The sequence below is a fragment of the Tursiops truncatus genome, chromosome 7 (assembly GCF_011762595.2).
Source record: "Tursiops truncatus isolate mTurTru1 chromosome 7, mTurTru1.mat.Y, whole genome shotgun sequence".
Classification (NCBI taxonomy): domain Eukaryota; kingdom Metazoa; phylum Chordata; class Mammalia; order Artiodactyla; family Delphinidae; genus Tursiops; species Tursiops truncatus.
In genome coordinates this window covers 78,409,954-78,986,669 of record NC_047040.1, presented here as the reverse complement: position 1 = coordinate 78,986,669, position 576,716 = coordinate 78,409,954, and the positions used below count along the sequence as shown (strand labels likewise).

The following is a 576,716-nucleotide window of genomic DNA, read 5'->3' as shown; positions in this document are numbered from 1 at the left end:
GTATTGGATGAAGAAAGTTACACAGCCAATTAATGGGGGCAGGGGAGTGTAATTCTTCCCTAGGAGAGAGGAAAGCAGATATTGGTTAAAAAAATTTTTTTTGGTTTTAAATTACAATCCTGCACAATAATGCACCAAAGCTTTCTATAAAAGGTAGCTGTCGTGGTCCGAGCACGGGTTGGAAAAGAATTTCCAGACACAAGGCAGAATGTAAGGAAGACATAGTTTATTAAAGAGAAGGGTCGCTGCAAGAACAGCAGGTAGCTAGGAAAAGTCGACAATGAGCATGGGTTGCTTGTCTGTTTTTATAGCCAGGGAACCTGCAGGCCATCTGCTGACTGGGCAGAGTATGTATAGTTTCAGTGCGCTGAGCAGGAGTAAAACAGGGCAAATGTCTTTCCTTATATGCGATGGGAAAAGGACAGGGCATGCTGCTTGGGAGGGCTCTGGCACATTGCAATAGTCACACTGTGACAGAATGACAGGAGTTCTGTAACTCTTTGTTCTGGCAATATTGGCCCTTTGAGTTTATCTTGTTCTTTGTTCTTGGAGCACACCACAGTAGCTTACTTAAGCAAAATTAAGTTTCCATGTCTTTTAGGGGGTCCATTATGATGAACCTAAAGGACCTATGGCAATGAACGATAATAGAAGGATTTGGAAATCTCCCTTTGAAACTGAGTCCTAGAAAAGAGCAAGGCACTTGAAAAAGTATCAAAGGCCACTGGGGAGGGAAAAGAGATAGATACCCGTGAAGAAAGGATGCCAAGATGCCCAACTCTTTCAGACTGCCAATTTTGGCTGAAATGCTTCCTTCTTCCCTCAACTGAATTTTTATAGCTGGGCATATGATCTCCCACAATGAAGATAACTCCCATCCTCCGTGCAGCTGGTGTGGCCATATGACTGAATTCTGGCCAAAGGGCAGTAAACAGAGATAAAACGTGGTAGTTCCAGGATACTCCTTCAAGAGAAAGTAGACCATGGCCTTTGCCCTGTTCTCTACCCCATCCTTTGTACTGCTGCCTTTCAGCAATGTTGCCACTTGGATTCTGAACATGAGTTACAACCCTGGAGTGGTGAGACTGAGAGGTGGAAGAAGCCTAGTGACGCAGAACACTCTTGCTATTTGTTACAAACCCTCCGTACTGTCTGTTACTGTATACCTCAATGTGATTTATAAATATTTAAATTAAGAAAAGAAGATTTTAAAAATTGCCAAGGAAGCATCGTTAAAGGAGGTTGGATTAAAGTGGGTCTTAACAGTGTGGTACTGGCACAAAAACACAAATATATATCCATGGAACAGGACAGAAAGCCCAGAGATAAACCCACGCACATATGGTGACCTTATTTTTGATAAAGGAGGCAAGAGTATACAATGGGAAAAAAAGACAGGCTCTTCAATAAGTGATGCTGGGAAAACTGGACAGCTACACGGAAAAGAATGAAATTAGAACACTCCTTAACAACATACACAAAAATAAACCCAAAATGGATTAAAGATCTAAATGTAAGGCCAGACACTATAAAACTCTTAGAGGAAAACATACGCAGAACACTCTATGACATAAATCACAGCAAGATCCTTTTTGACCTAACTCCTAGAGAAATGGAAATGAAAACAAAAATTAAAAAATGGGACCTAATGAAACTTAAAAGCTTTTGCACAGCAAAGGAAACCATAAACAAGAGGAAAAGACAACCCTCAGAATGGGATAAAATATTTGCAAACGAAGCAACTGACAAAGGATTAATCTCCAAAATTTACAAGCAGCTCATGCAGCTCAATATCAAAAAAACAAACAACCCAATCCAAAAATGGGCGGAAGACCTAAATAGACATTTCTCCAAAGAAGATATACAGATTGCCAACAAACACATGAAAGAATGCTCAACATCACTAATCATTAGAGAAATGCAAATCACAACTACAATGAGATATCACCTCACACCAGTCAGAATGACCATCATCAAAAATTCTACAAACAACAAATGCTGGAGAGGGTGTGGAAAAAAGGGAACTCTCTTACACTGTTGGTGGGAATGTAAACTGATACAGCCACTATGGAGAACAGTATGGAGGGTCCTTGGAAAACTAAAAACAGAACTACCATACGACCCAGCAATCCCACTACTGGGCATATACCCTGAGAAAACCGTAATTCAAAAAGAGTCATATACCACAATGTTCATTGCAGCTCTATTTACAATAGCCAGGACATGGAAGCAACCTAAGTATCATCGACAGATGAATGGATAAAGAAGATGTGGTACATATATACAATGGAATATTACTCAGCCATAAAAAGAAACGAAATTGAGTTATTTGTAGTGAGGTGGATGGACCTAGTGTCTGTCATACAGAGTTAAGTCAGTCAGAAAGAGAAAAACAAATACCATATGCTAACACATATATATGGAATCTAAAAATAAAAAAAAAAGGTCATGAAGAACATAGGGGCAGGACGGGAATAAAGACACAGACCTACTAGAGAATGGACCTGAGGACACGGGGAGGGGGAAGGGTCAGCTGGGACGAAGTGAGAGAGTGGCATGGACATATATACACTACCAAATGTAAAACAGATAGCTAGTGGGAAGCAGCCACATAGCACAGGGAGATCAGCTTGGTGCTTTGTGACCACCACCTAGAGGGGTGGGATAGGGAGGGTGGGAGGGAGGGAGAAGCAAGAATGAAGAGATATGGGGACATATGTATATGTATAGCTGACTCACTCTGTTATAAAGCAGAAACTAACACACCATTGTAAAGCAATTATACTCCAATAAAGATGTTAAATAAATAAATAAAGTCTTAAAGAATCCAGAGAGTTCAGATAAGCAGAGTCAAAGAGAAGAAAGATGGGAAGGAAAGGAAACTGAATTTGTCAAGCATCTCCTAACAATCACTTGCAATTTCTGCGCACTTTCTCTATACCAGGACTTGCACTAAGCACATTATTTTATTCATTTCTTACAAAAACCCAGAAATGCCAGTATTATTATTGCCATTTTTAGATAAAGAATCTGATTTTTTTTTTAAGTGTTTAAAAATTTGCTCAGAGTTATACAGCTAGTAACTGGTGAACCCAGGTTTCTCTGCTATAGAAGCTCTTCTCTTTACATAAGGTAAAAATAAACATAGGCACTCTGGAAGAAATGTACCTATGGTTTTTGAAAAGGCAATCTGCTGGAACCAAATTCATTTTTTTTTTCATGACAAAATCATGTGTTTTATTCTATTTAAGCCACTTTTTTTAATGTTGATCACAACCTACTAAACAGATTATTTAACATATTGATGGGCCACAATTTGAAAAATTATTAATAGATTAAAATGTATTTGGTTTCACTACATACTTTGAAATTACTCTTCAGAATGACTATGCTAATTTACAAGGCACATCAGGTTCTTTTTTCTCTACATCCTATTCAGCACTTGAATTTTTTTTTTTTTTTGGCCAGTCTGATGAATGTAAAGCAGTGTGTCACTGTTGTTTTAATTTTTCTTTCTCTGGTTACTAATAAACTCAGTTTCTCTTCATGTGTATATTTACTACTTGACTTCCTCAGAAAGTGAGTTTGCCTGTTTTTCTATTGGGTTGCTCGATTTTTTTTTTTTTTTTTTTATGGCTGCGTTGGTCTTCGTTGTTGTGAGCGGGCTTCGTCTACTTGTGGCAAGCGGGAGCTACACTTGTTGTGGAGCACGGGCTCCAGGCGTGCAGGCATCAGTAGTTGCAGCATGTGGGCTCAGTAGTTGTGGCTCGTGGGCTCTAGAGCGCAGGCTCAGTAGTTGTGGCACACAGGCTTAGCTGCCCTGCAGCATGTGGGATCTTCCCAGACCAGGGATCAAACCCGTGTCCCCTGCATTGGCAGGTAGATTCTTAACCACTGTGCCACCAGGAAAGTCCCTGGGTTGCTAGATTTTTTTTTCTTGCTGACTTACTATTCAGTTTCTTGTACAACTTAGATCTTAATTCTTTATTGATTTGTTGCATATATGCTGCAAATACTTTTTCCCAATCTGTTAATCATTTGTTAACTTTGTCTGTGATGTCATTTATTGAACAGAAATCCATTAGTCATTTTCTTTATGGTGTTTATTTAAGAAATGCTTTCTTGGGCTTCCCTGGTGGTGCAGTGGTTAAGAATCTGCCTGCCAAGGCAGGGGACACGGGTTCGAGGCCTGGTCCGGGAAGATCCCACACGCCAAGGAGTCCATGCACCACAACCACTGAGCCTGTGCTCTAGAGCCCGCAAGCCACAACTACTGAGCCCATATGCCACAACTACTGAAGCCCGCGTGCCTAGACCCCATGTTCCGCAACAAGAGAAGCCACTGCAATGAGAAGCCCACGCACGACAACAAAGAAGAGCCCCCACTCGCTGCAACTAGAGAAAGCCTGTGTGCAGCAACAAAGACCAATGCAGCCAAAAATAAAATAAATAGATAAATTTAAAAAAAAAAAGAAATGCTTTCTTCACTCCAGGTCATCGTGATTTGCCTTTCAATTTTTTCTTTTTCATTATCTTTATTGGAGTATAACTGCTTTACAATGTTGTGTTAGTTTCTGCTGTATAACATAGTGAATCAACTATATGCATACATATAACCCCATATACCCTCCCTCTTGCATTTCCCTCCCACCCTCCTTACCCCGCTCCTTTAGGTGGTGGCAAAGCACAAAGCTGATCTCCCTATGCCATGCAGCTGCTTCCCACTAGCTATCTATTTGACATTAGGTAGTGTATATATGTCAATGTTACCGTCTCACATGATGCCAACCTACCCTTCAACCTCTCTGTGCCCTCAAGTCCATTCTCTACATCTGTGTCTTTATTCCAGTCCCGCCCCCAGGTTCATCAGGACCATTTTTTTTTTAGATTCTACATATATGTGTTAGCATACGGTATTTGACTTACTTCACTCTGTATGAAAGACTCTAGGTCCATCCACCTCACTACAAATAAATCAATTTCGTTTCTTTTTATGACTGAGTAATATTCCATTGTATATTTGTGCCACATCTTCTTTAACCATTCACCTGTTGATGGACACTTAGGTTGCTTCCAGGTCCTGGCTATTGTAAATAGTGCTGCAATGAACACTGTGGTACATGACTCTTTTTGAATTATGGTTTTCTCAGGGTATATGCCCAGAAGTGGGACTGCTGAGTCATATGGTAGTTCTATTTTTAGTTTTTTAAGGAACCTCCATACTGTTCTCCACAATGGCTGTATCAATTTACATTCACACCAACAGTGCAAGAGGGTTCCTTTTTCACCACACCCTCTCCAGTATTTACTGTTTGTATATTTTTTGATAGTGGCCATTCTGACCACAGTGAGGTGATACCTCATTGTAGTTTTCATTTGCATTTCTATAAGGATTATTGATGTGGAGCATCTTTTCCTGTGTTTGTTGGCAATCTGTATATCTTCTTTGGAGAAATGTCGATTTAGCTCTTCTGCCCATTTTTGGATTGGGTTGTTTGTTTTATTGATATTGAGCTCCATAAGCTGCTCATATATTTTGGAGATTAATCCTTTGTCAGTTGCTTCGTTTGCAAATATTTTCTCCCATTCTGAGGGTTATCTTTTCATCTTCTTTATGGTTTCCTTTGCTTTGCAAAAGCTTTTAAGTTTCATTAGGTCCCATTTGTTTATTTTTGTTTTTATTTCCATTTCTCTAGGAGGTGGGTCAAAAAGGATCTTGCTGTGATTTATATCTTAGAGTGTTGTGCCTAGGTTTTCCTCTAAGGGTTTTATAGTGTCTGGCCTTACATTTAGGCCTTTAATCCATTTTGAGCTTATTTATGTGTATGGTGTTAGGAAGTGTTCTAATTTCATTCTTTTCCATGTAGCTGTCCAGTTTTCCCAGCACCACTTACTGAAGAGGCTGTCTTTTCTCCATGGCATATTCTTGCCTCCTTTATCATAAATAAGGTGACCATAGGTGCATGGGTTTATCTCTGGGCTTTATATCCTGTTCCATTGATCTACATTTCTGTTTTTCTGCCAGTACCATACTGTCTTGATTATGCAACTTTGTAGTGTAGTCTGAAGTCTAGGAGCCTGAAAAACAGAGCCTCCAGCTCTGTTTTTCTTTCTCAAGATTGCTGTGGCTATTCAGGGTCTTTTGTGTTTCCATTCAAATTGTGCAATTTTTTGTTCTAGTTCTGTGAAAAATGCCATTGGTAGTTTGATAGGGATTGCATTGAATCTGTAGATTGCTTTAGGTAGTATAGTCATTTTCACAATGTTGATTCTTCCAATCCAAGAACATGGTATATCTCTCCACCTGTCTGTATCATCTTTAATTTCTGTCATCAGTGTCTTACAGTTTTTGGCATACAGGTCTTTTGTCTCCTTAGGTAGGTTTATTCCTAGGTACTTTATTTTTTTTTGTTGCAGGGTAAAAGGGAGTGTTTCCTTAATTTCTCTTTCAGATTTTTTATCATTGGTGTATAGGAATTCAAGGGATTTCTGTGCATTAATTTTGTATCCTGATACTCTACCAAATTAATTGATTAGCTCTAATAGTTTTCTGGTATCATCTTTAGGATTCTCTATGTATAGTATCATGTCATCTGCAAAGAGTGATAACTTTACTTATTCTTCTCTGATTTGGATTCCTTTTATTTCTTTTTCTTCTCTTATTGCTGTGGCTAAAACTTCCAAAACTATGTTGAATAGTAGTGGTGAAAGTGGGCAACCTTGTCTTCTTCCTAATCTTAGAGGAAATGGTTTCAGTTTTTCACCACTGAGAACAATGTTGGCTGTGGGTTTGTCATATACAGCCTTTATTATGTTGAGGTATGTTCCCTCTATGTCTACTTCCTGGAGAGTTTTTATCATAAATGGGTGGGGAATTTTGTCAGAAGCTTTTTCTGTATCTACTGAGATTATCATACGGTTTTACTCATTCAATTTGTTAATATGGTGTATCACATTGACTGATTTGCGTATATTGAAGAATCCTTGCATTCCTGGGATAGATCCCACTTGATCACAGTGTATGATCCTTTTAATATGCTGTTGGATTCTGTTTGCTAGTATTTCGTTGAGGATTTTTGCCTCTGTGTTCATCAGATATTGGCCTGTAGTTTTCTTTTTTTGTGACACCTTTGTCTGGTTTTGGTATCAGGGTGATGGTGGCCTCATAGAATGAGTTTGGGAGTGTTCCTCCCTCTTCTATATTTTGTAAGAGTTTGAGAAGGATAGGTGTTCGCTCTTTAAATGTTTGATCGAATTTGCCTGTGAAGCCATCTGGTCCTGGGCTTTTGTTTGTTGCAAGATTTTTAATCACAGTCTCAATTTCAGTGCTTGTGATTGGTCTGTTTATATTTTCTATTTCTTCCTAGTTCAGCCTCAGAAGGTTGTGCTTTTCTAAGAATTTGTCCATTTCTTCCAGTTTGTCCACTTCACTGGCATAGAGTTGCTTGTAGTAATCTCTCATGATCTTTTGTGTTTCTGCAGTGTCAGTTGTTACTTCTCCTTTTACATTTCTAATTCTGTTGATTTGAGTCTTCTCCATTTTTTTCTTGATGAATCTGGCCAATGGTTTATCAATTTTGTTTATCTTCTCAAAGAACCAGTTTTTAGTTTTATTGGTCTTGGCTATTGTTTCCTTCATTTCTTTTTCATTTATATCTGATCTGATCTTTATGATTTCTTTCCTTCTGCTAACTTTGAGGGGTTTTTGTTCTTCTTTCTCTAATTGCTTTAAGTGTAAGGTTAGGTTGTTTATTTGAGATGTTTCTTGTTTCTTGAGGTAGGGTTGTATTGCTATAAACTTCCCTCTTAGAACCGCTTTTGCTGCATCCCATAGGTTTTGGGTTGTCGTGTTTTCATAGTCATTTGCTTCTCAATATTTTTTTATTTCCTCTTTGATTTCTTCAGTGTTCTCTTGGTCATTTAGTAGCGTATTGTTTACCATCCATGTGCTTGTATTTTTTACAGTTTTTTTTCTTGTAATTGATACCTAGTCTCATAGCATTATGGTCGGAAAAGATACTTGATATGATTTCAATTTTCTTAAATTTACCAAGTCTTGATATGTGACCCAAGATATGATCTATCCTGGAAAATGTTCCATGAGCACCTGAGGAGAAAGTGTATTTTGTTTTTTTTGGATGGAATGTCCTGTAAATATCAAGTCTATCTTGTTTACTGTGTCATTTAAAGCTTGTGTTTCCTTATTTATTTTCATTTTAGATGATCCGTCCATTGGTGAAAGTGGGGTGTTAAAGTCCACTACTATTACTGTGTTACTGTCAATTTCCCCTTTTATGGCTGTTAGCATTTGCCTTATGTATTGAGGTGCTCCTATGTTGGGTGAATATTTACAACTGTTATATCTTCTTCTTGGATTGATCCCTTGATCATTATGTCCCTTGTAGTAGTCTTTATTTTAAAGTCTATTTTGTCTGATATGAGAATTGCTACTCCAGCTTTCTTTTGATTTCCATTTGCATGGAATATCTTTTTCCATCCCCTTACTTTCAATCTGTATGTTTCCCTAGGTCTGGAGTGGGTCTCTTATAGACAGCATATATATGTGTCTTGTTTTTGTATCCATTCAACCAGTTTATGTCTTTTGGTTGGAGCATTTAATCCATTTACGTTTAAGGTAGTTATTGATATGTATGTTCCTATTACTATTTTCTTAATTGTTTTGCGTTTGTTTTTGTAGGTCTTTTCCATCTCTTGTGTTTCCTGCCTAGAGAAGTTCATTTAGCCTTTGTTGTAAAGCTGGTCTGGTGGTGCTGAATTCTCTTAACTTTTGCTTATCTGTAAAGGTTTTAATTTCTCCATCGAATCTGAATGAGATCCTTGCTGGTAAAGTAATCTTGGTTGTAGGTTTTTCTCTTTCGTCACTTTAAATATGTCCTGACACTCCCTTCTGACTTGCAGAGCTTCTGCTGAAAGGTCAGCTGTTAACCTTATGGAGATTCCTTTATGTGATTTGTTGCTTTTCCCTTGCTGCTTTTAATATTTTTTCTTTTTATTTAATTTTTGATAGTTTGGTTACTATGTGTCTTGGCGTGTTTCCCTTTGGATTTATCCTGTATGGGACTCTCTGTGCTTCCTGAACTTGACTATTTCCTTTCCCACATTAGGGAAGTTTTCAACTATAATCTCTTCAAGTATTTTCTCAGACCCTTTCTTTTTCTCTTTTTCTTCTGGGACCCCTATAATTCAAATGTTGGTGCATTCAATGTTGTCCCAGAGGTCTCTGAGACTGTCCTCAATTCTTTTCATTCTTGTTTCTTTATTCTGCTCCCTGGTAGTTATTTCCACCATTTTATCTTCCAGCTCACTTATCTGTTCTTCTGCCTCAGTTATTCTGTTATTGATTCCTTTTAGAGTATTTTTAATTTCGGTAATTGTGTTTTTCATCACTATTTGTTTACTCTTTAGTTCTACAAGACCCTTGTTAAATGTTTCTTGTATTTTCTCCATTTTGTTTCCTAGATTTTGGATCATCTTTACTATCATTACTCTGAATTCTTTTTCAGGTACCTTGCCTATTTTGTCTTCATTTGTTTGGTCGTGTAGGTTTTTACCTTTCTCCTTCGTCTGTAACATATTTTTTTGTCGTTTCCTTTTTTTTGATGGGTGGTGCTGTATTCCTGTCTTACTGGTTGTTTGGCCTGAGATGTCCAGCACTGCAGTTTGCAGGCAGTTGGATAGAGCTGGGTCTTGGTGCTGAGATGAGGCCCTCCAGGAGGCCTCACTCTGATTAATATTCCCTGGGGTCTGAGGTTCTCTATTAGTCCAGTGGTTTGTACTCAGAACTCCCACCACAGGAGCTCGGGCCTGACCTCCAGACTGGGAACCAAGATCCCACAAGGTTCGTGGCACAGTAAAACAAGAAAAAAGGAAGAACGAAAGAAAAAAAGGAGCAGTACAATATCAAAGAATAAAAAACAAAATAAAATTAGAATGATAAAAAATATATTAGGAAAAATAAAACTATAATTGAAACAACTGCCACAAGGTAAAATAAAACCACAACAGAAAAAAGAAAAAAAAATTAAAAACGGGTGGAGGGGGAACAAGCCAAAAGGAGAGATCACTAACAAAGTACAAAGAATAAAATAAAATTAGAAAAATGAAAGATTTATTAGGAAAAATAAAAATATAAAAGAATCAACAACAATGAATCAACAAGGTAAAACAGAACCCCAATCTAAAAGAAGAAAAAAGAAAAGAGAAAAAAAAAGCCTTGGCTATGGGGGCGGAGTTTAGGCAGGGGTGGAACTCAGGCAGGGGTGGGGTTTAGGTTGGGGTGGGACCTAGCTGGGTTGCGGGGGGGGGGGTGACATTTGAGCCTGGGGCGGGGCCTAGGCCAGGCAACATTCAAGTGTGGGGCAAGGCCTCTGTTTAGGTCCTGCATGGAAGGGGAGAGGTAGCAAATCCTGAGGGTGGAGTTCGGGAGTTTGGAGGTAGGGCCCTGAGTGAGAGTGCGTGGGTGTGGTTTAGGCCCAGCTCGTTGGAGGGGGATCTCCAAGTGTAGAGGTGGGGACCTGGGTGGGGGTGTAGGGGTGGGGCTTGGGCTCTGCACAGCAGGAGGGAGGCTCCAAGGGCAGAGGATTAGGCCCAGGAGCCAAACAGGCTTCCCAGTGCCTAAGTGGACAGGGAAAGCACTGGCCCCATTCCCTTCTGTTCCTTTGCACCCCTCCCCTACCATCTCCCCCAGGGTCTCCCCTGTCACCACTGGACCCCTAAACATGGGTGGGTCCCGCTGGGTGTAGGAACTCCTTCCCTCCCCCAGCCACCCCTCAGGGGTGCCGGTCCTGTAGGTCTAGCCTTTACTTTTGCTCCCCCTTCCCTCCCTCCCATTCCCTCAAGACCCGTGCAGCTGGAGAGGGCCTAGGTGGGCAGAGGATCAGGCCCAGGATCTCAACATGTTCCTGGGGGTCCAAGTGGGCAGGGGAAACCTGGCCACACTCCCTTTTGATCCTCTGCCCTCCCAATGGTTCCCCAATTTCTCCATTCGGGTGTGGGATCCCTTCCCCTCCCCCAGCCGCCCCTCAGGGGCACCAGTCCTGTCCCACCTCCACTTCTTCTCCCCCTTCACTCCCCCTGCGCCACATGTCCTACCCAATCGCTGGGGGGTTGTCCCGTCCCCTCAGGTGTCCGTGGTCCCCCACGAGTGCCTGGTAGGTGCCCTAGTTGTGAGGAGACGCGAATTCCGTGTCCTCCTAGTCCGCCATCTTAACTCAGCCTCCCCAAATTTATTTTAGGGAAACACTAAAACCTTCTCCCATGGATTGGTGAATCCTCTCTGAATCAAATCTAAATTTAACATTGACTCTAAAAGAACACAATTATAAGGATATATTTGCAACCAAAATAAAAATCTCATAATACTTTCCAAAGTCAAGTGAAAATATTTTTAGATTATGTGCATTTAAAAATTATTTATGCTACTATTCCTACTATTCCTCTCCATGAATGTAGAAAATTAAGCGCAATGTATCCTAAATAAAGCATGCCTTTAGATTTAGGAGGGTAATATGCTTACATTTCAAATATATATTTTATATCATACTCATTTGTACATATCAATTATCTTATTTAACTATGGATTAATATGCTTTGCAAACAGCCTATTACTCCAATGTACGTTCATTTAGCAACACAACATAAATGTTAAAACATTTGGGAAAACAAGCTAGGTCTATCTAATAGAATGCTTTGCTGTGGTTCCTAACTTTTGTTTTCTCATCAGTGGTAGAAATGACTGCTGAATTTGTAGTGTTCATGCTTCCATCTGAATGAGCAAATGTAATTCTGTGTAATATCCCAGATACAATATACATTATATGCTTCTTTAGAAAACAATAATTACAGAGTTTCTACCTATAAAAAGTAAACCTGCAATTGTCTGGCACTGAGAGGCTTCAGTGAATCAAACAGCTGATTGAAATTAGAAAATTTCCTCATTTTTCTACTTTAAAGCCATGCATGTCCAATGAAAGACTTCTACAGATACACCAGACTGCAGAGAACATTTATATTTTACCTGAATATGAACTTAGTGTCTACAACAATTTTTAAAACTAGAAGAAATTACTGGAAATGGCCCACAGTTGACAAAGGTTACAACATAAAACTATCTAATGCCAAGTCCTATTGTTGGGGAAATGGAATAGTGAGAGTAAATGCACCCCGATGTTCATTGCAGCATCATTTACAACAGCCAAGATATGGAAGCAACCTAAGTGCCCATCAATACATGAATGGATAAAGAACATGTGGTACATATATACAATAGAATACTACTCAGCCATAAAAAGAATGAAGTCGTGCCATTTGCAACAACATGGATGGACCTTGAGGGTAACATGCTAAGTGAAATAAGTCAGACAGAGAAAGACTAATACTGTATGATTTCACTTATACATGAAATCTAAAAAACAAAACAAATGAACAAACATAATGAAACAGAAACAGAGTCATAGATACAAAGAACAAACAGGTGGTTGCCAGAGAGGAGGAGGTTGGGCAGAGCAAAGAGTTAGGTGGGAGAGGTTAAGAGGTACAAACTTCCAGTCACAAAATAAATGAATCACAGGTATGAAATATACAGTGTGCAGAATATTGTCAATAGTTATGTAATATCTTTGTATAATGACAGATGGTAACTAGACTTAATATTGTGATCATCTGAAAAATTCAGAGATTTCAAATCACTATGTTGTATACCAGGAACTAACATACTGTTGTAGGTCAGTTATACTTCAAAAATGAACAAGCAAAGAAACTCATAGAATTTTGGTTACCAGTGACAGAGGGTGGTGGGAGGGGAATTGGATGAAAGTAGTCAAAATGTACAAACTTCTAGTTATATAATAAATAATACCGGGTGTAATGTACAAAATGACAAATATAATTAACACTGCTGTGTGTTATATATAAAAGTTAATAGAGTGAATCCTAAGAGCTCTCATCACAGGAAAAAAAATTTTTTCTCTTCTTTAGTTTTGTATCTATTATGAGATGATGGATGTTCACTAAACTTAAAGTGGTCATCATTTCATGATGTATGTAAGCCAAATCATTATGCTGCACACCTTAAACTTATACAGTGCCATATAACTCAATAAAACTGAAAGAAAAAAAAAGGCTTACTCTCTTTGCTTACACCTTTGAACCCCTGCTGACACTAAAGCAATAGTAGATGGGTTCCTTGCCAAAAGTCTACAAATAAACAGTCTTTTAAATTTGAAGGAAAAAAAAGTCTAAGTGATGTGAAGAACCTGCAGCAGAACCAAAGAATAGGTCCGCCATGGAGAAACAAGTCCAAAGCCACTAAGTATAAAAAGCAAAACAGATAAAGATGGGGGTAGGAGTAAGGAAAGCAAAATTTAAAACACAGCAAGCAGATACAGAGCCATTCTTCTAGCTTCTCTGAGGACTTTTTGTCCAAAATCACAGACAGATTGAAGCCTACCTCTCTGTCAAACTTCCAATGAATGCTCTCTCACACTGCTGGTGGGAGTGCAAATGGGTACAATATTTTTAGAAAATGACTGTTATTAAGAACCTTAGAACTGTTTAAAAAAAAAAAAAACTGTGATCCTTACTGGATCAATTCTAAAAAAATCTATCTTAAGGGAATATTTCTAAATAAGGGAAAAACAACATGCACAAAGATGTCGTTTAGGGATTGATTGTTTACAATAAACAAATAAAAGAATAACACACTATTAGCAGAACCATTAAATACATTACTCTTCCCAAAGGAATATAGCCATTTAAAGTGAAAAACTCTTGCAAAAAAATAAAAGGGAAAAAATGTTTATTTATGTTGAGTGAAAATGCAGTATGATCAAACTATGTCAAACAGGCTAAAACTCTACCTAGGTGAAAAGCAAAATGTGTGCACACTAATTTTTCTTTCAGTGGTGGGACACCTTCTACTTTTCTATATTTAATCATCTATGAAGAAGATATGTTACTTTTTGCAAGAAAACGTCTGATAAATTTTATTTTTATATAAACCAGAATATACTCCACAAAATGTTAAATGAGGATAAAGCCCAAAGAAGGCAGTAAAGAGAGAAAGAGATTATTTTCTTTCTCCTACCAGCTAAATATAGTACTGCAATGTTGATCCAGCCGTTGGGTTTTCCTACTTCTAATGAGGGGCCTGCCACAGCTCCCTGTATGAGGCTCGTCATCATTCAGGGCAGGCTAGCAGTCAAGGCGTAGTTGGCAGAGTGGATTAAACAAGGAGGCTGTGCATGCTCGTCAGTTTATCAGCAAATCCACAGTGACACGCATTTTCTTTTTTCCTCCACTCATGGATACTAAAACTTCGGGTGGGCAGGCTATGCAGTTTCAGGGTACACTAGCAAAGCTAGTGGGTCAGCCAAGAGCCAAGAGTGACATGAACAATTTCTTTGAATAATGATTAAGAAAGTTTATGTGGATGAATAGATGAAAGAAAAACTCAATTGTATCTTTTTCTAGTGAAAGAAGGCCAGCTTAGCCACAATCTGAACATCAAAGTCAGTGACTATTTTAAAAGGCTAAAAACACTAAGTGGTAGGGGATTAGTTTGGTTAAATTTTTTTTTTTAACAGAGAAGCTTAATTGTGGCAAATGGAAATCATAACCCTTTTTATTTATTCTACTCATCCTCCTTTCCTCATACCTTTTGAAAAGTCCTGTGAGGCCAAGTTATACCGTCAAAATATAGCCTCTCTCAGAGCATATCAGACTATAATTAGTTTCCTTTGGTTTGGGTCATTTCATCTGCTCAAAAATGCTAACTGTAAAACCAGGGTATAGATACCAGGTTGACTCTTTGTTTTTTGTTTGCTTCTGTATTGTTGACCCAGAAAGCCGTTATCTATGTCATTAAAAAGTATTATTCTGTAATTCAGAAGTTTCAGTGCTTTTCATTCGGTTAGAACCTCTGAGCATGGAGACAAATGACACAAAGGAAGAACTAATAGATATTCCCTATCAAGGAATGTTTCATTACCTCTTCATATACTGCCTGACAACACGAGTGCTCAAAAAAAATATTTGGTGAGTTGATGAAAGCTATCTTCTATTGTTCTAAAATCATTTCATAGGCAAGAACCACGACTTAAAAATCTTTTGTCTCTTCCAGCACACACTACCATCATGGGCTCCTAATAGGCAATCAATCAAAATTTTAGGTAAATAAACCCCCCAAAATTGATATTATGAGCAAACACATAAAACCTGCTAAGCAAGTTTTATGCAGGGTACCTAAGAATAAATTTGTCTTTTCGTCTCCACATTCCTCTGATGTCCAACTGCCTCTCATAGACAGATATCCAATCTTTCTCCCCCTTTTAAAATTTAATCATATACTGTTACTCCCCACTTATACCAGCTTAAATTGAATTTGAACAGGGATGTGAATGACTGAAAATTACGACTCGTAATGAGCCCCTCCTGCACCCCTCTTTGTGCAACCTCACTTAGTGTAATAAACGCACCCTACCACCCCTGAAAGGAAATGCATTAGCCCCAAGACAACATCGAACCACCACGGACACAGCTGAAAAATCAATAATCACTTTGCACTGGTATTTGACTAGAAGCAAGGCAACTGCTTTTCAAAATCTGATTTTTTTGGAAAATATAATGGTAAAACAAAGCATATTATACAGCCATTTAAAGTATGTCTGACACCTCCCAAAGCAACTTTTCCTATAAGAGAGTAGTCATGCAATAAATATGGCCCCATATAAATACAGTATAGCATAACGCATTCGAGTAACTTACAGTCATTCAGAGCAGCAGATAATTTTCTCAAGGCTCTGTGAGAAAACTGACAAGCTAAATAACTCAGTCATCAAGGCTGTACTGAAGATCCTGGGCAAATATTACCCATTAATAGGAAACAGGATTGGGAATTAGGTTTGTCTAAGGAAACTTGGTTCTTTGCAAATTCTATTAGGCAGAACTTGCAAAGAAGGGAGGATATATAAAACAATCCAGTTGGACAGGAAGACTTGAATAAAACAACTTGGTGGAAAAATAAATGTGCCCAGGATATTGGCATTCCTTTTAGATTTGGGGAACAAAATTTGGGTACTGTCCAAATTACTGCAGGAAATTCAGCTTACATGAAAACTATAAACTGTCTGTCTTTGGTCCCATTTGTTTTCATCGGACCAGTGCTTTGTGCCTCAGTCTTATTCTGTTGGCCAACCATGCCCCTGCTCACACTCAGCTTCCCCGGGAAGGCGTTAAGTCCTGTCCATGCCCCTACATATTTGCCAGCCCTCCTCTTCGCTCTCAGACCTCATCTTCCAGTCCCCTCTCCCTCGTCCACCCCCACATTAACCCTCTCGGCCTTCCTGGCCACCTTGCTGCTCTTCGACCCAACCAGGCCCCCACCCGCCTCTGGGCCCCCATGCTTGCTATTCCCTCTGACGAGAACAGTAACAGTGTTCTTATTTCCGTGCGGCTTGCTCCTCAACCCCTGCTCAGATAGCTTCCTCCCTGTAGACCCACCCTAATACCCCTATTTAGTACCGCAGCATCAAACACACACACATACACACACACTCATTTGGATATAAGCCTCGTTAAGGCAAGTGTTTCTGGTGGTTTTGTTCACTACTGCCTTCCCAGCACCTAGAAAATTACTCGGAACATAGTAGGCTCTCATTAAATGTTTATTGAACGAATGAATGGAGGACTGGATGCTACTGTGAGGTTAATCGATTTACTTTAAATACCAACTGATAACATATGAAACAGTTTGCTTTCACATGGTTTTAGATAACAGTGCCAAGATAAAATGTAGATCAAACCTCTCGAACCATAATGGCAATTGTCAATGTTTCACTGATCAAAGGTTTTTTTGTTTTTGTTTGCAGGATCTCAGTTCCCTGACCAGGGATTGAACCCGGGCCACGGTAGTGAAAGCGCCAAGTCCTAACCACTGGACTGCCAGGGAATTTCCTGATCAAAGTTTTTTTAAAAATTGATGTCCACTTTATCCATTTGTCAAAATTATCGAGTGGTGGGCTGGAAGGGGGAAGAAGTATAGATGAAATAAGAGTGGCAGATGGTGACAGTGGTTGAAACTGCATGGTAGGTACACGGAAGCCCATTATACTATTTATGTTGTATAGGTTTGAAATGTTCCATATATTAAGATCTTTTAAAAACGTATATTGAAGATTAAGAGGTACAAACTAATACATGTAAAATAAATAAGCTACAAGGATTTATTGTACAGAACAAGGAATATAGCCAATATTTTATAATAACTATAAATGGAATATAACCTTTAAAAATTGTGAATCACTATGTTGTACACCTGAAATGTATATAACACTGTAAATCAGCTATACCACATTTAAAAAAAAATACCTATATTGAAGTTTCTTTCCAAATTGAACTGGGAAATAGGGAAAAAGAAGCTTATCAATTTTCATGGTAGCCTGTGGGCTATTTCTCTACGTTCACATTTTTAAAACTCTGAGCTTTCCCCAGGAAGTTTGCTTGGAAACACAGTCACTAGAAGTCAGAATTCCCCCAAGTAAACTTTGTTGGCTTTCCTATCTTGATTAAGGTCGTGGAGCTACCCAGGTATGAGGCCAAACTGTGCAGAACGCCATGTTTGGAAGGGAGAATGTGATCACAGCCTTTGGAGTCAGTAAATAGATGCTCATCCCAGTAGGGGTGAAAGCAGGTAAAGGCGCATTGTACACACCTGCACCAACCTCCCATGCTGCCTAGAAGGGGACAATAGGCCTGATTACAAACCCAGCTGTGGCAAGCCAGTCCTCCCTCCTCCTGACTCATCTCTCTAAAATACAGCCAATCTATGACTCCAGGAATAGCTAAAATCCTTTACAAATAATGATAGATTCTGGGGTTAAAAAAACTTTTTTGAATGCTAAAATAGTCCTGAAACAAATAAAAGTCAGTTCTGCATTTTTATATCTCTTTTTAGATGTCTACAATCCTCAAAATTCAAAAGACACATGATTTTATACAAAAATTATGTGTGTCTTACAGCATGGTGATCATTCAGCCTTGTTGATGTGCTTTTTTAATTTATTCAGCATATGGAATATTTTTTCAAGGGCTGGGGCAAGTTCTAGCCTCATGGTTAGAGAAAGACCTATATCTTCCAGAACAGCCTGGAAGAATATACTACTACCCTCATCTCCCTGAATATGACCAATTGCATTTGGAAGAGATATTAGAGTTTAATGATTCTACTCTGACCTCTAATCCATTTGCCTGCCACAGTTCACCAATTCATTGAAGCCCCAGCTTGAGTAAAAACAGAATACCATCCTTAGGTTCATTTAAGCCCCTGATTGCTGGGCCAGTTATTACCTAGCAGATAACTGACATGAAATTTTCAAAAGAAACTAAAGTAGAGGTTTTAAAGACTGGTGACTAGCAACAGTGTAATGAGTTTGGTTATGTCTGTTGTCCACCTTACATATTTGTTACAAACAGTTGCAGAAAAATAATTTTAAAATTCAAGAAGACATTATTTCAATAAAAAAGTTTTTGTCACCAGCTAATACCCATTAGGATGACTACTATACAAAAAAACAGAAAATAACAAGTTTTGGTGACAATACGGAGAAACTGGAACACATCTGCATTGTTGGTGAGAGTGTAAAGTGAAGGAGACACTATGGAAAACAGTATGGTGGTTCTTCAAAAAATTAAGAACAGAATTACCAAACAATTGCTGGATCATGTATTACATGCCGAAAAGAACTGAAAGCACAGTCTCAAAGACATATTTATACACTCATGTTCATAGCAGCATTATTCACAATAGCCAAAAGGTAGAAGCAACCCAAGTGTTCACCAACAGATGAATGGATAAATAAAATGTAGTATATACATGCAATGGAGTATTATTTGAACTTAAAAAGGAAGGAAATTCCAACACATGGTACAACACAAATGAATCTTGAGGACAGTATATTAAGTGAATTAGGCCAGTCACAATAACAATAATAATAATTTATGATTCTACTTATATGGGCTACATAGAGTAGTAAAATTTATAGAGAGAGAAAGTAGAATGCAACTGCCAGAGGCTGGGGGAGTGGGCAGTTGTTGTGTAGTGGGTGCAGAGTTTCTGTTTTAAAAGATGGAAAGAGTTCTGGAGACTTGTTGCACAACAATGTGAATACACTTAACTACTGAACTGTATGCTTTAAAATGGCTGAGATGGTCAATTTTATGTTGTATGCATTCTACCACAATTTTTTAAGTCTAGAAAAAAAAGGCTTTTGTCTATCTGGTGGAACAAAGCCTTTCTCCGCCTGTTCTCTGGGGTCTTGAAATCGTTACTGACACTGGATGTACAGGCAGCCGTGCTCTGACACTTACAGCATTCAGATGAATTGCTCCAAGGATCTAGTGTAAATCAACTGGAAGCACCAGAGCATGGCTGCAGATGGCAGAGGAGACATTGTGGCTGACAGAGCTTGATGAGAAGAGACTTTGAGGGACAGGGAGGTTGAGTCTGGCCATGTCCAATGCCATAAAAGGCACCACACTGAAAAAGTCCAAATCAGAGCTTTCAACTATCTTGGCAACTAATGCATACTATAGCAAGGTCCATCTATCGAATGCACCACCCAGGGCAGGAAAATATGAGTGCATGGACACAATTTTAGGCTAAACAAATGCAACAATAATTGTAATTGGATCACCCCTTCCTGCCGTTCACCCATCCCTCACGCTCCTTACCCATAGATTTACTGAACAGCAACTGAAAACCAACTACTGGATACAACTGTGTAGTTCTAGAGCCAGAAGAGCTTCTAGATATAATCTGTCTCAAGGCCACCCTGATCATTTGGTATTAGCTGTCTTGAATGTGATGCTGAGAAAGATTCTAAGGCTACATCTGGGCTCAGTGGGAAACCATGACTTGATGACTTGCTTATGTCTGGCCCAGATCATTCAGAGAGATTGAAACAGAATTGGGAATAAAACTACCTGTCCAGAGTCTGTTCTGTTGAAGAGCAACTTCTCATGGATGAAGAAGCAAGTTGGTAAGCCATAAAATGGAATTTGCTTTACATATCGCTTCCAAGTTCCAGTCCACAGAATAGGAAATGACTTGGGGGTGGGAGGAGAGAAGGGGGTAGTTTGGGAATACCTGCTTCAAGATAACTAGAATTTTCATAAGTGAGGTGGGCCTCTGGATATGAATGACTCACCAGAAAGGAGACAGTAGAGAATCACAGAGGCATAAGGCCACCACCAGGAAATAAAAAAGAAGGCTAGTAAGAGAAAAAACATTCATAACAAGATAAGCTTTGTAAGAAGCCAAAGAGACCTTAGAAAATTCCAATCCAACATATTTCTTTTGTTTTCTCACGATTCTATTTTTACAGAAATTGTCTACCTTGTCACCCCTGTTCTTGAGCACATTAATCATATCATTTTAGAGTTTACATCTAATAGCTCTACTATCAGGACAATCCATGGATCTATCTGGTTTTCCCTTGGTTTTTAGTCATGTGGTCCTGTCTCCTGGCATCCTAGTTAACTCTTAATTGTCATGTATTGTATATGAAAAGTTAAAAAGGACATGCTAGCTCCCTCCAGAGAGCGTTTAATTTTTTTCCCAAAAGCTATTAGACCAAAGGCAGATCCAGTTAGGAGCTGAGATGCTTTGAGACTAGTTTTTAGCCTTTGAGAGGGCTGGTCTACTTCTGGTTTATCCTGGAGTCCAGTCTTTCAACAGTCTCAACTCAGACATTTACCATGGACACTCCTCCTTGGAGTTCTGAACGCCATTTTTTTTTTTTTGTTTGATTGGCTGGTTGGTTTTCGGCGGGGGGGGGGGGGGGGGGGGGCGGTGTTTGGGGGAGGGTTTGGGGGTTTTTTGGTCTCCCAAACTCTAAGAGAAATCAAAAACCCTAGGCCTCCACTTTTTACCCAGCCTCTCATCCCTGCTTACAAATCAGCAAAAACCTAGAGTGGGGAAGTAACAGAGAATTTCAGGGTTACTTCCATGTGTTTCCCTTTTCTCTGTCTTGTCTCTTCAAGTCCTGGCTGCCTTGGTTGTTTTCTGATGATTTCAACAGCTATTTGTGTATATATGTGTACATGTGTGTGTGTGCGCGTGTGTGTGTGTGTGTGTGTGTATCGGTGAGAGGATTGATCTGATACGAGTTTTCTATTACAGCCAGAAGCAGAAGGATGTTTTATTTTCAATAAATTAATTATTCCACTATTGGATGGTACAAAAAAAGCATAATAAAACTGAAAAAGACAAAAGGAAACGGCTCACCCATAATCCTATCATCTTAATATAATCAATTTAGTATTTTGGTATTTTCTTAAATTATTTTCTCCTATGCCTTTTTACGTCATTCTAATAATAGTGTAAATACAACTTTACATCCTAGTAAGAACTCTAAGGAAACGTGTACAAAATTTTAAAGTGTAAATCCCTTTAGAACTCTTTAGTAGGTGATGTGAGGATTCAAATAGATGTAATCTGTGGCACCAAAGAGCTTATGATTTGTTTAAGAAGACCAAAAAAATGCATAACTCTTAAAGGTTTTTCAACTCAGTGATGAGGGCTATTCTCTAACTTCTTGACTTAGCAACAAATAATAAAATTATTTTCATAAACAAATGGCCCAAGGGAAGTTTAAACCTAAAAACTGAATAACTGGACAAAATTAACATCACAGGACAAATTAAAAAAAAAAGAAAAGAATCTTTCAGGACTTCTGCTTAAGCTTCCTTTCTTTAAAAAGAAATCTATAAAAATTACTTTCCTCCATCTTTCATTTATTATATCCTCCCAGTAGTAAATACCCTATATGTGCTTGTGAGCCAGCCAGCCAGCTCTTGGCTGACTGATATATCTAGTTAATTTAAGATCAAGCCGCCAAGGTACTAAGCTGACCACAACGCCTGCTTCTGATGAGCTGTTATCCTGTGAAGCCAATGTGCTAAGGATAGAATTTCACATAGATTTTCCACATCTACGTTGCAGAAGAAATTATTTGTGGTGTGATAGATTTTTTTGCCAGACCAACTGAGTCAGCACTTTGTAGTGTCAATCCCTCTTCCCTCTTAGGTTTTAGATACATGCTTGTCCTGGAATTGATGCAGGCCAGCATGATACCTTACAAGTCATTCTTCAGACCAAAGAGGACCAGGAAGGGCTCATGACATTTCTCATTCTTTTGCAGCCAGACCTGATGGGCAGCTGTCTTTAGAGGGGTCTCCCCCTTCAGGTACTGCTTAGCCAACAAATCTGTGAAACACATCATGGGTATTAAACCTGACTAGTATGTATGAATCTAAGGATTTCTCAAAAGCAGAGTATAAAATTATGAAAAAAATATTATTCATTCTCCTGAATAAAGTGACTTGGCTTTTTCTATTTGCATACCCAAGTTGAAATTTCTTTGTAAATTAAGCATGGTGTGATATCAAGTTTATGTTTCAAAGAAAATACTATTAATAATACTTTGAGTTTTATAATATCCATTATATCCAACATAAACAAATGAACAAGCCCATAAAGACAAATAAATAATTTAACATGAAGCTGGGAGATGTTTCAGGTAAGTCACAGAGGACTATGTTGGCAGGGAAGTAACATTTTTTACTCTTTTTTGGTACAACTCATAGATTTCTTTAAAATGCATGTAAAGCAGCCCTTTGACACTCACAAGTACATGTACCCAGATATTCATAAATTCCCAAATCAGAACTGTTTCTGATACCTACTGGTTCTCTTCCAAATCATGTTGCATCAAGAGCCACACGTTTCTTAGGCAGATCTTCACATCACTCAAGTTTTACCCTCTCACTCAGTGACCATTTTCACACACACACACACACACAACTATTGTGTATGAAAATTAGCAGAGAAAAACAAAGCTTTAAAACTATATTAAAATACAGGAGCCAGGGAGCTGTCCAGGCTCACAGGAAAGCAAATATTGAGCTGTCACCTACTATCCTTTACCCAACCTCAATTCACACCTTTTCAAAACTGCAATATAAAGTACATATCATGGACCTTGAGATCCAAGAGAAATCACTGAAAACTGCAAATATCAAATCCTTGAAGGACAAAGATCAATTGGTATTGACTATCTGATAATGATGCAAAGCTCCCAGTGTGGTATATAAATATTCTTGGAAGGTTTAAAAAGATATCAAAGGACTCTGATAGTGTAAAATGGAAAAATTTAACATTCAGAAAACAACATCATGGAACTACCAATAGGTTCACTTTAAAAAATGGCTGGTACAAGTGTAGAGGATCAACTAAACAAGCCTTATAGGGTCTAAATCAAATAGACTCTTCCTTGTGCTGGCTGCATCTTCAAGGGATGGCTGGAGGTAGGTGGTCTCTTTCACATTACTATACTTGTAACACATAAGAGCAAGTGTCCCTTTTATTCTACCCACATCTATAGCAGACTTATTTCCTTAAGTAAATATTTTTCTAAATATGACATCTTAAGTGCTTTCAAGATCATTTTATTACTACAACACCCAAGAAAATATATTCCATTTTTTCAAAGGTCATAAAAGAAACCCAAATAGAAAGGCACAGAAATGTGACAACAATTATCATTTATTACACCAATAAGTAAGCTTTGGTTTCCACAGCCACAATCAAGAGTTTCAGCCAGGAAAAAGCCTGAGCAATGACCAAGGAAAATGCTTTAATTTTTTAAATAACTTTTCCTATTCCTTTAAGATTTCTAAAGGATCACTTGCGTAATCCAGGTAAACCACAGAAGGAAACGGATGGCAAATGACAGTGATAGGATTACAGCACAGTAATACTAGCACCAAGAATATAATGAAATGAAATTCTAGTCCTATAGATTGCAACAATATAGGACCTGCTAACGGGTAGTATTAGACAGGCTTTCCTCACTGGCTCAAAGACTCAGCCAAATGTCTGAATCTGACAAACTTGTTTTCCACCTAGAACGCATTAAATCTTTAAAAATCCAAACACACAAAGAAAAAATAAGTCTTCTAGTGTAGACTGAAAATAAAAATCTGTATGTTTGAAATGCAACAGAAGGGAAGCTTTCCTTTGCCAGTGTTTACAGACTAGAATATTTTGAAGAAGTATCTAAGGGTGCCCAAGCTTTAAAATGGATCAGAATATGCACGGAGATCACTGTCTTTTTCCATGTGGTGAGAATTGAGTAAATAAAGGAGAAGAGAGGGATTTGAACGTGCACTTAAAGAGGAGGATTTTTTTTCGACGTGGGGACTTTTGTGTGAGTTATTTAGTTGTTACAAAGCAAGGAGTCTAATATTGAATTTCCTGATGTTTATGTCACAGTACATACCATCCAAGGACTAGTCTTGGGGCCAGTCAGTTCAGCTACCTGAGCCTTAGCTTTGCATCTGTTTAAGGAGAGAGAGATCATTCCTGTCTTCAATCCCAGCTCTAAAAGGCCTTCAGTCTGTAAACAGGAAAGACCCTTTCATATGTACGTACAAGTCTAGTTTTTACCATTGTTTCTCCTTCTGAGTCAAAACCATCGCTTGTATGCATGTCCTCAGCCTCCTAACAAAAGTAACAGGCAATTCATTTCTGATTCTCAGGAGTGAAATATACTAGGTGGGAAATTATATACTAGGATTACACAGGCAATTAACCAGCTCTGTCAATTGAAGTGTGACAGCTGTTAATCAAATCTTTTAATTCTTCTCTATTTTTTAATCTGTTATTATTACTCTTATAACAATTTTCTGATCTCTTTACTTTCTCGCAATCTTTTTCTCCTTCAGAAAATCCTAACTGAACTATTCCTGACCTTCTTTTATGTTGGATAATTTTCCCCCTGGAAACACTGGCTTCATTTCATTTCAGCCCTCTAGAGCTGGCCCTCATTCTAGCTCCCTCTGCTGATTGCAACCAATTTGTTTTCAAAGGTCTAGGCAGCCATCAAAGGAAAGCACTAATTCACACTCCTGCTCTGTAACCTCCAATGATGATAGAAAAGAATACGTTTCTTGGTCAAACATGGAGGCATTTTTCAGGCTATATGGTCCAGCCCTTTATAAATAAGAAAACTGAGATTTTTAAAGACTCCACTAAAGTAACTGTACTACAGGATTTTAACATTGCTTCCATAACTAACCATTGTCACATGACATATGGAGGGACCTGCTGACTTCTTCCTCTGATTTTAAGTCCGAAGCTCCAAACAAATCACGTTATTATTATCATCATTACCATAAGAGGAGTTGGTTCAACAGCAGCTCTATTAGTCGGGGTTTCTAGTGGAAACAACAGAATCCCCTCTGGCTAATTTAAGCAGAAAGGAGATTTATTAAAGGATATTAGGTAACTTACAAAATCATAGAGAGACTAGAGGCTCAGGTTCCAGGAACCTGAGGACCTGACTTTACTGTCCCTGCCACCACCTCCAGTACAAATACTACTTCTTACCACCTATGCCATACCTGAAAGTCAGCTGCCTCAACAGCCAGGCAAACCAGAGAATGGAAGTCAGCACTGCCCTGTTTCCTCCTGCTCTTGCAAATCAACGCCTCACACAGACACAAGCCCAGCATCCCACATTTATTTCAAGTGCAAAGGGCACTGAGACTCATAATGTGGGAAGTTCCCCAAATACACAAAGGCTATTCAAAAGTAAATGAGTAGCCAAGGATCTAACAAATGTGAACTTCAGTTGCTAAATGAAAAGCAGAATTCCAGCCTCCTCCGGCTCCATCCCCCTCGTCTTGCCCATTTTATTACAGCAAAATTACATTCACAAATGACTCATTCCTGCAGTGAACAGAGAGAAATAAACATTCTCTTGATCCACACACATCCAGAGCAATACTTGGATGAAGTCCTCAGCTAGACTCATTCCCCCAAAAATGAATGCTTATACATTGCTTATGTTCAATGCAACAAATAAATATCAAGCACGTGCTGTATCTAGAGCTTGTTCTGGGTGCTGAGGGATGATAAATAGATGAGTAAAATATGGTCCAGCCCTCAAGGAATTTATAGCTTGGGAACAGGAGAAATATTTGGGGACTAAATGTAATACACCTTGACAAATACCATGCAATAAAAAAAGTACATGAAATGTGTCAAGGAAACAAGTAACTAACGCTACCTTGAACTGGAAAGCTGGGGAAGTGGGGTAGCAACCTTTGCACCCAAGTGCAAAAGAGTTTTACAGATGAGGAGAAAGAATGTTTCAAGCAGAGGACTTAGTGACAGCTAAAGCTTCAAAGCACTTAGCAATACCAGGCATGTTTCCAAGCATTTTACATGTAGTAACTCATTTAACCCACTCAACAAACCTATGATGTAGCTACTATTAATATTCCTGTTTCACACAAGAATTGAATGTGGGTGTCCTGATTCCAGCATCTGAGCTGTCACCATGATCCCAGCATCCATGCTGCCCTCCTGCAGTAGCAAAGGTACAGATACTGAGGTGTGAAAGAGTACAGTGCATTCCATGCAGAACTGAAACTTTAAGTGTTGTCACTGTATATAATGGTTTGGTACTAAAGAAAAGGCTGAAAGATAAAGTCATCCTTAACTGCCTTAAATTTAAATACCTTTCTTGGGCTTCCCTGGTGGCGCAGTGGTTGAGAGGCCGCCTGCCGATGCAGGGGACACGGGTTCGTGCCCCGGTCCGGGAAGATCCCACATGCCGTGGAGCGGCTGGGCCCGTGAGCCATGGCCGCTGAGCCTGCGCGTCCGGAGCCTGTGCTCTGCAACGGGAGAAGCCACAACAGTGAGAGGCCCGCATACTGCAAAAAATTAAAACTACATAAATAAACAAATAAATAAATACCTTTCTTAAGCAGCAAGAGTTAAGATCAGAGTGGCTAATCTTTGCCAGGACAACAGTGGTGAGGGGGAAGGGTAACCTTTTTTTAAAAATTATTTTTCAAAATTGGTAGTAGAAAAAGTGAAAGCTGTGCTAAAGAAAGTGAGTCTTGCTCTGTGCTGCTATGTTTCCCAGCTTAACTTTGGTGCCTGGTTGTGCCCGGTGACAAGAGGCTGCCCTCCCGCTCTGACAGTGTTTATGCCCAAGGTGGCTAGGGTAGGCACCTCTTTTCTCCTTCACCCCTCATACCACATCCCTAGGACCACAATCACTTCAGAGGGAAGCACAGTAAACATTCTATTGAAGCCAAGTTCAGAAACCTTGTGACTTGAGGCACAGAAAGTTAAACCAAGCTACTTTTTTGAAATCCTCCCTAACAGAATAATTCCCCACTAGAAAAGAAGGATCAGCTGGTTTACTTATGCGACTCATCCATCCCTGACGTCTGTGATCCTGTGATATGGTTCCAATCTGCCTTCATGGAGGTCTGTCTGCTGAGTTAATTTTATGTACCCCTTTGTGCTGGCCTCTTATGTTTATTTCATTACAATATTTACAAAAGGACTCGAGAAATAAGTCACTATGCAAATGGAAGTATGAATATATGATTCAGAGGAATATTAAAATTCATTAACCTTATTTACATTTAAGCTATTATCATGTATATTTGAGCACACTGCACCTGCCAGAATGGATGTGAAGCCACATCAGCAGTCCACTGAATAATCTATTCACTGTCTTTATTTCCCCGTCAAGTAAAGTAAAAACTTCCTCATCTTGGACACATTCAAAATCACTACCAAGCTGATTTATTCATTAGCAGTTCTTATTTCTAGAGAAGTCTAATACAAATTTCAAGTTGTCCTTTGGCATTTGGAGGCTCTATTCCCTTAAAGAATTTTTCTGATCTTTGTTAATTTTGAAGTACTGTGTTTCTCTTATCATCCACTTGGAAATGAAGTAGACCAAGCTCATCATTTTAAAGACTGACAAAGAAAAGCTATATCTGCATGACACCATCCCTCACCCCCCAAAACTCAGTTCTATAAGAAAAGGAAAAATATAAAAGAAGAACAGTCAAATTGGTGACTTGGTATTAGTTAGGCAAAGCAACCAACTGGTTGGAATTTTCACTTTTTCAGTCATTTATTTGGCACTATCTTGATCCAGTTAGTGTATGGGATCGAGTGACAAGTCAAAACGGTGAGCAGAGCCACTCTGATGATGTTTTACACCCTCTACGACAGTGAGAACTGAATCTGCCTCAGACAGTCCACTTGGCTTTGGATTATGCAGCAGAGGAAACAACAGGAAAAAAAATGTGTGATTTACAACTGCTGTTTGACAGCATAAATCCAACTAAAGGGCAGTTTTTTGGTTCTACCAATGCCTTCATGAGTTTGTGAATGCAAGCTGGCAAGTGGGAGCTGATGAGAGATCCACACAACAGAAGGATGATATTCTGAAGACCCAAAGGAGCTAATGAGAAGGGAAGAAGCTGAGCGCTGTAGGATGCGAGGGTCAGAACAGCCCAAAGGCCAGCACAGCTGAAAAGAGAGAACAGGAATTTCCAATAGGCCATTGTTAACTTGTTTCTTGTGGGGTATGTAATATAAATACCTCCTCGCCACTCTTCAACTTATCTTCAGTAAAGTCTGCATGTTCATAAGTGCTTTGTGTGTGAGTGGATTCTTAGAAGGAGTGTTTAGATTTCTAAGTCAATGTGGTGCAGCAAAGAATCAGCATAAGAACTTGGAGCCTAGAAGCAGAGGGCTCAGTGCAAACAACAGGTCGTAAGAACATGTGGCATCTAAGAGCTGCAACATAATCAATAATCAATCATAATCACATACTCAAGCCGCGGAAATGGCGGGTTTGAGCACTGGCTCTCAAACTTTAACTTGCATCAGAATCACCTGGAGGACTTGTTAAAACAAATCTCTATGCCCACCCCTGAGGTTTTCATTCAGTAGGTCTGGGCTGGCCCCAAAATTTATATTTCTACCAAGTTCCCAGGTGATGCTGATGCTCCTAGAATGGGGACCACACTTTGAGAACAATTCTCTCTAGCTCTAGAGATGGCAGGAGGCCTGAAAGCCCTACTAACTATAAAGCAGTGATTCTTAGCTCTGGATTCATGTTAGTATCACATGGGGAGATATTTTAAACTATTAATGCCTAGGCCCACCCTACTAGTTAAATCAGAATTCTTAGAGGTGGGAAACTAGGCCTTGATATTTTTTAAAAGCTCTCCAGACAGTTGCCTGTAATGCCAGGATTAGGAGGCACCACCACAAGGTAACAATCAAAGGCAGAGTCCTAGACAGCAGAAGTTGTGCTTTCTGGCATATGGAACTCTGATGTGGAGAATGGACAATAGGACACAGTGGCTTAAGTGGACAACCCCAAGTGCAAAGAGAGGCAGCATTTAAAGAACCACACTACATGGGCTTCCCTGGTGGCGCAGTGGTTGAGAGTCCACCTGCTGATGCACGGGACACGGGTTCACGCCCCGGTCTGGGAAAATCCCACATGCCGTGGAGCGGCTGGGCCCGTGAGCCATGGCCGCTGAGCCTGCGCATCTGGAGCCTGTGCTCCGCCAACAGGAGAGGCCACAGCAGTGAGAGGCCCGCGTACCGCAAAAAAAATAATAAAAAATTTAAAAGAACCACACTACAGCTTCTCACTCAAGGGCACAAGGGTAGCAGGCAGTCAAAGGTGGTATAGTCTCTTCTAAAGAAAAGCCTGGAGATTATCATGGGTCAAAATAAGAATAGAAGGCTTCCCTGGTGGCGCAGTGGTTGAGAGTCCACCTGCTGATGCAGGGGACACGGGTTCATGCCCCGGTCCGGGAAGATCCCACATGCCGCGGAGCGGCTGGGCCCGTGAGCCATGGCTGCTGAGCCTGCGCGTCCGGAGCCTGTGCTCCGCAATAGAAGAGGCCACAGCAGTGAGAGGCCCGCGTACCACAAAAAAAAATAATAAGAATAAGAACAGAAAGCTTAGGAAAAGCTTTGGAAATAGCATCTATACCATCTACATATACCTATAGTATCAACTACAGATGGAGTAGTTTACAAGTCTTTGCATTAGAACCACACGAAAAAGCAGCTTATCAATCTAATCTCTTTAGCTAACTCTATACATAGTAGTAACAACCATCATCCTAACACCATGCGTACAAATTGAAAAGTGGGAGCTGAAGAGATATAAACACAATGGGGAGAAGACAACTGAAGATTCAAAGGGGCTGATAATTATGTGTGTGGTGGGGAAGGAATGGGGTGGGGGGGTGTTGCACACACGTGTGTATTTGTGCGTGTGTGACTGTGGGTGTGTAAGTGTCCCAGAAGACTTGGAGCTAAGGCCTAAGGACATTTAACTTGAGAAATTAGATAGCACCTCCCCCTTCCATCTGGTCACAACCTTTGATGTGCATGGAGCCCATGAACCTCCTGTAAAGAGCATACGGTATATGCACACTTGGAGGTCCAAACCCATAGACTTGTGTACCCACTTTGGTAAGAGAACTCAAGTTGGCTAAATTATGTGGATCTCTATGGAGCAGAGCCCTTGAGGAAAAAAATAATGGAGGCGGGATGAGAGGAGACACCTGGCCAGCACAGACAGACTTCACAGAAGAACACAAGCATCTGGGAAAAGTAGTGGTTCCAGGTATCATAGGAGGCTTTATTTGAATCACTTTATAGGCACTTTTGTAAAGCAAATAATCATTGCATCAAGATTTTCACACATTATTTTTAGCATAGGAACACTGTCATCAAGCAAAAGCATATCGGAAACAAAGTTATAAAGCAGAAAAAGACAGAACTGCTCCACAGGGAAGAGTGGCAAGCCCCGTCCCCAAACTGGGGCTCACCTTACTCCCTACTCCAGTCCCTGAGAAGCCCTGCACATCACAGTTTGAAAACCGCTGGATAACACATTTGGTATTGTGAACCTGAATTTTTCACTCAGAAAACTGATTTTTATACAAGATAAAAAGGGAACTGTGGTATTTTCATTGAACCCTGGCAAATAAGAGGTTAGACTATTCTTTGGTTTCTAAGTCATGAGAGGTGCCAGAGGAAGAACTACCAGCAGAGTTCAGCCCAGCTCAGAGAGCAGTTCTGCAGATGATGTCTAGTAGAGCTGCCTTGGTCAGCAAGCCAGTCAATGTGTCTTTGGTGCACAAGTCTACAGAGGTCAGGTAAATTACCACCTTAGCCTTTTCCTCTCTGTGTATTTATTTTCTTAAGGTCAAAAGAAGGTAAATTCAGAAGTACCTTTATGCCTGAACGTCAAAGTCAACCTGCCTGGAACCAGGTCCTGTGGCATAAACTCTTTTATAGCTGGGTAGTTTTATTATTTGATTTAAAACCTTGTATCACCAACTGACAGAAGGTGTCTATAAAATAGGAGGTGTAGCAATGAAGGAAGACACCTGGGAATAGGAATATATGCAGATGGTGCATCTGACCCAGCAGACGGGTCATATCTCAACTGGTGATGCCCATCTGGGTTTATCTTGATACGCTGAACATCCCTGCTTCCCTTCTCTAGTGTTTATTAAATTAAATCTTTAGTCTATCTCTACCCGTGTTCCCCACTTAATGTTTTCATCTTCTCTCTACTCCAAACACCACTTTCCATTATCCACACTACCGGCACAGTTTCAAAATGTTGTGTCCTAACTAGGCGAGTCCAATAGTGAAAACATTTCCAGATCCTGGGCAAGTTGGAGCAAACCCCCTCACTCACTTTTCTTGGCCATGCTTTCCCTGCTATGTTACACTACTCAGGGTTGTGCTTCCTCAGTAGTAATAGTTAAAATATTTAATGAAGGGAATAGTAAGGGCACCCATGGCCCTACTGAATGCCAGTACATCATTTATGACACACACTACTGCAGTCTTTGACATAAACACTTTGAATCCTCAATAAAATAACAGTATTCCACATTCCAGGAAATAGGGTAAAATGAAAGTTTACTAATGTATTTGTAGATATACCACAGTTAAAGAGATCCTTAAATACACTGTTATAGAAGATTACATTATAATAAGGATTCAATATATATTAATTAGTATTCACTACTCTCTATTTTTAGCTGAGTCATATTATTCCCATACACATCACAACACCTACGAATACCCATAAATACACACCCAGAAAATTCCTATTACAAAATCAGAAATAAATTTTATTCCTAAAAGTCAAATATCTTAATCAAAAGGTTCACCAACTTCCATGGACCATCTGTCTCACTAAGGCACTTACTCTTTTCTAACAGAAGCTGTACTACCACCAAATTCCTCTTTTGCATGTACCTGCTTTCATCTTCTGGAACAAAGAATTATAATTTCGTCATGAAGAAGGGAAGATTTAAGACATTCCCTTCCAAAATAAATCAAATCAGACTTATTTTAAAGGATATTTCATTTTTAGGACTTTTTTATGAAGGAAGAAATAGGTCGTTAATTTTGATAGGTTTTAGTATAAGTAAGTATATAAACAAAGCTCCCCCAAATACTTTTTCCCTTTTGAGTATATGTTGAATTTAATTGTAGAGTTAAACTTGTGTAAAGTGTTTAAACCAGCAAATCATCTTAGCTAGCCCAAAGGACCTATTTTCTATGCTTTTCCTCTTGTTTACTTAGAGCCACTAGTCAATTAGCTAATTGTTCACATTCTGGATTATTAGTGGATTATTATTTTCAGCTTTGAGAAATCCTTCTAGATTAAAAAAAACATAAACTTTAGTATGACTTTGAGTGCTCCTGTCATAGTAAAGATGCATAAAAAGAGGTCAGTTGCTTCAGAGTGAGTCTCCTCTTAGTAAAGATTAACTCAGGTTTAGAAACACGATATTAGAGGTTTCTCTTAGGGCTCCTGGGAGAAAAGGACTACATCTTACATGACACTGATTTAGAAAGCAGAATGCCAACTTCTTAATTTACCGTCACAGGATATTCCCTCAGGAGATGGTCACCAGGCGAACAAGTCACAAATCAGAAAGATGTTCATGACCCTAGAAATGGGTGCGGGGGGAAGGAGCAGTCCTAGTTAGCCTAATATGTGGAAGTTAAGCTAAAGTATGAAAATTAATCTAAGGCAGGGATTCTCAACCTTTAGCTTGCATCAGAATCACCTAGAGGACTTATTAAAACACAGATTGCTGGACACCGTCCCCCAGCACTTCCAAATCAGTGGGTCTGTAATAGGACCCAGGAATTTGCATTTTTACAACTTCCCAGGTGATACTGCTCCCAGGCCCACAGTCAAGGAACTAGATGAATCAGCTTTGTCCACTGATGGATATATCTGTCTATATAACCAGTACTGGTATCTAGTACTAAAGTCCATCCTCTCCTGAGCAATGGTTAATTCACAAATTTTTTACTCTATAGATAAGGAATTCTTTATCAGTCAACTATGGGACAGCTATAGCCCATGTTATAATTCTCAAAAACTTAGTGTGTGCTACTTGTGCTTTACATTAAAACCTTCCTGATGAAATCATTTGAAAACATGCTATTCTCTCATTTAAAAAGCATGTTTACAACAGACCTGTTAAATGTACTGCTTGGGCCAGTTAATTCCATGCATTGAGCAATGATTATTGTTAGCTTCTACTTCAATCTGCAACATTTTACTAATTTCAAGGTCTGAAGATGCCACCCGGATCAGCAAGGATTACATTCCTCTAAAAGTAACAAGAAACGTGATTTACAGAAGCCTTGACCTCAGGTTTATTTTTTCACATAATAAGAAATTTGAATTGAAGCAGTCCAGGGCTGCTGCAGCTTTTCGAGTATGCTGCCAATGACCCAGACTTGTGCTTCCTACTCTGCCATCTCTTGCATGTTGGATTTTGTCCACCTGCTTCTTGCTTCACTGTAAAAAGATGGATGCTGCACCCTCAGCCTCATGTCATTATTCCAGGTAGAAAGAATAACAAAGTAAGGAAGAAAGGAGAGTACCTGTATCAGAAACTGAAAAGCTTGCCATGAAACCCAATTTAAATTTCATTTGCTGGCACTATGAAAAATGACCAACTCTAGTTGTTCAGAAAGGTGATAATTGTAGCTGGATACATAACTGTCCCTTTTCCCATAAAATTGGCATTCCATTAGGAAAGACGAAAGGAAGAGCTCATTTACCAATGTATGCTCCACTGCTGTATTTGAATATAGCATCCCCATCACAGACCTCAGCTCTCAGGATATCAGAACAGTCCCGCTAATCTTCAACCTAAGCACAGAATCACCAGACCAGGTCATAAAGAAAGCAAGCAAGCACCATTTTTTTCTTTTGTAAGAACTGTAAATTCCACCAAATCATTAGCATGAAATATCAGTGTCACCACTGATGCCCAAAGTGCTAGAGATTTGTGAACATATATATGAATAAAAGCATTTTCCCATCAAATATTTCTATAGCAGCCCAGGGGCTCACCCTCCACAGTAGGCAGGACTCCAAGGAGGGAGTTTCAGTATTCCCATGACACACTGTGTGCCAAGGCATTGCACTAGATAATAAAGGGTTGCAAAACTGAATAAGACATCATCCCAGACCTCAAGGAACTTAGAGACTAATCTGAGAATGACCAGGGTAGGAAAGAAGGGGAAGGACATGCTGGATCTTATTCCTTTTACATTCATTTCTTCTCCCACTACATAGGGCAGCTAATCTCTGTATAAAGGATCCAAAAGGTGATGCTGCATCTGGGTCATGATGGAACAGCACTCCTGGCTCATGGCAGCAGAGATTCACTGTCCAATTGTTGTGTCTCCTTTATTCCCAAGAAAAACTATCCTCCAAACGCAGTCTGGCACAGTGGTTCAAGGTACAAGCCCTGGGGTAAATGCACAGCTCATACGCTTAATGCGTGAACCTTGAGCAAGTGCTTAACCTCTCTGCACCTTAATCTCTTCATCTGAATATGAGAGGGATGATAATGGAATCAATCTCACAGAATCTGTCATAGGTTTCAAATGTATGGACACAGAACTGTGCTCAAACTCTCAATGTTATGTGGCATCCTGGATGGGAAGGGAGTCTGGGGGAGAATGGATACATGTATATGTATGGCTGAGTCGCTTTGCTGTGCACCTGAAACTATCACAACATTGTTAATTGGCTATACTCCAATATAAAATAAAAAGTTAACAAAAAGAAAATCTCTCATATTGGTTGACTGATGTTAACATTTTCCAAGGCCCAGATTAAAAAAAACAAAAAAATCCTGATTTATGTCTAGCTAAACTCACTTAAAACAAACAAACAAACAAAAAGAGCTGTGCTCAACAGAGAAGCACTAGAGGAGCATTAACTGGTACTTGTAAACAGCATCATGTGGGAGAAGCCGGGACTTTCATCACACACAGCACTCTATACTCATACTCTGCATCAAGCAGTGCCTGGACCTTTTTCATAAAAGCCCCCCAGATTTTTGCTCAAGAATTTTCCCTGTTGAAGGATCTGTACCCCATCCTAAGGCCTGTGTCTAAAATCAGTCCCGATGGCATCAAAGCTTTTGTTTTCCAGAAAAGAAAGCCAGAGGATGAGTTTTCTTGTTCTTACAATAAAAGAGTTGGCATGACCCAGGGAAAACAGTTCCTCTCTTTAGGGGAGAGTCTCAGATACAAAGCAATTGAAGTAGAAACTTGACTTCATTAGAATTCTTTTGACCACCTGAGCTCATTCCTCCATGTGCTCCAACAAGGCAAAATAAGCCACAAAGGAGTCAGACTGGCAGAAGTTGAAACATAAAGAGTATTATTTTAATCTTAAACTGGCAACTAAAAGACCCCTCAACCAGGCTGTCCCAACTGGATCCGGCATTCATACCCAGAGACTTGGGATTTGGCTGCAGCTAATTCCAGAAGGCTGAGCTGAGGTTTGGGAGCCTCATCTACCCTCACAAACTGGTGCCAAGCAGGTCCAGTGTTCATCAGCTCACTCAGACATCACCAGCTCCCTGAGGAGGAATGACTGTCACAGTCCAGGACAGTCCAAGATGCAGAGATGATTTTCTGTTTTACTAACATGAGTCCCTGCCTGTCAGTGTTCCATGCAGTATGTTAGTCCTCTCCTTTCACCTTCCTGAGGCCAGGGTGGTGCTTTCCTCTTCTCTCTCTAACCCCCACAGGACTAACCCTGCACCTTGAACACTGTGGGTGTTCAACAAATATTTGCCATATATATAAATGGCCAATAATCCAAAGGTCACCTCGGGTACCATAACTGCTGGCTGCTTATCTCTGAATGAGATCTTCCCTACTGCAGTCCATTCCAAAACAGGATTAGAAACAGCCTCCGTGGGCACATAGAGGACCACGACCAGGGGAATCTTGGCCCAGACTTCAGCGTTCAGCATCACTGGGACCTCGCCTTGGAAGCCCGACAGAGAACCCCCACCAAAAGTGGAGCCAAGCCATTGTCTGATGAGGCTCTCAGGATGCAGAAGGGAGGAGTGCCAGGTTGGCTCAGCTGTTTGCATCCCATGAAACCACCCCTTCCTTGATCTGTCAGGTTAATCACAGCTGCCTAGATCCTACTAAAATTGGGAAATTAAAGCACTGTAGCACTGCTCCATTATCCCATTAGGGATACATCCTATTCCTATTTCCATTCCAGCAGGCAGAGAGAAACACTCATTCATCACCCTTAAAATATGATAATTAAGAACTGGACACTCATCTCAATTCTTCTCTTTACCTTGAGAACAGCTGTAAAACTGCAATTTCTAGCTATCACCTTGACAGAATTCCCTCAAGCTTTGGAGGGTTCAGTGACTTGCCTCCTTCCAAAATGAGGACAGTGGTCTTCTTGATTCTCTTTTCTGGACACTTTATATTCACTTAGGCACATATCCTTTCAGCATTCCTGCACTTCATGGTGGCCTCCACATGGTTGTTTTATGCCTAGACAGACATTTGGTATTCATTCAGCAGCTCAGAATCTAAACCCTTTCTATGTTTGGTGCATTTCTATCTGAAGATTAAAATTTTAGGTACTTGCTTTCCTAGCATTATCTATAACTAGGCTCAAGCTTGTAACCAACCAAAGAGATCCACTCACACCAGACTAGACTTAGGATCTAGGGACTTGAGCAGGAAAGGACAGAGCGTTTCTCTCTCTCTCTCTCTCTCTCTCTCTCCCTCCCTCTCTCTCTCCCTCCCTCTCTCCCTCCCTCCCTCACACACTCACACACACACACACACACACACACACACACACACATGCATATGCACTCAGTGGCTACAAGGTTGAGTCCTTGACAACAGTGAGGTGAGCACTGGTTGTGGTAAAAGCAATTTCCTAGTGCAGAAGTGGTACAAATGTTTGCATCTGTATCTTGGTAGCAGCTGAAGACCAGTCCTGATGCAAAGTCTGAGATGCTGATTCTGGCAGATTTGCCCCTGGCTTGGCACTATAGCCCTCCCAAGGATTCTATAATTTGCCCCACCTCCTCTCGATAAACTCTTTTTCTGATTAATCACTCAATCTCTATTGTTTGCAACTGAGAGCTCTGACTAATGCAATAAATTTCTTAAACTGATGCTTTTCTCCAAAATCTCCTCTCATAGTAGTGATCATTTTGGACCCCAGTGGGCTGAGTCTAAACCTTGATTCAGGGTTCAACATTCAGACACCCATGTGGGCACACTGACATGGTTCAGGTGAAGCCCAAGCTCACGCAGCTAGTGAGTAGAAGAGCTGGGGCTGAGACTTGGATCTGGATTTTCTGACACCAAACAAGTACTTTTGATACAATTCTGTTTCTCTTGGCACAAACAAACACCTCTTGAGATGGCAAGCTAGCTCAAGTAAGTGCTGTATTTTACAGTTTCTTGAAACGACTTTAAAAGTATGAGCTGAGCTATTCATCCTTGCCCATAGAAAGCCAGATTGTTGTTTCTCATTGTCACAATGTAGATAACTGCTAATAACACAGCTTTCAGCCCACTCAAGGCAAAGCTTGTGCTAATTCTACAAAACCTTTTTCCCACTCACAGCTAACTGGCTACTCCGCAGTGTGCATTTTTGCTCCCAACCATGGAATTGTACTCTTAACAAGAATCAGTTGTGGGGCTTCCCTGGTGACACAGTGGTTATGAATCCGCCTGCCCATGCAGAGGACACGGGTTCGAGCCCTAGTCTGGGAAGATCCCACATGCCACAGAGCAACTAAGCCCGTGCGCCACAACTACTGAGCCTGCACTCTAGAGCCCACAAGCCACAACTACTGAAGCCCACATGCCTAGAGCCCGTGCTCCGCAACAAGAGAAGTCACTGCAATGAGAAGCCCACGCACCACAACAGAGTAGGCCCCGCTCACCGCAACTAGAGAAAGCCCACGTGCAGCAACGAAGACCCAACGTAGTCAAAAATAATAAATAAATTAAATAAATAAATCTATTTTTTTAAAAAATCAGTTGTGTCTCTTCTGAAACCTATTTATGAAAATTGTACTTGTTATTGCAATTTAATAATTTAATAAAATATTGGGGAAAACCAACAAAATACTCATCTAAAAAGAATTTATTATTTTGAAAAGATTCAATAGAGGCAAACTGGTGAGGATTTAGGAGGTTTATAACCATAAAACTACAGAAAATCATATAGGTATAGAAAGATTTTGTTCTCAGAATTCTTTCCAACTATACTGAAGTTCTCAGTCTAATTTAAAGACACTGACACCGGGAATCATGGAAGATGCATTATGGACAACGTTTATGTAAGAGAGAAAAACAGGTATTCCAATCAGCAGAACAGTACTTAACGAATGCCCTGACCCCATATCAAAATACTGAATAATGAATATGCATGCACATGTTTTAAAGTACATTTAAATAAATTGCGTGAGTTATCACGCATCCTCTTTTATGACTTTCCACTTTTAGCTGACTTTGTTGATTAAATAACTAGCTTCTGGGTCCAGTCACATCAGATAGGAGACCAGCTATTGTAATTCTCTTTGTGGTTCCTCTCCTGGCAGACAAACCTGCCTGTTCTGGATGATGCAGTTATGGGACAGGCTTGATTCTCTGTTGCCTATTCCAGGATGCTGTGATCTAGAGTTTCCAAACAGAGAACCTCAGACACCAGGGAATATTCATCAGTGAGGTCTCATGGAGGTCCTCATCTCAGCACCAAGACACAGCTCTACCCAATAGCCTATAAACTCCAGCTTTGGAAGTCTCAGGCCAAACAACCAGTAAAACAGGAACACAATAACACTTATAAAAAAAAAAAAAAATGAGCTGGCAAAAATATATGTCACAGATGAAGGAGCAAGGTAGAACCTACAAAACCAAATAAATGAAGAGGAAATAGGCAATCTACCTGAAAAAGAATTCAGAGTAAAGAAAGTAAAGATGAGCCAGAATCTCAGAAACAGAATGGAAGCATGGATTGAGAAAAATACAAGATATGTTTAACAAGGACCTAAAAGAACTAAAGAATAAACAAACAGAGATAAACAACACAACAACTGAAATGAAAACTACGCAAGAAGGAATCAGTAACAGAATAACTGAGGCAGAAGAAGGAATAAGTGAGCTGGTAGACAAAATGGTTGAAATAACTGCCGAGGAGCAGAATAAAGAAAAAAAAGATGACAAGAATTGAAGACAATCTCAGAGACCTCTGGGACAACACTAAACACACCAACATTTGAATTACAGGGGTCCCCGAAGAAGAAGAGAAAAAGAAAGGGTCTGAGAAAATATTTGAAGAGATTATAGTTGAAAACTTCCCTAACATGGGAAAGGAAATAGTCACCCAAGTCCAGGAAGCACAGAGAGTCCCATACAGGATAAACCCTAGGAAAAACATACCAAGACACATATTAATCAAACTAACAAAAATTAAATTCAAAGAAAAAATATTAAAAGCAACAAGGGAAAAAAAAAAAGTGACATACAAAGGAATCCCCATAACGTTATCAGCTGAAACTCTGCAGGCCAGAAGGGAGTGGCAGGATATACTTAAAGTGATGAAAGAGAAAAACCTACAACCAAGATTACTCCACCCAGCAAGGATCTCATTCAGATTCAATGGAGAAGTCAAAAGCTTTACAGACAAGCAAAAGCTAAGAGAATTCAGCACCGCCAAACCAGCTTTACAACAAATGCTAAACAAACTCCTTTAAGCGAGAAACACAAGAGAAGAAAAAGCCTCACAAAAACAAACCCAAAACAATTAAGAAAATGGTAACAGGAACACACATATTGAAAATAACCTTGAATGTAAATGGATTAAATGCCCCAACCAAAAGACACAGGCTGGCCGAATGGATACAAAAACAAGACCCATATATATGCTGTCTATAAGAGACCCACTTCAGACCTAGGGACACATACAGACTGAAAGTGAAGGGATGGAAAAAGATATTCCATGCAAGTGGAAATCAAAAGAAAGCTGGAGTAGCAATACTTGTATCAGATAAAATAGACTTTAAAATAAAGACTGTTACAAGAGACAAGGAGGGACACTACATAATGATCAAAGGATCAATCCAAGAAAATATAACAATTATAAATGTTTATGCACCCAACATAGGAGCAAACATAGGAGCATACATAAGGCAAATGCTAACAACCATGAAAGGAGAAATCGACAGTAACACAATAATAGTGGGGACTTTAACACCCCACTTATACCAATGGACAGATCATCCAAACAGAAAATAAATAAGAAAACACAAGCTTTAAATGACACAATAGACCAGATAGATCTAATTGATATTTATAAAACATTCCACCCAAAAGTGGCAGAATAGACTTTCTTCTCAAGTACACACAGAAGATTCTCCAGGATAGATCACATCTTGGGTCAAAAATCAAGCCTCGGAAAATTTAAGAAAATTGAAATTGCATCAGGCATCTTTTCTGACCACAACGCTATGAATCTGGAAATAAATTACAGGAAAAAAAACTGTAAAAAACACAAATACATGGAGGCTAAACAGTGTGCTACTAAATAACCAAGAGATCACTGACGAAATCAAAGAAATAAAAAAATACATAGAGGGCTTCCCTGGTGGCGCAGTGTTTGAGAGTCCACCTGCCGATGCAGGGGACACGGGTTCGTGCCCCAGTCCGGGAAGATCCCACATGCCACGGAGTGGCTGGGCCTGTGAGCCATGGCCGCTGAGCCTGTGCGTCCGGAGCCTGTGCTCCGCAACAGGAGAGGCCAGAGCAGTGAGAGGCTCACGTACAACAACAACAACAACAACAACAAAAATACATAGAAACAAATGACAACGAAAACAGGATGACCCAAAACCTATGGGATGCAGCAAAAGCAGTTCTAAGAGGACAGTTTATAGCAATTCACTCTCACCTCAAGAAACAGAAAAATCTCAAATAAACAATCTAACTCTACACTTAAAATAACTAGAGAAAGAAGAACAAAGAAAACCCAAAGTCAGTAGAAGGAAAGAAATCATAAAGATCAGAGCAGAAATAAATGAAATGGAAATGAAGAAAACAATAGCAAAGATCAATAAAACTGAAAGCTGGTTCTTTGAGAAGATAAACAAAATTGATAAATCCTTAGCCAGACTCATCAAGAAAAAAAGGGAAAGGAAGCAAATCAATAAAATTAGAAATGAAAAATGAGAAATCATAACTGACACTGCAGAAGTACAAAGGATTATAAGTGACTACTACAAACAACTATATGCCAATAAAATGGATAACCATGAAGAAATGGACAAATTCTTAGAAAGGTACAATTTTCCTAGACTGAACCAGAAAGAATTAGAAAATACAAACAGACCTATCACAGGTAATGAAATTGAAACTGTAATTAAAATTCTTCCAACAAACAAAAGTCCAGGACCAGATGGCTTCACAGGCGAATTCTATCAAACATTTAGAGAAGAGTTAACACCGATGCTTCTCAAACTCTTCCAAAAAACTGCAGAGGGAGAAACACTCCCAAATTCATTCTACAAAGCCACCATCACCCTGATACGAAAACCAGAAAAAGATATCACAAAAAAGGAAAATTATAGACCAATATCAATGATGAACATAGATGCAAAAATCCTGAACAAAAATACCAGCAAACAGAATCCAAGAGCACATTATAAGGATTATACACCATGATCAATTGGGATTTATCCCAGGGAACCAAGGATTCTTCAACAGATGCAAATAAATCAATGTGATACACCATATTAACAAATTAAGAAATAAAAACCATATGATCACCTCAATAGATGCAGAAAAAGCTTTTGACAAAATTCAACACCCATTTATGATTAAAAAAACTCTCCAGAAAATAGGCATAGAGGGAACCTACCTCAACATAATAAAGGCCATATATGACAAAACCACAGCAAGCATCATACTCAATAGTGAAAAACTAAAAGCATTTCCACTAAGATCAGGAACAAGACAAGAATGTCCACTCTCACCACTGTTATTCAACATAGATTTGGAAGTCCTAGCCACAGCAATCAGAGAAGAAAAAGACAAAAAAGGAATAAAGACTGGAAAAGAAGAAGTAAAACTGCCACTGTTTGCTGATGACATGATACTATACATAGAAAATCCTAAAGATGCCACTAGAAAACTACTAGAACTAAACAATGAATTTGGTAAGGTTGTAGGATACAAAGTTAATGCACAGGAATCTCTGGCATTCCAATACACCACCAATGAAAAATAAGAAAGAGAAATTAAGGAAACACTCCCATTTACTATTGCAACAAAAAGAATAAAATACCTAGGTATAAACCTGCCTAAGGAGGTGAAAGACCTGTACTCAGAAAACTGTAAAACACTGATTAAAGAAATCAAAGATGACATAAACAGATGGAGAAATATACCATGTTATTGGATTGGAAGAATCAATGTTGTGAAAATGACTATACTACCCAAAGCAATCTACAGATTCAATGCAATCCCTTTCAAACTACCAATGGCATTCTTCACAGAATTAGAAAAAAAAAATCTTACAATTCGGATTGGAACACAAAAGACCCCAAACAGCCAAAGCAATCTTGAGAAAGAAAAACGGAATTGGAGGAATCAGGCTCCCCGATTTCAAACTATACCACAAAGCTACAGTAATCAAGACAGTACGGTACTGGCACAAAAACAAAAATAGAGATCAATGGTACAGGATAGAATGCCCAGAGATAAACCCACGCACATGTGGGTGTCTAATTTATGACAAAGGAGGCAAGAACATACAATGGAGAAAAGACAGCCTCTTCAATAAGTGGTGCTGGGAAAACTGGACAGCTATATGTAAAAGAATGAAAGTAGAGCACTACCTAACACCATACACAAAAATAAACTCCGAATGGATTAAAGACTTAAATGTAAGACCTGACACTATAAAACTCTTAGAGAAAAACATAGGAAAAACACTCTTTGACATAAACCACAGCAAGATCTTTTTTGACCCACCTCCTAGAGTAACGGAAATAAAAACAAAAATAAACAAATGGGACCTAATGAAACTTAAAAGCTTTTGCACAGCAAAGGAGACCATAAACAAGATGAAAAGACAACCCTCAGAATGGGAGAAGATATTTGCAAATGAAACAATGGACAAAGGATCAATCTCCAAAATATACAAACAGTTCATGGAGCTCAATATCAAAAAAACAAACAATCCGGTTAAAAAAATGGGCAGAAGACCTAAATAGACATTTCACCAAGGAAGACATACAGATGACCAAGAGGCACATGAAAATATGCTCAACATCACTAATTATTAGAGAAATGCAAATCAAAACTACATGAGGTATCACCTCACACCAGTCTGAATGGCCATTATCAAAAAAGCTAGAAACAATAAATGCTAGGAAGGGTGTGAGAAAAATGGAACCCTCCTGCACTGTTGGTCGGAATGTAAATTGATACAACTACTATGGAAAACAGTATGGAGGTTCCTTAAAAAACTAAAAATAGAACTACCATATGACCCAGCAATCCCACTACTGGGCATATACCCTGTTTGTTTATTCTTTAGTTCTTTTAGGTCTTTGTTAAGAAAACCATAATTCAAAAAGAGACATGTACAACAATGTCCATTGCAGCACTATTTACAATAGCATGGAACCAACCTAAATGTCCATTGACAGATGAATGGATAAAGAAGATGTGGTACATATATACAATGGAATATTACTCAGCCATAAAAAGAAACAAAATTGAGTTACTTGTAGTGAGCCTGATGGACCTAGAGTCTGTCATACAGAGTGAAGTAAGTCAGAAAGAAAAGAACAAATACCATATGCTAATGCATATATATGGAATCTAAAAAAAAGAAAAAAAATTGTACTGATGAACCTAGTTGCAGGGCAGGAATAAAGAGGCAGACATAGAGAATGGACTTGATGACATAGGGTGGGAGGGCAAAGCTGGGGGCAAAGTGAGAGTAGCACCAACATATATACACTACCGAATATAAAATATTTGGCTTGTAGGAAGCAGCAGCATAGCACAGGCAGATTGGCTCGGTGCTTTGCGATGACCTAGAGGGGTGGGATAGGGAGGATGGGAGGGAGGCTCAAGAGGGAGGGGATATGGAGACTTGTGTATGCATACAGCTGATTCGGTTTTTTGTGCAACAGAAACTAACACAGTACTATAAAGCAATTACACTCCTTTAAAGATCTATTTTAAAAAATATTCTGAGATAAACTAAAAGGGGAAAAAAAGTGCTTGCAGGATGCTTCCCTTGGACTTAGCTGTCTTAAAGAAATTATTAAGTTATGCTTTGTCCTATGCAGGAAGATAGCCCTGAGACAACAGTGGGTGATGTGAAGTTTACATCCAAATATACCAGGTTATAATCCAGAATTTGAAAAGGGTGGCAATTTTTGTGATCCTGTATAGATGATAACAGGGATTGGGTAGGAGCATGCTCAATTTTCCTACTAGTGAACATTGGTCATGCAAGTACATGATAATCAGAATCTTCTTCCAAAATAATAATCCATCCCTCTTTTTCTTATTCAGAAGTTATTAATTAAGCACCTACTGTTATGGATTGAATGTTTGTGTCCTCCCCTAAACTCACAAGTTGAAATCCTAAACCCTAATGTGATGGTATTTGGAGGGGGGACCTTTGAGAGGTAATTAGGTTTAAACTATGTCATGAGGGTGGAGCCCCCATGATGATATTAGTGCCCTTATAAGAAGAGGAAGAGATGTAACAGCCTTCTCTCTCTCCATGAGCACACACCAAGGAAAGGCCATGTGAGTACACAGGGAGAAGGCAGCTGTCTGCAAGCTGGGGAGTAATTCCTCACCAGACTCTGGATCTGCGGACAACTTAATCTTGTACTTTTCAGCCTCCAGAAGTATGAGAAATCAATTTCTGTTGTTTAAGCCACCCAGTCTATGGTATTTTGTTATAGCAGCCTGAGCAAACTAAAACACGTACTATGTGCCAAAAACTATTCTAGACATTAGGGATGAAAGAGTGAACAAAACAAAGTTCTGCTCTCAAGGAGGTTAGATTCTAATGGAATCATTTATCTTCCCCACCAGTCTGTGAGTTCCTAGAGGGTACAAATTGCATCTAAATCATCTTTGTATTTCTAGCACTTAGCACAATGTCTGCACAAATTAAATGTTCAGTGAGTTGAATTAAGTAAAATTGAATCAAATTGAAGCTAATTTTCTGAGAGTAAGATCTCACCAAACTTGGTAGTTATCTTTCTATCATATCAGAATTTTGGACTGTTCTCTATTTTTCCAAATTTAATCTGAATGATATAACAACCTTGTTTGAATTATGCCTCAACTGCACAAAGACAATCCTATTTCCCAAAGAGGATTTTTTTTTTTTTCCAAAAGCAGACTTCACTTCAGCAAATTGTATTTCAAAAGATTACATCAGGGCTTCCAAAACAGTTTTTAAATACGGCATGTTTACATACAGGAAACTTAGGTCCTGAGAGCCAGTTCCAAAGTAAGCAATGGAAACAGTCAAGATCAAGATCTATAATAAAGGAATTTCATCCAGTCGGGGCATAAGAGGAATGAATGTTAAGTCTTCACAAGCTGTATATAAACATGCTGAGTGTATGTGCATGCATCCACATTAGTCATTTTGTCTTCTTCCCACAACAACCACTATTGATACTTAATATTTAAAATGCTATTTTTGTTTTTCCAGTTCATAGATATTTTTAATACAGAAATTTTGATTCAGCAAATATTTGAATGCCTACTTTTTTGCCAGGCATTGTGTTAGAGACTCCATATAGGATATAGCATCATCCAGTTTTCACACTGATTTCTCCCCTGAAGAAATACACACTGTCTTTTAAATCTATTTCTACAGACAACTTTTCACAGCTCCTGAGAAGAAAGTTGCCATGTAATTCTGAGTATCCGTTTCCCTGCCACACCTAAAAGGAAATTATTTTCTGGAAACAGCAGAAGAAAATGAAATCTGATAGTCTCCATGAAATCTGATAGTCTCTTCTGGGGATGTTGTTTTCTAGACCTGGTAACTGTGCCATTTGCTTGTGGAACTGAGGAAACAGTGTCTGGCGAGGCTGAAAAGGAGAAGGTTCTGGTCCACCTCAGCCTTCCTGCCCTTTTTGGGCTCCCAGGCAACTCACCTGGGGGAATAAAGACAAACTTCTCCACATTCCTGGGAACTTACAGAGAAGCACTCATCTATGCTGTAATAAGTAAAGCAAACTGCAGTTTTAACAATACTATTAGTGCTATTATTCTTAATGTTAGTCTCAGAAAAAAAAAAAAGGTAGGCCTTGGAGAGTGGTGCTGAAACTTAAAGGAGATGATACAACACCAAACATCCAACTGACAAACTGTAACCTAGAGTAGATCAACTAGATCTTCCATAAATGTAAATAAAAGACACAGATCTTCAAGAATGCCTTCTTCCAGGAATAAAGACGCAGACACAGAAAATGGACTTGAGGACACGGGGAGGGGGAAGGGTAAGCTGGGACGAAGTGAGAGAGTGGCATGGACATATATACACTACCAAATGTAAAATAGATAGCTAGTGGGAAGCAGCCGCATAGCACAGGGAGATCAGCTTGGTGCTTTGTGACCACCTAAAGGGGTGGGGTAGGGAGGGTGGGAGGGAAACGCAAGAGGGAGGGGATATGGGGATATATGTATATGTATAGCTGATTCACTTTGTTATACAGCAGAAACTAACACACCATTGTAAAGCAATTATACTCCAATAAAGATGTTTAAAAAAATTTTTTTAATAAAAAAAAAAGGAATGTCTTCTTCAAACAGATATTTATGTAGCCCTAGCAGCATTAAGGCCTAAGGCCCAGGGAGATGACTGTGGTGCTGTGGGGATTTTGTTTCTTTAATTGATATAATAATCGTCAAGAAGATAAATGGAGAAAAGTGCAATATATTAGAAAAACCAAAAATACTGGGTCTCACAATAAACTCTGACATGGATGTCTGTTTACCTGAGCCTTAAAATGTCTCATCCAGTTTGTATCCTTTCAGAAACAAAAGAGCAAAGAATAAAACTCATCCATGTCCTCTGGACAACTGCCAGCCCATCTCTAATGTCCCTCACTATAGGAAGCTAAGAATATGGACAAAGAGAAAGCAAATGACTTTTAGTAGAATGATTTTTTTAAAAAATTAAAGGTGGCTTTCCTATTGTGCTATTTTTCCTCCCTATATACAGCTTCTCTGGATGGAGCTATGTTATGTAACTGCACTTGCAGAGAGGGGATAATTTGCTGGACCCAAAGGAGTTCTTGGAATACTGAGAGAATATGTTACGAGATGGACCCTGAAAGAGGAGCATCTGGTTGCCCTAAGTATAATGCTTGTGGCAGAGAAATCACCGTAAATAGCTTTAACAGAGACCAAATGTGTCCACTTCAATCCAGTATTTTATCACCCACCAAGGGAATTTATCAGGGTGAAGGGAGAGATGGGGGGAGTGGAGTCATTTTAGCAAGGCATGGTTCATAACTCTTTTATTAGGACCAACAGGTCAGGGTCTTCATTCAATAGCTGTAAGATAAAGTTAAAAATCACTGTTATCCAGGCACATTTAAAGAATGAAAACAGAGAAAACTGAGAAAGAAGAAAACTAGTCTCTCCAAAACTGGGGCAAGAGGAGGGATTGTATTTAAAACGTGATTTAGAGAATTAGAAAGGAAGGTTGTATGTGCTTTTTTTTGCTTAAACAAAATATCCTTTGGTGGGGGAAACAAATTATAACTAAAATTTACCAAGGTGAACAGTAGTCAGATCCTGATAAATTTGGGATTTTCTTACCCTATCTCCAAGGAAATGAATTGAAGACTCTAGTCTTAGGAGAATTAGCATGTACTAGAAGTGAAATAATAGGCTTGTTCATAGGAGGAATATAACCATTGAACATACTGGTTTGCTGCAAATTAACAAAAACACAACAAACAGTTGGTAATTCAAATACATGTCTATACAAAAAGTGTATGCATATTTAAGAATTATTTATTTTACTTAAATAGCAATAAGCTGCCACATGGCATGGATTAAAGGATATTTTAGTACATTGTAAGGTACATCTCACTCTTTCTGAGGAGGGTGGGGAAATACCATACAAAAAAATCAACTGATTGAATTCTGGTGAAATACAATCGCAAAGGGAAATTCAGGCATCCTGTGAAGAGCCCATAGGACCAACTAAATCTCTGGCATTTTTCCTTGTCAGGATGGCAAAAAAAACACCGTGTGCCACTTCTGTTGGAGTCCTTGCCCAATGTCCTGGCATCACCAGAATCCTCTTGCTTTGGAAAATTATTCTGAACTTGGACATGAAATTTGACCACAATAACCACGGCACTCTCCTTCCTTATGTGAGCCTGTTTTAACTGCTCTGAATCCACTCTCCAGAGAAGTCACTATTTGTTAGATGTCTTTTGGACCAAGTTGCATGTCCTTCGATTTAAATTTTGCATAAATGGAATAATAAAAAATAAATAAGGCCTGGCATATGGGCAAAACTGAGGCTTCTATCTTATTCCATCTTTCAAACTATTATTTTCAGATCTAATTGTATGCAGGCAATTTAAATCAGAAAGAGCATTTGTGTTTCCCCTGCTGCACTCCCTCCATTCTTATAATGAAAGAGCTAACTGCCATCTTCATCAGCACATTACAGCATGAAAACAACCTGAACCTTACTGCAGATGATTGATTGAGCCACTAAAGGCATCGAAATCCTATAACAGAGCTGTCTGAACAATATCAAATGCCCATAGAGATGTACCGTGGAAAGAACTCAGACCTATCTCAACAAAAATAAACCCTGTTTAACTGGAATCACCAGTCTCCTCGCCTTTGCCTCACCCTCTCACCTAATATGTCAACCACGATAAAGTCCCACCTTTGCCTTGCCCAGGTGGAATTGTTTATTTTTTTAACATCTTTATTGGAGTATAATTGCTTTAGAATGGTGTGTTAGTTTCTGCTTTACAACAAAGTGAATCAGTTATACATATACCTATGTCCCCATATCTCTTCCCTCTTGTGTCTCCCTCCCTCCCACCCTCCCTATCCCACCCCTTTAGGTGGTCACAAAGCACCAAGCTGATCTCCCTGTGCTATGCGGCTGCTTCCCACTAGCTACCTATTTTACATTTGGTAGTGTATGTATGTCCATGCCACTCTCTCACTTTGTCACAGCTTACCCTTCCCCCTCCCCCATCCTCAAGTCCATGCTCTAGTAGGTCTGTGTCTTTATTCCCGTCTTAACCCTAGGTTCTTCATGACATTTTTTTTTCTTAGATTCCATATATATGTGTTAGCATATGGTATTTGTTTTTCTCTCTCTGACTTACTTCACTCTGTATGACAGACTCTAGGTCTATCCATCTCAGTACAAATAACTCAATTTCGTTTCTTTTTATGGCTGAGTAATATTCCATTGTATACGGAATTGTTTGATTTAATAAAGGGCCAATACCTTGACCAGTGTGCTCTGTATATACTCTGGATACTTTCTATTCTTGAACACATACTTCTAACATCTTTTAACTCTCTGGCAACTGCCTTTGGTCTCTATACCAAACCTACATTTGTTGAATGACAATTCAGCAAGGCTCTCTGACCTCTACCACATCTGACATTTTTTCCTCTGGGTCACCTTGCTGCCTTCATTGCACACGTTGACTATCATTCATCCCTTCTGTGGCTAAAGCCACAGAAAGCCAGGTCCTTCAAAAGCTGAAGCCAGTATCTTGAGCTGACTGCAGTTATATAAACTGCTACCCAGCAGCCACTCATTTCCACCCATCCCCCCTTCCTCCTCTCTGAGCTGTCAGTCAAGAGTAGGAACTCTTTTAGTGCCTGCATGTTTCTACTTAAAATAAAGTAATCAGAGTGAATGTTGCTTTTGTTAAAGAAAAGCCAGCCTTAGCCACAGAGTTACAACTAGGCTTTGATGATGGGTCTTCATCTAAAAATGACAGTCTCTGAAGGGTGTTCTTATCAACCTTGGAAAGGGCATGAGGAAAGACTGGGGGTGACAGAAATGTTCTATAAATCGGTTAGGGTAGTGGTTACCTGAATATATACATTTGTCAATAAATTCTACTTAAAATTGACACACTGTACAAAAAGTACACTTCAAAAAGGGGATTGTAAAAAAAAACCTATAAACAGATAGTAGGTAGGTAGGTGATAGATAGATAGATAAAATGAAGCAAAACTGAACTCATCGGAGTGACAAACCATTCCCAATTTCCTAATTGTATATCCAGGATTGAATTTCCTAAACTGAATATAGTTTGGAGTTTTTATTTTATTCAGAAATTGTTAATGCAAAACTCTAACAGGCCAGCAAGTCATCTAAATCCTGCCAAGTGTTTGATCAGACAGCATGAGTTATGACCTTGACACAACTATAGGAAAAGCAAGCAACCTAATTTCCCCTATAAATACACTGCTGGAGGCAAGAAACTTGGTTTCACATGAGGATTTCCCAGAATCAGCATCCTCCACAATTCTCACTTTTGGTGGCTAGGGAGGGATTCTAAACCGAGGGGCAGGAAGTCAAAAGACATGTGAAGAAAATTCTCAAATACAACGTTTATAGAGGAAAATAACATTTGTTTTCTTCATTGTGTAAGGACATCCAAGGTGAGAGCCAAGCTCAGCTGCTCCTTGTAAATCAAAGTAACCTTTTCATTTTTACCTAACAAAGCAGAGAAAGGAGAAAGAACAAGGCTACAGAGTGTTCTTACCTAGTGGGAATACTAAAAGGAATGGCATTGTTGACAAAATGTGCAAGGTATATAAATCACACAGGTTAGAAGTAACAGGGCACACAATTAAGTGTAATATTGGGAAGGCACGATTCTTCTTTGACAAGGTTGAATTGTTGAATATAAATCCTGGGAAGAAGCAATATGAATGCGGAAAAAATAAAGAAGATCTGGAATGTGGTACAGTTTCTGAATATCAGATGTTACAGACCAAAGGAAAAATACCACAAAATATTCTGTGTGTGGTCAACCCTTGATTATCAAAATTAGTATTATATAGGAATGCACATAAATTCCAAAAGAGCAGGTGATTAAGAAACAATTTATATTTAATTTTGGAGGGCAGTCACAGAGACTCCTACACACACACACACACACACACACACACACACACACACACTTACACACTTACACTCCCCTGGTCTTAACATTCTTCACACTCCATGGTATCGTTCACAGTGTGCATTCCAGCTGAAGTGGAGGAAACCAGGCAACAAAAGACAGGCGTACGTGTTCCATGAGAATTTCACTGTGTTCTTAGGATGGATGCTGACAAATAACTTTAAAGTAGCTCAAAGAGAGAGACATTATTCCTTGAAGATGCTGCTCCTTTGCTCATATGAGCTAATATATTATAACATTTATTTCTATTTAACAAGCTGGCAGCTTCCCAGCTGTAAATTAGGAGGTATTTCTAAATGAGTTGCACTAAGTCTTCAACACGGCATTTCTTGACCGTTCAGAGGGACTGCTGCCTAACCAATCAAGTCATGAGAATAAATCTAATCAGGTACACTGTGTCCTTTCAATGATTTTAAAAAAAAATCTACACTTCTGAATGTTAGCATTTAAAAACTACTTAAATACCCCAAACATTTGCAAATATACACCTGTCTTCCTAGAAACACTTAGCTGCCTAATTTATGTACCCATATTATAATGCATAAGTACCAATATGCACCAGGCATGGTACAAAGCATTCTGTACACATCAACTCACAACAGTTCCATGAAGTAGGTATTGTTATATCATCATATAAGAAACAAAGGAACTGTGGTTTATAGAGGATAAGCAATGGGCACAAAGTCACATGGCTAATAAGTGATGGAGCCAGGGTTCAAACTCAGGTCTGTCAGAAACCTAAGTCCATGCAGCTGCAGAGAGCAGCACTGGCTTGTGGTGCTCAACATGACACCCAACTAATTAGGATAATAAGAGCATCAAAAGCTGAAACCTCACATGCACTGAGAAGAAATCACTCTTTATAGTGTGAAATAAAATTCACATTGTATGGCAAGACAAGAAAAATTTAAACATGAAAACTTTTCTCTGCCCTTTGGCCTCCTCTCTCCTCTCACTGTGCACTGTGTATCTGCATTATGCATCGACCAACCTCCCCCACCGGCAGAAATACCTGCTCAACCATAAAGAGCAACATTTTCCTAGCATCAACAAGACAACTCACTAAAGATAACATTCCTTCTTGATCTTGTAAGGGGCTGCGATGACGCTTAGATCTGGATTGTGTAAACTGTCAATAATACGTCATTTAACGTACAGCCCTCTGTCTCAAAAAACTTCTATAACTGTGCCTTAACTTCTAACAGGTGGAAGAGTTCTTAGAGCTTTCTGAGATGCTGTTCCTAGGTTATAACCTCAATTTGGCTCGAATAAAATTTTCCATTTCTTTCTTAGATTGACTGATTAAGTTTTCGTGGACAAGAGCATTTGTTCATTAGAGAAGTTGGTACGTCAAACTGGTTAAGAACACAGACTATGTAGCCAGACCACCTGGTTTCAAATTCTGTCTCTGTCACTTACTAGCTATGTGACCTTGGGAAAGTTACTTAACTTGTCTGTGCCTTGGCTTCTTCTTTTGTAAAATGGGGATAACACTACCTAACATATAAGGTTTCTTTACAAGGGTTACATTTATGTGTGATACTGGCATTGTGAGAATCTTTCTTAAAACGTCTTTTCAAGATGCATAGCATACTGAACTATTCAGAGAAAAATATTTATGAGATTAAGATAGTGGGGTTGGAAGGCTATAGATAAAACAAAACTGACCATGAGGGAGTAATAGTTAAAAATGAAATATGAGTATGTGGAGGTTCATATATTCTACATACACAGGTACTCCTGTCTGTGTTTGGAATTTTCCATAATAAAAAGTTTTTTTAAATATTTTATGTAAAACATTTAAAATTATACCTGGCACATAGTAAGCACCATATACAAGTTGGTATTATTACAGCAAGAACTTCATTTTCAAAGCACTTATATAAATTTATTTTAATTCTATTTACATTTAGCCTCTTTTTTTATTTCTAGTACATAAGGAAAAGTAAGTAATAAAATGTTCTTCTATATCTCTAGTTGGCTTAGGAGAAAAGGCAAATGAAGCCATCCAAGGAACTGTTATCAAAAAAAAAAGGGAAAACAGTCCATCATTCAGATAAGTGTTAGAGTGACAAATCTGATTTAGGGCCCAGCTCCTAAGAGTAAAAGATTCCAAGTCATGAGAAAAAAAGTTAAGATAGAGACGTCTATACACAATCTGAGTTAAGTAGCATCGTATAGTAAAAAAGAGAATAGAATGTAAAATCAAATAAAAACAGCAGTAATAATAACAATACTAGCTCTCATGTATTGAGGAGATATTATGTGTGAGGTACTGTCATAAGTGGTTTTACATTTATTACATCATTTAATCCTCCCAACCATTAATTATCTCCATTTTATAGGTATGAAAACTTTAGCCCAAAGAGGATAACTAAGACCTGTCACATAAGTCTGCGACTGCAATATTTTTCTTCCCCAAACATAACTGGCTCAGGAACTGAGAAGTTCCAGAGTATTTACCAGGCTGACAAATAATGGCATGCCCATCATCACTCAACCAGCTAGTTAACGCAGGAGCCGACAGACTCAGGCCAGCAGCAGGCAGACTCTAGAGCCCTCACTCACAACCACATCACTACAAAAACCTGGGTTCAAGTCCTGACCACCTCAGCTTATACTCTGGTGCAAGTCGCCTCACTTTTAACCTGTCCTAAGTCATTTCCACTGCTTCACCTTTCCTTGTTCTTTTTGTCTGAAGCGATAGATGGTGCCCTTTTGCAGACCTCAGCAGCTCTGAGTTTTAACAAGTCACAAGGAGTCAGAAAAGATCTCAGCAAAGCCCAGATCACCACGTGGTTGTTGCTAGATATTGACAGTGACTGCTTGTCAACACACAGCTAATGCAGTAGCTGTCAACCCTGACGATACATTAGATTCATCAAGAGCTTTTAAAAATTACCAGTGCCCAGCCCTACTCCCAGATCAATTAAATCAGAATCTCCAGGGATTTCCCTGGTGGCGCAGTGGTTAAGAATCCGCCTACCAATGCAGGGGACACGGGTTCAAGCCCTGGTCCGGGAAGATCTCACATGCCGCAGAGCAACTAAGCCCGTGAGCCACAACTACTGAGCCTGCGCTCTAGAGCCCATGAGCCACAACTACTGAGCCCGCATGCCACAACTACTGAAGCCCGTGTGCCTAGAGTCTGTGCTCCATAACAAGAGAAGCCACCGCAATGAGAAGCCCACGCACTGCAACGAAAAGTAGCCCCCACTCCACACGACTAGAGAAAGCCCATGCGCAGCAACGAAGACCCAACACAGCCAAAATTAATTAATTAATTAATTAATTTAAAAAAAAAAAAAGAATCTCCAGAGATGGAGTCCAGGCAGTGGAATTTTTTTTAAGTTCCCTAGATAATTCTACTGAATCCGGTGTTGAGATCTGCTGAGCTAAAAGATGGGAGACATCCACAGTTAGCATGGAGATTTAATAGAAGTAAAATAACCTAAATATTGAAGTAAACACTCCAAAACAGTGTTTCCCCATATACTGTACCCTACGTCTGCTTATTCGGAAAATCCTAACTCCAAGATTAAATATGTTAGTGTATTATTCATAAATTTACAAGATAGGCATATATACATGTGTATACATACATATACACAAACATATATGTGATGAGTATGACTGTGTGAGTGCATAATTGTTACACTACTACAGTCCTATAGTATTCTATGCATCAGGTTTTCAGGTAATATTAACATCAAAATGTCACTAGTAGTTCCATTCTACCACCATACACATACACACACTTCATGCTAGTGCTCTGTAAGGCTAGAACCTCACCTTCGCATCTTTCTAAGATCGAAGAACGTTAAGTTATTTGAGCTGCTGACAAATGAAAATGTCTTGTCTCTAGTTATAGTCACATTTGAACCAAGGAAAAAAATGCCTTAAACTCTGGTTTTGTATTGTCATTTAAATTGGAACATTTTGATTTTTACAGCAACTTCTGTAGATTTTTATATAGGCATATGTTTAATAATTTTTCATGTGTCACACAAAGAATTTAATGTGCACAACTGAAAGGGGGAAAAGGCCATGGTATTAAGATATTTAAAATAAATTGAACATTCTTTCCACATTTTTCTGGATGACTTACCTCCATAAATTATACCTTTTGCACTATGCCATTTGTTTCCCCCAACTGTTTCTATATGGTGCAATAATTACATGCTCTGTTGAATTCAAAAGGGTTATTGAAAGAGCAAATATAAGGAAATGTAAAGGAAAAGCTGCAGTTTGGTCTCTGTTGGTACATAAATAAAGATAAGTGAATAGAATTTCATGGCAAGGAAGAAAGACATCAAGATTCTGTTCAGGTTACATTTTACACAAAGCTCTCCATTGGAAAACACACACTAAGCCACCTTAAAATTGTAATTTTCTCATGTCTCTTTTTCCTTACATAAGCAACAAAGAATCACAAAATGATAATAAGAAAATCTGCTTGAATACCATTCTAATAGCATGTAAGAACAAATGAACAATTTATACTATAAAAATTAAAGATAAAAGTAAACAAGATTGGATAGTCTACCCTCATGGACCTGTGAGCAATTTGAATCTGAGTACATTCTTTACAATGCTTCCAGTTTTGTCTTAGTATCATAGATGTTTAAAGCTGAGAAAGCTGATGAAGCTTATCAAGTGCAAAAGCCAGAAGATGCCAACAAAACCTCAGCAACCGATATACACAGCTTCAGTCTAAATCGTTCTCTGACCGCCATTGGTAAGGTGAGGATAGGATGCTGCTGTGTACATACTTCCCTGCACTCCACACAGACTGTGCTTTGGGAACCACCTTTGAAGGTTGCCTCTAGCGTTCTTTTTCCTGTATCAAAACATGGCACACAGAAGGAGAGGAAGATGAGAAAATAAGGAAAAACCACATTATGATTTTCCCTGGACCTCAGCTCCCCTATGAAGAGCCCAGTGTACTCCAAATGCATTTATGCTGAATTTCTAAATAGATTCCTGATAGAATAAGAACTAAAATTATCTCACTGCCAAACAAAAGGCTTCTGCATTGAAATGTGACAGCTCATTGCTCAAGCAGCTTATTGCCAGAAGGATACACACCGTTTCCAGCAGAAAATTGGTTTCGGGAACTCACCCAACAACCCAGACACAAAATAAAGTTCCCTGGCTCTTTGCAACTCGTCAAGGCCATTGGGATTCACCCCTAGTCCATTCAACAGAGCCTTGAATCTCCTTCAAATTTAAAAACCCAAACTAACTAAACCAGATTATGCCTCAAATGCCAAAGACTGGCATTGCTTTCTCGGGCATTTCTATTTTGTCAGTGAATTTATTCCATAGACTTGCTCGTAACTACAGACAGCATTCCTTAATTAAGCCCCAGTAGAACTAAATTTAAGCTCTCACCTGAGAAAACATATTCCACCATTGCTCAAGAATACGGTTTGGGGCTTCCCTAGTGGCTCAGTGGTTGAGAGTCCGCCTGCCGATGCAGGGGACACGGGTTCGTGCCCTGGTCCCGCGAGCAACTGGGCCCGTGAGCCATGGCCGCTGAGCCTGCGCGTCCGGAGCCTGTGCTCCGCAATGGGAGAGGCCACAACAGTGAGAGGTCCGCGTACCGCAAAAAAAAAAAAAAAAAAAAAAAAGAATACGGTTTGCCACTACATGAATGGTTTTTTGTTATTTATTTATTTATTTTTGGCTGCATTGGGTCTTCGTTGCTCCGCACAGGCTTTCTCTAGTTGCAGCGAGCACGGGGCTATTCTTGGTTGCAGTGCGCAGGCTTCCCATTGCAGTGGCTTCTCTTGTTTCGGAGCATGGGCTCTAGGCACGCGAGCTTCAGTAGTTGTGGCACACGGGCTCAGTAGTTGTGGCTCATGGGCTCTAGAGCGCAGGCTCAGTAGTTGCGGCACACGGGCTTAGTCGCTCCGCAGCATGTGGGATCCTCCCGGACCAGGGCTCGAACCCGTGTCCCCTGCATTGGCAGGCAGATTCCTAACCCCTGTGCCACCAGGGAAGTCCCACAGGAACCATTTAGCTCTGTTAAATATATAGGTTTCCCAAAAGTTCTGTGTCATTTTTGCCTTCAGAAAAGCACAACACATGTGTCCTTGGTAGTTAGCATTTGAGTACGAATAAAGAAATTCATGATTTGGTGGTGTTTTCAAAGATGGACTCTAAAATTTATTTTTGTTTTTTACGATTGCACCGCCAGATGCGAATTTAGCAATCATGAAGTCTACTCTGCTCATTTTACTGATTGGAAAAAAGGAGACCCAGAGAGGCCAACAGATGTATTCAAATCATGCAGCCATGTAGGGTAGAACCAGAGCCCAAATCCAGCTTTCCTGTTTCCTTGTGCCTCTGTTCAAAGGAACAGAGAAAGTACATGAAAAAATAGGAAGTCTAAAATATGCAGATTCTCCCACAGAAGATGATATGTTCTTGCAGGTGGCTCCTAGGGGCCTGTCAAAAGCTGCCAAAGATTCCAGTCACTTTTCCATCTGAAGGGAAGGAGGAAGCCTAAAAAATGGAAAAATCATGAGGGATCCCTGCTCAAGCTCCAGCCTCCCATAAAACTGTTACGGTCTTTTCAGTTTTATAGGCATATATTACTTAAAAGAAAATCTGAAACATAAAATCCAAATGTGTAAATCAGATAAATCAGGAGGCATGGTTTATTTTGCAAAAACGGAATCTTTGCTTTACTAAGCTCTTTACTACGTTTTCTCTAAAATAATGACCCCCTTATGATTAATAAATATTCTATTCAGGTGCAACCTTCAGGGCCATTTCTATCACATTAAGCAAGGTATGTCTCCATGGTTTACTCCACTGAATTTTAACTTTCTTTTTTTTTGTTTTTTGGGGTTTTTGGGGGGGATTTTTAAAATTCTATTTATTTTTTTATACAACAGATTCTTATTAGTTATCCATTTTATACATATTAGTGTATATATGTCAATCCCAATCTCCCAATTCATCCCACCACCAGCCCCTGCCACTTCCCCCTTAGTGTCCATACGTTTGTTCTCTACATGTCTCTATTTCTGCCCTGCAAACCAGTTCATCTGTAACATTTTTCTAGGTTCCACATATATGCGTTAATATACGATATTTATTTTTCTCTTTCTGACTTACTTCACTCTGTATTACAGTCTCTAGATCCATCCACGTCTCTACAAATGACCCAACTGCATTCCTTTTTATGGCTGAGTAATATTCCATTGTATATATGTACCACATCTTCTTTATACATTCGTCTGTCAATGGGCATTTAGGTTGCTTCCATACCTTGCTATTGTAAATAGTGCTGCAATGAACATTGGGGTGCATGTGTCCTTTTGAATTATGGTTTTCTCTGGTTATATGCCCAGTAGTGGGATCACTGGGTCATATGGTAATTCTATTTTTAGCTTTTTAAGGAACCTCCATACTGTTCTCCATAGTGGCTGTATCAATTTACATTCCCACCAACAGTGCAAGAGGGTTCCCTTTTCTCCACACCCTCTCCAGCATTTGTTCTTTGTAGATTTTATGAGAATGCCCATTCTAACTGGTGTGAGGTGATACCTCATTGTAGTTTTGATTTGCATTTCTCTAATAATTAGTGATGTTGAGCATCTTTTCATGTGCTTCTTGGCCATCTGTATGTCTTCTTTGGAGAAAAGTTTATTTAGATCTTCTGCCCATTTTTGGTTTCGGTTGTTTGCTTTTTTAATATTGAGCTGCATGAGCTGTTTATATATTTTGGAGATTAATCCTTTGTTGATTCATTTGCAAATATTTTCTCCCATTCTGAGGGTTGTCTTTTCCTCTTGTTTGTAGTTTCCTTTGCTTTGCAAAAGCTTTTAAGTTTCACTAGGTCCCATTTGTTTATTTTTGTTTTTATTTCCATTATTCTAAGAGGTGGATCAAAAACGATCTTGCTGTGATTTATGTCACAGAGTGTTCTGCCTGTTTTCCTCTAAGAGTTTTATAGGGTCCTGTCTTACATTTAGGTCTCTAATCCATTTTGAGTTTATTTTTGTGTATGGTGTTAGGGAGTGTTCTAATTTCATTCTTTTACATGTAGCTGTCCAGTTTTCCCAGCACCACTTGTTGAAGAGACTGTCTTTTCTCCATTATTTATCCTTGCCTCCTTTGTCATAGATTAGTTGACCATAGGTGCGTGGGTTTATCTCTGGGCTTTCTATCCTGTTCCATTGATCTATATTTCTGTTTTTGTGCCAGTACTATACTGTCTTGATTACTGTAGCTATGTAGTATAGTCTGAAGTCAGGGAGCCTGATTCCTTCAGCTCCGCTTTTTTCCCTCAAGACTGCTTTGGCTATTCGGGGTCTTTTGTGTCTCCATACAAATTTTAAGATTTTTTGTTCTAGTTCTGTGAAAAATGCCATTGGTAACTTGATAGGGATTGCATTGAATCTGTAGATTGCTTTGGGTAGTATAGTCATTTTCACAATGTTGATTCTTCCAATCCAAGAACATGGTATATCTCTCCAACTGTTTGTATCATCTTTAATTTCTTTCATCAGTGTCTTATAGTTTTCGCCTACAGGTCTTTTGTCTTCCTAAGTAGGTTTATTCCTAGGTATTTATTCTTTTTGTTGCAATGGTGAATGGGAGTGTTTCCTTAATTTCTCTTTCAGATTTTTCATCATTAGTGTATAGGAATGCAAGAGATTTCTGTGCGTTAATTTTGTATCCTGCAACTTTAACAAATTCATTCATTAGCTCTACTAGTTTTCTGGTGGCATCTTTCGGATTCTCTATGTATAGTATCATGTCATCAGCAAATAGTGACAGCTTTACTTCTTCTTTTCCAAATTGTATTCCTTTTATTTCTTTTTCTTCTCTGGTTGCCGCGGCTAGGACTTCCAAAACTATGTTGAATAATAGTGGCGAGAATTCACGTCCTTCTTTTGTTCCTGATCTTAGAGGAAATGCTTTCAGTTTTTCATCAAGAACAATGTCGGCTGTGAGTTTGTCATATATGGCCTTTAGTATGTTGAGGTAGGTTCCCTCTATGCACATTTTCTGGAGAGTTTTTATCATAAATGGGTGCTGAATTTTGTCAAAAGCTCTTTCTGCACCTATTGAGATGATCATATGGTTTTTAATCTTCAATTTGTTAATATGGTATATCACATTGATTGATTTGCATATATTGAAGAATCCTTGCTTCCCTGGGATAAATCCCACTTGATCATGGTATATGATCCTTTTAATGTATTGTTGAATTCTGTTTGTTAGTATTTTTTTGAGGATTTTTGCACCTATATTCATCAGTGATACTGTTTTGTACTTTTCTTTTTTTGTAGTATCTGTGTCTGGTTTGGGTATCAGGGTGATGGTGGCCTCATAGAATGAGTTTGGGAGTGTACCTTCCTCTGCAATTTTCTGGAAGAGTTTGAGAAGGATGGGTGTTAGCTCTTCTCTAAATGTTTGATAGAATTCATCTGTGAAGCCATCTGGTCCTGGACTTTTGTTAGAAGACTTTTAATCACAGTTTCAATTTCATTAATTGTGACTGGTCAGTTCATATTTTCTATTTCTTCCTGGTTCAGTCTTGGAAGGTTACACCTTTCTAAGAATTTGTCTATTTCTTCCAGATTGTCCATTTTATTGGCATAGGGTTGCTTGCAGTAGTCTCTTAGGATACTTTGTATTTCTGCGGTGTCTGCTGTAACTTCTGTTTCATTTATAATTTTGTTGTTTTGAGTCCTCTCCCTCTTTTTCTAGATGAGTCTGGCTAATGTTTTATCAATTTTATTTATCTTCTCAAAGAACCAGCTTTCAGTTTTATTGATCTTTGCTACTGTTTTCTTTGTTTCTTTTTCATTTATTTCTGCTCTGATCTTTATGATTTCTTTCCTTCTGCTAGCTTTGGGTTTTGTTTGTTTTTCTTTCTCTACTTCCTTAGGTGTCTAGCTCCTTTAGGTGTAAGGTTAGATGGTTTATTTGAGATTTTTCTTGTTTCTTGAAGTAGGCTTGTATTGCTATAAACTTCCCTCTTAGAACTGCTTTTGCTGCATTCCCACAGGTTTTGGATCGTCGTGTTTTCATTGTCATTTGTTTCTACGTATTTTTCTTTTTTTTATTTCTTCAGTAATCTCTTGGTTATTTAGTAGCACACTGTTTAGCCTCCATGTATTTGTGTTTTTTACAGTTTTTTTTCCTGTAGTTGATTTCCAAACTCATAGCATTGTGGTAAGAAAAGATGCTTGATGCGATTTCAATTTTCTTAAATTTTCCAAGGCTTGATTTGTGACCCAAGATGTGATCTATCCTGGAGAATGTTCCATGTGCACTTGAGAAGAAAGTGTAATCTACTGTTTTTGGATGGAATGTCCTATAAATATCAATTAAATCTATCTGGTCTACTGTGTCATTTAAAGCTTGTGTTTCCTTATGAATTTTCTGTCTGGATGATCTGTCTATTGGTGTGAGGTGTTAAAGTCCCCCACTATTATTGTGTTACTGTCGATTTCCTCTTTTATAGCTGTTAGCACTTGCCTTTTGTATTGAGGTGCTCCTATGTTGGGTGCATATATATTTATAATTGTTACATCTTCTTGGATTGATCCCTTGTTCATTATGCAGTGTCCTTCCTTGTCTCTTGTAACATTCTTTGTTTTAAAGTCTATTTTATCTGATATGAATATTGCTACTCCAGCTTTCTTTTGATTCCCATTTGCATGGAATATCTTTTTCCATCCCCTCACTTTCAGTCTGTATGTGTCCCTAGGTCTGAAGTGGGTCTCTTGTAGACAGCATATATATGGGTCTTGTTTTTGTATCCATTCAGCAAGCCTGTGTCTTTTGGTTGGAGCATTTAATCCATTCACATTTAAGGTAATTGTCGATATGTATGTTCCTATTACCATTTTCTTAATTGTTATGGGTTTGTTTTTGTCAGTCCTTTTCTTCTTTTGTGTTTCCCACTTAGAGAAGTTCCTTTAGCATTTGTTGTAGAGCTGGTTTGGTGGTGCTGAATTCTCTTAGATTTGCTTGTCTGTAAAGCTTTTGATTTCTCCACTGAATCTGAATGAGATCTTTGCCAGGTAGAGCAATCTTGGGTGTAGGTTCTTCCCTTTCATCACTTTAAATATATCATGCCACTCCTTTCTGGCTTGTAGACTTTCTGCTGAGAAATCAGCTGTTAACCTTACGGGAGTTCCCTTGTATGTTATTAGTTGTTTTTCCCTTGTTGCTTTCAACAGTTTTTCTTTGTCTTTGTGAATTTGATTACTGTGTGTCCCGGTGTGTTTCTCCTTGAGTTTATCCTGCCTGGGACTCTCTGCGCTTCCTGGACTTGGGTGGCTATTTCCTTTCCCATGTTAGGAAAGTTTTCAACTAAAATCTCTTCAAATATTTTCTAGGGTACTTTCTCTCTCTCTTCTCCTTCTGGGCCCCTTATAATGTGAATGTTGTTGTGTTTAATGTTGTCCCAGAGGTCCCTTAGGCTGTCTTCATTTCTTTTCATCTTTATTCTTTATTCTGTTCCAGGGCAGTGAATTCCACCATTCTGTCTTCCAGGTCACTTATCCGTTCTTCTGCCTCAGTTATTCTGCTATTGATTCCTTCTAGTGTATTTTTCATTTCAGTTATTGTAGTGTTCATCTCTGTTTGTTTGTTCTTTAATTCTTCTAGGTCTTTGTTAAACATTTCTTCCATCTTCTCCATCTTTGCCTCCATTCTTTTTTCGAGGTCCTGGATCATCTTCACTATCATTATTCTGAATTCTTTTTCTGGAAGGTTGCCTATCTCCACTTCATTTAGTTGTTTTTCTGGGGTTTTATCTTGTTCCTTCATCTGGTACATAGCCCTCTGCCTTTTCATCTTGTCTATCTTTCTGTGAAAGTGGTTTTTGTTCCACAGGCTGCAGGATTGTAGTTCTTCTTGCTTCTGCTGTCTGCCCTCTGGTGGATGAGTCTACCTAAGAGGCTTGTCTTAACTTACTTTCTCATTGTAATTGGGAGCAAAACACAAAGTGTGAGATACCCAAGACCACAGTGAGCTGACACCAGCTCACAGCAGCTCACAAGAAGCTGTTGTGGGCACCTCTTTCCAATTCTGCATTCAGTGGTTAAGGAATCGGACAGCTGATCCTGAGTGGACCACAGAGGCGGACATAGAGAAGGCATGAAGACAAGTTTGTATAGGTTCCACCAGTTGCTTAGAATGTAAAATTTTAAATCATACAGAAAAGGCCCAGGCCCCTGGTGGGATTTCATGTAACCTGGAGCCTAAGGCCTGAGCAGCTTAACTCCCTGCGAAGAAAAAGAAAAGGAAAGGACACCCCAGTTTGGAAGAGAAGTTCAGGGAAGCCATCCCAATACCTCAAGTTCTATGCCAGGCACAGAAACCATGGCCCACGCAATGTGCCACTACGAACAGTGCAGCGACATTGAAACAGCGCAGCCAAAACTGCACTGGGCAGGGGATGGCTGGGCTTAGTGACCCCAAGCATAGCCATAAAAGAGGGGTGACTGGGCTTCCCAGTGGTTGAGAGTCCACCTGCCAATGCAGGGGACACGGGTTCGTGCCCCGGTCCGGGAGGATCCCACATGCCGTGGAGTGGCTGGGCCCGTGAGCCATAGCCGCTGAGCCTGCACGTCCAGAGTCTGTGCTCTGCACCGGGAGAGGCCACAGCAGTGAGAGGCCCGTGTACCACGAAAAAAAAAAAAAAAAAAGGGGGTGACTAAGGCAGTCTCACCACTCTCACCCGAATGCAAGAAAGCATGCAGGAATTTGTGGGAGAGGACAATTGGTTGGATCAACTAAGAAAAGATGTCACATCTGTACCTCTTGGCTGGTGTCATCCAGAGATATATCTGTTAAGTGGAGCATACAGGATGGGAAAACACTAAATGAAAGCTCCTACTTTGGCCTAATTGTCCCAGACCTGTCCTCTAACATCCAAATTCCCTTCAACCTGAATTATTTCATCCAAAGCCTTAATGACAGAGCAAACAGTCAATCAAAAAACATGCATGTCCACCACCTACCTAGGGGTCACCAGTTACTGAGACTATTTGTGTATGGGAGTAATCACCAGGTTCACAGCATGTTAATGACAATATTAAATGAGATTCATTATGTCACTCTAGCAAAGAGTAGAAAGTATTTGTAATTAGCAGAGTCCTGATAAATTCAATACTACAACCTCAATTGGGGAACAGCACATTTAGGGTCCATTTAGCATCATTATATTCCCCATGGGCTCCTTTGTGATCTTTATGCACCCAAGCCATGGGTAAGGGTGATATGAACCAACTGAACTTGACAACGGCCCATTTGTTATCCCTTGCTAAACATTACTGATCTTGCAAAGACACAGCATGTGAGTTTCCTAGCATTCAGTCTATAGCCAAACCATCCTATTTTGTCCTAAAGCCGCTGTGGCTTTCCAAAATTCAGAGGATACACACGAACAAGGATAGGTTACAATCATGACTGCTATTTAAACTGATTTTCCCACTGAGCCAAACAATTATAATAGATATGTATGTGTGGGTAACAAATTTAAATATTCAATTTCATTCATGTAATCAAACATTTCTTTTCTTATAACCCAATTCCTGAGGTATGAATAAAAGCTTAACTGAGAATAGAACTTGTTTATCTTCTCATTATTGATAGCTTTGGCTCCATTTACATCACTGGGGTTAATGAAAATATTTAGGACAGGAAACATTTTTAAATTTTATGAGATTTATTGGTCCAGTGTTTTTAAAAAATTATTATCTAATACATTTTGTGTTGGGCCAATGGTGAAATATTTTGGCATTAAGAACAAAAGGGATTTTGCCTAAGGCTTTTGTCATTTGCAAAATGAACTAAAAAATAAAGCCCAACATTCACCTTATTCCATTACCCCATTATGGGCTCAATCACCCAATAAAAAGTATCCAGCTGGGTACATGGACTAGGGTCCAATAGTAATTTATTCAGTTCGAATTCTTCCAATTAATCATCTCAGCTCAACAAGTTCCAACTCTTAGTTCATTTTGTCCCAGATAGACCCAGCTTAAATGACTGTTTTGGAAGAAAGTAACTGTTCTACCAGTCAATCAAGAAATTTCCACTAGAAGATAAAAGGCAAGTGGATTGAATATGGAAATTTATCCAATTCCAATAGAATCTGTTGTATCCTGTGATAATTTGGTCTTACATCTGTGCCCCATCTAGGCAGGATCAGTCATCCAGTCATTGCACAAAATACCAAATTCTCAAACTATCTGCAAATACACTAAAGTTCATTTGGGTAGATTTTTTTACAGAACGTTTTTATATATTTTTTTTAATAATACATGTTCACTGTAGACAAGTCAGAAAGCATAAACAAGCAAAAATAAAATGAAGTCACCCATATTTTCCTTCTACTTCTAAGAGAGATTTTGTGAACGTTTTGCTCTGTAGTTTTTCAGCCCTGTGTGTGTGTGTGTGTGTGTGTGTGTGTGTGTGTGTGTGTGTAATATTCGAGAGATCTGAGTCTTGGACTACCTTGCCCACATTACTTGCTTTAGCCACATGTACTCATTTATCTCCATCACACTAAGACCATATCCGGTCTCTATCTCAGAAAGTTTTGAGCTTAGAATCCTAAGTTTTGAGCCATGATCTTCATTGCTTCTCCTGACCATTAACTGTTACTGAACTTCTTGCCTGGATTCTGTCCCCTTTACTTCTCACCCCCTCCAGACTTCTAGCTAACATTTTGTTTCCACCTGTGAGTCCTGCTGGGTTTGCCTGCCCTGCTAGACACTTGGCCCTACAAGGCAGGCCCTTTTGATAGCAGCCTCTGCCTTCTATCCACCCTACCCTCTGGTCTCCAAGCTCCAGCATCACCAGGCTTCCTGCCTACATTCTCTCTTTCCACCTGCACAGCTCTGTCTCTTGCTAGATCTCCCAACACTGCAGTCTTCTTTGTTGGACCTTCCATGATGGGTGACCTAATCTTCTGGTGTCAGCCCTATTGGTCTGACACATCCCTTCACTAAAAGAAACCCACTTCTGACTCTTGATATGTGTAGACAGCCCATTAAGTACTCTGTTTATTTAATATTTGAAGCCTGAGGAGATTTCTTACCCCCTTTTTCCTAAGATCAACATGAAATCATTTTTGTAGACCAGTATTTTAAAGCAGTTACCTGCATGATCTATTATGCTAACTTTTATGCAGTTGTAAAATAAGTATAATGTCCATTCTTGGAAAGAAAACCACAGATGCACATAACTTATCATGTTCATCCCAGATAGGAAAGACTACTGCGTGATTTACAAGTTCAGGCAGTTGTGATAATACTGTTCAGTGTCAATACGTTATGAGAACTCACTGGACTTAGAAATAATATAATTTTCAATAGGACACTTTCACCTTGTTCTGACTTTGACCCTTCTGGTCTGATATTCTTATCCTGAGTCCACACACCATCTGCTTAGAGTAGGCACCTGAAAGTATCTGGTGAGATGATTTAGCTTGCTAGGCCCAGATGAGGCCTGCCAGAAGAATGAAGAAAATTTAAAAGGAGGGGAGGGAAAGCAATGCTGCCTCCATAGGATCCCCTGCAATATTCTATAAACGGCACCAGTTGGACACCAAAGACCATCTAATGCAACACAGAAGAGTCAATGTTGGATGTCATCCACGTCTCCAGAGTCAACCATGAACATCAGTAAGCATTAACATCTGGGTAAGAAATGAGATTAAGGGAGTGGACAGCCTTTATGTTGCCTCACCATACACCATCTCCATAAACAAACTCCCTCTCTTCCTTCCACTGCCAGGTGATGGAATCTTGAGCCCAAAGAAATAGAAACAGGACTGTGAGTCACAGAAAGAGAAGATGGGGAGGGGGAGCTGTGAAGAGCTATGTGAGAGATAATATCATGTAAATTTGACTGAATATTTACACTAAAGCACGATTTAAAATTTAGTTCACAAGAATACATGAACATGACAACATTGTTTTTCCACTGCCAAGTGAGAATAGTGGCTTAAAAAGCAATCAAGTTCTATTAAAGATATAGAACTTTGATTTTTCCGACCTAATTTGTAATTATTTATATAACTTCTGATGTCATGTACACATAGAAATCAGAAGAAAGAGAGCTGACCCATTATGAAGAGGACTGAGAAATTAGATGATGAATAAAATGAGATCACAATGACCATATCAAGCAGAGGGTATTCGTCTGGTTTGAGACTGATATTCCAGGTCCAAGGTGAAGCCAAGAGCAGGTTCTTTTATGCCTAGGGAAGTACACCCTTACACAGTAACACAGACTTACAGAACATGGTAAAAGGACAAGAAGGGTTTAATGCCTCCACCCAACTTCTCAAATCCAATGGGAAAGAAAGGGAGTACCTCTAGCCAAATGGGGGAATAGCTCTTTCTCAACACTCCAGGAAAGACGTCACCATGGTTGAGAGGTCAAATTGGGGAAGTAGGTACAGTTTGGTGGCCACAAGTCCTCAGGAAACTGGGTTCTTTATCATCAGTCCAGCCAAAAAGAAGTCCTTCCATCAGCAGGACCCAGCAGACACAAGGCAGAAGCATTGGTCAGCTATGCATCATATTGCCTAACTCTGCTGAGAGAGAGAACATCAGGCACCCTGGCAATAAGGCGGCTGAGTTTAGTCTGACTTATCGGGAGTGGCCAGGCAAATTTCACATTTTTAAAAATCAGGAGTGGCCAGGCAAAGTTTTTAAATACACAATTAAAAGCCCATCATACAATCTGGCTTCAAAAATCAAAGTGAAATTTTTTAAGCAACTTGCACCAGCCAACTTTATATTTAAGGTCTATGGGTGTCTCTTACAATGTAGGGAATGATCTGGAAATCAGAAAAAGGAAATCTCAATTATTAGTAGAATTTGCTTGGAAGGGCCTCAACCCCATGGAGGATTGTCCCTAACCAAGACTGCTTGCACTGTCTGCTTAATTTTTTAATATCATAGTACCAAAGTACTGTTGAGGCAATAGGACTATTTGTGTCAATAGATGTTTATATACAGAAATAAAACATTTTTAAATTTCTTCTAATTTATTTATAAAAATATTTCTGCCACTAGCAAAACCCAGTTTATATATCAAAATGCACATGTTAACATTTAGTCAAGCTTGTGGTCTGAACAAAAAAAATAAAAGAAGCTGTAAAGATTCTGGCAAGTCAAACAAATATCTGCATAAATAATCTTAATTATCTCAATTATTTGTATGGCTCCCTAATTACAATTACAAAAGGGATGAAAGATAACAAATTATTGAATCCTATTTTTAAATGACTTAGAATCTTAATCTCCATTGTAACTTTCTAAAATTTCTAAGAAGATATTTAACTACACTCCCACTTGGCCTCATTTAATTTTGTGTAAATGTATTTACCATCATGATTATAACTTTGAAAATATTGCCTTATAAATATTTTATCAACAAGAAGTTTTAGTACTCTCCCACCCACTGACTACGGGAAAGAACAAAACTAAAACTGTCTTCCTCCAGTTGGATAGAAGAAAAATTTCCATATATATCCACAAATTTTGACAAATGTGGGGAATTTATCTTGAATCATTCTGAATGGAAGCTTCTAAATTCCAGTTGTGAGAGACCTGTGAAGAACATTAGTTATTGAGTTTTTAGAATGAAAACTCAGCCTTTTTTTTTGTGATAACAATCTTTATAACCTACAGATGATTCAGCTAATGTACATGGAGAAGCTAATGTGAGATTAGATAAAAAAGGCTGTTTATTAGAAATGAGATGTATTTTCCTCCTATAATTAATAGCTTTAAAAAACAATCATACCGGGCTTCCCTGGTGGCGCAGTGGTTGAGAGTCCGCCTGCCGATGCAGGGGACACGGGTTCGTGCCCCGGTCTGGGAAGATCCCACATGCCGTGGAGCAGCTAGGCCCGTGAGCCATGGCCGCTGAGCCTGCGCGTCCGGAGCCTGTGCTCCACAACGGGAGAGGCCACAACAGTGAGAGGCCCGCGTACCCCAAAAAAAAAAAAAAATCATACCATCCTACTCCCTGACACACATAAAAGCATCAATAATTATCTTTCTTTACCTCAGTTTGCATTTTAGGATTTAAAATTACTTGAACCCCCTCACAGTGTTAACTTGGAGAGAAGTAAGAAAGGGGCATTATGACTTTCTTTAAAGGATAATAATACCTGTCTTTGTCCTACACTGAATTCTTTGAGCCCAATTTCAAAAACTAAGTAAATGATACATGAGCATATGTACAGGCTTATGGCTGTAAATCACTTTCTACCCCTGAAACCTGAAAAAAGGGAAGACAACGGTTCAGAAGAAAAGCACTAAAATAAAATAAAAATTTATGCCTGTTGAAGTGCTTTTTCAATCATTTCCAGAAATAACTGGCAAAATAATGCTAAATGTTTAAGCCAAATTAAATTGCTTACAAATGATCAGAAATCATGGTTGCCATGGTTTCAGGTGCCCAGAACATGGTGTATAGACTAAATACTGCCTTGCAGCAAAAATGCCCGTGTATTAAGTACAAGCCTCAAAAAAAAGAAAGAAAGAAAAAAAACTAATTATAGTGTTCTCAGGCATTTGAAATCTTTCAGAAATAACAATAATAATGATTAATAATAATTCTTTTGAAGGGTCAGCTTATCTTACCTGTTAATGTGACAGCAATCACTCACCCCTGTCCTGGGTTCTCAGGCTTATCCTTACACTAAAACCCAAACCCTCCACAGATGTCTAGCAGAGAACTAAATGGCCTCATGCTAATAACAAAGAAAGTCCAGCCAGCCTCTGACTCTACAGGTAATCAACGCTCAATAAGAAGCCCTCGATTTGCTTAGAAGTTGCTTAAAGTTACTTTCCCCAAAGACTCTCAAACTTCATGGTGGATTTAAATTGTTTTTTTCACTAAAGCAGATCTCTGTTTTCTCTTCCTTTATTTCCTCAATCCCACTCCAAGATGGAGTTTTTGTGGACTTAAAATCAGTCAGTTGATCAGTCAACATTTATTGAGCAACACTATATCAGACACTATTCAGACATTGATTATATCACCAATGGAGGCAGAGACCCTGGAAGTGAGGGCGCAGGCAAGAGTTTACGATACAAGTAGTTACCATGAGACATGTTAAGTTTTGAGGTCCCCTGAGCACCCGAGTTAGATATATGAGTCCACAGCTCAGAGGACAGATTAAGGCTAATGCAAATTTGGAAGGCATTCTCCATTATTTAGAACTACACACATGAGACTAAGGATGAAGGAAGAAAAAAGCAGTGAACCAGAGGCAGAACTTTGAGAAACACCCATGTTTAATCAGTGGGCAAGGAAAGTAAACTGCAGAAAGGCTTATAACAGAAATGTCAAGAACTGTGAAGAGTTAGATTTTACCCAACGTGCAGGCTAACTTGTTTCATGGGTGCTGGCAGAACACAGGAGACTCCTGGATCAGAGATAAAGGACTTCATGACTGACAACAACTGTTGTAGCCAGAATATCATTTTCTTGCATTGGTCCCCCAAGTATTAACTCCCACAGGGTGGTGCTACACTACATCTCTTCTGTTTCTCCTACGTAAATGGTTAAAGAAAGGAAAGGGCCTGGAAGACTTGTGAGAAAGTCATTATAGACAGTGAAGACAGAAAAACTGAGCAAAACGAATAAGCCCTTAGTCCAAGGCCTGGTCCAAGGTGACTAGAGTCACTTCCTGCCATGGACCAGAACCATGACATCCACCAAGCAAAATGGATTTGCTATACCTGTCAATCATCTATGCAGACCACCACTGGGCCTAGATCATTGAGAACAAACCAAAATCAAATGATTATGGGAAAACACCCAGATTTAGTTATAGCAACTTCAAGCAATAGTGAGAAATCCTAATCAGGGAAATTAAAACCCTTTTTCCATCATTTACTAACTCACCATATACCCAAGCCACAAGTACAACAATACATTCTCGGCACAGAGAAACAAAGAAACAAAAAATCAACCCTACGTGTTGAGGAAAGCTAGTCGTTAGGTACTGTGAGTTCAGTGGTACAAATCACTGCTGTGTTGAGAACTGGCATAACCCTTCTTAGGCAAGCAGTTCTCTGGAAAAGTACTTACAAATTTGTTTGGGAACTTCAGGCATGTTTTAACCCCATAAGTACCCTTAATTACTTGAGCATATGTATTTTATGGTTCACTGAGGAAGTTATAATCTCTAGACACAGGTTTATGAATTGGGGGCAACTCAAAGACCTTTCCCTGTTGCAAAATATGGCACTTCTATGGAGATCTAAGCATGCAAAATATGGCGATTCTACGAAGATCTAAACTGTGGTTTTTGAAAATAAACAGATGACTAGGAGAAAAAGAATCTAATTGTGGGTCATAAAAATGTATATTTTGTATAATTATACGCATGTATTTTTAATTATATAAATTATATATATATATATAGTATCTTATTAAACTATATTGTAATTATTAAGATAAAATCACTCAAATACTATTTGGATCAGCTTCTATACAAATACGTTGTTTATAAAGAGATCACCCATAGTTTCATAACTCCTGTGAAAGAACTTAACCAGCCACAGAAATCAATTTTAACAGTACTTTCTATCACCCAACACTTCAATTATGGGATTTTTTTAACTCATACAAGTCTTTCATGATCCTTTTGTGCCCATGCTTCATAACGGATTTATTAGTCTCTCAAAACCCAGATCAGGATCTACCCTAACATCACACCCCATTCACTACTCCCACCCTAATAGAGCTTGTCACACTCTCCAGGACTGATCATAAGTCTGCCTATTGTTGCTTCTACAATACTGTATGGTAACTTATTTGCTCAAGCATCTGTCTTCCCAAAAGTCTTCCCAGCAGGCTGGGACTCTGTCTTAAACATCTTTGAAGGGGATGGGAGAGTGAGTACAGAATCATTTCCAAACCTAATAAGGCAAGTAAAGAAATTCCAGTGAAAAAGAGCACTGCCATCAGAAAGGAAGCTTTTAATGAGGTCTTTTCTCCAACAGTCGTCATTGCTCCATCTTGTCCTGCCTCCTTCTAAATCTGTTTTTTTCATTAATTTGTTTGGGATTGATTATCTCCTAAATGTCAAGCAAACAATGTTAGATACTATAACTATACCCCAAGAGAAAGAGATTAGAAGCTCAAGAATAGAACCAGCCACTTTGAAAATGCGGTGAGACCATCGATTAACTCGGTGGTACAGGCTACTGGGCATTCTGGGTCACAGAATTAGGAGCCAGTCCAGACCTCCCAGAATCAGGCAGGGAGGCCTCCTGTGTGTGTCTCAAAGCAATTTCAGAGGCTTTGAAAAAAGCCTACAAAACCCAACAACCCACAGAAACACAGGTAGGAGGCAGGGGTGGACAAATCTTAGAAGTCAGTAAGGTCTTTGTTAATCAATCGAGAAAGAAAAACATTTATCAAATTCTCACTATCATTTCTTATTAAGCATTCAATTCTTATTAATACATGTCAATTCTTACTAATAATTCTATTGGATGTTCCTTGGAATCTAAAAAAACAGGTAAATGGCAAGGTGCTTGCCAATAAGTAACTGAGAATTAAAATGTGGAACAAGACTTCATCTAAGAAACAAAATAATTTGCAGCAACGTGGATGGGCCTAGAGATTATCACACTAAGCAAAGTAAATCAGACAGAGAAAGACAATTATTATATGGTATCACTTATATGTGGAATATAAAAAATAATACAAATGAACTTATTTACAAAACAGAAACAGACTCACAGACATAAAAAACAAACATATGGTTACCAAAGAGGAAAGGGGGGCGGGTATAAATTAGGAGCATGGGATTAACAGTATATAAAATAGATAAACAACAAGGACTGCAAAGCACAGGGAACAATATTCAATGTCTTTTAATAACCTATAATGGAAAAGAATCTGAAAAATGTTACTTACTATCCACATCTTTCACATAAGAGAAAGACACAAAGTCTGTGTAAGAAAGTCTGAAAAGCCTAACATATTTGGAACAGATTTTTAAAGCTGTAGTCATAGCATGTGCACTGCCACATGTGCTGCTGCTGCGGAAATTATTTTTTTTCGGTTTTTTTTTTTTTTTTTGCGGTACGCGGGCCTCTCACTCCTGTGGCCTCTCCCCTTGTGCAGCGCAGGCTCCAGACGCGCAGGCTTAGCGGCCATGGCTCACGGGCCTAGCCGCTCCGTGGTATGTGGGATCTTCCCGGACCAGGGCACGAACCCATGTCCCCTGCATCAGCAGGCGGACTCCCAACCACTGCGCCACCAGGGAAGCCCCGGAAATGTTTTTATACACTGTTTGTTGTTGTTTTACATTCACTTTAAAACTCCAAGGAAAGCCAGAGGAGGGATTAGGGTTCATAATAAATTTTACAAGCTTGGGCAGTGAAGAAAACTCCAGAGTGTTATGAGGTGTTAAATAAATTGAATTGGCTAAACTTTCTGCCCCATTGTCATGATGGCCTTTATACTTCTCACAATGTGGAGAGAATTAGGTGTTAGCCTGGCCTGGAAAGATAAATGTCCAACTTCCAGACAAGAGTGTTGATTTAGCATGTGTTGTGTGGGCCACAAAATTCTTGTTCTAATCAATTCTGGCTTTAATATTTGCAAAAAATGCATATAAGTAAGGATAAAGAAGAGAGACAGACAGAAAACGATGGCAAAACTTAATTCAAAATGCAAGTATTTTTCATTTTCTCCCTCATTATTGAAGTTTTCCAGCAGGGATAGTCATAAAAGGACCCCAAGGGCAGAATAGAACTGGTACAGCTTTTTTCAAGTATTACTAAGAAGCCAGTCTTCTATGCATTTTAGATGCAAGCTCAAAATGGATGCATAATTTTTGTGCAAAACTATTTGCCTCTTTTGCTATATAAGTTAGTTTACCCAGGCTTCTCCCCTGTTCACTATATAGTCTCCTTATCAACTTATAACTGTATGCATTATGGAGAGGTCTACAGTAACAACTAATACAGCAGGCATCCTTCATGCACGGGGTTATTCCAGTCCCATCCAAGTCAGCTTGTTAAGACAAACACCAATGACATTCTTCTCATGGAATGGATCCTAAGACGTTTGAAAATCTGCAGATCTGTGAATACCACTATAAAGTTTCTCTCCTACTGAAAAAAGAGAATAGAAAAATTAAAGCAACCCAAAACTTCTATTTTTGTGGGAATGGAGGGAAGCAGGACTTGTTTGCTCTTCTTTTTCCATCACAATTCATGTCTAGTCAAAATTTTTTCCACAAAAAGTTAACTTTTTAAATATTTGGTGTTGGGCTTCCCTGGTGGCGCAGTGGTTGAGAGTCCGCCTGCTGATGCAGGGGACACGGGTTCGTGCCCCGGTCCGGGAAGATCCCACATGCCGCGGAGCGGCTGGGCCCGTGAGCCATGGCCGCTGAGCCTGCACGTCTGAAGGCTGTGATCCGCAACGGGAGAGGCCACGACAGTAAGAGGCCCGCGTACCGCAAAAAATATATATATATATTTGGTGCTAACTTTGTCTGTAAAAAATAATAGAAATGAATAAATCAATCAAGTAAATACAAAACTGATTATTGGAGTAGACCCAAAAAATGATTAAAGAAAACACAAATAACAACTTTAATATAGCATCAAGAAAGATAATATTAAATGTATATAAAAAACATTAATTTTAATAATGTAGTACAACTTCATAGCAGTAAACTTGAAAATCCAGATAAAATGGGTGATTACCTACAAAAATACAAATTAACAAAATTGGCTTAAGAAGACTTCTTAAATTTAGATGGATCCATAAACATAGAAGAAAAAATTTTAAGTACTAAAATCTCTGCCCCCATAAGGTACCAAGATGTTTTCATAAGAAAGCATTACCAAATCCTCAAGGAAAAAATAATTTCTATGCCAAATGAACCAAGTAGCATTCTTCCCAGGAATACAAGAATGGTAAATATTAGAAAATCTACTGATACAAATCACTGCATTAAGAGATTAATGGAGGGGGAAAAAAATATAGGAGTTTCTTTAAAAGAATTTGACAAATTTACCATTAATTCTCAATTTAAAAAAATCATATTAAGCAAGGAATAGAAGGAAATGACTTAAATTTGATAAAGGACTTCTACCAGCAACCTAAAGAAAATCTCATACTTAATTATGAAATTTGGGGCTTCCCTGGTGGCGCAGTGGTTGACAGTCCGCCTGCCGACGCAGGGCACACGGGTTCGTGCCCTGGTCCGGGAAGATCCCACATGCCGCGGAGTGGCTGGGCCCGTGAGCCATGGCCGCTGGGCCTGTGCGTCCAGAGCCTGTGCTCCGCAAAGGGAGAGGCCACAACAGTGAGAGGCCCGTGTACCGCAAAAAAAAAAAAAAAAAAATGAAATTTAATAGTTAAGAATAAGACAAGTGCTTCTATCACTGATATTCTTCTACACTGTTTGTTTAAGATTAATGACTTATCATCAGTCCTTGTTTTGAGCACATAGTAATTCATATGATTGAAGGTGTACAGTCTAAGTCATGAGGACCACAGATGGAGAAACTTGTTAGAAAATTCAAGCAACAAATATATATTTTTAAAACTCAAAATTTAGTATCTAAACCTGTTGAGGATTGTTTTTTCTTTATAAGCCTGCTGAAGAAGCTCCAACTTCTCTAAACAGAATTCTCTGCTATAAAGTCATCTAAAAATTAAAGAAAATACATTTTTTTACATATACAGCTTGACAGGAATATGAGTCAAATGATAATCAGTACAGTAAGAAGCATTTTAATGCCTCAAGTTCCACAGCAGCTCAGGTTAACTACACCATAAATTCATCTCAACAGACCTAATTCGGGGGAAATGGCATTACAGTAAGTGAATGGATCATAAGCTCCACAGGCACTGTGCCTCCCGTGGAGTAGCTTTCATTGCTAACAGAGAATGCTGACTGTATTTATTTTAATTAAAGTCTGTAACTGTGTACAAGTAGAAGAGCATTTCGTCAGTGTATCAATTTTATCTTCTTGGGATCTAAACTAAAGGCTATAGGTTAGAAGAAAGACAACTAGACTATTCTGGGCCTTTGTGACACAGCACGTCTGAAATAAGTATTACAAAAAGAAATATACAAGATAAATGTTAGTAATATTGAATTATGACCCAAAGTATAAAATTATTATCCATGAGTCAATACTGATATAAATAAATTATTGAAAAAAAATTATTGAAGAAATAAATGAGGGGAGAAAAGACAAATCTACCATAGAGAAGAATTCCAAATAATCTATGTATTAGATACTCTACCCGTAGGGAGGTGGAGCATAACTCCTACCCCATAAGCGTGAGCTGCACATAGTGACTTCTTTGCAACGAGTACAGTAAGAAAAGGGGGAAAGAGTACTTTACAGTGGAGAAACCTGATAAACAGTACTTCAGCCAGGTGATCAAGGTCAACATTAACAGTGATATCAGACTGACAGCATGTACCCTTGATATGATGAGAATGATACTTTACCTATGTGGTCTTCCTCCCCAAAACCTGAAACCCCAGTCTAATCATAATAAAAACATCAGACAAATCCCAGTTGAAGAGCATTCTACAAAATACCTAACCAGTACTCCTCAAAACTGTCAAGGTCATCAAAAATAAGAAAATTTGTAAAACTGTCATAGCCAACAGGAGCCTGAGATGTGATGTCTAAAAGTAACGTGGGGCTTCCCTGGTGGTGCAGTGGTTAAAGAACCTGCCAGCCAATGCAGGGAACATGCGTTCAAGCCCTGGTTCGGGAAGATCCCACATGCCACGGACCAACTAAGCCCATGCACCACAACTACTCAGCCTGCGCTCTAGAGCCCACAAGCCACAACTACTGAGCCCTCATGCCACAACTAGTGAAGCCCACACGCCTAGAGCCCATGCTCTGCAACAAGAGAAGCCACTGCAATGAGAATCCCGTGCAATGCAATGAAGAGTAGCCCCCGCTCGCTGCAACTAGAGAAAGCCCACGCGCAGCAACGAAGATCCAACGCAGCCAAAAATAAATAAATAAAATAAATAAATTTATATAAAAAAATAAAAGTAATGTGGGGTCCTGGATGGGATCCCAGAATAGTAAAAGGACATCAGGTGAAAACTAAGGAGATGTGAATGAAGTACGGACGTTAGATGATAATAATGTATCAATATTAGTTCATAAATTGCGACAGATCTACAATACTAATTAATGTAGGGTGTTAATAATAGGACAAACTGGATGTGGAGAAATGGGAACTCTACTCTCTTCACAGTTTTCTGTACATCTGAAACTATTCTAAAATTAAATGTTTATTTAAAAACAACAACAATAAAATACAGAGAAGTGACCTGTCTTCTTTTTTATTTCTCCAACAGCACCCAGCAAGTGAAATGGTAAAGTAGAGCCTCAGCACTCACAAAATTAATATTCATTAAACACCTTGATTAATAAATTAACTGGGCAGAGAATTTTACTTTGGAAACGACTTTTCATCACAGTTTTGAAGACATGTCTCCCTTATCTTCTAGCTTCCAGCATTGCTGTTGTAATACTGATGTCCCAATTTCTAAATCTTTTTTTTATATATACCTAACATTTGTAGAGTGCTCTTATTGTCCCTGGAATCCTGAGATTTCATGATGCTGTGCCATTTTGCTAGGAACTATAATGGATCCTTCAAATGAAAAATTCATCCCTTTCCATTCTAGGTTGCATATTATTCTGCTGATTTCCTCCCATCCATTTTCTCTGTTCTCTCTCTCTTAGAACACCTATTATTTTGGTTTTGGATTTTCTGACCTGTTGCCCTAGTTTTACCTTATTTTTCTCATTTTCCATCTATTTTTTCTTTTTTCTCCACTTTCTGAGAAATTTCCCCAACTTGATATTCCGTTTTTTGAATTTTTTCCAAGAACTTTTTGTTTTGTTTTTACTGTTTCCTTTTTAAAAATAGTTATCCCATTCTTGCTTCCTGTATGATATCTTCTCTGACATTTTAATTGATGGTTTTTGAAAAATTATATAATCCCTAAATAGTCTGGTGTCTCATGTTTGTTTGTGTCTCTCTGTCTTTCATGAAAGAGGCCTTCCTCTGATGCCTGGTAATTGCACATTGACTGCACATATTTAAGACTGGAGCATTAGAAGTTGATTAGAAACTGGAATACTATTCAGACTTAAAAAAGAAGGAAATCCTGTCACATGTTGCAACACGGAAGAAGCCTGAGGACATTATGGTTAAGTGAATTAAGCCAGTCACAAAAAGACAAGAACTATATGATTCTATTAATAGGAGGTATATAAAGCGGTCAAACTCATAGAAACAGAAGAATGATGGTTGCTAGGGGCTGGGAGGAGGGAGAAGTGAGGAGTTGTTGTTCTGTGGGTAGAGAGTTTCAGTTTTGCAAAATGAAAAAGTTCTGGAGGTCTATCATACACCAATGTCAAGGTACTTAATGCTACTAAGCTGTACAGTTAAAAAATGACTAAGATAGCAAATTTTATGTCACGCATTTTTTACCACAATTTAAAATAACTTTTTAAAAATGTTGGTTAGAAGCGCTGAGCACAAAGGTGGGACTGGTTTGTCATGGGCTTGTGGTAAGATGAGTTATTTCAATAAAGAATCCCTGGTGTTAATGTCACAAGAGCTTTCCTCTTGGAGAGCCATGGGATGCTCAGATCCCCAGAGAATGATTACCCAAATTCCTCTTCTACAAGGTATAGGCCTGGCTGCCAGCTTTCTGTGAGGTGTGTAGGGAAAGACAGTCAATGATTTCAGCGTTCAGTGTGCAAACTTTAACTCTTCCCTCCTGCTTTCAGTATGGTCGGTCCCCTGTTCTCAGTTGTGCTTGGGATCCTCCAGTGACTTTCTGCATTACCCTCTCCAGAGAATATATCTTTAATCTTCCAGGATGTGAGAAAAGCAAGCCATCATACAGGTCTATGGAGGTGGGATATGGATCTGGGGAACCAAACTGCTTCAAAATCAGACTACTTTCCTTGTCCTTACACGGGTATTAGCTCTAATTCTTGAGCCCTGGAGTTACAATAGTGCAAATCAATTTGTTACTCAAATTTCCCTACTGATAGCTTGAGATTCAGTTATCTCAGGTCTGCTTCGTTAATTCCCACTTTTCCTTCTACTTATCAATTTCTCAAATTTTGTCGTTCATTTCCTCTCCTGTTCTCTTGTCCTTGTGTGTTTATGCCTTAAAAAAAAATAGTTACTGTTGTTTTAGAGAGGTCTGGTGTTTGACAAGCAAGTGGTGGCTATTGCATATATTCAATCCACCACCTTTACCTAGAAAAAAGTGGTTTGTTTTCTACAGTTTCAGACTCAATTTCCTGTGTTAGCAGTGATGTAATGGAAAGAATGGAAGATTTAGATTTACCTTAGCCAGATTTTGAGTCTGACACTTTGTTATATGAGTGTAAGTTAACTAACTTTTTTTATTCTCAGTTTTTCTGTTTATAAAATGAAGGTGGTTAAGTTTTGGGCTTATTTTGAGGATAATGTGAAAAACATGTGAAAAGCATATGTAAAATAATATATGTAATGCCTATGTGAAACATTAGACTTGCTTATAAATATTAATTCCCCTTCCTTGTCCAAGATTTGCTGTTCAATTGACCTTCCCTTAGCAACTGTAACATTCTGGTAATAACCTCATTCTGGGCTTAGTTTCTATAATGATGCCTCCAATCATTTACCAGCCATCCTCTCCAACCTGAGGTCCTCCCCCAATTCAGTCTCAGCTGGATCTATGTCTCATTTGAATGCTATGCCATTTAGTTGGAATAGTGCAAGTTTTTAATTTTTGTATTTTTTATAAAAATGAATGCATTATTTTTTAGTCCTTCAATCAAATCTGCTTTTACCTTATTATAACTGATATTTTCAAAATTTCTCTTAAAAAATAAAATGAGGGGCTTCCCTGGTGGCGCAGTGGTTGAGAGTCCGCCTGCCGATGCAGGGGACACGGGTTCATGCCCCGGTCTGGGAAGATCCCACATGCCGCGGAGCAGCTGGGCCTGTGAGCCATGGCCGCTAAGCCTGCGCGTCCGGAGCCCGTGCTCCACGATGGGAGAGGCCACAACAGTGAGAGGCCCGCCACCGCAAAAAAAATAAATAAATAAAATAAAATGAGCTTCAGTTAGATATCAAGACCTGGAAGACCATGTAGAACTTCAACCGTCTATGGAGCCCATAGTATTGTTCATTTCTTTGGGGGTGGAGAGCACCTGGTTACTGTCCTCCATGTAATTACATTTTCTCCCAACCCACACAGTGATAACAAAACAAAACCATCTGTAGCAAAAGCATGCCAACATTTTACAATGAACTGGGACTAAGCACTACTCCATACAGACAATCGAGAGATTCAAAAAAAAGTGGCTTAGATTTAATTATTAACTAAATTTACAAATATTTCTTCAGTACCTGTTATGTTCCAGGAATCGTCCTAGGTACTTGGGATACAGGATTCATAGAAACAGATTTAAATAAAGAGTTCTTACCCTCACAGAGCTTATATTCTAGTAAGGTAGAGAAACAAAACACAGTTAATAAGTAAATTATAAAGTGTATTTTTTTAAATAGAACAAGGAAAGGAGGATCAGAAGAACTATTGGAAGAGAGGTTGCAATCTAAATATAGGCATATCTCATTTTATTGCACTTTGCTTTATTGCACTTCTCAGATATTGCATTTTTTACAAATTGAAAGTTTGTGGCAACCCTGCATCAAGCAAGCCCATTGGCACCATTTTTCCAAAAGCGTTTGCTCACTTCGTGTCTCTGTGTCACATTTTAGTAATTCCCACAATCTTTCAAACATTTTCATTACTATTATATTTGTTATGGTGACCTGTGATCAGTGATATTTAACATTACTATTTCAGAAAGATAACTTGCTAAAGGCTCAGATGATGACTAGAATTTTTTAGTAATAAAGTACTTTTTAATTAAGGTATGTACATTGTTTTTTAGACATAATGCTATTGCACACTTAATAGACTACAGTATAGCATAAATATAACTTCTATATGCACTAGGAATCCAAAAAAATTGTGTGACTCATTTTATTACAGTGGTCTGGAACCGAACCTGCAATACCTCAAGGTAGGACTACAGATTGAACATTTCTCATATATTCTGGCTATCACCACCAAATCAGTTGTAGCTGTTTGGCTACAAGTAACAGAAACCAGCTCTAAACAGAAAATGTATTAAGTGTGTATCCGAGAATGCACAAAATTGACAGTAAGGCTGGAGAAACAAGCTGGAAAAGGTCAAGAATCAGGGCAGCTCCAAAGCAAGTGGATTTAATCAACATTCTTACCACAATACCATCACTAAATGAATGATCTACCATCTCGTAACCTTTCTGCATTAGTCCAATCAATATTGGAAGCTTCACAAGAGTCTGATTAATCTAGCTAGTGTCACATGCCTACTCCTAGTGGCTAGATAACTTCCCAAAGGTAGAAAATTTCTAAAGGGAGAGGTAATTCTTCAAAAAGAAATTAGCTACACACTCTAATAAGATTCCAACTATATGACATTTTGGAAAAAGGCAAAACTATGGAAACAGTAAAAAGATCAGTGGTTGCCAGGGCTCGGTGGGATGAGGAGAGGGAGGGATGAAGAGATGGAGCACAAAAGACTTTTAGGGCAGTGAAAATACTATGATACAATAATGATGTATGCATGTCATCATACATTTGTCCAAACGCACTGAGTGTGCAACACCCAGGGTTAACTGTAATGTGTAACTGGACTTCGGGTGATTATGACGTGTCAATGTAGGTTGATTAACTGTAGTAAAAATACCACTCTGGTGGGGGACGCTGGTAATGAGGAAGGCTGTGCCCATGTGGGGGCAGGGAGTATATAGGAAATCTCTGTACCTTCCCCTTATTTCTGCTGAGAGCCTAAAACTGCTGTAAGAAATAAAGCTTTAATTAAAATTTTTAAAAGGCAATTATTGTACTTATGCTGAAGTAGGGGAATCGGTGATGGGTAACCAAAACACAGTACATGTCTACTACCATTAATGCCAGCTCCAGAATTTCTACGTAGAAGTAGCAATCTGGTTGAAAGCAGACAATAGGGTATTTTTTTAATGTTACATTTCGATAGCCATCACACAGCTTTGACTTAGATTGTATCTTCATTTGGGTAGTTTGAAGGGTTGCTGAAAATTACTGGCTAAATTCAACGTCTCCAAGCCACACCTTGGCCCCTCTACCAACCATAACCCCAAAGACACCCCCTAATTGCTATTACAGTTCTCTTCGCCTTATTCTGGAATTCCCAGTAGGATTAACCAGAGAGGCCACTACACAGAATCATGGCACAACAGTGACCTTTAGAAATAAACCACAAGGCACATCCTAGACTGAACTAAACAATGATTAGCCAATTGGATTACTCCTTAAGTATTTCTAATTAGCCAAGGAAGACTTCAAAACTTTTCAAAAGAGGATTCGGAGCTGGCATATGCTGCCATGGAAGGAGCAGCATAGATTTTAATCCCCCCAAATCCCGATGTGGAAATAGACAAAACAACACACACACATCAAAAAAAAAAAAAAAAACCACACACAGACAATATTTACAACAAAGTTAAGTGTTTTCAGTTATCATACTAGCAATGATTATATTAATATTATTATTGAGATGAGTCTGTGTGTAATAAAATATAAAGCGAACTAGAAATAAGTATATTGTAATTTTCTTATCCCTCAAGTCCTTGACAATTATGATTCCCAATGTCAAAGGAGTTAGAGATTTAATATATGAGAATATAAGTAAAAGTCATATTTCTGAATTTGAACTGGAAGTATCAGTATGAATTCATGAGGTTTTTATATTTAAATATATATACACTTAACTATATATTAATATATAATATACATAATATATTAATATGTAGATAATATAGATTAAATATATATTTATATATGAATTATGTGTGTATATATATAATTTTTTAGCTCTGTTAACTGAAAAGGCCTAAAAATACTGACCAACCCAGAAACAATGAGCATCCCTAATACACAGATGTGGTCTTGAAATTCTATTTTCCAGGGGCTTCCCTGGTGGCGCAGTGGTTGAGAGTCCACCTGCCGATGCAAGGGACACGGGTTCGTGCCCTGGTGTGGGAGGATCCCACATGCCGCGGAGCGGCTGGGCCCGTGAGCCACGGCCACTGAGCCTGCGCGTCCGGAGCCTGTGCTCCGCAACGGGAGAGGCCACAACAGTGAGAGGCCCGTGTACTGCAAAAAAAAAAAAATTCTATTTTCCACAAGAGAAATCAAGGCTTCGTGGAGAAATGGCTGATTCCAGGTTAGGAACAGGAAATGTACCAGGTGAGGCTGAAAATTTTGTCACACCAGCAGTAAGGAAGCTATCAGTGACTCCCAGGATCACGTCAAAAGAACCTGGAAGACAATTTGAAGAAGCTCCCACTAGCAAAAAGGAAAGTGCTTAATAATTATTAAATGAGTAAATGCACTAGGTTTTCATATTTGTAAGGATATATTTCTGGGCTTTTAATTTTGTTCCAGTGGTCTATCTATCCCTTCACCAATAATTTGCTTTAATTGTTATATTAATAATATATTTAAGGTAATTAACTCGATATCTAGTAGCAGGACTGGTGTCCTTATTCTTCCTCAAAATTTTCTTGACTCAGGATCACAAGTTTCATGAAAAAAAAAAACACTACTGATATTTTCATTTGAATTTCATTGCTTATAAATTAAACAGGACAGTTGCCATATGGCATTGGGTAACCTCAACCATAAACAGAGAATGGTTCTCATTTATTTAGATCTTCATATTTTTCAATAAAATTTTATAATTTTAGAAATAAGGTCTTACATATTTTCTATTAGTTATTCCTGGTTCCTTATCATTGTTGTTGCCATTGTATATGAGACCGCTTCTCTAATTACATTTTCTAATTGCTTTTTGTCTCCGAATAAAATGCCATTAGCTGTTCTATAATTTGATTGTATCTAGTAACTTATTGAATTTTCTTATTGGTTCTGATTTTCTCGGATTATCTACATAGACAATCATATAGCCTATGAATGCCAACCAGTTCGTTTCTTGTTTTCCAGTCCTTATACATGTTATATGTCCTTCTTACGGCATGTAATAACAGGAGTCTCAGTATAATGTTTATATAGCAGTCATTGTTATTACCTAAGTTAATAGCAATACCTCTGTTATGGGTTTTTCAATGCATTTGTATTTTATTTACATATGAATAAGATATTATATGAAATGTATATATAATCAGATTTCAGGATGAGTTTAAGTTGGAATGCTCTAAAATATAAGCAGCCTGTCACTGTCGAAATGTCAAAACCAAACATCTAGCACTAATATCTATAAGTGTCTGAATGAGCTGTTTGACACCTAAGAATCAACTATTTGTAGATCACTGCTCTTCTGACATGAACTGAAGTTTATCACTTAGTATAAAATTTTCAAATATGTAGTTCTTCGAGATACAAAAGAGAACATTCTTCAATCATCCTAAATAAACCCCAAATAAACAACATGTCTGCCAAGCAGAGTGCAGTTTTCTTTTCAAATGTATCACCACTAAGCATGATACTTGCTGTGCGTTTGACAGATATTCTTTTTCAGCTTAGGAAGAGCTCCTGGTTTGCAATTACATTTTATCTGCTGTTAATATCTTTTATTCTTGGAGTAAAATTAACTTAGACATGATGCATTTGATCACGATAAGCACTTGCAAATTTTGCTTGCTGACATTTTTTTATTTTTATATCCATGTTCAGAATTTTCTTTTCTTATATTGTCCTTGTACATTTTGTCTTATAATCAGTTATACAAGTTATCATAAAATGTGTTTGAGAGTAGAAAATTCCTCTTTTTTCATTGCAATAATTTGTACACAGGTAATCTGTTTCTTGAGGGTTGTTAGAATTTACCCTTAAACCATCTGTGTCTGTATTTTGTACTTTTTTATATGGGGTGATTTTATTTTACTCAATGTTGTTGATGAGTCTAGGTCTGTTTCAGTATTCTATTTCTTCTTTAATCCAATTTGAAAACGTCTATTTTCTTTTTTAGAAAACTGTTCCTTTATTATAAGGCTTCAAATGCTTTGGTAGAAAATTGTTCATGATAATCTCTAATATTTGTTTAAATCTTTTCACCATCAGTAGTTCTATCTCCTGCCGTCTCTCTAATATTGTTTTATTCTGCATTCTCTCTTCTTAGTGACATATATCATTTAGTAATTCTTAGCAATGTTATAGGAGAATTAAATTATGAGTCTTTCTTTGAAAAGGTTATTTCACCCTCTCTCTTGAATGAAAATTTAGCTTAATATAGAATTCTATACTGATAGTTTCAGCCCTTTAAATATATTGTTCACTGTCTGGCTTCTATTTCTGGTAACGTAAAACCTGTTGCCAGTCTATCTATTGTACCTTTGTAAGTAATCTTTTTTCTTTCAGGTTGCTTTGCAGATTTTTCTCTTTGGCAATGTGCAAATTTACAATAATAACTCTAGATGAAAGAGAGAAATTTAAAAATTAGGAGAATGGAGGAGCCTATATTCAACTAAAACAAAAGCAGAAAAATTTCCAGAACTAATGAAGGGCATATTTCCTTAGATTGGAGAAATATAACAACATCACAACAGAATAATTGAAAATAAGTCTACTACATAGAATATCCCAAAATACTGATACATATCTAAAATTGATCAGAAATTTTAAAAAGAATTTAGCAAGGTCACAAGATACAAGGTCAATATTTTTAAATCAACTGTATTTTTATATGAGCAATAAGAAAATTAGAAAATAAACTTTTTAAAAATATCATTCCACTAGCATCAAAAAACATCAAATGCCTAAAAATAAATCTAGTAACAGATAGGAAACACCTCCATGCAAAAAGTACCATGTGCATGGCTTAGAGGATTTGATATTATAAAGATGTCAATTCTCTCCAAATTGATCTACAGATCCAATGTAACCCCAATCAAAATGCTACCACTTAGGGGTGGGGGAGGGTAATTAACAACCTGATTATAAAATAGCCAAGATCATCTTTAAGAAAAGGAACAAAATTGAAGGTCTTCTCTACCAGATATCAAGACATATTACAAAGCTACAGAAAATAAAATATGCTACTGGTACCAGAATAGATAAACAGACCAATGGAAAAAATTGAGTCCAGAAATAGACCTAGACATTTGTAGTACTGTGGAGAACAAGTGATGTTATCAATAAATGGTTCTAGATCAACTGGTGGAGGGGGAAAATGTTAATGTCTACCACATACCATATATATAAATATCCATTCCAAATGAATTGCAGACCTAAATGTGAAAGGCAAAGCACTAAATCCCCGGAAGATTACATAGGAAAATGTGTTCCTGATCTTAGGTCAGGCAAAGATAATTTTCAAAGGGACACAAAAAGCACTATGTATAAAGGAAAAGATTGATAAATTAGACTTAATTTTATTTTATAATTTCTGTTCATTAAAGGGCACCATTAAGAAAGTGAAAAGACCAGCAAACTTGGGAATTAATTATTAATATTACTATTACTATTGCTTTGTCTTTGTATCTCAGTCCCTATTTCTCGCTTTCTACTTTATATAGTTAAATTTTTATCTGTTTTTTTATAACTCTGTCAAGCAAAAAAGACTTGATCAGGCGCTTATCAAATTTGGAGTTATGCCTGGAATCACCTGGACATAAAAAAAGAAGCTATATGATAGTGTTAATCAAATGTGCTTGGGAAGAACCCAGAGAACACGGCAAAAATACAGACTACAATGCTTAAAAACAGCTGGAACTGAAGCATAAGATAGTAAGTTAAGTAATGGTCTGAAAAAACATCATATACATATGAAAATTCTTTGAATAGAGAAAATAAACTGTAGCTTCAAACATGAACCATAAATCAAAAGTTATAAAGGCAAATAATATACATAATATAAGCACTGGTCTCTGATAGAGCTGCTTCTCATGTGGGCAAACCCTATGAATTCTGCTCCAAGATGAGTAACAGCAGGAATTTATTTATTTGATGATGATTAAAGATGTTCCCTAGTGGAGATGTCTACCAGCTGGGGAAAAAAAAAAATTTCAAAGACAGACATTTTGCATTGTTGCATCTTTTCTAAAAAGTAGGTTTTTTTATTATTATTCTAATCTTCCATAAACTATAGAGATGCAGTTAGCTGCTTCATATTTTGTTCACAGGGCCTAAATCAGACATCAGTAGTTACCGCTAAGAGCCAAATTCTTTATTTTGCTCTGTCAAGTGTTTCATAACTTTTACTGAAAATGATACCCCAATGTAAATGGCTTTGGTTAAACTTAATTTTTGTTTAATATCCATCCTAATTATTACAGAGGTAGAAGCGACATGCTGGTATTTCATTATAGTCAATATTTATATTCCTTGAAGGCTTAAGTATTTCTAGCTAAAAAAATATGTGAAACAGTTCTATAATTTGAGATTTCAAGATAGAGAAAAATGAACTGACTGAAATTAATCAAAACAGCTTTATAGAATATACATATTCTATATATATATATATCCCATTTATATATATTCCATATACATATACCCTATATATATGCTTTATATATTCAGGAATCGATTACTATGTAAACAACTACACTGTCTATACAGGCCAACAGTCCTTTACACCACCTTGGGAGATCTGGGCAGGCAAAGTGCAACTAGCAAGTTTGCCTTGGAGGAAATCAATAAGTTCCTTTCTACTTACCCTCTCTTCCATAGCAACAGAAGCAAGAAACAAAATAAGCCTATTTAACATGCAAAAGATGTACCTTGCTTTTAAATGTTTCTCATCTAGAAGAGAAGCCATTTTTATTTTAGCACTTTCAAGTCTTTGAACATTTTCTGGCCCTACTCTATATGTCAGTTTATATTCTTCATATATCAGGTTTGCCAATTACCCTGGGGGAACATAAACATACCCCAGTTGTTTAGCGTAAAGATAAAAGCAAATACCTTCAAGTCAGACTGCCTAGATTCAAATCCTAGCTCCATCACTGTCCAGTCACTTAATTTCATATGCCTTAGTACATTCATCAATAAAATGAAGGCAATAATAATAATTAATAATAATATCTTTCTCCTAGGTTTGTTATTGCAAACTGACCCAAGCCAAATTGGCCATTCAACAATCGTCAGGTTCTTTTGGTAAATGATGAAATCCTCCTTGATAACAGACTCCACAATTAGAAATAAAGGGGAGCATCTCCCCCTTCTCCACAATTTTCTTCTTGGTAGAGTATTAAAATGAAAACAAGTCTTAAGCAAAATTCTACCAAATGCACCATCAATTACTAGCAAGCAAACACAAGGAAAGCCACATGACCTATTGTTTTAAGTTTGAAAAAGCCCTACTCTCTGTGTTAGAGCCCTCCAAAATTCTCCTTGCATGAAAGACTCACTCTGAGGCCAATGCAACAAATTTCTGATGGCAGGACGCGATCTGCTCAGGAAAGGCAACACAGTCCTCCATAAACCAAAGGGGTACTACAATAACACACAAAGCTAAGTCACCTTGGGACAGAGTATGCACTCTGCACTGTATGCCATTTTATCGCAATATGGAGAAAGTTCAGTTATAAAGATTATAAATCAAAGATCTTAAAATGCAAATGAAGAAAAATAGCTTTACAGTAGGTTATGGAATGGATCTGTACAAAATCCTCTGTTGCTTATTAATATTTAGATATTAAGTTGAGATCTATTTTCTTATATTCTAAGTGGAAGTTTCTGAAAGTCATGGACCTACCAAAAGAGAACTCCAAATGAGGCAGAGTAAATATTTATTTGACACTACCATGTCCTTAGCACCATGCTAAGAGTGATTCAATATGCAAAAGAAATATATTTTTCCTACTTTCAAAGACCTTATAATCAAAATGAGGCAAGGAAAACACAAGTGAAGTAACAGCAAAGGACTAATATTGTATCTATAAACATATATACAAAATTTGTGTGCAAGATCTACAAATGCTTTAGAAGACCATGAAGAGAGAAACCAAAGAAGGTGAGGTTTTCATGGGAAGTCTCAGATAAAAGGCATGAACCTTTGAGCATGAACCTTAAATAATAGTAGGATTTAGAAGGATTGAAGAGCAGGCATTCCCAAATATGGATGTGATGTGGGAAGAAGTAGGAAGCCATTGAAGCTGTCTAGCTGGACTCATTTTAGTTGGGAGGTTCAATATGAATGGATACAAGGTAAGTATGGCTCACCAAAGAAGACCATCACCTAATTCCTAGAACCTGGCACATATCACCATACATCACAAAAGGGACTTTGCATGTATGATTATGTTAAGGAACTTGAGGTGGGGGGATTATCCTGAATTATCCAGCTGGGCCCAGTGTAATCCTTAGGTCCTTATAAGAGGGAAGAAAGAGGGTCAGAGCCAGAGAAACAGATATGACAAAGGAAACAGTGGTCAGAGTGACATGGCACCATGGGCTAAGGAATGCAGGAAGTCCCTAGAAGCTGGAATGGCAAGGAATGGATTCTCCTCTACTCTCCCCAGAGGAACCAGCCCTTCCAAGGCCTTGATTTTATCCTCGTAAGACACACTTTGGATTTCTGGCCTCCAGAATTATAATACATCTGGAACTCATCAGGATAGAGGCAGTTGTTTGAATGGCAAGGTTCCTAAGCGTTCTAGAACTCAAACAACTTCTCTCACTGACCCCCACGCCACTGTGTTACATGTTGCAGTTAAATGTCAGGACTTAGGCAAAAGTGAACGCTGACCAGGAGGAGGTTACTGTTGCTGAGCCGTGATACATCTCAGGAAGGATCGTTGAGCACAGAATTGAACATTTTTATGCTCCTTTACTTAACCCACAACTACTCCTTGAAATGTTCAGAGGCATATTGAAATGATTCAATGACATGTTACATGCAAAATCCTTAGCACAGTGATTGATACAGAGTAAATGTTCAATAAATAATAGCAATATGGAATTTAATGATGACAGTAATTACTGGCATGCAGAAAGAGGGTTATGTCTGTGCCTGAATAAACTAGACTCCCCCAACAACCTACCTCCAAGTGGAAGGGGCTAAGCCTAGAGGAAAGACTTCCATAATGGCCCTTGGTCCCTGGAACACAACTGAGCTCTTTCCTAAGCTAATTGGCTGCCCTAAATACCATGATAGTTCTGCCACTACTGTTTCAGGACTTAAGAGGTGGTCCAGGAGAAGCTTCCAATTCAACACTCAAAGGGTGCAGGAATTAATAAGCCTACTTTCTAATCTCTTTCATACTCACCATGACCCAATACGTGTGATAAATACAAAGATGCATGATCCATATCACCTTTCAAGGGTGATCAGCAGACAGCCTCCAACTGTTGGCTCTTTCACAATCTGCCTCAGCTGCAGAAAGCTGCCTGACTGTAGGTTAACTCCTATTCTGCGGCTGAGCAAGGTCGGGGTATGAAAGCTTGACCATTCTGGCCCAACACAGGACAACTCTGATAGCAATTAGCCTTGAGTTGGCCAAGGTTTTATCAGGCCTGCATCAAAGTCCAAATATTTTCTCTACCCATGCTCATTTCCTTCCTCAGGTGTTAATCCCTAATATGTTTTTTGCAACCCAAACTGACTTTCAGTGTCTAAAAGTCACCCTAAAGGGGACAGAGAGAGGATGAAATAAAAGAAGATTGTCAGATTCCCAAAACTGTATAGGCAAGAAACAGGCCAATAAAACTACTCAACTGCAAATACATGCTATCCTTCATGAAGACGGATGACTCCAAAGGGAGAAAGCTTCAAGCCCAGGGGGTGGAGTTGTGAACCACAGAAAATTATTCCCAGGCCTTGAAACCTAATTTCATGGATGGATGAAATTTGCATGGATGTATTTCAAAGGTGCCTGGGACCGGTGACTCCTTTATTCCTTCCATTGTCTCTACCTGAGCAAATTTCTCTACCTGAGCATGGGTAGAGAAAATATTTGGAACTGGAATATTTTGAACTGGAATATTTATATCTGCCCTAGGCCTATCCCACCATTGTGTTTGGGGAGCAGGTAATTTGCTTTTTCAGTTTCACAGATTCACAAATGGAGATGAATTGTGACTCATGACTACCCAGAACCTCACCCATATCTAATGAGATTTAGAACTTTTGAGCTGATGAGATTTAGATGAGATTTTTGGACTTTGAGTTACTGTTGCAATGGGTTGACACTCCTGGAGATATTGGGATGGAGGTGAATGTATTTTACATGTGGGACAGAAGTAAATTTGGAAGGGATAGAAGGTGGACCATGATACGTAGAATAATGGTCCCCAAAGATATCCCTCCTAGTCCCCAAAACCTGTGAATATAAGAAAAAAGCAACTTTATAGATATGATTATGTTAATGATCTTGAAATGGAGGAATTATCTGGATGGACCCTTCACAGGGTTTACAGTGGCAATAGAAACTACTATAAGTGCCCACCAAGGACACTTTTTTAAAATACGCTGGATCTAGGAGCTTTGTGTTAAATAGTAGAGTGAGATCAATTGATTTTTGAATACGAGTCACATTTTTTCACAGAACTGACTTTAATCAGTAAAGCATTAAAATTTAATGTAACACTGTTGGTGAATATCAATTAATAGATTGTATTTGAATAAAGAGACTGTATATATCTGAGACTGCAGTTTCTGACTCCAAGCCAATTCTTGGCACCTTACCATCACCATACTACCTCTAGAAGGAAGCCAATTACAGAGCTGGACATCTCTACCAAGGGGGTTGGAATCCAATGTCCAAGAGCAAAGATGAATCAGAAATCTATTCAACATAGAATCACTGTCAAGTCCCTCCAGGAAAACAGAGGAGCAATTTACCTTCCCCTCCTATCCAGAACATCAAATCGAATGGGGGGAAAAAGAAATTAAAAAAAAAAAAAAAAGTGTGAGTAAAGTAACTTTGCTTTTTCTTATATTACAGGAGAGGGACCTGACATCTGTTTGGATTTTCTTTTCACTCTGAGCAGAAGGTCCTGGCAATAAACATCTGGAAGCTTGCCCACTATAAACTATTTGGTTTCTTTTCCCCTGTTTCATGAGGCCATGGTGATATTAGACACTTGGAATTCCTCCTTTCATCTGCTTCATTTCCACTGACAGTTCATAAAGGATGGGCCACACTGGGAATGAAAGCTAAGCAGTTACTCTTAAAATACCAAGAGAATATAGGCTCTGTATACAAGAAAGATAATTTTTTTCTAAGTTGTAGTAGTTTCAGTTTTCTGGGGCAGCACCCAAATTCCCATGTGGTGCTGAAAGACCTGATCTAGTAACTTGGGAACTCCATATGGGGCTTTTTGTTCTTATGTTATTCTTAATAAAAATGGTTGTCATTTACAGGTTTTAAACAAAGGGCCAAATTCTCTTTGTGCACTCTCTATATATATTCTTATTTAACTCTCCCCAAAACATTGTAGATATTAACTGCCTCTGCTCTATACATAAGAAACTGAAGTTTAAAAACCTTAACAAATTCGTGCTGATCCCTACTAAAAAGACACAGAGGCAGGATTAGAACACTGGTCTATCTAAGCCCAGGACCCACATGCTTAACCACTATTTACCTACTGCTTCCCCTCACTTCTGTATGAGAAGCAAGCAGTAAGTTTAGAATTAAAATCATTCAGTAGAATAATGTTTTATTATATTAATTTGATCAAAAATGTTCTTCCTAATTCCTGTTAATCCCTGACCCTTCTCTGCATCCAGAGCTCTGAAGGACTTGGGCATGTTTATGCTAGAAGCAATCATTACAGAAAATTATGTGCTGGCCTTCCCATCAGACTAGACAGACACTACGGACTTCAGGGAGAGATATTAGATATTGTGATATTTCCTTAAGAAGGTGGCCTGTGTGCATCCCTCTCTTCTGAGTATGTCCCCAAACCCCCAGATTTGTAAAGGGTTTTAAAAGCAGAAAGTACCTGTGCTTTTGTCCCCAAATAGAACCTGTGAAAGTGTCAAGTGTCCCAGGGAAGTCTTTCAGAATCTTCCATGACAAATATGGTATAGGAGAAGTAGAGCTGAAATGGCCAAGCAGGGTGAGAATGCCAGAGTCAAGTAGGACAACCTCTGGGTCTTTCCTCCATGCCAAGAGGTTTGGCCACCCTGAGGAGAGGCAGCTCTGGAGAGGCCCTTGCAGAAGTTTGTCCAACAACATGACTGTCATCTGCAGGACAAACTGACAGGAGAGAAGACAGAAGTTGTCTTTCAGGATGTCTGACTACAGAGGTGACAATCAAGGACCAGCCCCACCTCACCATCACCACCTCCCACTCACTGGCTTTCACCGAGCAATTCTACTAGATTTAGACCCTGCCGTGCAGATGGAGGAGGGAAAATCCAAAATTGACTAAGTTCACCTTGAATTAAGTTTTTGACTCAGTGCAATGTGAGATTATGCTGAGTTAAATGATATTTAGTTTCTGATATCTAGTAGAATGGAAATTCAAAAGATACATTAAATTATGAGGGGTATAGGGAGGGAAAAAATAATTATCCCTCTACCCTTCTGAGTTCTTGGCTGAGACCCCTGTAATAAAAGATTAACAAGAGAAAAACAGACATTTATTAACAGGTATACTCATATATACCTGGGCGATACCAGGTAAAAATGAGTAACTCCCCGAGATGGCTTAGAATTCAAGGTTAAAGCCCATATTAATAGGGAAAGGGGAGGGGGCACGTAAGCCTCTTGGGGCAGAGTAAATGATTTTTAGGAAAGATGAATGCGCCCTTGAAGAATAGATGGGAGGTATAAAAGTTCAAGACAACATTTGTCTGGGTGTGGTGCTGACTTCTGGTCTCTTCTCCTGTGATAAGAGCCAATCTTCCCTGGTTGATGAAACTCCTTCCTGGTGAGGGGATTTATGACAATTGAGTTCCTTTGGGAGGATCTGTCTTTGAGCAGAAAAGGAGAGTTAGGAGAAAGCCCCTCCCTGCATTTGCTGTTTGTCAAGTGCCTACAGCTCAAAATAATCAATAAGCCAAAGCAGCATATTTTGGGGTGGAATGTCCTAAACTCCTACAGTCACAGTTTGGAGTGTCATATTCTGCCACACTTCAGGGGAAAAGATGATATTTTCTTGAATACTTGAGCTTGTAAGAAAGATGCATCAGCCATAAATGATCATAAACTAGATCATAAATATAAATTGTGAGAAAATAATGTCTGTGCTTTCTAATTTTTACTTTTAATGAAAAAATGTCAAGCACTCACAAAAGAATAATATAATGAACCCCAGTTCCAGAAATTATCAAGATATTGTCAGTCTTATTTCATCAGCTATCACATACATGCACACACATGCACACACACACACAGGTACCCGCACACACACACACTTTTATATTGTGGAATATTTTATAATGAATTATAGGCATCATATAATTTCAAGCAAAACTTCTTCTGCATGTATCTTTAATAGGATTTTAAAGGAATTTTTTGGCATTACCAAGGTACCATTATCACACCTAATAAAATTAACAATAGTTCCCTCATGTAATATTTATGCTTGTTCAAATTTCTCTAGTTGTCCCACAAACATCTTTTTTAGGTTGGGTTGTTTGAATCAGGACCCAAACAATGTCCACAGATTGCATTTAGATGATAAGTCTCTTAAGTCCCTTTTAATGTATAAAAGTTTACTCTCTAAAATCTGTGATTTTTAAATTTCAAATACACATGTAATCACGTCTATGGACGGAGATAAGCACTAAATTCACAAGCTTACAAGCTGATCTAAATGTTGTGCTCCAACTCCAGGACAAAGAAGAATTCATCAGAAAGGAGTCTGTCTCCCTCTAGTGCTTTTTTCCAATTGTAACTGATTCTCTTTCTCAAACCAACTAAGAAACAGAAGAGTAATCCTGATGTAAATAGTTCCGTGCTGTAAAAAATAGTTCTGCGCTTGTAGCTGCGTATTTCTTACATCATACTATTATAAGAAAGGAATTATTTCTTCCTTTTAATAATGAAAGATAAGTTACTGAATGCCGAATACAGAGTCAATTCCTCATGATATTTTCTATCATGGAAGATGTCACAGTTCATCATTCAAAGTAACATTATGATTGTTCACACCAGAATGTCTCGCTAAGATACCCCTATTGTTCTTTTTTTTTAATAGATCTTTATTGCAGTATAATTGCTTCACGATACTGTGTTAGTTTCTGTTGCACAAAAAAGCTAATCAGCCATATGTGTACACATGTCCCCATATCCCCTCCCTCTTAAGCCTCCCTCGCATCCACCCTATTCCACCCCTCTAAGTCATCGCAAAGCACCAAGCTGATCACCCTGTGCTATGCTGTTGCTTCCCACCAGCCAACTATTTTACATTGGGTGGTCTGTATATGTCGATGTTACTCTCGCTTTGCCCCAGCTTCCCCCTCCCACCCCATGTCCTCAAGTCCATTCTCTATGTCTACCTCTTTACTCCTGCCCTGCAACTAGGTTCATCAGTACCTTTTTTTTTAGATTCCATATATATGTGTTAGCATATGGTATTTGTTTTCCTCTTTCTGAATTACTTCACTCTATATGACAGACTTTAGGTCCATCCACCTCACTACAAATAACTCAATTTTGTTTCTTTTAATGGCTGAGTAATATTCCATTATATATATGTGCCACATCTTCTTTATCCATTTATCCGATGATGGACACTTAGGTTGCTTCCTTGTCCTGGGTATTGTAAATAGAGCTGCAAAGAACATTTTGGTACATGACTCTTTTTGAATTATGGTTTTCTCAGGGTATATGCCCAGTAGTGGGATTGCTGGGTCATATGGTAGTTCTATTTTTAGTTTTTTAAGGAACCTCCATACTGTTTTCCATAGTGGCTGTATCAATTTACATTCTCACCAACAGTGCAAGAGGGTTCCCTTTTCCCCACACCCTTTCCAGTTTATTGTTTCTAGGTTTTTGATAATGGACATACTGACCAGCGCGGGGTGTTAATTCATTGTAGTTTTGATTTGCATTTCCCTAATAATTAGTGATGTTGAGTATCTTTTCATGTGCCGCTTAGCCATCTGTATGTCTTCCTTGGTGAAATGTCTATTTAGGTCTTCTGCCCATTTTTTAACAGGATTGTTTGTTTTTCTGATATTGAGCTCCATGAGCTGTTTGTATATTTTGGAGATTAACCCTTGCCTGTTTTTTCATTTGCAAACATTTTCTCCCATTCTGAGAGCTGTCTTTTTGTCTTGTTTATGGTTTCCTTTGCTGTGCAAAAGCTGTTAAGTTTAATTAAGTCCCATTTGTTTATTTTTGTCTTTATTTCTGTTACTCTAGGAGGTGGGTCAAAAAAGATCTTGCTGTGGTTTATGTCAAAGAGTGTTTTTCCTATGTTTTGCTCTAAGAGTTTTATAGTGTCTGGTCTTACATTTAAGTCTTTAATACATTTGGAGTTTATTTTTGTGTATGGTGTTAGGAAATGTTCTACTTTCATTCTTCTACATGTAGCTGTCCAGTTTTCCCAGCACCACTTATTAAAGAGGCTGTCTTTTCTCCATTGTATGTTCTTGCTACCTTTGTCATAAAATAGGTGCCCATATGTGCATGGGTTTACCTCTGGCATTCTGTCCTGTACCACTGACCTATATTTCTATTTTCGCACCAGTATCATACTGTCTTGATTACTGCAGCTTTGTGGTATAGTTTGAAGTCAGGGAGCCTGATTCCTCCAACTCCATTTTTCTTACTCAAGATCGCTTTGGCTATTCAGGGTCTTTTGTGTTTCCACACGAATTGTAAAATTTTTTGTTCTAATTCTGTGAAGAATGCCATTGGTAGTTTGAAAGGGATTGCATTGAATCTGTAGATTGCTTTGGGTAGTATAGTCATTTTCACAACATTGATTCTTCCTATCCAATAACATGGTATATTTCTCCATCTGTTTATGTCATCTTTGATTTCTTTAATCAGTGTTTTACAGTTTTCTGAGTACAGGTCTTTCGCCTCCTTAGGCAGGTTTATACCTAGGTATTTTATTCTTTTTGTTGCAATAGTAAATGGGAGTGTTTCCTTAATTTCTCTTTCTTATTTTTCATTGGTGGTGTATTGGAATGCCAGAGATTCCTGTGCATTAACTTTGTATCCTACAACCTTACCAAATCCATTGTTCAGTTCTACTAGTTTTCTAGTGGCATCTTTAGGATTTTCTATGTATAGTATCATGTCATCAGCAAACAGTGGCAGTTTTACTTCTTCTTTTCCAAACTATATCCCTTTTTTGTCTTTTTCTTCTCTGATTGCTACGGCTAGGACTTCCAAAACTATGTTGAATAGCAGTGGTGAGAGTGGACATCGTTGTCTTGTTCCTGATCTTAGTGGAAATACTTTCAGTTTTTCACCACTGAGTATGATACTTGCTGTGAGTTGCATATATGGCCTTTATTGTGTTGAGGTAGTTTCCCTCTATGCCCATTTTCTGAAAAGTTTTTATCATAAATGGGTGTTGAATTTTGTCAAAAGCTTTTTATGTATCTATTGAGATGATCATACGGTTTTTATTCCTTAATTTGTTAATGTGGTGTACCACATTGATTGATTTGCATATACTGAAGAATCCTTGCAACCCTGGGGTAAATCCCACTTGATCATGGTGTATGATCTGTTTAATGTGCTGTTGGATTCTGTTTGCTTGTATTTTGTTGAGGATTTTTGCATCTATGTTCATCAGTGATATTGGTCTATAATTTTCTTTTTTTGTGATATCTTTCTGTGGTTTTGGTATCAGGGTGATGGTGGCTTCGTAGAATGAATTTGGGAATGTTTCTCCCTTTGCAATTTTTTGGAAGAGTATGAGAAGGATCAGTGTTAGCTCTTCTCGAAATGTTTGATAGAATTCTCCTGTGAAGCCATCTGTTCCCGGACTTTTGTTTGTTGGAAGATTTTTAATTACAGTTTTAATTTCATTACTTATGATAGGTCTGTTTATATTTTCTAATTCTTCCTGGTTCAGTCTTGGAAATTGTACCTTTCCAGGAATTTGTCCATTGCTTTGTGGTTATCCATTTTATTGGCATATAGTTGTTTGTAGTAGTCTCTTATAATCCTTTGTATTTCTACACTGTCAGTTTTTCATTTCCAATTCTGTTGATGTGAGTCTTCTTTTTTTCTTGATGAGTCTGGCTAATGGTTTATCAATTTTGTTTATTTTCTCAAAGAACCAACTTTCAGTTTTATTGATCTTTGCTATTGTTTTCTTCATTTCTATTTCATTTCTGCTCTGATCTTTATGATTTCTTTCCTTCTACTGACTTTGGGTTTTCTTTGTTCTTCTTTCTCTAGTTGTTTTAAGTGTAGAGTTAGATTGTTTGAGATTTTTCTTGCTTCTTGAGGTGAGACTGAATTGCTCTAAACTTCCCACTTAGAACTGCTTTTGCTGTGTCCCATAGGTTTTGGATTCATTGTGTTTTTGTTGTCATTTTTCTCTATGTATTCTTTTATTTCTTCTTTGATTTCTTCAGTGATCTCTTGGTTATTTGGTAGTGCACTGTTCAGCCTCCATGTATTTGTACTTTTTACAGTTTTTTCCCTGTAACTGATTTCCAACCTCATAGCATTGTGGTCAGAAAAGATGCTTGGTATGATTTCAATATTCTTAAATTTTCCGAGGCTTGATATGTGACCCAAGACGTGATCTATCCTGGAGAATGTTCCATCTGCACTTGAGAAGAAAGTGTATTCTGCCATTTCTGGGTGGGATGTTGTTCTTTCTATAAATATCAATTAAATCGATCTGGTCTATTGTGTCACTTAAAGTTTGTGTTTCCTTATTAATTTTCTGTTTGGATGATCTGTCCATTGGTGTAAGTAGGGTGTTAAAGTCCCCTACTATTACTGTGTTACTGTCGATTTCTCCTTTTTGGTTGTTAGCATTTGCCTTATGAATTGAGGTGCTCCTATGTTGGGTGCATAAACATTTATAATTGTTATACCTTCTTCTTGGATTGATCCTCTGATCATTATGTAGTGTCCCTCCTTATCTCTTGTAACCATCTTTATTTTAAAGTCTATTTTATCTGATACGAGTATTGCTACTCCAGCTTTCTTTTGATTTCCACTTGCATGGAATATCTTTTCCCATCCCTTCACTTTCGGTCTGTATGTGTCCCTAGGTCTGAAGTGGGTCTCTTGTAGACAGCATATATATGGGCCTTGTTTTTTTATCCATTCAGCCAGTCTGTGTCTTTTGGTTGGGGAATTTAATCCATTTACATTCAAGGTTATTATCAATATGTGTGCTCCTATTACCATTTTCTTAATTGTTTTGGGTTTGTTTTTGTGGGTCTTTTTCTTCTCTTGTGTTTCCCCCTTAGAGAAGTTTCTTTAGCATTTGTTGTAAAGCTGGTTAGGTGGTGCTGAATTCTCTTACCTTTTGCTTGTCTGTAAAGCTTTTGACTTCTTCATTGAATGTGAATGAGATCCTTGCTGGGTGGAGTAATCTTGGTTGTAGGTTTTTCTCTTTCATCACTTTAAGTATATCCTGCCACTCCCTTCTGGCCTGCAGAGTTTCTGCTGGAAAAATCAGCTGATAACGTTATGGGGATTCCTTTGTATGTCACTTTTTGTTTTTCCCTTGCTGCTTTTAATATTTTTTCTTTGAATTTAATTTTTGTTAGTTTGATTAATATGTGTCTTGGTATGCTTTTCCTAGGGTTTATCCTGTATGGGACTCTCTGTGCTTCCTGGACTTGGGTGACTATTTCCTTTCCCATGTCAGGGAAGTTCTCAACTATAATCTCTTCAAATATTTTCTCAGTCCGTTTCTTTTTCTCTTCTTCTCCTGGGACCCCTATAATCCGAATATTGGTGCATTGAGTGTTGTCCCAGAGGTGTCTGAGATTGTCTTCAATTCTTTTCATTCTTTTTTCTTTATTCTGCTCCTCAGCAGTTATTTCCACCATTTTGTCTTCCAGCTCACTTATTCGTTCTTCTGCCTCACTTATTCTGTTACTGATTCCTTCTAGTGTATTTTTCATTTCAGTTATTGTGTTGTTCATCTTTTTATGAGTGGAACTGTGTTCTTGACTTACTGGTCGTTTGGCCACAGGCTTCCAACACTGGAGTTTGTAGGCTATTGGATAGAGCTGGGTCTTGGTGCTGAGATGAAGAACTCCATGAGACCTCACTCTGATGAGTATTCCTTGGGGTCTGAGGTTCTCTGTTAGTTCAGTGGTTCCGACTCTGAGCTCCGAGAGCAGGAGCTTCCACCTGACCCCGGGCTTGTGAACCAAGATCCCACAAGCCGCATGTGGCAGTAAAGAAAAAAAAAAAAAGAACAATAAAAAAGTAAAAAATAAAATTAAAGAGGAGTTCCAGGAAGATGGCGGAAGAGTAAGACACGGAGATCACCTTCCTCCCCACAGATACACCAGAAATACATCTACACATGGAACAACTCCTACAGAACACCTACTGAACGCTGGCAGAAGACCTTAGACCTTCGAAAAGGCAAGAAACCCCCCCACGTACATGGGTAGGGCAAAAGAAAAAAGAATAAACTGAGTCAAAGGGATAGGGACAGGACCTGCACCAGTGGGAGAGAGCTGTGAAGGAGGAAAGGTTTCCACACACTAGGAAGTCCCTTCGTGGGCGGAGACTGTGGGTGACAGAGGGGGGAAGCTTCAGAGCCGCAGGGGGAGAGCACAGCAACAGGGCTGCGGAGGGCAAAGCGGAGAGATTCCCGCACAAAGGATCAGGGCCGACCGGCACTCACCAGCCCGAGAGGCTTATCTGCTCACCCGCCGGGGCGGGCAGGCCTGAGAGTTGAGGCTCGGGCTTCGGTCGGAGGGCCGGAAGAGGACTGGGATTGGTGGCTGAACACAGCCTGCAGGGGGTTAGTGCGCCATAGTTAGACGGGAGGGAGTCCAGGGAAAAGTCTGGACCTGTCAAAGAGGCAAGAGACTTTTTTTCCCTCTTTCTTTCCTGGTGCGCAAGGAGAGGGGATTAAGAGCGCTGCTTAAAGGAGCTCCAGAGACAGGCACGAGCCGCGGCTAAAAGCGTGGACCACAGAGACAGGCATGAGACGCTAAGGCTGCTGCTGCCGCCACCAAGAAGCCTGTGTGTGCGCACAGGTCACTATCCACACACCCCTTCCGGGAGCCTGTGCAGCCCGCCACTGCCAGGGTCCCAGGATCCAGGGACAACTCCCCAGGGAGAACGCACGGCGCGCCTCAGGCTGGTGCAACGTCCCGCTGGCCTCTGCCGCCGCAGGCTAGCCCAGCACTCCATGCCCCTCCCTCCCCCCGGCCTGAGTGACCCAGAGCCCCCGAATCAGGGGCACCTTTAACCCCATCCTGTCTGAGCGAAGAACAGACGCCCTACGGCGACCTACACGCAGAGGTGGGGCCAAATCCAAAGCTGATCCCCTGGGAGCTGTGAGAACAAAGAAGAGAAAGGGAAATCTCTCCCAGCAGCCTCCGAAGCAGCGGATTAAAGCTCCACAATCAACTTGATGTACCCTGCATCTGTGGAATACATGAATAGACAACGAATCATCCCAAATTGAGGAGGTAGACTTTGAGAGCAAGATTTATGATTTTTTCCCTTTTTCCTCTTTTTGTGAGTGTGTATGTGTATGCTTCTATGTGAGATTTTGTCTGTATAGCTTTGCTTCCACCATTTGTCCTAGGGTTCTATCCGTCTGTTTTTTTGTGTGTGTTTTTTGGGTTTTTTTAATAATTATTTTTTATTTGAATAACTTTATTTTACTTTACCTTCTTTCTTTCTTTCTTTTCTTCTTTCCCTCCTTTGACAATGAATCATCCCAAATTGAGGAGGTGGACTTTGAGAGCAAGATTTATGATTTATGATTTTTTCCCCTTTTCCACTTTTTGTGAGTGTGTATGTGTATGCTTCTGTGTGAGATTTTGTCTGTATAGCTTTGCTTCCACAATTTGTCCAAGGGTTCCATCCGTCCATTTTATTTTTTTTCTTTTTTTCTTAATATTTATTTATTTTATTTTAATAACTTTATTTTATTTTATGTTACTTTATCTTCTTTCTTTTTATCTCCTTCCTTACCTCCTTCCTTCCTCCCTCCTTCCCCCCTCCTTTCTTTCCTTCTTTCTTTTTCTTTCTTTCTTTCTACTTCTACTAATTCTTTCTTTCTACTTTTTCTCCCTTTTATTCTGAGCCGTGTGGATGAAAAGCTCTTGGTGCTGCAGCCAGGAGTCAGTGCTGTGCCTCTGAGGTGGGTGAGCCAACTTCAGGACACTGGTCCACAAGACACCTCCCAGCTCCACATAATATCAAACGGTGAAAATCTCCCAGAGATCTCCATCTCAAAACCAACACGCAGCTTCACTGAATGACCAGCAAGCTACAGTGCTGGACATCCTATGCCAAACAACTAGCAAGACAGGAACACAACCACACCCATTAGCAGAGAGGCTGCCTAAAATCATAATAAGTCCACAGACACCCCAAAACACACCACCAGACATGGACCTGCCCACCAGAAAGACAAGATCCAGCCTCACCCACCAGAACACAGGCACTGGTCCCCTCCATCACGAAGCCGACACAACCCACTGAGCCAACCTTAGCCACTGAGGACAGACACCAAAAACAACGGGAACTACGAACCTGCAGCCTGCAAAAAGGAGGCCCCAAACACAGGAAGATAAGCAAAATGAGAAGAGAGAAAAACACACAGCAGATGAAGGACCAAGATAAAAACCCATCAGACCTAACAAATGAAGAAGAAATAGGCAGTCTACCTGAAAAAGAATTCAGAATAATGATAGTAAACATGATCCAAAATCTTGGAAATAGAATAGACAAAATGCAAGAAACATTTAATAAGGAACTAGAAGAAATAAAGATGAAACAAACAACGATGAACAACACAATAAATGAAATTAAAAATACTCTAGATGGGATCAATAGCAGAATAACTGAGGCAGAAGAACAGATAAGTGACCTGGAAGATAAAACACTGGAAATAACTACTGCAGAGCGGAATAAAGAAAAAAGAATAAAAAGAACTGAGGACAGTCTCAGAGACCTCTGGGACAACATTAACTGCACCAACATTCGAATTATAGGGGTTCCAGAAGAAGAAGAGAAAAAGAAACGGACTGAGAAAATATTTGAAGAGATTATAGTTGAAAACTTCCCTAATATGGGAAAGGAAATAGGTAATCAAGTCCAGGAAGCACAGAGTCCCATACAGGATAAATCCAAGGAGAAATACGCCAAGACACATATTAATCAAACTGTCAAAAATTAAATACAAAGAAAACATATTAAAAACAGCAGGGGAGGGCTTCCCTGGTGGCGCAGTGGTTGAGAATCCGCCTGCTAATGCAGGGGACATGGGTTTGAGCCCTGGTCTGGGAAGATCCCACATGCCACTGAGCAACTAGGCCCGTGAGCCACAACTACTGAGCCTGCGCGTCTGAAGCCTGTGGTCTGCAACAAGAGAGGCCACGACAGTAAGAGGCCTGCGCATGGCGATGAAGAATGGCCCCCGCTCTCCGCAACTGGAGAAAGCCCTCACACAGAAACGAAGACCCAACACAGCCAAAAATAAATAAATTTATTTTAAAAAAAAAACAGCAGGGGAAAAACAACAAATAACACACAAGGGAATCCCCATAAGGTTAACTGCTGATCTTTCAGCAGAAGCTCTGCAACCCAGAAGGGACTGGCAGGACATATTTAAAGTGATGAAGGAGAAAATCTTGCAACCAAGATTACTCTACCCAGCAAGGATCTCATTCAGATTTGATGGAGAAATTAAAACCTTTACAGACAAGCAAAACCTGAGAGAGTTCAGCACCACCAAACCAGCTTTACAACAACTGCTAAAGGAACTTCTCTAGGCAAGAAACACAAGAGAAGGAAAAGACCTACAATAACGAACCCAAAACAATTATGAAAATGGGAATAGGAACATACATATCGATAATTACCTTAAATGTAAATGGACTAAATGCTCCCACCAAAAGACACAGATTGGCTGATTGGATACAAAAACAAGACGCATATATTTGCTATCTACAAGAGACCCATTTCAAACCTAGAGACACATACAGACTGAAAGTTAGGGGATAGAAAAAGATATTTCATGCAAATGGGAACCAAAAGAAAGCTGGAGTAGCAATTCTCATATCAGACAAAATAGACTTTAAAATAAAGACTACGGCCTTCCCTGGTGGCGCAGTGGTTGGGAGTCCGCCTGCTGATGCAGGGGATACGGGTTCGTGCCCTGGTCCAGTAAGATCCCACATGCCACGGAGCGGCTGGGCCCGTGAGCCACGGCCACTGAGCCTGCGCGTCCGGAGCCTGTGCTCCGCAACAAGAGAGGCCACAACAGTGAGAGGCCCATGTACCGCAAAAACAAAAACAAAAAAATAAAATAAAAAATAAAGACTATTAGAAGAGACAAAGAAGGACACTACATAATGATCAAGGGATCGATCCAAGATGAAGATATAACAATTGTAAATATTTATGCACCCAACACAGGAGCACCTCAATACATAAGGCAAATACTAACAGCCATAAAAGGGGAAATTGACAGTAACACATTCATAGTAGGGAACTTTAGCACCCCAGCTTCACCAATGGACAGATCATCCAAAATGAAAATAAATAAAGAAACACAAGCTCTAAATGATATATTAAAGAAGATGGACTTAATTGATATTTATAGGACATTCCATCCAAAAAACAACAGAATACACATTTTTCTCAAGTGCTAATGGAACATTCTCCGGGATAGATCATATCTTGGGTCACAAATCAAGCCTTGGTAAATTTCAGAAAATAGAAATTGTATCAAGTATCTTTTCTGACCACAACGCTATGAGACTAGATATCAATTACAGGAAAAGATCTGTAAAAAATACCAACACATGTAGTTTAAACAATACACTACTTAATAACCAAGAGATCACTGAAGAAATCAAAGAGGAAATAAAAAAATACCTTGAAACAAATGACAATGGAGACACGACAACTGAAAACCTATGGGATGCAGCAAAATCAGTTCTAGGAGGGAAGTTTATAGCAATACAATTCTACCTTAACAAACAGGAAACATCTCGAATAAAAAACCTAACCTTGCACCTAAAGCAATTAGAAAAAGAAGAACAAAAAAACCCCAAAGTTAGCAGAAGGAAAGAAATCATAAAAATCAGATCAAAAATAAATGAAAAAGAAATGAAGGAAACGACAGCAAAGATCAATAAAACTAAAAGCTGGTTCTTTGAGAAGATAAACAAAATTGATAAAACATTAGCCAGACTCATCAAGAAAAAAAGGGAGAAGACTCAAATCAACAGAATTAGAAATGAAAAAGGAGAAGTAACAACTCACACTGCAGAAATACAAAAGATCATGAGAGGTTACTACAAGCAACTCTATGCCAATAAAATGGACAACCTGGAAGAAATGGACAAATTCTTAGAAATGCACAACCTGCCAAGACTGAATCAGGAAGAAATAGAAAATATGAACAGACCAATCACAAGCACTGAAATTGAAAGTGTGATTAAAAATCTTCCAACAAACAAAAGCCCAGGACCAGATGGCTTCATAGGCGAATTCTATCAAACATTTAGAGAAGAGCTAACACCTATCCTTCTAAAACTCTTACAAAATATAGCAGAGGGAGGAACACTCCCAAACTCATTCTACGAGGCCACCATCACCCTGATACCAAAATCAGACAAGGATGTCACAAAAAAAGAAAACTACAGGCCAATATCACTGATGAACATGGATGCAAAAATCCTCAACAAAATACTAGCAGACAGAATCCAACAGCACATTAAAATGATCATACACCATGATCAAGTGGGGTTAATCCCAGGAATGCAAGGATTCTTCAATATACGCAAATCAAGCAACATGATACACCATATTAACAAACTGAAGGAGAAAAACCATATAATCATCTCAATAGAGGCAGAGAAAGCTTTCTACAAAATTCAACCCCCAATTATGATAAAAACCCTGCAGAAAGTAGGCATAGAGAGAACTTTTCTCAACATATATGACAAACCCACAGTCAACATCATCCTCAATGGTGAAAAACTGAAAGCATTTCCACTAAGATTAGGAACAAGACAAGGTTGCCCACTCTCACCACTCTTATTCAACATAGTTTTGGAAGTTTTAGCCACAGCGATCAGAGAAGAAAAGAAAATAAAAGGAATCCAAATCGGAAAAGAAGTAAAGTTGTCACTGTTTGCAGATGACATGATACTATACATAGAGAATCCTAAAGATGCTACCAGAAAACTACTAGAGCTAATCAATGAATTTGGTAAAGTAGCAGGATACAAAATTAATGCACAGAAATCCCTGGCATTCCTATATACTAATGATGAAAAATACGAAAGTGAAATCAAGAAAACACTCCCATTTACCATTGCAACAAAAAGAATAAAATATCTAGGAATAAACCTACATAAGGAGACAAAAGACCTGTATGCAGAAAATTATAAGACACTGATGAAAGAAATTAAAGATGATACAAATAGATGGAGAGATATACCATGTTCTTGGATTGGAAGAATCAACATTGTGAAAATGACTCTACTACCCAAAGCAATATACAGATTCAATGCAATCCCTATCAAACTACCACTGGCATTTTTCACAGAACTAGAACAAAAAATTTCACAATTTGTATGGAAACACAAAAGACCCTGAATAGCCAAAGCAATCTTGAGAACGAAAAACGGAGCTGGAGGAATCAGGCTCCCTGACTTCAGACTATACTACAAAGCTACAGTAATCAAGACAGTATGGTACTGGCACAAAAACAGAAATAGAGATCAATGGAACAGGATAGAAAGCCCAGAGATAAACCCACGCACAAATGGTCACCTTATCTTTGATAAAGGAGGCAGGAATGTACAGTGGTGAAAGGACAGCCTCTTCAATAAGTGGTGCTGGGAAAACTGGACAGGTACATGTAAAAGTATGAGATTAGATCACTCCCTAACACCATACACAAATATAAGCTCAAAATGGATTAAAGACCTAAATGTAAGGCCAGAAACTATCAAACTCTTAGAGGAAAACACAGGCAGAACACTCTATGACATAAATCACAGCAAGAGCCTTTTTGCCCACCTCCTAGAGAAATGGAAATAAAAATAAACAAATGGGACCTAATGAACCTTCAAAGCTTTTGCACAGCAAAGGAAACCATAAAGAAGACCAAAAGACAACCCTCAGAATGGGAGAAAATATTTGCAAATGAAGCAACTGACAAAGAATTAATCTCCAAAATTTATAAGCAGCTCATGCAGCTCAATATTAAAAAAACAAACAACCCAATCCAAAAATGGGCAGAAGACCTAAATAGACATTTCTCCAAAGAAGATATGCAGACTGCCAACAAACACATGAAAGACTGCTCAACATCATTAATCATTAGAGAAATGCAAATCAAAACTACAATGAGATATCATCTCACACCAGTCAGAATGGCCATCATCAAAAAATCTAGAAACAATAAATGCTGGAGAGGGTGTGGAGAAAAGGGAACACTCTTGCACTGCTGGTGGGAATATGAATTGGTTCAGCCACTATGGAGAACAGTATGGAGGTTCCTTAAAAAATTACAAATAGAACTACCATATGACCCAGCAATCCCACTACTGGGCATATACCCTGAGAAAACCATAATTCAAAAAGAGTCATGTACCAAAATGTTCAATGAAGCTCTATTTACAATAGCCCGGAGATGGAAACAACCTAAGAGCCCATCATCAGATGAATGGATAAAGAAGAAGTGGCACATATATACAATGGAATATTACTCAGCCATAAAAAGAAATGAAATTGAGCTATTTGTAATGAGGTGGATAGACCTAGAGTCTGTCATACAAAGTGAAGTAAGTCAGAAAGAGAAAGACAAATACCATATGCTAACACATATATATGGAATTTAAGGAAAAAAAATGTCATGAAGAACCTAGGGGTAAGACAGGAATAAAGACACTGACCTACTGGAGAATGGACTTGAGGATATGGGGAGGGGGAAGGGTGAGCTGTGACAAAGCAAGAGAGAGGCATGGACATATATACACTAACACACGTAAGGTAGATAGCTAGTGGGAAGTAGCCGCATAGCACAGGGAGATCAGCTTGGTGCTTTGTGACCGCCTGGAGGGGTGGGATAGGGAGGGTGGGAGGGAGGGATATGCAAGAGGGAAGAGATATGGGAACATATGTATATGTATAACTGATTCATTTTGTTATAAAGCAGAAACTAACACACCATTGTAAAGCAATTATATCCCAATAAAGATGTAAAAAACTAAAATAAAATAAAAACTACAATGAGATATCATCTCACACCAGTCAGAATGGCCATCATCAAAAAATCTAGAAACAATAAATGCTGGAGAGGGTGTGGAGAAAAGGGAACCCTCTTGCACTGTTGGTGGGAATGTAAATTGATACAGCCACTGTGGATAATAGTATGGAGGTTCCTTAAAAAACTACAAATAGAACTACCGTATGACCCAGCAATCCCACTACTGGGCATATACCCTCAGAAAACCATAATTCAGAAAGAGTCATGTACCAAAATGTTCATTGCAGCTCCATTTACAATAGCCCGGAGATGGAAACAACCTAAGTGTCCATCATCGGATGAATGGATAAAGAAGATGTGGCACATATATACAATGGAATATTACTCAGCCATAAAAAGAAACGAAATTGAGCTATTTGTAATGAGGTGGATAGACCTAGAGTCTGTCATACAAAGTGAAGTAAGTCAGAAAGAGAAAGACAAATACCATATGCTAACACATATATATGGAATTTAAGAAAAAAAAATGTCATGAAGCACCTAGGGGTAAGACAGGAATAAAGACACGACCTACTAGAGAATGGACTTGAGGATATGGGGAGGGGGAAGGGTGAGCTGTGACAAAGCGAGAGAGAGGCATGGATATATATACACTACCAAACGTAAGGCAGGTAGCTAGTGGGAAGCAGCCGCATAGCACAGGGAGATCAGCTCAGTGCTTTGTGACCACCTAGAGGGGTGGGATAGGGAGGGTGGAAGGGAGGGACACGCAAGAGGGAAGAGATATGGGAACATATGTATATGTATAACTGATTCACTTTGTTATAAAGCAGAAACTAACACACCCTTGTAAAGCAATTATACTCCAATAAAGATGTAAAAAATAATAATAATAAAATAAAATTAGACTTGGAAACTTACAGATATGTTAGAAAGAATGTAAAAATAAAAATACAGATGAATCAACAACTGGATGGTACATCAGTACCACAACAGTAAAAGAGAAGAGGAGGAAAAAGAAAAAGAAAAAAAAGAGGGTGGGGGGAGAGGCCTTGCCTGTGGAGGGTGGGGCCTAAGCAAGGGCGAGGTTTGGGCAGTGGGCAGCAGCTATGCTCAGGACTCACGGGGCTCGAAAAGGGCCTGGGGGCTGTGGGGGGTGGGGCTTAGGCTCAAGGAACAGAGGGGCCCAGGCGTGCCCCCCACCCCTGTCTCAGAGGGCAGGGGATCTCACCTAGGAGCCCAGCAGGCTTCCTGGGCTCAAGTGGGGAGGGCAAACACCCTCATCTTCTCTCTTGCTCCTCCAGTCTGGGAGGGCCCCTCCCACCTGCCTCTCCTAATCTCCCCGACTTCTCTCCTATGCCCCCCCCCACCCCGGGCCAATTCGGCTGAGGGGAGTGGCCTTGGAGGGCTCAACACAGGCCTGGGAGCTCAGCAGGCTTCCTGGGCTCGAATGGGCAGGGCAATCGCCCTCCGCTCCTCCTGTTTTCCTCTCAGCCTCCTTCCTATGCCCTCAAGGACCCACGTGGCCTGGAGGCGGCTTTGGAGGTCAGGGGACCGGCCTGGGAGCTCAAAAGGCTTCGGGGGCTCGAGTGGGCGGGGCAATGGCCCTCTGCTCCTCTCCCACTCCTCCGGGATCCCCCTATTGTTTTAATAGCACCTTTATTTCAAACTGCTATTGTTTCTTTCTATACATTACTATATTTGGAGGGTACACAGGGGTTTCTCTAAAAGCAATTCCAATGTCTTAAAGTTCTTTTTGTCATTGCATAGGATGATGAAAGATAGAACAGAAGAGAGAGATACAATGAAAGAAAAACAGATTATAACAATCCTTAAAACTGGGAGATAGCACCAGACAGCACCAGGAGAGGTACAGACAGTATTATATATAATCAACATATGCTAAATTAATATATTTTAAATAATAATTGATTATACAAAGTGTTATAATTGATATTTAAAAAAAAAAGAAGTGAGACAGTGGCATAGACATATACACTACCAAATGTAAAATAGATAGCTAGTGGGAAGCAGCTGCATGGCACAGGGAGATCAGCTTGGTGCTTTGGGTCCACCTAGAGGGGTGGGATAGGGAGGGTGGGAGGGAGACGCAAGAGGGAGGAGATATGGGGATATATGTTTATGTATAGCTGATTCACTTTGTTATACAACAGAAACTAACGTACCATTGTAGAGTAATTATACTCCAATAAAGATGTTAAAATAAAATAAAGGAGAAAAAAAACAGCAGGAGACTAACACTAAAAGATATGCATGTCTCAGAAAAAATTTTAAAAAGGGTAAGAAAAGATACACCTAACCAAGTAAGACTTGTTTGCCTTGAATAATTTTCACACCTATGAGTAAGTATATGGATAGGCATGCATTCATCTGCCAAAATGCTAAGCTTTAAAGATATTTTTGTTTATTTATGTTTAAAAATTGTCATTGTTCTGCCACAAGCCATTTTTAAAAATGCATTCCTGAAAGAAGAAAGTAAAGCTGAATTAAAGTGAAAAGGAGGCAGGGTATAAATTATACCCCATCTCTTGAATACCAGGCAAACACCCCCAAAGTCCCTCATATAGAAATTCTCAGGGTAGTAGTAACTTAGCTATTCAAGACTGGTCTCTTACACATGTGAGAAATCTTTTCAACTGTGTCAAGAGAATGCCAAATTTAGGAAAACACTGCCACCTTCAAATTCTTTACAAAAAGCTAAGGTTCAACAACAAAATCCAATATAATTTTGATTAAACATGAATTCAGTCTCCAGCCCAGCTCAAACCTGACTTGACTGCAGGCAATGTTGATTTATTTCTCACTCTCCACTGAAGCCTCAGGTTTTATTCTAGCAATCATAGAAACAGGACCAATGGATAACTGTTTTTAGTGTTTACATCACTCTCTATCAGGGTGACCTTGGCTTCAACTGGATAACTCAGATCTTAGGAAATGGATGAGTGTCTGTTTTATTTTTGCAATTACACGTTGGGGGGATGACAGCAAAGACAGTAGGTATTCCCACTACAATTCATTCTGAGGCCAGAAAGAGGAATTTTCTCCATAGCTGAGTTCAAAGGAGAGACACGGGAGTGGGGCTGGTGGAAGGCTGCCCACAGAGGCGAAGGTGAGTTGCACTGTCACATCTCTGGATTACCCTCCTGCCCTAGGCCACACCCTCACTGCCCCACCCCAGCTAGTGGCAGTGACAAGGAAGACACAGCCCCCGTGTGGGTTCCACCCCGATGAAGAATAGCAAGACGGCCAGGGCTGACCCCTGTGGAACCTAGGAGACTCTGGTCCTTCCACAGGTCTTACAGAAGGACCACTTCTGACTCCTCCTCCTGGCACCATGGGCACATCTTAGAGAAACAGCTGTCCAGACTGCCGATTCTCATGATCGAGGGTAGTTTTGTCCTATGAAGTTTTGGTGAACCCTGAAACAGATGATGGGACTGAGCCATCACTTCTAGGCAAATACAGAGTTAGATTCCTGCAAACCTCTGGTCTCAGCATTTTCGTAAACCCATCAATACATAACCTTGTTTTTTTTGTTTCTTTGGGGTTTTTTTGGTACGCGGGCCTCTCACTGCTGTGGCCTCTCCCGTTGCGGAGCACAGGCTCCGGACGCGCAGGCTCAGCGGCCATGGCTCACGGGCCCAGCCGCTCCGTGGCATGTGGGATCTTCCCGGACCGGGGCACGAACCCGTGTCCCCTGCATCGGCAGGCGGCCTCTCAACCACTGCGCCACCAGGGAAGCCCCATAACCTTGTTTTATGTGTGCTTCTGCTGAAAGGTGCCTTATTTAATATCTGCTGTTGATTCATTAACACTGAACTCATGTCCAACAGCTCTCTAAGTCCTGCCTGAAATAAGTTTATTACCACACGTCTCTTCTGGTAAAGCCCATGGCAGCCTTCTCAAACTTAACCCACACTAGACAGTAGTACTGCAGCTCTCCACCGGGGCCACTTTAAAAGGCAAAATCGCCCCCCAAAAAGCACAGACATGCGAAAAACATGGCACTAACTACCGTGTAAACAACACGTGCCGACAGTGACAGAGCTGAAATAGGAAGCTAGCGCGTCACCTTGTTCCCCCTCAGCTGGGTACATGCCTGTCAGGCGACTTTTGTGAGCTTTCGCGCATGTCTGGGAATGGGGCTTACAGATAAATTTTACAGCGTAGATGAATTTGTAAATACAGACTCCAAGAATAATGACAACCGCCTCTGTATGAGAGGAGCGAGCTCCGTCCCTAAACAAGCAACTCCCCAGGAGGCGGCCTACCTTGGCGCGTCGTGAAGACCTTGGTGAAGACCGCATATGACACCTGCCAGGCTGCTTTCTTCACCTGCAGAAACTACTACCGGTACAGTAATGGGCACTGCGCTTGACCACCTTGAGGACAAGGACCGCACTTGTGAAACGACGTCAGTCAAAAGCGGACTCGGAGGAAAAGAAATGGCGGCTCTCACGCATGCGCCCTCGGAAGAACGGAACCAATGAACTGAGACTGATTTCCCATCAATGCCTGATTGACAGGAGATGGGGAGTTACCTGCTGACCAGTGAGCATCCGCCAAGAATCTCTCCCCGACTTCAGGCCAACTAATTCACTGCTTGGACTCTGATTACTTGCCCATAGATAACAGCCAGCCCTAAATCCTCAACGTACTTGCTATATAAAATGCATTTCCCGAATTGCAATTTCTCTCGGTTATTCCTGTAAAAATTCAGTTTCTGGTGATGTGAACTTGCCTCAATTTACCTATTTAGGATGACATACTGAAATGACAGACCACTTGGGACAACTTGTTAACCAGGATGAATTCCTCTGGCAAACTGGGCGGGCTTACCAGTTGTCTTTCCTTCAAGTCTGACTCTCCTGGCATTTTAGAATCAGAGACAGAGAGGACCCCAGAAAAAGAAGAAAGGCCTTCTCACTGTGGGAAAAAAAATAAGTATTGGAGTCATTCATTTAAATATTTTAAGAGTCTAATCTTATACCCCAATGTGATGAAACAGTATAGATCAGTTAAAAGGGTTTAAAGCAGTTTCCCAGGTGTAGTGGTTGATGACATACAACTAACTGCAGGTGTGCACTCCAGTACTCCCTCTCCCAGTGCCCCCACACCTGCCCACACCCACACCTCCCACACCTCCACCCCACCTCCACCCCCACCCTTGCAAAAAAATCAAGGGGATATTTGAAAACTACAGGAATCTATTAGCTGGTCCAGGCTCCTGGAGGCTAAAAGCTACTGAAAGTCGCAGCCCTTAACATAATAAAGCCAGAGCTCAGCCCTCTAAATGGGTGAGAGGTCGAGTCACCTACTGTCTTCTGCCGAACACAAGCCACTTTCTCTTCCCCCCCCCGGGGCATGAAAAATATTGAGACATTCTGATATTCCCTCCCAAGATTACGCTGTGAAACAATGAAGCCTGCTTCACTTATACCTCCGTACCTATGGGGAGACCACTTTGGAGGGCATTCTCTTTTATAAGAGACTTTTTTTTAACATCAAGCAGTGTCTTCCTTCCCATGTTCCTCCTATTATAGATTAAGGCCTGAAACAAGAGCAAATATAAGGAATACTTTTTAAGTCATCTTACTGTATTTAGTCTGAACCACTGCAAGTTCTCTCCTCTGATTGACAGAAGTGACAGAAATGGCTTCGATTTGCTGCGGGGAGCCAAGCCCTGGGCTGGGAACTTCATCGTATTGTCACAAAATCTTATTGGGTCAGTTATTATTCCCATTTTATAGATGTGGAAACTGAAGGCCCAGAGTCACAAGTCAGTAAGTAGTGTTGCTAAAATTCAATCTTAGACCCATCAAGCTGCAAAACCCATGCTCTCAATCTCTATGCCATTTGACTACCACATAGGCAGTGTTCTTCTGACATAGTGCTACTGTTGCAAGAAGGGGGACCCCTTCCAGGGTCCGAGAGTGGGCTCTTGCCTAACACTCGGAAATGAATTGTCCAAAGAGACACACATGCTGACAAAGCAAGGGGCTTTATTGGGAAGGGGCACCCGGGTGGAGAGCAGCAGAATAAGGGAACCCAGGAGAAATGCTCTGCCACGTGGTTCGCAGTCTCAGGTTTTATGGTAACTGCCTTAGTTTCCAGCTTATCTCTGGCCGATCACTCTGACTCAGGGTCCTTCCTGGTGGTGCATGCATCACACAGCCAAAATGGATTCCAGCGAGAAGGATTCTGGGAGGTTGGTAGGACATATGGACTGGCATCTCCTCTCTCCTTTTGACCTTTCCCAAATTATTCTGGGTGGTGGTAGCTTGCTAGTTCCTGTTCCTTACCAGGACCTCCTACTGTAAGATAACTCATGCAAGTGGTTACTGTGGTGTCTGGCCAGGACAGACGGTTTCAGTCAGTGGTTCCCCTAATACTACCTATAAGTAAGTTATGCTTACTAGCTCTAGCTTAAAAAAAAGAAAAGAAAAACTTATTCACTTCTGAATATTAGACATTAAAAAAAAGAATATGAGTTAATATATGACAAAACACTTATGTTTTATGAGCATGAGTAGTGTATACCTATCAGAAAACACATGCTATAAAGGAATAAGGAGAACCTAAGATTAAATGTTGCAATGAAATTTCAGGGTAGGACAACACCAGCCAGACAGCAGAAGCCTCCCAAATTTCACTAATCGCTACAGTCACATTAATCTGGTGGTGGCATATAAGGCGGATTGAGGGCATGGGAGTGGGAAGGGCAGAGCCAGGAAGGCCTGTTAGGAGAATATTGCAACAGCTTAGGTATGAGCTCATTACAGCAGTGTCATTGAGAATGGAAAAGAGGAAACAAATACAAAGGATGATATGGAGATAGAATCCAAAATGCTTGGTGAGGGAAGGAAACTGTGAGGTTTTCAGTCTAAGAGGAACCTTGCCAGGGAGAAAGAAGGGGCGTGAGCTGTCTACTTTGGCTGACATTTTTGATAAACCTTAAACAGTTAGCCCATAAACATCTGTCTTCAAGCTGCTCCTCCCAATCTTCATACACATCCCTCGAAAACGCTACCATTTTTACATTTTATCTTTCTATTCCCCTCATGAAATCACTTATTTATTTTAAACAAGTTTCTCCAACAACAAAAAGAACCTTTATATTCTATATCCCTCTTCCCACCCACTCCCTAAAAGTCCCTACTTTTTAAGTTAATCCCCTTATAATATCTGAGTCAGTAAAATATTTGTTAGACTAATTTCCTCTAGCACTAAATTTCATAGATAATCAAAAGGAGGTATATTCTACTCCTATTGCTTTTCTCAGAAATTTGTTAACTGAAGGATGGTCTTAACAAACTTACGCATGCTATATAGTATTTTCTTCTAATTAAATGCTTTACTATCTCAAGCATTAATGCGTAGACAGCTTATAGACATTGAGAATTCTCCAGTGAGTTGCTAAAGCTGACAACAACCAGATACCAGCATGGACAGACCCCATGAATCTTCATAACTTTCAAATTAAGTCACAAGAGACTTTTGTCTCACTGGTGAAACCTAGTCAGGAACTAGGCAAACGGAGGGAATTCAGGGAACATGCCCAGGGCCTTCCTGCCAGGGCAGTAACTGGCCAACCTGCTTTAGTTGGTCTTGCCAGAATTTCCTACATTGGAGGAAATGATACAAGTAAGAAATGAGGACACATCCTGAAGAGATGGTAAGAGATTAGTATTAGTTTTATGATGTTGGCAAGTGGGAAGACTATATCAAAAGACAGAAAATTCCAATGAATGCACATTTATAAGACACTTATTTCAGTATAAAACCCTATACTAAATTCTGTGGCTAACACAAAAATTGTTCTTATGTTTCATAAATATTTATGGAATGCCTACTTTGTGCCAGGCACTCTGTTATAAACAGGGGATAAATACAGTAGAAAAAAGACAAAATTCCTGTCCTCATGGAAACCACTATGTAGTGGGAAAGGAAGACAAGAAACCAACAAACAAAAAGTACTGTGAAATGCTGTCACAGAGAAGGTGTTATAGCACATACAACAGGATCCCACACAGAGCCAGCTGCAAGGATCAGGGGGTTGCAGGAATTTTTTGAAGGAAGGCCATGTGTATTGGTTTCCTAGGGCTGCCATCACAAATTACCACAAAGTTGGTGGCTTAAAACAACAGAAGTTTATTCTCTCACAGTTCTGGAGGCTGGAAGTCTAAGATCAAAGTGTTGACAGGATCACACTCCATTTGAAGACTCCAGGGAAGAATTCTTCCTTGCCTCTTTCAGTTCCTAGTGGCTCCCTGCCATCCTTGGCCTTCCTAGGCTTGTAGCTATATCACTCCACCCTCTGCCTTTGTCATCACATGAACTTACTCCTCGTTTTCTCTGAGTTTCTGCATCCTCTCCCTTTCTTATAAGGACACAAGTCATCGGGTTAGGGCATCACTCTTAACTAACCACATCTGCAAAGACCCTATTTCCAAATAAAGTCACATTCTGAGGTTCCAGGAAGACATGAATATTGAGGGAATACTATTTAACCCACTAAACCGGACAAGAAATTACAGAGGCCTGGTCTAAGGTTGTGGCCATATAAATGGAAAGAAGAGGAAGGAGCCCAGAGCGACTCTGTTCTTCAGCATGGATGACATATTGGTGCCAGCTCTGAGATGAGGCATTCCAAGCAGAGGGAGCTTTTCTTGGGGTGTTGGTGTTACCAATTCTTAAGATTATAGCTACTATTCTTGAACATCTGTTATGTAACATGTTTTCTAAAACTCACAACAACCCTGCAAAATAGGTATTATTTTCAGGTTACAGCTGAGAACACTGAAGCTAGAGGAGTGAGGAACTTTCTCAGAATCCCTCAGTTTGGAAGAGGTAAAAGATGGGAGAGAAGGGGTGAGTGGAGAATATGGAAGAGCGCCCACACGAGTTTCCTAGGCCAGTATTTATACCAGGAAATGATCCTAGAGTAATGAAATCTTGGCAGGATAGTTACATTCCTTAAATTACTATCTTTGGGAAACTCCATACATTGTCGCTAACATGGTTTATATGGAGAAATTCACAAGGCAAATTTGACGTTTCCTTCCCTTTACACCTTTATATGTGTGAGTCTTCTACTGAGGAATCAAGCAATCTTGTCCCTCAGTTAAAAGTTGTAAAAACCAAGCTATCAAAATTCAGCCATCCCTAAACTTGGCATTCATCTGCCAAACCAAGAGCTGTCCTGCCTTTTCATCCCATCATTGGACTAACCCATCCACAGGCTCTCAGCCTCTGGGAGCTTCTTCTTGCGCTTGTTAAAGAAAATTACTCAAAACACAGAAGTAAGGCAAAAAATAATTTTGTGACCTTTTAATGCCCTGCTGGACAAGCTCTAATAAGCCCACTTGTGGGTCATCTCTTTTGAGGAATGTAAGTTCGTTTCACTTAATATCACAGTTGATAAGGGCAATGACATTTTACAACTCTGTAAAATTATAAGTTTAACTTCTTAAAAAAACGATAAAGTGTGATTATTTTTTCTGTCTAGCAGAGAAAATAACCTTCCAAATCAGTTTTGTAACACCGACAAGTTTTGTTTCTAATTTAGCAATTTTTACTAACATGCATTTTCCTATTGACTTTTTGTTGTTGTTGTTGTTGTTTTTTGTTTTGCGGTACGCGGGCCTCTCACTGTTGTGGCCTCTCCCGTTGCGGAGCACAGGCTCCGGACGCGCAGACCCAGTGGCCATGGCTCACGGGCCCAGCCACTCCGCGGCATGTGGGATCTTCCCGGACCGGGGTACAAACCCGTGTGCCCTGCATCGGCAGGCGGACTCTCAACCACTGTGCCACCAAGGAAGCCCCCTATTGACTTTTTAATTTCACTTCTTACTTTCTCTTTGAACGAGTTTTGTCGTTCTGCTAGTTTACTCCTTAATAATAATGTAAATAAAACTTTAATTCATGCTTACCGTCTTTTTCTGAGGCTCATGCTGATAATATTGAAATGACTAATATATCCCAGGTAAGAAATGACCCTCCAACCCTACCCCAAGTACTTCTATAGCAAGCACTATTGTAATGGCTTGTTTGCCTGCCTTCTCTGCCAGACTAGGCAGTAACTTCTAAGGAGTCACTGAACATTTCTGTCTTACGTCCCACTGTTGTCTCCAGAACCCAGAGGGTGAGCTCAACAAAAATCCTTGAACGAGTTTCATACTCAAAATGCCTCTCCTTTCTCCCACACTTTCTCCCACTCTTCTTTTTCATCATAAGCTGAAACTCCCACATCTTCTCTTTTAACTTGAGAATGGCTTTCTTAACCATCTGCAACCTTTCTGAAAAGTACCAACTTATTATCTAGTTAAATGATACGTTTTTCTCCCAATGGCAGACACACAACAGGATTTAGGCTAGAACAGGATAGAATTCACATCATCTTCCTGAGCATCAGTAACCTTCAAAAATAAATTTTAATAAAAATCATTACTACCATTTTGAAAATTAAAATGTCAGTTTTTATTAAGGATAGAAATTGGTTACATGACTAGCATATTATAAGGACAGTGCTGTTAAATGAACTCTAAAATGGACAGCAATATGTAACACACCTGAATTACATAATCTTCTCAAGCAGAAGATGCTATATTCATACCCATAAACCAATTAGCATTCAGTGTCTATCCAGTCAAGGAATGAGCCTCAGTATTCTGATCCAGCTCTTTGTTGAAAGACTATTTTTTAAATAGGATTTTTTTTCATTTATTTATTTATTTTTGACTGCGTTGGGTCTTCGTTACTTTGTGCGAGCTTTCTCTAGTTGCAGTGAGCAGGGGCTACTCTTTGTTGCAGTGTGAGGGCTTCTCATTGCGGTGACTTCTCTTGTTGCAGAACACGGGCTCTAGGCGCGCGGGCTTCAATAGCTGTGGCACACGGGCTCAGTAGTTGTGGCTCACAGGCTCTAGAGCGCAGGCTCAGTAGTTGTGGCACACGGGCTTAGTTGCTCTGCAGCACGTAGGATCCTCCCGGACCAGGGGTCGAACCTGTGTCCCCAGCATTGGCAGGTGGATTCTTAACCACTGCGCCACCAAGGAAGTCCCTGAAAGACTATTCTATTGGTATTAAATTTGTGGTAATAATGAAAGCCTTGGTAGGTATCAAATATAACTGCCAGTTATCAATTTATTGACTCAGCTATAAATTCAACCTATATGTCTACTCAGTAAAAACAAATTGGGCCCCTTATCCTTCCTTTGTAGCTGGCAAGATATTAAGCTTTCTCAGTAGAGGGCGCTGGAGAGGCACTGCAGGAGGAAAGAGCCTTGTTCCTCCTTCAGTGTGTTCAATTGCAGGCTCCTCAGAATCCAGGTCCCCGACAGAGGAAGGGTCCCCCATACGCAGCTTCTCCAGCATTAGGCTCGTGCAGCATGGGCAGCTGCTCCAGTGTCCAACGCCCAAACCTAAGGCCTCCCCAGCACTGAGCGCCCATAGTACCAAATGGCCAGCGGCACCCGGCCACCAGCAGTTCCCCCCAGAAATCCCCTCAGGCATGTTGTAATGGAGGGTCGCTGGAGAGACACCTTCTAAACAGATTCCTCCAGTACCCTAGAGGATGGATCTCCAGCAAGATTCCCTGGCACAAACTCTATGGCAAAGTCTGGATCTAAGTTCGGGGCTGTAGGGTGGGCGGGGGAGGTTTTCCCTGGGTGCTCTGTCTAAGTTACTCCTTATATCTGTTACTCCTATTATCTGGTAGAGTTTTCTCTGTTTCTTATGAGCCAATCCCTCATTATTCCAATCCCGTCATAGTTAATAATTCTTTATATTAAAGTTTCCCTGTTCAAATTACTGTGTGCCTTCTCTCTCCCGACTGGACCCAGACTGAGACAAACCCCTAGAAGCAAAATGAAAGTCAAACACCTTTTTAAAGATACCTTATTGGATACTTCATATAAAGAGAATTTTCCCATGCAAAAAGTTTAGCCATACAGAAATGAAATAACATATTTAAAGAAATAGAAATCATTTACATATTTGGGATTTAGGTAGCTAAGAAAAATGAAAGCATATAGATTTTTCTTATGCTTTTCTACTGATATAAACAGTTCAAATCATCGTAACCATGTTTGTTTACTTTGAGATGAGCAAGATGTATCATTTTATTATCCTGGGAGGGTCTCTGCAGTGTCCCCGGTACTTAAAATTGGCTTAATGCTAAGTTAAATGCAGGTCAGTCACAGACAACCAAATGACTTACAAGCTCTGGCTACCCTTCAGTAAAGAATTTTCAAATCCTTCTGTCATCTTTAAGGAAACATTTCTCAATTGTTTAAGTAGAATTGTGAGAGACTACAAAAGGGAGAAGCACCGTTCGGTAATCAGAGCCATGGGCAAGTTATATTACATCACTAGGCACCAGTTTCCTCATGTGTGAAAGGGGGATAAAGATAGCACCTACCTCACAGGGCTGCTGTCAGGACTGAATGAGTAAAGATATGTAATACACTTAAAATTATGCCTAGCAAGTAAGTGTTTGCTATTATTCTTATTATCCATGATCTTATTCCTGAAATGCTATTAATTTTACAATACAATTATAAAATAGACACTATACTCCCTTCATAATTCCAACAGGAGAACCAACATTTTATGTAAGTACTTAGGCTAAGTAAGCAGCAGTAAAAATGTTCTGTATGTCCAGTAGCCTTATACTAATATGGGATTTGGTCAAGTGATGACTACCTGCATCAGAAATACCATGTAAGTAGCTTCTCAAGTGAGTTTTGCTAGGATTCTAATTCTATTTGGAGTAAACGCAAATTTTGTAAATGTTAAGAAATTGCCAATGGCATAATAATCATCCAAACTTCTTATATGTTAGAATGAAGGCTACCTCTTTTTTTCTAAGAATTTGGGGTTGCAGAGAAAATGAAGTTTCTTTAAATTTAGTTTTATAATTTTTGAAGTTTTATACCTTAGATATTATCTTTGGGTTTAACTCCTGCTGATGGGCAGGTAGATAACTTCAGACAAGTGTTTTCACCTATTCAAATCCTAGTTTCTTCCCCTATAACATGAGGATGGAAATGCCTGTGCTGAAAGATGTTCACAAGAATTAAATGAGATAGGGAATTCCCTGGCATCCAGTGGTTAGGACTCCACACTTTCACGGCAGGGGACCCAGGTTTGATCCCTGGTTGGGAAACTAAGATCCCGCAAGCTGTGCGGTGCAGCCAAAAAAAAAAAAAAAAAAAAAAAAATTAAATGAGATAATGTCTGTAAAGCTGGGATCACTCATGACATCACCACTGCTCAGTAAGGGAAGGCAGCAGCCATTCTTATTACTATTGCTGAGGATTTTATTACCTAACTTTCTGCCTTATTAATTTCATGACCTCTTTTTTAAACAAGTACGTGTCAGAAGAAGATCCTATAATGTCAATGTGCGTATGATAAAAATTAACCAGAACCTGAAGGTACCTTGAACTTAGTTGCTTACATGCCAGCTTAATATTTCTTTTCTCTCTATTTTCCTTTCCTTCCAAAATAAATGTCTCCTTTCTAAGCTCGAAGTGAAGAGCATGTGAATATTTCTCAATGAGCTCTTTCACCTGTTTTTCATTGTTTGGCTGAGAACCACCTTGAGCATTCCTTATACAAAGTGTGGTAATTTCACCATCCACTGTCTCTTGACATAGAGCATGAAATTTTTTCAGTGTGCTTTCATAAAATCCGCTCGTCTTTTTCAGGTAAAGGAAAATATCTGTGTCGAGAACAAGCCTTTCTCCTCTTCTCATAGTCTCAGGTGTTGAGGATCTGGGTGGCTTTAAAGAGTGACTACTTTTCCATGTACTCCCTCTGGGGCTCTGTCTATTCCTGTTTTTTTCTAAAAGAGAACTTGTTTTTAATAGCAAAGACTCTTTGAGCTTCTTGATAGCCAGAAATGATCCTTGAACGGAGATTCTTCCATTGGCTTCCAAAGGACTGAAGCATAAAGCTGGGATTTCCCTTTTCAGGTCCATTACCAGACTTCCCAGACCAATTTCACTCCGAAAAACAGAAAGATCAAGGACAGCATTTACAGAGCTGAAGACCTAAAATTAAACAGAGAAATTAAAACAGCACCACCTAGTGGAGCAGACTACATAAACACACTCTTTTTCTGCCACTTTCTTGGTCTCCCCTGCAGTAGCCCCTAAACCAGGCCTCAACTGCCTAGCACAGCTGGCTTCTTGTGCCATAGCTGCCCGTCAGACGGATGCCACAACCCTATCAAGCCCACAGTGTTCGATTTGGGATTCACATTTCTCACTGGATTACCCTAAATAAAGGTGGTCAAATATTTTTTCAGAGGCATAATGCTTTTTTGAAACAAAGTCTTAAGCAGAACCCAGAGAAATACACTGTTCTGGTTCTGCTCTGTAGATAGGGGTCCCCGTAGAGAGCCCTCCAAGTTAGAAGTTCCTCAGATGGCTGCACAGAACCCTAGGTTTCTTACAGAATAAAGTTTTAAACCAGTGCTTTGAATTTTACTTTTTCCTCTTACTTCCACCTTTACTGTGTCTTCAAAGCTCCTTTTCAATGTTCATCCTAATTGTTTTTTCCCCTACAAAAGAAGTCTTTAGGTAGATGCCTGACATCATCTATGACAGCATAAAAGCTCACTGTCACTTTAAAAACATTAAGAGGGTCATAGAGAGACATAAAAATGACCAGGCAATAACAAAAAAATTTCAAGACACAGGTTTGACCTTTAACACCGACTCAGGTTAAGAGGAGTTTGCACTCTCTTTTCTAGAAGTCATGGGATGAGGGTGCTTTGTGCCTCCTATGTAGAGGAGATACTCTGCAGAAGAAATGGGATCCAGATAATCAGCATTACACTTACCTTTTCACTAAAATGGGAGACGGTGAGTTGAGCGGGTCTGACCATCTCTGCTAGATAGTGTTTCTCTTTTCTGATGACATTCTCTGCAACTAAGTGGAAAAAGGGCCACCAGAAGTGTTTGTGGCACAATACACTAATAATTATTTTAATTAATAATAATAGAGATGTTCAATGCTTTTAAAATACCTAAGATCTTTTCTGTGTTTCCTCTAAATTCAGCATTTACATAGTTTTTCCTTCTACTTTAACACATTAAAATTTATACATATATATGTATACATACATACGTAAAACACTTGCATGTTTTGTATGTTATATATAATACATAACAAACACCTAAAAGTAAATCCCCCACCACTCTGTTAATTATGGTCATGAGGAGACTTCACCTTTCTGAATCCAGGATATCACACTGTCCTGGTTTGTTTTCCTCTAATTCACTGGCTGACCTGCTCAGTCTCCTTCGCTAATTATCCTTCCCTCCCCATTCTCTAGGCTTTGGCATGCCCCCTCCCACCCCCCTGCCCCGCCACCGCCTCAGGCCTCACACCTCTTTGCTAACCTTACACCCACCCCCTGGGTGATGTCAACAATTTCCACAGCTTTAGACATCATCTCTCTATGTAAATCACCTTGAAAATTCTCTCTTCAACATCGACCTTTCTCCCTTCTGCCTGTGGAACTCTCTACTTCATTATCTGAATAGACGTCTCAACGACCAAAATTCAACTCTTAGTAACTAGCTCCCTTCCAAAAGTACTCTTCCTCCCGTGTTCAGCATCTCAGAAAATGACACTTAGTCCATCTACAAATTCTGAACACCCACCAGTTCTCAATCACCTGCCCTGCTACCACCCTAGTCAAAACCAGCACCGACTGGTAGCTCTTATGCTCCACATGTGTCTGCCAGATGGATCACGTTTAAAAAGGACATCACATTCTGTCAGTCCTCTGCTTAAAACCCTCCAATGGCTTCCCATGTCACCTAGAATAAAATCCAGACACCTTACTTTGACCCATGTGCTCCTAAACATAACCTGGTCCCAGCTGCCCATCTAACCACATCTCCTATTCTCTCCTCCTTGCTCATCCCACTCCAGTCACACGAACCTCCCCACTGCTCTTCAGAACGCCCAGCAGGCTGCCCCTCAGAGAATGTTTCCCAGTCCTTCCGTGTGCCTAGAATTTTCTTCCCCCTTATCTGCATGAGTCATTCCCTTACTTCATTCAAGTCTCTGTTCAAATGTCACCCAAACAGAGTATTTTCCTAACCACTCTACCTAAAGTAGCGCTATCCATCACACTCTATCCCTTTATTCTTCTTTATATTTTTTATAGCACCATAGTATATAATATGTATAAATATATAAGTATACATAAATATACAAATAAATAAAGCACACAACAATTATATATTCATTTATTGGCTTGTTTATTATCTCTACACAGATGTATGCTTCATGAAAAAAAATATTTTGCCTATTTCATTCATTGCTGTATAACCTCAAGGCCTAGAATGGTGCCTGAAAAGTAATAGGTGCTCAATAAATACTTGGGAATAAATGAATGAATGAGCCCTCTCTTTCTCTCTCTGAGTTAATCAATGCAATACACAAAACTAATAATTTCCCTTAATAATATAAAATTATTAACTTCTACTTTCCCCTTAGAGCAATAATAAGGAGCCCTTCCCGCCATCCCTTACCTGAACATCCCCATTGAGAAGGAATGACATAACGAATGGTGAGAGATACCCTCAGTCTTTTGGATACCCACAGATACCCACACTGATAACCCACAGTCTTTTGGATCTCTCTCTGGACCCTATCTTCCCTCAAGCAGAGCAAGGTCTCTTCTGCCCCTACTCTTATGTAGTACTTTTATCTCCAAAAGGCTGGCATGGAGACTCACCTTTCTTTGGCAACTTATTCTACCAGCCACTGTGCTGTACCGAAGGCTGCCCCATCCATGAGGCTGGAGGGGTGAATAGCTCTGCAGACCCAACTTCCTCACTTATGTCAGGTTGGAGGTGGGGAACAGAATGGCTCACTCTAACCTCAGATCCAAACCATATATCTTCAGTCCAACGTTCCCAGTAATAAAGCAGATACTATATGAGAATATCCATTTGTTGGTTTGATCAAAGAGAAGCAAATGGTATAATTATACTGCTGAAGCCACCTCAAAATTGTCCAAGTATTTACCTTTTTTGTGAGATTATAGATAACTTTTGTGGGGTTTTTTTCTGTATTTTACAAATTTTCTACAATAAAACATATCACCTTTATCCCAAGATATAGACAGCTTTAAAATATAGAAAAAAGAAGTCTTTAACACTGCCAGTTATTGACAACTCTATCATGAGACATTTTCACATTTATTCCTGCTTAACACACTATTGTGCCACTTTTATACTCAAGAATAGAATTATTGAGGAACTTCAAGATGGCGGAAGAGTAAGCCTTGAAGATCACCTTCCTCCCCACAAATACATCAGAAATACATCTGCAGGTGGAACAGCTCCTACAGAACACCTACTGAACGCTGGCAGAAGACCTCAGACCTCCCAGAAGGCAAGAAACTACCCAGGGGCAAGAAACTTACCCTACCTGGGTAGGGTAAAAGAAAAAAGAAACAACAGAGACAAAGAATAGGGACGGGAGCTTCCCTGGTGGCGCAGTGGTTGAGAGTCCACCTGCCGATGCAGGGGACACGGGTTCGTGCCCCGGTCCGGGAGGAACCCACATGCCGCAGAGCGGCTGGGCCCATGAGCCATGGCCGCTGAGCCTGCACGTCCAGAGCCTGTGCTCCGCAACGGGAGAGGCCATGGCAGTGAGACGCCTGCGTACCACAAAAAAAAAAAAAAAAAAAAAAGAATGGGATGGGACCGGCACCAGTGAGAGGGAGCTGTGAAGGAGGAAAGGTTTCCACCCACTAGGAAGCCGCTTCGAGGGCAGAGACTGCAAGTGGCGGACGGGGGGGAACTTCATAGCCACAGAGGAGAGCAAAACAACAGGGGTGCGGAGGGCAAAGCGAAGAGATTCCCGCACAGAGGGTCGGTGCCAACCAGCACTCACCAGCCCGAGAAACTTGTCTGCTCACCCGCCGGGGCAGGCGGGGTCTGGGAGCTGAGGCTCAGGGCTTCGGAGGTCAGATCCCAGGGAGAGGACTGGGGTTGGCCGCATGAACACAGCCTGAAGGGGTTAGTGCACCACGGCTAGCCAGGAGGCAGTCCGGGAAAAGTCTGGAGCTGCTGAAGAGACAAGAGACTTTTTCTTGCCTCTTTGTTTCCTGGTGCAGGAGGAGAGGGGATTCAGAGCGCTGCTTAAAGGAGCTCCAGAGATGGGCGTGAGCCACGGCTAACAGCGCAGACCGCAGAGACGGGCATGAGACGCTAAGGCTGCTGCTGCTGCCACCAAGAAGCCTGTGTGCGAGCACAGGTCACTATCCACACCCCCCTTCCAGAGAGCCTGTGCAGCCCGCCACTGCCAGGGTCCCGTGATCCAGGGACAGCTTCCCAGGGAGAACGCACGGCGCACCTCAGGCTGGTGCAACGTCACATGAGCCTCTGCCGCCGCAGGCTCGCCCCCCACGCCGTACCTCTCCTTCCCCCCAGCCTGAGTGAGCCAGAGCCCCCGAATCAGGGGCACCTTTAACCCCGTCCTGCCTGAGCGAAGAACAGACGCACTAAGGTGACTTACACGCAGAGGTGGTGCCAAATCCAAAGCTGAACCCCAGGAGCTGTGTGAACAAAGAAGAGAAAGGGAAATCTCTCCCAGCAGCCTTGGGAGCAGCGGATTAAATCTCGACAATCAACTTGATGTACCCTGCATCTGTGGAATACCTGAATAGACAACAAATCATCCCAAATTGAGGAGGTGGACTTTGGGAACAATGATATATTTTTTTTTTCCCCTATTTCTCTTTTTGTGAGTGCGTATGTCTATGCTTCTGTGTGTGATATTGCCTGTATAGCTTTGCATTTACCATTTCTCCTAGGATTCTGTCTGTCCATTTTTCTGTTTTCTTTTTTTTTTTACTTAAAAATTTTTTTCTTAATAATTATTTTTTATTTTAATAACTATTTTATTTTACTTCATTTTATCTTCTTTCTTTCTTTCTTTCTTTTTTTCTTTTTCTTCCTCCCTCCCTCCCTCCCTCCCTCCCTTCCTTTCTTTCTTTCTTTCTTTCTACTTTTTCTGCCTTTTATTCTGAGCTGTGTGGATGAAAGGCTCTTGGTGCTCCAGCCAGGCGTCAGGGCTGTGTCTCTGAGGTGGAAGAGCCAAGTTCAGGACACTGGTCCACAAGAGACCTCCCAGCTCCACATAATATCAAACAGCGAAAATCTCCCAGAGATCTCCAGCTCAATACCAAGACCCAGCTCCACTTAACGACCAGCACGCTACAGTGCTGGACACCCTATGCCAAACAACTAGCAAGACAAGAACACAACCCCATCCATCAGCAGAGAGGCTGCCTAAAATCATAAAGATCAGATCAGAAATAAATGAAAAAGAAATGAGGGAAAGGATAGCAAAGATCAATAAAACTAAAGGCTGGTTCTTTGAGAAGATAAACAAAATTGATAAACCATTAGCCAGACTCATGAAGAAAAAAAGGGAGAAGGCTCAAATCAATAGAATTAGAAATGAAAAAGGAGAAGTAACAACTGACACTGCAGAAATACAAAGAATCATAAGACATTACTACAAGCAACTATATGCCAATAAAATGGACAAGCCGGAAGATATGGACAAATTCTTAGAAAAGCACAACCTTCCGAGACTGAAGCAGGAAGAAATAGAAAATAAACAGACCAATCACAAGCACTGAAATTGAAACTGTGCCTCCAACAAAAAAAAGCCCAGGAATAGATGGCTTCAAAAGCGAATTCTATCAAACATCTAGAGAAGAGCTAACACCTATCCTTCTAAAACTCTTACAAAATATAGCAGAGGGAGGAACACTCCCAAACTCATTCTACGAGGCCACCATCACCCTGATACCAAAACTGGACAAAGATGTCACAGAGAAAGAAAACTACAGGCCAATATCATGGATGAACATAGATGCAAAAATCCTCAACAAAATACTAGCAAACAGAATCCAACAGCACATTCAACGGATCATACACCATGACCAAGTGGGGTTAATCCCAGGAATGCAAGGATTCTTCAATATATGCAAATCAAACAATGTGATACACCATATTAACAAATTGAAGGAGAAAAACCATATGATCATCTCAATAAATGCAGAGAAAGTTTTTGACAAAATTCAACACCCATTTATGATAAAAACCCTCCAGAAAGTAGGCATAGAGGGAACTTTCATCAACATAATAAAGGCCATATATGACAAACCCCCAGCCAACATCATCCTCATTGGTGAAAAACTGAAACCATTTCCACTAAGATCAGGAACAAGACAAGGTTGCCCCTTCTCACCACTATTATTCAACACAGTTTTGGAAGTTTTAGCCACAGCAATCAGAGAAGAAAAAGACATACAAGGAATCCAAGTCAGAAAAGAAGAAGTAAAGCTGTCACTGTTTGTAGATAACATGATACTATACATAAAGAATCCTAAAGATGCTACCAGAAAACTACTAGAGCTAATCAATGAATTTGGTAAAGTAGCAGGATACAAAATTAATGCACAGAAATCTCTAACGTTCCTACACACTAATGATGAAAATTCTGAAAGTGAAATTAAGAAAATATTCCCATTTACCACTGCAACAAAAAGAATAAAATATCTAGGAATAAACCAACATAAGGAGACAAAAGACCTATATGCAGAAAATTATTAGACACTGATGAAAGAAATTAAAGATGATACAAATAGATGGAGAGATACACCATGTTCTTGGATTGGAAGAATCAACACTGTGAAAATGACTATACTATCCAAAGCAATCTACAGATTCAATGCAATCCCTATCAAACTACCAATGGCATTTTTCAAAGAACTAGAACAAAAAATTTCACAATTTGTACGGAAACACAAAAGACCCCGAATAGCCAAAGCAATCTTGAGAACAAAAAACAGAGCTGGAGGAATCAGGCTCCCTGACTTCAGACTATACTACAAAGCTACAGTAATCGAGACAGTATGGTACTGGCACAAAAACAGAAATAGAGATCAATGGAACAGGATAGAAAGCCCAGAGATAAACCCACACACATATGGTCACCTTATCTTTGATAAAGGAGACAAGAATATACAGTGGAGAAAAGACAGCCTCTTCAATAAGTGGTGCTGGGAAAACTGAACAGCTACATGTAAAAGAATGAAATTAGAAAACTCCCTAACACCATACAGAAAAATAAATTCAAAATGGATTAAAGACCTAAATTTAAGGCCAGACACTATCAAACTCTTAGCGGAGTACATAGGCAGAACACTCTATGACATAAATCACAGCAAGATACTTTTTGACCCACCTTCTAGAGAAATGGAAATAAAAACAAAAATAAACAAATGGGACCTAATGAACATTAAAAGCTTTTGCACAGCAAAGGAAACCATACACAAGACCAAAAGACAACCCTCAGAATGGGAGAAAATATTTGTAAGTGAAGCAACTGACAAAGGATTAATCTCCAAAATTTACAAGCAGCTCATGCAGCTCAATATCAAAAAAACAAACAATCCTATCAAAAAATGGGCAGAAGACCTAAATAGACATTTCTCCAAAGAAGATATACACATTGCCAACAAACACATGAAAGAATGCTCAACATCATTAATCATTAGAGAAATGCAAATCAAAACTACAATAAGATATCATCTCACACCAGTCAGAATGGCCATCATCAAAAAATCTACAAACAATAAATGCTGGAGAGGGTGTGGAGAAAAGGGAACCCTCTTGCACTGTTGGTGGGAATGTAAATTGATACAGCTACTATGGAGAACAGTATGGAGGTTCCTTAAAAAACTAAAAATAGAACTACCATACGACCCAGCAATCCCACTACTGGGCATATACCCTGAGAAAGCCATAATTCAGAAAGAGTCATGTACCACAATGTTCATTGCAGCTCTATTTACAATAGCCAGGACATGGAAGCAACCTAAATGTCCATCAACAGATGAATGGATAAAGAAGATGTGGCACGTATATACAGTGGAATATTACTCAGTCATAGAAAGAAAATAAATTGAGTTATTTGTAATGAGGTGGATGGACCTAGAGTCTGTCATACAGAGTGAAGTAAGTCATAAAGAGAAAAACAAATACCGTATGCTAACACATATATATGGAATCTAAAAAAAAAAAAAAAAAAGGTCATGAAGAACCTAGGGGCAAGATGAGAATAAAGACGCAGACCTACTTGAGAATGGACTTGAGGATACAGGGAGGTGGAAGGGTAAGCTGAGACAAAGTGAGAGAGTGGCATGGACATATATACACTGCCAAACGTAAAATAGATAGCTAGTGGGAAGCAGCCACGTAGCACAGGGAGATCAGCTCAGTGCTTTGTGACCACCTAGAGGGGTGGGATAGGGAGGGTGGGAAGGAGGGAGACACAAGAGGGAAGAGATATGGGGACATAGGTATATGTATAACTGATTCACTTTGTTATAAAGCAGAAACTAACATACCATTTTAAAGCAATTATACTCCAATAAAGATGTTTAAAAAATAGAATTATTATTTTTAAATACACTTTAAACTTTACCAGTCCCATGAATTATTTTAATGAAATTCAATTTTTAATTTCATTACAGAAGTATTTCTAAGATTACAAAAACTTGATTGGGAAATACCTTTTTTTTCTTTGAATGTTACATATGCAACTCCCTTGGTTCTTGTTGGATATATCACATCTTCAACAACTCCACCCTCATTCTCAATATCTTGAAAGTGACTCTTCACTAATACGGTCAGCGATTGATCATTAATGGAACCAACTGGAAGACCAGCAACTACAATTGTTCTTTCAGAAGCTTCGGATTCCTTGACCTTCAAAACTGATGCCTGCAAAAACACAGTAGGATACTCTTCAAATATATAGGATTCTGCTTAATATAGGCAATGTTACACACCAGTGGGAAAAGCTATTTTATTCAATAAAGGCGCTCTTGCAATTGATTAGATACTTGAAAACAAATATTAAGGTTAGAGCCTGGCCTCATACCATATGCCAGCATAAACTCTATATAAATTTGAGAGTTAAAATGTAAAAAGGAAACCCCTTTTATTAATAAATGGAAAACACTGGTTAACATTTGTCTGATTTTAGAAAGACCTAAAAATAATTGTAATCACAAAGGAAAAGATTGAGATATAAATTTTTTTTAAGATTTTTTTTTTTGATGTGGACCATTTTTAAAGTCTTTGTTGAATTTTTTATAAAATTGCTTCTGCTTTATGTTTTGGTTTTTTGGCCCTGAGGCATGTGGGATCTTAGCTCCTTGACCAGGGACCACCTGCAGGGGAAGGGGAAGTCTTAACCAATGGACTGCAGGGAAGTCCCGAGATATAAATTTTTTAAATCAAAAATTTTTTAAAAGTCAAGCTAATCAATGAAAAAAAAAGAACAAAATACCTAGGAATAAACCTAAGCAGACAAAAGACCTGTACGCAGAAAACTGTAAAACACTGATGAAAGACATTAAAGATGATACAAATAGATGGAGAGATATACCATGTTCTTGGATTGGAAGAATCAACATTGTGAAAATGATTCTACTACCCAAAGCAATCTACAGATTCAATGCAATCCCTATCAAACTACCACTGGCATTTTTCACAGAACTAGAACAAAAAATTTCACAATTTGTATGGAAACACAAAAGACCCCGAATAGCCAAAGCAATCTTGAAAACGAAAAACAGAGCTGGAGGAATCAGGCTCCCTGACTTCAGACTATACTACAAAGCTACAGTAATCGAGACAGTATGGTACCGGCACAAAAACAGAAATAGAGATCAATGGAACAGGATAGAAAGCCCAGAGATAAACCCATGCACATATGGTCAACTTATCTTTGATAAAGGAGACATGAATATACAGTGGAGAAAAGACAGCCTCTTCAATAAGGGGTGCTGGGAAAACTGGACAGCTACATGTAAAAAAATTAAATTAGAACACTCCTTAACACCGTACACCAAAATAAACTTAAAATGGATTAAAGACCTAAATGTAAGGCCAGCCTCTATCAAACTCTTAGAGGAAAACACAGGCAGAACACTCTATGACATAAATCATGTCCTTTTTGACCCATGTCCTAGCAAAATGGAAATAAAAACAAAGATAAACAAATGGGACATAATGAAACTTAAAGGCTTTTGCACAGCAAAGGAAACCATAAACAAGATGAAAAGACAACCCTCAGAATGGGAGAAAATATCTGCAAATGAAGCAACTGACAAAGGATTAATCTCCAAAATTTACAAGCGGCTCATGCAGCTCAATATCAAAAAAACAAACAACCCAATCCAAAAATGGGCAGAAGACCTAAATAGACATTTCTCCAAAGAAGATATACACATTGCCAACAAACACATGAAAGTCTGCTCAATATCACTTATCATTAGAGAAATGCAAATCAAAACTACAATGAGGGGCTTCCCTGGTGGCACAGTGGTTGAGAGTCCACCTGCCGACGCAGGGGACACGGATTCGTGCCCCGGTCCGGGAGGATCCCACATGTCACAGAGCGGCTGGGCCCGTGAGCCATGGCCGCTGAGCATGCGCGTCCGGAGCCTGTGCTCCGCAACGGGAGAGGCCACAATAGTGAGAGGCCCACGTACCGCAAAAAAAAAAAAAAAACTACAATGAGGTATCACCACACACTGTCAGAATGGCCGTCATCAAAAAATCTACAAACAATAACTGCTGGAGAGGGTGTGGAGAAAAGGGAACCCTCCTATAATGTTGGTGGGAATGTAAATTGATACAGCCACTATGGGGAACAGTATGGAGGTTCCTTAAAAAACTAAAAATAGAACTACCATACGACCCAGCAATCCCACTACTGGGCACATACCCTGAGAAAACCATAATTCAAAAAGCGTCATGTACCACAATGTTCATTGCAGCTCTATTTACAATAGCCAGGACATGGAAGCAACCTAGGCGTCCATTGACAGGTGAACGGATAAAGATGTGGCACATATATACAATGGAATATTACTCAGCCATAAAAAGAAATGAAATTGAGTTATTTGTAACGAGGTGGATGGACCTAGCGACTGTATTAAAGAGTGAAGTTAAGTCAGAAAGAGAAAAACAAATCCCGTATGCTAACACATATATATGGAATCTAAAAAAAAAAAAAAAAAAAAAAAAAAGTGGTTATGAAGAACCTAGGGGCAGGATAGGAATAAAGATGCAGATGTAGAGAATGTACCTGAGGACATGGGGAGGGGGAAGGGTAAGCTGGGACGAAGTGAGAGAGTGGCAGGGACATACATACACTACCAAATGTAAAATAGATAGCTAGTGGGAAGCAGCCACATAGCACAGGGAGATCAGCTCGGTGCTTTGTGACCACCTAGAGTGGTGGGATAGGGAGGGTGGGAGGGGGACACAAGAGGGAGGAGATATGGGGATATATGTTTATGTATAGCTGATTCACTTTGTTATACAGCAGAAACTAACACACCATTGTAAAGCAATTATACTCCAATAAAGATGTTACAAAAGAAAAAAAAAGTTAAGGTAACCACAAAATTTTGTAGTTTGGAGTTGGCTGTATGTTTTCTTGATTGCAGAGTTGAAAGTACATAAGGTAATAAAAAACATATTCTTTTTTTTCTTTTTTTTTTTTTTTTGGTAAAATTAGGAAAAAGTCACCATAAAAAAATAAAACCCTGGAAATAACATTGGAGCTACAGTGAAGTAAACCCTGCCTTCCAGCACCTAACTGAAATAGAATTCAACCACTGAGAGCACATGCTATTGTAGACTGTGCCACCCTGGGAATAGAGGACCAAGTGCAAGTAGATCCTTCCCTGGGCTCACTCTCTGTGAACTTCTTGTATTAAGGTTTTAATTTGTTCCCCAGCTCATTTAGGGAAGTGGACCTATAAACTTCTCCCAATGCATATATAGGTAGTCCAGCTTGATTACACCAGAGCTCAGACATAATCTATCCTAAATTACCCCCGGGAGGACAGGATGTCTCACAGGTCCAAGTAATGGTTAATAGATCATAAAGATGTTTCGGTTTTCAGTTCAGAGGACTCTATATACTCAGAGTAGGACTTCACTGGGGATAGGCAAACAGCTTCTGACCTCCCTGATCAAGAAAACAGTCTAAGCACACACACAGTGTCCATTCTAACCCAGGAGCATCTTAAAATGAAAGTAGAAGAATAAAAAAGAGAATAAACACAATTAAGGGGAGCAATCAGCAGCATAGGGGAGACTTCAACAATTTCTTGAAGACGGAAAAGATACAGAAGTATGTGGAAGGATAAGACAGAGGGAATCCAGAATAAAGAAAAGGGGGTTGCAATGCAAAGGTGACAACTTTCATGGCAAGAACCTCGGAAATGAAAAAAGGGACCAAAACCAGAAAGATTTGTTGAAAAGCTAGCGGCAAAACAAAACTGAATGGACACTCTAGGGAGAATCTGACCTGCTAGTGTGGGTGCTGGCACCCCAGAGCAAGCCCCCTCCCCCTCCACTTTCTGGCATTTGAAAGGGCCCAAGCCTAAAGATCATAAGTAAATTAAAGTGTGCATGTTTTCAGTAAATTATAGAATACCAAAAAAAGAGAATCTATTTGACACAGCTGCGAGGAACATTTTTCTGTCAGTGGAAAAAGGAAAAATACACATGACATTGGACCAAAAGGAGAAAAAGTAATCACAGCACACTATTATTAGGCCCTGCTGTAAACAGTATTTACTGTTTGCATAATAATATAGACAGTCTCATTGGTTTTTATCTTTTAGACTAATTCTGTTAAATCTTCAAAATACCAAAGACTTAAATATGATTATAGAATAAAATGGAAACATTCAACCCTGTCAATGTAAGAATAAAGGCAAAACTAACAGAAGTTGAGAAAAAAAGATAGAAAGAAAAATCTATACTTATATTACTGAAAATCATGTAATACCATCAAAATTCTAAGTATATTATGAAAGTTACAAAAATAGTCCACAGGAGAATTTAAAAATATTAATAAAACTTTCAAGCTTGAAAGGTGGGAGAAGTCAGAGGTTACTTGAGTGAAATCCTTATTTATCATAGCAGGAATTCAATAATAGAAAATGCCTAAAGTCAATGATGACCGCCCCCAGGATATGCACTCTCTCAGCATCTCCTCTGACTTTTCAGCTGGTGGTTATAAAATAAGGTGGCAAAAATGTACCTGCATTTCTTAGAATATAGAGTATCTTGCCGATTAGTTAATCAATTAACAAGTACAGTATTAATGAAGCAGGTGTTCTATATCTGGCAATATGCTGGGTACCAAAGATGACACATACGAAGACATAAAGCACACCCCTCACCCTGAAATTGTTCCACCATAAAACCTTACTGAGCATTTATTATGTGCGGGGCACCTGGATGGGGCCTTAAGATTACCAACACACACACAAAAAGAGCCTCTAAGTTATGGATGAGAAGGAGGCAGGCACATACACAAATCATTTCAACAGAGCTTGGTAGGCACAAAAAGAGGGAGGTCTACTTCTCTACAAGAAGAACAGACCAACACCCCAAAATCTGAGAAGGATACAGGACCATTCACAATAAAGTTCACTTAGGATTAGGAAGCAAGATTAATTCTGGCTAAAGCAGTCAAAGAAGGCTTCATGAAAGAGAGACCTTGAAGGCTGAGGTCGAATTTTAACTAATGGTCAAATTTGATTAAAAATGCAAAAGAGGGCTTCCCTGGTGGCGCAGTGGTTGAGAGTCCGCCTGCCGATGCAGGGGACACGGGTTCGTGCCCCGGTCGGGGAAGATCCCACATGCCGCGGAGCAGCTGGGCCTGTGAGCCATGGCCGCAGAGCCTGCGCGTCCGGAGCCTGTGCTCCGCAACGGGAGAGTCCACGATAGTGAGAGGCCCGCGTATCGCAAAAACAACAACAACAACAAATTTTTTTGATTTAAAAAAAAATGCAAAAGAGTTCACAGCAAAAGCAAAGGGACAGAGGAATGGAGGATGAAAATGGCTCATATTGAAACATATAAAGCAAAGGTAGTGTCTCCTGAAAAGGAAACTCATAATAATTACGAACTCTTTGTTATGGGAGGTACTTTTAATGGAGGAAAACAGTTTCTTAAAATATTCAGGGACAAATAAATTGCACAGGAAACAATAAAAATATAAAAATCTGTTCCTCCATCCTAGCCCCAAGTGGTAAGATGTAATTATCCCAAAAATAGTTCTTTCTAGAAAAGGAAAAAAAAAAATGACAGATTTTTGAGACTTTAAGGGGATTTTTATTTCACATGAGATTTGTCTTGATTTACTATACATCTGGCTCTAACAGTCCACACCAACCTCCACGGATAAGTGGCTAGTGTATTAGCTTCCTTTTCTTCATCAGTGCCAAAGAAAATCTTTAAATCAATTTAAATTCGGAAAATCTAACTCCGCCTCTGCCCTCATCAATACTAATACCATATTTCTTTGTTCAAATGTCTACATTTATCTTTGAAATCAAAGAAACTTCTCCTTGATGGCTATTGATGTCTTCTACCCACCGTTAAGAAGAAAAAGAGAGGTCTTGGAGATAGCCCTTTCAAGAGTTACCATATGGAGATACAGAATTTTGAAACAGCAGCATTTTGGTCGGCAGGTATTAAAATGTCGGCAATTTTCCTGCATCGATGATACATTTTAAGAGGCTTTTGACCATAGTATCAGAAAACAAAAAGAAAAACTGTGAGTTTATTTTTGTAAGTAAAGCACTTGGGAGAGATAATTAAATTTATTCACTGAGTTCGCTTACATTTCTTTTCTCAAAATTAGGTGCCTATTTTCATTCACGTTGCCTTTACCGCCACCAGTAAACAAAGTCGCACTTGCACTTCACAACTGCTTGGGCACTTCTGACCGGGAATTGAAGGCCCTGCCACTGCTTTTAAGCGCTTGATACAAAGTACACGGAAGCCTAAATCTTAAATTTGCTAACTGTTCTTGCTAGGCAGCAAAGATGGTGACAACACAGAGCCCTTTGTGTCTGGAGAAAGAACTAAGGCCACAAGAGAAAATTCCCGCTAAGACGTCAGGCTGCTTTCCCAACTGTGTCCTTGGCTAGAATCCTTCTTGCTGGCCCTTTACAAAAAGAAACGGTGGCCTCCATTTCTGGGCAATTCTCTCCTCTCCTGCTCCCAAAGTGTGGCAGGACAACAGTTAAGCCCTAACACTGGCTGCGAGTCCACTCGTCGACCAAACAGCTGTGTCCCCGACAACCAGGCAGTAGGTGCCGGAGGAGGCCGCGGCGATGCGTCCCTTTGGAGCTGGCCTGCGGTGAAGCGCGCGGAACTGCCACCCGTACAGGTGCAGACAAACCGGGCTAGGTTTGCCTTCAGGGTCCCTCCCCGCGCCTCCCCGTTCACCCCGCACCCTCGCCCGTTCTGCCCGGCTCCGCGTCCTCCTGGGGGACCATGGTGACGGGACGAGGACCACTCCGCCCTGCAAAACCCAAAGCAAAAGCAACTTGCCATGGCGGAAGAGAGACGCGCCCTCGGCGGCCGGCGGGGCCCAGAGCTAGCGGAGCGCGGGCGGCGCGGCGGGAGCTGGCTGACGGGTTTTGGTTTCGGTTTTCTGTTCCCGCTCGTTTGGAGACAGCCCCTCCACCCCACCCCGCGGTTCTGCGGCCTCAGGGTCTCGGGGCCTCGGGATGAGAGCCCGGACCTGGGGCAGTTGCTCTCCGGACGCCCTCGGTAGTTTCTCAACTTTTGAAATCAAGCTGGAGAGAGGTCGGGGGGGATTCCCCGGCGGGAATGCGGGGATTCTCCGGGTGCTGTGTCTGTCCTGTGGGCAGTGGATCGTCCTTCCTATGCCATCTTTATCTCCCTAGTTGTGTTCTCACCGCACCACGCCTGTTTCTCCTCTCGTCCCCTGTCCAGGACCAGTGGCCAGGTGCGCAGAGCACAGGATGAAAGGTCCCTGCTAAAAGAGAGCTCACCATCCTGGCCATCCCGCGCTCAGATTCCTGAGTCTGGCACCACAGGGACACAGGGAATCTACATACATAGCTTAAAAGTCAAAGAGAGCATGAGTAAGAAAAGCAAATAGCTGGCTAGTATGCAGAAGTTCAATTCCACTCCTAAGAAATACAAATTGAAATCATAACAGGATCCCCTTTTTTCCATGATTAGAGTGGCAAAAATTAAAAAGTGCTGATAATACCCAGTGTCAGCCAGAGTATGAGGAAACAACAATGTTGCTGCAAGCATAGATAGGTTAAGGATTTTGGCCCCTCTCAAAAATGTAAAGTGAAAAAAAAAAGAAAAGTAAAAATGCATATATATCCTTAGAATTAGCAACTCCACTTTCAGAAATGAACTGAAGTTACAGTGCACAAGTAGAACTAAGATACTGTACAGATATTTTAATTGTGCATTGCTTGTAATACAATAATTTTTTTCGGAAAGTCTGGGATCCACCCAGTTAAACCATGAAATAGAACTATTTATTATATGGTCGATGGCACATCTGTTAAGGCCTAAGGCTATGAAGATTTTAAAACAATGAGGTAGATCTATAAGTAATTCCCCAATTTATATTTTATATTCAGATTCCTACACTTAAATGCCCGCTTGAATGTCTGATAAGCATGTGAAGCCTAATAGGACCTTCCTCCCATTCTTCCCTCTCAGTAAATAGCACTACCACCCACTGAGGAACTTAAACTCAGAACTCACTTGTCTTCCTTAATTCCTCTTTTCCTTAGCTCATTAGTACATTCCATAAACTGCACACTATCTCCAACTTTATCTCTACCACCGAGATCAACTGCGTCCTCCGTCCTCCGTCTTGCCTTCGGCCTTGTTCAATTCATTCTGGATACCACACCCAGGATGATATTTTTTAAATGTAAATCAGGTTTGATCCCTGTCTGAACACGTCATTGTTTTCCCATTGCACTTTGAATAAAATTTACTTCCCCACCAAGGGGACTTGCCCGCACCACCCCCCCACCCCCGTTTGTATGTCATGACCTGGATGGCACCTCCCTAATATTCACTTAACTGGCTCATTGCTGTCATTGGAGCCTTAGCTCAAATGAGCCCTCTTCAGGGAGACTGTTTCTGATCACCCAGTCTAAATTTGTCCCCCCAGTTATTATTCTATCACCCTGTTATTCCATCTTAATAGCACTCACACCTTTCTAAAAATATGAAGATACATTTGTTTATTTTTTCTTACCTGTCACCCCCCTCCCAACACAATAGACAGTAGCGTTGCAGGAAGGCGGACCCCTTCCAGGGCCCGAGAGTGGGCTCTTGTCTAACTCTCAAAAATGAATTGTCTGAGGAGACACACGTGCTGACAAAGCAAGAGACTTAATTGGGAAGAGGCGCTTGGGCGGAAAGCAGCAGGGTAAGGGAAACGAGGAGAACTGCTCTGCTACGTGGCTCGCAGTCTCGGGATTTATGGCAACAGGGTTAGTTTCTGGGTTGTCTCTGGCCAATCACTCTGACTCAGGGTCCTTCCCGGTGGCAGGTGCATGGCTCAGCAAAGATGGATTCCAGCGGGAAGGGTTCTGGGAGGTTTGTAGGACATATGGACTGGTATCTTCTCTCTCCTTTTGACCTTTCCCGAATTCTTCTGGTTGGTGGTAGCTTGTTAGTTCCATGTTCCTTACCAGGACCTCCTGTGGTAAGATAACTCATGCAAGCGGTTACAGTAGGGCCTGGCCAGGGCGGGTGGTTTTGGTCAGTGGTTCCCCTAACAGTAGTGCTGCTCACCAACATTCCTTGTTGTCAATTCAATCCCAAGTGGAGGGATCGCCCTTCTCCCTTCGATGTTAGGCATGGCCATATGATTCATTCAGCCAATGAAATGGGAGGAGAACTGACATGTCTCATATTTGGATGGAAGCATTTCATTGCCGGTGCAAGAGTCTGCAACACTCTCTTTGCCTTGGTGCACATAGAAGCATGTATTGAAGGCAACATGCATCAGTGAGCCAACACATAGAACACAGCTGCAAGAGGGAGTTGCCTGGACCCATAACAAAATGTACGTGAATGAGAAATAACTTTGATGTTTAAAACCACTGAACTTTTTTTCAGCAATATCACCTGCCTACTCTGACTAATATATCCAAGCCGTTAGAAAAAAAGAACACCATGAAAATATTTGCAAATCACACATCTGATAAGGGATTTGTATTCAGAATACAAAAAGAACTCTTACAACTCAAAAATAAGATAACCCACTTAAAAATGGACAAAAACTGAATAGATATTTTATCAAAGCAGATACATGAATTCATAATATGCACATGAAAATATGCTCAACATCACTAGTCGTTAAAGAAATGCAAATTAAAACAATGAAATACCACTCCATACTGACTAAAATGGTTGTAATCAAAAAGACAGATAACAGCAAATGTCAAGAATGTGGAGAAATGAGAACCCACATGCATCGCTGGTGGGAAAGCAAAATGTTACAGCCACCTTTGAAAACAGTTGAGCAGTTTATCAAAAGTTAAGCATAAATTTACCATATGACCAAGAAAATTCACTCCTAGATAACTACCCAAGAGAAATGAAAACATGCTTGCAAACAAAGACTTATAAGCAAATGTCCATAACATTATAGTAATAGCCAAGAAATAGAAATAACCCAAATGGCCATCAATTGCTTAAAGGATGAATAAAATACATTTTATATATATATACTATGTACATAATATATATATTATATGTATATTATATATATACACATACACACATTTATACACAATGTAATATTACTTGGCAATAAAAAGGAATGAAATACTGATACATGCTATAACAAGGATGAAACTCAAAAAAATCATACTAAGTACAAAAAAACTAGACACAAAAGGCCATATAGTGGCCACATTTAACCAGAAAAGACAAATATGTGAAGAGACAAAGTAGAAAAGTGATGCCTTGGGCTGGAGGTGGAAACAAAGATAAACTGTGAATGGACATGAGCACCATAATCCAAACTGGGATCCTCTCCAGGGAACGAGAGACCTCAGATTAGAGTGGACAATGCAGGTCTACTCATCTGTGAGATCAAATCTGACCCAGGGTGACCCTTAACCTTGTATGTGCCAACTATTCCAACTTGTATGTGCTGACAGCATTCAGGACATGCTACCCCAAAATATGGCTCCTTGGCATACTGAATATGTCAAACTAAAGGAAATGGCATGTACTGGAAGGACTTTCTGACCTTCCTCCTGAAGCAGGTCATAAAACCCTCATGTGAGAGGTGCCCTCCCTATACCCACAGGAAAGGAACATCCTTATCTCCAAAGACAGAGGGACACAGAGAGGAATCTGAGTGACTAGGCCTTACTAAGCTTCCCTCAGTTTACTACACTTAGCTGTTATTCTAGGTCCTATCATTTTCCACTTTCTATCACATTACTCTTCATCAACCCTAGCATGGAAACACTCGGGTTTAACCATTTCTTCCCATCTTAATTTCCTTGTGAAGCTTCCTATGTCACAAAAAATTTATATTAAATAAATGTGTACGCTTTTCTCCCATTAATCTGTCTTTGTCAGTTTAATTTCCAGATCCAAACAGGGACCCTAAGAGGCTTGAAGAAAATTCCCTCCCCCCCAGTGCCAAACTGTCTCTAAGGAAGCATGAGTCCAAAATAATTCTAGCAACTTATTACTAAAACTACATCCAAAAGAAAAAATTTTAATCTCTCACAGCCCCAATTAGAAGGCCTCCTATCTCACTATACTTTTTTTTCTGTCTCACAGCTTAAGTAAAATCAAATTGGTCAACATTTTCCTGAATATTTTTAATTTGTGATACCGAAAAAACAAAAACAAAACCTGTTACTAGATGTTTCACCTGTATCTTGATAATTACTGATTTTCATAAGATGTGGCATTCATTGGGAAGATTTCTAAAAATAGGATAAAAAGAAAGTTATTTTTAAAAGTGTAGCAGTCAATGCTGAAAGGGAGCAGTGAAATAGTCCTTTCTTGCACTATTTATAAAAGTACAGACTGATGCCTACCTTTCTGGAAAGCAATTGTAGCCATATGTATCAAGATCCTTAAAAGAATTTATATCCTTCAACCTCTCACACTAGTAAGTATCACCTTGAAATAAGGTCAGAACTGCAGAAAAAAGATCTGTATAACAAGATACATAAAGGTTTATGTACACCTTAGCACTTATAAGTACGAAAAAATTGGAAACAATCTTAATGTCCAACAATAGGGAAAAAATAACATTTAGGGAAAAAATAACATTTCACAAGGTGAAATGTAACATGATTAAAAAATAAAAAGACTGGAAAGGAGGACATAAAAATGTTTACCATTATCTGTGGGGGTGAATTTTTGGTGATTTTTATTATCTTCAATATACGCTGTGTATTTTTCAAGAATAAGCATCTTTTTCTTTGCAAATACCAACAGGATATCATTAATGCTATTCACTATACAGTTTTGGCTTTCTGCCTTCCCAGCATATGCTAGGATTGAACATCCAAGTTCTTTTACAGTTGGGTGGAGCTGTATATTTAGTTCTGGTTGAGTTGTGAATGGAAGGAACATTTTTGGACCAAAAATTTCATTGCCAGTTCAAGACCCTTCAAAACTATTTTCCTCTGGCATCGCATCTAGCAATAAAATTGGTGGCTGCTGTTACCCTGGTTCACTGAGTGCTACCATGAGCATTCCTTTCACTGACCCAACATGGACATGTAGAATGAGCAATGAGTAAACTTTTGTTGTTTTAGGTCTCTGAAATTTAGAGATAATTTGTTACATCAGCATCACATAGTCTATCCCAAATGATACAGAAATTGGTATTCTGAAGTGGAGTATTGATGTAGTGAAAAGAAAAGGAAAGGAAAGGGAAGGGAAGGGAGAAGAGAAGAGAAGAAAAGAAAAGGAAAGAAAAAGAAAAGAAAAGAAAATCCACAACACAATCTAAAATACAGGGTTTGGCTCAGAGACCAAATGGCAGGTGATTAGAAAATAGTTATCAGAGATTAGGATGCTGATCCATATTATGTAGTGGAAAAACATTTGGTAAAACTGTCACACATGATAGCTTGGAAGGCAAATAATATACCTAATTAGCTTGTAGGTTTTTAAAAAAGAGTGTGAAAGCCAAAATTAGTAGCATATGTCTTGGTGCATTTAACAAAGAAACTAGAACAAGAAATTCTATGACATAAATCACAGCAAGATCCTTTTTGACCCACCTACTAGAGAAATGGAAATATAAACAAAAATAAACAAATGGGACCTAATGAAAGTTAAAAGCTTTTGCATAGCAAAGGAAACTATAAACAAGATGAAAAGACAACCCTCAGAATGGGAGAAAATATTTTCAAACGAAGCAACTGACAAAGGATTAATCTCCAAAATATACGAGCAGCTCATGCAGCCCAATATCAAAAAAACAAACAACAGAATCCAAAAATGGGCAGAAGACCTAAATAGACATTTCTTTAAAGAAGATATACAGATTGCCAACAAACACATGAAAGTCTGCTCAATATCACTAATCATTAGAGAAATGCAAATCAAAACTACAATGAGGTATCACCACACACCAGTCAGAATGGCCATCATCAAAAAATCTACAAACAGTAAATGCTGGAGAGGGTGTGGAGAAAATGGAACCCTCTTGCACTGTTGGTGGGAATGTAAGTTGATACAGCCACTATGGGGAACAGTATGGAGGTTGCTTAAAAAACTAAAAATAGAACTACCATATGACTCAGCAATCCCACTACTAGGTGTATACCCCGAGAAAACGGTAATTCTAAACGAGTCATGTACCACAATGTTCATTGCAGCACTATTTACAATAGCCAGGACATGGCAGCAACGTAAGTGTCCATCAACAGATGAATGGATAAAGAAGATGTGGCACATATATACAATGGAATATTACTCAGACATAAAAAGAAATGAAATTGAGTTATTTGTAGTGAGGTGGATGGGCTTATAGACTCTCATATAGAGTGAAGTAAGTCAGAAAGAAAAAAGCAATACCGTATGCTAACATATATATATGGAATCTAAAAATAAAAAATGGTTATGCAGAACCTAGGGGCAGGACAGGAATAAAGACGCAGACGTAGAGAATGGACTTGAGGACACGGGGACGGGGAAGAAGGGTAAGTTGGGATGAAGTGAGAGAGCAACATTGATATATAAACACTACCAAATGTAAAATAGCTAGCTAGTGGGAAGCAGCTCCATAGCACAGGGAGATCAGCTCGGTGCTTTGTGGCCACCTAGAGGGGTGGGATAGGGAGGGTGGGAGGGAGACGCAAGATTGAGGGGATATGGTGACATATGTATACACATAGCTGATTCACTGATTCACTTTGTTATACAGCAGAAACTAACACACCATTGTAAAGCAACTGTACTCCAATAAAGATGGTAAAAAAAAAACATATTTATGACCAGTAGGACAGGACATACTACACTTATTATTCCTTATTATTCTGTCTCAACTATATCTAGTTCTCATTTTTACAAGACGGAATTTCCTAGCCCCCTTATATTTTCTTTCTTTTCTTTTGTTTTGACACACCGTATGGCATGTGGAATCTTAGTTCCCCGACCAGAGACCCGACCCATGCCCCCTGCTGTGGAAGCAGGAGTCCTAACCACTGGACAGTCAGGGAATTTCCTAGCCCCGTTATGTTTCAGTGAGGCCATATGACTATTTCTGGCCAATGAGATGTGAGAGGAAATGGCACAGGTCACTTCTGGGTCACAGCATTTAATTGCTGGTGCAAGACTCTCCAGATTTCACTTTTCCCCACCTGCATGATTCTGGAAGCATGTCTCAAGATGGGGCCTGAAGTGATTAAGACAGAGTCCCTTACCAACTTTTGTTGGACGTTCAGCATGAGCGAGAAGTAAACTTTTATTTTACTAGGTCTCCAAGATTTGGGAGGTTGTGCTATCACAGCATAGCCCAGCCTCTCCTGACTGATAAATCTACAAACAGCAAAAGGGACTTGTAATTCCACATTATCTGTCTTTCTTGACTTACATAATGACAAAGTCTTTTCACACATTAATAAGTGGAGATAGCTCATCCTGGACACATAGTTGAAGGCTTCCTACCATAACATGCAATATGTTAAATAGTCAATACAGTATCTTTTGGTATATTTTAAAGAAAAGTTTCCTCCTGTAAAATCTGTAAAACTCTGGAAATAAGCAGGAGAGCCAGTGCTTGATTTCTGAGTTTTAGTCAGATCACACAGAGGTGGAATGGTGAAAGGAACCCAAAGAAAAAGCATAATTTTCTAGGATAAGTAACATTTATCAAAACCATTGTGAAAATTTAAGATCAGATGAAATTATCTATTTTACTGTCTGAGGAAGGCCCCCAAAAGAAACAAAAGGGACTGTTTCCAACTTTGTCCTAAATATTAGGAAAAAATTATTTCTAATTGGAAGTCTACCATAGACTAAATATAACACCCTCTGTGCTAGTGAGATTGTACCAATCAAAATTAAATGAGGTTCTTTAAAATTTTCTTAATATATTTTTTAGATTATTATTTTTGGCTGCATTGGGTCTTTGTTGCTGCACGTGGGCTTTCTCTAGTTGAGCGGGAGCTACTCTTCGTTGCAGTGCACAGGCTTCTCATTGAGGTGGCTTGTCTTTGTTGAGGAGCATAGGCTCTAGGCGTGTGGCAGGCTTAAGTAGATGTGGCTCGTAGGCTGAAGAGCGCAGGCTCAGTACTTGTGGAGCACGGGCCCAGCTGCTCCGCGGCATGTGGGATCCTCCCGGCCCAGGGCTCAAACCCGTGTCCCCTGCATCAGCAGGCGGATTCCCAACCACTGCGCCACCAGGGAAGCCCCATAGGCAACATTTCTTATTCCAAAGAGAAATGTGAGAGAAATGAGTATTTCTGATGGTAGTATAACAACTTGAAAACCTAAAAATGAAATATCAGAAGCAAAACCAAGCCTTTTTTCTTTTTAGTTTTTCCCTTTATTTTAGATGGCAGGCAGCATTGGATAGGTCTAGGTTTAGAATCTTTTCTAAAAGCATTTCATTTCTGCCAGCATTTTAATATGAATTTAATTCTGCTGTTGGCTCAGACCATGACAGAATGAGCCAACATGGCAGGCGGACAACTGGATCACTTATGGTTCATTTCAATGGACATGGCACCCAGCCACAAAATTTATGAACAAAACAGTTTTAATATAGTTATTGCATTTGTAAACATTCAGCACAGGTGGAAACAAAGAATTCAAAAACAGAAATATATTTTGTATCTAAGAATAAACAAACACGAAAGAATTATTTTTTTTAAGGAAAAGGATATTCATTTTTGTCAAGCATTAACAGTGATTTGGGTTCAAAAGCTCTAATTTTCATAGGATTCCATGACTCTATTCTTCAAAGTATGCTATGTAAGGTTGCCCAAGGGAACACTTGACTACCTCGACTTCTCCACCTCCATTTTTCTCCCGTTGAAAGTGAATATTAATAAAATCCTCTACAGTTTCTTCATCTATGATCTGAAGGTCTTCCAGTCCAGTCAGAAGCACCGTCTTCTTAGATACTCCTGAAAATACCTAAGAAGCAAAATAAAAAGATAAATAGAAAATTTTCTAAGCGCTTTGAATTATAAAACTTTACATTTATAAGCTCTGCTTAATAGTTTGGATGTTATCTTGAGAGAGACAACGGGCCTCAGGAAGATTTTCAAGCAAGAGAATATCAGAGTTGGATCTGAGTTTCAGAAAGATAACTCTGGTGCCATTGTGACAAATAGAGGAAAGGAGGGCAACTCTATGGACAGAGAGACCAGTTAGAGAGGTAGTGAGAGGTGGAAGTGCCAAGATCAAGTCACGAAATGAATGCTGGAGGGGAAGCGAAACCAAGAGTTAGGCATGAGTTGTAGCTTTCAGGATGGCAGGCTAGGTTAATTAATAAGATTCTAATGGAAACAGAATCACAACTTTTTATTTTCTGTGGGATGGGGCCGGGCAATAAGTTTCCAAAATGAAAGAAGAGAGATGACTTTACCTGAAACTTTTTCAGGTATGTTTCTGTGTACGGAGAAACAGTAACTCTCTGGCAGTTTTCATTTATATAAAGAGGATAGTCTTTTATTTTCAAAATCTTATCAGCAACTAGAAGTAAATTTTTAAAAATTATTTTCTCCTTTATATCAAACATTTTTTAACCAAAGTTAAAACCTCCTTCAAACAGAATGTCAGAGTAAACAGTGGCTTGAGGGATGAATTTTTAAGAAATTCTACAGTCCACTTTAAAGAATTCACAGTACATAATTTTAAAAAACATAAGACCAAATGATAATGAGATTTAAATAGCTCCATCTGTCTTAAACTATCAGTCAATCAATGCACAGTGAGCTGCGATGTCCTCAGATAGACCTACCTTGAGCTACATAAAATGTGATAACCATTTGCAAAAAATAACCCAGCCATCCTAACAAAACCCAGTGTTTCCCAATCTCTCAAGAAGTACACATGCAAATTATGATTAGAATACTCTTTCTCTCTCTCTTTCTGTGCATATATATATATATATATATACACAGACATACATATAGCAAATTACTATATTACTATTATATATATAAAATTACTTAATTGTCCTGTAACTAATACATGACATTCAATAAACCTGTATAATGATGTTAATCAAAGGTGCAGGGGTGCTGAATGTCATCTAAAAAAAGTGAAGGCAAATAACAAAAATTCATCAACTTTCTCCAACACAAGAAATAACCAGATTTATTTTTAGCAGCTTTTTTTCCTAGAGGGAAAAAAGGTAATGTGTCAAGATTGCATAGAACAGAAACAGTTCGTAAGAATATCCAATCACTTTTTTTCTCCTCTCACCAGTCCACCTTGAATTAGCAATATAGTACAGTGGTTAAGAGTGTAGATCCTTGCTGGCAAGGATGTGGAGAAACTGGAACCCTGGTACATTGCTGGTAGGAATGTAAAGGTGTAGCCACTGTGGAAAACAGTATGGCGGTTCCTCAAGCATTAAACATAGAATTTCCATATTATCCAGCAATTCCAGAAGGATCTGGAAAGACATTCACCTAACCATAACTAGCTACATAGCAGGAGAAAGGGAAGTTTGGAAATTTAAGGAAATGTCTCCATTTTTATTAAATTAATGTTGTTCTCTATTATTTCAATTTTCTTTAAAAAGCATGTATTACTTTATTATGAAAAACTTAAATCAGTCAACGGTTTTTAATTGTATATTTGGATTTCGATCATATGCACAAACCGTGGAGAAGTCCTAAGAACTAGATTAACTAGAGGAAGAGATTTTTACATTGAGAATCATTTGAACATATTAACAAAAGAACTTGGAGAATCTTCTATTTTTCATTATAAGAATATAAACCTCCCTAAGATGATTTGATAAAAGTCCATTTCTACCTAAAAAAGGAACAGCTGTTCTCTCTATTACCCCCTTTTCTTCCTGGAATCGATTACCTCCACCTGAGATCCTTGTCAATCGTAATAAGTGAGATGAAGAGACAGTTTTATATATTTTTTTTTCAGAATGTTTCTCTGCCACACACCCACTGTGCGATCTTGGGTAAGCTGCTTACCTTGAGTACGCCTTAGTTTCCTCATCGATAAAACGAGTGTAACACCTACATCCAGAGCTGTGCTATGGATCTGAGCAGATATATGTATAAAACACCAAAGACCCCATGCCTGGCACGTGATAGAAATGCACTAAGATGTAGGTACTTGTTATCTGTAATCCTATCATTCTCAGTAGCACTCAGGGAAATCATTTTCAGGACTCTACCATTTCATAAGGTTAAAAAAAAAATCCCCTGTTATTATGCTGTCTAATAAATTCCAAATAAAAGCAGTAGAAAGGGATACTTTCAGACCTGGCAGAACGTAATTTAAATGCTAGAGTACTGTCTAACTCTCAGTGCGGGAATACCTCCACTTTCCACAAACGTGACGACGGCGCTCCGGGACTGCTTGTCGTACTCCACGCAGTCCACTTCTCCGCCTCCGTTGCGCGATTTACAAAAACTCAGTTCTAGCTTGTCTCTCATCTGACTTTCAGGCAGTTCATCAGGAATGTCAGTAACATGGATCTTCATTTTAGACACTTCTACGTGAACCTGGGAAATCGGTTCACGTTCAGAAATATGGATGAGAAAAGTGTCCGTGTTTAACAAATTCTGAAACGCTTTAATCACGATGTTACCTGGAATCTGACTCCTAAGTTTAATGGAACCGGGCTGGCCATAACCTTCACATTTACATCCGGTATCTGCACGTGATGGTGCCCCACTCTGATCACATTTTGGGCAACTGAAAAATAATTTGGGAAGTATTAATTTCCAATATTTCAATACATTTTTATATGTTTGGTTTAACAACAAATAATCCTGAGTATTTTAAATTTTCTTTAATTTTAAGGGATCTAATTTTTACATTTTTCTTAGGATTTCTAAGTGATGATGGTCTTGCCACCATAGTAGGATATATTAATGTCAAAATATATCAGCAAAAAATTACAATGTAGAAATTCTCGACAAGTTCTAGATTCATCCCTTAAGAGATAAGCCCGATGATTCCTCAGAAATTCATATATTACTTCAGTACAGCCACACCCTTCCTTTCCACTGTAGACAGAATTATCAGAGAACTCCCTTAGTACATTAAAGCTCAGCCAGAAATTTCTTCCATGTTGAGTAAGCTAGGAAAACTTTTTAGGTCAGTGCCATTCCGACAATTAATCTTATTTATCATTTGTCACTGCTCCTTAATATGTTACAAGCAACAAAGAAATAAATATTTGTTCTTGTCTCTGTATTTCCCCAGGATTACATATTAAAGACCACAAAGACTTAAATACCAAAGAGTGAGTCTTTTTTTTTTTTTGGTCATATTTAATGAAGAATTCTACTCTCCTTAAAATGCTCTTGAGATCATTCATTAAAAAGTCGATAGTCTTCATATACTGATCACAAAACTATCTAGTCTAATTTAGCCATGCAAATGGGAAAGGCTTAGTAATATAATTATGCCAAACATCATTAGAAATCCAATAGCAACTATAGGACAGTTTAAAATGAATGTGCGGGGAATTCCCTAGTGGTCCAGTGGTTAGAACTCGGTGCTCTCACTGCTGAGGGGCTGGGTTTCAATCCCTGGTCGGAGAACTAAGACGCGGCCAAAAATAAATAAATAAATAAGAATAATAAAAAACCAAAATAAAATGCATGTGGGTATGTGTTTATTTTTAATTGTGTGACATAAGAGTTTATAACCCTTCAGTTGTTGCTATTTGGAGCTGCTTACTCTAATAGGTCATAAAGACTAGACACAAATTAGTCTCGGTCTTATAAACCTCACATGTGTTTATAACAACCAGACAGCACACCACAGCTGGAGGAAGAGAGAAACAAGGCTAGAAAACAGGGCATTGTCATGTGGGAATTCAGACTCATTGTACCATGATATGGCTCTCTAACTTGAATTACATCTTTTTTGTTGTTATTGACAACAGGCAACAATAAGAGATTATCAACTGTAAGTAATACTTAGATGATGATCTTTCCCTCCCAATGCCCACCCCTCCCCCACCCCCCCAAACCTCCAACATCTGGTGATCTGACACAGCTGAGAGGGCTACTTGTGTTTCAACTTCTGTGACTCTGTCAAAAGCCAACTCCTATTTAATTGTGTAGAAACCCAAAGTTGTCCAGAAGAGCAGGACCTCAGAGCCATGCCAAGGGTGGAAGCAGTGATGCAGCTGTTTTTGAAGAAAATCCTGTTCCCAGCATCCCCAGGTAATTCCTATGCAGAATACTTGCTTCCCAAATCCTCACTTCCATCTTTCAGTTATATCTCAATTACCACTGCCAACTGCCAACTGCCAACAGGGCTCTCGGCCTCCCCCTTCACCCTCAGCTGCAGGGGCGGACCCAGGGTGGACAAAGCGTATGTGCATATAGTGACCTGCCAGAATGCCTTTCTATTTATTTTCAGGCTATAGTAACAAACCAGGTGTCAAGGAGACATGAGTTATAATCATAGATTCCCAGAATCTGAACACTGGAAGGGCTTGTGAAGACCATCTGACCCCACCCATAACTTAATCTAACTTGGAAAATACGAGAACAAAAAGCCCAGATGGTGGCCTGCTCAGAGGAATGTTGGTACAGTAGAACATACAAGGGTACTTGAGGTTTGGCTCTCAGCTCTGCAATTTATCACCTGTATGGACCTTGAGCAAGTTCCTTATCTTAGGTAAGCTTCTGTTTCTTTAGCTGAAAAATTCCTAACATGTAGCAATAATGACAACTAACATTTATTAAGTGTTTATTACATATCAGAGACTGTGCTAAGTATTTTTCAACATTTCTCATTTAATACTCAAAGCAACCCCCTGAGGTAGGTACTGCCACAAAATGTGTCATAAAGAAATTGAGATTTATAAAGAACCCAACCAAGTTACACTTCTAGAACGGGGCACAGCTGGCACTCAAAGCCAGATTCTCCTCATTAAGGTGCCCCCAGATCTCAAGAGGGTCCCACACCATGGCGGACGTGGCAAACATCAGGTCCCACTCCCAAATCTCTGACTCCAGGGCTCTTGCCATTCACAGGTCTTGTGCATTTAGGTAAATCACTTAAACACCTGAGAATCTGTTTTCTTAGTTATAAAATGTAAATAGTAACTCTCTATCTTATTTCTTGCATGGATTCATGTGAGTATACAATGAGATAATGTCTGTGAGAACTCTCCTAGAATGATGTAGAGCTTTACAACCTTGAAACATTATCACTAGTATTATCATTTGCAGGTAGCAGTTGCAGTAGAAAGGCATTGGTATTGGACATCACAACACCTGGGCTTGAGTCCCAGCATTGTCACGTCCTGAATGAGTGATCATGTTCAAGTCACTCAACGTCTCAGAGTCAGTTTTCGCATCTGTAAAATGGGGATAATCATACCTACCTCAGGGTGTCACTATGAGGATGAGATGAAATGATAAATGTAAAAATTGTAAAGCAATGGCCAAATATCTACAAAAACTCTTTGAAAGTCCCAGTGCTTTCCAAAGGTAACATGGTCAAATTTTTGAACATGAATCATACCTTCTTCTTTTTCAAAGGTGATAAGTGCTTGTCCTTTTTGTAGCTCATAAGGGACTTTTGAGCTCACTTGACACGAATAGGAGGTATTTGAAAACTGGCTGTCACTCTCAGGATTCTCTACAGCTGTGAACTTTATCTTTGTTTCGGGAATATCCTCGTTAATCTAATTCAAACAGAAATGTTTGATTAAAATCAAGACAAGAAATAACTTAAGTCCTTCCAATGATAATGTGATTTGATCATCCAATAATTCACTCTCCACTGACTTCAGAGCCCCATGGAATACTGAGCGTGGTCTTATTTAATATCTTTAGTAATTGCTTCTTCCCAGGGAAGTACTCAGTAATGGAGTCAGATGCTGATCCTTCAATATTATTTCACAGATGAAATTGTAAATATATAATCTCTCACTTTTTCTAAGTGTTTAAACTGGTCAATATTGTGTGCTGTTTGAGTCTAAAGCCTACATCATTCCTGTAGAAAAATACCCTTTGAACAACTGTGCCAATAATAAGCTATCTCACAAAGAGATCATTGCACAGTATATTTACCCTCACTGCAAAGAGGTATGAAATAGAGTCAGGTGTATATGGTTATTTTGATGGCAAACTCAGATAACTTCATCCAAAAAGAAAGACTCGTGAATTCAATGACTTAAAGTTTATCAAATTTAAATTCCCCCTTCCTCAACACCTGCCCATCAACTTTTTAACCATTACCCCAACTGAGGTTTATAAAAATGTGAAGGGACACTACCAGCAAGATCTGTAATCTGGAGGATAAAGTTAAGGGGTTATACTTAGCCGCTTAAAATCACTGGGATGAACAGTCAGTACAGCCACACATAAATGCACAAATGAATTGAGTGTTTGCGTTTCTATTTCCCATGGTCATTTTACATGTTGCAAGAAAAGGTTTTATCGCAAAGACATTAGAAATATCAAGTGAGTCATTTGATCTCATCTGACATTTATTCTACATGTAACTTTGGTAGAATTTCTGATTACCATAACTCTGACTTCAAAACAATCTGCAGTGTCTTGAGAAAAGGCAGAGTGTTTCCCAATAATGTAGAAACATCCAGTATACCCTGAGAAGTCAAGAGCTTTCCGGAGTGAGAGTGAGAATGCCTGCTTCTAGTCCTGAGTAGACCGTGGCAGGGAGCAATTCACTTATGCTCTCTAGACCCCAGTTTCAGTTCTCTGTGAAGTGAATCAACTGAGCTGGCTGGGTTCCCGAGGCCCTTTGAGTTGTAGGACTAAATGATTCTGGCTCCAGCCTGAGAAGTATCCAGAATCTTAACAGAGACTTCTCTAAATCTCACAAACACCGGAAACTTCACTTCCTGATATTCAACATCCTATCCCCCATTTCAGAAACAAAAAGTGACAATGCTTTAAGCATTTAAATTGTTTAAAGTATTTTTTTTAACAACCTGGGTTGTTATGAAGAAAAAAGGAGTGAAAGCTATGTCTAACTCAAACACAGGAGAAATTAAGAATTTAAATGAAGATACTCATCCAATTTCTTTTTAACTGTGAAACTCACTTAAATTACTTGGATGAGGAGAACAATAAAAGAACTTGGTGAGAAGACCAAGAATTTGATCCAAAAGTGATTGATAATGACCATCATTGGGGGGTAGTTTTGGATTAACATATATATGAATATTAAAACATGTATTAGCATAAGTGTGCAGCAAGATGAAATTCTACAGTGATCACACACCTGTGACCAGCACCCAGATTAATAATCAGAACAAGACCAACACCCCAGAAGCCCTCTTGGGTTCCCTTCCAGTTCCTACCTGCCTCTAGGAGTAACCACCATACTAACTTCTAACATCGTGTTTTCATGCTCTATTTCAACGGAAGCATATGGTGTGCCCTGTTTCTCCTTTTCTGGCTCAGCACTGTGTTTATGAAATTCATCGATGTTATTGCATACAGTTGTAGCCTGTTCATTCTCATCGTTGTGTAGTAGTCCACTGTGTGAATACACCCTAATTTATTAATTCATCCTACTGCTCTCAGTTTGGGGCTGTTGCAAACAGTGGTGCCATGGATGACCATAATGTTTTAGAAATGAATTCTGTATCGATAAATTGCTTTTCCTGAAAAATGGGGTCTGTGAAAAATGAGATACATAAAATAATTAAAGAAGTACCTGGGAGTTCCCGGTTGTCGCTTGCAACTCAGCTTCAAGCTTTTGGATCTCCTCCTTTAACTGAATATTTTCCTTTTCAATTTCACTAATTAATTTCTAAAAATAAAAAGGAAATAAAATAACACCCAAAATTTAAACAGTCCCGACCTCATTTTTCTTCTCTTTTCTTAATATTTATTTATTTTGGCTGCACAAAGTCTTAGTTGTGGCACACGGGATCTTTGTTGCAGCATGTGGGATCTTTAGTTGCGGCATGTGGACTTGTTAGCTGTGCATGCACGTGGGAGCTAGTTCCCCGACCAGGGATGGAACCCGGGTCCCCTGCATTGGGAGCGTGAAGTCTTACCCACTAGACCACCAGGGAAGTCCCAGCCCCGACCTCATTTTTCTAATTAATTAAAGAAGCAAAATTTCTCTCACTTTGAACAAGGCAAAGAAAGACATTAGACAGTCTCAAAATAAATATGATCACGTGAATAATACCTTTGTCAAATGTTTTACATCATCACCTGTCGACTTTCTTAACACTGCCAAGGATTATTATCTCTATTATACAAAAAAGGAAACCACTTTTCACACTAAACCAAAGTCACAAAAATGTTTATAGTAGAGCAAGGATTGATACCCCTGTCTTCTGGATCTTAGTTCAGTGCTCTGTCAATTCCTTCCTAACTATTTGTGACTCCAATATGACTTTTAAGCTGCACCATAACTGTGGACATATGTTACTCTGGGGCAATTTATAAATATTTTTTTCTGTGATTCCCACAGTATAGCTGCCTTGATATGCCAGACAGATGGCCTTGAGTAAGTGGTTTAACTACCTGAGCCTCCATTCCCTCTTAGGTCTAATTGGATAATTGCTAACGAAACTCTTGACTTCTAGGTGCAAATCAAAGAAATGAGAGAGGAAGTGAAAAAGCAGCTAACATTGTAAGCTGTGTAAGAGAAAGAAAAGAAATATGATTCTTCTTGTCAGTCTTGAATAATAGAGGTAAAGAAAACTGAAAACCCTAATATTCTTCCAAATTCAACATAATGTTGGACAAAGACATATGAAACATGCCTCGCTGCAAAATAGATGTAAGTTAATTTTTAATAGTACTCAGTAATTTTTCCTTTTTACCTGGTTTTGTTCATCTTTCATAAATTCTTCAGCTGGCCCATACTCCTTAAGAACTTGTTCTTTGTTATCTTCATCAGTTGCCATGATTCCCTAATTACTATAAAAGGTAAATACTTTAAAAATAGTACAAACACACAAATTCAAGAAAAAGTAACTTTTACCCTCTTACAGAAGAAACATCTCTTCTTTGCTATATGTTATTTCCTATCACCGAAGTCTTTATTATCATGAGGATTATATCCAAAGTCTCTATTTCAAATAACTTTCGCACCTATAAACATATAAAAAGGTTCTAAAAATTCTTTGCTTTTCAACACCGTAAGAGAAAATAATAGGTATTAACATTCCTTTGTAGTTCTCATTTCAATCATAATATGATGCTCCATTTTAAAAGACTATTATTTTGGTCTTCTAGACTTTTTCAAAGGTTTTTATTTAAATATTTAATTCTCCCTATTATACTCCCCAAATGTAATGGAGTAAAAAGACCTCCAAACACCGTTCCTCTATGCGTACAGGGGTTTTCACAAACCCTCCTGAGTTCATACACTTGGACAGGAAAAAAACTTCATCTTTATTTCTAATAACCTCTTATTGAAACTTAGCATTCTCTTCAAATATGAATATAGGCAAAAAGCCACATAGTATTTGCAGCCCCTGTGACAAAAGTCACCAAGACGGTACAGATATTTTCATAAAATATTTTAACTCTTCCAGATATCCTGAAACATTGCTTGTGTTTAACCCTGCTTCAAAATTATGATAGTTATTAAACTCATGACTAGGTCTTGTAATAAACTGTAGTATATTGATATATATTACTATATTAAATATTTGCTTTTTAAATAACCTGATAATCATATTTCAATATAATTGGTTTCCTTTATAATTCTATGTATTTTGTTTTATACAACTTAAAAACTTTATTTTGAGAAAGGCCCACAAGCTTTTTCAGACTGGCACCAAAAAAGTTAAGAAACCTTGCCTGCATATCAATTTACTAAGATGGAGTTGTCCCAGATCAAATATGACACAAGGATTATCACAACAGTTATTGTTTTAGAAGCACATTAATAATGTGTCTGTTAATACAATCTTCCAAGATTTCAAGTGGCTAAATTCTCACTATTCCTATAGAAGAAACAGAAAAGACATGTATTCTTCTCTAAAAATAAAATAGAAGACTAGCAAAAAATTAGTCATGGCTTAGTTTACTCAGTGTGAACACAAGCAGTGTCCAAAAAAAGGGGTCATATGGTAGTTCTACTTTTAACTTTTTGAGGATCCTCCATACTGTTCTCCATAGCGGCTGCACCAATTTACATTCCCACCAACAGTGCACAGGGGTTCCCTTTTCTCCACACCCTCTCCAGTATTTGTTACTGTAAGGTCGGATCTTAACCAAACGGCACCGCGAAACAGAGGAAAGCTTCAAGTGAGCTTTATTAGGGAGTGCTCCCGGGCGAGCTTCACTGGTCCAAGAGAAAGGGGCCAGAGAAGTCGCACCCGGGCGAGGGTTGGGCAAGATTTTATAGGGAAAGAAGGGAAAGGGGTGTGGTGAATCTGGGAGGGCGCAGGGTATTCCTTATTTGGTGGTCTTTCCGGGTATCCCGGGGGACCGTTAGTCCCGCCCCTCGAAAGGCGGGAAGGCTGGGCCGGGTTCAAAGTCCCCAGGTCAGTTCCTGGAACTGGGTGGTACGGAGAGTTTCGGTCTGATGCAACCTGTGAATCTGATTGTGTTCCCCTGCCTCGGGCCAGTTGGCCTTACAGTTACCTCTTGTCTTTTTCATGACGCCCATTCTAATAGATGTGAAGTGGTGTCTCATTGGGGTTTTATTTTTTTGTTCTCCTTTTTTTTTTTTAAACATCTCTCATTGGTTTTTTTTGTTTTTTTGCGGTACGCGGGCCTCTCACTGTTGTGGCCTCTCCCGTTGCGGAGTACAGGCTCCGGACGCGCAGGCTCAGTGGCCATGGCTCACGGGCCCAGCTGCTCCGCGGCATGTGGGATCTTCCTGGACCGGGGCATGAATCCGTGTCCCCTGAATCGGCAGGCGGACTCAACCACTGCGCCACCAGGGAAGCTCTCCCTCTGCATATTTATAATCACGTTCTCTGACAATGAAAAACCTGACTCAGAAAATCAGAAAATCAAAAAAAAAAAAAAAAATGCAAAGGGAGAAAAATAGAATGAATGCTATGAATTGGAACTGGAGATATCAGCATAATCTCATGATTTCTGATATGTTGATAGAAAAGTACAGAAATTTAAATATAGATATGTGTGTGAGTGTGTGATATTCCTCAGTTCTGTCTGCTAAAAGGGCCTGGAAACAAAGACAACAGCAGTGAGCACATCTAGCACCCAGAATTTAGTTTCTAGTACCATTCTCAGCTACCAGGAACCAAGGCTATTCAGAGAAATGGCTGCTTCTAGAAGTAGGACAGGAAAAGTACAAGACAAGCATCTTATGATGTCAGAAAGCAAGAAGTGCTCAAAGAATGATGAGGATATGTCACAAGAACATAGAGTCCACCTTGATGAGGTTCTCACTGCACAAATCTGGGAATCATTTAAGCACAGAAATAAATAATGACAGTAATAATTAAATCCACTGAGCAAAACAGAGAACTATGAGTCGGTAAACATAGCTAGCTAGCTAGCTAGCTAGCTAGGTAGATAGATAGATAGATAAATTGATAGTTTTGTGAGGAAAGGACCATTTAATTAGTTTCAAAATACTTACCCACAAGTACTGCAAACCAAAATCCAGTGCAATCTCAATCATTTAGGTGTTCTGAGCACTCACCAGTCCTGGCATTGACAAGCCCTCGAAGGAGATCAACAATTTCAATGGGGATAAATATCAGTTTGCCCTTTTGCTTTGAACATGTCAAGCTAACCTACAAGAATATAAGCACTGTAAGGGCTATGATTTTTGTTTTGTTCTCTAAAGTATGCTTTAGTTCATCCAGAACGCTACCCTAACAGTACCCAAAAGAGTGCCAGGGATATAGTCTACACTCAAGAAATGATTGTTTTTAATTGAGTTAAAATTTCCTTACACTGAACAACCTGTTATTGCACTTCATATAAGTGGAATCATTTGGTATGCACCCTTTTATATGTGCTAGAGTTTTAAGCTCAACATGTTTTGGAGACTTGTCCTTGTTATTACATGTATTAGTAGTTTGTTCCTTTTTATTGCTGTGTAGTATTCCATGCATGGACAGCCTACAAGTTGTTTATTCATTCTCTCGTTGGTGGGCTATTTGGTTATTTCTGGTTTGGGGCTATTATGAATAAAGCTTCTCAAAACAAAACAAACAAAAGAAATACTTCTCCACAAAACACTAATTTCAAAGGGGAAAAGAATAACTTTACAGTGAAGAAGCCAGGCGGACCACACCATAATGAAGTAATCAAAGTAAATAATGAGATACATCAAAATCATCTGACATATGATAGGCACACCGAGAACACAGCACGATTCCTATGATATTCCTGCCAAAGATGCATGAGCCGAATCTAAACAAGAGGAAACATGAGATAAACTGGTCTGTTCTCTTCAAAAGTGTCAAGTTCATGAAAGCCAAGTAAAGACTGAGAAACTGTCCCAGGCAGGAGATTAAAGAGACATCACAACTAAACACAATGCATAACTCTGAACTGGGTCCTTTTGTTATAGGATATTATAGGGACAACTGGCAAAATTTAAATTAGATCCAAGGATTAGATGGCATAATGTATCAATATTAATTTTTCTGATTTTAATCACTGTATTGTAGTTACATAGAGAACATCTTTTTTGTAGGAAATAAATAAGAATTCCAGGGTAATTGGTCATGAAACCTACTCTCAAATAACTCAGGAAAAAGACAATTTTTTACTTGCAGATTTTCTGTAAGTTTGAGGAGTTTAAAAATAAAAAAGGTATATATAAGTAGCTCTTTATTGCGTTAACAACTGCAGAGTCCTTATAACGGTATTCATCCCAAGTCTTACACAATCTAACCCCAACTAGTCTTATTTAGACAACTCCTGGACCAAGTCCCTTAACCACACTGAACACTCTAAGGGTTTCTCTTCTCCCTCCTGTCCCTCAATGTCACATCCTTCCTCCCCTCCCAACCTTAACCTCCACCTAATGAAACCCTACTGTTCAACATCCATCCCAAATTCCCCTCCAAGTTCTTGAAGCCTTGTCTGATTCCCTCAAATGATTTTACTTCTCCCGCTATTATCTCTTTTGGGGAGCTTTATTTGTGTACCTGTGTCATTTTCCATGACTAGATGGTCATGACCTTGAGGCCAGGGACCACGTCCATTCTTCCTTGTATCCATTCAGAGCACAATACACATTCACACACTGAAAACACTCAATGTTTATAGAATTGTGCAGTATCTTGACTGAGGTATTTATTCAGCTCAGGACATCCCAGGCATGTGAAGTTCTCTTATTACATTTCCAGAAAGCAGAAACTGCAACATTATTTAACTGTTCTTTTAGTCTATATTCTTTTTTTTTTTTTTTTTTTTTTTTGCGGTACGCGGGCCTCACCGTTGTGGCCTCTCGCGTTGTGGAGCACAGGCTCCAGACGCGCAGGCTCAGCGGCCATGGCTCACGGGCCCAGCCGCTCCGCGGCACGTGGGATCCTCCCGGACCCGGGCACGAACCCGCGTCCCCTGCATCAGCAGGCGGACTCAACCACTGCGCCACCAGGGAAGCCCTATATTCTTAATATAGACTAAGAATAATAATAAAGGCTTGTAATAAAGGCTCTCAATAATATATTTAACTCATATGAATGGTCTACTACATAATATTCCCAGGACTTCTTACAGCATATCTAGTAACTGGATACTTTCCCTCTTTGCATAAATGGGATGTACAGTAATAGCTTTCCTTTTATACAGTCAAATGGTAGGCAGAATAATGGTCCCCTTAAAGATGCCCACATGCTAACCCTCAGAATCTGTGAATATGTTAGGTTACACTGCAAAGGAGAATTAAAGTTGTAGAATGAATGAAGGTTGCTAATCAGCTGACTTCAAAATATAACGATCTTGGACTTCCTTGGTGGTGCAGTGGTGAAGAATCTGCCTGACAGTGCAGGGGAACCGGGTTCGATCCCTGGTCCGGGAAGACCCCACATGCCGCGGAGCAACTAAGCCCGTGCACCACAACTACTGAGCCAGCGCACCGCAACTACTGAGCCTATGTGCTGTAACTACTGAAGCCTGCGTGCCTAGAGCCCGTGCTACGCAAAGAGTAGCTCCTGCTCGCCACAACTAGAGAAAGCCCACATGCAGCAACAAAGACCCAACACAGCCAAAAAAATATATACATATATATAAATACAAAGATCTTCCTGGATTATTGGTGGGGAAATAATGTAATCACCAGGGTCCTTCTACAAAGTGAAAGAGGAAGGCAGAAGAGCAGAATCAGAGTAAGATGTGACAACAGAAGAATAGTCAGAGAAATGCAACACTGCTGGCTTTGAGGATAGAGAAAGGGCACCACTGAGCCAAAGAAGGTGAGCAGTCTACAGAAGCTGGAAAAGATGAGAAAACAGGTTCACCGCATTAGCCTCGGGGAAGGAAGGCAGCCCTGAAGACGCCTTGATTTTAGCCCAGTGACGCCCAGTTGAACGTCTAACCAGCAGAATTTTAAGATAATAAACTTGTGGATTTTAAGCCACTAAGTCTGTGGTGATTTGTTATGGCAGCGAATGAAAAAACCAGCACAAATCACCTATACCAATTCACCACCTATTTCCCTTAATATACTCACATCACCGTGATGCCCCCCAACCCCCCCACCCCCCCACCCCCACCCCGCCTGATAGAAGCAAATCTTCCCATATGCATGCCTGGCAGCAAAAAGAAAGGAAATGAGGAGAAGGAAGGAAAAAAGGAGGTGGTGATGCACAAAGTTGTTTTTGTTTTGTTTTGTTTTTGTTTTTTAAACTTCTGCATGTTGTATAGATAGGGAAAAGTCGCATTCTCTTTTGGACGTCTCTTTCAAGAAAACCCCTGCATATTCTGAAAAGTGAGGTACGGCTGCCAAAACCTGCTCCTCCTGCCAACAGAGTAAATGTCCTGAAGGAATCTGTTTTCCTAACAACTGTCTCCAGAGACACTACAAGAACAGTGGGGAAACACAAACCATTTTAAGTTTCAATTTCCGAAATGAAGCAAAGCAAAGGAGACGGGGTCAGAGGCCGGGACGGCACAGAGAAGGCCCCGTGGGCCGGGGGCAGGCACGTCCCCTCGGTGGCTGTGTGGTCCCTGCGACCCCGGCAGCGGGCAGCGCAGGGGCGCGGCGCTGGGGCTCTGCGCCCGGCCCCCGTCCGCCCCCGGCTCTCCGCCGGGCGTCTCCCCGCAGGAGGTCCCGAGTCCCGCGGAACCTGCCTCGTCGCCATCCACTGCCTCTCCAGCCCTGGACCACTAGAAGCGGGGATGGCAGGAGGGGAACGGGGCACCCACTCACCCGCCTCGGCCCGCCGAGCGCCGCGCCCCGGTTCCCGGAAACCTCGCTGGCTGCGCGCAGGTGGAGCGTCCGCGGGAGGCGCTGAACCTCCGGGCCCGGCTGGCGCCGCCTTGTCCAGAAGAGCTTTGAGCCTTTTTCAAGTGGGTGTCCCCCAGATCAACAGTTTGGTTCCTTTAAAAAAAAGAAAGAATAAAAGGAGAAGAAAACTACTCAAATGATGATTTTCTTTAAATCTAGTCACTGCTCGAATACCAAACCTGGTGTCTCCAATGATTAGTCACTAACAAGTTACACCTATTTTCACTTTCGATTTTTAAAACGTGTTGGTTTTGGTTTTGTTTTGAGGAAATTTATTCCCAAAGTATTCCTTAAGTTTCCATAGACATCATTTTAGGACATGCTTTAAAAACCACTCCTTTGTATGTATATTACAGGACGTGTTTTTGGAAAAAGTGGATAGAAACCAAATAAAGGCAAAGTGGGAGTCTCTCATCAGATTGTAATGGTAACTCTCGTTGTAATTTATTGATCATTATAACCTTAATCTACAAATCTTTGCAGCCAGCACAAGGTCAACTTTTGTGTACAGGTATTTCTTTTGCAACTTCCCAGGAAGTTGGGAAAGCTGTGGTGTTCAGTTGGTTTCTACGACCTGTGTCCCTTGAAAGTTTTCTTATAATCATTTTGTTTTGTTGTGAAGCTTATAAATAAATACTTCACTAAGTGTTATCTTTTCCTTTGAAATGGAAAACATCTGGTTGACTTCAAAAATTGCATTGTTTCTGAATCCTACACAGAGAACCACCCCACAGCTGCACTGGCTGGTAAATAGAGGTCAGGGAGGAGATGTATCAAAATGACTTCCAGGCATAAATTCTAGTTTACAGTGCTGTGTATTCATATATAACTGATATATAATCTGATAAAATGAAATATTAACCAAAGTCAAATTCCTTTATATCAAGAATATTATATGCATTTTCAAATAAATTAATACATTGAGATATTTCCAAATGATGTAAATATCAATAGGTTTTGATTGCATGCCACTCCTGAATTAAAAATTGGTTTGCTCTGCAAAGGGAAAAGGAAATAAACATTTACAGGTGTATTAAATATTCACCTTTTCTATGTAAAAAAAAAAAGAATATTGATGGCAATCAGTTTAAAGTGGCCTTTCTAAGTGAAGAAAATAAAGTGGTGCATAGACACTTGTACTCATCAGCCCAGTCAAAATAGTACAAAAACTCTAACTGTGGCAGCCTGAGAATTACTTTTGGTCTCCCTTAAAATTTTGTTTTTTATTTTATTTAAATTTATTTATTTATTTATTAATAATTTATCTATTTTTGGCTGCATTAGGTTAAAAATTTGTTTTTTTTAAATTTTGTTTTTTATTCTGTTTTTATTTTATTTATTTATTTAAATTTATTTATTTATTTATCTAATTTATCTATTTTTGGCTGCATTGGGTTAAAAATTTGTTTTTTTAATTTTTGTTTTTTATTTTATTTATTTAAATTTATTTATTTATTTATTTAATCTATTTTTGGCTGTGTTGGGTCTTCGTTGCTGCATGAGGGCTTCCTCTAGTTGCAAGCAAGCAGGGGCTACTCTTCGTTGCAGTGCACGTGCTTCTCATTGTGGTGGCTTCTCTTGTTGCAGAGCAAGGGCTCTGGGTGCGTGGGCTTCAGTAGCTGTGGCACCCGGGCTTAGTTGCTCCTCGGCATGTGGGATCTTCCCAGACCAGGGCTCGAACCCGTGTCCCCTGCACTGGCAGGCGGATTCTTAACCACTGCGCCACCAAGGAAGCCCCTTTTATTTTATTTTTGGCTGCACTGCAAGGCTTGAGGGATCTTAGTTCCCTGACCAGGGATTGAACCCTGGCCCATGGGAGTGAAAGCGCTGAGTCCTAACCACTGGACCACCAGGAAACTTCCATCCCTTAGAGTTTTAGAGAACATGAACTCTAGAGGTTACTTAGTTCAAACCTCATTTCTTCTTTTATCTTATTTTTGTTTTTTATAAGAAGATACTAAGCAACAGGACCATGACCAGAACAGGACTCATCTAAGATTGACTCCAATCCTGTTAAAGGACAAAGGATACAGTTAGTAGGGAAGCCTTTGGGCCGCCCACATGCTGAAACTGAGCCATGTGTAACAGTCTGAACTCAAGTGAACTTCAGGTCCAGTACTCTGCAAAGCACAGGGGTTCCGAAGATGAATAGGCAGCTCCCAGATATATATATATATATATATATATATATATTTTAATTTTATTTATTTTTGGCTGCATTGGGTCTTTGTTGCTGCGCGGGCTTTCTCTAGTTGTGGTGAGCGGGGGCTACTCTTCATTGTGGTGCGCGGGCTTCTCATTGCGGTGGGTTCTCTTGTTGCTGAGCATGGGCTCTAGGTGTGCGGGCTTCAGTAGTTGTGGCTCGTGAGCTCTAGAGTGCAGGCTCAGTAGCTGTGGTGCATGGGCTTAATTGCTCTGCGGCATGTGGGATCTTCCCGGACCAGGGCTCGAACCCGTGTCTGCTGCATTGGCAGACGGATTCTTAACCACTGCGCCTCCAGGGAAGTCCCAGCTCCCAGATATAGTATTGTTAACAATCGTAATTGCGATGATCTACTGAGAATTCCTAGACATTTTATAAACCTTTTATGTTTTGCCAACAACAATATGAGATATAGGTATTATCCCCATTTTGCAGATCAGGAAACTATGGCTTAAAGTGCTGACCCAAAACCAAGCAATTAATCTGTGATGACATTCATATCTTTCTCTACTCTCAACCATGAAGTCAGTCTCCACACTATGTTCTACAGGGCATGAAAAATGAGGGAATTCTATGGGCAAGTATGATTAGGAAATGCCGCATACTGGATTCACACTTGGGAGATTCACAATGCACATCCGCATGTTGAGTTTTGAGAAGTATTGCAGGGAAAAATTATAGCATACATTTAAAAGTTTAACTTTATTTAATCTTGAATTTATCAAACTCATTTGACCACTAAAGCCTTTATTTTCAAGGAGCAGCTATTAAAATCTTGAAAAGTTTCTAGTGGGGCAATTTGAGTAATGCTTTACTAATGATTTTAATGATTGAGGACTTGCTTCCTCAAAATATGGCACCTTGGCATATCGACTATTTTAAGTGGAAAGAGTTTGAGAAAACAGTAGAAGCAAGACGGTCACTCTGACCTTCCTCCCCACTACCATCCTTCTCTGAAATAGTTCAAAAAGCCTCCTGTGAGAGGTGCTCACCCTATACCTGTGGGAAAGGAGCATTCTTACCTCCAAAGACAAATGGACCCAGAGAAGAATCCTTAACAAACCAGCTTTGCTAAGTTTTCTCCAGTTTACTTCAATTACCTCATACTCTCTGACCTATCATATTCTTCCATGACTATCCTCTCTTCATCAAACCTAGCATAAAAATACTCAGTTCTAGGGCTTCCCTGGTGGCGCAGTGGTTGAGAGTCCGCTTGCTGACGCAGGGGACACGGGTTCGTGCCCCGGTCCAGGAAGATCCCACGTGCCGCGGAGCAGCTGGGCCCGTGAGCCATGGCCGCTGAGCCTGCGCGTCCGGAGCCTGTACTCCGCAACGGGAGAGGCCACAACAGAGAGAGGCCCGCGTACCGCAAAAATAAATAAATAAATAAATAAAAAATACTCAGTTCTAACTGTTTCCGTGGGTCTTCATTTCCTTATGAAGACTTCTGTGTCATGTAAAACTTATGTTAAATAAATTTGTAGGCTTTTCTCCTCTTCATCTGTCTTTGTCAGTTTCATTTTCAGACCCAGCCAGGAACCCTAAGAGGGTCAAGGAAAACTTTTTCTTCCTTTCTATCTATCTATCACACACTCAATAAATATTATACCGCACATGAGATGCCTTGAACATGTCATGTAAATCTACACTGCCATGATATGAGATGTATGTTGCGTTAGAAATTTATCTCCCCACCAGATGGCAATGGGCTCCTCTCAGGCTTCCCTATAAATGCACCATCCCCACACACACCAGTGCTACATACTGTACCATGTGTGCTATGAAGTGTGATACTAGTAGTAGAACACCAAGGAGAAAACAGCCCCCTCTACCTCAGGAAGTCAGGAAATGTTTCCTCCACAGAAGAGGTGAAGATTGAGTTGCCTCTTAAAGGTAGAGGAAGTGAACTGAGACCAAAGGTCAGATGAAAAATCCCAGAGAGGCATCACGAGTTTAGTGGATATGCAAATCATGAGAAAACCACCTGATATCTATTATATTACGCTCTTTCTTTTAGAAAAGGTCTAGCACACCAAGTTTATGCTGCTAGTTGCCAAGATTTTGGTAATCCTGTTTGCAGTTCATCCTTGGGGAAGTTGCAACATTTATACTGTGCCCAGCATTGTGCAGGGTCCTGGGCGACACAAAGGAATTAGGTAACATCATTCTCATTTTCAAGAGGTTTGCAATTGACATATCAGGAGTAAAGGACTGTTGCCAAGAGAGTAGATCTTAAATACTCTCACCACAAAGAAGAAATGATAATTACATGACATGATGGAGGTATTTAGCTGTGGTAATCATTTGACAATGTATAAGTGTATCAAATCAATATGTTGTATGCCTTGTTCACCTTAAACTCACACAATGTTATTTGTCAACTGTATCTCAACAAAGCTGTAAAAAAATAAATAAAATAGTAGACAACGGTTTTTTTTAAAAGCAAAGGAAAATAAATATTCTATCCCTTACTCTCTATCAGGCAGGCAGTACTATATAGTTAAGAGCATGGTTTTGATATGAGATGTTGGTTTGAATACCAATTTCAAGTTACTGAAGTTTCGCAGCCTCATTTTTCTCCTCTGTAGAATGGAGCTGTTGTGAATGAGATACTGCTACATGTCAAGGTCTAAGCACAGTGCCTTAGCCAGGATAAGCATTCAAGTAGCTTGACACTGGTGGCCCAGGTAGCTGTTACCATCTTATACCTGGGTGAGAATTTTTTTTCCATTTTATTCTTGCACATTTCTTCTGCTTTGTCTTCCTACCTGAAAAAGTACACTTAAGACAAAGACCATTTTTTATTTCTTTTGTGTCACCTGCAGTTATTAGTAAAATGACTATACTTAGTACTAGCAATATAAATATTATACCTATTTCTAACTAGTAGTTAGATACAAGAGTAGGAGTCAAATACGCTAGGCTCAATATTATAACCCCTTTGTATAGGTTTTCATGTTAGTGTATGAATAAGTTTGTCTAAGTGAACAAAATATTGTGAGCTAGATCAAATATTTATAAATAGAAGTTTATAATAGAAGTTAATCCAAGTAAACTAATAATAAAATTAAAGAATAAAGGACATTACCTTCTAGAATCATGCCTGGGCCACTGATTTATCATATAAACATACTTGATCAGTCAGAAAATTCTGTTTTGTTAAAGTATTTAGAGAATAAAGCTACTGTCCTTGGACAATGCTGGAAAGAACAAGTAAGTGTTTTGCTCATGAAACAGAGGTTCAAAAATAAAAATTGATCCTTGATATCCTTAAGATATCAAGCAGTAAACCTCAATATTATATTATGGAAATTATTTTAAGAGAATCTGAGGATACTGCTGATGTTTTCCTGCTTTGCTTGCAAACTGAATACTGCTTTTTTTAAAAAATTAATTTATTTTATTTATTTTTGGCTCTGTTGGGTCTTTGTGGCTGTGCACGGTCTTTCTCTAGCTGTGACGAGCGGGGGCTACTCTTTGTTGCTGTGCGCAGGCTTCTTGTTGCCGTGGCTTCTCTTGTTGCAGAGCACGGTCTCTAGGCACCCGGGCTTCAGTAGTTGTGGCGCACGGGCTTTAGAGCGCAGGCTCAGTAGTTGTGGTGCACGGGCTTAGTTGCTCCACGGCATGTGGGATCTTCCGGGACCAGGGCTCAAACCCATGTCCTCTGCATTGGCAGGTGGATTCTTAACCACTGCACCACCAGGGAAGCCCCTGAATATTGCTTCTGAATTGGCTATACTCCAATATAAAATAAAAAGTTTAAAAAAAAATGAATACTGCTTCTGACAGAATTCTCTCAGGGTGAAGTGATAGTAGGATAAAACCAATTGTTTGGCTTGAACTTAAAATCACAGGGGAGGAAAAGCTTAAAGAAACTTGAGATTCTCAGAATGCTTAAAAAGAACATAGCTTTGGAATGTTGGAAAAATCAAAATATTAAATTCTGATTATGTTCTCACCAAAAATCCCAAATGAGAAAGAATCGGGCAAAGCATCCAAGTAAATCAATGTAGCTTCCCAGGGAGCTCAGCAGTTAAGAGAATATGCACAAACATAGTGAAAACAACTTTTGCTTGGGCTTCCCTGGTGGCGCAGTGGTTGAGAGTCCGCCTGCCGATGCAGGGGACACGGGTTCATGCCCCGGTCCGGGAAGATCCCACATGCCGCGGAGCGGTTGGGCCCGTGAGCCATGGCCTCTGGGCCTGCGCGTCTGGAGCGACGGGAGAGGGCACAGCAGTGAGAGGCCCATGTACCGCAAAAAAAAAAAAAAAAAAAAAAACCCACAAACATATCAGGCAAAAAACTCAACTTTTTAAGTTAAATTTGTTTTCAATTTGTTCTTAGTGTACCTAGGTATATGTAGGGGCATAATTTCTACTAAGATATATCTCAGTATAGTGTATGATTTCTGTTGAATCGTGTCCCAAACTCACCAGAAAGGGAAAATGTGTCTGTGGGTAAGAGGACGTCCTATAGACCAGTGCTTGTCAAACTTTAATGCCCATCCGAATCAGCTGGGGATCTTGTTAACATGTAGATCCTGGGAATTCCCTGGTGGTCCAGTGGTTAGGACTCAGAGCTTTCACTGCTGGGGCCCGGGTTCAATCCCTGGTTGGGGAGCTGAAATCCTACAAGCCATGTGGCACGGCCAAAAAAAAAAAAAGCAGATCCTTGTTCCATAGGTTTGAGGTGGAAGTTCTTCATTTTGAACGTTGCTTGGTGATGCTGATGGCGTGATGGCACTGGGTCTTGGACTATACTTTGAATAGAAAGGCTGTAGACTAACCAGTTCCCTAAAGAACAAAGAGGGAGCAGAAATGTTCACTCCAGAGTCAGGGTACTGTGTACTGTGTGGTTCAGCCAGGGAGCACAGGGCCTCTTCCTGTTTGCCAGCCTGGTGGCCTAGGTTCATGAGTAGAAGGAAAGGCATTTCTTGACATCCACGGTAGACAGGACAACAGCAGTTCCTGTCTTTCATGCCATCTCCTTCAGAGGACAAAGTCTCCTTGTCTGCAGCTAGGCTGTCATTACAGCTACTCTGAAATGGAAAGGAAGGAGTAAGCCATGAGGGTGAATGGGTCAAAATGATGCAAAAGTGGAAAGAAGTAAGGAGAAGCCAGAAAAAAAGAACAAGACTAGTATATCCAGGAACACTGAAAGGAATATTCTTTTCTCTTTCATTAGTTATTCATTTCAATTTATTCTAAATAGTTTGCCCTGGTGTCCGGTGTAACAAGATAGAATGACCTCACACACAGGGCTCATTTTAACAACAAAATATCTTCATGGGGCAGTTTGATGATGTTGGACACATAAAACCAGAAGTAATTCATCCCTCTAAAAGCTTAAACTCCTCCAGAAAAATTAAAAAGACAAACAGTCTTCATCCCCAATAAAAATAAAACAAAGAAGTGTCCTTCAGATCTTATTGCTTGGTGACTTTATGCATTGGAATAGAAACACTATTGCCTTTTGGGAGGTTGACCTCAGCTGTTTTTCAACCATTTGAAGAAAAAGAACTCTAATTTTGGTGCCAATACTCAAAGCAAAGCTTTCTCAGGTGGATGAACAACAGCTGTAGGTGGCTTGTCATGGAAATTGCACCACCTTAAAATCACCAGGAGAACTGGGCTGAGTCTCTGCTCTGACCCTTACTACAGGGCCACACTGGTCACACTACACATTCACATGCAGTGTGTTCCCTGGAAATTCCTGGTGTTCCCTGAAAATGTGCAATGCATGCTAGGGAGGGATTCTGGGCTTCCAAGACTTGCTTGATTGCTGCTCTAGAATTAGATAGAACAAGTCAGTCAAACAAGTCCAAGATTCAATCATGTTCTCTCTTTCTCTCTCCCCCAACTATTTTGTCATGTTATTTTATGAACTTTACATAAGACAGACAGGTAATTGTTGAGTGGCTTTTTTTGTGGTCTAGTCTCTATCCTACTACCCTGAACGTATCCCAAACAGCAATGCAATTTTCCCTGCTCTTCACTGGCTCCTTTCTGTGGTCACTAACCTGATCTGCCCTCTCCTAGGGACACTGTAACCAGATGGCCCAGGTTTCTTAAGGCTCCCTTTCAAATACTCTATCCAGTTTCATTCTGTGCCACAGCCAGTGTGTCTTTTCCTCCACACCCTCTCACATTAAAATTCATAGTTGAGGGCTTCCCTGGTGGCGCAGTGGTTGAGAGTCCGCCTGCCGGTGCAGGGGACGTGGGTTTGTGCCCCGGTCCAGGAAGATTCCACAGGCCGCGGAGCGGCTGGGCCTGTGAGCCATGGCCGCTGAGCCTGCGCGTCCAGAGCCTGTGCTCCACAGCGGGAGAGGCCACAACAGTGAGAGGCCCGTGTACCGCAAAAAAAAAAAAAAAAAAAAAATCAGTTGATTGTCTAATTTTCACAGGAAAATTTTCATGATGGCTAATTTACATCTAGAATTTACCTTGCTAATGATTCCTTTTGTCCTTTCATCCTACACACCCCTGCCATATTATTCTTCTAAAAGTTCTGCTGTCATCGTGTCATTCCACACCTTAAGCATTTACAGGTGACATCTAACATATACAGCCCAAACTCCAGAGTGCAGTACCTACCCTCCCTCCCATGCTCCCAATCCCAAACTGTTTCCACAACAAGCTGGCTACAGCTTGTCTTTTTGACTTTATTATTCACTATTCTCTTCTCTGTATCCAACCAAATTAGTCGGCTATCCTCTAAATCCAGAATAGCCTTATCAACCAACTGGTCTTCTTTCTTTTACATTTCCGTTTCCTGAGATGTTTTCCTTCTCCTTTCTATTATTTCAGTCATACGATTGTACACATGAACTCCTAACAAACACATATCATACCTTAAAGACAGTGGTGATATTCAAGATATCAATAACTGATCAGTATGGACACTGAACCATCAGAAGAGCTCTAGCCAGAAGGATGGAGTGGTGTCCTAGAAGATCTTTCTAGGCTAGGCATTAATCCTACAGTTACTGGATCCTAGAAGGTGGCGGTGGGGGGAGTGCTGGGAATTCCTGGTGGAGATATGGCCAGGGCAGTAGAGGCACTGGGGTGGGCTTGGGGGAAGACTGCAACCAACTGGCACAGAAATATTTCATTATTTAACATCTGATATGAACACCAGGGTACAGTGGCTGAACACCAGTATCAGGCTTTGCTGCTACATCTCCAGGCTCAAGTTCAGCTCCTGTCCAACAACCCCAGGAGTAGTGATCCCTCCCTCTCTAAATTATTTTAGCATGTTTTGCCCATACCACTTATTAGGTACATTCATAATCTTGCATTGTTAATTGTCTTTTGGGGGACTATTGTGCAATTCATCCCCAAAAGATGGTAATCTTTTCCAAAACAAGAGTTGTACTATATCTTTGTCTCTCCCTAAATGTCAAATATAGTGCCTTTCTTGGGCAATTACTTATCCTATATTTATTAATGAAAATCGATTGAATGAGTAACTGAGAACCAATACACCATATAATGTGGTCATTTCAAATGACCTCACTTAGAGAGTGAGGGAGTTACAGACATCTTTGAGACTCTGATAAGAGCTAGAGACTCTCTTATCAGAAATATCCATAGCAACACGAAATTGTGCATACAACTTCAGGTGTCTTACATATCCCCTAAAGCCATTCATAGATTCCTGGGAGTCCATGGAATCTAGGTTAAGGACCCTGGTTTAAAAGGAATGTTATAGAACCAGAACATCAACCTAAAGAATCAACTGGGTTTTGTTTTGCTTTGTTTTTGCATCTTCTAAGTACATTTATTCATTCCATGAAGGAAATGGCCCTTATACAGGTGTGCAGTGATGTCCCATGTTTCCATATAACAGAGCTTGCTTAAATTCACAGCTAGACTGTGTTTCACCTGATGTGCACTCTAAGTAAAGCTGGTTAATGATGGCTGTGAGCAGGCCCAGGACTTGAAGTTTTCAAAACTTTACTTCTTTTATCAGCACTCTTGATTTTATAAACGATGAAGCCCATCAACGCCATTCCTACCCAAATCTCCTGGTAAACTTGAGTACAGTAGGGCTTCGTGAGGGATCCAAACTTTTTTTTTTTTTTTTTTTTTTTTGGTACGCGGGCCTCTCACTGTTGTGGCCTCTCCCGTTGCGGAGCACAGGCTCCAGATGCGCAGGCTCAGCGGCCACGGCTCACGGGCCCAGCCGCTCCGCGGCATGTGGGATCTTCCCGGACCGGGGCACGAACCCGTGTCCCCTGCATCGGCAGGTGGACTCTCAACCACTGCGCCGCCAGGGAAGCCCCTAATTTGGGTACTAAGTTAAGAGACTTAACTTGGGTGTTACCTTGGTATTCCAGTGAGAGGGCTATTTAGAAGATCTCATCCTAGTTCACCTCTTGGATCATGGTGTCTCAGTGCTATCCCCTTGCCTCTACCTGGAAGGCAGAAGAGCAGCAGGACCCACAGGCTTGCCGTAGTGGTCTAAGTTTCCCCCAGGAATACGGTACTGCTGACTAAGGTTTCAGCTAAAGTGCACTCATTATCAGTTATACTCATAGATGTCAGATGAAAAATGCCAGTAACAATCTGGAGTGGGACCATCTTTGGTTGAATTCATTAACAGGTACTACATGCCAAAGTGTGGCTAACTAAGGGGGAAAGGGACAAGTGAAGAGGCAAGATCACTTTGCCTTAGACAGAACTCTGTTCATCAGGGAAAGCAATCTTGGCACATAAACTAAAGTGCAGACATGAGGCATAAAATAGTGAGATCATCGTCACTAAAACTCTGTGTGGAATTCACTCCCACCGAGGTACGCACCACGACTCAAAGAGATGGGACTTCCATCAACTCCCCAAGGCAGTTAACTAGCCTTCTGTAATAAATTTCTTTCTGGAAGAAAGAAGAGCACTTATTTACAAGGGAAGCTGCCTGCTATGGTAGAGAAATGAGAGTCTAGAAAAATTACACTGTCTCATATTTCATACTGATTTGCTTCACTTCTTGGGAAAAAGTAGAAAATCTTTTATATACTATTAATCTTTGGATTGGTTCCTATGTCAGAAACTTCTTCTTGGAGCTCACTACTACTACAAAGACATTAGATGTGGATAGTGAAGAGAACCTCAAAAGCCAATAATATGGAAGAATAGGTCAATAAATGCTAATTAAAATTAGAGCCAACTGGGAGGGATAAATTGGGAGACCGGAATTGACACATACACTCTACTATATATAGAATAGATAACTAATAAGAATATACTGAATAGCACAGGGAACTCTATTCAATACTCTGTAATGGGACGTCCCTGGTGGTGCAGTGGTTAAGAATCCGCCTGCCAATGCAGGGGACACGGGTTTGAGCCCTGATCAGGGAAGATCCCACATGCCGTGGAGCAACTAAGCCCGTGCACCACAACTACTGAAGCCCGCACGCCTAGAGCCCATGCTCCGCAACAAGAGAAGCCACCGCAATGAGAAGCCCGCGCACTACAATGAAGAGTAGCCCCGGCTCGCCACAACTAGAGAAAGCCCACATGCAGCAACGAAGACCCAACGCAACCAAAAGTAAATAGATAAATAAAATTAAAAAAAATATATATATATAATACTCTGTAATGACCTATATGGGAAAGGAATCTAAAAAAAGAGTGGATATATGTGTATCTATAACTGACTTACTTTGCTGTACAGCAGAAACTAACACATTATAAATCAACTATACTCCAACAAAAAAAAATTAATTAGAAAAAAAATAAATATTGGGACCAACTCAAAAAATAAGTTAAAAAAATATGTTTTAATTCACACACACAAAAATATGTCCATCAACAGATGAATGGATAAAGAAGATGTGGTACCTATATACAATGGGATACTACTTGGCCATAAAAAAGAACGAAATAATACCATTTGCAGCAACTTGGATGGAACTAGAGATGATCATACTAAGTGAAATAAGTCAGAAAGAGGAAGACAAATACCATATGATATCACTTATGTGTGGACTCTAAAATATAACACAAATGAACTTATCTACAAAACAGAAACAGACTCACAGACATAGAGAACAGACTTGTGGTTGCCAAGGGGACCCAGTGGGGAAGGGAGGGAGTGGGAGTTTGGGGTCAGCAGATGCAAACTATTATATATGGAATGGATAACAACAAGGTCCTCCTGTATAGTACAGGGAACTATATTTAATATCCCGTGATAAACCATAATGGAAAAGAATATATAAAAAAAGTTTATATACGTATAACTGAATCACTTTGCTGTACAGCAGAAATTAACACACACTGTAAATCAACCATACTTCGATAAAAAATAAATTAAAAAAAAAGTAGAGTCAACCTATGCTTTTCTGGCCATAGACCTAAGTAATATTACTGAGAGGCACAAAAAACAGTAGATATTTTCCAAGAACTGTTTGGAGAAATTACATCAATTCTCTGGACACACGTAGAAGAGAGGATGTGCGATAGAAGAGGCTGTGACTCAGCAGCAGCCCTAGTTTTCATCTGCTTTGACAACTGTGATGAGATATTGAGGGGTCTGAAAAGAAAAGATGAATTCTCTCTACAGCATCCTGCAGTGCCCTGCACCACACGTGGGTGTATCCTCACCGAAATACTGTGATGATAACGTAAGATTCAGGGGTGCTCGCGTGGTGCAGGAAAAGAGCGTCAGGAGAAGCAATTTCCCTGCTTTTGTGCATCTAATTTACAACAGGCTCTCAAATCCAAGTTACAGGAAGCAAGGAGTTGGGGTGAGGAGGGTGGGATGGTGGGGGGAGCAAAGAGTTACTTGACTATCTTCTGCTGTTTCTTGATTTATGGCAATCCCTGTGTGTGAGTGAAACACACAACTTCTCTCCAACCATCTGTCTTGGTTATTGGGCACAGAGTCGAAGTAGTATTAAGCCTACCGTTTTAGCACTTTTGTCCACTCTCTCCACCAAACGGACATCTGGCCATTGCGGGAAGAGTGATTACGGTGATGCCTTGTACACAGAAGTGACCTGTGAATACTTGTTGAATAAGGTAATATGAACCAACTTATGGCCTTGACCTCACTCTTTACCTATTTACTCCACAGCCCTGGCCTTAAGATGCCCTGCTCCCTGAGTGAACACCAGCTATGTCTGAGAGGAGAAAAAAAAAACAACTCAAAGAATTCTAGGCTGTCAAAATCTGGAAATGTTAGGAAACTTTCAAGTGAAACAGTAGTAACTTTTCCAGGCCCCAAAAGCAGAAGGCCTTAACTGTGGGTTACAGGTTTATCATTAGAAAATGTTTAGTAAGATGAATGGATAAACGAAATGCAGTATATACAGACAATGGAATGTTATTTAATTTTAAAAAGGAAGTAAATTCTGACATAAGCTACAACATGGATGAACCTTGAGGACATTATGCGAGGTGAAACAAGCCAGGCAAAAATGGACAAATATTGTATGATTGCACTTATATGAGGTACCGAGAGTACTCAAATTCATAGAGACAGAAAGTAGAATCATGGTTGCCAGGGACTGGGGGATGGGAGAAATGGAGCGTTAAGGTTTGATGGGTACAGAATTTCAGTTTGGGATGATGAAAGAGTCCTAGAGATGGATGGTGGTGACGGTTGCACAGCAATGTGAATGTACTTGATGCCACTGAAATGTATGTTTAAAATGGTTAATGGTAAATTCTACTTACATGTATTTTACCACAATTAAAAATAAAAACTGTAGTCCTATTTGCATGTGAGTTTTTGTATAACATTGTAAAATGATGTGAGTAAGATCAATCACTGTTTTACTGTTTTCAGATGGATGGGAAAAAAGAAGACTGATTTGTGTATCTAGCATCAAACTCCCCCTTATTGGGAAGTGAGCTCAAGTTATTTCATATGGGAATTCAAGAAAGAGAAGGCTCAGAATGTTGTTCATGCCGTGGAAAAGTAAATAAAAGAGGAGGAGGAAAAGAGAGAAGAGGAAGGAGGAAGATGAGGAAGAAAATGACTCCTGACCTTAGCAATCTTCTTTCCTGCAAATTCAAGTTTCCACACACATAGACTGCGTACCCAGCTTTGGATCCAAGATATAAATGCAACCACAAGTTTCCACACACACAGACTGCGTACCCAGCTTTGGATCCAAGATATAAATGCAACCAGGTTGAAATCTGACTTTCCAATCTAATTCCCAGAACTCCCTTACACTAGCTTACGTCAGCCATTGCAGTCTGGTTAGGCTTAGAAATTCCTGTCTCCTGTCTTCATTCACAGAATCTCAGAGTTGGAGAATTCAGAGGTCATGCGGTCCAACTGTCAGCCAGATGCTTGACTCCTCTCTATACAACTGTTCCTTCAGTAGGGCCGGCATCTTACTTACTTGACCTTTCACTCATTTTTTTCAGTTGGGCTCATAGAATAATTTTACCAAAAAAACCCACTACTTTCAGGAAAAAGAGGGAAAAGAAAAAATAAGCACACTCTAAACTAAAAGTCAGGGTTTTCTCACTTATTAATTTTATCTTAAAACAATATTAAAATGCAAATTACAAAACATTAAGTCTACAGTGATGCCATTTTTGTCCCCTCCCAAATATGTGTGTGTATCTGTGTGTGTATACACAGAAAAAAATTCCCTACAGAAATATATAAAGTTTCTATGCAAGTAGTCATGGGTGCTCTTTATTTTCTACCTTTATTTGTATCTTCTAATTTTTATTCAATTAACGTTCATTTTTTCTTCAATAAATGAGGGAAGTATCTATAAAGTATGTTTATTCTCACAAATGAACAGAATTGAAGTGGCGATTAGTTATCTAATGATACAAAACAGAACAAAAACCATGAATTAATTTTGAAATGTACCTGGGAGAATTTGGTCTAAACAAAACAAATGGAGTGAAGGAATTGGTGATGGCCTCCTGTTTCCAAGGACAGAGAGATTAGTATTAACAGGATCAAAACTAAACTACAATACATAAATTTGATATTGAAGATAACAGAGCACAAAGTGCTGAGGTATCATCTGAGACAATTGTCGTTTTTCTCTTTGCTTGAGTCTCCACCCCACTCCTTTATTCAATACATGTTGAACTTTAGGGTTTGTTGTATGTCAAGCATGGTGCTAAGCCTTGAGTAGGAATTCAGAGATGACTAAGACACGATCCTTGCCCTCAAGGCACTCACACTTTTCCTGTTTGGCTAGAAAAGTGCTCCAGTAGGCAACCTGATGTTTTTCTTAGAAGGTGTTTTCAAAAATACTTTGGTTACCCAAGCCCCACTGTCTCTCCACACCTCACAGTCACTGATGCCCCTAAAGGAAAAGCCTAGGAGCTCTTTTTGTGTTGGAATCTTTAACTTCTGATATTGCTGGCATGGGTAGATCCCATGTACCTCCTGCTGATCTGTTTTGGTGTCCCAGACTTATTAAATATTGGTAGCCAGGGCACTCCCTTCCTCAAGGAAAGACTCAGTATTTCCATGGACATCCTCCATCCAAGGACACACTCTTCTCCACCTTTACATTCTGTTCAATAGCCATAAGCAAGATCTTTGAATCTCCTTCTACATGCTTTTCTTTCATGATGGATACAAGAAAGAACGGGTAACAAAAGTGAATAAAGGACTTGAATTCATCAAATTATGCTTGAAAGCGCTTATCCTCTCATTCTGCTCATCAAATTCAAGAGCAAACCTCCAAACCACAATATTCCCAAATCAGCACACTTCTTCCCCTTCTTTATGGCTACCACCACTGCCTATGCCACCATCCTATCTCTCTCCCTGGACATCTGCAGTGGCCTCCTTACATGACTTCCTGTTTTCCCTCTTAACCCACCACGAGTTATTCTCTGAAGAGACTCCAAAGGGATATTTTTAAAACATAGATTAAATCATGGCATCTCCTACCAGTAGCTTCCTACTGCACACAGACTAAATCCCACACTCTTGAAGTGGCTTCCATAACCACATAGTACTGGCCATTGCCTGCTTTTCCCCTCTCATTAAGCTCCATCATCTTGGTCTCCTTTCTGTTCCTGGAGAACAGGCCAAGTTCATTCTTGCCCCAGAGCTTTTTCTCCAGCCTTTCAATCTATCTGGCACACTTGGCCACTTATTTTTGCATGGCTGGCTCCTTCACATCATTCAAATTAATTTCACCTCCTCAGAGAGGCCTTTCCTGACCTTCTTTTCTAGAAGCTCCTCAGTCTTTCTCTATCATATCATCTTGCTGTGTTTCTTCAAAGCACTTATCATTATCTGATGACGTTCTCGTTTATTTATTTATTGCTTTATTAATCTGTCACAGTCACTAGAATGTAAGTTCCACAAAAACAGTGATTTTTTATGTCTCATTCGTTACTATGTTGGGATTGATGTCTGGGACAAAGAAGACATGAAACAAATAAGTGTGGAATAAATTTGCTAAATGTGTGAGAGAAGATGACTGTCACTCCAGAACTGGTGAGCTTAATCTTATATCCATTACACAGGCTCATTCACTCATTCACTTATTCAAAACCATTTATTGAATTAATTATATACCAGGTACTATTTCAGAAAACAAAGACAAATATAACTAAATTCTTACCCTCCTGTACTTAGATTTCCTCTACTAAAGAGTGGAGAATATAGCCAAGAAAAGATTTGTAATATGCTATCCTAAGTGTTATATTAAAAATATGCATAGAATGGTTGGGGATGGCTACACAGGGAAGATGAGGTTTCACCTGTCACCTTGAAGAATGAATTCACCAAATGTGTTTTGGAGAGAAGAGGCAAAACACACAGAGAGTTGAGAAAGAAGATGACACCTTCAGGCAGGGTGGAAAATATAGGCTACCATCAAATTATGGAGTTTAACTTTATTCTGGAGGATTTTAAGAAAGGGAGGACACTCTCTGGCTTGCATGTAAAATGACCATTCTTGCAGCAGAGTAACAAACGAATGAAAGGGGGAAATATGGCAGAATACAGAATAGTCAGATGATGACCACTGGACTAAAGTAGGGATTGAGAGAATGGAGAGGAAAGGGTAGATTCCAGGGATATTTAGGGAGTAGAAGTAGGAGGACTTGGTGATCAATTAGAGCTTTTCAGGCTATGAGGTCTGTGAGGATACAGGATTAATAGACAGAGTTATATCCCCTGGCACAAAGTATATGAGTTCATAATAAATGAATGGATGAATGAATAAAAAAGGAAAAGTCTAAAGCCAGTCCCAGTTTCCAGTGTGGACATCTGGTATTACTGATACCATTACCAATATATGGGCAGGCTTAGAAAAAGGAAGATAAATTCATTTAGGAAATAGTGGATGTGTGGCATCTGCTAGCAAGTTGTGGCTGTCCACATTTCTGCATTCTGCTTGCAAATAAAACAGTTCCTTTTTTAGTTCCTTTCTATTTTACAACACCTTTTTATCCAAAGCTAAAAGAAGCCATTTGCACCTTCCATGTTCTCATCAGCCAGCTCCAATTTACTAGGTTCATTTTCTAATTTACGAGTTAAAGAAGGTGACAGTGTCACTAATTTTTCCATTACTACGTTATACCAGTTGCCCTTTTTGAAGCCTTAATAACAATTACCCTCACTGGTCTTCCAGCCTCTACTAACAGTCTCCTTGCCACCTTTTTAGCCTCTGCCTACTGCCTGACCCCCAAACCACTATTTTAGGTTTTTGTTGCAGCAGCAACCAGATTCCTGTTTCAGTTATCTTATTAGTTATTTTGCTGCATAGCAAAATACCCTAAACCATCTTATTATTGTTTAGGGACTTTAAAACAATAAAAATTTATTATTTCTTATCATTCTGCAGTTTGGCATTCTGCACAGTTTTGCCGGTCTCACCTAGACTCTGGGCTGCTGGTCATATGACTCCTTCCAAGTGGAAGCCAGGCTGGCCTGGAAAGTCCAAGATGACCTTACGACATTTCTGAGAATGTCATGCTGTCTGTCGGCTGAGAAACTTCGTTTTTCCTGTATGAGGTCCCACATTCTCTAGTAAGCTAAACTGGGCGTCTTCACAGCGTGATGATCAAGGCCAACCCAGGTCCCAGACAGTGGAGAAATAGGCTCATTTCCTGATGTAGTGATTGCAAGGTCACATTACACAGGGGCACAGACACAGAGAGGCATGATTCATTGAAGGTCATTATTATAATACCCTATTACATTCATTCAGTCCTAGGTAAAATGGGCAATTGCTGCGTCTGTCATGATTGAGAAGTTGGTCACAGCAGCCAGCCCCAAAACAACACTGCTCCTGCTTAGTTTTATGCCAGTAAAATGGATGATCTATGTCCTGCCTCTTTTACCAAGTAACTCATTTCTGTGCCAGTGTCATGTGATATATCTGATTGGCATAATTAACATCCGTACCCAGCAGCAAGGAAGCTGGAAATGATGTTTTTGGATTCTTCATTAAGATGGAAAGATTTCTACAGTAGGTAACTATCAAAATATGAAGAAGGTATTCAAAAGATTCCAATTAGTCACAAATGAGAGATGTCTGCTACCTACCAAATCCTTCAGTAAAGTGTAAAACCCTTTTATGATCTTAAGTGGTGGTGTTGTGGAAAATAAAGGAAAAGAGCTGTAAGTGGAATTGAGGCTTATCACACATTTACCTGATGCTCAATCAGAGGGAACAACATGCTGTTGAAAGTCTGTGTGCAAGAAGCCCAGAAAATGGCAGCAAAGTGGTCCACAGGCAACTTGGAGCAGCAGAGAGAGTACAGGATTCCAGACTAACAACATACTAGAGAAAGGTGACCCATGTTAAAAAATAATTTTTATAAAGGATACAGTCATAACTCTCAATAAAATATAAAATGAACACATACTTCACTTAACTCATCAATCAGGAATACAGTAAAATGTTAACAAACAAAAATACTAGGGATTTTTTCTGGTGGTCCAGTGGTTAGGACTCCGTGTTTTCCCTGCCGTGGGCCCGGGTTCAATCCCTGGTCAGATACTAAGATCCTGAAAGCTGCGTGACACAGCCAAAAAAAGAAAGAAAGAAAGAAGGAAAACCTAACTAAAAACAGTTCAAAGGCTAATCCAAAGAGCAGACACAGATATAGGCAATCAGGAATGCTGAAATTAGTTAACTAATAGACACAAAACTGACCAATATCCACAGGGCAGTAACTAATTGTATCTCCATTGGACAACTTTATTTGCATCTGTATGGACAAGAATAGTTTGCAGTACTGTCAGTTTTATTTAATTTACAAAGTTGTGAAATAGCTCAAAGATAATGAAAGGCAAAAATATCTATAAAGTCTAACTTAGAGGGTACAATATACAATGCCTAATTTTCCATTGAAAATGCCACCAGTAAACTTTTGCTCACTTTAAAGTTTTTCACAGTTTTTTCTGACCTTTTAAAGGGAGAGAAAAATTGATTCTGGAGCTACATTGATCCACGTTTGCCTGTCATTTGCACAATTAAACATATTAAGAAAAAAACAGGGAATTCCATTTCAAATTAAAATTTACAAAGTCTTGAGAGACATTGCTTCTACTCTACTGGTAAGAACAAGATATTAGCCAGAAAATCATAGTTTTAAGAAACGTATAAGAACACCTGAAATTAATATAATGTTGTATGTCAATTACACCTCAATTAAAATACATATTTATCAGAGAACTAAGAACACCCTCCCCTCAAAAAGAAACCCTTTAAGTTAACCAAATTGTAGAAAGTGATAAGCCCATTCTAGAAAAGATGAGACCCACAGCTGCTTTAATTACTAGCAGACCAGAGGAAGAAAGAGAAATCCACAGATCAGATTGATTCAGTCAACCAGACTAGTAGCCTAACAGAGGAAACAATACAATTTACTTCAGACTCTACACAAAATGTTTGACATACAATAAAAAAATTACAAGACACATAAAGAAGCAAGATGTGACCCAAGGTCAAGAGAGAATGTAGTCAACAGAGCAAACTCAAAGTTGAAACTATAGACCAGAGACAGGAACTTTAAGGTAACTGTGTTAAACATGTTCAGTGATTTGGTGGACAAATTAGATAATATGCATGAATAATGGATAACTTCTTCAGAGATGGAACCTATAAAAAAGAACTTATTGTACAGGACTTCCCTGGTGGTCCAGTGATTAAGAATCCACTTTCCAATGCAAGGGACGCGGGTTCAATCCCTGGCTGGGGAACTAAGATCCCACATGCCGCGGGGCAACAAAGCCCACACGCTTTAGAGCCCATGCACCACAACTAGAGAGCCTCGTGTGCTGCAACTACTGAGCCCGTGTACTCTGGAGCCCACGCGCCACAACTAGAGAGTCTGCACACTGCAATTACTGAGCCATTGCTCTATAGAGCCTGCGCGCCACAATCAGAGCAGCCCGTACACCGCAATGAAAGATCCTGCATGCTGCAACTAAGCCCCGACGCAGCCAGCTAAATAAAGAACTTATTGTAAACACCTGAAATAAAAAATATGAAATATCAATTTGATGGGCTCAACAGAAGTCTGTACATAGCAGAGGAAAGGATCAACTCAAATACAGTTGAAAACACAAAAAGAAAGAAGAGCGAACAAAATGGAACAGTGAATCCAAGAGTCTTTGGGCAGCAACAGATGGTCTAACATATATGTATTGTATCCCCATAAGAAAGGGAGAAATAATGGGGGAAAAGAAGTATATGAGGAGATAGTGGTCAAGAATTTTCTAAGGAGAGTCTGGGTTGGTGAACATGTGGAGATTCAGGGAGAGTGGACCCCTGGCTAGAGCCTGGAAGTTTCTTGCACCTTCCCACATACTTTGTCCTATGCATCTCTATCATCTGGCTATTCCTGAGTTATATCCTTTTAAAATTAACTGGTAATCTTATTACGTGGCTATGGAGACAAAACTCCCCTAACTTGGCTGGGAAGATTGCTTTCCAGAGGCATTGCACTCCTTGGTATTTCTTTCTTTGCACTTCCTGCCAGCAGTCTTGGCTCAGGTTTTGCACTAAAGTACAAGAATAGCATGACAAAAACACTTTGAGAAAAGAAGGAACTTAGCTGCCAACCTTATACAGAACCAAGTTTTCCAACCTGTGAATGCAGAAGTTATCATGGGTTTCTTGCATCCATTCAGGCACCAAGTCCTGTCTACATATAGAAATGACAATACATCTAACACATATCTAGACTACTTGCTCTCAGAGGAATGGAGATACTGTTGTCATAAATAAAGTTCAAATTTATTTAAAATCCTTAAAAAATATTTTTTCTAAAATTAATTTTTAAAAAGACCCACAGATCCAAGAAACTCAGTAAAACTTAACACGATAAATACAAAGAAAACACACCTAAGAACATTATTGTCCAATTGCTGGAAACAAAATAAAACAAAAAACCAAAACAAAAAAAAAGAAAAAAACAAGAAGATCTTAAAAACAAAGTAGAAACAAAGACATCATTTACAGGGGAACAAAATATGAATTATGACTGATTTCTTATCAAAAACAATAAGGGCCAGAAGACAATGGAATAGCATCTTTAAAATGGGGAGGGAAGGGAAACTTTCAATCCAGAATTCAAAATATATAAAAATGAAGTCAAAATAAAGCAGACAAAGGCTGATAGGATTTGTGTCCAATAGGTTTGCACTATAAGAAATGCTAAGAAAAATTACTCAGTCTAAAAGCTGAGGAAAATGTTATCAGATGGAATCCTGGATCTCCAAGATAGAATTTAGAGCACCAGAAACAATAAATATCTAGGCAAATATAAAATGCCATTTTAAATTAAATATATTGTTATTATACTTACTATAAATTATATCTATATCCCATGATATATTGCTATACTTTTTGCTTTAAATATATGTAAAGCCATATATCATTGTTATTCTTTTTGCTTTAAATATACTTTACATATATTTAAAGCAAAAAGTAGAGCAATATATTGTAGAAGTAACACATATAACAATAAAAGCACAAAAGACAGGGATAGTAAATAGAATTACACAGTTGTAAAATTCCCCCATTGTTGGTTAAACAGTAAAATATTATTTGAAGTTAGAGTTAAATTAAAAATGAATATTTTAATCTCTAGAGCAACCACTAAAAAATAACACTAAAGAGGTGTAGCTAAAAATGTTAATAGATTAGAAAGAATGAAATATTAAATACTAATTGATATCACCCAAAAGAAGGCAAAAAAAGAGAAACAGAGAAACATAAAATAACTAAAACAAATAGAAACTAAATGATGAAATGGTAGACTTAAACCCAACCATATCAATAATTACATTAAGTTCAAACGAACTAAACATGCCAATTAAAAGCTAGAGATTGTCAGACGAGGGTGGCGGGGGGCAGAGGAGGTGGAAGGAAACCCAACTCTATGTTATTTACAAGAAACACATTTTAAATAAAACATATTCACAAAAAGTCTACAAGAATAATCATAGCAGTCTTATTCATAATAGTCTCCAAATTGGAAACAACCTAAATGCCTATTGAAACAGTTACCCACTGCCGCATAACAAGTTACCTGGAAATTTAGTGGATTAAAACAACATTTATTATCTCACAGTTTCTGTGGATAAAGAATCTCACCGAAAAGAAGTCATCTTTTCTCTTACAAGGCTTCAATGAAGGTGTTGATTTGGGCTGCCATCATCTCAAGCCTTGACCTGGGGAAGGATCCATGTCCAAGCTTATTCTCATGGTTGTTGGCAAGATTCAGTTCTTCACAGGCTGTTGGAATGACAGCCAGAGTTCCTCACTGGCTGCTGGTGGGAGGTCTCCCTCAGTTTCTTGCCATGTAGACTTCTCCATAGGGTAGCTTACAACAAGGCAGCTTGCTTCTTTAAAGCAAGCAAGAAAGAAAAACTAGAGAGAGACATGGAAGTCAAGTCCTTTATACCCAACTCTTAGAAGCAACATTCCATCACATTTGCTATATTCTTTTCATTAGAAGAAAATCACGAGGTCCAACCCACACTTGAAGGGAGGGGATTCCACAAGACTATGAATATCAAGACGTGAGGATCACTGGGAACCATGCCAGAAGCTGCCTACCACATCTATCCATGGAAAATAGAGTGAAAAAAAATTTTATTGGAGTATAATTGCTTTACAATGCTGTGTTAATTTCTACTGTACAATGAAGTGAATCAGCTGTACGTATACATATAGCCCCTCCCTCTTGGACCTCCTCTCCCCACCCCACCCATCTAGGTCATCACAGAGCACCAAGCTGAGCTCCCTGTGCTATACAGCAGGTTCCCACTAGCTATCTACTTTACACATGGTAGTGTATTTATGTCAAAACTATTTTCCTAATTCATCCCACCCTCCCCTTTCCCCTGTGTCCACATGTCCATTCTCTTCATCTGCATTTCTATTCTTGCCCTGCCAACAGGTTCATCTGTACCATTTTTCTAGATTCCACATACATGCATTAATACACAGTATTTGTTTTTCTCTTTCTGACTTACTTCACTCCGTACGACAGGCTCTAGGTCCATCCACACCTCTACAAATGACCCAATTTCATTTCTTTTTATGGCTGAGTAATATTCCATGATATATATGTACCATGTCTTCTTTATCCATTCATCTGTTGATGGACACTTAGCTTGCTTCCATGTCCTGGCTATTGTAAATAGTGCTGCAATGAACATTGGGGTACATGTGTCTTTTTGAATTACGGTTTTCTCAGAGTATATGCCTAGTAGTGGGATTGCTGGGTCATGTGGTAGTTCTATTTTTAGCTTTTTAAAGAACCTCCATACTGTTCTCCACACTGGCTGTATCAATTTACATTCCCACCAACATTACAGGAGGGTTCCCTTTTCTCCACACCCTCTCCAGCATTTATTGTTTGTAGATTTTTTGATGATGGCCATTCTGACCAGTGTGAGGTGATACCTTACTGTAGTTTTGATTTGCATTTCTCTAATGATTAGTGATATTGAGCACCTTTTCATGTGTTTGTTGGCCATCTGTATGTCTTCTTTGGTGAAACGTCTATTTAGGTCTTCCACCCATTTTTTGATTGTTTTCTTGATATTGAGCTGCATGAGCTGTTTGTATATTTTGGAGATTAATCCTTTGTCCGTTGCTTCATTTGCAAATATTTTCTCCCATTCTGAGGGTTGTCTTTTCATCTTGTTTATGGTTTCCTTTGCTGTGCAAAAGATTTTAAGTTTAATTAGGTCCCATTTGCTTATTTTTGTTTTTATTTTCATTACTCTAGAAGGTGGGTCATAAAAAATCTTGCTGTGATTTATGTCAAAGAGTGTTTTCCTCTAAGAGTTTTATAGTGTCTAGTCTTACATTTAGGTCTTTAATTCATTTTGAGTTTATTTTTGTGTTAGGTAGTGTTCTAATTTCATTCTTTTACATGTAGTTGTCCAGTTTTCCCAGCACCATTTATTGAAGAGGCTGCCTTTTCTCCACTGAATATTCTTGCCTCATTTGTCACAGATTAGGTGACCATAGGTGCATGGGTTTATCTCTGGGCTTTCTATCCTGTACCATTGATCTGTATTTCTGTTTCTGTGCCAGTACCATATTGTCTCTTTTTTTTTTTTTTTTTTGGCTGTGCCAGGTCTTAGTTGCAGCACATGGGATCTTTTAGTTGTGGCATGTGGACTCTTAGTTGTGCATGCATGTGGGATCTAGTTCCCTGACCAGGGATCAAATCTGGGCCCTTGCATTGGTAGTGCAAAGTCATAACCACTGGACTGCCAGGGAAGTCCCAGTACCATACTGTCTTGATTACTGTAGCTTTGTAGTATAGTCTGAAGTTGGAGAGCCTGATTCCGCCAGCTCCATTTTCCTTTCTCAAGATTGCTTTGGCTGTTCAGGGTCTTCTGTGTTTCTATACAACCTGTAAAATTTGTTTTTCTAATTCTGTGAAATATGTCATTGGTAATTTGTTAGGGATTGCATTGAAACTGTAGATTGCCTTGGGTAGTATAGTCATTTTCACAATACTGATTGAAAATAGATTTTTAAATTGTATTATTTTCATACAATGGAATACTACTCAGTAATAAAAAAGAACAAACTACTGATATACACAGAAACATAGATGAATCTCAAAAATTTTACTCAGTTATGTTGAGCAAAAGAAAATAGCTGCAGAAGAATATACACTATAGGATTCCATTTATATGACATCCTAAAACAGGTAAAACTCATCTGTGATGACAGAAATTAGAACAATGTTTAACGCAGGATGTTTGAAGGGTATTGCCTGGAAATGAGCATCAGGAAGAATTCTGCAGAGCTGAAAATGTTCTGTGTCTTGTTTTGTCAAGACTCGTTGAAGAAGACATCTAAGGTCTGAGCATTTTATGTAAATTATACTTCCATTAAAAGAATAATAGAGCAAAAATAAACATACGTCTTTAAAAAGTAATCTAGGACTTCCTTGGTGGTGCAGTGGTTAAGAATCTGCCTGCCAATGCAAGGGACGCAGGTTCGAGCCTTGGTCTGGGAAGATCCCACGTGCCGTGGAGCAACTAAACCCGTGCGCCATAACTACTGAGCCTGTGCTCTAGAGCCCAAGAGCCACAACTACTGAGGCCGCATGCCTCAACTATTGAAGCCCGCACACCTAGAGCCCATGCTCTGCAACAAGAGAAGCCTCCACAATGAGAAGCCCATGCACCACAATGAAGAGTAGCCCCTGCTTGCCACAACTAGACAAAGCCTGCTCGCAGCGATGAAGACCCAACACAGGCAAAAATAAATAAAATAAATAAATAAAAATAAAAGTAATCTAGGCTTAGTTCTTAAAAACAAAAGTTGTAATATCAATAATCTGAACTCTTTTAATCAATGTTAAATAAAACATATCAGTCTAACGTCATCTTCTTCCAACCCAAGAACTTAGACATGGTGGTGCAAGAAATGAGAAAGATGATGAATCACCAGAGAAAAACTATTTTAATGCAATCAGCTTGCATGATATCATGTCTGACTAAGATATAAGAATGGAAGAGAGAGTTCCATTTTTCACTAATAATAAAAATAAACCTAAGATTAGTCAACTACCAAGTAGAACATAATGCTATTTTTTCGCCAATATTTTTATATTAAAGAAAAAAATCAAAGTTACATGGTGCATAGAGATCTTTTTAGAAAGATTTCCAAAAGCAGAATGAGAATTTTGATACTCTAAATTTTAAAGGAGTGATGTTTTATTTTAATGAAGTATAAAATCACTCATAGGAAAAACATTTTTTTCCAACTATGATTTTACTCTTTATTACTGAGGATATACCATGGCACATTTACATTGTTTTAAAAATTGTATTTATAATTTATTCTGATTTAATTATCTTTGTAGTTTCTATCTTTCAATTTATCTAATTTTTATTTTTTTTATTTTATTTTTAAAATGTTAAGCCTTCTTTTAATTTATTTATTTTTATTTTTGGCTGTGTTGGGTCTTTGTTTCTGTGTGAGGGCTTTCTCTAGTTGTGGCAAGCGGAGGCCACTCTTCATAGCAGTGCGCGGGCCTCTCACTGTCGTGGCCTCTCTTGTTGTGGAGCACAGGCTCCAGACGCGCAGGCTCAGTAGTTGTGGCTCACGGGCCTAGTTGCTCCGCGGCATGTGGGATCTTCCCAGACCAGGGCTCGAACCCGTGTCCCCTGCATTAGCAGGCAGATTCTCAACCATTGCGCCACAAGGGAAGCCCCCTAATTTTTATTTTTATGTCATGACATATTTTCTTTTATGTTTAACTGATTTTAATCTTTTTTTTTTTTTTTTTTTTTTTTTTTTTGCGGTACGCGGGCCTCTCACTGTTATGGCCTCTCCCTGTTATGGCCTCTCCCGTTGCGGAGCACAAGGTCCGGACGCGCAGGCTCAGCGGCCATGGCTCACGGGCCCAGCTGCTCCGCGGCATGTGGGATCCTCCCGGACCGGGGCACGAACCCGTGTCCCCTGCATCGGCAGGTGGACTGTCAACCACTGCGCCACCAGGGAAGCCCTGATTTTAATCTTTTTATTCCAGAGTTTAAAATCTGATTAAAGTTATCCTTCAGATATTTTCTTTATTTCTGTAATATTAATTATTTTAAATTTTACTTCTTTTATTTAGATTTTTTCATTTCACGATTTATTTTCCTAGGAACAAGTAGGAATGGTAGCGATAGTGGAGGAAGCCCACAATACAAGTAAGGGTAGTTGAAAGCCTCTCCCCCACCAGTTTTCTCTAAAAACACCTTTCCAGCTACCCTCTAGCTGAGTGAATTGCCCAAGAATGGTACTGTGCTGCTGTGATGGGTAAGCTACTGTGCCCCACAGAGCCCATGAATGACAGAGATGAGGTTCACTTAGGTCTCTATGACCCCAAGGGCTTCCCACTCTCCACTTGACTCATTGCTACCACACTGCCCCACCTGCCATATGCTTATCCTCATTTTGGGGGGGAAAAACTTATTCTTAATATTTCTTTTTTCTTTCTCCTTCTCTTTTTCTGCCTTCCTATTCATGATTGTTCTCATATCCTTGACTTTCTTAGCAAAAAATATTGTGTTAATTATGTAAGATACTGGTTTGGTGGCAGTAAACCAACCAAATAACTAAATAAAAACCAATAAGAGAAGTTTGTATAAAACAGAAGTTAAAGTAAGCTTCTCTCCCACATAATTTTCCAAGCACAAGTATGTGAGAGCATCATAGTGTCAAGGATCCAAATTTTTTACTTTGTTGCTCTGCCATCTCTAGGGTGCTTCCTTCATCCACGTTGTCCATGTGTATGTGCCAGGTAGCAGAATTAGTATTCATCAATTCTTTATTTTCCATTGGCCAGAAATCCGTGGAGAACAATTAGCACGCAGAGCCACAGCTGTCTTCTGGTGCCCTAAGAATGTAGGCGTTCCATAAGCTTGATCATTGGGAAGCAATCACCATTTATATTCATATTCGAATGCAAGAAGTTTCGACTGCCATTCAAATATGGCAAAGCAAAACACCTATTGACCCTCATTGCCTTTACCCAAAAATCTCACTGAAATCATGGTAAAAAATTTTTTAAAAGAAAACCTCAAAAATTTACAAGCATAGTGAGGATGGGAGAGGAGATAATAGCTAAGAGACATTAACAAAACAGACTTAGGATAACTGACTTAGAGGAAGAAGAAATGTGCCGTAAGAGGGAGGATGGAGGATGCCAAGAAGCATGCTGATTAGGCTGCCAAATCCTTCAAAGCCCAGAAATTAGAGCCACAAGTTGTCTCTGAATGTGGGAAACAGACGAGTCTGAAAACAAGAGGCCGGTGGCTTGCATAAAAGCAGTTCAACCACTAGATCTCCTCACCACCCCTGCACAGCCAGGTAACAGACCTTCCCTCCTCTGCAGAGGGCTTTAGGAGAGATGTCTCCAAGCAAATTTGAACAGATAGTTTAGTTAATATGTTTGCCTATATTGAAAGCAGTCTTATTATTCTGTGGGAAGTTTAGAGCTGAAATAACAATATATACAAAGAAAACTAAACAAACAGGAAAAAAGGCAAGTATTGATGTTATCTTCAGAGAAAATATTCACCATGTACAAGAATGGGTATTTAACCACAGTATACTACCTGGCTCAGCTAAGGAGAGTATTTACATAGTCACAATAGTGTAAGCACTTAAATATTTGTTTATATTTCTGGTATAATTATATTGGGAGGATGCGGGTGGGGAAGTGTGGAGATGATAGGAAGGAGATACGAGAGCTAAATCCTTATTTATTTATTTATTTATTTTTTGAGGTACGCGGGCCTCTCACTGCTGTGGCCTCTCCCGTCGCGGAGCACAGGCTCCGGACGCGCAGGCTCAGCGGCCATGGCTCACGGGCCCAGCTGCTCCGCGGCACGTGGGATCCTCCCGGACCGGGGCACCATCGGCAGGCGGACTCTCAACCACTGAGCCACCAGGGAAGCCCGTAAATCCTTACTTTTTATGGTAGACAATCAATGGATAATCACTAAAAGTAAAAGCTTAAGAAATAGTAGTATAAGCATTTTATAATAGAAAGGCAGAGGTAAATACCTAAAGAAACTACTGAAAGTATCTAAAATAATTGACTCAAAGTAGGAATTGAAGGGGTGGGGCAGATTAGATTAAAGAGAGGTCAGGCAAAAGATCGCTATATCTTGTCATATAGAACTGTCTGACTTTTTTTTTTAACTATTTAAAAAAATTTTATTTAATTTATTTTTGGCTGCACTGGGTCTTCGTTGCTGCGCACAGGCTTTCTCTAGTTGCAGTGAACAGGGGCTACTCTTCGTTGAGGCGCGTGGGCTTCTCATTGCGGTGGCTTCCCTTGTTGTGGGGCATGGGCTCTAGGCGTGCGGGCTTCAGTAGTTGTGGCATGCAGTCTCAGTAGTTGTGGCTCACGGGCTCTAGAGCTCAGGCTCAGTAGGTGTGCTGCACGGGCTTAGTTGCTCCGCAGCACATGAGATCTTCTAGGACCAGGGCTCAAACCTGTGTCCCCTGCATTGGCAGGCGGATTCTTAACCACTGCACTACCAGGGAAGCCCCTAGAACTGTCTGACTTCTAAAACTCTGATAAAAATTTAAAATTAAATTTAGGGAATTCTGTGGTGATCCAGTGGTTAGGTGGTCCTGCTGAGGGCCCGACTTCAATCCCTGGTCGGGGACCTAAGATCCCGTAAGCCACATGGCACAGCCAAAAAAAAAAAAATTTAATTTAATTAAAAGAAATTAAAGTTGTTGAAATGAAAACTTCCTTTCCAAGAAGGAACTTTTCTGAATATATAGTTGACTTGAAGATATCTACCATAATTTTTTTACTAATCGATTTTTCTGTTAAATATTATACAGAACTCCTGCCCTCATTGTGCCTAGTCTTTTTTCCTTTAATTAAACTTTTAATTTCGAGAAAATTATAGGTTCACATGCAGTTGTAGGAAATAATACAGAAGGATCCCATATTCCCTTTACCCAGTTTCCCTCAATGGGAACATCTTGCAAAACTATGGTACAACATCGCAACCAGGATACTGACATTGATACAGTCAAGAAACGGACAGGCCCCTCACCACAAAGATGCCTCACATCGGCCTTTTATAGCCATACCCACCTCCCTCTGCCTCCCCCGACCCCATCCCCTGACCCCTGGCAATGGCCAATTAGTTCTCCATTTGTATAATTTTGTCATTATAGAATTTTTTTATAAATGAAATCATACAGTATGTGAACTTTGAGGATTCGATTTATTCATTCAGCATAATTCCCTGGAGATTTGTCCAAGTTGCTGTGATTCACAATAATTCATTCTTTTTTATTCCTGAGTAGTACTCCAAGGAATAGATGTGTCACAGTTTGTTTGAAGGACATCAGTGTTCTTTCTGGGTTTGGATCTTACAGATAAAGCTGCTATGAACATTTTGGTACAAATTTTTAAGTGATGTACACTTCCCATTTCTCTAAGATAAGTGCCCAAGAGTACAATTTTGGGGTCATATAGTGGTTGAATGTTTAGGTATTTTTTGTGACAGTTTTATTGAAATATAATTCACCCATTTAAAGTGTACAACTCAATGATTTTTAGTGTATTCACAGAGTTGTGCAACCATCAGTACAATTAATTTTAAAACATTTTCATCACCTCAAAAAGATACCCCACATCCCTAGGCTATCACTCCCCAGTCTCCCCAACCCTCCAATCCTAAACAACCACTAATCTAATTTCTATCTCTATATTTGCCCCTTCTGGACATTTCATATATATGTAATTATGTGGGGATTTTGTGACTGGCTTCTTTCACTGAGCATGTTTTCAAGGTTCATTCATGTTTTAACAAGTATCAGTACTTTGTTCCTTTTATGGCTGAATAATATTCCATTATATAGATACAGCACATTTTGTTGATCCACTCATCAGCTGATGGACATTTGGCTTGTTCCTATCTTTTGCTATATGGATAATGCTGCTATGAACATCTATGTACAAGTTTCTGCATGAGCATATATATGTGTTTCTCTTGGGCATATACCTGGGAGTGGAATTGCTGGGTCATATGGTAACTCCATGTTTAAATTTTTGAGGAACTTCAAATGGTGCAGCCACCTTGTTTTCCAAGGTGGCTGCACCATTTGACATTCTCACCAGCAGTGTTATAAAGGTTCTGATTTCTCCACATCTTCATCAACACTTGTTATTATCTGACTTTTTAATTCTAGCCATCCTAGTAAGTATGAAGTGGTATCTCATCGTGGTTTTGATTTGCATTTCTCTGATCACTAGTGATATTGAGCATCTTTTCATGTGCTTATTGGCCATTGGTATATCTTCTTTGGAGAAATGTCTGTTCAGATCCTTTTCTCATATTTTAAATTGGGTTGCCTTTTTATTGATGAGTTGTAAGAGTTCTTTATATATTTTGGATACTAGATCCTTATCAGACTTTGCAAATATTTTCTCCCATTCTGAGGGTTGTCTTTGCATGTTTCATTTTATAAGATACCGCCAATCTGTTTTTAGAATGGGCTTACCATTTTATATTCCTACCAGCAACGTATGAGCGTTCCAGTTTATATGCATTCTCATCAGCATTTGGTGTTGTCATTATTTTTAATTATAGTCATTCTGATAGATGTATAGTGATATTTCATTGCAGTTTTAAATTTGTATTTTCTTTTTTTTTAAGATATTTATTTATTTATTTTTGGCTGTGTTGGGTCTTTGTTGCTGTGCGCGGGCTTCCTCTAGTTGCGGTGAGCGGGGGCAACTCTTTGTTGCAGTGCCCGGGCTTCTCATTGTCGTGGCTTCTCTTGTTGCGGAGGACGGGCTCCAGGCACAGGGCTTCAGTAGTTGTGGCACGTGGGCTCAGTAGTTGTGGCTCGCAGGCTCTAGAGCTCAGGCTCAGTAGTTGTGGCACATGGGTTTAGTTGCTCCGCAGCATGTGGGATCCTCCCCAGCCAGGGCTCGAACCTGTGTCCCTTGCTTTGGCAGGCAGATTCTTAACCACTGTGCCACCAGGGAAGCCCATAAATTTGTATTTTCTAATGGCTAATGATGTTGAACATCTAAATGTGCTTATTTGCCAACTCTCTACTTCCTTCAGTGAGTTATACATTCTATTCATATGTTTGCCTATTTTTCTAATTGGAGTATTTGGTTTTTTACTATTGAGTTTTGAGAGTTCTTTATCTATTCTAGATACTAGTCCTTTGTCAGATATATGAATTCCAAAGTTTTCTCCCAGTTAGTAGCTTGCCTTTTCAACCCATTAACAGCATTTTTCCTAGAGCAAAGGAAAAATTTTTTTCATTTTGATGAGGGCCAATTTACCAGTTTTTCCTTTTTACAGATAGTGTTTTAGGGTCCAATCTAAGACGTAGTCCTTTGATCCTGAAGTCTCTGCCTAGTCTTAGATTCTGAAGGTTTCCTCATGTTTTTGTTTTTGTTTTATGTTTTCCCTAAAAGTTTGGTTTTACATTTTGCCTTTGAGTACATAATCCATTTGAGTTAATTTTTAATAAGATGTGAGGTTTAAGTCTCGGTTCCTTTTTTGACCTATGGATATCCAGGTGCTCTAGCACCATTTTGGGGGTAGTCATTAGTTAAATCCATTTCCCCTATAACATGCCTTCACTAATCAAGGGATTTTAATTGTTGCTACAAAAGACTTGCATGTCCTCCAAGCTGCACATAGCCTGAACAGAAAGATGTTTGCCTGAGTAATCATTCCACAAACTTGGAGTCAGCTGCAGGCAGTTCATTTAAGCCAAGAGTCAGCTGTGTCTAGTTCCAGCTGAGCTGGTTAAGACTGGATGGGACCACCCACCCTTCAATTTGGCCCACAAAAGTGTCCACTCGGTGACCTCTGGGATGTGCAGAGGCCTATAGCTTAGTCATGCTTGTACAGAAACACGATTATTACACCTTTTCCCAGTCACCTTTCCTCACACTCCCCATGCTCCCTATACCTCAGACTGCCCTGTTTCTTTATTCTTTACCCTATAAATGCTCCAAGCCCCCGCCTTCGGGCAGACGGATTTGAGATTTGTTCTCCTGTCTCTCCTCCCTCAGTCTGCCTTGGGAATAAACCCTCTCTTTGCTACAAACCTTGTTGTGCATCAGGCAAAACAAGCCTGGTTCAGTAACAAAAGTCTATTCCTATTTTTCCTCAATTGAATTACTTTTTCATGTTTGTCAAAAATTAGTTGGACAGGGCTTTCCTGGTGGCACAGTGGTTAAGAATCCGCCTGCCAATGCAGGGGATGTGGGTTTGAGCCCTCGTCCAGGAAGATCCCACATGCTGAAGAGCAACTAAGCCCATGAGCCACAACTACTGAGCCTGCGCTCTAGAACCCGTAAGCCACAACTACTGAAGCCTGTGCACCTAGAGCCCGTGCTCCGCAACAAGAGAATCTACCGCAATGAGAAGCCCGCGCACCGCAACTAGAGAAAGCCTGCGCACGGCAACGAAGGCCCAACGCAGCCAAAAATAAAATAAATAAATTTATTTTAAAAAATTAGTTGGACATATTTCTGTGAGTCTATTTCTGGCTTCTATGTATCTATGTGTCTACCCCTCAGCTGGTACCACATTGCCTTGATCACTATAGCTACTTGGTAGGCCATAACATCAGATAGAGTGATTCCTCCCACTTTATTCATCTTCCTCAAGATGCTTTTAGTTATTTTAGGACTGTGCCTTTCCATATAAATTTTAGAATAAATTTATCTAGATCTCCAAATACCCTAATTTTTAAATTAAATGTATATAATTTAAAAGAGCTATCTAGAGAATACTATTTCAGTCATATTTTTGTCTTTTTAAATTACTTTGTGACATATAGTACAAGTTGGATTAATGCCTATGGCTGACGCTGATTGACTCCTTGACATTGCAGTTTAAAAAGTTGAGTAAGCCATTAGGCTTTTATATTGCTTCAATTAAGGCAAATGGGGGTAAGGAGGTAAAACTGCCATTTGTTTATAGACTTCTACTGCACAGAATGAACATGGTTCATTATAAATATGTTTTTCAATCAAATCAACAAGAAAGAGATAACCAACCCAACAGGAAAGTGCACAAATAGTATAAACAGGCAATTTCACAAACAAGACATGAATGTAGATGCTCAAACCCACCAGTAAACATAGAAATGCAAATTAAAGTCATAGGAGATCTTTTGCGGGGGCAGGATCTTTCAAAGTGTTAAACATGCACAGCCTTTAACCAACAATTCTACCGCTGGGAATAGTTTATCATACAAAAAACTTAAATGCATATAGAAATATAAAACACAGGATATGCATGTTAGCGTTGTTTGTATAGAGAAAAATCAAAACAACCAAAGTTCATAAATGTGGGACTCACCAAGTTAATTGTGTTTAGCCATATTATTATTATTATTTTTTTTTTGCAGTACGCGGGCCTCTCACGGTTGTGGCCTCTCCCGTTGCGGAGCACAGGCTCCAGATGCACAGGCTCAGCGGCCATGGCTCACGGGCCCAGCTGCTCCGCAGCATGTGGGATCTTCCCGGACTGGGGCACGAACCCGTGTCCCCTGCATCGGCAGGTGGACTCTCAACCACTGCGCCACCAGGGAAGCCCTAGCCATATTATTTATACTCTGTAATCATTAAAAAGAATGGAGGAGATCTATATGTATTTACATGAAAAGATCACTAAGAGGTATTGGATAAATGAAAACATGTCACAGAGTAACACGTATAATAAGGTTACAAACATGTAAAAATGTAGATCTACAAAGGTGTGTAGAAATATGTAGGAATAACATACATTACGTATGGCGAGGGAATGGGATTGGAGGTAGATTGGGGAGAATGAGGATTAGGGAAGAGGCCTTTCTGGTTTCACTTTATATATTTCTGTATTGTTCAAATTATTTTTACATTAAGCTTGTTTCATGCATTTCTTTAGTACTTGTAATATTTTAAGATGTTGTGTGTGCGTTTTAGATTGCTGCCAACCTCAAGTAACTCTTATAAGTCAAATTGAACGTATTTAACTGAATGTATAGGAGTAATATAATATTGGCCGACCAAAAATGACTTTTGTTTCCCACCTAATTTATTATGGACTCTTAGATTTATGCTGTTTTTCAGGGAGTATTCCCACATATCACTAAACAACTCTCTTGGCGTTTCAGACAAAGGCAAATCTGGTGCTCATTAGTGAGTCATTTTCTTTGGCACTGATAAAACAAACATGGGGTCTTAGAGGCACAGAAGTGAGCACTGATCTACTCTTAGACTGTAAGCAGCAGAGATTGTAAAACGTCGACCATCATTTTCATAGGCAGGGGATACTGGCCATCCATTCCTAATGGGGCAAGAATTTTCAATTTATTTTCCGAAGACTTGTTGAACTTGTGTCTATCCATCTCAGCATCCAGCCTCCGGTGGCACTTGCAAATAGCCTTCCTTTTGTTGCCATGTTTATCAGTCAAGGGTTTTGTCTGCAAGTGACTGAATCATGGCTGGCTATCTTAAGTAAAAAGGAAATTTATTAGAAGGTCATCAGGGCTGACCGAATTGATGAGAGGCCAGATGGCCCCACTCAAGAAATGGGAATAATCTCAGGGCAGACCGTATGACCAGGTTGAGCAACAGAAACCATGGCAATGGTCACCTAAGAGGACAACAAGGCCTCTGCCTCTGTGATAGATCTGACCTCACACCCTTGCATGACAAAGTGCAGGACAGTGTCCAATAGGAAGATCCAAAGCCATATGTCCCCTGAATCTGTCAAGGCCAAGTTGGCTACTATCTCCCACTGAAAATACATATATTGGGAGATTTCTTAAAAGGTAGATGAGAGTGCTAGAACAAAATGCCACAGTTTGCATGGTGGCCATGGCTAAGGGCAAAATTGTGGACTATTATTAACTTGTTAATATAATATTCTCACAGTGACATCAGAGCACAGTTCTTGAGTTACCTTGCTTTTTCACAAGATCACTCATTTTCATATAAGAATAATATATCTTACCAGTATCAACAATTGTAAAGTGGTCCTGTTTCATTAGCAATCAATAAACAGCCACATATTGGGGAAGGAAGCGTTTTAAAGTACATAGAAGGCAAACAACAGGCTATTATGGGTCTCTTTTTTTTCAGCCATAGAAAGTTATAATTAGGTTTAAATAGGTAAACACGGTGGATTTAACAAATGCATTACTGTTCTCTCCTTCCTCAAATCCCACTAAAATGACACTAAATGGATATACTTTAAAAGATCTTTATCTAATATGAAGATTCTGGATGCTAGGAAACAGATGTGAGTGGCAACTACCTTAGCAGAACAAGGAAGCTAGATCCTGTCTTAGTAGGGAGGGAATCTGAGAAGTAACCATTACACTGTAGAGAAAAAGAAAAATGCTCAAAAATTGATAGTGTCATATACTTGCATAAGTGGTAAAAATGTGAGAATTGGTTGAAAGTGTGTTGAGTAATCATCGTAACTCCCAGATCCATGCCCCAACTCTGATCAGCTTAATCACTGCTCTTCTCCTCCTACAAGACTCAAGGGTTGTTTTCCCCCTCTGAAGACGGCAAAATAGAGGATCTCTGGACAGGACAAAATCAGTTACAATAGAGAGTAGAAGTAATGTACTCAAAACAGAGGTATTAAGTGGATATTTTCATAATGAATGATGAGGCCCTGGTTTCTTTCCCCACTCAGCTTCCAGGTAATGGCAGCCAGACTATCTCTTCCAAGCAAGTCATTGGAAGATTCTTATCTGGGGAATAGGACCAGTCTAAGAGCTCAGACCTAAGCTACCTTTCACAACAACAGAGCCCGGCCAAATCACCCTAAAATGAAGATCCCGGCCAACAAGACTCACCTGTGTACTCTGGGTCTTCCTTTTTTTACTTCCAATCCTTTTTTTACTTCCAATTTTGTATGAGCAAACACTCAGGGGTCACCAGAAATTGAGAAAGCATCTAATACAAAAAACAGTGATGAAAACAAATGAACAAAAGGAACTTGGAGGCAACAGAGACTAAGTAGAGAGAAGAAAATTTCAAAATCCAACAAACCAATATCCTTATACAGTCAAAAGGACTGTACATCCATGAAATATAAATATCTACTTTTTTTTTTTTTTTTTTTTTTGCTTGCGGTACGCGGGCCTCTCACTTGCCATAGCCTCTCCCGTTGCGGAGCACAGGCTCCGGACACGCAGGCTCAGCGGCCATGGCTCACGGGCCCAGCTGCTCCGCGGCATGCGGGATCCTCCCAGACCGGGGCACGAACCCGTGTCCCCTGCATCGGCAGGCAGACTCCCAACCACTGCACCACCAGGGAAGCCCTAAGTATCTACTTTTAAAAGGGTTCATTCCAGGAGAAGAAGAGCAATCTCGGGGGGTTGGAGGGTGGAGCAGGGAGAGGAATGATGGCAGAAATGAAAAACTGAAGAGAAGTGTTGGAAGATAAAGTTAGGTAAATCTCTCAAAAAGTAAACAAAAAAGACAAGTGTGAAAGACAGAAGAAGAGATCAGGAAAACTAGAGGATAAGACAATAATTTCCAACATCTAATATACAGTAATATGAATACTAGAAAGAGAGAACTTGAGAAACAGAGAGGAGAAAGCAGCAAAATAATCAAGAAAAATTCCCAAGGGACTTCCCTGACGGGTCCAGTGGTTAGGACTCCACGTTTCCACTGCAGGGGATATGGTTTGATCCCTGCCTGGTTGGGGAACTAAGATCCCGCAAGCCGCACAGCATGGCCAAAAAAAAAGAGAAAAAAGAAAAATTCCCAATATTTGAGTATTCCAGATCCTAGGAGCCCGCCATCCAAAACAATGGTGGGGCAAGTCTCTCGAAGAACATACAACTTCATGAAATTTCACAGCACCAGGGACAAAGAGAAGATTTAACAAGATTCTGGGGTTGGGGAGAAAGAAATTCAGGAATCAAAATATCATCAGACTTCTCAACAGCAACGCTGGAAAGCCTGATGCAATGAAGCTTTGATGTCATTAAAATTCTGAGGAGGATAATTTCTAACTGAGAATTCTATAAATTATCAGTCAAGCCTATCAGCCAGGATCCTGGCCGGAAAAGAGAGGGTGCACTCCAGGAGGATAATGGAGAAGCTTTAACAAAGGAACGGGCTGTGAAGGTTTGAGCAGAGCCTATTACCACCAGGGCACAAAGGGAAGAATGAATTCCTAGCATGCAGAGGGTAGATTCTCGCAAATGGTTACAAGACAAGAGCTGCATCCTTTAGCAGAGGATGCGGATAATTGCCTCAAGCTGATGGGAAGGAGGCCAGGAAATATAGGCCCCAACCTCCCTCCTCTTGCCTCCCTCCAATCTCCTACCTGTTTCCCACTGGCCAGACACCCTAAAGGCCAGATGGCAAGTGACTCCAACAATGTTGTTTGTAAACCTCAGCTCTCATGAAACTGAGTAGGGTGGAGATGGGTAGAGTAAGTTATAAAGACTAAATCTGCTAAAATGTGTAAAGCCTTTAGAATAATGCCCATCATCTTTTTTTTTTTTTTTTTTTTTTTTTTTTTTTTTGCCTGCACTGCTAGGCTTGGAATCTTAATTCCCCAACCAGGGATGGAACCTGCACCCTTGGCAGTGAAAGTGTAGAGTCCTAACCACTGGACCGCCTGGGAATTCCCAATGCCCATCACCTTTTAAACACTCAATATATCTTAGTTATTATTGTTGTTGTTGTTATTGTTAGTTCACTATCATTATTGTCATTAACAGGGAACTATTAAAATTCACGTGAAATCAAATACTGACAAACTTTCTAACCATTTTCTAAATCTACTTCCTCTTTCCCTGATAATGTTCTTCAACACAAATACATAAAATATATTATAAAATTTTATTAGCATAAAATAATATTACCACTGATTCCAGGGACTTTTCAAATTCTTTCCAGATTTATTAGTGATACTTCATTTGGAATAAATTTTTATCGGACTTACTGGTAGTGATGTGTAATTCAGAAGTAGTGTGACTGGGCAGAGATAACCACAAAGAATTAAGTCAACCCTGCTGTTTTCCAGGAAAATGTTATGGCCTTAGTACTTTCCCAAGAAGTAACTTAATCAGATCACCATAGTGTGATGTTTTGCAAAATAAGTACTATAATTCCCAGAAGTGCTAAACAGAATGGGGTAAGAGGTTGGGGTGGGTGGAGTGCTTAATAATAAAATAACAGAATTGAATCGACCTCAAAATATGACTAGTTCAAAACACAAATAGCCATTATTACACAAAACGTATTGCTCAATGTTTCACCACATGTGATGTAAGTTTGAATAATAATGAGATGCCAATTTTGGTCTACCAAATTAGCAAAAATTTAAAAAATTATTCTATGTAGTGTTTGTTGGAGTGGAAGAAAAATGGTACTCATACTGATGGTGGAGTGTTTATTAGTGCCAACCTTTCTAGAGAGCAAGCTGGTATTATGTATTAAAAGTCCTTAAAACATTTAGACCCATCACAGTCTACATGGAGGAGACAGAAATGAAAAGGATACCATAGTATGCATGGTGGAAATGTGTTCCATGCACTATGGGAACAGAGAAGGAGAAATGAGTCAAGAAATAAACTGCTCAAAGGAAGCAAAGATCATTTCACAAGAGATGGCATTTGGATAGGATTTGGATAGAAGTAATAAAAGTTCATCTGTCAGAGAGAAAAATTTCAGAAGTTAGTCACACTTCTCCAGAGTTACATATCACTATGCAAAAACACAGCAGCGTGGAAAGGCATACTCATCAATAATGGGACTTTCGATGTGTCTGGAGAGGTGGGAGACAGTTCCTGACATTGCTTTTAAAATTGTAACGTAGAGACAAGTTAAACAATTGCTTATCTGCAGCACTCCCTCCCCCCAACCACCAAAACCCCTAATCTGGCAAAAAAGAAGATGAAATAAGAAGGCTGACATAGAGACAAATATTTAGGAAGCTAAAGTGGAATTTGTTCCAAGCAAAAGGGCAGCCAGGTTAGCAAGGAGTGGGCATGAGCTGGTAGTGGCAAGTAGCCTGAGATGCCACACTACCACTTATAATTATATTAAATATTTAAGAATAAAATAACTATTTTATAATATATTGACTATTTTGAAAAAATCAATTTTAATAAAGAAGTCATGTTTGCCACTTTTACAAATGAACTTCTATAACCACAAGCACACCAGGAAGGATGACAGAAATAAGGAAAATTTGAGATACATTTTAAAAAATATTTATTTATTATTTATTTTTGGCTGTGCTGGGTCTTAGTTGTGGCATCCAGGATCTTCATTGCGGCATGTGGGTTTCTTAGTTGAGGCATGCGGACTCTTAGTTGTGGCTTGCATGTGGAATCTAGTTTCCCGACCATAGATCGAACCCAGGTCCCCTGCACTGGGAGTGCAGAGTCTTACCCACGGGACCACCAGGGAAGTCCCTGAGATACACTTTTTAAAAACCCAGGAAGAGGGCTTCCCTGGTGGCGCAGTGGTTGAGAGTCCGCCTGCCGATGCAGGGGACACGGGTTCGTGCCCCGGTCCGGGAAGATCCCATGTGCCGCGGAGCGGCTGGGCCCGTGCGCCATGCCGCCTAGCCTGTGCGTCTGGAGCCTGTGCTCTGCAACGGGAGAGGCCACAACAGTGAGAGGCCCGCGTACCGCAAAAAAAAAAAAAACAAACCCGGGAAGATTTGAATGCAGCAGTAACAGCTGGCAGTAACTGTTGTTAACTAAAAGAAAAGAGAGCAGTAGATGTCTGCCTGCATTCTGAGTCTCCCTGCTTCCTTTTCCCTGGTTTAGAGTAACCTTCTCTGTCCTCCCTTAAAAATTTCTTCTTCCATCTCCTCATCTCTTCTTAATTGGGAAATCCCAGGCAGAGGAGGGGATGGGCCAGCAGTCAGAGGACACAGGACTCCCCCGCCTCTCACATCCATCTGTGCACATTTTCTTTGACTAGCTGAGAGGGTTAAAAGCCAAGAAGGGAAAGAGAGGAAATTCCACTTGGAGAGTCCTAAATGTACACTATTTCTTGGAATGTCTTTCTTCTCTTTATTTCCTCAAGCCACGTGTGTGTGTGTGTGTGTGTGTGTGTGTGTGTGTGTGTGTCAGAGAAAGAGAAGAAGGAGGAGGAGGAAGGGAGGGAGAGGGAATTTGAAGTTATTCAGTTGCCAGTTGGTTTGCACCTCTGCTGCCATCTCCACCCTGCTCTATTGGTGAGGGGGAGAGATATAAGGATAATGACAATTTAAATGGAAGACCTTTTAAAATACAGATTTATGCTTTATTCTAATTTGCAAATTATATATTCTGGGACCAGCAGTCATGTACCATAACTAATTTTCCAAAATTAAGAATGTTACCTGGATTGTGATACTCCAATGGAAAAATCAATGTGGACTTCTTTGAAAAATATGCTATAAAGCACCAAGGGAATTAGCATTTACTGAGGGCCTGTTATGTGCCTGGTACTTCTCATGTGTTAGCTCACAGAAATCTCACAGGAACCCTGCAACCTATTTACCCACATATTACAGACAAGTAAACTGAAGTTCAATGAGATAAAACATGTTCAGAAAAAAAAAAAAAACATGCTCAGGGTCACAGAGCTAATTCATCTGATTTCAAATCTGTTCTCTTCTCAGTACCACAGTGTCTCTCTCTTACAAATTATCATTATTATTATGATGGGTATGCTTCTGAGGTTGAAGGTGAATTCAATGGAATAACTATGTTTGTGGCAGGGCTTTACCAAAACAGGGTTGTTTTCAAGAATATATTTGTTCATTTGCTCAACAAACCTTACCGATGTGCCAATGATATGTCCTGAATTGACTCTTGATTCAGAAAATGTTGTCATAAAAATGAACTCTTAAGATAGTCTGAGAGAAATTCATTCTACCTGTGGAGGATAAAGGAAGGTTTCATGAGGGAGAGGGAACAAAATTTTGAATAGATTGTTTTCTGGTGGAGGAAGGGGAAACATAGATGTATGTGGTACATTTAGAAATGGCAAATATCAACACCCAATGAAAAATGGCAAAAGTTGTGGGAAAAGCAATGTGCAGGTCTCTGGCACTGAAACTCTGAGCAGATCCAACGGAACAGCAAAAATGAAACATGGAAATATGTCCTTGTAGTACTTGAAATGATCATAAAGTAGACTCATGAGTGCTGACATTCCGGACTTTCATTTCTTCCTCTCCAAGCCAAAAAGGGATAACAAGCCCACAGTTCTGGGATCTCCTGATCTGAGGAATTCCACATTCTTACAGGTAGCAGAGATGACCAAACTGTAGACATGCTTTCATGATAACTATGAGGTGCATTAGAAAGGAGCATCCCTACAATATTGTATCCTTGATCTTGTGCAAAGGTAAACTCAGACAAGTCTGAGTCATCATTCTTGCCAATCCTTAAAATCCACCTGGTTTTAGTAGTTCAGCCTAGCATAAAAAAAGAGTCCCAGAGCTAGAAATACAAATGATCAAAAAGCATACAAGAATATATTCAACCTCATTGTTTTAGGATCTACCTAAGTAAATGTGAAATCTATGGGGCTATAAGACATTTCTCAACGTTTCTCATACTTTTATGTTTTTGTCCTTTTGCATTATTAGGCTTCGAGATAATTCACCTTTTCTATACCCCAGGTCTTATTCAGTCTTCAGTTGTCTCCATTCTGCTATTCAGCTCATCTGTTGAGTTTTTGTTTCAATTATCATATTTTTCATTACCGTCTTTGTTCATTGGTTCTGTTTCGTAATATTCTGTTCTTGTTTCATGGTTACAACCCACTCTTACCTCTTGCTCTATAAATTCAACTTCCACAGATGTTAGCTGAGTTAAGTGCTTCCATTTCATGGTTGTGATTATTCCTTTAATGGTTGGTGATGCTTGCTTTTCAGTTCCTCTGTGTCTTTGAGATCCCGCATTTGCCTGTCTGAGAATTCTGCTTCTGTTCAACAGAGTCTGCACCAGTTATTGTTGGGAAAGAGTTGAATCTGATGCCTATTGGGATGTTACAGTAGCTTGTCTTCTGGAAATACCAGCTCCTTTCTGAGGGTAAAAAGTCACCCAGGGGGCTTCCCTGGTGGCGCAGTGGTTGGGAGTCTGCCTGCCGATGCAGGGGACGTGGGTTCGTGTGTGCCCCGGGAGAGGCCACAGCAGTGAGAGGCCCGTGTACCACCCAGTGTAGTGCCCTGCCTCTGGCCCAAGCTCTTACCCTCACTGTTCTAGTTAGGAGGGAACAGTTCTGCTGTCTTCCTCTTGCCTGGCCAGGGCTGATCTGGTTGACCATTCTGGATGCTTCCCCAATCATACTAATGATTGCTAGAGGGACACTCTCTATTCCTTACAGTCACTGCTATGTGTTCAGAGCAATCCTGAAGCCAATCCCACCTTTAGCAGAAGCACTTTCCTGCGTATGTATTTTCCTCTACTTAGCTAAACATATCTGTTTCTCTTAGGAATTTTTCAAAATTTCTGCTTGATGATGGCATTTTCCTGATTTTTAGTCCTTCTATGAATGCATTTTTCTCTTAAATTTTTTTATTTTGTGGCTGCTGTGGAATTTCTATAAAGAAGAGAGTTAAGGGCTACAATCTGTTCCTTATGGAGGAGACTTTTTTTAAAACTTTTTATTTTATATTGGAGTATAGGTGATTAACAATGTCATAATTAGTTTCAGGTATACAGCAAAGTGATTCAGTTATACATATATATGTATCTATTCTTTTTCAAATTCTTTTCCCATTTAGATTGTTACATAATATTGAGCACAGTTCCCTGTGGTATACAGTAGGTCCTTGTTGGTTATCCATTTTAAATATAGCAGTGTGTACATGTCAATCCCAAACTCCCTAACTATCCCTCCCTCCCATCCTTCCCCCCTGGTAACCATAAGTTCATTCTCTAAGTCTCTGAGACTGTTTCTGTATTGTAAATAAGTTCATTTGTATGTGTTTTGTTTTTTTGTTTTATGGATTCCACATGTAAGCAATACCATACGATATTTGTCTTTCTCTGTCTGACTTACTTCATGGAGGAGACTTTTAAATCTAATGGTATGCATTGGGTGCTACTGAAACATAGGTAAATAAATAATTATTTCAAAAATTTGTATATATGTGTGAGGTCTTGTATATATTTATTTCTATTTATTTATTCTCCCAATAGCACCTAATGGCAAGGTATACTAAATATATGGTAATACAAACACACACACACACACACACACACACACACGCACGCACTTTGCCATTCAATTAAAAATTCTCTTCCTTTAGAACAGATTGCAGTGGCTTCTCTGGTGGTGCAGTGGTTAAGAATCTGCCTGCCAGTGCAGGGGACACAGGTTCAAGCCCTGGTCCAGGAAGATCCCACATGTCGCGGAGCAACTAAGCCCACACGCCACAACTACTGAGCCTGTGCTCTAGAGCCCGCGAGACACAACTACTGAGCCCACATGCCACAACTACTGAAGCCTGTGCTCCACAACAAGAGAAGCCACTGCAATGAGAAGCCCTCGCACCACAGTGAAGAGTAGCCCCTGCTCGCCTCAACTAGAGAAAGCCCATATGCGGCAATGAAGACCCAACGCAGCCATAAATAAATAAGTAAATTTATTTTTAAAAATAGATTGCAGTCCTTAGTTCTCTCAAATAAATGAATTTAATTGGACCAAGGAGTCATAGAAGTTCATGAACTAGAGGACTCCTGAAAAGAGTCATGAAGGTTGAAGTAATTATGGAAAGAAACATGCTGTAGACAGTTTCTTGGCCCTTAAGAGGTGCCCTCTAACTTCAGGATAAAAATTCAAACTCCTTAGGTTTGCAAAGAAGACTTGGCTTGTGCCTCCCTCTGGTCTCATTTCCGATCACTTCCCCATCTCCTACTATGCCCCGTTCCCCTGCTAAACTGAAGAACTTGCTGTTCTCCAAAGGAATCAGCTGTTTTGGTTTCTGAACTTCCACATGTGTATTTTCCTCTGCTTAGAACATTTTGGCCCTGGCAAGATTATCACATCCAAATATTAACACTGTTTAAAGATAATTCTTTGTTTAAAGACTCCAACTGGTAATGTATTTAATGCGATTAGCTACCATGTTTCATCCCATTATATGCAATATTATCTTCCTTTTCAAGGATGCCACAGCATGATTTATGTGTCAGCCTCCCCTTGATCCTAAGGCCATCAATATCTCTGAGGATTGGCCGTGCAGCGACAGGGTGTTAGGTAAGTATAAAGGCTTTCAGAAAACACCATATTTCCCTTCTCTGGGAGAAAACATGTTGGCTTTATTAATGATGTGTGAACGGGAATCAACAGACTTGGGTCTTAATCCAGATTCTGATAAATATGACCTTGACAAGCCAAGACAGTTTACTGGGTTGGCCAAAAAGTGCTTTCAGTTTTTAAGTAAAAATAAAAGACACATTTTTCATTTTCACCAAGAACTTTACTGAACAATGTATTCTTCCTTCTGTTCCACTACCCTCTGCCATTTTTCAGGCAACTTCATAATTCCATCTTCCCAAAATTTTTATCTTTTTGAGCAAAGAACTGTTCCAGGTGCCTTTTACAGTCTTCCAGGGAATTAAAATTTTTTCCATTAAGAGAATTTTGTAAAGACTGAAATAAATGGAAATCTGAAGGTTCAATGTCTAGCGAATATGGCGGATGAATCAGAACTTCCTCACCAAGCTGTAACAGTTTTTGCTCCGTCATCAAGGAAACATGTAGTCTTGTGTTATCCTGATGGAAGATTATGTGTTTTCTGTTGACTAATTCTGGACTCTTTTCATCTAGTGCTGCTTTCAGTTGATCTAATTGGGAGCAGTACTTGTTGGAATTAATCGTTTGGTTTTCCAGAAGGAGCTCATAATAGAGGACTCCCTTCCAATACCACCATATACACAACATCACCTTCTTTGGATGAAGACCAACCTTTGGTGTGGTTGGTGGTGGTTCAGTTTGCTTGCCCCACAATCTCTTCCATTCCACATTATTATACAGTATCTACTTTTCATTGCCTGTCACAATTTGTTTTAAAAACAGAACGTTTTCATTATGTTTCAATAGAGAATCGCATGCGGAAATAGGGTCAAGAAGGTTTTCTTTGCTTAACTTATGTGGAACCCAAACATCAAAGCGATTAACATAACCAAGCTGCTGCAAATGATTTTCAATGCTTGATTTGGATATTTTGAGTATGTCAGCTATCTCCCTCATGGTATAAGGTTGATTGTTCTCAATGAATGTCTCGACTTGATCATTATCAACTTCAAATGGTCTCCCCAACCGTGGAGCATTGTCCAACAAGAAATCTCCAGCATGAAACTTCACAAACCATTTCTGACACATTCTATCAGTCACAGCACTTTCTCCGTATACTGCACAAATCTTTTTTTGCATTTCAGTTGTGTTTTTACCTTTCTTGAAATAATAAAGCATACTATGCCAGAAATGTTGCTTTTTTTCTTCCATCTTCAATATTAAAATGACTATACAAAAATTTACCAATTTTGATTTTTTTTAAATGCATTTTGATATGACAGCTGTCACAATACAAACTAATAAAATTGTTTCGAATGAAATTAAAGACAACTAAGTGCTACTAGAGCCATCTTACAGGAAAAACCGAACGAACCTCTTGGTCAACGCAATAATTTCTCTGGGCCTCTGTTTCTACATTGAGGATACACTCTCCACAAGAGGGTGTTAAAAACGTGCTCCTCCATCTCTCTCCCAGGTTTCAAATTTGGTAACAGATCAAATAAATTAAAAAAATTTTTTCTGAAATTACTCAGTAACCAACATTATTATTTAAATACTCAAATAATAATACTAATGAAAAATGTTTCCCATCAGTCTTGGAATTCTTCCTTCTCATTCTTTACACTGTTTCACAGTATTCCAAGATATGGCCAAACCATCATTTATTTAATCATTCCTTTGTCGATTTACATCACAGTTCCTTCTAATTTGTCTTATTATACACTGTGTTAGAGGGAACATCCTAGTAAGAAGTTGTATAGTTTCTAATGTATCTGCTTTACTTACAGCAAAAAGTCTGTGCTCTGAGCTTTGTTCCCACCATACATTGGCTAAAAAGCATTAAAACAAAGGTCTCCAGTGTATGCAGATAAAAGCCCCCTTGAGATGGAAGCTAGAGAATAGTGACAAAGCATTTTCACTTGAAATCTGACAACTGTAACCTGGAGCTAGATGAACATCAGCTGTGGGCGGTGGTCCCTTGGAAAAGTATGTCAGGGCTGACACGTAGGGTGCTGACTCTCTTGAGGTTTGGGCCAAGGCTGAGCACTAAAGGGGGCTCAGAGCAGGGAATAAATCCTTGAGAGAGCCCAGAGCCTCACAGAAAGGTGAACTACTCTATTTGCTGAGTCACTGGAACCATAAAGACAGGAGACAACAGAGAATCCCTCATCTTGCTCCTCACAATAGCACTGTGGGTCTTGTGAAAGAAACATGTGTAATTACTGGCCAGAGCAGGAAGAAATCTGGAAGCTTCTTGTCTCTTCTGTTAGTATGGACCTGAAGAGTTGACACTAATGAGAGAGAAGCCCTGGACCCGTGGAGGGCAGCACCATAGAACAAAATAGCAAAAGTAAAAATAAGACCAGTCTAACTGAAAGTGCCAAACAGGCCAAGGAAGACTGATGAACTGACTTCACAGGAACTCTAGGTACTGAACACTACTAAATGCCAGCATGATGCTAGGGGCTCTTATAGTCAACATCTCCTCTCCTCCTCTCCTCACGAGTACTCTAAAAGGGATGTTATTACATACCTCCGTCGGACATACGAAAACATATGTCAAGCAAGACCCAAAGAGGTTCTTCCTTCCTCCCTCCTTCCTTCCTTCTTTCCTTTCTTCCTTCCTTTCACAAATATTTGTTCAGAATCTGTGATGTACCAGGTACTATTCTCGGCACAGCATACAGAGGCAAACCAGGAAGATAAGGTCCCTGCTTTCATGGATCTATATCCTTGCAGATGACAAATAATAAAACGAACAAATGAGTTAAAATATAAACAAATACATAAATAAACAAGAAAAATATTAGACTGCAATAAGTGTATTTAAGAATATTAGGTTGTGATAGATCTAAAGTAGGGTGATACCGGGGAACTTTTTGGGGTGATGGAGATGCTCTACATCTTTTTTAAAATTTTTATTGGAGTATAGTTGATTTACAATGTTATGTTAGTTTCAGGTGTACAGCAAAGTGAATCAGTTATACATATACATGTATCCTCTCTTTGAGATCCCCTACATCTTGATTATGGTGGGTACACAATTGTATATGTTTGTCAGAATTCATAGAATGGTACACCTTATAAAGGGTGACTAGCCCTATGTAAATTAAATCTTGAAAAACTTGACCTTTAAAAAATAGGATACTAGGGCTTCCCTGGTAGCGCAGTGGTTAAGAATCTGCCTGCCAATGCGGGGGACACAGGTTCCAACCCTGGTCCAGGAAGATCCCACATGCCACGGAGCAACTAAGCTCATGAGCCACAACTACTGAGCCTGTACCCTAGAGGCTGCGAGCCACAACTACTGAAGCCTGCACGCCTACAGCCCAAGCTCCGCAACAAGAGAAGCCACCGCAATGAGAAGCCTGCACACCACAATGAAGAGTAGCCCCTGCTTGCCACAACTAGAGAAAGCCACATGCAGCAACAAAGACTCAATGCAGCTAAAAAATAAATAAATAAATTTATTTAAAAAAAATAGGATCCTACAATAAAAAGCTATAGGAGGCTGCTTTAGATTGGGCAACAAAGTCCTCACTGAGAGGGTCATAATTAAGTTGAGATTTGAATGTAAGGAAAAAGATGAAGGGAAAGGCATGCCTTTTTGCAAAATCTCTATGGTGGGAATAACCTTGGCATGTTCAAGTTAGAGCAGGGCAGGTGAGGTTGGAAATGTGAACAAGAACCGGAACATGGGGGAGGTTAGAAACCAAGATCAGGAGACTGACGTTATTTTCGTGCCACGGGAGTACTTAAGTTTTTAAGCAGGGGAATTACAAGTTCTGATTTATGCTTTTGAAAGATCACTCAGGCTGCTATGCAGAGAATGACTTGTAGAAAGCAAACGTAGAAGGACACAGGAGGCTATTGTAATAGTCCAAGCAAGAGAGTATGGTGTCACGGACTAAGGTGGAAGCATAGAGACAGGAAAAGGCAGATATAATACAATATAACTGTATTATATGAGTTAAGGTAACAAGTAAATCCCAATCTCAGTGGTTTAACAGAGTAGAATTTTCTTTGGTCTTCCTGACTGGTGTGCTTCTTTCTATCTGGTACAGAGAGAATGGGGCTCCTTCTACCTTTTGACTGCACTCTCCTCCAGCGCCATGGAAGTCCTCCTCATTCAGTCATGAGATGGCAAATGCATGACCACCTGTGGGAAATTGTTATGGGCCTGGTCTGAAACTGTTATACATCAAGTTAACCCACACTCTATTAACTAGAAACTAGCCACATTCTCCATGCACCTAACTGCAAAGGAGGCAGAGAAATGTAGTCTATGACTATGCCCAGGTAGAAAGGGAACCTGGTTTGGTAATCATCTAACAATCTCTGCTGCCATTTTGTTTTGGAGGTAAAGATCACAGGTTGTGGGAATGGATTGGGTGAAACTGATGAAAGGAAGAGAGGAATCAAGAAGGAAGCCTCAGCTGTACACCTGAAAAACACAACATTGTAAATCAACTATACTCCCAAAAAAATTGAAAAAAAAAAAAAAGGAAGCCTCAGAATCTCTCACTAGTGATGCCTGGAAACAAGGGTCAAAGAAGATTTGGGATATATGCTTGATCCCTCACCTTTCTGTGAGGGAGGATGAAAGGAAGGAGACAAGAAGATTTTGCCCATAGTAAATGAGCAGAACATAAAGGCAGAAAGGGAGGAAGTTACCCTAAAGGGAAGCTGTCCCTGATGATATAAAGTATTTCTTTGAAGAAGGGTGTACTCACCTGTCTAATTATACCTAATACTTAGTGAGCAGAGCCACCAGTCTTGGTGGCAGCAAGCAGCAGCTAGTCTTGCCAGCATTATCAGTACTGAAGATGCTAAGACCAAAAATCTTCCTGGTAGATCCTCCCTTCACTGGGTTAGAGAATGTGCAAAGACAATGGGCATAGTATTACCTTTAACTACACCCCTTCCAAAAACTCCCAGGTAAAGAATCAAGCCTGGGGCTCCCCTGGTGGCGCAATGGTTAAGAATCCGCCTGGTCCGGGAAGATCCCACATGCCGCGGAGCAACTAAGCCCATGCGCCACAACTACTGAGCCTGCGCTCTAGAGCGCATGAGCCACAACTACTGAAACCCGCACGCCTAGAGCCCGTGCTCCGCAACAAGAGAAGCCACCGCAATGAGAAGCTTGCACACTGCAACGAAGAGTAGCCCCCGCTCGCTGCAACTAGAGAAAGCCCACGCGCAGCAATGAAGACCCAACTCAGCCAAAAATTAATTAATTAATTAATTAATTTTAAAAAAAGAATCAAGCCTACTTCATAACTTTTTAAATAGGAAATTGTGAACTCTTTGAGATCATCTCTTATTAATCTTTATATCTCCACATAGTACACAGTATAATGCTTAACATAAACTATGCCCTCTGTAAACATTTGTAAAAAATTGAATATTTATGGGCAGGCTAAGGTCAAGATTGATTATATACATAACAAGTTACCTGAAAGCAAGCACGTATGCCATGTGACCTCAGTACAAATTTATGAACTATGGTTTGGCTTCAGTTTTGATACCATTATGACTAAACTCATAAGACTGTTTAATCCTTTCACCCATTTACCTGGTTAGATGCATGATACTCAATTTTCTGAGAATTTATATTCTTTTCTAGTCATGATTTTCTTGGTATTCTTTATCAGTTTCATCGCCATGTCAATTAAGTCAATGCCTTTAAATATATGTATATGAATCACAACTTCTTTCATTATACAAATGATACATATTTATTGAACAAAAATTTACAAAACGAAAAACAAAAAGAAGATAGAAAATAGCCATAACCCAACCATGCAGAGATATCTGGCATTTGCATGTATAGCTTTCTGGACTTTTCATTTCATATATGTTTACACATATCCCTCCTTTATCAAGATAGGATCACTCTGAACTTAATATTTCTGGATCTACTTTTTTTAAAATTTATTTATTTTATTTTATTTATTGTTGGCTGTGTTGGGTCTTCATTGCTGTGTGCGGGTTTTCTCTAGTTGTGATGAGCGGGGGCTACTCTTCGTTGCAGTGTTCAGGTCTCTCATTGCAGTGGCTTCTCTTGCTGTGGAGCACAGGCTCTAGGTGTGTGGGCTTCAGTAGTTGTGGCTCACAAGCTCTAGAGCACAGGCTCAGTAGTTGTGGCGCATGGGCTTATTTGCTCCTCAGCATGTGGGATCTTCTGGGACCAGGGCTCGAACCTGTGTCCCCTATACTGGCAGGTGGATTCTTAACCACCACGCCACCAGGGAAGCCCTCTGGACCTACTTTAAAAAAATATTTAAAAAGCAAATTCTAAGTGAGCATATTTTAAATTTGTTTTCAAATATGTATTCTTTGTTCCAGCTTCATAGATCATGGCAATTTTTCCTGAAAGCAGATATAGGTAAGACTTATTCTGTGAACCTCAGTAACACAAATGAGTCAAAGTTTAACTAAAAGGATTTCAGGTCAACATAAGTAAGGGCAGCATAGCAGGGATTCACAGCACAGGTAGAATTCGAACCAGTTGGTCTCTAATTCCCCAGCAATGAGTTCTGTGATTCTCTAACTAGAATAAGGGAAGAGAAGAGGTAGGGAGGAGGAGGCAAGAGTTTTCAAGATTTATCAGAGGTATAGGGAATTGTTTGATTGGAATGAATGCATAAATAAATTTGGAAGGCAGATCATAGGCAAACTGGGGAGTTGTGTGTTATAAGGAGGTGGGGTGGGGAGACGAAGGATATTAAGTACATTAATCGTTATGTCCTTCTCTTTGCTTTTCTCTTTCTCCTTCTCCTCCTGGCTTCAGCTTTTGCAACTGAATGTCCCTAGACTCCCAGACTTCTGAAGTCATCCTTTGCTTTAAGTACCCATACACACTCACTTCTTCCTATAAATCAGGACAGATTAAGTTATGCTAACAGTAATGAACAACTCCCAAATCTCAGTGACTTAAAACAATAAAGGTTTATATTTCATTCATGCTGCATAACATCAGCTCAATCAGGGATCCAAGTGATAGAGCAGCCACCATCTCAAATAGTTCCCTCCATACAGGAGGGAAAGAGGGTTCTGGAAAATCAGCGATCAAATGCTCATCTCTGAGATAACATATCTAATTTCTGCTTACATCTCATTGGCCAGAATTAGTCACATGATCACACCAAACCACAGAGGGGCACAGGGTACAATGCTACCAAAGTGCTGCTGGAAGGTGGAGAACCAGAAATACTTGGTGGGTATTACTAATGAATGTCACACCATATACCTACGGGAAATTCAATGTCAGTTTCAGATCTCTTTCGGACTTCTGTTTTCCCATAAACTTGAAAGCCCATTGTTCTGTTCAGTGTCATATTCACTTTCTAAAAGCTTCTTGATTTAAAATAATTAAGTGTTTCACTTTTCCATATATTTCCCATTGTTCTACATAGGCTCTATCCAGCCTACTGGCCCTGTAAACGTTTGGAGCATTCCACGTGAAGATTAAGTATTTATTGAATGAATGAGTGGAATGCCACACATTTCTTAAACCTTGCTCTATGCCATGCATTAGAATTTCTCTCCAATTGTTTTAAATCGTGCACTAGGGAAGTGAGCTTTATTTCCTTTTATACCTTTATTCATACCATAGTGAGCTTTTATTACCTTTATTCATACCATAGTCCATGTGGAGCTCTTGGGGTGGGTAGGGCATTCCTGTATTGTAATTTAATGGCCTTACTGGCAGAGTTCTTAAAGATGTTCTCTATTGACATATTTCATAAGTCACTGAGCTCCACACTTTTCTTTTCTTACCTTCTCCTCTCTTTTCTTCACTTTGCAAGATTACAAAATATATGATATAATCAATAAATGATATAATTTATGTTTTAGTTTTCATACTGTATGCCAAAGAATTGCATTTTCTCACAATGTCTTGCTGGGAAACTGAAATCCGGTCTTTTTTTTTTTTTTTTTTTTTTTTTTTTGCGGTACACGGGCCTCTCACTGTTGTGGCCTCTCCCGTTGCGGACCACAGGCTCCGGACGCGCAGGCTCAGCGGCCATGGCTCACGGGCGCAGCCGCTCCGCGGCATGTGGGATCTTCCCGGGGCACGAACCTGTGTCCCCTGCATCGGCAGGCGGACTCTCAACCACTGCGCCACCGGGGAAGCCTGAAATCCAGTCTTTTTAAAGTACAATCAGGGCTTCCCCGGTGGCGTAGTGGTTGGGAGTCTGCCTGCAGATGCAGGGAACACGGGTTCGTGCCCCGGTCCGGTAAGATCCCACATGCCGCGGAGCGGCTGGGCCCGTGAGCCGTGGTCGTTGGGCCTGTGCGTCCGGAGCCTGTGCTCCGCGACGGGAGAGGCCACAGCAGTGAGAGGCCCGTGTACCGCAAAAAAAAAAAAAAAAGTTAAAGTACAATCAGATGTGAGATCTCTTAGAACATGTTTCTCTTTCCTCTCTTCCTTTTTCTCCCCCTCGGTCCACATCCACCTGACACTTCTCCATACCTTTTCCCGGTCAGCTGAGGCTGAGCATGTTGAAAGGATTTTAAATGTCTTCTTTCTCTGACAGATATTTGAAACTCCACCCTAGAGTCTCTTTTTTTTACTTTAAATTTGTGGAATAGTGACATCACTAAACCACTGTGCCAGCTTAGGAGGTCTTAAAGCTTGTTCAGTGCAGTCGTAGCCCAAATCAAGTGTAGAGTTGTCCCTACCTTGTCTTTAGGTGTCTAGTAGCTGCTTAGACTTATGGGCATTGGAACACTGTGGGGAAGCAGCTGAAAGGGGAGGTACTTCTGCATAAAAGCAGTCCTGCTGGGTTTTCAGCCAGTGACTGCTGGGTGCAAGCAAGAGATTGGGGGCAGGGGGTGTTGGTGGTGACATCTATCCCTGAAGGCAGAGCATTGGACTGGCCAAGTCTTCTGAGCCCTTGAAAGGAATTTTCATCAGTGTATCTTCTCTCAGCTCCTCAGACACATCCTGGGTAGTGTGTACTGGGGGATGGGCAGGGAGTGCTTATTATCTTGGGCAACTTCCAAGGTAAGCTCACAAACAAACTCCCTCTGCTCTCCTCTCTCCATCTCCCTCTGGTTCTCCTCTGAATTCCCACCCACACCCCCTGCATCTTTTCCATACAAAACCCTCATTCTCCTCTTTTCTTCCACAGTAGAACTGAACACCCCCTCAAAACCAGAGCCCACACGATTAGGCACTGTTTTCTCTTTGCTGAATGATAGGTTTCCAAACATTGTACAGAGGTGGGGGGGATTGCATGGGGAAATGGGAGGGGGAGAAAGAAATCCTCCACCCTAGATTGGGTTAATCCATCAAAGTAATCATTAAATGTTATGTTAAAACAAGTTGAACAATTACACCCTGTTATACTTGGAGCTTTGTTAAAATGCAGATGAACAAAGAAGGGTATCTCTTGTTCGTTATTTGACCTAAGTAAAGATTAATTTCCAAGCCTTTTCTGAGAGTAATTTTTGATAAATGAGACCTAGAGGGAACTGAGTCCTTTAGAGAGATGCAGAAAGCACATGGGCAGAGAATATGACCAGGAAAAGAATGGGGAAGGCTGTGACGGTTCTGCTGTAGGCTTGCACAAGTAAAGTTATATTTACTTCCTAAACCACGAACTTAAAATACTCATATAGGGCCTCCCTCGTGGCGCAGTGGTTAAGAATCTGCCTGCCACTGCAGGGGACACGGGTTCTAGCCCTGGTCCGGGAAGATCCCACTTGCCGCAGAGCAACTAAGTCCGTGCGCCACAACTACTGAGCCTGCGCTCTAGAGCCCGTGAGCCACAGCTATGAGCCCGTGAGCCACAACTACTGAAGCCTGCGCACCTAGAGCCCGTGCTCCACAACAAGAGAAGCCACTGCAATGAGAAGCCCGTGTACCGCAAGGAAGAGTACCCTCTGCTCGCTGCAGTTAGAGAAAGCCCGCACGCAGCAACGAAGACCCAACGTAGCCAAAAATAAATAAGTAAATTAATTAATTAAAACAAATACTCATATAATTCCACTTTCCAGAGAAATATCATGGTTTGTTCCTTCCAACTCTCTATTTATCCTATTCCCGCTGACCACGCCTATCTTCTTCATAGTCACGCCTACCTGGTCTAGACTAGATCCTCTTTTGCACCAAACTTAAACCCTCTAATTCTGTCAGTGAACTGGGATATAATCCTCTCATCTCTCATCTGCTGTGGGTCCAAAATAGAGAGTTTTGAACGCTAACAGCTTTATGTGCATCTCAGTGAGTATCCAGTAAATTCTGCACCCTCAGCCTACCCCTCACAACTGCTCTTTCCAGGAGAGATAAGATCAGTCTAAGCCTTTGATGTGCAACACAAAGATGCCTAAGGGATTCAAGGCTAACTTTAGATCAGAGCAAATCCAGATTCCAATATCAATGGCGTAACTAAGAAAGCATGAGAGAAATGAATATAATGGGAGCAAATGGGAAGCAGTTCGGTAGCAAGAGTAGAGACTGCTAAGTAGTGAAGAATGACAAATGAGAAAGAGAAGCCAAAGCTGCCAAAAAAAAGTGGCTGTCAATCACAGGAAACGCCACTACCATCAGAGCAGTGGGGTATTACCAGACAGGTTCCCCAAGGACCTTGCACAAAAGGAGAGGAAAATTGGGGGTATTTCAAGGCATGGTGACTTTTCTATGATAACTGTTACCTATGATTTCAATCATCTTCAAAGTTAGAGTGGTTCGGGGAACCTAAGGTCATATTTTAATTAACTCTAAGACTATCTACCCACCCACCTTCCTCCCAAAAAATCAAGGATTTGTGGCCTGGAAAAATTTGTATTATAAGATAGCCCCAAAATGCTGGAATGTCCTAAGTCTCTGAAACTGAACTACTTTTCTGGAAGCTGATGTATTTACCTACTGACCACAATAAACCAAGGACTGCAACAGACCTCACCCAGGACAGAAGCAGAGGAGAGGGTAAAGAAATGCTACATCACTGGAGACAGTTTAGAGTTTGCCAGCTGTGCACACTTTTTGTTTCAAACTTTCTATACAAGCTTGGCAATGTTTAAGGAAAACTAAAGTAACATCACCAGGGTCAAGTTCAAGTGTTTAACCCCAAATCCCATACCACATAATTGCCTTACTGCAAATAAGATATTCAGGGTTTCTCTTAAAATCCCTACTGGTGTCTTTCTTTTGTTGTTTTGAAACCACTGCTGAATCTGCATCAAGTTAAACAAACTTCCTAAGAGAAAAGTGTCCATGACAGATAGAATAAATGATCCCCTTTCAAAGTAAGTGAATTTTAAAATGTAGATGATCATTCTATATCCTTAGTTTTGGCTGCCAATGCAAATGAGTCAGAGAATTTGCCTCAGACAGTGAGTTAATTGTGTAACTCTACAGAGGAAAATGCCATTGGAGAGTACTTGCTGACCTCACAGCTGAAAAAAAAAAAAAGAAAAACCATTTAAAGATGTGGAAACCAGATGTTTCAGACACATTTCAGCCTCTGCTCTGGGAATTTATCCTGAGCAGCCCCTAACAGGCTATTCCTTCTCTACAACTGAGATATGATCATCTTAATTTACTTATTTTTCTTGCTGTGGGAAGAGGCTCACGGATGGGGATTCAGAAATGGAATTTTTCATAACTCCATATGGCTTGGTAAGAAACTTCACTCATGAGCTTCTTGTTGGGAAAGTCGCTTCTTTGAATTCATGGAGAAGTGAATCAAAGCTGTAAATTTTTCTCTTCTGTTCAAGGCTGATGTTTTCAAAGAAAATGCTTGGGAAAGACAGATACTGGAATGCATATATCATTTTTTAAAAAGTGTTTCTGCCTTCTAAAATTTTAAAATAGCTTTTTATAAAGTGAACTTTTCAGTAGAAAATAGAGGTTAATATTTATATTCCATATGAAAATATGCTTTAAAATTTTCAAAGAAGGTGTGGTGGTATAGTGCAGAATGTTTCCTTAACAAAATAAAACCACCAATATATTATTTTGTTTTCATTTCAATGCATTTCTAGTCAGATTTCATAACAGGTAACCATAAGAGAATTACAACAGGTAAATTGGAATATACAATAATTTTATAATCATTGCTCCATGTACTCTGACGTGTAGTGTATATCATGCTTTTTCCAAACATCTTTTGACTAGTTTGACAAAGCCAGCTTGTAATACAGAAAAAAATGAAAAAAGCTTGTATTTCTGGATGCATTCTTACCACTTGATTTCTTTTGTTTGAGCTATCCATTTAAATACCTTTCTACCTCTTTTGTTAGACAAGGAAAGTTTCTTTTGTTGTTTTGTTTTGTTAAATGTAAGGAATGACATAGACCTAACTGTGAATATAAACAACAGACCAAAAAAGGCTAAATAGAGAAAACCCAAAATACCCCATATAGTACTCTAAACAATGCTTTAATTCTCATGATACAAATTAATACTGCTTTATGTTCACTGTTGTGTTTGATAGTGAAAAAAATATGAATTGCTCAAGAAGAAAACTGACAAATCCTTGTATAAAATAAATAAAGAGAAAGCAAAATTAACCTAGATCTTGATGTTATGCTTGCTAAGCAGCACATAGTTATAGAATATTTTCCCTTTCAGCATGTTTCTCTCTGGTAATAACTGCAGCCATGCGGATTTCATTAGAAAGCTCGATTGCAATGCACAGCCTTGCAGCCTCTTTTTTCAGTTTGAGCCAGTGAACAGCTTTCATGCTGAACAGTGCAATCCATTTGGCCAAGATGGGGTCTGGAATTTACTAGAGGAATGAGCAAGTCTCTTTATTTTCATTGCACACCATCAAGCTTGGGAAATATACACCTATTTGTCAGAAATGACAAAGATGATCATAAAGCTAGTAAGAGTTAAACCCACATGGATAAACTTGGAAATGCTGTCAAATTTGCTAATGATCAAGTAATTTGGAGTTGTTGTTGTTGTTTTTTAAAGTGATGTTGTATATCACCAAAATATAAACCTAGACAATAGGAGTTCTGTCCTAGAGATAGAGAGGAGCAAACCCAAATGTTTGTTAATAGTATGCTGCACATTTGAGGCCCGGAGTGATTGCACAGTGCTTCACGCTTCAATGTGAGACAAATTATTGATCAGTCAGCCTAGCATAAATTGTTTACAGTTGGTTAGGCCAATGTAGTATTAGAAAACTATTTAGGGAGGGAAGAGAGTTGAATTAGAAGGCACGAATCTGCTAGCAACTATCAAGAACAAGGCACTTTAAACTCTTGGTCTCAGTCCCATACTGGTAAAATGAGAAGTCTGAAGTAGGGGACCCCTAAGGTTTATTTTTAACTCTTATATCCTCTAATTCCTTAGATAGTAATTTTTTAAAAAGACACTTAAGGACAAGAGACTTCAACTAGTTTAAATGGATTATGAAAATCAAAAAATGTACAGATAAGCAATTCTTTCTAGCCATTGTATTGAATCCAAAAAAGGAGAAGGGAAAAGTAACATTATCATGAGCTCCTACTAGGATACAGAAGCTATGCTTATGGGTTTTATGGTTTATATATTCCAAAAAATAGCTGTCGTTATTCTTATTGGATAGATGAAGAAACTGAAGCTCAGGCAGTGATTTATACAAGGTCACACAACTGGTCCACTGTAGAACCAGAAATAGAAATCAGAGCCAACATAGTATTGTGTCACCACTTACTAAAAGGAAAAGGAAGTTACTGGTTAAATAGATTTTCAATTTCAGTGAATGACAGCTAGAAAAATTAATAAATTATTACTTCCTCTGAAAGGTGAAATTTTTTAGATTAGGACTCATTGTACAAAGGACCATCTTAGTAGTTTAAAATTCTGAATTGAGAAATACTTTAAAATAAATGTGTGCTTAAAACTGTCAAGTACACATGCCAAGGGTACTCATAAGGCAAAATAATGGGAAGTTTGGGTCTCTTTCAGGAACAGTGTGGAATATTAAAATTATTTAATAAACTAAAAATTATAGCATAGACATTTCTGCTATTTAAGTTACTATCTTATTACTAGACAAGTTTAAGAGGTACCAAAAGTTTAAGAAAAACTACCAGGAAGAAAACTTAAAATTATTTAAAAATTTTTTTCCGTTAATTTATTTTTTTCCTGCAAACATCTGTTAAAAGAAAAACTGAAGCATACTTAAAATTTTGAGTTTATCTGAGCAAAAATACATTTGAATTTGGCAGCATCCAATCTAACAGATAGAAAGGAGCTCCGAGGAGTGGTACAAAATGCAAGACTTTCATAGGCAGAAGGGAGCAGGCAGAAGGAAGTTTTACTAGGTGAAAAAGCAGGTTGGTTATGGCAAGGTTACTTTCCTTCAGCGGATGGCAGGGGTCTATCAGGCAGATGACCTAACTGGTGGTGATCAGATTTCTGACTGACTGGTTTAAGATTCCATTTCTGGGTGAGCCGAAACCATACTTAAGTCTTGATTTGGTGATGTGGGGCTTAGCATAAGGGACTCCATTTGGAGCTTGCTGTCGTGTTTTTAGTACAACATATTTTTACTTCTGGAGTAAAATATCACGGAAATCTTAGTTTGAGAAACCTTGGCAGACAAAATAATTCTTACAAAATTTTTTCAAATAAAGATCTTTTAGAAAATAGATACAGGGCTTCCCTGGTGGTGCAGTGGTTGAGAGTCCGCCTGCCGATGCAGGGGACACGGGTTCTTGCCCCAGTCTGGGAAGATCCCACATGCCGCGGAGCGGCTGGGCCCGTGAGCCATGGCCGCTGAGCCTGCGCGTCCGGAGCCTGTGCTCCACAACGGGAGAGGCCACAACAGTGAGAGGCCCGTGTACCACAAAAAAAATAAAATAAAATAAAATAGAGAACATATACAGTTTCAACATTTTTAAAAAGTAACAATAATCTCCATCACAATACATTAGTAAGCACTACATGTCTCCTTCTCTACTAAAAGCCTTAGTACCCCTGTACTTCAAAATAGATGTACTTGCATTGCCCACTAGTGCTCAAGTTGCTTGAGAATAAGGCTTGATCCCCAGCCCCTATCAAAGTACCTCATGGTATATTCTTGAAACAGCGAAATTGGAAACGAGTAAAAGTTTAGTTAATGAGGCTTTACCCTATGTGTAAAGTGTCCTATGAAGGACACTTGGGAAGTAGGTGACTCTCAAAGGGGAAAATGACTTTGATGTTCCTTGTGTTCTCTGACCTCTAAGTATCAGATGCACTAAGGTACTGTGTATTAATGACAGGCTTTTTCCATATAAGGTATAAGAGCAGTATCCCTTGGAGTCCAGAAAAATGCCAAGCAGCATCTCCTATTGAACTGTGGCATTGTCAACTTCAGCTTGGGGAAGAGAGTAAAGAACAGTATTTCTAATACTGCTGGATTCATATCTTGCTGCATGCCAAGAAACATACGTTCTCGTTGGAAATGGTCTTGATGGTGGCTGATTGCACAGGTCAGGGGACAGAGACTTAACAATAATCTGATAGTCAACATAGAACTGTTAGCGCTATGTTATGATTATTGTCTTGGGAATCTTTTCACATTGTTTCTATGGCAAAATGCACTCCAAACTCAAAACAATCATTTTAAACAGTGATCTATTGGGAGACAGCTCATGTATGACTTAACAGTATCTGAACTACGTTGGGAACAAATGTGAACCAAAAAAGACAAACCAGATAAAGAACTTAGGAACTGGTAGTTACGTGTGTCCCACTTTTTCTCTGCTGTAGTTAAATCTATTTTTCTTTTCTTCAATATCATATTTGCTTGCCTTGGATTCCTTTAAACTTTTCCTCAGTTTTTGATTTGTTTACTAAATTCTCGATTATATTGCATTAGTCATTTCCCTCAAATGGATATTTTGGCTTACTTTTCTCCTTCATTGTAAGCCAATTTTCATTGGTTTCTTTTGCCTTCAACTCCTTTTCTTTTCCTATTGCTTACCTTTCCAAGTTTTTAAAATAAAGTCAAAAAAAAAAAAAAAAGTCAGGGCTTCCTTGGTGGCGCAGTGGTTGAGAGTCCAGCTGCCGATGCAGGGGACGCGGGTTCGTGCCCCGGTCCGGGAAGATACCACATGCCGCAGAGCGGCTGCGCCCGTGAGCCATGGCCGCTGAGCCTGCGCGTCCGGAGCCTGTGCTCCGCAACGGAGAGGCCACAGCAGTGAGAGGCCCGTGTACCGCAAAAAAAAAAAAAAAAAAAAAAAAAAGTCAAAACTTTATCACCTTTGGATAATGCAGAAATACAATGTTGTGTTAAAACTTTCTTTCAGGTTATCAGTTCAAAAAATAATTTAGCCTCAAGTTTCTATCTATGTCCCCCAAAATTCCCCTCATTTATATTTTTTTTCCCAAAGCTTTCTAACAATGAAAACTTAGCCACTCAAGGCAGCTGACCCAGGGAACCCTTTGGCAGGAACAATAGCTGATGTAATCTTCCAGCTGAGGCCACAAAATTTCCCTTGTTCCACAAGAATGGATAATAGTGCATTGACGACATTTTGTGAATTCACAGAACAAGCAGCAGGCGTGTACCACAGAGAAGCGCGGTCTGGCAAGTACAAGCTCACCTACGCAGAAGCGAAGGCGGTGTGTGAATATGAAGGTGGCCATCTTGCCACCTACAAGCAGTTAGAGGCAGCCAGAAAAATTGGTAACAGCTTTGACAATAATCTTCTTCTTTTTCACCCTTGGAAAAAAAATTTTCCACCTTCCCTGCAACCCCTTATTAAGACTTTTCTCTCTACCCCTGCTAATAGTTCCTCTGGCTTCTCCCATCTTCTTTGCCTAGAGCTGGTAGACAATTCCTACTACTAGTAACTTAGTTGGGGTCACACCCCATTGGGAGCTAATAAATAAACATCAAAAGAAAATGAAGACATCATTATCTCGATATCATTTAAACCCCTCATTAATTTTAATGCCATTGCTATTCATTTTTAATATCATTCTATCTCTTCTTGACGTCTGTGTGTCATTTTCCTCAGCTGTTAAATGATGCTACTATGTTGTGTCTTACAAGGAAATTTACTTGGTAGAAGAAATAGTGAATTTAGTGGATATTTTTTCAATTATTTTCAATATTTTCCTTTTCTTTTTTTTACATTAAGTGGGAGAATGCATTTGTACTTTAGGATCAAAAGCCATGAGGAAAAGGAGGATAAGCAAGTTGTAAGGTGCCAGATGAAAGAAACTGGGAAGATGATGTCAGGACACCTGGTGAAAACCGAGTAATTAACAAATGCTGTTTGCTTCTTTATATTAAAAAAAACGGGTTGCTACTGTCTCTCCTGGACTTTCAGGAGAATCCAAAAGGCCACCCTAATTCAGAATTTTCTTCTCCACTGAAGATATCCCTTTGCTGATAGGAACATACCTGGCAAAGCTCATACTATTATTATACATTACCCAAGACAAAAATAAAGGTGTTCTCGAAAATGCCCCAAAGTCTCCCCAGATGACTGCTCAGTCTATACCCTTAGGGCTGTGTGTGTGACGCAGTAAATGGAATGAGGTATACAAAGGCCAGAGACATTACTAGCCATGGGGGACTTGTAGTCAAATCGTTCTTGGGTGGCATCGGCAAATATTAAAACAGCCTCCAAAGTTGAGTAAGGAAAACAAGGCTGAGGCTTTGTTTGAAATGTATGAGTACTTTTATCCCTATTCAAATTTTTAAAATATTGGTGATATCTTTTTTTTTTTTTTTTTTTTGCGGTACGCAGGCCTCTCACTGTTGTGGCCTCTCCCATTGTGGAGCACAGGCTCCGGACGCACAGGCTCAGCAGCCATGGCTCATGGGCCCAGCCGCTCCGCGGTATGTGGGATCTTCCCAGACCGGGGCACGAACCTGTGTCCCCTGCATCGGCAGGCGGACTCTCAACCACTGCACCACCTGGGAAGCCCTAGTGATATCTTAATTGGTCCTGAAGGAGAAATTATCATCTGAAAAAATTTTTTTCAGTATTGATGGTAATTCCAGAAATTAACTCATGGCACTAGCTCGGTCATTTGTGAAAAGAAGCCAGCTCTGAAATTGGATTGTTTTCATATCCATGGTATTATTATTTCCTAGTCCATCTGCTTCTTTTTTTTTTTTTCCCAAGTAAGATGTCATTTCCTAGTAAAAGTCAGATGTTACAAGAACTTTTATATACATTCAAACTTTATTTTTTAAGAAAACAGTTCTTTCCCTTTTATATGAAGTGGATTTGGGCAGTTAAGACACTGTCCCTGTTGCAAGGGGCCATCTTGGTTGAGATGACCTTCGCTCAGCTGAGGGAATAACCAGTTAAGCCATTACCCTTCCATTCTCTTGCAGGATTTCACATCTGTGCTGCTGGGTGGATGGCCAAGGGCAGAGTTGGATACCCCATTGTGAAGCCAGGGCCCAACTGTGGATTTGGAAAAACTGGTATTATTGATTATGGAGTCCGTCTGAACAGAAGTGAAAGATGGGATGCTTATTGCTACAACCCACATGGTTTGTCAAAAACAATAATTTTATACTATATAAAAACAGGTACAGGTTACTAAGAGCTTAGTAAAAAGAAATGACTACTTCTTCCAGAGAGAGAGCAATTTAGTAACGATAATTATTAATAACAACTACCATTCATAGAATGATTATGCTGTGCCACACACTGACTTATGTCTCTTCATCCACACTGTCACTTTATTGTTATACCCATTTTAGAATTCAGGAAACTAAAGTTCAAGAGCTTAAGTAACTTTCAGACAGCCAGTAATTAGTAGGCAGGTGAGATCACGACTTAATTCTTTTCTGTGCCAGGGAACTTCCTGATTACAGAGGACAAAAAAAAAAAAAAAGATTATAAACTTGTCACAGTTAATTAGCTAAAACCAAGAAGTAGTACTACCAAATGTTAACTGTTCAAAATTATCCCTTTAATAGAATGAGAAAAAGGAGACAGAATAAACAAAGTTTTCCCCTAATTTCTTTTTGGGCATAAATTTTTAAACTTCCAAACTAAGCAACCCTCACTCTGTGGTTTGTTTTAACAAATATATACTGGATATGCTAGTTATTATTGTAAGTACCTGTTTATTCATATTCTTTTTCCATGGTTGATTGCAGCTAGGAAAACTTTAAAGAGAAAATTAACACATTATAATTACTATAAACAGTAATTCTTGGTCCATGCTGTTGGAGAAAAAAGTAGACTGTTGTTTTGGGATGTATTTCCCCCAGGATAATATTACAAAGTGTTACAACATGTTACAAAGTATTTCCCATATATATGATCATAAACATCCTCAGGTGGTGTCCCATTTGGATCTACCTTAGAGAATGTCCATGACAAAGTAGGAGATTACAGTGAAGTTCTAGCATATTATTATAGAATTTATTATTTAATAATATTAACCATTGGAGAACAGTTTCTCACATTTGCAACTAACCTCTACCTCACAATAATGTATACTCCAAGTAGAAAAGAATTTTTCCTAGAGCTGTCACCTATTCCCACTTGAGACAAAATATGAATAAATGGGGGTGGGGTGGGATGAACTGGGAGATTGGGATTGACATATATACACTAATATGCATAAAATAGATAACTAATAAGAACCTGCTGTATAAAAAGTAAATAAAATTCAAAAAATATGAATAACGTGCATTCATATAGACTATAACTTTCAAATCACTTTGACATACTTTAAGCCTATAGTATACTATATTTAGTTCTATATTTAGTCATTGTTAATAATTCATATATCTTCTTTTCCTCTTTCTCTCTTCCTTTTTCTTAAATATATTTATACAGGCAACTCTCTTTTTACTCTTAAGAGTAACTTCTATTTCCAAATATATTATCTGATTCTTCTGCTTGATAAACTCCAGGATCTCTGAGCATCTACTCAATCATTTCCAAAGGTCAAAGTCTAAGGAAGATGTAGAAGTATAAATGGAAAGATTCTTACAGTATTTCATTGCCCTTTTATAAGAATGCCACCTTAACTTACAAATTTTTATAAGCTGCTTTTGTTTCTCATAGAGGCTGAATGCTTTTTACTCTGGGAATGTGTGTACAGAATCCTGGGAGACTTGTGCTTACTCAAGTCTCAGCTTACTTTTGGATTCAGTGATATACTGATTATTTAGGATGTGGTCAACCTGAAGGGGACTGGGGGCCACCTGAACTAGCAATGGGAGAACAGTTCATTGAAAAATAATTGGAATGAAAAAAATCATAATGGTATCAGGAAAATAAAGCAATGATTATTAATTAATCAATACCACCAAGTTAGAGTTGATTGAAGCAAGGAAGAATAGGGTCATTCAGAAGTGTTCAGAAGTCAGCTTGCTCATTCGAGTTCTGAATGTGTGGCATGATGCCGACTGCCTCCTGTATGAATACTTCTTAACCAATTAGCTGTCAGTCCTCAGGGACCCAGGCTGCTTTATAAATCTGTCATTTTCTAAATAAGCAAGAGATGAGGCAATAATTATATGTAACATGAAGTACAGAGCTGAATAGATATAGCTAAATATAAAAAGAAGTTAGTTCAATATTTGAATATTTTTCCTAATCTAATGATATATACATCAAAGATAGGATGCTATGGGACAGAGAAAATCACTCCCAAAGCGGGCACTGTATATGCTTATGTGCACATATAAACTATGTATTATATAATATTTAATAATACAATAAGAATAGCTTATACTTTGCATAATACCCTTAAGCTATCCTTTATATTTTATCCTCAGAATAGTCCTGTGAGGGAGGTAACAGGAGAGACATGACTATATTTATTTTACCAATGAAGAAACTGAGGTATAGACTGGACGCAGAGCTCAGACTAGATCCCTGACCCTCTTTTGTCACTTCCTTGCCTTTCTAAGAGCCTATTCTGCCCTGGGGTGATAAGCTTCCTTTACTTCTATGGTGTGAAGGATTCTAACACAATTTTTTATTGTAATAGTTATTTTCAAGGAGAATATTCTCGTAAAAAACTTCTAATTGGGGAATTCTCTGGCGGTTCAGTGGTTAGGACTCGGCACTTTCACTGCCGAGGGCACAGGTTGGATCCCTGGTCGGGGAACTAAGATCCTGCGGGCTGCGTGGCACAGCCAAAAAAAAAAAAAACCAAAAACCCTCTAATTGATATAATAAAAAATACCTTTGAATGCTATCAAGAGTCACCACTACCATCACCACCACTCAGATTATTTTTGAGTTTCCAGTTTGTATCTTTTTTCCAAGACACTAGACATTTAGGTGATATGGAATTAAAATTAACTGGGGCCCTTCCACAGCTTTCTCTCTAGGCATACTGTAAAATCACTGTTCTGGCAGAGATTGTTTGTTCTTATAACAGGTTATGGGACAGGATAGAAATCTATGAAATGGTAAATGACTTGAAAAAACCAACATGGATATGTTCACCAAATCCTCAAATAGTATTAGGATTAAGGTGCTAATGTAAACCAGTAAAAGGAGTATAGAATGATTATAAATTATTCCTTTTAACTGGATTAGAGTGACCTTCAAATTCCCTAAGTGATCTTCATATTCTATAATGATTTTACAAACAGAATTTATTGGACTCATTATTCTAAGTGTCTGAGTCCCTGAAGACACAGTAGTGACACCACAGAACAAAATCCGTGTCATCTTGATTGGGCTGTTGGTAATATGGGCATATGTATTTGTCAAAACACATTTAAGTGTACATATAAGACATGCATCCCATGCTTAAAACGTAAACAGAGCAAAAATGTCAACAGGAGCACAATTATTATTCCTTCTTGCTGTTTTACTTTTTAAAAAACTCACAAGTGGGGACTTCCCTGGTGGCGCAGTGGTTAAGAATCTCCCTGCCAATGCAGGGGACACAGGTTCGAGCCCTGGTCCTCGAAGATCCCACATGCCACGAAGCAATTAAGCCCATGTGCCACAACTACTGAGCCTGTGCTCTAGAGCCCGCCTGCCACAACTACTGAAGCCCGCGCGCCTAGAGACCGTGCTCCTCAACAAGAAAAGCCACCCCAAGGAGAAGCCCACACACCGCAGCAAACAGTAGCCCCCGCTAGCTGCAACTAGAGAAAGTCTGCGCGCAGCAACGAAGACCCAATGCAGCCAAAAATAAATTAATTAATTTTTAAAAAATTAGAACAAAAAAAAGTTCACAAGTGGTCTATGTTCATTTTAGAGAATTTAGCAACTATTAATGAAAAAACATTTATTCTTCAGCTACTGTTACACACAATATACTATGGATGCTATATATTAAATCATTTTATTTTTATTTCATAAAAAGTACTAAATAGATGGACACTAAGAAATGAATATCTTTTTTAAAGTAGGAATCATTTTTTAAAAATGCTTTCTTATCATTTTTTTTTTTCTCTTTTCAGCAAAGGAGTGTGGTGGTGTCTTCACAGATCCAAAGCAAATTTTTAAAACTCCAGGCTTCCCAAATGAGTATGATGATAACCAAATCTGCTACTGGCACATTAGACTCAAGTATGGTCAGCGTATTCACCTGAGTTTTTTGGACTTTGATCTTGAAGATGACCCAGCTTGCTTGGCTGACTATGTTGAAATATATGACAGTTATGATGATGTCCATGGCTTTGTGGGAAGGTATGTATTGTTTCTCCATACAGGAAGCTAATGAACATCCGATATTTTGCATGATGTTTCTTTTATTTCTCTCCAACTGTCCCTACAACATTGATTTTCCAGTTTATCTATTCTCCTGCAACAGAGTATTCTTTTTTAAAAAATTAATTTATTCATTTATTTATTTTTGGCTGAATGGGTCTTCGTTGCTGCACGTGGGCTTTCTCTAGTTGTGGCAAGCTGGGCCACTCTTTGTTGTGGTGTGCGGGCTTCTTATTGGGGGGGGTTTCTCTTTGTTGCGGACCACAGGCTCTAGGCGTGTGGGCTTCAGTAGTTGTGGCTCACGGGCTCTACAGCGCAGGATCAGTAGTTGTGGCGCACAGGCTTAGCTGCTTCACAGCATGTGGGATCTTCCCGGACTAGGGCTCGAACCCGTGTCCCCTGCATTGGCAGGTAGATTCTTAATCACTGCGCTACCAGGGAAGCCCCAGAGTATCCTTTTTTAACCATGACTTTTTTTTTTTTGCTCTGTTACTCATAATAAGCCATAGTCAGCTGCTATGTCTACTTATTAAAATAGTTATAGCTGCTTTTTGATTTGTTAAGTTGTAACAATTAGTTACATATTCTATTTATAAAGACCTCAAGATTTGACTAACAGGAGAAAGAAGATGTATGAGTTGGGAAATTTTGGGGGGTTTTTAAATGTCCTGATTTCTGTCAACCTCCTAAAAATAATTATAAATTCAATAATTGTTGCCTTTCTTCTGTGTACAAAACATTGTACTAAGCATTATGGATATAAGGCAAATAAGTAAACTATAGCCCCTTCTCTCATTTAGTTTAGCTAAATATACAACGGATATCTTTTTAAAAATAACTTTCTTTGCCATAAAAAACAAGTATTGCTTTCCTCAGTATTTTTCCCTGGGTTTTTTAACATGCTGGGACACATTTTTTTTGTGTTCCCATCCATATCTTTAACATAGTTTAAATTTTACAGTACAAAATTTGCAACATTTTACAAAATATTGTAAATTAAAGAGTGTACAGTTAAGGTGTTTTATGTATTCAGGTCCCCACTTAATAATGTGTATTTTAGACTATCCATTATCAATAGATTATCAGTTATCAATTCTCTATTATCCATAATAGTAATTTAATGAAAGAAAATAGTAGTGGGGATAATTAAAAATGACAGACAATATCTTTTTATTGACTTTGAAATCTGTAACTTAAATACAAAGAAAAACAAAGGCATTTGTTGCATAAATGAACAGCAATTTTTGGATGGAAAGTGGTTTTTGTTTTGTTTTGTTCTTTAGCTGAGACTACTACTATAGAAAAAATATATAGTTTTTTGAAATAGTTTGAAGAAGACTAGAAGTAGGGTTGGAGGAATTAAGAACAAAGTCTTTTTTGAAAGAATGGACCTCCTACCTTGGAAATTAAGGTAACATTTTTATTCTAAACCTAGTTTCAGAAGTCAATTACAGCTCTAGATAAAATCATAAATGATTTTTTAATCTACAGGCTAATTTGTTATTTATTGGATTATATTGTGTGATTTACCTTTATAATAGACTTTCTCCCCCTCAGGAATAAATTACATTGTTTTAGAAACTGATAAAAACCCTTACTTTTTATATTATCATGTGCAAGGGAATTCCCTTCAAGCCATGATAAAAATCACACCCTCTTATGTCTATAAGGTCCAACGTAATTCTTTCCCTTTTAAATCAGCCATACACCCATTCTTCTCTAACTGTGAAGAAAACTTCATGAGATTAATCAGAAACAAATTTAAAAAATTTCCAAGTAGATTCAAATTGTCTACCACACAAAAAGCTTTGTAGACACACAGTTATGCCACAAATTCTTAAGAATCTCATTAATGCTGTGAGAAGGATATTTCAAACAATGTTTTAACCCCTCTTCTCTCTTACAAATTCAAGTAAAAATAAATAAATATAACAATAAAATGTAAAATAATAGAAAAATGAGCCATTACTTAGGGGAAATAAAGTACGTCAATTATCAGTAAGAGCCACTTGCAATAGCTATATAATAATCATTCATGTGACCTCTCTTTTTAAAAAATTCTCTTTCAGATACTGTGGAGATGAGCTTCCAGAAGACATCATTAGTACAGGTAATGGCTCTAAATTGAAGAACAAAACTTTGATTTGCTTTCTCAGTATCAGTGAAAATGAAGGACCCAGTAGTTATTACTATATACTTTTTAAAGTCGAGAGAGCTGAAGACAGATATAGCTTGCTAGCTTGTGAAAGGCAAAGAAGTGCTTATTTATACTTAATGACTTTTATCAACTCCTTGCACTAAAAATGTATACTCTGGTTATTAGCAGGAAATGCAGTCTGAGATAGTCTTGAATCTGCAAATCCATAAATACTGCTGTAGCTTATAATTCCCATAAAATGTGGTAATAAAATGTCCAAACTTTTCATTGATAAAGGATTAAAGTAATTTGTAAAGTTGTTAAAAATACCTTCTATCACTGAAAAAAATTTTACATCATATTTATTGCATTTTCGTATTAGTACAGCAATCCCCAGAGAGTCATGTGAAGAACACAGTTCTGTTAGATGTTTTTAATAGATATTACATGAGAAAAGGGCTCTAAGGTCAAGTAAATTTGGGAAATATTGGATTAAACAATGTGAAACAGGTTTCTTTATTAGAAGATGTCAGAGAACTTTTACTATGCTAATTATGCATAGTAAATCTAAAAAGGCTAGCTATAATAGGCAAAGTTTTCCAAATCTTTTTCCTCTTGCTAATTATTTTGTGTGACTTTGTTCCTTGAAATGTACCCCAAGAAATGTCCCTGTAGCAGCATACATTTATCTCAATAAGCAATACCATTGCTATTGCCTCAAACTGCTACTTTCTGACTAAGAACTTTTACTTTCTTAGATGTCTTCATTTTCCTTTTTATTTTCATCACCAGCACCAGTAATTGGCATTCTTTTTTTGTTTTTAATTTTTTTAATTAATTAATTAATTTATTTATTTTTGCCTCTGTTGGGTCTTCGTTGCTGCACGTGGGCTATATCTAGTTGCCGCGAGCTGGGCTACTCTTTGTTGTGGTGCGCCGGCTTCTCATTGCAGTGGCTTCTCTTGTTGCAGAGCACGGGCTCTAGGCACACTGGCTTCAGTAGTTGTGGCACATGGGCTCAGTAGTTGTGCTCGCGGGCTCTAGAGCACAAGCTCAGTAGTTGTGGCGCATGGGCTTAGCTGCTCCGCGACATGTGGGATCTTTCTGGACCAAGGCCTGAACCTGTGTCCGCTGCATTGGCAGGCAGATTCTTAACCACTGCGCCACCAGGGAAGTCCTGGCATTCTGACTTGCTCTATTTTTCCTCCACATCATAAAAAAATTATCACAATACTTCTCCAACTAAAAACAACAAACCTACATTGAGTTGCAATTTCTAAGCAGTCCTTAAGCTGAGATAATACTAGCTAAAATTAGTCCCACACCCTAGCTTTGCAGTGCATGCAATTCTCATTTATGAATCATTACAAGAGATGGAAATTCTTGTTCAGTCTTGGAATGATTAATGCTTAAAATTTATTAATTCATTACTCTGTTACAGTCTCCCTAGGAAGAGTAATCTGTTAAACTTTTTATTTATCTTTTATTCTTTACTTGAGAACATATTTTATGTTAACAGAAAACTAAAAGAAGACATTTTATGAGATGTAGGAGGTATTTGTGGGGTGAGAATCCTATTTTAAAAATAAAAACAAAATGAACAGAGGGAGAGTCAAAAAGAAGCCTGAAACTTAGTATTTTTCCTGTTTTGTTTAAAACAGACAAAACTTACTCCAAATGTAACACCAAATCAGTGTTTTTCTTGCACAACTGCAAGGAACTAAAAAAAGAAAAACCCACACAATTTATTATTCAAAGAGAAACAAATCAACAGAAAAGAGCACAGCTAAATAAAAAGCCAAAGATTTAGCAAAATAGCAGGAAGAATACATTGATACAAAGTAATAGAAAAAGAAGATATAAAATATGTTTGAAGTATTATCCTATCAGTCAAGCATAATGCTGTTAACATTTTGATTTAGTTTTCTTCTTAAATATATACTTACTCACCCCTGGATATTTATATTAAAAAACAAAAACAGAAAATAAACTAAAAATTACCCATTACTGTACCACTTTAAAAAAAGGTATGTAAAGAAAGAATGTGCCCACCCTTCTCATCTCTCCCCACCCAAGAAAGGCATTGGATAACTATGTGGTGACCGTCCTTCCAGATGTCTTCCTGTATTATACAAACAGTATATATCAATACATGGAGACCATGGAGCTATTTTCAAGTCAGAGTATAATATTTAGATCATTCTAATTCTTTTTAATGACTACCTAATAGATACCATAATTTGTCATATACCAATATTTAACATCCTGAAGGTGGTTGTTTTTTATTTTTCTTTCTTTTGCTATTGAACATTTCACCAGACAGTTTTAAACCTCTATTTTGTAGTGCTATTTTATTTTTAAAAAGTAAATTTCTAGAAGTGAAATTTTGGGATCATAGGTGATGTGTACTTAGATGTGGACAGATGTCACCAAATTAGCACTAGCCCTACAGTGCCAATTTGTATTTTAACCAGTTGAGTAATCTGAAAAAAAAAATTTTTTTTAAATTTAAACAACTCTTTCAAGTTTGAGAAAAGTACAGTGGAGCACAGCGTGAACTCTGAACTCAAACCTGGTTCTGCCACTTATAACCCTGTGGCCTTGGGCAAGCTACTCAGGTTTTCTGTGCCTCAATTTCATCTATAAAAATGACTATTTTAATAGTATCCAACTCATAGTGTTGCTTTGGAAAATAAGATGAAAGGCACTTCAAGCTGTGTCTTTCATCTTATATATATGGGGTTTTTGTAATGAATTCTGGATTTGTGATCTGTATTAAGAAGGTCTTTCCTTCCTGAAAAAGAAAAATACTCCTATATTTATTTTACACAATAACATTTTTTGTTTTGGTACATTTTGGTCTTTAATGCAGGTAAAATGTAGTTAGGTGCTTTGTGTAAAGGGATCTAGCTTTGTGGGCTTTTTTTTTTTTTTTTTTAACAAATGCAAGGCTTGTTGCCCTCATTTAGTAAATAATCCATCCATATCTTAATGGTTTGAACTGCCTGCCATTCTCCTGTAATTCTATGGATGTACCTTCTACAAAGAATACCTCTGAAAACAAAATAGACAAAATTTCCTCTAGGACAGATTGGAGAGCCACAGGAAAAAATATGACAGTCCTGGTCCCAGTTGGCAGTGAAACTACAGACTCTACAGCTTGAGAATCTAATTCTGAATTCTGGGAGTCCTGTTCATGAATTTTTATATTCTCCTATGAGAATGAGTCTTTGAATTGTCAGCCAAATTGAAGGAGAGTAACATCATGGTTCTTTTGCACCTTCCTCCTCCCCAGGAAATGTCATGACCCTGAAGTTTCTAAGTGATGCTTCAGTGACAGCAGGAGGTTTCCAAATCAAATATGTTGCAGTGGATCCTCTATCCAAATCCAGTCAAGGAAAGAATACAAGTACTACTTCTCCTGGAAATAAAAACTATTTAGCTGGAAGATTTAGCCATTTATAAAGCAAAGAAAGACATTCCGCATTTATGTTTCTATCTTTTGGAGCCCCTTTGATCTCACTTTTATATTATTATTATTATTAACGTTTATTTATTATTTTTCTAAATGTGAAAGCAATACCTGATAATTTGGGGAAAATTGGAAAATACAGAAAACTTTAAATGAGAGAATAAAATCTCCCATAATCCCATTGCATAAAAATAACAAGCATTAACATTCATATATTTTTCTTTTAGTCATTTTTTGATTTGTGGTATATGTATATATGTATCTATATGTATTTGTATTTCACATTTTGGAATGCTGCTCTATGTACAATTTGATATCTTGGATTTTTTACCACTGAACTTTACGGTGTACACGTTTTCCCCTATCGTTGAGTATTCTGCAAAAACATGATTTCATTTACAGTATTCTGTAAACTGTCCATGCTATGATTGTTCCATACTTTATGTAAGCCTGTCTATTGTGGGAATTATAGGTAGTTTTCATAAATATTGTTTCAATAAACATCCTTGGACATATATGTATTTGTACAGCTCTCTAATTATTTGGGATAGGGTCCTAGAGGTAGAATTACTGAGTCAGAGATTAATTAAAATAAAAAAATGTTTTTGAGGGAGATAAGCTGGACTTTATGACACTAATGGGGAGTGGTGGGCTGGATGGCTGGTGGGCTGCACTACTCACTCAGCCTACAAAGACATCCTCTAGGGAAGCGAGAAAGTGAATGGACTAGGAAAATAGCAGGTCATTAACCAGCAGCATTAAGGGTCCATTTGACCTTTGTGGTATGGACTTTAACAGGAGATTGGTCAGCGAGTCTCTTTTCCTCTGGCCATGTTCAGCTACACAGGACAAAGACAGATTAGTGAGAGAGCAGGAGTCAGCAGGGTCAGTTTTGCCAAGTGAGTATAAGACAGGGGCAAGGGAGTAGAGGATATGGGTAAGAAGGGATTGCAATGATAACCCAAGGAATTTAGTTTGATAAGGGGTGAAGAGAGGACAGTAAGGAAATGAGGGACAGTAAAAAAGTGGTGGGCTCAAAGAATTGTCAAATCAGAGTATGAAAGGGGACGCACTGGAGAGATAGTAGGTAGTGGTCAGAGAATGAGATATTAAATATAACCTTCTCTGGCAGGCAGAACAGTGTTCCCTCCCAGGATGTCTGCATCCTAATCCCCAAAACCTGTGAATATGTTACCTTAGGTGACAAAAGGGACTTTGCACAAGTGATTAAGTTAAGAACCTTAAAATGGGATATTATCCTGGATTGTCCAGGTGGGCCCAATGTGATCACAGGGGTCCTTAAAAGTGGATGAGGGAGGCTTAAGAAAAAGAGTCAGAAAAAAGACGTGACAAGAGAAGCAAAGTCAGAAAGATGCAACATTGATGGCTTTGAAGATGGAGGAAAGGTGCCATGAGCCAAGGATTGTGGGTGGCTTTTGGAAGCTGGAAAAGGCAAAGAGATTCTCCCCTAGAACTTCCAAACGGAATGCATCCCTGCTGACTCATTGATTTTAGCTCAAAGAGTCCCATTGAACTTCTGAACTACAGAACTGTAAGATAATAAATTCATGTTGTTTTAAGCTACTATGTATGTTACAATTTGGGTGGAGCAGTGATATAAAGGTAATACACCTTTTAATCAGTTTCATGCAGGGTTAGACTTAGGAATAAAAGTCTAATTCTAGATGACAAAGCATAAACAAGAAGAAGCTGTAAACAGAAGATAGCTATTTTCTAAACTCAGAGAAATTAATTTAGGTGAATATTATTTAAGGCTAGTATAACATTTCTCTGTTCATGTTTTCCTGTCTACATGTAAACTTTTTTTACTTCCTTGATCACGAATTTTTTTTTTCCACTATTGTTTTTACTCTTTTCCTCCCACCCATAGTCTTTTTGGTCTTTTTTCCCCCCAGTTTTTAAAAATTGAACTGTAATTGACTTACAATATTATATTAGTTTCAGGTGTACAATATTGTGATTTGATATTTTTATACATTACAAAATGATCACCATTTTAAGTCTAGTTACCACCTGTCACCATACAAAGTTATTACAATATTATTGACTATATTCCCTCCACAGGCGTTTTGGTCTTTATCAGAATTAACTTTTTTTTTCCTTTGGAAATTTTGATAATGGAATTTAAATAGTAAATTGAAGAATGTGTGTTAACTTGAAAATTACAATGCACTCTAGGATATAAGGTATTATTATTGATGATAATGAATATAAATCCTCTAAGATTTTCCTGAAAATAATATTTAGATGTATGAAATATTTAGAATGATGTTAAATGTTATCTATTACCACTGACCCAGATTCACCTATATCTCAATGGTGTAGTGAGAGTATTATATGAGAATATTATACACAGGATCAGAGATGGGTTATAATGACTTCTAGAGAATTAGTTACAAGCCTTCCTACTGAGATTTAGGATACATTATGATCATATTCTAAGATCTATAGAAATTCTTGAAAAGGAAGAATTATAATATATATAGAGATAATTTTTAATAATAATTTTAGTAAAAAAAGTGACCCTGTAGAACATTTTTAAAAACTTGATTTTATTTATTCAATTTAGCATCTTTTGCATGTCTACTCTAGTATTCTTTATGTTCTAGCAATTCCACTTCATTTGAATGTTTTCAGTTTAATACCTGCTTAAATGCATCTGTAGGTTTTTTTCTCTATTTTTTTTTCTTTATCATGTTTATGTGTGGGTTTGGGAGGTTCCTTTAAGTTTTACTTACTTTCAATTGAATGTGATCTTGATATCAATATCATTCTCTGAAAATAAAACTGACTAATGTTTATACATGTACATACGTACGTATTCAATATTTTATTTAATATAACATTTGAGTTCAGATTTTTTTGAAGAAAATTTTTTGGAAAGGAAGTTTTTTCAGAATATGTTTTACAACTCATTCCCCTCAAAAAAAATTTATTTTGAAGGCAAGTTGTTTTCATGTCTTGTGCTGTTTTTAAATGTCTAAAATATATATCCACAGCTATTTAATTTCCTTCTGAACAAATGCCCAGCAAAGAAAACCACAAGAAGAAATCACATCCCACAAAACCTCAATATATAAAAGTAAACTCCCTAAAAACACAGGCTCTTGGGCCTCCACTGGGAAAGCCACATCCTTAGCAGTATTCATAAAATATAAAACAGTTTTTGAGCACTTATTTGACTGTCAAACAATTATAAATAGGACTATTACTTGCCTAAGTGTTAGTAACCTCACAGTAGTTCTCATGATGTCAAAAGAAAAGTTACATGGTATTAGATTTAACTGAGTCAAGATGTTGATTTAAAATAAAATTACATGTACAATACAGTACGAAAACGAATTTTCATATTGCTTTTTGAAGTTCTATCCCTGCTACAGTGAATAGGAATCACTTGCAGGTATGTTTATATACCTGATAAGTATGCCTCATCAACAGTTTATTCACATATTGTAGGCAGAAGTAGGAAAAATTGCTCCAGTATATGAGCTGTTTCTTGCAAAACCAGAAAGAGCAAGGTTAGAAGGTAAAAATGATTAGAATTGTAACGAGTTGGTTTTTTTTTTTTTTTCAATTTAAAAGTTACAGGTAATCAAGTTTAAAAGTGCTATAGGGCTTCCCTGGTGGCACAGTGGTTGAGAGTCCGCCTGCCGATGCAGGGGACATGGGTTCGTGCCCCGGTCCGGGAAGATCCCACATGCCGCGAAGCGGCTGGGCCCGTGAGCCATGGCTGCTGAGCCTGCGCATCCGGAGCCTGTGCTCCGCAACAGGAGAGGCCACAACAGTGAGAGGCCTGCATACCCCAAAAAAAAAAAAAAAAAAAAAAAAAAAAGTGCTATAGAGGACAATACAGTGCTAGATAAACATCAGTGTTCCAGCTAAAGTGTTACTGCTATGGGGAGAAGCAACATGTATGCTCTGCCTAAACAGCAGTATCTTCAGCACAGTTGATCATCTACTTAATACAGCTCTTCATCTAGTCAACTAAGATTTTTCTTTTTCTCTTTCTGCTTTCAATTTAATTTAATTTTGGGCTAGTTTATCTGCTCATATTAACAAAACTTAAGAATTTACAGCTGATGTATTATGAATATTCTTCCTCCTATCCTGTTTCTCCATCTACCCATTTCTGGTCCTCAAGAGCTATTTCCAGTGTCTTCAATATCCTTCAAAAGACAGTGTATGTAAATGCATATTTTTTCCCTTCTTCACTCCACTTTTTTTTTTTTTTTTTCCTGGCTTTTCAGAGGCCTGCCCAAGGGACTGGTTTCTGCCTTGCCTGACTCAGTGAGCTGATGGGAAAAGAATGGATGTGTACTTTGAATACTAGGTTGGCCAGCACAATAGCTTGTTACACTAGAGAGACTGCAGTACTGCAGACAGACACTAGGGAGAGACTGCAGTACTGCAGACAGACACTAGGGAGAGGAGATTATGGGCTTCTGAGAAGCAGCAGAGGTAAACCTCTTTAACTGGGAAATCCCTTGTACAAGTCCAGAGAAGATGCATACCCAGAAAAGGTTTGAGAGGTTCCCAAATCTCTAGCTAAGCTGATTCGTTTTTTCAGATGCCCAGATCTCAACAGATGAGCACAAGGCATACAAAGCAACAGGGAAACACGGCCAAATCAAAGGAAAAACGAGAATAGCCACAACAATTTTGAAAAATAAGCAGAAATTTGTAAAACTTTCTGATTTCAAAACTTATTATAAAGCTTCATGGGACTTCCCTGGTGGTCCAGGGGCTAAGACTCTGCACTCCCAATGCAGGGGGCCCAGGTTCAATCCCTGGTCAGGGAACTAGATCCCACATGACACAACTGAGAGTTCGCACGCTGCAACTAAAGATCACCCATGCCGCAACGAAGAGCCTGAATGCCACAACTAAGACCCAGTACAGCCAAATAAATAAATAAATATTAAAAAAAAATAAAGCTTCAGTAACCAAGTGAATGTAGTATTGGTATAAAGATAGACCTATAGATCAATGGAACAGAGTCCAAAAATAGACCTACCCATGTACAGTCAATTGAATTTCCACAAAGATGCCTACGCAATTCAGTGGGAGAAAGGATACTCTTTTAAAGAGTGATGCTAGAACAATTGGATATCCATATGCAAAAGAAAGAAAGAAAAAAGGAAGGAAGAAAGACCATTGCCTTATACCATTTAGAAAATTAGCTCATATTAACTGACCTAAAGGTCAAAATAAAACCTATGAAATTTCTGGAAGAAAATATAGGAGAAAATCTTAGTAACTATGGAGTAAGCAAATATTTCCTAAATAGGACTTAAAAAGCATAAACTATAAAGGGAAAATGATACATTAGACTTCATTAAAATATAAAACTTTGCTCTTCCAAAAATACTGTTAAGAGAATGAAAGAACAGACTGATAGAAATATTTGCAAAACATACACCAAAGGACTTATATCCAGAACAAAGAACTCTTAAAACTCAATAATAAAAAAGACAAATAAAATTTTTAAATGGGCAAAAGAATTGGGCACTTCACTAAAAAAAGTTATATGGATGGCAAATAAACACATGAAAAGGTGCTCAACATTGTTAGCCATTAGGGAAATGCAAATTAATACCACTCGATATTTGCTAGAATAGCTAAAATTTTAAAAAAAGAAAGAAAAACCCCCCACCACACCAAGTTTGTTTGTTTGTTTTAATATTTATTTATTTGGCTGCATCAGGTCTGAGTTGCGGCATGTGGGATCTTTAGTTGCGGCATGTGGGATCTAGTTCCCTGACCAGGGATCAAACCCAGGCCCCCTGCATTGGGAGTGTGGAGTCTTAGCCACTGGACCAACAGGGAAGTCCCACCACACCAAGTTTTGATGATGATATGACCAGCTAGAATTTTATTCATTGCTGGTGGGAATGCAAAATGGTAGACATTTTAGAAAACAGTAGGTAGATTCTTAAGAAGTTAAATGTAAATTCACTCAGTGTCTGTCTGCAGTACTGCAGTCTCTCCCTAGTGTCTGTCTGCAGTACTGCAGTCTCTCTAGTGTAACAAGCTATTGTGCTGGCCAACCTAGTATTCAAAGTACACATCCATTCTTTTCCCATCAGCTCACTGAGTCAGGCAAGGCAGAAACCAGTCCCTTGGGCAGCCCTCTGAAAAGCCAGAACGTTGGATGCACATTCCACTTTTCTGTTTCCCTCCCAAGGGAGAAACTGAGAGTCGGGAGTGCCAGGTACTTCACTGGGGGTGGGAGGATGGGGGATGGGGAGGAACTAGGACAGGCAAATAAGAACTTTCCTACCTGCTTCCTTATGTCTCTTCTTGGCTTTGCATTCACCTGGCATGTTGCAACCTCTTACCTGGTTTCTGGAATTCTCATAAAGGCAATTTGGCACCTATATTGTTGTTAAGTCAGTGTCTCCATGGGGAACAAAGGCCTGGAATTTCCTATTCCACCATTGTGCTGATGTCGCTACTCTTGTTTACATTTTTTAATTTTGAAAAATTAAACTTATAGAACAGGGAAGAGCTAAATTGGACTCCATGTTTGGTCTGTTTCTTCTACTTCAACCTTTGCTTTTCATTGCTTTTGTTATTATAATCATACATAATGGCCTGCCTCAGGGAACCCTGCCCCACTGCCTCAATGTTAAACTAAAGTGCCTCTGTTCAGCTCCCAGGGAGAAAATCTGACCCTGCCCACCTGTGAATGGCTGCTAGAAAGAAGAAATTAACACACCCCCTCACCTAGGCTGGTCATTCCAGGAGATGTTTTGTAAGAATGATGACCCTTTTTACTTTACTTTCCCACCACCTCTCCCTCTCTATTCTGCCTTTTTACTTTACTTCCTCACCACCTCTCCCTCTCTGATTCTATAAAAGAAACTGGCATCCAGACCCCGATAGGATGGTTTATAGGAAACACTAGTCTGCCATCTTGTCAGTCTGCCGGCTTTCCGAATAAAGTCGTCTTCCTTGCCTCAACACCTCGTCTCCGTCTCATTGGCCTGTTGGGTGGCAAGCAGGGCGAGGTTGGACTCGGTAACACTTACAGAAGAGTTACAGGCTACTATAATGAATGCTCACCTAGATGTACTCACAAAATATTGTTAATATTTTCACCACATTTGCTTTACCTCTCTGTCTCTGATATAAACAAATATACTGAACCATCTGAAGTTAAATTGCAGACATCACTTTTTTTTTTTTGACATCACATGTTTTACTCTAAAATCAATCCTTTAAAACAGCGTGATATTTGTCCAATGATGATACGACCAACACTCGATATAATAGTGTTGAATTTCTTGCTTACTATAGAAAGATTTATTTATAGGATGTTTGGGATTGGCAGGCTTTCAGAAGCGTACGTGGATAAACGTCAGCAATTGAAGTGTGGTGACTTAGTGAGGCTGTTGTTGACTGGCGCTCTAAGTCATGTTTACTGGACTGAGCTCATACCTGGCTGGCTGACTGTCAGAAGTGAGGACCTGACATTGATTAGTTTGGTGTTCACTGAGGTAAGTAGCTGATCAACCGAACAGGTTTAAGACCAGTTCTGATGGTTACTTAGTATCATGGCTTCTGAGTAAGCAGTGTTTTCCTGCATTTGTGGGGACTCCTTTATTCTCAGTCTTCTCTTTTCGTCCTCATTCAGCCAAAGCTGAAAGAAGGACCAAAAGTCCAGATTTTCATCATTGTTGTTCATGGTTCTTGAATATCGAGGTTCCCTTTATGGAGATATGATTTTCAATTTGCACATTTATCATTGTGATTTTATCTTGTTTTTGTCTTTGAATCATTTGTTGAATCACTGTTAGCCCAGTGGCTGTGTGGAATCATTTTAAAGTTTGGACAACAGACACTGAACAACAGTGAGACAAACAAGTAAAACTATAAGTACCTGTAATATTGGTAATAAAAGGGAAAGGAAGATACTCCATAACCGTGAACCAAGATTCTACAAGCCTGAGGAATAAAACAAGGCCTAACAACTCCCTGAGTCTACCCTAGTCAGTTTGTTTTTTCTTTTAACTTGGCTATAGATTGTTTTATCTCACCCGAAGTGTTATTCCCTGTATGAGAAGTCTTAGTAATGGCACAGACTCCCACCTGGCTGACCAAAAAAAATTAAGGCTATGCTATTCTATTACCTGTCGGGTTCAGCCAGTGTGAAGGGACAAATTTTTAATTACCATCTCAAGTTGTGCTTGTGGGTGGGGGGAAAATATTTGGGGGAATCTTTTGCTAAAAAGGGTTTTATCTTTCAGATTCTTTTTTAAGAAAAGTAGTTCAGGCTTCCCTGGTGCTGCAGTGGTTGGAGTCCGCCTGCCGATTCAGGGGACATGGGTTTGTGCCCTGGTCCGGGAAGATCCCACATGCTGTGGAGCGGCTGGGCCCGTGAGCCATGGCCGCTGAGCCTGCGCGTCCGGAGCCTGTGCTCCGCAATGGGAGAGGCCACAACAGTGAGAGGCCCGCGTACCGAGAAAAAAACCCCAGAAATGTAGTTCATTGAGAGTGTTGGGGAGTTAAACTCATGGAATGATCTCACAGAAAGCCCTACAGAACACTTGTACAGCTTTGGTTCTGGATCAGCACTGAAGAGACTGATTGTCACATAGGAAAAAGAATCCAGGAGGTGCCCAAAAGGTACAATCAATCTTGAAGTTATAGAAATACTGTCTTTGGGTGTAGTGATGAGAAACAATTACTGCTACAGCCCAAGAATAGTTATATCCCTCTCTTGCAGCAAAAGAATATTTTTCTTCATTTATATATTATAGATAATATAGTAATATAATTTTATATAATATACTATCTTAAATATTGTTAACTGATATATAGTTATTACTTTAATATAATTATTGATATACAAAATATATTTTATAATATATAATATAAATTATTATAGTTTTATTATGTAACATACCTTCAATTATTTTTCAAACTGGCTGTATTAGCCAAGCTTAGGAGAGCTCAATTACAGAATTAGAAAAGTGATCGTTTTTATTTTTAATTTTTTTCTTTTCCAGCATTAAAAAAAATATTTATTTATTTATTTAATTTTATTCTTTTCCAGCTTTATTGAGGAGAGGTGGTGACTGTTTTTGGTAAAGCTTACATATAAGCACATCATTATTATTGGTTAGGGTAACATAATAGACTGAGTCAAAAGTACACAACTTTAAATCACTAAAGAATAAAAAGCATAATTATATAAAAGTACTTTTCTTAAGTGTGTTATATAGAAGAATATTGTTCCAGCAGTTTTGGGAATTATTATTATTATTATTTTTTAAGCCATGCGGCTCACAGGATCTCAGTTCCCCAACCAGGGACTGAACCTGGGCCACGGCGGTGAAAGCCCGAAATCCTAACTGCTAGGCCACCAGGGAACTCCCCCAATGGTCTTGTGAAAACACATTTCACAGTGTGTAGTTACCAGCTTATTCTTAATATCTTGAATCAGCAGTCCACTTTCAGGAACCATCAATTTCTGGAGGGTCTCTGGAGAATGTCAGTTTAGGATCTCCAATAGATGTAACTTTTCAGTTGTGTCAAGGTCCTTTATATTTTTCTAGAGGATTGTCAGTGATACAGACAATAAGGTTTTAGAGTAAGCAAAATCCTGTGTTACTAAAAATCATGAATAACTTCTAATTAAATGTATCCCCATACTGCTGGATAAACAAGACAAAATGTTCTACACAGGAAATATAAGATCTAATGGTAAATATTTTAACCATGGTGAATGCTGTGGCTTTTCAACAAGCAAATGTTTTAACCTACCCAGGTAACAAATGTACTGTTAATAGTATACATTCATAAATGATAGAGGGAAGCAATTGCTACAATTCATTCAGTGATCTCAAAGGATCTTTTAGGGCATGATCTTAGTCTTTGCCTTATTTTTACAATTTTTCCAGGTTAATTGGTTTTCAGATAGGGCATGAACTGGCTAAATCCTCTGTTCCTGGGAGTGTTCTCATAATGGTGTTGTGGTCAATTTATCCTGACTGTGGATGGGTTGTTTGATGGAAGATTTCCACAAGTGTTCATTTGGGGTGTTACTGGGTGCTTATCAGGTGGCCATTGTGGATTTGTCAGATTTTATCCTCATAGATCTTATAACTTAATCATTCCCAGTGTTTATCTTCAGAATTCGGGTATCCAGATTTTGCCCATCTATGATGAAATCTTTGAACTTCTACATCAATTTATTGTTACTATTTTTGTTTTTGATGTTTTAATGATGTCCCTGTATAATGATTTTAATCAGAGAAATCTGTTTAGCATGACAATCTGTTAATGTATTTCTGTATATGCAAAATATTTCCATAATGATTATAGTATAGTATATTAACTTCTGTAATATCTCTTCTACTATGAGTGTCTGGCTTTATGACAACAATTGTTTTAACGTGAAGACACCAGGTAATTGATGTGTTTGTTATTCAATTTTACAGGATACCTTAGAAATCTTTGCATTTGTATATCCTTTTAAAGAAGTGAATGATTCTAAAAGCTACTAATCTTAGTGTAATATATATATATATACACACACACATTTATACTAACAATTTAATACACCCTAGAAAGAACCATGGTTCAGATATGTGAACAATTTGGCTTTTGGTAAGAAATTTTATAAGAGAAACAGGACAGTTTTTTGTATATTAGCCTGATATTTTTTCATATTTTTAACATAAAACCCTTCAACAAACAATATTGAGTAAGGATTTGATACTATAGTGTCAAAAATTCTGTTCTGATCATGGTTGTCTTCTTGAATTACAGGAACACAAGTACGGGATTCTCCTTCACAGGGTTATGGAGTTGCTGGATTAAGAGTGCTACACCAGTATTTGGTTACATGAGAAGGAGAAAATGATGATAATTCATAATTAGTTAATCAATAAATAAAAAACGAGTGGTTTCTGCTAGCAATAGTGATTGAGTACGTGTGCCACCATTAGACTGAAAGGCCTGGTAGAAGATCTGAGGCTATTTTGACTTATTAGTTGAGGCCTGTAATTACTCAGCAGCACAGAGATTTATTTATTTTGCTTCTTTAAGAGATAGGTTTTATAGGCAATGGTGTTTCAGTGAGTTAAAATCCATAGAGCATGGTCTAACATTTTCATGTTTGTACAAAATAAATAAATAAATAAATAATGCAATTAAGGAAAAAAAATCAACCTGTAATCTTATGGACTCTGCTCCAAGTTAATCTGCCTATATCGGTGGAACCTTTCATCCATAAGAATTCTGGTACCATAGCTATCTTTTTGGTACTTTCTAGAACCACATACATTCCCATATCTAGATGAACTATAATCCAATCAAGTATAAGAGCTGCAGTATATTTTTGTCTAAAAGTAGATCTTACTTACTACATTTATAGATGTTTGGGTTACAGATCCCCAAGACCACCCCAGGTAAAATGATTCACTAGGACTGAGAGGACTCAGCATATAGTTGTATTCATGGCTAAGGGATATAGACAATCTAGAACAAAATCAGCAAAGGGAAAAGGCACTTAGACATAGTCTGTGGGAAACCAGATGTAAGCTTTCAAGGGTCCTCTCCCAATGGAGTCATACAGGACATGCTTAATTTCCCTAGTGATGAGCTGTGACAACACGTATGAAATGTTGTGTGAAATGTTGCTAACCACAGAAGCTTGAGACTCAGTACCCTGGGTTTCTATTGGGGGCTAATCACATAGGCCCCACTGTCTGGCATGTACCCAAATTCCAGACACACAGAAGGAATAGCAAGGTTCAGCAGAAACCATATGGTTTGTACAAACAGTTTAGTGAGTCACTCTCATCAGTTGATGTTGGGAACCCTCCTGAAATTTAAGTTCCTGGACGCCAGTCAACGCTCAACCTTGCAAACAGGCTTTTCCAAGGAGAGCAGTTCAGGCTTGCTCTGTTGATTATTTTCTTCCCAGTGTTGTATCACAGAGAATAAAGAATATCCCTCTGATAATGATCGCAAAATATCAGTTATAGTTGAGACACTTAATTGTTAGAGATTTTGACTACCTAAGTGGTTCTATTAAACCAAGGTAAATAAAGTTTATTTCTTCTCAAGTCCTCCACAATTTACTATATACACTCAAATTTTTCTTGTCTTCTTTTAAAAAAACCAACATGGCACTATCATTTTTACTTTAATACAAAATTTTTTGTTTTCTTTTTTCATGAGAAGTCAATTTGCCTTTCTTCTTGCTTTTTAGACAATCTTTTACTCTGATCTAGAGGTGGAACTAATGATAAAGTGATAACTATATAAAATATAGGGAAATAGAAAAAGGATTGGTAATTGTTGGGTGCTCTTGTTTACATTGGAGCCATATCACTGGATAGATTTTTGAATAGCTGTCCTGTTTCTTAGCTGGCATGGTACATAGTTTCTTTAGTGGTCCTTCTATTCACTACATTTACACGTATCCTTATCTGTAGACTCTCACATCTTAGAGAACAGAGACACTCTGGGGTATTTCATCTACAGAGCCATACGATATACCAATTTCTAGCCTATTTACTTTTTAAAGCTATCTGGAAACGTTGAGCCACATATTAGATATTTTCTAAACTAGCAATTTTACATTTTAATTAGTTTATTTTTTATTAAATCTACAAAAAAGAGAAGACAAGGCTTCTTTAATTCCAGATACTGAATGTAACCCAGAATACTTTTTGAAAGTTTCCTGAAGTCTGTTTAAGTTACAACATTGAAGCTTTGTCCAGACTACCCTTAAAATAGAGGCTTCTATTCATTGCTTTATATTTTTTCTTTTTATATTTAAAAAATTTTCACAGTTGAGTTTTTAAAAATCTCCTCTTTCATGCCTTGATGATTTTAGACATTTTTCCCTTCGGAAGGGCTTATAAGTAACTAAATTAGTTGGTACAGATCTGTAGCTCATGATAATAAGTATCTTTAAGAGTTCCAGATTCTATAGCAAAAATTTGCCTGTATTGCTGGAGATTAGGAAATTCTTTAATTACAGGCATACCTCATTTTATTGCACTTCACTTTACTGAGCTTTGCAGATAATGCATTTTTTACAAATTGAAGGTTCGTGGCAATCCTGCAGTGAGCAAGTCTATTGGCACCATTCTTTCAACAGCATTGATTTTTAATTAAGGATGTGCATTTTTAAAAGATATAATGCTATTGCACACTTAATAGACTGCAGTATAGTGTAATTATAACCTTAAATGGACTGGGAAACCAAAAAATTCATGTGACTTGCTTTATTGCAATATTCACTCTACTGTGGTGTCTGGAACCAAACCTGCGATATCTCCAAGGCATGCCTGTATGGCCCTTAATTTAGCTCTAGACCAGGATTTTTTTTATTGAGATGTAACTGATACACTAGGATTTTAATTTAACTTCAAATATGTATCAACTGATAAATGCATAAGCAAAAGGTGGTATATCCATCCAATGGAACATTATTTGGCCATAAAAGGGAATGAAGTACTAACACATGCTATATAATATGGATGAACCTAGAAAACAAAATGCTAAGTGCCAGAAGCCTGTCACAAAAGGTCATGTATTATGTGATTCCATTTGAATAAAATGTCCACAATAGACAAATCTATGGAGACAGAAATTATATTAGTGGTTGTTTGGGAGTGAGAGGGGAGTGTTTGGGGGAGAGTGGGGTGATAGTTAAAAAGTATAGAGTTTTTTTGGGGGTGATGAAATGTTCTAAAATGGATTTTGGTGATGGTTGCACAAATTTGTGAATATACTAAAACCACTGAATTGTACCTTTCAAATGGGTAAATTGTAAGGAATGTAAATTATTTCAATAAAGCTGTTAGAAAAAAAGGGAGAAATGAAAGCCACAACATCTGTTTCACAAAATAGAATAAATATGAAAAGTTGCTCAAATTCATTTTCAGAAAAATGCAGGGGCTTCCCAGGTGGTGCAGTGGTTAAGAATCCGCCTGCCAATGCAGGGGATATGGGTTTGACCCCTGGTCTAGGAAGGTCCCACATGCCGTGGAGCAACTAAGCCTGTGCACACAAGTACTGAGCCTGCACTCTAGAGCCCGTGAGCCACAACTACTGAGCCCGTGTGCCACAACAACTGAAGCTTGCACGCCTAGAGCCCATGCTCCGCAACAAGAGAAGCCACCACAACGAGAAGCCCGCACACTGCAAAGAATAGTAGCCCCCGCTCACCACAACTAGAGAAAGCCTGTGCACAGCAACGAAGACCCAACGCAGCCAAAAATAAATAAATAAATTTATTTTTTAAAAAAAGAAAGAAAAATGCAGATCAAGACCACCGCAAGTTACTCTTTTATGCCAATGTTCAAAACTATCAAATGCTGGAAAAAATGTTGAGCTCTCCTATAAGATTGCTTGTAGGATTGTAAATTAGGAATAGTACTTTGGAAAACAAGTTGTCATAGCCTTATAAAGTGAAATGTTCTCATTTCCTGTGACCCAGGAATTCCACTAAGTATATACCAATAGAAAGAACTTTCTGATGAGATTAGTAGTGATATTAACAAAGGTGATATTTGGTAACGTATAACGAAATGTGCCAACATTTGGAAGACGCACATTATTCAATGACAATATTTTTCAAATGACCAATGCATACTAATACAAAATCATGCATGGGTAAAAGATCCATTCAACATTCAAGATACACCAAAGTATTTTAATGTAACAGAGTATAAAAAGTTCACTGGTATGATTTCAGATTCCTCATTGCAATTAATCTTTGAGAAACTACTGCTTGTCAAGTTTTGGTGTTACATAAAAGGAGAATATCCACAATTATCTGAAAGGGCTATTAAAATACTGCTTCTTCTTCCAACTACATACCTATGCCAGGCTGGATTTTCTTCCTACTCTTCAACAAAACAACACAGCACAATAAAGTAAAGGTAGAAGCCTTTTGGAGAACTTAGCAGTCTTCTATTAAACCAGACAAAAAAGTAAAACATAATGCCATGCTTCTAATCTTTTTCATAAAATCTTGTTGTAATTAAAATATAATATTTATGTTAACATATAGTGGGCTCATTATTGTTTTTAAATGAATTCTAAAAGTAAATATTTAAAAATTTCCGAAAAACAAAACAAAACCAAAGTAAGCAGCAGGAGAATATGCAGGTTAATGGCAAACATTTTCAAATGGTAGACCTCCAAAGCAAAAGGTCTATTAACCTGGGCTTCCCTGGTGGCGCAGTGGTTGGGAGTTCGCCTGCCGATGCAGGGGACACGAGTTTGTGCCCCGGTCTGGGAGGATCCCACATGCCGCGGAGCGGCTGGGCCCGTGAGCCATGGCCGCTGAGCCTACGCGTCCGGAGCCTGTGCTCCACAATGGGAGAGGCCACAACAGTGAGAGGCCCGCGTACCGCAAAAAAAAAAAAAAAAAAAAGGTCTATTAACCTTATTAAACTTCTCAGTGTAACTACCAAATGGCTCTATTCCAAACCAAAAGGTCTAATGACTTAGAACAAAGACCTAAGCGTAATGATCTTGTGAAAAATAAACTACTTGGTTATACATCCCAGGCTAAAAGAATACACACAGTAATGAGAATTCAATGAAAGTAGAGCTCAGGCGGTTGAGACTGACTTACCTGGCAGCTGACCTAATGGCAAAGTTTGGACCAGTAAGTGTACCTGTTGGCCCAGAGCTTACCTGGAATACTGCCAAACGAGTTTTTAAAACAATCTTGGTGGAAATTCCAGAATTACCAAAGGATAATGAGACTGCCATTGATATCTGAAATAAAAAGACAAAGCTGAAATTTACTGCTTACTATAGTAATCTAGAGCTATGCTGGTCAGGCAGAGTCTGAGCAAAGCCAACTACTGGACCCAGGGTTTTTGGGAGGCATGGAGCTCAGGATGGGTGGGCTTTGAGAGGCATAAAAGGGTTGGCGTGATCCTTCAAAGCTTGGTTACTTGAGTGACTATTGTTGACTGGTTGGTCAAAGGCATCTTTTCTGGAGTGAATTCATGCCTGATCAGCTGACTGTAATACGCAAGAGGCTAATGATGATCAGTTGGCTTACAAAAGCAGGTTCACGGAGATGAGTTGTGCCTATCAACTGAATGTGTTCTGATTGTGACTTTGTTCTATGGCTACAGAAAAATCGATCTTTCCCTAAATTTGTGAGAATTTCTCATTCTGATTTTCTTACATAACTACAATACAATTATCAACGTATTTGTTGTAACATATCTTTGTTCAAATTTCACTACTCCTTTAAAGCAAAAAAAAGTTTTTAATTGAAGTATAGTTGATTTACAATATAATATTAGTTTCAGGTGTACAGCATAGTGATTCAATATTTTTGTAGATTATACTCCATTTAAAGTTATTACAAAATAATGGTTATATTTCACTGTGCTGTACATCTTTGCTGCTTATTTCTTTTATACATAGTAGTTTGTATCTCTTAATCCCATACCCCTATCTTGCCCCTACCCTTTTCCCTCTCCCTACTAGTAACCACTTTAAGCACTTTGTTCTCTATATCTGTGGGTCTGTTTCTGTTTTGTTATATATATTTGTGTTATTTTTTAGATTCCTCATATAATTGATAACATAGAGTATTGTCTTTCTGTCTGACATTTCACTAAGCATAATACCCTCTAGGTCCATCCATGTTATTGCAAATGGCACAATTTCATTCTTTTTAATGACTAAGTAATATTGCATTGTGTATATGTATATGTATATATATATTACATCTTATATACTACATCTTCTTTATCCATTCATCTGTTGATGGACACTTGGGTTACTTCCAGATCTTGGCTACTGTAAATAATACTGCTATGAATGTTGGAGTGCGTGTATCTTTTTGAGTTAGTATTTTTGGTTTATTTTGGATACACACCCAAAAGTGGAATTGCTGGATCACGTGGTAGTTCTATTTTTAGTTTTTTGAGAAACCTCCATACTGTTTTCCATAGTGTCTACACAAAATTACATTTCCACCAACAGCATACAAGGGTACCCTTTTCCCCACTTCCTCGCCAACCTCTATAGACTTTTTGATGGTAGCCATTCTGATAAGTGTGAGGTCATATCTCATTGTGGCTTTGATTTGCATTTCACTAATAATTATTCAATGCTGAAAATGTTTTCATGTGCCTGTTAGCCATCTGTATGTCTTCTTTAGAAAAATGTATTTTCAAGTCTTCTGCCCATATTTTAATCAAGTTGTTTGTGTTTTTGATATTGAGTTGTATGAGTTAAAGCAAAATTTATTGTTTCCAAAATGTACTGATCCATGATCATGCATGCATTTAGTTGTCATGGCTCTTGTATCTTCTTTATTCTGAAACAGTTCCTCTGCTTTCCTTTGTTCCTCATGACCTTGTCATTTGAAGAATATAGGCCAGTTTGTTGTTTGACTTTTTTTTTTTAAATTAATTAATTAATTGTTGGCTGCATTGGGTCTTCCTTGCTGCACATGGGCTTTCTGTAGTTGCAGCGAGCGGGGGCTACTCTTCATTGTGGTGCGCAGGCTTCTCATTGCAGTGGCTCCTCTTGTGACAGAGCATGGGCTCTAGGCGTGCGGGCTTCAGTAGTTGTGGCGCACGGCCTTAGTTGCTCCACGGCATATGGGATCTTCCCAGACAAGGGCTCGAACCTGTGTCCCCTGCAATGGCAGGCCGATTCTTAACCACTGCACCACCAGGGAAGTCCCTGACTTTTGTTTTTATTGGACATGCTTCAATATGGATTTTTCTGATTCTTTCCTCATGGAGAGATTCAGGTTACGAATTTTTGGTAGGCACACTGTAGAAGTGATGTTGCTTCCCCGGTGAATTACCTCAGGGAATCTCAGTGATACTAGTTTGTGCAAGTTTTGGTGATTTTCATAGGTGTCTCCACTGTAAAGCTGCCATTTATCTCTTCTTATTTGCTTATGAGGAGATACTTTGAGACTGTGCTCCCCATGAGACTTTTGCTCAATGGTTTTTTTTTTTTTGCGGTACGCGGGCCTCTCACTGTTGTGGCCTCTCCCGCTGCGGAGCACAGGCTCCGGACGCGCAGGCTCAGCAGCCGTGGCTCACAGGCCCAGCCGCTCCGCGGCACGTGGGATCCTCCCGGACTGGGGCACGAACCCGTGTCCCCTGCATCAGCAGGCTGACTCTCAACCACTGCACCACCAGGGAAGCCCTGCTCAATGGTTTTAACACTTACTGATGATTATTGCCTGAATCGATTATTACTATCATGGTTGCAAAATGGCAATTTCCTAACTCTGTCATTCCTTCTCCTCCCTATATTTTAAGTATCAGTATGGGCTCATGGATTCTTTTTTTATTCAATGGTTTATAATCCACTGTTCCAGATTCAGCCAGTGGGAGCCCTTCAAGCCGGCTCCTGAGTCCTTTAAACATGTTCCCAACATTTTTAAGCACTTGTTTACTTTCCAGCACGAAAAAGATATTCCAGGCTCTTCTCATACTTTCTCAACCCCAGCCCTGGTGTTAGTCATTTCTCTAAGGATGTCTGATTCCTTTTAGTGAAACATTTTTTTCCATTAAAATATTTTGGATTTCACTACATATTAGTAACTTTATAGTTAGCTGACTAGTATTATACAATATAGATGTACCATAATCTATTTAACATGTCCTCATTGGTTGTTTCTAATCTCTTTTTTTTTAAATCAAACAATTCTGCAATGAAATGTCTCCAAACTTTATTTTGTTTATGAATGAGCATATTTGTAGGATAATCGCTTAGAAGTGGAATTTTTGCATCAAAAACTCTGGAAATTTGTAATTTTGATAAATACTGCAAATTGTCCTTCCAAGAGATTGTACCAATTTACATTTCTACCAGTATCATATGAGGGCTGACAACGAAGCTTACAAATTTAGGTCAAAATTCTGTTTTATCCATAGTACACTTCGAGGATTTAAATTTTTCAGTTATATTAGCTTACTAGAATAGGCAGTTTTAAGAAAAATTTCCTTAATCCAGTGATCAAGAAAAGTAGAGCATTTAATCATGCCCATGAGTAGCCCTGGTGATGAATTTGAACTGGATTAATTTTCTAAATTTGTGATTATGTTCTTTCTCCAAAAAGGCCTAAAGCATAACAATCAGTCACTATCCCTTTTGGCTCCTCAAGGCTGTCAGTTTCAATTATCTTTGTAGCTTTGAGCTTCTAAAGACTTGTTTTCTCTCCATGAATCTGCTTTGAAATATAAGCAAACAATTTCTGCCATACATGGGTGGGTTTTTTCAAAAATAGATTTTTGTATTCCAATTACAAATAATAGTTAAGAGCTGTCCTACAAAAGTTAAAGAAAACTTGTGCCTTGAACACAGTAGGAATCTCAGACTTTGGTATTGAAAAGAATCATTCAGGTGCATATTAAAAATGCAGATTATTGGACTTGTCTAAGAACTTCTGATTCAGTAGGTCTGAGAGGTATAGACCAGATATTTGCATATAGAGAAGATTTCCGGTGATTCTGATGCAATGATCTTGGAACCACACTTTGAGAAATATAACATTAAATTATTGCTGATGGACTGTAGTCTCATACTTTTAATGTGGGCTAGGAAACCCATTTCAGTGAAAAAGTGGTGGTTTTTTTTGGAGGGGATGCGAAGTATTCATGGTTTTATAACATGTTGTTTTACTTAAACCTGAGAAACCAATGTTTCTACGGCTAACATTTTCTGAATATTTATAGTATGTACACACTCATTGTTTAAGCAGTTTCCATGAATTGATATTAACTTACATATACCTCACAAGCCCATGAGGCAAGTACAATTACTCTCATTTTGCAGCAAAGGAAACTGAGGCACAGAGGTTGAGTGGCTTGCCAGTCACACAGCTAAGAAGTTGTAGGGTCAGGATTCAAACCTTAGCAATCAGCCTCTGTTATACTATGTTGCCCCTCTCTTTTCATTTTAACTTGAAGGGGCTCAATTTTCTCATCCAAAAAGGAGTTGGCTTGGTCCTAAATGGTAGGAGCTCTGCACAGCTCACTGGAAAGCGTGTAACTATATGTACAGATAAAGCCTTTGGTCTGTTAAAGGATTAAAAGCACCTCTTAGTTAATACAATTGTATAATTTTGTGGAGTAGGTCTGAATGCAAAGGTAGTAGATTTCGTGAGGGTCCTGGGGTATGTTATTAGCTATATATTTTTATTGTATCTGAACTAATGATGGGATGAAATAATCCTTAAAAAAATTTTCTTTTACCATCTATTAACTGCTGAAAAGTCCATCATGGGATCTTTTAGCAACACAGGACTAAAAAGCTAAAACAATCTCAAAGACTGCCTTTCTTTAAATGAATCCAGTGAAATAGTTATCATGTTGGGTAATGTTTCAAATGTCTCTCAGAACCCTCATACTCCACAATTTTTAAATGACAAACTTTAAACTAGCTCATGTATTTCAGAAAAAAAAAAGAAACCATGTGATTTTTCAATTAATGTAATGTATTCATGTATTCATGTAATAAACACCAATTAAATACCTACTATGTGCCAGGATTTGTGCTAGGCACTAGGTACTAATATTTATCATTTACTGGACTTTGATGTTGGTGTTTTTCTTCTCATCTTACTGATGAAGACATGGCAAAGTTAAGCATTTTGGGGGCAGATCTTAAGTTGCACAGTGGCAAAGCAGTATTTCAATCCTCACCAATCTGACTCCAAAACTAGGTGCACTGCATTAACTTTAGTAATTTGGATTACAGATGGATACTTTATTTTACTAAATGATTAACTATAGTAAATAGTGAGTTTTCATAGGACTCTTTATATTGAATTTTTCTTACAATGTTCAAGAATAAATCTACCAATGAAAACCATACCCCACAGGGCAGAGCTCATTAAATGTTGATGAATGAATGCAGCTTAAATAGATTAGTTTTGGGTTACACATGACTACTGTAAAGTTCCCTAGTTTACTCTTTAAGCTTCACATTGCTTATTTGTAAATCCAGGAAAAGTACTTCATCTTAGAACCATTGTGAGGAATAAATGAGATCATCTATTAAAACATCTAGCACTCAGTAAAAACAGTTAAAAAAAAAAAGCAATATTATAATCCTGAAATTATATGTTTAGGCCATAAACTGGGATCCTAGTTGGACAGATCTAAGAATTATGAGGTAAGAAGAATTATTAGGACCACTGGGGCAAGTAGGAGAAAGGAGTCATTGATAGATATGAGATTATATGCTTGATCTTTGTTGAAAAATGTGTGATTAAAGACAAGAATGGGGAAATTAGGCAGGAATATGGGACTGAGGTTGCAAAACTTTTCATCCTGAGGGAGATGTTCTGAGGAGAAACAAAGATATAGGATTGGGAGAGGCAAAGCAGATAGATATTAGTTGAGTGAATATATGAAAGGATGGATGAATTAATGCATGGACAAATCAACAAATTAACTCAAAATATTCATTGAGTGTCAGGTAGTACAAATTTATTGCTCAGTGGGAGCAGGTCCATGATGGTGGCTTCAGAATTCCTATAAAAGAGAAGCTTGGGAGTAGCAATCTGGTTGGAAGGGTGTCTGGAGAAGGGTCTAGGTGGTGAATGAGATTTGTCTAGACTTTATAATCTCTTAGTACCTTAGATCAGAAAATACTAAAGAACAGGGAAGGGGCCCTGATTGAGATGATGGCTGGAACTAATTTCCCTCAGGCTAACCCTCAACTCTGCCACTGCAAATGCACAAAACCAAATCAATGGGCTACTCACTTTAACAGGTCTATGTACAAAGCGCTATGTCAGCATGGAGGCAAAAACATTTAATTCTCCATTGGGACAGAGTAGATGAGGGAAGGATTTCATTAAAAGGTGTGATTTTAGTTGACTCATTTATCACACTTGAAAAATCGACTTAATATTCTAAACACAAGGAACAACATAGACCTTCAAAGACATAGAAAAGTTAGAGATCCTGGCAGACTGTTCAGAACCTGGCTTAAGTGGGGGTCAGGCTGGAGGTGAAGCAGTGGCCCAATAATAATAGGCTTGCATCTTATGCCAAGAGTTTTGAAATTCATCCTGATTGATGGGAACTGCTAAAGAATCTCAGGCATGGGAGTGACAATGATAAAATATTACATAACATTTTAGGAAGATCACTGTTCTACACATTCGAAAGAGGAGCAAGATGACCACCCCAACCTCTTCTCTAAAATGAGAAATTCGAAAAAAAAAAAAAAAAAGAATAGAACAAAGGCCCTATACACAAGGAATTTACATTCCAGTGGGGAGAGGCAGACAATAAAAAATAGATATACGATGTAATATCAGATTGTGATAAGTGCTAGAAAGAAGAGTAAAGACGGGTAAGGCACACAAGGATTGAGTGGAGGTACTTGTCTAAAGGCAAACAATGTTCTTTCCACTTATCTCGTAGCTACCATAAAAAATAATAGGGTTTCAAGATCCTCTCTCACTTTGCAACACAACAGCTCCACTATACTGAAATCTCAATGTTGCAAACTTCTCCATGTATTTTATTCATTGTCTAATAACCTCTTTACCTTCTTAAGTATTGTCTTGCCAAAGTCCAGAAAATGAGGAGCAAATTCCCCTCCAAAGGTTAAAGAACTTGTTATCAGGCTGAACTAAAAAGCTGTGTCTGCCATTACTTCTACAGTGTCTCTACACCTCACCCAGACACAGCTTTTCACCATTTCTTGAGTCTTTAATTTCCAGAGGTAGGCTCTGGAAAAACAAAAACAAAAACTTGCAGGTCTCCTTCCCTCTCTTCCTTCATCCTTTTATTTGATACATGTTCTGTGTTGAGTGCTTGGTTTCGCAGACATTTTGCTAGATGCAGATAACACAGAGGCGGGCAAACCACAGCCTGAATTCTGGAACTGTGTGGATAAGCAGTTGTACTGTGTGTGGATAAGTAGAGGCTCAAGCCAGGTGCCTGGAACCTGTGAGGCCAGAGTGGAAGGAACAGTTGCTGTTGGGACTTAAATGCCTGGTTTAAAGTTGATACAATTCTGTGTGCTGTGGAAATTGCTCAGAGGTCTATAAAAAGGTAAGAATTGACTTTCATTAAGGGTATACTGTATTATTTCATTAAGGGTATACGGTATTATTTCATTAAGGGTATACTGTATGTATTATTTTCTTCTGACAATTTCAAAGGACTTTTACAGGCCATTTAGGAGGGGATTATTCAGCGTTCCTGTTCACTTTGTTGTCTTCACTCAGAGTCATGCACATTAGATACTGAAAAAAACATAACAGCATAATTTTGGTCCTAATACTTTCGTTATCGCTCGCTTGCTTTACTTGTCATTTGCCACGAACTTCATTAGCACCGCGTGTTAGGCCCACGGGCGGCAAGTGCATTTTGAGAGGTGCAAGGTTTTATCTGCCTAAAAGTCCAGTGCCCTCCAATCTAATTGGACAAGATTCAATCTGTATCTTTCCGTATTAACCATAATCAGATTTTCATAGAGTAAATAGTTATCGCAATCATTGTTATGAATTAAGTCACACGTATACAACTGATGGAAAACTTGTTCCCTATGAGTACTCAATTTCCAATTCGCTCAAAACACCAGAAATTTTATACAAATCTTTTCGTGTATTTTCTGCATTAAAGTTCTCTGAAAAACAAACAACAACAAAAAACAAAACGGGTATACTGTAGTTTCTCCAAGTGTTAACTGTTAGCCAAGTCCCACCCTTCAACACCTGAGGCCAATTAAAAGAATGCAGATCCTAAACCTACGGAATCACAATGTCTAAGGGCGGGGCCCAGAAGCCAGCAGTTTAATCATGAATATCCCCAGGTCATTGTTATGTATACTTAGAACTTGAGAGCCTCTGGACTCTCCAAACTTTTTTCAGTTAGCTTTCACCTGAACCTGAAGTAGGTACTATTATCATCCCTATTTTACAGAGGAGGAAGTTGAGGCATAAAAAGGTTGACTAACTTGCTAAGGTCACACGGAACTAGGGTTGGAATCTAGACCAATCTAAACGCAGCTCTTAAACATCACAGTACAGTTATCTCCTGTTGCTAAATGATTTGTTGCTAATACTTCAAGAAGTACTGGACTTGCAGTTTGAAGACGCACTAAATTTAGTCTGGTAAACTTGGGCGATTCACTTACATTTTGAATTTCAAGTCCCTCGCGGGTTAAATACGGGCCAAAACACCCCCACCTGCAAGGTGACCTGAGGGGCAGGGCGGGGCAGCAGGCAGGGAAGAGAGGCGATCGATGACTCCGGCGCGCCGCTGCCTGTTGGATTGGCTCGAGCCTCTCCCGCCAGGCCTGTCCTACTCCCGCGCGCTCCGGGGCCCGCCCCCGCCGCCATCTTGGTCTAGGAGGGAGCGGGCCGCACGCGTGAGTAAACAGCCGGAGCCGGGAAAGTCGAGGTCGGGCTGCGTCCGGGTGCTGCAGGGCAGCAGCGGAGAGGACGCAGGCCTATCTTCGTACGTGGGGGTGAATATCGGGGTCACAGTGATAGGCGGCGGGGAACCGTCAGACTGGCGCAACCTCCGCCCCCTCGCGGTGAGACGCCTCGCTCCCCGGGCTTCTCCCGCCGCCGCGCCGGTCTCCTCCCGCTGTTGAAAGCTGCCCGGGAAACTGGTGGCGGGAGCGGGCCTTGGGCGGAGCGCGGCGTGGGCCTGGGAGCGTGTTGCGGCGCGCAGGCGGAGGTTCGGAGCTTGGGTTTGTGCGCGAGGGGCCCGGGGCGTGGACGCGGTGGCTCTGGGAGGGCGGGGGCGGGCGCGCGGGGCTGGGTCCCGGACTCACGCGGAGCCGGGCGCGCGGGGCTGGGGCCTGGACTCACGCGGGGTCGTCGCGGAGCTGTTTCCATCGGTCACTGGATTGTCTCCTCTTCCGGTCCGGGCTTCAGGGAGGGGCCGACATGACGGCCCCGGGCCACAGCCCCTTCGTGCCGCTGTTGGAGACTTTGGAAGACCCTTTCGCCTCCCATGGAGAGCAGACCGACGCTTACCTGACTCTGACCAGGTGAGGCCTGCTGGGGGTATGGGGTGGGGCACCCTGGCGGGTCTTGGGGAGGAGATAGTCCGGGTGGGGCACGCGAAGCGAGTTTGTGTGTTCTGGAAGTCTGGCAGCTGCGGGGACGCCGGGGTGCGGTGTGCTAGGTGACGATCCCGGCTGCGGGTGCTGCTGCCCTTAAGGTGCAAGTTTTGAATGAGGAAGCCTGCACGTGTGTCTTGCAAGCGAAGGGTTAAGAAAAGTTTGGTTGGAAGGGAGCGTGCTGGAGTAATGGTTTTTCAGCGTGAGCCACCTGTGTTTCGGGACAGTGGGGGAACCCACAATTGGTTTTTTAATAGAGAGCAGTAAACCGAGTTCTCTTTTAATCGCAAATGCTTCCCACGTTTTTTTTTTCCCCTGCAGACCATGTTTTTCTGAGTTAAATGTAGTTTGGAAATTGCAAGGAAAGGGTAACAACTGGTACAAAGCTTTAAAGATTTAGTAAGTTTCTTAGTTTTTAACTAGGGGTAGATTTCCCTGTTCCCTCTTCACATAGGGAAGCTGTCAAAACCTGTGTACAGTGTGGATGCACAAATTATTCTGAGGGTTTCTTCGTATTTGTATTCTTATATGTTCTTAAGCATCTTAAGGACTGGGTCAATTAATTTGCCCGTGTTCTAACAATGTTTAAAAAGATTATGCAGGTATTTCATAGTTCATTTTTGTGTCTGCTGTTTGCATAAATTTGTGTTCTTTCTGCTTTTCTGAAGTCGTATGACTGGAGAAGATGGAAAAGAAATCATTATAGAAATTGAGAAGAAACTTCCTCAGCTATTCAGAGTTTTAAAGGTATGTATGTATATTTGTTGTAAATAGTTTTTACTTTGTGGGGAAAACAGGTTTTGCCAATTAATTCAAAAACTTTGAGTCTAAAATGAAATAACAGCAGGGTTATTATAGTATTATTTGAGGACTTACAGTGTATCAGGTGCTGCATCAGGTGCTATCTTAATTATCTTGTTTTCTCTCACTTAATCCTCCCTGCCCCAGTGAGGCTAGTCTTTAATCCCCACTTTGCAGAAGATATTAGTTTCATGTGCCTAAAGTCGGCCGTGGCCACTTGAATCCAAAACTTGCACTCTTAATAGGAAAGCAGTGATCAGAGATTATTTAATCTGTTTTTTTTCTCCTTTTGTAGCAATGTACTTTTAAATAAAATGAATCTGTTGTTTTGTCATTGGTCTACTTGCGTGGGTAACATTCATTTTTTTATCTTCACTCACGCTTAGTTTTTGCCACTCTTGCTTAGTTAAAAAACCGCTTATGGTTATCTTGTTTGCTTGTTTATAGGGAGGTTGTGTAGTTTAACATCAAACTGAGGACCTGTACTCTTGTCATCACTTGAGTATACTGTGCCTTTGTGACTTGACTTTCCTTAACACGTAACTTAATTTCCTTGTTTTTAGAATAAAGAGGTTGAACTAAATCTCCAAAGTCCCTTTGAGTTATTTTTGTGACCCTGTTTTTGTGCTTTTAAACGGAAGTATTCTGTCAAGATGTTCATTATACATTTTACCATGATTTCGGGCCAAATGTTGAGGCATTGGGGGTACTACCATGCCTACTCTTAAATATTCCTGTTATAGTCATCAGTGGTTTTTGTTCATGTAAGCAAGAACTTTATTGTGTAGTAGGTCAAGACTTGTTAATAGTATAAACAATATTAATGGTATTATTTATTGTCCCATTTTTCTTCATTGTCATTTTCCACATTCTTGTAGTGTATTTGTTGTGATGAAGACATGCATAATGTATTTGGTATTTGAAAGCATGTAGGATCAGAAACTCATTTGTATGCGTTTTGAGTCAAGTTGCATTGTTTGTAAATAGGGTTTGTAACTAAAATGCCTAATTATTTAGAAGCATGTGGGTGGTTAATAGGAAAATCAAAAGTTGATCACACACATATTAGCTACTATCTAGGAGATATAGTAGTAGCTCTCATCGTCTTAAGTGTTTAAGACTTTGTATCTCAGGGTGTAGTATTTTGGATGTTTGGTTTGATTAATTATGAAAGGGGTGCTCCAAGGAAGTGTCTCTTCTTATATTTGACTACTAACATTTACCATTCTTCTCTGTCAAGAGTAGCAGATAGTCGAGGATTCCTTGGATATTGGATTCAGAGAAATGGGGGGATTTGAAGATAAATCACTTTGGAATGGGAAATGGTACCAAGAATGCAGGGTTACAAGTAAATGTAGGGTTGCGGCAAGACTCCCTTGGACAGGTTTGGGATTTTATAACTTTTACATACAGAATATGCATTGGGCTTTGAATTCCAGATGGTTATGGACTCAAATTCTCCTGTCTGTGAAGTATTGAGATAATGTTTAAAGGTCCTAGCTAAATAATGTTTAAAGGTCCTAGCACTTTAGCTACTTAGTAAATGTTACATTCCAGCTCCTTCCCTCTCTGTTAGAGGTGTTGCTCCACTCCATAGCTAATATGTCAGCTTTTGCCTTTGAGTCTTGCTTTCTTTTTGTGGAAGGGTTTTGCTCCTACTCTTTGTTTCCTGTCTAGTGTCTTCAGCATCTTCCATTTGTTAGCTTTTTTTTTTTTTTTTTGCTTTCAGATGTGTGGAGATATTCTTTTCCTTTTAAGAAAAATATTCTTTATTTAGCTGATCTCTACCTAGTTTCCTTCTTTCTTTGCCAAGGTGTATCCATGGCCTCCTGATCTTAATCCTTTTTAATCTGCTCTCAAAGATCAGTTGAGGGTTGGAATTAAAATGTAATTTTGTTTTTAATCATCTTTTGCTGTCTAAAAATTAATTTACAGTTGTACTTGTTTGTAACAAATGTTATTTTGTTTTCGAAGACTCACATTGCCAGTCAAAACTCAGAGCTCAGTAGTGCTGCTCTGCAGGCCTTGGGGTTTTGCTTATATAATCCGAAAATTACCTCTGGATTATCAGGTAAATTTATTGTGATATAGTATTTTTAGAGTTTATAGTTTGATACTGTTAAAAGTACTGTTACCTGTCTATTAGTTTCATAACCTGTAGTTTAGGATTTGCTTCTGAGAAAGTGTTTAGGTTATATCATTGTTGGAAGGTTTCTTTTCCTTAGATGTAGTTCTGACTTTGTTACCATAAGGTTTGCTGTAAAAGAAAATAAAATAAGCCTATTTAAAAATAATTGTTGCAAAAACTGAACCTTGTCCTTTATAAAAACACACCTGCTTTGGAAGTTTATAATTAGATGGAATTAATTTTGGAAGTTAGATGGTCATTTATTTTACACAAGCATGTGTTAAGGAACATGCTGTAATTTGAAAAGTTCTTTCACCTAGTGGTAAATGAGATAATTTGGAGCTAAAAGTGGTAATGAAAGCACAGGATCTGATGCTTTTCTGAGTTTTCAAGCATCCTTGGCCCTCTGTATCCTTGGATGCAGAACCCACGGATGTGGAAGGCATAAGGGACATGAGCATCTCTTGGATTTTGATATTCCTGAGAGGGGATCCTAGAACCAGTTTCCCATGGATATCAGGGGAGGATTGTGATCTTAATTATCGTTCTGTAAGTAGCTTGTCATGGTAAAGGAAACCTGGGAGGTGATCTTTAGAGAGAGGAAATTAGGAATAGGGATTAAGGATATCAGAAAGTTGTTACCATCTTTTTTTTTCTGAGGAAAAAGTTTCTGCTTTTTTTATATATAGAAATGTTAGCAATCTAAAGTAGGAGTTGTTCATTTTGGACCAGAGATAAAGGATTCATAATGTCTTGCCAAAAATTGACTTGTATGTTCATACCTAATAATAAGACCTTATAGAAATATTTTAGTTGAAAAATATCTGATTTAGAGGCTACTATCTGTTTTCTCTGAGAATACCTTCCCTCTGACCTGAGTTTTGTGTTTTGGGAAGAAGTTTGATATCAGCATTGATTCTCTGGTCCTTTTCTCTGGATATGCATTTAACTTTTTGACACTGAAGGGAACAGGGTTTTTCTCTGTTTTTCTGTTAGAGATTTTAAAGGATGTAAATGATTCCACATAATTAAAACTGCTTATTTTTCAGAGACAAATATTCAAGAACTGCTTTCAAAACTGAATGATATTGTTAAGAATTCAGATAAAAATGTACGTACTAGGGCACTTTGGGTGATATCCAAACAGACGTTTCCCACTGAAGTTGTTGGCAAAGTAGTGAGTATAGTTTTTGTATATGTCTTCTTAACCACATGCCAGTTAAAAACTTCAGACTTATTCGATTTGTATTTATTTGGTTCTGTCTTTCAGGTATCGAGTATAATTGATTCATTAGAAATAGTCTTTAATAGAGGAGAGATGCATTCTGCTGTTGTGGATTATGAAGCATTAAATGTCATCATAAGGTATGAGTTTGTATGCTATGGAATTTAGAAGAACAGTTTCAGTAAATTTAGAATTTACTTTAAGGAGTAGTCTTATGGGACTTAAATTTGAGTTAAATATTAAAAGAAGGAAATGGCTTCTAGACTAAAAGCAAGTAACAGGAAGAAGGAAGTAGATGTGCATAAGTTACTAGGTTTCTTTATTTTTACTGAGACAGTCCTTAAAATACAGCCTTGGTTCTGCTGCTGCTGCTAACACACTTCTGGTTTTAAAAATTATTTCTGTTAAAGCTTTTGCAAGAGTTTAAAAAATAATACAGACTTTTACGTGAGCTGTAACAGGCATTTAGGAAAGCATTAAATAATTCCTAGCAGCAGATGAGGGGAACAGGAAAATCCCGTCTTCTTCCTACACATCCTTGCTTTTCATAATGGATGTGCTGACAGCATGAACCGTTGATATGCTTTGCCTTAACTTGTTTTTCATTCTTTGAAAGTTTTCTTTAGTTGTTGAGCTCTATGTTTTAACTACTTAGTGTTCTGATGCCCTGATAGATGTTCACAGTGTATCATGGTTCTTTGCTGTCCTGTCTTATAAGAATATTGAACTTAATTCTGTAAAAATAATTAGTATTTACATTTTTTTAATCTGAAGGAAAGATGATACGTTCTCCTTATTTGAAAAGTTTATTAAAATAATAGGGAAGTCTACAAATAAGCAATTAAAAATTAGATCTATTTTTGTGTGTGTATATATGTGTATATAGTATTGTAAAACAGTTGGACCATACTATGCATATTTCTGCATACTTGTGTACTGTATATTTTCCTGGTACTTTAGACGTAAAAGGTGAGGTCAAACTAATTTAGTCATTGATTTCTCTACACAGGCTAATTGAACAAGCCCCAATTCAAATGGGAGAAGAGTCAATTAGATGGGCAAAATTGGTCATACCATTAGTGGTTCATTCGGCCCAAAAGGTACATTTGCGGGGAGCTACTGCTCTAGAGATGGGAATGCCGTTGTTACTTCAGAAACAACAAGAAATAGCATCTATCACAGAGCAGCTTATGACTACCGTAAGTAATACTTGAAGGATTTTTTGGATACTGCATTGTAAGGTTTTGCACCAAGCTGAGGGCTCATATTGGTGTAATTGCTCTATGATCTAGGAAGTTCCTCTTTGAATTAATACAAAGAATTGTTTAAGTTAATGTAGTCACACTGATCCTATATTATAGTAAGGAAGGGGGCTGTCTATTCAGTGTTATTACAATCCAGGCATTTTACCCCATCCCCAACGAATGGTGATTGCAAGAAATTGCATTTTTGGAAAAGGGAGAACATTAACTGATTCATCGCTATCTGGATTGGTATAGCATAATCCCAGTAGATACAAATTTAATGCACACAAGTGCATCTAGTGTGTACAGTTTCCTAAAGTTATTACTTACCCCAGGTTTTAGGTTTTTCAACCTTTCTCATATTTATTGAGCACCTGTTATATACTGGACATTGTTTTAGGTACTGTGTGTATAGCAGTGAACAAAAGCAACTTGTGGAGCTTATTTTCTAGTGGGAGAGATAATAAAGTATATAGTATATTTAGTAAAGAGCATTAATGGAAAACAGCAAGGACTGGATGGAAAGTGCCATCGGAGAGGAAGGGTGAGGTGGTCAGGGAAGGAAAAAGCATAGGTTATTTGAAAGGTGATTTGAAGGCGATATAGGAGTTAGCTACCTGAATAATATGCAGTAAGCTCATTTGAGGCAGGAGGAACCATGAGCGCAAAAGGCCTTGCTCTGATATGAGTACTTGGTTGTGTTCAGCGAACACTGGGCAGTAGGATAGAGCGATGAGGATGAGAGGAGGAGGAGATGATACCAGAAACAGGGCCAAATCACATAGGACCTCGGGGGCCATTGTAAGGCATTTGGTTTTTACTCTGGGTTATATTGAAAACCGTATTTGAAGCTTTTGAGTCTACAAGTGATATGCATACTTTGGTTTTAAAGGGATCAGTTTGCGTTGAGAAAAAAAAACTCTACGTAGGAGCAGGGAGACTAGTTAGGAGACATTACAGTAATCCAGGAGGTGGTGGAGATGTCCAGATTCTAAAACCTGGGGTTTTGTTTATTTTTTAAAATTCAGGATGCCTCATGGTAAGGTTTGGAATCTAAAAGTGACGCCAGTGTCTTTGTAAGTTTTTTTAATTGATAAATTTATTTCTTAAGAGCGTATACAGTCAACCCTTGAACAACTTGAGTTTAATCCTTGTATAATTCATAGTCGGCCCTCTGTAGTCATGGTTCCTCTGCATCCTTGGATTCAACCAACCACGGACTGTGCAGTACTGTAGTATTTACTACTGAAAAATATCTGAGTATAAGTAGAACGCACAGTTAAAATTCACATTGTCCAGGGGTCCACTGTATAAAATTCTTAATAAATTTGAACTTAAATTTTCTCAGATGTGTTACCCATGAAGCTATTAATTTTTAAAGATAGAGTGAGTGGTTAAAGCATTATCATTTGAACTCTAATGATAAGCAAGCTGAAGTTTTTAGGGGAAAGTATATTGGTAGGGAAAAAAACTGTTGATGGATGGAAGAATGGCCAGATATGTGATACGACAAGCATAGTAAAATGTTAGTGGTATTTATACTTGGATATTTACTGTGAAACTCCATCAGCTTTGCTATATATGTGAAAGTTTTCCTGATAAAATCTGGGAAAAGTTACTTTGCTGAGATCAATTTAATACTGCATTCTTTTTCTTTCCAAGAGTCTTTGGTAAATATTTTTGCTTTGGTTTTTAGAAATTACTTTCGGAACTCCAGAAGCTATTTATGAGTAAAAATGAGACTTACGTGTTAAAATTATGGCCTTTGTTTGTCAAACTGCTTGGGAAGGTAAGTACACAGTTAATGAACAGTTTTTACATGCCAGACCCTTTAATTTCTTAACTTTCCATAGTACAGTTGATCCTCATTATTCATGCATGCCGTATATGAAAATTACTAAAATTTATTTGTTAACCCAACATCAGTATTTGTGCTGCTTTTGCAGTCAATTGTAGGCACGTGTAGTGGCAAAAATTTGAGTCCTGCAGCATGCATGTTCCCACCTGAGGTTGAGCAAGGTTACGTTCTGCCTTTTTGCTTCAATTCTTAATGTCCTTTAAACAAATGTCCATTTCATGATCCATTTAATGCCACATTTTTCACGTTTCATGCTTTTTCTTGGTGATTTCAGTTTTAAATGGCCCCAAAATGTAGTGTTGAAGTGCTGTCTGTGGTTGCTAAGCAGCGGAAGGCTATGATGTGCCTTAAGGGGGAAATACATGTGCTAGATAGACTGTTCAGGTGTGAGTTACAGTGCTGTCCGCTGTGAGTTCAATGTTAGTGAATCAACAAGATGTCTTTAAACCAAAACAAACATAAAATAAGGTTGTGTGTCAAATGGTCGATGAAAATGTGATCAGAGGCTTGCAGGAACCTAACCCTGCATTTTCCCTACAAGCCATGGCTCAGTATTTGCTAATACAGTGTCAAGGCAACTTTATAGAACATAACTATGGTGAATAATGAGAATCAACTGTATGTTCTATCTTTAAGCCAGGTTTTTTTGAGGGGGTGGAGTTGTGATTTTCTTTATTGTGGTAAATAAACATAACATTTATCATAATCATCCTAAGTATACAGTTCAGTGGCACTAAAAGCATTTACAGTTGTGTAAACATCACCAGTGTCTACACCCAGAACTTTTTCATCATCCCCAACAAAAACTATACATGTTACATAAACATTGACTCCCTCTGCCCCTCCCTCTGCAGCCTCTCATAACCTCCATTCTGCTTTTTCTCTGGATTTGCTAATTCATAAATTTTGATCTTTGATCCATTTCGAGTTTATTTTAATATATGGTGTAAGGCAAGGGTCGGGTCCAGCTTCATTTTTTTGCATGTGGATACTCAATTTTCCAAACACCATTTGTTAAAAAGACTGTTTTTTGTTGAGTGGTCTTTGCACTCCTGTTGAAAATCAGTTGATAGTGTATGTGAGAGTATTTTTGGGATCTCTATTCCATTGGTCTGTTATGTTTCTCCTTATGCTATTACGATATGCTTTAATTACTGTACTGTTGCAGTAGGTTTGGAAGTCAAGGAAGTGAGTCTTCCAACTTTATAAGTTTTTTTTCACAATTGTTTTGGCTATTTGGGGCTCTTTGCAATTCCATAATGAACTTTTGAAGATCAGCTTTTATTTTTCAGTGAAAAAGGCCTTTGGAATTTTGATAGAGATTGTGTGGAATTTGTAGATTGCTTTGGGTAGTATTGACATTTTAATGATACTAAATCTTCCTATTCATGAACACCGGATGGTTTTCCATTTATTTAGGCCTTTTCAAATATACTGTGTAGGTTTTAGTTTAAAAGTCTTTCACCTCTGATTAGATTTATTTCTAAGTGTTTAACTCTTTTAGGTGCTATTGTAAATGGAATTGCTTTCCTGATTTCCTTTTTAGATCACTCATTGCTGTTGTATAGAACCACAACTGATTTTTGTGTGTTGGTCTTGTACTCTGCAACATTGCTGAAATGATTTTATTGGCTCTAGTAGCTTTCTTGTGGATTTTTGTGAATTTCTAAGCCAGTTGTTTTTGTTACATTTATATTCTGTTCAGATTATGTGTGGACTACAGTCACTTATGACTATTAAAGTTCTTTTTGTGTATTTTTTCTTGGGATGCATTGTTTACTTGTCATTTATCCATCTTTTACTTAACTGTTTTTCCTGCCTGTTTCAGTGTATTTGAAAAGATTATTAGTTTGAATTTCTTATTTTTCTTTAATATTGATTTTTTCATATGAATACTTTTTTTAATATGTTGGTAAAATTTTGGATTTATCACATTTCTGATATTCTCTAACGTTTTAGAAATGTGTATTATGCATTACCTATTTCATGGAGCTTTATATTTTGTGATGCAGAATTTTGCATACAAAATTCAGTACTTTAAAAAGTTTAAATTCCTTAGATTTTACATAGTTAACACTGGGTGAGTTAGATAAATGAATGTGATAGTGCCTATATATTGTTTCAGGCAGGTAAGTAACTTCTTAATGATTCTTCTTTTTTAGACCTTGCATCGAAGTGGGAGTTTCATCAATTCTCTATTACAGCTAGAAGAACTGGGATTTCGTAGTGGAGCACCCATGATTAAAAAAATAGCTTTTATTGCTTGGAAGAGTTTAATAGATAATTTTGCTTTAAATCCAGGTAAGTAATATTTAAAAATTCGATTTTTTATGGCTTAAGATGAAAAACAAAGCTCTCATATTTTTGGGGGGGCGCTTTATATCGAATATTTACCTATCATTGAATATTATTTTAGGGGAATAAACTTGTGGCTAAAAGTAGAATTCAAAGGCCAGGGATTATTGAAAATCACAGATATAAAGTTTATTTTACACTATTTCAAAAACTGAACAAAGTGACAGATGCTGTTCGTGGCTTTCTTAGTGAATTCCAGCACTTAGTTGAGCATTTTACATACTTCTTACTTAATCATCACAGTAGACCTTAGATGGTAAGCATTATCGCTATTTTCAGAAGATTAAGTAGTTCATCAAAGGTCACACAGCCAATAGATGATAGCAAACAATTTTGATTGCTAAGGAATCAAAGTATCAGAGACAGAGGAACTTTTTTTCAGGATCTTTAGAACAGCGCCTGATAGTGGGCTAACGTTAATATGTAGAAGTGATTCCTTTTGATGTGCCTTACCCTTATCTTTTTATTGTTCACTGGAAGTGCTTAATATATATACGTGCGAAAGTATTTCGCCCAAAAGTGGGTCAGTATGAGTACCTACTTAACTGGGTAGTTAATCTTAGGTATAATTGATAGTTTACAAGATCTGCTAAATAATGTTGATTTCATCCTATGTTTTCCCTTGCCAAAGACCATTAATCCCTTTTAAAATGTGTTTTGTAAATAACTATTTGCATTAACTACAACTACTTTTATTGAAAATATTGCCAGACACAGATTTTAATTGGAAATGTCACCTTTTTTTGGTTATTGTTTATGAACCTCAGTGTGAGGTATCCAGGATTAAATCTGGTGGAATTATGTATAGTTGTGTTAAAGCGTAAAATAGGAGTGACTTAAAGAAGGTAAATAAAATGCTGTCTCATTTGAAGTAAGTCAAGAGCTAGAGAGTCTATGACTGGTATTATGGATCCAGGAAGTCATTAAGGAATCAGATGCCTGTCTTTTTCTGTTGTCATCTTCAGTATGCCTTAATTGCAGACTACAGGAAGGAGGGGAAGGCAGAAGGGGCAAAAATGAGCTTCTTTGCAGCTGAGTCAGCCATCTGTAAACAACATTTCAGAAATTCCATATACAGTTCCACTTAAAAATCTCATTGGGAGAATGGCTAAATGGGAAACTAGATAAAGTAGTCAAAGAGTAGATACCCATCACTGTTCTGAGTGAAAGCAGATCTTGTAACTAAAAGAGAATGGGGTATTGCACAGCAGTTGTTGGTGTTCTCCTCCTCTCATAGATAGGAATTCAGAAAGGATTAGAGGATTTGTTTCCACAGTGGTCTGACTTCATTTTCTTCTTATAAAAATGTTAATTGAAAGCTGAATGGCAGAATACTTGTAAGAAACATTGATCAATGTTATTCCACCAAATACATGACTTGACAGATGCTTCACAATCCTTTTCAAGTCTTTTTGATAAGTTGATTTAGCACAGACTGTATTATTTTATATATCCTCCCGTCACTGATGTAGTAAACACTTCAGGTATAAATATTTTGTTTAAAGTGTATTTAGTGTTTGTGTGGAATTTAAGCAATCTGATTATCGCTAATGTAGAGTAGAACTAAATCTAAATGAATATTTAGATTTCCAAAATCTCATTAATTGCACCAACAGTTAAAGTGTTTGATAAAATAAATTACTGGTAATGACAACTTTTTTTGAGGTAAAAATATACCTCTATTTTTTAATCTGTAAAATGGGGATAATGAGAATACTAAAGCAGCTTAGAAAGAGTTTCTCAACATTTTAGTTTATTAGGCTGGACAGTTTGTTGTGGAGAACTGCCCTGTGTGTTAGAGGAAGTTTAGCAGCATCCCTGGATGCAGCCCACTAGATACCAGTAGCAGTCTCCGTATCCCTGCCTCTCAGTTGTAACCAAAAATATTGCAGACATTGCTAAATGGTGGAAAAATCACCCCTGGCACACAGTATCTAATAAATATTAGTTATTATTTTTTAAAATAAGCCTTAAGTATTGTGACCTGGTCGTACTAAAGTTTGTCAAGATGAAAATTTTGGGTAGAACAGGAACAGCTGGTAATTAAAAAAATTTTTTTTTAAATCTATTCTCTTGCTATAGTAGGCTGTTACATACTATCTATCATTCTTAAAGTTTAATCTTTACCTCTTTAATGTTTTTACCTGGGTGCTAATTTTTTTTTTTTTTTTAAGAAATACTATGTAGTGCAAAAAGACTGAAGTTGTTAATGCAGCCTTTGAGTTCTATCCATGTGAGAACAGAAACTCTAGCGCTGACAAAACTAGAAGTCTGGTGGTATTTATTGATGAGACTAGGACCTCATCTTCCTGCTAATTTTGAACAGGTAACATTAAAGTGTTGATTACAATACTTTATGTGTTTTTTTTTTATTAATGTGTTCTTAGATTCTTACAATTTAATCTTTCAGTGCTGTTTTTGCTGTGTTAGCAGAGCACGTTATATAAAAGATTTTTTCACCCAGACACAGAACTTGAGTTCATTTTCCTCAAAGGATACTCTCCAGTCATCTGAAATGGAGCATCTAAAACCTTTTTAATCAGTAACACGCAAATATTCTTACTCTAGAGGCATCATGAAAGATTTTTTTTAAAGGAATTGCATGTGACTTAGAATATAATTGAGAGTAGAGTCAGCATTACGTAATGAAATAGAAATCATGTGCTACACAGAGTTGGATCAATTCTAATTTTTTGTGTCTCCTTTTTCCAGGCTACATAGTGATAACCAATCATTTAATCCCATTGTAGCTTTTCATTATTGTTACATGTGAGTTTTACAGATTCCTTTAGATTTTGATATCCTTGCTGCATTTAAACATGAAAGCTTAATCTTATTTTTGTTTAAGTAAAAAAGGGTAGTCCTGATAACTCCTTTTATCTTTTTTGATTTATTTTTTATTGAAGTATAGTCAATTTACATGTTGTATTAGTTTCTGATGTACAGCAAAGTAATTCAGTTATATACATATATTCTTTTTCATATTTTCCATTACTTAGTACAGGATATTGAATATAGTTCCTTGTGCTATACAGTAGGACCTTGTTGTTTATCCTTTCTATATATAATAGTTTGCATCTGCTAATCCCAAACTCCCATTCTTTGTTGTCTTTTCGTTTTGTTTATGGTTTCCTTTATGGTACAGAAGCTTGTAAGTTTGATTAGCTCCCATTCGTTTATTTTTGCTTTTATTTCTGTTGCCTTGGGAGACTGACCTAAGAAAACATTGCTACAATTTATGTCAGAGAGTGTTTTGCCTATGTTCTCTTCTAGGAGTTTTATGGTGTCATGTCTTGTATGTAAGTCTTTAAATTATTTTGAGTTTATTTTTGTGTATGGTGTGAGGGAGTGTTATAACTTCATTGATTTACCTGTGGCTGTCCAACTTTTCCAACACCACTTGCTGAAGAGACTATCTTTTCTCCATCGTATATTCTTGACTCCTTTGTCGAAGATTAATTGACCATAAGTGTGGGTTTATTTCTGGACTCTGTATCCTGTTCCATTGATCTATATGTCTGTTTTTGTGCCAATACCATGCTGTTTTGATAACTTCGTAGCTTTGTAGTATAGTCTGAAGTCTGGGAGGGTTATGCCTCCTGCTTTGTTCTTTTTCCTCAGGATTGCTTTGGCAATTCTAGGTCTTTTATGGTTCCATATAAATTTTAAGATTATTTTAGTTCTGTAAAAAATGCCATGGGTAATTTAATAGGGATCCCACTAAATCTGTAGATTGCTTTGGGTAGTATGGCCACTTTAACAATATTAGTTCTTTCAATCCAAGGGCATGGGATATCTTTCCATTTCTTTAAATCATCATTAATGTTTTCTAGCTCTTGGCATATAGGACTTTTACCTCCTTGGTTAGGTTTATTCCTAAGTTTTTGGGGTTTTTTTTAACTTTTTTATTTTATATTGGAGTATAGTTGATTAACAATGTTGTGATAGTTTCAGGTGTACAACAAGTATTTTATTTTTTGATGTGATTTTAAAAGGGGTTTTTTTTTTACTTTCTGATGTTTCAATGTTAGTGTAAAGAAATGCAACAGATTTCTGTATGTCATTCTTGTATCCTGCGTACCTTGCTGTTTATCAGTTCTTCCTCAAGTATTGGATTTTTTTAGCAAGTTCTCTTTAAATTTTTAATTGCTTAATACATTGAAGTTTTTAAACTTGATAGAGCATGAACTGATTAAACTTGGGCATTGATTGTAACTTGTAACTGGGGTCATAATTTTTTCAAATTCTACCATTTTAAGTTCCTAGTAGGCTGATCTTACCCAGTTGTCCCACCCATTCCTTGGCATAATCTACTCATTGGCTACATTTGACAGGTATTGGAATGATCTTAGAAATAAGCTTGGAGTTGTCTTAGTTCATATTTTCTTAAGGTGTTTTTTAAAATGTTTAAAATGGTCTGTCTACCAATAGCATTAAAACTCATGTAGATGTTATTTGTAAAAGCTGTAAAAGCTATTTATGTGTATAATTTTCCATCTGGAATGTAGAGTTGAAATTTATAGATAGTACAAATTTAGGGCAAATATATTTGTAATAAAAATTTTCACTTTTCCAAGTTTCAGTTTTTACCCTCTGCATCAAAAAGGCCAATAAAATTTCAACATATCAAAACAATTGAGATCGCTTCTTAAGGATATTTAACTGCAAGACTTTTTTTTTTTTTTTGCGGTACGCGGGCCTCTCACTGTTGTGGCCTCTCCCGTTGCAGAGCACAGGCTCTGGACGCGCAGGCCCAGCGGCCATGGCTCAAGGGCCCAGCCGCTCCGTGGCATGTGGGATCTTCCCGGACTGGGGCACGAACCCGTGTCCCCTGCATCGGCAGGCGGACTCTCAACCACTGCGCCACCAGGGAAGCCCCTATGCAAGACTTTAAAAAAATAGGACAGTTATACATATTTACAGATTCAGTTCCCTCCACCTCTTTCTCTTTTTAAACCCCAATAGGTCTGTGTGCCTCTGATTCAAAGCACAATAAGCATTGATTCTAATGCTTCACCTCAAGGCAGTTCATCTCGTGTAGCTACTTCTCCAGCTTTAAATCCTGCGACCCCTGTACACAAAGGTAAGAGATAGACCTACTTGGGGTTTTTTTCCTTTATTTTTACAAAAAGGCTTTGAATCAAGTCTTTCTTTGCTCCATGTAATTCACATAATTTTGGCTGCCTTGTCACAAAATCGTTTTGTTTGTTTTCTGTATGTGTTACTGTGTACTGCTGTCATTGTATTGTAGTTGGATAAGATCAACTTTTTTCCACTACATTATATGAAGTGCATTACAGACTCTTAACGTTTGTTTCAGAATTAGAATATTAGAGTTATAATTTAAAATGTCAGATCTTAACAGATGTAAGGAATGTGGCTTAGTATGTATATCAGTGAAAGAAAATTATTTGCTGTTCCTTTTTTTTTTTTTGCGGTACATGGGCCTCTCACCGTTGTGGCCTCTCCCGTTGCGGAGCACAGGCTCCGGACGCACAGGCCCAGCGGCCATGGCTCATGGGCCCAGCCGCTCCGCGGCATGTGGGATCTTCCCGGACTGGGGCACGAACCCGTGTCCCGTGCATCGGCAGGCGGACTCTCAACCACTGCGCCACCAGGGAAGCCCTGCTGTTCCTATTTTACGTTAACTTTTCTGAGTCAAATTTTTATATTTTAAGTTTTAGGAATGCCTGCATATTAATGTTAAGGTATGGATTAATGTCTGAGAATTCATTTAAATGGTGTGTGACACTAGTCTTGTTCTTAACCTAGTAAGATTAGTATTTAATTAGGAACTCTGTTGTGGGCTTTAAACAAAAACTCTTCAACTTTTATTGAAAAACAAATTATTTACTTTTAAAAGTACATTGCATTGAAATGAAGTAAACAAAATATATTTATTTGGGTAACTAATTCAATCGTACATAACTTAGCAATTTTGTTTGTTTGTTTAAAGGTGCTTCTCCGTATGGAACTCCCCGGATGAACTTGAGTTCAAATTTTGGTGGAATGGCCACAATCCCCTCTATACAAGTTTTGGGGCTTGAAATGTTGCTTCATTTTTTGTTGGGTCCAGAAGTCTTGAGTTTTGCTAAGCAAAACAAACTTATGCTGAGCTTAGGTATTTAATTGTTTTTAAAATCATTTCAATTACTAACACAGTTCAAAACACCGTACTTTGGGGTGAGGAAAGAGATTTTATATATCTTCTTTTTTATAAATTTATTTATTTATTTTTGGCTGCATTTGGTCTTCATTGCTGCGTGTGGGTTTTCTCTAGTTAACGGCGAGTAGGGCTACTCTTCCTTGTGGTGCGCGGGCTGCTCATTGCGGTGGCTTCCATTGTTGCGGAGCACGGGCTCTAGGCGCACAGGCTTCAGTAGTTGTGGCTGAGCGCGGGCTTATTTGCTCGGCATGTGGGATCTTCTGGGACCAGGGCTCGAACCCGTGTCCCCTGCATTGGCAGGCAGATTCTTAACCACTGTGCCACCAGGGAAGTCCCTAAATCTTTTTCATAGAAAATGTATCAGACCACCTAACATTTTACATCGAGAAATTTATTTCATAAAGCTTTGGTTTTGCATAATTGTCTTTTTTTCTCTTTTAGAGCGACTTGAACATCCGTTAATCAGCAGCTCTTCTTTTTTTTCCAAACATGCAAATACATTTATCACTGCTGTTCGTGATAGCTTTGTTGCAATTAGAAAAGATGCTTCTGGTAAATGTTTGAGAAGATTTTTATTATTTAAACCTGTGTTTAAAAAGAAAAAATAGTAAATGTTTATATAGTGCCACCTGCTTCCAGATTGTGCTGCAGGAGCTTTACATATAATTCATTGAATCCTCACAGCAACCTTCTGTGTTAGCCTATTTTGCCGATAAGGGATTGTGTTGTACTGAGGAGTAAATAACTTTTGCAAAGTTACATAGTAAGTGATGGAGCTATGATTGATACCTAGGCTCTGTGATTTTAGTATCTACACCTAAACTCCTGTGTTCTAAAGCCTATCAAGTAATGATGACAGGTTTTAAAAATTAAATAGTTTGCTATTGGATTGGTTGGAAAATTTTTTTCTAGTGGCTTTCAGGTATCCTTCTCAGTCTTTAATCCTTGTCTCAAAAGTGAAAGGTTTTCAATACAGAAAATACAGTCGATGAAAAAAAAGAATTACCCTGAGTATGTTAACAGTCCTTTTGAAAAATATTTCTTTAAACAAAAATGAGGTGAATAGTGTATTGTAAACTGATTACAAGGTTGACTATTACAAGGAGAATTATATTTTAAATTTTTAAGTATTGCTCAATTTATTTCTGTAGTATAAGCTTGAAAGGGAGAGCTTTTGTAGTCATATCTATTTCATTCTAAAGTACCTTTTATTTTGTTTGGCAGATGCAATTGTCAATGCTATTTGGAAGGAGCTAGTTAGCTTGGTGAAGTCAGTTATTGAATCTGGTAAGCACTATAATGATCAAAAGATTTTTATAGCACTCAGTGAATTGTTTGGCTTTCATATATAAAATTAATTTTAAAATCCTTTTTTGAAGTATCTTATCTTCCAGACTTTACCTTTAAACAAAGCACTTTATTTAGTAAGAAAAAACAAAAAAATTACTTTTTAATAGCTCTCTGAGTATATATTTTTACTCCTGAAAAGACTGTATTTTCACCCCTAAAAATACATGTTTAGAACTGTACCCCTCCTTTTCCTTTTTGATAGGTAACAAAAAAGAGAGACCAGGTTCTGAAGTTTTGACTCTTCTATTAAAATCTTTGGAAAGCATAGTGAAGTCAGAAGTATTTCCTGTATTGAAAACACTGGTAAGTATAAGACCTATATGTGCTGGAATTTTAAAACCATATTCTGAAATTGAATTTTATATTGAAGGTACTACCACAGATCAGGATTTGGGAAAATATTTTATATCAAGTACTTATCAGCCATTTGGCCCTTTAGTAAATGCTGTTCCATTGACTAAATAGAGTCATTTGAAACCTTCTTAATAAAGTAAATGATGACATTGGCAACTATAGAAATCTTCCAGTGTCATAGGAAAAAGAATAGGCCGTACAGAGAAAATGGGATAAGGGGCATTAAACTTGAACTGAAGAAACTCGGATGAACACTAATTTTGTGACAAGATTGCTGGGTTCCACTGATTGTTAGTATATACATTTAAAAAAATATCTGGTGATAATCTTGGAGAGCTTTTGCATTTTAAATATGTCCTACATAGTAGGGAAAAAGCGAATTGGATATACTTTTTGTAATAGTGAGTTTCCCAAAATAAACTGCAGATGGAACAAACTATACCCGTAGGTAGATTCTGAGTGATTCCTTTATGTGCCATGACAACCATATCTACTGTGGCAGTAGAGGATAGTGGTTAATAGCAAGGGCTCTGGTACAGACTAGGTTGAACCTCAGCCCAGCTATTAACTGAATGAACTTAGACACTCTGTCTACTCTCTTGTCTCTCTGTAAAGAAGAGATGTAGTAGTAGTTCATAATTAAATGAGTTGATAAATGCAGAGCATTATGGGGCTGGAACAAAATAAATGTGTCAATGAATGCTAATTATTATTGTTAGTGTCTGTTCAAATGAGAATACGTGAAAGCTTATTTTCACCAACAGTTACTTTTGTCATGTTATTCACTTATGTTATATAATTCAGGTTAATACCAGTATAATAATATTTTTGGATGGCAGTTTGCTAATCTCTGTCACATTTGAGAGGCGTGTCTTAGATACAGCTTCTAGTTAGCAGTTCTTTAAAATACTTGCTTCTGGCACTATTGAGTACATAATTGATTGCAGAATTTCTTTTTGTAGTATAAAAAATGAAAATAGCCTCAAGGACCATTAATTTTTAAAAAGTTGGAACAAACTGCACATTTGTTTATCAGTTAAGGATGTGTCTACATAGACTGATGTGAAAACTCTGTAACACAGTCAGGTGAAGAAAATTAGTTCCAGAGTATCTTACAGTACAATATCATTAATGGTATAAAACAGGTATAAGACAGCTAGCCCTAGGAAGTTATGTTTCTCTCTGTATTTACATATATGGAAATTTAGGTCTAAAAAATAAACTCCAAACTGGTAACATTGATTATTCCTGGAGATAAGAAAGGACTTCATCATTTTATTATTTATATTTCTGTATTTGAACATTTTAAGCTAATGAGAATGTATTTACATTAATGAACGAACATTACTTGTAATAAATTGTTAAAAATATAGTTAATACTATATGATTTTTACTAAGTAAGGTACTACTTTTATGGCTAATGTACAGTAAAACCTTTTGTCTTTCTTAGGTTCTCATGGAAATTACAATTAAAGGACTTCCTCAGAAAGTATTAGGTTCTCCAGCATATCAGGTTGCTAATATGGATATTCTTAATGCAAGTATCTTAAATGTAATGATACTAAATTAGCTAATAAACAAAAAGATCCATGGTATTTTTTTTCATAAGGTAGTGAAACTTAGATTGCAAAGTTCCAAGAGAATTGAATTTGAATACGCTGATTATGTTAAAGGAAAAAATGATAGACAAAGTACAGGCGTACCTCAGATATACTGCAGGTTCAGTTCCAGACTGGTGCCAAGAAAGTGAATATCACAGTAAAGAAAGTCACATGAAATTTTTCGTTTCCCAATGCATGTGAAAGTTAATGTTTACACTATACTGTAGTCTGTTAAGTGTGAGTAAATAGCATTATTCCTTAAAAAAAACAAAACAGAAAACCATACCTTAATTTAAAAGTACTTTATTGCTAAACAGATGCTACCTATCATCTGAGCCTTCAGTGAGTCATCTTTTTACTGCTGGAGTGTCTTGTCTCCATATTGACGGCTGCTGACTGATCAAGGTGGTGGTTGCTGAAGGCTGGGGTGGCTGTGGGAATTTCTTAAAATAAGACAACAGTGACGTTTGCTGTGATTGATTCTTCTTTCACAAATGATTTCTCTGTAGCATGTAATGCTGTTGGATAGCGTTTTACCCACAGTAGAACTTCTTTCAGAATTAGTTAGCCCTCTCAAACCCTACTGCTGCTTTATCAACTAAGTTTATGTAATATTCTAAATCCTGTTGTCGCTTTAGCAGTCTTCAACATCTTCACCAGGAGTAGATTCCATCTTAAGAAACCACTTTCTTAGCTTATCCATAAGAAGCAACTGCACATCTGTTGAAGTTTTATCATAAGATTGCAGCAATTCTTTCACATCTTCAGGCTCCAATCCTAATTCTAGTTCTTTGCAGTTTCTGCCACATCTGTAGTTATTTCCTCCACTGAAGTCTTAAACCCCTCTAAGTCATTCAGGAAGGTTGGGATCAACTTCTTCCAAACTCCTGTTTATGTTGATATTTTGACCTCTTCCCATGAATCATGCATGTTCTTCACGGCATCTAGAATGATGAGTCCTTTCCCTAAGGTTTTCAGTTTACTTTGCCCAGGTCTATCAGAGGAATCACTCTTTATGGCAACTATAACCTTATGAAATGTATTTCTTTTTCTTTTCTTTTCTTTTCTTTTATCTTATTTTATGTATGCGGGCCTCTCACTGTTGTGGCCTCTTCTGTTGCAGAGCACAGGCTCTGGACGTGCAGGCTCAGAGGCCATGGCTCACGGGCCCAGCCGCTCCGCGGCATGTGGGATCTTCCCAGACTGGGGCATGAACCCGCGTCCCCTGCATCGGCAGGCGGACTCTCAACAACTGTGCCACCAGGGAAGCCCATGAAATGTATTTCTGAAAAAGGCTTGGAAGTTGAAATTGCTCCTTGATCTGCAGAATGGATGTTGTGTTAGCAGACATGAAAACAACATTAGTCTCATTGTACATCTTCGTCAGAGTGCTTGGGTGTCCAGGTGCATCATCAATGGGCAGTAATATTTTGAAAGGATTCTCTCTTTTTTTTTTTTCCTGAGGAGTAGATCTCAACAGTGGGCTTAAAATACTCAGTAAACCATGTTGTGAACAGATAAGCTGTCATCCAGGGTTTGTTCCATTTATATAAAGCACAGGCAGAGTAGATTTAGCATGATTCTGAAGGGCCCTAGTATTTTTGGGATGGTAAATGGCATTGGCTTCAACTTAGAATCACTAGCTGCATTAGCCCCTAATAAAAGGCAGCATGTCATTTGAAGCTTTGAAGCAGACATTGACTTTTCCTCTCTAGCTGTGAAAGTCCTATATGGCTTCTTCTTCCAATATGAGGCTGTTTTATCAACAGGTAGAAAATCTGTTGTTTACGGTAACCACCATCATTATTAATTAAATAGCTAGGTCTTCTGTATAACTTGATGCAGCTTCTGTGTGAGCACTTGCTGCTTCACCTTGCACTTTGATGTTATGGAGAGGGCTATTTCCTTAAATCTCGTGAACCAACCTCTGCTGGCTTCACACTTGTCTTTTGCAGCTTCCTCACCTCTCAGCTTTCACGGAATTGAGGAGTTAGGACCTTGTTGTGGATTAGGCTTTGGCTTAAGGGAATGTTGTAGCTGGTTTGATCTGTCTAGACCACTAAAACGTTCTCCATATCAGCAATAAGGCTGTTTTGCTTTCTTACTATAACTTGTGTTCACTGAAGTAGCACTTTTCATTTCCTTCAATAACTTTTCCTTTGCGTTCACAACTTCGGTAACTTGCACAAGAGGCCTAGCTTTTAGCCTTTCTGACATGCCTTCCCTATTAAGCTTAATTATTTCTAGCTTTTGATTGAAAGTGAGAGACGTGCAACTCTTCCTTTTGCTTAAACATTTAGAGGCCATTGTAGTGTTATTAATTAGTCTAAATTCAGTATTGTGTCTCAGGGAATGGGGAGGCCAGAGGAGATGGAGAGAGACAGGATAATGGCTGGTTAGTGGAGCAGTCAGGACACATAATGTTAAGTTTGAAAAATCGTGAGAATTACCAAAATGTGACAGGGACATGAAGTGAACAAATGCTGTTAGAAAAATGGTGCCAATAGACTTGGTCGACATAGGGTTGCCACAAACATTCAATATGTAAAAAATGCCATATCTGCAAAGCACAATAAAACAAGGTACACTCATTATAATTAATGTGAATAATTAAGTATGGCACTATTAATAGAACTATTTTCCTGGATTAAACAAAGGGTCTAGAAGGAAAGTTTTCTCTTTGCTTTTATATAATAATAGTTTTGGTTACTGTTATAAATTTTGGAAGCTTAGTAGCATTGGGTTACTTAGGTAAAATATATTTAATATCTTCTGGATGTAGGTATTATTGATCCACCAAGTTTTAAGTCAACATTTTTTTTATATCTGGAATCTCTCTCTGTTCTTTAATTGCTCACATAGATGTAACAGCTATGATTAAAATATAAAGAGCTTGCTTTTTGTGTGTAGTTTGTGGAAGTACATTTGCTATCATTTTTGTCATTTCCTAAGTAATTTCGAAAGTTAAATTTCTCAAGCTTAAAACGGTCATATTTCACATAATTGATTGTAGAAAACAAGTATAACAAGAAGAATATACTGTTTGTAACAGGAAGATTGATTGCCATCTCCCATCTTTTTTCAGGGGACTCCTGCTTTGTTCTTAATTCAGTTAATTTTCAATAATAATCTGTTGGCATGTGGTGTAGAAGATGAAAGGTAATTTTAAACAAACTATTTTGTTTATCTTGGAAAGTTTGTCATGTGATGAATGATATTCTTTTGACTTACTCTCAATTTTTTAAAAATGAAAAAAATCAAAATAAGAGTTGGGATTCTTTTTTTGTCAGTTATTTTTATAACCTTGCTATAATGTAATTAATGTATTTTCGAAGAACATACAGTTAATGCATAGTTGAAAATTTTTTCCTCCAGGTTTTTTCTCAACCTGGAAACACTGGTAGGCTGTGTTCTTTCTGGTCCAACTTCACCACTAGCTTTCAGTGACTCTGTCTTAAATGTTATTAATCAAAATGCAAAGCAGTTGGAAAACAAGGAGCATCTTTGGAGAATGTGGAGTATTATAGTCACCCCATTAACTGAATTGATAAATCAGGTATGATATAAGTTAGCTGCATGTTTCCCCCAAATTTAATATCTTCCCTTTTTTTCTTCCTTGTTAGAGCACAGGGGTATATGAATAGAAGTTTGTATTTGAATGGAAGATATTGCATATTTTTTTCTGCAGGATTGGTTAATTTTCTACTCTTTAGATTAGTTGATTTCATCATGTTTCTGCCTTATTCAAGAAAGTATAACTTAGTGGGGACTAAACAGTCCATTTTCTCCAGTAATTAGAAAGCCAGAAGGCTTACATGATATATACAGATTCCCCTGTTTATATCTTGGGTTCTTTCATTTGTACTACGGGGAATAATATGGGTATCTTGACTAGACTGTATATTCTTAGGATCCCATGGTTGATGGGATCCTATGTTGGTGATTACCTCAAAGCCATATTGTAGTTCCTAAATCATTAATTGTTGAGAGTTGACTAACCCTTACGTTTAATTACTTTAAAAAGTGGCAATATTGTCAGCATATGGAGCTCAAGTTCTGTCACTATTAATAGTTCATCAGCTGCTTTATCTGTTCATCAGTCTTTAAATGGAATTATTCTTTGGGAAATAGTCTGTTATAACTCTCAAATGGAGTGAAGACTCCAAGGAATTTTTTATGTGGTTATACAGTAGCCCTTATTTTGGCTGCTCGAGCCAACACTCCATTAAACATATTCTTCCTGAAGAAAAAAGTTTATGTTCATAAATAATTGCCAACTGTTTAAAGGATGCTAGAGGCCCTTTTTATAAGTCCTTGCTTGAATCTACCTTCTGTGTATAGTAAAAGATTTTGGAGTCACCTTTGGGATTCTTTTTTAGGACTTAAAACCAGTGTGTTGTTTCCCAGGGTTGCTTAAAAAATTACCATGAACTGATGGCTTAAATCAATAGGAATTTACTTTTTTATAGCTCTTGAGGCCAGAATTTCAAAATCAAGGTGTTGGCAGGTTTGGTTTCTTCTGAAGCTCTGAAGGAGAGTGTGTTCCATGCTTCTCTTAGCTTCCAGTAATTCTTGATGTTCCTTGGCTTGTGGATGCATCACTTCAGTCTCAGCCTCCGTTTTCACATGGCATTCTTCAAAGTAGCTTCTGTCTATTCAACTTGCCCTTTTGTTATAAGGATGCCAGTTATTGGATTAGGGCCCACCCTAAACCTGCATGACTCCATTATTGCATGATTACATCTGCAAAGACCCTATTTCCAAAGTTTGCAGAGGTTAGGAGTTCACCATCTGTTGAACATCTCAACATTGGAGACACAATTCTACTCACTACACATAGTAAGATGTTACTACTTCAGGCTAGAATTAGATGGTAATTTGTCTAACTTCTTCATTATTTTTCTTGTTTCAGACCAATGAAGTGAATCAAGGTGATGCCTTAGAACATAATTTTAGTGCCATCTATTGTGCACTGACTTTACCAATAAACCATATTTTTTCAGCACAAAAAATTCCAGCGGTAAGGCAAAGTTTTACTTGATGAATTTGCATTTTTCTGAAAATATTATGTCACCCTTTATAATGAACCCCTACAGTAATTTTACCTAAAACAAGACTTTCTTATGACCTATAATCAGCTTAGGAGAAAGGAAAGTGGTGAAGGAAGAGAGAAGTTCCTCTTGACCTTTGATAATTGTTGGTATTGTGGCATTATTACAGTTCTTCAGTTAGAGCTCTGTGAAGGTGGGCAAACTCACTACCCTATACTAGTCTCCTCTTTGACACCTATAAATGTTACCGTGTTTTTAAAATGTTAAAGATGTATTCTGTTAGGTGTTTTGATGTGTAGATGTGTTTTCTAAATTTCTTTTTTATTGCTACTAGGCCACCATGAAGACCTTACTTAAAACTTGGTCAGAATTATATAGAGCATTTGCTCGCTGTGCAGCTTTGGTGGCAACTGCAGAGGAGAATTTGTGCTGTGAGGAACTTTCTTCCAAGATAATGTCCAGTTTGGAAGATGAAGGCCTTTCAGTGAGTTTATCCTGATACTGACCTTTTTTGCATGTAAAGGATTCTTTTCAAGTAAATAGAGATAACATTTGTGAACTGTCATTTACTAATGCTTTTAGTTTATAAGTAATGAAGTTAGTGTATAAAACGAGTAACAGCTTTGCAAAAAAGTTTTGTGTCTTTGGACTCTAAGGTCCATGTATCAGGACCATTTAACAGTGATGTGTTTTTACTACTCTGTTGTGTGTCTGTGCCATTCTAGATGAACCGTACAAGGACCTTACTGTCCTGGACCTTGCTTTATCATATCTGTTAGCTCTTTAAAGTCTATCCTCTAGAAGTTTGTAGATCTAAAAATGTAGGTTCCTATTCACTCCTTTCCCTTATTCTATAAAAAGAGCAACAACTGCTGTCAGCAGTTTGGTATGTATCATTCTAGAATAGACCTCTTTCTTTCTACCCATAAGTTACATATTTATGCTCACATATGTACAGGAATACAGTGTTCTTGATAGTTGAAATTTATTTATTACTCTGAAGAATGTTTTTTTCCATCTAAAAAGATAGATTTTCTAGCTCTTAATAGTGGTTACCCCTGCAGAGAAGAGTAGAAGTATTTATAATCTCTTTTTTAAAATATTGGCATAATTCTGATTATGGTATTTTGGTACTATAGTATTTGTCAGAGCGACTTTAAAAATGTAAATCAGATTAAAACACTTCTGTAGCTTTTTGTTGCATTTGGAGTAAAAATCTGAACTGATTACAACTGTTGTTGAAGCTTGTCCTTCCTTCTTCAAAGAATCTTATTTAATTAGTCTTGTTAATTTCTATCTGAGCATCTTGTTATCAGAATCGTTTGTGTACTTCATTCTGTAACTTCCCCCCACACTCCATGAGGTTAAGGGACTTTCTGTCTTGTTGATGTATATCCCTGGCTTTTATCTGGCCACCTAGACAGTGAATTTGTTGAAGGCTTTTATAATTGTTAGGGAGAAGCTTGACCCTCAGTTTTCACCTTTAAATTATTGTCTTGGGTAGGCTTACATCTTTGTTCTCTTCTGCAAGAAATGTAGAATATATCAAGTTTTATAAAATACCCTGTTGGGATTTTGTCACTGGTTGGTTATATTGCATTTATAGATTAATTTGGAAAAGAATTTACATCTTTATAATGTTGAGTTTTTCTATTAAGGAATATTTATTTAATTCTAAACTTAACCAAGCTTGCTTGATGTTTTGGAAGTTTTAAAGCTGTTTTTCAGCTGTTATGTATGGTCTCTTTGCTGCCCATATTTGGTTGCTGCTGGAGTATATGAGATCTGTTGGTAATGTGCATTTCCGTATGTTAAACCAAACTTGTGTCCTTGAGAAGGGCACTTCTTGGTCACAGTGACAATCTTTTAAAACATTGTAGATAAGTGTTTTAAAATTTTTTGCATATATCTTCATTAGTGAGATTGGAGTTCCTCATTGTCCAATTTTTGTATTTTGGGAATAACAGACATGTATGTGACTGATAATTCCTTGTCAAATATGTAACTAAGTAATTAGTTACAATTTTTAGGTTTCAGAAAAATTTGTATCAGTTTTGAAGATACTGTTCATTTGTTCATTTCTGTAAAATTTTTTTCATTTTTACAAAATATGCATCTAAGACTATTCCTATTTTTCTTACTGCTACTGTTTCAAATGCATTGTTTGATACTAATATTTTAAAATAATTTTTAAAACATTTATTTATTTTGGCTGCACCAGGTCTTAGTTGTGGCATGCGGGAATCTTTTAGTTGAAGCATGGTATGCGGGCTTCTTAGTTGTGGCATGCGAACTTAGTTGCAGCGTGCACGTGGGATCTAGTTCCTCGACCAGGGATCAAAACCAGGCCCCCTGCATTGGGAGTGTGGAGTCTTACCCACTGGACTACAGGGAAGTCCCACTAATTTTTAATTTTTTTGTTATTAACCTCTTTTTTAGTTTGTAAAGTTTTTGGGTTTTCCTCTTGCCTTTAGAATTTAGACATTTCACCATGGTGTGTCTTGAGGCATCTTTTAAACTGTTTTAAGTACTTGGTAGACCCTTTCAATCTAAAGAGCTGTGCCTTCATCTCAGGAAGAGTGCTTAGATCTTCAGGTGTCATCTTCTATGTCTGTTACTTTTCTTTCTTTATATCTGTTTGTGTTTTGCTTTATTTTTGGTACTGCTTTCTGGGACCTTGATATTTCTGTTTCCATTCTTTCTCTGTTTAAATGCTGAGGTGTTTTATAATAGTTTTATTTTTACATTTATGTTTTTAAGTGGATATGATTTCCTCTTTGAAGATAGTAGTTTTCTTCTGTTTCTGTTATTACCTCTTTCCTCGTGGATTAGTTCTATTGGTATTTAGCACACCTTCTTCATATTTGTCAATAAAGGTTAATATTGAACAATATTGGTAGCTGGAATGTGTTTTCTAACCCAGGAGAGATCCCCTGTTTTTCTGGCTTTGATAGCCAATTGTAGTTACAAGCAAGCTTTGCCTTGTAATTGTGAGCAAGAAGGAAGCACTGGAGCTTTAACATCTTTTCTATATGGGTGTGTAGGTTATCATCTGTACTGAACCTTCCATGTGGTTTTCTTAGGTTAACTGGGGGCTCTCCCTTCCTCCTCTTGGTCCTTAACACTGACTGGGGGAGATTGTCTTTAGTGGCAGACATGTGAATTAGTCCAGTGAATTGGACAAGTGAAAGGTAATGGAGAATAAAAGAAGAGCAACTGTGTTACAGAACTTTAATTTCAGTAGTCTTTTAATTACCCATTTGATTTTTATAATGACCATCATATCTTTTTCTCAGAACCCTCCCTGTGTCTTCTGTTACTCAGTTTCTTCTCGGAAAGCTCACTACTTTTGAGGTGTTCTTTGACTCATGGTGCTGGGATTTCCTTTGTTCTATTTTCAGTCTCCCTTGACCCCCTGTCTTTTTTTTTTTCTTTTTTTTGTGGTACGCGGCCTCTCACTGTTGTGGCCTCTCCCGTTGCGGAGTGCTCCGGACGCGCAGGCTCAGTGTCCATGGCTCACAGGCCTAGCCGCTCTGCGGCATGTGGGATCTTCCCGGACCGGGGCACGAACCTGTGTCCCCTGCATCGGCAGGTGGACTCTCAACCCCTGCGCCACCAGGGAAGCCCTGCCCCCCTGTCTTTAAAAAAAATTTCCAGAAAAATGTCTGATGCTTCTAAGGTTTTATTTTTATTTCATTTGGATTTGAGGAGGGAGGAGGAAAGGGTATCGGGGAGCTTTAGCAACATTTCACATTTTGTTTCTGCTGGGTTTAGTGAACACTTTTGTAATTTTGAAGAGAAATTTGGTAAAGAATCTAAGTTTGAACCTAGCTCTTCCATTTTCAATTTATTGGTTTATATGCTGAGTTTTATGGGCATCTTGAAGCTGAATTATTTTCCATAAATATTGAGAAACAAAAAAAAGGTATAGTACTTGGCACACAGCAGTTAACTGGGAAATATTCATAACCATATACTTAATGTACCTTAAATGGTATAAGCTATGACATGTGTGTTACTATGTGTTATATGTGGGAGTTAAGTCTTATATTTTTGTTCATGCTTACACTTTATATAAACCATGCCAGTAGTTAAAAGATTCTAATATAATACTTAACTGTTCTTTCCTAGAATTTATTGTTCTTGGATAGGATCACTCATATTATTACTGTAATGGTTGATTGCATCGACTTTTCACCATATAATATTAAGTATCAGCCCAAAATTAAATGTAAGTATTTTATTTGCTTACCTAATATATCATAAACATGGCTGTCTGAACTGTTGTCAGGGCAAATCCTAATAGCTTTTCCCATCTCATTTTACTTACTTTTGGTGCTGTGTAACCATGTTAGTTACTATGCTAGTAGCTCACATGCTTGCTCTCTTTCCTTCTGTGTGTGTGTGTCTCTCTCACCCTCCCCCCCCCAATCTAACTCCTTTTTATGATGCAGAAACATAAATATTGTCCTATTTAGAGATTGTCTAATAATACAAATGATTTTACTTACTCCATCTGAGACAAGGGATTATCTGGACAAAAAACTTTGACGTTTGTTAAAATGTTCTTATTTGGTAGCCTGATTTGAAATAATCATTAAATTGACATTCAACTGCATAGAAAATCGTGGCAGTGATTAATCAGTTATGGTTTTACAGGAAATTTAAAATGATGCTAAAAGTTTAACTCAATTTTTACTGTATAAAATTGGACAATTGAAATCATAACAAGTTGTCTTATTTTTATAACTATGTTCCTTGGTTAATTCTAAATTATGTTGTAATAAATACTGAGCTATTTTATTCTACTAAGTGGTTCTTTGAACTTATATATTTCTACCAGTGATTATATATTTTTATACTGTATAGGAAAGAACCTTCCAGTAATGAAAAATGTGGATGTTTAAAGGTTACTTTTCCTGTTGAAAGATTGGGAACATACTCAGTTTTCTTTTCTTTTGGGTTTTTTTTTTTTAAGGTTCATATCCTTTTTTTTTTTTAATTTATTTTATTTGTTTATTTTTGACAGCATTGCGTCTTCATTGCTGCGTGCGGGCTTTCTCTAGTTGCAGCGAGCAGGGGCTACTCTTTGCTGTGGTGTATGCGTTTCTCATTGCAGTGGGTTTCTCATTGCGGTGGCTTCTCATTGCGCAGCATGGGCTTTAGGTGCGCGGGCTTCAGTAGTTGTGGCATGCGAGTTCAGTTGTTGTGGCTCTCAAGCTCTAGAGTACAGGCTCAGTAGTTGTGGCACACGGGCTTAGTTGCTCCATAGCATGTGGGATCTTCCTGGAACAGGGTTCGAACCCGTGTCCCCTGCATTGGCAGGCAGATTCTTAACCACTGTGCCACCAGGGAAGTCCCTCAGTTTTCTTTTAATAAGATCTATCTTTGATGAATTAGTGTAAAGATTACTAGAACATAAAATATTTTTAGGGTTTTTTGGGGGGAGTTTCAGTTTTAAATAGTAATGTAGAAAAAGATGTTATGTGACTAAAGTGTATTACAGGTCAGAGCATCCCAGCCTTGATGCCACAGAAATGGATGTGCTTGGATTTTTTTGTTTTTAATCTCAGCCCCTTTTTGGGCTGAGCAACACTTAATCTGATTACCTCTTAGTCCAAAAAATAAAATTCTCTAAATAACTATAAAGATTATATAACAGATGATATCAGAAATTATTTTGTAAGCCACCGAAGTTTGATAAGGCAAGATGATGAGCTCCAGGTGGACATAATTTTACCTATTTTGTTACTTCTGAAAAATTAGAATTAACTGAATATCCATTCTATCCATGATCTGTAAACCCAGAATTAGAAGTCTTTTGTCTTCATTCCTTGTCTTACAAGAGGTGTTCTTGCTGTTTAAATTTATGGAAACTAGGGGAGATTTCTAAAAGCTGCCAGCAAAAGTTGAGGAGGAGAGGAAACAAAAATTAGAACTAGTTGAAAGAAAATTATTATTATTCATAAATATGCATAAGGATCACTTTGAGAGTTTTTGGATAACTTTTATTTTGTAATTTGTTTTAGAGAAACATTGCAAAAATTATACACAGACACTAAACATTGTTTTTTTGTAATGTTGAGCCTTTTTTTAATTTATTTTTATTTTTGGCTGTGTTGGGTCTTCGTTTCTATAAGGGCTTTCTCTAGTTGTGGCAAGCGGGGGCCACTCTTCATCGCGGTGCGCGGGCCTCTCACTGTCGTGGCCTCTCTTGTTGCGGAGCGTCTCCAGACGTGCAGGCTCAGTAGTTGTGGCTCACTGGCCTAGTTGCTCCGCGGCATGTGAGATCTTCTCAGACCAGGGCTCGAACCTGTGTCCCCTGCATTAGCAGGCAGATTCTCAACCACTGCGCCACCAGGGAAGCCCAACACTAAACATTCTTTACTCAGATTCCTCAGTTGTCAGTTGATTGCTTTTGTCTTATTATTTTCATCCCCCACTCCCCTTTATACTTTTTATTTTTATTTCCTGGAACCATTTCAAAGTACTTGTAGACAAGTCTTTGATCTAGAACATTTCCCAAGTCTTGTCTTTCACGACCTTTAAAAGTGAAGAGTGCATGGCTTCCCTGGTGGTGCAGTGGTTAAGAATCCGCCTGCCAATGCAGGGGACACAGGTTTGAGTCCTGGTCTGGGAAGATGCCCATGCACCACAACTACTGAGCCTGCGCTCTAGAGCCCGTGCTCCACAACAAGAGAAGCCACTGCAGTGAGAGGCCCGCACACTGCAACGAAGAGTAGCCCCTGCTCATCACAACTAGAGAAAGCCTGTGCGCAGCAATGAAGACCCAAGGCAGCCAAAAATAGATAAAATAAATAATTTTTTTAATTAATAAATCTTTTTTTATAAAAAAGCAAAGAATACAAATAAAGTTACTTTTTGAGCGTCTCTCAATTGGGCTCTGTCAGTATTTCCTCAAGATGAGATTGAGATTTCATTTCTTCACTGGGATACTACAGAAGTATATTTTTCAGTGCATTATGTCAACAGGCACACAAGTCAGTTTGTCCCGTTACTAATGATGTTATTAACATTTACTGTTTGGTTAAGATGGTATCTGCCAGGTTTTCTACTGTAAAGTTAATTAGTAAATACTTATAATTAATAAGTTAATGTTTTGTGGCAGGTACTTTGAGACCGTGTAAATATCTTGTTAACCCAGCATACTTTTTTACCCATGAGTTTTTCAGCCACTGATGCTTCTTGCTTAAAACACTATGATGTTTCCCAAAGTGGTAGTTCATATTGTTTCATTTAATTACATTACTTTGTATCAAGGAGTTTATCTCCTTTGCTTTAATTACATTAATTCTAAAAGCTGTCCCCATTTTAATTATTTATCTCATTATGTTCCCATAATAAACCATTCTACAATTATTTATCAAGCCACTAAGCACCAGACACTTACAGGGGCAAGTGACATCCTAATGTAAGATATAGCTTCCTTTGTCCCCTATTTATTTTGTTTTTATCAGCATGGATTTCTGTTATTCACTAGGCTATAATTTATTTCTATTAAAATTTAATGTTCTTGTTGGCATCTATTAACCTTTTCATATGTTTCCATTATTCTTTGAGAACTTTGACATAAGATGTTTATATTTTTCCCTGCCTCAGCCTGGAACTAGCCATATCTCCAAGGAATATGGTTCCTTTTAGCTGAGAATGGCATTTAGAAACCAAAATCTGTTCATTGCTATTAAGGTGTCACTGCTTCTGGATCTCTGAGTGGACAGAGGTGGGAAATACATTGGTGTGTTTGTGAACTACACAGTTATGTCTCTAGATTTACTTTCAGTTATTTTCTCATATCATAAGGTTTATTCTAGTCTTGGATATCCCTTTTCTCTTATTTACCTGCCTCAGCATATATATTGTTTGATCAGTCTCTTGTATGTAACTGCTCCCCTGACTACGGGCTGTCTTCAGCCTCAACATACTAGCCAAGAATTTCTGGGTGGCCTTTCCAATTTAAATTATTCATGTATGGAAAACTGATTCTAGGGAAGAAGGTTGACTTCTTTCAGTAGCAACACTTGTTTTTCATTTCACCACATGATATTTTTAATTAATAAGCATTAGAGTTTTCTCTTAAATCTGAGATATCTTAACCTTAAAAGAATGGATTCTTTGAGGGAAACAAAGGTAATTTTGGAATAGGTACGATTTTCTTGAAAGACATAATGGGTTTACCCCTGGAGAGAGATGGAGTCTAAGAAGGGTGCAAAGGAAAGTTGGACAGATACATCTTTTTCTTTTTTTTTCTTTTTTTTTTTTTACTGATATATACAGGTTTAATGATACAGTGCTCTTCACAGACGGCTACAGAGACTGTAAACTATTATCCAGAAACATACAACCATACAACACAGACCACTTAGCCAGATATAAAATAAACTGGCTTCTTGTAACTACCCTGTAAACACTGCAGCCCTTCTTCCATCCAAAAATGACCCTAATCTCACATGAAAACAGTTATTGTAGAGGAATCAGAAACCCAGCTTTGTGGCCAAAAGTAAAAACCAAAGGAAAAATAGCAATTCAGTGGTTAACTGGTGAAAGCAGGAAACCTGGTGCCCTTCACTGCGCTGCTTTGTTCTTCTTACTCTTGCTCTTTTTGTCCCTCTTCTTCAGCCCATCCATGTTAGCTCTCAATAGGTTTGAATAAGCCATCTGAAACTTATTCACTTCTTTGGAGCTCACCACAGTGCTGATCTTCTTTTTCCGATCAGTAGCTCTTAACAGACACTTACTGTCTGAGGGATCAAAGCCCTCCACAGAACCCTTCCTTGGAATGCGTTTAGTTTGACCATCATCAGGTGGAGGAAGTTACGGGAAGGCGGGGACGCGCGGCAGACAGACTCTGCCTGTGGCTCCCAGTCACTGGGCACCCGGGCCGGGGCATCGCTCGGCCTCCCAGCTCCCTTCCGGCCTTGCTGCATCCACAGCTGCTTACAATTCTTCAGGGTGATGAACACGCTGCCCGACAACCGGCACTTCTGGAAGAGCCTGGTCAGCTCCGTCAGGAACTGCTCACTTTCCAGCAGCACCATCCTGGCGCTGCCAGATTTGCTTTGTCAGCATTAAGTCCCAAGCCGTTGGAGATACATCTTTTTCTTTAAATCTAGGCTTTTTCCCTTGTATTATTTCTGAGGATTTGGATCTCTGACTTGTTCAGTATTAATTTGTGGGATTTAGTGTACTATAGATGAGCCAGGAAGCAATGATTCTAAGGGAAATCTTGTTTCTTATTTTTTAAAATGGACTTTAAACTTTTAATTTTGGAGCACAGCTTATATAATTTAGTGTTTTCTTACAAATTAGTTGTTGAAATTCTGAGACTATAAAATAAAAATTTTAATGCATTTAAAAATTCCTTAGAGAAAATAGAGTCATATTTGTGGAATTCTTATTCTAGCTCTGCCAGTTTTCCCTTATCTCTGATTCTCTTTTAGAGATAATGTTGTAGTGATGTTTATCCACTAATGGTATTTCATTTTAAGATTTGTGGGTATCACTCTACAGAAACACATGTATTAGATGTAGATGTCATGTAATGTGAGACATAAATTGTAAATATGAGTGACACTTTTGAACACACTTGAGTTTTTAATAAGTTTAATTTTATCCTAGCACCACAGAGACCTTCAGATTGGTCCAAAAAGAAGAAGGAGCCCTTGGGAAAATTGGCTTCTTTATTTAAACTTATTGTGAGAGTGATCTATTCTTTCCACACTCTGAGCCTCAAGGAAGTACATTCTGATACTCTCCTCGCTATTGGCAACTCAATCACCAGCATTCTTTCCAATGTACTTGGACATATTTCTTTGCCTTTTATGATCCGAAAAATATTTGCAACTTTAACAAGACCTCTGGCATTATTTTACGAAAACTCAAAGTAAGTATTTTGGCTTAATAACTTTGAATTAAACATATATAACTAGATTTAGGTAGCAAACGTTTATTGTTTTCATATCAGCTTTGCTGTTAAAGATCTTAATCTTTAAAGTTTAGTGGAAAGGGTAATATATGAAACTATGGTTTTGTTAAAAAGATAGTTCAAGTAATAAATAAGTATGAGGTAGAAATTGGAAGTCACTTTATTTTTCATGATTAATCCAACCCTCTTTTTACTTCAGTGCATGTCTTTTCAGAACTGTTAATACAAAAAGCATACCTCGTAAATGTATGATATATATGACTTGACATACTGCTTTGCAGTTCAGTATTATATACAGTATGCACTTAGGATATTGGATGCATCTTGCATCATACACCTAAGAGTCTCATTGTTTTTAAGGTCTGCGTAGGGCTTCATGAAACTTTACCCAATTTCCTGTTGGCGGACATATGTTTTCTAGTCTTTTTCCTTATAACTAACAATATCACATTTGAGCATATGTGTACATAAATCATTTGCCACTAAATAGCAGAACAGGGCCCTAAAATTGAAATGGTTGGTTCAAAGGGTATATGCATTTAAATTTCTGAATTACCCTCCAGAAGTTTGTATTAATTTACATTACCTTTTACATTTGAACCAAAGAAACCAGTGCCTAAAAAACAACATGAAAAAATCCCAAGTAACATAACTGAAAGAAGCATTTTGGAAGAATTCATTAATGTTCTTTATAGCAAGCTTGTGTGGTTCAGTTATAATACAGCTTGTCTTTCATAAATTCACAGAGAAATCTTTAGGAACAGATTTTATAAACTACAAACTAGAACTCCAAATCCATTAAGTTTTTGCAAATCTTTTTTAGTCCTTAAGTTCATCAAAAATAATGCTTTTTAAAAAGCATGGAAACAAGTGACTGGTATTAATACTTTGAGGTCTATTCCAGATGTTTTTCTTTAACTCCTATTTTAAAGACAGGTTTGTTTCATGTTTAAATGTTTGCAGTTTGACAATTTTTGTTAGGTCTTGGGGCACCTTTGTATATCACCACACGTGTCTCATTTTTTTTGTGCTGCATTATGATATTTCTAGGTTTAATGTTCTAAAATATAAATGGTACTCTGTTTTTCTTCATAGGTTTGATGAAGTTCCTAAAGTATATAGTTGTATGAACAACAAGGTAAAAATAGACATTGTCCATAAAATACACTTTCATGAAGAAAAATTTTAGGATTTAAATAATTGTCTTCCTTAAATATAATTTTGCTGATTTTTTTTTAAAGGGTCATTATTACACCTTAATTTTAATGAACTTTTAGTAACAAGACGTGGATATAATCAAAGGATAGTTTTTTAAAGGAAGATTTAATATTGCTTTAAATTCATATAACTCATCTCCTGTCTCATTCCTTTATATATGAAAGTAATTGGTTCCAAGGTTTTTATAGGTAAAACTTATAATTTATGTGAAAACATAATTTTTTCTGTTAATGGAGAATAAGCTTGAAATCAAGCTGTTGTATCGATAAAGTAAGTTCTTGCCTATAAAGAGTGTTATATATTGAAGGTGATGGGAGCTTTAAAAAAAAAATTGAAATAACAGCATGTTCTGTGAGTTTAATTTAGTATGCTTTGTGCTTTTATTTTTTCTGTTTGAAAAGTAACATTTCTAAGTGTTATCCTAATGAACTTTTTCTTTTTCCTAGTTAGAAAAGCTACTAGGAGAAATTATTGCTTGTCTACACGTCAGCTACACTGGGACTTATGACAGTGAACTTCTTGAACAGATCTCGCCATTATTATGCATAGTATTTTCACACAAGAATAAACAGATTAGAAAACAAAGTGCTCAGTTCTGGAATGCCACATTTGCTAAAGTGACGATGTTGATTTATCCTGAGGAGTTAAAGTATGCTAACAACAAAACTCTTTTATACAGTTACTCTGTTCTGATTATGTATTGACATTTTGGTTTTAACATAAAATTTCCTTATGAGGAATCATTGCAGAGGATTTCTTAGTTGAAATATTATTATTTGGAGTACATGGTGATGATTAAAATTATCTGACCCTTTGCTTTGGTCCTTAGAGTAACCTTAGTTTTAGGAACATAAAAAGCAATTTCAGATTATCCTTAACAAAAGAAATTTCCAGCAAAAGGCAGGAAATTGATGGCTGTTAAATCTAAGTGACATGTACTTAATGTAACAGTCTACTTTTGCTCAAAATTTTATGATTAAAATTTGGAAAATTGGAAAACTTTTTAAAGAATAAAATTCAGAAACTGAAGAGTTTAGTGAAAAATTCAAATATTGTCTGTAATTTCTCCCAGTTTTATATATGTGGAGTAAAAAAGTCTTTAAGTTGGCTGTATTTTGCCACTTTAAAATTATAATTAAAGTGTTCTTGTTAATGTGTCATCAGTACTGCTTACTTAAGGCATATATATTTATGTATTTTTTTTGAAGACCAATACTAAAACAAGCCAAACAAAAATCTCTGCTTCTGTTGCCTGGTTTGGAAAATGTTGAAATTATTGAGGAATCCAGTGGACCATATTCAGATACAGTAAGTTGTGTGTCGGGCGGGGGGGGCGTTGTTTACTTTTGCATGATGTTTGAGTAGTTCTTTTATTGCGTTTCAGTGTAGTTTTAAAAAGGACAAAAGCTTAGAATGTTTTACTGAAGTGATAAACAAGTAAAACCTGAACAGAAGTGTTCCGTAACAGTTTTCCATGAAGTTACTTGTGTGGCCTAGAAAACTTATGAATTAAGGGCAGTCAATTTCACCATGGAGTCTCATTTAAATAATCTCTGGTTCTTGTTCATTAATGATCTTTTTTATTTAACTATGGCACCTTGTATATTGTTTTGCAAAGGTTGGAATTATTGAAATATATGGTTAAATGTTGCTTTATATAAACTGGGAATACTAGTTACTAATCCCTATGTAAGCAAGAGCTACACTTCATTTTCTCATTTCTTTGCATTGAATCTCATTCATTCTGCCAGAGAAACACATCCTTGATATCACATTATCCATTTGGACCAAGGTTACTTTGGCTAATAGTACTTGATTACGGTCTAAAGATGAAGGAGTAAAGATAGAAGCACTATATATATACTCATCAGGTAGAACACCCTTAGGCAATTTTTTCCTATTCAACAACAAATGGAATCTCACTATTTTTTTGTTTAGAACCTTAAGAGAAATGCTCTTACTTAGTTTTGGTTTTTGGGTAAAATAAAAATACTTATCAGATAATTATCTAGACTTGTTTAGACTCCTTCAGTGTAATTTGGCCTGAAAAAGCCATATATTCTGTTGGGAGGGACCTGATAGTATTTTCTGTCATGTATGTTTAAAGTTTTATGGCTTTGGTTTTTCTTTTAAAACAATTTCCAGTAATAAGAGGGGTATTTGAGTTCAATAATTCGATTCATTTTTATAGTGTTTATTTGATATGTCTTATTTTCAGGATGCAAAACAACTATTGCTATATAAGTTGGAGACAACAAATCTTTGCTGTTACTGCATTAGACAGTGGCTTTCTTTGACATGATCTTAGTAGATATGAATAGTCAAAAGAAATTTGAAATGAGTATTGATTAGACTGTAATTATCAAAATGTGAAAAGGATAAATAAAAAACATTTGCACATAATGAAATTGTTTTACTTTTACAAAAACAGACAGAAAATTCACAGTTAAATATGAAGATAAGTGGCATGGAAAGAACCTCAAGTGGAAAAAGAGATTCTTTTTTGGCACAAACAAAGGATACAAAAGACAATATGAAACCACCAGCTAAAGTATGTTTTTCAAAGTGTATTTAATAGAACTTTTAAAATTAAAGTATGTGGTAGCTTGCAAATACACAACTTTTGATTGGAAGAAAAACCTGTTAAACACTAAATAAAAGATGGGATTGTAGGGAAATAGTAAAGTGTGGCCTGGGAAGACTATTAAGATGGCATGGTAACCTAGAAGCCTTGGGAGATGATTACTTCTTAGTAAAGTTAAGTCTGCATAACACTGAGCATTTGTTTAGTATATTTACTCGAGGCAGCAGCCCCCTTGAGGTGGAATGAAACTAAATAAGATTAACTGTAACATAGGTAGCATGAAAGGAGAATGTTTTAGAACTTCTGTTATTGAATAGGAAGAGAATGTATCCGCAAGACATCTGTTGTAAGCTCATATATAAAACTAAATATCTAGTAGCTAGTGGCCAATTAACCAATTTTCAGGTAATAATTCTTCTTCCAGGACCTCCAGTAAAGGGGTGTTCTGGAATTTTGAGACCATGGCCCTGGCAAAATGAAAGAAATACGTTATTTTTAAAGAATAACTTTGACACAGTCTTGTAGCAACTGAAAAGTAGAATGAAAACAACTGTGCTGAAAATTTGTAAAAATGACATTATGGTACCAATATTATTGGTATGTAGGACATATTATTTTGGCACCTTTTACTTAATTTGAGTAGTTTGTGCTTCAACTTGAAACTGCAGATATACTTTCCTCCTGCCAAAACACTTGATTTCTGTGTGTTGGCCTGAAAAACATTTGCCCATGCTTTTTTGGTAAGCACACATTTGCCTACATTTTTTTTTTTTTTAAAGGAAATGGAGATCCATTGTTTGTTTTTTTAAATAAATTTATATATTTTATTTATTTATTTTTGGCTGCATTGGGTCTTCACTGCTGCACGCTGGCTTTCTCTAGTTGCAGCGAGCGGGGGCTACTCTTTGTTGTGGTGCGTGGCCTTCTCGTTGCGGAGCACAGGCTCTAGGCGCATGGGCTTCAGTAGTTGTGGCACGTGGGCTCAGTAGTTGTGGCTCGCGGGCTCCAGAGCACAGGCCTCAGTAGTTGTGGTGCACGGGCTTAGTTGCTCTGCGGCATGTGGAATCTTCCTGGACCAGGGCTCAAACCTGTGTCCCCTGCATTGGCAGGTGGATTCTTAACCACTGTGCCACCAGGGAAGTCCTTGCCTACTTTTTAAAGAGGTATAATAATTTTTATTTTCTGAGTATTTAGTAGAGGCAGAATGAAAGTTAAGGACATGGTACTAATTGTTGTTAACCAGGAATATTGTATGAGTTTGAACTTCAAACTTCCTAGTCATTATCAAAAACCTTTATCAGAGTGCCTGAAGAGAGATTGATTGAAGTATTGGAAAATAATTTGGAAACTCAAAATGCGCATTAACGTTTTCAATTTGCAGTTGAAACTAGAGTCTTCGACTCCAAAAGCAAAGAGTGAAATGCCTTTGGAAGAAGAAAAGTCTACTGACTTTGTGTTTATACCTCCAGAAGGAAAAGAAACAAAGGAAAGGATACTAACTGAACACCAGAAAGAAGTACTCAAAACAAAGAGGTTTGTAGTACTTTTATCTTGAATAGAGTATTCCATATTTACATTTAGATTTCATGCGGCAAACCGTAATTTTGAGTTTATAACTAAGATACTGTGTATTCTGTGCTGCTATATTTTAAGTGTCAAAAAGATTGTGCATAACTGTATTTCATAATGTATAAGGCTGCCTTGAAATGCACTAAATGTTTCTAAACAATTCCTTTATTGAGGTATGGGAGGAAAAGGTAGGGGAGATGGTTTCATGGAAAATCTGGAAAATAAGCATTTAAACCTTGATTTTATATTATTCTTAAAATGTAACTAGATGTAGAATTGTAAGTTTAATTTCTAGTTGTAGGAATATCAGATATTGAAGTTGCTTATAAAAAATCCTTTTCAGGTGTGATATTCCTGCCATGTATAATAATCTGGATGTTTCACAAGATACTTTATTTTCTCAGTATGGTCAGGAAGAGTCTATGTAAGTATGGAAGTTGTTGAAGTAACTGGTTTTCTAATTTTTAATTAACAGTATTCTAATTTATGCAGTTATTTATTTCAGGGAAATTCCTACTTTAACTGAAAAATCCAAGGAAGATTCCAAGATGATATTTAAGGTATATTTGGTATTTCATATTTTGGGGTTTTTAGAATCACCCTTCCATTATTATGGAGTCTCTTATATTAATGTTAAGATTTATTGTATAATCTCTTAACTTTCCTTAGCAGACTTTAGCAGAATTATAGTCATTATATGTGTGGGTCTGCATCTGTGTGTGAGTGCATGTGTGTTTAAATGTATTTGGCTTTATTGAATACTTACAATTGGAAACATAAATTAATGGGCATCTACCATCACCTTTGGAAAATTTGCAAAATATTGAAAGTCACATTGCCCTTTGAATTACTAAAGCTTTACACAAAAATTTCCCCAGAAAGTCAGACTTGTTTGCTGGTTAATCTATATGTATATGTACATTTCTGTGCAGGAGGAACAAAAGGAGAGTGACATTGTCATTCCTCAACATGTCATGGAAAACTGTGGTATGGATGAACACCTTGAAAAGGCTTCCCTTTCGAATAATGAGTGTGGTTCTATTGAGGAAACCAATCCAGAAATACTGAGCAGTAATGATGCCAGAAAAAAGGCTTTAATTGTATCAAAGAAGACGCCAACTGAATGTGCATCTAGTACAGAAAATACATTTGGTGTCAGCAGTAGCTCGGTTTCTAATGCCACTATTTCTGGAACTCCTCCCCCACAGCCTACAAGTCGAAGGCAATCCTTTATTACTTTGGAGAAGTTTGATGGCTCAGAAAATAGACCCTTTAGTCCATCCCCCTTGAATAATATGTCATCAGCTGTTATAGTGAAAAATAACCAGGAAGGCACGGCTAAAACAGATAATCCACCAAAAGCAAAGAAAAGAGAAGTGGCTCTTTCAAAATCTGACTCTGCAAAAACAGTGCATGGGATTAAGAGATCAGTCCGAAGGTCGAGTAAGCCTGAACCAATAGGGAATAAAAAGTCTAAGCCCTTGATGAGATCTGATCAGGAGAAAAGTACTCGGGAATCTGTTGATGGCATGGTAGCCTTAGAAAATAACCCACCTGGTTTGCTTAATCAAACAGAATGTGCATTAGATAATCAGGTTCATCTCTCTGAGTCTTCAGTGGAGTATGAGGATACGATGCTTAAACCAACAATAGAAAATACTATACTATTAGAAAACAGTACTGTAGAGGAGAAAACCTTAGAAATTAATTTGGAATCCAAAGAAAACACACCCCCAGCCATAATAACAACAGATCAAACAGTAAATGAAGATAGTCATGTTCAGATAACTCCAAATCATAAAACCCTTAGACGATCTTTAAGGCGACGTTCAGAAACAGCAGAGCCAACCACTGATAGCCAAGATAAAGAAAATAATCAAAAAAGGGAAAGACGTAAGGAAGAAGAAAAGACTCTGCAGAGGAGTCCATTGCATGTAAAAGATGATGTTTTACCTAAGCAAAAATTGATTTCTGAACAAACTGTACAGGAAAATTTAATTGAGAAAGGAAATAATTTACATGAGAAGACTTTTGGGGAAACCAGCGCTAATGCTGAAATCGATGAAAATAGAAGAAAGCCAGATCTTGAGACTACTAAATCTGAGGGAGATGGTGCCCAGGACATTGCAGATAAATCCTCTGAGAAAACAGTGAGGGGACGAACACGGTATCAAACAAGAAGAGCATCCCAGGGTTTACTTTCCAGCATTGAAAACTCAGAATCTGATAGTTCTGAGGCAAAAGAAGAAGGTTCTAAAAAGAAAAGATCTGGAAAATGGAAAAACAAAAGCAGTGACAGTGTTGACATTGAAGATCAAGAAGAGAAAATGGTAAAACAGGAATGTATAAAGGTTGAAAGTCAGACACATGATTATAAAGGGAATTCTGAAGTAGACAAAGATACAAAATCTCAGATCTGTGAAAAAGAAGAAAGTAATACTGTAACTCTTCAAGATTCTACAATATCTTCAGAATTATTACAAGTTTCTGGTGATGTATCAAATACCTCCGAGGGAAAAAGTAAAACTGACAAATGTGCAGAACCTTCCTTTTCAAATCCTTCTGTACCAGAATCAAATCTAAGGACTAGAAATGCCAATAAAAGATTGCATAAGCGAGATTCTCTAGAAAATAGTGTGGGTGAATCCTCAAAAACAGAAACATCAGACATTTCTTTGCTTTCTGAGAAAACTCTTCAAACACTTGAATGCCAACACAAGAGAAGTAAGAGGGTGAGGAGATCTAAAGGTTGTGATTGCTGTGGAGAAAAATCACAACCTCAGGAAAAGTCATTCATTGGGTTAAAGAATACAGAGAATTATGATGTAAAAGTCAGCGAAACAAAAAAGACAGATGTGCAGACACCTGTAACTATATCAGAAACTTCTAAAGCTGATCTGTATTCAGAAGTAAAACTTTTAGATGAGCATCATAGTGTGAATTTTCATTTGGATCTCAAGGAGGAGAATGATACTATTAATGATTCATTAATTATATCTGAAACTGAGTTGAAAGAAAATACTATTCAAGACTTTATTCCTTCTGAAATGGTAAATTTTAAAGAAGAAACTTGTGATAGGGATTCTGAGGTAGCAATATCTCTTGAAAGCCAGGAGCCATCTAATAAAAAATGTAAAACTATTGACCCATGTTTGGGTGACTTCAAAGATATTTCACTGGAATGTTTAACTTTGGAGACCGAAGAAAAAAAGCCAGAGGCTATCCCCAAAAAGGAATTGAGTATTATAGAGAACCTTGTTAATGTTGAAGCAAATGCAGAATTGAATCCAGGAGAAGTAGATGCTATGGAATTGAATGCAGAAAATGATAAATCTGAAGCTAGCTTCTCTAAACAAAAGAGTGTCAAAACTGATATTTCAGAGGAAGAGGTAACAGAGAAAAACAGTCAAAGTACAGATGCACCTGAAGAACTCAGTGCTGATGAAGCAATAACTGTGGAATTTAATTCAGGTATTGGTCATTCTGATGATACCACACCTGTAAAAGTGAGTGCTCAGTTAGAGATTTCTGAACAAATAGCAGTTGGGGAACTAGACAGAGGAAGTGATGAATCTGATCCAGGCTCATCTGGAGAAATGAATGCTGAAATGGAAAATTGTGAAGAAACAGTGATTGGTGAGGTGACTACTGAAACTGACCGTGTCAATGAAACAGAGGATGAGGACTTAACTACCAAAGCCTCTAAGCCTATAGAAGCTGAAACAAAGAGATTGAATGTAGAAATCGATAGTTTTGTTCCCAACACACTTGAGATGAGCACTGAAGAAGGAAAGGTTGACTCTAATAAAACTGAAACAAATATTGAACCTAATAAATTTGAGGAAACAAAATTAGGTGACAGTCAGATGGTAGCGGGAAATGATGGAATTTTACCAGAAGTTCACCATATTTCAGAGAAAGTGGAGGAGACACCACAACCTCTGACAGCTGAAACAGCTGTTTCTGAACTGGTATCAGAAGACAATAATACATCTCCTCAAAAATTAAAGGATGTTGATCCTTTACTCATGTCAGCAAATGACAGTCCTAGTGGCATGCAGACACGCTGTGTCTGGTCTCCTTTGGCTTCTCCATCCACGAGCATTTTAAAGAGAGGACTAAAAAGACCCCAAGAAGATGAAAGCTCATCACCTGTTCACAAGGTAGGGGGATTGAGGCTGAATATTAATGAGTCCATGTTTAATTGGAATATTTTGGCCATATGGTGATACCTGGTGAATGACAGAATATTAGGTTTATATGACCATTCATTTTGAACATTTACCATGGTGGCTAGGGAAAAGGGCAGGTAGAAGGAAAGGTTGAGAAAGGAGACTGAAGCCCTTTAAATTTATTTATTTATTTAATTTATTGCTTGCTTGCTGCGTTGGGTCTTTGTTGCTTCCCACGGGCTATGTCTTGTTGTGGCGAGCGGGGGCTACTCTTGGTTGCAGTGCGTGGGCCTCTCACTCTGGTGACTTCTCTTGTGTGGAGCACGGGCTCTAGGCCTAGTGGGCTTCAGTAGTTGTGGCACGTGGGCTCAGTAGTTGTGGCTTGCAGGCTCTAGAGCGCAGGCTCAGTAGTTGTGACGCATGGGCTTAGTAGCTCCGCGGTATGTGGGATCTTCCTGGACCAGGGCTCGAACCCGTGTCTGCTGCGTTGGCAGGCGGATTCTTAACCACTGCACCACCAGGGAACCCTGAAGCCCTTTAGATATTCCTTTATTTCAGGGCACTAAGCTACAGATCTTCATACAACCATCACCATTGTTCACTTTTTGAAAACTTTAGATAATCTCTCATGGTGATTTTTTTTTCTGCTCTTCATATCATAATATATGAGGAAACACTTAGAAACTGATAAAGTAGCTTTAGTTGGCACTTACTATGTACTAGGACATTATGCTGTTTCACATTTAAGTATTTATATAAACTTATTTTCACACCTTGTTTAATTAAAAAGAAGAAAAAAATCTTTTTAGGCTGTGCCTTCATTAATTTCTGGATATGATTTCATTTGTAATTATTTTGTTTATGTCCCCATTTTCTTCACTAAAGTTTATCTACTTTGGTTTGTAAACATATGGATTACCTATGTATCTGTTTTAACCCCTGGCCCTGTGACTTGCACATAATTTGAATAAATACAATTTAAAAAGGAAAAGTTGCATGTGCTTACATAACTTGTCCTCTCTATCAAAGTAGATGTTTTGAAAAAGTACAGTGTAGGCATTCCTTAACTTAATTTTGAAACTGAACCTACCGTTTACTGTAGAATACATGTGTTTATGTATACAAATGTGTATATATAAATATAATTATACTGGCACTTAATTTTGCCTTTAATCAGCACATTTTGAAGACTTCCCCAAGATATACTGAAAATTCTCATATTGAGAATTCAGAGATTAGTTCTTGGGAAGACTTAACACCACTTGAGGTTTTTTCAATTTGGTCTTGGTTTGCTTTTGTTTTGAGGCTCTTACTATTATTATTTTTTAAGCTTAAATAGGCCATAAGGTAAAATGCATTTGATTTCTTCAGTATGCTTTAGATTGTTAGTATCAGTTAACTAGTCATGTTTTGTTTCATAGTAGCTCATTTAATTTTTATTTAGGCAACAGTACAACATACAGTAGTTTTCTGTAGCAGATATGTACAAAATCTGCCCAGTCTTTTGGGAATCAAGACCAGGAGGCATTTATATACATATTTAATGGTTTAAGTGCTCTGTTGTGTGCTTAGATAGCTGAATGAGTGAATAAAGGGTTTAGAAGAGGCCAAAATGACTTCAAGCTGGGCTAAGAAAGACAAAAAAAGCCACCCAATTGCTGACTCTTGTACCCTCAGAGTTAAGAACTCAGCTTAGTAAGATATACCAGAGGCCAGTTAGTACTGTCTCTGCCTCTTTACGTTGTTCTTTACAGTCCATAGTAAGCCTGTAAGGTTAATAGAATTTGATTATACAATTTTAACTGTCACATGCAATTTCATTAAGTTTCTGCTGTTACCCTTCTTTCACTCTCCTTGTTGCTGTATTATGCAGTTTAGACTATAGATAATTGGAATGACCCTTGGTCTTGAGTAATATCTGTGAAAGCAGTCACCAGGAAGAACTACAACTATGTGCAGTTGGCTTCTAGTGAAATAAATTAAGCTTCACATTCTGTTTTTGGCTAACCTTATAATGAGAATTTACAGTGTTTTTTTTTTTTAACTTTTAATTTTGTTAAATAAAAACATGACCTATGTTTTCAGGTTCGCCGTGTCTCCTTTGCAGATCCTATATACCAGGCAGGATTGGCAGATGACATTGATAGGCGATGCTCTATTGTTAGGTGCCATTCTTCAAATAGTTCTCCCGTAGTAAAAAGTGTTAAAACTTCACCTACTGTGCAATCTAAGGTAAGCTGTAGGCTTTAAAAAATACACATGCAGACAGAATTGTGTTGGGTAATTTGTCTTAAAATTAAATTTAAGACACAAAACTTATTTGGTTTGGTTTATTGTTCTTTTGTCTGCTTACTTGGTAAGCAGACAAGAGGTGGTAAGAGGCAATGATGATCCAGCAAGTCATTGATCCAGTAATACTGTTACATTTTACATTTTCTGAAAATTTTAAGACATTACTGCAGGCTTAAGTTGTGAAAATAAAGTTGTAAAATTTACAGTTATCTAGGGTTCTGAGTTTTTTTTTTCTCCTTTCTTCTATCTAGCATAATACTACTTCAGCCAAAGGATTTCTGTCCCCAGGATCACGTAGCCCTAAATTTAAGAGCTCAAAGAAGTGTTTAGTAAGAAGTGCTTTAGTTTTCATGCAACTTTATATTTTCATGTTCAGTCAGGTGACCTCTATTTAACAGCTTTTGAAATTTATTCTAAGATTGCAGAAATGGCTAAGGAATCTGTGCCATGCCCAACAGAAAGTGTTTACCCTGCTTTGGTGAACTGTGTAGCACCAGTTGACATCATTTTACCTCAGATTACGTCCAACATGTGGTAAGTGGTTATTTAGGCTTCTGGCTTATACCTAGAGATGCCACTTACTTAAGAGGGATATTTAAATGATCAAGGTTCTCATGTTTAGAATTGATTTATATATACTTTCACACACTTTGTTTTAGAAATAAATGAAAATGCAGCTGGGAAGATGGGTGAGATATGGCAATAATAGAAGCATTGATCATAATACAGTAATGGCTAAGATAATTGTGTGCTTAATATTTGCCAGGTTTTGCATACATTATCTTATTTAATCCTAATATAAATACTATAAGGAGTATAATTAGTTCCACTTTATAAGATGTTTGTAAAGGTTAGTCTTGCTTAAGCCAGGTATACACATCAGATTCAAATTTTAAAGTAAATGCACGTATGCCTGTCCTCAGAGTGGGCTAGGTGGGTCTATATAAATTCAGTTATGATTGAGCTTAAATCAGGAAATTCAATTGGGTAGGCCCTTACAAACAGAATAAATATAAAACTATATGACATTTTTCCTGTTTCTGTCATCTCTTTAGGGCAAGAGGACTGGGACAACTCATTAGAGCCAAGAATATAAAAACAATTGGTGATTTGAGTACTCTTACAGCATCTGAAATAAAAACTCTTCCTATCCGTTCTCCAAAAGTGTCTAATGTAAAAAAGGCTCTCAGAGTATATCATGAGCAGCAGGTAAAAACTTAGATGTTAGTCATAACATCACGTATAAATAAATGATCGAGCAATACAATTACAGAAGTTTGCATTTAAACTATTCTTGCTTAAAAAGCTCATTTTATATGATGCCTTATCTTCCCTTCCCCTGCAGTTAAGAGTAACTTAAAAGATTCATTTATAATTCCATAGATTTGCTCATTTTGTACTGTTATTGTGTATAATACCTCTTTATTCTTTGAATTCTATTTTCCTACCCTCTTATCTCTTTTATTTCCACCAAATAGGTGATTGGTTTCATGGCTGCCATTTCGAAAACCTAGATGTTCAAATCTAAACATTTACAAAAATCTTGCGTATTTGTAGTTAACAGTATTTTGATTTTGATATCCAACACAATTGTGGCCAATTTTTTTTTACTTGTTCTTCCTATCAACTTTTAACACAAACATTTTAGGTCATGGACATTTCTCAAGATTCTTATGAAAGCCAAGATGCTTTTGCCATATAAAAATGTATCAATATATGGAAAATTTTGTGTATCATTTCAGAAGAATTCACAGACTCTCCTGAAACCCATTTAGAAACCCTTTATGTATTCATTGATACTATGCAAAACTGTGAATATATGAAAAATAGGGTTTGTTAAGGGTGAAAGCTGGTGTTCTATTAGAATTTCTGGGACTGGAGTTTGCAGACTACTGAAGACTTCTGCTGTATTCGTGAAAGTCCTTGATTTACTATTAATTTTACTTGATCTTTAAAAACATATTAACCAGTGGGGAAAAAAAGAACTATTAGTAATTTTCAGTCTGATAGCTGAAGCATTTCATCTGCTTTATTGAGATCCAGCCACATACCATAAAATTCACCCACCCAAAACACACAATTAAGTGGTTTTTTAGTATATTCACAAAGTTACACAACCGTCACCAAGACCTAAATTTAGAACATTTGTTATTACCCCGGAAAAAAAAAACCCTGTACTCACTAGCAGTCACTCTGCATTTTCACCCCCAAGGCAACCACTAATCTTTGTCTCTGTAGTTTTGCCTATTGTGGACATTCCATAAAAGTGGAGTCATATAACCTGTAGTCTTTTGTGAATGACTTCTTTAACTGAGCATAATGTTTTCAAGGTTCACAGGTGTTAGTACTTCATTCCTTTTTATGGTTAAATAATATCCCATTCTATGGCTATACAACGTTTTGGTTATCCATTCATCACTTGATGAACATTTGGGTTGTTTACACACTTTCCTATTATGAATATGCTATTAGGTACATTCATATACAAGTTTTTGTGTGGACATAACATTCTTTATTTCTCTTGGGTATATGTGTAGGAATCTAATTGCTTGGTCATATGGTAACTCTAATGTTCTGAAATTAGTATTTTCTCAATCAACAATCAGTAAGCCCTGGGAATACCTTTGAAAATTGTGTTCTTAAATTTTAAAAAAAGAAGTCCATATATTATTTAAGCTTGGAAATCTTTGCCTTAGATTTGCTTTTCCCCTGTTCCTGAACCTGGGGAATATAGTGTAGTTTTTCATGGCTACCATTTGCAATAATTCTTGACAAGTCCATTAGGAAATATTATAAACCCCATAACCACACCACCTCTTTGAAAAAACAGTGCTATGTAATGCTATTTTTGTGTGTTGTTAGTAGAACATGGGTTCTGAGCAGTATTAGCTAAGCTTATTATGTAATGGGCTGTGAAACATAGTATGTCAGATTGTTTTCCAGCATTAGTGGTCCTGTTACTATTAGTCCTGTTAAAAATTACTTTCAATTTGTCGCTTTTGTGTGTTTTTTTTACTGGTCTGAATGTATAAATGAAGGTGAAGTCTCGTGGACTAGAAGAGATTCCAGTTTTTGATATTTCCGAAAAAACAGTAAATGTAATGGAAAATAAATCTATTTCTCCTGATGAAGAAAGACTTGCCTCAGGTATATTTTAGCAAAGTGGGACAATTTTATAAGATCAGCTGACTTTCTTGAAGAAAGATTTTGTTATTGTGCTTTTAGTTTTAATTTGACCATGCCCTGTGAATTAGACAAGTATTTTTTTGTGTAATAGTTGCCAAGTGTGTGAAAAAATAACTGATACGACTTCAAGTATGTCTAGTTGCTTTTTCTCTAATTGTCAACTTCTGCTCTATCAAGGCCTCAAATGAGGATATAAACTATAAACATTGCATTCCAGTTATGTTGTTCATAAAAATGAAGTAGTCATGATTTCTGTAATGGCACAGAATAAACTATGGTAATTTTTCTGTTGCCTATTCTCTTGACCTTGAGCAGGTATACCTCAGCCTGCATTCTTAATTTGAAACCTGGGCACTTAAATTTTTATTACCTTAAAAGGAGAGATATAATTTAAGATTTATCTGGAATAGATTTAATTGTGCTTTTTTCCTTTCTTTTAGATTTAATTGATCCTGTTGCTTTAGAGACTCCGTTATCTAAAAATCTTGTGGCCCAGATTAGTGCACTTGCTCTTCAACTAGATTCAGAAGATCTCCATAATTATTCAGGAAGCCAGCTATTTGAAATGCATGAGAAACTTGGTAGCATGGCAAACTCTATAATTAAAAATCTGCAGTCACGTTGGAGGTCACCAGCCCATGAAAATTCTATTTAGTGTTTTAAGAGAAAATTGAAGTATAAAAAAAAAAATCACTGGATTTGTTGATTCATAAAGTAAGTTCTGAAATATAGCACAATTTCAGACAATGTTTGCAAAGTTGGTAACATTTCAGACGCTGAAGGGCAATATCTTATTAAGTTCAGTTTTGTTAGTGAGATCATTTTTTCCTGTATAACATGTTTTCTTGGCTGCTATGCGTAGTTTTTCCAAAAATTTAAATATTGAAATGTGAAAGCAAAAACTAAATAGCATACATTTTATTTCACTTACTCATGCGTATTTTAATGGAACATTTTATGTAATATACCTGTTCTCAGTAAGTAAAAATGAAAAATTTTATTTGAACTTTTTCCTGAACTGATAAGGTATTTATACTTGATTTCCTTTTTTAAAATTTCTATTTGTTGTGCCTGAGGTTTAAGAAATTTGTTCTTGGTAAAACACCCCAAATGAGATGCAAGAGAATCTTTTGGAACGCTTTTCGCAGACATCAACGTTATTTGGACAAGAAAATACTTATATTTCAAGAAAAATATTAAAAGTTTCAACTTTTGGGGTTAAATATTAAAGCAGAATTTACTAAAATTACATTCATTTGCGTTAGCAAATATTTGTTCAGCAGCATTTGCCTGTGAAAATATACTTATGAGACATATAATATTCATTTAAAAATGCACGACTATTTGTACATTATGTATAGATTAAGTTTTTAATTTATAAATTTCAGTCTTCGTTAATTGCATGAGTTTTGTTCTGCAGCTTCTTGTGAATACCTTTGTTTTGTTTAATAGAAACATAATTTTGTATATATTGAATACTGAGATATCAGTATGGATGGTAGAAGTGCTTCATGGGCTTGCTGCAGATGTTTGTAGGATTCTGTCTCTACAAATAAAACAATAGTTTTGTACTTAGATAATAGTGTTAGTTAAAACATGAGTTTATTTTCTAAAGTAGCCAGAAAGAGTAAAGTAATAGAAATGAGAAAGTGTTACATGACAACTTTGCCATTCATTCCCATAACCTTCCCCTGCAACCCCCATCCCTTTTGGTTTAGAAGAGGGTATCAGCCACTAGAAAGCGTGCCTCATTACATTTCTCTTTAATGGGGATTTAGCTTGAGTATTTTCATTATAACTTGGACCATAAGGAATCTAGAGTTTATCTGCTCTTTTTACCTATACCTAAAGCAAACTTGGGAGAAATTTGAAACTGTTCATTCAAAATATTTATGTTTTACTGAGTAAAAAAGTAGGGTGTATGTAATTAAACCATTTGTAGATTTTTTACCAACTGGTATTAGTGCCTGACTTTCCCATATTTGTTTCATCTTTTTAACAGTGAGAGTATTTCATTTGTTTTTGAAATAGAATGAGCGAGTGGTCTTCTCAGTTTCAGACTTATTCAGAACTAACCCTTACTTGAAAAGGCACACATTCTTCAGCAACTTATAGAAAGTTTAATCCTTGTGTCTTGGTTAGCTTTACATTCAGAAGGGGGCTGCCACCCATTCACAGTAAAAGTTGGTTTTGCTTTAATAATAAATCCATTATCAGTACATCGCAAATATTTTAGGGTCTAAGTGTGATATTTATATGCTGAGGATGATTTTAAAAGAAATTCTGGGACCACTAAACTGAGGATTGTAGCTTGAAGAAATAACTAATGAAAAATTAAGAATTTTTTTAAACATTTATAATTGTGGTTTAAATTGTCTATCATTTATTTCCCAAATTGTATTTGACAGTAAAGAGGCATATATGTTTTTGCAAACGTGTAAGAAGGGATGTGTAGGTGTGTTGAGAGGAGTCAGAATTAGCTCATTTCATGACTTCGTATCTTAATATTTGTGTGAACTAAACTTACTTGCTGGTGGAATGAAGTTCTTGGGAAGGTGAACAGTATAGCAGAAAATGTGACCAAAATGATTACCGTTTACTTAAATCACTGAGTTTGATGCAAGCACAGATTTTAATTTTAAAACATTGTGGTTTAATAAGGATATATTTTTAAATATTTGAGGGCAAAAACCAGTTTGCTAAGTGTTCATTGTTGATATAGTTCTAAGTGTGTATGTGAGGCACCTTATTTTCAATTTTCTTGCCTTAAAATTTTCTGCAAATTTTTTCCTGAGTGATTCCGGAAGAGCTGAAAGCATTAATATTCCTTGATCAGCTCCAGTATGTGTTGTTTCACTATTAAAGTGAAATCAGTTTTTTCAAATAATTCCTAATGGTTAATAAAACATGGCAAACGTTACTGAGAACACTCAAATGTGATTTCTTATTTTATGTATTTATAAAGAATCTAGTTGAATGCAGAGCCATAGTATAATTTTCCATGTTCCAAAATGTATTTCATAGTGGATTTAAATTTCCATTATTTCAGTGAGCCCATTATTAAAGATGCTCTGGTGTTTAAACAAGTTCGAAAGCCATTGTTGAATAGTGGAGAGCTTTTGCTCAAGTAATTATGCAGTAGGATAATACAGTCAAAAATAAGATTGAAATGTGAACTTAAGTATGGTAACCCTGACATTGCCCATGATTCTTTCTTTCTGTGCAGCTTGGTGTAGTAGTCAGGGATTCTGTTACATATTTAAGAATCATAAAAATGTCAAGAAAGTTGGGTTATATCTTGCCTTAAATAAAGGTGGCAGGACAGGAAACAGAAGTTTGGAAAAATGGGAAGAGTATGTGGAAAACATACAAGTAGAGTTTTGTTTTTAAAGGAATGAGTAAAAATAAGTGCTGTTTCAAAGGCAGGCTTAGTTGAAATTTACCAAAAATACAAGTTAGAGTGTCACATTTTTCTCTTAATGCCATTCCTTCCAACTTTGACTTTATAATCCACCAAGAAAAGCCTAGATTCCATCTCATATTCTTCATAATTGATTTGCAGGGAGATAATTTGTGAGCTAGGCTTGGAGGCCATAAAATAGCAGTTGTTAATAATTATTAGGCTAAGATTTGAGTCAAGGGAGTTAGCTGCTTGCTCATTAGTTCAGCACAAGACCATTTTATCCCTAAGCCATTGCAAAGGTCTTGTACGTTGTATACAAACATTAGAGTGAAGTTCTGACTCTTAACATAGTACTTCTCAAACTTGCATGTATTTGTAAAAATGCAGATTCTGATTCAGTAGGTCTGTGATGGGGGCCTAATAGTTCATTTCTAACAATTCCCATGTGATCCATACAAATGCTGATGTGGACTGCATTTGTGGTCGTCGGCATAAGAGGCTTCAAGATCTAAATTAGGTTTTGGTATCCCAAGCAGATTGAAGTCCTTAGAATTATTGCCACAAAAGATAAAAGCTAGTCTTTTTTAAAGAAACTTTTTCAAATGTCTGAATTGAGGATTCAGATTGGTCTTGAAGGCTTCAAATTACAGTACAAAAATTTAAATAAAATTGTAAAAGGTAGAATTTTGCCTCATTTGGAGCCTTTTAAATATGGAAGATAAATATGTTATAAAGAACCTTATTAAGTAGTTTGGACAATGTGGAGTCTTACGAGTATATGTGAATTATGTTCTGATTTTTTTGTTAATATAAAGGTAAATTTTCACAATATTAGAGGTGCATTTAGAAGGCAAGATTTCATTTAGAGACTAAGTTATGGGACTTCATTATTTCATTAATAAACCTTGAAAACAGACTACCCCTAACTAAATTTAATTTGGCAATAAAGTTAGCAGTGCTGTAATAAGTCAATTCTGACAAATGTGCCTTATAATCATTTTACTGAAGACCTCTGGTGACTGCTGCGACCATTACATGGTTAAAACTTGCTGTTTTGTTGTAAAATGGAGTTGAAAGAGTTGAATAATCTGATTTTCCAAAATGAGTTTTTCTTGGCATTCTGTTAAGATGTTATATTTCCTTCATATTTAAATACTTTTATTGTAAGAGCTGCCCTCATCCAAAGCACTTAAGGAAATGTCGCCAGAAGTTAAGTAATGGGTTTTAAAAATAGATTATCAAAATTTACTGATAACTCAATCTGTGAAACAAATCTGGTCTTTGTGGTTTCTCATGGCCCAATTAATGATATGTCTATTATATGCCAGGTTTTGTATATTGCTTCTTGAAAGTATCCATTAAAATCTGAGTCATTTGGATTTGAAGATCTATAGATACTTGATAGAGTAGTAGCCTGATATAATTATGAGTGTCTACTTAGTTCTTGGAATAGAATATTAAATTTTACAATGTGGTCTTTACCGTTTTTTTCTTCATATGCCAATCCTTTCACCAAAGAACAGTTAAAACCAAGTGCCGAACTGTAAATGCTTACTCCCCTGAAATATACCATTAGAATAAAAGATAACCTCTCTCTTTACATGTGAGTATAAAATTAAAGACAGTATTTTAAATTGATGTCACATGGAAGAAGAAAACCTACATAGCTTTTGGTCTTCTACTTGTAGTAGAGGGAACAATATCTTTACACTACAGTGAACCATTTTATAGCTGGATGAAACTAAGCTTATCAGATGGCAGACTTATATGCTGATAGAAATTGATGCACTGATAAATGATAAAATGAAGAGAAAGGGAAAGAAAAATGGAGCTGAAATAGTAATAAAGCAATTAGGTCATTAAGTATAGAGACAAACAGTTCTGTGTATTTTGAAAATAACTGGCAGCCAGTGGTCCCTGAGTTATCCTATACATAATACAGTACCATAATTAATGTTCATAAAGCCCTTGAATAATTATTTAGAAATACATTATTATTTAATACTCTGACCCCCCCATCAGTAAATAATTTCCAACAAAAGACAGTGTTACTTCTTAGATGGATAAGCTGCATATAACTAGAAGGTTCACTTTCAAAATAAAATGTCATGGAACCAAAAATGGAATGTATAATAGCTATTTTGATACTTAGCTGAATAGTTAACAGGGGTCTGAGGAATTTTTTATTTTTATGGAATGGAAATTTTTTAATAGAAGAATGGAATTAAGAATCGATTTTGAGTATAGAAAATGAAAGACGGCAGTTTTGCCTAGTAAGTTTAAAGAGCAGAGGTTGACAAACTACAACCTGCCGCCTCTTTTTTACATCTGATGAGCTAAGAGTGGTTTTTACGTTTTCTAAATGGTTGAAAAAAATCAAAATAATAGTATTTTGTGGCACATGAAAATATATAAAATTAAAATTGTATTGTTTGTAAATAAGGTTTTACTGGGACACGGTCATGCTTATTTACATATTTGGCTGCTTTCCAGCTACAGTGGTAGAATTGAGTAGTCTGAAGGACTGTGGTGGCTTGTAATATCAAACATACTATCTGACACTTCAAACATACTATTGTCTGACACTTTACATAAAGTGTGCCAGTCTTTGACATAAGGGATAGATTTGTGCATACATGGCAGTTTGGCTACTTCTGGCTGGCAGGATAGGAATATTGATTTAATTTCTATTGCCATTATTTAGATTTTATTTTATAAAATGGGTTCCCCTGATTCCATTTATATCTTACCATCGCTCAAATACACATATACTAGGAGATACTGGTATTTTTTACATATGCCTTTTTCTCCCAAACCCTTAAAGCATTGTTCTGTGTTTGCCATGGATATTAAGGGACCTGATGTGTGAAGGAAAGGTATCTGGCACTAATTGGTTAAATCACACCTGTAAAACAATTGGGGCTTTGGGGAGTTTGCTTTCTGTGTTGTTGAGTAATGGATCGCTTTCAATATAAACACTACCTCCTGTGGATAGACTTGACTAATGTGCACTTAGAAAAGGACTGAGAGAAGCCAAATCAGTCATTTATTAGCCCTGTAATATTTTTGTTTTCATCACTTGATAAACTCTAAGAGAGCTTAGTTTTACATTCAGAAAGTATTTATATTTGATAAGTCAAATGATGTAAGTTGAAACTTCACAGAAGTACCTGTTCATTCCTCAATTGACTGTACTAGTAGATGGGAAATAAGGGTGCAGTCAGTTGTGTTTGTGTAATGCTTTATACAACGTTTGAAGCAGGTAGACCTATACTAAAATTGTATTTTCAGGTTCATTATGACTGAGTGGAGGGAGGGAGAATCTGTGTCTGATCCACAGTAAAACTTTCATAATCTGTTGAGAGTTGACTGTTATCACTTGCCAATTGAAACTGGACATTGAAACATTTTTAAAGAAATGCACTTTAATCTGAAATAAAACAAACAAAAAAAATTATGGTACTTGTTGTTCTTTGGTTTTTGTTTTTTTATTTTTGTGTTTCAGTGAGGCCTCCTGAAATGAATGAGAATAACATAATCCAGATACCAACCTAAAAGTGAGCATTGTATTTGTCCATGAACCATTCATATTCTTCCCCTCTTTTATGGCCTATTTTTAACCGTAGAGGATCTCTATTTTATTCATAGTCTTATGGGTTCCACACACTTCTAAATCCTTTTTTTTTTTTAAATTGAAGTATAGTTGATTTACAATATTGTGCTAGTTTCAGGTATACAGTGAAGTGGTTCAGTTATATATATGTTTTTCAGGTTATTTCCATTATAGGTTATTACAGGATATTGAATATAATTCCCTGTGTTACACAGTAAATCCTTGTTGCATATCTGTTTTATGTATAGTAGAGTTTATCTCTTAATCCCATACTTCTAATTTATCCCTCTTTCTCGAGAACTCCCTGTCCCCTTTGTTAACCGTAAGTTTGTTTTCTATGCCTGTGAGTCTCTTTCTGCTTTGTATAAAGATTCATTTGTATTATTTTATAGATTGTGCATATGTGATACAATACTTGTCTTTCTCTCCGTATGATATTTTCTGTGTCCATCCATGTTGTTGCAAAGGTCAATATTTCGTTCTTTTTTATGGCTAATATTCCATTGTGTGTGTGAGACCTTATATATATATATATATATATATATCTCGCATCTTAAACTAATTGTTGATGGGCATTTGGGTTGTTTCTGTCTTGGGTATTGTAAATAGTGCTGCTGTGAATGTTGGGGTACATGTATCTTTTCTAATGAGAGTTTTCGTCTTTTCCAGATATATGCCCAGGAGTGGGATTGCTGGATCATACGGTAGTTCTATTTTAGTTTTTTGGAACCTCCATACTGTTCTCCATAGTGGCTGCACCAGTTTACATTCCCACCAACATTTCTGCACACCATCTCCAGCATTATTTGCAGATGATGGCCATTCTGACCAGAGTGAAGTGGTACCTCATTGTAGTATTGATTTTCATTTCTCTGATAATTAGCAATTTGGAGCATCTTTTCATTCGCCTGTTGGCCATCTGTATGTCTTCTTTGGAGAAATTTCTGTTTAGATCTTCTGCCCGTTGATTGGGTGGTTTGGTTTTTTGGTATTGAGTTGTGTGAGCTGTTGGTATATTTTGGAAAGTAACCCCTTGTTGGTTGCATCATTTGCAGATATTCTCTCCCATTCCGAGGTTGTCTTTTCGTTTTGTTCATGGTTTGCTGTGCAAAAGCTTAAAGTTTGATAAGGTCCCATTTGTTTATTTTTGCTTTTATTTCTTTGCCTTAGGAGACTGTAAATCCATACTTTTAAAGTAAGGGGGAAAAAACCCAAAATACTTAGTGATGTTGAAAAGTACTGTATTAGTTTCCTATGGCTGCTGTTAACAGCCACAAGCTGAGTGGCTTAAATAACAGAAATTTATTGTTTTGGTTCTGGGGGCTAGAAGTCTGAGATAACTTTGTCAGCAAGTGTTGGTCCCTTCTAAGGGCTGTGAGGAAGGCTGTTCCATCCCTCTCCCCTAGCTTCTGTGGTTTGCTGGCAATTTTTGGCTTTCCTGGCATGTAGAAGCATCACCCCAGTCTCTGCCTTCATTTTCACATGTACTCTTTGCTCTTGAGTCTCAGACACACATTAAGAAGCTTTAGGACAGCAGTATTACTACGGCTCTAAAGTATTGTGGACAGATCTTTCGCTTTTTAGAAAGGATACTCTATAAACTTAAGCACAAGCCATTATTGGTTGGCACTCCACCCTTTGCCCATGCCTTTGCCACAAACTGCCAGCCCACTGGATACAGACGGGGAAGATCCCCTTTGGGATCCCACAGATCCCACAGCTATTGGATCCCACAGTTATTTCTAAAGCGTTACAAGCCAAGCCATAAGGAAAGCTTGCTGAATACAAGTATGGATAGAGTTTTGAGAAAGTCTACACGTGTGCATTTTTTTTTTAATTGAAGTATAGTTGATCTACAATGTTGTGTCTGGTGCATTTAACAATACTTTTTTTAAGTTTAATTTTTTTAGTGAAGTCTAGTGTAGGGGGTTTGCTTTTGTTGAAGTTTTTATTTGTAGATCTTTAAAAATAAATAATGCTCATTCCATCAGTGGTGTTTGTTGCAGAATTGCAGATTTTATTAGTTACTAGCTTAACACCAGTTTATATTGACTAGCCGCTTTATAACTTCAGAACTACAGTCAGCAAGGAAAAGGTGAATATCTGCCATTTAAAAAAAATGTGTTTAACATATTTAGAACTCTTGATTTAGAAAAGAAATACTGTTAAAACATTTTCATAATGGAGAAAGATTCTGGGTTGAGGCAACAGTAATATAACAACAACAATGCAGAAACTTTAAAAATGTCTATTCTGAAATTAAACATTTTAAAACCCAAAGGAAAATTTAATAATGGCAATTAAAAGACCTATGGGTTTAATGTTGTCTCAGGTTTTATGTGCAAGTCCAGCAGATAAGTCTAGTTTAATAATTGGACAGATTAGTTGTACTAACCTTTGTTTTACTGGTGAATTATTCGGGTACATATAGAAACAAGGGATGGTACAACCATGAATCATATTGACACAAAAAGCACTACGCAGCTTCAGAACTCGGGGAATAGTGGAGAGTCTAAACAAATGCTGACGGCAAGATCTGTAGGTGCTGTAGACAGATGCAGTGCTTTGAAGTTCCTAAATAGCTTCAACATAGTTGGCTGGGAGCATGCCCGTCCTGCCAGTCCTCTGCACGGTGCCATACATCCAACCTTCATCAACAGTTTGAACGTTTACAATGGCATCCCCATCTTTGAAGGACACCTCATCTGCATCTGCAGCCATATAGTCATACATGGCACGGAAGATTTTCTATCGGCAAAGACAAAAAAGGGAAATATATATTAGATTTGCAGCAATTAACCCGAACACCTAATTTTAGTTTCCACCAACTTAACTTGCACAAAACAGAATGTGCAACTACCTACCACCAAAACTAAAAGACAGCTCACAAACTAGGAGAAAATATTTGCTAATCATATATCTAATAAGGGATCACTATCCAGACTATATTAAAAAAAACCTCCTATAATTCAATACTGAAAAGGGACAGGGGCAAAGGTCTGAATTCTCCAAAGGAGATGATAAACCAAGAGCCAATAAGCCCGTGAAAAGATGCTCGACATCGTCAATCATCAGGAAAATGCAAAACTACAATGAAATACCCCTTCACACACACTGGAATGGTGATAATTGAAAAGATAGTAACAAGTGTTGGGGAGGATATGGAAAAATTTGAATCTTTATAAACCGTTGGTGGGAAAGGAAAATGGTGCAGACACTTCGGAAAACAGTTTTGGAAGTTCTTCCCATTTTAAGAGTTACCATGTGACCTAGCAATTCTACTCGTAGGTATATACACAAGAGGAATGAGCATAAGTCCACATAGTAACTTGTACATCTGTATTCATAACGGCATTATTTGTAACAGCCAAAAAGTGGAACTAGCCCAAATGCCCACCAACTGATGAATGAATAAAGAAAAGGTATTCCCATACAATTAAATATTTGCTAATAAAAAGGGATGAAGTACTGATACATGATACAACATGGATAACCTCAAAACATTAAGAAGCCAGTCACAGAAGACCACATATTGTGTGATTTCATTTATATGAAATATATCCCAAATAGGCAAATATATACAGAAAGTACATTAGTGGATGTACTAATCTAGTGTTTTGGAGAAAAAATTTGAAAAATCATAGCAATATTGCATGTTTTTCTCACTTTGGGAATTTGGGAGCATACCAGTAATAAAAGTTCTGGAAAGCTAACCTCCACAATGTTTTTTTTTAAAGAATTGTAGCATGGTGGGAAAGGAAAATAGGGCATTACTAATCAACAGGCATAAAGTTTCAGTTAAGCAAGATGAATAAACCCTAGAGCTCTGTTCTAGAGATCGCTAGGGATCTGTACACCACCTTGAATCTATAGTAAACAATAATGCATTATACACTTAAAAATATAAGGGTAGGTTGATCTCGTGTTCTCACAACAATGAAATAAGGTTTTTAAAAACTAACAATTTAGAGATAAAATTTGAAAGTGCCCAAATTTTCTTCATAGGAGCAGTCACTGGTTAGTAATTTGGTATGAGACCTACATATTTTTTCCTAGCATTCTGAAATATACACAACATACATTCACATTCAAGGATAGGTTCCCCCCTGCCCCACATAAGTGGAATACTACTAAAAATAGTACTCTGACTTGTTCCTTCCATTTAATATAGCTTGGAAGTCTTTCCATATAAATATAGATTGATCACATTCTTTTTTACTGCTGTAGAGAATTCCATATTTTAGTACTATCGCAAATTAGCCATTTCTATATTTCTGGACATTTAATTGTCACCATCTTTTTGTCACCATGTTTTCATCCACTAACCCTATAGTGTTTGTCTTTGGGCAGATATTTCAAAAGAAAGCTTTTAAAAGTAAAAGTATTTGGTCAAAGGCATGTGCCTTTTAAGTAAGTTTTTTTAGAAAGTTCAGTACTATAATGTTCTAATATACTTTTATTGTTGCATATTTCTGGTTAGTAGTCAAATGGTGAACATGTTTTTTTTGTTGGCCATTTTTTAAAATTTTGCTGTATATTGTCTATTCATATGCTTCCAGGTTTTATTTTGAAGGGAAGGGGGATAATATGTCAATGAACTTTGGATACTTTTTGCGTTTTTAGATATTAATCTTTTTATTTAGTATAATATTTTTTCCCAGTTTGACATTTCTTTTTGCTATAAAAACATTTAACCTTTTATGGTCAAATCTGTCAGTCTTTTCCTTTACATATCTAGATTTTGGAGTCTGCTGAGGAAGGCTTTCACCATTTCCAATTGTAAAAGTAGTCTCTATTTTTCTGTAGTATTTTAGTTTTCCTTTTTTTTTTCTCTGCTGATTTGTAATTCTTTTAGGGTCCATTTTTGGACTTCATCTATTTTAAAATCTATTCTCATGCTAAATTCATATTTAATTACAATAGCTTTATAGCATATTTTGCTCTTATATGGTTAAGTCCTTTCCTATTATCATTTTCAAAATTTGCTTATTCTTGCATCTTTACTCTTTCAAATAAATTATAGGAGTAATGTATAAAAATTTTTAAAATTTTACTAGGATTTGATTGGAATTGCCTTGAATTTATGGATTTATTTCTGGAGAAATGACTTCAAGATTCCCTTCCTGAACTATAATGGGTCTCAATACTTACTTAAGTCTTATGTCCTTTAGTAAAAATAGTTTTCTACATACAAATATTGTTCATTTCAATCCTAAAGAATTATGTTTTTGTAATATTATGAATGAGGTCCAGGGTTTTAAACTAAGAGTTTTAAAGTAGTCCTGGTGAATTGTGAACATGATTTGACTTATTTCTTCAATGTATATTAATAGGGGATATCTAAGATATGACCAGATTACGTGTGTGACATGTGCATACACATATATTTGGGTTGGCCAAGAAGTTCGTTCGGGTTTTTCTGTAAGATGATGGGGAAAAATCCGAACGAGCTCTTTGGCCAGCCCAATATATTCTGGAAGAATGATTCCAAGCCACAGATGTTTTGCTTTAAGATAGTGGGTGGGTCTAATGAGACCAAAATGATGACTTTGCTTTAGGCTTTTTTTTTTTTTGGTGTGTTTGTTTTCAATCACCGAGTAATGCTTTTTAATTAATGTGAGTTGCTAATGAAGGTTTTCTGATAATTTATTACTGTTAGCATGAGATGTGTAGTAAAAGAGCATTATGTAAAATAGAAGATTCGGTTAATAAAAAAAAAAGACCAGAATACCTATAATCATTATTGCACATATCAAAAAGTGAGAATGACTTGAGTAAGTTACTGTTACTTACTCCAGCAGTAGATGGATGAGATGGGATGGAGGATACCGTTGTCTGCTGGGTAGCAACTGAAGATGATCGTTGCTGTGGGAGCTCTGTGGTTTTTGCATGTTTGTAAGCTGAAAAGGGAGAAAATGGTTTATTAGGAGAAAACGTGACTAGACCTCATTTAATCTGTGATTAGCAACTGAGCTAATCTTTTCCCCTAATTTAAAAAGAATGATTTCCAAGATAGGAGGAATGAAAATGAAATAGCTAACTGCGTGTACCTCGCCACAATTCTAGTCCTCTCATTAGAAGAAAGGATCTAGATGTTTTTTGTTGTGTTTTTACTCAAAGCATCTCTTAACAGTAACCTCCAGGGAGCTAGCTGGTTGGCTGTGGCTGTCAAGGTCAGGGCCATCCACATGTACCTGGTGAGGTTGCAGAGAAGAAGACGCCCCCGTCGCTGTAGGTGGAGAGGTGGGCACCTTCTGAATGCTCAGACTTCTCCTCGCCGCCACTGACGCTCAGCGCGCTGGCAGATCGAGACTGCTCCCGGCTCCGGCGCTGAGCTTGTGCTGGGGAGGTAAGATCCATTGGAGAGGGAGCAGAGGTGAAACTTTTTATAGCAGCAATGCCTAACGGTAATTGACTCTCAGTTGGCTTTTGTTTGTTGTCATGCATGCAGGGTTTTAAGTAGATTTCTGTGGATTAAACCCTCAAAAACTCTTAAGATACATTTTCCAGATGACAGTTTAATCACCCAAGGTCCCCTATCCGTTAAGTGGTACAGCCAGGCTTCCAATCCCGGAGTCTGTCCTTGACTACTACTCCATCCCTCTATCCTGCTCATTTTCCGGGCTCACTAAAATGAACAGATAGTAATGTGCACAAATTCCACCTTTCAACTTCTACAGAACATGCCCCCTAACTTCCAAATTTATTTAGATACACTTTCTCTGTGTTTCCGCAATCTGTGTGCAGACCTTTAAAATTGTACATGTCAGGGTGTAACCACTGATTTACTGGTCTCTCTTCATCAGTGGACTAGAGTATAAATCCTTTGAGACTTATAGGCACTACATATTGTTTTACTTTTAACATGACTAGAAGGCATAAAGGTATGTGGCCTGTTTCGTTGAGTGGCTAATCTTCCTTGACGTAAGAGAGTTCAGAAAGTTGTTAAAGGGCAAATCCATTCTCTTCCCTTTGCTTATGTATTTTTTTTTCATTATTTCTCCAACAGAAAGATGTACTACCTTTTTTTCTTTAGGAAAAAAAAAAAAATGATAATGGGGACTGAAGGGGACTTACCCTTAGGCAGTGAAACAATCTTTCCTAACTTGAACTTGTCTAGAAAATGAGCTTGGCCCACTAGTCAAGGAGGTGTTCTTATGCTGAATGGGTGTCTCAGGAAATTGAAAGCCCTGGAGGAGACGAACTTCTGAGCCTAAAAGCCACTGGCACTAGCCCACTAAATGGTGATGTTTACGTCGTAAGCCTTTTGTGGCATCACATACCATTAATCATGTGTAAGCTTCGGGACTGAATGTTGTCTTCTGCTGGATCATAGTCAAAAACTGAGCCAGGATTTGTACGCCAGACACGTAAACCTGAAAGTGAGATTCAGGATCAGCACAGATGTTCTTGGACACTTGCGATAACTTGGAGACCAAGGCATGAACCTAAACAACCACAGGCGGATTGAATAACACTCATTGAGCTTAGTTCTAGGAGGGGAACAAAGCATAAAGTAGATTTCAGCTTTGTAAACAGTGAAGTGATAGGGGTTTTCTTTCACATCTAATGAAAACACAGATTGAGGTCCTCTGGCCTTTGCTTTGCTCTAGATAATGTCACTTGTGTTCTTCTACCTTCCTTAACGTTGATTTTTCTCCCCAGGCTCCAATTACCTGTAATAGTTTCCTGATCCTGGTCATTCCGTTTTTGTTCCATTTCTACCACTTTTCTCTGAATACCTCGGTAGTTAATGTCACTGAAGTCCTGTGTGTTCTTCTTTACTCGTTCAGTGATGGGGTCTGTCACCACTGGTGTGAAGCAACCCTTGTGTTTCTCGAAGTCTTCATGATATTTCACCTGAAATTTCACGAGTTCACTTGGTGAAAATAGGATGGTGTGATCATTTCCTTTTTTACATGTTCCAACAGGCCGCCCACCCAATCTGAGGAATTCCTGACTCACCGTTGAGATGTGGCGTTGGGTCTCCCTCACCCGTCTCATCTCTGGCGTGTCCAAGACATAGGCAGCTTTGCCTTGTATTTGTTTCCGGAAGCTATCAGAATAAAGCACCTGACAGAGGAGAGACCATGAATGAGGACAGGTTGTGGTACCGTCCTAATTCTGAAACCTCAAAACCTTTCCAACAGATGGAGGTGAAAGAAACTGGGGAGGGAAGCTTGAGTCACCTGAAAAGCCCCAGCTCACCCATGACTGACAGAGGAACAGTTAGCATGAGGGTGGACAGGCAGGGCTTGAATGAGACAAAGAATTTCTTTTGAGTTTGAGGAGACAGGGCAAAGTATAATTTTGAAAGGAAGGGGAAAAAGTGATCTCTTGAATTTGCTGGGAATTGTAGCACCAGCACATTGGATGATATTTGGAGCTAAACGTGATACTGACGTTTGAAAGAACTATCCTTTAAAACAAGTGATCATTTTTTGAAGGAGTATGTCCAGATTTCATAAACCAATATGCTAATACAGAAATCAAAATCTCAGAAATGAAAAACCCAAAATATCAAAGTCAGAGAAGGCTTCCATTTCAGAGTATTACCTGTTTCATAAGGTATCTTAAAAAAGTATTGCTGAAGATTGAGGATGTTAGGAAGTCAATTTGTTACACTTGGTTACATAAGACTACCTCAGAGTAAAGTAAAAGGGAAGAGGAAACACTGGCAATTAACTTGTTATGTCTTAGTACAGTCATTTGGAATTTAAAAGCACAGGTATGTTAATTTAGTGTGAATTTTCAGTTGAATAAAAACACTTTTTTATGATGTTAAAATGTTATTTTCCAAGTTGTTGCACTACTCCTTCTTTAGTCCTAGAAAATACCGAGCTAATGTTTTCTTGGTTGCGCTTAGCTCTCTCCATCTCTGGAGTGACCGGTGTCGGAGTTGCTTTTCTCATATTCTCTTTGTACAATACCTAGAGGGGCCAAGAGAGCATCCAGATATCAGAGAGCAGAAACCCAGTTCTGAAAACCATCATCGAGCTGTTGTTATGGCTCAGTTATGTCACACTCTATAAACACCTCAAGAAGAGAAAGCCATTAAAATGTTATTGTAGAAAGCAAAAAGTGACAAAAGAAGTAAATCAGGTGAGCCGGTGGGGTTGGTATGTCATTTTTAAGTAGGTAAAGAAGAATTTTAAAAGATAAAAGTTTTGGGGAAACTGTGAGATAAGTTAGTGGTATAACCATGTTTGCCAGACTTGTTAAAAGTGTCACCATTTCTTTTTTCCTCTCTCAAATACCGAGCTAAAGTTTTCTTGATTGCGTTTGACTCTTTCCATCTCGGGAGTAAAGAGTGCGGGGGTGGCTTTCCCCAGGTTCTCTTTGTATAACACCTGTGAGATACAAAGGTGGACCTGAAAGTCACTAGGAGGCAGTATTCAGGCTATTCAATATAATGCAATTTGGGGGAGAAAACTCCAGGTTTAATCTATTACTATTAGTGAGTACAACTCTAGAAGAAAGCTTAAAAAACAGTTAATGGCAACAGTATATGTATATCATTTAGGGGAGATTGTAAAAAGCTGGCATCTTGTTTGTTTTAACCTGGGATGGAGTTAGGAGCAGGTCAAACGGCAGGGGTTACTTTGCAAAATTAAAAGCACTTTCATTTCTCAAGACAATACCGAGCTAATGTTCTCTTGATTGCGTTTGACTCTCTGCATCTCTGGAGTGACAAGGGTTGGGGTGCCTTTCCCCACATTTTCTTTGTACAAAACCTACATGAGTCCAATGGATCCAAAAAGCCAAAAAGAAAAAAAGAATTGCAGTTACCAAAAGATTAAACAGAACAGATCATTTGTTAGGAGGCTCAGGGTGCTAAACCATTTGGGCAATAAGGTTAGATGGAAAGAAATACATTTCCAAAACAAGTTGATGTAGTTACAGCAAGACACATTTCTAGGTTAGGACCCTGCCCTGAAATCCTTACAGCCTGCAAGACAGAACTGCAGTTTTTGTGCCTAGTTCCGGGATGTGGGGCAGGGATGGGAAACTGCCTCCACTCTCCCACTAATCTACGCATGTCAAGCTCCTGACAGGTCATCTCACAGGACTTAGGGGCACGCGCTTGAATAACACAGAAGGTGGAGGCTGCTCCCTAAATAGCATAGGGAGACTGGACCCTTTTGCCACACTTGAACTCACATAGACACATCAGGAAAATGTATCCTTGCTATCATCTGTGCTCTGCCTCTTGCTTTAGTTCAGTACATCATCATACGTAGTAAGGAAAAATGTTTTCAGCAATTAGATCACTATCATGGTAAGTCAATAGGAAATATCGTGATAAATTCCCAACCTCGCTGTCACCTCAGTGTCATTCTTGGGGTCACAGGAGTTTCGGGATATGGCATTCAAGAGGAAGAATTCTGTCAAAGAAGTGGTTCTCAAAGCTGAAGTCCCTGGATAGCAAGGTCAGCATCACCTGAGCCCCTGCTGGAAATGCAAACTTTCTGGCCCACGCCAGATCTACAGAATGAGAGACCGTGGGTTTCCCGGTGATTCTAATGCACACTAGTCTCAGGAGTCCTGCGTTCCAGTATCCGAGGAACCTGCAGACAGTGTAGATGCGGAGGGCCGCTGGCACTTCACTGCGTACACTAATGTCCCCACACAAACCCCAATGCCCCAGCAATCTATAAACGTATAAAATATCACAGAGCGCAGGCTTACAGAAAACGGCTTACTAAAATTAGCAGCTGAAGACCATGATAAATACAGAAGAACAAAGAGAACTAAAATTGGTAAAACAAAAAACAGTTCGAGTGACACTTTCATTTTTAAGTAAATTGACATTCATTTGCCAAAACCACTACTGGATCTTAAATTTATGTCGTTATCCCTGAAGGAGAGGATTGGGGGTTATTTTTCCCCAAGGTCTCTTTGTCCAAATCCGGCAGGGTAAATTAAATTAGAACCTAAAGTCAGGTGCAAAAACACAACAAAATTACAACTCCACTGTCTAGAAAGAGCCCTGTCACACCTACTACGCCACTCCCCAAATTTCACAAGTATGTAAAACAAAGACCTTAGGGGTAATGGATAGAGAGTAAGTTTAGGGGGAGAGGAGCAAAAGGATGATTTATTACTTTCTGATATTAGAACTTTAAAATATGGATTAAAGCAACCTTGTTATTATGGAGTTAAGTCTAGGAGTAGCTCTAAAGGGAAGAAGGATAAATGTGATTAAGAAATTCACAAAATTTCAGTTGCCTTTAAAAAGTAGGATTAATATGTATTATTTTAAATCATTAAAGAAGTAGTTTCTTTTTTTTCCTTGCCAAAGTACCGAGCTAATATTTTCTTGATTGTGTTTGACTCTCTCCATCTCTGGAGTGACAGGTAAAGGGGTTCCCTTGCCCATGTTTTCTTTGTATAACACCTGTGTGATGAGAAAGCATCCAGAAAAACAACCATAAGTAACATTACATTTGTTGTGAGATTTTAAGGGTCAGTTCAACTTCCTTGTTATCAAATGACACAGTAGTCCGAGGAGCCAGGAGTTATGTGCTAACAAGATGCCACAAGAAAATTTAATGATAGCCACTTTTGGGATTAGCAAACTGACACTATCTGGGGTAGCAGGGCCCTTAGTTACTGGGGAAAGACTGGAGTTATCCTCCCAAACAGTCACGTGGGGATTTGAGATTGTTAGAACTTGGTTGTGTTGTTATCCAAGCAAACTAAAAGAAAAAAGGTTTCAAAAAACATTTTTTTAAATGCCAGATATAACAGAAATCAGAATTAACTTGAAAAAAAATCCATAATAGTACCACAGAAATGTGAAAGTATGTCCTTTTGCTAAAGTGAGGTATGTTAGAAGCAAAGGAAGGGAAGTGGATTTAAAAGAAGAATAAATGTTAAGAATCAACTTAATTATGACGTTAAATGGCATCTATTTTCCCTTTCTTTCCAAAATACCGAGCTAAGGTTCTCTTGATTGAGTTTGACTCTCTGCATCTCTGGAGTGATGGAGATTGGGATTCCTGTGCCCAGGTTTTCTTTGTATAGCACCTGTGTGATAGGAAAGCATCCAGAACAAAAAGAGCAATCAACCACTCTCCCCTTCTTGCAGAGCAGTTGGGAGTAGAAGGACAAGGAGGAAGAGGACCAGTTAGAGGAAGGGAAATACCAGAAGCTTCTAGATCCAACCTGTAGGAGCCTAAAGACGTCCTTAAAAGCAAGGGAATGCAGGAAGGAGCAGGGAAGCTAAGAAATTTGAAAGAATTATACTGTTTTGTTGAACTAGTCTCTGCATCACTGAGCAAAGGAGAGCACCATGGAAGGGAACGATGAGCTGCGCCCCCCAGCTTGTTATGAGGTTGGGGGAAAAAAGGGCAGAGGCAGAAGGAGAACCAAATAAGTTATTTTGATTTGGAAAGGTTTAATAAACACTGCATATATGAAGATGCATACACACAAGTCTTCTTTTGTTGATTTTCAAAAGAAGTCAAGGTATTTAATTTTTAGTTTAGGTGAACATATTGGGAAGAATTAATTATATTTAAATGGAGAACAGTGACAAAATGCTAAAAAAAAAAAAACCCTGAAAATATCTATACAAATACCAGTAGAGACCAAGAAGGTTAGAATAGGAAATGAAGCCAACAGTTTAAATTTATTTGCAGAATAAATTTTTGTAAGCTTTACGTTCAACTGAAAGTTGCCAAAGCAGGATAATGTGGGTGCCTAGAGACTGGGAATGCTATGTTTTTAAAGGCTGGAATATCATATTGAACATTTTTTAAGTGATGTTAATGTTTAACCAAAATGGGGAAACTGATTCATGGGAAATGGCAGCATTAAGTTGCAAACAAGACACAAGACGTGTCAAAGTTTTTACTGGGATGAGTTGATTAGGTTTTAAAATATAGCCATTAATCTTTTTAAAAAATGGTTTAAAATTAGTTAAAGGGTTTTTGTTTGTTTGCTTTTTAAATACCGAACTAAAGTTTTCTTGATTGTGTTTGACTCTCTCCATCTCTGGAGTGATGGGAACTGGAATCCCTTTCCCGATGTTTTCTTTATACAACACCTGTACGATACAAGAAAGCATCCAGAAAAAAAAAGAGCAGTCAAAAACAGCCCTTTCAGCTATCGTGTAAGGAACGTACTATGAAACACAGACGTCAAACAGGAAAGACAAATTCACCAAGTCAATCTGTTTTTTCAAGCACAGATCTGGATGAAAACATGCTCCATATTTCCTTGGCTAAAGTGCTGGTGTATTTGATGTTCAACTTTTAAGCTAACTCATATATTAAATGTTGGTTTTCTGTGTTAGGAATTTAAAAAAATCAAATTAATTTCATAAAATTACTAAAATGCTTAGTGTACAATAGAAAGGTTATTTTTTAATTAGATGGGCAAATATTTATTTTCCCTACACAGAACATCTGTTTTACAGAATAACAGATATTTTAAACCCTAGGTCAAATCTATGCAATATAGGAAATTGGTCTTTGTTGGGTAAATTCAAGTTATAGAGGTGGTCAAGTCTAAATACATAGCACTGTTTATCTTCCATAGAATCTTAAAGGCTCTATGCACCACTGGATAAAAATTGCCTAAATGCAACCTTTGTAAAAATTAACACAAATGGTTACTTAAAAGAAATTGTCCAGGATCATTAATATCTCAAATAGATATGAACAATAATATACTTACTGTAATACAGAAGAAAATGATTTTTAAATAGTTTTGAAAATTAATGTAAACCTTTCCAAAAGAAGGAATAATAATATATACCTATAGGGAAAACAGTGAATATAACATTCCGAAAATAATATCAATTTATACCGAAAATTTAATAAAATCAAAAGGTTGTTAGTGAATAGTAATTAAAAACAAAAAAGCAAAACAAAACAAAGACAGTGGGACCAAAGAAAGTTACTTAATTGTGTGAAAGACTCAAACTTTCAGAAAATATTTAAATGGAGAATTAAAAAACATTTTGGATCAAAACTCGCCCTACCTACCCGCCCACCCCCCCCAAAAAAAAATCCAGCTAAATTTTCCTAATGACATTTGATTCTCCATCCCAGGCATAAGTAAATCTAAGATCCTTATATAAAAGTTTCACAGACTATTGAGTAGTATAGAGTTTTTTAGCAACAAAAATATTAATAAAAGAGAAAATAACATTAAATATAGACTCACGATCTAATTTGTATATTTTTTAAAAGCTCAGAAGATCTGGATTTCTATTCATGGAATGGCTTGTTTAGAAAAAGTATCAAGATAAGATTGCTTTGGGTTCCAATACTGAAGTGATTTTCTTTCTTGGTGCTCTGTTCATCCAGATAGGATCTATGTTAAGCTAAACCTTGTCCCTAGCAAGGGCCACTATTTCTACACATGGCTTCAAGCCCTGTGTCTTTTCTTTCAATGCTAACGCAGCTACATCAAATAAAAGTATTCCCAAGTAAATAAAGCTATAGTGTTTGGGGGTTTTGGACATCAATTAACTTCAAAAGTCCCATAAAACGTGAAAAGGGAAGGAAAGGAATCAATGAAACGTTTTAAGGGACTATTATAGGAAGTATAAAATGTTAGAATCAAATGGTGAGTAAAAGATCTGGAAAACAAAAATTTAGTTGATGAGATTTTTTTTTTTTTAGAAAAATGTGTTAAACTGATTATTTTAAAGGGACTAACAGAAGTTTTGTTTTATACAACGGTATTATCATTTTTTTTAATACGAGTTAAAAGAGCTTTCTCCCAAATACCGAGCTAAAGTTCTCCTGGTTGTGCTTGACCCGCTCCATCTCGGGAGTGACTGGGAGGGGAGTCCCCTTGCTCAAGTTCTCTTTGTACAGAATCTGTGTGCACAAAATCAACAATCAAATCAGCCTGGACCCATTGTTTAGGAAGACTCAGCTTATAAAATAGGTTCTAAAAGTATTTTTGCTTGTTTGTTTTCATAATGACATAAAATTGGCCTAAATAACTTTAAGAAATAGAACAAGTACAGATCACCTTTGGCCGTTTCATCACACACAATATGAGGTCTATCAGTAAGAGGCATTCATAGCAACCGAGCTGCCAGGCTGCAGGAGGAGTCAGTCACTTATATAAGCCTTCTCTCAAAGACAAGGACGGCCTTATCAGAGACAACTCAAGTTAACTGAAATTTACATGCCTCATGAGTTGTTGGTAACTCTAAATTAGGGAACCAAAAAAAGGGGGGGGGGGGTTGGGGGAATAAAATAAATATTAAAAGCTAAATTAATATTAGCTTTCAATGATCCTGAAACTATTCCAAGGAAAGCTCATTTATCTCTCTCGTGATGTACCAAAAATAGCTGAGCCAAGTAAATCTGTATTTCTGAGTTATCTGAATTGCTATGTTGTCTTTGGAATGAAAATGTTCAAGAATCACATTCTTTTAAGAAGAGCTGCGAACAAAATACATCAAACAGAGCCACAATAAATACAAATAAAATTCTAGCTAACATTATCCTTTCGGAGGCATGTTAGATTTTACTTTTGACTTGTGCCACACCGGTTAGAAACACCTACTGTTATTCAAGGGGAATTTGAGGAAGGAAGCACTAAGTATTACAGGTTTTTAAGGAATGTGATCAATAGCTACGTTTTAGGAAAAACATAGTTAAAATTTCACAGCAGAACTAAAATAAATACTAAATTAGATTTGGGTTGAAAACTGAGGTAATATTTGGTATCATTATTTTCATTATATGAATTTAGTATTTTTACAGGAAAATTATATATTGGTAATGTGTTAAAAATATTATTTTAAATAAAAAATAAGGGATTTTATTTTTTGGCCCCTAAGAAATACCGAGCTAAAGTTCTCTTGATTGCGTTTGACTCTCTCCATCTCTGGAGTGACAGGGGTTGGGGTTCCTTTCCCCAGATTTTCTTTGTACAAGACCTGTGAGATACAAGAAAGTACCCAAAAGACATTCAAAACAAACACAAAGATTAAGGAAGAGAGAAGATGGGGGGCAGGGGATGGGTGTGAGGAGGGGGTTTTTTAGTGAGTAATATTTAGTAAGGATAATGCTTTTATTTTTTACTTCACATTTTAAGGATAAACTCTACAATGCTAATTCTGGGCGTGAAAAGGTACCACAGAAAAGGTTGAGTTATGAATGGTGAGGAATCTTACGTTAATTCTATTTACAGTATTTCAGATCTAAGTGCTCACACTTGTCAGTCGCCAAAAGTGTTAAAATACCATCAGAAAATTGAGTCATTTTGTGTAAGTCCAGATGGTCAGGTGGAACACACATACACACACGGACACACACAAAATTGGTGTTAAGATGTTGCTTTTTAAAAAAGGATGATGGGTTATTCCGGTAATTTTTTTAATGGGAAATCAAGTATCTTATTTGATATATTTGTAAATACCGAGCTAAAGTTCTCTTGATTGCGTTTGACTCTCTCAATCTCTGGAGTGACAGGGGTTGGAATGCCTGTTCCCAAGTTTTCTTTGTACAAAACCTGTAGAAGATAATTAGAACATCTAAAAAAGTAAAATGACCACGAATCCTTTGGATTACAGCTATATGTGGGCTATTTGGTGGAAACTCATAAAAGCAATCTAGCCTTCAAACATGACACTCAGGGAATAAGGAAGGAAATGCCACAAATATCTATGTTCTCTCTTCAAAAGTAGTAATTTTACTACCTTGAAGACTGTACTAAATTATGCATTTTCTGTAGTCAACATTTAGTACATTCCTAAAATGCATTAAATAGTGCTAATGAATTTAACAATGAAAAAAGTCTAACCATTTCATAACATCTAGTATTAGTCCCTTGAATATAATGGGTCCACAATAGATGTGTACTTCAATAGATGGCTTGGCTTAGATTTTTCTAATCATGTGATCCTCTGTTCCTTCACAGTTGTTGAGAATTTCTGTTTGTTTTGTATTTTCTTCTGAAAATTCCTAGCTGGCCTTTAGACTGCACGTACCCTTAATGCAAGGAGACTTAAACAGTTTATTTTTCCAGGAAGAGCATTTTTCTCTGAAATTTTTACTGATGACTGCTGGGTCTTGCCAATTAGTGTTTTTGAACAGGGAAGAGTCCCTATTTGTTCTGGGTAGTGTCAAAGGACTGTAAATGTTAATGAAACAAGTAAGGAACTTCCAGAGCCTCTTAGCTTCTTCCATTCCTCCCTCCCTCCCAATGTTAAGAATTTTCAGCCTAAAGGAAGGAATGAATTCTTTTTAAATGGATGGATTCTATGTTGCACTAGAGCACAGGCTGGGGAGCAACACAGAAATCCTAGGGGTTTGTGTCACAGATTAATTCCTAAAATCACTGACAAACTAGTGTTGATATCTTTTCTTTGCTAGGAAACTTTTCAGGATCTTTAAATATCTACCATCTTGGTACAAAGTTGTATTTCTTTACTAGGCAAGGCAACGGAACAGATCGTGGACCACAGAACAAAACAAAATCAGAGAAAGGCAAGAAGTTGCAATCAGAAGCAGCAAAGGAGATGCGGGCTGGTTTTCCTGGATTAGTGGACATGTAATTCTAAATGCAGTCTGTACCACTGGGAGCCAGAGTATAGGCAGGGAATGCGAAGGGAATGAGGTCTAAATAATACAAACGACTTGCAAGAGAAATAGCAACTGTCTTCTAATGGAAATTAAATGAGAGTTCAGGCCTCCAGGGGCCAGGCGGATCTCTGAAACCAAGATCCTCACCTTTTATGGGCCATCAACTATTTCCCAAACTTCACACAATCTTTTGCTAGTAGCCAGCAATTGCTTAGAAACTGCTTACGGATGGAAGGGCGGCGCGCGTGCGCGCTGGGGGAGGGGGGACGGGGGGGGGTGGGCGGAGACGGGGCTAGCTGGACAGAAGGTCGGGAGAAATGTGTACTAAACCTGATATTTCAGGTGTGGGAGAATCCCACCTCCCCCAAAACACACACTGCGCACAGGTGCCTGCGATTCCTGTTAGAGAACAGGGTTAAGGTATAATATACCCTTGTGGGTAGATGACAGCCAGCGCCTTGAACACGCGCTGTATTTACAAGGAGAGAGCAGAGGATACAGGGCAAGGGAGGGGAGGTGGCCGCGGAGACGTCGCTAGGCTGCCTAGGGTCTTGCGGACCGTGGAGAATGCCCTGAGGTATGTATATACATCCATGCATGTATACATATTTCTTTTCTATTTTATGTTTATATGTATATGCTTTTGGTTAACTACCTTGAGATCATCCCAATAAACTTATTACTACATCGGCACATTTTACTTTAGAAACTGCAGGTATGATGAGCAATCACGAAGCCTAGTGCCTTGTGCTCCTTGATTACGTAAAGACAGTTTCCTCTTCTGCTTTTGCAAACCGCACTGCCCCTCACAGGGCAGGGAGGATTCGCGCCATCCTCGGGCTTGGGAAGCCCAGCAGAAGGGACACGGGGTGAGACAAGCCAGCCGGCGGGGGGAGGGCTGAGTGTGGGGGAGAGGCCGGGGGCGCATTACCGAGCTGATGTGCTTCTGTGTCTCCTTGACGCGCTTCACTTCAGGCAGGTCTGGGATGGGGGTTCCTTGTCCAACCGCCTCCTTATACTTCACCTGCAGGTGTAAAAGTGGGAATGTGTGCATGCGTTTGATTAGTAGCCCCGCGACGTGCGAAGTCGCAGTTTAAACAGCACAAAACCTATGCTTAGGGGGAAGGGGGCCACATGCTGATACTGGGTCCGTGCCAAGGACACGGACATTTGGGCTCTCTCTGGTCTCTTTGGGGTGGGGTCCACACTTAGACTGAAGCCCCTTCTCTTCCCTGGGGTCTCCATGTCTTACAGCCACAGCTCATTGGCCCAGGATGGACACACTCACATATACACACCAGGAAGAGCCAGTCTCTGACTCTCCCAACTGCTACTTTCTTACAGGTGACAATGAGTCTCTTCTTGACCAAACTTGACTCAGGCTCCTCTGAACCTTCTTCCCAACTAGGCCTTGAGCTTCGGACTTCCTAGACCATCTCTGCACCTCCCAATTTTAGCCAGAAACCTGCTAAGTCAGTTTAGCCAAAATCCCCCACCCTGGATGTCTCATCATCCTTGATATCTGATCAAATTCCTTAACGCCCTCCGCCCCCAATCCCCCAGGAGAAGCCTGATCACCTGGACCTGCCTCCAGCAAAAATCCTGGTAGGTCGGTTTAGGCAGAATCTCCCATTTACCCCCGATGTTTCTTCTGAGTAATTTTCCATCCACTGATCCTTTCTCCACACCCCGACTTCCCCATCCCCCCATCCCTGTCCAACCATCCCCACCCCCATAAATCCCTCCTTTCCCTTGTTGTACTTAGAATTGAGCTCAGCTCTATACCAAGATCTCTTTGCCCCTATATCGCAATTGTCCTGAATAAAAATCTTTTTTGTTGTTGTTTTAACTGCTTAAACTACTGTCCAGCTCTGGTTTGCTTTGACACAGGCCTCTCCATTTTTTACATCTAACCAGCCCTCATGAAAACTGCCTCGGCACTGCATTATGAGATGACCCTTATTTTAGCAACTTAAGCTGCCTCTGGTGACAAAAGTCATGAGTGCAGCTCAGACATCAGTGTAAATCTTCAAAGGCGAGCAGAAAATTTTGAAAGTGAGTCCCCAGTGGCTGTCTTTACCGAGCTAATATGGTCCTGGGTTTGCTTCACTCTCATCATCTCAGGTGTCTTTCCAATCGCCGTTCCTGGTGAGACATCTTCTTTATATAAAACCTGGGCATTCAGAATTAGGACAGTGTTACACAGAAGAAAGGAAAACCCAGCAATTCCTGGAGAAAGACTAGGAAACTTGGCTTCTGTGAAAACAGAAGACACTAGAGAATGTTCTTAGGCAAGTGCTGGAGTATCTGGACTGTCTTCTGCATCAGCATCAATAACTCAAACCATGTATACAACACACATCTGAATTTCCAGATCTAGAAATTTCTTTTAAGATTATCATACTGTATTAATACATGATGAGAAAAACCAGAAAATGTTGATTAAAAAACCCTCCCATGTGAAACAAAATCCATTAAAGAAATACAAAGTCAGTTATTTTGGGAAAGGATAATAAATCACAGTGTCAGAAAGAAATCCATCTTCTGGAGCAAGAAAACACGTTACTGCTCTGGGATTTAAAAAGTTAAAAAGAAAAAAGCTCCTTTGTTAGCAGATTTAAGTTGTTATTTCAAATGGTCTCTGGGGTGATGATTTTAGAGCAAAGTATGGGGAATTTTAACAAATAACTGCTAGCATTAACTGAGGAGGTTAGATGTTAATTGTCTGAATCAACGTACGGCTAGTATATTTTCAAAGAGGAGCCTGATATTATTAGGTTAGCATTAAATGGAAAATAAATAGTAAATATACCGAGCTGAAATTCTTTTGATTTTCTTTAACACGCAGTATTTCTGGCGTGTCTTGAACAACTGTAATTTTTCCTTTACTGTTTTTAAGGTCACACTGGTATTGAAGCTATGAAAAAAGAGCAAACATCTTGGTAAGATTTCAACATTGTTTTATATATTGTATTGTCCTATATTGTGTACAGGAAGTTAAAATCTTATATTTAAAAAAAAATTTCTATGCTACAATAATCATAGTCACATAGCCAACGGGAATTTCTTTAATAAGAATTTTGTGAAGAAACTAAATTTTTAAGCCCTAAAACTAGTTTTTAAATATATATATCTTGCCTAGAGTTAATTTTGAAAAAGATGTCACCACCAATGGAAGATGGTGATAGTTCATATTCGGTGACAGGAAACCACCAACAAAGTTAAGAGATGGGTCTTTCATGCTATGAGTTGGGATTGAGATATAAGGTGAGTTCAGAGAAGACAGGAGCACACAGCTCCCGGGCGGGGGGGGGGGGGGGGGTGGGAGGTGTGGAGGGCTGCTGCAGGTAGATACGCAAGCATGTGTGCCCAGAGGCATCCTTCTTGCCCCGTCTCATCCCAGGTACCAGTGAGCTGTGTCTTAGATTCAATAAAAACTCACAAGGCTGAAGTTCTTTTGGTTCTCCCGGATCCTCTGCATCTCTGGGGTGTCCAAAACGGTCTCATAATATGACATGCACTTCTCTGCATCTTCCTTGTACTTTTTCTGGAAATAGATTCCAAGAAATAAGGATAGGGAATAACACAGGGATATGGGCCAATGGGACCTAAAATAGCCCTTCCTACTCAGCAGAGGGGAAGTCCTTTATATTTTTTTGACTATTTAAGGATGTTAGGGAGTTATAAAACAGAGCCCTCTGGGTCAGTGAGTGCCACGCCTTTTCTTTCCAGGAGAACTGAGCCCAGGCATTTAATAGGACCCATTGTCATGGCAAAGCTGGCAGAGGGAGGCCCCTGTGGACTGGTCCACACGAGGGAGGTTGACAGCCCCTGAGGTTCCTGGCAGGGACTTGGGGATGTCTACAGTGAACTGGATGGAGCCAGGCTATTCAACAGGCAGGTGGAGAAAAGCAGGAGGGTTAAGAGCCATCAGCAAGGCCTCCTGAATGCCAGTCCTTGGTTGGTGACAAGGATATTTTCGCTGAGCTGTGAGCAGGTGTGGTCCAGGCTCCTGGCCAGAGCTCCCAGGGTGGGACCAGGAAATCTACATTCCCAGGTGTTTACTAAGTATAGTCAGGCCAGGCAACTACTGCTTTAGAACTCACTGATTAGGAGACAGGCAAAAATTCTAATTTGGGGCTACTCAAGTAAATTGCAGATTCCTGATCAGCAGTGAAGATTAAAACAAATGAGGGTATATTCTGGTGTATGAAGGACATCTTACTTTTCTTTATCTCTCTATTTGTAGGAAGATGGAGAGTTACCCATCATAAGAGGAATCAGGGTTAGATTGTGTGGTTAGCGTTGATGACATAATCTCAATCTTATTAAAAAAAATTGATAATCCAAATGTGGGCGGTCTACTTTGTTTCTTCCAGATTTGCACACAAATTTTACATCCACATTATGAGACTGATTCTTTAATTACGGGTGGTAACTCATGCCTGTTAGAATGGCCATCATCGAAAATACAAGAGATAACAAATGCTGGTGAGGATGTGGAGAATAGTGCACTGTTGGTGGGATTGTAAACTGGTTTTGACACTATGGAAAACAGTATAGAGGATCCACAAAAAATTAAAAACAGAACTACCATACGATCCAGAAATTCCACTTCTAGGAATATATCCAAAGGATTCAAAAACATTAACTTGAAATACCCTCACTTTCATGTTCATAGCAGCATTATTTACAATAGCCAAGACATGGAAACAACCTAAGCGTCTATCAACAGATGATGGATAAAAAAGTTGTGGTAGGGGATTCCCTGGTGGCACAGTGGTTGAGAGTCCGCCTGCCGATGCAGGGGACACGGGTTCGTGCCCCGGTCCGGGAAGATCCCACATGCCGCGGAGCGGCTGGGCCCGTGAGCCATGACCGCTGAGCCTGCGCGTCCAGAGCCTGTGCTCCACAGCGGGAGAGGCCACAGCAGTGAGAGGCCCGCGTACCGCAAAAAAAAAAAAAAAGTTGTGGTATATATGTACAATGGAATAAAAACTGAGAAAATCCTGCCATTTGCAACAACATGGGTGGACCTTGAGGGCATTACATTAAGTGAGATAAGTCAGACAGAGAAAGACAAACACTGTATGATCTCACCTATTTGTGGAATCTAAAATCAAAACAAATGCCTAGAAAAGGTGATCAGATTTGTGGTTACCAGAGGTGGGAGACTCATGAGGGTGAGGTGGAACTGGAGAAAGGTGGTCAAAAGTGACAAACTTCCAGTTATAAGATAAATAAGTACTAGGGATGTCATGTACAGCATGACGACGACTACAGTGAATGCAGCTCTAACACAGCTCTATGTTACATGTGAAAGGTGTTAAGAGAGTAAATCCTGAGAGTTCACATCACAGGGCAAAATTTTTGTCTTTTTGTTTTGCCTTCTCTCTTTACGGTATCTCTATGAGATGATGAATGCTATCTAAACTTATGGAAGCAATCATTTCACAGTAAATATAAGCCAAACCATTACACTGTACACTTTAAACTTATATAGTCATATATGTCAATTTTATCTCAATAAAACTGGAAAAATAAATTTAAAAAAATTATGGGTGGTACCATGTAAGAGTTCTTCAGTACCTTAAAATTCCCTCCTTTATTTTAATTCTGATACGGAAACCTCAACTCTAACTCAAACTTGCATCATAGACGAACCCCTTCTTTTTCACTGGGAAAAATTGTGATTTGAAAGGATCTTCTTTGGTATTAATGGAAAGACTTGTTCTTCATGATTGGGGTCAATAAGTGATGTTCTGATGAATGTCCTTACCTGGCTTGAAAGGTTCTTGACTTGTTGGGCATGAATGATCTCCGGAGTATCAACCACAGAAGTAAAATTGGCTTTTTCCATTTCTGCTGATTGCTTATACTTAACCTGCAAAAGGACATCCAACAGTTGGGTAAATGTTTACAATGTGCACATTTGTTGGCTTAGTTTGACTAAGAAGTGATTAATACTTCTTATCCAAAAGGATTCATTTATTTGCTAGCCAACATTTTTTCCCTATTGTGTCTATAGCTTTATGCTAAAGAGTGAGATTCAGAAAGAAAGGTTGAGTCCTAGCTGTTGAAAGGCTTCCTATCTAGTTGGGGGCGGGGGCAGGGTGGTGTTGGGTAGGGTATGGGAAAGCAGAAGGAGAGAGAGAAACAACAGATAGTAAGGCATCAATTGTTTACAGAAGAGCTAGGAGAAGGACAGATGAAGCAGCCCTGGCAAAGGGCCCCTGATCCTTTCATCAGAATGCATTCCACCATGTGGATATTTAGGGATGCCACTATATGTGTTTAACTGTAATTGATCAACAAGACAACAGAAGGACAACACTGTGTCCTTGTAATCACAGCTACTTTTTTTGTTGAAAGACTGACATGGAACAGTAACACTGACCTGACTGGCAATATCTGTAGCATTCCTGGCTCTGAGGAAGTCGGGAGTTTCATTGGCCATGGCATTCAGGCCTCTTCCTTTGACTTCCAGCTCCAGGTCTCTCTTATATTCTTTCTATAGTAGCATTAAAAAAAAAAAAAAAGTTACTTAACTCATGACTAGGTAATAAATGTGCAGAGTGAATACAGATCCACATAACATGCCACCTCAGTTGCTGATGTCGCCTTCACCTTTCCCTGCGGCAGGATGGAGTGGTGACAACAGCAGACCACTTTAGGAAACTATTCTACTCATGCCAGGCGTCCTTTGGAACGCTTTTTAGCATTCTCTACTTAGAAAATTAAAGTATAAAAGCACATTTTAAATCTGGTTTGGTATGTAAAGGATTATACTTAGGTGCCCACCACTCCAGTGTGCTGCCTTTATTTAAATGGGCACAACAAATGTATCAAGGTTAAATCAAATAATATTAGATAAATAACAGGTTACAATAGCCACTACAGAAACAGACTGTTATAATATCAACACATCCAAAATCGAGATATTTTATTTAATGGTTAATAATCATGTTGAATATGGAATCTGAAATACAAAAACTCTCTTTTTATTGCTTTCTGGTTTTTTATGCAACTTGGCTAAGGAGGAGGAGATGCTGGGTTGATTCTGTGCATGCAGTTGGCTGTGTGCCCACCTCATTGAGGATCTGAGTGGCGTTCTTTGCTCTTAGCATGTCGGGCGTATCTTCCATTTCACTGAGACCCTTCCCACGGATGCCTTCCTCTAGATCTTTCCTGTACTCTTTCTATGGCACAAAATACAAGCAACAATGCTGACAAGAAAGCCTGGATTATTCCTCTTTGGTGAAGAGCCAAAACAAAATTAAAAATCCTTCTAATTTTAAAGAGTTACAGTTTAGTAAATAAAGATATGAATAAAGGCAGGGTATAAGCTTCATCAGTTAATATTCAATGTCAAATAAGAAACTAGAAATTAATAGAAGGCTGAGGTAAGCACATTTTATTAGGTATTCAATTAAAAAATTAGAAGAATTAACATGGGTAGCAGATGAGGGGGTAGTACCAAACACATGTGAACCCAACTTGAAACCTGAAAAGTTAGGTGGTAGTGAAAATGGTAGAAGGAACACGTTGATGAGTGTCATTAGTGCAATTATTTGGATCAGGAGGGAAAGAAAAGACCAAGTAGGCACTACCTCGCTGGCTATTTTGGTTGCATATTTGACATGTAATAAAGCTGGCGTGACCTCCAGGCCAATCAGGTTTCTGCCTTTAATGGACTCTTCATAATCTTTCTTATATTCTTTCTAAAGTGAGTAGGAAGGAAAGACAAGTTAAGAATGTTTATTACAATTTCTTTCTCAATCCTAGGAAGAAAATAATTCCATTTTCCTTCTGTGTATGGCCTCTTAACTTGATCTTAGTTCTGCTAATGGTCACACATTTGAAATATGCCTGATTGTTCTGGAAATACTCTGTGTAGAGCAAATGGCCCAAGGAAACTCAGAGGCTGAGAAACTTTGGTGACCTCTCATTCGTCTGTCTGCCGCTGTGATGGGGGCTGGCCCTTTGAAAGTGGAAGGATGGATATGCCACCAAGACTCTCAATCCACTGTCATCTCTCCTGATGACATTTTTCTGAAGGCAACAAAAGATTTTACTTCTCAATTAGAAGTGACTCAAGGGGGAAAAAAACCCAAAAACACCCCAGAGGAAGGGGAACCTGAGGGCACCAAATGCAAATTTGGCCTTTTTCATAATCATGACTATTAAGTCACTGAACAGATAAGGTGAATAATGTAGCACAGACAAGTTCTCAGGCTTTGCTCACTGTTGAGAGGGAGGGCCACGACCTCCCCCATCTCCTCTCCAATCCCTGGATGAGGCTGTCTTACTGGGAGCCTTGGAAGAGATGTTGGAACTTGATTTTTGTCATTTTTAATTCTGACAGAATTTTACATTTATAGAAGAGTATCAAGAATAGTACAAGGAACTCTCATAGATGCTTTACCCAGAGTCAGCAATTGTTTGAAACCCTTCAAAATTTTTCATTATTTGGCATTCTACACACCAGGAAGCTCCCCAAAATGTTACTTTTATTAAAAACCATTTATCTTTATGGTTGGAGATATGCCCATGGAGGGGAGGCAAAAAGAAATCCAAAATAAGCCTGTTTCCCAATGAAAACAGACTTTCTAAGATTCAAAATAAGATCCATTCTTCTCTACTATTGCTTAAAAATTAAAAGAACTATTTTAGATGCCTCTGCTTACATTTCTAAAATAGGAAATATGTCATGTTGACTTGATATTTTGATAAAAATCCTGATTAAAAGAAAAAAGTCTTCCTTTTGGGGACTGGAGGCTTCCTATTAAGAGAAGAGCAATTCAAAGCCAACAGTAGGTCTGCACAGAGAGAACTTTTCATTCAAAGAAAAATTTATGTTATGTTCAAAATAAATTGTTTCAGTGTTAGGAACAGTTTTCTATGTTCTAATTCTATGAAAAGGATAGTTGAAATAAAACATATATGGTAAATGTTTACTATTCAGATCATTTCTTTTTATAATGGAGCCACAGGATTCGTGAGATGGAAAAGATTTTAGTCATCACATTTTAAAGAGTCCCATCATCCACAACTTCGGGATAACAACAGGCTGGATACTTCTGTGGGTAGAGCTTGTTTTCATCAGCTTGATGGTATATTTGCTGTGTGGTGGGTTTGTGCAGGACTTACCCCACTCTGCATCTGCTGAGACTCTTTGGCAGTGATGTATGTTGGTGTTTCAAAGTCCAGCATGGGCTTTCCTCTTTCCTTTTCATACTTTTCTTTGTATTTCACCTAGTTATGAAAAGCTTTATGAGATATGTCTTCTCTGGCCAATCTGTAGACAGACACCAGTTTAGCAATAGCATTTTTAATTGATACATTATGTCCAGTGGGTGGTATCTCATTGCCACTCAAAACAGTTTCCTGTTTGTGATTCAGATCCAGTAGCTTTTTGTTTTGGCCTGGTGGGAGAACATCATTACTGTCTGCAAGGCATGGTCAGGATTTGTGTTCAATTCAAGGAGACAAAGGAATCACTGCAGAAGAATCAGCTAAGAGAAGCTGTGAGGCAAGAAAGTGCCTGGGGAAACCGCCCATAGATAAGGTTGGCCAAGATTTGATGTGTGTAGATGTGAACATTTTAGCCAGAGCCTCAGCCAATATTTCTGATAAAAATCTCCAGTTTTTCTTTCATAAGAACTTTTATGAGGGACCTGGGGTCTTGATTTAATAGATAATGCATACAGCTTTAATTATATATCAAAAACTCAATTGAGGTCATAACTGGTCACATATTCAGTGCTGCCAATATAGATTGGTATAAAAATGAAATCCAGGGCTTCCCTGGTGGCACAGTGGTTGAGAGTCCGCCTGCCAATGCAGGGGATACGGGTTCGTGCCCCGGTCCGGAGAGATCCCACATGCCGCGGAGCGGCTGGACCCGTGAGCCATGGCTGCTGAGCTTGCGCGTTCGGAGCCTGTGCTCCGCAACGGGAGAGGCCACGTCAGTGAGAGGCCCGCGTACCAAAAAAAAAAAAAAATGAAATCCAGTTGACTAGTTTTTGACTGACTTACTAACAAACCTATCATTCTCAAAAAGACCCCCAAGGCTATTTTACAAATACAATCTCCTTATCCTCATCACATGTGACCAGGAATGGGGGGAGCCTATAGATATTCCTAATTTACACAGGAGACATTGAAAGAGATAGAGACAGAAGTCTGTGTCACGCAGCATCTTGATAGCAAAGCCCAATCTCAGCTCTCTTTCTTGTGACAACACATTAAAATAGAGGCCTGGTCAACAGATGAATGGATAAAGAAGATGTGGCACGTATATACAGTGGAATATTACTCAGTCATAGAAAGAAAATAAATTGAGTTATTTGTAATGAGGTGGATGGACCTAGAGTCTGTCATACAGAGTGAAGTAAGTCAGAAAGAGAAAAACAAACACCATATGCTAACACATATATATGGAATCTAAAAAAAAAGAAAAGAAAAAAAATGGTCAGAAGAACCTAGGGGCAGGACGGGAATAAAGACGCAGACCTACTAGAGAATGGACTTGAGGATACAGGGAGGGGGAAGGGTAAGCTGTGACAAAGTGTGAGAGCGGCATGGACATATATACACTACCAAATGTAAAATAGATAGCTAGTGGGAAGCAGCCACATAGCAGAGGGAGATCAGCTCGGTGCTTTGTGACCGCCTAGAGGGGTGGGATAGGGAGGGTGGGAGGGAGGGAGACGCAAGAGGGAAGAGATATGGGAACATATGTACATGTATAGCTGACTCACTCTGTTATAAAGCAGAAACTAACACCACTGTAAAGCAATTATACTCCAATAAAGATGTTAAATAAATAAATAAATAAAAAGTAAAAAGAAATAAATGAAAGGGATGATGTAGGTATTTTTAAATAAAATAAACACATTTTCAAAAATAAATAAATAAATAAATAAAATAAAATAGAGGCCCGGGATCATGGGCTGCTTTACAGATGACAGGAGAGCATTTCTAGTAATTTAGACCTCTTGGTTAATGCCCAATGGGGGACCTAAATAGTGTTGAATTTGTGATATAGAAGGTAATGTGACAGCAAGCTCCTTCTCTAAGTTCTTTCCTCTGAGAATCTTAATTATTTTACAAATTTTGCAGTTTCTTCCACACCCAGAGACCACTTCAGTGGTGACCTGAGCATATCACTCCTCTGCTCCAAAGGCTCCCTATCATCCTTAGTAATCTTTTCTAAGGGGTCTGTCTCCCTTGTGATGTAATCTTTATGCTACCAGTCCCTGTCAGTACCCTGAATAACACATATTGCATGTCTATGCACTGTTTCTCCAATGTATGTTCACACTGCTCTCATTCATAACATAAACATTTGTTTCAACATGTTGCTAAATTCAAAGCCCCTAATATCTTTGGATATTTTCTCAAGCAATGGTTACTACAACTATAACTACCATCCTTGGGGGGTAGGAGTGGAATACATCAAAATTTTTTACATTGTAGAATGTGCAGGAAAAAAGTCAGTCTTGGTCAACTTACTACACTCTGTAATTCTGTGGCCTCTTTTAGATGAAGCTGCTCCAGATTGTCGGGTATTGTGTGGTAGTGGCCTTTACTCTTCTCATAGTTTTTCTTGTACTGGTACTGAGGGGAAGGTGGCAAAAAAAGGCACATTGATGGCAAAGCTGCTCAGCATTCCTATTTTTCCTCTTTACATTAGATATTGACACAGCAACAGCACCAAGACCAAATTAAAATTAGCAAATACTACATAGGGGGTTTAAGAAAATGTTTTAAAAGGATGAAGATCCACATTCAGTATTGTCAGTTAATACAAGGATGTAAACACTTAGGTTATATGGCTTATTCAAAGTAGTTTTAAGGTGCAAAGTTAAACGTGAAAGAAACTATTCCAAATGGTAAGTCTATGTTTTTAGAAGGGGGAAAGGGAGTGATTACTTGAAAAAAAATTTAAATAGCCCCAAAATAGAAGCATTTTTATATTCTGAGAGGTGTTAGAGTCAGTGGAGAACTGGTAGATTAATGTTGTAATTTGGAAGAATGCACTCAGAGAACAGGAGAGCTTTCTAATAAATGTAGTGCCTCAGTAGCAGAGAAGGAGATGCAAGTGACCTCAGAGAAGGAATTTAGTTGAAAATGGGTGAAACAAGCTGTTTCTGGAGCAAATGATTGAGCTTACAGAACTGGCGAGTTGGCTTGTATTCAAGACATGATTCATTATCAAAGATTCCTTCATGTCAGTCACAGGTTTGTGAAGTTTCTTCAAGTCAGCCTTATACTTAACCTGTACAACAGTAAAGGAAAAAAGGAAATCACATAAATAGGAAATGGAAAATGGTATTAATGGAAACCATAATAAGATGTCCCATCCTGAAACAAGTGCTGGGGATGGCGGTGAAAAACCATACCTCATTCACAATAGCCAGAAAGTGGAAACAATTCAAGTGTCCATCGACAGACAAAGGGATAAACACAGTGTGATGTAAACATACAATGGACTATTATTCAACCATAAGAAAGAATGAAGTTCTGACACATGCTACAGCATGGATGAACCTTGAAAACATTATGCTAAATGAAGTAAGCCAGACAAAAAAAGGGACAAATACTGTATGACTCCACTTCCATGAAATCTCTAATAGGCAAATTCATAGGGACAGAAAGTAGATCAGAGGTTACCAGGGATTGGTGGGAGGGGGAAATGGAGAGTTATTGCTTAATAGTTATAGAGTTTGTGTTTGGGGTGATGAAAGAGTTTTGGAAATAACAGTGGTAGTTGGACAACATTGTGAATGTAATTAATGCCACCGAATTACATATTTAAAAATAGTTAAAATGGCAAATTTCACATTATATATTTTACCACAGTTAAACAAACACATACCTCACTTGTGAGATCATTAGCATCTTTCATGATTTTGAAGAGCTGGCTGTCTTTTGGATTGTATTTTGGTGTCTTGCCCTTCTCTTTGTTGAAATTTTCTCGGTATTTAATCTAACAGCAAATGCAAAAATCCAAATTATTCCTGAGCATCAATTAATCTGAAGACTGAGGAATGGAGGAAATGTAAATACAAAAGAGTATGTGCTACACATAAAGGGGTCATATAATTTATTATCCAAATTAGGACACTTTTAAGAGTAAAAGCACTATTAATAATTATGTTGGGACAACAAGCAATTGAGAATAAGATCAAGTGATACAGTATTTGTTTTGCTCATTTTTATATTATCCAGAGGTATGAAAGAGATTCACCTTTTTTTGATGCAGAATAAAAATGCATGGGAAAAGGCTTCAGGCTAAATTCAAAGAAGTGATCTAATATATTTGATTCAGAACATTTTGGTCCTCTTAACTAGCAAAACCAAAAGCACTTTAGGTCTATTGCCAGGAGTTCCAAGAGGCTTTATAAATGATCAAGAAGGGTGAGAAGTAAGGAATCTATTAAATCAGGAGATTTATTGTTATATACTTTCGCTATATCATTTAAGTTTGTTTTTAATTGGCAAAAAAATTGGCATAACTTCTGAGTAAAAGAAGCACAGAATTTGGGGGTTAATGGCTTCGGTATGATTTCAGGCTAGAAGAAGGAAAGAAGTGAGATAACTTTAGCAAAATGAGAAAAATAAGATTAAATATACTTGCACGATACATAAAAGTAAGAATACACAAAGGACAAAATAACTTCAATTTAAAAAATAAGCGCAATGCCTGGCACTAATAGTTGCTCAATAAATGTGATCTGATTGGTGAAAGAAAGAGACAGTCATAATGCCTAGGTAAAATAGCTAAAGATGACGATTTACTTATAGGGATATTCAACAGAATAAACTGAAAGTGACAGAAACATTTCCTTATTTAAAAACAGACTGATGCCTGTGTCACTAGGATTAATCCAGAAGTAGAACTCTACTAGTTACTCACTCTAGGAACAAAGAAAAATGAGCTACTTCTAGAAGTTAGCCAGCTGAAAGGGCAATATTTGATGCTCCGGGACACCTAGAGTTTCTGTTATTGGTAAGAGGAAAGACTCGCTCATTCAAAGTTATTAGCACACCAGGATCTGGTCACCAGATATTTCACACTGTAGGCATTTAAAATCAGTACCCCTCATGCTTCATCACTTTACTTCCCCACAACTTTACACATCCAGCACAACAGGAACAAAAGGAGACCACTCAAGTGCTAAGAACAACGAAATCTGCCACATCAGAGAAAAAGCATTCACAGTGCTGAGGCTCATTTATTTTGAATAAATCTCCAGTGGAAATGTGTAGACGAAATAAGCATGCAGAACAGTACAGCACGATGCAGGCACACTGAGTCAGACACACAATGGAGGAAGCAGAAAACATAACAGGAAAACACAATGTGAATAAATGCTACAATGGCTCTTCTCTGAAAGGAAGTTCACTCCCCAAAGAAAGAAATGCAAAGCCTGCTAAGGAAAGTCAGAGGTGGTGAGTTGTCTGAACCAAGAGAAAACTTTTCCTAAGGATACAGAAACCCATAAGACTAGGGCTGATCCCAAGAGCAGTGAAACAAGGAAAAAGCAAAGTAAACTAGATGTGCAGAGTCAGACTGGGGAAGGAAAGACGCAAAGGCCCATCTCTGATGAGAATAAAATCCATTTCTTTTAGAAGAATGCTAAAAATCCTCTATCTTTTAGAAAATAACTCATTTCTGAGAAAATATTTGAAGAGCAGCTTTCTACTGGTCTCATTTCAGTTCTTTTCTGTTAATTTGAAGTAGATTTAAATTTCTAACTTTTTAATTAAAAAAAAAATTGTGCCTCCTCTTTCCACAAGAAGGCCCCAAGCAAGTGCAGGTGAGCACAACTGCTGCTGGGAATCTGAGCCAACACGCTCGACCTTCCTTTTTGACTGGATCTTAAGAACTACTATATTTTGCATAAGGACACACATCGGATTCAGGACTCCAAGAATTCTTAGAAAGGTGTGGGATTAGGCAGGAAGTACGGTATAACCACATTCACATGGCATATGGAATGGAAAAGCCTTCTTTTTCTTATTTACCAGGGAAGTGAGAGGCAACCATGCAATGCCATGTGTCAGCAAACGGCAATACCAGTGTCCATTACCCCAAAGGGCTCAGATAGTGTGAGAAAATGGTTTCTGATCAATTATTCTTTCAAAGTTCAATTAAATTTAAAGATCTAACATCCAGTTGTTCTGCTCCTTTTCAGGGACTTGAACTGTATATTGGCGCTTCTAAAGACTGAAGAGCAGGTCCAAGAATTAGAACGTTTCTTGCCACTGAGACTGTAAAACAGGGTGAAAGCTATGAGCGAAAACATTTTCAGCAGTTTATACTGTTGATTCAGAGTATGTCTGAACTGAGAGACTGTATTAAATGCCAGTTTAAATGTATTAAACACCAGCAATGGTAATCAGCAGAGGCTTTCTTTGTGTGGTTGCAGATGAGATCCTCAGTCTGTTTTCAGCTTTTGATTGGTGTCAGCAGCCTAAAGAAGTTAGGAGGCCATCTCTCCAAATCTACTCTACCTTCCTGTCCCAAAGGCATGTTCCAGAGGGAAAGTTTCATGCAGGAAAAGACAGGTGTCTGCAAAAGTATATCCTTTGACAAATTTCCACAGCATTCTACACGTTCCAACACAAAACCAACAGAAAAGAGTGCGACTTGGTCAGTCCCCTGACCAAGGCTAAGAAGACAGGTGAGAGAAAGAGGAAGACAGATATATGGGATCACTGATGCCAGTCTTACATCACTGATGAGCACATTAGTTTTCTTAAGCTGCCTCATCATAGGGGTGTCATAAGATGCGGCGCCGTGCCCGTACCCTCTCCTTTGGCCTTTGACGTATTCCGCCTAGAGTACCAGCAAGACAGCAAAGTCAGAACGGGGGGCCCACCCAGAGGGGAAGTCTCCTTGGACCAGGGGCCGCACCATGAAGCTGTCAATCCTGAGACAAGCCTTTCCCAGGAAGTAAACCCAGGAAAGGGAGCTCATAAAACGATCTGGTTGGGACTCATTCTCCACATCATAGGATTCACTTGGGGTTAGAAATACAGGTCTTTCTTGGGTTCCCCTGGTGGCGCAGTGGTTGAGAGTCTGCCTGCCGATGCAGGGGACATGGGTTCGTTGCCCGGTCCGGGAAGATCCCACAAGCTGCGGAGCGGCTGGGCCCGTGAGCCATGGACGCTGAGCCTGCACGTCCGGAGCCTGTGCTCCGCAACGGGAGAGGCCACAACAGTGAGAGGCCTGCGTACCGCAAAAAAAAAAAAAAGAAAAGAAAAAGAAATACAGGCCTCTCTATTTGTAAAACCAGCAAAGTCTTCAAAATTTCAACTTGTTTTTAACTTGCTAATGGTATGACCTTGGAGATTTAAAAACATATTAAAAATTTTTACACTGAAAAGTTCATGTTACATTTCATTATTCTTAGAGATTCCACTGTTTCTTGCTGGTGATTTCATATCTTGGTTTCGAGTACTTATACAATTCCATTAACTTATAATAAAAATACAGCATAGGAGTTTTAAATTAAAAAACTTTTTAAAAATAGTATTTGCTTGTCATCAGTCATCTGAACTTTTTGTCTCCTCATAATTCCCTCCTGTATTGTCACTTGATGTTATTTGTATCTTCCAAAAGATTGGGATCCCACGTTTGGCATTGCTGAAAGTCATACATACAACCACCAAAGGTATCCTAAACGTATTTCTTCAAACAAATACTTGAGAAAACAGACAATGAAAAGAAGGTAGGATCTTTGAATTGGAGAAGAGATAAGATATTTCTGAGCTCATCTTTTGGGACTAAAACTTGCTCTCTGAAAGATCTGGTGGTTGATCATGGGGTCTCTGATCTAAAGTCTGAAAACTTGTCATAACTCAAGAGTATTCTAGATAACTGGTCTCACAAGGGAAATTAGGTAATGGGGCAATCAAGTTTGGACGCATTTCTAAGTCCATCTACTCAATAATATGAAATCTGCTAGAATTAGGCATTCCCCCTCAGCTCCCCTCTACATACTGGTATGTAATTATTTAGCCATAGACATATAGTCTGAGGACATCTACTGCCTCTAGTTACTAGTCCAGGCATTCAATATATGTTTGCTGAATGAAAAACTAAAAGTAACTGCATCTGATATAACTTTTCAAAGCTTTTCGTGATATCATTTTCAAAGCTCTGGAGTGCTGCAGTCTCTCTCTGGTTGCTGATACCGCACTTTCATTCTGGGAATCGCTTCTTCCTGCAAGGTCTTTAAACATCCCCTCACATCAGAGCTGCTGCTCGCCCATCTGTGTTACCTGGCTGCTCAGCTTGGCTGCCTTCTTGGCCATTTCAATGTCTGGACGCCCAAGCATGCTTAGCCCGTGGCTGCCTTCCTTACGGTGCTTGGCTCTGTACTCCACCTGCATCAAAGAAAACCAGAATGGGCACCACGTTCTAGGTGGCCAGTGACCACCAACTACTTGTTTGCAGTGACCACTTGGGACTGGGTGCCTTCTAAACACACCCTTACCTCGCTGGCCTGTTTGGCTGCCTGCGTGGCCTTCTTGATGTCTGGCCGATCGGCCACTGTTGTGTAATGCAGGTTTTCTTTAGCATCTTTTTTGTAAGCGACCTTTATTTGGAAAAAGAAAACATTTGCTCACTTGAGAGATACGCTATCTTTCTGAAAGGAACCTTTTATTAAAACCAAATCAACCCCACTACCGTATTTTTTAGACCACCAGATATAGAAATTAGGGTGACCACTCACTGGACCCAGCCCAGCATATACCGATGTGGGATCCACCAGCTCAAGTGGCCCCCCGAGAGTGAGAGGAGAAACTTACATTACTCTGCTTCTTGGCCACCTCCATAGCGTGTTTCACCTCTGGGGGCTCCAGCATGATGGAGTAGTTGGATTTTCCTTTCTCCTTGACAAACTTCTTCTTGTAATTTGTCTAAAAAGAGCCAGAATTACTTATGTGAGCAGAGGAAGCTAGGAACAGAATTGTTTTACTTGAAGAACTATGAGAAGATCTCGAGGAAAATCCGTGGCTCTCCATTTTGGTGTCATTTTGGAACTGGGGTCTCTGATATATACTCTAGTTCTTCCCTGTCATTTCTGTCCTGGAACCTGTCATTAAACCACACACCAATCTTTGGAGAACTGATGACAAGCAAATTAAACTCTTTCATTGACCATTTCTACCTTTTTAAAATAAATGGAACCACACAGGGCTCATAAAATATAATACCATGATTATTAAAGCATTATCCGTAAGGATGTAGTGGGCAGAGATTACTGAGATACAAAGAGGTGACTTTACTTCTCTAAAATTGTTCAGCAGTTTAAGGAGAGGGGAGATGATGGGAGAGGCTGATCTTTACCATCAATGCTCCCTCCCTTTATTACCACTAGGTTAGTGACATCTTATATTGCTAGATAATACATTCTATGGCCAAACCCACATCTGCCACAGTTGCCGTAATTGGAAAGCCAATAAATATTGAGTTGTCTTTTAAACCAGCGTTCAAAATTCACATATAGGTACTGATGGTAAGAGTGAAGTAACGCAAAGGAAAGTGTAAGCAAAAATGCCGCTTACAGTCTTTTGCTGGATTCTAAGGTAAAGTGCCACTGCTGCTGCCAAGAGTCCTGGGGCTGGTCACTTACATCACTGACGTTCCTGGTCACTTCCTTGACATGAACAGTGTCCCGGGTCTCCGGCAGTGTTGTGTATGAGCCCTGAGCCAAGTGCTTCTTCACATGCTGCTTGTACTTGTTCTGAGGGAAAGCACAGAGAGCTTGTTTAAATGCCTGCCTGGGGCATCAGCCCAAGACGGAAGGCAAGCCTGTGGGGTGCTGGAGGGTTACCTCGGACACCAGATTGCTGACTGTCTTTGCCAGGAGGATCTGAGGCGTATCGGGCACGGCATGGTAGCTTCCTCTTTCCTTGACATGTTTCTGTTTGTATTTCAGCTGCAGGGATGAAAAAAGCATTTCTTCAGCTTCTCTGACTCTCCTGCATATTTTTATTAAGCTCCCAAGTTACTAAATAGAGCTGGGAGAATAGCATCATTGACAGAGTAGAATCATTAAACTCAGTAAAAGACCTCATGTTTGGAAATCTTGGGAAATATCAAAAAAGGATTTTCTTTATCTCATGCAAGTTGAGGATTTAATAACAATCAGAATGAATCTTACGATGAATCTTTATACATACAGCGTTAGTTCACAGCACTTTTAAATATGTCATTGGACCCTCCCGCAAACCCTGGGAGGCATTATCATTCCTCCTTTCCAGATGAGGAAACACAGGAAGCATAGGAAGCGTATGACCCCACAGAAATGAATACGTTTCCTTATAGAGTCCAAACAGGCCTTCAGAGTCCCCACTGCGGCGTGTGGATTTTCCTGAGGTGCAGTATAGATCAGGAGCGGCCACCTGGCTGTAACAGCTTCCCACTGCTGCCGCTCTGCTCTGCCAAGTCACTGGTGTCGACGTGGGCAGCAGCCTCCTCTGTGCTGCGGGCCCCTGGGCACTGGGCTGCAGAAGACAGCCCTGAGTGAGGTTAGGCCTCTTGGAAGGGACTGAATACTTACATCACTTTCTATTATAGAATTCTTCAGGGCCAGCACCATGTCTTTATCATCAGTGACAGAAAGCTTGCAACCTTTGAGGAACTCCCGGTCCAGCTTGTATTCAAACTGTAAGAGAAGAAAGACAGAGGAAGATGGGAAAGGGTGACAGGCACAGGAGGAAGCCGGTATTTGGTTGAATTTGTAGGGAGTCCTCTTCTTAAGGGCACTATGGGGATTTGCTACCAGGATGGGGGCAGGGGCTTCCTGCTGGGCCCACTGAAAGCTGGGCTCCTCCTTTCCAGCCCCGAGGCCAGGACAAAGCCCTCCTGGCCCTCCCCTGCCTCCCTCAGGACTCTGAGCCGTTAGTGTTTGGGCCCAGCCATGGGAGACCAGGCTCTGTGGCCAGGTCTGCTTCCTGAGCTTGCCTTCCACACCTTACAACCCTCCTGTCCTTCTTGGATCTCAAATGAGCTAGGGTTAACACCTGTGACAGTGGTTATTATGAATAAAGATAAATTTTTCTGTCTCAGGTATGTCATGCAGTTCTGACTGCCTCTCTTATCTCACATCGCTTTGCTGTAGGGATGACTTGGCGGCCTGGATGAAGTCCGGTCGGTCAGGGGTCCATCTCCAGTGGGCTTTGTTGGCTTCATACTGCTTCTTGTAATCCAGCTGTTTTTAACAAGACAAAAACAAGTCACTTCATTCAGTGGCCTGAATTCACAACCACACACGTTGCACAGAGGGACTCATCTTGCATGTTAACATGTAACCAGTCATGGTTCTTTATGTAAGAGAGAGCCCCAAGTAAAATTTCTGTACAATGGATGCAACTAGTTGGCCACTCAAGTTGTCCTCTTGTGGGACCCTTTGGCCTCAAAATAGGGGCTAAAATTTTTAAAGGCTCCTGGCGAAACAATTCTTCAAACTCACTCTGCCAGTGCAGTCTAATCATTTTCAGAGTCAAGTACTTTTAATTTCTAACTAAATTCAGACTTTTTAAAAAAGTATTAAACATTTGCAGTATTTATTTCATTCCAGGCACTTTTCAAAGTGCTTTATATATATATATAGATATTAACTCATTTACTCTTTACCACAACTATATAAAATCAGCAGCTGAGGAACTGCCTAGAAGGGCTAAGTAAGCTGCCCAGGTGAGACAGCTAGTGAACAGTGGAGCTGGGTTTCAAACCTGGGCAGCCAGGCATCAGAGGTGCTTGTGGACTTGCTAGACTTGCATCTGAGCTGGAGAACTGGCTGCCTCGGGCTGAACCTGAGGCACAGAAGTGAGTGTCCTTGGGAAGAGCCCTCATCATGAGGCACATTTCTTTCCTTACTCTTTTTCTTTCTCCTTTTTTTGGTCAAGGTATAATTGGTATGCAATAAGATAAACATGTTTTATAAGTTAAAAAGTGATCCAACTTTTCCCCATTCTATTGTGAAAATTTTCAGATGCATGAGGAGTTGCATGAATCTTACAGAGAATACCCATACACCCAGCACCTAGATTCTACAACGTACATTTTACTGCATTTGCTTCGTCCCACATCAATCCTGCTACCCATCCCTCTGTCCATCCCCAGGACACCTGTACGATACCTGCCAGTCCCTAAGGGCATTTCAGTTTGCTGGCCCTAATAAATATAAGTTCTCTGTAGCACTAGTAGGCACTAGTTGGGTTTTACAATATTTCATTATATAACCATTTATATATATTTTAAGAAGTCGATACTCATTTAAATGCACAAAAATGTTTCTGTGGTTGAGGCTTTAAGATGCCCCATCACAAAGAAATGAGTCAGCGCAGGGAGATGTGAACAGGAGGAAGGTCTAGGCCAACTCCTGACAGCACCAAGCAGCTCAAGTGTTCTCTTTTTTTTTTTTTTTCAGGAGAAGTAGGCTCTAGAGTTTGTGGCAGGAGAAGAACATGGAGACCGGAGACACTGTCGAAAATGTAACCTTCATTTCAGAATTAAATCCCCCATTTTTCAGCATCCTAACATGGAGGCTGAGGGGATATAACAACTGTGGGCCGTCCTTGCTCTTCCCCACTGTCCTCTGTAAGAACCATGGGCAGCATTTAGGGGTCAGTGTTATCACTCATGCTCTGGGGTCCAACCCTTGATCTGGACTCATTAGAACTCAATCACTTGAAAAGATGTCAAAAGAGGCCATGTGCCCTACAGAAGCTGATGAACCCCTCTTAGGCTTGGGGACGTTTCTGGAACTTACATTGGTGTTGACTTTGTAGGCATCCTTGGCTGCTTTGATATGAACAGCATCAGGCTCAATGGTACAGTTGGACTTAGTTCTCTGGTAAACTTCTTTGTATTTCAGCTGTGGGAGGAAACACAGGTCAATTTTTTTTTTTTTATAGCAGCCCACAAGTATCTTAAAAAACAAGAAATTAAAACCATAATATAGTACATGATACTCCTTAAGACTGAATCGGTCTGTTGTGAAGAAGGGATGCAGCCGTGCAGCTATGTGACACGCACCATCCTGTCTCAGATCTTAAAACCAACTCCCCAGGACACATTGTGTATGTTCACCAGTGTCACCATAGAACTTATGTCCTCTGAGCTTGTGCTGAAAGGGGCAGCTGGACAGCTATCCATGTGTGTTTTCCTGTCCCCAAATCAGAAACTCCTGAGTTCAGGACATCTTGAAAACTGTTGATGGAAGAGAAGCCTTCCCCCATTGGCTCACCCAGATGGGAGATCAGGCTTGCCCTTCTTCCATGTCCCTACAGTTGTAGCTGCTATCATGTCGTGTTATAATTATTTATCTGTCTATTCTTTCCATTGAGCTGAATCCCTTGCGGGCAAAGATTGTGTATCATTCATCACCTCATTCCTAGCATCAGGCACTTAGGAACCCAATAAATATTTGATGAATGAATGAACTGATGGATGAATGCTGTCGTCACTACTGTCATTGCTAGAGCCATCGCTGGTAAGTTTGGGCATGTGTGGGTTTGAATGGGAGGGGGAGAAAAGGGAAGGTTTAGCCTCTTTGAGCCCAACTGGTCATATTTTCATGTCTAGCCTGGAATTTCTAGCTTCACCCACTTTTGCTCCTTTTAAATTTCAGGGCCCTGGGACTCCACCTGGGACTTCTCACTAGTTATTGGGGAAGGATCTTAGGTCTTACTGTGACTGAGTAAAACTGTTCTACGGAAGCCATAGTAGTGCTTACTAAACTTGCCTGGTCATAAAAATCACCATTTTCTGTGCTTCACCATAGATGTAGTAAATCAGTAGCTTTGGGGGACTGATTTGGAAATTCATATTTTTCATCAACATCTCAGGTTATTGTTACAATCAGAAATTTAGGGAAGTGGATATAGAATTGCTTCATCTTTCTACACTGAGAGGGAATGGGCTGCTCCACATAAGGGATCTACCTTATGGATGTTTATGAATACCCGACGTTTATGTCCAAAGTGTCAAAATTTATTTTAACATAAAAAATATAAAGAATGTTTTTTAAATGATTTATACATTTCTGCCTTCATAAACAGTGCACTGGTGTATTTAGCATTTTTCTTGGCAACTTAGAGTCAATAGTGTGAACCCATTTGTTTAGCTACCAAAGAATTCCTGAGCGCCAGCCTCAGTCAAGGCTTTGGGGTAGGGATTCCACAGTTGCCTTCATTATTCTTTATGGTGCCCATATAGCCATTAAAATATTTAATCTAAGGGCCTCCCTGGTGGCGCAGTGGTTGAGAGTCCGCCTGCCGATGCAGGGGACACGGGTTCGTGCCCCAGTCCGGGAAGATCCCACATGCCGCGGAGCGGCTGGGCCCGTGAGCCATGGCCACTGAGCCTGTGCGTCCGGAGCCTGTGCTCCGCAATGGGAGAGGCCACAACAGTGAGAGGCCCGTGTACCGGGAAAAAAAAATATATATATATATATATTTATATATATATTTATATATATATATTTTTAACCAATATTATGATAGTTTTCCACCATAGAATCTAGCTATATATATGAAAATATATGAATATAATTTCTCCTCAAATTCAGAGTATTAGAACTTAATGGCTACCCTTTCCTCTTAGCCAAGACAAAACTTAGAGAGTATTAATAGAGTTTATGGCACACTGCATTTTTCAGACTGGTCTGGAAGCTTCTACTCTAGCCTCTTAGAACCCATCCACTCTGCCGTGAGACGGCCAAACCACATGGGAAGGCCACATACAGGGGCTCCTGTCTATACAATGGCTGAGCTCCCAGCCCAGCCGTGATCGGGCGCCAGCTCTGGGAGTGAGCCTTCCTGCCTGAGCTGTAGCGCGTGGGGTAGAGCATCCACTCAACTGTGCCCACTCAGCTCACAGAACTGTGAGCCAAAAAAGCATGACTCCTGTCTCAAACCACTACATTTAGAGTGATTGTTACACAGGAATAGATAAGTGGACCTGGGTTTGTTATAGCACATTACAAAGAGGCCAAAGTGAGAGGGGCTGCAAAGCCGTCCTAGTAACTTACATCACTGACTTCATCTTTGACCTTTTGGACATGCAGCAACATGGGGGTGTCGTGGATTGTGGTGTAGCCTCTGGGTCTGGCCTTGTTGTATTCCAACTTATACAGTATCTGAAGGAGATGAAAAGGCAGAAAGAGACAACTTTATGTATCTCAATTGACATTGCAACATAATGTAAACATATAAAGGCAACATTGTTGTTGTTGTCATTGAGTGTATATAAAGGAAAGAGAATTCCATAAACTCAACAGGTGCTTTCATGCTTTCTGCTAAGGCTCCAGTGCCTCTACAATGGGGTGTCTGCCAATTTGGTTGGAACAATTCTTTACTGTAAAAGAAGAGTCCTGAGCATAGTAGGACACTTATTGTCCCTGCCTCCCTCCCTCTAAATGGCAGTAGAATCTTCCAAACAGGGACTTCCCTGGTGGGGCAGTGGTTAACAATCTGCCTGCAAACGTAGGGGACACAGGTTCGATCCCTGGTCCAGGAAGATCCCACAAGCCCGCGCGCCACAACTACTGAGCCCATGTGCTGCAACTACTGAAGCCCGCGCACCTAGAGCCCGTGCTCCACAACAAGAGAAGCCACCGCAGTGAGAAGCCCGCACACCATAACGAAGAGTAGCCCCCGCTCACTGCAACTAGAGAAAGCCCGGGCGCAGCAACAAAGACCTAATGCAGCCAAAAAAAAAAAAAAACTTTTCCAAACATTGTGGCCATCTAAAATGCCCCTCCACATTTGCAAGTGCCCCCGCAAGGCCAAAAATCCATTCAGTGTTTCTTGTACTTACATCACTAATTTGTTTGTTGACTTTTGTAGTACGTAGGTGTTCTGGAGTATCCACAACTGAGGTAAACTTGTCCTTTGTTTTTTCATAATTTTTCCTGTACTTGATCTAAATTGTAGAGGAGAAGAACAAGTTAACTTGAAGTAGGAGAGAGGGCTTTCAGGGACTCTAGTTTTCCTCTTGAGAGTCCCACGGCAAAGAGTAGGATTGTTATATAAGCCATAGGTGTGCAGGATGATGCCATGCTTTCTTAACTGGAAATGTTTATATAAATCTGTATTTGATAGCAATAGTGTAATAGAGTGAGCAAATAATAATAATAATAATAAATATTTTCCATATAATTTATCCACGTGGAAACTGAGGCCCAGAGAGGTTAAGAGTATGAGCTAAGGGCAAATATAGAGTGAATCTCAGAGCCAGGACTAGACCCATGCTCTCTGGACTCTGGCAAGTAATGATTCGCTCACATTATGCTACATCGAATATATATGATCTCTTAAGTATGTTTCCATATCAAAGATGGAACAGATAAAAAAATGAATATATACACTTTGAAGTAGTTATTTTTAAAGACATTCATTTTTGAAATTTTCAAGTCATGATTTTTTTTTTCATGCACATAAGCGGTTTCAAGCAGCACAGACAGAGAGCACAGCAAAATTCCATGCACAACTATCTGATGATCATATCTGGACCAAGGTGAAAGTTCAGGCAAACAGAATGTTCATAGGAAGACCTCATCCTCCTCATTTTACGTGTTGATCTGATGTCAAACTAAAGTGATAAAACAAGTTGCTAATACAAAAGCCTGATTAAAAACTTTCTTTGCGTGTGGGAACAATGGCCTTTTATTAACATCGTATCTGGTAGTTAAGCAATTATCAATGTCTCTTGCTGCTTCAAATTTACCTTCCAGCGTATGACGGGAAGGTGGTGGTGTGTGCTTCAGTTGACCTTGTAGGAAGGCAAGGTGATCAGCAGTGCTGTTAACAAGGGTGTGTGAGGACTGATGTGCTGGAAATAACCTAGCAAATTCAGCATCAAACTCAAGAGGGGCCATGAATATGCACAATATTCAAAGAGCTGCGCTGTCATCCTCATCTCTCCAAAATGGTACAGTGTAGTCATTATTGAGCAATGGACACATTAGATGAAAACATTAAATAGTCACATCTTTTAAATACTGTCAAATTTACTTAACATCCTCAATCTCTAAGAAATCTACTTCTTTGGGGCAAATATTGAAAAACATAAAGTTATACCAATTTGGAAGAGTTTGAAAAACTTTGAAATACTCTCAGTTAATATTACTTGGAATTCCAAAAGTGTCAGAAGACCTACAGATGTTGGCTGCTACAGCACCACACTTGGCCACATCCAGAGTTCATTTACAGGCAGTGAATATTTATGCAGCTTTGTCATGTGAAACCAGCTTGGTCAGGGGGCCACGGAAGGAAATCAGGGGAAGCCTAGAAGTGAATGCCCCCAAGGCTTCTAAATCTCTTCTTCGCATCACGTCAGACATTACCTGGCTCCACATGTGTGTGTTGTAGAGGGCAGTCAACATATCTGGACGCAGAATTTCATTACATCCTTGTTTCAGAAGCATCTTGGCACTAGATTTATATTTTCTCTGTTCATGCAAAGAGCGGTGAAGCACAAAAGAGACTTGTGAAGACGGAAAAGAACATAGCTCTATATCCTGATCACCTCTGAGTGAAGAGATGTAGGCACACACACTTTGTGCTCTCACGTGTATGTGTGGGTGAAGACAACCAAATGCATTAAAATGCCAAGCAGGGTGACGTGATATTTGCAGTTGACCATCCACAGCCCTTGTGAATGGGGAATAATAGAGCCAGTCCCACCAAAATTGCCTTATAGAAAAGGTGACATCATTGAAATAGGAAAACACAGTAAGGAGTTCTGTCTTCTTTCCCTCCGTTAATTTGTTTCTTTGTTTCTGCGTTTGCACCTTAATTCGCACTTTACAACTGCAGTTTACACACAGGCCCTCCTGAAGGATGAAGGGTGTGAGGACCCAGCTGTGCATCTCATGTTCACCACAGCACACGTGAGGACACAGAGCATGGACTGGCACACTCAAAGAGCTCGTGGGCTCTTTGGGTGGCTAGACAGATAATTTGGAACAGAACATCCCAATATCATAGGCAGAACCTATGACATCCTTGCAGCAGACGGGACGACATCTCATGAGAAACTTGGAGCACAGTCCTGCTTGGCCGTCCAGGCGGCCCCATCACAGTACCTGACTGATCTGGTCGCCTGCGATCTTAGCCAGCAGATGTCTAGGCTCATCGACTACCAGGTGGTATTTATCTTTCCGCTGCTCATAATCAGCTCTGTATTTTTTCTGCTCAAACATCATATCAAATTATAGCAAGAGTACAACAACTTCAAGGCTATACACAAATGTCCCAAGATACTTCAGAGAGCCAGAAAAATGTCCTTTCTAGAGGTGGGCTCCCAAATTATTCAGGGTAATGAAAATAGGGAGGTGAACAGAATTAAGCAAAAGAAGATGGCCTGGAGAAGGCTGGGGCTTGGACTAGATTAGTTATAACATCAAAATTGAAATACCTTGTACCTAAACATGTTCCATCTTTACATATGATGTCATTAGCAACGTTAAGTTTTATGACATCTTAAATTGTATTTAAAATAAGGCACTGACAAGCTACAGGTTTACTACTTTAGGCTGTGAGAGTCAAAAGGTATATTCATGGACACATTTTAATATGCTAGTTAATTTATTTGATTATAAAAGAGACCTGGAAATCCTTCGTGAATTAGAAAAATAGAAACAAAATATATCAAGACTGTCTTCCTAGGAACCTACCAACAGTAATTCTTCAGAGTCATCCCACCTGGAAATCTACTGAAAATAAACTAAATCAAATTTATAAACAACAAAAGAGTTATATATTGAAATAAATACACCATTGGCTACATTTTCATCTTCTGACACATTTTACTAATTTTCTAACTTTGTTTTTGAATTTATGTAAATCTGTGGAAAATACAAAGATAGGAAATTAAATGTAAAAACCTTCCATCCATACATTAATTCATAGCTTGCTTCTTTCATCATTTTAAGCTAAATTTACCTTAAACTATTGCAAAGACAGTTCCAGGAAAAACTGGGTAGAAGGTAAAGGAATATTCTGAGTGCAAATGGACACTTCTCTGCACCAACGTATGAGTCACAATGGCAATACATTTGAAGGCGTGAATCACTACTACCCCCTTAGGGCTGCCATTTCTGTGCCCTGGTAAGGGATACTAAGTTAACTTTGAACTTCTGGGTCTTCCAACTCTACACAGAATCCTATACCCTCCCTGTTGAAGGGAGTTCAGCTGACAGTCAACAAAATCCTTTACCTCTTTGCTCTTGTCACCCAAAGGGCTGTGCTGCCCTGTGCTAGTGCGAGCAGAGGCTGTGCTGGCTGTGGGGACCTCACTCCACTCTGGACAGCCCCTTCCTTTGTTCTTATTCATGCTTTTGGCAGAGCTCATCAGATAGTGATATTATAAGAGCCTTCCCAATGCGTAATCTTGAATCAACACTAAAATGGCTTTCCTGTCATTTTAGGTATTGGGTTTTAATCAAACGCCATTTATAGACTTCTTAAGGGACGCTAATAGGCTCAATTGGATCAGGTCATACATACCTCATTCATCAACTGAGTTGCAAACTTGAAATGCCTGTTGATTGGACAATCAGCAACATACTTGAAATCTGACTTCGTCCTTTCAAATACCTCTTTATACTTATACTAGAGAAAATAGAACATGGTTACTTGATAGCATCTGTGATTATCTTAAGAATGAGATATGCCGTTTATTGTATACAATTGTGATTAAGTCATTCATAGAGATAAAAAGTAATTACTGAACACACTCTGGCTCCCAAGGCAATGAAGGGTATACCCACCTCAATGTCTTAAAAACTAGCCCCCAAATACATACTTTCATTGAATGGATGTCAAATAGATCTATATTCCATATTGGACAAAAACCCAAATCAGTTTCTTCTTTGTTTCAATACTTATAGTGATTATTATTTTACTTTGAAGGTATTTCCATGTGCCCTCGAAGGCAGTTTTTAGTCCGTTAATTAGAAGTAGTTTTCCAGTAATGAATCAGATAATCATAATCTTTTAGAGCAGGGGTATGCTAGCATCTAGACCACTACCTGTTTTTAAATAGCCCCATGAACTAAGAAAAAACTTTTTTATATAGTACTAAGGGATTGTAACAAAGAATATGTGACAGAATGAATGTGATCCACAAAGGGTAAATTATTTACTATCTGGAACCTTTCAGAAAAGTTTGCTGACTTCTATTTTAGAACTCAAAGGAAGCTAATCCAACTGCTTTACTTTGTAAGTAGGAAAATGAGGCCATAAAAACAAAGTTATTTGCTTCAAGTCACACGTCAAGTTTGTAGATTAAAATAATCTCACTTTCTATTTGCCTCCATATCAAATCACCCAGAGACATATTAGGAAATTCTGGAAGAGCCATGAGGAGTTGTACTGAGATGGCCTTTTATCAAATTCAAATGAGTGATGTAAATAAATGATTACTATTGTCAATGAGGCCAATACTAAAATAATTCCTGAGTAGAGTGAATAATGTAGTATATACTCCAACTTTAGAGTCTAGAAGCAAGGATAGGGATGGAAATATGAGAAGCTGTTTCCTCAGTACTAATTCTCTCTGTGGGCACTGGAGTACATTTCATGGATATGGTCGTTACCCTTGAGTAGATATATACCTTGCTGTAGAGAGTCTTGTTCTTTTCAGCCAGAGTGAAGTCGGGGGTATCAAAGGCATAGCAACCAATGCCTTTAAGCCAGGTCAAATCTTCTTTATATTTTACCTGGGAGAAGAATATCACCAAAGAGTTTTAAGTACCTATCTCCAAATAGCAGTAGGTTAGGATCGATACAAGTAGAACAAATAGAAGGTCTGATCACTAAGGTATATAGAATAATAAAGTATTGAAATAATTATTTAAGAGACATTTCCAATAATACTGATTTCTGCTCACTTTATGGTGTACTGTATTGCATATGGAATTTTTCATTTTAATACCAAGTAAAGCAATTCAAATTTAACAGGCATACTTGCCTAGAGAGTACATCATTAGCTCCGCAGCTGTATTTTCATATAAAGAGCTGAAATTTCTTTCTAAATGAGCATTGTCATGTGTCTTAATTGCTTAATTGTCCTGAAGTTGTCTCTTCAGTTGCTCAAAAATAGGTTATCATTTACATGAAATATATCGCTTCCAGTCATGTATTATGATGTAACACATTTAGAAGAAAAATAAGGTTTATAAATTTGAATATATTTTTCTGTCTCCTGAGTTGAAGCTCACTTATTTAGCAATGAGCTTTATGACTTAAACATCCATACACAAGAGCTAAAATTTAGTCAAGTGTTTGATCAGTTTTTATGCAGTGTTTGATTTCGTTGTCACGTGGACATATTAATTCATATGTAAAAATAGAAGATTTCAAGACTCACATCACTGACTGCATCAGTGACTGCTCGATGGTGGAAATGCTCAGGGTGATCAGGGATGGACCTCCAGATTCCCAGCTGGCTCATGTAGTTCTCCTTGTATTTTATCTGTGGTAAAAGCACAAAGGCGGCTTTAACATCTTACCCAAATTTAATGTAAAAAAGTCCATTTGTCTCCAGAGAGTTTTAGGAAAGGGAGGATACTTTTAAAAATTATGGTGGGTTACTGAGCCCAACACAAGTAGAAATATATAGGGGCGTACTTTACTGATGTGGTCTGTGACTTTGCGATGATAAACGATGTCTAGAGCATCCTTCACAGTGTGGTATTTCCCTTTGGTCTTTTGAAATGTTTCTTTATAGCGTAGCTGGAAAGAGGAAAAGCACATGGATTATAAAGAACTCCCAAGTTAAATAACTAAGCTCTTTTAACCCTGAACTCTCCTGAGTCTTATCTCTTAAGTTTTCCCTTGAATAAATTTGGGAGAGATTAAAAACCTCTTTCACATCCTGGAAGAGAAAAAGGACATGCGGAGAAAACAAAAGAAATCTGCATAAAGTGTGGAGTTTAGTTAATAATAATGTAACAATATTGATTTGTGACAAATGTCCCATGGTATTGTAGGGTGGTAACAACAAGGGAAACTGGGTATAGGCTATAATGGGAACTCTCTGTACTATCGCTGCAACTTTCCTGTAAATCTAAAACTACTTAAAATAAAAAGTTTATTTAAACGTAAAACAAGCAGACAAAAAGCTCATTGGGGAGGAGAAGAAAAAAAAAAGAAGCATAACTTTGTTGAACCCAAGACATACTAATGTATGTGGAAAAAGGAGAAAGATTTAGTTTCTAACTCCTGGTATTAAAAGCCTTTTCCATGGAGCAGTCCTAAAATTTTATTCCATTTCAATCTTTATCTTTGTGGTATTTCAAAGGTCAACAGCTCTGACTTTAACCTAAGAATATCATAGAAGTTTCATCTCATCTACACAAAATGAGTACTTCTCTGAGCACTCTGTTTTCAATCTCGAACGAATCTTTTCTTTTTGGGTAGCTGAGCAAACACATAGTGAAGGAGGCCTTTAACTTTGTTTTTCAGATGGGTAATCTAAGATCCTTTAGCTCTACTTGTGGAGATAGCCACGGTAGATAGGCTAAATTTAATGCCACATACCAGCTGGACTATTTCAAAGGTTAGAGTTACCAGTATTGGTACTGACAAAGCCCTGGGGATAGGGCTGTCCAGTGGCACATAATGAGCTCCAGGGGGCAATTTCACTGTGTGGACATCCCTGAGAAGTGGTGATGCAGAGCAAGCTTGGTTCAGATTAATATTCAACAGTAACCTTGAAGTGATAAAGATGGGGTTGTCACAAGAAGACAAAAACTATCCTAGCAAATAGATTTTTGAGGGTAGCATATAATTTTTTCAGCTTATATTTTAAGCAAACCGACATGGTCTTCTTCCAACTAGCAGACTCCTTTTAGCTGCAACTGAAAATTTCTGACAAAATTACAGAACTAAGATATTGTTCCAATTTGCTGTACACTTTCACAATTCTGCTTAGGGATTACTGTAACCACTTAAGATGCTTGAAATCCTAGAGCTATGTTGCTAAATTGAGGGTGAGGGGGTTGCTTGAGCTTTTGGCTGGGTTAAGTCCCAACCAGTCCTCCAGAGATCCTGGTTCTGGTAATAGGTGCAATGCATTCATAATTGGGCTCTGGGACACAAAACTGGTAAGGACTGGCCACCTAACCAGGTTGATTCATTTCATATCTTCATTAACAGATAATCTCATTACCGTTGAAAGGCACTCTGTCCTTGATCATGTGGTATGGGAAATGAAAGTCTGTTCCTGTGAATTCTCACAAACATGTCATTCACATGATTTAGGCGATCAAGAGGAGGAACAAACATTTTCTGAGTGTCAACTAAGAGCCCTGCACTGTGCTAGAAACGTGTATCTGTTATCTTGTTTAGTCTAATTTAATTATCACAATTCTTATCCTCATTTCACATATAAGAAAAGAGACTCAGAAGAATTAGGTAAATTATATGGAGTCATACAGCAGGCAAATCACAGCATCAGGATTTGAAACCGTGTTTGGCTGTTTCCAAGAACAACATTTTATGGATAAGCAACATCAAGTATCCCTAGGAAATGCCACCAAAGAATTAGAAGAAAGTGTCATATTTTTGCTTGGAAGAGCAATGAGAAAAGCAGTAGGTTTTCAGCATCTCTCAGCCTTATTCTTAGCGATTTTGCCAAATGGTATTGTTTGTGCCTGTTTGTTTGGCTTTTGTGTTTTTGTTTCTTTCCTGATCTGTACTGTGGGCCAGGACTTTGAATTACGGATATGACTGTAATATCTTATGCTTCTTAGGCGTTTCCACTTCAGCTGCCCCATCACAATGAAGAAAGAAGGGAGGGATGCATACATCACTGGCATTCCAGTAAGCCTTCTTGGCTCTGATGAGGATTGGCGTATCTGGAACTGGAGTGTACTTGTCCTTCATCTTTTCGTATTGAATTTTGTACTTTTTCTAAGAAATAAAGATGGAAGAGAGAGAAATTTAAGTTCAAGTGTTTTCATCCCTCCCAATTCACAACCATGGAACAGATCCAGCCTAGGGACACACCGGATCATGCTCGTTAAGAGAATAGCTCTGCCTTCTGTTTCTTGATGCTGTTGAGCACAACTTCTAGAAATGAGCTCTCTGATCAGAGGCAGCAGGTGAAGGTTTTTTTTTAATTAATTAAATTTATTTATTTATTTTTATCTTGGCCACGCTGCATATCTTATGGGATCTCAGTTCATCACCAGGGATTGAACCCAGGACATGGTAGTGAACGAATCCTAACCACTAGACCACCAGGGAACTCCCAAGCAGGTGAAGGTTTTAGCAAAGGATTTGTTTCTTTAGCTCAGTGCCTGGGTGCCGAATTCCCAACTCACCTCACTGACCATGTCCTTCACGTCTTTAGCATGCTTCAAGGCTGTGGTCTGGTTTCCAGCATGATGATGTGGCCTCTCTTTGGTGGCAAGTTCAACATACAGATACTGAATGATAATAGGCACAACGTTATAAATCAACTATACGCCAATAAAAATTAAAAACAAAGAATAGGGATCAGATGTTACAGAGATAAAATACCCCTTATTTAGTATTCAGTCCTCTTTACTCATTTCTAACCCTAAGATGGGAGGGCAGTGTCTACTTGTTATTGTCCTGATTTTTTGTTGTTGTTATGTGTGTTTCTGTTTATTTGTTTCTCCCTCTGTCTCACATTAGGAAACACATATACGCGCTCCAGTCATCTAACATTCCTGCTGCTGAGTGTGGTCTAGTCTAAATCCACGTGATAAAAAATGCTGATAGAAGAATGAGAGGAATTCTGATAGTCTTCAACATGTTTTTTTTTCATTTTTGCCTGAATGCATGAATTGTGGTTTCATTTATCTGTGGACAAAATATAGGTCCTATGGAATGAATTAAAAAATTTATTTTCACCACCTGGAATCCACAGACCACTCATCCAATGACTAAAGTTGTATAGACCTTAGAAGACATGGCATTACCTGCTCATGTAAAACATACCATAGTGAAGACGGCCCCAAAGAAAGCAGCTTCCTGAAGTTAAAGAGCATGAGGCTGCACCAGGACGACCAGGTGTGAGGGTCTGCTACTGACGGGAGTGGTCAGCCACACAGAACCACCCCCTGGGGCAGGTTTATGAATCTTCATGTGTGAATGTTACCTGACTCTGAAGCTTCTGCCCTCGCTTGGCTCTTGTAAGATCAGGAGTATCAGGAACTGAAGTGAAGATTGACTTCTGCTTCTTGCCTGCAGCTCTGTACACCAGCTGGACATAAAACAGTCATAACCATCATTTCTGCTTCATGGACACATTCTATGCTCTGCAGATGCCTTTATTGCTTACTTCAGAGAAAAAGCAGGGCCTCTCCCACTGCAGCAATCTCAGTTTCCGTCCAATAAACCAATACATTTTTTTTAACCTCCTTAGCCTTCCTTTTCTTTTTTTCCTTGTATCAAAATTAGAGACATTCTGCAGCCTGTCCGAGTTCCAAGCCACCTGCTGTGTTCTTGTTCCCTTCTCACCTGTCCCTTCTAGGACCCTGTTCTGGCAGTTACCCTCAACCTTCCCGATGTGCCAGCCCTCTCCCTTCTTCTGCAAACAGACCCAAGTCCCTCCCTTCATTAAGCCTTTTCCAAGTTCTGCCAATGGCCTTTTTCCTTTCTTTCACAACCAAGCAAACTATGTGTTTTGCCTTTTTCTCTCTTTTGATTAATTTCACAAGGCAATAGTTTGGCTTCCACCCAACCACTCCAATGAAGTGAATTGCATTAAGACTACCACAAACAATTACAATTGCTACATCCTAGAAGGCTTTTCCGCAGCAACTGTAACTGCTCAGCAATTTCATTCCTGAACTCTGTTCTCTGCCTTCCATTCCCCCATTCTCCCCTAGGGGGCCTCCCATCTTTCTAGGCACTCCTCAGCTTCCTTCTATGGTTCTGCACTCCCCCAAAGGCTGCTATTAGCTAGAGTTAAGGGTTGGCTCCTTTTACCCTATACATTCTCCTTGGGTAACCTCATCTCTACCCAGGACCTCAACCATCAATTTGAGGTTGATGGTTTTCAAATTTTGTTAAATGGTTCCTTGATATCCTAGTCATGCAGGCCAGAAACTTGGGGAGTCATCCTAGACTCCTTCTCCCTCATTCCCACATCAAAATGGTCATGAATCCTGGGCTCCTAACTTTGTGATACTCCTTAAATCTGACCTTCTTCTCCTTTCCCACTGCCATGGCCCTAGTTCAGCTTCCTGTATTGTTTCTTTCTACATATCCTTAAGAGCCTCTAAACCACCTTCCCAAATCCTCTATTGGACACTTCACATGGCTTACCCATCTTTCACAAGCCCAAGAAAGAGATTTTCTTAGAGTTCAGATCCAATTAGATGTTAATGCTCAGATCTATCCTGCTCAGAAATAATTCATCAATGACTTTTCATCAAGTCCAAGATCATTAATATATCACCCACGAGTCTTCATAACCTGGCTTCTTCTATCCCATGTCTCCAGTCTCATTTCCCAACAGTCTTCCACACTCCCCATGTGATATTTGAAACTAGTCCCAGTTTCTAGAACTCATTATGGCCAATTTCCCATACTGTGCCTTCTACCTAGAATTTTCTTCCCACTCTTATCTGCCTGGAGAACTCCTGGAGACCATACTGTCTTGATCATTCCTATAGGATACCATTTATCATATTGATGTCTGTTTCTTCCCAGAGATTATGAGTCCATAGAATGCAGGAGCTCAGTTTTATCATTCTTTTATCACCTCATATTTAGATAGAAGATCTGAAAAACAGTAGTCCTCTAGTAAATATCGAGGATATTTAATATAATGAGGTGAACGAGAAAGTCTAAATGGATAACAAATAAATCCTAATCATGGATAAAAATGCTGGTTGAACAGATAAAATGTAGGAAATAAATAATATGTATATACACATGTATGTACGTGTCCATTTCTTTACATCTAAATTATATACAAGTGCAAGTTGAAACAAAATATAGCTCATCTGCTTAGGGCTGTTTTTGGTGTTACCAATGAAAGACAGGAGATAAACAAAACAGAAATTTACTGTTTCTCCCAGGCTAAATTTTTGAACAAATCAAATCGACAAAATCATAGAATTTTATGGCTAAAAGAAGCCCAAATCATTACCTAGTCCAATTCTCTAGCTCAGGAAATTAGGGTGTTAAAGTTGTGAATTAGAAAAAGTCACACAACAAATTGGAAGTAATTCTGGAACTAAGACCCACCTCTCCCATGCCATTTCTACGATTCCCTTTGAAGTGTATTTCCCCTGTACTTAGGTATGCATTGTTTATACTCCTTGGGACAACATCTCTGCTTCCTAGTACTACAGATATATATGTGTCAAGAATCTGCACAATTTAAAGACAAATCAAAAGTCAATAACTTGAACTTTTGGCCATCAAACTTTTTACTAAGCCAGTGTTTCCCAAACTCACCTGATCCTAAAACCCCCTTAGTAAGAACAGATTTGCAGGCTCTACCCCAGTCCTTCTGAATCCAGGGTAGTAGCTCAAATCGGTATTTTCTCAAGCTCAGGTCATTCTACAGTGAGGCAAGTGTGAGAGAAATTGCACTACTAAACAATATCTATTTTTCTTCCTCAATGTTGTTGCATAACATGCACAAAATCCCAACAGGAATTGGGAAGAAGAGAAATTAAAGTTTTAGATAATTCTGAACCCAGACAGCTGAGAGAAATAAAGGTATTTCCAAAGATGCCAATAAGCACTTTAAGTTACCAAACAATTTTTAATTAGTTAATTATTGGCTGGAGGAGAGATGTGATATTTTAAACAGTGGTTTCCAACACTGCCTGAATATTAGAATTACCTGTGAGGCAGCTAAAAATATGCAGATGTCCAGACAGAGAGAATCTAGTGTGGGGCTTGAGGTTGGAGCCCACTCAAGGGTAGTTTTAAAATATTTCAGAGATGATTCTGATACTTAGCCAGCATGGAGAGGCACCTTTACTGAGAAGAAACCCCACACTCATTCCTATCTGAGTGCTAGCACTGGTTGAAATAACAGAGGGAAGTGCTCAGGAAAGCAAAAGTGCTCAATGTAGCATTTGTAAGAGCTGAAGAATGAATCATCCTCTGCCCTGGCTCACTCCAAGCGCAGGAGGCTGCACATCCTCTCCACTGAGGACAACGCTTGATTTGCCAAGGCTTCTTTAGGTCTAAGGACATAAGTGATCCCTAAACAGCAGCCATCAGAGTTATTAAGCATGGGGAGTCAATGAGGTGGCCTGACAGCTTTATGGAGTCCGATAAACGAGGTCACAAAACAAACTGAGTTGAATGAGAATGGCCCACTGACCTCTAATAGAAGCAACCATTTACATTTGCGGGATGCCCTTACCTTTAGAGAACACATTTCGTCCTTGGCAAACACGGACATCTGTTATGGCGCTATAGGATACACATCTAAATAAGATGGGGGGCCATCCCTCAAGGGACCAACATAGGTGAGAGGATCAGATCTATGCACAACTAATGGCAATAAATCAGGAGCCTGGGTGCCAGGTGGGGCAGATGAAAATGAAACTAAGTTGTTTGGAATTTCCTGAGTGGGCACTAGAGCAGAGAGCCATTGAAAAACTTTTCAAATTGCATTGCCATGATTAGGGTTCCTGACAGCAGGAATTAATGAGAGAGAAATTTTTGAAATAAATTCAGTTTGGAGACAACAATAGTCTAAGACAGAAGGACTCTCTAATCTATAAAATCATGTAAACTCTCAGCTGTCCTAGTCATAGGTAGGGCAAGTATCAATAGCCTCATCTTATTAAAAAGGGACAAAATAAGTAAATTGAGGCAAAGTGAGGTCAACTGACTTGTTTAGACAGGGTGGCCACTCTGTAATTAAAGGCAGAAGGGAGATTTTGGCCCAATATAATTACCTAAAAAAAGATCGCTAGAGGAAGGAGGCCCTTGTGGTGACATGTTTACTTACTTCACTCAGATGTGTCTTCAATTCCTGCACTTTTCTGTATTCTGGAGTATCAAGCACCACTTTGTATTTGTCTCGCATCTTCCTCGCATTATCGGTGTATAGGTAATTAGACTTAAAAAAACAACAATGGAAATACAAGTTGATTAATCACTTCAGGAATTGCATGTCATGGTCACACGTTGTCTTTCAAACGGCTGGCATGTGCAAGCCACACTGACGCTCCCTGTGTCCTGGAGGTCTTCCCAAGCAGGACCAAAGACAACCGTCATTTAACTAAGCTCATTACCTTTTTTAGGAAGCACGGATCATCTTGAGTGGGTCATGACTTTCTCAGTGAGTTAATGGCAAATTTCCCCTTAACAGAAGCTACAGACAGATTCCTCTTGCCCAGCTTTGTGAAGCTGTGCAGGAGGAGCTGCGTGTTGGGACGGTGTGCACTCACCCAGAGCTTCCGCAGGTGCCGGGAGCGGACCATGTCAGGAGTGTCATACAGGAAGCAGCCCAGTCCCCTCAGGATCTGCAAGTCTTCTTTGTATTTAATCTGTGTCACAAGCATAGAAATATAGCTGGTCATGAGCAAATATAAATCAAGAATAAGACAGAGTAGTGATACTTTTTTAGTGATGGATCTTTCATTTTGGTTCAACACATCCACCCTGTACTCTGAGTTTGCTTGAACTCAAATGAGTCATAGGTTTAAAAAAATTTTTTTCACTTATCTATTTATTTATTTTTTGTTGCATTGGGTCTTTGTTGCTGCACACAGGCTTTCTCTAGTTGCGGCGAGCAGGGGCTACTCTTTGTTGCAGTGTGTGGGCTTCTCATTGTGGTGGCTTCTCTTGTTGTGGAGCACGGGCTCTAGGTGCGCAGGCTTCAGTAGTTGTGGCACATGGGCTCAGTTGTTGTGGCTCACGGGATCTAGAGTGCAGGCTCAGTAGTTGTGAAGCATGGGCTTAGTTGCTCTGCGGCATGTGGGATCTTCCCAGACCAGGGCTCGAACCCGAGTGCCCTGCATTGGCAGGCGGATTCTTAACTACTGTGCCACCAGGGAAGTCCCATAGGTTTTTAAAATTTAAATTGCTAACCCTGAACTGAGAAGAGGATATGGCTATTATTTTATTATTATATGGATGAAAAATACCATAGATTAAATGGAGTGGTATTTTATGAGAAGTAAACATTCAAGGAGAAAAAAAAAATTTCAGCAGGAAGTAGCTAAAGTGGGTGGGAGCAGGGGTAAGTAGGAGAAAGATACTAAACATGACCTGGACAGAGGCCACTTGGAGTGAGGAGCTGGTAATGATTTGGTGTTGAATGTAGAATGGTGGTCAGCCATTCTTGCATCTCCCAAGTGGTCCTCTTACTACTATTTCCATAGCTGGGGAAATATGGGGTCCTGTTTCCACACTGCTTTACCTCCAAGTTCTACACTCAGTTTAGAAGTTTACTCAATGCAAAAGGCTGCTCAAAGACTGGTTGGCTTACATACCGAGAGCAAGCCTGCCTCTTGGTAAGAGTCTTCCAGAAAGACCCGTATGAGATGCTTACATCACTGGTGATGTCTCCCACGTAGCGGCAATGGAGCACTTGGGGTGTGTATGGCAGAGAGATCATGTGGCCTTGCATCTTGAAGAAGTCTGATTTGTAAATCAACTACAGGGGAAAAAAATGCCCATAAACACATAAATTAGAGACCGAATGGTTGACATTCATCCCTGGGTTCCATGGCCTCCCCTCTCTCCTAAGAAAATACCCACCTCGCTGACAGCTTCTTGTGTCTTCCTGACTTGGCGGATTTCAGGCGTGTCGGGAGTTGTGTGGATCTTGTCTTTCAGTTTGTGGTACAACTGTCGATACAGTCTCTACATTGGAAGGAAAACCATTCCAGATGGTTAGTGTAGGATGATGAGGGCATCTATACACTAATCAACAATCAAATACTGTACATATTTAAAGAGCCATGAGAAGTGAGATTAAGGATACAGAAAATGATTGAAATTAGAAAAAATAGAGAGTGATATTTATTTTGTTTGGGTGAAGAATTTTGAGCACAATCTTTCCACTTTCTATCAGATGGTTGGATAGTAGGGTTAGATATTCAGACCAATAGTTTATGTAGAAAACCAGGTTCATGAGTCAGACTAACATGCAACCTTACTAAAGATGCAAACTTACCAAATACAAATGTCAAAAGAAGGAATTAATTTGCATTATAATCTATGGATGGGGTGGGTCTCTACAATGGCATTACCAAAATTAAAAAAACATTGCCACAGGATATCAGTATCAAAATGGTGACAAAAAGGATCTCCTTACTCCTTGCTGATGTGTAAGTTTATAGCTTAAATACAATTAATTCTTAATGCATTTCAAACAAAACCATGGTCTTTGAAACTCCTCCACAGAATTAACATTTACAGTACCTCGCTGGTAACGTTGTTGACCCTTCGGACATTGACAAATGGGACGTCATTGGGTCCAAGGGTATACCCATTTGCCTTCATGTGTTCATAAACTTCTTTGTACTTGAACTGCAGACGCAAAGTGAGAATGAGATCACTGATGGGTGAACAGAGAGTAGGCGTCACATTTCTCAAATGGAAAAGGGCTGTTGCTTTCATTTGAAAATTAGTCTCTAAGCATTAAGTATGAAAAAAAGTCATTGACAAAATTTTTGTAATAATCTGAGTCTTGAAAATTATTTGTTGGCTAGTAAAGCCAGGTCCAGAAAGGAATACAACTCAGGGTTGCCTAGATTAAATCTGTTTGTAAGTAGGTATGCAAAATGCAAGAAAAACCTGTATTTTTAGTCCCAATATGGCTAGGAAATTAAGAAATGCAAAGCAGAAACAAGAGACTAATTGTAAGACTGATGGATGAATGGCTTTATAGACTATTTAAAAAATGATGTTAGAAGATTAAATCTGTGACTCTGCTTTGGAAACCATATTATTGGGCCACAGACTATGGGACTTTGCTGGTCAGCATGTTTGATTCCCAGGACTCTGGAGGGAAATGTGGAATGAAGAGCTCATTCTTCAACTGATGGTTGGTTTGTGGGTATGACCTGAAGGCCAGAGTCACTGGGATAGCCTATGCTTCTTCAGGCCTTGTTCACCAAGTCCGAACCTGACACTAGTGGGAAAGGTTGGTATCAGAGCTAATGCCTGGGCAATGCTCTCAGGTAGTGAGAGTCTAACTACCCCTCTGAGATTTCTATGAAATGGGCACAGAGGGTAAGTAGTGGGGCACGTATCAGAGCCTTTCCTTTCAAAGGAACATGCGGTGATGTTGTATCTTCTGCAATGAAATGTTGCAGAAGGAAGACAACATTAGCGCTACACAGCAGTGGTGCATGTATGAAGTTGCATTTCCAGTAGAGGGCTTGGGATAGTTCGGGATGCTTCTGTGCTAAGGCCAAAAGAAGTGGAGGCATCATGGCAGCCATGATTGCTAAGCCAAGGTAACTGAGTGATGCAGATACAACCCCATGAAAATCCTACGCTAACCCACTGGGCCACCCAGGCACTGCCGAATTGCAGGAGCAGCACCCCTAGAAAACACACCGTCTCCCCTTCCCTGCTCCCATCATGGTATCATGTTGAAACTTCAGGGTGTGATTAGGGGGATGAGAATAGACTGTTAACAAATATTAGCGTCCCCCTTCCCACTTTAAGCCCCATCTTAATGAAGAGGAGACCACTCACGTAGCTGCTCATGTATCGGGTGTCCTTGGTGTGTTTGAAGTGAGGGGTGTCAACCGGAAGCCTATATCCAGTGGGCAGGGAGTGCAGGCCAGCTCTTCGGTACAGATTCTGCCGGGACAGAGAAGAGCAGGTTAAATGGGAGCTACATCAAACGACTGATCTAAGTTAAACAAGTCAGATCCAGGTTTTCAATTTGATACTTCGTGTACTTACACTCATTGAATTGATTTCAAGAAGAAATTAACTAAATTCTAAGAGTCAAGCAATGAATCAAATTACTCTTAACATATTGCTTTCAAAAAAAGAGCAATGAGTGAAGGGATTTATAGAAAATAATTCTTCTGTGTTTCTAAACACAGTTTAGACTGTGTTGCCCTGGTTGACTGCAGGGCAACCAGCAAGAATTTGGGAAAAGTAAATCGGCAGCTAGTGCCACCTCTGTGGTTAACCCTACCCTTAGCTGATATTCAAGCCATCACCAATCCCCGAGATAGTCATAATTATAAGACGCATCTTTGGAAGCCCCCAGGGCCCCATAAATACAGTGTCTTGATGTTAGGCTGTCAGGTCAGGAGGCTCATGTTCCTGGCAGAAGGAGGAAAGGAGTTTCTGTCTGTGATTTGAAATAGTCTGTCTCTCAGGGGAGCTAAAGGAGTAAGAATAGTATTTAAAATATTAAAAACCAAATTACTTTTAACATTCAGTATAGGATAGTAGCATTAAAGGTGAGAGCAAAGTAGCACCACCAGATAACAAAGAACAGGGATATTAAATACGTGAGTGGAATCTAGTTTCCTTCTCTTCTGAATTCCAACAGTAATTTCTAGCTTTATCTCTTATTGTATGGAATAAATAGTCTTTTTTTTTTTTTTTTTTTTTCCAGTACGTGGGCCTCTCACTGCTGTGGCCTCTCCCATTGCGGAGCACAGGCTCTGGACGCGCAGGCTCAGCAGCCATGGCTCACGGGCCCAGCCACTCCGCGGCACGTGGGATCTTCCCGGACCAGGGCACGAACCCGTGTCCCCTGCATCGGCAGGCGGACTCTCAACCACTGCGCCACCAGGGAAGCCCAAATAAATAGTCTTTTATGATTATATGCCTTGTCTTTGTCATCTTGTCTTGGATTTTAAGCTTTTTGAGAGCAGAGATAGTAGACTGACCCTGTTCTATGTAACTTCTGTGCAAGCATTGCTCCAAAAATGCCCACTGCTTGCTCTCAGACAGGAGGGAAGACAAGCAGTGCACTGTTTTTTGTTTTGTTTTGTTTAGCTCGTGTGAATGAAACAGGCTTTACAATTTACACGGTCAGGATGTAAACTGTAAAGGCTGAGGATGCCCAAGCCGAGGCCACTTCTACAGAGGCCTGGCCCTCGTCAGCTGAGTCCTGGATTTCTGCTGGGCACTCTGTCCAGGTCTCATTTCTCACCTCACTCTGGAGCTTGTATGCATGAAGGGCCCGGTCCAGATCCACAGTTTTTGTGGTTGGAGCCACTTTGCCTCTGATGCTGTGCACGTAGTCATGGTGGTAGACGGCCTGGGTACAGAGAGAAGCAGAGTGAGCTGAGTGGACTACGGCAGCAGGGTTAGAAAGAAGCAAAGTAAACACAAACCCAAGTCTCCTATTATAAAAAGTAATAGCCTGCTCCCCTTTGCCTTGGGAACTCTATCTCATATACTGTGCTTTGTTCACCAGGACCACAGCCAGGGTATGGACCCCACACTGAAAAATCAGTGGAAGAGTCAGCTCAGGCACAAGAAGAGGAAGAATGGGCATTTTACCACTACCTATTCCAAAAGAATAAGTTTTCACGTCCTGACTCATTGGTGGGATTTAATATTTGCTTATTAACCTTTGGGGTTAATAAAAAAAAATGGGCAGCCTGCTCTGTGTCACTGTGCCATTACAGGGGGTGCTTTCTATCCACTTTCTAGTCATCTGCATAAGGATGCTGAGGCTTGGGGGATTAAGAGCTTCTCTCAAGCCTCACCGATTATGCGTGGTAGAGGCCACATCTGTAACTGCAGAGACCTTCCCCTCCTCATCTTACCATAGTGAGCACTAATGTATTAGAAGGCTGATACTACGAGGCATAAACCGTTGCTTACAACACAAGGATACAAAAGTAACCTTGGAAGCTCTAAAAGCTTTTTAAATCCATGGATTTCATAGATTTGGATCACTTACAAGGCCACCCCAGGAAACTGATGGAACATATCAGGTTTTAGGAAATAAGAGCAGACTCTTTTTTTTTTTTTTTTCGGTACGCGGGCCTCTCACTGTTCTGGCCTCTCCCGTTACAGAGCACAGGGTCTGGATGCGCAGGCTCAGTGGCCATGGCTCATGGGCCCAGCCTCTCCGCTGCATGTGGGATCTTCCCGGACCGGGGCACGAACCCGTGTCCCCTGCATCGGCAGGCGGACTCTCAACCACTGTGCCACCAGGGAAGCCCTAAGAGCAGACTCTTAAGTACTTTCTAAGGCACCAACTCTGGTTTCCCATTGAGAAAAGGCCTGGTCTTGCCCTACTTTGGTTTTCCCCACTTCTGCTGGAGCAGTGGCCCTGTCTTTACTCTCCCAGCAGTAACTTTCCCAGTGGGCACTTACGTCACTTAGTTGTTTCCCACTTTTGACAGCCTGAACATAGATGGGAGTGTCAGTAACCAGCTTGTAGTTATTCCTTGTTTTCTGCACATGAGCTTTGTACTTGATCTGCCGAAAGGAAGAAAATAAGCCTGTGTTAGACCATTCATTATATTAGAAATTGCTGGTTTTCACAGAGGGTTTGGTTGCTTTTAACTCGTGGCATTTACATGTACATTTACATCCATGTAAATGGCATTTACAACAGACTAACATGCACTTGAATTTTATAACAATCGGCGTAATCAATGCTTACAGTCACATGGATCTTTTAGAGTCTTCTAGGAGGCTTGACCACTGCTTTCCTAGGAATGTTTAAGCTTTCTTCCTGAAATCTTGATTATAGTATTACTTTGCCTAGCTAATCCTCTTTGCAAATAGACCCGTCTATAGCATCAAAGACTCCTAACAAACGAGCTTTTTCTCATAATGAGGATTATATGTGCATTAATATATCCAAAATAGTTCAGAAGGTGGCGAGAAGAGCCAGGGGTCCCTTCTCCACCAGAGGACAGCGGGACAGCTCGTCTGCATCGTTTGCACTCCTGAGAAATGGGCGCTCTGCTCCTCAGAATCTTCTTCCAGCTCAGCCATCCTCAGCACCACTTGAGATGCAGCTGGGTGTGACAATGTCTATACTTTACATACTCTCCCCTTGACGCTAGACTACACAGAGAAGGAAACACACTTTAAAGAGCTGAAAAAACAAAAAACAAGGCAAACTCACATCATTGCGTAGATCGTAAGCATGCTTGGCGTGGAGAATCTCAGGAGTGTCCCAGACGTAGCAACCAATGCCTTTCAGCCAGTTGAGATCATCCTTGTACACAATCTAGGGGATTGCATCAGATGGAGGGGGTCAGAAAAAAAAAACTTTACTGTAACTTTAACACCAAAGACATGGACACCCTCGGGACCCAGGAAGACCTTGTGGAATGAAAAGCAAGACATTATGCCCTGAGGCCGTGGGTGTCTTGGAGACATCAGCATAGAGAGCCCTGCTTCCAGGGACGGCCTCGAATTCCTGACAGACCTATGGGTGTATCGAAAAGCGACACTGGAAGAGGGCTGAGCTGAAGAACCCAGTGAAGAACGAGGTGAGTCAGTCTCTCTTCAGGGGGGCGTATGGGTCTGGGGAGGGGAGATCTTCATAAGCAATGGGCTTACGTCGCTGATCTCATCTGTGACCTTCCTGACGTGACTGTTGACTTGCAAGTCGGGGTGGCAAATCCACTCGTGGAGGTGAAGGCGGTAATCGATCTCGCTGACTTTCTTCTGAGAATCCTTAGCGGTAACCATCTCTACCATGTCGGGCACCACGTGGATTTTCATCTTGTTCTTCTCATAAACGGATCTGTACAGGCGCTGTGAAGATAACGTAACATGCCAGTTACACAGGGAATTACGCAAGGAATCATGGTGATACGTGCCTTTCTTAGACACCAGAGAGGTCAGGGGAACCAATTTACAGCAGTTGGTTGGGGGCAGGGTGGGGACTGGAAGTTTCTGACACTTTCTACAGATTCATGGCGGTGGGGGAAGCAGTATGGGCTTGAAAGAACACTTAGCTTCCTCACACGTGCATGGTCAACGCCATACGCGTTGTTGAACAGAACATGTTCTGATTTATAGTTCGTGGCTCCGTTACTTGACTTTTGAAGCCAGCCTTTGGGGTCACTTACGTCGATGTTAAACTTGCCAACTCGGAGGCACCGTGCTGTGTTCAGATCATCTTCAACACTTTTGGGTAAAGTATAAAGAGCTTTGAACTTTTCATATTCTTCCCGATATTTGTTCTATAGAGAGAAAATACAAAGGAAGAAACACAGTTTTGAAGAGTAATGGATCTGGATTGTTAAAAATGCATGAGACTTAACAGAAGGACCCAACTCTAAGATGGGCCACCTTGGGGTCAGCACTTCTCTGAGCTTGTTTCCTTGTCTGTGCCCACAGGCAGAGGTGGCACAGCCTGTCTCCGGATTACCTGAGGATTAGAGCAGACTGTGTGTAAACGTTCTTCAGGTACCGGTTTTAAAACCCCTGTACCAATACTGGTACTTCTACTGTTACCACAACTAGTTTTAAAGATTATGTAATTTTTAAATGATCTCTTTTGTGACATTGGTTTTGTTTTTCTTAACCATAAGTAAAAGATGAAAAATGTACTCAGGAATTTCTTTGTTTTTTAATAACTGACAAGCCTGATGCTTAAGAGACTCAATCCTTGAATTTCAGTTTCTACAAGGTTTTCCAAAAATACAGTGCAACTAACTTCTATGGGAAAACCAACGTCTAGTTCTTAAGCCATATTGCCTATTAATTGATGCTTCATGATTTCATGAATTAGGAAGTAAGGCCCTTACAGAGGCTGACATCCAATCTCCTAGCACATGATAAAATAACAATGCTCTCACAACTCAGAGACCCATATCTCAGTTAAAAAAAAAAAAAAAAAAGAAAGGAAAGATGGGAGTATATATGTATATATATATACAGAACTCCAGTAAAGCCCTTCACTGACTGGAAACTAAACAAAATTCCCATCAGAATTTTCTGTAACATTAGTTCACATACTCCTTATATCTAAGCTATTTTTCAATTATAAAGGAGATAGTATTCTGTGACTTTTTTCATGACTAAAGGAAAAAGTCTTTGCTGAACTTTCTGAATACTATCTACAAAAATTCTCTTCCCAAATGAAAAGCTTGCTCCTTTGGGCTAGTCTGTTTGCAATCTTCCAAATAGAGTTGGCTCTGGGAAAAATCATTTAGATTTAATTTTTCCTCTGGGTAAAAATTAAATTAATTCCATATATTGTCTAACAACGTCTTTTTCTAAACTGTGACTCTCTAGGCCCATTAAACAGTAGTGAAATCAGTTTCCTGGGTCATTAGCATTTAAGTGAAGAGAACAGAATTGAAAGATCAGGATGCACTGCCTTTAGTGTAGTGATAAGTACTCTTCTGTAAAATGCTTATATCAGAAGGCACTCACAAAAACTTCAGTTGTGTGTGTGTGTGTGTGTGTGTGTGTCGCTTGCAGTACAAAATAAATCTCTCAGTGTGGGTCATGGTCAAAAAAAGATTTGAGAAACACTGGTCTAAAGTGTTACATAAAATGTTCATAATTAAGAAGTAAAAGTCTAATAGAAGTAAAGTTTCCGAAAGAGAATTAGGCTTATTAGATCTGCAGTGAAGTTATAGGGAATTTTACAATAAGAAGTTTTACTTAAGAACATATTAGGCATAAAGGGTTAAAAGTGTTAGGATTTTATACTATACTATATTTAAACAGCTCATGTGATTTAGGATTTTAAAAAAATTATGTCTATACCTAAGAAAAGTTCTGTTTAAAAAAAACTGAATTTCAAGATTTTTAAATTTTTATATTTCATAGTGATAAAGATAATGATTTACTTTTAAATCATGTATTTGGGTCTGGTGCAATAACTAGTTACCACATTCACTGTCTTTTTTTAAGGGTACAATTTATTTATTTTTTATTTTTTTAATTAATTTTTATTGAAGTATAGTTGATTTACAATGTTGTGTTAGTTTCTGCTGTACATCACTGGTTTATTTTTTATAGCAATGTCCACATAATTCTATTAGAAAAGAGTATTTTGTATGGCATATTATGTCCTCTACCTATTCCCATTTCTGGCTAAAATAGAGTGTATATATCCGTCATTTTCAGGCAGGCAGCCTAAAAGGTCACATCGCTGTCCTTCATGTAAGTATCTGTGACTCTCTCTGGACTTCAGGGCCCTTGAGAGGAAGCATAAGTGCACAGACTTTGTGATGACCAAGTGTCTGGAGTTATTTGCTGGTGTTCAACACAGGCAACACAGGAATCAGCCAGAAACATTTTGGAAGTGGAGGGCAGGGAAGGGTAAAGGGTGGTGGGAAGGTTATCATATCTGTACTTGACTTACATGGCTGGCCAGATGCTTCTGGTTCTTGACGTGTGTCAGGGACATGGTGTTGGAAGGCAGGATATAGCTGGTGGCTTTCACTTTATCCCAGGCCTCCTTGTACAGGTTCTATAGGGTTAAAAATCTTCTTGTGAACACAGAAAAATGCAATCTGGCTAGCTTCCAGCAGTGGATTTTTCCTCTGTTTTTGTCCTTCTCAGACATTCCCTAGCAATCCCCAGATCTTCTCACTCTGTAGGAGCCAAGTACTCCTAAGTGAATAATGGGTTTAATGTCATTACCATAATTTCAGAGTCCATTATTTTGTTCTCTACCATAGCACTTATCACAGTTTGACAGTTATCAGAGGTTTCAATGCCATATTCATTCCCTCATAGGTCTAGGATTCCTGGAGGATGAAAACCACTAACATTAAAATATATATGAATATATATATATATATATATATAAAGATTAAAAAATGTTTGTTTCCACTTCTAGGTATTTATTTACCCAGGAGAAATAAAAAGTTATGAACACACAGAACCTATATGCAAATGTGTATAGCAGCTTTATTCATAATTGTCAAAAACTGGACACAACTCAGATGTCCTTCAGCTGTGAATGGAAAAACAAACTGTGGTTTGGAATATTGCTTTTGCTATAAAAAGGATAAACTACTGATTTAGGCAGCAATGTGCATAAAACATAAATGCATTTTGCTAAGAGAAAGAAGCCAGACCTAACGGCTACATATCATATACTGTGATCACGTTTACGTGACACTCTGGAAAAGGTAAAACTATAGGGACAGAAAACAGCTCTGTGGATGCTAGGGGAGAGGAGAGGGGCAGCAAAGGGACAATGTGGAGGTAATACAGAATTTTTCTGTATCTTGACTATAATGGTGAAAACATGACTGTATGCATTTGTCATGAGCCATAGTACTACATACCACAGAGTGAAATTTACTGTATGCAAATTAAAACAACCAATCAAAGAATCAGCCAGAATGGGGGAGGTGACTAAAATGGAATACAAACTGTAGCAAATAAATCTGATTGTAATACAAATGTATAACAAGACTACAGTGAAGGAAGTGGCGAAGAAAACAACTGACTTAAGTAAATTTGGAAAATGGTAACTTGACTGGATACTCTAAGGCTATAGGCAAATATAACTGCACACGATATACCCTACTCCAGGGCTTCCCTGGTGGCGCAGTGTTTAAGAATCCGCCTGCCAATGCAGGGGACACAGGTTTGACCCCTGGTCCAGGAAGATCCCACATGCCGTGAAGCAACTAAGCCCGTGCGCCACAACTACTGAGCCTGTGCTCTAGAGCCCATGGGCCACAATTACTGAGCCTGCGTGCCACAACTACCGAAGCCCACGCGCCTAGAGCCCGTGCTCCGCAACAAGAGAAGCCACCACAATGAGAAGCTCGCACATCACAACGAAGGGTAGTCCCTGCTCTCCGCAACTAGAGAAAGAAGCAACACGTAGCAACAAAGACCCAACGCAGCCAAAAATAAATAAATAAATATATATATATTAAAAAAAATACCCTACTCTAGTTAGTAAATTTGTTTCTCACAGGCGTGTGTTAGATATTCTGAAAATACTTTATGTGGATACAAGGGTTGCACAAATAAGTAGATATATCATAAATAATGAGAGTCAGGCTTTTCACTGGAAAGGAAATAGAAAGTCACAAGTTGGAAAAATAAGTTTCACTTAAGGAAAGGGTAAAGGATAGAATGAACCCTGTGGTGTTTAATTGCATTGAAGGTATCAGTATGGACTCATGATTTTAAAATATAGATACAGTTAGGTAAGTACAGAAATAGATACAGATATGTATGCATACATGGGTTAGTATACATGCATATATTTCTAAGCTCTGTCCACTTAGAGGGCCTAGGAACAATGACATCCTAGTAGTAATGAGCACACTTAGTGCTTAAATCTTGGTTCAAAATACCGTTCTCCAATAAAATAAACTGGGATTTCTTAGAGAGGTGGTTGATTCCAGGTCTGGAACAGGGAAAATACAGATGAGCCTGGAACATCTTGTGGTGCTAAGCAGTAAGGAAGTGCTCAAAAAACACGTGATTGGGTGTATCAAGGGGACACAGGAGTCACCCTGAAAGAGCTCCCCATAGCAAAGCTGAAACCATTTGAGTAACAAAATAAATAACAATAATATTAGACTCTACCATAGAATAAAATAAATACCCATGAGCCATGGGTATTGCCCATGTAAGCAAACCAACAGTGGAGAAGGAACAGCTCTTCCTTACAGAAGAATTCCAGTTAATAAATGTATATAGAAGAAAAAAGGGAAAGAGAAAATCACTAGTAGGCATATTCCACAGTAATAATTCTTGCAGGCAAGCTCCATCAATGGATGCTAAAACACATGAGAGAAAGTATAAGGACAAACAGGATATTTGCATAGCCCCAAAGGATCTCCTCCAAGATATTTATTAATAACAAAGGTAACACTAGTAACTTTACAGTGGAGCATCTCGGCAGTGAGCAACTTAACCAAGTGATCAAGGTCATCACAAGTTATTGACATTATGTACCACCTGCTATGGTGTGCTGAGAAGGGTGCATCAATTCTGTGTTATTTTTGCAAAAAAAAGAAAAGGGCATACCTTTAATCTAATCATGAGAAAACATCAGATAAGCCCAAATTGAGGAAAGAATACTAGCCAGTTTTTCTACAAAATAACTGGCTAGTATTCATCAAAAGTGTCAAGATGAGAAAAAGACAAGGAAAGATTGAGAAATTATCAGATTAGAAGAGACTGAGGAGTCACGACAACAAAATGCAATGTGGGATCCTGGATTGGAATCTGGCACAGAAAAGCAGGTTAGTGGAAAAAGTGGTGAAGTCTGGATAAAGCCTATAATTAACATTGTAACATTGTAACAATGTTAATTGCTTAGTTTTGATAGTTGTACTATAGAGAAAAGTACGAGGAAATTCTCTGTACTATTTTTGCAGTGTTTCTGTAAATCTAAAATTAATTCAAAATGAAGTTTAAAAATGTAACCAGGGCTTCCCTGGTGGCACAGTGGTTGAGAGTCTCCTGCCAATGCAGGGGACGCGGGTTCGTCCCCCGGTCCGGGAAGATCCCACATGCCGCGGAGTGGCTGGGCCCGTGAGCCATGGCCGCTGAGCCTGCGCGTCCGGAGCCTGTGCTCCACAACGGGAGAGGCCACAACAGTGAGAGGCCCGCGTACCGCAAAAAAAAAAAAAAAAAATGTAACCAATTCAGAGGCAGGAAAAAAAGTGTGCCTCTGTTGGTCTGTAAGTCACTGGCCAAGGGAGAAGCCACGGAAAAACAAGTCTAGGGTCAACAAAGAAGAGCTTCAACAGTACCCGTCTGCAATAAGGAAGGAGTTGGTGAATTTGTGTCAATTGCATGAAATAGAACAATATTCAAATTGGGGCTGATTTACTTGTAACTATGAGGACTTACAAGATAAAGTAGGAATTTAAAGGTCCGGGAAAAAGATTGGAAAGAACTTTGGGGGTAAGGTTGTCTGTCCCTTTTCATCTCTTATTGTCTATAAAGGTGAAAAAGGTAACTCAAATACAGAGAAAAGAAAGAGAACTCACACTGCTATACAGATCCTTCAGATTCTTGGTTCTGTCATAATCCACCGTTTCTAGAACTGTCGTGTATTTGTCTTTAATCTGATGATAATTTTCTTTATATTTCACCTACAGACAGAAAGGATGGGTTATTCTTTTCTATTGTTTGACAATATGTAAAGACAATAACAGCTTGTCCTGGGAGAGAAGTACAAGGAAGACACACCTCACTGGCATTAATGCCGCTTTGAAGAGCAGTCACATAAAGCGGTGTATCTGTGACCAGGTTATAATTTTTTAGATTTTCTTTACCTGCTGCCGTGTATTGTATCTGTGAAGAAAAAGAAAAGTCACTGAAAATGGTAAAATGCAGGTCTTCCATCAGCTTTAGCAGTTTGTGCCTACTTAGATGTACCTTTATTTCTGGGTTTCTGCTTTAATCCTAACAGAGGATACGTTGTACAGTTTGAGACTTTGCATGGCTGTCAAAACTAACTGTTTCTCTTGACCAAGAGTGGAGTCTAGATCTTTGCCACGTCCCTTCTTCCTTGTGTTGTTTTTTTTTTTTTTTTTTTTTTTTTTTTTTTTTTTTTTGTGGTATGCGGGCCTCTCACTGTTGTGGCCTCTCCCGTTGCGGAGCAGAGGCTCCGGACGTGCAAACTCAGTGGCCATGGCTTACCGGCCCAGCCGCCCCGTGGCATGTGGGATCTTCCCGGACTGGGGCACGAACCCGTGTCCCCTGCATCGGCAGGCGGACTCTCAACCACTGCGCCACCAGGGAAGCCCTTCCTTGTGTTGTTTTTCCATGCCTATACTCCATCCCTGACAGCAGCCCCTCAATTTCAACATTCCATTAGTCTGCCCTATCCAAGCTGAATTTCTGCTGGGAAATTTCCCAAATGTCTACTTTTTACTTCAAGATTTAACTATTTATGGTCAAAGTATGCATGTGCATTCTACTCCCTGCCAGTTAACCTGATCAACTAAGGTGTAGATGCTTGAGAGTAGTTCACTCTGAAACACCTCCCAGATAACCTTCTGCTGTAAATGTCTATAGCCTTAAATCACAGGAGAGACTCAAACTGAGGAAAGCCAGCACCAGAACAGGCCACCAGAGAGGTTTTATTGGGCAGGGGCCTTTGGTTCCCTTAGATCATGCACTGTCAAAGACGCTTTCTCTGGGGCACAGGGACACCCTTGCTATCACTCCACTGAGAGCACCATGGAGCCCATCAATCCACAGTGAGCTAGTCCCTCTAAGAAGATGGCTCACTTGACTCTGGAGGTCATATGATTTCTTGGCATGGAGGATCTGGGGTGTATCCCAAACGTAGCATCCAATGCCTTTCAGCCAATTCAAGTCACTTTTATACACGTTCTGCAAGAAAGAAGAAACTGTGAAAGGTGACAGGTACTAACTGAATTTACAATCGAGCATTTGATAATTTCCTATCAGCCCTTGGCTGTGCTTAGTACTTAGCAGTCATAGGGTGGGTTTCTCAACACCTGGAAGGTCTTTAAGGCCCTGGCCTAAAGAAGTTTAGGAAGAGAGCAACAGCTAAGTTTTAGTCTAGTGTTGAACAGATAAAATATTTAACATAGGTGCCTCATTGCTCCAAGGGGATCCTTACACCAAAAAAGGTTACTCATGCCACTTTGTATTGCAAAGCAGCAGGGTTTAGGAATACAGGGACAATTAGAACATGGGGCCCCAGGCAGGGCTGGGTGAAGCCTGTAACTTAGTCAACCCGCAGAAAGGACATCATACATCACTCAACATCTCCTGCGCGTTTTGGGCCCGAATAACATTGGGTTCTTCTGGAAGAGATGTCCACTGGTGGAAGTAGTGTCGGTACTCCAGGTCACTGAGGATGTGCTGGCACCTTTTAGCCAGCACATGATTCATCATATCATTGGGGATATGAATATTTGCTTTGGTGTCCTCATAATGTCTTCTGTAGTTCAACTGAAGAATAATATGTTTTTAAAGACAAAAATAAGAAAGGAATTAAATGTAAATTATTCTGATCAATCTCTTTTATAGTCTTATTTTCAACATAGATCAATACCTTTAGAATAGACTAAGGTTAAAAAATGACACTTTAATATACTCTTCTTCTTTAAAAATTTCCCATCCTTTTATAACACAGGGTAAAGAGTGACTTTGTTTTCTCCTTTTTCCAAATACAGAGCCCTCACTGTGTTTGGAGGAGGCAGGAGGGAAAGGGTGAAAACTCACAGCCATCAGAGGTGCACTGGGCTAACTGGCAGGGGTGGGGGACAGTCTCAAGACTGGCTCATTCCTCACCATCCCACCCCCCCAGCTAATCTTGAACCAAAGGGCAGATTATAAATAGGCAGACTAGTATTACACTTAAGTGTGCAGATCCTCTGTTACAGTGAACTTTGCTTACCGCACTCCTCATCTTTTGGAAATCCAGACAGTGAATCACGTTGGGGAACTCACTGATTTCTTTTCCAGCCAGGTAGTGACCCTTCAGCTTCTCATAGGTCTCTTTGTATTTAAGCTGTGAAATAGGTGCAACATTGAAAATCACTGGGACTTTCTAACCAGCCCTTTGTGGCTGGAAAGACTCTCAAACTTGTGAAAGGAAAAAGTCCTACTGACCTCACTGTTCACAAAGTCAGCATGCTTGGCTCCAACAATGGGAACATAGCGTTCGTCCAAGGTATAGCCGTAGGCCTTGGTTCCCTCCCATGCTCCTTTATACAGTATCTAGGACAAAGAAAGGTGTATCAACAAAAGTTTGCATTCAACTTCTTTCAGGTGCCACTCGAAAGAAAGTAGTAAAATCAAGGTAAAATACTCATGATTAAAGGCAAGGCTTAAACCTTCATTAACAGCTGTTAGTGTACGTACCTAAGAACAGGGCAGAGTCTTTGGGCTTGTTGCAAATTAAATCTACAGACCCTGAGGCATTTTATAACAGAGTTTAACTGTATTTACAGTTCTAATAAAAGTGAAAACAAATTTGCACACAGAGAGAGAATCACCAAAGATGGCTTCCCATTCGGCATATACACATATGCGCTACACACACATCACCTTTAGATTAGCTGAATTAAAATTTGGAGGGCAAGTCCTCCACTTGTTGGCTGGAGATATATGTACATGATTGCTAAAGAGGGACCAGCCTTTCCTCTCTTCTGTCTGTTGGTAGTTGCTTGGTCCTACGTGCGCCCAGAAGTGACATAGCTCTTGTTAGGTTATTGTCTCTCTCTTTATTTGAACGTCTCCCTCACTTACAGGGGCTCCTGGAGGGTTTGTCTCATTGATCTTTAGCTCCTCAGTGCCTCTCATAGGGCCTGGCACATCACAGGGACTCAAACAACACCAGCTGGATAAACACTATTTGCCCTGCATAATATGCTACTTCTAATAAACAAGACTAAATACAACAAAAACAATAGATCTCCTTATAAGTTCAGTTGCTCACAAAATCAGCCAAGAATGTGAATACTGACAAGAGCTTAAAATTCGGAACTGAGTTGTATATCACATAAAATGGAACTTACGGTACTGTAGAGTTTTCCCATGTCTTTGGAATGGGTGATATATGGTGTATCTGGAGAAAAGGTATACTTGCCCTTTATTAATTTATTAAATGTTTCTTTATATTTTACCTGAGGGGAGAAAACAAAACAAAACCTTTGATTATTCTAAATGTATATTTAAAGTTTCACAAGATCTACCTAGCAAGATAATAATTAGTCTACATTTAGAGATTAACCAACTGGTTAAATTTCATTATATGATATATAATTTATAACTAATATAATGGAAAGTTTTGGATAATAATTTAGATATTATCTAAATGTGGGTACAGTATACCACCTACTAGTGACTTTTAAGACATTCTCCGCCAAAGATTTTCTTATAATTTACTCCCTATCGTCTCACATGCAGTTATCTGGAGTTACGCAAGCCTGTTCAGCTACAGACAACTAAGTCTCCAGTTTGTGTATCTCATTATACACAAAGCAAACTTACATCACTTTGATTGACTGAGTTAATCTTGGCCAGAACAATCTCTGGAGGATCCACCACGCTTGTAAAGTTAGGATAGTTGGCAAGAGCATCTTTCTTATAGTTTATCTGCAAAGAAATAGAGACGATTAAGACAGGTGTCCCCCCTGCCCCCCCACATGGGGATAGGTACATATCCCCACATGGCAGGTAAGGAGGCCAGGCCTTATGTAAGAAGAACAGGCTTTGCTTACCTGAGTCACCATTTCCTGGTTCTTGGTAACCCTCACATGGTCTACAGAATCCAGGGGGATCCAACCAATGCCTCGGAGCCACTCCAGGTCAGCTTTGTAGACATTCTGAGAGCAGGAAGGGAGACATGATGCAGGTATAAATGACTCAGGCACAGGATGACAAGCAGCAGGTTAGAAACAATGTTTTCAGAAGCTTTTTAGGGTTTTCTCTCTAGTGGCTGTTGTCTCATTGATTCAATCATGATTTCGTCCGTACACCTGAGCCTGTTTCTTGAGCCTGTTACTATAAATGAAGAACTATGGAAGGTTGAGGTATAAGTATAAGGAAGACCTCTAAGTGTAAAGAAAAGTTACTTATAAAGTGCAAAGTGGTTAAAGGCTATGAGAGGAAGACCATGCAGATGCTGTGGGAGTGGAGGGTAAGGGACCATTGTTTTCATCTGTGAGCATAAGAGAAGGTTTTACCAAGGAAGTTATAGTTACATAGAAATACATTTAGACTAAGGGGGCATTTAGACTAAGTAAAGGAGTAAATGCTCATGTACTGTAGGGTTGTGGGAAGCATCCCTCCAGCCCATCTCTACCCTTCCCCCTCACTTCCTGAATTCTCTCAGGCCATCCCACACCAAATGAAGAGGAGTTGCTAATCTGATTAAAGTTCCACAGTGGTCATCCTCCTGCAGCAACCAGGGAGGTGGGATGTTCAAGTCCACCACCTGTGCTGCAGGCAGTCTTTGACATCCTGTTTCTGTTTTGGTAATTATGAGAAGACCCAGGTAGGGTTAGCTCCTCGGTGCACCTGAGCATCACATCGATGCATTGTGTTTCTGTTCCCTAAAGACTGCTGGTGGCAGGTAGAGATCTTGATTCAGCCTTCAGTGGGAGGTGGCCTGAGATATATTCTCCATCCCAGCTTTAAACTCTGCATAAGGGATTCTGGGCCTCATGCAGCTCATCAGTATATTGTGTCCTCTTTGCTTTGATCCCTTGTAAGCAACTCCTTCATAAATGCCATGAGGAAGGAGATGCTCAGCAAAGCAAGAAGGAGGCATTCCCAGGTCCCTGACTATACTATCATCTAATATAGTCAAAATCCCAACTCCATCTCAGCTCCCACCCCAGCCAATTATTATTTTAAATCAGTTGATAATTTTCCACGCAAATGTGAGGAGCTGTGGATGGCAGAGATGGTACAAAAGCGGATTTTTTAAAAATTGACTTTGAAAATTATTCAGAAATGCAGTCAGTAGACAAAGCTGTCCGTCACTGCTCCCAACCTTTCTCTACTTCATATCCAGTCTTAATTACCTTCTGAGAGCAAACTAAGTATTTATGGTCCCAAGTGTCATAGACTGGTGGTTCTAGAATGCTGCTTATGATTCTCAGAGTAGACCATATGTTTCTAGATAATTAAGAAACAAAAATCACTTACATCGCTTTGTAGGTCATAGGCCTTCCTTGCCTGAATAACATCATTTTGGTCAGGGTGACACGTCCATTGGTGCAGGTAATTGCGGTAATCAGTATCACTGACAAGGGCCTGCCCCTCCTTGGCCACCAACACCGACACCATATCAGGAGGTATATTGATTCTGGCCTTTGTTTTATGATAGTGCTCTTTGTATAGTCTGTCATTCTGAATCTGGCCTGCGTGCTCGAACCAAACCAGTTTAGGATCATCTCTCATCGTCGGGACACCAACATAATGACCTTTCTGCTTGACATGGTCAGCTTTGTATTTCAGCTGGTGGGAAGAGGAACAGAGATCTCATCAGCTTTGACAAGCACACAAGGCAAAGGGGGCTTGAAACATCAGCAAACTCAGTCCCCCAGCTTTTTGTGTTACTCCCCCAAGAATAAATATCAAAAAACATTGAAATAGGGTGGGAGGGAGGCTCAAGAGGAAGGGGATATGGGGATATGTGTATACATATAGCTGATTCACTTTGTTGTACCGCAGAAACTAACACAACATTGTAAAGCAATTATACTCCAATAAAGATATTTTTTTAAAAAAAGTAAAAGGGAAAGAGCAAAAAGATTGCATGAAATAATTGCAAGATTATACATAAATCTTTTGTATAAAATAATAGAAATAAAATAATCATTATTTCGCTCAGTAGATGTAATTATTTAAGGAGAACCACGTAAGTACTGACAGGCTCTCTCATTGATCAAACTTTAGTCAGGCTCCCCTGGGCTCTCTTCTTGATGAGGACTCCACTTTGGTCTCTATCTTTGCAGTTTTAGCAAAAATTCTGTTAAATTTTAGCAGAGCTTAGCAGGAATCCCCCTATCCTTGATATCTCCTTTTAGTAACTTTCCGTCCACTGGACCCCTCACTGTTCCTTGGCTATAAATCTTCAACTGTCCTTTCTGTATTTGGACTTGAGCCCAGTTCTGTAATGAGGTTGCTTTTCCCCTTTTGCTATAGTTTTTAAATAAAACCTATTTTTACCACTTTGCTAAAAAACAAAACAGAAACATTGAAATAAATAGATACGAAGAAATATCAATTTAAAAATAGAAAAATATACACTTATTTTCTAATTCTGGCAATATTGTATTTGAAAGCTTAGAGATTTTAGGGAAGCAGGGAATAGAAGAAAAAACAAAGACTTCAAATGATAGTTTTTAAAGAAGCCAAGAAAAAAAAGATGAAGAATGCCAAAAGCCCATGGGAAACGGACCAGAAGGGAGCAGGTACCCTGACCATCCCCAAGCCTGGCCAGGCCTGCCAGCCAACAACGAACTCTCCATTACGCTACATGCCTTAGCATAAATGGGTTCCTGCACAGGGAAGGTCCAGCCTTTGCAAAGCACTCATATCAGAATAAATTACCTCGCTCTGAACGTCACCAGAGTGATGGGCATGAACAAACGGCACAGCATCTGGAGGCAAAATGTAACTGGTGGCTTTTTGTTTCTCCCAGCTTTCCTTGTAGAGATACTAAAAGACAGAGAGCCATGACAAAGGGTTAAACCAAGGAGTCAGAATGGAGGGATAAGTCTCCTATTGTTATGTTATGGTCCTCTGTCCCCATACAAAGTGCCAGGCATCCAGGTAAAATCCATACCTGGTCTAGTATTCGGGCTGCCTCCTGGGCAGCGTGCAGCTGAGGGGTTTCTGTGAGGGTGTACTTTGATTTGGTGTCATTCCAATTTTTTCGGTATTTAATCTAGAAATGAGAAGAAAGTTGGTAAGTTCTTTGATATTAAGAAAACATAATATTGTCCAAGCAAATGCTAGCATCATTCATCTCAACGTTTACCATCTGTATCTCAGAAAATGACTGCACGCTGAGTGTAACTAAGTGGAAAAGTTTTGGAAATGATGTCTTCCCAACAGAGCAATTTTAGAATGACAGTCATGTACTTACATCATTTAGGATTTCACCACTTTGTTTTGCTGTCACGTAATCAACTCTGTCATCCACGGGAGTAAAGTTGAGAGTTTCTATTTTTGTGCGATATTTTCTCTATGGGAAAGAAAATATCTTTTAGATAGCTGTAGTCTCTGGTCCTGTGTGAGTTGATAAAGATATGCTGCATTTAAGGACCCTTTCTCTACTAGAGGCATAGAATGCTGTATGTCAATGGCATCTTCCTGGCAATTTGGCTTTCTTCTTAGCATTTTATTTTTTAACAAATGGGTTGCCTTCTTACACCTTCCACAGATTTTAAAGTAGCAGATCTGGTTAGCTCCCAAAGCCATGTAATGTATCATTATGTGAACTCAGTGCATTTTTTTTTTCAACTGGACAAACTTCTCTCAAGTGTATTGCTATTGCTGACAAAAGAAGTTTTCTATTTATACAATTCTAAGCATTGTTGAGTGTAGATGGATGTGATTCCATAATGTGAAAGGGACAGTACAGGATTATTTTGGAAAAATGTACGTCTGGCTTAAATGACAGCAATTGAAATTGTTAAAACTGCTGATAGGGAATGACTGCATTTTGGCTCGTATATTTTTTGTTCAGTCTCTTAGCAAATGTGCCGAATGGCAGGATAAGATCCTGGAATACCTCACTGAAGATGTCTGCAGCGTGCTTGGCATGATTGACAGAAACAGAATCATCTGGCATCCAGCCGATCCCACGTAACCATTCCAAGTCAGCCTTGTAAATAGCCTGTGAAAATAAGACCAGGAAGAAGTCAGTGACCCTGGTCATATGTATTCTATCCATTGGTCTGATGGAGAAACGCATTTTAAGAATGACATACTCAAGCAGCCAGACAAGTAACATAAGTAAATTAACTATGAGGCCAGGTGGTATGACAGACCAGCTGGGGACATATTTGCTATTTAAAGGGGGTTAGCCTCAATTCAGCTCCAGGTTATTGCTGCAAGGGCTAATGCATGTCTGGAGCTGCATCCTCTGATTTTTTTTCAATAAAAACGGGAACCCCTAGATTTGTACACAAAATTCCCTGATTTAAAAGCCTTGGCAACTTAATTCAAAATTTAAAAATACTGTGTCAACTAAAATAGCATATCTGTGGCTACATCCTGACCATGGACTGCTGATATTTTAGTTACAGTTTAAACCTCTGGTGCTACTTAAATTCTATTAAAATAATATTTTCAGAGTAGCTGTCTTTAACCGGAAACAGTTAAGAACTATATTCACACCACCACTTATTTCTTGATACAAAGTCCAGATCCTTCATGGCTCTGGTGATTTTGATACCATACTATAAGGTCTAACCAAAACCAAATTCTTCGCTATATAAAGATGTGAAGTGATGATGCAAGGATTTAATGACATAAACTTTCTGGGAGTCATGGGAAAATGATGTAAGAGCTCAGGCTAAAATGCAGCCCACTCACATCGCTTTGCAGATCGTAGGCTTTCCTGGCCTGAATCACGTCCTGCTGGTCAGGCACGCACATCCATTGGTGCAGGTAATTGCGATAATCAATGTCGCTGACCAGAGCCTGGCAATGTTTAGAGTGAGTGATGGAAAGCATATCCGGAGGGCTCTGGAACTTAGACTTCCATTTGGCCCAGTGCTGCCGGTACTCTCTTTCATTCTGAATCTTGCCAGCTATGAGGGCCCAGCGGATCTTGTTGTCATCCCTGGCTGTGAGGGTACCCACGTAGTGTCCCTTCTGCTTCTCATGGTCAAGCTTGTATTTATACTGGAGACAGAAAAACAAAGCAGATGGATCACAGCATGAACTCTCAATGCACGTAGGGCATTTGTTTGAAAAACTGAGGAGTTAAACAAGGCCACACTCACATCACTGGCGATCTCCCTGGAGGCCTTGGCAGCCTGGATGGGGATGGCGTCCAGCCGTACATCACAGCTCATCTTCATCTCATCCCAACCTTCGCGGTAAATTTTCTGAACAGGAGGAAAAATAAGGTATCGTTCCAGATTCAAACTTACTAATGACTCCAAGGGTTCAAGTAGAATTAATATCAGAGGGGTGCAGTTTTTGAAGTCCCAGAACCAGTTTAAAAAAAGAGAATAGGTGAAAGAATCATTCTGTATCAATGTACTGGAGAACAAAATCATATCTGGAATCCAAAGATCTGGGCTGGACAAGAGTTCTTTCTTTTCTTTTTTTTTGAATTATAGCTTTGATGTAGTTGTTCATGGTTTATGTAAGAGGGCTTATCTGCTTCTTGTATTGGTGTATTAGTAGCACTGGGATATGTTTAAGTTCAGACATTGGCAGGCTAGTATTGAATTTCTCCAGTTTAATAATTCTCTTTAATTAATTCAATTTTTAATCTTCAGAATTATAAACATTTTACATTTGAGTTTTTTTCCTCTCTGTATGGTTTCTTAGATCTTCTAATACGATTGATGATGCATATTGTTTGGGAATGTTAGATTTTCTTTCTGAAGCACCATTGGATGTAACGGCTATTTTCTAAGCGCAGCACTGTTTTGTTTGTAAAGAGAAGTCGGTTAAAGTAGTGACTGATTTACAGATAGCCTTCTAAAAATATATTCACATTTAAGTGGATACCTTCTGTACTGACGATGTCAGAAAGACTCAGAAATAAGAGTAATTTAAATGTATAAATCAGAAATCATACCTATCACTATGGGAGCTTGAACAGTGCAGAAAGGAGAAGTGAATTTCAATCATTGACAGTTTCATGGCCTTTTCATATTTGAAAAACGAGTGCTTAGATAAATTTTGTCCTTGTAATGGACAAGTTTTATATGAATTTTCATTCAAGTTTTTGTATGAATTTCAGGTGGTCCAATTTTAACATTTGACTTGTTTTTTTGTACAAAAGAAAAAAGTGTTCTCCACATTTAAATGTATTACACTAGAGAATATTTCATGCAAATTTGTAATTATGTTATTTAAACTTTTAAAATTTATTTTGTTTTATTACATATACTGTTAAACTATTTTTTCTTATGTATTTTTTTTGTTTATGTGGTCAAATATATTTTTTATTTGAACTACAGAAAAAATTGGGCTTGAGACCTAACTTCTTCACCTACTAACTTTGAGAATGTGGGCAAATTCCTTAATATTTTTAAGTCTCAGCTTTCCCATATGATAAAAAAAAAATAACAGTCTTACCCGTGTGATTAGTGTGAAGATTAAATGAGTTAATTTAACATGGATTTGCTCGGTTACCCATAAAAGGATATACAAATATTCTGCAAAAGTTGTACTTTCTAAATGACGGAAATAATTTAAAATAGTGGATTTTATCGAGATTATACTACTGGCAACATCATGTATGAAGAAAGTGTATATTTTGGTTAACATTCAAATAGGATGTTTGATTTCTTCCAAAACAAAAGTCATTCTCATTAGTATCTAAATACCTAAATTTAACAACTTTACTTTTGGCATAGTTTCAATTACTAGTCTTGCTTTTATCATGATATTAATGGTAGGGTTCTGGTATTTCCAGCTGAGAAATTTATCATGTAAAACAGAGCCCATGAGACTTTCAGAATTCCCCTGCCAAAGATACCTATGGTTCAGAAGGAAGAGGGTGAGGAGACTACACTGCAGTGACGAGCTGGCTGTTTCTTCATCCAGTCACTTGGCAGTAAGAGTACACTGCACCATATACTGATTCTGGTCCAAAAAAGAATGTAGCAATGCCTCAAAATTTTGTTTTCTTCCCAGCCCTTGGAAAAAATTAGCTCCCAAGAGGCTCATTACAATAGAGTCGGTGGTGCAGTTTGGCATATGGTGAATAATCTTTGCTTGGAAGGCTCCTTCTCTCACAAAGATTTATTATTTTTTGAAAGATGCCAAGTTCCAAGCCATGGTGGACTGCATTAAGGTAGTATCCTTCTTCTAAGGTCATACTTGTTCTACACACAGAAAAATCTCTGTGATCTATGAAGGTGGTACATTTCTTGAACTTTCTTAAACTGTGAAGCTAGCCATGTAAGCGAATTCTCTTTTTATCTAATAGACTTTTTAGTTGATACTCTTCCTTTCCCTGGGCATGTAATGATTTATTCTGCAAATAATGATAATTTTGCCTTGTTCTTTCCAATATTTATCTCTTATACTTATTCTTATGTAATTATTTTGCTGTGAATAAGAAGCTTATCACTTAGCTACTTCCAGCAAATATTAATAAATGGTAATGTTATGGGTATCCTGACTTGACTGAGAAGCTTACTTACTTGAGGATGTGGCTGGCCTTTGATATGAGATTTATTCTTAGTTATGACAAGAAAATATTCATTTATTCTTATTTTGCTAAGATTTTATTTTAAAAAATAAGAATGGATATTGGATTTGCTCACACGTCTTTTAAAAAAAATTTCTTTTAATTCATCAGTATTTATTTATTTATGGCTGCGTTGGGTCTTTGTTCCTGCATGGGGTCTTTCTCTAGTTGTGGCAAGCAGAGGCTACTCTTGGTTGTGGTGTGTGGGCTTCTCATTGCAGTGACTTCTCTTGCTGCGGAGCATGGGCTCTAGGCGCGCTGGCCTCAGTAGTTGTGGCTCACGGGCTCTAGAGCGCAGGCTCAGTAGTTGTGGCACACGGGCATAACTGCTCCGCGGCATGTGGGATCTTCCCGGACCAGGGCTCGAACCTGTGTCCCCTGCATTGGCAGGCAGATTCTTAACCACGTGCCACCAGGGAAATCCCACACGTCTTATTTTTTTTTTTAAACATCTTTATTGGAGTATAACTGCTTTACAATGGTGTGTTAGTTTCTGTTGTATAACAAAGTGAATCAGCTATATGTATACATATATCCCCATATCCCCTCCCTCTTGCGTCTCCCTCCCACCCCTCTAGGTGGGTCACAAAGCACTGAGCTGATCTCCCTGTGCTATGCAGCTGCTTCCCACTAGCTATCTATTTTACATTTGGTAGTGTACATTAGTCCATGTCACTCTCTCACTTGGTCCCAGCTTACCCTTCCCCCTCCCCGCCACATGTCTTTTTAAATCTAATACAATGAGCATACGATTTTTCTCTTTTGTTTTATCACATTATTAGGTTTCTGAATACAGAACACTCTTGGCATTCCTGAATGAATCCTAGTTGTTTGTATCATATCATATTCATGTGTTACTGAATTTGATTTGTTAATATTTCATTTAAGATTTTCCCCATTATTAATGGTCTACAGTTTTCATTTGTGGAACTATCTTTGACAAGTTTTGATAACGGTGATGGCTTTCCTTGTTTCATTAGGCTCTCTGTCAGTTTATTTTTTGAGGTTTGGAAAGAATTCCCCTATGAAATCATTCTGGGTGACCCTGATATCAGAGAGGAGGAAGGAGAGTCTTTAATAACCTATTAATTTCTTGCAATATGTTTTTATTCTTTTTCTGGGCTCAATTTTAGTAATTTATAACTTCCTTAAAAATCCCCTATAGATCTGGGTTTTAAAATTAATTTGTATAAAGTTGTGAAAAGAACTCTCATAATTATTTTGTGCTCTTCTGAATCTGTTGTTAATTCCCCTTTCTTCTTTGTGTGTCTCTTCATTCCTCTTTCATTATCTTTCTTGTCCTTGTTCCCTTCTCTCTTCTGTCATGTTGACATTGCTTCACCATAACTGGCCTTGCCCAGTGACTGAGAGCCAGGGGTCTGCCCCTCTCCTCACTCCTGGTCAAGGGCCTCCTTGCCCACTCAATCTTCTCTTCCCTGGCTATGAAGAGTTCCCTAGTGATATCTTCATACCAATTGGGTGACTTTCCAAACAAAAAGGGAGTCTGTTGCAGTACTTACATTGCTCATATTAAGAGTGTTGGCTCTAGCGAGATTAATTTCTGGAGTATCTGGCATTATGTGGATTGAAGTTTTATCCACGTCCCAAGCTTCTCTGTACTTTGGCTATGGAAAGAACCAATGATAACAAAATTACTTCACAATTTGTCATTTTGCTAGTTGTAGTGCACAACTTTCGATTTTTCTGATCCAAAATCTTTTCATACTAAGGTAAAAGTTTCCAGAATCTTTTCACATAAGTTACTCAAATTTGATATGAAATCTGTATTAATACCTTTTATTCATACTTTGAGTTTTGGTTTAAAATTAGTAAGCAATAACAGAACAACCGTGTCAATATTACTTATTAAAATCTTTGCTATCATCAATATTATTATCTTACAAATGGATTACCAGGTTAATTATCATTTTCTATAACATGAACTTAATTTTAATATAGAAGAAAAATGTGACTTACAATACTAATATTTTCAGCATTTGATTTAGCAAGAACAACTTCAGGTGTGTCAACGATACTTGTGTACTTGAGTTTCACCACAGGTGTCCGATAGACACTGTCTTGTAGGATATGCTGGGCATTTTTCACTCTCAGTACTTCGGGAGACCCTTCGGGCACCCAGCCGATGCCACGCAGCCACTCCAAGTCAGCCTTATAGATGGCCTGGGAAAGAAAACAAAGTTAGGAGAGGCAGGGTTTTGTTTTTTTTTTAATCGTGGTAAAGTAAGGAAGCAGTTTTTCATGTTGCATTTTCTCTTCCACAAACAATGATAAAGCCAAGCATGGGCCTGACAAAAATAATTCCTCATATGCATAGCAGTGTTTTGTCCTACTTTGTTTTCCGTGGCAGGGGCTCTGTGTTGGGGTGCCTATGCATACTAGAAAGCAGAAGGATGCAGAAGGAGTGCTTTGCTTAGGGGATGTGTGGAAGATTTTTGAATATTTTGGTAATCATCACACTAGCCAAGGTGGACTTTTAAAGCAATAATAATAGGCTCTCCAGCAAGTTCTCCACACCACAGCCAGAATGATCTTTACAAAATTCACCATTCAGGTTTGAAGTCACAACATATCCCCAACCTATGGTTTCTCACTGGTCTCAGGATAAAGATCAAAATCTTAACATAGATTAGAAGGTGATGATGGTCTAGCATCAGTCCCTACCTCTTCTTCCAGCCTCATTTTATACGTGCTTCCCTTTTACCCATGTGTTCTGACCACACTGGCCTTTCAGTTTGTGGTTTGCCTACCACCCCTTCTGCATACATTGGTCATTCTGCAGGAATGCACCCTGTGTCCTCCTCATGGAACAAACTCATGCTCTCCCTTCTTACTCCTAAATCAGTGCTTTCCCAGAGAAGCTTTCCCCACCTCATTTTTCATAGTGCCATGATCATTCTTCCTCAGCCATCCCATTTTTATGGATATTCTCTAGCTAACATCTGTTCCTTTTTATCAGTGTGAACTCCCTAAAGTCAGGAAGTTTGTCTTGTTCTTCTTTATTCCCCATTGTACCTTTAGGGCTTAGCACAAGACCTGGCACATGGTGTGTTTAATAATTACTTTTAAAGGGATAATTAAGAATGTAATCCTTACTTCCACAATTTTGATCTCAACTGAGTTTTCTTTTTCCAAGATAGCACTTCTCTTTGAATTGGAATTTGCATTTTCTTGGCTGTCTAAACCTGTTTTGTCAGGTATATGTTAAGTGGTTAACCAGATATAATTGCTCTGTGTGAAACACCAACTATTAATTTCATAAAATAACCCACTGTGTTCTTCAGAAATGGTATTTTAATAACTGTTTAATAGGATACAAATATCAAGCTAAAATAAAGAGTAAGAGGAGTGAAAATGTAGGGAAATTTCTACCTTAATGAAGAATGTTATATGTTTTAGTGTGTAAAGTATTGTGGGTACCCAAAATTTGGGAGAAGGGATTCTTGAAGAGGATTACATACAGGTTTTGAAGCTTCCCTTCCTCATTCTTTAAGAACTTCATTGATATGCATTCCTTAACATACTAACGTGGTTCAGGATAAGGAAGAGACTGAATTTATCTAGAGATGGTACTAAATCCACCAGTTGGCAATTCATTTCAAATGATGGATATACTTTTCTATAACAAACTCATTCATTATGAGAAAACATCTCCTGAAGCTTAAGGCAACCATGTTCGGATAATTAAAAGAAGGTATTAATTCTGTACAAGAAACAAACATCCTGATGGAATTCACCATTTTCAAAAGATTAAATCGGCAAAAAGATAAGTAAATCTAAAAATACTTTAGGTAAATTAATAAAACAATGTTGTGAAGAATACCAAGTTCAGGGAACCTAGTGAGTGTGGAGCATGCTGTTAACCTTTCAAATTAATTTCAAGGAAGACAGCCCCTATCATTCAACTGAAGAACCATGAAGATGCCTATGTTTAATAAACTACAAACAGTGCACACATTCACAAATCTATAGAAAAATTCTGGTAGCACCAGTAGCAATGAAGATGAAAACCCTCTGAATAAGCCCAGCATTAAGGCTTGTGATTAACAAACTTGGTAAAGTACTAAAGGGAAGTAAGTGCTCAGGCAGGGAGAATTGCATTTTCCTCAGCACTGGCAGGAGTGACCGGGCAAAGCTGTGGAAGGCTGTCTTCCTGGGCAATAGCTCACCCCTCAGGCACCACAAGCAACAACTTACATCACTCTGCAGGTCATAGGCTTTCCTGGCTTGGATCACATCATTCTGGTCAGGAAAGCAAGACCACTGGTGTAGGTAGTGGTGGTAGTCCACATCGCTTGCTAACGCCTGGCCTTCTTTGGCAGCATTGATGGACACCATGTCTGCCGGGATGGTGATCTTAGCCTTGTGGTCATTGTAGGCCTTTTTGTACAGCCTGTCATTCTGCATCTTCAACACATTTGCTGCCCAGACCAGTTTAGGGTCTTCCTTGGCATTGCGACACCCAATGTAATGACCCTTCTGTTTCTCGTAAGCAGTTTTGTATAGATACTGGTGGATGTGAACAGAAGAAAGAAGAATTGTTTCCCCAAACTCACTTTTTCTAGACAGCCTACTCAAATAACTCCATCTCCCTTACATTACCCTTTTTGGGGCACTGCTTTTCTTTGAATTCATACTATAAGTTTTATACTTCTTGATACATTGGTTTGTCTTCTGTAAGCATGAAAACATTGTGAACACCTCAAAGGCAACAATGGTGCGTCTGGATTCCAATATAGCGTTGCCCACTGTTTCCCAGACTTCAGTCACTGTTTGCCATTCTCACATGTTTTGCCACAAAGCACCACCTGTACTTCATACTTTACTTTGTCAACTTGATTCTTTGTCTAAATAAATATATTTTAAAGTTTAAACTTATTTAATATTTTTATTTTAAAATTTATACTCCTATTTAAATGGGAAAAAATCAGTATTTTTCTAGCACACATCAAAACCAACGTAACTATTTTAAAAATGCTTGTCCATGTACTGCATAAAATTATCACAGGAACCCCCTATGTATGCTGCACTTCAACAAACAGTAGAGTTCTTTGTACCCACTGGATCTCTGTAAGTGTTCATGCATTAACTGATATTGAGAAGATATTGAAAAGAAAATAAAAATCTGTGCTTAAACATACGGAGAGCAGAACCAAGCAGAGAAGTTAAGTGGGTCATCAAATTGTTGTCAAAGTTGTTCTTGAATTGGGGATTTTAAAGCACGACACTAGTAACGATGCCCTTCATTCTATTAGATCTAATTCCTGGGGAATTAAATTAAAGATTAGTACAGTATTAACTCTCTGAGTGTCTATGAATTAGTGTTTGTTAACGCTGGGCAAGGAGGAGCTCTCACATCACTGGCAATATCTCTGGAAGCCTTGGCATGCTGGATCCCGATGGCATCTGCTCTCAGGTCATAACCCGTTACCTTGACATCTTCCCAAGCTTGCTGATACTGTTTCTGCAAACGGAGATTGCAGTGCCACAGTCAATATGAAGAGGAAGCTACTGAGTCAGCATTACCGATGTGTTCAAGAATATGTTAACAGTTACGATGAAAAATTAATCTCCCCTTAAGATTTATAAAATAGACTGGTTTCATACTGAACTTAAGCTCCAGTACATTTTTAATGACATGTAGTAAAGTTCTTTTCCAGTAACTTTTTTTTAAAGAAGGGAATTTAAAAGATAGTAAATCATGCGAAAATGAGAAAAATTATACATATTGTTTGGCTTTTAAAGGGAAAAATCAATGATAGGCCACTAAAAAGAGAACTAAGTATGACTATACATGCATATATATGTTTTGATGTCGTGTGTTTGGCATAAACCACCGCATTTTTCCTTCCAACAAAGATAAGGACACACATCTCTATATTATAAACACATACGTAGGTGTGCGAGCACACACAAACGACACTTATCATTAAAGACTAGAAGTAAAAGGAATATTAGGGAAATGCCTTTTGCTAAATGCTCTCTGGAGCATTTTGATGGGAGGTTTGGTGAGGCAGAGAACACTGTGTGAAGCAAGTGGATGTGCAGGGCCTTACGTTGCTGATGTGCATGGTGTTCATCTTGGACTGCAGCATCAATGGAGTGTCAGCCGGTACATTCACATTTGCCTTCTCTTTGTCCCAGGCGTCACGATACAGTGGCTGGTAAAAATGAAAAACAAAGGATCGGTGATGAGTAAATAAGCCAATTACCACATGAATAAAATTACAGGTACAATTAAAGGTTTTCTTTGGATGTGTTCAGATGTAAATGGAGATCACATTTTTTTTTTTCTGTGTTTTTATTTAGAAGGTGCCAAAAGTGACTTCAGCAAGAAGAATACATTCATGTGTGCTATAATATAAATGTAAAACGAGTCAGAAACATGATAGTAAATAGATCCTCTTCTGTTTATTCACATGCAATTATCTGGCAGGTAAGCTCTCATTGCAGGTGATTATGATAATCCACATTGCAAATCAAGTCCTGGCTTTCTTGGCCTAAATAACTGTCATAATGTCCAATATTGGGGCTGCCCCTGGACCTTTCAACTTATTTCACCGTTGAATAGCAGTAAAAAGGTGGCGGTTTTGTGATCATTGTATTAACTGGTGGACCTGTATTACAGGCAAGGTCTACAAAATGTGTTCAAGGTGTACTTCAGAGAATATGGAACATGAAGATGCCTACCACACTTATATTGACCAAAGAATTATCTAAACAAATGAAATGTTGATGCCGTTAATTGATGGGCTATATGAAATTCTATCTGGATACATGAATGTTCAAGATTCTAATCCTGGTGTTAGCAGTTTAAAGTTCACAATTATAATTTTTATTGAGAGTTCTTCAATGTGTCTGAACATAGCATCAATTGACTTACCTCACTGATCTGTACAGCATTGATCTTTGCCAGAATAACTTCAGGGGTATCAACAATGCTGGTGAATTTGAGGGCCTCAGGCCTTGTGCGATACAACCTTTCATTCAGGAGATTCTGGGCATTCTTTACTCTCATCGCTTCCACGGAACCCTCTGGCAACCATCCAATACCCTTCAGCCATTCCAGGTCTGATTTGTACACGTTCTACAAGAAGGAGAGGACCACAGAGTACAGAAGAGTCAATTTGCCTACTAGAGCACGGATGCCAGCAAACCACACACAACCTCTACTTAAACCAGCTGGGTGGCCAGTCCCACGAAACTCAAGGATCAACATTAGATGTTAATATTTGAGCGTTACATCTCTGGCACACATCTCTGGGAGAAGTTCAGAGTATCCTACAGGAACTGGAGCAGGGCTAACAACTAGCACTTGTGGAATGACAGACCGCAATGGCACATAATTTTGTTTTTATGCAAGGTTGAGCTTCTGTGCTCACTACTTGAAATCTGCCTTTTATGTGCCACTGGGGATAACTTCTGTAGGAATTTGGGAGAAAAAGTTTCTTAGAAGCACGTATAATGAAAAACAAAATACATATTTATATCTATGTACACCTCTCCTCTTTCTCTCTCTCTAAACATATTATTTAAATATATATATATATATATATATATACACACACACACACATTTTTCCTATGTGTGCCAGATAAACTTGAAATCCAACATTTTTTTATGCTTACATCTGTTTCTGACATTTAGATACCTGATCATGCAAATATAATGGATCAGGACAACTGGGATTGAAATTTTCTACTTAGTTACATAGAATAAGAGAGTGATTTTCATCTGATGAATAAGGTCTTATAAGAAGGAATCCTCTATAAGATAGAAAATATTCAGAAAAACTCTGCAGAAAAATACAGAATATGTTAGATTCTATTAAGATTACTGTTTAAATTACATCCTTAAGGAATATTCTGTGATTAAACACATAGATACACATCTCCCCAAGAGTCTGGAGACAGGATACGCACATCGCTCTGCAGTTCGTAGGCTTTCTTTGCCTGGATCACATCATTCTGGTCTGGCAGACACGTCCACTGGTGCAGATAATTGCGATAATCAACGTCGCTAACCAGGACCTGGCATTTCTTGGCCTGAACAATGGACATCATGTCCAACGGTGTATTGTAGATTCCTTTAGACTTCTCATAAGCTTTCTTGTATTCTCTGTCACTCTGGATCTTGGCAGCATGTATAGACCATACCAATTTGGGGTCATCTTGTAGGCTGCGGAAACCCACGTGGTGGCCCAATTGCTTACGGTAACCTTCTTTGTATTTGTACTAAAGTTGTAAAAAAATAAGATAAAAAGAACATATGGACATAATGTATGAAGAGGACTTTTCATTAAATGGTTTCGGAATATTTTTTTAGCCTCAATGTAAATTGGCTCAAATTGGTAGTTATTATATATTTTAGTTCTCTTTAAGGAAATTAGGGCTATTTTAGATAGTTTCACAGAGGACATGAACAAATCAGGAGGGAAATAGTATGGTGAACAAGAGTAATAAAAAAATAATAGCTAACATTTACTAACAATCACTATATGTCAGACACTATTATGAGTGCTTCAAATGTATTAGGTTGATTCATATGAAGTTGCTGAATTTTTTTGTTAAAAATAGTTGAATCGTGGCAATTATAACCTCATTTAATCCTCAGAACATCTCTATGATGTGGATATTAGTATTATCACATATTTCAAATGGGAAAAGTAAGGCACAGTGGGGATAATCATTGTCCCTAAGGTTGCCTGGCAAGTGGAAATTAGGTCAGTACCAAGGGTACTGAAGGTACTTCAGGTAGGAAAAAGTCATATGTGTGGTTTTGGAGACAGACAAGAAAGGAGCATGCTTCAGGAATGGAAGACAAGGCTGTCGGTTTGAATCAGCAGATGACAACAAAAGGCCTGTGGATAAGAGTTTCCACCTATTTCACACTTGTTCTCAGTGTCTTAGGACAAGAGTAAGATCATTTCTGTTTCTTTCTTATATTTGGATAACATAGGAAAGTTTGGAGAAAAGGAAGAGAGAGAGAGAGAGCTGGGAATAAGGCAGATACTATGGATTGGCTATGCCTTTTTAGAGATAAAAATGAGAAGTAAGAAGGAAGAGACAGCTGGATACTAGGACAAAAACTAGAGAAGAATTTGAAGAAAAGGAACAAAGGTAGCTTAAAGATTTGGAGCTGGGGGGCCTTGGTAGAATAATTATTTTGACTGCTGGTACGTTTTAAAACTACTGTTAAATGAACTTCAAAGGGTTTCTCAGAGGAGTATACATACGCCTCCAGCATAAAATCTTGTATATAAAATGTGATCTCGGTCTTAAGTCTTGTATAAAACTTTCATCTGTGATTTATATTTATGGAGAATGTCCTAAAGATCTGTGGGATAAAATCACATTGTATTGGTTCCTGAATTTTTCCCCAGAATTTGGTACAGATCTTCATGATTTTTTACTTCTACTTAGAAACAGCTTAGAAGGTATTTACACATATACTTCACCTATGTTTACCTCAGTGTTTTTCATCCCATGTTAATATTATAAAATAAAGTCTTTAGCACAAGGCAAATGCAATTGTTTGCATAGAATTAAAAAAAAATCAATCCAAATCAAAATTCTTGAAAAATATTCTATTTGTTGTATAGAGAAGAAAATCCACAAGGAAACAGAAGGAGCTGTACCTCACTGGCAATTTCTCTGGAGGCTTTGGCATGCTTGATTTCAATGGCATCTGCTCTCAAGTCATAGCCTTTCTGCTTGGCCTCATCCCAGTCTTTCTGGTAGAGTTTCTATTGAGGGAAAACACAGGTTTGCTTACAAGAATTGAAAATCAGTAGACATATTCAAAGGAGTCATGATATGAATCACAAAGCACAATGTAAATGAAGGCGGCATAAGAAAAAACAGTCGCTTCTGAGTCCTTCTTTTGGTTATTGCCTATTTACTTTGTGGAATGCAGGGTACTTGTGACTACAATTTTAAAGCTAAACATCTAAATCTACTAGTATTTGAATTATTTGCATTCACCACAATATAGTACAATGTGAAAATATCCCATTATACAGTAATGGGAACTAAGAATCAACTGTGAACCTAGAGAACCTTCATCAAGTTACCATATAAGACTTGATAAGATTTTTTCCCAATGTTGCCCTTTGACTTTTCAAAGGTCCCTGCTAAAGGGATGTGACATAGACATCATACCTATCCTACACTTTGCATATAATTAAAAGTTTGACTTTTCTTATGGCCTTGAAATGTCAAACAAGAAAGTTCTGGATCAACCAAGAACCTATCAAGACAACAGAGACTGTTATCTCTTATACTTACTTGTGTAAGAGGCACTTTACTAGGGATTTCATTCCTCTCAATTAATATACAATGAAACTGAGCTGTGGACGTTGGATATAGGACAATGATTTCAAGGTTGAAAGAAGGACACCAGTGAGATTCAGGTATCCCACCTCTTGCAGTGCAGGGGCCCAGATATGTATCGAAACTAATGTTTGAAAGAGAATTTCCATTCATACTGCATTGGGAATGGTAGCCAAAGAGGAAGTATCTAGCACCCAAAACTGTCAACCTTTCTAAGGCGGGTAATTTGTCCATTATAACACACCCCATAAGCTGACAGATACTGTCCCATAAAGACATTTACACTTCATATTTATGCCTCTTACATTGCTGATGTGCATGGCATTGATTTGGGCTTGCAGTATGACTGGCATGTCAGAAGGAATGCTTATGTTGCTTTTATCTTTATTCCAGGCTTCTTGATATAGTTTCTGTGGAGAGAAGGAAAATATTATTTTAATACAGCAATAGAGATGGATATCTGAACATTAAGCCTTAGCAACTATTTAACCTGGGAAAATGTTGTTATAGGTTTGCAGTGGTTAGTTTTTTGTGTCAGCTTGGCTAGGTCAGCGTACCCAGGTATTTGGTCAAACATTATTCTACATGTTTCTGTGAAGGTATTTTTTAGATCAGATTAACATTTATACCAGTAGACTTTGGGTAAAGCAGATTACCCTCTGTGATGTGGGGGCTTGTTCAGTCAGATGAAGGCCTTAAGAGAAAAAAGACTGACCACCCCTGAGCGAGAGTAATTCTGCCAGCAGACTACCTTGGGCTTGAACTGCAACTCCTGCCTGGGTCTTGAGGCTGCTGGCCTACCCTGTAAACTTTGGACTTGCCAGCCTCTACAATCATGTGAGTCAATTCCATGAAATAAATCTCTCTCTCATACCTCTTATTAGCTCTGTTTCTCTGGAGAACCCTGACTAATACAGTGTTCTACCATTTAACGTGTAGCATTATGCCACAGGTTTTGTAATAAGTATTTGCTTTCCTGAGTTGTAATGGAGTGACATTTTTCATTTTAGTGCTTCCAGGTCTGTGTGTGAGGTAGGGGAAAGGCACCTTGGCATTTGTCAGAGTTCTACTTAGCATGTGCCTTCACTAAACTAAACTAAGAGATTCTTAGAGTTGCTCCAAGCACTTTAAGTCTTTGAAGAGAAACAATCTACTTTCTCTGTTTCATCCACAGATGCTCCGTTTGGGTGGCATCTTCTGAGAAGAGAGTCCTGCTAAAGGAGAGCCTGGCGGTAGGATGGTTCTTACCTCACTCATTTGCAGAGAATTGGCTTTTGCCAGGACAACCTCTGGCGTGTCGACAATGGAAGTGAATTTCAAGGCTTCTGGGCGTGTCCTGTAGAGTCTTTCATTCAGCAGGTCTTGAGCACCCTTCACCCTGGTCATTTCTACTGAGCCTTCTGGCATCCAGCCAATGCCACGCAGCCAATCCAGGTCTGCTTTGTACACATTCTACAGAGACATTAGACAGAAATATTGTTCCAAGTGCTAGACATAGCATCCCTTAATTGGAAAGTAAGTTCACGGGGTTGAGGGGTTGATAAGCACAGGAGATGGTGGTTCCAAAAAAGTAGGACCCGAGATTTTACATGAATCAGGGGTTTCAATATCCATGACAGAGTAATTTGTAAAAGCATAATTTTTTATGCTAGCCATGAATAAGGATAAAATGGTAATAATGCTAAATTCCATGGTAATTATTTGCTATTTCAAAGAAATTATATAACTGGAAAACAATTTAAAGATATTGTGCCAAATCTCATTTCATTTTCATCCTGTAATAGGATGAAACTCTGTTAAGTGTTTTGGATATAGTACAAGAGTGGCAGTTATTTTTTAAATGTTCAGATAATTTATGCTTATTTGAAATATATTTTCATTGCCAGACAGTACAAAGGACATGAAAAAAGTAGTCTGGAATCTAGGCCAGGGAAGACATGATCTAAGCAGGGTTCTTCATCTATGTTCTTTGATTCCCATAACATAACTCCTAAATACGGGTTTTGTTTTAACAATGTGAATGGCTCCCCCTGAGGTTGTGCAGTGAGCAACCCATGGGTCTGTCCACAGAGGCACTGTCTGTACAATTAACAAATCTATGTCCTCCCATTCCTCCTTTCCCAAAGATCATGTTACGTACATCACTCTGTAGTTCATAGGCCTTCCTTGCTTGGATAATGTCGTTTTGATCAGGTAAGCACGTCCAGTGATGCAGGTAATTTCGATAATCAACGTTACTGACCAGAATCTGACATTTCTTGGCCAGCAAGATGCCTAACATGTCCACTGGGCTACTGAACTTGGTCTTCCACTTCTGGAAATCCTTCTTATACTCTCTTTCACTTTGAATCTTCCCTGCATGTATGGCACACATAATCTTGGGGTCATCTTCAATGCTCTGGGCTCCAATGTGGTGGCCTTTCTGTTTCTCATATGCTTCTTTGTATTTGTACTAAAACATAAGAAATATATGTTTAAAAGCCCAGTTTTAAAACCATATGCATGCTGACAATTAGAGAACATGAAAACCCACAAGCAAATGGATAAGAATTTCATATTTTGAATATTTTGACATCTCTGAACAATTTTAAACTGTTTTATGCTGTCATAAACGTAACAGTAGTGTAATCATATATCTTCACTGCTGAAAACTTTTTCTGCAACAACTCTAACTACAATTTCAAAATCCGTTTTTCTTCTCTGAGACAACAAAGGGAAAGGTCTTGGAAGGTAAGAAGCATGACTGGAGGGGTATATGAGGAAGCAGTTACAAACTGTGGACCACCAGCTGCACTGTGGTGGTTCAGCAAGGTGAGACCAAGGGGGTTAGACAGAGAGCACTTACGTCACTGGCAATGTCTCTCGAGGCCTTGGCACTCTTGATGGGAATAGCATCAGCTCTCAGATCATAGTCCTTCATCTTTGATTCATCCCATCCCTTGGTGTAAAGTTTCTAGGTGGAGGATAATACACAACAGAAAAAGAAAAGAGTTATAGAAAGTTAACAGGCCACTTCCAGTAAGGAAGGTGGTAAGATGGGAAAAGTATTTTAATTACTCCTAGACTAAAGGCTGACTTAACAATCAGGAAATCTCTTACTTGGCTTATATTGGCAGAATTGCTCTTGGCCAGCTTGATTTCTGGGGTGTCCGGCATCACGTGGATGGAGGTTTTGTCAGTATCCCAGGCTTCTGTATATAAATGCTATGGGGGAGGTGAGGTAAAACCCTTTGTTAAAGCCAATACATTGCAGTTATTATAAAATTTAACTCATTTAACTGTAAAATAGCCTTTGAAAACTTATGTGGAGGTGAGGGAAGCAAAAGGGTATGGGGAGAGTAAATCATGGCAATATTTAAACAGACATATGATCGTTTCATAGCCAATATAAAGCAACATCATGATCTCAATTATTGATTCTTTTCATCCAGTGACTCTCAAGCTTACTCACAGAACCTTCAAGGATGGAGCTTGGCTATAGAACTATGATATAGTAGAAATCCCTAGACTTCAGAATCAATCCCAAGGTCAAACCCAACTCCCCGATGTCCAAGCTGTGTGATCTTGAGAAAGGTACATAGCCTCACATGCCTCAGTTTTTGGAGGGGGATAATCATATCTTTCTCATTAAGTATTTTTTTAAACTTTATACTTACCTCTTTTTTTTTTTAAGTTGGGGTGAAATTGGTGTATTACTTCATTGAGTATTTTTTCGAGATTAACTGTAACATATGTAAAGTGCTTGAGTCATAGTAGGCACTCAACAAATTTTATGTTTCCTATTGTTATTATCACTGTGACTGCTGTTGAGGAGTGTGGTACAGAATAGAGTTTCTGGAGTTTTAATACCCCAGACGTTGGAGTTTGCTATGTGAGAGTCAATTTCATATTCTGCACTGAGCCCTCATTCTCACTACCCAGATATTTGGAAGACATTCAGGCAGGTGTGGGAGAATTCAGAAAAGTTCAATTCAATCTCAGCTGTGCATATTAAGGGCCTACCTGTTGGATAAAGAAATTAGCCGAGTATAAATAAACAGATTGCCAGCACTCTGGAGGGAAAAAGTGATCATCGATCTTGTACAATAAAAATGAAAGCAGCAATAACATCTCACTTTCCAAAGTGGGATTTCTACCACCTATGGTTTTGGAAGCAAGTAATTTGAGTTGTGCACTGGCACTGCTATGCACACTGTGTTTCCAAGACTTCTGAACAAAATGCAAAACGACTGTATATTTTTTTTACAGGATGGATAAAGAGATGCTGATGCCTTGAGTCTGCTGTGCCAAGCAGAATGTGTAGAGAAAAGTAGTGCATTTGTGGATGTCTCTGGGTCACTGCTCAGAAGAGTGTATGCCTTACTGCAGAGAAATTGTCCTAGGCTGTACTTCCTCACCCACCCAGAGAATGAGGGGACACAGGGTTGAGAGAAGCATGCAGGTCCAACTAGGATTCAAGCACATGCTCTGTTGAAGGCCTGCATGAGAATTAGGCCCATCACCTCTCCTTTCTCTGGAAATCCTCTAGGACATTTCTCACTTTATAAACCCAGTCTGTGGAAGGTATGACACCGGCAACTGGCAAAAGCTGGAGACTCACCTTGCTCATGGTCAGGGCATTATTCTTTGCCAGGACAATCTCTGGGGTGTCTGTAATGCATGTGAACTTGAGCTGGTCTGCAGGCTGGCGGTACTTCCTGTCACTCAGGATTTCTCCTGCTCTCTTCACATTCTCGACCTCCACAGAGCCAATGGGCACCCACCCAATGCCTCTCAGCCACTCAAGATCAGCCTTGTAAATAGCCTGAAAATGAAACAATGTCAAATATGTGCAGAAATTACCTCCACAGCCTGATGTCTAATCTTGATTTAGCATGGTGTATACAGATGGTGTATAATTCTGCATCTTGTGTAAATTTTGGGGAAGACACAGGACTGTCTTACTTTGGTGTAGAATGGCTAGTCCAGCACTTTGTCCCTGAAGGTAGTCAATGTTTGCTGTTTTAAAGACCTATGAAATCTCTAATAATATGTGATTTCATCAATGAAAAACCATTTTAAGGAAATTCCTGCCTGCCTCCTGATACAAAGTGTTTATTCTCTGATTTGATTGCCTATACCTCTTTGTATGGGAATAATTCTCTGTTAGAGTATAGTTTGTTCCTATCTCTTTGGGCAAGGGCCTTCACAGCCATCGTGCACCAAAAGAAAGGATGAACACTTCCACATGCTGAATCCAACGTGTTTTCTCGGGACAACAAAAAGGGATCTTTTTTCAGATGATTCTATACTCATGTTTCTAAGCCAAAGAGTATATATATTTTTACTCTTACTTATCCTCAGTCCCTCTTCTTGTGTTGTAGTTCAAGTGAAAAAAAAAACGATATTTTATCCTGCTTTCATGTTTCTTCTTTGAACTTAAATAAATTGGCTGAAGGAGAATTTTTCTCAAAAGTAAGAGTAACAATTCTTTTTGTTTTTATGGCTTTTTGGGAAACTCTTTTTTACAATGCCACCACTTTTATCATTCTTCCAAAAGTGACTACTTGTCAGAGCCTGATCAAAAAACAAGGAGCTACTATACCAGTAAGGTAGTATTTGAGTCCCAAGGACAATCTACTGGCTGACAACAAAAATACTTAACATATTTCTAGGGAGACACTGTTTTCAGCTTCTTAGAAAAATTGTCTTGATATATATAACTCATTCTTATATTTCCTTCCACAAGCTATAATAGATATTTTCTATAAGTTAAGTAGTCAGAAAAATGATAATGCAATAAATTCATTTGGAAAATCCGGTTGCATTAAATCAGGATTTCTTAACCTGGCATCAATGAACTTAGATAGAAAAAACATCTTTATTTTCATTAACCTCTAACTGAAACATAGCATTTCTTTTAGCTATAACTATAGGCAACAGATTATGGTAGTATTAACACCACATGGAATTTTATCAGCAATAGAAGTCATAAATATTTTCATATTTTATTACAGTTGTTGCAGACATCTTGCATATTTATGTTCATCACTTCTTTGAAATTAAGCTAGTTTTACACCCACTGCTAGATCTTTTTATTTAATGTGTTAATAAAAAGCATATATATTACCACACTGTTGGGGGGAATGTAAATTGGTGCAGCCACTGTGGAAAACAGTATGAAGGTTTCTCAAAAAACTAAAAATATATTGGGTTGTTTGTTTTTTTTAATATTGAGCTGCATGAGCTGTTTATATATTTTGGAGATTAATCCTTTGTCCATTGATTCGTTTGCAAATGCTTTCTCCCATTCTGAGGGTTGTCTTCTCATCTTGTTTATGGTTTCCCTTGCTGTGCAAAAGCTTTGAAGTTTCATTAGGTCCCATTTGTTTATTTTTGTTTTTATTTCCATTACTCTAGGAGGTGGATCAAAAAGGATCTTGCTATGATTTATGTCAAAGAGTGTTCTTCCTATGTTTCCCACTAAGAGTTTTATAGTGTCTGGTCTTACATTTAGGTCTCTAATCCATTTTGAGTTTATTTTTGTGTATGGTGTTAGGGAGTGTTCTAATTTCATTCTTTTACATGTAGCTGTCCAGTTTTCCCAGCACCACTTATTGAAGAGACTGTCTTTTCTCCATTGTATATCCTTGCCTCCTTTGTCACAGATTAGTTGACCATAGGTGTGTGGGTTTATCTCTGGGCTTTCTATCTTGTTCCATTGATCTATGTTTCTGTTTTTGTGCCAGTACCATATTGTGTTGATTACTGTAGCTTTGTAGTATAGTCTGAAGTCAGGGAGTCTCATTCCTCCAGCTCCATTTTTTTCCCGCAAGACTGCTTTGGCTATTTGGGTTCTTTTGTGTCTCCATACAAAAATGGGCAGACCTAAATAGACATTTCTCCAAAGAAGACATACAGATGGCCAAGAAGCACATGAAAATCTGCTCAACATCACTAATTATTAGAGAAATGCAAATCAAAAGTACAATGAGGTACCACCTCACACCAGTTAGAACGGGCGTCATCAGAAAATCTACAAACAACAAATGCTGGAGAGAGTGTGGAGAAAAGGGAACCCTCTTGCACTGTTGGTGGGAATGTAAATTGATACAGCCACTATGGAGAACAGTATGGAGGTTCCTTAAAAAACTAAAAATAGAACTACCATATGACCCAGGAATCCCATTACTGGGCATATACACTGAGAAAACCATAATTCAAAAAGACACATGCACCCCAATGTTCACTGCAGCACTATTTACAATAGCCAGGTCATGGAAGCAACCTAAATGCCCATCGACAAACGAATGGATAAAGAAGATATGGTACATATATACAATGGAATATTACTCAGCCATAAAAAGGAACGAAATTGGGTCATTTGTTGAGACGTGGATGGATCTAGAGACTGTCATACAGAGTGAAGTAAGTCAGAAAGAGAAAAACAAATATCGTATATTAACGCATATATGTGGAACCTAGAAAAATGGTACAGATGAACTGGTTTGCAGGGCAGAAATTGAGACACAGATTTAGAGAACAAACGTATGGACACCAATGGGAGAAAGTGGTGGGGGGTGGGGGGGTGATGAATTGGGCGATTGGGATTGACATGTACCCACTGATGTGTATAAAATGGATGACTAATAAGAACCTGTTGTATAAAAAAAAATAAAATTAAACAAACAAAAAACCTAAAAATAGGAGTACCATATGACTCAGTAATTCCACTTCTGGGTATACATCCGAAAAAACCAAAAACACAAATTTGAAAAGATACATGTACCCCAATATTCATATCAGTATTATTATAATTGCCAAGATATATAGAAGCAACCTAAGTGTCCATCGAGAGATGAATGGATAAAGAAGACGTTTATATATATACATAACAGAATACTACTCAGCCATAAAAAAGAATGAAATTTTGCCATTTGCAACAATAGGGATGGACTTGGAGGTATTATGCTAACTGAAATAAGACAGACAGGGAAAGACAAATACTGTATGATATTACTTACATGTGGAATCTAAAAAAACAATAAACTAGTGAATATAACAAAAAAGAAGGAGACTCCCAGATACAGAGAACTAGTGGTTACCAGTGGGGAGAGGGAAGGGGGGAGGGGAAAGATAGGAGGAGGGGATTAAGAGGTACAAACGATTATGTATAAAATTAGCTACAAGGGTATATTGTACAATGCAGGGAATAAAGCCAATATTTTATAATAACTATACATGGAGTATAACCTTTAAAAATTGTGAATCACTATATTGTGCACCTGTGACATAATATTGTACATCAACTACACTTCAATAAAAAAGTGTCACGTATTTAGTTTAATTTTTTTCTCCTGATAATCTAATTTTATTTATTTTTAATTTATTTTTAATTTTTTATTATTTTTTATTGAAGTATAGTTGATTTACAATATTGTGTTAGTTTCAGGTATACAGCAGTGATTCAGTTATATATAATTCAGTTATATATATATATATTCTTTTTCAGATTCTTTTCCATTATAGGTTATTACAAGATATGAATATAGTTCCCTGTGCTATACAGTAGGTCCTTGCTGTTTATCTATTTTATGTACAGTAGTGTGTATCTGTTAGTTCCAAACTCCTAATTTATCCCTCCCCTTGCTTAGTATAATATTTTGATAACCATATTTCGATGTAATCGGTTTCTTTTGAAACCAGTGTGTGTGTGTATGTAATTTTATGCATCTCATGACGCTGTCCTGAGAAGTTATCCATAGGTTTCACCAGACTGGCAAAAGATTCCACAGCACAAAAGTTAGAACCCCTTCTTGAGACCTTGCTAAAGAATATTAAACCCACTTACATCACTCTGAAGGTCATAGGCCTTCCGAGCCTGAATGATGTCATTCTGATCAGGCAGACAGGTCCATTCATGAAGGGGTTTCTTGTAGTCTACGTCGCTTACAAGGATCTGGGACTTCTTGGCCAGCACCACTCCCAGCATGTCCACTGGGCTACTGAACTTGGTCTTCCACTTCTCAAAGTCCTTCTTGTACTGCCGGTCACTCTGGATCTTGGCCATGTGGATGAACCACATCATCTTGGTGTCATCCTTAACATTTTGGACCCCAATGTGGTGGCCAAGCTGTTTGCGGTAGCCTTCCTTGTACTTGTACTGAAAAAAGAATAGAGATATAAGTCTCATGATAAGGACATCTTATTTATATCACATTTCATAGTTTCATAGACACATTATTTCTTTTGATTTTCCCCACCACTAGTGTTAGGGAGAAAGTTTAATATTATCAACTCCATTTTATAAAATAGAAACCTGAAGCCTCCAGGGGTTAAGTGATTTGTTCAAGGTCACATCATAAACAGGTAGCAGGGCTGAGACTAGAATGGAGAGCTTCTGACTCCTAATATTTTCCCCTTCCACTAAACTCTACTGCCTAGTTTACATTTGCTTAACAAGTAAAGATAAAACATCTTGTACAATTTAAAAGAGCATCTACTTAATTTAAAGACATGACTGTTTTTTCTAAAAATGTTTTGATATGATGAATATTTCCCTTGTAATCAGAATTTATAGTGAATTCCGTGGTCAAGGATACAGGCTACATTTAGAAAGTTTCACCAGGAAATACCTCCCTTATTTGCCTGTCAACGTCATTGAACTTTCAACCATGAGAGAGTAATACCTTGGGTTAACACTCTATCTACTTTTAAAATTCAAGAATAATACTTTATGGTCCATTTTACCATGAGATGGTCACAGTGTGGGCTTCTCTAGGTTAACAGCCAGAAAAAGTTTTTATAATGGAAGGAATGAAGCATATGTCTAAGGTCTGGGACACTTCCAGAAGAAGGAAAGTCTGGATTTGGGTCTTAAGGAGCCCTGGTACAGAATGAGGGTACTGGACACCCTCAGGAGATGTTTCTCATGACACAGGAAGGACTAGAGAGGAGAGGAAAGTGGGTGCTGAGTAAAAGCTTTGCTTACTTCTCAACTTGTTCTTGTGTCCAGTTATGGGCATCTTGGTAGGAGAACTTCACTAAAGGTCAACAAAGGATTAAACAAAACTCTAAAATGTATGCATAATTAACATCTTCCCTTAATGCCAGAGTAAACGGATAGAAGTAGTAGGAAAGAGTTCACATTTATGTTGGCTGATTTACATGTGCTACCAACGTCTTTAACAACAATGTTTTTTACAAACGTCTCGGTTATCAGCTGGTCAACTTCTGAGGCTCAAAAATATGAGCCCAGGGCTTCCCTGGTGGCGCAGTGGTTGAGAGTCCGCCTGCCGATGCAGGGGACACGGGTTCGTGCCCCGGTTCAGGAAGATCCCACGTGCCGCGGAGCGGCTGGGCCCGTGAGCCATGGCCGCTGAGCCTGCGTCCGGAGCCTGTGCTCCGCAACGGGAGAGGCCACAACAGTGAGAGGCCCACGTACCGCAAAAAAAAAAAATTAAAAAAAAATAAAAAAATAAAATATGAGCCCATTTTTAGTGTTCATAAGACACTTATTTTTAAAGAACATAACTCCATCTTTGACAGATTAGCAGGTATACTGGATATAGTATCTTTTGTTTTCTTTGTTTTCACTTGCCACTTTGTACATGGGGGAGTCGTTAAAGGAAATTGAGACTTGCAGGCTAGATTTCTGGCAAGAAAAGCTGTAAAAGCTGCCATTTGTTAACATCTTTGAGTAAGAAATGACTCTTCCAAAAACATCAACTTACATCACTAGCAATATTTCTTGATGCCTTGGCTGCTTGGATTGGAATGGCATCCACGCGCAAGTCATAGCCTTCCTTCTTTGACTCTTCCAAAGCAAGTTTATAAAGTTTCTGCAGAAAAAAGAATTGATCAATTGTTACTCCTTTCATAAAAAATGAAACTATTTATTACTAAGCTTTCTCTGTCCTCATTTAAACTACACAGAATTAAGTATTAGTATGAGTTTGTAGAAAACTTTCATAGGTGCTCAAGGATTTTAAGGCACATGGTTTAAACTTTGATGTTTTATTGATTAGTAGATCTAAAAAGTTTTTTGGGGAAATCAGCATCAGGTTGCTAAAATTTTGTTTTGCCAAGCAAACAAAACTGTAAAAAACAAAAACCCAGCTATTTATTGTCATGATCTTAATATAAAAGGAAGGCCATTTTTATGCCAAAGAAGGAGAAGGAATAAATACAGTATTTTTAAATTGAATATATTTGGATTTGTGAACAACTCAATGCGTTGTCCTTATTTTCTCCCATTCTACCATGGATTATCATCACAGACCTTGATTGATCTGTGTAGACTAGGGTTTCAGAATCCTCACTCTGATGAAAATGTTGGTCCTGAAGGAGATGGCTAGGAAAATGCTTGCAAATAACATTAAATGGTAACCAGAACACAATGAAGTGGCAAAAGAATACACAGTACGGTAACTCACTGTTTTAACCTAGTGACTACCTGCTAAATAGTTGTTGAATAAAATAATGACTTGATAAGCACACTGACCTGTAGGGGAAGGCTTTAAGAGTATATTCCCTATTGGGATACTTCCCCAAAATCATTTCGTTCTCTGGTATCATCTTCATAAAAGGCTAGTCTACTTTGTGGACCTACCACAGAGACCAAAATTGAATCAAGGGAAAACTATCTCTTGAATCAAGGGAGAACTATCCTTTTATTGACAGTGTTGTTCTGGAGAATGTACAATAAATTAGTCAAAAGGTTTCACTAAGGATATTATTACAATAGTTCATTTTTGCCTTTCTCTTCATGGTATGATCAGTAGTTTACTCACATTACTGTAGTTTATTCGGTTGAGTTTGGCTAGCATGATTTCTGGTGTATCAGGCATGACATGGATTGTTTTCTTGTCATTGTCCCAGGCTTCAGTATATAAGTGCTATGAAAAAAAATGAGAAAAATTATTTTGGAGTTCACAGACAGTTTTTCTTTTGATTATGTGCCAGTCACCTCTCTTCTGTACAAAGTAGAAATAAAATTACTAAAGTTGCATAAATTCCTACCTTTCATGTAGATAAATTACTATTTCCAAGAGTATTTAGCTCACTTTTTCATTGACTCAGAGTTTTTACTGTTTCTTATTGAAATTTTTTAACAGTTCTGAAAAGTATAATTGAGTTGCAGAATTTAATATCTATAATTGTGAAATAATTACAGCACATGGTATTTTTAACATCAGTTTACTATTCTGAAGTATTACTAAGTAACTATGGTGTTATAATGGGAAAATCATTTTAAAAGGTATTGTAAATCCTATAGGAATCTTTAAAATGTAGTAACATGTCAGAATTTTTACTTCATTCTATGGTAAATTCCCATACCCAATGGTGAGGAGTGAAGACTCACCTTACTCATGTTTATAGCGTTGTTCTTGGCCAGCACCTGCTCCAGGGAGTCAGTTATGCTGGTAAATTTCAGTGTGTCTGGACGCTGGCGGTAGATGTTATCACTCAGTATCTCTCCGGCCCTCTTGGCTTTAACTATTTCCACGGAGCCAATTGGAACCCAGCCAATGCCTTTCATCCATTCAAGGTCTGACTTATACAAATTCTTCAAATCAACCAACAAGAAACACTTTTATTAATTAATTGTTCAGATTCACAGTCACAAAATGGATCATACTAGAGAAACACAAAAGCACTGATGAGCAGGTAAAGCTGCCATCACAATCACTCATTCAGAAGCATTATTGAATCCTGAGTACATTTTTTTCCTAAGCATTTTTTGGCACAGAGGATTGTACTAGGAATGATGAAAGATCTTTTTTGAAAAGTAAAAACACAGTCCTGCCCTTGAGGGTATTACAAGACTTTTTACACAAGAGCAGAGTTTCTTTAGCTTTGGAAAATGTGTTCTAATAGCTCCCCAAAAGACTGCATACTTAGACCAATGCTGTGTAAGTGTTGCAGTCACAAAAACTTTTGCCTTTTTTTTTTTTAAAGGGAAAGGAGGTGAAATTCAACTCTAGTTGTGAGTTTCAACACATAGTAATGTTAAGTTTTACAAATCACGCTCTTGATTTGCATTTTTAATTGAGATATAATTGACATATACTAGTTTCAGGTGTACAATATCATGATTCAGTATGTGTGTATATTGCGAAATGATCACCATACCTACACTTTTTTTTTTATGATGGGAGATTTTAAAAAAACTCTTGCCTTTATTTTCATCTTCAAAATCACAAAATATGAAGTGTGTAATGCGGTGTTCTAGAGATAATAATATGAGATATATCCTAATTATTTTATTTTACTCTCAATAGGGCATGCTAACTGTATTATTATTATTGCACTAGTATTATTGTTGCTGTTGTTATTATTATTATTGTTAACACTAGTATGCAGAAGCAGCATTGGGGGTACTCACATCACTCTGGAGGTCATAAGCTTTCCGAGCATGGATGACATCATTCTGGTCGGGCAGGCAGGTCCACTCATGCAGAGGATGTTTATAGTCCACATCACTGACCAAGGTCTGACATTTCTTGGCCAAAACGATACCAAGCGTGTCCACTGGGCTGCTGAACCTGGTCTTATATTTTTCAAAATCTTTCTTGTACTCACGGTCACTCTGCATTTTGGCAATGTGGAGGGACCACATCATCTTGGGGTCATCATGTATCATCCGGGCACCAATATGGTGACCCAACTGCTTACGATAAGTTTCTTTGTATTTGTACTGAAAGAAAAGAACCCAGTAAATGAGGAGGAAGTGGCAAGGGCTGGTCCCAGTTGCTCTCTCTGTGGTGATGCTTTTCTATGAGATCCTCAAGACATCAGGGGAATTTCATCAAACATGATGCTGTGATGCTACACACTGGGGCATGCTTTCACCCAAAAAAGAAGATACGGTACTCATTTCCACACCTCTATAGAGAATAACTCCACATTGATTCCTTTATATTATGCTAGAAAATTAGGTGTTTTAATCACAAAAAAAGTGATTAAAAAGTGAACACTGGGCTTCCCTGGTGGCGCAGTGGTTGAGAGTCCGCCTGCTGATGCAGGGGACACGGGTTCATGCCCTGATCCGGGAGGATCCCACATGCCGCGGAGTGGCTGGGCCCGTGGGCCATGGCCGCTGGGCCTGCGCGTCCGGAGCCTGTGCTCCGCGGCGGGAGAGTCCGCGACAGTGAGAGGCCCGCGTACCGCAAAAAAAACCAAAACCAAAACCAAAAACGAAAACAAAAACTGAACACTGAATGAGCTCAATTACAGTGACAAGCAGTTTCTCAGAAGTTGGTCATGTGAGTGGACCCAAGTGAGAACATATTGGAGGGAATTGTTTACATGGCTCATTAATTTTCTTTTTTTTAAGGCATTCTGAGAAATAATTTGTCCTCTGCACAAATAAACTGGAAGTAGTTTTAAAATGGATAATTTTTGTTGATAATGAGCATAGCGTTTCAGTTTTGCAAGATGAAAAAGTTCTGGATGTCTGTTGTACAATAGCGTAAATATACTTAATTATACTAGACTATATACTGAAAATGGTAAAGATAGTGAATTTTGTTATGTATTTTTATTATGATTTAAAAGAAAAACCTATCAAAATGGACAATTTTGCTACTCTTAATATTTACTCTTAATATTTAAGTTGTCCAGGAACCTGATGTATTAATTTTTAGGGTAAAGGAATGTTGATTTTTGTGGGCCCCATAGCAGAGACGTTTAACTTTTTTGCTATCCTATGTCCTTCCTCAAGTCATGGGGAACTCAATTAAGCTTGCTTCTTTATTGGCATCTTTGCCTTGAGTGTAGCCTGAGGAGAGCTCATGAGGTTTCATGAGTAGCTCAACATATGTCCATTTAACTTTGACCAAGGCACTCAGTCTTACTAAGCAAAGACCAAAAGATGAGCAACAAAGGAACCATATCCCAGTGTGTCTCTATGAAACCTGTAATCTTGGGCAGGTTACCTACTGTCTCAAAGCCTCAATTTATCTGCCTGTGCAATGAAGGCAGTTAAGATGGATGATGACTACAGAGACTTCCAGCTGTGTCCCAAGAGTGTGATTCCCTATGCAGGTGGCTGGCCTGTTGGTAACAAACGTAAGGATGTGATCAACTCTTACATCACTGGCAATATCCCGGGAGGCCTTGGCAGCTACGATGGGAATGGCGTCACTTCTTAAGTCATAGCCTTCTTTCTTGGCTTCTTCCATGGCCTGGCGATAGAGGTTCTGAAGGAAGAAGTAGTAGCTTTTAGATACAGTGCTCACTTTCACGCTAAAAATGTATTTCTGTCAAAGGAAGACTACTTTTGGATGCAGAACACTAGTATGTTTAGCCTTAAATAAATTTAAAAAAAAAGTCTCTTTCTTCCTTTTACTTCCTACATATACAAGCTATTTATTTAACTTGAAATTTTACTTTCAGCAGGTCTAACACAACTTTTCCTTGGATAAATCCTTCTAGATTTTACACATTAAGTCATTAACTCTGAAATGTGCTTGGATGGCTCAGCACTTATTCTTTTCATGAAATAACCAAGAAATGACTTTATTTAACTGCAAATTTGAATTAGGACCAATTTTACTAGCAGAGAATATGATTATATAACAACAACACTACCATCATGAGCATGTACCTGTATTCAAACAGTGCTAAACGGAGGATAATCCATTGTTTCTGAACATCTTTGTTAATATTGATTTGCTCTCTATTCATTTTGTCGATTGCCAGAAATTGCTAGCAGACAGAGGGATAGCAGATACCAGATATTTATGAGACAAAAGGACAAAATTGATGAAATTATAATAATTTCTTTATGAATTGGGACATACCCACTGTTCAGTTTCTGTGGCAGGACAGATGCACACAGAAGGTGGAACACAGGTATTCCATGGGAACACAGCTTGAAAACCATGGCATTAAACAAATCATCTATACCAGTAGTATTCAGTCTTTTTTGCTTGTGAACCATTACAAGAATTTAGTGCTTTGTTATTAATAATTTTTAAATGAATTTAGAGTCTGAGAAGGATGTCCTTAAATGTTTTTAATGTAGATTATTAACGTGTGACAATTCACATTTTTTTCATGTTGAGATTTTACAAGGTAAAGCTAAAGTAAATAAGAATAAATTTAATGTATTTGAGATAAAGTCCCAAGGGCATTTGTTCTTCTTAAAAATTTCTAGGGACTTCCCTGGCAGTTCAGTGGTTAAGAATCCGCCTGCCGATGCAGGGGACACAGGTTTGAGCCCTGGTCCAGGAAGATCCCACATGCTGCAGAGCAAATAAGCCCTGTGTGCCACAACTACTGAGCCTACGCTCTAGAGCCTGCGAGCCACAACTACTGAGTCCATGTGCCACAACTACGGAAGCCCTCATGCCTAGAGCCTGTGCTCTGCAACAAGAGAAGCCACTGCAATAAGAAGCCCTCACACTGCAACAAAGAATAGCCCCTGCTCACTGCAACTAGAGAAAGCCTGAGCACAGCAATGAAGACCCAATGCAGCCACAAATAAATTAATTAATTTAAAAAAATTTTCTAGAAATATTCATTTTGTAACTAGAGTCAAATACTCTTATACTTTATATTTTTCCTTTGAAGAATAAATTCTCAAGTTTATCCTTATGTATAAGTGGGAAAAAATGTGCTTGAATCATCTTCCAGCTTCAGGCCAAACAAAATTTTTTCATTCTTTCAACATTAGAAAAAGATGCACGGCTTCAAAGAAAACACTTTTATTATCATCAAGGCTACGTTTTAAAGAATGTTTGGTACGTTATTTATCCAAGAGAACTAGAATAGGTAGATGAGAGTTTAAGAGAAAAAAAATAAGATATAGTTACTTTGTTTTGTTAAACTTTACTGAGCTAAGTACGGAATGAAGGTACCATTCGTAACGGGTTGAGAAGAAATTCAGGTGGGCCGTTTTGAAATCTAATCTTCAGGAGACAGTCTTTAGGGAATTAACATAATCATGCAATTTTAAAGAAATAAATCCAGATGAAAATTTTAGAAATTAAAAAAATAGCCCAATTTCCTCTCAGCAGTCTGAAAAGAAAATACCCTACCTCATCTGAACTAATTTTATCAAAAGGGAGAGGCTTAAAAGCATTATCCCTTTGGGATAGAAACTAACTTCATCTGCCTGGGGTGAGGCAGAATGTCTGGGAAAAGATAGTCCAACAGAGAAGCCCTGTGGCCAAGAGAAAAATCGTTCATTCAAAAATGACTGAAGCCAAGGTCAATCAAATCCTCGTGATCAGGCTTGTCCTTGGGTCTGTTTTATAACGCTAGACAAAAGGAAATTGTCTCCTCTTCATTTCACTTGTCATGCCTCTTCTTTAGGGCTACATTATGATAGGCAAAAGTAATTAATGGGTAAAATAATAATATGGTCAAGTCTTGAAAATGAGTATTTAAAATTTCCAATGTTCTCAAACTAAAGGGAAGTCTGCCCTTTTTTTGTTTAATGAAGACACAAAACAACATGTAAGAAATCAATATTCATCTTGAATGAACCAGGTAAGTCTTGACTTTGGCAAGAACAATTGGGCAAGAAGCTTTTTCTGCGGCAGTACTTCTATTCTGCAAAGATTTGTGATGGCAAGTTTAGTGGGGCTGGAGATAGTATGTAAAAAAAAAATGTTTTTTTAATTGTCCTCAGGCAATTTTGAGATGGATGAATTTAAGAATTTTTATTTCTGTTCTTGTAAATAAACTGAAGTTATTTTGAGCATATTAAATAAATCTAATCTTCACGGTGACTTGAGCGTAAAGGGAAGAAATTAAAGTTTATTAAGCAGCTACTGTATGCCAGGCTCTACACTGGGCATATTATATACACTACCCCATTGAGCCACCACAAAAATTCTTCGATAGACATTTTTATCTCATTTTACAGATGAGGTAACTAAAGAAAAACTCATAGAACAAATTTTGAAGTAAGTACTAATCTGATAAATAGCAATAATTATTTTTTAATTAAAATTACAATATGATTCTATCATTAATAGTTGACTTTGAGAGTTTCACCCCGCTCCTGACATGGAGATATTTTTGTATTTATCCATTTCCCTATGTATTTTTTTAATTGAAGTATAGTTGATTTACAATGTTGTGTTAATTTTTTCTGTAACTATTCTTGAATATAATGATACATATATTCAGGGTAGGTTATGGCAAAAATAAATAAATAATTGGTCAACATGAGAATTAAATCCATAATTCTGACCTTTCTACTACATCAGCAAAATAACGTGGCCAGGTCAAAACAAATGGTCTTACCCCACTATAATTTATTTTATTTTGTCTCGCCAACATAATTTCAGGTGTATCAGGCATCATGTGGATTTGGGTCTTGTCTTTGTCCCAGGCTTCTGTGTATAAGCGCTGTGAAGGATAAAAAGGTTAATGAATTAGAACAACAATGTTTGCTGTAAACAGAGGTTTCCAACTTAGAGATCATGACAAAGTTGAAAGCCAGCCTTCTGACTATCTGGGCTGTCTGCTGTATATCAACATTCTTCAATCTCTTTGATGTTACAAGATATTATTGTCACTAAATATAAGTGTAGACTAAGATATGAAAAGAAAATGTGTGTGTGTTTCATTACAAGATCACCTCCACTCCAATTAAATTAAAAGCAAGTATTTTCCAAGCATGTATACACGTCCATATGTACTGAGGCTGTATCAACAAATTCTTCCCATGATTTCGTCTGTTTGTCTGTTTATTAACTGCAAATTTACCTGGATATGCCATCTCTAGATTTCTTTTTGATAAAGGTTATGAAGATTTGCACCTGACTTGTTTGTTCTATACTTACTTAGATAAGTACCCAACGAGAAAGAAACCTTGATACCAAACATGTACAACTGTTATAGACTTAAAACAATTTAAACACCAAACAGCTGTCCTACTCCTAACTCTATTTCACAAGCGATGTCAAAGCAGAAATTCCCACATATACTTGGGGAATCCCAATACAGAACTCAATCAAATCACCATACACAGGATGGCAACTAGATAAAACAAACAAAAGGACTAACTTAATTAGTAACAGATATTCTCAAGGACATACAGCCCTGTTTTATTTTCCCCCACATTGGGGGCTCACCTTGTTCATGTTGATGGCGTTGTTCTTGGCCAGCACCTGTTCCAGAGAATCAGCCACACTGGTAAACTTCAGCTTGTCTGGACTCTGGCGGTAGATGTTGTCACTCAGTATCTCTGCAGCTCTCTTGCACTTGACCACATCCACAGACCCAATGGGGACCCAGCCAATGCCTCTCATCCACTGGAGATCTGATTTATAAATGTTCTGGTGAGACCAAACACAAAAGCAAGAATTACTGAAGCTGTTAGGACTCCTGATTTCAAAAATGAATGAAAAGGACTGGAAAAAGTGGATAGGCAAACTTCATGTCTATGTCTTTTAAAATATGAAGCCCAATTGGATATAGTTCATGGTATTATGTTCTCTCTAAAAGAAAAGTAAGGCACAGTAAATTAAAGGTGGAGAGGAAAAAACGTTATTTTTTTCCTGAGGGCTTTACCTAATCCTAGGCCATTATCTGCATATTACTATGTATTATCGTCATGAGCATGGTCAACAGTGGTGTTTAAGGAGTCTCAGTACTCACGTCACTCTGGAGGTCATAGGCCTGCCGAGCGTGCATGACGTCATTCTGGTCGGGCAGGCAGGTCCACTGGTGCAGGTAGTTCTTGTAGTCCGCGTCACTGACCAAGGTCTGGCACTTCTTGGCCTGCACCACCCCCAGCATGTCCACTGGGCTGCTGAACTTGGTCTTCCACTTCTCAAAGTCCTTCTTGTACTCCCGGTCACTCTGGATCTTGGCCACATGCATGGACCACATCATCTTCGGGTCATCTTTGATGTCCCGGGCTCCAATGTGGTGGCCAAGCTGCTTGCGGTAACCATCTTTGTATTTATACTGAAATAACAGTAGTCATTTTAAAAATAAAAATGAATGAAAAGGGCTAAAAGTCTTATTAATATAAAACTTCATTATTTTAAAATTGGTAATTCTTGCAGAGAAATAAATCATCTGAATATCAACTTATCTCCTCATCCTAAACTCTGATGAGACTTCACAGCAATACTCTAATGGGGAGCAGGCCAAACTTCATAGTTCTGTGCTTTGCAGACACTAAGTCTCTGGAAATAAAGGCAGCAGCACTTTTCAGAATCAGTTGGAGTTGTAAACTGCCATTTTTTTAATCTTTTTGGGGCCAGTGAAATCATTAACCCAGAAGTTTTACACATGATTTTTAGAACAACTCCTGAGTTCAGAGGAAACTTTTCACTCCCCTGCCCATCCCGCCTCTCCCACATCTGGCTCTGCTAACTTTCACAGGACTCCTGAAATAGACTGGCTTGCATTTCCATCCTGTATACCGGCTCTACTGGACACCAAATTTGGGTGAGGTCTGTTGGGATTCCGCGAGGAGAAAAAACAGATTATATAACTACAAGAAAGTGTTTTGTTGTTGGCGATGGTAAGAGCTGACTCTGGATTAGCTTCTCTCCACTTCAGGCAACAAAATTACACAAATCCTAGCATATATTTACTGAAGTCTGAATTCTCTACCAAAGGAACTTCTTTCGGAGACAGTGGAAAGAGAAATCAGGCTATTTTGTTGGTTTTGGTTGTTATAAAACTTTTTTTTTCTTTTTTCATTTAAAAAGAACTCAAAGGAAGCACTTAAGGCAATTTTTCAAAGAAAGGGTTGGCAAGAATCCAGAGCAGGTTTGGGGAAGGGTGAATTTTCCTGAACCTGGCTGTACCAGATCTTTTTCTTATGCTGAACCAATACACGTACCCAAGCTTTTTCCCCAACTCTTCTGTCATTTTCTTATTTCTATGTGCTCAAAATATGCAGATGAATGCCTTATAGTTACAGATATAAACAAATGTAGATTCAAATTCCATTTTTTAACTGAAGTTTAGGATACCCCCTCTGCATATGGGACCTGAATATTAAAATCTTTTGGAGTTAAATTATTAAAGCTCTTTTGAAATGAAAAGCATTTCATTTAAAGCACAGTAAATGTGCTTTAACTGGCACCAGGATGTATCTTGCTGTTGTAATACTGATTCTGTCCCACCCCCATCCAGCCATGTACATATGTGGAGTGTTGGTACTCACATCACTGATGATGTCCCTGGAGGCCTTGGCTGCCACGATCGGGATGGCATCGCTTCGCAAGTCATAGCCTTTCTTCTTTGCTTCTTCATTGGCGAGTTTATACAGAGCCTATAGAAGCAAAGTCAGACTTAAAGCAAAGTTTTGATAGCAACAATTTGGAGTCTAACAGGTGACATATCACAAAATTTAAAAAAGGATAGGCTCCAGAAACAATCTAACTTTCTAGCAATATTGGGAAGTAAATAAATTATATTTTACCAAAAAAAACTATGTAGCATTAGAAACAAATGAAATATATCAATGAGCATTAACATAGATTGATAGAGTAATCTATTATTTATATCACTATAGATTAATATATATAATATGTAGATTATGATACATTATGCATAACATAATATTAATGTAAATATAATCTATGTTAATGTTAATGTAATATAGATTGATAGGCAAAGCATCAATCTATACGTATTTCTAAATGAAAAAATTGCAGAACAATGTGTTTAATATTATTCATTTGTATATAAAATATATATTTATATACTTTTACCTAGTTCTTTATCACTTAAACATTTTTGAAAATCATGTAATATCTTATGATGTTTAAAAAAACAAATGAGAAAAAAATTAAAGTACAATTTAAAACACAGTTAACTTGACTATAATCACAACTTTATGATTCTAATTTTTGGCTGGATCATATCAGTAAAGCATTCACCTATAAAACTGCATTTTACTTAAAAAAAATAGTAATCAGTATTGTTAATGGAGAGCACTTTTTCCCCATGCCTGAGGTTCTCTTTCTATAAAAGGAGCTCGATTATTTCATCTCTGCCCCTTTACTCTCTTTACCCTGGAGAGGTGCAGTGATTTCCTGATGTATCTAACTGGTAGGGATGGGATAGCAGGGCATGCCCAGCTCAGCTCTGACCTCCTCCCTCTAGGAACATGCCCAGTGCCCTCCTCTGCTTCTCTGTGCGAAGCAGGACTCTCCCCTGAGGGAGGTAGAGCTGATTGTCCTGCTCCAGTGTGGCCTGTGCCTGGATGGGGAACCTAATTCTGGGGTTCACTTAGCAGGTTTGTTTGGCTCTCATACAAATGTGTACTTGAACCTAACTTTAGTAGTAAGAGATGTGAGATTTTGACTTCTAGTTCCACTCCTTTGTTTTACTTCTCAATTTTATTCAGGATCCAGGTGGGAAAGAGGTGCATATTATTAGAGGTCCCCTTGGTAGGGTTGCCAGATTTAGCAAATAAAAAGATAGCATGCCCAGCTGAACTTGAATTTCAGATAAATAACAAATAATGGTTTCATATAAATAATGAGCTAGTATTATATCTGGTTATCCTACGCCTTGGAAATGCCAAAAATACTCCTCAGTTCCACTGACCCACACTGGTAAAGACCATAAATGGAAAAGATAATGTGACTTCAGTTTGCCCCTGGAATCCTATAGCGTATGATATTCAACCCACAGATGAAAGGTTGGATGGCCTGAGTGTTCATATCGCAGAGCTGCACGTACCATGATAGCTGAGGTCCGAGAATATCCACAAAAGTGTAGAAGACAAACAATAACAACAACAATAACAACAAAACAAGCGTGGTCCCCCAGGATTTTGCCCCTACCGCACTGTAGTTGAGCTTGTTCTGCCTCGCCAACGTGATCTCCGGGGTATCAGGCATTATATGAACTTGAGTCTTGTCTTTGTCCCAGGCCTCTGTGTATAAGTGCTATCAAAGAATATGTTGATAGAAAACCATTTGAAAAAAAAAGAAAACCATTTGAAATAGGAATTACAAAAAGCCAATTAAAGCAGGAATGTTACTGATCTAATTAGGAAAATTAACCACACTAGGATTTAAGGTATTCAGCTGGAGGTTTGTCTTAATGATAGTTACCAGGGTTACAACTAGGGATAATAGAAAGTACTTAGAGGATTTCAAGTACATCATTTAGGAGGTAAACGTGACCCCACACCTGCATGGATAATTTTAACTCCACTAGTCACTAAAGTCTAAAAACCTCTTTTGGCATCTTGAAGAAGCTTGAGGCAGCTGGGGCTCACCTTGTTCATGTTGATGGCATTGTTCTTGGCCAGCACCTGTTCCAGAGAATCAGCCACACTGGTAAACTTCAGCTTGTCTGGACTCTGGCGGTAGATGTTGTCACTCAGTATCTCTGCAGCTCTCTTGCATTTGACCACATCCACAGACCCAATGGGGACCCAGCCAATGCCCCTCAACCACTGGAGATCAGACTTGTAAACGTTCTGTGAGGAGGAAAAAGGCAGGAACTCTTCAGTAAGACTGAAAGATTTAGGGTCAACGTGCAAATAGAATCGATAGTAAAGTTACAATTCTGGTTGTTGCTCTTGTTGGTTTCGTAGAAAACTGGCTCCCTGTGTTAGGCAGACTAACAGAGGAAGTATGTTCAAAAACGAGCCAAAAATGTAACCAAAAAATGATAGAATATTTCAGGTGGTTAGGACAGGAGGAATCCAAATGAATATCTTCTGTCAGCCAGTTCAGTGGATGTTCACTGCTCGTGTACACAGGAAAAGAATGCCAACCCAAAGTGAGAGAAACCACACATATGTCGACCTACAGGCTGTCAGTAAATAAATATTAGGTCCAGTCAAATGAAACACTCTGCAGCCATTAAAAGCCACATTTTAAAGAATATCAATGATTGGTAGAAATGTCATTAATGTAACAATAACGAAAAAATAGCACATAAAACAATCTGTATATAAATTACATGAGCAGGAGTGGGCTTTTTCAGTGGTTGGATTATGTTGGATTCTTACTGCTTTCTGTGTATTTTTTCTTATATTTCAAAATATCTGTAAAGCTCTTGGTTTCACAACAAAAAAGAGAAGTTAAAATATAATAATGACATAGAACCTCTGAAGCCCTGAGGCAGACCTTTGACTACTTCAACACTGTCCAAGATTCAGGACAATAAATGACAATCTTTATTGGTCCAGAACCCGTCTCTTCCCCACCAAATCCTCAGGTTGCGAAGCACAAATTCCTTTCCAGAATTGTCTTTCCATATCTTTATTTAACACTTTAAGTCATTTTTTCTGCTAAAGACTTTTGTGTACTTATTAGGCATTCATAACTACTTCACAACGGTGGCATTGGACCTTTGCCCAGATCATTTGAAGGATTTTACCTGTAACGGCAGTTAAGTACAGCATACAGACAGCTATTTTACTGTCTAGACTAAAAGCCTATTGGAACCGCCTTATGCTGACTAGTTATTGCCCCTTAAATAACAACAGCAAGAATGAAAACAATAACATTTAACACCTCTGGAGTGCTTCTTAACTTTCGAATGCTTCCCACATTATTAAGACCGTGTCACCGTGAGAAGGAGGTGATCTCAAAAAGGCACTTGACAAATAGACAGAGGCAAGCAGTCTGTCAATGCTGTCATTCTATGGGTGACATTAACCGTTTTTAACTACCTTTCAGATGCAGGCAAAGCCTTTCTTTGCAAAACACAGGGTTCTGCATGTTGTGGAAAGCTACAGAACAAATGTGGGAGTTTCCACAGGTAGGCTGTACAATTTCTAGGAACAGCCATTTAATGTATAATTATGGTTAATTCATGTTATTCTCCAAAGTCCTCTAATGCTTAATAATTCCTTTAAATGTCTATAAAATATATGCTGCAGGAAATGTGCTTGTCACACCCAGATTTGAGATGCTGCCTCTGTTTCTAATAGGTACCGGTTCTGTCATTACCACATGACCTCTCCACAAAGAGAGCTGTGCTGAGAGGCCAAAGTGTCAATGGAATGACCCAACAGCTTCCAGACACAGTGACTTCTTTTATTTCGTAAGAGTAACGATTAGTGTTGTAGCAGTATTCTGCTAATGATAACCTCATTTGTTTTGCAAGGAAGCTAAAAATAAATTTCTGAGTAATTTTTAAAAATAAAAATGTGTTATTTCCTTCCCCCTTAAAAGAATAAAATAAAACGTCTTCCTGTGTTGGACCCTGAACTCTAACACTGCTTAATTCCAGTCTTATTTTTATAAGGCCAGGTCCAGTTGGTAAACTTCACTTCCTTATAAAGCCTAGTAATGTATCCACAATAAAGCAATAAAACTATACTCTGATTCAAATCTCATTCGATGACCAAGAAATCCTAGCTTGAGTAGGCCAGTGGATTGTTTACAAAGGATAACGTTCATATGCTTCAAGTTATTTCCGCACACAGCCCTGTTACGGACGTGGTACTCACATCGCTCTGGAGGTCATAGGCCTGCCGAGCGTGCATGACGTCGTTCTGGTCGGGCAGGCAGGTCCACTGGTGCAGGTAGTTCTTGTAGTCCGCGTCACTGACCAAGGTCTGGCACTTCTTGGCCTGCACCACCCCCAGCATGTCCACTGGGCTGCTGAACTTGGTCTTCCACTTCTCAAAGTCCTTCTTGTACTCCCTGTCACTCTGGATCTTGGCCACATGCATGGACCACATCATCTTCGGGTCATCTTTGATGTCCCGGGCTCCAATGTGGTGGCCAAGCTGCTTGCGGTAACCATCTTTGTATTTGTACTGAGATGAAAATGCACAAATTAGATTTTTATTTTAAGCTCGTAGAGGTCACAAACCTGTACAAAATCATCTTGCTTATATCGCTGTTGTACGTTGACTTTTGCTAATAAGCACTAACTCAAGGCAATATCCTACCTTTCCCCTAGAAGCTTATAGAGGTAATAAAATAGATGGAATTCATATAATTGTAGTGTATACCCCAAATCACCTATGGCCTGGTAACAAGGAATAGTTCCAGGGGCAGCAAATGCACACAGTGGAGAGGCCATGTGGACCAAGGGACTTGGAGAAATGGGTCAGGCACTAAAAGTACATCAGAAAAGAGATGCACTTGGTGACAAGATGTGTTTAATAAGTAGTAAAATGAGTGTCTGGCTCCTTTGAGGATGAAGTCAAGGTCAAGGACTACTTGCAGTAGCAACAGAAGAGAATTTCCTGTTTCATAATGGATTCAGGCATTCAGTGGTGGTGGCAAATCGGGGCATCATTTTGGAAACTGGTTATACTAGGGAAGCTGACCTAGCAGCCCAGTTGCTTAGAGCATGCTCCTAATAAAGTCATGGGTTCTCATCTCTCATGGACCAACAGTGTTGTTATTATTCCATGTCCAAAGACGTTGTCCTGGAATCCGAGCCAATTATCCAAAATACATGCTTCTAGTCTCAAAGATAACTGAGTGAGAAAGTATAAACGAGTCAGCAGAGGCAATATAGTACAGTGGGAAGGAATGAGGTTGCTTGGAGTTTCAACTCCATCACCTACTAAGAGTTTGATTTTAGACAAGTTGCTTAAGCAACGCATAAAACAGGGATAATCACAATCTTACATCCTAGGGTAATTATGAAAAATAAGTGACATAATGCATATAATATTCTTAGCACAGATTTCTCAACACTTCTTGGTTATTATTATTTTGTTATATATTATTATTGGCATATATCCATTTGTAGGAAAGGTACAACATACGTAAACTAAAGTGAGTCACTAATATGATCTTCCAAAATAAAGAGCAGCATATTACCATATTCCCAAATAGTGGGTCTTCATTTTTAGAGCAGTGGTCTGTTCCTCAAGAATTCCCTGAGGTACCAGGAAGGATGATGGTTTTATTCTGGGAGTCACAAGCCACAAGCCAGGAGCTAGTGTTAAGGGTGCAAGTTTGGGCTAGTCTGGCACTGATCAACTGCCTTCTTTTCATGATTTTACAAGGGTGAATTGTAATGGCAAGTGTCATATGCATTTTTTGAATATTGTATATTAAAATGCTGTATAAAGCTACGCCCTGATTCTCACTGGAAGAACTTAAGTTTATGAGTCACACTTTCTATAAGCACTGTGACAATTTTTATATAAGCATCTCCAAGCCTGCAGCTACACTCTAACAAATTCCACATGAATGGATCTTTCTCTGTTCTTGGTGGATCCGCTTTCACTGAAGATACTGTGACTTAGTGGCTATAAAACTTTTCTGTAAACATCAAATTTTTCATTTCCCTCAAAACTAGGTTTTTGAAAAACCCTACACAAATACATCAGGATATACTTCCAAAGGGCCAGGAAAGTTCTTTTAGAAGATTTAGTTCAGTGAAAATGTCACTTCAGACTGACCACATACTAGAAGTAAAACTGACAACTCACATCACTGATGATGTCCCTGGAGGCCTTGGCTGCCACAATCGGTATGGCATCACTTCGCAAGTCGTAGCCTTTCTTCTTTGCTTCTTCGTTGGCGAGTTTATACAGACTCTAAATTTCGGCAAAAAACAAAATCAGTTACAGGTTGACATTCATATCCAAAAATGACAGACGACTAAAATAATTCACCAAGTTCTACACGGGTAGGTGCCTGTAATAATGTCACTTTTGATAGTTCTAAGCTTTCTGTGGTTTTGGCTGAAGTTGAGACTTAAGCATGATACCTATATGGAATATGGCACCTTTGTTTTTTTTATTTTAAAACTTATGTTACATTAACCATATACAGATATTATTCATGGTTTTAAAACTTTTAGTTATAACAATGAATCAGTTTTGGAAAGAACTGGAAAAATTAAGCTGAAACTCATGGGCCTAAGGTGGCAAAGTGTGGACAGAAGGGACACTCATTTGATCCACATTTATTCTGCACTGACTCTGTGCCATGACTGTGCTTGGTACTTGGGAAACAAAGATGAATATGAGGCCTCTCCCATCTTCAGGGTTTCTGGGAGAACTGATGGAAAGACTGATAACCTGCGGAACAAGCTGCCAAAAAGTCAGACCATGAAAGGTGTTTTAACCATATTATTAAGAATGAGCTCCACGGGACTTCCCTAGTGCCGCAGTGGACAAGACTCCACGGTCCCAATGCAGGGGGCCTGGGTTTGATCCCTGGTCAGGGAACTAGATCCCACATGCATGGCGCAACTAAGAGTTTGCATGCCACAGCTGGGGTGCCTGCATGCTGTTACTAAGAAGCCAGAAAGCTGCAACTAAGGAGCTCTGGGGCCGCAGCTGGGGAGCCTGGCTGCCGCAACTAAGGAGCCCACGAGCCATGGCTGGAGAGCCCACCTGTCACAACTAAGACCCCACGCAACCAAATAGATACATAAATAAGTAAATATTTTTTAAAAAAAGACTGAATGTTTAAAAAAAAAAAAAAAGAACGAGCTCTAGGAAGGAGCAATTTATTCTGAATTGAAAATCAGGAAGTTTCCTCAGAGGGCATGACCTTGGCATTGGACCCTGAGTGATAAATATGGTTTCAATAGACTGAGATGGTGGTCAAGGGCAGAGGAACTTCCATGAATCAAAGTACGGGGCAGTGAAAGTGCAGGGGCGTCAAGCGGCGGTGGCAGGGGGGCAGGGGCGGGCAGTGCCAGAGGAAGTGGCAGGACAGAACTGAAAAGAATCGGGAGTCGGACTATGAAGGCCTGGTGCTAAGATAACTTTATCCTTAATTCTATAGGAAAAGGGAAACCAACAACAATCTTTGAGGAAGAGTGACATCATCAAATTTGCATTGTATCTTCCTATCCTAAATGAGAAAGAAACACAATAGAAATGAACTAAACTGACAGAGAATAGTCAGAGAAAGCAGACCAGGCGGGTTAGGCAATCGGTTCAGGCATTCTTCCTGGGCCTCTTCAAACCAGGGGCAACATACGACATCTCTGAGCTTTTGCAGCAAAGACAGAGTTGACAGTTCCAGAAATGCTGAGTGGCTAGTTACAGGGACCCTTTGTCTCTCAAAATATCTGCTCATATAGCACACGCTTTCCTGTAACACTATGGGACCTATAGTGCAGGTTCAGCTGAAAATTCACTTAATTTTGATTTCAGAGTGGGACTTGACAATTTTAGTTTGGGGTGACAATTAAGAGCTAGTTATATAAGCATTAAAATTATAGTTTGCACCCCTGAAAAATAAAATGACTTAAGGTGGTGGCTAGTCAATCTAAAGTCTCTCAGTTATATTCTGCAGAAGAGTAACACGCTGTTGATTTATGCTGTCAAAGAAACAATATTTTCCTCACTGGTAGCACAAAGCTGGAAGAAATAACTAATACATCATCTGACAGAATCTTAGAGTCACAAAAATCTCCACAGGCTTAAACCAATAGGCTCATTCTAAGAAAAACATGCAGAGAGATAAATGTCAATCTTTGAACTGAGATTTAAGTTGCCAAATGTATAAATACAAGATAGAGGAAACCTAGTTTAAGCCCATGTAAGTTGTCTTAGGGTTTTGGTTGAGCCCAAGTCCCACGCACACCAGCACTGACATAGCCCCAAGGAGCCCCAAGGCACAGAGTGCAGAAATGGAGGATAAATGTCCAGAAGAGGAAATGCAATGTCGGCTGTACCCTACACTAGTCATTCCTCACTCGCAGGATTTTGTTTGGTTCTGAGAGTCACATTCCAGCAGGGGTGTCATGTGAGGAATGCCCAGGAGCTTGGGATGCTTGGATTATAAAGAGAACCTGGGGTGAAGTGGCAGCGCAGGCACACAGTGCCTATGGAGTTGGCACAGTTTGGTTCTGCATGGTCTTAGAGGATTATGTGGGTCTACAGAGAGAAACCATTGACCCAATACATGAAAAGCATCTTCTAAAGGAACTTTCCAGAACAAATAGGTTGATTTATGAGATTTATAAGCACCTCGTCACCGAGAACACTTAAGCGAAGGCAGGATGACGACCTATTGGGCGGGGACTCCTGCACTAGAGGAGACTGACCTCTCAGCCTAAACATCTGTGCTTCGGATATGGGGGCACACGGCTCTATGCTCACAGAAAGTGAACAGAAAATGGGCTTGCTAATATATTTATATATTGACAGATTCTCTGTCTCTGTCTCTCAGTGTTATTTGATAGTCCTGTGGGGTTTTTTTTTTTTTTTTTTTTTTGCGGTACGCGGGCCTCTCACTGTTGTGGCCTCTCCCGTTGCGGAGCACAGGCTCTGGATGCGCAGGCTCAGCGGCCATGGCTCACGGGCCCAGCCGCTCCGCGGCATGTGGGATCTTCCCCGACCGGGGCACAAACCCGTGTCCCCTGCATCGGCAGGCGGACTCTCAACCACTGCGTCACCAGTAAAGCCCTGTACTTTGATTTTAATCCTTGTCTTAAATCTTTTACATTAAAAATCTTAAATTTTGACCCTAAAGTACAATTTAGGAAAAATCAGTCATATGTGGCAAATACATTTAGCACAGCTCTGTAGCATAAGGAGAAGATAAATGTATTTTGGTCTATTGCTAATTTCTTAAATTAATAAAAGAGGAAGGTCTAATTAATCTTCTGGTTACTGCTTAAATCATTCATTCTTATAACTTGCACTTCCGAAATGATAATATGTGTTACTTGAAGACTGATGTTTAGGTAAGTGAGAAATGAAAGAGTTGGTATTCACACGGAGCAAGAAAAGACATTCTTTACAAAGTTGTCATTTAGTATTACATCACCATGGAATGGATTAACTGAAATATGAAACACCATGCAAATGTCATAGAATTAGCATCTGCTCCCACCTGACTGTAGTTGATTTTGTTCACTCTTGCCTGCGTAATTTCTGGTGTATCTGGTGCGATGTGGATCTGGGTCTTGTCTTTGTCCCAGGCTTCCGTGTATAAACGCTAGCAAGGAAAATATAAAATGTCATCAGGAAAAAACTTCAGTGTATTGTTAATCGAAACTTCAAGGCCACAAGAAGTTTATAAAGAGAAATAACAAAAGGTTACGTATTTTATACACATTATGTATTTTACACGTATCTTCAAGTAAAGTAACCAGTTCACAGTAGAACATATATGTATGAGTGCCTTCTTATACTCTGAGTTGTATGCTTACAAAAGGAAATTCAGAATATCTTTTATGCAGAGATGATTTTCCATAAAAATGTACCATTTTATCAGAACTACGAAATAACTACTGAAGTAAATGTTAAAATATAAATGACATAGACATTAGGTAGACAGATATGGATAGATATAGATAGATAACAGACAGATATCTTTTCTTGCTCACTGCTCTATTTCTTTCTTCTCCTGATCATGCTTCTTTTCCTTTGGTTTAGCTTTAGGAGTCCTACCTTGGTTCTCTGAACTCTGAAGCCTCACCTTGTTCATAGTGATGGCGTTGTTCTTGGCCAACACTTGTTCCAGAGAATCAGTCACGCTGGTAAACCTGAATTTGTCTGGAGGCTGGCGATAGATTTTATCACTCAAAATTTCAGTTGCCCTTTTGCATTGTTCCACATCCAAAGAGCCAATGGGAACCCAGCCGATGCCTCTCAGCCATTGGAGATCTGCCTTGTACATATTCTGTTGATACAAATAGCCAATAAATATTTATCTCTGGTTTGGGAAGGCATTTTCATCAGAAGGATCTGAAATAAAGTAAGAACACTCTTGAAAACGTAGTTTGGTGGACAGGCAGGGTATCAGACAATATTCCTTTTCGGTCTGGAGGGTTTGACATTTAACACTCACAGGAAAAGAAGAAATGTTATGCTCCACTTGCAGGGGCTGGTGAGTTTGGTGCCACTTATCCAAGGGGTGTTAATTCACTGATTTCCCACCTTTGCACGGCATTATGATCCTCAGTACTCACGTCGCTCTGGAGGTCATAGGCATGCCGAGCGTGCATGACGTCGTTCTGGTCGGGCAGGCAGGTCCACTGGTGCAGGTAGTTCTTGTAGTCTATGTCACTGACCAAGGTCTGGCACTTCTTGGCCAGCACCACCCCCAGCATGTCCACTGGGCTGCTGAACTTGGTCTTCCACTTCTCAAAGTCCTTCTTGTACTCCCGGTCACTCTGGATCTTCGCCACATGCATGGACCACATCATCTTTGGGTCGTCATGTATCGCTCGGGCACCAATGTGATGGCCAAGCTGCTTACGATAATCTTCTTTGTATTTGAACTTGAAGAAGAAAAATACTGATAGTCACCTAGTATAACTTTTAGTATAAAATGATTAGTAGGCTCAGATTTTCCTATTCATTAAAAACATGTTTCCCCCCGAATATATAAATAATGTGTGTCTGCATCTTGTAAACCATTTAGAAAATAAAGCTTGTATATGTATACAAAAAAGAAAATAGGCCCCTGCGCCTGGCCAGACCCTGCATCGTCCTGCGCTCAGCCAGTGTGCGCCCTCGTGTGTTCGGCCTCCGCAGGGCCCTTGGTGCTGCTCTAGACGGGGGTGGCAGTCAGCATGTCACCACTGGGTGGCCTTGTGCATGCACCGTTGGGCCCCGGGGAGCACGGGTGAAAGATGAAGGAACTAAGACCCGGAAAAGTGAACTCATATATTCAGAAGCTCTCTGTTTGAAGATTACACAAGCTTTGTTGTCACCAGATTGTAAATAAACTTATTTTAAAAATAAATGAGGGGAGACCTTCAAGATGGCGGAGGAGTAAGACGTGGAGATCACCTTCCTCCCCACAAATACATCAGAAATGTATCTACATGTGCAACAACTCCTACAGAACACCTTCTGAACGCTGGCAGAAGACCTCAGACCTCCCAAGAGGCAAGAAACTCCTCACGTAGTTGGGTAGGGCAAAAGAAAAAAGAAAAAACAGAGACAAAAGAATAGGGACGGGACCTGCACGTCTGGGAGGGAGCTGTGAAGGAGGAAAAGTTTCCACAAACCAGGAAGCCCCTTCACTGGTGGAGACGGGGGGTGGCGGGGGGGAAGCTCTGGAGCCACAGAGGAGAGCACGGCAACAGGGGTGCAGAGGGCAAAGCGGAGAGATTCCCGTACAGAGGATCGGTGCTGACCAGCACTCAAGCCTGAGAGGCTTGTCTCTCACCCGCTGGGACGGGTCGGGGCTGGGAGCTGAGGCTCGGGCTTTGGAAGTCAGATCTCAGGGAGAGGACTGGGGTTGGCCGCGTGAGCGGAGCCTGAAGGGGGCTAGTGCACTACAGCTAGCTGGGAGGGAGTCCCGGAAAAAATCTGGACCTGCCTAAGAGGCAACAGACCATTGTTTTGGTGCGCGAAGTGAGGGAATTCAGAGCACCGCCTAAATGAGCTCCAAAGACAGGCAGGAGCCGTGGCTATCAGTGCGGACACCAGAGATGGGCATGAAATGCTAAGGATGCTGCTGAAGCCACCAAGAAGCCTGTGTGCAGGCACAGGTCACTATCCACACCTCCCTTCCGGGGAGCCTGTGCAGCCCACCACTGCCAGGGTCCCGTGATCCAGGGACAACTTCCCCGGGAGAACACATGGCTCGCCTCAGACAGTTGCCACGTTACGCTGCCCTCTGCCGCTACAGGCTCGCCCCACATCCGTACCCCTCCCTCCCCTGGCCTGAGTGAGCCAGAGGCCCCTGATCAGCTGCTACTTTAACCCCGTCCTGTCTGAGCAAAGAACAGACACCCTCAGGCAACCTACACACAGAGGCGGGGCCAAATCCAAAGCTGAACCCCAGGAGCTGTGCTAACGAAGAAGAAAAAGGGAAATCTCTCCCAGCAGGCTCAGGAGCAGCAGATTAAATCTCCACAATCAACTTGATGTACCCTGCATCTGTGGAATACCTGAATAGAAAAAGAATCACCCCAAAATTGAGGCGGTGGACTTTGGGAGGAATTATATATATTTTTTTCCTTTTTCTCTTTTTGTAAGTGTGTATGTGTACACTTCTTTGTGTGATTTTGTCTATAGAGCGTTGTTTTTACCATTTGTCCTAGGATTCTGTCTATCCATTTTTTCTTGGTTTTAGTGCTTGTTATAAGTGGTGGATTTGTTTTTTGGTTTGGTTGCTCTCTTTTTTCTTTCTTTTTTTATTACTTTTAAATTTCTAATAATTATTTTTTATTTTAATAACATCCTTCTCTTTTCTGTTTTTGTCCCTTTTCTTTTGAGCCGTGTGGCTGACAGGGCCTTGGTGTTCTGGCCAGGTGTCAGGCCTGTGCCTCTGAGGTGGGAGAGGCGAGTTCAGGACATTGATCCACCAAAGACCTCCCGACTCCACGTAATATCAAGTAGCAAAAGCTCTCCCAGAGATCTCCATGTCAATGCTAAGACCCAGCTCCACACAACGACCAGCAAGCTACAATGCTGAACACCCTATGCCAAACAACTAGCAAGACAGGAACACAACCCCACCCATTAGCAGAGAGGCTGCCTAAAATCATAATAAGGTCACAGACACCCCAAAACACACCACCAAACACAGCCCTGCCCACCAGAAAGACAAGATCCAGCCTCATCCACCAGAACACAGGCACTAGTCCCCTCCACCAGGAAGCCTACACAACCCACTGAACCAACCTTAGCCACTGGGGACAGACACCAAAAACAACAGGAACTACGAACCTGCAGCCTGCGAAAAAGAGACCCCAAACACAGTAAGTTAAGCAAAATGAGAAGACAGAGAAACACACAGCAGATGAAGGAGCAAGGTAAAAACCCACCAGACCAAACAAATGAAGAGGAAATAGGCAGTCTGCCTGAAAAGGAATGCAGAGTAATGATAGGAAAGATGATCCAAAATCCTGGAAATAGAATGGAGAAAATACAAGAAATTTTTAACAAGGACCTAGAAGAACAAAGGGGCAAACAAACAATGATGAATAACACAATAAATGAAAGTTAAAATTCTCTAGAAGGGATCCATAGCAGAATAACTGAGGTAGGAGAACGGATAAGTGACCCAGAAGTTAAAAGAGTGGAAATAGCTACTGCAGAGCAGAATAAAGAAAAAAGAATGAAAAGAATTGAGGACAGTCTCAGAGACCTCTGGGACAACATTAAATGCACCAACATTCAAATTATAGGGTTGCAGAAGAAAGAGACTGAGAAAATATTTGAAGAGGTTAAAGTTGAAAACTTCCCTAATATGGGAAAGGAAATAGTTAATCAAGTCCAGGAAGCACAGAGAGTCCCATACAGGATAAATCCAAGGAGAAACATGTCAAGACACATATTAATCAAATTATCAAAAATTAAATGCAAAGAAAAAAATATTAAAAGCAGCAATGGAAAAGCAACAAATAACATACAAGGGAATCTCCATAAACTTAACAGTTGATCTTTCCACAGAAACTCTGCAAGCCAGAAGGGAATGGCAGGACATATTTAAAGTGATGAAAGGGAAAAAAGTACAACCAAGATTACTCTACCCAGCAAGGATTTCATTCAGATTTGACAGAGAAATTAAAACCTTTACAGACAAGCAAAAGCTAAGAGAATTCAGCACCACCAAACCAGCTTTACAACAAATGCTAAAGGAACTTCTCTAGGCAGGAAACACAAGAGAAGAAAAAGATCTACAAAAACAAACCCAAAATAACTAAGAAAATGGTAATAGGAACATACGTATCGATAATTACCTTAGATGTAAATGGATTAAATGCTCCAACCAAAAGACATAGACTGGCTGAATGGATACCAGCTTTACAACAAATGCTAAAGGAACTTCTCTAGGTAGGAAACACAAGAGAAAGAAAAGACCTACAATAGAAAACCCAAAATAACTAAGAAAATGGTAATAGGAACGTACATATCGATAATTACCTTAGATGTAAATGGATTAAACGCTCCAACCAAAAGACATAGACTGGTTGAATGGATACAAAAACAAGACCCATATGTATGTTATCTACAAGAGACCCACTTCAGACCTAAGGACACATACAGAGTGAAAGTGAGGGGATGGAAAAAGATATTCCATGCAAATGGAAATCTAAAGAAAGCGAGAGTAGCAATTCTCATATCAGACAAAATAGATTTTAACAAAAAGACTATTACAAGAGACAAATAAGGACACTACATCATGATCAAGGGATCGATCCAAGAAGAAGATATAACAATTGTAAATATTTATGCACCCAACATAGGAGCACCTCAACACATAAGGCAAATGCTAACAGCCATTAAAGGGGAAATTGACAGTAACACAATCATAGTAGGGGACTTTAACACCCCACTTTCATCAATGGACAAATCATCCAAAATGAAAATAAATAAGGAAACACAAGCTTTAAATGACACATTAAAAAAGATGGACTTAATTGATATTCATAGGAAATTCAATCCAAAAACAACAGAATACACTTTCTTCTCAAGTGCTCATGGAACATTCTCCAGGATAGATCATATCTTGGGTCAGAAATCAAACCATGGTAAATTTAAGAAAACTGAAATCATATCAAGTATCTCTTCCAACCACAACGCTATGAGACTAGATATCAATTACAAGAAAAATTCTGTAAAAAATACAAACACATGGAGGCTAAACAATACAGTTCTTATTAACTAAGAGATCACTGAAGAAATCAAAGAGGAAATCAAAAAATACCTAGAAATAAATGATAATGAAAATAAGATGACCCAAAACCTATGGGATGCAGCAAAAGCAGTTCTAAGAGGAAAGTTTATAGCAATACAATCCTACCTCAAGAAACAAGAAACATCTCAAATAAACAACCTAACCTTACACCTAAAGCAATTAGAGAAAGGACAAAAAAAACCCCAAAGTTAGCAGAAGGAAAGAAATCATAAAAATCAGATCACAATTAATGGAAAAAGAAATGAAGGAAATGAGCAAAGATCAACAAAACTAAAAGCTGGTTCTTCCAGACGATAAACAAAATCGATAAACCATTAGCCAGACTCATCAAGAAGAAAAGGGAGAAGACTCATATCAAGAGAATTAGAAATGAAAAAGGAGAAGTAACAACTGACACTGCAGAAATGCCAAGGATCATGAGAGACTACTACAAGCAACTATATGCCAATAAAATGGACAACCTGGAAGAAATGGACAAATTCTTAGAAAAGCACAAACTTCTGAGACTGAACCTGCAAAAAAAAAGAAAATATAAACAGACCAATCACAAGCACTGAAATTGAGACTGTGATTAAAAATCTTCCAACAAACAAAAGCCCAGGACCAGATGGCTTCACAGGCAAATTCTATCAAACATTTAGAGAAGAGCTAACACCCATCCTTCTCAAACTCTTCCAAAATATAGCAGAGGGAGGAACACTCCCAAACGCATTGTGCGAGGCCACCAACACCCTGACACCAAAACCAGAAAAAGATGTCACAAAAAAGAAAACTAGAGGCCAATATCACTGATGAACATAGATGCAGCAATCCTCAACAATATACTAGCAAAGAGAATCCAACAGCACATTAAAAGTCTCATACACCACAATCAAGTGGGGTTTATCCCAGGAATGCAAGGATTCTTCAATATATGCAAATCAATGGGATACACCATATTAACAAACTGAAGGATAAAAACCATATGATCGTCTCAAACAGATGCAGAAAAAGCTATCGACAAAATTCAACACCAATTTATGACAAAAACCCTCCAGAAAGTTGGCAAACAGGGAACTTACCTCAACATAATAAAGGCCATATATGACAAACCCCCTGCCAAAATCGTTCTCAATGGTTAAAAACTGAAATCATTTCCACTAAGATCAGGAACAGGACAAGGTTGCTCACTCTCACCACTATTATTCAACATAGTTTTGGAAGTTTTAGCCATAGCAATTAGAGAAGAAAAAGAATGCAAATCGGAAAAGAAGAAGTAAAGCTTTCACTGTTTCCAGATGACATGATACTATACACAGAGAATCCTAAAGACGCTACCAGAAAACTACTAGAGCTAATCAATGAATTTGGTAAAGTAGCAGGATACAAAATTAACGCACAGAAATCTCTTGCATTCCTATACACTAATGATGAAAAATCTGAAAGAGAAATTAAGGAAAAACTCCCATTTACCATTGCAACAAAAAGAAGAAAATACCTAGGAATAAACTTACCTAAGGAAACAAAAGACCTGTATGCAGAAAACTATAAGACACTGATGAAAGAAATTAAAGATGATACAAACAGATGGAGAGATATACCATGTTCTTGGATTGGAAGAATCAACATTATGAAAATGATTATGCTACCCAAAGCAATCTACAGATTCAATGCAATCCCTATCAAACTACCAATGGCATTTTTCACAGAACTGGAACAAAACGTTTCACAATTTTTATGGAAACACAAAAGACCTAGAATAGCCAAAGCAATCTTGAGAAAGTACAATGGTGCTGGAGGAATCAGGCTCCTGGACTTCAGGGTATACTACAAAGCTACAGTAAGTAAGACAGTATGGTACTGGCACAAAAACAGAAATATAGATCAATGTAAGAGGATAGAAAGCCCAGAGATAAACCCTCGCTCATATGGTCACCTTATTTTTGATAAAGGAGGCAAGAATATACAATGCAGAAAAAAGACAGCCTCTTCAATAAGTGGTGCTGGGAAAACTGGACAGCTACATGGAAAAGAATGAAATTAGAACACTCCCTAACACCATACACAAAAATAAATTCAAAATGGATTAATGATCTACATGTAAGGCCAAACACTATAAAACTCTTAGAGGAAAATATAGGCAGAACACTCTATGACATAAATCATAGCAAGATCCTTTTTAATCCACCTCTTATAGAAATGGAAATAAAAAAAATAAACAAATGGGACCTAATGAAACGTAAAAGCTTTGGCATAGCAAAGGAAAACAATAAACAAGATGAAACGACAATGCTCAGAATGGGAGAAAATATTTGCAAATGACGCAAATGACAAAGGATTCATCTCCAAAATTTACAAGCAGCTCATGCAGTGCAATATCAAAAAAACAAACAACCCGATCCAAAAATGGGCAGAAGACCTAAATAGACACTTCTCCAAAGAAGATATCCAGATTGCCAACAGACACATGAAAGGATGCTCAACATCACTAATCATTAGAGAAATGCAAATCAAAACTACAATGAGGTATCACCTCACACCAGTCAGAATGGCCATCATCAAAAAAATCTACAAACAATAAATGTGGAGAGGTTGTGGAAAAAAGGGAACCCTCTTGCACTGTTGGTGGGAATGTAAATTGATACAGCCACTATGGAGAACAGTATGGAGGTTCCTTAAAAAACTAAAAATAGAACTACCATACGATCCAGCAATCCCACTACTGGGCATATACCCTGAGAATACCATAATTTAAAAAGAGGCATGTACCACAATGTTCACTGCAGCTCCATTTACAATAGCCAGGACATGGAAGCAACCTAAGTGTCCATCGACAGATGAATGGATAAAGAAGATGTGGCACATATATACAATGGAATATTACTCAACCATAAAAAGAAATGAAATTGAGTTATTTGTTGTGAGGTGGATGGACCTAGAGTATGTAATACAGAGTGAAGTGAGTCAGAAAGAGAAAAACAAATACCATATGCTAACACATATATATGGAATCTAAAAAAAAAAAAAAACTGGTTATGAAGAACCTAGGGGCAGGACAGGAATAAAGACGCAGATGTAGAAAACGGACTTGAGGACACAGGGAGGGGAAGGGTAAGCTGGGACAAAGTGAGAGAATAGCACTGACATATTTACACTACCAAATGTAAAACAGATAGCTAGTGGGAAGCAGCCGCATAGCACAGGGAGATCAGCTCCGTGCTTAGTAACCACCTAGAGGGGTGGGATAGGTAGGGTGGAAGGGAGACGCAAGAGGGACGAGATATGGTGATATATTTATATGTATAGCTGATTCACTTTGTTGTAAAGCAGAAAGTAAAACACCACTGTAAAGCAATTAAATTCCAATAAAGATGTTAAAAAATAATAAATAAATAAAAAGAAAAAAAAGGAAATAAAAACTAAGACATTATTCTGCCATTCAGTGATAACCGCTGATGAAAACGGCTTTGTGTGTGTGTGTGTGTGTGTGTGTGTGTGTGTGTGTCAGAAAGAGAGAGAGAGAGAGAATAAAATTAGTAATCATAGTGTATACGGGTTTGCGCCTGCTCGTTTGTTATTATATAAGCATTTTCCTGTGTCATTATACATTCCCTACAAACATGAATTTTAATGACAGCAGGTATTCCATTATATTGGTATATATTAATACTTTTAACCATTCTGTGATCGTTGAATATTTGTTTTTAAAGTATGATAGTTACTTCCCATATTTTGGATATAAAGGGAACATATGCTTTTGACTTCACAGACAAAAGAAATAGAAGGACAAACATTTCTAGAAATGTGAGCAAACCCGTATTTTGAAATAAGTAAATATCTGCAGCCAATCACAGGATGCAGAGATAAACACATGGTGCGCATGGATGGTTAGACTTTAAATAGAATAATGTGTCCCATTCCTTCAGCCCTTACAGGTTCATTGGTTTACAGGGCATGAATGGGCTGGGTTTGGAGGGGATCCTGTGATGAGCTCAATTGTATATAAGTACACATCATGTGGAAAAGCCAAAAGGCTGTCTGAGCTATAGTCAAGTAGCCAGTGCTTTTGTTCAGCAGGGAACAGACAGTATTTTGAAATGCATGTTGCTGTGGACTCAGTCATACCTAGAAGTTAACCTTTATGTTGAGAGTTTTATTACCATTATGTTAAACTATTTACTTACAAAAAACTGTTAGCTAGAACCTTAACTTCATAGCTTACTTGCTCTACTACATATCTTTGAGAGAGAAAGAAATCTTTGAGCCAAAGCTGAGCAAAGAACTCTACAGGTGCACTTACTTCACTTGCAATGTCTCTGGAGGCCTTGGCCATCCTGATGGGAATGGCATCTATCCGCATATCATAGCCTTTCTTCTTGGCTTCTTCTAGGCCAAGTTTATAGTGTTTCTGAAATAGACATAAATCATCGTAAGTTTGATATATAAAGTGCAGTGCAAGAAAAAATATATCATGCACCATGAATACATTGCTTACCTCACTGTAATTTATTGTGTTTTGTTTAGCAAGTAAAACTTCAGGGGTGTCTGGCATAATGTGGACAGTGGTTTTATCTTTATCCCAAGCTTCTGTATAGAGATGCTGAAAGAAACAAAAAAAGGATGTGACTAGTACAGGCCAGTGATGAATCTGGTTCTTAATGAGAGTAAAGAGAGCCCACTCTGTGAGTCAGTACTTGTGACACCATTACGTCTAGGTATCTCATGTCAGTAAGAAGCACAAAACTTACTTAAAAACCACTTTAATACCAAGCAAAATAATTGAATGTGATTTTTCTTTTATCAAAACAGATTTCAGTGTTTACATACACACATACAAAAATTGACACCCCGCTCAAGTAAAAAAAGGACTTACGTGGTTCATGGTAATAGCGTTGTTTTTTGCCAAAACCATTGGGATGGAATCCATAAGGCTGGAAAATGTGAATTTATCTGGGTGCTGGCGGTAAACGTGGTCACTCAAAATCTGGGTAGCTCTCTTGTTCCTCTCATCCTCAAGAGAGCCAGTAGGAAACCAGCCAATGCCTTTGAGCCACTGAAGGTCGGCCTTGTACAAATTCTGAAATTGTAAGTGATAAACCACTAAACATCAGCATAATGATATGCCTTAAAGAAATAAAAATTTGAATTATAATACATTGTATTATATTATATATTTCAATGCTTGGATTCTTGGGAAATTTAAAAATTTTGCTATGTCTTGTGAATCCACCCAATATTCAGATTAGAAACCTATTTTGAAAAACATTTTAAACAGAACATAGAGAATGACCCAACTCTACTAGATCAATAATCTAGAGGTTTCCATCAAAGCAATCAGTGCTTTGCTGGTTCTTTCTTTATGGAAATAATGATGCTCTCAGATGTCTGTGTGACTGGATAGAGAGTGGGCATTAGTCCAGGGAGGTAGAACTCAAGTTGTATAAACTCAACTCCCCTTATTTTGGGGGAACTTGGATACTTAGGAAATCAGACATGGTGTTTTGTTGGCCAAAGGAAAATCTTATACTCACATCACTCTGGAGGTCATAGGCTTGTCGAGCATGGGTGACGTCAGTCTGGTCAGGCAGGCAGGTCCACTGGTGCAGGTAGTTCTTGTAGTCCGCGTCACTGACCAAGGCCTGGCACTTCTTGGCCTGCACCATCCCCAGCATGTCCACTGGGCTGCTGAACTTGGTCTTCCACTTCTCAAAGTCCTTCTTGTACTCCCTGTCACTCTGGATCTTGGCCACATGCATGGACCACATCATCTTCGGGTCATCTTTGATGTCCCGGGCTCCAATGTGGTGGCCAAGCTGCTTGCGGTAACCATCTTTGTATTTGTACTGAGATGAAAATGCACAAATTAGATTTTTATTTTAAGCTCGTAGAGGTCACAAGCCTGTACAAAATCATCTTGCTTATATCGCTGTTGTACGTTGACTTTTGCTAATAAGCACTAACTCAAGGCAATATCCTACCTTTCCCCTAGAAGCTTATAGAGGTAATAAAATAGATGGAATTCATATAATTGTAGTGTATACCCCAAATCACCTATGGCCTGGTAACAAGGAATAGTTCCAGGGGCAGCAAATGCACACAGTGGAGAGGCCATGTGGACCAAGGGACTTGGAGAAATGGGTCAGGCACTAAAAGTACATCAGAAAAGAGATGCACTTGGTGACAAGATGTGTTTAATAAGTAGTAAAATGAGTGTCTGGCTCCTTTGAGGATGAAGTCAAGGTCAAGGACTACTTGCAGTAGCAACAGAAGAGAATTTCCTGTTTCATAATGGATTCAGGCATTCAGTGGTGGTGGCAAATCGGGGCATCATTTTGGAAACTGGTTATACTAGGGAAGCTGACCTAGCAGCCCAGTTGCTTAGAGCATGCTCCTAATAAAGTCATGGGTTCTCATCTCTCATGGACCAACAGTGTTGTTATTATTCCATGTCCAAAGACGTTGTCCTGGAATCCGAGCCAATTATCCAAAATACATGCTTCTAGTCTCAAAGATAACTGAGTGAGAAAGTATAAACGAGTCAGCAGAGGCAATATAGTACAGTGGGAAGGAATGAGGTTGCTTGGAGTTTCAACTCCATCACCTACTAAGAGTTTGATTTTAGACAAGTTGCTTAAGCAACGCATAAAACAGGGATAATCACAATCTTACATCCTAGGGTAATTATGAAAAATAAGTGACATAATGCATATAATATTCTTAGCACAGATTTCTCAACACTTCTTGGTTATTATTATTTTGTTATATATTATTATTGGCATATATCCATTTGTAGGAAAGGTACAACATACGTAAACTAAAGTGAGTCACTAATATGATCTTCCAAAATAAAGAGCAGCATATTACCATATTCCCAAATAGTGGGTCTTCATTTTTAGAGCAGTGGTCTGTTCCTCAAGAATTCCCTGAGGTACCAGGAAGGATGATGGTTTTATTCTGGGAGTCACAAGCCACAAGCCAGGAGCTAGTGTTAAGGGTGCAAGTTTGGGCTAGTCTGGCACTGATCAACTGCCTTCTTTTCATGATTTTACAAGGGTGAATTGTAATGGCAAGTGTCATATGCATTTTTTGAATATTGTATATTAAAATGCTGTATAAAGCTACGCCCTGATTCTCACTGGAAGAACTTAAGTTTATGAGTCACACTTTCTATAAGCACTGTGACAATTTTTATATAAGCATCTCCAAGCCTGCAGCTACACTCTAACAAATTCCACATGAATGGATCTTTCTCTGTTCTTGGTGGATCCACTTTCACTGAAGATACTGTGACTTAGTGGCTATAAAACTTTTCTGTAAACATCAAATTTTTCATTTCCCTCAAAACTAGGTTTTTGAAAAACCCTACACAAATACATCAGGATATACTTCCAAAGGGCCAGGAAAGTTCTTTTAGAAGATTTAGTTCAGTGAAAATGTCACTTCAGACTGACCACATACTAGAAGTAAAACTGACAACTCACATCACTGATGATGTCCCTGGAGGCCTTGGCTGCCACAATCGGTATGGCATCACTTCGCAAGTCGTAGCCTTTCTTCTTTGCTTCTTCGTTGGCGAGTTTATACAGACTCTAAATTTCGGCAAAAAACAAAATCAGTTACAGGTTGACATTCATATCCAAAAATGACAGACGACTAAAATAATTCACCAAGTTCTACACGGGTAGGTGCCTGTAATAATGTCACTTTTGATAGTTCTAAGCTTTCTGTGGTTTTGGCTGAAGTTGAGACTTAAGCATGATACCTATATGGAATATGGCACCTTTGTTTTTTTTATTTTAAAACTTATGTTACATTAACCATATACAGATATTATTCATGGTTTTAAAACTTTTAGTTATAACAATGAATCAGTTTTGGAAAGAACTGGAAAAATTAAGCTGAAACTCATGGGCCTAAGGTGGCAAAGTGTGGACAGAAGGGACACTCATTTGATCCACATTTATTCTGCACTGACTCTGTGCCATGACTGTGCTTGGTACTTGGGAAACAAAGATGAATATGAGGCCTCTCCCATCTTCAGGGTTTCTGGGAGAACTGATGGAAAGACTGATAACCTGCGGAACAAGCTGCCAAAAAGTCAGACCATGAAAGGTGTTTTAACCATATTATTAAGAATGAGCTCCACGGGACTTCCCTAGTGCCGCAGTGGACAAGACTCCACGGTCCCAATGCAGGGGGCCTGGGTTTGATCCCTGGTCAGGGAACTAGATCCCACATGCATGGCGCAACTAAGAGTTTGCATGCCACAGCTGGGGTGCCTGCATGCTGCTACTAAGAAGCCAGAGAGCTGCAACTAAGGAGCCCTGGGGCCGCAGCTGGGGAGCCTGGCTGCCGCAACTAAGGAGCCCACGAGCCATGGCTGGAGAGCCCACCTGTCACAACTAAGACCCCACGCAACCAAATAGATACATAAATAAGTAAATATTTTTTAAAAAAAGACTGAATGTTTAAAAAAAAAAAAAAAAAAGAACGAGCTCTAGGAAGGAGCAATTTATTCTGAATTGAAAATCAGGAAGTTTCCTCAGAGGGCATGGCCTTGGCATTGGACCCTGAGTGATAAATATGGTTTCAATAGACTGAGATGGTGGTCAAGGGCAGAGGAACTTCCATGAATCAAAGTACGGGGCAGTGAAAGTGCAGGGGCGTCAAGGGGCGGGGTGGTGGTGGTGGGGCCCGGGGGGGCAGTGCCAGAGGAAGTGGCAGGACAGAACTGAAAAGAATCGGGAGTCGGGCTATGAAGGCCTGGTGCTAAGATAACTTTATCCTTAATTCTATAGGAAAAGGGAAACCAACAACAATCTTTGAGGAAGAGTGACATCATCAAATTTGCATTGTATCTTCCTATCCTAAATGAGAAAGAAACACAATAGAAATGAACTAAACTGACAGAGAATAGTCAGAGAAAGCAGACCAGGCGGGTTAGGCAATCGGTTCAGGCATTCTTCCTGGGCCTCTTCAAACCAGGGGCAACATACAACATCTCTGAGCTTTTGCAGCAAAGACAGAGTTGACAGTTCCAGAAATGCTGAGTGGCTAGTTACAGGGACCCTTTGTCTCTCAAAATATCTGCTCATATAGCACACGCTTTCCTGTAACACTATGGGACCTATAGTGCAGGTTCAGCTGAAAATTCACTTAATTTTGATTTCAGAGTGGGACTTGACAATTTTAGTTTGGGGTGACAATTAAGAGCTAGTTATATAAGCATTAAAATTATAGTTTGCACCCCTGAAAAATAAAATGACTTAAGGTGGTGGCTAGTCAATCTAAATTCTCTCAGTTATATTCTGCAGAAGAGTAACACACTGTTGATTTATGCTGTCAAAGAAACAATATTTTCCTCACTGGTAGCACAAAGCTGGAAGAAATAACTAATACATCATCTGACAGAATCTTAGAGTCACAAAAATCTCCACAGGCTTAAACCAATAGGCTCATTCTAAGAAAAACATGCAGAGAGATAAATGTCAATCTTTGAACTGAGATTTAAGTTGCCAAATGTATAAATACAAGATAGAGGAAACCTAGTTTAAGCCCATGTAAGTTGTCTTAGGGTTTTGGTTGAGCCCAAGTCCCACGCACACCAGCACTGACATAGCCCCAAGGAGCCCCAAGGCACAGAGTGCAGAAATGGAGGATAAATGTCCAGAAGAGGAAATGCAATGTCGGCTGTACCCTACACTAGTCATTCCTCACTCGCAGGATTTTGTTTGGTTCTGAGAGTCACATTCCAGCAGGGGTGTCATGTGAGGAATGCCCAGGAGCTTGGGATGCTTGGATTATAAAGAGAACCTGGGGTGAAGTGGCAGCGCAGGCACACAGTGCCTATGGAGTTGGCACAGTTTGGTTCTGCATGGTCTTAGAGGATTATGTGGGTCTACAGAGAGAAACCATTGACCCAATACATGAAAAGCATCTTCTAAAGGAACTTTCCAGAACAAATAGGTTGATTTATGAGATTTATAAGCACCTCGTCACCGAGAACACTTAAGCGAAGGCAGGATGACGACCTATTGGGCGGGGACTCCTGCACTAGAGGAGACTGACCTCTCAGCCTAAACATCTGTGATTAGGATATGGGGGCACACGGCTCTATGCTCACAGAAAGTGAACAGGAAATGGGCTTGCTAATATATTTATATATTGACAGATCCTCTCTGTCTCTGTCTGTCTGTCTCTCAGTGTTATTTGACTGTACTGTGATTTTAATCCTTGACTTAAATCTTGTACATTAAAAATCTTAAATTTTGACCCTAAAGTACAATTTAGGAAAAATCAGTCATATGTGGCAAATACATTTAGCACAGCTATGTAGCATAAGGAGGAGATAAACGTATTTTGGTCTATTGCTAATTTCTTAAATTAATAAAAAAGGAAGGTCTAATTAATCTTCTGGTTACTGCTTAAATCATTCATTCTTATAACTTGCACTTCCGAAATGATGTGTTACTTGAAGACTGATGTTTAGGTAAGCGAGAAATGAAAGAGTTGGTATTCACACGGAGCAAGAAAAGACATTCTTTACAAAGTTGTCATTTAGTATTACATCACCATGGAATGGATTAACTGAAATATGAAACACCATGCAAATGTCATAGAATTAGCAGCTGTTCCCACCTGACTGTAGTTGATTTTGTTCACTCTTGCCTGCGTAATTTCTGGTGTATCTGGTGCGATGTGGATCTGGGTCTTGTCTTTGTCCCAGGCTTCCGTGTATAAACGCTAGCAAGGAAAATATAAAATGTCATCAGGAAAAAACTTCAGTGTATTGTTAATCGAAACTTCAAGGCCACAAGAAGTTTATAAAGAGAAATAACAAAAGGTTACGTATTTTATACACATTATGTATTTTACACGTATCTTCAAGTAAAGTAACCAGTTCACAGTAGAACATATATGTATGAGTGCCTTCTTATACTCTGAGTTGTATGCTTACAAAAGGAAATTCAGAATATCTTTTATGCAGAGATGATTTTCCATAAAAATGTACCATTTTATCAGAACTACGAAATAACTACTGAAGTAAATGTTAAAATATAAATGACATAGACATTAGGTAGACAGATATGGATAGATATAGATAGATAACAGACAGATATCTTTTCTTGCTCACTGCTCTATTTCTTTCTTCTCCTGATCATGCTTCTTTTCCTTTGGTTTAGCTTTAGGAGTCCTACCTTGGTTCTCTGAACTCTGAAGCCTCACCTTGTTCATAGTGATGGCGTTGTTCTTGGCCAACACTTGTTCCAGAGAATCAGTCACGCTGGTAAACCTGAATTTGTCTGGAGGCTGGCGATAGATTTTATCACTCAAAATTTCAGTTGCCCTTTTGCATTGTTCCACATCCAAAGAGCCAATGGGAACCCAGCCGATGCCTCTCAGCCATTGGAGATCTGCCTTGTACATATTCTGTTGATACAAATAGCCAATAAATATTTATCTCTGGTTTGGGAAAACATTTCATCAGAAGGATATGAAATAAAGTAAGAACACTCTTGAAAACGTAGTTTGGTGGACAGGCAGGGTATCAGACAATATTCCTTTTCGGTCTGGAGGGTTTGACATTTAACACTCACAGGAAAAGAAGAAATGTTATGCTCCACTTGCAGGGGCTGGTGAGTTTGGTGCCACTTATCCAAGGGGTGTTAATTCACTGATTTCCCACCTTTGCACGGCATTATGATCCTCAGTACTCACGTCGCTCTGGAGGTCATAGGCATGCCGAGCGTGCATGACGTCGTTCTGGTCGGGCAGGCAGGTCCACTGGTGCAGGTAGTTCTTGTAGTCTATGTCACTGACCAAGGTCTGGCACTTCTTGGCCAGCACCACCCCCAGCATGTCCACTGGGCTGCTGAACTTGGTCTTCCACTTCTCAAAGTCCTTCTTGTACTCCCGGTCACTCTGGATCTTCGCCACATGCATGGACCACATCATCTTGGGGTCATCACGTATCGCTCGGGCACCAATGTGATGGCCAAGCTGCTTACGATAACCTTCTTTGTATTTGAACTAGAAGAAGAAAAATACTGATAGTCACCTAGTATAACTTTTAGTATAAAATGATTAGTAGGCTCAGATTTTCCTATTCATTAAAAACATGTTTCCCCCCGAAATATAAATAATATGTGTGTCTGCATCTTGTAAACCATTTCGAAAATAAAGCTTGTATATGTATACACAAAATAAAATAAAAAGACATTATTCTGCCATTCAGTGATAACCGCTGATGAAAACGGCTTTGTGTGTGTGTGTGTGTGTGTGTGTGTGTGTGTGTGTGTGAGAGACAGAGAGAAAGATTAAAATTAGGAGTCATACTGTATATGGATTTGTACCTGCTTATTTCAGTTATTATATAAGCATTTTCCTGTGTCATTATACATTCCCTACAAACATGAATTTTAATGACAGCAAGTATTCCATTATATTGGTATATATTAATACTTTTAACCATTCTGTGATCGTTGAATATTTGTTTTTAAAGTATGATAGTTACTTCCCATATTTTGGATATAAAGGGAACATATGCTTTTGACTTCACAGACAAAAGAAATAGAAGGACAAACATTTCTAGAAACGTGAGCAAATCCATATTTTGAAGTAAGTAAATATCTGCAGCCAATCACAGGATGCAGAGATAAACACATGGTGCACATGAATGGTTGGACTTTAAATAGAATAATGTGTCCCATTCCTTCAGCCCTTACAGGTTCATTGGTTTACAGGGCATGAATGGGCTGGGTTTGGAGGGGATCCTATGATGAGCTCAATTGTATATAAGTACACATCATGTGGAAAAGCCAAAAGGCTGTCTGAGCTATAGTCAAGTAGCCAGTGCTTTTGTTCAGCAGGGAACAGACAGTATTTTGAAATGCATGTTGCTGTGGACTCAGTCATACCTAGAAGTTAACTTTTATGTTGAGAGTTTTATTACCATTATGTTAAACTATTTACTTACAAAAAACTGTTAGCTAGAACCTTAACTTCATAGCTTACTTGCTCTACTACATATCTTTGAGAGAGAAAGAAATCTTTGAGCCAAAGCTGAGCAAAGAACTCTACAGGTGCACTTACTTCACTTGCAATGTCTCTGGAGGCCTTGGCCATCCTGATGGGAATGGCATCTATCCGCATATCATAGCCTTTCTTCTTGGCTTCTTCTAGGCCAAGTTTATAGTGTTTCTGAAATAGACATAAATCATCGTAAGTTTGATATATAAAGTGCAGTGCAAGAAAAAATATATCATGCACCATGAATACATTGCTTACCTCACTGTAATTTATTGTGTTTTGTTTAGCAAGTAAAACTTCAGGGGTGTCTGGCATAATGTGGACAGTGGTTTTATCTTTATCCCAAGCTTCTGTATAGAGATGCTGAAAGAAACAAAAAAAGGATGTGACTAGTACAGGCCAGTGATGAATCTGGTTCTTAATGAGAGTAAAGAGAGCCCACTCTGTGAGTCAGTACTTGTGACACCATTACGTCTAGGTGTCTCATGTCAGTAAGAAGCACAAAACTTACTTAAAAACCACTTTAATACCAAGCAAAATAATTGAATGTGATTTTTCTTTTATCAAAACAGATTTCAGTGTTTACATACACACATACAAAAATTGACACCCCGCTCAAGTAAAAAAAGGACTTACGTGGTTCATGGTAATAGCGTTGTTTTTTGCCAAAACCATTGGGATGGAATCCATAAGGCTGGAAAATGTGAATTTATCTGGATGCTGGCGGTAAACGTGGTCACTCAAAATCTGGGTAGCTCTCTTGTTCCTCTCATCCTCAAGAGAGCCAGTAGGAAACCAGCCAGTGCCTTTGAGCCACTGAAGGTCGGCCTTGTACAAATTCTGAAATTGTAAGTGATAAACCACTAAACATCAGCATAATGATATGCCTTAAAGAAATAAAAATTTGAATTATAATACATTGTATTATATATTTCAATGCTTGGATTCTTGGGAAATTTAAAAATTTTGCTATGTCTTGTGAATCCACCCAATATTCAGATTAGAAACCTATTTTGAAAAACATTTTAAACAGAACATAGAGAATGACCCAACTCTACTAGATCAATAATCTAGAGGTTTCCATCAAAGCAATCAGTGCTTTGCTGGTTCTTTCTTTATGGAAATAATGATGCTCTCAGATGTCTGTGTGACTGGATAGAGAGTGGGCATTAGTCCAGGGAGGTAGAACTCAGTTGTATAAACTCAACTCCCCTCATTTTGGGGGAACTTGGATACTTAAGTAAGCAGACATGGTGTTTTGTTGGCCAAAGGAAAATCTTATACTCACATCACTCTGGAGGTCATAGGCTTGTCGAGCATGGGTGACATCAGTCTGGTCGGGCAGGCAGGTCCACTGGTGCAGGTAGTTCTTGTAGTCTACGTCACTGACCAAGGCCTGGCACTTCTTGGCCTGCACCACCCCCAGCATGTCCACTGGGCTGCTGAACTTGGTCTTCCACTTCTCAAAGTCCTTCTTGTATTCCCTGTCACTCTGGATCTTGGCCACATGCATGGACCACATCATCTTCGGGTCATCTTTGATGTCCCGGGCTCCAATGTGATGGCCAAGCTGCTTGCGAAAAGCTTCCTTGTACTTGTACTAAAGGAAACAAAAAGAAATCATGTCTTATTCTTTTTAAGATTAACTTATATTACTATCTTTGTGGCAAATTACAGAGAACATATATTCCAAATATCACCAAGGGTAGAGAGCCACAGATTTAAGGTTTTTTTGATAGTAAAGATTAAAGGCTAAATCCTACAAATTCCATACATAATAAATGCATCCTTGAATTTATCCTCATCTCACACTGCGTCCCTGGGATCATTTCACTATGTTTCAATTTGTTACTTAGAGGACTGTGTTCAATTTAATATTAACTTGAGACTGCTCTGAAGTGAAAATTGCAATCCAATCAATACAAACAAGGGAGAAAGTCTTACTTCGCTGGCAATTTCTCGGGATGCTTTTGCTGCTTTGAGTGGTATGGCATCAACGGGAAGATCGTAACCTTTTTTCTTCAGCTCCTCATAACCCATTCGGTAGTGTTTCTGTTAAGAGATGAAAATCACTTTGAAAAAAGCTATTTTCCATAAACGTCTGCATCATAATGAATCCAACGTGCTAAATATTTTAAGAGCTCATGAGGATAGTACAATATGTGCTCTAGAATACTCAAATGTAATTGGAAATTATGCTTATTGATTGCTGATGGTCCTGTTTTAAACTTGAAAGCTCTTCAATTACTTAGATCAATAAAATTAAATGTCATCTCTTCCCAAATGTTTATGAGAATGAGATAGACAGAAGTAAATTGGTAGAGAAATGAAATGAAATTATCATTTAGGTGCTGTTTTCCAATTAACTTTGAATGTTTCATTAGAAGATTTTGTTAGAAAAGAGCAATGCCTTTAAAAAAAATTTATTTAATTAATTTATTTTTGGCTGCGTTTGGGTCTTCGTTGCTGCACACGGGCTTTCGCAGCGAGCGGGGGCTACTCTTCATTGCAGTGCATGGGCTTCTCATTGTGGTGGCTTCTCTTATTGCGGAGCATGGGCTCTAGGTGCGCGGGCTTCAGTCATTGTGGCATTCGGGCTCAGTAGTTGTGACTCACGGGCTCTAGAGCGCAGGCTTGGTAGTTGTGGCGCATGGGCTCAGTTGCTCCATGGCATGTGGGATCCTTCTGGACCAGGGCTTGAACCATGTCCCCGGCATTAGCAGGTGGATTCCCAACCACTGCACCACCAGGGAAGCCCAAGAGCAATGCCTTTTCCCATCTAACACCTCTAGTGGGGGAAAATCACACCTAAAGGACTACGTAGCTAACACATTGTGAAACAAAGTCTATTTCACAATATAGGGCTGTCCAAAAGTAGGATACATATTTTTAGGTAAGAAACAAAGTCCTTCATAATTTTTAAAATGTAAGATTTTTTGAGGAAAGTTTAAATACTGAATTAAAAAGCTTAAGAGAAATAATGTGCTTCTTCAGATTTGTTACATAATTAAATAATTGAGAATCTAATTTAATGCACTTCATTTAGAAACCAGATTGTTTAAAGTGCCTATTTATCTTGGACTTGTTTTTATATTTTAGTCCTTTGTGTCATTACTCTAGTACATTATTTAAGCTAAAGTGTTTGTATTGGAATTTAGAACTTGTCTTTAAAATATTAATTTTTACATCCATTATTTTCAGGAGATTATGCCATGATGACAATAAAAATGAAATTATCCGGCATGAGTTTTTTTTTTTTTTGGTGCATGAGTTTTTTGTGTGTGTGCAAGAGTTTTTTATGCTCACTCATTTAAATTTTATTGAATTTCATGTATATCAGGCACTATACTAGCTAAGCACTGCAGATCAAATATGAATTGTCTCTGCTCCCAAGAAGTTCTTATCCACATAGGGAAGAGCTATACAAACCATTATGTTATAACAACATGCATAATAATGGACTATAATGAACAGAGAGCATATCCTTCCAACTCTATCTAACATAGGGAGTGCCAATTATTTGGATGTTCAGGCTTAACACCACTAAATGAGGACTCTAAGTCACTTTTAGTTTGTTAATTAACATGATTCAAGTATTCAAAATAAATTCACTGCCTTAGACGCAATTAAAATGAGATTTCTGGGGACTTCCCTGGTGGCGCAGTGGTTGGGACTCCACGCTCCTGATGCAGGGGGCCCAGGTTCGATCCCTGGTCGGGGAACTAGATCCCACATGCATGCCGCAACTAAGAGTTCACATGCCACAACTAAGGAGCCCTCCTGCTGCAACTAAGACCCAGTGCAACCAAATAAAAATAAATAAATATTTTAAAAAATAAAAATAAAATGAGCTTTCTGAAAACACACGCTGAATTTGGAAACTTACATCACTTGTATTGATTAAGTTTGCTTTAGCCAGAATAATGCCAGGTGTATCAGGCATGATGTGGATTTGAGTCTTGTCCTTGTCCCAAGCTTCTCTATAAAGTCTCTAAAATGAGAAATAAGTGTTTTTCAGTGGTGCTATAAGATTAGTGAGTGACACAGTTAACTTCAAACAGTATTACTGATTCATCTAAATTAAGCATCACAATAGCATAAGCAGATAACATAAGCAGAGAATAGATATAGTATTTTTTGACTCATCTGAGACATAACTGCCTTCAAAAATATAGATTATGGATTACCTTTTCAAAGTTACAACTAACCTGCCTGTAAGAAATCAACCCAAGTATTTAAAGCCTTTGCCAACATCATCAAATGGAGCAGCAGTTCTCCACCTGTTGGATTGTGAAAGTCTCCCTCGGTGTTTAACTGGGGGACAGCCCTTATCTTCTGAAAAGATGACATATTCAGGGTATGTCTATATATTAGGGAGTCTCATTTCCTATGTGGTTTATTATATGGTTATACCTCATAATTACTTGGGAGGATTAGGATTCCCCCAAAGGATTTTGTATGAGATTTATCAAAGCCTCTTTTATATCTTGGGGTCATCATCCGTCTTTCTTCAACAGAAGACAGAGGGACCCAAACGAAAATCTCATTGATTTATCAAAACTAGGGGGTGAAAGTCTGATGAAAAACTTTGTTTACATTGTCAGAGAATCTTCCCACAAGATACTTATCAATTACAAAGGCCAAAATAGTAACCAGACAGTGGAGAAAGCTGGCGACACCATTTCACCCAAGTAATCAAAGTTAAAATGATCAGTAATGGGACAGATTGATACTATGTGCCTATATGGAGGAGGATGCAACATGTGCTATCCTGCCAAAAATACAAAACCTGAATCTAATCATGAGGAAACACTAGACAAAACCAAATTTAGGGAGGTTCCACAAAACAACTGGCCTGTGCTCTTCACAAATGTCAAGGACTTGGAAGACAAAGAAGTGAGGAACCAGTTCAGATTAAAGGAGACTAAAGACATGACAAGTAAATTCAACGTGTGGTCTTGGATTGGATCCTGGATCAGAAAAGATTTTTTACTTTCTATAAAGGACACTTGTGGTAAAATTGAGTAGATTCTGTAGACTAGTGTTATTTCAACACTACTTTCCTGATTTTGATCATTGCACTGTGGTTATCTAAGAGAATGTTCTTATTTTCAGGAAATACACATTTAGGGATAGAGTGGCATCAGGAAGCAACTTATACACATACACATACATATACACACACACACACACACACACACACACAGAGCTAAGAGAAAGAGGTGGGAGGGAAGAAAGAAAAAGGCAAAAGTGACAAAATGCTAATAATTGTGGAATCTGGGTGAAAGATATATATACGTATAAAGATGCACATACATAAATTATTTGTACTATTTTCAACTTTTCTGTATACCTGAAATTATTTCAATATAAAAAGATTTTAAAGTCTCATTGGTTCCTTGGACTTATCAATTTCCCTTTGAGGTGTGTAGTGTGGGGTGTGAGGGGTTGGCACTTTTCTCCTTCCTGAACATTCTTACTATGGTCCATGTAACCCAGAGGAGCCAATTAAAGACATTCAGGACTACAATAAACCAAGGCTTGTGAATTTCCATATACCTTTACGCTGGTTCTGGACTAACCTTTCTGATTAGGAAAGATCAGAGTTTCTCAACTTCAGCACTATTGGTGTTGTATACCGGATGATTCTTTGTTGTGAGGGAACTGTCCTGACTTCTATCCACTAGATGCCAGTAGCATGCCACCCTCAAGTTATGACAAGGTCTCTGCGTGCTGCCAAATGTCCCCTGTGGGACAAAACTGTCCCTGGTTGGGAACCACCAGATAAATAGATAACTATATACTCTTTATGACATTTCCACTGTGCCTGTGTAAGGTACTCAGAATATCTCCCTCTGATATACTCTATCGCAACAAAATCTGGGTCTTTAATGCACTCAAGTTTCAAAGAAAAAAATACATTCAATAGTTTTTTCTTTATGATTTGGATAAATAAATAAGCAAGCAAGATTTGGGTGACAAAATTTATACTAACCCATTTTTACATGATCCAGTGTAGGGTAACTGATAATTCAAATGAAGTAACCAAACAAAAAAAAACATTATGCTGTGTGATGCGATGCTGTGCTGTTCTACTAATTTATTAAGCAAATACTATTGAGCACCTACCAGGTATCAGGCACTATAATTTCTTTTATTTATTTCTGAAGAGTTACTCACATCACTCCTATTTTTGGCATTTGTCTTTGCCAGAACTATGTCCATGGCATCAGGAATGCTGGTGAACTTGTTTCTGTCTGGAGGCTGGCGATATTTCTTCTCACTGATGATTTCTGAAGCCCGTTTGTTCTTTTCTACTTCCAAAGAACCCAGGGGACTCCATCCTATGCCTCTCAGCCACTCAAGGTCAGATTTATACAAATTCTGTGAAAATACAAAGCAAGCCATCAAAATTCCAACCTCATCTAGACCCTTGACCGAAGTGATTCTATGCATTACAAACAGATGCATTTTAGATATTCAATAATAATTTATCTAGTTTCAGTCTGTCTATGATTAAATGGCTACTCATATGAGATATAAAGTACTACATAAACTATGAGATTTAGTAGAAACTGACCTCACTCTGTAGTTCATAAACCTTTTTAGCTTGAACAACGTCATTCTGGTCAGGCAGGCAGGTCCACTGGTGCAGGTAGTTCTTGTAGTCCACGTCACTGACCAAGGCCTGGCATTTTTTGGCCAGCACCACTCCCAACATGTCCACTGGGCTGCTGAACTTGGTTTTCCACTTCTCAAAGTCCTTCTTGTATTCCCTTTCACTCTGCATTTTGGCTACATTCATGGACAACACAAGCTTTGGATCATCTTGCAGACTCCGGAATCCAATATGGTGGCCGACTTGCTTGCGGTAGCCTTGTTTATATTTAAACTGAAATCAGAGGAAACAGTTCTCTTATTAACATAAACACAGGGCAAGTTAAACTCAGTTTGCTTTGTTTGCATGTTTGTTTTCCAAAACTGAGAATTTCATTTAACTTAATAAGAAATGTGAAAACTTAAGTGGAAGCTTCCAAAAAAACATAATGTAGCTGAGTATCAGGACAGGTTATGATGACAAATTAAATTCAACTAGAGGTAGACATATATATTGGGATGTGCTAGACATTGTGTATGCTGACTCTACGGCAGTATTTGATAAAGCTCTTGTGATATCCTTATGGGAATGATGGAAAAGTATGGCTGAATGGCAAAAAAAAAAAAAAATTGGGAAGATTCAGGACTTGATGAACAGGCCTAATAGTGTAGATTAATTTATTAAGCGGCAGGGTTTTTTAGTGGTTTGCCATATAATTATGTCACATAAACTTGACCTGTTCGGGATCCATATCTTCATGCACATAAAAACAGCTAAACATGTTAAATTAGAAACAAAATTCCACAAGATCTCAACATATCGCCAAGATAGGTCAAACGAACTACATAAATGTAAGAAATTAAGAGTGAAATCTAGTATTTAGATTCAATTGGGAAAAACTGCATTACTGTTGGATGACAATGACAAGAGGGATAATAATAATGAGAGGAATAATAGCATTTACTTGATACCAGATGCTGAACATACATTACACTTCACAGAAGTAGGTTCTACTCTCTCTTGACACCCAGCTTCATGGTTATGTCTACTAAAGATACTCAAGAGTTTACATGGGTTATAAGCTCAATGTGGGCAATCTGACAAAGTTGCTTTTAAAAAAGTAGATTTTTGTAAGAGATTCTGTAGGGGTACAGATAAAAGCAAATCAGAAGCTCATGTGCTTGGCCTGACCTGAAACAGGAAAACAACACCGAGTTTTGAGGCACTCTATTTTGAGAGGGGTTTTGAAAAAATAGAATAAATCACAAGTGGAATGATCAGAGGATTGAAGGACCTATAAAGCTAAAACCAAAGGAGAATAAGTAAGAAACTTGAAATGTTTGAAGGGGTATCAGGTGAAAGAGGAAATATGCTACTTTTGTGGTGTTCTAAAACACAGACCTGGGCTTCCCTGGTGGCGCAGTGATTGAGAATCCGCCTGCTGATGCAGGGGACACGGGTTCGTGCCCTGGACCAGGAAGATCCCACGTGCCGCGGAGCAGCTGGGCCCGTGAGCCATGCCCGCTGGGCCTGAGCGTCCGGAGCCTGTGCTCCTTAACGGAAGAGGCCACAGCAGTGAGAGGCCCGTGTACAACAACAACAAAAAAAAAACAAAAAACACAGACCTAGGGCTGATCAGTAACATGTTCGAAATAAGGAAATAGATAACGTCAATTAGAGATGATCCAGCAAGGAAACAACCTGCCCTGAAGGACACAAAAATTCTTATATTTGTAAGTATCCAGAGACCAGTTGGAATGGAGAGGAGGTAGGATGCTGAGTGGGAGATTAGATTAAATAACCTTTATCTTATAACTCTAAATTCTATGATTCTAATTTATTAAATTGAGTACTCATAAAAAATAGCTCTACTCTCCTTAGATTGTATAGATACAAGAACCATTTGAAACTGAGAGGAGATACAATCTCTACAATGGTGGGAAATTCATTTATAGGTAATTTAATTTTAGGGTACGATTTCAAAAGTTTCTAACAGATTTACCTGAAAAGAAATTAGGTACTACCAAATATTGTGTTGTTACGAAAGTATTGACACAATTTAATTTCCTAAACTATCTTTACCTCATGGGGAGCACTAACATTAAATGAAAATGAGTTTACTTTCCGGGGACCGTTCAAGCATCACTACTGCTTTAGGTTCATTACCACATCTATTCATTTTAATGAAGTATTGACCTGCAAGCCCGAGGGTGGGTAATAACACGTCATCTAATTAATTCTCAGCACTTCTGGAGTGCCACAGATTAACTGAATTAGAGAGAAACTTCCCTTATATTCTTAGAATTTATTGTCAGATTCTGTCTTTATTTTTTTTTAACCTTTTTAATATTGGAGTATAGCTCATTAACAATGTTGTGATAGTTTCAGGTGTACAGCAAAGCAACTCATCCATACATAAACATGTATCCATTCTTGCCCAGACTGCCCTCCCATCCAGGCTACCACATAACATTGAGCAGAGTTCCCTGTGCTAAACAGTAGGTCCTTGTTGGTTATCCATTTTAAAAATAGCAGTCTGTACATGTCAATCCCAAACTCCCTAACTATCCCTTCCCTCCCCCCTTCCCTCCAGTAACCATAAGTTCATTCTCTAAGTCTGTGAATCCGTTCCTGTTTTGTAAATACGTTCATTTGTATCATTTCTTTTTAGATTCCTCATATAAGTGATATCATACGATATTTCTCCTTCTCTGTTTGACTTAACTTCACTCAGTATAACAATCTCTAGGTCTTTGCTGCAAATGGCATTATTTCATTCTTTTTTATGACTAATATTCCATTGCATATATGTACCACATCTTCTTTATGTCAGATTCTGCCTTTAGACATGCTTTCTCTCCAAACCAAATCCTTGTTTTGCTTTGTTTCAAAGATTTTGATTAAGAGGTTGTGCTTCCCTATGAAATTCTGGTAATTTATTCTCTATAACCAAAGTTCTCTGAATTTTTGGTGTTTAATTTTTGGTGTTAACAAAATTATATGTTTTAGTGTTTGCAGAATATCTAAGTTGAATACTTATAAAAATTCAATTGATCAATAGGAACTATATCCAGTTTATTTATCAAATTTACTACCCTTTCCAATCATAAATAGAAGTTGCCTTGGGAATTCCCTGGCTGTCCAGTGGTTAGGACTCGGCGCTGTCAATGCCATGGCCTGGGGTTCAATGCCTGGTCGGGGAACTAAGATCCCACAAACTGTGTGCGGCCAAAAAAAAAAAAAAAGAAGTTGCCTTGGAGAGTGAATATCCTTGTTTTATGAACTTTCGACCAGATATCCAGGGGAAAGTTAGGTCCTCTGGATCTTAAACCTAAATTCCTGCCACCTTCTGTATTTTCTATACCCTGAGCCAATTTATTATAATTACGTAAATGCAAGGATGGACTAAATAGAAAGAATTGGAAGCTAATTTTAAGTATGTGCAAAGAAAAATCTATTAACATTAGGTTGTTGAGGTTATTTATTATCTGGCACTTTGAATTTGTCTAAAATAGACAAATAGAAGCCAGAAAAATTATTTGCAGGCAAGCAGGGGAAAACGGAAATCTCTGGTACTTTTGTAATGTCTAGAAACATCATGTCTTAGTGTAATGCACCTTGTAGGTCCTCTGGCTCAGTCTCTGTCCAGGCAGCCCCTTTTTTGATATTCGATCAGTGAGAAACAAGAGTGAATTTGGAGTAAGTGAAGAGGGTAGGAGAAGATGAAGGGGACGGCATCACATTTTGAAAGGTAGGGCCTATCTGTGAAAATCATTACCAGCATTAAGGTACTGGATTCAGATAACAGTATATCCTCATAGAAGTCAAACAATACTTACATCACTAGCAATGTCTCTTGAAGCTTTGGCCAATTGTACAGAAATTGCATCAACTGGGAGATCATAGCCTTTCTTCAAAGCTTCTTCCCATCCAAGTTTATAGAGTTTCTGAAAATTAAAGAAATTATTTAGCATTATTCAGTGTATATTAAAACCCAAACAGATTATTGAACAAAAGTGTACCTAAAGAGTAGACATCAGATTTTAACATCATCTATCTTATCTCTGAAGATATGGATAAAAACAAAGCAAGCTGTTTAATAGAGCAATGACTTAGCATCATATGATCTGGCTTCTTTTTTTTTTTTTTGCCTCTGAGACTCACTCCCCATCCCCTTGGTAGTGCAGTTGATCATGTCCTTTTCTGTTCAGACACAATATGGTCATATCAAGTATATTAGGTAGATTCCCTTTGCAGTTAAATACAGTCTAGGCTCACTATTTTGATTACAGATGTTAAATTGATTTTTTAAAAAAAGGGTCAGGTAACATATTTTAATTATCTAAATGATAAAAGTAATAGATAATGAAATGCCTTTTGTAAAGTGCAATAAATAAGTTAATCTTTTTTTTTTTTTTTTTTTTTGCGGTACGCAGGCCTCTCACTGCTGTGGCCTCTCCCGCTGCGGAGCACAGGCTCCGGATGCGCAGGCCCCAGTGGCTATGGCTCACGGGCCCAGCTGCTCCACGGCATGTGGGATCTTCCTGGACCGGGGCACGAACCCGTGTCCCCTGCATAGGCAGGTGGACTCTCAACCACTGCGCCACCAGGGAAGCCCAAAGTTAATCTTTTTGAATCAAATTTATTGAATGGATGCACATATGTTAAAACTGGACAATAATAAAAATAGCTGAAGGCCATCCAGTGCTTACTGGATGTAAGCACTGGATGCTTACTGGATGTGCCAGGCACTGTGATGAGAGCCCTTCATGGAATTTCTCATTTGGTCCTCACAGCAATTCAATGTCATAGGCACTTGTACGGTCCCAGTTTTAGGGATGAGGAAATTAAGGTTTAGACCCAATATTACACAACTCATAAATGGCAAAGCCAAAGCTCATACCAGGTCTGTCTGGTGCAATTTTTTCTTCCAACAGCTATTAATCAATTTTCTATACTGCGCCACGCACAATGAGTACTGAAATAAAACAGGCACAATGCCTACTCCATGGGATATATAATCACAGCCGAAGCGCTTGCTTTAAACCACCATAAACTGCAACATCCCTACGCTAGCCAGTTTGAGTCATTCATTTCCACTGCTTCAGCATTTACATCAATGATATACCATGCCATCATTTAAAACGTTCAATTAGTTTCAAGCAAAATTTTTATGTAGCTTTACCTGACTGTAGTGTATTTGATTTTGCTTGGCTTGTAAAATGTCTGGTGTATCTGGCATCACATGAACCTTGGTTTTATCTTTGTTCCAATCAACGGTGTATAGGTACTAGAAAGTTAAAAAGCATACATTTAAAATTTAATAACTTTTTAGGACAAACAAGAAAGAAAAAATATAACAATATTTGAATGCACTCAATTTGAATTAGATTAAGTTAACTTAGTAACTAAAGTAGTATATGATTCAGAAAAGACACCAAAAATAAACTCAGACTTAAAAAAATAATTTAAAAGAACAAATAATTTCTAACTTAATTAGAAGGGCAAGTAAAATAAAAATAAGAGGTTGGGAGCAGAAGAATATGGTGTAGGTGAGTGCTCTGGTACTGTTTGCCACTGCATAGAAGTGGTGGGCCCAAATTAAATTTCCCAGACAAGAACCAGAGACTGCTAGCCCTGTCTGGCTGGGAGCTACAAGGAAGGGTAGGTGTTCTGTCTACCTTGTTCATGGTATGCGCATTCTGCTTGGCAAGAACCATGTCCATGGAGTCATTCAGCTTCTTAAACTGGAAGTTGCTAGGGTGCTGGCGGTATTTCTGATCACTGGCATTTTCAGTTGCTTTCTTGGCCTTCTCCACTTCTAGGGAACCAGCTGGACTCCAGCCAAGCCCTTTGTACCATTCATTGTAGTCCTGCTTATATTCATTCTATAAAGAGAAGAAGCACTTTCTACTTTACCTTATCAATTTAGATACAAAACTGTGGCACAGGAGCCTGTAATCTCCATTCTCATGCTAAGAATGCAACCATCACTCAGAAAGAAGAGAGCCTTACATCACTCTGTATGTGATTCATATTCTTGGACAGCTGGATGTTCATGGAGTCTGGAAGGAGGATGTACTTGTGAATCAGGTGCTTGTAGTTGGTGTTGGTGATGTTGGCTTGGGCATCCTTGGCGGCCGTGACACTGAGCATGTCGGCAGGGGTGTGGTAGCTGGTCTTGGTTTTCTCATAGTTTTTCTTGTACTCCCGATCAGATTGCATCTTGGCCACTTGCATGGAATGGACTAATTTGGGATCATCCTCAAGACTGCGGAAACCAACCATCTTCCCCCTCTCCTTTTCATAATTGTGTTTGTATTTATACTGTGAAGAAAAATTTGAATATTTATTCAGAGCAATTCCCTTGACCAGAAATCATTCTAGTGTCAATATTCTGTATTTCATAAAAAGGGATACTTTTATAGAATTCTACAGTTCACAAAACACTTTTTTCACATTTATTTGTGTAAGTTGATCATCACAACTATACCTTGTGAGGTAGACAGCAAGGTTATTGTTACTGCCCCCATTTTAGAGAACAGTAAGCTGAGGCCAGAGGGGTGAGTGACTTGCTAAAGTCATTAAAGCTTAGAACATGGATCTTGTGATGATACACCACCCAGATTTTCACACATACCCTGTTGTTAAAGAACATTTAGTAGGTAATAAGTGTACAGCAAATGAGAGAGAAAAAAGCAGAATGTTCTAAGCAGTTTAATGTTGCCCTGAAAAATCATCCAGCCAGTCTTTCACTGATGAGAAGAGGCTTAGTTATGAGATACACAGTATAATTTTAGGGCAGCTTTATATTTGTGGAGGTTTTTTTCTTTTAAGACTCTCTACTCTGGTATAATGGGGAAGAAATTTTACTATTTATCACCAAGTTCCCTCTTTCATGGGGAGATCCTGATGCATGGGAAACTTCTTCTTCTGCCTATCTCTTGTGGGTTCGGGTGTACAACTTAGGGGTTAGGAGCTGGGAGAGCCAAATGACTCCAGCACAATAGAGGGAGAAGTTTGGAGTCCTCAGGACAATGTAGGAGTGGGATAGGGATGGGTAGGTAGGAAAAATGAAGAGCAGAGATGGAAGAGGAAAGAGAGAGTAGACCTGGGGGATGGCTAAGGAACGAGTGCTCTGAATGTGCTCCTCTCATTACCCCCAAATCATTAAATGTTCACTGTGAGTAGATTTCTTTTGGAAACAATCAAATGAAAGAATTGAGTTTCATAAAGGTGATGTGTTATGGCAATGGTGTGTTGGCACACCAGCTCTCTGGGGGAAAAAAGCCCTGATTTGTACTGTTTGTCAATTTCTGTGGTGTAAGTTCTCCCACTATAGTTGATATCAAGCTATCAATAGTTTTAACAACTGGTTTGCAAAATTCATGATTATTTAATAATCAGCTATCATGAGCACAAAAGATCAGGACCCCCAGCACACCACTTCCTGGGACATCCTGTTGGGAAGACAGAGCCTAAGAGGCAGGAGGCAAGAACAACACAAGTGTTAAGAAAACTTAGTGAAGGGCTTTCGATTTCTACTGGCCATAGCCTTGGTGATCGAGTACAAAGGTGGTCATAATGTAGCTGGCATTCTGTTTTTTCAGAATACCAGAGAAAACACAAGAGCAAGGCTAAGAAGCAGTCACAGAACACAATGGGACTATTGGTAGCAGGCATGCTTTCTTTCTCATATTTTATTCACTCAGTGTTTCTAAAACTCAGCCCTTATTATTTTGGTAGATTAGAAACCCCCAGTCAGGTGACCGCTTTCCTTCAGACTTACATCGCTTGCAATATCTCTTGAGGCTTTGGCAGCTTTGATAGGAATGGCATCAGTTCTGAGATCATACCCTTTCTTTTTAGACTCTTCCAAAGAAAGTTTGTAGAGTTTCTGGAAAGAGAGGCAAAGGAAATAGTTTTCTTCTAAATAGGAAAGTCTGGGTTTATTTTAAAAGAGTAAACTGGCACTGCAGCATCTTTTTTTTTTTTTTAATCTTTCAGCAGAATGCTTCATTGGTGGTTCAAGGGCTAAATGCTCTCACAAGTAACATAACTGTGTTTGAAAACAAAATCTATTACAAATTAAAACATCTTCAAAAAACCACCAGAAAAAGTAAGAGCTACTCGTCTCTATTAGGTTGTAAATATGCTTTTTAAAAATGTGAAAGCCCAGTAGATTCTTACTGATGCATTTTGTCAAATAAGAGTCAAGAGAAGAATACAAAATAGCCATGTTCTTAAATCAAAAGACTTCACTGTTTTGCAATTGACACTTTTATGTATATAACTGTGTGGATACTACAATTCAAAAACAAGTCAACAATTCCAAATCCCTGTGTAATTCAAACAAACAAAAGAAAAAAACTGGTAGAGGGACTTCCCTGGGGTCCAGTGGTAAAGAATCCACCTTCCAATGCAGGGGACCCGGGTTTGATCCCTGGTCAGGGAACTAAGATCCCACATGTCGTGGGGCAACTAAGCCCGCATGCCACAACTACTGAGCCCGCACAGCTCAACTAGAGAGCCTGCAAGCGGCAAAAATACAGAGCCCATGCGCTCTGGAACCCATGTGCCACGGCTACAGAGCCCACCCACCCTGGAGCCTGCAAGCCACAACTAGAGGAGAGAAAACCACATGCCACAACCAGAGAGAAGCCCGTGTGCTGCAACGAAGATCTCGCACGCCTCAATGAAGATCCCGCGTGCCGCAACTAAGACACGATGCGGCATTTATTATAAATAAATAAATAATAAATAAATCTTTTTTAAAAAAAACTGGTAGGATTTGAGGGTTTCCTAGCAACTGGTTAGGATGAGAAAGGAAGTGAAATAAAACACCTATGAAGTTTCTAACAGTAAGTTAGAACATTACATTCCTTACGGGGCTTGACCTAAATTCCTTACGGGCCTTGACCTAAATTCTTCAAAATGTTATTCTTCCCTTTCCATTTAACTTTTCCCAAGACTGCCTCTTTAGAATCATTTCAAAAGCTTGGTAGAGGGACTGTTTAAGAAAGTCCTGGGATTCACTCTTTCCTTATCTCTTATCCTGGGCTCTAAACCACTCTCTTTACTTCTCTTAGTTTGATAAGAAGTACCTACTCCTAGAACAAAATCCAACTGCCCTTCAAATTCCTAACTGCTGTCCCATCAACAGGCCTACTCCTACTCTTAGCAAAGCAAGATTAGAAAGAGTCTCATTTGTGGGTTCCCACTCACTGTCAAAACAGTCATTCTCAAAATCGAGCCATTAATTAGTTAATTTGTTTTTATTGGTTCAAATAGGCAGGAAAGAAAGATGACAACTGGAGGAATTATACTCACATCACTCATATTAATTGTATTTGCCTTTGCCAGAATAATCTGGGGGATATCAGACATGATGTGGACTTTGGTCTTGTCAGCCTCCCATGCTTGTTTGTAGAGGTGCTGGAAAGAAAAAAAAAAAGAAAAAAGGAAGGAAGGAAGAAAGGAAGGAAAAAAGAAAGAAAAGAAAGAGAAGAAAAAAGCAATGGAAGTTAGTATTTAAAAGTTTTAAAGGAAGTCAGTACATATATATTATTGTACACAAATATCAATATTTTATGTATTTTTATTAGCTGGCTCTTATTTTTAAAAAATTTAAAGGAAAAAGGTGCTCATTCAAACAAGACAGTGGAGAGGATGTCAGATGTAAAGTAAAATGTCCTGCCTTCCTATTTTACAGCCTGGATATAGCATCTCCATCCTAAAATTTTCTATGCGTATTAAAGTCCACATATAGTCCTTTTTTTTAATATAAATGAGGTTATATAAAACATGTTTTACATCTTGCTTTTTTACTTAATATTATAGGTTAGACATCTTTTAGCCCTCTTAATAATTTACTTCATTCATTTAAAGAGCTGTGCAGTATTCCATGAAGAGGTGTAACCCAATTGATTTAACTAGTTCTCCTTTGATAGACATTTAATTTGTTGTTTCCAGTTTCTTTCTACTATAAGCAATGATGCCATGATCTTTGTGGTGGGCCTGGAGATGTACAACCCAGACACTCACTCAAGGAAGGACTGGTTGCACCAACTATTGGCAGACAGCCTCCAAACTGTCACTTGCTTCAAGGTTTTGTTGCCTCACTCAAGAGCACACTCTTCCTGGTGGCCATCCAGTTACTCATCAGAGTGGTGGTACAAAGGCCTGGCCACTCCACCCAGTTCAGGACACGTCCGGCAGGCCGTATATACTCAAGAGACCTCTGGGGCACTGGCATAGGCTTTGTAGGGCTGGCATCACAGTCGGACCCCTCTTGCCTCCCCCTTTTTTTTTTACATCTTTATTGGAGTATAATTGCTTTACAATGGTGTGTTAGTTTCTGCTTTATAACACAATGAGTCAGTTATACATATACATATGTTCCCATATCTCTTCCCTCTTGCGTCTCCCTCCCTCCCACCCTCCCTATCCCACCCCTCTAGGGGGTCACAAAGCACCGAGCTGATCTCCCTGTGCTATGCGGCTGCTTCCCACTAGCTATCTAGTTTACGTTTGGTAGTGTATATATGTCCATGCCACTCTCTCATTTTGTCACAGCTCACCCTTCCCCCTCCCCATATCCTCAAGTCCCCTCACTGGTACTGATCCCTGAAAAATGTCCTGTACTCCAAATACCATCTCAGCATCTCTTTTTGGGGATCCTAACCTGCAAAAAGTATTACCGTGTGTATGTATGTGTGTACATCTTTGCACATACATGAGGATTTCTGAAGGGTATTGGGCAACTGAAGTTTTAATTTTAACAAATATTAACAAAAACTGTTGATTAGAAGTTTACATTAACTCCCTTTCCAATACTGTATATCACACAACTTTTTAAATCTTTGCAAATCTTACAGGTGAAAAATGCTATATCTTTGTTTTAGCCAGGTTTGATTAAAAAACAAAAACAAAACTTCTGCTAGAGTTTTTTCTAGATCAGGGGTCAGTAAACGTAAAGAGCCAGATAGTAAATAATGTTAGGCTTTGTGGGCCACAGAATCTCTGTTATGAACTACTCAGCTCTGCTGTTGCAGTGCAAAAGCGGCCACAGATGATATGCAGATGAATAGCTGTGGCTGTGTTACTATAAAATTTTATTTACAAAAACTAATTTTCTGACTTCTGATCAAGTGATCTGTGTCATCTGTGTCATCAACACGACAGTCCCTAGCCACACGGGGCTATCAGTCACTTGAAATGTAGCTAATGTGAATGAAGAACAAATTATTAATTTTAATTAATTGAGATTTGTCATCACATGTGGCTAGTGATTATAGTATTGGAAGCACAATTCTAATGGAAAGAGCAATAGTTAGTCATTAGAGTACTGGTTCTAGTCCAGACCAGGTCATTGACCTGCTGTGTGTCTTTAAGGGAGGTGCCTTGCCTCTCTGGGCCACCCTTTCCTCAACTCTGCAAGGAAGGGGTTCAACCTGATGACCACCAAGATATCTCTCAGTGTTAGCATTTGCTATTTCTGTGATTCTCATCTTGGCATGATTATTTTAAAATGGTAATCTTTAACACTGAAAAAATGAAAGGCTTAATTTAATATTTAAAAAGTAAATGTATGTTTGTGGTAGTTTAAATTCTAAATCTTAAAAGGGGCACTGAGACTTTTGCCTTGTGTCAACAAGTCCTTTCCAAAGAGGTTGGTCTTCTTGACAAAATTCTTTCTCAGAAGACTCCAGAGGATTTACTCAGAGACTTAGCGTAATACAGCTCTATCTTTCTACATCATTTCCTGCAATCGTTTCATGTTCAGATCCAAATTATTTTTCCCCTTTTTGGTTAATCAATGGCATTTCTAATTATGATCCACAAAATATAACCAATGCTGTTGCAATTATTTTATTTTTGCAACTTAAAAACAGATGTCCAAGGGTGATGTACTTGTTGGTCCTGAAATCAAATTATGGCTAATTATGTCAAACTACAGTAAGGCTTTTCTGAAGGCTGGAGTCATTAATGATCCAGGGAAGTACTAGTGGAGAGCTATCGCTCTCAGCATTGCCCAGAGAAGGTCCTGGCTCAGAATGCTGCTACAGCCATGTAATCTAGTTTTCTTTTATTCCATCAAAAGAGCAAGGAAGCAGAGGTGGGCTGCAACACCCAGCTGTCATCATCAGCCCTACAGTCTACTGATTCAGCATAATGAGCTTCTACTAACTTCGCCTTAGACAAATGGGACTCATTTTCAAGATCTGCATTGAAAGAAAATAGTCCATACTTATTTTGTTATGTCTATTAGGTAGGGTGGTTCACTGAGCATTTGGAGAGGGCACTTATTAGGACTAATTTCTATCTTTTTTGTTTGTTTTTTTAACTACAAGACCCTTTTTCAAGGTAGAGGAAACATTAATTATGATGCTGTAAAACTGTTATCAAAACCTGTAGATTAAATGTAGGATATGCCTGGCTTATTCTTGATGCTTATGAAACACTACATTATTGAAAGACTTACTTCGTTCATAATTTTTGCATTATTCTTGGCCAAAACCATGTTCACTGAGTCCATCAAGGTGGAATACTTCAGAGTGTCTGGGTGTTGGCGGTACTTCTTTTCACTGATAATCGCCATGGCTTTCTTGTTTTTCTCAGCCTCCAGGGAGCCCAGAGGGAGCCATCCAACGCCCTTCATGAAGTCAGCATAGTCAGCTTTGTACTGATTCTGCAAAAGAGGAAAAGTTCGAGGATGAGAAGAAACCAAATCTTCCAAGAACCATGAGCGGGTATTTAATATTCCATGAGTTCCACTTCAGTTTTCAACTGATAGCATATTCAACTTTAATTACTTTTAACCCTAAACTTTATTTTTTTTACATTTCCTTGCATGAGGAATTTAAAACAAGCAGCAATATCTTTGTGATTTATTTGCTTCTCTCAATGTCTTCATAAAGAAAAAGTGCTAAGAAATACCAAATAGATCAATCTACCATGTGACTACTATCTCAAGAAAGGTGACCATGCTGGACTAACTTTCTTACAAAAATCCCCAAGTCCCCTTGGTTAATAGGAGACTTAGAGGACTCCATTTCTCTCTTTTGGTATAAGCCTTTGAACAGCCACCATGATTACAACTCCTTCGGGTATGCCAGAAACCTCACTGATACTTTGTGCAAATTTCATTTATTTCCCCTCAAATCAGACATTTCCCCCTATAACTGTACCACGGTTGCTTTCATTTGGGTACTTATGTACCTCCCCAGCTATAGCTCATGTCTTACGTTTCCAAAGAGAAATATAGGCTCGGCATGGTCTGTATTTGGTTCATAATTTATATTCACTTTCCCCAGCCACCAAAGGGCCTCTATAGCTCAATTCTTGGCTTTACACTCTCTGTGCCTTCCTCACATTTATTCCAATAGCTGTTTCAGCCATCACCTCCTTACTATTTCATCAGTAAGTAAGATAGGCAATTATAAAGCTGGAAATGAAAGCTGGCTGGGAGTGAGGGACAGTAGCTCTCAAGTTACCTGACTTTCTGTTTTACCTCTTACTCCTTAATCAGGAACTTTTTATACTTCTGACTCTCTCTGCTAGATATATTTCCTTCAACACATTCTTTCTGAAACCAAATTTCATGTGTTATGGCTGATCTAGCATCCAATAATGCTCACAACAATAATAGATAGGGTTCATCCCTTTTGTGTTAAAAAAAATAAATTCAATCTAAGGTAAAAACTGAAACACCTCATTGGGAAATTACATATGAATTTCTTTCAGGATTTTCAAAATGGCATTACTTATGGTCTTTCATGATTTGCTTATTATCCAAAGTAAATGCTCTGCAAATGTTGTGGCTGTCACATACATCACTTTGAATCTGCATCATGTTTTTGGCCAATTCAAAGCTCATGGCATCAGGAAGCATGTTGTAGGCATGGATCACGTTCCTGTAGTTGGTGTTGGTGGCCACTTCCTGAGACTTCTTGGCTGCCACCATGCTGAGCATGTCCGCCGGGGTGTGGAAGGATGTCTTGGATTTCTCGTACGCCTTCTTGTACTCGCGGTCTGACTGCATCTTGGCCACTTGCATGAAGTGCACCAACTTGGGGTCGTCCTCTAGGCTCCGGAAGCCAATGTGTTTCCCTTTGGCTTGTTCATAGGCTTGCCTGTACTTGTACTGTGGATGGAAAAGAAACATGGTGATGAAGATAGTGAAAGAAAGAGAACAAAATATAATTCACTACGTGCCATTAGCTTTGTCATAGGTGTAGGGTTTTAGAGCTACTCTAAACTTACAAAGGGAGGAGTTGTTGGCGGGGTGGGGGGACTGGGAGCAAAATTTTTTTTTTTTGCGGTACGCGGGCCTGTCACTGTTGTGGCCTCTCCCGTTGCGGAGCACAGGCTCCGGACGCGCAGGCTCAGCGGCCATGGCTCACGGGCCCAGCTGCTCCGCGGCATGTGGGATCCTCCCGGACCGGGGCACGAACCCGTGTCCCCTGCATCGGCAGGTGGACCCTCAACCACTGCACCACAAGGGAAGCCCCAGGAGCAAAATATTTGTACTTCAAATTTCTTGACAGACTTGAGTCCATGAGGGGAAAAAATCAGCTAGAGTTAATCAAAGTGATGTGTAAATAAGTTGTTTTAGGGTTATTTAGAAAGCAGCTTTTCCCACTCTGCTGTGTAACCAGCGGAAAAGGCTGCAGGCACCACTTTTCATGGTGCATCTCTACATTCAGGAAAGAGCTTGGTAATGGATCTTCTGGGTAAAGTGCATAGATCACATCCCTATGTTTGCTAGGAATTGCCCATAAACAACTTAAGCACTCTAAAAGTAACTTATTTTAACAAGACCCTGTCACTTTTTACATTGAATGATGAACAAATAATTAGAGCATCCTTGGACTGGGTGAAGGGAGGTGTCTTGTGTGTTACATGGGACAGTGGTCCCACCAACACTGGACAGAGCTGATTACAGCTCCTGCATACACATGTGCTTGGCTCATTTGCTCTTTTTCTCGTTTAGACTAAATAAGCATCAGTGAAAGCACTTACATCACTGGCAATGTCTCTGGAGGCTCTTGCAGCCTTTATTGGGATGGCATCAGGCCTCAGGTCATATCCTTTCTTCTTTTCTTCTTCCCAGCCAGCTTTGTACAGTTTCTAAATGATGAAGTAGAAAAACACCAGCATCTTGTTAGTCGCGTTAGAATGGGGACCCTAATTTTAAAGTGGTTGTCATGTGGAAGACAGATATTCCACAACTACTAGTTCCCTTCAAACTCTTCCCTCCCCCTGCCACCACCCCCCCACTCCCTGAATCTTTGTTGTTGTTGTTAATCTACTCACATCACTCATGGTGATTTGGTTGACTCTGGAGAGTAAAATGCCTGGAGTATCAGGCATGACGTGAATGGTGGTCTTGTCTTTGTTCCATTTTTCAGTGTAGAGCCTCTACAACAAGAAAGGTAGGCACATGACTGTACAGCAGGACAAATCTGCAATGTGCTATCAAGAGGAAGAGACTCACATCTCCATGGTAGAAGAGGTTAAATCTGATATTGGAAAATGAATGAAATAGCAAGAAGATGGGCTGATGAGACTGGACACATGATTTTAAAAATCATCAAACAAGGGAGCCCTCTTCCACTGAAACAACAAAGGCTATCTTGCTCCAACCACACATTACATAGAGCTTCGTGGTTCTAGCACACACTCAGCATGAGGTTGACAGACAGCCTGGGGTTGGTATAAGTGGGAGCTCTCTAGACACGATGACGGTTATAGACTGCCCCCTCCTACCACCACCGCCACGACCACGACCATCAGAAAGATGAAAACGCTGATGAAGGTCAAAGTGGCACTGCCTGGTTCAATGGTCTGAGCACTGCAGGGGTTCTGAGGCTGAGGCCAGCAGGTGAGTTCTTACCTTGTTCATAATCAGTTTGTTACTTTTGTTTAGTGCTTGTTCCAGTGTGTCCATGGCGTATGTGAACTTTAGCTTCTCAGGGTGCTGGCGGTACTTCTTCTCGCTAAGAATCTCTCCTGCTTTCTTTGCCTTCTCCACCTCCGGTGACTCTATGGGCACCCAGCCGATCCCTTTCATCCAATTGGTGAAGTCGGATTTGTACAGATTCTTCACAACGAAAACGGAAATTCTCATTTCAGAAAGAGTCAGGGCATGGGTTTCTTTGACCAGATGATTTGCTCATTTTTAAAAAGAGGAAAAAAAAAAAAGGATGGGGGGACTGGGAGAATAACCTGCTTTTTATTCCCTACCATCCTTCAGAAAAAAATTAATTACAAAGTGATTGTATTCATGGTGGTTTTGAACAGAAAATCCTGACCCAATAATTCCTTTAAAAATTTAACTTTCTTGGGGGGAACGTTAACAGAATTTTGCACTGGAAAGGATATTATATAGCACCCATTTGGACCTGTTAGTCTTTCACAGAATACAACATATATTGGGTCTAACTTCCAAAGTTTAAGTATATATATACATAATAGCTAAAGAAAACTATATATATAGCTCAAATGAGTAAAATCCTAAAACTCCAAATTCTGGAGAGGATCCCTAATTACAGTGAGTCCAACCAGGTTTAGGATGGAGTAAATGGAATTGCTGATTTCTAGTTCTTCTTAGCCGTCAGCTAGAAATGGATAACTAATTTTATGCTGACAATCTGATGACTGCTACGTACGTCACTTTGAATCTGCATCGCGTTCCTGGAATGCTCCACGTTCAAGGCATCAGGCAGCAGGGTGTAGTGGTGGAAGGGTTGTCTGTAGTTGGTGTTGGTGGCGACCTCCTGAGATTTCTTGGCTGCTGTCACACTGAACATATCCAAGGGGGTGTGATATCTGGTCTTGCTGGCTTCATAGCCCTTTTTGTACTCACGATCTGACTGTATTTTGGCTACATTCATGTAGTGAACCAGTTTAGGATCATCCTGAAGACTGAGAAATCCAATTTGTTTGCCTTTGGCTTTCTCGTAGGCCTCCTTATATTTGAACTACATGAAAAAGAAGGGCAGACAGAAGATTGATAGGGTAGATTGTATGAAATACTAAAGCATTAAACTGAATTTATATCACAAATTAAGCAATAGCCAAATTCATTCTGAATCTAGGTAACAACTAAGTTTTTTAGTATTTTTAAGTAAACAACTAGCAAAGTATTTCCAATGGATGGTCTTGAGATCTGCTCTGGGGATAATTAAGAATGGAATAAATTGTAGTTTATATCTAGATTATTCATAGGTGGATTCTTTGAATACAAACAAAGGTTCCTGAAAAGTTTATTAAGGATTTGGTGAACATAGTTTTTATTATCTGTTTCTATGATTAATTTGCATCACCTTATAAACTATTTGCATAATTCTGAGTAAATTGCAGCAAAGACATTATAAAAATTAGTATATTGGACTCCAAATGAATTTCTACTCTATCAAGGTATATCAATTCCTATAGAAAATATAACTTAATTTATAAAAAGTAATTAATTAATAAAGTAAATAAGTAAGCAGGTAACTGAAATGCTGTCATTTAATATATAATTCTTCCTGGCTTTCCATATTTCACCAGATTTTTTTCTTTATGGAAATTATATTATCAAAAAATTGTATTCTTTTAAAATACTGGGAGACTTTCTTGATTTAGTAATATTTTAGTATACCAAGGCTTTTTTCTTAACAAAATCCAAATAAAAAGCAGTTTTCAAGTTCATAATAATAATACTAATGAGAATTCCATGTATTTGACAGTTTAAAAAAATTATCTTCTTTGTAACAACTTACTGAGTTTTTAAATATTTTTAAGATAAAAAAATCACTGGTACCTAAGATATTAGGAATTCTTTTTATACTACAATTTTTTATTTGCTTCCTAATATAGCTCATATAACCTCATACACCATATAAATATTTTTTAAATATAAAGAGAGTTTACTACTTTCAAATTAGACTTACATTGCTAGCAATATTCCTTGAACTTTTTGCAGCAACAATTGGAATGGCATCTGGTCTCAAATCATAGCCCTTAGCAAGGGTTTTCTTCCAATCTGCTTTATACTTAGCCTTGAAAAAAGGAAAGATTATTTTATTATCTGACATAATTAAAAGAGGAATGAAACAGGAAACCAAAATCTTTCTTATAAAACATGTCATAATATATCCCTTTCTATTAAAAGAATACAGAGTTAGGGCTCTAAGTTCATCTTTTAGAACTCTATTATTCTTTAAAAAAAAAATCAGTAAACTATATACACAGTATGATCTCAACTGCTGTAAAAAATGTATATGTGTGCATTAAAAAAAGCAATGGAAAGGTATTGCTTTGAATGTGGGATAACAGAAGATTTTAATTTTTTCATAATTTTCTATATTTTCCAATTTTTCTATAATAAGCATGCAATGCTTTTATTTTCTTGTATTTTTTATAATGGAACATTTTAAACTTACAGAAAGATGTGGGTACTAAAATTAAAAGTTCAGATGTAGTACCACCCAGCTTTAATTAATATTAATTTTTAAATATTACTTATAAAAGCAGGAAAAAGTTTTAAATGAACCAAAAGCATAGAAATGAGTACTTTAAAAAATGTTTATTTGGAGATAAAAGAGAGCCTAAAATGTTAGGAAGAATGACTAAATCATCTTTTAAGAAATGAACAATTTTATCCAGGTTGGATTATGTCTTTAAATTAGAATTTACCAATTTGCTTTAAAAGCAAAAGGAAATAATTCATAATAGTAAATTTAAACATTGCCACCAATTAGAGAGAGATGCTAGTCACATGCAAAGAAGAGTTTCTAAAGAAAATCACGGTAAACTTGTTTAGAAGTTTAGAATTTTAACAAATAACTGAAATAAAAGTTATAGAAATAGCAATACTTATCCTTACTACAGACCATGCATTCCTGTATTTTCCAATCCTCTCTGTCCTATTTTGTTTTACTTTTTAAAAAATGGAACACAACCTACTAGATTGATTTTATAACCCACTAACGAGTCATAGCCCACAGTTGGGAAAAGTCCGCATTAAGTGAAATGTATGGTAGGCTCTAGTCTCATATTCTATGATAAGGATCCAATCTGGAGACTGTTGGTTCGCAAATTGGTCCCCGTACATGGAGGGCAAGGAGAGACTGAAAAAACAGGCTGACCACTCCAGCTTGGTAGGTGGCAATTTTAATAAACAAGGGAACTTACATTCGAGGGTTGTCTTGGGCAGTCACAAGACAAGTAGATCTTCACACCCGCCCACCAGAACCTTACAAGTTTATTAAGGCCTCAAGTGGATTCAGTGCAAGTTGTCTCAACAACACATTGGTCTCTCAAGGCTGTGTCCTTGAAAATGGCTCCCACTGTGGGAACAGTGGGCAGAACTTACATTCCAAGGATGGGAGGGGGTGAGGAGCCTCCAATTGCCCAGGTCCAGATCAAGGGTCACCTGTCAATCACGTCCTCTCAATGACCTCCTCCATCAAAGACTCAAAGGGTTCACACTCAGTTTGCTCCCCCTAAAATTCCCAGTGCTAGTTATATAGAACTGGAAAGGAGAGGCTCATGTAAGCAATACTAGACGGGCACCAGGCCAAATACTCACATCACTTATGTTGAAGGCATTGACCTTGGCTTGAATAAACTGCGGTACATCAGGGTCCATAGTGTACTTGTGCTTCAGTTTCTCTCCCTCCACCTTGTAGTTCACCTAAAAACAAAGGAGGCAGCGTTGAAATCATATTAGCTAACATAATGTAAGTTTCATCTAGCACACGTTCCTTTAAAAAGGAAGACTATCGTTTGTGTTTTTCCATTTATAAGGCAATTAGCTACATTATCACACAGAGGGAGTGTTGGCAGACATATTCATTGCTCATTCCACCCATATTTATTGGACAGCACTCTGATCAATAGGCAGCATGGTAGGTTCTGTGTTTAAAGTGGTTAAAAAGAAAAAGGCAGACCTGTCCTCTTGGAGCTTATAGCCCAATAGAGGAAACAGAGAATAGCACATAAACTGTAAGATAGAGCTAGAATTCGTGATGTGTTGTAAATTAAATAACTTTAGGAAAGAAATGAACAGGGTCAGGGTGGGGGGTCAGCAAAGGCTCTCTAAAAAGGTAACATTTACACCCAAACTTGAAGAAAAGGGAAGGGTCCGGGCAGAAGAAGAGCATTCAGGGCCCTGGGTCTAGAAGGGGCATGGCTAGCTTGAGGAACTGAAGGTCACTGGGCTGGAATGTGCTGAGCGGGGTCCCAGGAGGATTAGACAGGAGGGGGGCGGGGGCACAGAGCTGAGGGCTTTTTCAACCAAGTTAACAGTTTAGATTTTACTTTGAGTTCAAGGAGAAGCTACTAAGGGGTTTTAAGTATAAGAAGGACATGATCTGATTTATGTCTTAAGACAGTCTTTTTGGTTTTTGTGTGGCCCCAGGCAGGGAGTCCAGGTAATGGATTATTACAGTTGTCCACGTGAGATATGGAGGCCAGAACTAGGGTTGGTGGCAGCTGAAAGACAGAGAAGTGCTCCAACAGGATGGCTGAGAGATTTGGGAGGCTAACTCAGTAGAGGCGTTGAAAGACAGAGAAGTGCTCCAACAGGATGGCTGAGAGATTTGGGAGGCTAACTCAGCAGAGGCGTTGGATGAGGGGGGTTCACACGGGGAGGTGTCGATGGTGACTGCCAGGTTTCAGGCTTGAGTAACTAGGTAGATGTTGACGGCATTTATTGGGATGAGGAAGACTTAATATCGTGAGTTTAGGGTTTTCCTAGCTAACTGGAAAAACACAGGGAGAAGTGACACCTCGGTCAGTACAAAAGAAATCAGAACAATCTACACCATTTAGTACCACTAGAATAGAATTAATCTTGAAACATCTGTGGTAATGTGGGACTGGTCTGAGAAATAAAATCCAGAAAACCCTCAAATCTGAACCAAAGAATGCATTCCCCACCTTCGAATATCTGGGGTTAAAGCCACAAAAAGTCCTCTCTTCTTTGTTTTTTACTTACCACTCTATTTCTGGGGGAGGTATCTTAGAACTCTGAAATTATCAAATGAGGGGAAGCACTGAGCATTGTAATTAGCCTCTGACTAAGAAAAAGGGTCCAGATAGACCTCGGCTCAGAAAAAAGACTCTGGATGACTCTGAAAGCAAACTGCTTAACTCTTCCCCAGAGGTGTTTCTCTCTCTCAGAATACCGCCCTATTTATTTTGCAAGGGGATTAGGACATTAGCCTTCTCCTCATCTGGCTAGGTAGAACTCTTACAACTCTCTCTCTCTCTCCCTCTCTCTCTCTCTCTCTATATATATATATAGAGAGAGAGAGAGAGAGGGAGAGAGAGAGAGAGGGAGAGAGAGAGCGCGCGCAATATATATCTTGGTTTGCAATTCAGACAAGGTCACAGATTATAATAGAAATAATTTTATTTCCTATGTATAGTGTAAGGGTCTGCTTATAAATAACATAGACTCTCTACATTTGGAAAACAAAGCAAACTTGGAACATCGTCCTTCTCTCCTTCCTATTCTTCTTAAGTCCCAAGTTGCTTCAAAAGTAAAACCTTTTGATATACCTCTGAAAGCAGATGATTTGCTAAGATAGATGCACACTCATGAATTGAATTAAGAAGGATTGTGGAGTAACTGGTCATGGGGTTATTCATGGACAAAAACTCTTTGAAGGAAAACCACTTACATCACTTAGCTGCTTTGTGTTGTGCTGAGCCAAAACCATGCCCATGGAATCAGGCACACTTGTGAACTTGATGGTATCTGGGTGCTGTCGGTACTTTCTCTCATTTAATGCATTGCCTGCTTTCTTGGCCTTCTCGACCTCCAGAGAACCAAGAGGGATCCATCCAATGCCCTTGAAGCAGTTGTTGTACTCATCTTTATATACATTCTGTAAAAGAGTAATCTCAGATGAGGGGATATCCTAGTGCATACTCAAGAGCTGTTTCTGGAATCTGTAATTCTATCCAGGGCGGGAATGAAGAGCAACCTGTCAGCATGCCTGTGTCTATACTGGAGCTTTTGGCTATCTCTGCCACAGAGCTTCTTACCCAGAATTTGGTCATAAGAAAAAGCAGTTCTGTTGTTAGAGTGCATTAACACTCCAGGAGAGAATGTAGGCCACATATTTCCATGGGTACTGCTAAAAAAAAAAAAAAAAAAAAAAAAAAAAGTGTCTCTTCTGACAATAAATTGGGCTTTCCTTTTGATTTCACTGAAATCTCCACAACTTCTGAATTTCACCCACACCGTCCACCTGAGCTCCTCCATCTCAGGTGGAGAGAGACATTCTCATTGAGCAACAATAAAGGAACACAATTTTTTCCCTTTACCAAGGATGATTCTTACAAAAACCTGGCTCCTGCAGCAGGAAATGCTCTGAATATTAAACACCCTCCCCCATGCAGCTCTCCATGAGTCATGCTGCAATCACAAAACCCTCCTGGTTCATTTTAGATGACTCGTTACATACATTTACATGCATGAGAGTGTGACCTTGAGTTCAAAAATAGAAGAAGAAGAAAAAAAGAACATTCCTGAATTCAGAAAGAATAGAAAATGCTCCTATTTTGCATTATACATATTGCTGTTGAAGCAGGCCCACCAGGAGTAACCATTTCCTTTTGTTGAGAACCAGGGTGGCTTATGTACTTAGTAGAACATGGCTTTATCTTTGACCCATAAGTTAATAAAGATAATATCAATGATTGTGATAGGAGCAGAGAAAGCTAGTAAAACACAGCGTGTCTACCATGCCTTTGTTACTCTTTCAATGATGACTGTATATTTTAAAGTGCATTTTTCAAATACCTTACTGTATTGTGAAGTCTACTAAAACAGGAAGAAATGATCGTCTGTTCAGTACCAGCATCTCTAGGTCTATAATGTTATACATACTCACATCACTCTGAATTTGATTCATATTCCTGGTATGCTCAAGACTCAGGGCATCAGGTAGGTATGTGTAGTGATGTATCGGCTGCTTGTAGTTGATGTTGGTGGCAACATCCTGGGCCATCTTTGCAGCTGTAATGCTAACCATGTCCCCAGGGGTATGATAGCTGGTTTTGGTGTTTTCATAGTTCTTCTTGTATTCACGATCAGACTGTAACTTTGCCACATTCGTATAGTGGACGAGCTTAGGATCATCCTGGAGGCTTCTAAAACCCACATGCTTTCCCTTTGCCTTCTCGTAAGCTTCCTTGTATTTATACTGTGGAGGCAGAATTTGGTTAGCAAAGTCCTAAGCATTGGGAACATTAGGTGGAGCGATTATATTCACACACAAAGGCATTCAGAATATTGTGATTTTCTGGAAGACTGTACAAGAAATACAGTCCACACCCCATGCCCCCCAACCCCAGGAAGTTTAGACTGAAAGCATTTATTTCCAATACTGCTGGGTTATAAATGGGTATCATGATAAATTCAGGAGCAGTTTCTTTTCTTTGCTACGAATGCTATAGATGATTTGCATGTGGAACTTTATATAGAGCCAACTCTATTAAGTTTTCACACTTAATATAAACATAACATATTCCAAAATATAAGACTACATTCCAAATATACCTCTTGGTTTTCCAGGGATGTGAATTTTCCTAATCCAACATGTTAGTTCACATCACAGAATACTAGAAATACTTCTGTTTTCGATTCTGATTGGTCCAGGAAAAGGTGCAGAAGAAACTCTAAAGAACTGTACATGCAAGACGTTTATACTCAGATCTCTTTGGGGTGGGAGATGGAAAATATTACTATGTTTGTTGTCTCAGTTGACCTAATATGGTTAAACAAAAAAACCCTCTTCTTTGGCAGGTAGCTAGGCTTTCACCCAACCCCATTTCTCAGCAGCTACTCTCCAAGCTCACTGCTGAAGCAGCTGCACATGAATTAAGGAACTATATAATAAGGGCAGGAACCACCAAGACCTTTCCTCATCAGTAAAAGCCTGACTGCAAAAGCTCTGCGGTCCAAGGTCTCTCACCACTGAGATAGGCAATGGGGTGTAGACTGAGCTATACAGTAGGTAACAAATCAAAACCTCAATTTTTATGTAAGAGAATTCAAATCCACCCAAACTCTGAAGACACTCTGCTCCTGCCATTTAAGCACCAATTTATAAACAAGAGTTTAGCAGGCAAAAGAATTATCAAGTAATTTCTAGGCATGTTAGAAAAAGTTCTGTGTAAGGGCTAAAAATAAAAATGATAATGTCATATTTTAGACTGTCACTTTCTCCTTAAACTAGAAATGTATTTCAGAGTGATGTGCAAAGCTTTGAAGAACACATTTTCAGTACCATCCCTACATGGAAGGCTGTAGAATTCTTACACCCTATCTTCCACATGGTCTGTACACGTGGTTTCTTTCTTTTCTTGTGTCAGACGAAGAGTGTAGCCTCTGGAATAGTGTGTGACAGTGAAATCTATGGCGTGTGCGTGCTTTTGGAAAATTTTGTTTTTCAATGATGAGAAGAAGTGTAAGTGTATACTTTTTCTATTACAGATGAAATAAATCAAAATTATATTCTAGAAAAGTGGGCTTTTTTCCTATTTGGTTTATAAAATCTGTACATTTTATTTAACATTTTTTCAATCTTCTTAATACAATTATAATGCAGGCAGTCATCTGAATTTAACATGTTAGTGGCAGGTAGGGTATTCTCCCTGAAAATAAATGTGGGCTGTCAGGGAAATGTGTCAGGGAAGGTAATTTGGGCTATGAATCAGGAGAGAAAGCCACTGTCAGATTTATGACAGCTCTACCAAGTGGGGTCAACTGAAAAGAATCACAAAACATTGAAAAAGTGACAGGTTTTCAGGGCTTCCCTGGTGGCACAGTGGTTGAGAGTCTGCCTGCCGATGCAGGGGACACGGGTTCATGCCCCAGTCCGGGAAGATCCCACATGCCACGGAGCAGCTGGGCCCATGAGCCATGGCCGCTGAGCCTGCATGTCCGGAGCCTGTGCTCCGCAATGGGAGAGGCCACAACAGTGAGAGGCCCGCGTACCACAGGGGAAAAAAAAAAAAAAGTGACAGGTTTTCAAAACAATATTTTGCGGAGAATTTAAATGTCATTAATTCAACATACTGTTTTCAATGTGGTATCATTTTAACAAGCACCCATTTGATTACTTTGTAAAAATGACAATCACCCAGATTTCACCTAAAATTTTTACTCACGTCACTGGCAATGTTTCTCGATGCTTTGGCTGCAGTGATGGGTATAGCGTCACCCAGCACATTGTTGCCCTTGGCTATTAAATCATGCCAGTCCCGTTTATAACAGACCTGCGATGGAGAAGGAAAAAGGATGTCAGCATGCTCTGGGGTAATCAGCGACACTGATTCCTCAACAGCTGGGATTGCTTTGTTCTTTTCCAGATAGAAGCTAGAAGAATCTCCTATAGCACACAGTTTTAAGAAGTCACATTAATGGTAAATCAACTATACTTCAATTTAAAAAACAGAAGTCACATGAGCAAAATGTCATACATGAAATTGTATAGCATAAACTTATTAGACTCTGTACTAATCATTCACCCAAGTCTGGTTTGGGCACATATTGAAGAGGGAAATTGAGAAACTGGAGTGGATCCAGAGGAGAGTAATAAAGGTTCTGGAAACCACAGTATGTGAGAACCAACTGGAGAAAATGAAGCTCAATCTTATGAAAGGAAGGTCCAGGAAAGACCTGGTGGTTAGCTTTAGAAATTTTAGTGTTGTTGTTAAAAAAAAAAAGGGGGGGTGGGTTTCATTTATCCTCATTTTTCTGGAGGATAAAAACTTCCTCCATGTGAAGAACTAGGAAAACTAGAGAAATATGTGTTGAGCTTGACACAAAGAAGAATGCTATACGCTTTAGAGTTGTCCTACACTTGAAAAGGCCGACTCAAGAGGTACAGACCCATTATCATGGGATATGCTCTAATGGGGGCTATGGAGAAAACTGACCTAAATTGTCAAAGCCCTGTCATACTCTAAAATTCTATTATTTTATCATCAGGTCTGGATTTCACACCCCATCAAAACCCCTACTTACATCACTTATATTGTAAGCATTGCACTTGGCCTGGAGAAATTGAGGAACATCAGGACCCATCGTATATTTATGTTTCACATCTTCTCCTTTAGCTTTGTATAAGATCTGCAACACATAGTCACAAAAATAAAATGCATTATGGCTGACTTCCAGGAAGATGGCGGAAGAGTAAGATGCGGAGATCACCTTCCTCCCCACAGATACACCAGAAATACACCTACACGTGGAACAACTCCTACAGAACACCTACTGAATGCTGGCAGAAGACCTCAGACCTCCCAAAAGGCAAGAAACACCCCACGTACCTGGGTACGGAAAAAGAAAAAAGAATAAACAGAGACAAAAGGGTAGGGATGGGACCTGCACCAGTGGGAGGGAGATGTGAAGGAGGAAAGGTTTCCACACACTAGGAAGCCCCTTCGTGGGCGGAGACTGCAGGTGGCGGAGGGGGAAAGCTTCGGAGCCTCGGGGGAGAGCACAGCAACAGGGGTGCGGGAGGCAAAGCGGAGAGATTCCCGCACAGAGGATCGGTGCCGACCGGCACTCAATAGCCCGAGAGAGGCTTGTCTGCTGCCCCGCCGGAGCGGGCGTGTCTGGGAGCTGAGGCTCGGGCTTTGGTCGGAGCGCAGGGAGAGGGCTGTGGTTGGCAGCGTGAACACAGCCTGAAGGGGTTAGTGCAACACGGCTAGCCGGGAGGGAGTCCAGGAAAAGTCTGGACCTGCCGAAGAGGCAGGAGACTTTTTCTTCCCTCTTTCTTTCCTGGTGCATGAGGAGAGGGGATTAAGAACGCTGCTTAAAGGAGATCAAGAGACGGGCGCGAGTCACGGCTAAAAGCGCGGACCCCAGAGACAGCCCGCCACTGCCAGGGTCCTGTGATCCAGGGACAACTCCCCCGGGAGAACGCAGGGCGCGCCTCAGGCTAGTGCAATGTCATGCTGGCCTCTGCAGCCGCAGGCTTCCCCGGCACTCTGTGCCCCTCCCTACCCCCGGCCTGAGTAAGCCAGAGCCCCCGCATCAGCGGCTCCTTTAACCCCGTCCTGTCTGAGCGAAGAACAGACACCCTCCAGCGACCTACACCCAGAGGCGGGGCCAGATCCAAAGCTGAACCCCTGGGAGCTGTGAGAACAAAGTAGAGAAAGGGAAATCTCTCCCAGCAGCCTCAGAAGCAGCGGATTAAAGCTTCACAATCAACTTGATGTACCCTGCATCTGTGGAATACCTGAATAGACCACGAATCATCCCAAATTAACCGTGTGGATGAAAGGCTCTTGGTGCTGCAGCCAGGAGTTAGTGCTGTGCCTCTGAGGTGGGAGAGCCAACTTCAGGACACTGGTCCACAAGAGACCTCCCAGCTCCACATAATATCAAACGGCAAAAATCTCCGAGAGATCTCCATCTCAACACCAGCACCCAGCTTCACTCAACGACCAGCAAGCTACAGTGCTGGACACCCTATGCCAAACAACTAGCAAGACAGGAACACAACCCCACCCATTAGCAGAGAGGCTGCCTAAAATCATAATAAGGCCACAGACACCCCAAAACACACCACCAGACGTGGACCTGCCCACCAGAAAGACAAGATCCAGCCTCATCCACCAGAACACAGGCACTAGTCCCCTCCACCAGGAAGCCTACACAGCCCACTGAACCAACCTTAGCCACTGGAGACAGACACCAAAAACAACGGGAACTACAAACCTGCAGCCTGCGAAAAGCAGACCCCAAACACAGTAAGATAAGCAAAAGGAGAAGACAGAGAAACACACAGCAGATGAAGGAGCAAGGCAAAAACCCACCAGACAAAACAAATGAAGAGGAGATAGGCAGCCTACCTGAAAAAGCATTCAGAATAATGATAGTAAAGATGATCCAAAATCTTGGGAGTAGAATGGAGAAAATACAAGAAATTTTTAACAAGGACCTAGAAGAACTAAAGAGCAAACAAACAGAGATGAACAACACAATAAATGAAATTTAAAATTCTCTAGAAGGGATCAATAGCAGAATAACTGAGGCAGAAGAACGGATAAGTGACCTGGAAGATAAGAGTGAAAATAACTACTGCAGAGCAGAATAAAGAAAAAAGAATGAAAAGAAATGAAGACAGCCTAAGAGACCTCTGGGACAACATTAAATGTACCAACATTCGAATTATAGGGGTTCCAAAAGAAGAAGAGAAAAAGAAAGGGACTGAGAAAATATTTGAAGAGATTATAGTTGAAAACTTCCCTAATATGGGAAAGGAAATAGTTAATCAAGTCCAGGAAGCACAGAGAGTCCCATACAGGATAAATCCAAGGAGAAATATGCCAAGACACATATTAATCAAACTGTCAAAAATTAAATACAAAGAAAACCTATTAAAAGCAGCAAGGGATAAACAACAAATAACACACAAGGGAATCCCCATAAGGTTAACAGCTGATCTTTCAGCAGAAACTCTGCAAGCCAGAAGGGACTGGCAGGACATATTTAAAGTGATGAAGGAGAAAAAACTGCAGCCAAGATTACTCTACCCAGCAAGGATCTCATTCAGATTTGATGGAGAAATTAAAACCTTTACAGACAAGCAAAAGCTGAGAGAGTTCAGCACCACCAAACCAACTCTACAACAACTGCTAAAGGAACCTCTCTAGGCAAGAAACACAAGAGAAGGAAAAGACCTACAATTAACGAACCCAAAACAGTTAAGAAAATGGGAACAGGAACATACATATCGATAATTACCTTAAATGTAAATGGACTAAATGCTCCCACCAAAAGACACAGATTGGCTGAATGGATACAAAAACAAGACCCATATATTTGCTGTCTTCAAGTGACCCACTTCAGACCTAGAGACACATACAGATTGAAAGTAAGAGGATGGAAACAGATATTTCATGCTAATGGAAACCAAAAGAAAGCTGGAGTAGCAATTCTCGTATCAGACAAAATAGACTTTAAAATAAAGACTATTAGAAGAGACAAAGGACACTACATAATGATCAAGGGATCGATCTAAGAAGAAGATAAAACAATTGTAAATATTTATGCACCCAACATAGGAGCACCTCAATACATAAGGCAAATACTAACAGCCATAGAAGGGGAAATCAACAGTAACACAGTCATAGTAGGGGACTTTAACACCCCACTTTCACCAATGGACAGATCATCCAAAATGAAAATAAATAAGGAAAAACAAGCTTTAAATGATACATTAAACAAGATGGACTTAATTGATATTTATAGGACATTCCATCCAAAAACAACAGAATACACATTTTTCTCTAGTGCTCATGGAACATTCTCCAGGATAGATCATATCTTGGGTCACAAATCAAGCCTTGGTAAATTTAAGAAAATTGAAATTGTATCAAGTATCTTTTCCAACCACAACGCTATAAGACTAGATATCAGTTACAGGAAAAGATCTGTAAAAAATACAAACACATGGAGGCTAAACAATACACTAGTTAATAACGAAGTGATCACTGAAGAAATCAAAGAGGAAATCAAAAAAATACCTAGAAACAAATGACAATGGAGGCACGATGACCCAAAATCTATGGGATGCAGCAAAAGCAGTTCTAAGAGGGAAGTTTATAGCAATACAATCCTACTTTTGAACAGGAAATATCTCGAATAAACAACCTAACCTTGCACCTAAAGCAATTAGAGAAAGAAGAACAAAAAAACCCCAAAGTTAGAAGAAGAAAGAAATCATAAAAATCAGATCAGAAATAAATGAAAAAGAAATGAAGGAAACGATAGCAAAGATCAATAAAACTAAAAGCTGGTTCTTTGAGAAGATAAACAAAATTGATAAACTATTAGCCAGATTCATCAAGAAAAAAAGGGAGAACACTCAAATCAATAGAATTAGAAATGAAAAAGGAGAAGTAACAACTGACACTGCAGAAATACAAAAGATCATGAGAGATTACTACAAGCAACTCTATGCCAATAAAATGGACAACCTGGAAGAAATGGACAAATTCTTAGAAAGGCACAACCTGCCAAGACTGAATCAGGAAGAAATAGAAAATAGGAACAGACCAATCACAAGCACTGAAATTGAAAGTGTGATTAAAAATCTTCCAACAAACAAAAGCCCAGGACCAGATGGCTTCACAGGCGAATTCTATCAAACATTTAGAGAAGAGCTAACACCCATCCTTCTCAAACTCTTCCAAAATACAGCAGAGGGAGGAACACTCCCAAAGTCATTCTACGAGGCCACCATCACCCTGATACCAAAACCAGACAAGGATGTCACAAAGACAGAAAACTACAGGCCAATATCACTGATGAACATAGATGCAAAAATCCTCAACAAAATTCTAGCAAACAGAATCCAACAGCACATTAAATGGATCATACACCATGATCAAGTGGGGTTTATTCCAGAAATGCAAGGATTCTTCAATATACGCAAATCAATCAACGTGATACACCATATTAACAAATTGAAGGAGAAAAACCATATGATCATCTCAATAGATGCACAGAAAGCTTTTGACAAAATTCAACACCCATTTATGATAAAAACCCTGCAGAAAGTAGGCATAGAGGGAACTTTCCTCAACATAGTAAAGGCCATATATGACAAACCTACAGCCAACATTGTCCTCAATGGTGAAAAACTGAAACCATTTCCACTAAGATCAGGAACAAGACAAGGTTGCCCACTCTCAATACTATTATTCAACATAGTTCTGGAAGTTTTAGCCACAGCAATCAGAGAAGTAAAGGAAATAAAAGGAATCCAAATCGGAAAAGAAGAAGTAAAGCTGTCACTATTTGCAGATGACATGATACTATACATAGAGAATCCTAAAGATGCTACCAGAAAACTACTAGAGCTAATCAATGAATTTGGTAAAGTAGCAGGATACAAAATTAATGCACAGAAATCTCTGGCATTCCTATACACTAATGATGAAAAATCTGAAAGTGAAATCAAGAAAACACTCCCATTTACCATTGCAACAAAAAGAATAAAATATCTAGGAATAAACCTACCTAAGGAGACAAAAGACCTGTATGCAGAAAATTATAAGACACGGATGAAAGAAATTAAAGATGATACAAATAGATGGAGAGATATACCATGTTCTTGGATTGGAAGAATCAACATTGTGAAAATGATTCTACTACCCAAAGCAATCTACAGATTCAGTGCAATCCCTATCAAACTACCACTGGCATTTTTCACAGAACTAGAACAAAAATTTTCACAATTTTTATGGAAACACAAAAGACCCCGAATAGTGAAAGCAATCTTGAGAACAAAAAACGGAGCTGGAGGAATCAGGCTCCCTGACTTCAGACTATACTACAAAGCTACAGTAATCAAGACAGTATGGTACCGGCACAAAAACAGACAGATAGATCAATGGAACAGGATAGAAAGCCCAGAGATAAACCCACGCACATATGGTCACCTTATCTTTGATAAAGGAGGCAGGAATGTACAGTGGAGAAAGGACAGCCTCTTCAATAAGTGGTGCTGGGAAAACTGGACAGGTACATGTAAAACTATGAAATTAGATCACTCCCTAACACCATACACAAAAATAAGCTCAAAATTGATTAAAGACCTAAATGTAAGGCCAGAAACTATCAAACTCTTAGAGGAAAACATAGGCAGGACACTCTATGACATAAATCACAGCAAGATCCTTTTTGACCCACCTCCTAGAGAAATGGAAATAAAACCAAAAATAAACAAATGGGACCTAATGAAACTTCAAAGCTTTTGCACAGCAAAGGAAACCATAAACAAGACCAAAAGACAACCCTCAGAATGGGAGGAAATATTTGCAAATGAAGCAACTGAGAAAGGATTAATCTCCAAAATTTATAAGCAGCTCATGCAGCTTAATAACAAAGAAACAAACAACCCAATCCAAAAATGGGCAGAAGACCTAAATAGACATTTCTCCAAAGAAGATATACAGACTGCCAACAAACACATGAAAGAATGCTCAACATCACTAATCATTAGAGAAATGCAAATCAAAACTACAATGAGATATTATCTCACACCAGTCAGAATGGCCATCATCAAAAATCTAGAAACAATAAATGCTGGAGAGGGTGTGGAGAAAAGGGAACCTTCTTGCACTGTTGGTGGGAATGTAAATTGATACAGCCACTGTGGAGAACAGTATGGAGTTTCCTTAAAAAACTACAAATAGAACTACCATATGACCCAGCAATTCCACTACTGGGCATATACCCTGAGAAAACCATAATTCAAAAAGAGTCCTGTACCAAAATGTTCATTGCAGCTCTATTTACAATAGCCCGGAGATGGAAACAACCTAAGTGTCCATCATCGGATGAATGGATAAAGAAGATGTGGCACATATATATACAATGGAATATTACTCAGCCATAAAAAGAAACGAAATTGAGCTATTTGTAATGAGGTGGATAGACCTAGAGTCTGTCATACAGAGTGAAGTTAGTCAGAAAGAGAAAGACAAATACCGTATGCTAACACATATATATGGAATTTAAGAAAAAAAAAATGTCATGAAGAACCTAGGGGTAAGACAGGAATAAAGACACAGACCTACTAGAGAATGGACTTGAGGATATGGGGAGGGGGAAGGGTAAGCTGTGACAAAGCGAGAGAGAGGCATGGACATATATACACTACCAAACGTAAGGTAGATAGCTAGTGGGAAGCAGCCGCATAGCACAGGGAGATCAGCTCGGTGGTTTGTGACCGCCTGGAGGGGTGGGATAGGGAGGGTGGGAGGGAGGGAGACGCAAGCGGGAAGAGATATAGGAACATATGTATATATATAACTGATTCATTTTGTTGTAAAGCAGGAACTAACACACCATTGTAAAGCAATTATACTCCAATAAAGATGTTAAAAGAAAAATGCATTATGGATGGTACAAAAAGGAAAATACATTAATTACACGCTTAAAGAAGTTATTCCTAGCATAATCCCCCACAATTTCTATTACTTAAAATTATCAAAGCCGGGCTTCCCTGATGGCGCAGTGGTTGAGAGTCTGCCTGCCAATGCAGGGGACGCGGGTTCGTGCCCCGATCCGGGAAGATCCCACATGTCGCGGAGCGGCTGGGCACGTGAGCCATGGCCGCTGAGCCTGCGCGTCCGGAGCCTGTGCTCCGCAACGGGAGAGGCGACAACAGTGACAGGCCCGCGTACCGCAAAAAAAAAAAAAAAAAATTTATCAAAGCCATCTTCCTATTTTAAGAATCTCATTAAGGAAGACCCAAAAACTCTGTATTAAAACAGAGAGAAAAAAAATCCTAAGAAAATAGCAATCTTTGCTTGCCAGAGATGAATAAAAAATGAGTTCAAATGTGAAACCCTAAAATGGATAACAGAATTCACTAAAGCCAGAAAATGTCATTTTTGCTAGTGGAGTTAATAGTTCTCACAGTCTTGGTTTTTATTTTTATTTTTTGGTTTTTTTACTCTTAGAGAGAAAGAGGTAGTTAGAATGAGTCTTTCAAGTCCCCTAAAAACTTTCCAATTATAATTGTATCAGTAAAAGCACATAATAATTTCCTCATAATATAAAGGTGCTTATATGTAAATCCAGCCTATGCAAGAGGTTTACCACTTCACATTTACCCTATTTTGCCATTTTAAAGATGTCTAAAAGACACCAAAGTGCATGGGGTAGAAATCATACTGTATCCTCCTCTTGGTAATGAAAAAGAAAGAAATTGCTCAGTTTCTAAAACTAAAACACAATCGGAATCCCAAGTAGATTTTTAACCTCTTGATTGTCATTTATCATATACACCTCCATTTCCCAGGCATGTCTGTGTGGTACACCATATGTAAACGGGTGTGCATGTATCACAAGTAAAATCTGAAATGGCTGATAGCTAAATGAATCTCCAAATACTCAATAATTTCTTTTAGGAATCCAAGAGCTATCTTCACTTCCTCACTGCCTTTAGAAACCACGTCTAAGCATTCAGAGAATCTCGTTAATTTTACCTTCTAAACATCTCCTTTCCCACTGCTATTGCCTGAGTTAGGTCCAAATAACGTTTCTGTTGAATTTCTGTAGAAGCTTCCTAATTCATCTCCTTGCCTTCAATCTCTCCCCTTTCCAATATATTCTCTGCATTTTTTGCCAATTTTCTTTTAAAACACAGACCTGATAATGCAACTCCATGGATTAAAAATCTTCAGTACTTCCTGTTACCTACCCCATAATGTCCAGAGTATAAATTAACATTCAAGACCCTCAATAATCAGGTCTTGAAGGATTACAATCCTAAATCCTTCGTCCTTCACTGTCCTTCCATTCATTACTTCTTGACTGTCATTATGTTTTTCCTTTTGCCAGTAATGCAGCCTTCCCTTATGTGCCAGGGAAGCTCTGGCAGGCAGTTACCCTCTCCTCTTATACTTACTTAGCACATGCCTCTCCTGTAGCATTCATCTCTCCATATGATGATGCTGTTTCTATCCATGCCTTTGTCTTACACTCTTGTCCTGTATCCCATTCATCCTCGTCTGTTTCATCTTTATACCATCAGCACATAATATAGTGCCTGGCACATGGAAAGTGTTCAAAAACATTCATTCAATGAATTAATGAATGAATGTTTTTGATGTCCCTTTAGCTCTTTCATATACCAAATTTTCCTTGAGAGCTGTCTTTAGCCAGAGCGTATACATTCCTCATGGACAGGCAGGCAAACAATACACTAATCTCCTCCAAGACATAAGTAAAGTATCTATAATAATTGTGTATGATGAATTCTGAGGAGAGAAATCATCTACTCATGTGTATTATTTCCCTGTACTAATATTTTATATATGAAAAGCAAATATGAACAACTTAATATAGAATTGAATATGATGCATTTGCCACAATAACGTGTATGGGATTTAAGCTTAAGTTTTGTTTGTGTGTGTGTCGTTCTAGGGTAGAACTTTTTGCACTTTCTCAAATACTTTATCCAATAACACAGTATTTATAGGCAGTTAAAAAGGAAGACATTTTTAAAAGGAAGGTAAAAAGCAAGATATATATAAAAAAAAGAAAATGTTAGTGCCCAAACTAAAAATAATTATTATTTTTAAATGAAATAAAATAATAATTTTAAAAGGAAAAGATATTAGGCTCAGAGAATAAAAATGATGAGCTCATCTTTTGAAGCCTCCCTCCATCCTTTTGCACACTCTGTTTTGTTGTACTCACATCACTGACTTGCTTCGTGTTCTGTTTTGCCTGGACCATAACTGGGGAGTCCACGATGCTGGTAAATTTGAGGGTGTCTGGATGTTGCCTGTACTTCTTTTCATTCAGGGCATTACCTGCCTTTTTAACATTTTCTACCTCCAGACTGCCAATAGGTATCCAGCCTATGCCTTTCATCCAGGTGTTGTAGTCTTCCTTATAGACGTTCTACACCAAAGAGAGAAGAGAGAAGTGAGTGCCCCAGGCAGTGGGTTCTCTCACGCAGTCTCCCTCCTTAGAGGGGGACTGTCTTGTGGAGTAAATGTCACTTACATTGCTCTGTATGTGCATCATGTTTTTCGACAATTCTACGTCCATGGCATCAGGCAGGTAGGTGTAGTGATGAAGCAAATGCTTATAGTTGACATTGCTGGCAACATCCTGAGCTTTCTTAGCTGCCACAACGTTGAACATATCATGGGGTGTGTTGTATTTGGTCTTTGTTTTCTCATAGTCTTTTTTATACTCCCGGTCCGATTGTATCTTGGCCACCTTCATATAATGAACCAGTTTAGGATCATCTTGGAGACTCTGGAAGCCAACCATTTTCCCTTTGGCTTTTTCATAATCTTTTTTGTAGTGAACCTGTTGGAAACAAAGGTTGGCATATTTTTTAATGTAGTTATGAAGGTTTTACTGAACAATGAGACCATGATTTGAGCAATTGAGCTTCCCAGAAATTATTTCAATAACCAAACAATTTGATATTTGCTTGTATATATATGAAATGTAGCCTGTTAAAATTAAAATGTTATTTAGAGCCCATTTGGTTGTCTGTGGTTGCTTCTGCCACCCAAGGGAGGTTGGGGTGCGGACGCTACTATAATTTATATCAGTGACAAAGTAAAATAAGTTCTGTTCCACTTAGTGATAGAGACAAATGAAAAGATAAATATTTCACAAACTCTACCAATTATTCTGTGCTTCTAAAGCCAAATAGCTGGCTATTTTAATAATAGAATTATACTAGTAGTAGTAATAGTACAATTTTAATGAATCTTTGGATATTCAAAGGGAGACCCAGAACCAGTAGTGTGTAACACTAATTGGTTCCGAATAATAAAGTGGGGAGAATTAAGTGTCCTTGAGGAGACTTGGGAAGAACCCCAGGAAACGGAGTAGCAGAGATGCGAGGGAAGGTTTATGTGTATGCTGGGGTGGGGTGGCTGGAGGAGATCACCCACAGAGAAAGGGGATCAGTGAGAAATTCTGGAGCAGGGCTTTTAGGACATGGACATTCATTATTCGGTCTTAATGTATTTACATTGCTGCAGTGACAACTCCATTTCAAACAGTCATTAAAGTTGTACTTGGGATTTGGAGGGAAACCAAAAAGAAGGGGCTGAGTTCCATCTCTGGATCGTGCAGAGCAGAAAGAGAATAAATCTAGGGGAGGAGAGCCCAGGTGAGCCAGAGCAAAACCATCATGTGCAAACCAGGAGCCAGAGGTGATCAGAAAAGCAAAAACCTGAGAATGCAGCCATCATGGGGAGGGAATCCCACTTCCTGCAGGACAGCAGGAGGGGGCTTGAGTCCATTTTATTTAAATCTCAAAGAGCAAAGTGACTTCAGCTGACATCTGAGTTGAAGTAAGATAGGAAAAGAAACAAAAGTCTTCACTTTAATGCAACCTAATGACTGACTCTTAGGGGCTCTGACACTTGAAGCCCATTCATCATTCTGTAGAAGCAATGAAGTGAAAAGAGAGGTAAGGCAAAGAGGGAATTCATAGAAATTAAGCAAGTTTTGAGGTAAAGGTTTACCATCAGGAGGTTATTATGATGTAAATAGCAGGTAACTTCTTTATTTCTATAAGAGAAATAACGTGAATTTGTGCAGAAATATAGATGAGAATTTTAAATTAGGGGGCTTGATTAGAACAGATTGGTTAAGGTTATACAAATCCTTACCCCCAACAAAATTCAGATCTGTTTAGGAAACTTTCTTCTCTAAATAGTTTCAGCCTGGCTTGCTTCCAGTCAGGGACAGCAGACGTGGAGACTTGGATAAGAAGCCCACCTGCCCCCATTTTCTGGTTACACACAGGTGACCACCACCAGCTGGACTTACGTCACTCGCCGCCTGCCTGGCAACTTTGGCAGCTTTGATGGGGATCGCATCGTTTCTCAGGTCGTATCCCTTCTTGCTCAGGTCTTTCAAGTCTGCTTTGTACATATTCTGAAAGAAAAATGTCATTTGAAGATAACTCAGACCACGTGTAGAAAAGGCTTAACCCTCAGTGAGCGGCTGAGCCCACATGCACACCTCACTGATATTGTAGGCGTTGACTTTAGCCTGAATGAACTGGGGCACGTCCGCCGGCAGACTGTACTTGTGAATAATTTCCTCCCCTTTGACTTTGTAGGCAATCTGGAAGAGAAAAAAATGCATGAACAAATAAAGTAGGGGAAAGTGTTTAACGGCACAGGAGAATAATTTTGGAGCAGATCACATTGCACAGAGGAGTTTTTTTAATGAAAGACACTCTCTGTGCCTTCCCCACATTCCCCGGAAAATATTTGTAGGCATTTAAGATCTCCTATGCAATTGCACAGGGTCTGATCTTAGTGCCTGTTAGCCTTGGCAAAAGTCCCTTGGTATGTGCTAAGAACCTCCAGACTAAGGTAGGGCGACCTACCTAAGAGCCCAGGAAAGTGACCCAAAGACAAAGTTAACCTGTAGACACTTTCCTGAGCATAGGAAAAGTTAATAGGGTGGGATTTACCAACTATCTATATTATATTTTGTGGGCAGTGGGTGCTAAAGGGACTTAGGGGTAGTTTTTACTAAGCATGATTTTTGTCTTACCTCTGACTTTAAATATAACCCTTTCATATGGTGTAGTGTCTATAATCACCTTCCTGATCTTTCCTAGAAATAGGCTTGTGTTTCTGGTTATCAAGAGAAGCCCCTCTTACCTTTTCCTTCGAGAGCAATGTCCAATCACTGAAATATGTATAATCCTCTAAAGATATGAATTAGGTGTGCTTTTTTAATGAAAACCTGGGGAATTATACAGTTGCTTATATAACTGAGTCTCTTTAGATTGCCTAATAAGTACAGGTGATCATTACATTTAGAATACATATGTATTTGTATTAGTTAACATTTAAATACAGAGAGAATTAACACTTACATCACTCCTCTGGGCCTGGTTAATCTTAGACTGTACTATAATTGGAGCATCTTCAATCGAAGTAAACTTGAGAGTATCTGGATGCTGGCGATATTTTTTCTGTTTGACAAATTAAAAAGAGAAAGATAATAATACTTTCACCAAAGGCTAATAAATCAAAATACTTTAAATTTATTTTGGAGGGACAAGAAATTTTCCTGATTTTAAAATGTAAAAATATTTGATTCTGTGCTGGCTTGGGGGAAAAAATGAATACAATACAAAAACCAACATTTAAAGAAATTGTTTTCATTTTGGATTGTTTGGGGAAGTACAGACCAACACAACTTTCAGGAATGACTTTATTCTCTTAATTTCTTGCTTATGATGTGAAAGAAGGCACTCTGAAAGCTCAGCAGAATCTCAAAACATCACAAAGTTTTCTAAAGGATTAACAGAAAAGCATGCAAGGAGTATGGAGTATCTTTGGAGTATCTTTGCATGACACTAAACAAGCTCCCAGGAATGTCATTTTCCTTGTCACTCCATCAGCAATTGAAGTTTTCCAGTTGAGGGAGGAGGAATGGAGGAACTAGGGCAATAGCTATGGATTACTAATAAGAAAAGGAGGACTTTTGCTTTGCAAGCCTTAATGTGGTTAGTACATAAGTTATCACTAAAGTGCTGAGGAGACACAGGAGAGGGGTCATGGGGAAGATGTCTCAATTGGGAGCTGGCAACATCTAGTTACCCTTATTCCTATATTCTTCTCCTAGTTCTCTTCATTTTTTCATACTATACATCCCACTTTTGTGTATATAGTAGCATCCCTCTTTCAACTTCAGACTTCTGAGAACCACTAACCCAGAATTTTTTCTGAAAGATCTCTTGAGTAGATAAAGTGGTTTTCACCAAAAACAAACAGACGTACAAAACAATAAGAACAACAAAAACTTGGGTGTGGAAGACAACCCTCACTTAGCACCTCTGACCCTTCTTTATGCGGTCTAACTTCCTGGATGACGGATTCACCTGACAGCAGGGGGAATGTTCAACTGCTGTCAGAGAAGGGACTGCTTTAAGAGCCCCAAGATCATCTTTGTTTCTTCTTAGACTGAATAACAACATATATACTACTTCAAAGTCATCAAGAATATAGCATAAGGTATAATAATACTTCAAAGAAAATTTCTATAATAGTCATTATATGCATAATTCATAATTGCCAAATATTGGAAAAAATCCACATGCCCACTAACTGGACAATCAAAGTGTGATATAGTCGTGCAAAGGAATACTACTCTCACTAATAAAAAGGAAAATATTACAGACACATGTAGAGATATGGACGAACCTCAAAAACATTATGCTAAGTGAAAGAATCCTGATACAAAAGAAATTTCTAGAAAAGGCAAAATTATAGAGGCAGAAAGCAGATCGGTGGTTGTCTGGGGTTGAAAATGGGAGTGGGAACTTTTTCGGGTGCTAGCAGCATCTTAAAATTCAATTGTGGGGCTTCCCTGGTGGCACAGTGGTTGAGAGTCTGCCTGCCGATGCAGGGGACACGGGTTCATGCCCCGGTCTGGGAAGATCCCACATGCCGCAGAGCGGCTGGGCCCGTGAGCCATGGCTGCTGAGCCTGCGCGTCTGGAGCCTGTGCTCCACAACAGGAGAGGCCACAACAGTGAGAGGCCTGCATACCGGAGGAAAAAAAAAAAAAAATTCAATTGTGGGTCTGATATCACTGAGCCCCTGAATCTACGCCAGCAGCCAACCCCCTCCTGACTATTTTGAAGACAAAGTATTTGAGTAGCCTCCATAACTTCAAGTATTCTCTTTTTCTTGCTGCTAAAACCATTCCTAACTAGTAGGGGGATCTCATGAAACCCAAGGCCAAAGTTGAAGCAACCTTGACCTAACCTCTTGATACCAACTGCATCCAACGACCTAACAGAGCTTGCAGTCCAACCTCCCTAGACCATGCTGATTTCACTCCTATATTGTGTATTTCATAATATACTACTCATTTTCTATCTTGCTTCTGAAAAACAAAGATGCATTTACCAGTTAAAAAAACTTCAATTGTGGGGATGGCTATGCAACTATATGGATTTATTAAAACTTGTCAAGGGGTACACTTAAAATATGTGAATTTTTGTGGTATGCAAACTGTACCTCGATAAAGCTGTTAAAAATATTTCTGTCATGATTGGTTAACGTAAACGACTTTGGTGATGTGAAGAGGTATGATTATCTACCGAGAGAATTCATGCACGTGATAAGTTGGGGTTTTTTTCCTCAGCAGCAATACTAGAAAATGAAGTGGTAAAGGAGGCATTTCCCATGGTTTGGGAAGTTTTACCATGTCACATTCACAAATCTATCTCTGTGACACACAGAGATATGATGGCTTTACCTCATTCAGAATGTCTGAAGCTCGCTTTGCCTTTTCTATTTCTAAGGACCCAAAAGGTACCCAGCCGCAACCTTTCATCCAGCTATTGTAGTCAGCTTTGTATTGGACCTAAAACACCAAGAGAAAGATTACATTTCTTTTCTCAGCAACATCCTTCTTCGTAAAATCATTAACATTTTCCCCAAAATAATGCTTTTAAGTTTTCTGACCAGTTTCCTTATTCCATACGTTGAAGTTATTTTAAACATTTCCTTGGGGAGAGATTTTAACAGCCCTTAGGTCTGCACTGTTCTTTCTAGTTGGCATATGTTCTACTTCACCCTTATTTCCAAAGTATGTAGAATTATAATTCCAATCTGCTAAATTCAAAGCTGTATTTCAAAGAATAAATGACATTGTTATATTTAGATCATCAAACGTGAGATGTTTGCTCACTAGAACATATTATGTATTATGTTTCTATGGTCAGATTATAACTGAAGACCATATTGAAGGTGGATAATTTTACTCATTTTCTGATAAGACTTGATAGTAGTTATTTGTATTAAGTGTTTACACATATTGCCCTTCATGTGTAATTGCAAGCTTAGGAGTGTTTCTACATTGGCTAACAACACACTTTAATATAGTTGTATTCAATAATTTGCTTATGGAGAGCAGTTATCATTTGGAATTGGACCTATCTGGGAGACAGTTACTTGATGCTATTAAAATAATGACCTACTCCTGTTGTCTGGCTATAGGTGATACCTAAAACATGTACTCTAGATATAAAATTCAGATGATTGTTCTTTAGTGTGGGCCTTCTAACTGGAATGAAAAATCAAGAAACCATTGGTTCCTGCCTTTGAAAAACCTATGATCTATTTGGGAGGAAGAAACATAACAAAATGAAACAAATAAGATAATAATGCATAAAATAGAATTTTTAGTGATAAGAATGTAAAATTGTGCAGCTGCCATGGGAAAAAGTACAGCGATTCCTCAAAAACTTAAAAATAGAACTACCAAATCATCCAGAAATTCTACTTCTGGGTATATACTCGAAAGAATTGAAAACAGGATCTTGAAGATATTCATACATCCATGTTCATTGTGGCATTCGTCACAATAGCCAGAAGGTGGAAGCAGCCCAAATGTTCACTTGACAGATGAATGGATAACCCAAATGTATACACATAGAATGGAATAGAATTCAGCCTCAAAAAGGAAGAAAACTCTGACACATACTATAACATGGATGAACCTTGAGGACATTATGCTAAGTGAAATAAACCAGGCACAAAAGGACAAGCATTGCATAATTCCATTGATACGAGGTCTTTAGAGTAGTCCAACTCACAGAGACAGAAAGTAGAAGGGTGGTTGACAGGGACTGAGGGGAAGAGGAAATGGGGAGTTGTTTAATGTGCAGAGAGTTGCATTTTTGCAAGATGAAAAAGTTCTGGAGATTGGTTGCACAACCATGGGAATGTAACTGCTGCTGAACTGTATAATCAAAACTGGTAAAGATGGCAAATATTATGTTATGTCTATTTTACCATTAAAAAAATAGAACTGTTAGGATAAAGTATTCAATTGTATAGCTCAGACAAATTAATTTGCCTAAAGAAGTTTTGATCTGCAGGAAAAAAACCCAGCTATTATAAAAAGTAATGCTATAAATAATATATTCTATTTTCAGACAAGATAGCAATCTATACAAAAAATTATTGATAATGATGAATGTGATAATTATGATAATGGTGATGATGATAATAGTGAATGTTTACTGAGAATTCACCAGGGCCCAGCACCATGCTAAGAGTATTTTGAATGCATTTAAATAATGAAAACAATTCTTTTGTATTATTCCAATTTTGCAGGAAGACTCTAAACTCAGCAAGGTTGATCACTTTCCCAAAAGGAAACTGTGATGGGGTGCTTTTGCCAGACCCAGGCCTCTCTAACTCTGAGGGGTGTGCTCTCATAGAATCCCAAGGATCATTTTCCCATTACATACTTGCTACATACAGAAGACAATGCAGATACTTCTGAGAATTGCCAAAAAATCACTCAACTTAGAAATCCTTTTCAGTTTTTACCTTAAACAGAGGGAATAGAGAAAATCTGGTTACTCACATCACTCTGCAGTGCATAAGCCTTCTTGGCAAGGTCCATGTTAATGCTGTCCGGCGGGCAGCTGTAATTGTGTAAGAGGTGCTTATAGTCGACATCACTAGCAATTGCCTGAGATTTCTTAGCTTGAGTCACTTGGAGCATATCAAGAGGTGCCGTGTAGATAGTTTTTGACTTTTCATAGTTTTTACGATATTCATGCTGTGAATAGGAAATTACCATTTATTAGCACAAATCTTCAATGGATTTCCAGAAAAGCACAGAGATCTCTCATAAACAACAAATAAAAGATAGAGATTTTTTCCTTCTAGTTAGTTATTTTTTCCTAAAATTTTATCATATGTTTCACATCACTGAAACCGCCCCTCCCAAAATCATGGGCAGATGCATGGACAGATCTTCTCAAATCTTTGTTTAGATCAAAGAGGAACTGTCAGACAGTAGGAATGGGCCACAGCTTCTGATTCAGCCAGCTATTATTTTATTTTAAAACAGGGTTTTTCAAGGACCACTAGCAAGCATGATTTCTGCTAAGGTAATCTAACCTTGGAAGAGTCTTCCATTAAAGAAGTATTTTTTAAATTGTCAAAAATCATTTGACAATCATTTCATACTTCTGATTTTATAAAACGACTACTTCATAAACAGAGCTGTACACTTGACTTCTTGACTTTTCTAAAGTCATCTTTAAGTGAATAGTTACTGATTTTTCAACCTGACTATTCTATTTTGCACAACAGATAAGCCCCACTGAGAACCCCAGAGGTTTTTCCATACTAAGTTTAATTTTGGTAACAATTTAAAAGAAGTTTCAGATTTCAGCAGTTATAAGACCTCAAAGGAGAAAAATTTATGAAATTGACCCACTGAAGTAACGTTGGCCCTTATGTACAGTGTTCTCATAAACCAAATGTCCTGACTGGCCTCAGAAGGCACTTTCATCGGTTGGTTTTCTGGAATGGTTAGACAGGGTGTTAATTAGGTCAAAGTCCCAGCTTCATCATGTCTGCTCACCAATTACCTTAAAAGAGAGAAAAATTCTGACCCAGAATTTTTCCTTTAGGAAGATTCTAAACCTATTATATCTCCCTATAATCACATAAGCTCTAAAGACAGTGATCCAAGCTAGCATTATAAATCTCCTGCAGATGTGCATTATAGATGTGCATTATAAATGTGCATTATAGATGTGCATTATAAATCTCCTGCAGAAATTCCTTTTACAAATAATCCAATCTTTTAACTTTCTTAGGGAATATAGTCTTCCTTCTAAAACATTGTGGGTAGTCAGTTTCACAGAATAAATTCCTCTCTTAATTGTAAAATCTAGGCCCTGGTTTCTGAAAATAAAATATGGAAACTTTATGATGGCATGCAAGAACACTGAAAAAAATAAAGACAGTTTGTCTTTATTAGAAATAAACGGATAAAGCAATGTTGCAATAGCAGTTGGTGTGTGGAAGTGTTTTTGACTAAATTGTTTTGACCCTTTTGTTCAAGTTCAGATAAGCTCACACATGCTGCACATATAAAAGGCTGTCAAAGCTCCAAATGGCTTTATTTTTATTTTTATCTATTTATTTATTTGGTCCCACCGTGTGGCCTGTGGGATCCCAGTTCCCCAGCCAGAGATGGAACCTGTGCCCCCCTGCAGTGGAAGCGCAGAGTCTTAACCACTGGACCACTAGGGAATTCCCTACTGATTTATTTTTTTATTGAAGTATAGTTGATTTACAATATTAGTTTCAGGTAGACAGCATAGTAATTCAGTGTTTTTACAGATTATGCTCCATTAAAAGTTATTACAAGATAATGGCTATAATTCCCTGTGCTGTACAATATAACCTAATTGCTTATCTATTTTATGCATAACAGTTTGTGTCTCTTAATCCCATACCCCTATCTTGCCTCTCTCTCCTTCCCCCTCCTTACTGGTAACTATCAATTCAAGTTTGTTTCTATATCTGTGTCTGTCTCTGTTTTGTTATATACGTTCATTTGTTTTATTTTTTAGATTCCACATATCATACAGTACTTGTCTCTCTCCGTCTGACTTATTTTACAAGCATAATATTCTCTAGGTACATCCACACTGCTGCAAATGGCAGAATTTCACTCCTTTATGGCTGAGTGATACTCGACTGTATATATATACCACATATTCTTTATCCATTTATCTGTTGATGGATGCTTAGGTTGCTTCCATATCTGGGCTATTGTAAATAATGCTGCTATGAATACTGGGGTACATGTATCTTTTTGAACTAGTGTTTTTGTCTTTTCTGGATATATGCCCAGGAGTGGAACTACTGGATCATATGGTAGCTCTATTTTTAGTTTTTTAAGGAACCTCCATACTGTTTTCCATAGTGGCTGCACCAATTTACACACCCACCAACAGTGTAGGAGGGTTCCCTTTTCTCTACATCCTTGCCAACATTTGCTATTGGTAGACTTTTGGATGATAGCCATTCTGACAGGTATGAGGTGATATCTCATTGTTGTTTTGATTTGTATTTCTCTAATAATTAGCAATGCTGAGCATCTTTTCATGAGACTGTCAGCCACCTGTATGCCTTCTTTGGAAAAATGTCTATTCAAGTCTTCTGCCCATTTTCTTTCTTTTTTTTTTTTTTTTTTTTTGATTGTTTGCTTTCTTGATACTGAGCTGCACGAGCCATTTATATAGTCTGGATGTTAACCCCTTCTTGGCCATATCATTTGCAAATATGTTCTATTTCATTCTTTTACATGCAGCTGTCCAGTTTTCCCAGCACCACTTATTGAAGACACTGTCTTTTCTCCATTGTATATTCTTGCCTCCTTTGTCATAGTTTAATTGACCATAGGTGCGTGAGTTTATTTCTGGGCTCTCTATTCTGTTCCACCGATCTCTGTGTCTGATTTTGTACAGGACCATGCTGTATTGATTTCTGTAGCTTTGTAATACAGTCTGAAGTTTGGAAGCATAATACCTCCAGCTTTGTTCTTTCTTCTCAAGATTGGTTTGGCTATTCAGGATCTACTGTGGTTCCATATAAGTTTTAGAATTATTTGTTCTGGTTCTGTGAAAAAAGTTATGGGTATTTTGATATGGATTGCATAACCTCTGTAGATTTCTTTGGGTTGTATGGGCATTTTAACAACATTAATTCTTCTAATCCATGAGAATGGGATATCTTTCCATTGTTTTGTATCACCTTCAATTTTCTTCATCAATGCCTTATAGTTTGCAGAGTACTGGTATTTTACCTCCTTTGTTAAATTTATTCCTATTTTACACTCCCATTTACCACTGCAACAAAAAGAATAAAATACCTAGGAATAAACCGACCTAGGGAGACAAAAGGTCTGTATGCAGAAAACTATAAGACACTGATGAAAGAAATTAAAGATGATACCAACAGATGGAGAGATATACCATGTTCTTGGATTGGAAGAACAAATATTGTGAAAATGACTATACTACCCAAAGCAATCTACAGATTCAATGCAATCCCTATCAAATTACCTATGGCATTTTTTATGGAGCTAGAGCAAATCATCTTAAAATTTGTATGGAGACACAAAAGACCCCGAATAGCCAAAGCAGTCTTGAGGGAAAAAAACAGAGCTGGAGGAATCAGACTCCCTGACTTCAGACTATACTACAAAGCTACAGTAATCAAGGCAATATGGTACTGGCACAAAAGCAGAAACATAGATCAATGGAACAAGATAGAAAGCCCAGAGATAAACCCACGCACCTATGGTCAACTAATCTATGACAAAGGAGGCAAAGATATACAATGGAGAAAAGACAGTCTCTTCAATAAGTGGTGCTGGGAAAACTGGACAGCTACATGTAAAAGAATGAAATTAGAACACTCCCTAACACCATACACAAAAATGAACTCAAAATGGATTTGAGACCTAAATGTAAGACTGGACACTATAAAACTCTTAGAGGAAAACATAGGAAGAACACTCTTTGACATAAATCACAGCAAGATCTTTTTTGATCCACCTCCTAGAGTAATGGAAATAAAAACAAAAATAAACAAATGGGATCTAATGAAACTCCAAAGCTTTTGCAAAGCAAAGGAAACCATAAACAAGACGAAAAGACAACCCTCAGAATGGGAGAAAATATTTGCAAACTAATCAACAAAGGATTAATCTCCAAAATATATAAACAGCTCATGCAGCTCAATATTAAAGAAACAAACAACCCAATCCAAAAATGGGCAGAAGACCTAAATAGACATTTCTCCAAAGAAGATATACAGATGGCCAAGAAGCACATGAAAAGCTGCTCAACATCACTAATTATTAGAAAAATGCAAATCAAAACTACAATGAGGTATCACCTCACACCAGTTAGAATGGGCATCATCAGAAAATGTACAAACAACAAATGCCAGAGAGGGTGTGGAGAAAAGGGAACCCTCTTGCACTGCTGGTGGGAATGTAAATTGATACAGCCACTATGGAGAACAGTATAGAGGTTCCTTAAAAACTAAAAATAGAATTACCATATGATCCATCAATCTCACTACTGGGCATATACCCAGAGAAAACCATAATTCAAAAAGACACGTACACCCCAATGTTCATTGCAGCACTATTTACAATAGCCAGGTCATGGAAGCAAACTAAATGCCCATCGACAGATGAATGGATAAAGATGTGGTACATATATACAAAGGAATATTACTCAGCCATAAAAAGGAACAAAACTGAGTCATTTGTTGAGATGTGGATGGATCTAGAGACTATCATACAGAGTGAAGTCAGAAAGAGAAAAACAAATATCGTGTATTAATGCATGTATGTGGAACCTAGAAAAATGGTACAGATGAACCGGTTTGCAGGGCAGAAGTTGAGACACAGATGTAGAGAACAAATATATGGACACCAAGGGGGGAAAACCATGGTGGGGTGGGGATGGTGGTGTGCTGAATTGGGCGATTGGGATTGACATGTATACACTGATGTGTATAAAATTGATGACTAATAAGAACCTGCAGTATAAACAAACAAACAAACAAAAAACAACTAATACTAAACTTTCTTTGGGTTATTTGTATGGAAATATGTTAATATAAATGTTTCAGACATTACATGAAATATCTAAAAATCTTATATGCTCTGGTATAATGTTATAAGTCATAATTCTAGTTATTACTTTAAAATGTATAACTCAGAAATAACTAAATTTCCTTGTTAATTGCATTATTATGAACTTTCATCAAATCTTTAACCATGGTCATTTTTAAGTTTTTTGTCATTTACAGACAGTTCTGGGTGTACTCTGATGCTTTTGCAAAAATGTTCCTATAAAAGGATTTCATCTTCAAGGAATTCATGGAAAAGACTGACAAGTACAGGTTTCTGGTAACTGACTACACTGCTGAACTGAATGAATAAGCATTTTCAGAACTCTAATGGAAAACTGATGTATTCATAAAAGTGCTAACAAAAGATCAAGATGAAAACAATTAATTACATGGGACTGAGTGAACTGATGAGGATGATTATAATTTTTGTGACTTTCTGTTTGAATTTAAAAAAATTTATTCCTATTCTTTTTGATGCAATTTTAAATGTGGCTTTTTTTTTTTTACTTTCTGATAGTTCATTATTAGTGTATAGAAAAGCAACAGATTTCTGTATATTAATCTTGTATCCTTAAACTTTACTAAATTCATTTATTAGTTCTGATTGTTTTTGGGTGCAGACTTTAGGGTTTTCTATATAAAGTATCATGTCATCTACAAATAGTGACAATTTTACTTCTTCCCTTCCAATATGGATGCTTTTTATTATTTTTTTAATTAATTTATTTTTTCTGATTGCTGTGGCCAGGACTCCCAATACTATGTTAAATAGACGTGGAAAGAGTGGGCATCCTTGCTTGTTCCTGAATTTAGAGGGAAGGTTTTCAGCTTTTCATCACTGAGTGTGATGTTAGCTGTGGGTTTGTCATAAATGGCTTTTATTTGTTGAGATATGTTCCCTCTATACCAACTTTGATGAGTTTTTATCATAAATGGATATTGAATTTTGTCAAATGCTTTTTCTACATCTGTTGAGATGGTCATGTGATCTTTATCCTTCCTTTTGTTAATGTGGTGAATCACATTGATTGATTTGCAAATATTGAACCATCCTGCCTCCCTGGAATAAATCCAACTAATTATGGTATATGATACTTTTTATATACTGTTGGATTCAGTTTGCTAATATTTTGTTGAGGAGTTTTGCATCTATACTTAAAGATATTGGTCTGTAATTTTTTTCTAGTATCTTCTTCTGGTTTTGATATTAGGGTAATTGTGGCCTCACAGAATGAACTTGGGAGTGTTCCATCTTCTTCAATTTTTTGGAATAGTTTGAGAAGGATAGGTATTAGTTCTTTTTTATATGTTTGGTAGAATTCACCTGTGAAGCCGTCTGGTCCTAGATTTTTGTTTGCTTGCATTTTTTTTTTTAATGCAAATTCAATTTCACTACTAGCGATTGGTCTGTTCAAATATCTGTTTCTTCTTAATTCAGTTTTGGCAAGTTGTATGTTTCTAGAAATTTGTCCATTTCTTCTAAGTTGTCCAATTTGTTGGCTTATAACTGTTCATAGTATTATAATTTTTGTATCTCTGTGGTATTGGTTGTTATTTGTCCCTTTCATTTCTTATTTTATTTATTTGGGTCCTCTCTTTTCTTCTTGGTGATCTTGGCTTTATCAGTTTTTTTCTCTTTTCAAAATAACAACTCTTGGTTTCATTGATCTTTTCTATTGTTTTATTAAATTTTCATTTTATTTATTTCCTCTCTCATCTTTATGATTTTCTTCCTTCTGCTGACTTTGGGTTTTGTTTGTTCTTCTTTTTCCAATTCCTTTAGGTGGTAGATTGGGTTATTTATTTGAGATTTGTCTCGTTCTTGAGGAAGGCCTATATCGCTATAAACTTCCCTCTTCAAACTTCTTTTGCTGTATTCCATAGATTTTGGAGTGTTGTTTCCATTTTCATTTGTCTTGAGGTATTTTCTGATTTCCTCTTTGATTCCTTCATTGACTCACTGTTTTTTTGTGGGTTTTTTTTGTTTTTTTTTTTTTGCAGTATGCAGGCTTCTCACTGTTGTGGCCTCTCCCATTGCAGAGCATAGGCTCCAGACGCGCAGGCTCAGCAGCCATGGCTCACGGGCCTAGCCACTCCACGGCATGTGGGATCCTCCCGGACCGGGTCATGAACCCGTGTCCCCTGCATTGGCAGGTGGACCCTCAACCACTGTGCCACCAGGGAAGCCTGACTCACTGTTATTTTAGTGGCATGTTGTTTAGTCCCAAATGGCTTTAAAAGACTCTTTTTAAAAGCGATGTGTGCTCTGTATCTGCAGCTTAGATTTTAGCCTGAATATTATTTGAGAATGACTCATCATTGACTATCTCTTTTGGTTGCCAACATGAATCAATTAACAAGTACTTATTGAACACTTATTATGCACTTAATAACTTAGTGTTCTAATGGGTTCTGTGGTAGGGTAAAAACCAAAGATAAACATACACGTGCTGTCAATGGGAGCTATAACTTCCTTGAGTTGAGACAAAATAAGGAACTGGTGAAGAAGATAGTATTATGTATGTGAGCACTGTATACTGACTGTATATAATCACACTGTATCTAATTCAGTGTGAATTTACTAGAGAAAATAACTGAATAAGACGTTTAAAGTGCTATATGACTATATAGTAAATGTGAAATGATTTAAAGAAGGTTTAATAGCTCACAATATGAACACATGGTTAAAATGAAACTAAATGATACAAACACCCTTCTCTTTCACCATGAAAAGCTAATATTTGCAAGCTATGTTGAACATTCTTACCACTTTTAAGGGATTCTCCAAACATTTTAAAACACAGTGTATACTGCAATTTTCAATAGTATATGTTTGCCTCTCTATGGTAAGAATTTTAACTGGAAGATGATAGATATCCTAAAGGCAATCCTTAGGGAATCCATGAATTCTCTATGAAAGTCAGGCAAAAGATGTGAAAAAAACTCCATTTCCCTAAAGAGATGGACCAGATCTTTTATCAGATTCTCAACGGGGCCTATAATTAATGGAATCTTAGACCTAGGCCAATACTAATTACTAAAGTCAGTAAAGAGCAATGTTAGCTATACTAAGATTTTTATCTCTGACTCATGATTTTCTTCCAAAATAAAGTCACTTTTTAAACCACAATTTTAAGTTACTTTTCAATTAGAAAATATGAAAACATCTTAATGTTTTCCAAAAGGTGTTGAGAATTACAATCAATATTCTACTAAATATGAATACAGGTTTTTTCAAAGTGAAATGAAGATCAAGTACAAATCATTAATTTCTCTCCTCAAACATGAGAGGTGCAAGAGTCTGGGGAATCACTGTACTTCTAAAGTTGTCCTCAGCAGTTCATTGTTGTGAACCTGAGAGAGCCCATGGATATGGAATCTTTTTACACCATTACCCTTGGGCATGTTGACTGGGACACAATCTTGAAAACAAGACAGATTCACAAAAGCACTCACATCACTCTGGTTTTTGGCCGTCTTCAAAGAGTGCAGCATCTTGGGATCATCGTTAATGCTGAGGGCTCCAATCATCTTTCCTTTGCTTTTCTCATAGTCTTTCTTGTACATCACCTGCAAAGACATCAGACGTGCCAGATCTCACTCATCAGGAAGATCGCTGAGGCCCCCCCTGTCCAGGTGCCCAGGCCATACTCACATCGCTAGAGTTCCTGGTATTGGCTTTGGCTGCCAGCAGGGGAATGGCATCCACCTTAATGTCAAACTTCTTAGCTTTGGTCTTCTCCCAGTCATACTTATAAGCATTCTGGACAGAAAAATTTCAGCAGAGGAATGGGTAAAAGTAATATGCATGTTATCACACTTTAAAGACTAGAGGGTAACCCAATACCTTGTCTTACTATAAAAAGACCATTTTCTTTGTTTAAGAAATTGTGCATATTTTAGATAATTCTCCTCAAGATGAATCTTCCAATTCTCTAAGATTAAGTTTCTCTACTCTCCATGAGAATATTGTATTATATTAACTTCATTCTAGTTATCATACTAATATTTGATTCCTAACACTGAATATTTTATAGAGTGGCACAAATATTCTATAGTTAACTTACTTTGTATTATATAAAGGCACCATTTTTATTTGATCTCAAAGTCCTCTGAAAAGGTTATTTCACGAATCATTGCAATACTCATTGATGCTGGATAATTTTAGTACTTATTTAAAGAATTGTTGAAGAAATTGAAACCCTCAAGGGTAATTTGACTTTTCTATAAAATTAAGTTTGGAAATGAAAGATAGCAATGGATACCTGGCCTTATGCCTTTTGAATACCCTATATCTTTGTTAGTGCAAGTTCTCTTACATGTAGAAATAAGTATCATTTGTGTGAAATAAGGGACTTTATATGCCTGGGGAGTAAACAAAATGAAACTGTATCTTAAAATATGAGGTCCTGAAAGAAAATTATAGTATAGTATAAAAGGATATATGGCTAAAAGAGCTTACATTAAGATTTGCAATTAAACATACATGAACGGTGGTATTTTGAGGGTTGGTTAAAATATATTAAGATTGTCTCATTGTATGAAGCTACTTATAAGATTGCTACACACATTTTATAAGGTGAGTTTAAAGTTACCCTGGCAGAGGCATAGGGACACAATACAAATGTTAACTGTTATTCCCATCTTTAACATTGAAATATTTATTCAATGAGGCAATTCAAAAATAAAAGCATAGTTGTCAGTATAACACATGGCATAGTGCACGAGGAACTCACATCACTCAGGTTATAGGCGTTGACTTTGTGCTGGATAAAGGCAGGAGTATCTGGAGGTATATGGCACTTGAACTTTTCATTTTCATGTTTTGCTTTGTAATTTAGCTGAGAGCAAGAGAGAGAGAGAAAATGAGCCATTTAGTTCTCAATTCAGAAGAAGATTGTTCCAAAATACAAAAGAAAAAAAAATATTGGGTGGTACATTTCATGAGATAAAACGTAAAATACATTTTGTTAAATAACAACTGACAGAGTCGTTACGATCAAAAGAGAAATCCACCTGGAGGGGTGGGATAGGGAGGGTGGGAGGGAGACGCAAGAGGGAAGAGATATGGGAACATATGTATATGTATAACTGATTCACTTTGTTATAAAGCAGAAACTAACACACCATTGTAAAGCAATTATACCCCAATAAAGATGTTAAAAAAAAAAAGAAAAAGAGAAATCCAGATCTAGGGTGGGCCACTCTGCCTTACTGACACTGCGTGGAGGATAGTTGACAGCTGTTATCATATCTGTCACCATGGTAGGGCCCTAATGGAAAGAGGTGGCACTTCCATACGTGGGAGCTCCCCTCTTTATATATCACAATTGGTCCTGTAGGTTCTGAGAGTGACAGCCTTTCTTCCTTTCTGCTGTCAACGCTCAATCACTGGAAAATCTTTTCTAACAAATCTGGTTATGTCCCCTCACATGCATTATGGTTTGTGGATACTCTAACTGAAGCCTTCATTTCTGGCCATAATCTACTGAGGTTACTTTTATTTTTCATTTTTTTATTTCAACACAAGTTTGGAAATTCACACTGAAAATTTATATGATAAAATATATCTCAAAGACTCCATTTCCTAAAAACTTATTTGAGAGACAGAGAAATCCCATGTACTGAATACCCGCTCTGGGCCAGGATGTGTACTATGCGTGTAACTTCTTTCACAATCTTCAAAACCACCACAAATTATCAAAGGGAACTATGAGGTATGGAGAGGTTAAACAACTTTCCTAGGCCCCAGGTCATAAATGACAGAGCTGGAATTTGAATCCAGTTCTCTCTGACTCGGAAAGTCATGTTCTTTCCAGTGCATTAAGCTACGTTAGTTTCCCTTGCAGAGCTCTTTTACTATAATTGTTATCCACCCAAGAAGATGTAAGGTAACTAAATAGGAAAGTATTTTAGGTGATTACAAATATATACAAGTTAAACTTGTTAAAAGTTACGTAGCCTTTTTTATAAATGTGACAAGTCACTGGATTTCACGTACAGAGTTATGATATGCTATCCCTCATAACTGGATTTCTTGGATATTTAGGGGAACTTACATCACTCAGCTGTTTGGAATTGACTTGGGCTTGCACCAGAACAGGAGAGTCGGTGACCTGAGTGAATTTTGTCTTATCTGGGTGGACTTTGTAGGTGTGCTGTGGGGGAAAGAGAATCACATTTAGTAGTATCACTTGTCAAATCCGAGTTGGCCTATAGGCCAAGCAAGCAGAACCCCATCCCCCAAAAGAAAAGAAACTTTCAGTAAGCAAAACGCATTTTTTCTAATTAGACTGCAGTTTCTTTGAGAGATGCTCTTACATCTATATAGGAAACTTTCCCATATCTACAGATTCCTGATTACTTTTCTTTGGGAAAATGAGCTAGAATTAGCGCTTGAGACATGTGGGTGACAACAGGGAAAAATAAATTGTGTTTCTTACAGACTCCTTGCTTGCATTTGTTTGCAAAAGTGTCAAAATATTAAACACATCTTGATCACTAGATACTGTGGAGGGTGGTAACATTCACAGTTTATACTACAGACTTACATCTTTACACTTATCTAGTTTCTTCATTGCTACATATTCTTGAGTTATGGTCTGGGGGAAGAAGCCTTTGCCTCTGTCCTCTTCATATTCTGCTTTGTAGTTTTTCTATGAGGAAAAGAAATCAGACATAAGGATGCAACCAGTGTATTCATGCCCTAAAAATGTGTTATTTGGGAAGTCAAACAATTGCCTTAGAACTTACATCACTGTTCTGAGCTGAGACTTTCATGCAGTGTGTATGATATGGATCCTCAAAGCTGCCTACATAATGTCCCAAAATATTCTTTAAGTAGGAATCTTTATATTTAGTCTGAAAGACAAAACATATTTCATTTGTTTATTGGCAAAGTGATGGGTCTTTGATTTAACAGAGGAAATGACCATGGGGTGGCTTACATCACTACTGAAGTTCTGCAGAACTGTATCAAGCTTAAATTTGGGGGTCTCACAGTAATTTATGCTCTTTGCCTTTGTCTTTTCATAGTTTTCCTTGTACAGTTTCTGTCAAAGAAAAAAAAATCAGTTACAGTAGATTCCTGTCACTCCCACCCTGATTATTACACTTGTATTTTCTAACACTAAACAAAGGAAGAAGAAAAAATATATTACCTGTCAACTGTCTAAAAACTGACAATCAAACATTGGAGTGTCATAAATGATAAACCTTTTCTATTAGCAATTATTGTAAAGCCTAAGTTTTTAATATTCTCCAAAAAATTAAGAAACCACTATACTGCCTCAGACCAAGACCTTAGTTGTAGAGGTTCTTGCGTATCTGAATTGCTGCCTTTTAGACCTCCCAACTCAATACTCTTCCCTCACTAGTGATGCCCCAGTAAACAGGAATACTCTGAGCAACAGCAAATTTTTCATTTTTTTAAAACAAACCTTCATGGAAAAAGTCTAGCACACAGAGAAATACGTACTCTTCCTCTTTCCACCAAGGAAAAAAATCCCTTATCATACGAGCAGACAGGACACCTTAAAAATAAGGTATATACAAGAGTCTACTAACTCCTCTTCTCTGCTAGGATTTATCTTGAGCTCTAAAAGTTACTGGATTTTACAGGGCACAACATGATTTTTTCATGTTTGGTTTTGAAATTGTAAATAGTGCTATTCATTTTCAATATTTTTATATTGCTGTCTTTTTCAACAAAATGGATTTGAACTTCAGTTTTTATACATTTGATAAAGATGACCTTCATTTAGGAAGCAGGCGATGTGCTTTGCATTGATTTCCCAGTAGAGCTATTTGAACAGATCCATTTACATCCTCTCACCTGCCACTCCACTCGCCCCACTCCTCAGTCACATGTACACATTTCTGTGGTGCTGACTTAATTCAAGGCTCAAAGAAAAGACAACTCACTCACACAGAGAGCTATATATAATCCTCAAATACTGGAAAACTTAATACTGCCTAACCGCAAGGGAAAAACTCAACTGATCTTATGTTCAGTCTCTTTATATACTGATATATAATCAAAGTGGTCTTGGGCTGTTAGTCTTTTAATGCCAGGCCCAGTTCTCACTTATCTAATCTATTTGAAACCTAATGGATTAGACAAGCTCTTAATATTCCACAAGTAGAAATTGCTCTGAAGACTTAGGGAGCCATCTTTTAAGTTCTGCTATCTGCAGATGATGGTTTCTGGGGCCAAGACCTGAGTAGAAAATGGCAGAGTTTGGGGAGAGAAGTTGTGAAACACAGGACCTCTTCCTTCTTCTCCTAGCAGCAGGCTTGAAGAGCACAAGGGTAGGGCACTAAGTGGCTTCATCTTTCTCTTCTCCCCTTTCAAAGTCTCCTTCTGCCTCTGTCAGAATCACAATGTAACTCCTACAATGTACTCTTTGCCCACACAAAGGCATAGGCTCCTGGAGCTTATAAGCAAATGAGGATTTCCCTGCCCGCTGAACTAAGTCCACAGGCTCCCCAAATTGACACACATCATACTCAGAGGCACTAATGCCTTCCTGTGGTTAGACAGCTCCAGGGAAACTGTTACACCATAACCTTAAAGTATTTGTAAAGTTCTATTTGCATTTATTCATTATAGAAGGAGAGAAGTTTCATCTCTCTTGCTGCTAAGGTTAAAAACACACTTTTGACAAGAATATACTTACATCGCTTAGGGCAACTCCTGCCGCCTTCAGCTGCCTAAGCAGTGGGTTTTCTGAAGCAGGAAGTACATTATAATCTGCTTTTCCTTTATTCTTTTCATAGTCTTCTTTGTATTTTACCTGTAGGAGTGAAATAAAGTGATAAAGTAACTCTCCAGGTTATTTTTGCTCTCGTCTCTATTACAGATATTATGACATAGCTCCACAAATCGATTTTCTCTTTAGAAAAATGGCAGCTTGACATTTCATAAACAAAATATTCATAGTAACTTATGACAGCAGCAGGGAAACTGCATACATTTTCAGGATATCTTTTCTTCTCATTCATTTATTCATTCAAAAATATCCATAGGGCATTGATTACGTTCCCGGCCCTGGGACAGATAAAAGAAAGAGTAACACATGGTCCCTGACCTCAGAGAGACAGGGAGGGAAGGCGGGGGGCAGGGGGAGAGAAATAATAAAAGAAAGATGCACATCATAAAAACGACAGTACATCATGCCCCAGATACCTGCTGCTCCAGAACCCTCATTCATCTCTTAACCTCCACCTGCCTATGTGCCAACACATTTTTAAAGAAAAAAGCTAGAAGCTTCATGCCTCATCCGTGACTATGTGTGTGAGCACATGTGTATTTAATGTACACGTGGGAGGAAGAGGAAGGGGCTGGGGCTAGATGAATGCTGGCAACCTCATCTTCTCCTTCTGCACCCCCCTGCTTTGCACCTTCAATTCCAGCTATGACAGAAGCTTTAAGCGAGGGCACAAAAGCCCCCTTCAGGCGCATGTCCAAAGGAAAGAAAACAAGAAACTGGTCTTAATCTTGACCATGATCTCCAGTGCCAGCCATTTGTTCAAGCAATGTAATGCGAGAATATAGACAAGTTGAGGGAATCCTAGATAATCTGCCAACATTTAAGAACCTCAGAAACAAATACAATCATCTTGGTATCCAAAGGCAGGAGATACACTCTGAAACACAGATGCACCACCCCCTAGAGCCCAAACAGGGGACTCGCAGGGGGTGTTCTACAGGAGTAGAGGATATAGATAACCTCTCTATCTTATAGAATTATCTATTTCCTTGAACAATGGAAACAACCAGAAAGGAAATTTCACAAACCCTACTATCCGCCTATCTGCATCTTGGATTCGCAACCTCCTCTCCTGTTTCTGGGGAAGCCATCCCCTCCTCTTAAGTGCCAGGTCCCTTCCCCTTTCCCCTATTCTAGGACAACACTCCAGCCACTTTCTTCCCCCGGCCCTCAACATCATCACATTTTCCCACTACACTGGATTTTTTTTCTATCAGCATAGAAACATGGTATTTTTGTCTCCTACCTAAAACAATCCCCTCTTCTCCTACTTATCCATCAGCTACTACCCCTTTTTCTTCTTTTCTTTTCAGGAAAATACTTTGGAAGAGTGGAGTACACTCAAATTCTATTTCTCTTTCATTCACTCACGAACCCTCTCTAAGCAGATTCAACCAAATTTCTCTTATTAAGTTCACCAGAGACCATACATTGATAAATCCACTTCAGAAACATTTGACACAGTTGCTCACTCCCTTCCTTCTTCACCTGCTTCCCAAGACATCACTTTCTCCTAATTTTGCTCCAATCCCATCTCACTGATGTCTTCACATGGAAGCACTCCAGAGTTCAGTCCTTAGAGTTTTCTGTCTACACTTCCTCCCTTGATGACCTCCAGTCTTATGACATTAAATACAGTCCATATGCTACTGACGCCCAAATTTATACAGCCTTCCCAGATATCTCTCCTGCAACTTCAGACTCATGTAATCAAATGCCCACTTGACATTTCCTCTCAGGTGTCTCAAAGGCATCTCAAATTTTACATATCTGAAGAGCTCAGGTCTCCCCTCTAAAAAGAAATTACCTACTCCTTCCACCATCTTCCGTATCTTGACAAAGGGAAACCCCATCCACCTAGTTGCTTAGACCAAAACTTTTCTCTCGTAACCCACATCCAAGCCATCAGCAAATCAGGTCAGCTTTACTTTCAAAATACTTCTCATCACTTTCTGTGCTACCCTCCTGGTCCAAAATATCACTGTCTTGCACCTGGATACTGAAATAGCCTCCTAAGTGATGTGATTTTTCTGCTTTCACTGCTCCAGCAGAGCCAGCACCAGGGTTAGAATCAAGTCTGATTGGCTTTGAACTTATTGCTCTTTCTGGTGCTTTAGAATGCCTAGGAGTAGACTATTTACCAAAGTCACTCTATAGAGTATATGAGCAGATCCATGGATTCAAGTATCTTGTCTGTGACTATATTTTCACCAGTTAGTAGGAAAATAGAAAAATGATGGTAGTTGTAAGTGTGAAGTGTCTATATGCATATAAGGCTGCCAGTTGCTTTTTCTTGAGAAATTCTTTTGTCCTTTCTACTTCTGGGTATCAGAACGTCCTTTAGTCTAAGAAATGCTGAAGATGGTAATTGAGTATTGTGAATTCTCCTACATGGCAATTTAAAAAAAAAAAATTTGGTAGCCCTATTGTAATCCCAAAGTATTTTTCTTATTGTTCTCCTAAGAACCTTTTTTTCCCATTATATACAAAAGTAAGAGTTGTAAGAAATTCACCCACACTGAGACCATCAAGATAAAAGAGAGAATGTCCCCATACCTTGCTAGTTGCCACCCCAGCTTGCTTATTCACTTTGTACTCTGGTGTTTCAGTCTGCATGAAGTAGATCTGGTCTTTCATATTCTCAAAGTCTTCCTGGTATTTCCTCTGTTAAGACATTAAACATGCTGGAGAACTGCTGAGGGAACAAACTACGTAAATATTTTGTACGCGAGGACAGAGGCCATTTGGAGATGTTACCCAAAGCCATGCTCCTCTTAGCTTCTGCAGGTCAGATTACAATTATAGAATGTGGTGCCATCACAAAAACCATTAGCAACTTAACAGAGACTTGGGAAAATTATAATAGGCTGAAAGCCAACTTCAAATAAGGAGCTCTCAAAGGCCAGAGGCAGAGAACTTAAGCGAAGAGAAAAAGAGGACTTATGTTTTCCAGGGAGGAGAATCTAGGAAGAAACTAATCAGTTTCATAAATGTACCGTGCGAGTGCCCAGACACAGAATAAACTTAAAAGGGCCCCTTTCACCTGTACTCACTTTGAAACCATATTGTTCCTATGAAAACCGAGGCAAGAATAATGGAATCCAATAAAAACAGCATTTCTCAAAAGGAAGGAAAGATTGTGGAATTTCTTTCTAAATAGGAACACTACACAGGTCTTACCCCCAAGAAGAGGTGCCCAGATTCAAATGTTCCAGTACCATTGCAGGAGCAGCAGGTGGCTAGAAGTCATACAGGAAAGGGTCACCCTCTCAAGCCAAGGACATCTGGCAATCCATTCCTACTTACCGTGCTGATGTTATTAGTATTCATTCTGGCGGTTGCAACTTCAAAGCAAGGTGTCTCACTCCATTTGCCTTTGATTTTATTTTCATAATCTTCCTTGTATTTTTGCTAGGATAAAAACAAGAAAGAAAGAAAATAAGACAAGCAAAATCGGGAATTGCCAAATAAGGCAGCTAATTAAGTGGTAGTGGTTGGCTTTTAAAAATATCTTGACCAGGCCCTTCCTGGGTACTTAACAGATGTCTTCAAATCTCCCAGTATAGTGTCAATTTACCCAAAAGAAGGTTGGGTGCAGGGGATAGAGGTATCAATCCCCGCTTTGCTGAGTTTAGAGACTTGGTTCATTGAGAACTCACAGATGGTCCCTGATGTTTGAGGGAAGAGAGAGTTGGATGCATCTTCCTTCTATAATTCATAGTTATAATAAAACCACTCAACCCCAGATTTTCATGCCTGATGAACTTTGCCATTAATTTCTGAACTTTACCAAAACTCCTAGTTATCCAGAAAGCAACACCACAACAAAATTTGGCATGTAGGCCAATGAATAAGACTTCCTGGTTTAGACTTAAAGAAATTTTAATGAGAACTGACAAGTAATTAAAAAATTCAACTGCTGTCCCATATTAACTCACAAACACCACACCACCTGAATCTTAGGCTGTGAGCTCCTTGGAAAGAGGAATTATATCTTTTTCATTTTTGAATCCTCCGGATCTAACACAAAATGCAGTATGCAGAAGTTACCACATAAATGTATGTTCAACTATGTTAAATTTAACCTAGTCCATGATATATTGACTACCTTGGCTTGAATATTCTTGGAATCGAATTAACCCCAAATTTGGGACATGAGCCCGAGCCAGAGCTGGGTTAGAGCAATTTCCCCTCCTTTGCTCAATAGAATGTGTCCACAGACATTACCAGGGGGTCTCAAAGTGTTTGCCTGCCTATACCGCCACCATACTCTCCAAAGAAAAAGAAAGTCATTTTCTGTTACACCTTTAAAGAACAAGTACCAAGGGTGGGTGATATGCAAAGCCAGAGAATTTGAGTCATAGGAAGCCCAGCCCTCTCTCTAACACCCTATATCCTTTCTTCTCAAAAGGTTAACATTCTAGATCCCAGTTTCTCCTTTCAGGTCCAGACCTAGTGTCAACTGGAAATTCCAACCTGAAATCTTATATCTTTCCTATCACGAGTCTGTAAGAAAGCAGAGAAGCAGGAACAGAGAAGCTAAAGGGACTTCCCAGTGTTTCTTACAGAACCCCCTGTAACAACCCCAGCTGGTTGTAGTAGACACGGTGTACACGAACAGCCCTGCCTGCCTACCCATCTCTACAAAACGCGCTGAGCCAGGAGGAGGTGCTGGCATGTACTTGATGGCTTTGGCCAAAGACAAAGGTGAGAGACTTGATTCTGAAAGGTACAGTAAGGAAGGATGGTAAACAGAATGTAACGGCAATATAATCATTACAGATATGTGTTCCTTATGTTAAAATCTGAACTGGAGGCTGTAAGACAAAGGGATGGATCTGGGAAACACAATCTGACAAGGAAATGCTACGAAATTAAAGCACGAAAAGGGAGTAGATAAGGAGATTTTACGTTTTTGGAGAGAAAGGAAATGATACTGAAACATGGGTCAAGGCAACTTAAGAGTGAGGAAAACTTCAAAAGAAAGGCAGCAAGTCCCATATCTAAGTCACCCCTGGCAGCCCTACATCTCTCTTACTGGATGGTTTGTTGTTGGATGGACTGCTACCCATCACAAGCACTTCCTCCCAATTATTTTTGGGACTATTATTTTGGGACTATTATTATTTGATTATTATTTTGGATGCACAACAGCCATTTAGAAGTTGGAAATCTGGATGAGACTGGGATGAATAACTATCACCATGGCTGAATCTAATGACCTTCATCCACAGCCCTCCTCCCCTTGGATCGTATTGTTATTCCACAAAGCAAACCCAGTTGTAGCAATGCTTTCAAAGTACCCAATGCTGTCTCTGCATCCAGCAGACTGCTGCAACCCAATAGGCATATAATCCAAGCCACCACTGTAATGTTAAGTTTTCTAGTAGCCATACTTTAAAATGTAAAAAAGGAACAGGTGGGAAATTAATTTTAGTAATATATTTTACTTAAGCCAATAGATGCCAAATATTGTCATTTCAACATAATATAAAATAATGAGCTATTTTACCTTTTGTCATACCAAGTGTCCAAGATCCAAGATCCAGTGTATATTTCACACATATAGGACTCAGTTCATACCCTCACATTTCACGTGCTCAATAGTCACATGTGTCTGGTGGCTACTCTACTAAAAGTGCAGCTCTACAACCTAAGTGTCCATCGACAGATGAATGGATAAAGAAGATGTGGCACGTATATACAATGGAATATTACTCAGCCATAAAAAGGAAAGAAACTAAGTTATTTGTAGTGAGGTGGATGGACCTAGAGACTGTCATACAGAGTGAAATAAGTCAGAAAGAGAAAAACAAATACCATATGCTAACACACATATATAGAATCTAAAAAAAAAGAAAAAGAAAAAAATGAAAATTGTAAGAACCTAGGGGCAAGACGGGAATAAAGATGCAGACCTACTAGAGAATGCACTTGAGGATACGGGGAGGGGAAGGGTAAGCTGGGACAAAGTTAGAGAGTTGCATGGACATATATACACTACCAAACATAAAATAGATAGCTAGTGGGAAGCAGCCGCATAGCACAGGGAGATCAGCTCGGCGTTTTGTGACCACCTAGAGGGGTGGGATAGGGAGGGTGGGAGCGAGACGCAAGACAGAGGGGATATGGGGATTTATGTATACATATAGCTGATTCACTTTGTTATAAAGCAGAAACTAACACACCATTGTAAAGCAATTATACTCCAATAAAGATGTTAAAAAAAAAAAAGAGTGCAGCTCTAGACTAACTGGCAAGCCTAAATTAGTGGAGAGACTGATTATAGAGGAGTTTGAAATAGATTTTTTTTTTAAATCACTTTCAAGTACCCACCCCACATACTCAAATGAGGTAAAAGAATGTTGCAAATATTAAAAATAGATTCATTTTTCTTTCTAAATGACTACTTGAAAGCCATTTTTTATTTTTCTCCCCCCCAAAAATAAATAAATAACCATCCTTCTCTCTAATTGTCCTTCTCTCCAATCTTATTTACAGTAGCAACACTTTCAGGAGGCCATCTCTTTGTGAATAGTTAGTTCTGAAGTTAATATCTGCTTAGCCCTGCCTGGGCAAAATTTCAGGTTCACGGTATTCCTATCAGTGAAAATTTACTGTACTTAGATCTTTTATCCAACTAGCCCTTGGTTACACCAGTAGGTAATCTGCAATGTCAGACACTAAAAAATATTGCTGAATAGACTTCATCATCTGTAATCTTCTTCCTTCTCCTTTACTGGAGACATAATTTCCCCCAAAATACTTAAACAAGATAGAAATCATGAGGTCCCATCACAATTCAAGCAGAAGACCAAACTGACAGTCAACTCCACAGAGGGCAAAGGAAAGTATTTAAAAGCAGCAGTATCCCAGAAGAAAGTGGCCTGATTTGGGCCAAATTAAAATGGGAATTTAGGGGCTTCCCTGGTGGCACAGTGGTTGAGAGTCCGCCTGCCGATGCAGGGGACACGGGTTCGTGCCCCAGTCCAGGAGAATCCCACATGACGCGGAGCGGCTGGGCTCGTGGGCCATGGCCGCTGAGCCTGCGCGTCCGGAGCCTGTGCTCCGCAACAGAAGGGGCCACAGCAGTGAGAGGCCCATGTACCGCAAAAAACAAAAAACAAAAACAAAACAAATAAAATGGGAATTTAGCATGGATCTATTCATCAGTTGAACATCTGTTTCTCTGCATTCCCTGTCAGGGCTGCATTCCTCAGAGCTAGTTTACCAGACTAAATACAGACAGAGTAAGCTGTTTGCCAGGGCCTTAAAAATTATGAGGTGCACTTCCCAGGGCTGTCTAACCAAACTACATCTGAGAGACCACTCATGCACTCTTATTTTCTCCAAGTCTGACTCTGAGCATAAAACTATACAGGGTCTGCACTGAATTAAAACAATCAGATCCTTTGTGGAAATTTGCAGTTACTTGGTTACTCTGTTAGTATCCCTCTCATAAGTCAAAATGTCAAAGGACATCAGGACATGGGTTCTGTTCTCAAAACACTTTCCCATGTATCAATCACTGAGTCATCAAGCTGGCTGAGTATTTATTAACATGGTTCCACAGTGTTAATGGATGTGTTTCTTTAGCTGTAGAGTTTTCCGGTCATATACACAAATACTCTTAGTGTTTGTGTTGCGTTTTTAGGTTTACCTTAGTTACTTTCTCTGATGGCTGAGATTATTCAGCAGAGTTTTCAAGGGAAACAGTGTCCCAGCCCCATTTACTTACCTTGCTCACTTGATTGGTCACTTTCTTGGCAAATTCTATATCTGGAGGATCCGGCAGAGATGTGAATTGAGTTTGCTGTTCAGCGTGACCTTTTTTGTAGGCAATCTGACAAAATAAAAGGCAGGGATGCTCAAGAGCTATAGCAAATTAATCTACTTCCCACATTCCATTTGTTGACATTTTTTAGAAAAGGCTATGTCTTCCACTTTATTTGAAGTCTTACATTTTAGAGTACTGTAATTTATCCTTTTAAATGTTACAGGCCCTTTCTCTCAGCTTTACTAGTGATTTCAATTCCTTTGAGTCTTCCTTCTCCAAGACTATTGGCCTTACATCCATCCCCTTCCATTCGTCTCCACACCATGATTTACAACTAAAGATATTCTCTTAAGTAGCACCCTCAACTCCCATCCCCTTGTCTTTACATCACACCTGCTCACAAACTCCCAGCTCTGGAAAAGTCAAGCACACACTTCAGCTGTTCTTATATCCAGGATGCTGAGTGCTGCTGAGGAAAATCACACAACTCTATGGATTAGGTAATGACAGCACCATAAGCAGGGTTAAAAGGGACACTGGAAGAAGGTGCAGAGGTGGGAGAGGGAACCTCTGGAACCCAAGCCTCTAGTTGAAATCTATGTGTCTACCCAATGGTATGTTCTGTGAACAGCTACTTGCTTGGTGCTCTGTGCCCAAAACTCTGCATTTATGGTATCCAATTGCTACTTCACCTTTACTGAAGCTTGAACATGCCATTTTGTGTCTCTGGTCAGTCTCTACTCCCAGTGACTCGTCTGAAACCCCAACACTGTCCAATCTGCTCCATTTTCCTCTCAGCTTCCTCCTTCATAAAGACAGGCTACACACTTATCTTTATCTATCCTCATCCCTGCCTCTCCCAGCCCCTGCATGGCTCAGAGGAAGCATCCCTTGCAGGGCATGAGTCCTGCACATGGGGTGCTGTTCACTCCAGTAGCCCTGGGTACCCAGCTCTAGAAGCCACCCCTCTTCTTTCTTACAGATTCAACAGCCCCCCCTTCATTAGCTTCTTTCCTTCAGCCTACAAAAGGCCTCTTGAACCTTAAAATAAGCACTGTGCCCATTAACTATGCATCCCCCTGGCTCCTGTTCTCCCTTTTTTCTTCACTACTGACTTCTCTGGCTTTTTCTTCCACCAGTCTTGACCCCTGCCTCTAACAATGCAGAACATTCACAGATCCCCAGACACACAAGGTCCTTTTATGCCTCTGAACCTCAGACATGCTGTTCCCTTTCCCTGGAAGCTCCAACTCCACCCTCTCCCCATCTGCTTGCAAACTGCTACTCATTCTTCATGTCTCAGGACAGGCACGATTTCACCTTTTGAGCCTTTTTTGTCTTGATGACCTTCTCCTGGGATCTCACTCAACTTGGCCCTTACCTCCTTTAAAGGAATTATCGGATGACACTGTAACTGGTTGTTTACATGTCTGTCCCACCTTGGATTGTGGGCTCTGGGATGGCAACCTCTCATTTGGGAACCCTGTTCCCTGTCTAGTACCTGACTGGAGCGAGGGTTTGATGATTGATTTCTGAATGTGTGTTTTACAAACAGAGGCCATCAGGGGAGATCTGAAGAGGAGAATTATCCTCCCAGCTCTTCCACTACTCAGCTGTGAGACTTCTACAGATGATTTCTTCTTCCATGTGGCAGTATCCTTATTTATAAAGTAAATAGGTAGGATAGTTCCAAGGTCACAATCATCTTCATCATACTTTAACCAAGTCTAACTATATCTTATTCTAAAAATATCTACCTCGTGCCTATATAAACGCTTTCACAAATACTAAGTCGATTGGGATATAAAAGACAGATTTTAAAATGTATTTGTATTAATTCCATGGCTTATTTTCTTTTAAATAAGTGAAGACTTATTCTAGGCATAGGGCAACCTGTATTTTCCATGACTAGCTAAGTCCTTAAGGAGAAAGCAACATTCTGCCAGGAGAAATGCTTACTAAGTACGACATGCTGTCAAGAACTTTCTGAGAGATCAGATCTAGAAGTCCTAATTTCTGAAGAACCTTTGTTCAGAATTCTGTCTAGTTAGAATTCGGTACTCTGGATCAGCTTAAAGACTCTCAGTGTTTGCAAAGTCATTTGTCTCTACTTAGATAATAAGGAAAACATGGTAAGTAGGGTTAAGGACACAGAGAGGGAGAGAGAGCCTCTGAAACCAAACACTTAGCTCAAAATCTATGAACATACCCAGTGGTATGTTTGTGGACAACAGCTTGTTTGGGGCCCTGTGTCCAATAACTGTAGAAGTTCATGGTGCTGACAACAGTATTAATAGGCATGCTGGTAATCTGATACTTGGTCTGCAGCAAAAATAAAAGCCATACCTCAACTGCCAAGTCTTTCTGAGGCAAGGATGGGAAGATTCTACTTCGTTATTATAAATTCTTCTTCATTATGTCTTTTATTGAGATATCTCAAAAAATGTGGTCAACTTTAATTGTTCAAAGTCCATAGCACTAAAGTGGCATGGAGGTGTCCCTTCATCTCTCCATTTTGTGGGTAAAAGGAGACATTTGGAGATTAAGAGTCTTCTTGGAAACTTCTCCCTAGGCTTACATGACATGGCATTTCCTGGTTCCCCTTCAACTTCTCTGACCTTTGTTCTGTCATTCTTCTGTTGGCTCCTTTCCAGGTGTCCTAAGTGTGGGTGTCCTCCAGAACTCTGCTCTTGGCCAAACACTGTTCTGCCTCCCTCATACATTTTCATGTCTACAGTTGTCAGTTTTTAAAAATTATTTGACTCAAATATTAATCTCTTGTCCTGATAATACACCTGTGCAATAGAACTAAATTTCTAGTTTATCAAATGCCTTGATCTGAATGTTTCTTCCATTATCTCAACTCTATTTCTCTTTTCACTAAAGGCATCTTTACCACTTATACCCCTATTCACCCAGACTACCAGTCTGTCATAAACTCATGGATGTTTCCTTTCTCACCTTTATCTCCAATATCTAATGTCATTAACACTTTTTTAAATACCACCTTCAGATTCCTTTCTTCCTCTCCTTTGTCTCCAATTAACACTTTTTTAAATACCACCTTCAGATTCCTTTCTTCCTCTCCTTTGTCTCCACCATCCCTCTGATTTGTCTGTGTTACTAAAATAATGTTCTACAAATCATGATGTTCCCTGTCTCAATCCACCATATGGTCCATCAAAATGTCTCCAGATTCTACTTTCAGGTGTTTGCTCTTTAATTCTTCTAGGTCTTTGTTAAACATTTCTTGCATCTTCTCAATCTTTGCCTCCATTCTTTTTCCGAGGTCCTGGATCATCTTCACTATCATTATTCTGAATTCTTTTTCTGGAAGGTTTCCTATCTCCACTTCATTTAGTTGTTTTCCTGGAGTTTTATCGTGTTCCTTCATCTGGTACATAGTCCTCTGCCTTTTCATTTTGACTATCTTTCTGTGAATGTGGTTTTCGTTCCAAAGGCTGCAGGACTGTAGTTCTTCTTGCTTCTGCTGTCTGCCTCCTGAGATTCTACTTTTTTCATGTTGTTTTCCTCTCCAAAATCTTATGATGCTTCTCAATGCCTACCATATTATATCAAAGCTATTTTGTCTGATTTTCAAGGTCCTGCTACCAGTTTCTTACAAGTGCCTTCCTAACTGACCACCCAAGCATTCACTTTCTTTTCTTTTTTTTTCAATTTTTTTAAATTGAAGTAGAGTTGATCTACAATGTTGTGCCCATCTCTGCTGTACAGCAAAGTGACTCAGTTATACACATAGAGACATTCTTTTTTTATATTCTTTTCCATTATGGTTTATCACAGCAAGCATTCACTTACTTTGTCCCCTGAAACTCCAGACTCATTTCACTACTGTCCCTTTGTCCAGTACTATCTCTCCTCAAAATGCCTTTCCTGTTCATCACTACCTATTCCCTTGGGATCACCACCTCCACATGGCTTTCTCTGATTATTCACACATGTCCTGTCTTTCTCTTAGCAAATATTAGACTGTAGGGTTTGGGTTTGGCTTTTTTGTTTTTGTTTTTTTTAATTTTTGTCTTGTTTGTTATAGAACACTTTCATCTTACCAGCCTGGTTTTAAATTCTCAGGGGGAAAGGATGAAAATTTCTTGTACTTTTTCATCCTGCCAGGTATGCATGCATAATGGACTTTCAATAAAAAAAAATTATTGCTCACTTGATAAAGGCCACACAACAACATTGTACATTTATGAGATTCAAAACCAAACAGCTAATCTTAAGAGAGAGGCAGAAGGTCCCCACACATTAAAATTGCTGCCATTTACTAGCAGGCCTTAAAATTTTGTTATGCCTCCGTTACTTCCTAATTTACCCTGTGGAAGGATAGGATTATATCTGTGCTATATTTTAATCAAATATATGCAAACTGGGATAGAAATATGTCTATTAAACTTGCAGTTGATATCAAATGATAGGAATTAAAAAATAGAGCTCAAAAGTTGGAGATAACCTTCAAATGAGTATGTATAACTTCAGTTCAGGGCAAGATAGGATCCTAGGATGCATTCTAATGAGTCTCAAGATGCCAAGTGACTTAAGTCTATGTTTAACGTAAGGTTCAGGGGTCTATTGAATGAAAGACAATGTCTCATTCTATAATACAGTGTTTTCCTGAAGCCTAGAGCAGTCTTATTTTCAGTATGGCCTCTAGCAAATCAAGGGGTCAAGAAATAAAGTACCTCAAAACAAGGGCTAGTGCTGGACCCAAGTGGTCATCTTTGCTGCTGCTGCTCTCAATTCTAAGAGCTCTATTATGCCTTTTAAGTTCCTCTAATAAAGATTTCAAGGTCTAGGATACTAAAATTCTGGCCAGTGGGGCTGCTGAATTTTTTTTTTTTTCACTAACTCTGAAATATCCTCTATGTACACTCAATGGTGAGAGCTCTTTGTGAGATAACCACACCAAGATGTTTGGACAAGTACGTAGTCAGGTCCCCCGTGCAGAAGTAGGGGACATACCACAGTTCAGACTTTATGATTAGGATAGCAAATCAAAATCCTTCAATAACATTGTTCCCTTAATACAACTGGGAAGGTGGCTATAATCCCAATAAGTTTTTTTAAATGCCACTCTAATGTCACAGAAAAACTTAACTCCAGCCAGCGGGATAGAAGGACACATGCTCTAGCGGAAAGAACATTGGTCTTAGGATCACAAGACGAGGCTTTTGGTCTGGGCTCTGCCACTAACTACTTATGTGACCTTAGACGCATGTTCCTCACCAGTAAGAAGAGGGCATTAGACTAACTTATATGTAATATAAATTATAAAATCTAATTTAAATTAGACATCATAAATTATCATGATTCTAGATGTACTCCTTTACAATAATAGCACTTAGTCTTTTTTACAGGAGGAGTTGCAATGAACTTCTGGCTAGAAGACATAATTCAAGGTGTCCTGATTCCACACTCCCAAATGTGCACACTGCACTGCACTTACGTCACTGAGAGCTTTCTGGGCTTGGGCAACCCTCCTCAGCTCCGGGCTATCATTATATGGATAAAACAAAGTTTTGTCAGCTTCCCAGTCTTCAGTGTAAAGTTTCTAAATCAGGGAAGAATGAAAGTTATGAGAACGTGAGAACACACTTACTTGAAATATATAATTTTGAATTCATCCATCAATGGCATAAAGAACCCAGGGCAAGGTGAGAGCAAAGGTAAGTGGAATTCACAAATTCCATTCAATCCAAGTCATATTTATTAATAGCTTCTCCAGCTTCTCCTGACAAGTCTTACTTACAGAAGGGCAGACGTGTCTGATTTTGTTTCATCTCCCCTCTGTAACTGCACCTGCCTCCTGCAGCAAGTACTAATGCAAATGTAAGGAGCCAGGAAGCACTTAGCATAATTGCTGTGCTTAAACCTTTAATAAACCTTTAATAAGAGTGAGAAAATTAAAGCTTTAATGAGAGTGACAGCTGGGAATATCCAAAGTGTACACTCTGTGGGTCTTTGTGGATCTCACAGCAGGCTCTCAGGTGCATCTTTGTTTTCCCCGGTTGTTCAGACCCTCTCCTCTACTTGGCCCAAGAGCTTTCTTCTCAGTTCCTCCTGGCCAGCCCCACCCCTGTAGCCCCACATGTCTCAAGGTTACTCACAAAATGGTTGGGGAACCATATTCCAGATTAGCCAGGGTTTACGGGGTATCCCTCTGCATGACGTGTGGGAGGACATGAGAAGATAGAAGTGGTGACAGAGCAGAAGCCCTTACCTTACTGAACATAGCTGTGTTCTTGATGGCCTGGACAAGTTCAGGGGCATCAGGAGGAAGCAGGTACTTATCCTTGGTGTCTTCCCAGTTCTGCTTGTATAAAACCTGGACAGAAAGAACAGAGGACCTGTGACTTGATGTCTCCCACAAGGGCATGAGGATTTAGAGCACAAAAGGAGAGCACTATGAAGAGTCTTTCAAACTCAAGTTGTCCTCATGCAAAGCCTGCTGATGTGCCACCAGCATCAATTATGGAAACATTGACCATGTCGACATCCCCTGATAATTTGCCTGCATTAGTAAGCTTTTACTTGAAAAGCCTGATTTTGTAAACTAAATCATGATTCTGATTCTCTAGAGATTCTTTACAAAGGTTGCAACCTGTCAGTCATTCACTGAATTTGGATGGTAGATGTGTTTGACTTAGATGGTATTTTTTTTTAATGTTTTAATTAGCTGCCTACCTTTGAAATTTGGAGATTTCTCATAAAAATTCACCTCCCAACTTCTTTAAAAAATAAATAAGAGGTTCTGGTGACACTGGGACTGCATTCTGTGCAGCACCTGCCTGGAGCTGAGTGGCATGGCCTGGGCTTTCCAACCCCCATAGCTCTGACCGGCCACTTCAGTCACCTGTGCAGCCTCCCTGACACGTGTTGCCGTTAGAGCCCACCATGCCTGTGGGTTCAAGTGAGACTGGTGAGCAGGATCTGGCCAGTCCAGTTTTCTCCTCTAAGGCCAGGCAGAGACAATGCACATGCTATTTAGTACCCCAGCTATCCATCCCATGACCTTACCTTACTGACTTGCTGCGACACTTTCTTTGCATGTTCAATGTCCTTTGCTTTTTCGTCTACGTGACAAATAGTTTTAGCAACATCGCCATCCATTCGATACTTAACCTGCAAAAATAATGCACAATTAGAACTCATGACAGGCATGAACATATGAGTATATTAAAGAATATCTTATAATAAAGAGCACTGACCCAATCACTCTATGTCTGCATCACAAAGCCAAGTTTCTGCATTTTAGGTAGAAAACTGTGATCTCCAAAGATCTATAGAGCACTTGTATTTACTGCGTGTCTGCTTTCCCGGGCAAATTTCAGCCTCCCTGTGCTCCAGTATGGAGGATCACAGAGAGCTGGAACTCCCATCTCATATCACCTTTAAGCCAAGCTTTTAGAAATCTCTTTAGAGTCACATTTACAGCAGCATAATCTATGGCCGTTGCTTCCTCTAGATTTCTGGACTGGCTCATAGTAATTCGACCCCTTATTCTCTCCACATCTATTTAAAGCCCTCAAATTCCCAGTAGTAGGCATATATTTGAAATGTCTCTCTCCTTTATTTTAGCAATGCAGCCCACCTCACTGAGTTGATCTTGTACTTTCTTGATTCTGCGAAGTTCTGGGGTATCAGTTGTGATGGCATATGGCTGTCCTTTTGCCTTCTCATAGTTCTCCTTGTATTTATTCTAAAAAGAATATCAGATATTAGCCTAAACCCTGACAACACAGTAGCAGAAATTTCAGGCAATGCACACATCCCCATCTTATTTTTTTAATCTTGCAGGTTATAACAATTATCAATTATAATAGCTCTCTTTTTGTCCCCTACCCTGATTCTCAACAAAAACTAAAATACATATGTTAATTGTTCTTCCTAAACATGGCTGAATACTGGAGACAGTAGAAATTTTATTATAAAATATTGTCTTGGAAATGCCCTAAAATGATTCGTTCAATATTTTTATCGTCTAAATTCACACATAAAAAGCTGGAACCTCAATAATTTTAGGAAATAATTATAGAAATTGAGTCAAGTCTGAAAAGATTTGATTGCTAATACAATGCAAAAATATTCAGTTCAGAAGTTGCAGCTAAATCTCAGTAATTTAGATAACTGAGACACCAGCTGAATTAATGGGAAGTCTAAATTATGAGTATTTTAAAAAGGAATGCAATTTTATTATTTCTGCTAAATATACGAGTTCTTGCTTTAACAATAATATGCATAATTTATCATTATTAATGCTTCAGGAAGACTCAAGTGGAATAGTCAACGATCTAAATTATACTATTGATTTCATTACTAATCACTTTAAAAATATTACAAACCTTTGCCAACATTTTGTTCAGACCATCAGAAATTCTTGAATATTAGTGTCTGAATTAATGAGATTTTTATGGCAATAAATTGACAAATAAATTTTTCTATCTTTGCTGAATACGACTGTGATAAAAGAGGCAAGATAATCTTGTTTTTAGAAATCTAAACTTTAGAAAACCTAAATTTTAGATCATTCAATAATCTGAACTAGAAATTTACCAAATAGTCCCCAGTAGTTAACACTCAACCAGAAATGAATATTTATTGGCCAACCACAACAGGATGCTTTTGACATAAGCATTAATCCTATATAATTCGATGTACCCCTGAGTACCTTTCATCTTTTTCAAACCTCCAGAGGATGTGCAATCAGGCCACCTAGTGAGACCTCAGTCTACTCTGGAAATCAACAAGTGAGATCCATTCAAAGGGGTCTAAACCTGCTGCCAGTCAGTGTAACTTACGAACTGTCCATGGAAATGTAAGGACCAGGGATCATCAAAAGCAGTGATTCTCAACCTGGGCTGCACATTAGAGCCGGGGAAGCTTTTAAAAATCCTCCTCTACAGGTCCCAGGCCTGCCTGGACCAATTAAACTAGAACAGCCTGGGCATCAGTAGTTTTAAAGCTCCTTGGGAATTCCACTGTGCAGCCACAGTTAAAAAACTGCTGTTCCAAGGTACAGTAAAACATTCTGATCCTCATTTTCAGAAGAGTTCTTAGTCTGATCCTGGCTTGTTCAACTACACGTTCTTTTTCACTATACCTCCTAGAGACCTTGTTATATACTGTTAGCTAGTCTACTTGAAGGGCATCATGCTCAGACATAGTGTAGATAAGTGTTATTTAGCTTCTGTGAACTGATTTCAACTAAATCTATATCTATAAATCTATAACTATGATTTCATTATTCTAGACTGGCTATTAAAGAGTGATTAAATCCAGTAAACGCTTTATAGTTGGCCTAATTCTTATTTTGTGGGGACAATTTCAATAAGGATGCTTCCCCTGATGCTGCAATGGTGCAAGTAAATTACCTGAAAGCAGAATTCAAGAGTTACAAGACATTATATTTCTGTACAATAAGTTTTGTCTCATACATGGTTGAGAAACAAAATCCAGCCAGCATCCAAAACAGAGTTGGCTGAGATCAGTAATTTCTCAATAATAAAACCAGAGAAGCAGAAGTTGTTTGAAACTTACTGTGCTGAAGAGATCCTGCATTTTCTGACTGTGTGCAATGTAAGGGGTCATGAACTTTGAAGAGTCCACCTTCTTTCGAACGATTCTCTTCCTCCCCATCGGCTTTGCTGGTACTGGCTGTGCCAGTGCCGGTTTGGAAGTTTCTGTTTGCCCATAGTCAGATGTCTTTGTTGTCGTAGTTTCATAGATTTCTGTTACTGTCTGAAAATTTGACATGCAGTTATGTCAAAATTTGGCAACATTGTTATGAAAGTAAAAACTGAGATACCATAGTCCTGATATACATTATTCTAACTTCAAGTCAGACTGATATCCCTGGTGTTACTTCTCCATATCTAAAGCAGGCCAAAGCAGGAACTCACATGCTATATTCATGTGAAGGCATATTGTGTGACATAAATCTGAATGCTGATTGTGTCAGATTGCATGGAATAAAATGGTTACTCTTTACTGACTTGCAACATTACCTTAAAATTCCATTTGCCTAAAGGAACACCTTAAGATAGGATAAAAATCAAAAATAAAAATATTTTCAAACATTCAAAAATCTTCTTAAACTGCATGGGTAAAGTAAAAGCAAACTGGGATCAGGGAACAAAAAAATGAAGACAATCAAATAAAGCTCAAATTCTTGACTTTAATATTAACTTTTAAATGATTCTAAGAAAAAGTTGGTTGCTTGTTCTGCAGGTGTTTTAAGCATTCTGTAGTATGAGACAAAGAATGATGAACTTGAAAAAATGAATCACATCAATATTACAAGTGATTACCATTCTTTTGGCTTAGTCAGTTAGCACAGGGAGATCAGCTTGGTGCTTTGTGACCACCTAGAGGGGTGTGATAAGGAGGCTGGGAGGGAGACACAGGTGGAGGGGATATGGGGATATGTGTATACATAGAGTTGATTCACTTTGTTATACAGCAGAAACTAACACAACATTGTAAAGCAATTATACTCCAATAAAGATGTTTTAAAAAAATTAATGTGAACTGGAGTGCCATTTACACTAATAAATGCTTAGGTAGACAAGAATAATGATGACAACATAATGGGGTAATTGGTTAGCCTCACAACAGTCCTACGTATGTGGTAGGTGGGAGATTGTTGTTTCTTACAACAGGCTTTATAGTGGAAGAAACGAAGGTCCAAAGTTTGGGTCTAGTCCAAGGTTAAAAATACAGTATGTAAGAAAAGAAGATAAGTAGCTAAATCTTCAATCCATCTCATAGTAAAATTTCCTTCACAGCTTATATCATCTGTACCAAAGGAAGAGTTCCAGCATCAATTATGAAAATAGAAACCTAAATGATAAGGAAATTGTACATCTATGACAACTACCTCTACTCTTGTCAGATCATTGTTAATAGGTTGCTCTCTGCCTGTTATTACTGATGTATGGTTGATGGTGAGAAACTAACCAATTTACAACATCTACAGATGTTAGTTTTTATGCAGGCTTCAGGGTTAGCCATCCATATCACTATTTGTCATGCTCAAGAGAAACAGCTCCATGCAGAAAATGAAGCATGAGAGAGCTTGAAAAAAAAAGTTCCAACTTGGAATATTTATGGAAATGACTTTCTCAGAATTCCTAATGTGCCAAAATCTAAGTAGCATTTTATTGTATCATCAAGAACAAAGGCTTGGAGGTGCCATCTCTTTTGGCAGAGCTGGTGCCCCGGAAGTTATGACAGTACACAATAAAACTGTTGGTCCCCGTGCAAATCACAAGTCCAAGGCAATACCTGTGCTGCAGTCAGAGAGTGGTGATAGCCAATGACGTCATTCTAATAAGCATCACCTACACCAAAAATACAATACGAGTAACAAGGGAAACCATCCCTAGCCATCTTGGATATATTGAATAGTAAAAACAGGTAACGTTCATTCTTTTAACACCGGCTGCTGGGCACACAGGTGAGTGATCCTCCAGATTCTCCCTTTTGCCAGCTCGGTGGCCCTGGGAGTCTGAGAGAGGAGAAGGCTCCCTCTGCTTTAATGAGCATGCAGCTCGTGCAGGTGTGGGCTGGGTCTTACCTCCCCCGGCACCTCTTCATAGACTGTCTCCTCTGTGTAATACTATAAATAGAGAACAAAGTTATCATGAGAACTAAAGCAGAAATCACCTCTGCTCTGCCTCAGTAGAACCACTTGGCTTATTTCACTAGTCCAGTTGGTTTTCAATATTTGTGGGAAGGACGTAGATGAGGGAGGCTGTTCACATTTTGGAACGCATTCCAACTATGTGAAACATCAGGGTAGCTACAGTGAAAGCCCTCAGACTGGACAAGGAGATGCAGACAGAATGACGAGGAAAGTGTCTGATGCTGGCTATTTCTCTGCTGAAGCTATTTCACTTGAGACAAGTAAAAGTTTTTTCTTATGGTACCCTAGATAGAGTTTGCTGAGAAAAGAATATAATAACAATATCTTGAGTGTGTGGGTTGGCAGAGAGGAACTGTGATAAAACTCACTGCTGACTAACAATAAAAAAGAAAACCAGAAACCTCAGTGTGAATAAAATTTTAAAATATTGTTATCATGGAAATGATAGATCCGAAAGCACAGACACATCTCAATTATCCCTATACCACCCTGAGTACTAAGTAATAAGAGTTTCTTCTGGAGTGATGGGCAAATTGCTTCTAGTAGCATGATGGTCCTGAAAGGGTTGCTACGGAGAAATTCCTCATCAACAAAATGTGGGAAAGTTAGGCAGCGATTTGCCACTGATGGCTCTGAGGTGCCTGCAGGCTGGATATGAAGTCAAATCTACTTTTGAGCTACTTCTGACATCACTAGCAATAAATAGACGTGGATAGGAGCTGGCTGACATTTTGTTTCAGATGCTAAGGAGAGTGGAATCCTGCCCCCAGCATCACCCAGCAAAGCTGGGTGAACAGAAGGAAAGACTAGTTTAGGCCGAGGCATACAAGGAAAGGGATAAAAATGAAACACTTGGTTCATTTTCTCAGTTAACAAAATGTATAACATTTTATGCTTCATTTTTTCTTTACCACCAAAACATATTCTTGGGGGGAGGAAAAAACACTGAAGGCAAAATCCCTCTTGGGGGCCTTTCTTTTGCCCTTGGTTCAGTGAACTCTCATCAAATTACTTAACCATTGTCAGTAGGCCACATGGTCTGTTTCACTTGCAGTAAAATTAGCATAAAACTTGCTTAACGTCCCCCACTCCTGTGCTTTCTTTGCTCCTGTACTATTTTTTAAAAATTTGAAATCTAATTCTGTCTCTGTGCCCTTACACATAGCAACATAAATCACAAGCTCTTACAGGACAGAGAATCTCTTGTGTGCTGTGCCTTCATCACCTGGGAACTATCATTTGGACACTTTAGGAAATGCTATTTGATGCTGATCTACATGGAACCATTTTTCTGGCCACACAAAACATCAGTGACTTGAAAAGAAATTTTAAATGAAAGTGAGTGATTCACAACTATTTTGGATTTTCTTAGCATCCAAGTAAAAGCAGCTCTTTGGTAGCCATCAAATTTTACCTTTACTGGGCTCTCATCATTAGTAAACATGTCTTAGAAAAAAGCTTACCAAAAAAGGCAACATTATCCAAATGGTTGGCATTAACTTACATGCCAAATCTCTTTTTTTTTTTTAGAGCTGTGCCACTAATTAGATAGTACATCTCTGCCTTTTCCTTTCTTTCCAAGTTTAAGTTTGAGTACAGAATGACAGTACAATTTTATTTAGTTGTCCAAGATCCCCAGGAGATATATTTTTAAAGCTAGTTCCTGTCTGTTTTGTGAATTCTTCCCTGCCCATTTTCTTAAATCTGCCACCATCCCATTCTCATGGCATCTTTTTTGAGGTCAGAGAGACCTTGGTTCAATTCTCTCTGGCAGAAAGTCTATTAGTATATCACCTGCTGGTCAGACCCAGAAGCAGTAATGGGAACAAAATGGCAAGGGTGAGATGCCTAAAAATAGCCTCCTCCATTTTTATGACATCTAGTTAAATCCATCAAATCCAGCACTAAGGACAATTTCCAGGGACCAATGAACACAATTATTTTAAGAAAGACAAGGTATACTTAAGTTGGAGGCTAAAAAGTATTCCTGGTATTACCATCATAGGAAAGGCAATTTAATTTATAATTGTGCTAGTGCTTCATAGTGATTATTCTGACCATCAGGGTCGTATGTAAAATGCACTAGTGATAATACTGAACACTGAAGACAAGACCTTTGGCATTTAAGCCAGATAAGTTGAACATTATATTGAATGAGTCTCAGTCTGGGTTTTTTTTTTCTTTTCCTTCTTCTTCATATCCTTCAGTAATAAAAGCAATTTTATTTGTAGAATAAAATTTTCTTGACCTAAATATAAACTGCTCCATAAAATAATCTTCCAAAGACAAATTTTGGCACGTTCAATTTGAATTTGATTCTGGGTAACGCTTAAAGTTAATTTCATTCTTATTAAAAAGCACAGATTTTCAAAGCTGCCTCCACCTATCTTGGGCACTTAGAGATTTTCACATGTGTAGATCATCATGGTTAATTGGTAATTAAGGACCTTCAGATTCAATGGCAATGTATCACATGGATGCTAAAGGCAAGAGGTGGTAAAGAAAACCCACAACATAATAAAAACAAAATAAAATAAAATAAATATAAAATATATATATATAAAATAAACAATTAACAACTTTATAACTCATGTCAGATATCCACCAATAATCTTGAGGGAATATTTCAAGATGCCCACTATGATCTTTGTTTTTTTTCAAAATTCAAATGCAAAAGATAGTCTTGTTCCCTTGGGTAAATATATTGGAGTTAGTGGGGAAGTGTGGCTCCAGCTGCCACTTGTGAGACAAGTAAAAATAAACTCATGAGTTTGCTTTTATATATGTATGTGTGTGCACATAAACATATATAAAATCTCCCATATGTCTATAAGCTCATATATATATATTATTCTGAACACTTGGTCCATTTCGCCCTATACGTAGATAATTAGCTGATTGAAGCAAAGAGTAAGTAGCTTTTTCCTCTGTGGCTGTGCAGACACTAAGAAATAGAGTTCAGTTCTCAGAACTTTCTCTTCATCCCCTCAGTCCCTTTGATCATGGGGTCTGGGAAGTAGGGAAGAATGTAACTTCAGAAGACAAATGAAAATCTGTCTTTACACCACACTTTTTTTTTTTTTCCTGAGAGTTTAAAGAAAAGCAGAAGTGGGAAACAGTGATACTTCTTTTCAGTTCTACTCCCACATAATTATAGTGAAACTGAACGTAAAATATTCCTTTCTTATGCTTTAATGATGACTCCTTGAGAAGTTATAATAGACAATGTGTTTTTCGAATGATTAGTTCACCTACACGATTTTGATTGTCGCCACATAAAATTCTCTGCTGTCAGAGTCAGGATTTAAAAAAATCTTACCTCCACCACCTCCTCATATTCTTCGTCATCTGCCATTTTCCCAGAGTAGTAGTGGCACCTACAAACTTTTCATGTTCCAGACAAATGAAAATACATTAGAATCTATACACTAGAAAATACATTAGAATCTATCCCCAGGACTGAAACCATCTTATAACATTCTAAAAACAGAATTTAAGGCTAATCCATTCCACATATTCATATATTTTTGCAGGCTAAGTGAGAAAAGACATTTAAATACAGGTCTAAAAAATCTGAGCCTTCAAATTTCTTTTTTTTTTTCAAATTTCTTTCTCTTGATTCCCGCAGGAATATGTTTTGTATTGCTACTTCTAGCTATATGATCAATTTAGCTAAAGTTGTAAAAGGAAGCTGAGGTAAGGGAGGTAAAGGGTTTGGATTCAAAGGTACAGAGTATTTACATTTCCAGATACCTGGAGAACAGTATTTTCAAGTAAAATTTCAAGCAAAAATTTTAGTGAAAGTTCAGCTTGGCTTTCAGAAAAAGTTGGAGTTTTTCCTGGTAGCATCCAAATTCTAGGAGGGCTGCCTTAGGTCTCCATCCTGTTCTACTACATTGTATGCAATAGATCCTATGCTTCAAATTAGAACACATAAAAATAAATCTGTCAACGGACTTTAAAAGAAAAAATAGAAACCTCAAGGCAATGGGGTTATTCTCTTCCCGAACACCATTGGCCTGTGTGGCTTTTTCTCTTTTGTTTCTGTAGCTCTGTTCAAACCTGAAAAATAACAAATTGTTAAAGCATTGATTGAAGTACATATGAGATGGTGGGTCTCTGGCCTAAGCTTCTAATTCAGGAACCAGCAAAAGGATCTCCCAAGGCCTTCTTAGTTTGACGCCAGAGAGTAGGACTCTCCCTTGATAAAAGTGGATGATGATTTGGAGCAGCTGTCCCTTCGCCCAAAGATATTTGCCATGTAAATCAATACCCCAGCTGTGGCTGGTTTTGTTACGCTAGCAAAACTGCCGCTCCTTCTGAGGCAAATGAAGCCCAGTAGAACCAGATAAATATAGGAACGTAGAACATAGATCCTTTTTGTACTAATATATTTAGGAAAAAAAAGGCAAAAAATGAAAAACAATTGTTAGACAACAGAGCCAACTCAGTCAAGCAATAAATTGGTTAATATAGGACTCGACTCTAATCACACACTACATGTCACGTATTAGTAAGGTCTGAGTAGGGCAATGGGGTTACAAACTTTCCTAGTCACATTTGCGTCACTCATTTCCCCAGTTACAACCCAAACTTTGGAAAATACTTCAAAGGAAGTTGTGGAACAGCTCCTGAAAGAATATTACAGAAAAAGCCGTAAATTGGCCTTACCTTCAATCTACCAAATAAATTTCCTCAGCAGCAAAGCCTCTCCCAACTCTCCCCTCCTGAGAACCCCAGGCAAGAGCCAGCGAGGAGCCTGGGCTCCGAATTATCATGTGGCCAGAGCAGCCAATCAGATCTCGAGTTGCTCAAATTTCAGAGGCTAAATATACTGAGTGAGCTTCTGAAAACCACCTGTTCATCAATTCCACTAAAGGATAAAGGGTAACAAATTGCTTGCATAGAAGTATTCAAATGTAATGGAATTTTACCTAACTTCCAGAGTACGGGGTTCAAATTTATGTTTAATCTCTCATTTCCTACAGCTCTGTTTAATACCATATTCATGCAAAAGAATTTAGAAGAAAATCACCATGACTTTGAGGGGCTTTAAGCTTTCTGCAACTTTCTTCCTGTCAATTTTCCAATCTTCATGGAGATAACTATGCTCACTCATATACAGCTCACCAGGTGAGCCACAGGTAAGTCACAGGTGTTAATGTGAAAGAAACGGGGATAAGATCCAGAAAACATCAAGTTGGCAAAACCAATTTTTAAAAATGTGATAAAAATGAAGTGACTGGTGAAAATACTTGATGGTGACACTAGATAAGGTATCCACAGGGCGTAATTAGAGAGATTAGGCCCCATCATTTTTCTATTACTAAACCAGGTGGGGAGAATGCCAAGATCATGTTCATCACCTTCTCCCTTTCTAAGCATGCCTAGCTGCTAGGAATGCAGAGCCTCTCATATGTAACTGGGTTATTGATTTTCTATTTACTCAAATGCTTCCTAGAAGCAAAGTGTGAATGCAGGCACAAAAGGGTTCAATTTCTGAACAGCAAGGGCAGATAAAATGGAAATCAGTAAATTACTAGAAGATAATGCTCTATTACGCAAGTCAGAGTGTAAGACATTGACTTCGTAAAACTCATCCAACAATTTTCTACCTGAAATCAATTTTCACTGATTTAATCCCTTTCCACTTCCCTGTATTAAGGCAAAAACTCCATGGGTCACTCACATTTTGATATGGATTTGAAACTAAACATATTATTATAGTTCTTTTTGGTTAAATGTTAGGAAGTAATGTCACATTTCAAACATACGTATCTCTCCCCCTTCCATGATTCATATGGTGGTAAAATTTGAACATCATTTTATCATCTGAATTAATTATACCTGTTCCTTTTGTTTCCACAGGTTTTATGACCAAGGAATATTTGTGTGGATTATGAGATCATTCACCTGGCAGCTGCAAACTAGAATTATGACTTACTATTCATTATGTACTTTTTAAAAGATGGTGTTAAATTGAAAAATAATATGGGCCTTTTAAAAAGTAAAAAATAGGCATAGATTAATGCTTATCTGGAGTTATGCCCTCGAGACAAAAGAGCACCTCTATTTTTCTGGCCTATCAACGGCCTCTTTTGTGGAAAAAGAATCAATTGACACCTTGATCTATTGGTAGCTTCTTATCATATGCCTTATACATAGTAAGTGCTCAATAAATGTTAGCTATTATTATTTTTAAATTATTATTACATCTTTAAACATTTTATTGGAATCTTTACTCTTTATATTAGACTGAAATACCAAAATATTGTGAAACTTCTGAAACCAGTAGGTAGTTAGTCTCAGAATTTATGAATCCATAGGAGTTTGGCTATAAGCCTATATAATTGGCTACAAAACAAAGCAGGGTACAGTGAGGTACCAATAGCAGAGCTTCAGATGATGCTTTCTGAAATATCAAAGTATAGAAGTGGCACGTCTGGGGACCAGAAAAGATTTGATGGAGGAAATGGCATTGTAAAAGAGTTTTTGTTGCTGCAGTTTGATTTTATTAATTATTTTAACCAAATTTTATCTGCACATCATTTAAGAATCAAATAGTTTTGCAAGGCTTGTTATTAAAATCAGTGCCTCCTGTTTCCACTATTCCTTTATTTTTCCCACCTTGGAAACAATAATTTTAACCCTTTTAACTGAATCTTTTGTTATTTATCTCTACACATTTAACAAAATGTCTATATTATTCTTTTCTGAGTTTTCCAGTCATTGGCATTATCTGTCAGGTTCCCACCTTGGAAGATCAGGCTTTAGTTCTCTTTTATATAACCCCCACTCTCACCCGACACAAGCTTCATCCCCCATCTCTATCCTCCCAATAATGTTCTATTTATGTAATTCAGAATTCAATGTTTATGTTATTATGATTAGCAAAAGGCCATTCATAGCTGAACCCCATATATATATTATGATTATTTTTCTTTTCCTGCACAAGGGTTTGTTTTTCTGCAAGTTGATAGTTTTTGTTGCTGTTGTTGTTGTTTTCTGTCTCTCCTTTTTTTTCTCCATCGGCTTCATTTTTTCCAGATAAGCAGTAACCAATAGAGCTCTCTGCAGTCATGGAAAAGTTCTATACCAGCACCACCAAGATGGTAGCCACCAGCCACGTGTGGTTATTGAGAATTCAAAATATGGCTGGCATGACTGCACAACTGAGTTTTTATATATTTTTTTGTTTAATTTAAACTTAAATAGTCACATGGGGCTGGTGGTTATGGTGTTAACAGCACAATTCTAGAGGCTTATCACTACCTCAAACTTTCTGTCTAAATCCGCTCTTGGTGTTTTCAAAGACATCAAGTAGCATTTTATAGTTATATCCATTTCATCTTAGATCTCTCAGGGAGCCTTTTGTTCTATCCGACCTAATTTCCTGGTACTCAGATCTCATCTTGATGCCCCTCACTGTCATTCTGGGGATTATGTAGATTACAATATGAAAATTCCCATTCCTTTAACTAATATTTATTATGTACAATGTAGCAGGCACTGTTCTAGGTGCTTCCATCCTGCAGCAGGAGTTGACTAAGCACTTCTTGCTTTTTAACGGAACTGCAATTTAGTTTGGGACAGAAATATGCTAATTTAAAAAATACATTCCTCCTCAATTCCTTAAATGTTAGGGGAAAAAGGTGACATAGTTTTGCCAATAAGATTTAAGTGTAATTCTAGAGAATAAGCCTTCTGGGAAAGGTATGATTTTACTGAGGAGCAGGGTCAGATTCAGCAGGCACGTACTGTTTTCCTCTTGCCATTCCACCCTTCTCTAGGCCTGGGACACAGATGTAATGTCCGGGGGCAGAGCATGAGGGTGTAAGTCATACACTAAGAAAGGTAAAGCTAGAAGGAGACTCAGGCTTTAATAACCCCCTTAATTTTTATATTTTGTAATTATTTTATAATTTAATAAGTTTAATATATAATTGCACAAATAATTACATTGTATTTTAAATTTTCCTGCGTATTATATATTTTTTTCTATTTTGCACTTTACCAACTACTAATAAAGTTGGTTATTTATTCATATGTTTATCGACCATTTGTATCTTTTATTCGATGTATTATTGGCCCATATCTCCCCACCTATACTGATTTATAGTCATTCTTTTTTTTTTTTAATTTTATTTATTTATTTATTTTTGGTTGTGTTGGGTCCTAATTGCTGCGTGTGGTCTTTCTTTAGTTGCGGTGAGCGGGGGCTACTCCTTGTTGCAGTGTGCGGGCTTCTCATTGCGGTGGCTTCTCTTGTTGCGGAGCACAGGCTCTCGGTGCATGGGCTTCAGTAGTTGGGGCACACGGGCTCTAGAGCACAGGCTCAGTAGACGTGGCACACGGGCTTAGTTGCTCCATGGCATGTGGGATCTTCCCAGACCAGGGCTCGAACCCTTGTCCCCTGCATTAGCAGGTGGATTCTTGAACACTGCGCCACCAGGGAAGCCCCAGTCATTCTTAATATATTATAGCTATTGGCCATGTGTTTCTTCTGTGTGTCGTATTTCCTCCAAGTTGTTCGTGGTGTGTGTGGCCATAAAGATGTTTTAAATCCATATGCAGTCAAATCAGGCAATCTCTTCTTTCCAGTTTCGACTCTACTTAACAAGTAAATTGAATTTGAAATGCCACTTTTAGCACTTGTTGAATTAACATGGATGTCTGTTTCTAGTCTCTTGTGTTTTTTCTTGTTTTGTTCTCCTTTTACTTTCTGGGTTTTTGTTTTTGTTTTTTACTTTAATTTTGTTTCTGTTGTGAAGTATAATATATGGAAAACTGTATAAAGCTTATGTGTACAGTTTAGCAAACGGTGGTAAAGTGAGCATTTATATAACTATCACTCAGGTACAAAAAGGTCATTTCTGTCATGACCTTGAGAGTAAAAATGTCCTTGCTTTTATTTTTAGTTTTGCCACCTCTGTATGCACTCCTAAACAATATAGTTTAGTTTTGTCTGTTTTTAAATTTTATATAATGGATTCATGCTGTATGTAATGTTTATAACTTAACTTTTCACTTAATGTCATTACTTTTATTATTGTATAATATTATCATATAATAATGTTTATTATTGTGTAATAATTTAATTATTGTACAATATGACAATACTTCTATTTATCCATTCTGCTGGTGAGGAGGAACTGAGTATATCCAGCTTTTGTCAGTTAAGAGCAAAGTTGAAATGAACATTGTTGCACGTGTATTCTGGTACTCATAGACAATTAACTGACCAGAGTATGTAAGTAGGCAGGTAAATTATAGGTTGAGGAGTATGCTTATCTTCAACTTTATTAAATAATGCTACCTGTTTTCCAATGTTGGTACCAATTTACATTCTTATCATGTAAATTGATAAGAATTTTTTACATTCTTTACATGTATGCTCTTAACCTGGCCACCACTTAAGATTAAGCTTTCTAAATTTCATCTGTCTGATGGGTGTGAAATAATGTAATCTTGTGGTTTTAATTTGCATTTCCATGACACTAGTAAAGTTGAACTCTTTTTCCTATGTGTATTAGACATTTGGATGTTTTGTTGTTTTTTGAGAAGTGTCTGTTTAATTCTCTTGCCCATTTTTCTGTTGAGTTCTTGGCCCCCTGATCATTGATCTATTAGTATCCTATAAAGGATACTAATCCTTTGATGGTTATACATGTTGTAAATATCTTCCTCTCTCTGTGATTCTTTTCATTAGTTTCACACTGACATTTGATGAACAGGAGTTCTTAATTTTCATGTAGTCGACCTCATCAATTTTATCCTTTGTGACTAGCGCAGACATGTGGACACGGAGGGGGAAGGGGAGGGTGGAATGAATTGGGAGATTAGGTCTGACATAAATACACTACCATGTGTAAAGTAGATAGCTAGTGCGAACCTGCTGTATAGCACAGGGAGCTCAGCTCGGTGCTCTGTGATGACCTAGATGGCGGGGCGGGGGGGGCGGGGTAGGTCCAAGAGGGCGGGGATATAATTATACATAGAGCTGATTCACTTCATTGTACAGGAGAAACTAACACAACATTGTAAAGCAGTTATACTCCAATTAAAAAAAAAAATTCTTCCCTAAGATCATGAAGATGTGTTCCTGTATACTTTTCTAAATACTAGGAGTCTTACCTTTCATATTTGTGTTTAACCTATCTGGAAATTTTTTTTTATATAATGAACAAGAGATCTAATTTTATTTTTTGCATATGGATAGCCAATTATGCCAGCACCTTTTATTAAAAATTCCATTGTTTCCCCACTGATGAAATTCCTCCTCTGGTATCAATCCTATCCATATATGTATGAGTTCTTTCTGGACTCCCTATTCTATCCACTGGTCTACAATATCACACTGTTGTAATTCTGTAGCTTTATGATCTGCCTTGATGTCCGGAAGAGCAAGTCCTCCCACCATATTATCTGTAAGAGAGTTTTGGCTCTACCTGTCTTGGATATTCTACATAAATTTTAGAAGTGGCTTATCAATTTCCCTAAAAAGTGTTCATTCAATTAATCTATTTGACTCTTCCTAAATCAGTATCACACTGTTTTAGTTATTGTACCTCTTTTGTATGTTTTGATATCTGTAGGGCAAGCTTCCTTCATTCTTCTAAAATTCATTTAGATATTCTTATACTTTTGTTCTTTTAGAAGTACTGAGAATTAGTTTATCAAGTTCCATGAAAATTATCTTTGGATTCTTTTTTAATAATTGCATTGAATTTGTAGATTTATTTTGCAAGAATTGATACTTGATAATGTAATCTTCCCATCCAGATTCTTTTTTACATCCATTACTAAAGTTTTATGGTTTTTGTTATATAGGTCTTGCACATTAACAGTATAAGTGTATTTCTAGGTATATTAAAGCACTTATTTTTACTGTAAATTAGATTTTGTATAGACTTTCTAGTAGATACTATGTATCAAGTTCTTTTTATTCCTGTTATTGATTTGTCATTTGTTACTATTAATAACTTTTTCATAAAATTTATTAGGATTTTGAGAAAGGTGGAAATAAATGTGTGTGCTCAGTCAGCTATCTTGAATCCAAAGCACGGACACAGCATTTTTGAGTGAATTTTGGATACAACTTTAAGATCCAGAAATGACAGGGGGAAGAGCATTCCAGGATTAGTAGATAGTATGAGCAATCACATAGGGGTGGGAAAGTGTGTGGCATGTTTGAGGAATGAAGATTAATCTGGTTTAGGTCAAGTAAGGTATATGTAGAGAAGTAATGGAAGACTCTAACGTAGAAGTTATGCTGTGGAGGACCCTGAATGCCGAGCTAAGCAGTGGAAAATGGCATGTTCTGACATTGCCATATGGCTGTTCTATTCTACATAGTGTAGAGCTTTAGCTGCTGTCTCTTTAGTGTAGAGACAGTAGCTAAACAAATATACATCAGAAATACATTATACAGTATACAGTTAAATACATTCAACTGTGAAACATGCAGATACAATAACATAGCAGGATATGTAGGTATGAATAAGAGATTTCTCAAATTATCAAAACTCCCAGGTGTTATTTGCTTTCCAAAATCCATGTCAGACATACTAAATTTCAGCAATATGCCTACTCACCCTTCTAAATACTCCTACCTCCTCCTACTGATGCTCCCTACAACGAAAAACACATAAACATGGAAGAGGGAGCTTTTAAAATTACCTTCTGATCCATTTCTAGGTTCTCTTTCTCCTGTCCCTGCTTCCTTGGAGGTCTTGGACATAGGTTTATCTTCTAAGTGAGTTCTTCATGAAGTTTCCTGGTTTTGAGAGTCCTGACTTTGAAGCAGCGAGTCTCTGGATCTCTGTATTGCAATGAGAACAGCCAAGGGCTTTCATTGTTTTGCTTCTGTTTTCCCTCTCCACAGCCTAGCCCAAAATTGTCCTTTCAACCCACTACCCATAGATATTCAATTGTTATGCAGTGAATTATCAGAATTTACAACAATTTACTGTCCATTGCCAACCAAACTTCGCAAATGAATGGGTCTCAAAAAATGTCAGCGTTAAATTGCTGATTCCTAAAGAATTTCCAACATGAGATATAAAGATAAGATAGCAAAGCTGGCTTTCTTGTGTGGCTTTGAACTTACTCCATAGTCAGTACCTCCAACTCTTGCCCTCACACACAAATATACGTGTGTATGTGTGTGTGCATCTTTGCATGCATATATGTGTATGTATGTGTATATGAATTTCTTTCCAGGAAAATGACTTCCCAAATACTAGTTTGAATATATGTCATTACGTTGTTGTTGAAAATAAGGTCTAGAGTTCAAAAATTATTCATTACATGTATTTGTGTATACATGTATATGTAAGTATGAACAGAGAGGCAGCCATAGAATTTACAACATAAAAGGTACATCTAGCTTAGATGACAATTTTTTAAATTGAATATACATTTCCATGTCCATTAGTGATTGTATGAGCTGGTCTTAGGGGAGGAAGCTGCTGTATCACTTTCTAGTTAGCAAGAAAAGGCTATGTGAAGGAGGTGGCATTTTATGAGGTCCTGTATATGCCAAACCAACCTACCTAAGCCATCCTTTGAGAGTGATTTATTAAATAGTTCTTTAAAAAAAAAAAAAAGGTTAACTAGTTCTTAACGCTCTTTGTGAGGTAATGAGCAGTCTGGGAATGCCTAACTCACTTGACAGAGTTTGAACTAATATCTAACTCACCTTTCCATCACTGTCAGCGGGACCAGAACAGTTTGTTTTTTAAGAAGGAAAGTGGAGAGAGTTTATCAGCAATGTTTTCTTGGTTAGTCACATAACATTGGAAGTTGGAATGTTTGACAATATAGCAATATATGGGCAGGTAAACAGTGGACAATAATTGTCCCATTGATTCTCAAGTGCAGTGTAGCCCCAGGAAGACCCTGAAATGCAGGTCTATTCCTGAAATCCAGTTCAGCATGGTATGGGCAGTCTAGCTGACCTATTGAACACAGGTGGTCTGGAGGTCACTGAAAAACTGGGTCAATTCTATCTTCTCCAGTGACTCAAGATATGCTTTAGGGAGGGCTAAGATGGCATTGCAGATCCTGAATTAAACAGATAATCTCAGATCCAAACTGTGCCTAAATAGGGCACCCTGGAATTATTATTTCAGTAGACAGCTGCCTAGAGTGGGCATGCCTGGTGCTTGGTTACCCCTGAGATTAGTTTGGGTTTTTTTAAAATAAATTTATTTATTTTTGGCTGCAATGGATCTTCGTTGCTGCACGCGGGCTTTCTCTAGTTGCAGCGAGCGGGTCTCTACTCTTCAGAGTGGTGTGTGGGCTTCTCATTGCAGTGGCTTCTTTTGCTGCGGAGCATAGGCTCTAGGCATGACAGCTTCAGAAGTGTGGCACACGGGCTCAGTAGCGCAGGCTCAGTAGTTGTGGCGCATGGGCTTAGTTGCTCCGCAGCATGTGGGATCTTCCCTGAGCAGGGCTTGAACCTGTGTCCCCTGCACTGGCAGGAAGATTCCTTTTTTTTTTTTGAATTTTATTTTATTTATTTTTTATACAGCACGTTCTTATTAGTTATCTATTTTATACACATCAGTGTGTACATGTCAATCCCAATCTCCCAATTCATCCCACCACCACCACCCCCTGCCACTTTCTCCTCTTGGTGTCCATACGTTTGTTCTCTACATCTGTGTCTCTATTTCTGCCCTGCAAACCAGTTCATCTGTACCATTTTTCTAGGTTCCACATATATGTGTTAATATACGATATTTGTTTTTCTCTTTCTGACTTAACTTCACTTTGTATGACAGTCTCTAGATCCATCCACGTCTCTACAAATGACCCAATTTCATTCCTTTTTATGGCTGAGTAATATTCCACTGTCTATATGTACCACATCTTCTTTATCCATTTGTCTGTCAATGGGCATTTAGGTTGCTTCCATGACCTGGCTATTGTAAATAGTGCTGCAATGAACATTGGGGTGCATGTGTCTTTTTGAATTATGGTTTTCTCTGGGTATATGCCCAGTAGTGGGATTGCTGGGTCATATGGTAGTTCTATTTTTAGTTTTTTAAGGAACATCCATACTCTTCTCCATAGTGGCTGTATCAGTTTACATTCCCACCAACAGTGCAAGAGGGTTCCCTTTTCTCTACACCCTCTCCAGCATTTGTTGTTTGTAGATTTTCTGATGATACCCATTCTATCTGGTGTGAGGTGTTAACCTCATTGTAGTTTTTTTTTTTTAATAAATAAATTTATTTATTTATTTATTTATTTTTGGCTGTGTTGGGTCTTTGCTGCCGTGTGCGGGCTTTCTCTAGTTGCGGTGAGCGGGGGCTACTCTTCATTGCAGTACGCAGGCCTCTCATTGTTGTGGCTTCTCTTGTTGTGGAGCACAGGCTCTAGGGTTGTGGGCTTAAGTAGCTGTGGCTTGTGGGCTCTAGAGCTCAGGCTTAGTAGTTGTGGAGCACAAGCTTAGTTGCTCCATGGCATGTGGGATCCTCGTTGGCCAGGGCTCGAACCTGTGTCCCCCGCATTGGCAGGCAGCTTCTTAACCACTGCGTCACCAGGGAAGCCCCTCATTGTAGTTTTGATTTGCATTTCTCTAATAATTAGTGATGTTGAGCAGCTTTTCATGTGCTTCTTGGCCATCTGTATATCTTCTTTGGAGAAATATCTATTTAGGTCTTCTGCCCATTTTTGGACTGGGTTATTTGTTTAATATTGAGCTGCATGAGCTGTTTATATAGTTTGGAGATTAATCCTTTGTCAGTTGCTTCATTTGCAAATATTTTCTCCCATTCTGAGGGTTGTCTTTTCGTCTTGTTTGTAGTTACCTTTGCTTTTATGTTTCATTAGGTCCCATTTGTTGATTTTTGTTTTTATTTCTGTTACTCTAGGAGGTGGATCAAAAAAGATCTTGCTGTGATTTATGTCAAAGAGTGTTCTTCCTATGTTTTCCTCTAAGAGGAAGTGTTCTAATTTCATTCTTTTACATGTAGCTGTCCAGTTTTCCCAGCACCACTTATTGCAGAGATTGTATTTTCTCCATTGTATATCCTTGCCTCCTTTGTCATAGATTAGTTGACCATAGGTGCGCAGGTTTATCTCTGGGATTTCTATCCTGTTCCATTGACCTATATTTCTGTTTTTGTGCCAGTACCATATTGTCCTTTTTTTAAAATTATTTATTTTTTATTTATTTTTGGCTGCATTGGGTCTTCGTTGCTGTGCGTGGGCTTTCTCTAGTTGTGGCGAGCAGGAGCTGCTCTTTGTTGCAGTGCACGGGCTTCTTATTGCAGTGGCTTCTCTTGTTGCAGAGCACAGGCTCTAGGTGCACAGGCTTCAGTAGTTGTGGCACATGGGCTCAGTAGTTGTGGCTCACGGGTTCTAGAGTGCAGGCTCAGTAGTTGTGGCATACGGGCTTAGATGCTCCATGGCATATGGGATCTTCCCGAACCAGGGATTGATTTGTGTCTCCTGCATTAGGTGGGTGGATTCTTAACCACTGTGCCACAGGGAAGTCCCATATGTCTTGATTACTGTAGCTTTGTAGTATAGTCTGAAGTCAGGGAGTCTAATTCCTCCAGCTCCTTTTTTTTCCCTCAAGACTTCTTTGGCTATTCGGGGTCTTTTTTGTCTCCATACAAATTTTAAGATTTTTGTTCTAGTTCTGTAAAAAATGCCAGTGGTAATTTGATAGGGATTGCATTGAATCTGTAGGTTGCTTTGTGTAGTATAGTCATTTTGACAACATTGATTCTTCCAATCCAAGAACATGGTATATCTCTCCATCCATTTGTGTCACCTTTGATTTCTTTCATCAGTGTCTTATAGTTTTCTGAGTACAGGTCTTTTACCTCCCTAGGTAGGTTTATTCCTAGGTATTTTATTCTTTTTGTTGCAATGGTGAATGGGATTGTTTCCTTAATTTCTCTTTCTGATCTTTCAATGTTAGTGTATAGGAATGCAAGAGATTTCTGTGCATTAATTTTGTATCCTGCAACTTTACCAAATTCATTGATTAGCTCTAGTAGTTTTCTGGTGGCATCTTTAGGATTCTCTATGTATAGTATCATGTCATCTGCAAACAGTGACAGTTTTACTTCTTTTGTTAGGTGGATTCTTAACCACTGCACCAGCAGGGAAGTCCCCTGAGATTAGTTTTTTCCAAAATAGAAGCTTGTCCCATAAAACTTCTCTGTGGTTTCCTTTCCTCAAAAGTAAACAAGGGAATTGTGACTGGCCTTTCCCAGTAGGAGTTCTTGAGAATCATTAGTCTTATAAGTTGGTCCATGAGAAGAGGGTTCCATTGTCAAGAAGTGTGGGAAGTGCTGAGCATTCTAACCCGTCTATGAGATTTGCAGGCACATTCAATTGTAATGGCCCCAAGAAACAGAGCCTCGAAGGAAGAGAAATCTACTGGCTTCTTTGGTTTCTCCTTGCATGTCTGAAAAGTATTCAACCATAGTACAATATATTTAAGTTAATTTTGTCCCACAGAATATACTTTGTGAATCCCGACGTTAACATTTATCCAGTGTGGCAATTCCAGACCTGCCTTGGTGTAAACAAACCCTGAGGACTGGCACAGAAAAAAAACTGGCACCCAAGGCTGGGAAGAGAGAGTCAGTTTACCAACCTTCCATCTCTGACCTGCATGTCATTTAATTGACAACTAAATGTCTTACTCTAGGAAATCCTTCCCTTGCTTTGGGACTCATTTTCCTTATCTGTAAAATGAGCAAGCTGTATGACCCTTTCGGCTCTGCATTGCATGAAATATCTTCCTATGTGTGGGTTCACTTTAGAACTTGACCTCACCACTGCCCCTTGGGCTGCTGAGTGACAGACACCACAGCTAATCTTCCATAAATAGATGTTCCATATCCTGGGTCTCAGGATGAATTTATAGCTGAAGATTGACACATAGTAACTTTCAAACAAGACCAATCTGATCTCCAAAAGAAAACATTTTACACTATTTAAAAACCATTATATTACACTATAAAGCAATGACATATTTTTAATTTAATAAGTATGAATGACAGTCCTGATTTTTATTTAAAAATAAGTTTAAAACTTACCAAGCAATTTCTCTGGACAGGTCAACACCCAAGAGGCATCTCAATGCAGCTTAGAGTCATCCCAGGGGCCATTGGGGTTAATAATGACTTTTTACCTAAAAAATTTCTGTGTCCTTTTTTTTTTATGAAACCAATAAAAGACATTTCAATGTGATTAGTACATTTCTTGATTGGTTACAGGTGTGCCTTATTTGACCACCCCAGGAGCTTAACAGGGAGCAGAACCACTTCGTTTCTCTGTTATTTTGCTTAATTCTGAACGATGACAAAAGGGTCTAAACACCAGCTGATCTAAAAATGAACCTAAGGCTGCAGAGACTGAGAAGGACCAAAAGTAAAAATGCAAATCTAATTTAGATGCCAAAGAAAATATGGCTTTCAGGGAAGAACATTTAAAGAAATACCTAAGTCATGGTATTTTCAGGGAGAAAAAGTAATAAGAAGAAACTATGAGATAATAAGCTAGCAATGTGTTAATCTCGAGTAACCAAAACAAAATTCAAACCCCATTAGCAGTTTGGAACTGACTTCTGCTTCTTGAAATAAGAAAAGAATAGTTCTACAGATAAGGAGTACGTAAAGAATAGTCCTACATGTAGGGAATAGGTAGAGAATATTAACTCTAAAATGTGCTATTCCCAGAGGCTAAATACCTGCCATCCTTAGCCAGCCAAAGGAATCCTTCCTCCTACCTCAGCTCAATTCACCTCCCTGACTTTCTCTTTCCCCAGATGCACAAAATGAAAATAAACACTGAATTACAAGGCTGACTGTTGCTTTGCCACGCTGCCTAAAGGCCCAGACTGGGAGACTTATCAGAGACCAGTTTTGGCATTCAGCTCAAGATTACCCCCAGGTGGCGTTTTATCAATGTACAGTCTGTCCCTTGCCCCTTTGGACATATTCCACCACTTCTAAAGCCAAATCTGCATCTCTGTCCCTCAGGCTCTTTTCCTCAGCACTAAGGGAAGTTGTCCTGCCCAGCAAGCTGCAGACCAGAAGTGCCAAGGAATTAACACACTACCCCAAGTCACCAGCTACCACACTCAATAGTGCCTGTCAGGAGTTTTTGTATAAATACCCCATCTCCCTCCCACCTTGGGAGGAATAATTTTGAGGCGTGTGCTTTGCACTGATCCCAGTTTCCCTGAGGCTTAATAGTTCTGTCTTCCCTTCCCTGTATAACATGCCTTTCTTTACTGGAGTTGCTTGTGCTTCTTAAATAAAGTACTTTCACTTAAATCCATCTTCAGCGTCTGCACCTGGGAAAACCCACACTAAGACTCGTTATATCCGATGGCCATTTCACAATGAGGAAGGGAAGTTCTCAAAAACAGGTTATACTGCAAAGGGGCATAGTTGTCAAGGCAAATCTCACCTCCAACATGCTGAAGCTCTCCAAAGGCCACTCCAGTGAGTAAGTCATGATGGCCTTGCCTATGCCTTTGAGCCCCCCTAAAATGCTCTCCTCTATCTTCTCAGCCAATTTGTGTCTAAATCCTTCCTAGAAGCTACATCAAAATGTAACTATACCATTCTCTAGGAGAGTTCCCAAAGTATGGTCCCAGGGCCAGCAGCATTAGGACCACCTGGGAACTTGCTAAAAATGCAAATCTTGGGCCCCTACTCCAGCCTATTGAATTAGATTCTCTTGGGTAGGGGCCCAGCATCCTTATTTTAACAAGCCCTCCAAGTGATTCTGATGCACGATGAAATGTGAGAACTACTGTTCTAGGAAGCATTTCCTGTCACCCACAATCTGACTGTAAAAACCTCCAACTCCAGTTCTTACCCTCTTCCACATTTATTCAAACTCTCAGCGCCACCTCGTAAATCTCTCTCATGATGACCTCTTTTCTCCTTCTCCATTGCCACTGCTTTAATTCAGGCCGATCCATAGGTCTCACCTGAATTATCAATGCAATCTCCCAGCTGGTCTCCCTGAATCCGTGCCTCCCATCTAGTCTCCATCAGCCCTGGTGCGTGTGTGTCTAAAATGCAGATGTGTTGTGTCCCTCTAGTGCTTCAAATGCTTCCACTGCAGTCTGTCATCTAAAGGTAAGTTTAAGGTCCTTCGGCTCTTCATGGAAGGCCATTTGTGCTTTGTCTCCTGCCTAACTTTTCCTGGACTTCAGACACACCAAAGTACCTACAGCGCACCTCCCCTTTCACTTCCTCAGGTAGTGCCTGAACCATCTCTATCACAGCTACATTCCTTAGGGTCTTAAAAACCCCACAGGTGCCCTCCTTAAACAAGCCATAGCCATGTAAAAAACAACCCTTCAAGACAATATCAAATTTTGGAGGGGATCAGTAGCCTAAAGCAACTCAGGCTGCGGGGGTGAAGAGAAAAGGAGGACGGAGAGGCCAAAGCTAGATTTTTCTCTACTTTTTCAGTTTTCCTCTGGGTAGGTCTTACCCCTCAGGGCCCAGTCAAGCCACTTGTTTTCCAGCCCATTCTGCATTCACTATCTTTGGCTCTAGGACTTATTTTGTCCCTAAACTCTTTGAGATGAATTCCTCCTCCGTAAACTAGAGATAAATGCTTGCCTTGTGTATCACATGGGGCTGGATGAGGCTCAAATGAGAAAACATTTATAACAAGCTTTGAAAGCTCTGAGGTATAGATACAAGACAAAAGTAAGGTATTGCTGTTAAATAACTGAAACAATTACACTAGCCAACATTTAGTGAGCACTAATTATTTGCCAGGCCTAATCTGACTGTAAAATGCATCATTTTATTTAATCCTTTTAAAGCTCCAAGAGTAAAATACTATGATAATCCCATTTCACATAAGAGGAAACTTAAGAGGCAGCAGAAATTGCAAACAGCCTGCCCAACATTACTTAGAAGTAATGGAGCCAGGATTCAAACCCAGGTAGTGTCACTCCAGAGCCCAATTTCTTAACCCCTGTGTGCTACTGCCTCACGAGCATGTCTGTGACTGTGGGGATGTGACATTATCCAAAGGGCCTGACATATTCTAGGGTAGGCCAGTTGAGCTCACTGTACAGGGGTCAATCTATTGCTCTATCGTCCGTCCATCCATCTACCTGCTCACTGGTCATCCATTCATTGTCCTCCATTGGTGGCCAGAGCGGTGAAGAGTCTTGTCTCTGAGGTTGGAGCACCTGAGTGCAAGGATACTAACAGTGTGACCTTGAGCAAATAACCTACCTGCTTTGTACCTTGGGTTCCTTTCCTGTAAAATGAGGAAGACATCTGTATTGGCCTCATAAAATTTTCTGCAGATTGAGAGAATTTCTGTAAAAAGGTGAGCACAGTGCCTAATACGTGGTGAGTGTTCAATAAATGTTGGTTCTTATTATTATCATTTCTCTGGGGGCAGTAGCAATGTGGTGAGGTAAAGCAATATTCTCTACCAAACTGTGAAGAATATATTACAGGAGCCATCACAATGTCTCTGGAGAATGCTTGCCGCACTTAGAAAACTGTCTTGAGCCCTTGAGCTGTCTTTGGGTCATCAGACAAGAGCAAACAGGCTCCAGACCTGGGGTCAACACAGTGTTGAACGCGGAGCTCACTGCTGCAAATAGCAGCCACCTGTGGGCTGGACAGAATGTGTCCACCCTCTGGCAAGGAGTCGGGGCATGAGGGTGTGAGGAAAACTAAGCCAGAGCAAAGGCAGTGTGTGTGGGCTCAGTGGGCAGAAGGGAAGGAACTAAGCACATTTCAATCAAAAATGGCTTCTTTTCAAGGGGGGGTTGTGCTATCTGTGAGGCCCAGCCTCATTTTCACAAAGGGCCTCAAGAGGAGGCCTCTGAAGTTAAGTCTAGTGAGGTTACACAATAGCTGACCAAGATAAACTGACAGGATTAAAATAAGTTGCCGTTCATCAGGGAACTTAAAACTTGGTTCCCACTTCCTAGAGTACACTGTAAATTAAGATTTTTAAGTAAGTTCTGCAATTTTCTCATGAATAACATAATTATATTGCGCTCTGTTTTTGTTTTAGAAGTTAATTTGTTGATTGAAAACATTTAAGTATCCCATAATATTTATAATCTTGCAATCCTGATACAAAATTTTTTCAAGAGTTGTTTTTTAATAGATTATGAGTCTCCAAAGAGAAAGTGGAACAGGCCAGGCACTGAGTCTCCTGAAGCTTTACATTAACTTTTACAAAATGAACATCAGGATGTGATGGGTGGAATTGTATCCCCCCAACCCTCGCCCCAAAAAGGTACGTTGAAGTTCTAAATCCCCAGGATCTGAGAATGTGACCTCATGTGGAAATAGTGTTGTTGAAGATGTAATTAGTGAAGATGAGGTCATACTGGAGTAGCATAGGCCCTTAAAGAGTATGACTGGTGTCTTCACAAAGAGACGAGAAGCACAGAGGAGACTGTCATTTGCAGAGACAGAGAGACACAAAGGAGAAGATGGCCACATGAAGATGGAGGCAGGGATTGGAGTGATGCATCTACAAGCCAAGGAACCAAGGATAACCTGCAAACACCAGCAGCAAGAAGAGGCAAGATTGGATTCTCTCCTATAGCTTTCAGAGGGAGCATGGTCCTGCCAACACCTTGATTTCAGACTTCCAGCCTCCAGAACAGTAAGACAGTAAATTTCTATTATTTCAAGCCACCCAGTTTGTGGTACTTTGTTACAACAGCTCTAGGAAACTATTACACAAGGTTACATCTTCCCTCTATTTTCACAGCCTCTGTTAGATGGTCCAGGCATCTGTTAGAACAGGATCCCACGTGTTGCCTTATGTTTGTCTTCTCTTATTGGGCTATAAGCAGGAGTGGTGGTGTTTATTCATCTATAACATAATAGTATAATAGTATATATATATATTATATATAGCATAATATAGCATATATAGTATAATATAGCACATAATAGTTGCTCGATAAATGCACGTTTGACTGAACGAATGAATCTCAAAGAACCTCTGGGATTCACCTTGGCTGCTGGTCCACCTTCAGCCTCCAGCCCTTGAATACTGAACTATTTTCCAACTTAATAGGTATACAAAGGTGCTAGGTGTGAGAAACCAGGGCAGCAGCAAATGGCCCTGGAGGACATTGTGGGATCTGAGACACTGAGTTGGTCACACAGCCTTGACTTCAGATCTGCCCCTTACCTCTGAGTAGCCTTCAGTCACACACTTTTGGGTCTTTTAAAAAGTAAGTTTATTGCCTTACTGATTTGCCTGGGAAACAACTCCTTGAAACTAAAAATGAGTATCACTTCAATGTCCAGTGTACATGTGGGAGATATTAGCTGTAATTCAGTGTTTCTCCTTCTCCATATATAATGCACACACATGTGAACACACACACATACACAAGTACATGTGTATGTAGGTGTGTGTATAAATTTCTGATGTTGGTGTCAATAGTCTTTGAGTTAATATTCAATGACTTTTACAATTAGGCTACTGTAATGATTACTACACAACCATTGGTTGAAAATAATCATGTTATCATTAAACATGTCAGTTCTAGAAAGATGAAATACATAACAAAAGGAAAAGAAATGGTAAAACAAAAATCAATTCATTAAAGGTTATGTGTTTTCAGAAGTATTGGACATTTTAAATTCTTCAAAATGTATAACTTCAAAGATACCCAATTTATACCTCACTAGAAAAAGTTGTATTTTGTTATTTACCCCTAGATGCAAACTGAGTTATTTCTAACAGAACCATCATGACTTGAACACTGGAACCATCCAGTCAACCTCAATAGTTGCCCAGAAGTTCAGATGGAAAAGAGAACGGCTATGTGCTTACCATCTGTTTCCCATATGCCTGAGAAAAGATCCAGAAAAATCCAAATTCTCAGGGCAACTGGCCTTCAAATCAGTCACCAGAGAGAGAAATGCTTCCTGCCGCTGGCTAAGCTGACCACACTGCAGTAAATACACCTCGTGTTCAATGGTCAGAATCTTGATTGTCTTGTACAGTGGTATAAACAGTATCAGAAAACCGAGAGAACTCTGACCCATCTAGGTGCACACCTACCCACACAGGTGTTTTAGATGTGACACTTGATTACCACGGGCCTTCCTTTCTCTGAATCGACACTCTGGCCTGTCTACCTGCCAAGCAGTGTGAATTTCAATAGTTTGCCAGAGGGTTAAAGAGACTGTGGCTTTTAAACTGAGATATGTTAAATACTTTAAAAACAGTTTTTGTTTGTGTTTTGTTTTGTTTTTTTAATCTTTTGGCCATGCCACCCAGCCTGTTGGATCTTATTCCCCCACCAGGGATCGAACCCATGTCCCCTGCATTAGAAGCTCGGAGTCTTAACAACTGGACAGCCAGGGAAGTCCCTGAAAATCAGCTATTGTTATAGACCTGAGAACACTTTTTTTTTTTTTTAACATTTAAAAATACTCTACCAGACCGTGGTCTTTTGACCATGGTCTTTGGGGCCCTGGGTGGCTGGAAGGAGTTTTCTTGGGGTTACCCTAGGAATAGCTGATAGTAGAATTTCTCCATTTTCCCCCCTCCTTTACATATTGGAACTTTGCTCCTGATAAACAAGGCAGAATTTGGTTTTTCATTTTAATGCATTATAGTAGCTACTCAGTAAATATTTATTGAATGTTCCAATAGATTCAAAATATATGTGCTTAGTGAATTTTGGATTAACAGATGCTAAATGATGTCACTGCTTATGAATGCAAGCCAGACTAAAAAGACCTAGTCAACAAAAGCTGTAGGAATGACACACGGGTGACAACTTTCCTCTTGGTACTGCCTTATGGGTATTTCATGCAGCATGGGCTAGTCCTCTTGGGGAAGAGAGGAAACTCAGAGGTGTTGAGGTCCTTTCATGACTTTTAACAGCTTCATGTAAACAGAGAAACCAAGCTAAAAGGCAATCAAACTCCTCAATCTAATGTGGCTGAAACCACAGAGGACCCTGAGGCTGTTTGGGAGATATGAGGACCCCAAAGAGATCTGGGTCAATACACAGCTCCTATCAACGCTAGCTCAGTAGATTCCCTCTCTTTAAAGAATTTATTTATTTATTTATTTTTTAATTAATTGGATCCCTCTTTGAGATCCACCCTCAGCAATGCCCAGAGGCCAGATGCGTTCTGGATGGCATCTCCCTTTTGTGCTAGCAGGACAACAGGAAGGCATGCCAACCCGAGCCCTAGTGAAAGCCTTCAAGGCTGAGGTCCTGAACGTTTCCTCTGTTTGTTGGCCACATAGGTTCCTGAACTTGCCACCATGCCTGTTTTACAATTTTCAAAAATCAAAATATGTAGCACTGGGCTTCCCTGGTGGCGCAGTGGTTGAGAGTCTGCCTGCTGATGCAGGGGACGTGGGTTCGTGCCCTGGTCCAGGAGGATCCCACATGCTGTGGAGCAGCTGGGCTCGTGAGCCATGGCCGCTGGGCCTGTGCGTCCGGAGCCTGTTGCTCCGCAACGGGAGAGGCCACAGCAGTGGGAGGCCCACATACCGCAAAAAAAAAAAAAAAAGTAGCACTTTTATTAGAGCTATTCTTAACATGCGAATGTATACACATGTACACACACACACACACACACACACACACACACACACAAGCAGGGCATATAATTAGTGCAGATGATATACATAGGCTCATGAATGAAGCTTGTGCTGGAGACATTGCTGGACCAGCAAGTATGACTCTGCCCCACCAAAGCATTCATCCAGTGAATATTTATTGAGTGCCAACTAATGTGCTAGGTATTGTGATGTGGATATGGTGATGACTGAAAAGGACAAAGTCTCTATCCTCCTGAATTTACATACCAGTGAGGAAGACAGATAGTATACAGGGGGACAGATCAAAGTTCTAAGACGAGAGGGAAGGGCGGCAAGGCAAGCTTGTCAGGAGAGCCACGGAAGCTCTGTGATATGGTGAAGTTGGAGTACAGGCCTCAATGAAACGAGAGTGAGCCATGTGAGTGTCTGAGGGAGACCATTCTGGGCAGAAGAAACAGCAAATATAACGGCCCTGAGGGAGGGATATGCCTGACTTATTTAAGCAAAAGCCAAGCCAAGGAGGCTGGAAGGGATTGATGGAGGAGATTAGCAGGGAACCCGTCAGGAACACATCAGAGTCAGATCCCACTGGCCCTGATCATGCTTTTGGAAGGTTATGAGTCAGGGAGTGACAGCTACGTGCACTGTGGTGCACATCGATAATCCTGGAAAGGGCGTTAGTTCTGACAATTGGGTGTCTTGCACAGACTTTTCAGAGGTGGCCAGAGGGCCACCATTCCTTGCAGAGGGTAAGTTCCAATCCCAGTCTCTTGGAGCTAATTCAGGAGTGGGCATCTTTCTGCCCACTGTTTCTCTCCTTCCTCCTTCTCCCCCCTACTCAGGAGCTGTCCCTCCTCAATAGACTTCTAAGAAAGGTAAACTGGGGAGAGGAGACAAAAATGCAAAACACGAGTCTTTCAACTTGGTCCAAGTGTAGGTAAGGAAGGGCGAACCGACAGCTGATCTGAGGTCTGGGAAGTAGCTGATCCGTGTCCATCATTAGTATCTGCCCTTTTTGCTTTAGATTTGTGAATCCAGTCCCAGACTGGCTCTTTTTACTCATTTGTCAGTTTATTTTATTCTGTTATTTCTTTTCTTTGTTTTAGAGGGCTTGAACTTGCCCCTCTGGAGAGTAGATGTCCACATGCATCGGCCCATGCAGCCACGCCCCCGGGAGACACTGAGGCCATGAAAGCAATGGTTTTACTTCTTTGCTTTCAAAAGGTTGTATTGAAATAAAGACTGAAGATAATATGGGAACAGCTTCTGCACAACACATAATTATTTGGCTTAGCAAATATTTTAAAAATAAGCTAGGAAAGTATAGGCACTGCCATTGACTGCCCCTGTGTTCTCACAGAGGAGAAAATACAAGGGAAAAGGGAAAGGTGGGATGTGATAGGGCTTCTCTCTTCATTCTAAATAGTGAACTCAGAGTTTGAAAAATACAAGATGAACTGGAAGCCATTCTCTTGCCAGCCTCCTGCCTTCACTCATCAACTTCACAATTTCTCCAAGGAGCCCTACCATGCCCACTTCCCCTGCCCACCTCCCTCCCCAGCCTCCCTCTCTCACCTCCAGCACCTCTCACCTCTCAGCACCACTGGAGATGGGAGGGAGCTGGGAGAAGCAGTTTTTCCCTGTTACACATGGACTGAACAGCTCTGAGAACCAAAATAGAATGAACGTTCCCACGCCTGGAGTGAGATCCAATCTCCTGCATCTGCCTGCTTCCTGCCCCTCCAGGCTCACTTCTCCCCAGAGTGGGCTCCAATCCCCTTGGCCTTCTTACTGGGAGCTCCAGGCTTCAGACCTGCTGTGACCCCTGCCTGGAACATTCTTCCCCCAAATAGTCACTGGGCTCCCTTCCTTCCATCATTAAGCTGCTGCCCAAATAGCACTTCCTTCCACCGTGTGCCGGCCAGCGCTTGCCAGCCCAGCCACTCTCCATCACATTGCCTTGCTTTATTGTCCCTCGTGGTGCTCATCACCAACTAGCCATCACCATGTATTTGTCTATTCATTATCTGTCTCCCTCGCCGGGACACAGGCACCTCGAGAGCAGGGACCTCGGGAGTTGCTCCTGGCTGTGAAATTGTCCCTGGTGTGTGAAAGGTACACAACAAACTTGAATGAGTGAGGATTAGAATTTTTGTGAGTATAATACACTAGAAATTACTTCCCAGTTTATGGCATTCATTTTAGAAATGAGAAAAATGAGGCCCACCCAGAGAGGTCAACTGACTTGCCCGAGGTTACACAGCCAGTTAGCAGCAGAACCTGGGGCTAGAAGTCCAGGGATCCTGATTCTCCTGGGCCAATGTTCATCCTACCAAACCCAGCTGCCTTTGATTCATTTATATCCTCTCTCCCCCTCTCTCCTTCTTTTCCTTATAATGAACCACAAAGGAAATCTCAAGTTAATGATATTCATTAAGTTATTTCCTGCCTTAACATTTTGAGCCAAGAAAGGAAGGAAGTTTAGAGCTACTGAGTAAACATCGGTGCTAAGGCCTGCACGGCAGGGATTCCTACCAGATTTGATAGATGAGGACACTGGCCATCAGAGAAGGTAAGGAAGATGGCTATTTAGCTGCAGCGCTGACACCAGAGCCCTCTCTCCTATGTGTGTGGCTGGGCTCCCACGTCGAACCGCCGGCATCAGACTCTGTGTCTCCTTTCGAGTATCCCTGTCACTGTGATGCCTCTGGAGCTGTAGCCCCTCCGATTCTTAATGAGCCACTGAGCTGTCCCTCATGAGCTTTGTGGCAGCAGCCCTACCTTTGATTCAGGGCTCAGGGTATGTGTGTTGGGGGTTGAGGGGAGTGTGTGGGCAGAGAGTTATTTCCTGGAATGATAGCTCCTCTGGATGCCCATCCTCTGAGGGTTCCATGGACTGAGGTAAACTTGAAGACAGTCACCTTTCCCAGGAGTCACTCTCATCCTCCCTCATGCGTTAACTCACAGGCAACAGAAAGAGCAGTTGGATGTTCTAAGCTAGAAAGCACTAGGCAAAACCGCCTTTGAAAGTAACAAGCCCAGCTAGCACTGAGCAAATGTAGGCTCGGAAGTGCATGTTCAAGCACCAGAGTGAACCAGCCGGTCCTGGAGTGGTGATCTGACTTGGTCTTCTCTTCTTCCTCCCCTCAATGCCACAGACATACACACACTCTCTCTCTCTCACACACACAGAGTTTTAGTTTTTGTTCAGAGGTAGGCAACCTCAGAGTTGGAACTTGGAAACACAGTCATAGGTTAATATTATGTGGAAGAGGGATTAGACAGAATCCCTGAGCAGCTCCAAATGCCAGAATGAGACTCAATGGAGGGCGGGGGGGGGGGGGTCACAGAGAGGTAGACTAGGGGCTAACATAGACAGAGACATTCTTATAACTAGAGCTGTCTGACGAAGGAGCAGCCTGCTTGGTGAGGTAATAGCTGCTGTAACTCAAAGGGTATGGAAGATGGCTGTACAACCTCTGATTAGGAATGCTGGGGGGCCCTCAGCATCCCACAGTCCTTCCAACTCTACGACTATAAGAGAACTTGAAATAGTTTGCTTACTGTCAACTTTCGTTGAATCATTTGCTGAATCATCATTTCCTAAAGTCACTGTGACTCACACATGGTTCAAAAGCAAAGCTTTTATCTTCATACCCCAAATGCGTTGTTTGAATCTGTAAGAAAGAAGATAAATTTATAAACAGGGGGTTCATTTTTTGCCTTTAACTTACATATATTTCTCATATTTTAACTCTCTCCTGTGATATATTTAAAAAGAACATCACTACAGATAGTATGGTTGGACGGCACAGTCAAAATGTCCTCAAAACCCAGGGCGTCAAAATTCATGTCCTGCTCTCTGAACCAGCCAGATAAATCCTATTAGCCTAGAAATCTCTGCTCAGCACCCCAGACTCAGTTTACACCTGCCTGGGGCGACAGAGAGAACTCACTAACCTTCTTCTTAAACAAGTAGGGAGGGCTTCCCTGGTGTGAGAGTCCGCCTGCTGATGCTAGGGCACACGGGTTCGTGCCCCGGTCCGGAAGGATCCCACATGCCGCGGAGCGACTGGGCCCGTGAGCCTGCGCGCCCGTGAGCCTGCGCGCCCGGAGCCTGCGCCTTTGGAGCCTGCGCGACCGAAGCCTGCGCGTCTGGAGCCTGTGCTCCACAACGGGAGAGGCCACAACAGTGAGAGGCCGGCGTACCGCAAAAAAAAAAAAAACTAGGGAAATATTGTCCATTTCCATTGTGAACCTGCCGTGTGACCTTGGGAAAGTTACTAGCTTCTCCAAGACTCGGTTTCCTCATGTGAAATATAGAGATTACAACAGTACCTAGCATACAGAGTTACTGTTAGCACTAAATTAAATAATACATGTAATATACTTTTTGCAATACAGGACACATGGTAAAAAAAAAAAAGGTTAGCTACTATTATTATTCTTAACTTCATTGAACTTTATTAGAAATTACTATAAAGAAAGTGTGTATATATACACACACACACACACACACACACACACACACACATATATATATACATACACAATGAAACTACAACTCAGTCATAAAAAAGAATGAAATTTTGCCATTTGCAACAACACGGATTGACTTGGAGGTTATTACACTAAGTGAAATAAGTTAAATAGAGAAAGACAAATACTGTATGATATCACTTATGTGTGGAATCTAAAAAATAAAACAAACTAGTGAGTATAATAAAAAAGGAAATAGACTCGCACATATAAAGAACAAACCAGTGGTTACCAGTGGGGAGAGGGAAAGGGGGAGGGACAAGATAGGGGTAGGGGACTAAGAGGTACAAACTACTATGCATAAAGTAAATAAGCTACAAGGGGGACTTCCCTGGTGGTCCAGTGGTTAAGTCTCTGAGCTTCCACCGCAGGGGGCGCGGGTTTGATCCCTGGTCCGGGAAATAAGATCCCACATGCTGCATGGTGCGGCCAAAAAAAAAAAAAAAAATGCTACAAGGATATATTGTACAATACAGGTAATATAGCCAATATTTTATAATAATTAAAAATGGAGCATAACCTTTAAAAATTGTGAATCACTATAGTGTACACCTGTAACATGTAATATTATACATCAACTACACTTTAATAAAAAGTATTTTTTTAAAGAAAAATACTAAAGAATTATGCCCTAAAAATCTCTTTCATGTAAAACAAGTCTGAAGATAAGCAGTCTTGGTCTAGTATGCAGCTTCCAAGCATTATTAATGACCCAGTCTCCTCCTTTTTTCTCTAGAAATTTTAGCATGTGATACCCATTCTCAAATCACCTCCTGGTCCAAGATGGTTGCTAGAGCTCAAGCCACTTCATCTGCATTCCAAGTAGCAGGAAAAAAGGGGAAAGATAAACATGCATTTTCCTAGAGTCTCCCAGAACATTTCTGCTTGTATCAGTATTTTATAGGCCGGAACTCATCCACATGTTCACACTTAACTGCAAAGGAACTTGGAAAAAGTAATCTTTAATTCTGAGCAGTAAGAAGTTCAGCTAAAAATCAGGGTTAGATTACTAAGGAGGAGAGGAAAAGATATCAGAGTAAGTAACTAGCAGTTTCTGCCAAAACCTCCAAGCTCACTTCCAGCCGAATCTGCTGGCCACTCGCTTTCACTGGTCCTGTCTTTCAGAGGCTCACCTGCTCAGTGTCTCCCAAATATTGCTCTTGTGTGTCCTTGTGCATCATTCCTCCTGGCTTGCAGCACCTCCCAGCTTCACTTCGCTACTCTGAGACCTCTTTTTTCAAGGCTCCTGTCAGGGCTCTCCCCATCCACAGAGCATCCTGATGCCATTTTCCACTGTAATCCAGAAAATGCCACCCCTGTGTTTTACCTTGTTATCCGAAATTTACCTCTACAATGACCATGTGAGTCTGTCTTCAGGCATAGGGCCGATTTTGTTTTCAATCAAGTTCCTGGCAAAGTAAGTTTCTTACTTACTGTAAATACTCAATATATATTTGTTTCTGTTATCAATGAGAGTCATAGACAAGATCTGGACTCAGAGTTTAAAAGTTTGAGGAATTATTCCAGCTGGTCAAATTCCCTTTGCTCCTGTGAGTAGATTCATGAAACTAACCCTCCTTGGAGTTAGTTTCCAAAGAAAGATAGAGAAGATTTAGGGAGTGGCAAAATTTATATAAAATCCACAGGGGACATTTTTAAAAGTCTTTATAAGCCCTTTTTATGGATAAAGTCAAGGCTTCCTGGATAGTTTCTGGTCTCTGTTTAACTTTGCAAAGGTTACTGAAGCTGTTAGAGTTTCATTAGACAATCTAATGAAGTCTGACCCTCCCATTACACAGATGGGCAAAGTGAGATAAACTAAGCCTAGAGATAAAATGTCTTGCCCCAGGTAGTGTCAGAACTAGGGGATTGTTTCCAGATACACTCCAGATCCCTTACCACTAAGCCACAGCACAATGACGGAAGATCTTTGTTTCCATTTCTAAAGAAATGAGATGATTAATCATTCTGCACTACCCATCGATCTCCCCTAGACTCTCTGTCAGCAGCCCAGATTCAGACTCTCCAATCAATTGAGGAATGCCAGTTCTAAGGAATTTACATGCTAAACAAATCCAGACTTCTGAAGGCCTTAATTTAGAAATGGGGATTCCAAATCTTATCCTAGCCTCCCTTTCCAGCCTTTTGGTCTCTATGGAGCATTCCCAATATCTAAGCAGACAAGTCATTTTATTGCCATGTCATATTTACAGTTTAGAACTTGCTGTTGTGCTGTGTTTTCTTTTCTCAGATCTAGTACGAAGACTAAATAGGAAGGTGACATCAAACAGTTGGACAAACACAGCTGTCGGAAGCTGCCCCGAGCACTCTGGGAAAGCAGTTGGTCCCCCTCCAGTAACACGCAGGGGCAGGCTGGCACTGAAAGGTCATTGGCTACCAAATAGCAAGCTCACTCTGAGGCGCCTGAGATGTGATGGTTGTTTGGAGTCCACTAATGCTGATTTTACTCAAGAGTTTGTCGTTTTTCAGGGCAACCATGGGTTATTATGACTACTAACATTTGCTGTTTATTGAGTGTCTATGATATAAACAGAAAAGGGAATGTGCCCATCTTCAAGAAGAAGCTGGCAAACATGCTACATGTGGGCTGGGAAGGGGGTACATTTCGTTCTGGCTGATCAACAGATGGTCCCACAACAGCCCTTGGAGGCCTCACAGGTCACACAAACCCACTCCTCATTCCCCACCTGGGCCACCGAGGTGCTGGGACCTTCGAGGGCAGAGGAGGTGTGGAGTCGGGGAGGAGAGTGTTGGCCATAAACCCGAGTCACACATTTCCAACCTCTTTTATTTCCAGAGAGCCACATGGGCATAAATTGCAGCCAAGACAGTGAAGTCTCCTACAGTAAATGCAAGTAGCTACAGACAATAAGGAGAACTCAAAAATGCTCATTCTGAAAGACTCCAAAAAATGACTCCAAGCAGATTCTTCATAGCACCATGGGTTTTATTGAAAAGTGGAAGGAACTCTAATATCTTCAAATCCAGTCTCCCTGTCCTCCACACAACAGTCCTGTCAGATAAATTTTAGTGCCTGTTTGAACCATTCCAAGGTCTGGGATTCCTCAATTTTGTGAGGCAGGTTTATTAGTAATGCCCCGCTTTGGTTCTGTAATTGTTCAATGGGAAATCTTTGAGTGTCAAGGACCCAGACTAGAGTAAGAAAGAGAAGTAAGAAAGAATCAAATTCTGCAGAGTTCTGTAACTTAAACAATACCATAAACAAAGTCAAAAGAAAACTGGTAAAAGAAATTGCGATACATACAAGAATGGGTTGAATTTCCCTAATATAAAAAAGCACTTGTATAGCAACTTGAAAAAGGAATCAAATTTTAAAAGAGAAAAGGCTATGAATAGGCAATTCACAGGATAAAAAAGGACCAATAAGCAGATGAAAAGAGCTTTTATTGCACACATTAGAAAACTGCAAATTCAAGCAATAAAATGCCATTTTTCACCAGTGCTTGACTAATGTCAAATCATCTGACAATACCCAGAATAGGGGGAAACAAACACTCTCATACTTCTTGAAGAGCAATTTGGTTATGACTATTGAAATTTAAAATGAACACAGCATTTGAAATTTAGTTCATAAGTATACTTTTGTAAGTACACAGAAACATTTTCAGCAATATTTGTAATAGAGGGATTTTTGCAATAGGAGAAAGTAAACAATTTAAATGCCCATTGATAAGAAATTGGGGTAATAAACTGAGGTACATCTAACATGGAATACTCAGAGCTGTTAAGTCAAATGAGGTAGCTCTACATGGGTAAATATAAAAAGATATCTAAGACATATTAAGTGAAAAGCACAAGGTGTGGAAATGTGTATATGAGCTTATGTAAAAAATTATATATGCTTGTATGGTCACGGAAATTTCTGTAAGAAGACATAAAGTATTAGCAGTAGTTACCATTTATTTGAAAATTAAAATATGCAAAGGCAATACTGTATTTTATCTCTGGATACATGCATATATAGCAAGTAGAAAATACACTGGAGCTCAGACATAATAATATAGTTTAAGAGGGAAAGAGAAATGAAACTGGCAAGGGCCCCTTAAGAACTTAAAAATATATTTTCATGTTTTGTTTCATTGTAAGTATTTGAAGGGGAGAAAAAGAAATAAAAAAGAAGATTCATTTGACTCAAAACACCCATTAACCTTTATAAAATCTCTTAAAATAATCAGTGAGACAATGGTGACTCATTTTTTATTTTTAATGTGAAAGCCTGTAGCCAGTATGGATTAACATTTCCTTGGAGAAATTGGATCTACTTGGTAGAACATTCTTGTGCTAATCTTCTTTGTTTACCAGATTTTTCTATTAATATAGTCTGAAATGAACAGTTGTGCTTTCATGGCGTGTTTCTGTTTGTTGTCAAACACAGCTGATATTGTATCAAATTAGCAGCTTTCTTTGTGCTGGGGAAAGTGTCTTACCTTCCTCACCCCACTAAGGAAAGCTCTCACCAAAATTATTGGACCTTTTGTAAATCATGTATCTCCAACAAAATATTACTGGCAGATATTCTTTGAAACTTGCAAAGAATGGGTCTTCATTTTCAGAAGTCAACATGTTAGAACTGTTCACTCTGGACTGTGGGCTGGGTTCTCAGATCTGGGCTGCTGAATTCTCAAATATCCATAAACGTGCTCCTGCTTACAGATCTCCACTGACGCCTTTGGGAACGCTTTGTGCAAAACGATTCAGAATCCACTACCCAGATTGCTCTGTAAGAGCAAAGAGGTGGGCTCAGTGACTTGGCACTAATTGCCCTATTGTCCCTCTGATTCAGGAACTCACAGTGACAAGAGATGATAATGGCATTAAGCCATGAAATGTAATGTGGGTGGGAGACATTTCTTGCTTTGGATACCAGTAAGTGGCTTACCTCTTTACACTACACACATTTTACTCTCAGAGTATTACAACTGAGTTTTAAATATACATAATGGATTTTTCTCCCAAGCACTGTGCCATGGATGCAGTGGTGAATATTATCTAGTGAGACGCTCTCATCTAAAAGTCACTTTTTTAGGAGACAATTTCCTACCCAGAAAACTGGTTAAAACTCTTCAGTAGACAGACTAATTGGCTGGTTCTAACTTCCTAACTGGAAGCATGCTGGCCACAAATTAGCCAAAGGAAGTTTGAATCATAAGAAAAAAAATCAGCGTTACATACTCTGTTACCAACAAACCCCAGAAACAGTATGTTTCTGCAAGATCTCTGATGGTGTCTGGATGGATTCCATTCTGAGATACTCCGCTGGCAGAGAACTTTCCGGCAAAGCCTGCTGTCCACTGTCCTCCCACCCATACAGCACGCCTGTTGTTCTTCTGCTGTCCTCTCTGCACTCGCTCTGCGGCATCTGGAAGGCAAGGGCTTTTGCACAGATGTCCATCTTGCTCCTCTTCCAGTGGCCTTACTCATCCATTAGGGCATGCTAGGTCTCCCTGTTCCAGATGCTAGCGGGTGAATGAAGTCTCAGGTATACTGTTGACTTGGCCAGTAGGTACAGCTCCTCTCTGCAGCTCTCAAAATGAGCCTTTCTTCATCTGAAGCTTTGCATTACTTTTATCATGTAACAGCTACCACATATTAAGCCCTAGTATGCTCTAGACCTCACTGTCCAGTACAGACCTCACTGTCCAGTATGCTCTAGACCTCACTGTCCAAGAGTCACATGTGGCTACTGAGCACCTGAAATGTGGCTAG

At 38.9% G+C, this 576,716-nt stretch overlaps 5 protein-coding genes and 2 long non-coding RNA genes across 18 annotated transcripts; 3 read left to right on the top strand and 4 right to left on the bottom strand.

Moving 5' to 3' along the window:
- Positions 1-119,434: 119,434 nt before the first annotated feature.
- Positions 119,435-138,968, bottom strand: RBM43 (RNA binding motif protein 43). Its single transcript, XM_019923328.3, has 4 exons — positions 138,472-138,968; positions 131,604-131,814; positions 123,828-123,916; positions 119,435-123,033 (listed from the first exon to the last, which is right to left on the bottom strand). The coding sequence occupies exons 1-4, from the start codon at positions 138,472-138,474 to the stop codon at positions 122,302-122,304; spliced, it is 1,035 nt and encodes a 344-aa protein (XP_019778887.2). The 5' UTR covers positions 138,475-138,968; the 3' UTR covers positions 119,435-122,301.
- An 8,198-nt stretch (positions 138,969-147,166) lies between these two features.
- NMI (N-myc and STAT interactor) lies at positions 147,167-185,970 on the bottom strand. Of its 5 annotated transcripts, none has more exons than XM_073807715.1 (9): positions 185,751-185,970; positions 162,907-163,077; positions 156,413-156,509; positions 155,287-155,382; positions 153,121-153,283; positions 150,218-150,324; positions 149,945-150,131; positions 148,019-148,125; positions 147,167-147,564 (listed from the first exon to the last, which is right to left on the bottom strand). In XM_073807715.1, the coding sequence occupies exons 3-9, from the start codon at positions 156,494-156,496 to the stop codon at positions 147,379-147,381; spliced, it is 930 nt and encodes a 309-aa protein (XP_073663816.1). In that variant the 5' UTR covers positions 156,497-156,509; positions 162,907-163,077; positions 185,751-185,970; the 3' UTR covers positions 147,167-147,378. The 5 variants fall into 5 exon arrangements, with proteins under 5 accessions (XP_073663816.1, XP_073663817.1, XP_019777859.1 ...); XM_073807716.1 differs by lacking the exon at positions 185,751-185,970 and adding an exon at positions 158,187-158,524 and having other exon boundaries at positions 162,907-163,182; XM_019922300.3 differs by lacking the exon at positions 185,751-185,970 and having other exon boundaries at positions 162,907-163,182.
- Positions 185,971-186,367: 397 nt separating this feature from the next.
- LOC109547822 (uncharacterized) lies at positions 186,368-261,603 on the bottom strand. The gene is made up of 6 exons (XR_012333121.1): positions 261,466-261,603; positions 252,324-252,407; positions 210,950-211,148; positions 204,943-205,038; positions 199,992-200,091; positions 186,368-187,326 (listed from the first exon to the last, which is right to left on the bottom strand). It is a non-coding gene; the product is annotated as an uncharacterized lncRNA (long non-coding RNA).
- TNFAIP6 (TNF alpha induced protein 6) lies at positions 219,879-245,383 on the top strand. Of its 5 annotated transcripts, XR_012333120.1 has the most exons (8): positions 219,879-220,048; positions 224,904-225,041; positions 226,710-226,871; positions 230,772-231,000; positions 233,091-233,131; positions 243,304-243,405; positions 243,985-244,150; positions 244,901-245,383. XR_012333120.1 is itself a non-coding variant. In XM_073807719.1 (6 exons), the coding sequence occupies exons 1-6, from the start codon at positions 219,955-219,957 to the stop codon at positions 243,321-243,323; spliced, it is 684 nt and encodes a 227-aa protein (XP_073663820.1). In that variant the 5' UTR covers positions 219,879-219,954; the 3' UTR covers positions 243,324-243,646. The 5 variants fall into 5 exon arrangements, 4 of the variants coding, with proteins under 4 accessions (XP_073663820.1, XP_073663819.1, XP_033716092.1 ...); XM_073807719.1 differs by lacking the exons at positions 243,985-244,150; positions 244,901-245,383 and having other exon boundaries at positions 243,304-243,646; XM_073807718.1 differs by lacking the exons at positions 243,985-244,150; positions 244,901-245,383 and having other exon boundaries at positions 243,311-243,645.
- Positions 261,538-327,470, top strand: RIF1 (replication timing regulatory factor 1). 4 transcript variants are annotated; one of them, XM_073807711.1, is made up of 38 exons: positions 261,538-261,647; positions 262,388-262,466; positions 264,495-264,591; positions 265,698-265,825; positions 265,919-266,013; positions 266,883-267,072; positions 268,814-268,906; positions 271,138-271,276; positions 273,505-273,656; positions 276,296-276,413; positions 277,287-277,451; positions 277,938-278,048; positions 278,721-278,783; positions 279,049-279,149; positions 280,651-280,737; positions 283,887-283,960; positions 284,177-284,357; positions 285,714-285,821; positions 286,187-286,336; positions 289,984-290,083; positions 295,489-295,753; positions 296,891-296,933; positions 297,460-297,662; positions 298,222-298,321; positions 299,445-299,564; positions 300,979-301,130; positions 301,510-301,590; positions 301,672-301,726; positions 302,099-305,329; positions 307,424-307,570; positions 307,882-307,959; positions 308,049-308,164; positions 308,686-308,839; positions 310,669-310,777; positions 311,257-311,530; positions 317,725-317,776; positions 318,502-318,536; positions 323,966-327,470. In XM_073807711.1, the coding sequence occupies exons 1-35, from the start codon at positions 261,544-261,546 to the stop codon at positions 311,469-311,471; spliced, it is 7,404 nt and encodes a 2,467-aa protein (XP_073663812.1). In that variant the 5' UTR covers positions 261,538-261,543; the 3' UTR covers positions 311,472-311,530; positions 317,725-317,776; positions 318,502-318,536; positions 323,966-327,470. The 4 variants fall into 4 exon arrangements, with proteins under 4 accessions (XP_073663812.1, XP_073663814.1, XP_073663813.1 ...); XM_073807713.1 differs by lacking the exons at positions 317,725-317,776; positions 318,502-318,536 and having other exon boundaries at positions 325,764-327,470; XM_073807712.1 differs by lacking the exons at positions 317,725-317,776; positions 318,502-318,536.
- NEB (nebulin) lies at positions 319,753-560,024 on the bottom strand. Its single transcript, XM_073807710.1, has 167 exons — positions 558,926-560,024; positions 553,536-553,677; positions 545,835-545,918; positions 545,176-545,240; positions 541,788-541,829; positions 539,750-539,950; positions 537,804-537,911; positions 537,230-537,334; positions 536,433-536,537; positions 535,659-535,763; positions 530,153-530,257; positions 525,721-525,825; positions 524,971-525,078; positions 522,322-522,438; positions 520,591-520,695; positions 520,397-520,504; positions 520,195-520,299; positions 519,703-519,801; positions 518,380-518,484; positions 517,299-517,406; positions 517,100-517,213; positions 508,548-508,745; positions 506,427-506,534; positions 504,032-504,130; positions 503,161-503,265; positions 502,966-503,073; positions 501,169-501,480; positions 500,857-501,063; positions 491,653-491,757; positions 490,794-490,901; positions 488,513-488,824; positions 487,295-487,501; positions 485,197-485,301; positions 483,557-483,664; positions 482,291-482,602; positions 481,516-481,722; positions 480,936-481,040; positions 480,642-480,749; positions 479,452-479,763; positions 478,102-478,308; positions 474,948-475,052; positions 473,407-473,514; positions 471,633-471,944; positions 471,299-471,505; positions 470,803-470,907; positions 469,457-469,564; positions 465,600-465,911; positions 465,200-465,403; positions 462,906-463,010; positions 460,964-461,071; positions 460,308-460,619; positions 459,656-459,859; positions 459,278-459,382; positions 459,083-459,190; positions 457,709-458,020; positions 457,217-457,420; positions 456,629-456,733; positions 453,472-453,579; positions 451,522-451,833; positions 450,864-451,067; positions 450,486-450,590; positions 450,291-450,398; positions 441,321-441,632; positions 440,828-441,031; positions 440,240-440,344; positions 436,870-436,977; positions 434,920-435,231; positions 432,730-432,933; positions 432,290-432,394; positions 430,660-430,767; positions 429,132-429,443; positions 428,606-428,809; positions 427,773-427,877; positions 424,607-424,714; positions 422,899-423,210; positions 421,876-422,079; positions 421,304-421,408; positions 420,245-420,352; positions 418,363-418,674; positions 414,133-414,336; positions 412,632-412,736; positions 412,378-412,485; positions 411,673-411,984; positions 410,781-410,984; positions 409,838-409,942; positions 408,839-408,946; positions 407,124-407,435; positions 406,085-406,288; positions 405,258-405,362; positions 404,558-404,665; positions 403,399-403,710; positions 401,161-401,364; positions 400,704-400,808; positions 396,752-396,856; positions 396,339-396,650; positions 395,533-395,637; positions 394,885-394,983; positions 394,582-394,683; positions 394,347-394,454; positions 392,937-393,248; positions 391,505-391,609; positions 391,275-391,379; positions 390,800-390,907; positions 389,892-389,999; positions 389,677-389,790; positions 389,031-389,228; positions 388,536-388,640; positions 387,489-387,593; positions 387,287-387,391; positions 383,674-383,781; positions 381,422-381,535; positions 380,907-381,104; positions 380,467-380,571; positions 379,704-379,808; positions 378,526-378,633; positions 377,100-377,207; positions 375,816-375,923; positions 375,150-375,254; positions 374,941-375,045; positions 373,835-373,933; positions 373,393-373,503; positions 369,562-369,666; positions 368,759-368,863; positions 368,241-368,345; positions 366,060-366,164; positions 365,800-365,904; positions 365,045-365,149; positions 363,936-364,040; positions 362,513-362,617; positions 361,772-361,876; positions 360,244-360,348; positions 359,456-359,563; positions 357,194-357,298; positions 355,526-355,630; positions 354,980-355,084; positions 354,251-354,355; positions 354,050-354,160; positions 353,223-353,333; positions 352,907-353,008; positions 352,692-352,796; positions 348,277-348,387; positions 347,572-347,676; positions 346,911-347,015; positions 344,544-344,648; positions 343,004-343,114; positions 342,482-342,592; positions 341,791-341,904; positions 341,173-341,277; positions 338,836-338,940; positions 338,206-338,310; positions 337,474-337,566; positions 336,325-336,417; positions 334,228-334,320; positions 333,653-333,745; positions 332,577-332,669; positions 330,791-330,883; positions 329,770-329,862; positions 329,138-329,230; positions 327,474-327,566; positions 327,090-327,182; positions 326,670-326,762; positions 325,798-325,905; positions 325,509-325,692; positions 325,116-325,208; positions 324,027-324,173; positions 323,626-323,732; positions 319,753-320,580 (listed from the first exon to the last, which is right to left on the bottom strand). The coding sequence occupies exons 4-167, from the start codon at positions 545,209-545,211 to the stop codon at positions 320,407-320,409; spliced, it is 23,289 nt and encodes a 7,762-aa protein (XP_073663811.1). The 5' UTR covers positions 545,212-545,240; positions 545,835-545,918; positions 553,536-553,677; positions 558,926-560,024; the 3' UTR covers positions 319,753-320,406.
- On the top strand, positions 335,722-352,036 carry LOC141279196 (uncharacterized). Its single transcript, XR_012333122.1, has 3 exons — positions 335,722-335,970; positions 338,293-338,335; positions 350,600-352,036. It is a non-coding gene; the product is annotated as an uncharacterized lncRNA (long non-coding RNA).
- Positions 560,025-576,716: the final 16,692 nt, after the last annotated feature.

What these genes read in the sequence shown, in the direction of transcription:
- RBM43 (XM_019923328.3), bottom strand. An exon ending in AACATTCAAAGAAAAAAAAG is followed by an intron (nt 123,917 to 131,603) that starts GTATTTCCCAAT and finishes TTTTCCACTTAG; the next exon opens with TTGCAGAGAATGTCATCAGA. An exon ending in TCTCCCATTTTAGTGAAAAG is followed by an intron (nt 123,034 to 123,827) that starts GTAAGTGTAATG and finishes GTTTAATTTTAG; the next exon opens with GTCTTCAGCTCTGTAAATGC.
- RIF1 (XM_073807713.1), top strand. Translation starts at nt 261,544, where the DNA reads ATGACGGCCCCGGGCCACAGCCCCTTCGTGCCGCTGTTGGAGACTTTG. An exon ending in CTAATATGGATATTCTTAAT is followed by an intron (nt 280,738 to 283,886) that starts GCAAGTATCTTA and finishes ATCTTTTTTCAG; the next exon opens with GGGACTCCTGCTTTGTTCTT. An exon ending in CAGCACAAAAAATTCCAGCG is followed by an intron (nt 285,822 to 286,186) that starts GTAAGGCAAAGT and finishes TATTGCTACTAG; the next exon opens with GCCACCATGAAGACCTTACT.
- NEB (XM_073807710.1), bottom strand. Translation starts at nt 545,211, where the DNA reads ATGGCAGATGACGAAGAATATGAGGAGGTGGTGGAG. An exon ending in ATACCAGGAACTCTAGCGAT is followed by an intron (nt 517,214 to 517,298) that starts GTGAGTATGGCC and finishes ATGTCTTTGCAG; the next exon opens with GTGATGTACAAGAAAGACTA. An exon ending in CCAGGGAGATCGCCAGTGAT is followed by an intron (nt 396,651 to 396,751) that starts GTGAGTGTGGCC and finishes TTCTGTCTCCAG; the next exon opens with TATAAATACAAGCTTGACCA.
- TNFAIP6 (XM_004313344.3), top strand. Translation starts at nt 219,955, where the DNA reads ATGATCATCTTAATTTACTTATTTTTCTTGCTGTGGGAAGAGGCTCAC. An exon ending in AGAGGCAGCCAGAAAAATTG is followed by an intron (nt 225,042 to 226,709) that starts GTAACAGCTTTG and finishes ATTCTCTTGCAG; the next exon opens with GATTTCACATCTGTGCTGCT. An exon ending in AGAAGACATCATTAGTACAG is followed by an intron (nt 233,132 to 236,453) that starts GTAATGGCTCTA and finishes CCTCCTCCCCAG; the next exon opens with GAAATGTCATGACCCTGAAG.
- NMI (XM_073807715.1), bottom strand. Translation starts at nt 156,496, where the DNA reads ATGGCAACTGATGAAGATAACAAAGAACAAGTTCTTAAGGAGTATGGG. An exon ending in CGACAACCGGGAACTCCCAG is followed by an intron (nt 153,284 to 155,286) that starts GTACTTCTTTAA and finishes TGTTTGAATTAG; the next exon opens with ATTAACGAGGATATTCCCGA. An exon ending in CACGTTTGTGGAAAGTGGAG is followed by an intron (nt 148,126 to 149,944) that starts GTATTCCCGCAC and finishes ATTTACTTCTAG; the next exon opens with TTGCTGATAAGATTTTGAAA.